This window comes from Camelus ferus, chromosome 16 (assembly GCF_009834535.1).
Source record: "Camelus ferus isolate YT-003-E chromosome 16, BCGSAC_Cfer_1.0, whole genome shotgun sequence".
NCBI lineage: Eukaryota > Metazoa > Chordata > Mammalia > Artiodactyla > Camelidae > Camelus > Camelus ferus.
In genome coordinates, this window is record NC_045711.1 from 2,296,680 (window position 1) to 2,771,831 (window position 475,152).

General features: G+C 40.6%; 6 protein-coding genes and 2 long non-coding RNA genes across 30 annotated transcripts; 4 read left to right on the forward strand and 4 right to left on the reverse strand.

Moving 5' to 3' along the window:
* Nucleotides 1-23,396: 23,396 nt before the first annotated feature.
* LOC116669254 lies at nucleotides 23,397-43,679 on the reverse strand. The gene is made up of 3 exons (XR_004326587.1): nucleotides 43,583-43,679; nucleotides 34,029-34,038; nucleotides 23,397-23,406 (listed from the first exon to the last, which is right to left on the reverse strand). It is a non-coding gene; the product is annotated as an uncharacterized LOC116669254 (long non-coding RNA).
* DDX52 (DExD-box helicase 52) lies at nucleotides 34,351-53,368 on the forward strand. Its single transcript, XM_032498295.1, has 15 exons — nucleotides 34,351-34,484; nucleotides 35,561-35,756; nucleotides 39,047-39,174; nucleotides 39,764-39,949; nucleotides 41,561-41,704; nucleotides 42,379-42,490; nucleotides 43,285-43,357; nucleotides 43,858-44,061; nucleotides 45,216-45,306; nucleotides 46,898-47,020; nucleotides 47,152-47,302; nucleotides 47,469-47,544; nucleotides 48,836-48,907; nucleotides 49,462-49,554; nucleotides 52,154-53,368. The coding sequence occupies exons 1-15, from the start codon at nucleotides 34,398-34,400 to the stop codon at nucleotides 52,209-52,211; spliced, it is 1,794 nt and encodes a 597-aa protein (XP_032354186.1). The 5' UTR covers nucleotides 34,351-34,397; the 3' UTR covers nucleotides 52,212-53,368.
* Nucleotides 53,369-55,194: 1,826 nt separating this feature from the next.
* Nucleotides 55,195-133,926, forward strand: SYNRG (synergin gamma). Of its 10 annotated transcripts, none has more exons than XM_032498285.1 (23): nucleotides 55,197-55,330; nucleotides 59,901-59,941; nucleotides 63,282-63,403; nucleotides 78,847-78,977; nucleotides 79,645-79,750; nucleotides 80,427-80,538; nucleotides 83,415-83,597; nucleotides 84,524-84,757; nucleotides 85,704-85,781; nucleotides 87,741-87,937; nucleotides 88,566-88,814; nucleotides 90,375-90,508; nucleotides 95,123-95,241; nucleotides 95,386-95,448; nucleotides 99,491-100,438; nucleotides 109,080-109,673; nucleotides 110,786-110,949; nucleotides 111,638-111,691; nucleotides 112,193-112,289; nucleotides 116,894-117,042; nucleotides 130,138-130,248; nucleotides 130,584-130,619; nucleotides 131,631-133,926. In XM_032498285.1, the coding sequence occupies exons 1-23, from the start codon at nucleotides 55,254-55,256 to the stop codon at nucleotides 131,760-131,762; spliced, it is 4,131 nt and encodes a 1,376-aa protein (XP_032354176.1). In that variant the 5' UTR covers nucleotides 55,197-55,253; the 3' UTR covers nucleotides 131,763-133,926. The 10 variants fall into 10 exon arrangements, with proteins under 10 accessions (XP_032354181.1, XP_032354179.1, XP_032354176.1 ...); XM_032498286.1 differs by having other exon boundaries at nucleotides 63,285-63,403; XM_032498287.1 differs by lacking the exon at nucleotides 130,584-130,619.
* A 1,814-nt stretch (nucleotides 133,927-135,740) lies between these two features.
* DUSP14 (dual specificity phosphatase 14) lies at nucleotides 135,741-156,795 on the reverse strand. Of its 2 annotated transcripts, none has more exons than XM_032498296.1 (3): nucleotides 156,646-156,795; nucleotides 138,171-138,253; nucleotides 135,741-137,084 (listed from the first exon to the last, which is right to left on the reverse strand). In XM_032498296.1, the coding sequence occupies exon 3, from the start codon at nucleotides 136,990-136,992 to the stop codon at nucleotides 136,396-136,398; it is 597 nt and encodes a 198-aa protein (XP_032354187.1). In that variant the 5' UTR covers nucleotides 136,993-137,084; nucleotides 138,171-138,253; nucleotides 156,646-156,795; the 3' UTR covers nucleotides 135,741-136,395. The 2 variants fall into 2 exon arrangements, with proteins under 2 accessions (XP_032354187.1, XP_006173651.1); XM_006173589.3 differs by lacking the exon at nucleotides 156,646-156,795 and adding an exon at nucleotides 154,961-155,025.
* Nucleotides 156,796-165,735: 8,940 nt separating this feature from the next.
* On the reverse strand, nucleotides 165,736-205,889 carry TADA2A (transcriptional adaptor 2A). 4 transcript variants are annotated; one of them, XR_004326588.1, is made up of 16 exons: nucleotides 205,757-205,788; nucleotides 197,278-197,384; nucleotides 196,213-196,272; nucleotides 191,258-191,349; nucleotides 189,230-189,387; nucleotides 187,823-187,911; nucleotides 186,352-186,424; nucleotides 180,225-180,288; nucleotides 178,806-178,849; nucleotides 175,953-176,063; nucleotides 174,375-174,446; nucleotides 172,554-172,686; nucleotides 171,971-172,014; nucleotides 169,754-169,827; nucleotides 166,615-168,249; nucleotides 165,736-165,843 (listed from the first exon to the last, which is right to left on the reverse strand). XR_004326588.1 is itself a non-coding variant. In XM_032498305.1 (16 exons), exons 2-16 carry the CDS (start codon nucleotides 201,709-201,711, stop codon nucleotides 168,064-168,066), a joined length of 1,332 nt encoding a protein of 443 aa, XP_032354196.1. In that variant the 5' UTR covers nucleotides 201,712-201,812; nucleotides 205,757-205,889; the 3' UTR covers nucleotides 166,731-168,063. The 4 variants fall into 4 exon arrangements, 2 of the variants coding, with proteins under 2 accessions (XP_032354196.1, XP_032354197.1); XM_032498305.1 differs by lacking the exon at nucleotides 165,736-165,843 and adding an exon at nucleotides 201,687-201,812 and having other exon boundaries at nucleotides 166,731-168,249; nucleotides 205,757-205,889; XM_032498306.1 differs by lacking the exon at nucleotides 165,736-165,843 and adding an exon at nucleotides 201,687-201,812 and having other exon boundaries at nucleotides 166,731-168,249; nucleotides 205,675-205,780.
* On the forward strand, nucleotides 180,088-184,058 carry LOC116669255. Its single transcript, XR_004326590.1, has 3 exons — nucleotides 180,088-180,110; nucleotides 182,209-182,316; nucleotides 183,930-184,058. It is a non-coding gene; the product is annotated as an uncharacterized LOC116669255 (long non-coding RNA).
* A 336-nt stretch (nucleotides 205,890-206,225) lies between the features above and the next one.
* ACACA (acetyl-CoA carboxylase alpha) lies at nucleotides 206,226-462,359 on the forward strand. Of its 10 annotated transcripts, none has more exons than XM_014559143.2 (57): nucleotides 206,226-206,466; nucleotides 208,319-208,444; nucleotides 259,834-259,880; nucleotides 262,494-262,746; nucleotides 291,122-291,254; nucleotides 292,560-292,698; nucleotides 297,040-297,149; nucleotides 297,965-298,046; nucleotides 299,021-299,119; nucleotides 300,462-300,568; nucleotides 303,376-303,486; nucleotides 309,129-309,338; nucleotides 312,556-312,726; nucleotides 313,739-313,900; nucleotides 314,263-314,426; nucleotides 316,987-317,137; nucleotides 317,914-318,017; nucleotides 319,912-319,993; nucleotides 320,446-320,591; nucleotides 321,130-321,280; nucleotides 322,451-322,585; nucleotides 322,906-323,052; nucleotides 323,837-324,025; nucleotides 324,723-324,823; nucleotides 325,583-325,671; nucleotides 330,335-330,459; nucleotides 337,082-337,195; nucleotides 338,353-338,466; nucleotides 339,505-339,594; nucleotides 341,177-341,295; nucleotides 351,548-351,571; nucleotides 354,228-354,371; nucleotides 355,162-355,258; nucleotides 356,128-356,235; nucleotides 360,927-360,983; nucleotides 361,231-361,275; nucleotides 367,484-367,525; nucleotides 368,601-368,816; nucleotides 369,585-369,740; nucleotides 371,910-372,113; nucleotides 376,664-376,819; nucleotides 378,611-378,757; nucleotides 393,440-393,709; nucleotides 398,071-398,168; nucleotides 402,306-402,426; nucleotides 402,996-403,106; nucleotides 420,367-420,510; nucleotides 421,099-421,219; nucleotides 424,413-424,509; nucleotides 427,621-427,717; nucleotides 428,775-428,910; nucleotides 435,462-435,639; nucleotides 437,410-437,522; nucleotides 450,423-450,577; nucleotides 451,245-451,415; nucleotides 457,839-457,975; nucleotides 459,524-459,915. In XM_014559143.2, exons 2-57 carry the CDS (start codon nucleotides 208,395-208,397, stop codon nucleotides 459,645-459,647), a joined length of 7,164 nt encoding a protein of 2,387 aa, XP_014414629.1. In that variant the 5' UTR covers nucleotides 206,226-206,466; nucleotides 208,319-208,394; the 3' UTR covers nucleotides 459,648-459,915. The 10 variants fall into 10 exon arrangements, with proteins under 10 accessions (XP_014414629.1, XP_014414648.1, XP_014414666.1 ...); XM_014559162.2 differs by lacking the exons at nucleotides 206,226-206,466; nucleotides 208,319-208,444 and adding exons at nucleotides 235,365-235,629; nucleotides 237,035-237,135; XM_014559180.2 differs by lacking the exons at nucleotides 206,226-206,466; nucleotides 208,319-208,444 and adding an exon at nucleotides 235,365-235,629.
* Nucleotides 223,146-230,928, reverse strand: C16H17orf78 (chromosome 16 C17orf78 homolog). Its single transcript, XM_014559189.2, has 5 exons — nucleotides 229,723-230,928; nucleotides 229,177-229,200; nucleotides 228,625-228,687; nucleotides 227,890-228,135; nucleotides 223,146-223,293 (listed from the first exon to the last, which is right to left on the reverse strand). The coding sequence occupies exons 1-5, from the start codon at nucleotides 229,778-229,780 to the stop codon at nucleotides 223,205-223,207; spliced, it is 480 nt and encodes a 159-aa protein (XP_014414675.2). The 5' UTR covers nucleotides 229,781-230,928; the 3' UTR covers nucleotides 223,146-223,204.
* Nucleotides 462,360-475,152: the final 12,793 nt, after the last annotated feature.

Here is a 475,152-nt window from a genome sequence, read left to right on the forward strand (position 1 = left end):
CCAGCCTCAATGGGAGCCCTATATTTAGACTCATGTTGTTTCTGGAACAGCAAGTATCTGCATTTGATAGATCTTAGATCTTGCATTGTTGCAATAACCCTGAGAACCCAGAAGGTCTTAATCATCCAAGAGGTCATCTGGGCGGGAAACAGGTGGGGAAGAATCTCTAGGGACTTGACTTAACCAAACCCTACATGAAGAAGGTGACCCTGACAGCTGAGAGTCCTCCCTTCCAAATCAAATCTTCCTTCCCCCGGCTCTAATAGGGGCAAGGAGGACCACTGGGTATGGATTCAGGTGGGAATTACCCACTCTGAAGATTCATTTGCAGTAAAAGCCCCTATACCTTCCTCCAGCACATCATGGGCCCAACATTTCCAGAGTCTTTTTACACCCGGAGCCCAGGCTGACAGACAGGTGGCTCTGTTTTCACCATGGCTTTGCCATCATTTTCTAGGGTGAGCTCTGGGAAAGGCAGATTTCGTTTTAACCTCCACGATTAGGAAAGAAAATCAGTCTGAAAACCTGCCTTAAAACGTATTGAATTTTCCACGCCAAACAGTGGATTATTTCCTCCCAAGGCAGAGATAACTGGAGTGTTAGCTGCTGGATTCCAGTGGATAAGAACACAATGCAGACAGCCAGGGAGTCTGGGCTTTTAGTCCACAGTTGGGGGCAGGTCTTTGATATTCTTTTTAGAGCCAGAATCCCTTGATTAGAATCTCCGATTTCACCGCTTAACCCCATCCTCGTTGTCCTCCTACATAAAATTGATTGATAATAATAGTATCTACTGAGTAGGGTGGTTTGAGGGGTAAATGAGTTACTACATGTTAAAGGCTTAGACGTGTGCCCGGGACGTCGCGAGTGCTGTGTGTTAACATTCTCTCATCCCAGAGCGCCTTCTCCTTTCATCTTCTGGACTTGGATGATCTGCCCAGACAACCTCATCACAAATGTGATGGTTGGTAAAGAAAGCTGTCAATCATTGGTGAAACGATTTTGCTCCTTTCTATGGTTTATGACCAATCGAACAGTGAACCAAGGATGAGTCAGGAAGGAGAGGTCTGAGGAGAGAGGAAAGGCTGGACTGGGGAGTCTGTCTCCTTAGGGGAAGAAGGAGGGGCTAGGCGGGGATCTTGTGATGCATGGGAGCGCCCCAGGGAGCCAGGAGGCTGTGACTGACCCACAAAGCTGGTTTTCTGCTCCTAAAGGTGGGGGGGGGGGGTCATGGAGGAGGAATACAGGGAGCGAGGAAGGGTGTGGGTCAGGAAGAGGCAGGAGTGAACTTCTTTCCAAGGACAGTCAGGGCTGATGTGTCCTCTTTGAATGAGGAATTCATTCAAATGAGTGGCATTGACATCTGTTCTTAAAAATAAGAGATTACCAATAATGGGCCACACAGTGGCATACCACATAGCCCCGATTTTAAATACTTCAGACACATCCTAGTTGTATCAAGCAGGCTGAATACTCATGAGAAGTTGCAATTAGCTAAACCAAACGCCTAAAATACTCCTCCCTGTCTCTCCCTGCCTCTCTCCCTCCCTGTCTGTCTGTCTGTCTGTCTCTATCTGTTACAGAGGTCGTTCCAGCTGGGCAAACTACTAGATTGTCAGCCAAGATTTATAACATGACGCTATTTTATAAATGAACCTTTGGGGTGTGCAGGACTTCACACACGCCTGCACGACCATCTTTTTTCCTGGGTGCATATAAAATGGTATATGTACGTATGTAGAGGGAACACTTTCTAAGGAAGAGCCAGCAGAGCAAACATGAGGGGGACAACATCAAAGCAGAAATTACTGGGGAGGGGAGGGTATAGCTCAGTGGTAGAACTCACACTTAGCATGCACGAGGTCCTGGGTTCGATTCCCAGTACCTCTGTTTAAAAATAAATGAATACATAAAATAAATAAATAAACCCAATTACTTCCCCCCTCCAAAAAATAAAAATAAATTGAAAAAAAAAGAAACCTGATCAAAAACAGGAATTACCAAAGCAGGTTTCAGCGCTGTCTGCCTGTGTAAGTTTACGCCAGCCGATCACCCAGCACAAATCGAAGAAAGGTCTTTGCCATTTCTACACATTTAATTTCCTCACCGGATACATATTGTTATATTCCCAAAAGGCAGATTTCCTGCCTATGCCCTATAGTCCAAACATCCTCAGTAAACCAATTATATTAAATTCTTCCCAATTAATTATGAAAGGAATAAAAAGATAAAGCTACCTTAAAAAAAATCACATTATAAGGAAAGCATGCCTGGTTTCCTGAGCTATTATAAAGCCTTCTGTGTGTCCCTTTGCTTTTGGAAATACCATCTAGTCCACAATAATGTTTCCCATTTATTTATTCAAAAAGTATTTACTGACACCTACTGTGTACCAGGCACCATTGTTCTAGACACTGAGGATACATCAGTGAACCAAATGGGTAAAAATCTTTGCCCTCGTGAGCTTTACATTCTGGTTAAGGGGACAGGAAGTCAATGTGTGAAAGTGTCATGTGCGTGTCAGATGATTTAAAAAAAAAATCTAGGAAGAATATAGCAGGGAGGCTAGAGTGGCTGGAGCTGAGTAAGAGGGAGCGTGTGGGTCAGGGAGGTGAGCAGAGAGCGGGGACAGGATGGCAAGTGACAAGATCCTTGTTGCCATTGTGAGGACCCCAATGAGCCACTGTAAGGACTTTCTCTGAGGCAGCTGGAGGCCATCAGGAAGTTCTGGGCAGAGCAGAGATGGCTCATGCTTTCGTTAAAAGGATTTTTCTAGTTGCTGAGTCGTAGGAGCAGCCAAGAGTGGCCGCAAAGAGACCAGCGGGAGGCTGGTTGCTGTCATCCCAGCCCGAGACCGGGAGGTGGTGGTGCAGGTGAAGAGAGGCTGCCTGATTGTGGATGTTTTTTGAAAGGTAGAGGATTTGAAGGCACCAGGGTTTCTTGATGCTTTAGATGTGGAGTGTGGGGAAGAGAAGCCTCAAAGAGGATTCCGAGGTCTGGGACCTGAACAAAGCAGGAAAGAGAAAATGATGGTGTGGAAAACGAAAAACAACATTACCGGAGTCAAGCCCCGATCTCGGCTCTTTGTTAAAGTGGCACTTTAGCAGGGATCCCACTAGGATGTCAGGCTGTGATGTCTGCTTTTGTCCTATCCCTGATGCAATGATCTGGCTCTCCGAGTGGCAGCAACGTGACATTTGATCATTCATCCAACAGGGGGCTTACTATGTGCTACATACTTTCCTAGCATGGGGAGAAAAGCAGTGTGTTTGTTTTTTTTTTAAATGTTACTTTTCCCAAGGGGCTTACATTCAACTGGGAGGGAGCCAACAATGACTGAATAAACAAATAGACCATATGCCAGGTATTGACTGATAGGTACTGGAAAGAAACACAAAGCCAAGAGAGGGGGTGGGGTGGGGTGGGGTGGGGAAGGAGGTGGATACATTTTTGTGGGGAGATCTCTACTCCCTTGCTTTCCGAAGCAGGATTTCTTGGGGGCATCCTTACTGAAAAGAGGCATCAGAGTGTACTTCTGAGTCAGTTACACTGGCGGCCAAAGACTTACTCCCCCGCTGCCTCCTTCTCTAGGACACTGTATCAGTTCCCTGTGGCTGCGATAACAAATTATCCCAAACTTGGTGGCTTAAAACTCCAAAATTAGATTCTTTCACAGTTCTGGGGGCCAAAAGTCCAAAATCAGTATCACTGGGTCAAAGCCAGGGGTCAGCAGGGCCATACCAGCTCTGGAGGTAACAGGGGAGAATCCGTTCCTTGCCTCCTCCAGCTTCTGGTGGCTTCCAGGTTCCTTGGCTTGTGGCCACATCACTCCAATCCCTGCCTTCTCTCCTGGGTCAAATCTCCCTCTTCCTCCTCCTCATATACAACATTGTATTTAGGGCCCACCCAGATTATCCAGGAGAATCTTCCTTCATCACATCCGCAAAGACTCTTCTTTCTAAGGTAACATTGAGAGCTTCCAAGGATTCAGACCTGACATCTTTAGATGTAATTCTACAGCCTAATACAGACTTTTCCACAAACCCAGAAAAGGGAAGTGATAGGAACTAAAGGTGATAGTTTCTTTTGCACAACTTTTTTCAATTTTAATTCATGATTATTTTTGTTAAAAAAAAAAATAGGTTGCCTTGCCCAGGAAACATGGACGGTAACGAGAAGGATACTTGTTTCTTCATCTTGAGGAAATCGACTTTCTATGGGAGCCACACTTTGGAAAAGCTTGAATCAATAAGTAAATGAAAAACTTAAACGTGGTGCTTATGTTTGTATCATGGAAGCAAAACAACAGGCTACCACTGTAGCGATGGTTAACCATTCATCCACCCCTTTGTTCACCTGGTAATTATTTACTGCTGCCATGCAGAGCTGTGGTTGAGAACTCAGGCTGGGGGATTTGGGTAAATCAAAGTTCCAATCCTGGCCCTACCACTTACTAGCTGTGTGATCTTCGGAAGGCTGCTGAACCTCTCTGAGCCCCTTTCCTTACCTGAAAATGGGGTTGTTGTTGTTGGGATGAAATGAGATGCCAGGTGGACAAAGCCTTCCCCTGAGACATAAAGAAGTGTGCGGTAAATGTTAGCTATTAGCATCCAGGCTTCCCGGGACTATGGAAGAGAAGATAATGAGCCCCAGCCCCGCTGTCACTGAATGCCTTCCCGCAACTAGATTGTAAGTTCTATGAGAGCGGGGACTTGGTGTTTCATTCACTGTTTTGTCCCCAGCATCTAGTCCCTAGAACGTACTAGGCACTCAGTAAATTTTTTTTGAGTGAGCGAATGTGTGTATGTATGTCGTAGAGTTTACTGGTTTGATGTCTGGAAAATGGCCCCAGTGTCCACCTACCACCACTCACACCACCTCTGTCTGGGGCCTCCCAAGTTTCAGAGGAAGGAGAAAATCACTGTTATTACTTTTATCAATGGGGATAAGGAGAAAGGCAAGAGGTCAAAATGGAGGTCCTAGATCACGCCTGTGGTGAGTGCAGTACCAGGGTTAGTTAGGCCAGCTTGGAACCCATTCTGGCTTCTGAGCTGGCTCTCAGAAAGGAAAACCAACAACAATAACAAACTGCTTCGGTCTACCTGTGAGACTAATCTCTATACCCCGTCTGCAAATATTCCTACCATCCACAGAAACAGGACCAGATTGCAGACTTCTCAAGGACAGAAGCCCAAGGGGCTCTCTCTCTTTATCGGCCTAACCTCGAGCTTCGTCCCTTTGAGATTCTTTGTATGTTCTCAATGTGCAAAGCCTGTAAGTGTGGTAGAGAGACGCCTACTGGGTGTCCTTTCACTCATTCATTCAACAAACCTCGTTTGCACACTGACTTGAGCCAGATTCTGCGGTGGGTGCCAGGGATTCCAAGATGCCTTGAAGTAGTTCTCAGCCTGGCTGGGGAGACAGAAAAATTAGTAAATGGTTGGGATGTGGTGTGTCGGCGTTAGGCCGCATGGTAGGATGGTGGGAAGAAGTTATTTGGGTGGGAATCAGAGAAGTTTCCTCAGAAGACACTTGGACTGTGTCATGAAGGATGAATGTCACCTGGCAAAGGGGGGGGGGGTAGGGAGAAGACATTCCAGCTGAAGGCCCATAAAATGCAAAGTGATTGCCCAAATCAGTGAGTTCCAGTGTGGTCTCAGCCCAGATCTTCTGTCCTCTGCGTGCCTGAGACCCCCCTGTACCTCTCTTGCCCTGGCCGTACAAACCATGATCTGACACAGTGAAATATATTCTCCGGGCTGCAGTGTCCTCAGGTCAAGGTAATGGGTCACTAGCCAGCCGGTGCCTCCAAGGAGTGAACCAGGGCCTGAGAATCAAATATGTGGGCCCCACATCTCAGAGGAGCAGAGGTAACGCATGGGGTAAGGCATGTGATGTTTACGTTCAGAAACTGCAAAGCCACTAGCTTGCAGAGTGTCATTACGTCTGCAGGTGGAGGGTAATTTTCCTGTTACTCAAGGACTCCTGATCAGGCTCTGATTGGTCTCTGGGGAATTGTTTTATGACCCAGAGCCAGGCAGCGAGAGATAGGAGATGTGGTTTGCTGGGCAGAAATTTACAAGGCAGGAAATTGCTTCACTGGGCACAACCATTCATAAGAAACACCTCTGGGAAAAGGAGACCTGGCTCCTGGCAGGTCTGCCCCTGGCCATTTGTTTACATCAGCAACAACCCAGTGTTCCTGGTTACACAATGCGGCCGCGTCACTTTGAGTGGGGGATCTTTGCCCCTTGGAAGAATAAACACATTCCTCACCTGCAATGGAATTAGCAGACCTCACAGACTTTTCAGTGACTCCCCTGGAGGTCTTAATGTCATAGGAAGGTGACTCTCAACATGATTAGCTGTACAACCTAACTTACTCCTGATTCGGCTGAATTTTCCTTTACATGGAAGTACAGGCTAAGCTGAAAATAGTCCAGTGTTAAAGGGTGGAAAGTGTGACAACCCAGGAGGTTGCCAAAGCCATGCTGGGTTTCTTAGGAACGATCCAGTCACTGGTTTAGGGGTCATTGGTCAGTCTTTGGGGGAGGAAGGGAAAGGGCTGTGAGTTGTTTAGATATATTCCAAAGCCCTCGTGTCCATTGTCCCACCGGCTCTTAGCTGAGTTCTAGAGTCCAGAGTTTTAAGCAGGACAGCCATCAGATCTGCACAGGTCGATGTGGGGAAGATAAGGGGCAGTGGCTGAGTCTCCAGAACCGTGGGGGTCTGTCTGGCGAGCGAGTGGAGGCTCCAGCCCAGCACTGTTCAGCAGAAGAGTAGTGACAAGAGTCACACCTGGGCCCAACTCCCCCTGCCTTCCATGTAAACCCCACCCCAGTCCCGGCCTGGCCAGGTGAGTTTCAGCAGACTGCGTCCCCTCTCTGGGACGCCCGGTTCTGTATCTGTGAAACGGGGGTGGGGAGCCAGGCCACTTCACATCACCGCTCTCACGCGAGGATTGAGTTGTCTCTGGAGCAGTTGGGCGGGTCGGGAGATGTGGAGGGGAAATTTATTTTATGTTTCTTTCACCTTCATGTGGGGAATTGCAGGCAATTCATTGTTACCCCGACTTAGCTCTGGACCTGCTCGCTGTGCGCTTACGCTGGTGGGCGGAGCACCCAAGGCAGGAGCAGCCAGCGGCGGAAGGCCCTGCGCTTGCCCCGTCTGAGCTCGTTCTGTTTGCTTCCTGGAGACCAGTTGTTTAATTCTGTCTCCCACTAGCAAGGTCTAAGGGGGCCCACACCATGTCATTCCTGCTCACCACTGTACCTCCAGTGCCTCGTGCAGGGCCTGGTGCGTGGCAGATTCTCCAGAAATGGCAAAAAGGTTTAAAGCCATTGCCCCTAGACTTTTGAAGAATAGGGTTACTGGCCACCTGATCTCCAAATTGTCCTAGAGGGACCAGGATAAACCCAGAAGTGAAGGGATGATCCCACGGGGTCAGACTGGAGGAGTGTGTGGATGGGACAGCATAAGGCAGACCCAGAGGAGTGTTTTGGGATCAAAAGCATGGGCCATGCCAGCATGTTAGGAGCCTGTTTTGGGTTGGAACATGGGTATGGGCCCTGATGTCCTGAAAGCCATGTTTCTTCTCAAACTGGGCTATAGGGCAGTGAGCCAGGGGGTTCGAGAAGCCACAAGAAAAATAGCTTATCTTCCTGAAGCTATTTTGGGAGAGAGAAGAAATTTTAACTGCATTTTTATATCAAAGCAAATTGTTAAGTCATAGTAGAAAATGAAACATTTACATGCATTTTTAAGATAAAATGTGGAGCTTCAAAGGTATTTCCATTTGCAGTGGTCTAAAACTCCAGGTCCCTCGAGAAGTGTGAAATTCACTCTTCTTGGCCACTAATGGTACTTGCATAGAAAAGCTTCAGAAGCACTGGCTTGAAAGAGCCAGGCAAATTGACACTTACATCATCCCAGCTAAACCTGGGACCCCAAGAGATCAACTTTCTGTCCTTCTCCCAGGTTCTCAGAGATACAAGTCCTCTGTCCAAGAGAGGAGTTATACCCCCACTATGATCTTCTCCATTCCTGGTGGCCAGCACAGATGTGCTGCAAGGTGTTGGGACGAACTGAACTCCAGACAGACACCGCCATCTCCTCCTTCCTTCCTCCTGAGGGTGGAGGCAGCTCTGGCCTCCCGTCCACGGGGAGCCCAGACCAAACAGCATGGGCACAGCTAACAAGTGTGGCTCCAGCTGGGACCCCGGGGGAGGGGATAATTTTCGCTTCCTTGGTTCTCAGGGCTAAATGGTTGAAAAGTTCTTCCCAAGTGGAGACACTGCTTTTTTATTTTCATTCACATTGTTGAGACAAAGACACTGAAATCACATAGGAAAAAGCTAGACATGCAGATTAATTGGTAAGGTAACAGCTCTGCTCTGGAATATACAGAGATTGGCAGTGAATGGGTGTCTGGATCCGGGGCTATCCGCAGGAAGTTTACTTTTTGGCAAACTTTGATTCCCCAGCTCCAGGCCCTTCCTCTGACCTCCTGGCCAGTGAAGCTTCTCTGGGTCTCCCTGACTCTAGCGTAAGCCCCTGGAAGTGAGAATGGTGCCTCATTAATCTTTGTACCCACGACTGCTTGGCAGAGTCACTGCACAGAAGACGCCCTCAATAAATATTTGCTGGTGATGAAAATGACAGCATCAGGCTAAGTCACTTACCAAATATTTACGTTCTGTGCAGTCTGCTGGGCACAGGGACTCAGTGATGAATAAGAAACAGTCTCTTCCTCCCAGGGGCTCATGGCTTAGTAGGGAAGACTAATAGGGAAAACGAATACTGTGCGACAGAGACATGAGCAAAACTGACTGGTGGCATCAAGCCGCCCCCTGCCCTCCTCCCTGCTCCGCCGGACAATGCAGGTGCCGCTTGCTCTCTAGCCAGTGAATTCAGCAGCTAAAGTGAGGACTTCCAAATCCATTGAGATGGGCTCAGCCTCCTGCATCTGAAGTCACAGGGGACCAAAGGGAGGGTTACGTTCGACGATGGGCTTTTACAATCACAGGAATGCCCAGAGTGGGTGGGCTGGAAGTGACCTCTCCATCACCCTGTAGGAAAGTGAGGCCAGGCTAACACCTGTTGAGACAGGTAACTCCCATTTGTCCGTTGCCCCTTATTTGCCGAGGAGGACCAGGGAACTCCGGAGAGTGAGAGGCGATGGGTCACAACCAGGTGAGCCTCGTTTCGGCGGCACCACAAGCATTAGCATGCAGATAGGGGGCCGTCCTGGAAGGATTTATAACTCCAGATTTCAAGGTCTTATCGCAAACAAGCTCTTTCTTGAGCTCAACCTGTCAGGGGTCGGGGGAGTAGGCAGGTAGGGACGGACCAGATAGCGCTGTTGGAGGTGAGAATCTAGCAGAAATGTGCACCTTTGGCACAGATAGGGGCATTTAGGAGGAATAGAGAGAAAGAAATGAAACTGTTCGTGGCTAATATTACATAGGACATTGAATTGGTTAATAATGCTCACTTTCTCATCTCATTCCCTGTGGCCCAGGCCTGAAAGGTCATCAACATGCTTTGAAAATCCTAAGGCAAGCCTTGAGAGCCAGGCCAGCGGGAGCATTGTGTTACCCAGGCTTCTGCTCCCCACCCCACCCCACCCCCAGGGTTCCTCACCCAGTGCATTTTGTTGCTTGTGGGAGGGGCTGGGGGGTAGCATCTCTGGTCTTACCTAGAGCTTCCAAGGCAGGAGCTCAGCAGCGCTGTCCCTGCATAAAGGCAAATTGTCCCCCTCCGCTGCTTTGGGGATGGGGGAGAGAGGGTGGGGTATGGTGTGGGGAGTCAGGGAGGCAATTGGTGGAGGCTGAGAAGGGGAGGAGGAGACCGCAAGTGGGAACCTCAGACTTGTGGCTGCCGAAGGTACCAGAGCTGCCTTTGTCGCCACTTTCTCTCTTCAAGTCTCCCCTTGACGTTCATTCTTAGCTGCTGCCACCTGAACAGAAATGGCGCCCAAGGGAAGCAGATGGTCTACAGTCCGCCCTGGACCACAGCCCCATAGATGGCCTTGAAGGGAGGGGCTGGGTGTTTCCTTCCACTGTAGGCCTGTCACAGGCTCTTCTGGAATTAGGCTTGGTCTGCACTCTGCTCCTAAGCAGGACTGCAGGCTCCGCGGGCATTGAAAGCTGTCCCTCAGAAGACACCAGAACATCCTTCCTCCTCTGGCTTCTCCGCAGACATCAAACACACCAGGCTTGGGTGGGCGGGAGGAGCTAACAAACACAGCCAGGCCTGAGGGAGGCTCACAGACCTCTCCTTCAGACTCTCCACTCCAGCCTGAGCAAATCCACCCCTGGGACTTCAAAGCCAGCTGCTTGTTTGCCTGGCCACAGGGCAGCAACAATGCTTTCCCTTTTGACCTAAGAAAGCATCGTTGCTGGAAGACGGCTGGCCTGGGCGCTGACCTAGAGCACACGACCCTGCTTAGGGGCTGGGAAGTGGGCACTCCTGCCAGCCTAAGATCAGGGGATGTGTTGGACAGGCCTATAAGAACTGTGTCCCCAGGCACCAGGATACACCTCTGGAAAGACTGCCTCATCTGGGACTCAGTTCAGAGAAGGCAGGCTCCACCCCACCGCAGCAGGGCATAACTGGCCACGTTACTGCACCAGGAAATGGAGAGCACAACCCCGCACACTGGCTGCTCCCCTGAAGGCCACCTTATTTCCGAGGACTGCTCATCACAAACATGGTGGTGTGGGGGTGTGCTCATTTGGGCCAGGTGTGTGTGTGCCCACGTGCATGCGTGTGCACGGGACTGTACCTGTCCCAGTGAGCCCAGATGCCACTACATGGTTCCATGAACCATCTCAACTCATATTCTGAAAACACATTTTTTTTAAATTGAAGTATAGTTGATTTACAGTGTTGTGTTAATTTCTGGTGTACAGCATAGTGATCCATATATATATGTATATATACACACATACATATATACATATATTTCTTTCATTTTCTTTTTCATTATAAGCTACTACAAGATATTGAATATAGTCCCCTGTGCTAGAGAGTATAAACTTACTGTTTATCTATTGTATATATAGTAGTTAGTATCTATAAATCCTGAACTCTCAATTTATCCCTCACTCCCCCTGGTAACCATAAGTTTGTTTTCTATGTTTGTGAGTCTGTTTCTGCTTTGCAAATAAGTTCATTTGTGTCATCTTTTTAGATTCCACTTATAAGTGATATCCTATGGTATTTGTCTTTCTCTTTCTGGCTTACTTGAGTTAGAATGACATTCTCCAGGTTCATCTATGTTGCTGCAAATGGCATTATTTTATTCTTTTTTATGGCTGAGTAGTATTCCATTGTGTAAATATACCACAGCTTCTTTATCCAGTCATCTGTTGATGGACATTTAGGCTGTTCCCATGTCTTGGCTATTGTAAATAGTGCTGCTATGAACATTGGGGTGCATTTCAATTTTAACTCTTGGTAAAAAATGTCAAAATGCCAATGCCCTGAAATTTGAGTTTTATCCTATCCTGCGACAGCAGTCCTGATTGACTTTACCTGCCCCTGACCAGTGTTTCCTGGTAACATGTTGGCAGCCTCCAAGCTAAACATGCTGCCTTATTTATCTCCATAACAGAGAAGTTTTCTGTCCTGGTTGCCTCCCCACAGACCTCGCTCTGACCTAGACTGAGAGAGCTCTGAAGTGCTGCAGGAAAGGGGACAGGGGATGGGAGAAGAAAAGCCAGCATGGCTTCTAGCCTGATGACTGGTAATGCAGAACAACTGTGCCTTGTATTTTCCAAGTCCAGGCCTCGCTCTACACAGAAGGCATGCTTTATCACGTTTATAGATGGCTGATTATGAAGTAGGAACACAAATGATTAAATTTAGTGAGGTTTTTTATATGTGTACATGTATGTTTGTATATACATAAATTTCTGCCTTCAGGACTTTTTTCTTCTCTCTTTTAACATACAGATAACACATTTTCAATAATGTAGTTCAGATGAAAAATGCGTGAGTTTAGTTAACCCTAAACTTAAGTCAGCAATGTACCATCACTGCTAAAAAAGCAAAAATCTAGGCAGCATTAAAGGATGTAACAATGTCCAGATCATGCAACATAAGGGTCCTACTTTGTTCGCAATCAGACCCCACGTTAAAGTCCTAGCATCAGTTTTCAAAAGGGACATTGATCAATTAGAAAGCATTGTGAAGGGCATAATCAGAATAGTGAAAAGTCTGGAAACTATCTCATTCAGACAATAGCAAATATTCTAGAAATGAATAGTCTCAAAGGGAAGACCTAAGGAGAAACAGTACGTGAAGAGGTGTTAGGTAGAGGAGAAAACACACTGTTCTCTGGACCAGTGGGAAGCTTGTGGATCCACATGAGAATTACTCAACTGTCGGACAGTGAGGAGAGCACACCTTGGCAGTTGATAAAGACTAGAAAATGATCTCTCAGGGATGTAGTATAGTGATAACTACATTAAAGAGGGGGTTGGATAAGATGAATTTGTAAAAAAAAGAAAAAAAAACTATAAATAGGCTGAATCTTCTGTTTAGGCAAAACAAGATCTCTGCCTAAAATTGCCACTGTTAGAGTCATTTAATTGGATAAAGGCATTGTTTACTCTGGCACATCTCTTTTAAAATGCAGTGTGATAAAGTAGGTAAACGAGTTTATACTGTATAGCACAGGGAACTATATTCGATATCTTGTAGTAGCTAATGGTGAAAAAGAATATGAAAACGAATATATATAATATATATGTATATTCGTGTATGACTGAAGCACTGGGCTGTACACCAGAAATTGACACAACATTGTAAACTGACTATACTTCAGTAAAAAAAAAAAAAGGAAAATGCAGTGTGTTATCTGAGAAAGGTAACACATTAGCACAGATAGATAGCAAGGAGGAAAATCATGGAAATCGCTTTCAATTGGAAATCAGGTTTGATTTGAATCTCCCACTCATTAACTGTGTGATATTAAGCAAGTTACTTACCTCACTGAGTTTCTGTTTCTTCACCTAATAAGTGAGAATAAAAATAACTATTCTCAAACACCAATGACACAAACATTTCACTGGGACAGATCTTGCAGGCACAACACAGCTCTAGATCCGATAGTCCTGGTGACATATCACAGTTTAGGTGGCATGTTCCTTTAACAGCTATCAATTTTTACCACTTTCATTCAGTATTTTACTGGATATCCCAGCCAAAGTAATCAGACAAAAACAGAATAAAAGGTAGAAGGATTGAAGAGGAAAAAGTAAAATTGCTATTTGTTGACAATATGATTGTCTTCATAGAGACTGCAAGAGAATTTATAAATAAATTATCAGAATTATTAAGAGAATTATGCAAAATTTCTGAATTCAGGATCAGCTTACCAAAAAAAATCAAAAGCATTTCTCTATGTCTGCAAAAACTAATTAGAAAATGTAATCTTTAAGAGTTTCTGTCACCATATGCAGAAAAACTAAAAGACATTAATAATGGATCTAATAAAAGAAGTGTTGAACCATGTGGAGAAAAATAAAACTTTATTGACCAACAGATGGCCTAAATAAATAGAGCAATGTACCATGTTCATGGATGAGGAAACCCAATATTATTCTTTAATACCAAATTACTCTATAGGTTTCATGCAATTCCAATAAAAATACCAACTTGGCTGTATCTGAATATAGGAAACTTACAAGCTAATCTTAAAATACGATAGAAAAAGAGCCAAGAATAGTTGACAATTTTGAAGGAGGAGGAGGCATTTGCTTTACCACATGTGAAAAACTTTGAATAATGCTGTAGTAACTTAAATAGTATGATTTTGACACACAGAGAGAGAAATAGCTCCAATGGAATGGATAGAGAGCTCAGAAATAGACCCTTGAATATGAGAACTTGGCATATTATAGAAATGGCATCACAGATCACTGGAGAAAGGATGGGCAATTCAATAAATGGTGCTAGAACAATTGATTATCATTATTAAAAAATAAAATTAGCTTCCTACCTCACACTATATATAAAACGCAGCTTAAAGGCTTTGATGTAGAAAAGCATATTTTTAAAGCTCTTAGAAGAAAATATTGGAGAACAGTTTTGTGCCCTTGGGGTAGGGCAGGATTTCTTCAGTAAGATCCCCCACTAAAAGCACAATACTATAAAGGATAAATTTGACTATATTAAAATGATGGTTTAATATAGCAAATAGATTTAATGTATTAATTATATTAAAGTGGAAAAAACACTACAACATGAAGAGTCTAACCACAGAATGGGAGAAAATCTTTACCATGAAAGACTTTGCTACTAACAGAGGGTGAGTTCCAGGTTACATAAGGAATGCTAACAAATCAGTAGAAAAAGACCAATAACCTAAGAGAAAAATGTTCAAAGAATATGAACAAACAAGTCACAGAAATGGAAACCCAATGCATAAAAAATATATACAAAGTTACTAGACCTCACTAATATTTTGAGAAATGTAACTTGAAATCAAAATAAGAGAGACTTCCATCATCACTAAGGTGACAGTAAAGATTCTTTTCACAAAAGGCATAAACTCACAAGGATAATGAGAATGGGAAAGGAGACTACAACAAATTTTGGAAACTTTGGAAGCTGGAAAGCAAATAAATGAGAGATAACTGACTCAGGAAACTTAAGAAAGCTGAATCTCAAACTGAAAGTGGAGAAAGCTGGGAAGTAACCCATGTTGGTCTGCCAAGTGCCTCAGGCAATGAGGATGAGTGAAGATAGAGTGAAATATATCAGGATTGGATGGTAATCTTTAAAAAGCCAATAGGTTTCTAGGCATTCCTTCCTTCCTTCCTTCCTTCCTTCCTTCCTTCCTTCCTTCCTTCCTTCCTTTCTTTTTGCTTCATGCAGCCAGAGTTTTAAAGAAAATAAAAGAAAGAGTCTCTGGAAAAGAAAACAACAAACAAAGCTGAGAGCAGGTTATTATATGGAGAACAAGAGGATGAAGTAAATGTTCGTATACCAAGTGCTGACGAAGTGAAGAAACATTTACCCTCCAGGAAGGAGATTAGACAGTGCTTTTCCAGAGATTCTCACTAGTCCAGGAGAAAAAGCTTAACCCTTCTGACACCAAGGGTTCCCCCAAGGAAATTACACAGCCAGGTAACCCTTCAGTGAGCTCCATAATTGACAAGCCCTACTCTCGAGTTCAGAACTTTCAAGTTTCAGTTTTTAAGTGCCCCACATTTAACTATCCAAGCATCCAAGGATCACCAGACTCCTAAGGAAGACCTCTAACATGAACGATACAGACCAAAACAAACAGGAAAAAGTAACCTGGAGAAAACACTCTATGCAAGAAAAGGAAACTAAAAGCAAATAAACAGAATATACAAAAAGACTAATTATTATTCTTATAATTATTATTAAGATGTAAAACTAGATAGTATATCTGTAAAAGAGCAGGAAACTATAAAAGGAACATTCAGACAATTAAAAATAATAAAAAAGAAATAGAAATGTAAAATATATATGCTAACATCAATGAAAAATTTAACAAATGGGTTGAAAGATAACGCTTAGAAAAATCCCCAAAAGATGAATAAAAAGACAAAGAGGAAAAAAACACATAGAAGAGAAAATAAAATAAGAGAACCAACCCAAGAGGTCCAACATCTGAATAACAGGAGTTCCAGAGAGAGAGAACAGAGAAAACAGAAGAGAGGAAAGTCTCAGATAAACAATGCAAGAAAAATTTCTCAGAAGTAAGACATGGCTTTCCAGATGGAAAAGGCACACCAAGTATCTAGCCTATTAATGAAAACAGTTCCGTTCATACATACATATTATCAAACACATAAAAAACCAGAATGGATTCAAACAGATTTCAGAAAAGTGGCTACTTCTGAAGAATGAAAAGTGAAGAATAGGAGTGGGGAGGGGTGCAGAGGAGGTTTCAACTAAATCTATAAACTTTCTTTAAAAAAAACTGAATATGGCAAAACATTAACATTTATTAAATGTGGGTGGTGATATATGAATATCTGTAATAATCTCTGAACTGTTCTGTATATTTTTATAATTAAAATATAAATATAATGAGGTTTAGGAAAATATATAAGAATAATCAAAACAGCCTTATTCATAACAGACAAAAACTGGGAATAAATTCAATGTCCATCACAGGAAAATGGATAAGCTGTTGGTATATTCATGCAATGAAGTAGTATGAATTACTGATACATGAACAATGTGAATGAACCTCAAATCTGTGTTTAACAAAAGGAGCCAGATACAAAAATATGTGGAATGCAACAACAGGCAAAATCTAGAATGAATCTAGGATGAAAGAAGTCAGAATGGCCTCGTGGGGAGAAGAGGGAGATTGGGGGCTTGAATGGAAGGGAGCAAGAGGGAACTTTCTTGGGTGATAAAACTATCTTATACCTTCTTTTGAGTGGAGGTTATATGAGTGTATACAATTATCAAAACTCATTGAACTGAACATTAAGCTCTGTCTTTTTATTGTCTGTAAATTGTACTCGGATGAATGAATGAAGTGGGAAGAACAGGTAGCCAAAGGGAGCTCCAAAATTAAGTTTTGGGTAGACATTTATAGTCACTCTGTGACCGTATGGTGTCCATAATGTAACGCCCCACTGTGGGGTGGGAGAGCCAGTGTTTGTAGATGGCCTGTGTCTCTCTTGTATTTTCACCTTTTTATCGGCTTCAGAGTCCACATGCAATGGTATCAGAGTGATGGTCTGCCTCAGATCTCTGGGCAAAGCTAGGCAAATTGATTCTATTAAACTACACAAAAGTTGGAAAGATTTACAGAACTCAAACCTCCTCTTGGCCAACCTCCAACCACTGATCCATGGATCTCCCTCCCAACATTCCTGACAAAGGGTAAGTCAGTCTAATGCTTGACCCTCTGCAGTGACAAAGAGCTCCCTCGTTCCCAGTAATAACAACAACAGCTGACCGTTACTGAGTGCTAACTGTGTGCCTGGCACTGTTCTAAGCCCTTTGCATGTATTGACCCAAGTCAGCTCCTTCCAAATTTGGACAGCCCTTCGGTAGAAGAATTCAGACAGACTCCAAAATTTCTCTCCAATCCTCACAGGTCTCTTAACCGAGGGGGAATGAGATTTTCATCCTGCCATGGGTTGCCCAGGATTATAGGGGAAGACAGACCCGGTATTCATTGTGTTATGTGTTTACCACCATAAGTACAATCTACGCTGGGCTCTGAAGAAATAGCGCTAGTAATCGCTAACATTTATTGAGGCATATGCTCACTTTACATGCATTTACCTCACTTAATCCACATAACAACCCTGTTTTTCTACAGATGAGCAACTTGCTGCTTTGAAAGATTAAGTAACTATCCAAAGGTCCCAGAGCTAGTAGCCAGTGTTTCAGCCCAGGCTGTCTGACCCAGAGGCTGAGTTGTTAACCACACCAGTCTGCACATGTTTTCAAGGTTAATGTTTCTGGGAAGAGTGTAATGGAAAAATCTCTGGACTGGGAGGGAGAAGACCCGAGCTCTGCTCCCTCTTCTACTCCTTTCTCTGTGAGTTTGAGCAAATCGGCTGCCTCATTTCCCATAAGTCTGAAACAAGAGGGCTGGACTAGATGATCCCAAAAAGCCCAGACCTAACTCTGATAATCTATATTCCAAATTAAAGGTGTCTATAATCCGTTCCCATCTTGAATGTGTCCAGTATAACATTTCCTGGGTCATCCAGTTAACACATGGTGATAGTGATGATGATAATGATGGAGATGGAGATGGAGAAGAGGAGGAAATGCATGCATGAATGAATGATTGAATGAATGAATAAGTGAGGTGGAATTGTTAGCATTTTCCTTTGCAGAAGTCTGTCCCAGTCAGCTGTTCCTGGAGCAGGAAAGAAGGATCTTACCTCACTTGTCAGTTTCAGTTGCTTTTCACCAGTTGGTCTCAAATCTCAGGGCATAAAAAAATAAAGCCAGCTTCAACCCCAGAGCTTTCTCTCAAGGCCCAGCTGTAGGCTAGATGCAGAAAGTGAATATGCACAGAGTGGCCAATTAGTTCCCTGAGTGCCCTCACGACCTCTGACCCCTGCTGGGCCACCCCATCCATTAGCTGTCCTCTTCCCCTCCACCCTCCTCTCTCTCTCAGTTTGAGTCGTTGTCCCCGCCATTCTCTTTCAGCAAAGAAACATGCTCAGGCATTCAGCCAGCCGCTGCCACTTTCTGTTCTTTTGTCTCCTCTCTCTGTTGCCCTTGTTGCTAACCTGGTCACCACTCCTTGACCCTACGGCTGGGCTCTCTCCCCTTCTGGGATGGGGAGGGGCAGCATCCCAAGGCAGGACTTGCTGGAAAGAAGCAAGTTTTCCCTTCTCCTTTCACTTGGATTCATTCCACAAACTTGAATTATAATCCCTCCTTGTCCCAAGAAAGTCCCTATAATGCTTTCACTGGTATGATGATTTCTTTCAAAGGCAAGTATTTGGAAGAGTCCATGTGGATGAAGGTATGTTCCTTTGAGATGTTGGCTATTCCTCTATGAGGTTGGAAAATACATATATATATATATATTTTTTTTTCCATTGATGGGGAGAGGAAAGGCTAGTTTAAGATTATGGGTGTGTGAGCACATATTGGTGAAAAAAATACAAAGCAATCATCAAAAGAGGAAAATAAACTAATTTTATTGCACTTTAAAATAGCCTTCCAAGTGTTGATTGCATCTACTAATTCTTCAGAATTCTAGCTCAGAGAGCAAAGGAGCTGGTGAGTGAGTTTATTTAAAAAGGGTAAGCACTTGAGATTCAGAGCCATTGCATTTTTTAATAATATATATATATGGCTTTTTTTCACTGGGGGGGGAGGTAATTAAGTTTATTTATTTATTTTTTTAAATGGAGGCACTGGGGACTGAACCCAGACTTCATGCATGCGAAACACACCCTCTCCCACTGAGCTATTCCCTCCCCGAAGCCCCAGAGCCATTGCATTTAAATCCAGGTCCTGCCACTTGTCAGTTGGGTAACTTTGGTCAATAAGAGTGGCTCCTATTTTCTGAGTGCATTTCTTTGGACCAAGCACTTTAAACACATCATCTCATTTTATCCTCACAATAAGCGTGAAGTGGATATTATTCCTAATTACCATCTCCATTTTACGAACAGAGAAATGAAGGCTAAGAGAAATTATTTGTTCAGGGTTGGATACATGATAAATGACAGAAAAGGAATGTGAATGAGGTCTGCGTGGCTCCAGAGTTCTTAAATGCAGTGCCATACCTCCTCCAAGTTATAATGTGCCTAAGTTATTAAATCTTTATGAGCTTCGTTCGGTTTCCTCATCTGTAAAGCACCTAATAGTCATGACTAACATTCCTGAGAGCTTACTCTCTTCCAGGCGTTTTCTAAATGCCGAAATACCTTATCTCATTTAATTCTCACAGAGTTCTAATGAATAGGAATTACTTTTATGCCCATTTTACAGGATACACTGAGGCTTAGTGGTGTTAAGAAACTGACCTGGCAGGGAGGATATAGCTCAGTGGTAGAGCCCATGCTTAGCATGAACAAGGTCCTGGGTTCAATTCCCCGTACCTCCATTAAAAACAAACAAACAAACCTAATCACGCCCCCACTCCAAAAAAAGAAAGAAACTAACCCAGATCACACCCGAGAGCTAGGATTCTGATTTGAACCTATTTATCTCTTTCCACTTTCCACTCTATGACAGTCACCTTAAAAAGGCCTCCAGAGAAAGATGCAGTGAATATACAAGGAGAGGGCTCCGGGAATGCAAGGAAGGAGGAAACTAATTCCAGCTGAGGGTGATGGGGACGGCTTTGTGGAGAGAGCAGAGGAAATCCACTTGATGGGAATTCACTTTAATGCCAGAAAGGCTCAGAAATACTTCTGCTTCATAAAGTGAAGTACACCCTAATTACGTACCGGTGTTTATGCTGAAGAAGGGAGCAGAGTCCTTGTCATAACCACGTCTAATAAATAGTTAGGTACTGTGTCTTACTCATCTTGGTACTACTGCCCTCCCTACCCCTCCCAACCCCCATAGCGTCTAGAATGGTGCCCTTTGGTAGTGGGCACTCACTTGATAGATATTTCCTAAATAAGTAAATGATAACTCAGGAAGGATTTAGCTGGGGGTAAACGGCTTTCTTGGTCTGAAGGCTGCTGCAGCCCTGCAGCTGGAAGACCCTATTCTCTCTCATCTTTCTCCCCACAGCTCCTCTGACAAGACCACAGGCTGCATGATAGGGGGCCCACTGTACCAGAGATGATTTATGGTTCTTTGTTATACAAACGCTTTCACATTCCTCCCCTATCCTCTTTCTGCAGCCAATTCATCATGATATTTAAATGAAACTTTGGATAGTGAACTATGGCTCACAGTCTCGAAGACAATTGTTCAGGACACCCAAACAATAATAGACCTAGAATTCAGATCTATAAAAAGACCACTTCTCCACTGGGATTATCTAAGATTTAACTGCCTTCCCCAAGGTCCCAGGGAAATGCCTTTATTTCTACCTTAAAGAATCCCAGGTACTCAGTCTGAACTGTGAAAAGAAACAGGGTGACATGCAGCTAACTGGCAATAGAAGGCGATGCTCGGTAATTTCTCTCTAATGAAAACAGCAGAAGCCCCAAGGAAGATATTGCAACCTGGGCTGCAGAAACACTTTGCAAAGATATCTCACTGGTGTTTTACTCAGTGCTCTGGGATGCTGTGTTGAGTCAATCTGCTGTTAAAATGATGGCAAAGTAAAGTGAAACTTTCTTGGTTCTTCAGGCTGTTATTGAAGCTGAAGTTGCACTAATCAAAATAAACCCTTTATCGTGACCTGTAGGAGTAAAACAGGAGCAAGTATTTCCTTCCATCTGTAGCTACGCCTGTTTCAATCACATCACTCATGGGATACGATATGCTGGCATTCTCTTGACTATGTCAGTCTAGTCAATAGGACGGAGACAAATTCCTGGGCAGAAATCACATGCACTAACCTTAATACAAAATCATCTAAAAATGGGCACTTTTGGTTTTTATTCAATGATTGTTATATATCATCACATTATGTGAGAAGAATTATGGCTGTTAGGTGCTAAAATGCCATACGTGATTTTTTTTTTAACTGAAGTACAGTTGATTTACAATGTTGTGTTAGTTTCTGGTGTACAGCGTAGTGTCTTCAGTTATATATATATATATCCTTTTCAGAATAGGTTATTACAAGTTACTGAATATAGTTCCCTGTGCTGTACAGCAGGACCTTGTTGTCATACATGATTTTTTAACATGATTTTTTACAACCCAGATGCATAGGTGATGCTTTCCAATTTTTGACTACGCAATGCTAAATTAACTGACTGTTTCTCTCTGTGTTTCATTTTCCCTCCATTCCCAACTAGGAGTTGGATGTTTTGCTTCCTGTCCTCCTAAAAGACGGAAAACTCAAAATGCAATGTAATCAACAGAGCGGTATTTTATAAACGAATGTGTTCAGAAACGGTTAGGCATACACCTTAATTTAGTGAACCACATCATACTTTAAATGTACCAAGAAATATTAAATAATATTCTTTTGTAAAATAATCAAGCCCCTTGTACACCGGTTTAAAACATTCAAGTTTTCAAGTAATAAATTTGCTTAAAATAGAGGCTCAGTTAAACTTATAAATTTCCTTGAGTTCACGCTCTGCACTTGGTAGTATAAAATATTTTTATTACATATATTATCAGCTGAAACATTTTTCATGTACTGTCCTTGCTTCACACTCCTTAAATGCCAGCCTTTACCTTTGACCTATATGATGTTAACATTTTATTGTTCATTCCAGATGATTCTGTTTCTGTTTTGTTATTGCAAAGTGGAAGTCTATCCCATATGGTCTATAAAAATATTGCATCACTATGTTGTACACCTGAGACTAATAAAATATTGGAACTCAACTTCAATAAAAGTTTTTTTAAAAAGTAGCCTATCCCAAAGCAATTAGATACAACAAAATTAAAGATACGCATTTAAAAGATACATGAAGAACAAGATTTTTAGCATATTAACTCTTTCTGCAACTTGTTAATGTTCACATATTCTGATTTGATTTTCCCCCAAGAATTTATCCCCCAAGCTGAATAATAATTCTGCATTAGATCCACAGTTCTCAAACTGTGCCCCAAGACGCCACAGGGCACCCTAGCAGCAAGCTCATGGGGCAACATAGACTATTTTAAAATTTCAAGGGCAACACAGTGAGACTCAACGTGTTGGAAATCACGTGAACTTCTAGCACGTGGTAGATCATGGTTACAACATTAGACTGGTATCTTTTTGATAATGTAATGTCTTTGAGGAGCTGGGTTTTCTAGCAGTTGCTGTGACAAAAAAAAAAAAAAAAAAAAACAAGCACTGTGTGAATATCAGTCTGGAACATGAAATGAGTAAGACAGTGTCTGTCTGATCTGAGCTCAGGGTTTGCGAAGTTGTGTTACATTCAAGAGGCTCATGCATCCCCTTAGCAAGTAAGTGATTCTTTAACAACGAAATAAGAATACTATTTTCTCTTTCAATTTATATGTATTGTTAATGGCTACTAAATTGTGAAATCATAAATAGGCATTAAAATATTTGGCTCTAGCAACTTAATAAATGGAATTATTAGGTATTCCTTTGGGCTTGAGTTGCCATGAAAAAATCTACTGAGACCCTAAGAGCACAGTTAATCAAGAAAGTCTGAGAACCTTGATTTTCTCAATCGTAAACTGAGTCTAGTAAGAGTGTCTACTCTACAGGGTTGCAGGGAGATTAACTGGGTTAATATGTGAACAATATTTAGAATAGTATCTGGCAAGTCGTAGCAGTAGTAGTATTCATTACCCAGGACAGTTCTTTTCAATGATCTTATACTTATTTCTATGTGATAGGCAAAACAGATACAGTTTTGGAGTATGTCTTAATCAGTAACATTAGAACTTTACAACTAACTGCCAACAGAATCAGAAATGTCTATGAAATTTACTATCTGGGAAGAGAACAGAAATTACTCTATTTTTCAATTTTTTTATCTCTTGATTTTTATGTCTCCTGGGATTTAGACCTTCATCCAATTCTTTTTTTAAGAGCTAGAAACAATTTGTCGCTGGTACATAATAGAGGTTTTTTTTGTTTGTTTTTTTTTAATTGCTATCAAAAGCTCTTTTCCAACAGGCTTATATCTTTTGAAAAATAAGTTTTTAAAAAGTTTTGTTCAAGAAAACATCTAATTAGATTTTTGCCCTCCTGCCTCCCCCTACTCCCAAACAATGACTTTTCATAAACTGTTCTGCCAAGGAGACAAGCAGAATTCACTTGCTGTATGTTGATTACAGCCTTTGTCTTTCTCTAGCCTAGCAAACTCTTCAGAGGTGCTTTAATTACCTTTTCTTTTTAACTTTTTATTTTTATATAATCTCTGACTTAAAGAAAGTTGTAAAAAATAGTACAAAAAATTCCTGTATACTTCTCACCAAGATTTCCCAAATAGTGATATTTTAGCACATTTGCTTTATCATTGACTTTGATCATTTTGTTAATATGGTGTCTGCCAGAATTCACCACTGTAAAATGACTACTTTTGTCTTTGTAATTAACAACCTTGTGAGAACATATTTTGTGACTTAGTAAATACACTGTTTCTCATCCAAATTTCACTCATTTTATCATCCACTGATGACTCAATTATGACTGTGATGGTTGCCTAATAGTGATTTTCTAATTCCATCATTCTTTCTGCATTTATACTGGGTTCACAGTCCCTTTCTCCCACATTATTTACTCTTTCATGTATTTATATGCCTATGTCTTCTTACTTTACTCAGTGGGTTATAATACATTACTATTGTTATTCATTTTTGTGTTTTATTGTCCCAGATTTGGCTAGTACTAGTCCCTTCAGTATAGTTCTTTTTGTCATTCTTACAAGTCCACATTCACCATTCTTTGAGCATTTCTCAACTTACTATCTTAATACAATGTTCAAAGTTTATCTTGTTTTTTCCCAGCTATACTCTAGCTCTGGAATCGGCCAGTCCTCCAAGGAGCCCTGGTTCCTTTAAGTAGCAAACAATTTAGAAACCAAATTGCTCCTGGGGTGTCATTGCCTCTGGGCTCTCTCAGTGGACAGGGCTAGGAAATACACATATATATCTCTGAGCTCATACTGTCATGTTCACTTCTAATCCAATACTATAGAATTCATTCTACTCCTCCCTCTTCCCATATTTGTAACTCTCTTTTCTCTCAGTGAGAAAATTGAATCTCATTGTCCATTTTATATATATACATATGAATATACTTATTAATAATCTCAGAATACACAGAAAATAGTTGTAGAATTGCTGCTAAAAAAAAAAGGAAACCCAGCCATTGCAAAAAACCAAACCAATTTCAGTTTAATTTTCAATGTACAGTTTATTTTTTCTATAGGTCTAAGAGTATATAGCAAAACAAACAAACAAACAAATAAAAAAAAACCCAGTATATTCTAAAGTTCTTTCAGTTGAGTTCATTTTCCCTCCCACACACATACACCTGCTTTCCCATGTGATTATATTATTCATTTAAAACTGTTAGGTTGATTTGTTTGTATTTCATTTTTAGGATTTTCCCCTATTTGTGTATGTGTGTTGTTTAATATATGAATCATTAACATGGCTCCAAACGACAGAGCCATACAAAAAGGGACAGTCAAGAGAAATGTCACTTTCCATCTTCTACTCGCCCTTTCAGCCTGTGAGTAACAGTAATCTCATTAATTTCTGGTTTATCCTTTCTGTTTCACTTTCTGGTTAAAAAGCAAGCACTTGTGTATTTTCTCACTTCCCTTTTTTTCTTACACAAAAAGGAGCATACTATAGATACTCTTGTACTTTGCTTTTTTCCACTAACCAGTATATCCTAGAAATTATTCCATATCAGTTTGCACACATCTTCTTCATTCTTTTTTACAGATGTATAGTGCTCTATTATGTGCCTGTACCATAGCTGATCCAACCTCTCTCTTCTTTATGGTCATTTAGGTTGTGTCCAATATTTTGCAAATACAAACAATGCTGCAATAATTAACCCTGTGCACACGTATTTTCATGCTGTTGGAGGTGTATATTTCGGGTAAGTTCTTAAAAGTAGAATTACTGGGCCCAAAGTAGACATATTTGAAGTTTTTAAGATATCTAATATGTCTTTAATATAGCGATTTAAATAGTTTTTGTGATAATATTGATAACATATTTGTTCACATAGGTGTTTTGTTTTAGATTTTGAGTTACCAGACTTGTATATCTTTTGTTCTTGTTTCTTTTGTTTTGGAGGGGGTAGGTAATTAGGTTTATTTATTTATTTTTTAATGGAGGTACTGGGGATTGAATCTATAACCTCATGTGTGCTAGGCATGCACTCTACCACTGAGCTATATCGTCTCCCCAAGACTTGTACCTCTTAACAAATGTGTTCTGGTGATTATAAGCAATTGATTAACAAAATTCTTCCTAAGTAGTATTAGATGTTGTATGTATTTATTTAATTAGATTTTAGCTCTGAGAGTAATGATGTACAAAAATAAGGGAGGGGGGAAATCCCCCTAGATCTGAAAAACAATACTTATATAAGGATGGATAACATTCTACCTGTGGGAATGATGAGGGACATAATATTTTTACATCTCTAAGGAGGAAGTATTTCCTCCCAGCAGAGTTGATGATCTGAAGTCACTGGAAACACGATGAATAGTGAAGGGAGCTGATCTGCTGGTGCTACAGGGCTGGTTAATTATACTGTAAATCATGCAAACACCGACATGTTGAACAAAAAGCTCCCCTAGACATCTTTTCCTTCGCGCTAAAAGTTCTTTAAAACACAGGCAGATTGGTAATTATCTTAGGCTGAAGATATACAAAATACTAACATTAACCCCTGAAGAGGCAGAGATTTATGGCTTTGAAGTCTGTAAGGCATGTTAAAAATGCCTTGTAAATATGATTTGACACTCTTGATTAAGCTTTGTAGGAGTAAGGACAACTAACTCCCACCTCTACAGTCTATGGTAAGTATAATAACATTATTCTGGAGTTTTATTATTTGTGTCTTTCGATTGGGGAGTCTTCCTTTAGATAGAGGCTAGGATTCACCAATAATTCTCGACCCCTTAGAAGGGTAAATATTTCATCTGGAAACCTTTGTCGGATTTGGGCTTTCACAGATGGCGATCAAAGATAGAAATTAGTCCTCGGCTCCATTGCTGACCAATAATGTCAACAGATCCTCCCGGTCCCTTTGTTTTTTTCTACCGTAAAAGGAAAAGAATCTCTCTGTGGCACAAATATTGATATTTTACCACATTTGCTTTATCATTTATACTTTGATTATTTTATTAACTGCAAGATTTCTCCACTATAAATTTGCTTTTTTTCTCTTTGTAATTAATAAATACCTTGTAGGACATACTTTGTGACTATGTAAGTACCCTGTTTCTCCTGCATGGTGAAGAGTTTCAGGAAGACGCCTCAAATTCACAGTCAGGGTCCTCACTAGACTCCCCTAAATATGTATTATTTAAACCACCTCATTCTAAACAGCCTATAGCCAAAGAAAACCACAAAGTTTCATTTGTTACTGCTTTCATTTTGGCATCAATAATATGAGGCAAAGTAACCATAGGATCCAGCAATCTCACTTTTGGGCATATATCCAGAAAAGATGAAAACTCTAATTCGAAAAGATCCATGCACCCCAGAGTTCATAGCAGCACTATTTACAATAGCCAAGATATGGAAGCAACCTAAATGTCCATCAACAGATGACTGGATAAAGATGTGGTATATATACACAATGGAATACTACCCAGCCATAAAAAGAATGAAATAATGCCACTGGCAGCATTTTGGACGGACCTTAGAGATTATCATACTAAGCGAAATAAGTCAGACAGAGAAAGACAAATATCATATAATATCACTTATATCTGGAATCTAAAAAAAATGATACTATTGAACTTATTTACAATACAGAAATAGACTCTCAGAGATAGAAAATAAACTTATGGCTACCAAAGGGGAAAGGTGGGGGAGGGATAAATCAGGAATTTGGGATTAACAAATATATACTATTATATATAAAATAAACAGCAAGGACCTACTGTACAGCACAGGGAAATATTTTCAATATCTTGTAATAAAGGAAAAGAATCTGAAAAAGAATATATATATATAACTGAATCACTTTGCTATACACCTGAAACATTGTAAATCAACTTTAGTTTAAATTTTTTAAAAGTTTAAAAATGAATGTGACCAGAGCTGGAGATAAGTTGCAAGACTTAAATGTAAATTGCCTTACGTGTTGCACAAATGCTGGTTTTTCTATAGGAGTATGGAGGGGAGAGAATTGCATCAGACTGGGTGCTCAAAAAGCGAGGGGTTATCAGCTGAACTATAATACATTTTCTGAAAACACTTAATTTAGTAAAGGACCCTATACTTAGTCTGACTGAGAAAAAAAATAACACAAGGCAATGCAGCCTTACTTAAAGAGCTCATATTTTGGTATCACACAGATTGGGTCCAACATACAGCATGGCTACTTACTATCAATATGACTTGAGAGGCAAGCGACTTAATGTCTCTGAGCTTCAGTTTCTTCCTCAGAAAAGCAAGAATAATTGTTAATTCACAGAGTTGTGAAATTTCAGTGAGTTCATATAATATGAAAATGAACTGTATGTGGCACAGAGTAGGCACCAATAAATGGTAGCTATTAATAAATAATAATGAGGATATTATTTTGGTTAGTTTTGAACCCTGGTGAAATTTCTTTTTTAAATGGAGACCTGGCATATCATACACCTGTACTGTGTTTTGTTTGTTTTTGTTTTTTTTTTTAAAACATTTTTTATTGAGTTATAGTCATTTTACAATGTTGTGTCAAATTCCAGTGTAGAGCACGATTTTTCAGTTATACATGAACATACATATATTCATTGTCACATTTTTTGTTTTTGTTTTTTTAAGTATCACTACACCTATACTATTGATCCAGCCTTAGACCAGAGCTGATTTAAAAGCAAAAAAAGCATGATAGAACATTGTAAATCAACTCTACTTCATTTTTAAAAATTTTAATAAGTAAATAAATAATAAAAATAAAAATAAACAATAGTAGTTGTAGAAAAAAAAAAAAAAAGGAACAACAACAAGAAAGCATATCTTTCCCTGTAAATCCTCCCCAGGAAGTTAAACTGTGAGGTCTGTGGACCCAGAGTTTATGCCAACTCTTTACTTCAGTGTGGACTGTCCACTTAGAGGTTAGCCAGATGATTCCAGAGCTGTTTACTCCAACAAGACTGGAGTGCCACCGTGAGGTCAGCTTTGGTCCTGGCGATATGTCCTGAGTACAAGAATAGTTGAGTGGTTACCTTGACACTGCACTACACTTACATTAAAGCCTGAAAAGTACTTTCTATACTTTTGACTCAATGTTTTGTACTTTGGACTCTTGATGGCAAAAACAGAAATGTACAAAAAGTTTAAGAATCTGGATTTCTTAAGTACTTGACTTGGATTTCTAAAGTACTAGGGTATTGCTGAAGCTTGAGAATTTGATATTGAAAACAGCCCCAGAGAAAGTGAGATTTTTGTCTAAGTGTGGATGGCTGTTGGTTTTGTTATCTGTAGCCAATCAGCCTCTCCTCAACGTATATTTTAATGGAGACCCTGAAGCTGTGATCTAGAAGTTTCTAGCTCCCTTTGCAAAGACATAAGAATTCCTATCTCCAAATGACCATTAGAAACTCCACTCAGGTGTTCCACAGAAATCTCAAACTCAACCATCTCAAAATTAAACTTTTTTTTAAATTGAAGTGTAGGCAGTTACAGTGTGTCAATTTCTGGTGTACAGCACAGTATTCCAGTCATGCATATAAATACATATGTTCGTTTTCATATTCTTTTTCATTAAAAGTTATTACAAGATATTGAACATATTTCCCTGTGCTGTACAGAATAAACTTTTAAAATCTATTTTATACATAGTAGCTAACATTTGTAAATCCCAAGCTACCAAATTTATCCCTTCCCTCTCCCTTTTCCCGGTGACCATAAAATTATTTCCTGTTTGCCAGTCTGTTTCTGTTTTGTAGGTGAGTTCATAGTGTCCTTTTTTTCCTTTTTTCTTTTTTAGATTCCACATGAGTGATATCATATGGTATTTCTCTTTCTCTTTCTGGCTTACTTCACTTAGAATGACAAGTCTTTAGGTCCAGCCATGTCGCTGCAAATGGCATTATTTTATTATTTTTTATGGCTGAGAAATATTCCATTGTATAAATATACCACAGCTTCTTTATCTAGTCATCTGTCAATGGACATTTATGTTGCTTCCATGTCTTGGCTACTGTATACAGTGCTGCTATGAATATTGGGGTGTATGTATCTTTTTGAATTAGAGTTCCCTCCAGATATATGCCCAGAAGTGGGACTGCTGGATCATATGGTAAGTCTATTTTCAGTTTTTTGAGAAATTTTCATACTGTTTTCCATAATGGCTGTACCAAACTACAATCCCACTAGCAATGTAGGAGGGTCCCCTTTTCTTCACACCCTCTCCAGCATTTATCATTTGTGGACTTTTGAATGATGACCATTCTGACTGGTGTGAGATGATACCTCATTATAGTTTTGATTTGCATTTCTCTGAAAATTAGCAATATGGAGTATTCAAAAGTAATCTTTATTATATAGTTCTCACACAAACCTAGCCCTCCAATATTCCTCATCTCTATGAACAGAGGCACCCTCACCCAGTTACCAAAGTTTGAGACCTGGGAGCTACATTAGGTTTCTCCCACCCCTGTCTTCCTACATCCAATCACTAAGGGAGTCCTATCAACTTAACCACCTTAATGTCCTTTAGATCTTCTCCTTTCTCCTCTTCCCTTTTTATCCAGCCTTCTTTCCTCACTAAACTCCTATTGCAACCTTACTCTTTTCTCCCTGACTCCAGACTCGCCTCCCTTCCATGTGGCTGCTAGAGTGATCTTTAAAATTAAAACACTGTTTATATCACTGACTTGAGATCCTTTAATGGCCCTCAGTGACTCCAAGATGAAGTCCAAAGTCTTTGGTATACCCATAAGGTGTATGGGAGCTAGTCCTTACCCACTTGTCCAGCAACTTCTCTTGCTGCAGCATCCATTTCCAGATTTGTTGAACCAGGAGCAGATCCCCAGACACAGGAGGCATTTTCATGCCCCCTTACATTTCTTGCTGCTGTTCCCTTTATTTAGAAGAGCTTTACAGGTCTTGTCTAATTTGTCAACATCTTATTTTTTTAAGGGTATGCAAGCTTTATCTCCTCTACAAACTTTTCCTAACTTCCTACAAAGCCCATCCCATCCTTTATCACAGAGCGAATATCCCCTAACTCCTCTATAAGTATGTAACTTACACTACGGTTCTTCGAGAATATTCTCGCTTTGTTTGAAAACAGACTCTAGCAGACTTTAGTCACTATCCTTTGCAGACTTTCAGCTACTTGAAAGCAAGGACTGTATCTAATTTATCTCTGCATCTCAAGGCCTGAATCCATGCCCAGCACACGGTAAACAACAACAAAGTTTGTTGAATGAGAAGCAGGGAGTGGAGGAGAAAAAGATTTTCAAAAACATACTTTTAGGGCATGAAGTGATGACTCTGTCCATAACAAGATCTTCCAACCATCTCCCACTGCAGTGTTATACAAAGTTTGTGTTCTTACTTGCTACAGTTGAGAAACCATGTGTGTCTACCAGTCAGACCATACTGGTTTTTGGAGAAATTCCAGTTATACAAAACCATGATTCAATTTCCTCACCACTTTTACTGACGATGGTTTTAAATTGCTTTGTTTTGTTTTTTTCCCAAGAGGAAATGGTCCCTTAATGAGTCAGCTGGACGTTGTCAAGGTAGAAGATCATACCAATCTGACAGTTTCCATTTGACTTTATTTACTCATTCAGCCAAAATTTATCACAAAGAAACAAACAGAAGATATAGTTCCTGTCCTCAATCCACAAAATAGGCAGTTTCAGGAATCTTTGTCTATTTTATTTCACTTTATTAGTCCAACAAGATTTACTGACCACTGATCTGTGAAACAGCATCCATGCTGGGCCAACATAATAGGGAGACAAATGAGATACAGGCCCAGCTCTCAAAAAGCTTAAAGTCTGGTATGTGACAGATATGGAATTACAATGCAACAGGAGAGGAGCTAAAATAGAGGAACTAGGGGCATGGAAATAGCTCAGTGGTAAAGCACATGCTTAGCATGCATGAGGTCCTGGGTTCAATCCCCAGTACCTCCATTAAAAAAATAATCCTGGATTATTTTTGAACTCAGACTTGTTTAATTCCACCTATGTGCTTACAACAGTAAAATATATATATCATGCATGTAACAATACAATTATTTTCCCTGAAATAAGGGAAGCTAATTGGATTATTAATATAATCCAGATTATTATTCTTAATAAGGAGAGCCATTCCTAGGGACTTTCCCTTCCTTCTCGGGTCTCAGGAGGCCAACCTCTAATCGAACTATCAATCTGAGCAGGCCTTTTGGTGGGGAGAGGGAATACCAAAAGTTCTGCCATAACCTTCTATCATTACCTGAAAAAACTTTAACTTTGGGTAAATCCAAAAATAAAACTTCTTCACCACCCATATAATCATGCTGATTAGTCTCTTTTTCATTAATTGTCTCCAACTCAAATGAGCATTCATTGCCCAGCAATAGTATGTCTTTTCCTAGCAAGCTAGCTCATTTTCCTGCTCTTAGAGAATATTTCATATCATTTCCTGAGCCCTCCAACCCTCCCTGACAAAATCTCATCCCATGTGCATCCCATTGTTCTCCCTTCTCTTGTACCAACAATTTCCATCTTTTCACTAGATCATTCCTTGCAATTTACAAATATCCCCTAGCACCCATCTTTTAAAACATCAAAAACAAAAAGCAAAAACCCCTCCTTTTAACCCGTATCTGCCTCCAGTTACCACTCGACTTCTCTGCTTTCCTTCTCAGTTAAACCTTTGGAAAGAGTTGGCTTTGTCACAGTCTCCATTTCTCCACCTTTACCACTCAATCATCTCCATCCACCATGCCACTGAAACTGATAGTATAGGTCACTAGTGATCTCCATGTTGCCAAATGCATGATCTTTTACTTCATCCTCAGCCTCTCAACAGCCTTTGAAAAAGCTGATCACTACCTTCTTCCTGAAACTTTTATCTGGTTGCCATGACACCACCTTCCTTGTCTGCCTGCCTCACTAGTTTCTTCTTCCCCAACTTCTGTTTTATAAGTATATTCTTTTCTACCAGATCCCTAAATGCTGGAGTACTCTAAGGGTCCCCTTAGTTGTGTTTTGGTCCCCTTCTCTTCCCTATTCACACAGTCTCTCTAAGTGATCACATTTATGATCATGCTTTTAGATACGGGTTTTTCACCACTTACCTAGGGACTGGGTTCTAAACTCAGCTCATTTAAAAAAACTCATGAAATGGAATTTATTCTTGGAAATTCCTTTAATCACCCATAAACTATGGAAGTTGTGGTTTTGGACACTGTTGATTTTATGCATGATTGTGGCCATATTGATGTGCCAGATTGAAGACCAACATTCCATTTCCTAAAAAACTCAAGTCAGTTTTTTTTCTCCTATGTTGAGATAATTTTTTTTTTTATTTAGCAGTAAATGAAGTACTTGGGGCTTTCACTTAGGGGGTTATGTTTCATGAAAAATACTTGTTTTTAAAGAGGAGACATAATTGGAAAAGCAAGATGCTCGCGCTGTAAGAGGGAATTAGGGACTGAATCCATCTGAGGATATAGCAGATTCATATCCTTTATCTCATCCTCATCCAACACGTGCTTTCCTTCAGGGTAAAGGGATCACATAATTTAAAGTATTTCTCACACTCTTTGGTTGAATATGCACAACTCAATTTTCATAAATTAAATGCTTATTTGATATGGTAGCACTTATATATTGATGACTTCTATATTATATATTGATTTATTTTTCTAACCCTGACCTGTTCCCCTGAGCTTCAGACTTATGCAATCAACTACCTACTTGGATGGCTACACTTAAAATCAACGAGGCATATTAACATGTCCAAAACATAACAAGTGATTCCACCCCCTATGCCTCATCCTCACCAAAAAAAGGGATGCTCTTCCCTCAGTCTCTCCTAGCTCAGTAAATCGCATGCCATCTACCCACGGTTTCAAACCATAAACCTAGTAGTGAGTCCTCCCTTCTCACTTTCACATGAAATTCATCAGGTGCATTTAGATCTACCTCCAAAATAGACCCCAAATCTATCCGTTTTACTCCATCAGCACAGATACCACCCTTGTCCAAGGCACCATCATCATTTCTATTTTGACTGACTTCCTGTTTCCACTCTTACCCTTTCTATGCTCCATACTCCAAATAGCCAGAGTAATATTTTATAAAGCATTCCCTCATTAATTCATCAAATATTTATAGAGAGAACATAGGAACTGAGGATACAGCAGTGAAGCAAATTAAGTCTCTTCTGCAGTGTGTAAGTAACTTTGTACAGTACAAATACAATAAAGAAAATAAATATAAAATGTGATAAACGAAATCATGTTGCACTCTCAGTAAAAAAAAAAAAAAAAAAAAAAATTGAATAGCTTCCTAATGTGCTCAGATTAAAATCCAAATCCCTTACCATGACCTTGTTATAAGAGTCTGAGATCTGGTTTTCATCTGTCCTTTCAACCTTGTCTGTATCACACTTCCTCACTGCAACTTGGCTCCAGTCACCCTGGCCTTTTATTTCCTCAAGGTTCCAAACCTTTTCCTCCTTCAGGCGTGTGTTTTCTGTATCTGGAATGCTGTTCCCCGTACCAGGAAAGGGCTGCCTCCTCTTAGATCAATTATCACTTCATCAGAATGAACCTGACTAATCTACCAAAAAGTAACTCCTCTTCCCCTTCTCTATCAATTACACTGTTTCATTTTTCATAGCACTTTGCTCTTTCAGAAATTATCCTGCTTATTTGTTAACAATATCTTCTGTCCTCACTAAAATGTAAGTTTCCTGAGGTGAGATTCCTGGGGTGTTGTTTACCAAACGATCCGTACAAGTCTGGAACAGTGATCGGCATAAGAGATTTTTTTTAAAGAACAAATAAATGACGACGGACTCTACGACGATAGAACTGCCTCGACTCTCACAGCCGCCAGGCTCCGCCCCCCCGAGCCACTTCCGCCCACAGTTTGGCCCCAGACCTTCTGGGCGGGGAAGTCCTCTGCGCAGGCGCTTGGGGCCGCGGAGCTTTCTGGGTAAAGATGGACGCTCCCGATCTGTTTCGCCGGCTCGGCGCGGGGGCCAAGTTCAATGTGAGACGCTTCTCGGCGGACGCAGCCCGGTTCCAGGTATTGTGTGCAGAGTGTGAGAAGCCCGAGTAACTGAGAAGGGGCAGGAGCCGGGGAGGGAACCGGCTGCTGGGGGAGCCAGTGCTCAGAGATCCCGTGGCGTGCCTGTGGGGCATTTTCCCTCCTTTGGCTTTCAGCTTACCGCAGCCTTCTGAATGAACTCTTTCCCCATCCTTCTGTAGACTTAGCTAGGTCTAGCACGGAAACATTTACCCTGCTCCCCACCCTCGGCCCCGCTTCCGAGTTTATTCAAAGCACAGGTAGACTCTTTCTTTCAAAAGTAACCTTTTTTCCGAAAGTGGTGGAAAGGAATTTCAAAGACAACCCAAAACGGAGAGAGTTTCTTTAACTATAGCTTCCCCAGATTTGTCTTGGCATGGGTGTAGCTTTAGTGGGCATGGTTCTTTTTATTCCCGCAACTCCACGTCCCTGTTAAGTAACCACGGAGAAGACCGATTTAGAGATGGGAGATCTACATTGGAAATTAGTGAATGATATATCTGGAGTATTTGGGGCCTAATTGTGGAAAATCTTGACTGTCAACCTTGATGGTTGGACTAGAGGCATTTTTGTGTGTGCGCAACACGTGTGTTTTTTCTTTCTCTGACGGTATAGTGTAGTTATGAAGAGTTTGAACTGTGGAACCAGATTATTCAGGTTCAAATCATGGAGCTTCCAGTTACTAATTTTGAGACCTTGGTCAAGTTACTTAACCTTTTAGTACCTCGATTGTCTCGTCTGTAATATTACTATTTACCTTGTTAGAGTTGTTGAAGGATGAAGTGATTTAATGTATCTAAACATGCTTGGAAATCTACCTGACAATATGTGCTATGCTGATAAATGTATATAAGTGTTGGTTGCTATTATGATTATTATTATTACTGTTATCAGATCAGGAAAGGTATCACCTTGGATTCCATATGCCCGAACACACTTGTCAGCTCACCAAATATTTGGTGAAAGAATAAAAAAGATGGGGAGTCATTGGACCCACATCCTTACTGCCAATACTGCTAAGGTGAAAACAATGCTAGTCTGTCCACAGATTTAATTTAAAATTTTTTGGGTTTTAGATAGGGAAAAGGAAATATGACTTTGGTTCTTCAGAGGTGCTGCAGGGACTGGACTTTTTTGGAAACAAGTCTGTCCCAGGTGATTGTGGAGCATCGAAAACTCATCAGGAACTACAAGATGAAGAGAAAAAAGAAGAGAGCCTAACTGAAAGGAAGAGGGAGCAGAACAAAAAAAAGAGGAAGAAGATGACTTCAGGTTAGCGCTTGGCTTATTTTTTTCTCTTTATTTAATTTTTGTTCAATTAGAAAAATACAGTATGGTTACACACATAATATACGGCCATTTGTCAGTTGATGGCATTCAGGTTGCTTCCAGGTATTTGTGATTATAAATATTGCTACAATAAAGATACTTGTACATACATCTTTTTGTACAGCTGCTATTGTTTCTGTAATTAGCATCCCAAAAGTAGACTCACTGGTTGAAAGGGTCTGCACATTTCTTTCTTTGAACAGATAACTGCAAAATGACTTCCTACAGCCATGTTGATGCTGGGTACAATTTTTTTTTTTTTTTTTTTTTTTGCCAATCTAATGAGTGAAACTATTTTTTATTTATATTTTCTTGATAACTGGTAAGGTAGAACATCTTCTTGTATGCTTTACTGGATGTTTACATTTCAAGTTTCTGAATTGTTTGTTTTTACTCTGCCTACTTTTCACAAGGTTTTTCCTGTACTCTACTGTAGGGGTATTTATCTTTTTCGTTGTCTGTAACACCTATTGAGTTTCCTAGCCATTTTTACCTTTTTAATAAAGCAACTAATTACACTTTTAAAAAATTATACAATGATGAAAAGTAAATTTTCTTCCCATTCTTTTATCTCTAGTCCCCTATTTCTCCAGAGGCAACCACTGTTAATCAATTTCTTACGTATTTTTGTAGAGATAGTCTATTCACATGTATTTATACCCCCTTTAAAAAAAACATGAATGATAGTGTACTTTATATGCTGTTCTGTTCTGAACCTTCCCTTCCTTTCCCCCTTTATTAAAACAACAATGTATCTTGGAGATTGTTTGGAATCAGTAGGAAGTGCACAGCCCTGTTCATTTTAACACAGCATAGTATCACATTGTATGTTCCATAATTGATTTGACAAGTTCCTGTGTTGTGAATATTTACTTGTTTACACACTTTTGCTGTTAAGAGTGTTGCAATAAACATCCTTTTACTTTCTGGGCTACAAAGAAGTTTAGTAAAGCCTTCTACCAAGATGATTAAAAAAATAGATCTGATACCATCTTAAGAAAAGGATTCAAATAGTAGGCAAGCAGAAACACATAGATATGCTCTCTAATTATTTAGCAACAAATGTGTATAGACGTACATAGTTTTAATTGGAAAATTCACAGTCTTGTGGATTAGTGATGATTAATGCCAACTGTCTCATAAAAGGGAACAGAATTTTATTTTTTTTAAGTCATTCCAATTTGTGGTGCCCACCAGCAATGTACAAGAGTTTTCTTTTTCTGTATTTGTCTACTCATGTATTTTGCACATTTTTTCTATTTTATTGTTCTTCTGTTTCTTCTTAATTTATTAGGCCTTATATATATTAAGGAAATTAGCTCTGTTCTAGCATATTATGTTTACAAATATGTTTTCTAGCTTGTCACATGTCACTTATCTTTATCTTTTTTTTTTCCATTTTATATGTTAAATTTATCTTTTCCTTTATGGTTTTTTTGTTTGTTTTGTTTTTGCCTTCTAAGCATTAAGCTTATTTTTAAAAAATTCTCCCATGTTTTCTTACTTGTAGTTCTCATTTTGTTATATTGAAATCTCTGACCCTCTTAGACTTTATTTGGTATAAGGAATGAACAGGGAACTAATTTAATTTTTTTTCCACGTGGCTAGCAAATTGTCCTTATATATTGATAATCCATCTTCTCCCCACTGGATTTTTTTTTTTTGGAGTGATTTATTTACTTAATTAGTTTGGTGGGAGACTAGATTTGTTTAGTTACTTATTTACTTATTTTTAGAGGAGGTACTGGGACCTGAACCCAGGACCTTGTGCATGGTGAGCATGCACTCTACCACTTGAGCTATACACTCTCCCCTCCCCATGAGATTTAAATGCAACTTTTATTGTAAACTTATTTCCCATCTCTATATGGGCTCTATTCTGTTTTGTTGGTTTATATTTCTGTGTTCATATACCAGTAGCAGCCTGTTTTAATTAATGTGGCCTTACGTTATAAATTCTAGTAGAGTGGTGTGGCATACCATGCTTATTGATTGGGTGACTAGATATTTTCTCCCTAAAGTGATCTATAGAGCCAGTGCATACTTAGATTAAATTCCAGTAGGCTTTTTTTGTAGAAATTGAAAAGAATTTTTTTTAATTAAACATGCATATCATGTGGCCTATCTGTTTCCACTCCTAGAATTTAACCAAGAGAAAGGAAAACCTGTGTCCTCCCAAAGACTTGTACACAGGTGTTCATAGTGGCTTTATTTGTAATAGCCCCCAAACTGGAAATGACTCAAATATCCTTCAACAGGTGAAGGATAAACAAATTGTATATCTGTACAATGGAATACTACCATAAATTAAAAGTTTAAAATTATTGATACATGCTCCAACATGGATAAATCCCAAAATAACTATCCTGAGTGAAAGAAACCAGACTATATTTAGTGCATACTGTATGATTCCATTTAAATAAAATGCCAGGAAAAAAAGCTAATTCATCTACAGTGACAGAAAACAGATTGTTGCTCAGGGATGGAGTGATGCATTATAAGGTACCACAAGGAAATTTTGGAAAATGATGGAAATAACCTTGAATGTGGTGATGGTTTAACAGGTGTATACATATGTCCAAACTCCTCAAATTGTGTACTTTAAATATACAGTTTATTCTGTCAGTTATGCATCAGTGAAGTTGAAAAAAATTTAAAAGAAACTCCAGAAGTAGTCTTTGCTCATTACTCTTAGAATTGTTTAGGTATTCTTACATACTTACTTTCCCATGTAAATTTTAAAGTCAGCTAGTCCCGTTACTAAAACAATCCTATCATTACTTTTCATTGAATTAGTGTTATTTATAGGTTTAGTGAGAACTTTTTCTCTTTATAATATTGAGAAGTCCTTAAATATTGAGTTGTGTTCCTTGCTATTAAAAGTGAAATCTTTTCTTACATCATATTTATTTTCTAGCTGGTTGTGGTTTGGATATAGAAAAGCTGGATGCGTCATTGAAATCTCCTATTGTTTAAGTAGTTTTTCAGATAATTCCTTATTGTTTTCAAGTATACAGTCATGTACACATTACACAGCTGAGATAATTTAAAAAGAGTGTGAGCTCAGAGCTTTGATTTTACCAACACAGAGCTTGCCTCTCCTTTCCCAGTTTTTATGCCTCACATTACTTTATCAGGTTGTGTCCGCTAGTACTTTTTCTTTTGTTTAGTATGAAGGTATTGCTAAAGATGTTGCACTTAAAATCCTTTAATTTTTTATAAATATATTTTAGAAATGATTTCTCAAGAAGTTTCTACTATACAATGGATATCATCTGTGGAAGCAAAGATTGAAGAGAAGAAAGCCAAAAAAGAAAATAAACTAACTTCAGGAAAGTTGGAGCAGCTCAGGACAGAAAAGGTTAGAAAAACGTCTTTGCCCCAGGAGTTTTTCCGACCATCGTAGTGTCTCCTGCACTCCTGCCGAGTTGCAGATGGGGAGTATTGTTCATCTCACTTCAGTAATCCCGCATCCCGAATTTGACTGTCTGGATCAGAGAATGGGAAACAAACCAAATCAACGTCACTTGACTCTACTTTTGGCACTAAATTTTAATAAGTAAAACATTTAGGGTAGAACATTAAAAAGCATTGGCACTTATGTGCTAAATGCTGCAGAAAGAAAATAGATCGATTCAGTGCCTGCCCTCTAGAAGTTTATGTAAGATTATGACTATGACAGTAGCACGTTAATATGAATAGCATGTTATTCATGGCATTGACACATTAATGTGAAGAAATCTGGATTGATAGCTTTCGCTGTTATGAAGGTCTTCCATCTGTGAAAGGGCATGAATTATACCTAGTATTTCTATCTTTTAGGGCTTGAAATTTAACCAGAAAGTTTCATAGGCTGCTAACGCTCATCCCAGAAACTGTTACTGTTGCTTTACAACATCTAACACCGTATTTGACCATATCCACGGTGACTCCTTTATTTCTCTTTCCAGATAAACTTCTTGCGGAATAAACATAAAATTCATGTCCAAGGAACTGATCTTCCTGACCCAATTGCTACATTTCAGCAACTTGACGAGGAATATAAAATCAATGCTCGACTGCTTCAGAACATTCTAGATGCAGGCTTCCAGATACCTACACCAATCCAAATGCAAGCCATTCCAGTTATGCTGCATGTGAGTATGAAGGTCTAGAATGTCTCTTGACATTCCTCGTTTGTATGTGCGTGTGTTCATTTCCTTCCCTTGTTGAAATCTTCCTTTCTACTTACCACCTCCTGTTGAAAACCTTCCCTGCTTTTAAGGTCCATCTCTAATGCCTGTGCCTTCTTAAAACTTGTCATGATCACTACCGGTAGATGTCATCTTTTTCCTTTACCAGAACTCTCTCCCCTACCACCCAGTTCTCCATGTGTTTTCTTTTTCTTGCAACATTTATCTTACATTTTGTCTTACACTGCCATGTATTTTTATTAATTATATTTACCTTTTCCATTTACTAAGCGTGTTAACCCTCTGAGGCTAGGGTATATGTTCTATTCATCCATCCATGATGTAGCTTATAATATCCAGGAACGATTTCAGAAATACAGAATTCTTGTACATAACCTGACTTTATTTTTATCCCAAGACTTTTTATTATTGAAGTATATGTAAGTACCAAGAAATACATAAATTTTAAGTGCACAGTTCAGTGAGTTTCAACAATGCATACCCTATGTATCCATCACCCCCGTGAAGACGTGTAACATTCTGTCACCCCAGACAGTTCTCTCATACCCTTTCCATTTAGTCCTAACCTCACCCCGCCCAGAGGTAAGCACTTGGTTTCTATTGCCATGTATTGGTTTTATCTCTCCTAGAATATCGTGTAAGTGGAATCATTCATTATCTATTTCCTTTATTTTCGGTTTCTTTCACTATATACTATTTTTGAGATTCATCCATGTTGCATATATCAGTTTGTTACTGAGTAGTATTCTCTTGTATGAATACACCATAATTTGTTTATGCACTGTTGATAGAGGTATGAGTTAACTTAGATTTTTGGAAATTAAATTTTTCTGAGGTTTCTTTTTGTAGTGATGAGAGCTGACATTTTTCCCTCCACATAACCAAAGATGGCCTTCAGTTCTGGTTGCCAAAGAACATGAGTGCCCTCCTCATCCATACTAATCTTTTTCATTTCCTTTGGGAACTAGAATGAGAATATATTTGAATGACGCTGGCTGACATTATAGTAGATTCGCTTTTAATTCTCATGTAAGATTGCTTCTATGGTGACCTAAGCTTTAAGCTAAGAATCATAGTACCTTTTGAAGATTGTCACCTATAAATGACTCTGTCACTCAGGTTATCACCACTTTTTATTTCTTACCTTTAGCCATTCTGCTGCATATTAAAGCCTTCCATAAGGGTAGAGCAGTGCAGTCATCAGGACAAAAAGTTGGTTTTGTGGTTTTCCTTTGATAAAGAGGTTTAGGGGGGAGAAAAATGAAAATAATGAAAATAATTGAGGTTGTCAGTTATCTTTGGATTTTAGTTATGCACTTCCTTTATCCAGTTCAAATGAACTTTAGTGATAATGCTCAGAAACTCCACTGGGGCAGTGGTGTCGAGGATGGATGATGTTAGAAAAGTGAATATTGAAGATGTTAGAAGAGTGATGGGAATGTGAGTGATTGAATTTATTATGTATAATTTTGTTATTTTTATGGCTGGTAGCGTTATTTGACCAGGCTCTGCAAAATTTATGTACTCTTCCTTTTCTTAACATACTGTTTTTAGGGTCGAGAACTTCTGGCTTCTGCTCCTACTGGATCTGGAAAGACTTTAGCTTTTAGCATTCCTATTTTAATGCAGCTGAAACAACCCACAAATAAAGGCTTCAGAGCCCTGATTATATCACCAACACGAGAACTTGCCAGCCAGGTATGACTTGTAGCTTCTGAAGAGGATGTGTTTGTATTTGCTCCAGTCATCTTTCTTATTTGAGGGTAGTAAAAAGGTCTCAAGAGAGTAAGGCCCGTGTCTTTGTCATGGTTAAGTATTCTGTAGAAAACACACTTTTCTGTATCTTACTGCATATGGGCAGGTCATTTTAAGTCTTGTAATTTTCTAAAACATGATGATCTTAACATTAATACTTTGGTATAAGCTCTTCCTTAAAGTTGGAAGGATATTGTAATATATACTTCTCTAAAACTTATTTTTCTCACCTAGAAAAATGAAAGCCCATGTCAGTTTTTCAGAAAGTAGAACTATACAGTGGTCTGCTCCACCCTCCCAGTGAGCTTAATATAAAAAACATGCCAGGTATGAAATAGTTTTGTAACAGTACTGCATTCTAAAAACAATGTGTAACGGAATGGAAGAGTTTTGATTTTATCTCTTAGAACGAGTTTACTAGACCTGAAGAAGCTACTGAATCTTATTAGGCATTCAGGTTCCAAAATGCTGAGATTCCAGGTTAACTTACAGATTATTAAGGGTTTAATTTCAGAAATTCATGGGTTGATAATAGATTTATTTTGTTAATAAGGAAAAAGAGACTGTACACTTTATCCAAGTACTTTAGCAGCCGGGTTAATCATTTTCTGTTTTAGATTCACCGAGAGTTAGTAAAAATATCTGAGGGAACAGGATTCAGGATACACATGATCCACAAAGCAGCAGTTGCAGCCAAGAAATTTGGACCTAAATCATCCAAGAAATTTGGTAAGGGGTTCATCCTTGAGGTATAGAGCTTATAAGGGATTTGGAAATTACAAATATCCTAATTGCCACCTAAAAGTTTTTAAAGTATAGTTAGTTTGATTTTTAGAGAAGCTGGAAGAGCTCTCCTTCCCACTCCCATCCAGTAGTTATATAAATATATACCAGTGGTTCTCAACTAGATGTGATTTTGCCCCTCATCGCCACCTCACCCTTCCACCCCAGGGATCTGTGGCAGTATCTGGAGAAATTTTAAGTTGTCACAGCTGGGGAGGGGTGCTACTAGTATAGGAATAGAAGCCCAGGATGCTGTCAAACATCCTACAATGCACAGGACAGCCTCCAGCAACAAAGAGTCCATCTGGGTCAAAATGTCAGTAGTGCCAAGGCTGAGAATCCCTGCTTTATTCTATGATTTTTAATCTGCTTTATTTTTCTTTTATCTTGATCATCTGAGTAAAACTGCATTGAAAGGAAAGTATTTTCCTGAAAAACAGACACATGTTTGAAAAGCAAACTAAACTGTTGGATTATAACATTCTTGTCTCTTAGAAGCTGAGAAGGCAGATCAAATATATAAAAGGAGAGTAATGGATATAGTCTGTGCTATGATGGATTAAAAAATATGTATGTTAGCTTACTGATAAGGAAGAACTTTGTGTTGTCGGGGTAGCATGTATACCCACTCCGCCTGCTCCCCACTTGAGGTTATTAGCTGCAACTCAGGAGGCTTACTCCCCTAGTTCAAGAGGGACGAATCTTGTTTTTGCAACTTTTACCATTTGTTTTTCCTATAGATATTCTTGTGACTACTCCAAATCGACTAATCTATTTATTAAAGCAAGATCCTCCAGGAATAGAGTTAACAAGGTACAGATAAGGTTATGTCTTTTATGTGTGTTTTTCACTTAGTTGATTATATTTTGTCTTCAATTACTTGAATTGCCCTTTGGAGCTTGCTATCTGCCAACTTCCAATATTGGTACTGAGAATAATGGTTTTTATTAAACTCATAGAAAAGTAACTATCTGGTCTGGAAGAAGGTCAGCAGAGTCTGATAAGCAGGTAGTCCAGAATTCCCCTAGAAATTTTCACATCTTTCAGCAATGGTGATGGAGTTCATAAGGTTTATGTAAAACTCTTTATGTCGTTGCTAATGGAACCTCATATCTTTGAGGCTGATGGAATAGGTGCACTAATTTATGTTTGTATTGTTTTTACCTCTTTCCTGCTTACTTTTCTTTCTAGTATGATATGTAGATCTGAGAAGTATCACCGTGGTTTGACTTCTTCATGTGTCCCTACAATTTAGTGAAGTGTCTTGGATCCTTCAGTTCAATACCCCTAAGTTTTTTTTTGTTATTTCTTAGTGTTGAGTGGCTGGTAGTAGATGAATCAGATAAACTGTTTGAAGATGGCAAAACTGGGTTCAGAGACCAGCTGGCTTCCATTTTTTTGGCCTGCACATCCCACAAGGTCAGAAGAGCTATGTTCAGTGCAACTTTTGCATATGATGTTGAGCAGTGGTGCAAACTCAACCTGGACAATGTCATTACTGTATCCATTGGAGCAAGGTAATTGTTCTTCCATGTAATCCCACTGATTTCTTGTAAAAATACAAGTCATTATTTTAGACTAAAGGAGATAGGTTGTGTGGCCTAAGATTAGTACTGGAGAGAATTTTACTGAAAGAAACATATTATTTAAAGTCAAGATTGATTAAGGATTTTCTCTTTTAGAGTACTCCAAAGGAAGATTCTCATACTGTCATGTGAATCTTCCTGTCATCATGCTTTTAGTTGATATTTTCCATCCAGAAATTATGACGTGAGCTCTGTAGCCACCGAAAGGGTTTAATTTCTTTGATGACTTAACTAAGTAGGGGCACAGAGAAGGAAGCTGATGTTACTGAGCCACTTGATTTATAATTCCTTTAAAAATTATTTTGGGGAGCATTTATGCTAAATGGATAGAAAAAAGTTCCAAGAAATTATATTGCCATTGATAGACTATAATGCAACCCATGAAATGGTAAGAGTGAAGATTGTAGCTATATGAAAAAGTGCTTGTAATAATACCATGTTAAGTAAAAAAGAAGCCACATGGAACAGTAAAGAATATCTTGTCTACTTTAAACTTAAAAATCCTGTGTATAAAGAGAAAACAGAAAAAATTCACCATTAATACAATTGTAAAGGCAGATAACAGAATGGAAAAAATATTTGCGACATAATACTATGTATTGTAATGGCTTATGGACTGTTAAGAAACCCTTAAGATACCCTCCTCCAACTGTCTATAAATAAACCTTTGCTAATCATTAAGAAAAAAATTTAGCCATATGTGGTAACAACCTTTAAACATTCTCATTTTACCCAGTAATTTTATTTTTAGAAAGATTTTGTAAGTAAATAATTAGACACATGAAAATTTATGACTAGAACACAACAGAATGTCAAAGTTTATTCTAAAATGGTAGAATTGTGGGCAGTTCATTTTATTGTTTATCTTTTAAAATTTTTCTTGAGATAACATTTTCATAATCAGAACAAAACATTTAAAAATAACAACTTTGTCTTTAAGTTAAAATATAAGTAATTAATACTTACATTGACAGTGGAAAAGTTTATTCTTTTGGAGTTGTGTGTAAATTTCTTCACTGATTTAGAATTTGTGGGGAAAACAAAAATTGGCTCTTGCAAACTACAAGGTTATGTTTTCTTCTCAGGAATTCTGCTGTAGAGACTGTAGAACAGGAGCTTCTCTTTGTTGGCTCTGAGACTGGAAAACTTCTGGCCATGAGAGAACTTGTTAAAAAGGTATAATTTGGACTACATTCTTGAATTTTGAGAAAGTTCACCAAGCCTTATATTACTAGTGGAGGCTTGAGTGCTATTCCTGTATCATATTTAGTAATCCAGTGGTAAACCAGTAAGCACATCGGGCCAGCTCTTGTCTCAAAGGGGAGAGGCTCACCTTTTAGAGGATAGTAAGTTTTCTGTTCCCAGCTTGGGGTAGGCTAGGAAAAGACCTACCTGATGCCCTGGAAGCCTCCTTTTTCCACATCTGCATACAGGCAGACCTCGGAGATATTGTGGGTTTGGTTCCAAACACGGAAATAAAGCCAGCATTGCAATAAAGCGAGTCACAGGAATTTTCTGGCTTCCCAGTGCATATAAAAGTTATGTTTACATTATGTTGTAGTCTGTTAAGTGTGCAATAGCATTATGTCAGAAAAAGCAATGTACGTACCTTAATTAAACAATGCTTTATTGCTAAAAAATGCTAACCATCATCTGAACTTCCACAAGTCATAGTAGTAACATCAAAGATCACTGTAACAAATATAATAAATGAAAAAGTTAGAAATACTGTGTAAATTATTAAAACTAAAAAATTATTAAAAAAGACATGAAGTGAGCAAATGTGCTGTTGGAAAAATGGTGCCAATAGACTTGCTTGATGTAGGGTTGCCGCAGACCTTCAGTTTGTAAGCAAAACAAAACACAGCGTGAAGTGCAGTAAAACGAAGAATGCCTGCATAAATCTGCCCCCTTAACCTCCCCCCACCCCCTGCTGGTTTCTTACAGAACTGGGGCACTGTAGAATGAATACGACACTGGAGTGTGGGGTTTTGTTTTATTAATGAGTTAATACTTAGTAGTTCTTGGCACATAATAAATGCTATATGTGTTAGTTTTACTAATGTTCTTAATGAAATTTATTTGTCAATAGGAAATTTAAGGTTTTCACAGATACTCACATGGGATTATACATCAGGGATTTTTAGCCTTGTATAAGCTTGAGGAATTCTGTGAACCTTTTGAAATTATACGTAAGATTTTGTGTGGATGTGTGGTTAGAAAGCTTTGTAGCTTCATTAGACTCTGAAAGGGTGTGTGGAAAGGGTTTGAGAGAGGAGGGGTTTTGATAGTATAAATATAAAAATTATTTATTTAGAGCTGGTAGTTGATAACTGAGATTTTATATAACTTGATAAGATTATATTGAGAGAACTGAGAACCAAGGACTAAGCTTTGGTGGAATACCCACAGTTAGGATAAATAATGTCTTAAAATGACAGTTACTATATTTTAAGAAGAAACAAAAAAGTTCTGAGGCACAGAAGCAAAGAGATAATTATTTCAAGGAGTGGACACCCATTGCTGTAGAAAGTGAAGAGGGATTACTTAGACAAGGTTATTGAGATTAGCAAGATGGAGAGTACATTCAAGTTGAATGGAAAGAATCCATTGTAGAGCGTGGATGGTGAGGAAGAAAGAGGCAGATTTAAACCACTGGTCTAGGAAATTTGGCAATTTCTAAATTGAATTGTCATTTTGTGAACTAAAATCATATGAAATACTGCAGTTATATTCTTTCCTATGGGTTATGTGTGCTTTCTTTCAGGGTTTCAGTCCACCAGTTCTTGTTTTTGTTCAGTCCATTGAGAGGGCTAAGGAGCTTTTTCATGAGCTCATATATGAAGGTATTAACGTGGATGTTATTCATGCAGACAGAACGCAGCAACAGGTAAAGTCACATGTATACTTTCAAAGCCATAAAGAATAACTAAATTTTTAAATTGACATTAAATTTATGAAGTCCTTGTTTTCCATTCCTAGAGTGGTACTAAAACATTTCATATATGTTCTGTTAACCAGAGAGATAACACAGTCCACAGCTTCAGAGCAGGAAAAATCTGGGTTCTTATTTGTACAGCCTTGCTGGCCAGAGGGATTGATTTTAAAGGTGTGAACTTGGTGATCAACTATGACTTTCCAACCAGCTCAGTGGAGTACATCCACAGGATAGGTGAGTTGTGTGCCCCAGCCCCTCACTAGTCTGCCTTAACACCTCTGCTCTTCCCTTCAGCTTGCTCGTTTTTTAGTGCTGTGGAAATCCAGTGAGTTTTATATGTGAATCTTGAAAGTCTCATTCCCCCAAACAAGTTTTTAATTTATGGTATGATTTCTCTTAGGTCGAACTGGAAGAGCAGGGCATAGAGGAAAAGCTGTTACATTTTTCACAGAAGATGATAAACCATTATTACGAAGGTAAATTAGGGGAGATAACTTAGTATTAAGTTGGCAAAATTGATCAATTATACACAATTAATGGATAATTACAAAATGGCTGTGTTTCAAACTCTGTTATGATACTAATCAACCACATTTTAGCTGTGAGAAAAAGAAAAATGATCAAAAGGCCTTGTTTTTGCCCTTCGATTATTAGATTTTGGAAATATTCACAGTGGAATATTTATTAAGTTTCAGACTTGCCGAATTCTCCCACTAGCCATCAGTTATTACTTACAATGTAATGTTAAGGTTTCTGGAGTAATGAATAGTTTAAAGTTAACCCTGAGTCTCTGGCCCAGTCAGAATGATCTCTTACTATGATGTATTCTTCCCATTACTCTTAGGGGCAGATGGAGTGTTATATTTAGTCCCAAGATCACCTGTCGTGTAGGAAGAATTATTTTAGTAACACACCCCAGTATTACTCAATTGTAGCCCCTTGAAGCCTGGGTAACTTACGATAGATATACTTTTAGAATCTCAAGTCTTAATTCAGCCTATCATCATAGATTTTAATATAGAACTTCAGTGTCCTACATTTTGGTTGCCTATAGAAATTTTAGGCTGATGATAATTGACAACATTTCACATTTGTGACAAATGAAATTGAGTTATGGATGGAGGCAGTTTGTACTTTGATCTATGTATCAGTTTTGGCAAAGATTTTGATTTGCGCCTTCTGAGCCTTGGCTCTGTCAGCCTTGGTTTTGCTTTGAGCAGACTTCCATGATGGGTAGCAGGGGTATATTCCAACAGCCTAGATTCACCTAAGTTCTCCTCAGGGACTGCAAGCATGTGAATCTGATGAACCCCATTTCAGTGTAACTGCACCTAAGTTTTGCATCTGGGAAATGGGGATAATGATAGTATTTACTACAAAGGGTTGTAAGGATTGAGGAAGTTACTATACATGAGAAGCTTGAGACAATGCTAAGCCCATAATAAGCACTATCATTTCACAAATTTAAGTTTGACTCTGACTTCAGTCAGTGTCTCATTCAAGACAGGGCCTAGTAGCTTTTTTGGGCTTGATAAATGTTGAGTAGAAATAAGCTGCTGTCTAAAATTATTCATCAATGCATTGATTTCAGTCCAGCGGACAGTTCTCTCCATAATCCAATGTGATTGCATCTAGTGATAATTGACAGTATATCAGAATACCTTCCTGTTTTTGTATTTTAGTTGCTCTTGTATTGTGCAAAGGGTTTAAGTATATAAACGTCAGTCTGGTAAGATACAAATTTATATTTATGGATGTCTTTTTCAGTGTTGCCAATGTTATACAGCAGGCTGGATGTCCTGTACCAGAATACATAAAAGGTTTCCAAAAACTACTAAGGTACAGTCTTGAATTTACCTGGAGCCTCTCTCTTTCTGCATATACATTCTTGCTTTCATACTCTTCTACATTATTGTTCTAACACTACTACTCCCTTTAGAACATTTTAAGATAAATTTCCTTTTAAATGTTTGTTAATGCTGTATGTTCTTTCCTTGTCAGGTTTTAATCCTTGAAATTTTATGTATTCAAATTTTTTCAATATTATTCAATATGGGTAAAATAGGCTTAGATTTTGTTTTAGTTCATAAAACTGGTAAAAAGCAGTTAATTGGCCGAAATCAAACTCTAGTGTTTGTTGGTATAGGATACAAGAGTGACAAAAGACATACTTTAATCATAATCAGTGCCTTTTAAAAATTGATTGAATTTATCATCCCTTTGGGTTACCTCTGTTAGTCTACCTAGTATATTAAAGTGGATACAGTGTCACTGGAAACTGGATAAAAGAAATGAATTTTGTGACCAAGAATCTAAACTAGTTTTAGCTTTAGCTCTTTTAAACTAAGTTGCACTTAGTTCAATTCTTTTTTCTCTTACTTTGTAACTTGCAGCAAACAAAAGAAAAAGATGATTAAGAAGCCTTTGGAGAGAGAGAGCATTAGTACAACTCCAAAATATTTTTTAGAAAAAGCTAAGGATACACAGTAAGTATATGGGGAAGGGGACTGTCTGGCTCGGTCGTATAGTTACAGTAGGCATTATGTTCCCGTGGGCTAAACTTTTAGAAGTGGAACTGATAGGTCTACAGTCCATTATAAAATGTAATAAAAGTAATATATCTTTGGTTGCCTATGATTTGGGAGCTTGGAATTCTTCTGTATGCGCATATTAGCGATCTGTTTTTCCTCCGTCTTTGAAAATATGGTTTCAGTTCACTGTGAATTAGAGTTGCACTGTCCACCATCTCCACACGGCCTGCACCTGAGCATACTCCTGCGGCCGGTAGTTAGGACTACTGACTCCCACTGATGGGGTCTTCCTTGAAGCCCCACATTCTGGGTAGGGTTTCATTAAGACCTTAGGCTTATGCAGAAGCACATTGTAACACCTCTGAACAGTATGACTTGGGTAAATTTTAGTGGTTTATCTGAGTTTTTGAGGATTTTAAGGTATAGATTTTTTAACATCCACACAGGACTACCTTTTTTGCCTGTCACTCCCAGGAAGCTACCTGATTTGATAGGGGTAAGCTAAAATATTCTGAGCAGTACTATTCTTTCCGCTATTTAAGGAAAATGACACGCTTCAAATTCTGTCAGTACCAGTTAATATGTAACACATACAATGTGTTAGGCATTTACCAAGTCCTGTTGACCTGCGAGGTACTTGATGGTAGTAAGGTGTATGAATGGATGTAAAATGAGAATCCTCTCCTGAAGCTGGGGAAAGGAGATTAATGCACATGAAAAAATGTAGAGAATAACTTCTAAATAAAATAGAAGTTTAGAGAAGGGAAACATCATTATGGATTGGTGTAGTTCCAGAAAGTTTCAAGGAGGTAGAACTGTCTTCAAGGATAGGTGAAGTTCAGGCACATAGAAGGAAGGAGGTGAAGAAAGGCGAGAAGACTGGAGTGCGCATTCTTTCCGAGTGAGAGTCTGCCTGACGATTCGCGTTGACTGTGGGAAGTCATGTTCAGCCCAGGTACATAGAGTGTGCAGAGTGTCCCAAAGTTTTAGTGGTTTTAAACTTTAATAACTTGGGGAGAAAAAAATGTGGCAAACTTATACAATTGTATCATTTGAAAGTTATTTTAATGTCATTTGTTCTTTCGTGCATTCTTAATACATTTTTTAATTTCAATTCTTTGTGGTAACAGTTCCTGAGTGACACTTAGACCACTGGATTGGTAGAGAAGGTTGCCCTGCTTGGTCTCCTTCCCTGTCTCATTTGACTTTTTCTTGTGGTGGGCCGCTTCAGAATTGTGGCACTGCATCAGAACCTCATTCTTTGGGTGATCTTAAAGCTTATGATTCGAAGTGCAGTCCTTTCAGGCAGTGAGCAGCAGCTGATGAAAGTTTTTACGAAGGTCCAAAATCAACTAGAGCATGAGATCGTGGCTATGTTGAATTTTAATAAGAAATATTGGTATTTTAGGTAATTACACTCTAATTGTTGATTTTTGTAAGTTTGTGGCTTTTATGCTCTGAGGTTATTGAAACTTAAAGTTCCACAAAGACTGAGGACACTTGGTATAAACCTTGTCACTAGTTCCCTGCTTAAAGATGCTTTGGTTGACTCTCCATTTTCTTACCATTTAAAGGCTGTACTTCTTAACATAGATACAAACAAGACCTGATTTGACTCTGTCTTACTTCTCCACTATAGATGTTTTAATGATGTTACCCACATCTGTGGCCTCAGCTCTATGCTGATAACTATTAATCCATATCTTTCGGCCTAGCTTCTTAGCTGAGCTATAAACCTGAATCCTGTTGCCCAGTGGACCTCAGTTCAGGCACTGCAAACTCAACCAGCTGTAGTGGGAGGTGGGGGGGATTGGATTCGGAGCCAGAAGAACTGGCTCTCATACCACCTTTTCCTGTGTGATTTTGGACAAGTCACTTCACCTCTCTTAAGCCCCTTTCCCCCGATATATAATAGGAATAGTTATATAAATAATACCAACTCTGCCAACTCCTCAACTCAAGGTTGGTTGAGGGGTAAATGAGTTAATATACCTCCAAGAACTTTGTATTACTATACAATAGTCTGCACATATTGATTATTTTCTCAAAACTTTTCTCCTTTTCCTGTGTTAACACTTAGCTGATTCACCAGACTCTAAAATCAGACTGTCAAAAGTTCATGTCTAACATTTATTAGCAAGTTGCTCAACCACTCTACCTCATTTTCCTCATCTGTAAAACGAGGATGATAATAGAATCTTTTTCATAAGTTAGGAAGATGACCTAAGTTGATACATGTAAAGCACTTATAACAGCATCTAGCACTTGATGTGAACTCTTACTATTAGGCCAGGACCAGAATATGTCTTTTATGGCATGTTGTAGTGTAGTTTGTTGTGATGTTTCTATCTCACTTAAGTGTTCATGATTTTCTTTAGAAAGACCATGTCTAAAGCATCTTTGTCTTCCTAGTGCCTCATATACTTGATTATATGGTAGATTTCAGTATTTATTACACTGGTGGAGTTTTGGAGAGTACCTATATCTAAAATTTCTTTCTTTTTTTTTTTTTTTAACTAAAATTTCTAATTCAACTTCCCTTTCATTGTCACAGGAAAAAGGTCACTGGTCAGAAGAGCAAGAAGAAAGTAGCTCCTGAGGACAAAAGTTAAAAACAGACTTTCAAAAAGACTGTCTCACAAATGTAATTTTATGATTCCAGTATGAATGTTGTTTTCATGGAATACATCATCTTATAATCACCTGTACCAAACATTTGAAATGAACCACAAGAACACCGGACTGGTGAAAAATGATCCTAAATTATCAGCGCATCATGTCAAGTTCAGTTTGTAGGTCATTTTTAAGTGATTATACAATGGAAATAACATTCATTGAAATTTGTGTGGTTTGAATCCAGAGAGATACTTCTTATAGAAGAACAAATGCTTATGCTAAAAATAACAACACCCAAATGTGGTGAACTCATGGATTTTTCCCTTCAAGTGTGAAGGAAGGTGTCATGAATGCTGTGGAGAGGCATCTGGAACCACATTTCAAAGTAAAGCTTTGCGATTGAATGCCCCTTCCCACTTGCTTTTTTTCCCCTCCTTTCTTCCTTCCTTTCTTTTTTGGTTTCTTGGTTTGTTGGTTTTTTTGAATGCACAAGAAGCAGCATGGGCTGTCTAACAAGAATAAACCTACTGCTCAATTATTTCACTATTTCATTAATTTGTTGGTGGCCTTTTGTGGTATGAGCCACAACGAAATGCCTCTTATGTGGCTGGTTATTCAAGTTCCCTAGGATTTTAAATTCTTTGGTCTATTAAATATCTTATCCCTCACCGGTAACATAGCTCATACTGTACCTGTCATAATGTTGCAACTATAAGATTATGGTCAGCCTCTCCTTTTCTTCATTTTCTGTCATTTAGCCATGTTCTTTCCTATCTCTTTCCATTCGAGATGACTTTGCTCAAAAACTGATAAACATTTTATCCTGATAAGGAAGAATGTTCCTGTTACTTGATATACCTCTGGCCCCATTCTCTTACAGCTGATGTTTCCTGAGGCTTTATGGCCCTTCATCCTTTAGTACACAGGTCTCTGCCAAAGGTACAGGATTATGATTATACAGTGATGGAGACTACTCACTCTTAGCAGATTTCTCTCAGTTGCTAGTTTTGTACAGTGGAATAAAACAACAACTTCATACCTGTAAGTTACTTGGAATGGTACCTAACAGGAATGTTAGTTATTATCATATTGTAATACTATATAGATAACCTTTTCTCAGCAGCACTTGAATTAAACTTATTTATTTACTTTAGTCTCAGTCTTTTATTCTCGAGTCAGGACAGGTAGACTCCAACTTAAATATATTAGATAGGACAAAAATTGGTCATCTTCAGAATTTATGTAAATAGAGACCTCTTGCTGCAAGGTGCAAGAAATACAAGCCTGTGATTTTTTTGTTTGTTTGTACTCGCAAACACATCCTTGACTCAAAATATATTCTGGACTTCTGTGTGCTGGTACTACCCATTTACCAGTTGTTTGAATAATTTTTTTCATTTCTCAGAGGTTGTTTTTTCATTTGTGAAACTGATGGTAATACCAACTATGTCTCAAGATTAGGAGTACCTAGCACTGTGCCTGACATGTTATAACTTCTCTTTAAACAAACATTATGTATTTGGTTAGGAATACAAGGCTTGATAACATAGTCTGTGCCCTTACAGTGTAGTGTTGAGGATAAAGCAAAGGAACAAAGAATGTAGTAAATGCTGTGTTAAACATAAAGCCACGATGCTGAAGCGTTACAGGAGAGCATCTAACCTGGACTGGATATGTCATGGAAGGCTGACATCCTGGGTCTTACAGATGTAACAGTCAATAAGTAAAGGAAAACAAAGTACTCCAGGCAGAAACAAAAATCATGTCTTCTGTGATCTTTGATATACTCCTTTCATTTGACTTTTTCCCTCTTGTTCTCAGTATTTTCTCCTGTGTAACCACCCATCCTTAAAGTGGCTACAAAAACCTGTATCAATTTGGTTAGTTAATGGATTAATACTGAATTTAGTATATCAGTTTATATCAATGGGAACATCCGCTACACAGTCTCTTCTAAAGAGGGGAAGGAATGAAATTAGTGGACAATTATGATAAAGTGATAAATAGCTGGCTTTAGTTGAAATGAGCAAGGACTTTGAAGTCAAACATCTGGATTTGGATCCTGGTCCTGCTGCTTTGCAGCTGTGTGAGCTGGGTAAATTAGTTTCTTGTAATCGGGGTTTTCTTATCTGAAATGTCAACAGTAACTCTTAGGGACTTTAAGGATTTGAAAAAACACAGTAAAGTTCCCGACCAGTGATTTGTGCCCAATAAACAATAACGTCAAATTGTTTCCTTGTAAAAACCCTAAAAGGAAGACTAAAAGATAAAGCTAATTAGAATCTGTTACTTGCTAGTAAACAAACTCTACCTGAGGGGTTGAAAAAGTCTACATTCAACTTTCACATTTACTTACAGTAGTTTGGGGGGGGGGAAATCACAGTAAAAATATGGCTAGATAGATTCAGAGCAATGAACCGCTTCCAAACACTGTTTTGGCTCTGATTGCGAATGTAGGAAAAATACGGATTATCAGGTGGCTAAATACCTTTAGCTTTTTTGGGTGCGTACCAAAAGGAAGCTGCCGAGTTCCACGGAAAAAGTAGAGCTTATTACTAGCGCTGTGAAGCTATCAAAGGGGCATTTTGGATCCATCTGTTCCTTGCGTAAAGAGTAACAACAACAACAACAAAAAAGCACCCGTGTACCCACCATCCAGTTTAAAAAAAAAGACAAGCTACTCTTTTCACTAAACCAAGATGATGGTTTTTCAATCTGAGCAACGACGACGCCTAGCAGCTCGCCGGCCAACTGGGCCCTCCACAGAGCCTTGCGGGAGAATGAATCAGCTTCCCTGTAACGGGGCGCAGACCGCCGCACCAGACCCAGAACGAGAATTGCACCTGGCGGGCCCCGCGGCGGCAGCCGGGTCACGTGACGCGGGCGCGCGGCTCCTCCCCCGCGCGCGGGGCGTCACGTGGGCGCGCGGCCCCGCCCCGTCGCCCAGTCCGCGGCGAGGTGGGGCCCGGCGTTTGCCCCGGAAGTGGCTCTCCTGACAGCTGCTGGGGAGGCGGTGGCGGCGGCAGGCCCGGAGCAAGATGGCGCTGCGGCCGGGAACGGGAGCTGGAGGCGGCGGGGCCGCGGGAGCTGGCGCGGGGGCCGCCGGAGGAGGCAGGTGGGTGCGAAGAGCTGGGCCGGGACGCGCCTCGCAGACGCAGGGCTGGCCCGGCACGGGCATCGGGTGGTCGGCTGTTAGGGCCATTTTCGCCCGCGCCGACCCCTTTTCCCCTGGAACTGGGCTGCGGGAGAAGAAGAGTCGTCCTCCGGGGACCTAGGCCGAAGGGACAGATGGAGCCTGGGCGCCCGACTCCGGTCTTCCAGGCTCGGGGGCGCTGGCTGCTGGGGCCGAGCGGGGAGGAAAGGAGGGGGAGGCGAGGGTCCCGTCGGCCGGGCTGGATAAAGGAGGAACCCCGAGGCCTCGCTTCTAAACCCTGGCTGGGTCTGAAACGACCAGAGATTTGCCCAGGGTTTGACTAGGGGCTCTGGAAAATCTGTTCACAGAGCTGGAGAAGTGTTTCCAAGGTGCGCGCGCGTGTGTATACACTGTCTTTCTCCTCTTACAGTGTCCTGTCCTTTTCATTTATTTCCTTAACACGCGAGAAGCAGCAGGAAAATTTGAAGTCTTTTGAATTAGTAAATAGCATTCTTGTAAAGGTAACTCAACACTTGCCTCCTTATTAAAGAATAATTGTTAAACAGCACGTACGCAGTTGTATCAGAACAAAGCTTCCAGACTTTTACTTAGCCTTGAAACAAATTTACTCCCTGTCATATTTCTGCTACAAATTGCCAGGGGTTCTCCTACCTAGAACGATAAAAGAAATGAACATTTGCAACTTGACAGGTTCATCGTTTAAGGAAATACTTGATAACGGGAAGTTTTCATCAAACGGAAGTTTTCATCCCACTTGTGTAATGACTTAGTCTGATTGTGTTTTGCTAGTCAACCCGTAGTTTATATACATTTGGAGATAATTTTAGCTTTTTATCTTCAGCATCCTAAGTTATTTTTGGAAAACGAAGTGTTAGTTTTTTGATATGCAGTGTTTTAATTTTAGACTCGTGAACACTACAAAAGTGTGAAGTCTTTGAAGTCATCACCTCCTGCAGATGCTTATATGTATGGTAGGGCAAAAAACAGTCAGTCGCTTTTTCAATAAACCACCTGTGTGCAACCCCATTTTTCATTTTCTCTCCACATCTTTCACTTTAGATTTAAAACTGTTTTCTTTCTCTTTTGTTTTCTGATTTCTACTGTTTTATTAGTTTGACATATAAGTCAGTTTCTGGTCAGAGGAGACAAATATGTAATAATCTCTTTCCTTTGTGACTGTGGTGACAGTTTCTAAAATGTTCTTGAGTGGCATTAATTTGATCAAGTATGTGATTAATCTTGGCACGAAGTTCTGGGAAGATACAAACTTAAAAGAATTTGGCATTCTAGGCCCAGGTTTTTTGGGTATTTGGTGTTGTTTGGGTTTGAATTTTTTGGTTTTATTTCTGGTGGGGAGGACCTTGGGTGCAGAAAATTGAGTGGATCATTCCCCTTAGTTTATAGTATTTTAACATCATTGGTCCATGAACACAATTTTTTTATAAAGATGGCCTGAATTGTGATAGAAATTAGAATGACTAACTTTAAATTTTCTTTCATCTTTAAAATTTAGTTTTAGTAACATTGCATTCTTAAACTCTAGAGGGTATATAGGAGAGAAAAATCATCCTTACCTTGAAAAATGTACGGTAATTATTACTTACATTGGAAACTTTCTGAGGCCGAGAAGCTGTTTGCTCAATAAAGAAAAAATACGGTTTTTAGAGAGCAGTGGTGCTGGCTGAGGTTATTTTATAAGGAAGCTAACATTATGGTTGGTAGCCTAAGTATATTTTAGGGAAAAAGAAAAAGAACCAGGCATCTCTTATCTTTTAATCGAGAAAATCCATGAACTATAATTTACCGTATTTCTTAGATACTTGTCTCGGTTCTAAGAGACTACTAAACAAAAAGCATTGGCATTTGCTAACTTTATTAATGTTAGCCTACTTTTGATTGGTATCCTAAATGGGCTACTTTAGAGTAAATGGTAGACTTGTATATAAAAGGCACAATTTACCCAAAAGATGAGAAGTGTAATTTTTTTTAAGTCAAGTATGGCAGGAAAAAAACAATTGAAAGATCTTAATTAGTATGTATCCTTGTGGAATTGTACCCTTTGTGAACTTGTCCATTTTTTTTTTTTTTACTGCTCCTGTAAGCTCCTTAAGGGCCTCCTCATCTTTTTCTCTTCCACTGCTTCTAGCACATTCTGTACATAGAAAACCTTCTGTAAATATTTGTGGATTCAAGCAACATTGAAGGCAAAGAAGAGATATTTCAGCTGGGCCTCATTTCCAGGAAGAGGAAGGGGTCAAGAGATTATCACGGAGAAGGGAAGGCCTAGTGAACACTAGGGAGCAGCAGCTAGGCCAGGTGGACTGTGGCACTGATGGGAGAGAAGAGTCTTATGAAATAAAACTGAAAAAGTCATGTTAAAAGTGGAGAGAGGGACTTGAATATAAACTCAGGAAATTCAATTTAGGGAGGAATCTGACGTTATTTTAATCCTGGGAGTAGCCTCATCAAGTGGTCCTTCAGGGAGATGCCGCCCGCCTGTGCTGCAGGAGCTGCATGGGAAGCCGTAGAGCCTGCAGGTGGGGAAATGCGACTGGAAGCGTGTTGCTGTTACCGGTCTACTAAACGTTTCAGAGAATTGTATGGCTGGTACATAGGTCAGTGGGTAGTTTGGGTTGCTAAATAATTACTGGTGATTATTGATGTAGACCGTGCTCCTGATCTGGAGCTACGTTTCTGATTGCCTGTTAGATTGCTCCTCATGAACACACTCCTACCACCTGTCTTCCCAGACCTGCTCACATCGGGCTCCTGTTTTCAGTAAACAGCCTCACAATCCTTGCAGTTGCTCAGGCTCAAAATCTCAGCATCATCTTCAACTCTTTCTGCTCTTTCAGTACTGTTCTCCCTCCTGGCAGTTGCCAGGTCCCGTTGATTCTTCCTTTTAAATAGCTCATTCATCTCTTTTTTTTTTTTTCCCCATTCCCATTACTCTGGTGATGGCCCTTTTCATTTCTTATGGAGATGATTTTGATAGTTTCTTAGCTGGCTCTTTTTACTTCAAGCTTTCCCTGCGATACCCCATTACCAGAGAAACCTAAAGCGCATTTCTGATCATTTCACTGCTTAAAACTCTGACATCAGGGAAATGTAGAGCTCAATCACAATGAAATAGCACTTCACCCTTTTAGGATAACTGTCAACTAAAAAAAGAAGTGTTTGAGAGGATGTGGAGAAATTGAAACCCTTTTGCATTGCTTGTGGGAATGTAAAATGGTGCAGCTGCTGTTTTTCAAGAAGTAAACATAGAATTGCTATATGACCCAGCAAGCAATTCCATTCCTATGTATATACCCAAAAGAACTGAAAGAGGGACTCAAACAAATACTTGTAACCAATGTTCATATCAGCATTATTCACAACAGCCAAAAGGTAGAGAAATAGCCCAACTGTCCATCAACAGATTAAAGGATAAGCAGAATATGCTACGTACATATGATGGAGTGCTATTCAGCCATGAAAAGGAATGAAATTCTGACACATGCCACAACATGATGAACCTGGAAAATGTTAATGCTGTGTGAAGTAAGTCAGATACAAAAGGACAAGAATTATATGATTCCAGTTAATATAAGGTAGCTAGAATAGCAAATTGATTGAGCCAGAAAGTAAAATAGTGGCTAGCAGGGGTTGAGGGGAGAAAGTAATGGGGAGTCATTGTTTAATGGGTACAGAGTTTCTATTTGTGATGATGAAAAACTTCTGGAAATGGATCATGGTGATGGTTGTACAACATTGTGGATGTACTTAATGCCACTGAATTGTACACTTAAAGATGGTTAAAATGGTAAAATTTTATATTATGTATATTTTACTACAACTAAAAGAACTCTGACGTCATATAATACTCAAAATCAAACACTTTAAAGGCCCTCTACAATCTGCTTATTTTTCCAAACCTAAATCTTATATTCAACCTTAAATCATTTCTCTGAACACACCTACAGCTCTGGCCTCTGAGCTTTTGCTCAGGCTATATGGTGTGCCTCTCTTTAAGATTCAGCTTAGGAAGATATCTCCACAACACTTCCCAAGTACAGCCCATCACATTAAGTTTTTCCTTCTCACATCTGTTAGTGTTCTGGACCTCTCGCAGCACTTAGCACGTCCTGTCCTGTGTTAAAACCTGCATCTGTGTCTTCCACAAGACTCTGAGCTAATTCATTCCTTTCCTGTAGTAGGCACCCAATAAATACCGAACTGAATCTAATCCAGCCCTCTCATTTTGTGGATGGGGAGATTGGAATCCAGAGAAGTCACACCATGATAGAACCAGGACTAGTTTCAAGGTCTTCTGTCTTCTAGTTCAGAAATTTCCCCCCTGCACTGACATGCTGATGATCATGCGTCCTGTGGACGGTCAGTCTGTATTGGTGCTGGATAATTCAGTATTGGACTGCAGAACAAATGCCAGGGCCCTGACTATACTTCTGTCATTTATGTAGAACATTACCTGTTTTATCTGAAACCTTTGTACACCTGAAGACTCTGATATATTTTGTTCTGCTTTCAGCTTTATGTTTCCGGTTGCAGGTGGAATAAGACCCCCTCAAGGTATGTGAAAGCTTGAGTTTTAAACTTTCATTTTTCACTGTTAACGTTTCTGAACTTGGGGATTAAGTGGGTAAAAAAGTTCTCTTGCTGCCATATATAGTAAAATTTTCTTACAGCCTTAAACCTGTATGAAAGATACTCTTAAAATTTCTCAAAAATTGTGTAATTTGAGGAATAGTAATGATCATTTCTCATCTCCCAACCTTACAAACCTTGTGTTGACAGATTGTTATTTAACCTCAGAGATGAAGGAGACTTTCAGGGTTAAAAGAGCAGTAAAGAACAGGTGACAAAAATGAAAAGAGTTGTAGTTCTCTGAATGCCATCTTTCTCCTGTCTGTCTTCTAGATTGTTACTCGATAGGGTGGGGGCTATGTCTGCCTTACGCTTATCAGTATCCCTAGTACCCTGCATGAGGATAGAAGATAATAGGGCCTCTGTGGATGCTTGTTGAATGAATAAATGAACGTCTTTGGTTATTTTATACTTAAGTTTTCTCTGTGTGAATTCGGTTTACCATAATCATGTACATAGGAGATCACATAGTCTGATACAGTTTAAACTATTTTAAGTCCGAGTATTATTCATAGCAGTTTCTCCACTAGGTATATCCCTTCTCTCTTGGTTTCAGACAAGGACCCACCAGTATCAGTTCTAGCTTTGTCTTCAGGGAAACAGTAGCAAAGGGGTATAATCTTGACTCGTGCTGCTGTGCCTGGGGGACACAACACTGAAGGAAGAATGTGTCTGCCCTTCTCTTCTTTCTGCTCACTTCTCCCCCTCCAGTGTAACCCCTCCCCGCCACAGGCCAAGCTGCTCTGAAAACTGGCCCTTCTCACACAGCCAGTGTTGACTGGCTATGATAGACTTGCTGGAGAAACAGAGACTCCTAGGTCACCACAGGGATGGATGATAAGGAGCGGCTCAGTAGCAGATGGTCAGTGTCTCCATCTGTAATCAGTGATGGAGGTTGAGTTTCAGGTAAATTTTTCCAAGGGTCAGATGCATTCTTTTCATAGTGCTGTATTTATATATTATTTAAGCTATCTGTAATTAGATGTGTCCTAGATTTAGATCAAATGGTTTGAGATGTTCTTTAGGAGGGCGTTACAGTGTTTCGTGTTCATTATTGTGGCTTCGTTGTTTTGCATTTTTACAAACTTTTAAGTGCAAATCTACATTTTGAGCAAAGGAACAGGACAAGAAGAGAACCCAAAAGATACTGTTTCTTCTGGAATTTGGAATTGTTTTTGAGATTTTTTTTTTTTTTACAATGTAAGAGTGGGCTTTTTGATCATTTAAATTATGCAATTATTATTTCTGAAAGCATTCATAAGGAACTGACTGGGAAGAATGGCCACAAGATCATAAGTAGATGAACAGGAGACAGGAGAGAAACAAGAGTTATTTTTCACTGTGTGTGCTTTCATACCTTTAAGTGTTGTACCAGATCTTTAAGTTATCCATTCAAGAATTAAATAAAATTATGAAAATAGATAAGTCCTTAGGGTCACAGACCCTAAGAGAAAGAACATCTTACTATGCTACATTCACTCTGCATTCTAATTCTCCATGACACCTCAGGGCCTTCACATTTGGTGTTCCTTTGTCTAGAATACTCTTCCCACATTACCGCATGGCACACTCCCTCACGTCCTTCAAGTTCTTGCTTAAATGCCACCCTATTAGTGAAACCTTTTCTCCTGTGAAATAGCAACCACTCCTTTCCCTGGCTCTCCCTTTCCCCGATCTCCACCTGACATCCACTGATTTTTTTTAATTCTCTGTCTCCCCCAGTTACATTGTAAATTCCGTATGAGCAAAAACCGGTTTTGTTCACTGCTGTGTCCCTAGAATGGTGTGTGACATGCAGCATTTGAATAAATAATTGAATGAATAAATGAATAGCTTGCCACTAATAATTGTTACCTACAAATGTGATGTCCATGCTTCTGAAATTAAACTGTGTAAAAACAACCTTGAAGGTACACAGATTCCATAAGATAAACATGGTATACTTTACCAGACTTTTAATCAATTTTAAATCAAAGTTGATTAAAAGTTCCTTACCCTAGGGCCAGCATGGATGTAATCTGAGGTACAGTGCAAAATTAGAATGAAATTTGTGTTCAGGCTGTGTAGGGATTTTGTTTTATACCAAGCATCTCAAACTGTGCCTAAAATACAGTAGGCATTTAGTATTTATTAAATCCCTGAAGGGATGTAATCTTCATCTCCCTCTACTCTTGGAAGAGTTTGGGAGGTACTACACTGTAAATCATGCTTTCATGATAGTTTTCCTGCCATTGCATTATATACTTTGCATGCTGATGGCTGTTATATGGTCAATGTTATATTAACTATTCATGTAAGGAAAGAGAAAAAGAATGTCATTTTTTGAGCATGTTAGGTATTACACAGTTTCATTGTTGAGAAACCGAGGCACAGAAAGAAGTTAAGCAAGTTGCTCGAGGTCCCAAGCTAGCAAGTGACATTTCTAGTTGTCTTCCAGAGTTCATGCTCTTAACTACTTTTGTATTAAAAGTAACTTAATTACCACTAACTCTTAACTACTTTTGTATTAGTTATCTGCTGCAGCATGAAAAATTACTATTTTACACAGTGTCTGTGGGTCAGGTATCTGGGAGTGGCCTCACTGGGTGGTTTGGGCTCAGGGCCAAGGCGATTGCAGTAAAGATGTGAGCTAGGGCTACAGTCATCTGTCTAAAGGTTTGATGGGGCTGGAAGATCTGTTTCTAAGACGGCTCACTCACGCAGATGGCACATTTGTGCTGCCTTTTGGCAAGAGGTTTTAGTTCCTTCCCACGTGGATTCTCCATAGGACTGCTTGAGTATACTCATGGTGTGGCCGTGGCTTTCCCCAACAGGTGATCCGAGAGAGCAAGGAGGAAGCTGCAGTGGTTAGCAGGAAGCTAGCCTTGGAAGTCACACACTGTCATCCCCACAATATCGTACTGGTTATACTGGTCAGCCCTAGTCAGTGTGGGAGGGAAGGACAGGGGTCTGAATACCAAGAGGCAGAGATCACTGGGGGCCATCTTGAAGGCCAGTTAGGCCGCGTTGTTAATTATTCAAGTACGCACAAAAATTCTGTAGAACAGATAGTGTTCTCTGCATTTTACAGATGAAGTTTTGTAACTTGCCCCAGATCACATAGCTGAGTTAATGACGGAATTCACGCTCAGGTCTGTCTCATTCCAGAGCCTGTGCCTTTCCCTCTGTCCTGTGCCACCTCCCAAGTAATGAGTCCTTTAGATAGTTATGCTTTTAAGAATATATACTTTAAAACACCCACCTTAATGATATCTTTCTTCTTCAGCAGGTCTGATGCCAATGCAGCAACAAGGATTTCCTATGGTCTCTGTCATGCAGCCGAATATGCAAGGCATGATGGGCATGAACTACAGCTCTCAAATGTCCCAGGGACCTATTGCCATGCAGGTACTTGCCTGTTTAGCTGATGTTTACAAAGTTACTGTTTGTAGTATGTTGTTACATACTAAGAGACACATACTAGGAGCTTAATGCTATCTTTAGAAATAAGTGTTGTCTACATCTCAGGTGGCTTCCTTCAAAATCAAACAAAAAATACGTTCACAAGGGTGAAAAAAGATAAATCATTTAAGGAAAATCCAGTGACTTCTGTATTTGACTACTGACTTGGAAGAATTTTAGAATGACGTCTTGGAAAATTCAGGGACTTGATGCCGTGAAGTAGCATTGTTAGGAGAAGTAGCACTGTTCTCAAGAAAGGAACAGTGTCATTGTTTGCAAGGCTCAGAGCCATCTTTATATTGGATTATTTTATCTAATGCCCATAACATCTTTTTAAAGAGTTTTTCTGATGGGGAAACTGAAACTTTATAAGGCTATTCACAGAGCTTAGTTAGCCAAGATTGGAACGTAAGTCTTCAGTAGATCTATTCTTAACCATATTATACATTGAATTCTCTCTTGAGAGCATTAAGGAGCTGTTGCCTAGTTTCAACCAGTGGAATGTCACAATCAGATTTGTATTTCAAAAAGATCGTTCTGAGTGCTGATTGGAGAATGATTGGAAGGACAGAGGAGAGCAAAAGTAGGTGAAAGAAGAATCAGGCTGATGTAGTGAGAGCTGGTGAGATGTTGGCTTGATTTAGGGCGGTGGCAGGTGGATGCAGAGATGGATGTTTTTGAGAACTGCTTAGGAAGTAAAATCCATAGGACTTTGCTGAAGGATTGGATGCTGGAAATAAAGGTGAAGCTGGTATCAAATTGATTCTTCATTTTGTGCATGAGCAACTAACTGGTGGTGTCATTTGTTAATGAGAGAAGCACTGGAAGAGATTGTTACATATTGTTGACTTTCAAGGACCCATGAAACATCCAAGTGGGCCTGTCCAGAGACCATTTAATCAGCTGACCTGGAGCTCAAGATTTTTCACCGTGTGTTGAAAATCACAGTTTTGGGAATCATCCACATGTAGAAGGTAGTTGATGCCATAGGGGTGAACGGGAACATCCGAGAACACTGTCGATGGAGAAAATAGTCCAGGGTAGAGCCTTGAAGATTTCAGTGTTTAAATCTAAGGGAGTTGCCAACAGAGGAGACTGAGGAGGAGCAGACACAGAAGAGGGTAGGGTTGGGGGTTGGGGAGATGAAAGAAAAAAACATGGGTTTTGGTGTCAGACCTAAATTCAAATCCCAGCTCTGCCACTTACCTGTAAAACAGGAATGTAATAATACCTTGCCAGTACAGTTAGAGGAAGAACTGAATGAAGGAGTTCTATAAAGCACTTGGCATTGTATCTGGCACACAGTGAGCAGAAATGGGCAAGAAGTTTTTATTTCTTATGTTAATGTTAATATCAGGAATGATCTTTCAGGTGGCATGACATTATTTCATGTTCTGTTGTAATATTGATCTGACTATGTTTCCATGCTTTCATTGGCTCACAACCACCATTTCTGGTTGAAACATTCTTTCTTGAATAATGTTAGTAACCAGTAATAATAATAACCACCATTTGTTGTTTACATGTGCTGTATTCATTGTGTGCATTATATTATTCAGTCCTCATAACAACTCTATCAGATAAGTAATACTTTTATTCCCATTTTATAGATAATGAAACTGCAGTCAGATTCAATGTCCTATTCAGTGTCATACAATTTATTTCAGAGCAGAGAGTGAAACCAAAGCTATCTTACTGTTTTAGAGCCTGAGTTCTTAACTATTAGCTTCCCAAACTTCTGTAATTTGAGTATCACCCTCATGATTTTTGCCATGTACTATTTAATTAACGTTTTAATTGATTTAGTTTTTAACAAATTCTTAAAGGAATCTTTATCTTGCTAAGTAAATAGGAAACCTCATTTGTTGTAAACCAAAATATAAGTATGATGAATTGAAACAATATTACCAATTCTAGCTACTGTTACTTATTCAAGTTTATAAACGTCATGTTTACTTTCTTTTTGTTTAAAAAAAAAAAGGAAATTATGTCTTATGTCTACAATTGACCTGCACATGGTTCAGAAAAAGAAAAAAGAGCACATGCATGTTGTACAAACAGAGCAAATAGGGCAAAATGTTAATATTCTTTTTCCAAATTTTCCAAATTTTCCCAAAGTTTCCACTTTTAGAAAAGGGAGGGATTAGGTAAAAATCAGTAACACTTAAAATGAGCCATAATGAGAATCTGAGAGAGAACTGCAGGAGAATTGGAGAGAATTTTCCTGCCATCGTGCTGAGCGTGTCCCTGCATAACTGGTCATGATCATAGGTAGTGTGGATAAAAGCAAATAATGTTTTTTGTTTTTTTAAGAATTGGTGCATGAAATCAGTATATCATGATTTAATAAGTACAGCCTGAGTAACTGGCTTTATCCACATCCATTTGGATCTCCATATCTTTGTAAATCATCTTTTTCAGCCATGATATCCAGTTAAACCGAGTAACCAAATAAATTAAATCCAGGAGTTAGATCTTCGGCTGAATCCAGAGTATTATTAAAAAAAAATCATTCACAAATAAGCCAGAACAGAAGGGTTTTTGTACTATTAATATTTTAAATACCATATATTTCATTTTTACCTAATTAAAATTTTCTTTTTCTGCATGTTTTATCATGTATACAATATGTTAGAACAATCACACCTGTGTATAATTTATAAATAGATAGTTAGGAGTTAACAATCAGAATTTAAGTTGAAGCCATTGTCATGTTGAAGTCATTTAAGCAACTAAAGCTTCTATGTTGTATGTAAAGATTTAGGGAAACTTCCAAGTCATTCTGTATTCATTTCTAGTAGAAAGAAAATGGGAATAAACTGAGCTTTTGTAGGTTTTTACATCCAAGTTACTCAGCTTTCTCTAGGTTGTGCTGCAGAAGCAAAAATCCCCAAATCTCAGTGACTTAGAAAAACAAAGGTATATTTCTCATTTGTGAACATGTCCTTTGTGGGTTGGCTTGATTTAGCTCCATATTCTCTATCCTGAGACCCTTACCTCGGACATCTCAGACTCTTGGCATTAATAAAAGGAGATAGCCACATCCTGTGGTGTTTTTTAAAGCTTTCTCTCAGAGGTAGGATTTATCAGTCACTTCTGCTCACAAAGTAACGTGGCCCAAACAAACATCAGTAGGGGAGTATACCAGGAGGAGTGCACACCACGTAGCGATGTGTCATCATTTCAGTAAGGGCAGCCAGTAATTGGAAACAATCTACCATAGAATGCAGTGTGTTTCTAAGATTTAGTAAGCTTACCGCTGAATCTGAATAACAGCTGATACTGTTTTTAAATCATTGATTTTCACACTAAACATTGTTTCATGACCTGCGTAATTATCTGAAAAATGTTTTTAAAGAGTTTGAAACAACCAAAAACAATAAGGATCTCTAACACAGAGAACAACGATAAAAAAGTGAACTTTCAGATTTGATAACCCCCACATCATTTCCCTGAGTATCAGGAACTTAGAATTAATGGTTCTAAACCAAAATCTTTTTCTTTACCCTTTAATCTTACTGACAGGCATTACACTTCTTGGAAGCTGCTCACTATTCTTAAAGGAGAAATTCATTCAGATCTTATTTTTCCCCCCCAAACTTAATATCCTTAACCAACCACAGACATGTATGAGGAAAACCCATTATTCTTTAGTGATCACTTAAGTCTTTGAAGGGGGCACTTCCAGATAAAAATCAAGATGAAAATTAGTCTTGGCTGCTGTATAGCTCTCCACTCCCGAAAACTCATGAAAAGGAAAGATTTAGAATAAATTTTAAAGTTATTCTTACAATATTTCAAGTACGTAGGTAAGAACAGAATATATTGGTGAAAAACTCAAAAGCTTCCCACTAAAATCTGGGACAAGACAAGGCTGCCTGCTATCACCACTCCTATTCAACATAGTCCTAGAAGTCCTAGCCACAGCAGTCAGGCAAGAGAGAGAAATAAAAGGGATCCAAATTTGAAAAGAAGAGGTAAAAGTGTCACTATATGCAGATGACATGATACTATATATAGAAAATCCTAAAAGGTCCACACAAAAACTACTAGAAATAATCGAATTCAGCAAGGTAGCAGGTTACAAGATTAACATTCAAAAATCAGTTGCATTTCTTTACACTAACGATGAATCAACAGAAAAAGAAAGTAATGAAACAATCCCCTTTAAAATAGCACCCAAAGTAATAAAATACCTAGAAGTAAATCTAACCAAGGAGGTGAAAGACTTATACACAGAAAACTATAAAACACTGATGAAGGAAATTAAAGAAGACTTAAAAAAATGGAAAGATATCCCATGCTCCTGGATTGGAAGAATCAATATTGTTAAAATGGTCACACTGCCCAAGGCAATCTACAGATTTAATGCAATCCCTATCAAATTACCCAGGACATATTTCACAGAACTAGAACAAATCATAATAAAATTTGTATGGAACCACAAAAGACCTAGAATTGCCAAAGCATTACTAAAGAAAAAGAGGCTGGAGGAATAACTCTCCCAGACTTCAGACAACACTGCAGAGCTACAGTAATCAAGACAGCATGGTATTGGTACAAAAACAGACTTATGGAACAATGGAACAGAATAGAGAGCCCAGAAATGAATCCACAAACTTTTGGTCACCTAATCTTCGACAAAGGAGGCAAGAATATACAATGGAATAAAGACAGTCTCTTCAGCAAATGGTGTTGGGAAAACTGGACAGCAGCATGTAAATCAATGAAGCTAGAACACTCCCTTACACCATACACAAAAATAAACTCAAAATGAATCAAAGACTTAAACATAAGACAAGATACAGTAAACCTCCTAGAGGAAAATAAAGGCAAAACATTATCTGACATATATCTCAAAAATGTTCTCCTAGAACAGTCTACCCAAGCAATAGAAATAAAAGCAAGAATAAACAAATGGGACCTAATGAAAATTACAAGCTTCTGCACAGCAAAGGAAACCATAAGTAAAACAAAATGACAACCTATGGAATGGGAGAAAATTTTTGCAAATGAAACTGACAAAGGCTTGATCTCCAGAATATATAAGCACCTCACACGATTTAATAAGAAAAAAACAGACAACCCAATCCAAAACTGGGCAGAAGACCTAAACAAGCAATTCTCCAAGGAAGAAATACAGATGATCAATAGGCACATGAAAAAATGCTCAATATCACTAATTGTCAGAGAAATGCAAATCAAAACTATGATGAGGTATCACCTCACACCAGTCAGAATGGCCATCATTCAAAAGTCTATTAATGACAAATGCTGGAGAGGCTGTGGAGAAAAGGGAACCCTCCTACACTGCTGGTGGGAATGCAATTTGGTGCAGCCACTGTGGAAAACAGTATGGAGATTCCTCAAAAGACTAGGAATAGACTTACCACATGACCCAGGAATCCCGCTCCTGGGCATATATCCAGAAGGGACCCTACTTCAAAATGACACCTGCACCGCAGTGTTCATAGGAGCACTATTTACAGTAGCCAAGACATGGAAACAGCCTAAATGTCCATCAACAGATGACTGGATAAAGAAGATGTAGTGTATTTATACAGTGGAATACTATTCAGCCATAAAAACCGACAACATAACGCCATTTGCAGCAACATGGATGTTACTGGAGAATGTCATTCTAAGTGAAGTAAGCCAGAAAGAGAAAGAAAAATACCATATGAGATCGCTCATATGTAGAATCTAAAAACAACAACAAAAAAAACCCAAAAATACAAAACAGAAACAGACTCATAGACATAGAATACAAACTTGTGGTTGCCAGGGGGATGGGGGGTAGGAAGGGACTGGGATTTCAAAATGTAGAATAGATAAACAAGATTGTACTATGTAGCACAGGGAAATACATACAGTGTCTTGTGGTGGCTCACAGCGAAAGAGAATGTGACAATGAATATATGTATGTTCATGTATAACTGAAAAATTGTGCTCTACTCTGGAATTTGACACAACATTGTAAAATGACTATAACTCAAGAAATGTTTATATATAAAAAGAGAAAAAAATAGAACAGAATATATGATGAACATGTGTGAGCCAGTTGCACAGCTTTATCAAAACATTTTTAGTTAAAACCTTTTATTTTGAGATAAATGTATGTACACGTTTATGTAAGAAATAATACAAAGAAATCTTTTCCTAGTTCCCCAGGGGTAACAGCTTGCAGAACTAAGTATAATATTGCAACCAGGACATTGGCATCGATGTAGTCAAGATCAGAACATTCCCATCACCCCAGGGATCTCCTCTTGTTGGCATTTTATATCCAAATTCATGTCCCTCCCATTTCATACCCCCACCAATCTTTGGCAGTCACTCATATATGTTCCCCGTTTCTATAATTACGTGATTTCAACAGTGTTATCCAAGTTGAATCACTAACCTTTTGAGATTGGCTTTTTGGGGGGGGGGTTCTGCATATTTCCCTTGAAATTCATCCAAGTTGTTGCATTTATCAGCATTTCATTCATTTTTATTGCTGAGTACTATTCCATTATTGGATGTAACTACTGTCTATATAACTGTTGACCCATTGAAGGACATCTGGGCTCTTTTTACTTTTTAGCAATGACAAATAGAGGTTTTTGTGTGATTATAAGGCTTCATTTCTCTGAGATTAATGCCCAGGAGTGCTGAGTGAGATGGTGGTTGGATGTTTAGTTTTTAAAGGAACTGTTAAACTGTGTTCTAGAGTAGTGGTACCCTTTTACAGAAATTCCCGCCAGCAGTATATGAGTGATCCAGTTTCTCTGCATCTTCGCTATTATTTGGTGTAATTGTTTGTTTCAGCCATTCTGATAGATGTGTTGTGATATCTCGTGATTTTAAATTGCATTTCCCAAAAGACTAATGTCAAAAGAAAATCCAGAAAGCTTTAGTTGATATGAATATTGGGCAAGAAGCAAACTGTTCTCAAACAGGGAGACCTCAAACTGCAAGTGCTTTCAGCAGTTACAGTTCAGTTTATAAACATGGATGAGTTCATTGTTTTATATTGTGGTTAGTTCCTAGAAACTTTCCTTCTCATTGCTAAGCTTACTTGTTTGTAACTGATTAGCTCAGAAACTGTCAGGTCACACTGACATGAAGAAAGCTTAGGTTTTGTTTAAGATCAGAGTCAACATTTCGGGGAAATCAGGGCAGTGTTACGTTTTGGTTGTGTGACTGAGTGTTTGGCCTAGGGGTACGTTCAAGGTGTGGTCTCCATATTGGTTTTTCTTTAACACTAACAATGTTGAACATCTTTTCATGTGCTTAGGTGCCATCGTTATATTCCCTTCAGAAAAATGACTCTTCTTATCTTCCATCCATTTTCCAGTTGGAATTTTTTTTTTTTATATTTTACTGTTGAGTTTCAAGAGTTCTTTATATGTTCTATATACTAGTCCTTTATTGGATGTGTGGTCTGCAAATATTTTCTCCCGGTCTGTAGCTTGTTGTTTTAGTCCATCAGGCTGCTAAAACAAAGTACCAGAGATTGGGTAGCTTATAAAGAACAAAATTTATTTCTCACAGTTCTGGAGGCGGAAAGTCCAAGATCATAGTTCCAGCATAGTCGGGTGAAGTCCTCTTCCAGGTCACAGACTTCTAGTTGTATCTTCCCGTGGGGGAGGGGACTAGGGTGCTCTCTGGGATCTCTTTATAAAAGCACTAATCCCCTTCATGAGGCTTCCACTCTCATGACCTAATTAACCACCCTCAAAGGCCCTACCTACTAATACCATCACCTTTGGAGGTTGATTTCAACATATGAATTTTGGGGACACACAAACATTCAGACCATAGAACTTGTCTTTTTATCCTCTTAACAGGGTCCCTCTTAGAGAAAAAGAATTTTAATTTTGATGAAGCCAGTTTATCAGTTTTTCATTTTATGGAACATGCATTGGTGTAAGTCTGAGAGTTCTTTGTCCTGCCCTAGATCCTGAAGACTTCTTTGTTTTTACTTAAAAGTTTTATGATTTTACATTTTAAGTTAGTTTGGATTAGTTTTTTACAAGGTGTGAGATTTTGGTTGAGGTTTCTTTTTTTTGCCTATTGATGTGCAGTTGCTCTAGCACCACTTACTGAAAAGGCTGTCCTTCCTCTGTCTAAGTGCTTTTGTATTTTTGTCAAAAATCAATTGGGCATGTTTGTGTGGGTGTATTCTAGGTTCTCTGTTCTGTTCCATTGATTTATCTGTCTACTCGTCCTGATTACAGTAGCTGTATAAGACTGACTCCTCCCATGTTTTCTCCAACTTTATCGCAGTAAAATACACATAACATAAAACTTAAGCACCTTAACGATTTTTAACTGTACAGTTCAGTGCTTTTAAATATATTCACATTGTTGTGCAGCCGTCACCACCACTCATCCTCATAACTCTTTTCATCTTGTAAATCTGAAAATCTGTACAGTAATTCTTCATTCTTCCCTCCCCGCCACAGCCCCATGCATCCACCATCATACTTTACGTCTATGATTTTGAGTACTCTTAAGTACCTCCTGTACGTGCAATCAAAGACAGTATTTGTCTTTTTGTGACTGGTTTATTTTCACTTAGCATAATGTGCTCAAAGGTTATCCATGCTGTAGCATATTGGAGAACTTCCTTCCTTTTTAAGATTGATGTTCCATTGTGTGTATATATCACATTTTGCTTATCCATTCATTGGTCTATGGACACTTGGGTTGCTTCCATATTTTAGCTACTGTGAACAATGATGCTGCTGTGAACATGGGTGTACCAGTATCTCTTTGAGACTCTGCTTTCAGTTCTTTCGGGTATACACCCAAAGTGGAATTGCTGGGTCATACGGTAATTCTATTTTTAATTTTTTAGGGGGGAACCTCCAGACTGTTTTCCACAGTAACTGTACCATTTTGTTCCCACTAACAGTGCAAAATTTTCTAACTTTTCCTCATCCTCACTTGTTTTCTGTTTTTTGATAGGAGCCATACTAATGTATGAGATTTACATTTCCCTAATGATTAGTGATGTTGAGTATCTTTTCATGTGCTTATTGGCCATTGGTATATCTTAGGAGAAATGTCTATTCAAGTCCTTTCCCCATTTATGAATTGAGTGTTTTGTTGTTGAGTTTTAGAAATTTCCTGTATATTTTAGATATTAGCATCTTATCATACATATAATTTGCAAATATTATCTCCCATTCTGTGTTTTGCCTTTTTTGCTCTGTGGTTTGTGTCTCTTAATGTACTTAATGATTTTTGAAATTTTTTGAAATTTTCATGAATTTCAGCTTGTCTATTCTTTGTTTTGTTGCCTGTGCCTTTGATGTCATATTCAAGAAAATCATGGCCAAAACCAATGCTACAGAGTTTCTGTTCTGCATTTTCTCCTGAGAGTTTTATTGTTTTAGGCCTTAAATTTAGGTTCTTCATCCTTTTGGACTTAATTTTTGTGTATGGTGTTGGATAAGGGTCCAACTTTATTCTTTTGCATGTGGATATCTAGTTTCACAGCATAATTTGTTGAAAAGATTGTCCTTTACCCATAGAATGATCTTAGCACCCTTGTCAAAAATCATTTGACTGTATATGCAAGGATTTATTTCTCAGCCCTCTATTCTTTTCCATGGGTCTATATGTCCTAGTTTATGCAAGTACCACACTGTTTTGATTACTGTAGCTTTGTAGTAGGTTTTGAAATCAGGAAGCCTGAGTTGTCCAGGTTTGTTCTTTTTGAAAATTCCCTTGGCTATTCAGGGTCCTTTGAGATTCCATATGAATTTTTTTTCTTTTCTTTTCTTTTTTTTATTGTAGTATAGTCAGTTTACAATGTTGTTTCAAATTCTGGTGTACAGCATGTTTCAGTCATACATATACATACATACTTGTTTTCATATTCTTTTTCATTATAGGTTACTGCAAGATATTGAATATAGTTCCCTGTACTGTACAGAAGAAACTTGTTTATCTATTTTAAATATAGTAGTTAGTATCTGCAAATCTCAGGCTCCCAATTTATCCCTTCCTATCCTCATTCCCCTCTGGTAACCATAAGTTTGTTTTCTATGTCTGTAAGTCTGTTTCTGTTTTGTAAATAAGTTCATTTGTGTTTTCTCTTTTTTTTTAGATTCCACATATGAGTGATACCATGTGGTATTTTTCTTTCTCTTTCTGGCTTACTTCACTTAGAATGATGATATCCAGCTCCATCCATGTTGCTGCAAGTGGCATTATTTTATTCTTTCTGTGGCTGAATAGTATTCCATTGTATAAATATACCACAGCTTCTTTATCCAGTTGTCTGTCAGTGGACATTTAGGTTGTTTCCTCCATATGAATTTTAGAATGAATTTTTCTGTTTCTGTAAAAAATGTCATTGGAGTTTTGATAGGGATTGCATTTGTAGATTGCTTTGGGTAATATTGACATTTTAACAATATTAAGTCTTCCAATCCATGAACATGGATTGTGTTTCCATTTATTTATGCCTTCTTTAATTTTCTTTCAGCAATTTTTTTGTAGTTTTCATTGTATAGTCTTTTACCTCCTTGGTTAATACCTAATTATTTATACTTTTTGATGCTATTTTAAATGAAGCTGTTTCTGTAATTTCCTTTTTGGATTTTTCTTTTATGTGTGTATAGAAATGCAACTGATTTTTGTGTATTGAATTTGCATCCTGCTACTTTGCTGAATTCATTTATTCATTCTAACAGCTTTTTTGTAGAGTCTTTATGATTTTTCTACATATAAGATCACATCATCTGCAAACAGATCATTTTACTTCTTTTCCAATTTAAATGCCTCTTATTGCCTCCCCACTTCACCCCCCAGTTGCTCTGGCTAGAATTTCTATTACTATTTTGAATAGAAATAGTGAAAGCAGGCATCTCCGCCTTAGTCCTGATCTTAGGATAAAAAGGCTTTCTCTCTTTCACTGTTGAGTATGATGTTCACTGTGGGGTTTTTATATATGATCTGCATTGTGTTGAGATAATTTTTTTCTATTCATAATTGAGTGTTTTGGGTCATGAAATGGTTTTGAATTTTGTCAAATGCTTTTTCTGCATCAATTGAGATAACCATGTGGGGTTTTTCTCCCTTTGTTCTGTTAATATGGTATATTTTATGGATCATTTTCCATATATTAAACCATTCTTGCATTCTAAGAATAAATTCCAGTTGGTCATGGTGTATAATCCTTTTAATATGCTGCTGAATTCTGTTTGCTGATACTTTGTTGAAGATTTTTGCATTCGTGTTCATGAAGGTATTGATCCATAGTTTCCTTTCTTGTGTCTTTGTTTGGCTTTGGTACCAGGGTTATGCTGGCCTCAGAATGAGTTAGGAAATTTTCTCTCCTCTTCAATTTTTTGGAAAAGCTTGTGAAGAATTGCTATTATTTCTTTTCTAAATATTTGGTATGATTCATCAGCAAAGCTATCAGGGTCGGCTTTTTTTGTTGGGAAATTTTGATTTACTGATTTAATCTCGTTAGCTGTCTAGGACAGATTCCTCTCATGTTATTCTTCTTTTCAGAATTGTTTTAAGTATTCAAAGTTCCTCTGCCTTTCATATAAATACCACAATAGTAGTGTCTAGATCTACAAAAACTCTTGTTAGAGTTTTTATAGGAATTATATTACACTTTTATATCAGTTTGGGGAAATTGACATATTTAATATGTAGTCTTTCAATATGTAGACATGATATGTCTTTCCATTTATTTAGGTCATCTTTGGTTTCTTTCATTAGCATTGTATGGTTTTCAACATAAGTCTTGCAAATATATTGTTAGATTTGCATTTAAGTATTTCACTCTTTTGAGTAATTGTAAATGGCATATTTTTAATTGCACTGTCATGTGTTCATTGCTGGTATATTGAAATACAAATTTATTTTTATATGTTTGTCTTGTAACCTGAAACTTTGCTGAATTCACTTATTCTAGGAAGTTTTGTATAGATTCCTTGGGATTTTGTTTTGTAGACAGTCATGTCATCCTTTTATCAAATTTTAACATGTCCTTTTTGCTTCACTTTTTTTTAACATTTTTATTGATTTATAATCATTTTACAATGTTGTGTCAAATTCCAGTGTTCAGCACAATTTTTCAGTCATACGTGGACATATACACACTCATTGTCACATTTTTTTCTCTGTGAGCTACCATAACATTTTGTGTATATTTCCCTGTGCTATACAGTATAATCTTGTTTATCTGCATGTAAAGCACTTAGAAAAGTCCCTGGAACACACTACAGGCTTCATAAGCTTTTGTTATTATTAAGGTCATCTTCTTGATCGTTATCATTATCGAAATCTCTAATTCTGATGATCTTACAAGTATTGAGAACAATGAATGTAAATGCCTAATTTTATAACTGACATGTAGCAGGAACACAGTAAAAATGATACCTGTGTTATAACTGTTAAGTGTTCATTTTTCTTATCTAGCTGCCTAATTCTATATTTGCTTGAGGAATCTTTGTTTCAGGAAAAAAACAGAAAATGAAATAGGACATTGAGAGTGTCCTATTTTGTCATCAGTATTTCTAATGTATAAAGTATATTTCTAATGCATAAAGGTAATTATTTCTATAATATCTATTTATTTTCTCATATGTGCTAGACAGTGTTCTAGGTGCTTTACACGTATTATATTACTTCTGGACCTTAAAATAACCTTCTGTTTCAGTGAAAGTTCAGAACAGGGAGGTATTTTGGATAATTTCAAAAGAAATGCTTTTTTTATTTGAAGGAAACACTAACATGATTTCCTTAACAAATTTTTCTTAGATTAAAATTTTAGTCTTGTTTAAAAACATTATTAAAAATGGATTGATGAAAATCTGATACACTAAATCCAGTAGTGTGAATAGTCTTGATTTAAGTTTTGGTAGTTTGCATTAATTAATTTCATATATATAGATGAGTTAAACTTTATCACAAATTGGGACTAGAAGATCTACTTCCACGAAGTCCCACTCACATGGATGGAATTCAGTGCTGGCTGTAGGCAGGAGACCTCAGTCCCTAGATGGCCCCTAGCTCCACATGGACCTCTCCAGAGTGGGTGATTGGAGAGAAAGTGGAAGCTGCAGTGTCTTTTATGACCTAACCACACTCGATCATTCCCCTAGTATCAGGGCTGTTTTGGGACAGTGACACCAGGTTGTGAATACCAGGCAGTGAGAATAAGTAAATGTAAATCCTCACATCCAGACACATAGAGAAACCAAAGACAAAGAGGAGTAAAAAGTGGAATGAGAAAAAGTAGTCAATCCAAAAAAAGCCAAGAAGGAAAGAAAAAGAAACATACAAAAAGTGAAACAAATCACAAAATAAGAAGATAGTTTTAAACCCAAATGTATCAATAATTATATTAAATGTTAATGGTTTAAAGGATCAAAAGAGAAGATTGTAGATATTTGATGTTTGCAAGGGATACATTTAAAATATAAGGATACGGGAAAGTTTAAAAGAATGAAGAATGATGTAAGTACTAAAAACAACCCCCAAAAGCTGATATAGTTAAAGGAAAATCAGACAAAATATATTTTAAGGCAAAAGTCTTAAAAGCCTGGAGGTAAAGAGGGTATTTCATATTGACAAGAGATTAAATTCACCTAAAGGATATAACAGTTGGCAGTGCACCTACTAATAACCTAGCCTCAAAATGTGTAAGACAGAAACTAACAGAACAACGAAGAGAAATAGATCCACAATCAGTAAAGATAATAGGTTTTAAACAGTCTTCTTAACAGGCTTGACTAATGGGTGATAGGACACTGTTCCCAATAATTATAAAATACACTTTCTTTTTAAGCAAACATGAAATATTCATTACAATTGACCATATGCTGGGCCATAGCAAATCTCAAGAAACTTCAAAGGATTGAAATCTTACATAGTTGGAGTCCTCAGAGGACTCCTGTGTTGGGGATCCGTTTGAAATTTGTAGTCAGGACTTTAAGGTGAATCCTCAAAGTTTTTCTCACCAGCAAGGTCAAGTGGTTTGGGTATAAGGGTAAGAGAAGGTGATTAGTTAGCTAACCAGGAATGAGATTCCCCAGGAGACCATAGCAAGCAAGTGAGAGGTCAGGGAGTTAAGGATGTTTCCAAGGGCATTTAATACTGAATCCTGGAATCTAAGCTGAACAAGAAGATAAATAAGGACATCATGATGATGATGGATACTGGGAAAGTGGTAAGATTAATGGATTCAAGTGGGTATTGATGAAATAAGAGAATTGCTGGAGTACATGAGCTGGAAGGATAGAAGGTGATGGTCAAGTGTTGGGGTGCTTAAAATCAAGATTTTGGACATGATGCAGCTACTGGGGCTGATGATCAGGGGTTTGACTGTGGAATGGGAAGTTGAAATGGCATGTTGGACATGATTGTGATGAGGAGACCTGAGAGGTCACAGTATTAGATATGTCATCCACGTGATTATTGACGTCACCAAGAGCAGTTTAGGAGTAGAATGGACCATTGCAAGGTTCTGAAGCCTTCAGTTAAAGAGTAAGGGAGTTGAGGGTCAGTAGATGACATAAACGAGGTAGGATAGTAAATGATGAAGTCTAATGGCAAGAAATCCAAATATATTCAGGTTTTTGAAGGGAGAGGAGAAAAAGGGTTTAGGTGGAAGCAAGGAGCAACATTCCCCATCTACAGGAGATGCTGGAAAAGAATGAGAGGGCTTCCAGGGACAGCCGAGTTTGAAGTTTGGAGAACCTTTCAGGAGAAGGTTGAAGAATAGAGAAATTTTCACTCTGTGAAAACTAGCCATTATCATTGTCGTCATCATCATCATTAATATTAGATTTTGTGATTAGCTGTTGTGCAATCCTGTTCTTACTTCTGGACACTTGAGTAAATTTTATGCTGTTGTATTGAGATGTCATTTATTATTGAAAATGTTTTATTTTCTGTCAAAGTTTGGATATCAAGCCTCTGATAATATCAAAGTATTTATTATCCTATCCTACATATTGGAAAAGCGTGTTCAATCTCACTTGTGAAATAACTACCATATGCCAGGAACTTACCTATTGCTGGAAATTCAAAGACATGTAGGACATCATATCTTGATAACTCTTCTCAAAGCGTCTGGTTCAGTGAGCTCACCAGGATATAATTTGTGCGTGCACATGTGCTTCCTTACGCATACACCCTCCCTCACGCTATTAGCAGTGGTGGTCCCCCTGAAGACAGTGAGGGAAGTGAGAAGGGCAGGACACTAAGGGGAGCTTTTCGTTTTTAGCCCGTGTTCTTTGAATCTTCTATTAAAATGCGTATGTAGTTCGTTAATAAAAATATTAAGAAAATTTATGGAAGCTACAGTTTTTCTTTGTCGTAATTAGAAGAAGAAATTGTGTTTTTTAAGCCTAAGCCTTTGTTTCTTCTAGGCAGGGATACCGATGGGAGCAATACCAGCAGGAGGAATGCCTTACCTGGGACAAGCACCGTTCCTGGGAATGCGTCCTCCAGGCCCACAGTACACTCCAGACATGCAGAAGCAATTTGCCGAAGAGCAGCAGTAAGGGACCTCGGGATTCAAGGATAAGGATACCTGGTGGCAGTTAATTTTACAGTTGTCAGGTGTTCTGTAGTGCAGATGTGAAGCTGAAACAGTCACAGTGCCTTTAAAACTCTTTAAAATACTTGTATTACAAGTTTAAAGCCAGAGGGGGCCTTAGACCTTCTAACTCAACCGTCTGATTTTACATCTGGGGCAAGTCAGGTCCAAAGAAATGAGCCACTTGTCAATGCAGGTTACACAGTTATTAGGAGAACCGAGTGCAGGCTCCTGATCCCCTGAGCCGGTGTCCCTTCTCACGTGCGGTGCTGCTTCCCCAAGTAGAAGCTGCTCTTTTGTATGCAGAGCAAAGGCTGTTTTTATTTTGTCTACCTCCCTATGTGTTTGAGATTCCTTTTGCATGCAAAAAGTTATCTCCTCCCCTTGCAAATTAGACAAATTCATGTCTATAATTTAGGTAAATCATTTTTAGACTCATTTTGTATATTTTGAAATTTATATAGTAGGGGAAAAGGACTGTCTTGAGAAAAATTAGATACAACTACCACTGAAGTTTTTAGTTCTAGAAATGCAGGATGGTATTGCTGAAACTGGTAGTAGAAGAAATATGAATATAACAGTTGATAATCCCTGAAGCCGGCTCTTTACTAGGTTGTTTTTCCTTCAGAAAACGATTTGAACAGCAGCAAAAACTCTTAGAAGAAGAAAGAAAAAGACGCCAGTTTGAAGAACAGAAGCAAAAGCTGAGACTTCTGAGCAGTGTGAAACCCAAGGTAATAGGCTCCACAACACGCAGTGTACCCCTTGTACACACCTCTTCTCACTCATTCAGCGGATTTTGTCATGTGGGCATCAGCCCAAGCTGAGGCTGTGGTTCATTCATTTTGGTTTTGCCTTAAGTCCAAAAGTGGGGGCGGGGGGTGTCTAGCTCGGTGGTAGAGTGTGTGCTTAGAGTGCATGAGGTCCTGGGTTCCACCCCCGGTACATCCGTTAAAATCAAACTAACAAATAAATAAAATAGACCTAATTCCGCCCCCCCCCCAAGAAAAACCCCAAACAAAAGTGAAGGAATTTTCTCTTTCTGTAAAGATACTTTATTGTTGAAGAGAATGGATTATCAGCCATTATCTTCACAAGTCTTTTTTGCTACCACTGAAATGTTTGTAATCATTTCCTGGGAAGCATTAATACTGGATACTTAATGTCTACCAGCTGTCCCCTAAAGTATTTATAAATGGGCTTTTAATAAAATTCTATAGAGTGTCATTTTACGCCTTTGCTTTATACACTTGTCAGTGTTTTTCTGACTTGGAGAATTCACTATCCAAAGTAGGTGGTAAAAATACTGGAAATAGACTAATAGATGCACTTTTCTTTTAATATTTATATGGATTTAGGATGAAGTGTGAGAGGTAAGTAAAGAAATATATATGTTTTATTTTCTCTTAGACAGGAGAGAAGAGTAGAGATGATGCTTTGGAAGCCATAAAAGGAAACTTAGATGGATTTTCCAGAGATGCTAAGATGCACCCTACTCCAGCATCACACCCTAAGAAACCAGGTAGCTTTATTTTTAAAATTTTGTTTTGTTAGAAGGTGATTTGTAGTCTCTATATGTTTTATTGACCGTCGTGTGTGTGAAGAGTCAGTGTTGAACTCTTCCTTCAAGCCGAGTACAGATTTGGATGTTTTAAAATTCACAGTGGGTTATGAGCTCTGGTCTAGATAACTATCTTGGGAGGGAAGAAACCTCTTTGTCTTCTAGTAAATGTCAGTATAATAACTTTATTTGTGAATCTTTTGTATAAATAAGTATGTTAACGTTAGTAAAAATCCATTCACTCAAAGCAACTGTAATAAAGGAGTTTATCATTTCATTCTCATTATTTTAAAGTAATTTTACTTTTATGATCTAGCTCAGATTTTATTCAGTGTGGTTAAACTTACAAATTTTCTAAATGACCTCTTTAAAAAGTCACGGTTTTAATAGTATTTCTCATGAAATTTTAAGTACACTTCTTTATAGTTTTTATTATCATTTGTCATCAGGTAAGCAGAAGAAAAGTACCTAATAGAGCAGGGCAAGGGGACATTTTGGGGGTTTTTCTGCACATGTTTTAAACATTTAGCAGTTGAAATGAGTCTTGTCTTCACGTAACTATTACCACATCCTTTTTTAAAATTTAGTATCTTGGGGAGGGTATAGCTCAAGTGGTAGAACACAGCTTAATATACGCAAGGTCCTGGGTTCAATCCCCAGTACCTCCTCTAAAATTTAATATCTTGACCCATTCTCAGCTAATTTCAAGACTAACATACCATTATTAGGTAAATAGTTTTCATAAATCATTCAGCCAAGTATTATTTTCTGCTGATATACATTACATTGATAAATTTTATCTTAAACCCTTATAATACCTTTTATAGATGATATCAGGAGGGGGTAATCTAATCCTGGCACAGTAACCAGTTCTTGACAGCTTTTACTCTAACTAATTTCACTTGTTAGATTATATACTCAATTATTCCAAAAATATGTCCCAAAGTAAAATACACACTGAGATTGAAAAGAGAATGGATATTAGCAATCAGATTGAGTTCAGAAAGAAACATACCTAAAAATGAAAATTATAAGCTGAATAAGCTAGTCAAGAAGTAATTTAAGAATAGACATTGGAGTGATAAAACTGGAGCCAGCATGGAACATAGAAAAAGGAGAAGGTGGCAGAGAGAAATGGTCATTGTTAGGTAACATACTGTTCTATCCAAATAAAAAGCCCACTTTGGACAACAGCGTCTGGTTTAACAACCTCATTGTTAATACATTGGTGTTTTGATGTTCAAATAATCTCATGAGTTTAATCAACGGGCATGCAGTTAGCTGTTTCTAGATAACTGTTTCATGCTTAGCTAGAAAAATATTTTTCTGAAGCAAGCCAAGAAATATCCAGAGCTTCTCCAGTTAGGGTCTTAAACCTAAGCCTAAAGTATATAAAAAGAGCTTCCAGCCTTTTTACCACCAAAGACATCTTTTAATTTTTCCCCATAGACTTTATCTTAAAGTATTGAATGCAAACTGTATCACATGATTTTTTATACTTCTTATTAATCATGTATGTAACTACAAGAGTTTATAAGCCAAAACATTACCACATAGAATTAACATAATTCCAGCCAAATCCAAAGAAACACTGGTTAGCCTAAACAGTCAGGGTCCATTTTAAAAATATTCATAGTAGCTCTCAGTTTTCTCCTGGTGCTGGTCTGAGAACCCAAATTGAGACCTCAAATCCACACTCCCAGTAATCATTATTTGGGAGGGTTGAGATTCATTATGGCATGGCTTTTTTCTTTTTTAAACAAAATTGATTAAGGTAGTCATTTCACATGCTCATTTTGCATCTTTCATAGAACTTTACATATTCCGAGGTTTTTTTCACAGAGCCAAAATAGAATGGGTCCAAAAGAGAAGCACATAGTGTCTCTGTATTTCAGATGAGAACCTTTTTTTTTTAAAGGACTCTCCTTGTGACATTAGACTTTAGTAAATGTTAAATTCAAAGCAGTTAAAAATGTGAAGAAGCAACAATAATAGTGTTGTTAATGAGCCTAGTATTAAATGTAGTCCCTGTAGGTTTGTTACATAAGTGAATCTCACATTTAACAGTAAAAAGCCACTGTGATATTTACATCCTTTAGAGGCACGGATCTTTTAAACATAGTTCTCAGTCAGGGTTTACTTTTCTTAAATTGACTGTTGGGTTGTTTGACTTAACACTCTGTGGTGTCCTAACTTTGATGATTTTCACAGGAAAGTATCACTTTGGTAATGTGTTTAATGTTCTTGTTGCCTCTGTAATTTTCATTCCTCATATGGGAACTCATTCCTCATATGAAATGTGAACTATGCTAAGTGCATTCATTAAACATAATATATCAAAAACTGCAGGTATGTATCATGTATTGTTTCTTACTGGCACAATGAAATTTAATCATCAGAGTATGTATCTATCTAAAATGCATTCAGTAGCATATAGGTAGATTTTCTTCTGGTATATGTTGATTTGAGAGAATATTATCCAGATAAACAGATCACTTGGGTTTCAAAAGTTATCACCACTTTGATGTAAATTATTAGTGATTTCAGGAAAAAAATAGAAGGAAAGAAATTTTGAGTTTTACGTTTTCCTATTTTTGAACCAGATGAAGATAGCTATAAAATCTCTTTCTAAAAAGACACAAAAATTGTGTATAAATGGGCATCAAAGTGTTTTGCATTCGTTGTGTAATTCCATTTTACTGTTGTTCGTGTGATTTCTTGTTCACCTCCAGTGTTTATGTTTCAGTATATTCTTTTGGAGTTGTACTACATCTTAATTTCTTTTCCCCTGTTGATTTTCATTTCTGTGTGTTTCATTGCCATTTTCCATTTTGCAGATTATCCCACATCTCATTCTACTAAAACTGTCTTTCTTGATGAAGAAGAATTCAGTGACTTTATGCAGGGGCCTGTTGAAGTTCCCACATGTGGGCCTTCTTCCACTTTTCAGTCTTTCCATCCCACCACCCCACTTGGCCAGTTGCATACACAGAAGGCTGGACCACAGCCTCTCCCTCCAGGTCAGATTCCAGTGTCTTTCGCCTTACGTGGTGTCCCTGGGCAAATTCCTAATTTCTCTACTGCTTTAGCCTCATACAGTGTACAGAAAGCAGGTAACTCCTAGAATATTAATGAAAATACTGAGATAACCTAGGATAGTTTATTTCACTTACATAACTAGAGAAATAATGTACCTGAATATATGAGTGCTAGCGAAATTCACCAAAATATCTAGATTTTTTAAATTCACGTTCCAGAAAAGTGATTTGAAACTCTTGCTCCTAAGTTAGGACCTGTTTAAACCAACTTAGAACTTTAAAAACAAACTGATTTTTTCAGGTTACTCTTGTTTGGGGAAATCACCAATCTCATTTTCTTAAGAGTAATGAACCAGCAAAAGCTGCTTTAGAAAGTGCTGTCTCTGGTACAGTGATAAAGCACTTGGGTATCAGAAGCCCAGGTTCTTCATTTACTATCAGTTTGTCCTTGGACAAATCTTTAAACGTTTCTGTACGTCAGTTTTGTCACTTGTGAAATAATGGGGGAGGAGGCAGTTACACCCTCTGTCTTGAGGCGTAGAATGGTGATGAGAGGGGTCTTAGCAGACATGTACTTAGTCTAGACTTTCTCAGTTGACAGATGCAGAAATAGACAGTAGTTAGTAGAAGTGCCTGTATCTTGGGTAGGTCTCCAGATTTCTAAGGTAGTACTCCTTCCGCTATCCCATTCTGCCTGCTGTGTCATAGAATTCTTGAGAATCAAAGTAGGTAACGATGTTGAAGTTCTCTAAAATCTCTAAAGTCTCTCAAATCCTATACAAATCTGTGAACTTGAATTATTTCAAAATTGATGTTTGGCAGAGCCTTCCCTGCAGAATCTGGGGGTGGAAATGGATGATTAGAAACTTGCAGTTACATTCAAATAATCCTTCATGCTGTTTGTTTAGGCCCTTCCTTGGAGGAGAAGCTCCTAGTATCTTGTGATATAAGTGCATCTGGGCAGGAACAAATTAAATTCAATTCTTCTGAAGTTGGGCACAAAGCTCTGGGCCCAGGTTCCTGTAAGAACCATCCCAGTTTAACGGCCAATAACGGGGGTGCTGTAGATGGACGTGTCAGTGGTACCACTACCACAGAGGCAGAAAAGACTTCAGACCAAAACTTGTCCATTGAAGAGAGTGGTGAGCTCATAAAATACTCAGCAAAAAGTTCATTTAACCAAATGTTGCTTGAATGCTAACACCTTAAGCATTAATCTTAAAATGAATGCTGCTTGATTTTGCTAATTGAAATTTTGCTTAAAATATATTTAATGCACTCTTCTCTAACCCCTATGATTTTGCTCTGAATTCTTTCAACACACTATTATTCCTTAAAAAAAGTTTTTGATAACTAGTTTTTTTAATCAGAATCATTCCTGATTTAAAATTTCTTCTATTTTATAAAAACTCTTTTTCCTTCTCTTCTACTTTGTTCTTCCATAAGGTTGAAAAGTTAAAATTTAACTGGAAAAGTCACCAATGAGAATATAGTTTGACTTCTCTTAAATAAATCAAACTGCCTAAAAGATCCACATTTTAATAAACTGAACTTGCTGAGATGAATTACAGTGTAGGCAGCACAGGAGGCAAACTTTTAGAGGCTATTTTACTGGACAAAGTAAAAAACAAAAAATTTAAACAAAAATCCTATACATCAAAGGCAGCAGTGTCATATTCAGGTTAAAAAAAAAATCAGACTTTGGAAAGAAACATTAAAAGCTGCAGGTGAAGCATGGACAATTACATTTTTTTAAAATACGTAATTTTTAAACCACTATCATGTTTTTTCCTTTAATTTGTAATATATATGAATGATGCAAGCCTCATATAACCCAGAATATTGATTTGATACTTCTTGGGGTTGGGGGGGTTTGTTGTTTTTGGGGGGTTTTGTTTTGTTTTTTAATATACGCCTTAGGACATAATGTAGAGTTGTTTAGAAACCAAATACTTTAGTTATATTGGTGACTTTTTTTTTAAGTGTCTCTAGCCAGTGCTCTTCTTATTAAAAAACCATGACTCAGTCTGCTTTCCCCATTTTCTGCATGGACCATTATATACATTAGGTAATGTTCTTATCTTCTAGGTGTGGGAGTATTTCCCTCACAGGATCCTGTTCAGCCCAGAATGCCTCCTTGGATTTACAATGAGAGTTTGGTTCCAGGTAAAAAAAAGTTTCTTTGTCCAAGATTTTCATCTGGATACTTTACTTTCAGTGTTGTAGATGTAATTGTAAATGTTTACTGTGGTGGTTACGAAATATGCAAAAGGAATTGTAACTTTCTTCTTGTTTATTTTTTTGTAAAAGTACAGACAATGAAATACATCTAGTGTTTCTTAAGACTGCCTCATGTATGAAATAACTATAAATGCAGGAGAAATGTTTGGCTTTAATGTTTTATTGACTATATGCTTTTATTTCTAAAAGCTTTTCTTAGATTTATTGTGTTTTAAGAGACACTGTCATATTTATTTCATAGATTAGTAATAATTTTAATAACATCAAGAATAGTACTAATACATTTAGTATAATTTCCTGAACTCTTGGTGATTAGTTTATATATTTAAAAAATATTGTTCTATGACTTCTTTGTCATGTGATACTGTATGAAGTAAAAGACCAAGTGGCATCTTACTTCACATTGGAAGGTGTTGTTTACTTTTTTCTTTGTGTATATTACTACTACTGAGCCAAAAAAAACCACCGAAGTGTACACTTTGTGGTATAGTATTCAACTGGTACAAGGAAATAGTCTATGTAAGCCGAGGTTGATGCGTATAGAACAGTGACTATTACAGTAGCATCTGCTGATCGCTCTTAATACATTATAACTTGTTCAGTTTGCTCTGCTTTGCCAACCCCTTGAAAATTAAAGTTAATTTTCGTCTGATCTTTAGTTTTCTGGGTTGGTCGTAGACTTGATCTAGGTTGGTTCTACAGGTGATTAAATAAAACTCATGCAAGATCCCTGTAGCTCAGCTTCTTTTTGGAAGAAACTAGTAATGTCTACTTGACATCATAATCACAACTTGAAAGGCTAATTTCCCAAAACCATGCGGGACTTCAGCTGTACATAAAAATAACTGATTTTCTCCCAACTGCCCTGTAGACAGTTTACATCTTTTCTTCTTCCTCTCTGTCTACAAGCCAAACAAACAAAATCTAGATCTTGGTATATTTTGGGACTCTATCCCTTTGCCACCAGCTTGTATTTCTTTCTCCTTTCTCCCTCCAAACATACACGCACACATAATTTCCTAGTCAAAATGTGTTCTTATGGCCAGCCTACTAACCTGTAGTCCCAGTTTAAATGCTAGATGCAAAATTTTTCTTTAAACATTTTTCTCTGTCTACCTTAGCCCTACTTTTTATCCCCCAAACTCCTCTAACTAGGATGGCCAGATTTAGCACATAGCATAAAGAACACCGTTTCATTTGAATTTCAGATAAACAGCAAATAATTGCTTGTGTAAGTATACCCCATGCAGTACCGACGTTCTGTATTTTATATGGCAATCCTAACTGTAACGGCCTTAAACTTTGTCCTTTGGAAAGGCCATTTGACTGTGGAAAAGCTCCTAATAGTCCTTTCCTTTTTTTCGAAAACTTACTCTGCTGTCTCACTGTAACTGAAACTGTCTTTCTCTCAAGGCTCTATTCCAAAAGCTCCTTACCCAGTGATGTTTTTCTCTGATAGCCTTTAATTCACTGGGGCAAGAGAAAGGTGATACTGTTATAGTTCTTGCTTCCCACTGCTATTTTCAAATTAGTCCCACCATCATTACTCTGCAGCTTCTTTTTTAAAGTCCAGAGCATCTTCTTATACCATCTCCATCTTATTATTACTATCTTGTAGTGAATTGTAAGATTTTCACTTACCTTTAGCCCCAAATCTTCATCTGTAGGACCAAATTCCAGTCCCTCTTCTGAGCTCTGGACCTTAACTCTCTGCTGGATATTTCCACTTGAATATCTGTACAGCAGTTCAAACCCTGATGTGGCTTTAGTTCTGTTAAAGCAGTTTGATCTAAGATGATTCTTGTATAAGCAACAGTGACTAAAAAGATTAATGTGGTCTGCAGTTAATATGTTTAATTTGTAATCTGGTCTTTCCTTTAATAGATGCCTATAAGAAAATTTTAGAAACCACAGTGACTCCAACTGGAATAGATACTGCTAAACTTTATCCCATTCTGATGTCATCTGGACTTCCCAGGGAAACTCTTGGACAGATATGGGCCTTAGCTAATCGAACCACACCTGGCAAGCTTACTAAAGAGGAACTTTATACCGTTCTCGCCATGATAGCGGTAACACAGGTAGACACTGTTTCTAAGGTTAGATCAAATCGCATTTCAGTGTAAACTGAAAGAATGAATTTTTTTTTACTACAACTTTGTGGAACTCCTTGGACATTAAAATTTAGATTGTTTTCAGGGTACACTGCTTCAAAAATGTATAGTTTATATGATGTGCATACTAGCAGAATATTCCTTTGTTTTAAAGACTGTTTTCTGTATTAACATTCTCTGACCTAACTGTAACCTTTCTGAACTTGAGAGTTAGTGAGTAATAGATGAAATTACTCTCTCTGTCCTTTGAAGTCCTTGTCTTAAATTCCTTAGATATTGACAAAATATTCTCAGTCTGATAGCAGTTTTTCTCACATTATGAAATCATGTTAAATCATTTGATTATAGTGAGATTAGCCCAACTTGTCAGAGAGTGAAAATGTCAGAATTGGTATGTGTTGGCCATTTCTTTGCTAAATATTAGATTTACATTAACCTTGTAACTTACTTTTTTGTATCAAATTCCTGAGTTTGGGGAGAGTCAGAGTGGAAACAAAGCTATAGATCTTACATTTAAGTCTCTCTTTACCAGATATAGATTGTATGTGGTTTGCAGTTTCCTAAAATGTTTCCATTTTCCTCTTGTTTAATGTAGAGGGGTGTTCCTGCCATAAGTCCTGATGCTTTAAACCAGTTCCCAGCGGCTCCTGTTCCAACTTTAAGTGGCTTTCCTATGACTTTGCCTCCTGCGGTGAGTCAGCCGACTGGGATGCCTTCAGGCCCTGCGGGCTCCATGCCCCTCAACCTTGGACAGCCAGTCATGGGCATTAATCTTGTTGGACCAGTGGGAGGAGCCGCAGCCCAGACTTCCACTGGCTTCATGCCAACTTACTCTGCAAATCAGGTAAACAGAGAGGCTGTGTATATCCCAGATTATCCCTGAAAGTGAATCTGGGCAACTTTTTTTCCGTGGATGCAGAAAAGATTGCTGTATTATGATGGACACTGGAGCAGGATTAAAACAATACAAAATTTAGTTTCTGATTATTTAAAAAACAAGAAATTTCTTAAGCCTTAAGATATTTGAATTTTTGGTTGAAAGTTTGTAGTTCTTTATCATGTATGTTCTAAACCTCAAGCTTAAAGCTAATTAAATTCCTAGGCTGAGTCTTTTGAGGAAGCTGCTAAACCTAAATAAGATGCTTTAGTTTATTTTTCAGTTCTCAGATTAGCAATAATTTTTTTAAATGTATAATATTTAGTTTACATTCAGTACAAATGTAGGGGATAAGGTTCATTGGGTAAAGTCTTTTTGGAAGGCATATTTGGCAGTAGCTGTCAAAAATCTAAGTGTCTTTATCTTCTGACCTAGCAGTCACACTATTAAGAGTCTATCTCACAGCACTTAAAAGCTCAAATTAAAAAAGTATACAAGGATATTTGTTCTAGCATTCTTTGTTAGAGTAAAATTAGAAATAGCTACATGTCCCTCAGAAGAAGTAAAGTTAAATACATTTTTGTTTATCCACACAGTGATAAGCTATTTGATCATTAAAATGAATGAGATAGATATACATGTGCTGCATGGAAAAGATGTCCATGTTATATAATTCCATTTTTAAAGCACAGAACAATATAGTGTAAGCTTGCTTTTCTATAAAACAAAGTGAACTGTTAACAGTGCTCACTTCTAGAGCATGGGATTAGGAGTCAGTGTTCACGATTTACTTTATACATGTATGTGATGGGTTGAAATAAGCTTGTATCACTTCTGTAATTTACAAACATGTATAAAATGTTTTTTAAAGATGACATTTTCTCAGAAAGTAGTTACTATTACCAAAACAAAAAAGTTAGTGGAAAGAATGGCATTGGATTTCTTTTTTTGCCCATTTCTTTGATATCTAGCTAAACAGAAGAGACAGGTGGATTCTGATATCTGTTTCTGCATTCTGATAACTTGTTTTGGTTAAACAATATAAAGAAAATTTGGGCTCACACAAATATATAGTTGGAAAAGAGGAGTATTTTAATAGAATTTCCAGGTAATTGTGCATATGCTTCATTGGTGCTATATCAAAACTTGAAAAGAGATAGTTTCATAAAGGTTATGTGCCATGTGAAATCTGAAACCACATCAATAAATGTGTATTCTTGTTACACTGAAAAAAAAAAGATGGCAGTTTCTCAATAATCTACCAAATATGATTCAGCTTTTTTAAAATTATATGAATTAGCTATTTAAACCAGTCTTTTACCATTTATAGAAGAGTATCTAAAAATACGAGGATTCCTGCCTTAAGCACTTGACTTGATGTTATGTCTGAAGGGTGTTCTGAAATTAAATATTTGTACCTAAATGGGAAGATTTAAAAGATAGTCTTTGAGATTGACAGCTGGATATTTGTTATTTATCTTTGTATCAATTTGATGTTTTCTATTTAAATGTCCTCTATAAACCCAGGTGGTAAAACCAGAAGAAGATGACTTCCAAGACTTTCAAGATGCTTCTAAATCAGGATCCCTTGATGACTCATTCAGTGATTTCCAAGAGTTGCCTGCTTCTTCAAAAACAAGTAATTCCCAGCATGGAAGCAGGTAGAAAAGAGCTGAATATAGTTAACACTGTTTTTAATAATTGAGAAAGAGGCATCCACAATGAGAAGCCCAAGTATAAAGAAGGGAATTAAGACTCCTTACTCGCATGCTTTCTTGATCATTCCCCCTTTATTCATACTTTTGCTCTTCATATTCTCTCCTTTGTCCACCTTTAACTTCAGCTTCTACTGTTTCCTCCCAGTACATACCTGCTTGACTTTATTTCTTTTTGCATGTGCTAAACCAGATGTATTATATAGCTGAGTGCCGCTGGGCAGGGATGACTCATGTTCTTATATAAGATCCAGGTCTTCAACTGTTAAAAAGCTTTTAGGCAGGGGCGCGTAATTTGGTATTTTGCACTATAGTATACTATTAATTTTCCACAGAAATCGTAAGTTAGAAATTAAATACGATTATTTATTCATGTCTCTCATGTTTAAGTTGAGATCTGTGGGTTTTAGGCCTTCAGATCTGTTTGCAGAGACAGTTACATAAGCACTTTTCTCATGTGTACAAACTTAACTTTCAGGTACAGTAACTGATTCAGTATGTTGTCAACACCTTTCTATCATTTTAAGAAACACATTTAGATACTTTTTCCACCAAGTGGAACATGTGAGGCTTTGCGTAAGCAATGTTAATGTCTTTAGTTGTTTTTGGAACTTGCTTTTATTAGGATACATATTCCATTTCTCTTACATTCCCATTTGAGCAATTTCATTCATCTTTTGTTTTAACCAGTTGACTATTTCTTCATCAACACTTCCTGCAGACACTGTGAGAAGAATTAAGGGCTAGGTGTTACAGAGAATTACAAATTAGGGAAGGAGTTATTCTCCTGATTTTAAGAATACATGAAACACTTGTAAATGACACATAGGAGAAACATGTGAGGGGTTTGACTGTAAAGTACCGGGAGTTCCAAGCCCGCAAAACCAGCACACACACATATTATTAACCTGATAGACACGTAATATTTCTTTCTCAGATCTCTTCCTTTGAACAGATTATGTTCTGCTGCTGTCTAGAACATGTCTGAATGACCCAGGGCACCTCAAATTACCTCCATAAAATTAAATTCATTGTTTTCCTCCTCAAAACTAAATTACAACTTGTCAAATCACCATATCCAGTCACCATATCAGAAACAGTTATTTTCAGCTCCCTCGTGTCTCCTTCACCATCAACTCTGTCAGCGCTGCTCAGTGTGGGAAAAGGCCACGTGCTTTCTGGCTCCTGCTAGCTCTCTTGGCTATCGCCATTTCCCACTATACTCCAGCCAGAATGACTCCATACTGACCATGCTCTTTCAAGCCTCTGGCTTTTTACATCCTGTTTTCTTCAACCTGAAATTCTCCCTATAATTAACTCTAGTTCCATGTCAAAAATCAGTTTAATATAGGAAGTTTTTATTAACCCCTCTCCATCAGTCCCCACCTCCAAGATAAGTTAAGGGCCCCACCTCTACTGCTGTGGTACCTTAGGAATATCTGTGTCCTAGCTGTAATTACTGGTTTGCATGACTGCTTCCCTCACTAGGTTGTAAGTACCTGAAGACAGTCTTTCATGTCTGTATGTGTAGACTTAGCCTGTGGTATGTAACTAAATAAAGGTTTGTTGGATGAGTGTATTGTAGTGTGAAAGTTACAAACAGAATTTATCAAATTGATGGTTCATTCCTCTGGCAGACAGCTCTCTCAGCAGATGAAATTGAAATTTGCTCATAGAAAATTTTAAGTGAGTGGCCAGACCTGGGATATATGTGGTGTTAGCAATTTTGTGTGGCATTATCTCCACAAAATAGTTCCCTTTCATATGCAGCTATGCTTGGCAGATTTCCCTTTTTCAGTTCTGGCATGACTACGAGTATGCTTTCCTTGCATGAAACATTTTGCTCATGTCTAAGAATTCACATTCAGTGTTTGTTTATTCATTCAGAAACATTTATGAAGCATCTGCTATGTGCCAGACATTGGTGTAGACACTAGAAATATAGAAGTGAAAAACACAATTCCTGCTATAAAGAAGCTTAGTTTCATCTGGGTATTTACATTATCTAAGAAAACTCTCTTAGAATTGCTCCTTCAGTGGTGTGTGTGTGTGTGTCCATATATAATGAATTCCCTAGTTCATGGTAATCTATCTTCCATATTATAAGTTATTTTAAAAGGGTATTTGTTAACATGATATAAATAGTTAAGCCTAGGTGAGACCACTTTGGGCAGTATTTTAAAGCAAAAATGGGTATTATTTGTCAGAATATGAAAAGGCAAGTAAGGTGTTAGAAGTAGGCTGGAGTGGAGAGTATGGTTAGCCTGTGAAAAAATGACATAGTTAAGGGTGGCACCAGTTACAGGATGCCTATGATTTGTGACATAATCTGTAAAGCAATTTAGATGTAAGTGGCATGATGAAAGTAATTCTTGCTACTGTGTATGGGGTCCGTTCAGCTTCCATGGTAATCCTGTTGTGAGATTATGTGGCGGACTCTGGGTTTAGAGTTGTAGACTAAAAGTGTGTCTCTGAGAAATTGATTGGGCTCGCTGTTGAACTGGATGTCAGAGTCAAAGGAGAAACAGCACTTGAGCTGGCAGGAAGGGGCATCTGGAAGAGAGCAACATCATTTATCCTGTAAGAAAATACTTGTCGGGTGCCAGGCACCAGGGAGCCTCGTATGGTAAACAAAGCAGACATGGAGCACTAATGATAGAACAGTTCAGAGAGGATTGAGTTGTAGGGGTTTTGAGTTGGTTTTATTTTATTTTGCTTTTTAAGTGGGTATATTTAGGTGGGTGAGCAACTAAGTAAAATCATCTACCGCAGCCCCATGGAGTAACTGTGAAACATGAATGATACACCAGAGGAAAAGCAAGACACTTTTTTTGGTGGCGAAGTCCTGTGAAGTCTTACCTTTCAAAAGCAGGTTTTTAAATTTTGAAACAATATGCCTCCCTTACTGAGTACCTTTCATTACTATTAAGAGTGGAAATAACTGTGTTCATGTTTGGAACAGATAACTACTTTATATAACTGGTGTAAACATTTTCATAGTGATTGCAGTTTTTTTTTAATAATAACTTCAGGGAAAGAACTGGAATGAATTATTCCTTTGCTATATGCATAAAATTACAGTCTGAGTCATAGCTTTTTGGGAATGGAATTTTATTTTGTTGACTTCAGTCACTGTTGCTTCACTATCCTGAAGAGCCTTTTTTTCCAATTCTGAAAATAATTTTAAAATTAATAACATCCAGGTAAGTGTCACATTTAATAGAAGATTGTACCACGGACTTTAAAGGAACATAGCTAATGTTGGAAAATCATAAAGACAAATGGATCGTTCAACTTTGTGATTTTTTTTCTTGAGATATTAATTAACTTTATTCGTATGTAAAACTCTGTTCAATGAGTTGTAGTTTAATTACTTACGGAACTTCAAAAAACCCACCTACAGTTGTGTAGATGATGACCTATTTGTCAAAATCAAATACGTAGCAGCTGTTGGGTAGAGATGTGGGCTTGTAACATTTGGTAGCACTAAGTCTTACTCCAGCACTGTGGGCGCCCATTAGCGTGCCTGCGCCACAGCTGGGTGTTGTACCTTGCTTGTGGGCCCCTGATAAGAAGATTTAAATGACTGTGAAAAGATTCTTGCTCCATGGCAAAGAACTCAGTAGAAATCCATTTATGTAATGTGTGTGTATGGTATTGAATGACACAAACTAGTAGTGGAATGTAGTCATTCATATGTAAAGGTTGTTCTGCCAGGGGGCTGCCTGGGTCTGATAAGAAAAAAAAAAAGTAATTTGTTTATAGTATGTGTTTAAGCCATTTATACTATCTGTTTGAGCCGTCCAAGAATTACCCACACAGATACTACTCATTACGCTATTTTTCCATCCAGCGGGAAATGTGTCCACAGGCAAAAGTACCTGTCTGATTTTGAAGTGATTGTTGTTTTGCTGCAAAGATAGCTTCTGAAACTGCTGATGTGATGCCTGTAAAAATGCAAATTGTATTAACTCGGCTGCTGCTTATCAGATGGGTGAACTTCTGCCAGTAAGCAGTGCAGTATGATCAAATGAAGAACAGTTTACATCTTGGCTTGAACAGCCTTTCATAAATAGATTTTTATCTTAACTATTCCACCTCTGCATTCTGAACCCCTTTTAGAGAATATATTAAGGTTAACATAATTTACTTTAAAATATTGGGTATACATATTTGGAGCAGTTCACTTGCACAGTTTTATGGACCTAAATTTTAAAATGCAGGTCATCATCATTCTGTAATAATCTATTTCCAATGCCATTGCTCTGGTTTTTATGGCTTAAAGATGATTAGATGGTCAGCGTGGATCTGATCCCTCTTCAAATAATCAAGAAAAGAATTACTGCTTGAGTGTTGTTTCAGTATATTTTTTTCAAGGAAAAGGATGTTTTGTTTTTTTTTTGTCATTTGTGGTGCACATATATAGTTTCTAACTTTTAAAGCAGGGAGCCGTGAGTGTTACTAGGTGCCCAATGCCATCTTAATTCTAAGCTCTTCCTTGATGATAAGGGAAGGAGACAATGTTCTGGTCACTAAGAAATATTTACTTTTCCCTCTTAGTGCTCCTTCTTTGTTGATGCCACTCCCTGGAACTAAAGCATCTGCTTCAGTGGATAAATATGCTGTGTTTAAGGGAATTGCAACTGACAAGTCCTCTGAAAATACTGTTCCATTTGGAGGTAAAAAAAAAAAAACAGTTGATAAATTTATAAACCTGTGAATGTAAATCTTTGTTTTCAGTGATGACTTTTGATGGTAAATGTCCTTGAGTTGTGATCTCAAGGTTCCTAACCTTAATTGAGCTTTCTGTCTTTTCATCATAGAGCCTGGTGACAAATATAGTGCTTTCAGAGAACTTGAACAGACATCAGAGAGCAAATCTTTAGGTAAGTGTTTGATTCCTTAAATGGATAAAGTACTGCAATTTTTTAATATAAGAGATTTTTGATGGTTCTTTCAGTGACATCTCTAAAATTATTTTATTGTGTGTGTGGTGGTTTTCTTGTTTTGTGGCTCTAGAAGTTACAAGAAAGTAAAATGTGGTTCCGTGATTGGAAGTTATTTTCTGAAATTTAGGACAAACCCCAGATCGATGCAGTTTCCTTTGAAGATAGTGCATTCCCTTTCACTGGAAGCCTTCAAGCCTAGTTATACTCCTGCGACCACTTTCGATTATTTTAATGCTCATCAAGACTGAAACTGTTCACAGTGCAGCAGTCTGTGGACTGTGCAGAAGGCAGCAACCAGTCTTTTACTCCTCAGGATTTTCAAAATTGTCTGTAACTTAATAAGGTGAAGTGAGTGGGGCTTATGTGCCTATATGGTGCCCATCTCTGATAGAAGGGCTTAAATCATGTGGTTGGGAATATAGAAGGATGATTTGAGAGCTGTATATGTATGTAAAGACTGAAAGTTACGTTTGTGGCTAAATCCTACTACAAACCTGGTGTTTAGGGTTTAGATAATCCATTAGTCAAATTATGTCCTTCAAAGCTTAACCATGCATGCTGTGAAATTTGTATATTCTACTGAGAATTTCTTCCTGGGAACAGTACCACATTCTACCTTTGTGTATTGAATGCTCAGATTTGAAACATCCTTCCACAGTCATTTGTTCTCACCCTCCTGCCCCAAGAATGGAGTGGGCAGGTGGGGGAAGATTATAGGAAAGGTAAGGCATACGTGTGAAAGTTAAAGTAGAATGTATACTGTTCAAGTATCTCTAAAAATATTCAGTGGGGAGGGTATAGCTCTGTGGTAGAGCATGTACTTAGCATGCAGGAGGTCCTGGTTTCAATCCATAGCACCTCCCTTCGAAAATAAATAAACAAACCTAATTAGTCCCCCACCCCAAAAAAATACTAACTTTTTTACAACTCCTAGGTTTTAGAAATGTTTCATTCAAACCATTAGGATGTAGTAACTTTCTTTTTTAATTCTTACTTTTTGTTGAAGTGTAGTTGATTCACAATGTTAGTTTCGAGTGTACAGCAAGTGATTCGGTTACACATATACACACATATTTTTTTCAGATAATTTTCCGTTACAGCTCATTATTAGAAATTGAATATAGTTCCCCATGCTGTACTATAGGTCCTTGTTGTTTATCTGTTTTTTATATAGTAATATGTATCTGTTAATCCCAAACTTCTTATCTATCGTAGGATATAACTTTCTTCCTCAGTGTGTGTATTAGATACTAGGATTATAAAGATAAACCCTAGAGGAACTTTTGGGTTGTTAATTTGTCATTTTCTCCTAACAATGCTTTCACCAACTCTTGGGCCAAGGCAAGTTTAGAGTAAAGAGCATGGTTTAACATCAGGGTTCTTTATGTACTATGTGTTAGTGATCGTGTGGTATGTATGCTGTTCCTGGGAAATACAATGGTGCCACCAAAATGTAAGCGGTACGTTAGTCCTGCTTTTGCTGTTCTTTACTAACAGAATCCCAGGTGGTCGTAGTCACCATTGTGTGCTTGCTTTCATTCCTGTCTTACCTTTGACTCTAAGGCCTTCCAGGTAGAGATGCCAATTTGTTCATTTTAGGAGAATGTATTTTATTCTACTCCGATTAAAAATACATTGGACTGGGAGGGGGGGAGGGTAGAACTCAAGTGGTGGAGCGCATGCTTAGCATGCATGAGGTCCTGGGTTCAATTCCTAGTACTTCCTCCAAGAATAAATAAATAAAAACCTAATTATCTCCTCCCACTATATATATATATTTTTTTTTAATACATTGGACTGGCTTCATCAGGGTTAGTATCTTAGAATTTATGAAGAGACTTATAGTATTATGGTCAGAACTATAGTTCAAGTCCAAATGACAGTTGAATAATATTTCCTTTTTTCTACCCCTACAGTTTAAAAGCAGAAATAAAAGTAGGTGAGGAAAATACACTATATAGAGAAGTGACATGTACTAAAGTTTTAGCACAAAGTGATCTCTTTTGAAATGTTGTTAGGGCCTAGGAAGTGGCAGTTAGGGAAATTTATGAGGATTCAGAAGTAACTGAAAAGCTACCCATGAAGTAATATGCTTAATGTGCCCGCTGGTAAGCAGGCTTCCAATGACTGCAGCTAATTTATTTGCCCAAAAATCCCTTTATTTTTGAACTTGTAACCCACCCATTTTTATCTTTTTAATCCTTTCACCCAGCTCACATTTCTAATGGAAACGTTTACAATTCATCAGTAAGTTTAGTTTGCTGTGGTGATTTTTTTTTTCAAAATAATAAAGCAAAACTTGTCAATTTCACAGATCTTTTAAAGCAGCACATCCAAAATTTAGGCTGTGACAAAATTGGCTGCTTGCTTTTTTTACAGGAATAATACAGATATTATCAATGATATACTTGCTTAAAATTATAGGGCAATTTTTTTAAGTTGCTTCTCTTCTCAATTTGTGAAGTTGACTTTAGTTTTATTAGTGGTATGTATGAAAACATAAAATACAGAAATTTTGAATGCTGTTCTTCTCTTTCTGAAATTTCCTGAATGATACATAGATTTCTCTGTTGATAAATTATGCTGGTGAATTGTTTAAATATCTTAGGAGGAAAAATAAGCTTCCATTATTTTCTATGGTTTATTTCATATGATATATCAAAGTATATATCATGTTACAAGAATAATATATTTAAAGCCTGTATTATTTTAATGAAAATTTTATATTTTGGTTTTAAATACATTTTTATAGTTAATATGCTTCTGTATCTCACTTTAAGGAAAGATAGAATTTAAGAAATGGATGAGGAAATTAAAGCTTGTATTTTAATTTATAACTCTCCAGAAATGGCTGTCATATTTTTAAATAATAAGTGATGTTGATATAACTATACTTATGTTTGGTTTATTTCTGATTTTAATTACCTGGTATAACCTAGTGGATTTTATGGAAGACCTTCAGACACTGTTAGAAAACAGATCATCTGCATCCTAACCTCATGCCTATGAGTGATCATATTACTGTGATAATAAAGAATAGAGACCCTATTAAGAACCATGTGTCTAGATTTTTATCAGTATCTTAACTGCACCTGTTTAATTATTTATGAGAAGTACCTTAGTACCTATTTTCTCTAGCTAAAAATAAAATAATTCTGCCAATTACCCCATCTTCAGAGTAGCAAAATATAAACTAAAGTTTAAATCCAATCCTCGAAATTTTTAACAATGGAATTGGTATTGAAATCCCTTTGAATAAGTGCTGATTGGTACAATGAGATGGCTGATTTCAAGAAAAGCCCAAGTACTCCCAGATTTTTGTTGTAAGATTCAGCTTATTTGTTGGAGAATATGCGGGAAAACTACTTTATAATGTGCTCTTAGCAAGAATGCTTTGCAAATAAATAGATGCCTTTTCAAAATTTTTGCATCAGATTCCCTTCAAATTAATGCCTCCATATACTTGAGCAAAACCACATAGTATCTAACCTTGTGCTTAAAGTGCCTAGTTGAGCAGAGCATTGTGCATCCTAAATATTATATGCAGTGTTTTTCATAATACTTCATTGATACCTGTGATTTTTTTTAACCTAATCACCACATAACACATTTTATCTTAAAGGGCCACTGTTTTAATATGCCTCTCTTCAGGAACCTCCAACACCTATTTCTTATTCTATTGTATGTGTGGCTAGCTAGCCCTGGTGAGAGAAAGTCCTGAGAGCAGTGCTTTTGGCCCGTCGAAGGCTCTGGCACTAACAGACATACCATCCTGACATGAGCAAATTTTTATTTATTTCCATATCACTAGCCTTCAGTGTGAAAACAGAAGGGGTATTTGGTGGGGATATTATTAAACTGTGCTTCAATAATGTCAAGCCAGGGAGGGAGAAGTCTGTGATATGTTTGTACCTTAATGTGCTTTGCATCATGACCTTCTCAGCTCAGCATTCTTATTTACTTGGTTCTATTCTTTCAGGAGAAAACTTCGCAGAATTCAGATCTGCAGGGACTGATGATGGTTTCACCGACTTTAAAACCGCTGATAGTCTATCACCACTAGAGCCACCAACAAAAGACAAAACTTTTCCAGCAGCCTTCCCCTCAGGAGCTATACAACAGAAACCACAAGCACAAGTGAAAAATCCTCTGAACTTAGCAGATCTAGATATGTTTTCCTCAGTTACTTGCAGCAGTGAGAAACCATTGTCCTTTGCAGCTGCATTTAGTGCACCGAAACCTGTTTCCACACGACCCCAGCCGGCGGGGTCTGCCGCAGCTGTGTCAGCATTGGCATCAACTAAAACTTCGAGTCTGGCTGATGATTTTGGAGAATTCAACCTTTTTGGGGAATATTCTAGTCCAGCATCTGTCGGGGAGCAGGATGACTTTGCAGATTTTATGGCTTTCACTAATAGTTCTGTTTCATCTGAGCAAAAGGCGGATGACAAGTATGAGGCCCTTAAAGAGGAAGCTAGTCCTGGCTCCCTGCCCAGCAGCACCAGCAGCACAGGGAAGAGTGGACAGAGCCCAGCTGCTGTGTCAACCAAGTACGATGTCTTCAAACAACTCTCTTTGGAAGGGTCTGGACTAGGTTCTGAAGAACTGAAAGATAACACTCCTTCAGCAAAGAGTGATGATGATTTTGCTGACTTCCACTCCAGTAAGTTTTCTTCCATGAACTCGGACAAATCCCTGGGAGAGAAAGCAGTGGCTTTCAGACACACTAAGGAAGACTCTGCCTCGGTGAAGTCCTTGGATCTCCCTTCCATTGGTGGCAGCAGTGTTGGCAAGGAGGACTCTGAAGATGCACTCTCTGTTCAGTTTGACATGAAACTGGCTGATGTGGGAGGAGATCTTAAACATGTCATGTCTGATAGCTCTTTGGATTTACCAACAGTTAGTGGCCAGCATCCTCCTGCTGCAGGTGAGGAATTGGTGAGATTGCTCTGGTGATGGTGATGTAGATTTCAAAGATGATTCTGTGGGTGTGGATTTGCAGAAGACTAAGGTTCTGGCTATTAACCTTTGTGAATGTCTAATAATTAACCTCTTCATTGCCAGTCCCCTTAAAGCAGTGTTAAATTTGATTCTGTGGATACTTGGATATATGGATACCATGAATACTAGGGAACCTAGATTGGATAGCTAAAATATTTTTATGTTGAAATCTAACACCAACTTGGTGTGTGAGGCACATCAAAATCCACTGCTAAACAAACCCCACATTGCTAGAAATTTTATAAAGATGTTTGCAGTGTCAGTAATGTTCCTCCATTTCTGTGAGTGAGGTCAGTGTTTCAGTCTCCTTTTTTCTTCTCATGGGTATATTTGGCAGCTGCCAATATAGTATCCTGTGTGGTTTACAGAAAATGACTCTTGTTAGGTTAAGAAAGTAAAAATGTCTAGCCAGTTGTCCTGCAGTTTGCCACGTCCCTACAAGAGAAGAGGAGGGAAAGAGCTTGTGTGTGGGTGCCCGGCGTGCCAGGGTCTGGCAAGGAGCAGGGCGTGAGTTGTTAGTGGAATTTAGGCACGGTTTTCAGTGTTAACTCTTATTACTGGAAGTATTAAATTGTAACAAATCTGTAGATGGTAGACTAGGGTGACTACTAACTGTCTCATAAAATGTTGGAAAACATCTTAGATGGGAGCCCTCTTTAAATTCCATATGGATTTACATGTAGCAGTTTATTCTCTAATCCAACTTCCTATCAGAAAAACTAGATTCCTAAGTGTCCTAGTTTTTATTTTGTTTTGTTCCCCGATGTGTATATAGAAAGATAAACCTATTTTGTGGCCTTTAATAATGAGAAATATCTCAGCATTACTGTATTATTCCGGAACATGCATTATGTTTAGGAAGGGTTTGTTGTCATTTAACTAGAGAGGGACACATAAGACACTTCCAAGTCTACAGACGCAGGTAGAAATTGTAAAGTATTACGGCTTTTGTATGTGTCAAATTAGTAAGTCAGAAAACAAAATCGTATCCATCCTTTGGCTGCTGGAGTGTTGGAGGTCTTCTTAAACAGGGTGCTGAATCAGGAGCCAGGTGTCGGAAGAGCGCCGTGTGCCGTGTGCTCCTTGCTAAGGCCTTTTCCAAGTGCAGTGGGCTGTCTGCAGGGCTCCTCGGGCCCCTGCCTGTCTGCTATTTTTTTTTGTACTTTTCTTCAGATGTTTTCTTGTTTTTTTTGCTGCTGTTTGTTTGCTGGAGTGATTTTGTTTCTCTTTTTTGTATGAGCTGCTTGAGCTACAGCAGTTGGTTGCATAGTGCTCCGTTTCTGAACAACATTTGCTTTTCATTTAAAAAAAATCTCATAACATGTATGCTAGCCTTTTGGACTCTGAAGTTATTAATTAGAAGCTATTTTTCTGAAAGTGAATCTATATTCTTTCACAGTGCCAAGCTAGATGTCTTTATGAGATGAGTCTAATCTGGGTTTGGGATATCCTTTTTTTTTTCTTTTTTTTTCCCATTTGGGGAGGGAGGTTGGATTTGTTCCTGAGCTTGTTCTGATTGACCTGTTAAAATAATCTTCTGTGCTCATGTCTTTCTATGTATGTTTGGAACATTCCCAGCTTGGAACCTGTAATGTTCAAGCCAAGTTTCTTCAGTATGAGGATATTCTTAAAAGTAGATTATTTCCTCCTTTTGATCTGTAAACCTCCTGTCGGAAAGGAGCAGTATCCCTTTAGAGTGGTTGTTAAAAGGGGTTAATGTTTGATCAGTGAGCTATATTGTTGAGCAAACTGCTGCGTAAACGTATTGGAGAGAATTAAATGGCAGAAACTTCTCCTGTGCAATTGGCTTTTACTGTATGCTCCTGTTGATCACAGTATCTCTTACTTTCTTAGTTTGAGGGTTAAAAGTACTTTTTGTTGGAGAAATAAGAAGTGGGCTGGTGAAGAGAGAATAAAACCTAGTGGATTTAATCCCGTTTAGAAACCCTAACTTAACTCTGAAGGGGATACTGTCTCTTAACCCTTGCTATAATTCTTTGTATGGAAGGTAGATAATACTAATAACATTGCCTGATTTCTCTGCGTATTATTACATTTAGCCCTTTGAGTCCTTGCTGCATATAATTTCAACCAGGCTGCTTTTGTCCCCCCACTAAATTGAATTTCTCAGCATTGAAGCATCTTGATGTGCAGCCATTAAGATCCTCTGGTTTCGTTGGCAGCAAGAGCTGACCCTCATTTGTGACACTCTCAAAGGGTTAGCAAGATTTCTGTAGCTACCTACCTGCCTACCTACCTGTAAAGTAGCTCTTCTTTGACATTGAAAATCTTTGTATTTTAATCAGCGCCTTATTATTTTTTTGGCTGCTTTTCTGATGTCTTTTTTTCCATTTAGACATTTTCTGTGTGAATGTGCCTTTTCGAACTTGCTTTGGTATATTCCTCTGCAAATACTGATCTGCATGCTTATTCTGATGACTTTTTTTCCAGCTCTTCTGTACCACTCTCTTGTGATCTGTAAGTCCTATGTTAATAAATAATTCTTTGGCATATTTTGAAAGTGTGGGGATGTGTGTAATTTGTACTTTTCTAGAGATAGACCAAAGAAATACCTGGTCCATATCAAGTTTAAACCCTCCTGTGGTTAGAGGATTTTTTCCCTTTTGTTGATTTTGTTTCCTCAAACAACTTTCTCCTGAGAAAGTATTGGGTACATTTAGCCTTTTTCCCCTGTAATTCCACTGATATAAATTTTTAACATGGCACTGGATTAAAATATAACTTTAAATGTTTAAAGAAAAAAAGCTGTAAACCTTATACTACTTTATGTAATAGAAAATGTACTCCTTTCTTCTAGTGAAGAAACTGGATAGACTTTATTGCTTAGTAAACATCCCCAGAGCTGTCTCCACTAGGAGTTGTACTGTGAAGAGAGGGGAAAGGTGAGGAGGGAGGCCTAAGAGTTTAGTGTTGAGGAGAGAGGGACACATCTGCTAATAACTGGGTATCTGTCCATTTAATTTAAAATAAATTATTGAATGGTATTGAGATGGACTTTGGAGCACAGTAAGTGTAGACTGATTGATAATCTCTGTAATGGAAAGTGTTCAATGTTAATACCGGGAAGTCTTCAGGACTGAGTTTGATTTAAGTTTGAAGTTGGATGCTCGACCCTCTAACTGTCGAGCACATTATCTTTCCAACTTCAGAATGTATTATGAAGCCACTCTCGGTCTTTTTTAACTTAATCCATAAAGCAAGTTCTTAAAGCGACTTTAGGGAATGTCTCAAAGTAAACTTTGAACTCTTTCTTTTCTTTCCTTTTCCTTCCTTCCTTCTTAATGGAGGTACTGGGGATTGAACCCAGGGCCTCATGCATGCTAAGCATAAGCTCTACCACTGAGCTATACCCCTGCCCCAAGTTCTTTTCATTTTTAAGAAAATAAGTTTAGAAAGATCCACAAAAGTTAGCAACAAAAGCAGGCCAGATTTGGAATTTTTTTTTTCCATTTTAGAGTATAATAATAGTGAAAACCCTTGGGAATACTATTGTTTTTCAGACCCGAAATCCAAGACCAATAAAAACCTTGGAAAAAAACAGTTATTTCCATGGTTTAAATTTTTCTTATATTTTGAGCTTTAGTAAAGCTCTTTGTTCTTCTTAAAAATTTGAGGCAGAAAGGAAATTAAATCATTGAAGGTGAGGATTTTGAATAGGATTCCTGAGAGATTGCTTACAGTATCTGAAATATTACATTTAAAGGGGAAAAAAGTTGCATATTGGGGTTTAGATTAACTCTAAGAAAATCTGTGTTTGCTACTCAAAACATCGTGTTTTCCAGAGCATAGTACTTTAGAAAGTTGAATAATACTTGGTTTCCAAAACCTTGTATGAACATACGTTTTAATTATGTTGTGTGCTAATTAGGAAGACAGAGATTTTGGAGTGGCCTCCAATCTAGTGATAATACCAGTTGCCCATCATTTAGAATTTTCCAGTGCCATTTATAAGACCAGTCTTGTGGTGGCTTTAGCTAAGGAATTCCTTTGTCAGTGGAATTATTTAGTGCTGGATTAGTCTGTCTGGGACTTCTTTATTTTAATTCCTTTCTGCATTTGAGCAGGCTGCAGAAAATAACTGAATATAACTGTGCATAAAACATAATCACATTTGCAAATTGAGCAATTGTTTCCAGAGTAACATGACTTTGTAGGGAGGAAGTTTTAATAATACGTGTAATAATACAAACTTGCAGTAGGGACTTGGAGAACTCTATTCTGTAAGTTCCAACAAACAAACAAAAATACGGTTTTGTTTACCCCAATGCCCAAGTAAAGTAAGATATGGTTAGTGCTTGACTTCACATATCAGTGTCTGAGAAATTATACAAATGTATTTATATTTTACGTTCTATTTTTCACATTAAAATCCCTGCTGATTTTTAACAGTAGCTAATGAACATGAAGGGGATACTGGCAATATCAAAGAAGCTGCACCGAATAACTCAAAGAATCAAAGTATTCTTCCAGCTTTGTTTTTCCATCAGTTGAATACTTTTGATAAGTTGCTTTAGCTATATAGGGTCAGAGAGAGAGAGAGGCATGTGCATAGGAGGGTCTCCTGGGTGCTGCCCTCTCCCTGGCATGGCCGAAAGGCTCCAGTTGTGATTGCCATCCTCTGTGCTTGATGTTTTTTAGATGAGGTCTTTAGTGATGTCCGTGAGCAGTCCCACTGTCTATCTTGGCACCATTCCTTGGCCTTCCAGCCTCCTCTGACTGAAAATATCCACAGGATTGCCACTTTCCTTTATTGACCCAGAAACCTGAAGGTGCTTGCTGATAGCCTGGACAGCATTTAAACCACAGATTTATATGAGTCATTGCAAATGAAGAATGGGAGGTTTCTATGCAGATTAGAAAACACTGGAAGGCAGTTACACAGCAGTATGTTATGACCTGTCATGCTTACTACACTGTGATCACTGTCATTGCTGTTTTGTACAATAGCACCTATTAGGGTGTTTGATACCTAGAGGACACAATCAGACCAAGTTTTATGGTTAATAGAGAACATGAATATGACTGATCTCAGAAGGTAGAATAAGGCTAGGAATGGAAAGAAGTTTATCAGTATTTCATAATTTGCTTTGGTAAGTGGAGTTTGGATTAAATCAGTATTGGAAAATTAAAAGTTATTTCTTCCTTAGTCCAGTGATCATTTTTATTGCTCTGTAAAGCAGTAGGGAATAGTGGAATTTGCACATGTATCTCTTCTTCTAAACCCCTTTTTCAAAAGCCAGTAACTCTTAACCACTGGGCATAGCCTTACAGCCTTAGAAAATGTCCACTGGGGTAGGTATGGCCTTTTGTGTCCTGTGGTGGCAGTTCACAGTCTTTGTTCCAAGAAATACCTTGTTTTCGTGTACGGCCTTCATTCAGAAGGGTATGAATAGAGGTTGTGGAAGAGACTGATAGGGTTACTTGCCAGCATAAGCACCAGCATAAGCAAGAAATCCATCTCTTGATTTGAGACCCATAATGGAAAGCAGATTGTATAGTTTATTCTTTCGGCCTTAGTAATAGCACATTGCTGGTTGCAAACAAATACGTATATTACGTATATTAAAGCACACAATTTGGTGCATTCTCTGTGTGCAGTTGCAGTTCAACCTAGCACAGCCTGAGAGTTCTCCAGTTGAATTGGAAGTACAGATTCTCTGTTCCTTTTATTGCATCTATTCTGTTTTCTTTTCGTTTTTCTCTGGCAATTTCTACAATTCACCTATCAAATTGCAAAATAAAGTGTGTGCTATTCCATATTATTTTTTTAGGTAGGGCTTCCATCACTCATGTTGTAGGTTTTACAGAATCTTTAATATTTTTAAGATCATCATACAATATGTATCATTTGACTGCTTAGGAAACAGAACTATTAACATGGGAAATGAGGAATTTTCTTGATTTAACCTACCCTCAGTAAACTGATTTACCACCTTTTTCTTAGAAAATGACTTACTAACATTCACCATGCCAGGAAATACTGCTCTATTTTTATATTATTTATAAATGCTAAGGTTAGGAATACAGTGTTCTCATGTTGCTTATGTAATAGGAATACTTCCTTATGTGTTCAGATGAATTGCACTTTAATTTTTTATACCATATATAGCCAATAAATAAACAAAAGTAAAATTTAAAAGTCAACCTTGAGGCTTTACTTTCGTATAGCCTGTACAATTACTTTTCATTATTTTTTTAACATATAAAATATTTGGCTTTCAGTCTTTCATTTGGTCATTTCTGTGAGTTGCTCCAAAAGGCAAAATGTTATAGTTATTATCGTTTTTAATAAAAATAAGATTTGCTGAAGACCTGTAAAAGCCCTACAGCTGAGATATTCCCTTATTGCTTATAATGCCTTTTAGCTGATACTATTACAGTGACTTCAGTTTTTAAAAACAACAGCAACAACTTGTTTTTTCTTGCTGCGTAATTACACAAAAGGGTCTTTTTTTTTTTTTTATTACCATAGCAACTTAGTTGTAATGTTTGAACAAGAGCTTAACTTTTTATTAAATTTATCTTTGGTCTCTAGAAAAATGGCTACCCTTTTAGTAGATGAGATTCAGGGAGTAGTTCATAATTCAGCGTCTTCAGAGAGCTTTCAGGTAGGACCTAGTAATAAAAATAGTCATATTGTGAAACATTCTTCTGAATGTATCCCCTGAAGACTCATCTTGTGTTTAACTGCATCTGCCTCCTGAATGAATTTCCCCTCATTTGAGTCAGGGCACCTTCTGATCCCTTTAAATAGTGAGGAAAACAGTATAGCCAGAGACCAAGAAAGCATTCCGCCTAAAGTCTTATTTCATTCATTCTAAACTGTACATTTTTCCACATGAATCTTGGTTTTTTTGGCTCCTGTTTAAGAAGCTAAATTTGAAGGGGACGATTTGCACTACAGAATTTTTAAATATACTGCCCTGTGAAAGTTACCTGCTTTTCACTGATTGACCTTTTTGTGCATCTGGGGTTTTCCATTTTTATTATTAATTCAGCACACTTTTCCTAATAGGGTTTAAGGAGAGAGAGAGAGAGATCTGGGGTGTGCCGTTAGAAGAGCAGTGACCGGAGCCCCGACCTCTCATGAACTCCGCAGCCTTGCTGCGCACGAAAGACCACGTGACCCAGCGTAGGCTCGCCTGTTGACCAAGTTAGGAAAATCTGGGTCACAAAACTTTTGAGCATTTTCCTTGTAAGCCGTATTTGTGGTTGTCAGGGAGAGAATCTTGCATTTGGCCTTCTTACCTCGTATACAGTGACTGAAAAGAAACTAAACACCTGTCAGCCAGACTGAGTGGATGGCGCTGCTGGAAGGGTGGCTTCTCCACACCAGCGTGACTTAGCCTCAGTTGGTTTTGCTCTATGAAAATGGGCAAGAAACTTTGCCTACTAAGACCATTAAAGTGATGGTTTGACTTTTCATTTTTACTTGGAAACAATTCTGTTGTAGGCCCTAAAGTAGCAACTGAAAGTCAAATTGAGGCTGCTGGCAACTCCGCTGTATCATAATTGCTGTATTGCTCACCAGGCGCTGGGCGGGGCCGTCTGTACATGATCAGTTCATGTCACAACTCAGCCCTTCCAAGTACACGGTCTTCTCTCTTTACAGCTAAGCAAACCGAGGTTGAGAAATGTTAAATGGTGTGTCTAGTGTCACACAGGTGGTAGGTGCCAGAGCTGGGAGTTGAGCCCAGGTCTGCCTAAATCAAAAACCTACATTCTGTTTTATGCCCTCTCTTAAATTAGACATGTATTAAGAATGTAAAATGAGTCTTCTGCCCCAGCATTTCTTTCTTTTCCTTTTTCCTTTTTTTTTGTGAGGGGGTTACACATAGTTGAAGGAGAAGCAGGAGCCCAAGAGGACCCAGCCTTTGATTCTACTTTTTAGGGACTAAAATAGTTTAGATTGATTTTTCTTTCCTCATACTCCATCACAGCAATATGATGTCCATATTGACCAAAATAACATCTAGGTAAGTAACTGCTTAATTAAAATCTCACGTTTGGCTTTACCTGAGACAGAAACTCCTAATGATTTGATTAAAAGTTAGATAGCATTATTTTCACATTAGTCTTGAGAAATTGCCCATTTTTAATTAGTCTGTCATGTCCATTTCATATGACCATGTTATAAAGGAACATTTTCCCACAAAGTCAAAAAGAGACATGTTTTAGGCAGGGAATATTGTAAATATATTTGAAAGTTTATAAATTAACGGACAGTTTATTTAATGACCCTTTTCTTATATCAAACAGTATATATATTGGTGTATGAACCTATCTTTTTTTTAGTAATTTTAATATCCAAAGAAAATGGCTCTTTGTTACTAAATATAAATGCAAACTTAAAGCTAATGTAAGGGTTTTTAAAGATCAGATTTTATAACCCAGCTCCTTTAATTTTAGTACAAGCTCTAAATTTAGTTAACTTCAACATAGCATAGAGTGAATCAACTATGCTGGATATTTTGCTTCTGCAGTTTAGGGCATTTTGCCTGAATAGTGAGCTTGCCTCTAATTGTGGGGTCTTATTTCCCTTTCAGATATAGAGGACTTAAAATATGCTGCTTTTGGAACCTGCAGCAGCAGTTTTGCAGTGAGCACACTCACGAGCTATGACTGGTCAGACAGGGATGATGCCTCTCAGGGCAGAAAACTCTCCCCATTTGTCCTCTCAGCAGGAAGCGGAGCACCTGCAGCTGCCTCAGTTCTTCAGAAGAAGGAGACCTTGTTTGGCAGTTCCGAAAACCTCACTGTGACATCTCTCTCCAAAGTCACAACCTTTGCAAGTGAGGACGCTCTTCCAGAGACTCCCTTTCCAGCTTTTGCCAGTTTTACAGATGCGATTCCGCGGGCCAGCGAGCAAAAGGAATATGAAAGCGGGGACTATAAGGATTTCACAAGACAGGACCTGCCTACAGCTGAACGGAGCCAGGAGGCCACGTGCCCGAGCCCAGCCTCCAGCAGCGCGTCTCATGACACCCCCAAAGAATGTGCAGATGACTTTGGGGAGTTTCAAAGTGAAAAGCCCAAAATCAGCAAGTTTGACTTTTTAGTGGCCAATTCACAAGGCAAAGTGAAATCCAGCGAAGAAATGATCAAAAGTGAGCTGGCAACCTTTGACCTTTCTGTCCAAGGTGAGTGGCTTTCAACGTAGATTTTACGGTCATGGTTTCTTCCACTGCGGTGTTAGATGTTCTTTCTTAGAATAAGAAGTTGGTCCCCGGGTTAGCAGGAAATAGATTTTTCCAGCGTTTAAAATCAGTCAATTACAGATAGCCATAAAAAATGGTGTCCCTGAGATTGAACTGAAATTAAACCAGTATCCCTCAGATAAAGGCTTTTGGGGCTAAAAATAAGCAGAGCACACAATGTGTTGTTCATTTGCTTGTTTTGGCCAGAGGTGTGCTGTGTTAAAAGAGCCAGAGAAATGGTTTGATCCCTTCATGGGCCTGTGAGCTCTGCTCTTTCCCTGGCTGCAGACTGTATCTTTTGGTCCAGAGGCTGCAACAAGGTAGCTGTGGATCTGGATTCCGTGTGCAGACCCACACGGAAGATTTTTTAATATGTGAAGCAATTGTAAATATATAAAAATCTTGACACTTCACAGCCTGTATTTCTAGCTTTTCTTGAAAAGTCGTAATATCTGGCAGTAGTCAGCCTGCATTCCCACCTCTTGACGATGAGCGGGAGCTGAGTAGCAACGCCCCCTCTAACAGATGAGTTGTGCGCTCCCCAGTGTCACAGTCACCACCACTTCCATCTCCACCTGGCCTGCTCTGGTCATTTACTTGACTTAACATGCTCTCTGAAGGCATTTGAGTTTGCCCCCTTTTGCTTTAATCCCATCCGGCAGAAGAGCTCATTGATTTCCATTAGATTGAGGGAGATGGAGAAAGTTGGTGCAAGTCCGTAACTAATGACTGGAAAAGCAACATACCTCTTACACACTGATACTTTTGTAAGAAAGACACTTTTGTCCTCCAGACTCCAGTGATTCTGCACTTAGGATTATGGAAGAATTGTGATAAATTGGAGAAGAGTGATGGAGAAAATGAAAGGCAGGGAACCCAAGCAAGGGAGAACCATTCAAAGGGTTCAACTCGTAGCTTGCCCGACAGAGTGAGGGGTGTGTTTCTGAATGCCTCCCGACTCAAACATCTCAAGAAGAGGGTCATGTTAGCAAGGAGGAGCCTCTGCTTGAACTAAACTGAGTAGTCAGGACCTCTGTGCCATCCCCTCCCCTCAGGGTCACACAAGAGGAGCCTGAGCCTTGGTGATAAAGAAATAAGCCGTCCTTCCCCTTCCCCGGCTCTGGAGCAGCCCTTCAGAGACCGCTCCAACACGCTGAGCGAGAAGCCTGCGCTGCCTGTCATCCGCGACAAGTACAAAGACCTGACGGGGGAGGTGGAGGTGAGCGGGGCTCCTCGTCCGCGGGGGCGGGTGAAAGACGCACCCCAAGAAGAAGCGCTTGCAGCTTTCACCTGGGGGAGTGAGGGGCAGAAGGTCACAGGCACCAGACGTAGCATGTAATTGAAGTGAGAGAATAGTGACATTAGCCCTGGATGAAAATGCCTCCCAGGCGTGGTGTCGCTGAAAGTAGTTAGTGACCCTAAAGCTGAAATTCCTCGTGGGCCCTCACAAGGAGGGAAGTGTCTAAGGGAGTTCTTTTTGAGCACGTAGACTGCCTCATCCTAGTGAATGGTAAAACATCAAAATAGAGGAGGGGGGAAATGTTCCGGATCTTCTGTTTATGTCCGCTGCATCTTCAGGACACGCGTGGTTTGATACGGGCTCTTGTCCTAGACACCTGCATGGTACCTTGAAAGAAGTTTCTGCTACTCATGGAACAGATGAGGCAACATGTGTGAAGGGAATCGATCAGGAAACATTTCCCTCAGATTCACAAATCATGGGCTTGAAAGTTACATTTATCAGGAATTTAAAATTGCCATTAGTGGGTTCAAAAGATAAACAGTAGTACTTGAACTGGAGTGATTCTCATAAACAGGAAGTCTTCAGTACTCTGAACTGACAGAAGGCATAAATAGGATTCCAGGCATGTCTGTGTGTAACCCAGAACTTCTTATAAAATTCACAGGAGAATGAGAGATACGCGTATGAATGGCAGAGATGCCTGGGGAGTGCCCTCGAGGTGAGTATGTCACTTTTGTGGTGGTCACACGTATGGAAATGCCTCTTGTGTCATTTTGCCTTCTTGGTTCATTTGGACGGACAGAGAGCTCTACCTTAATGGCCTTGATGGCCCTGTGCAAAGGGAAGCTGTGTGGAAAGTCGTACTTCTTAAGTGAGGCTGTTTTCACATTTTTAACAGCAGACACAGCTCATTTGTTCCTTGTGTCCTCTTCTGTCCCTGTGTTTAAGAAATAATAATGATATCATTATCTCTGCCTAAGTGAAAATAATATTAAAGCTAAAGAACCTCTGTCTTTCTTCTTCCCCCCAAAAATGGATGATCTTTTCTTCAGTGTCAAGATGAAATTCTCAGATTTGTTTCGGCGTAGTCATCTACATACATCAATCAGTCCTGCTTTGTCACCCCTCCTGGCTTTCCTTTGGACTTTCTGCTAATAGTAAATTGGTTTGTAATGACTTTTCTTGATTATATAAGCTGATGTGATTTCATTTCTTGTAGGTCATTAAGAAGGCAAATGATACCTTAAATGGAATCAGCAGTAGTTCTGTGTGCACAGAAGTAATTCAGTCAGCCCAAGGCATGGAGTATTTATTAGGTATGTTTTTTTAGATTGTACTTTCCCCAAATCATGGCACTTTGCGATCCTTTCAGTTGTCCCTATGTTAGTAGTTTAATCTAGCTCGCTCAAGCTACTGTGACTTCACTAAGTAGCATCTGCATTTGTAGATAAGACCCTTAAGTCACAGACAGGAATAACTATTTGACTTAAGGTCTCTGTGGCCAAACTTCCCAGTCCTTATGCTATATATATGTTTATATGTGTGTAAATTACATGTTACTGGTTTATCAGGGTCTGAACTAGATGAGGCATTAAAATTAAATCCCTGGGTCTCCAATCAGTTCTTACCATGCCATGTTGAGTTCTTCCTCCCTATCCCTTACTAACATCCCAGGTTCCTCAAATTCCTGCCTACCTTCAGCTGTCAAACATCCCAGTCCAACTTGAAACCTCAAACCTCCATCTCTGTCCAGTCCAGTGATCCTCTTCTCCCCAAGCTCAGGCTTGTTCCATGGCCAGAGCCACGTGCCCTGGACCCTAATGTTTTTGAGATCTTTAGTTGCCTTCTAGGTGAGGTCTTCCTGGCCTCCCTTACTCAAAACAACAGTCCCCTGTCCCCTGTCCCCACCCTGGCACTGCCTATCCCTGTCCCTGTTTGGTTGTCTCCCTAGCCCTAATACCTTTAATATCTTAAATATTTTACTTACTGTTCTTATTTATTATGTCTCCCTCCCTCCACTGGAATGAAGCTCCAGGAAGGGAGGGATTTGGGTCTCTCTCGTTCACAGCTGTGTCTTCAGCCCCTGGACTGCTGTGTAGCACGTAGTAGTCACTCGCTAATACTTGCTGAACGAGTGGCTGTGAAGGGATGTGGGCTCCCCTTTACTCCTGCCATCTTGCTCTGGTTCCTTTTTCCTTCTCAGATAGGCACAATTCTGCTTCATAAACAGATGTTCACTGGGTAATTTTGCCTGTCTTTCCTTCTGGTAGTGCCCTACTATGAAAGATCGTCTTAGAAGCCCCCTCACTTGGCTTAGTTGGGCAGTAATTTCCTGCCCTTCCCCTGGAGAAGAAGGGGCAGTCCATAGTGCTGTGTACAGGCTGAGGAGGTACCACTGAAGACCCCCTGGAGTTCTTCCAGGCCTCTCTCAGAGAGGCGGGGGAGGGTTGGGTGTGTGGCTGGCAGCTGTCCTTGGAATATGGAGACCCTGGGCACCTATCATCCTTGCTGGAAGAGTTCAGCCACAATTCAGAGACCACAGGAAAAGACCGGTTCTGTGTCCTGTTAAGTGTTTAAAAGATACTTGAGGCCACAGAGTTTGTAAATCTTAGGGCATTCAGAAGAGTGAGCTGTTTCTTAATTACAGCCATACCTTGGAGATTTTGCGAGTTTGGTTCCAGACCATGACAATAAAGCATACATCGCAGTAAAACGAGTCACATGAGTTTTTTGGTTTACCAGTGCGTAGAAAAGTTACGTTTACACTATACTCTCGTTGTTAAATGTGCGATAGCATGTCTGAAAAAACAACGTAAATGCCTTAATTTAAAAAGTCTTTATTGCTGAAAAATGCCAGCCATCATCTTAGCCTTCAGTGAATTGTAATCTTTCTGCTGGTGGAGGCTCTTGCCTCTTGTTAATGGCTGCTAACTGATGAGGGTGGTGGTTGCTGAAGGCTGAGGTGGCAGTTTCTTAAAATAAGACAGCGATGAAGTTTGCCTCATTGATTGACTCTTCCTTTCACAAACCATCTCTCTGGAGCATGCAGTGCTGCTTGATAGCATTTTACCTACAGTGGAACTTATTTCGGAATTCAAGTCAATCTTATCAAAACCTGCTGCTGCTTTGTCGACTAAGTTTATGTAATGTTCTGAATCCTTTGTTGTCATTTTAACAGTCTTCACAGCATCTTCACCAGGGTTAGATTCCATCTCAAGAAACCACTTTCTTTGCTCATCCATAAGAAGCAACAGCTCCATTAAAAGAATGACACAGCCATTGAGGACAGGATAAATACTGGTTAGAACCAAGTAGGCCCAAGATGGCGGAAGATTTGACTTGCAGTAGACCTTGAGCCTCATTACGTACTCATTGTAATATATTAGCATGCTCAGTGGCACACCTGTAGGCATGATGACAGTTCTGAGGCGACCATAAACGGCCAAAAAAAGTGGGCAGTGGCCCAGTTCCTGGAAAGCCCTGCCCCTTCCCTAAAATAGTTGGAATAATCCTCCAACTTGTTGGCACATGGAATTACCCAGCCCAGGAAAACTAACCACCCCTGCAGCCTGGGCCACTTTGGCCGTCTGAGACGGGCCACATTCTGTCTATGGAATGTGTGTCTCTCTAAATAAACTTGCCTTCTCTTTAGAAAAAAAAAAAAAGGAGGAGCAACACATCATCATTAAAGTTTTACTATGGGATTTCAGCGTTCACGCACATCTTCAGGCTCCACTTCTAATTCTCTTGCTGTTTCCACCACATCTGCAGTTCCTTCCTCCACTGAAGTCTTGAACCCCGCAAAGTTACTCATGAGGGTTGGAATCAGCTTCTTCCAAACTCCTGTTAATGTTGCTATTTTGACCTCTTCCCATGAATCACGAATGTTCTTAATGACCTCTAGAATGGTGAATCCTTTCCCAAAGGTTTTCAGTTTACATTGCTCATATCCATCAGAGGAATTACTATCAATGGTAGCTATAGCCTTACAAAATGTACTTCTTAAAAAATAAGACTGGACAGTTGAAATTACTCCTTGATCCGTGGGCTGAAGAATGGTGTTGTGTTGTGTGGCAGGCATGAAAGCATTCATCTCATTGTATATCTTTATCAGAGCTTTTGGGTGACCAGGCGCATTGTCACTGAGCAGTCATATTTTGAAAGAAATCTGCTTTTCTGAGCAGTAGGTCTCAGCGGTAGGCTTAAAATAGTAAACCATATTGTAAACAGATGTGTTGTCATCCAGGCTTTGTTGTTCCAGTTACAGAGAGAGCACAGGCAGAGTGGATTTAGCATCATTCCTAAGGGCCCGGGATTTTTGGAGTGGTCAGTGAGCACTGACTTCAACTTAGTTACCTGCTGCATTAGCTCCTGACAAGAGAGTCAGTCTGTCCTTTGAATCTCTGAAGCCAGGCATTGACTTCTCTCTAGTATGAAAGTCCTGGATGGCATCTTCTTCCAGTAGAAGGTGTTTTCATTGAAAGTCTGTTGTTCAGTGGAGCCACCTTCGTTAATGGTCTCAGCTGGTCTTCTGGGAAACTTGCAGCCTGTGCATCAGCACGTGCTCCCTCCCCTTGCATCTTACGTCACGGAGATGACTTCTTTCTTTAAACCTCGCGAAGCCACCTCCGCTAGCTTCACACTTTGCTGCTGCTGCTTCCTCACCTCTCTCAGCCTTCAAAGAATTGAAGAGAGTTAGGGCCTTGAGCTGGATTAGGCTCTGGCTTAAGGGAATGTTGTAGCTGCTTTAATCGCCTATCCAGGCCACTGAAACTTGCTCCATGTGAGCAGTAAGGCTGTTTTGCTGTCCTGCCATTCATGTGTTCACTGGAGCAGCACTCCTTACTTCCTTCAGGAACTGTTCCTTTACATTCACAATGTGGCTCCCCCTTTGGTGCAAGAGGCCTAGCTCTTGGCCTGTCTTGGCTTTTGACGTGCCTTCCTCACTAAGCGTAATCATTTCTAGCTTTTGGTTTGAAGTGAGAGACATAAGACTTCCTTTCACTTGAACACTGAGAGGCCATTGAACACTGAGGGTTATTAATTGGCCTGATTTCAATATTGTGTCTCAGGGAATAGGGAGACCCAAGGAGAGGGAGAGGGACGGGGATGGCAGGTCAGCGGAGCAGTTAGAACATACACTGCATGGTTCATGGCGCCCCAAAACAACTATAATAGTGACATCAAAGATCACCAGTCATCGGTCACCATACCAAATAACAGTGAAAAAGTTTGAAATATTGTGAGAATTACCGAAATGTGACACAGACACAAAGTGAGCAAATGCTGTTGGGAAAATGGCTCTGGTAGATTTGCTCAGTGCAGGGTTGCCACGAACCTTCAGTCTGTAAAAAATGTGTATCTGGAAAGCGCAGTAAAGCAAAGCACGATGAGATAAAGTGAGGTAGGCCTGTGCTTTGTGATTTACTGACGGTCAGATTCTTTTATAATGTTAATACTCCCTTTTCAGCAAGTTGAATGGTATTTCCCAAATTCAAACAGATGGGACTCATAAGGAAGCGGGGGGGAGGGGTGCTAATACTTGCTTAGTGCTTGCTACTGTTGTAAGGCTTCTACAGTATTAACCTATTTAATCCCCTCAGCCATCCTTTGAGGAGGTACTGTTATTATCCCAGTTGTACCAATGAAGCTGAAGCACAGGGAGGTTATGCGACTTGCCCAAGGTTACACAGCTGGGATTTGAATCCTAGCGGTGTAGCTCTGAGGTCTGTACTTTTACCATAAAGTTAATGCTGCAGGGCTACGAGCTGATCGGTCCCAAGGAGTAGTAAGTTCACCTCTGTCCAGATCTCGTCCCTGTTTCCACCTGGGACGTCAGCCAGCAGTAGCACACTGCCTTGTCTGCTCACCCGCTCCTCATCACTCCAGCGCCTAACTCTCTACCCTCTCACCCTGTCAGGTGTGGTCGAGGTGTACAGGGTAACCAAGCGTGTGGAGCTGGGGATAAAAGCCACTGCAGTGTGCAGTGAGAAACTCCAGCAGTTGCTAAAGGACATCGATAAAGTATGGAATAACCTAATTGGCTTCATGTCACTTGCCACACTCACGGTAAGCCCACTGGATAATTGAGCAGTTACTTTCCTTCCAGAAACCTAAGCTGTAAAGCTGAGTGTACGTTCCAGTGATGGCACTTAATGGAGGATGAAGGTGCCCATGGTATCATGTTAAAGGAAGAAGGGAATATTTGTGCTGTTAGTTGGTAGTACCACGTTGGCTTCTGGATAGTGCCCAGGCCTGTTGTACCTAAAAAAAAAAAAGGGAATGTAGGAAAACGTTCTTTATCCACATCCTTCTTAATTCATATATAGATATACACACACACGCACACACACATACACACACATATACACACATACACACATTTAGCAAAGCATTGGTTTGAGTTTCTCCCTTTGCATTTCTAGTTATTTCTGTCCCCATATGTGTCCTTTTAAAAAAACTGTATGATGAAAACACTAATTCAGAAAGATGCATGCACCCCAGTGGTCCTAGAAGTACTATTTACAGTTGCCAAGATATGGTAGCAACCCAAGTGTCCATCAACAGATGGATGGATAAAGAAGTTTGGGGCAGGGGGATGTGTGTAATGGAATACTATACAGCCATAAAAATGAAATCTTGCTATTTGCAACAACATGGATGGACTTGGAGGGCATTATGCTAAGTGAATAAGTCAAAGACAAATACTGTATGGTATCACTTACGTGTGGAATCTAAAAAGATACAACAAACTAAGGAATATAACACAAAAGAAGCAGACTTCCAGATACAGAGGACAAACTAGTGATTACCAGTAGGAAGAGGGAAGAGGGAGGGGCAATGTAGGGGTAGAGGATTTAAAGTTACAAAACTACTGTTTATGAAATAAATAAGCTACAAGGATATATTGTACAACACAGGGAGTATAGCCAATATTTTATAATATAAATGGAATATAACCTTTTAAAAGTGTGACTCACTGTGTTGTACACCTGAAACATATAATACTGTACATCAACTATACCTCAATTAAAAAAAGTTTTTTTAAAAACCTAAGTAAAATAAACAAAAAATTGTATGATAGATACTATTACTATCCTGTGGTTCATTTAGCCTTTTTATTTTCTTAGGGTCTTGGATTGTTTTCATCTTTTCCTGTTACGAATAGTTTTACTCTGAGCATCATTAAACAAATGACTCTTTCCCCTTTCGGGGACAGAGTTCCTCCAAGTTTACTTAAGAGGTCAGAGGCGTGGTTGCACGCGTCCAGGCGCGCACGCACTTAGCTGCTATTACAGGTGTTACGTGGCTTTCCGGGGGGCATGGGGCTGGTTGACAGTGCCACCAGCAACATATGTACATTTCTTTGCATTGTGGTCCAGCTTTGTCGGTTTCTCAATTTAACAAGTGTGTAAATGAGTCCCTAAAAGTGTTTTTTATATTTCATTCATTTCCCGAGATGCTATCCAGTGTCCCAAATGATAATTTACTCATTTTATTTCCTTTATGTGTAAACTGATCATGTCTCCTTTGACCATTTGGCCATTTACTCAATGAAAAATCATTATTGACCATACATATTTCATATTTGTGACAGATTTATACACACACGTGTGCACACTTACAGGGTTCTAACAGTTTTTTTCCTCCTCTGTTTCCTCCTTGTTTTTATATTTCATTGGGCAAAACTATTTTATTTTTATATATTCCTACTTACTCAGTTTGTCTCTGATAAAATCCTTTATTTCACGATAGTCAAATTTATCTCCCTTCCGCAGCTGGAATAAGTACGCGGTTCCATTTTCTTTCCCTTCTCCCTGCCGTGTGGGGGGCAGCGGTTCTCAGTGCGCTGCACTGATAGCCAGGTGGGGTCCCTGCTCTCCCAGCAGCGTGCCCTCAATGGCAAGTCTCACCATTGTTATGTTGTGTCTGGTTTGTAATACCAAGTCCTTAAAAAGTTTAAATCATTTCCAAAATCTCTATTTTGTTTTCCTTGAGCCATTTTTTCAATTTATGACCTAAAATCATACAGTTTGAGTAATTATTTTTTTTAAAATACTGTTGTGGCCAGTACAATAAGAAGTGAAATAGAAATATTTCGAAAGAAGAGATAAATTTGTGTTTATTTGGTGACATGAAACACTTCTGGAAATCTGAATTCAAGAGGTTAAATTTAATGAACTTGGCAAAAATTCATAGCATTCTTACATATTAACAATAGTTATAAAATACAAATGAAAACCTCATTTTGTTTAATGTAGTAAGTCATTCAGGCCCTTCTCAACACTGGCCATATAGCTAGGGTTACTGGTTCGTTTTTTTATCCCGTCAGTCTGTTCTGCACACCACTATTGATTTTTTCTGAAATGCTAATCTGACTGTCATTTAAATCCCATTTAAAATCCTGCAGTGACTCACCAGTCTTCAGAATCAAGTTTAAAAGCCTTAGCTCATTGTAAGGTCTTTTCTGTCACTTGGGTTGCTCTGGCTTCTCTTTCCCTTTTAGAGTGCTTTCCCCTCTGGACTCTGCGTCATTGCCCCCAGAAGTCATTCCAAGAGGCCCTCAGTCTGAATCAGATGCCCTTCCTGTGTGTCTCCTTGGCACATTCTGTCACCACACTTAGCACGCTTCTTGATGTTGTGTCTTTTCTTATTTCTTGCCCACTAGCTTCTCAGCTCCTTAAAAGCCGGACTTTGTCCTTTATTTCTTTTTGTTTGTTTTTTTAACTGAAGTATAGTTGATTTACAATATCGTGTTTGTTTCAGGGGTACAGCATACAGATTTGGGTTTTTGGCAGATTCTGTTCCATTAGGAGTTACTATAAGCTATTTGGTATAATTCCCTGTGCTATACAGTAAACCCTATTGCTTATCTGTTTTATGTGTAGTATATATCTGTTAATTCCATACTCCTAATTTGTCTCTCCCCACCTCCCTCTTCCCTTGGTACAAGTTTGTTTTCTGTGTCTTATTCTGCTTCTGTTTTGTGTATACATTCATTTCTATTTCTTAGCTTCCACATATAAGTGACATCATATAGTATGTGTTTTTTATTGTGTTCTAATAATGTTGGGTGGGACTTTGTACTTTGGGTTTTATACTTTTTTGAACTTTGTTTTTGTCAAACTAGGTAAGCATTTTTATACCTCATTATTTTAATAACTGGTTTAAATATTTTAAATGGATAAGGAAAATAAAACAAAGGAAAAATGAAAGTAGGGAAGGTAAAGTCACAGGATGAAGTGAAGTGTACAAAAATGTGTGCTTTTGAAGTGCTGGCATTTGCTAGTGGTGAGCTGTACAGTTAACTTGACCCTTCCTAAGCACTCATGTAAAGAAGACGTGATCTGTTCCATGATTCACTGGATTCATAACATAAAAATAAACCCTCCACTCAGGAAACATTATTTCTGGCATTCATATCAGAAATGTGTAGGTTCTTGTAAAGAGGAAACTAACCTAATCTATATTATCTTCAAAAATACCCTTTCAGTAAATAAAACAACAGGTTTCACTGAGTAGTTTCTTGGGAGATCTCTTCATACAGATTGGATGGCAAGTTCCAAGTACAAATTAGTGAAAAGTCAGTCTAAGTGGGGAAAAAATAGATGAGATGGTAAACGAGAAAAAAAGTGTGGCGCTGCATACTGATGGTGGTCTCAAGTCTTTGTGGAAAAAAATGTGCAAATCAGTGAGAAATGTACCAGCACCCAGTAAAATCAGGAGCAGAAACATGAAGTGACTCATAAAAGAGAGGGGCACGGGTAATCAAGAAACATTAATTCAGATTAAAACAAGCTTTCATTTTTTTACCTCCTGATAAGCCCAGTTTTGGGTTTGGTTGGTTTGAATCCTGCTGGTGGTAATGTGTAAAACTGGGCTTTTCCTTAGGGCATTTATTAAGAATCAGTTTATGAGGAAATTGGGACCACCCTATGGGAAAGTGTTCGGCAACATGTCTTCCCCTCTGCCTGTGAACTCCTTGAGGACAGGGACCAAGACCACATTTCGTTCCTCTTTTGTCCAGTGTGAGCACAGGAAAAGCTGGACGAATTAAAGGTTGACTGAGAATTCCACTTCTAGGGAAACCTCCTAAGGCCAAACCTCTACATACAAACTCACAAAAAGAAGCAAGTTAAATGTGCAAGCTGTTCTTTGTATAAGTGAAAAATTGAAAAATACCTAAAAGTCCAAATCTGGAGAATTAGTTAATTGTGTGAATCTTCATATTAGGATGTTACGCAGCCATTCTTTCAAGGAGCACAAAGTCTGAAATAACATAAAACTGTTATTACAGGGCCGGAAGGAAATCTGCCCAAATGCAATAGGGTTGTGTTTGGGTGATAAAACCCTGGTCTTTTTAAAAAATATTTCGAGTGAAGTTGGTTGGCTGGTGATGTACATGGGGTGCCTGTGAGGCTGCGTGATGGAGAAGGACGTGTTACCAGTTACTTGTCATAGAGTCCAGTGTGTCACCTTTGCATCGTTAGCGTCGCCCTTCATTAGAGCCTCTGTACTCAGTCTCTTAAAAAAGTCTCACCTCAAAATCCATTTGTCCCGTGTTTTTATAGCAACAGGCTATCTAAGGCCACGCATTAGGAATCCAGAGATCAGTGTGTGTCTGGGTTTCTCCTAATTTACCCACCTTCTGCTCCTAAGCTTGTACTGATACAGACCAGACTAAGCCTCAATATCATTGTCATCATTAGCCAACTTGTACTGAGTATCTACTGTGTGCATAGGTGTGATTGACTTAAGGCAGCAGTCTTGAGGGTAGGTACTGTGGTTTCCCCCTGGCACAGATGAAGAAACTCAGGCACAGAGATCTTGGTGGGACCTGGCCTCAGTCTGAAAGTCTTAAGTCTGCCTTTTCAACCTCTGTTCTCTGTTGCCTCCTCAAAATAGGCAAGTTGGGTGGGTAAAACCAGAGAGCTAGAAGCCTTTTGGGGGGCAGTAGGATGTTACTTAGCATGAAGGTTCATGAGATGAAACAGCAGGAGTCTGTCTTGACAATAACTTGATATAAACAGTCAAGTTCTTTTGTGTGCATTTTTTCCCGTTTATATCCCCAGACTGTAGAGTAGCTTAAAAGATTCCCCTTCTCCACTTGGATGTTAAGGCTCTTTGTTTTGGGTGGCAATCAGTTTCTTACTGTAATTAACACTTTGAAAACTAGATTTCTATACAGACCCTCAAATACAAACCCATCTCGTCTCCTCTGGTGCTGTTAGAAAAATGTCTGTGATTGCAGAGCATCTTCCTTTGCCTGTGAACTCCTCAAAGTTTCCACAAAAGACCAGGCGTGTTAACCAGGTATGTATTAGTGCTTTTAGGTCCGAAGATAAGTGGGGAGAATCTGGGCCTGGATTACTGCTTTGAGGGAGCTGCTGTCAGTGGGTGAGGTGGGAGCCAGGTTCATCCTTGTACACCTTGCTCAGAAAGGCTTGCCTTCTAGACTCTGACCCTCTGGGCCTTTCTTTTCTTTTTTCTTTTTTTGTAAAAGATACATACAGTAAAATGCAAAAATCTTAATTATACCACTGAGTGGTTTTGACAGATGCATGCCCTATATAACCCAGGCCCCTATCAAGATACAGAAGAGCCCATCATCCCAGAAGCTTTCCTTAAGCTCCTTGCCCCATCGCCCTACTTAGAGATAATCTGTGTTCTGATTTTTTCACACTAAAGATTAGTTTTGCTCAGACCTTTTTAAAGAAGTCATAGGATTTGATTCTGTGATTTCAAAGAAAGCCTTCTGGGTTCGGTCACCCATCTAACCTGGGGGTGTCGTCCTCTCACTCGCAGTGGTTCTGAATCCCTCCCTCCGCATGGCAAACTGGGTGAACAGGAAGAGTGGCCAGGCGTTCGTGCCCCCTCCTTCAGGCTCCTGTTAGGAACATCCATTTCTAGCACCACGTCTAGATGCTAGAGTGATTTTCCCTGACTTTTTAGACACCAGGTGAGGGTAGGTGTCTGCCACTCGACAGTACAAATTGTACATGAACACCACTGAGTATTTATTTCTCCAGTTACCCATGCTCTTCACATTATAATTGCTTTTTTCACCAGGTTAGCTGTGACAGGGAAATAATCATTCTCAACTCAGCTATTTTTCGTTATTATACCGTGTTATGTCCTGTTGATAACTGGTAGGTCCTCAATCTATAAAACTTACTTGAACAGCCCACTGCACGAAAAATAGCATTTTACAGAGGAAGTGTAAGGTGAGACTTGTCTTGAAGAAGCTTTACTTTAAAAAATAGGTGTAAATGGACACAAACCAGCATCTGTGTAGTTTAATTCATTTGGAACGAAACTATACAAACTCCAAGGACTCTTTATTAGAGCCTCAAAGCAGAGAAACCGTCACGAGGGAGGGAGGCATGACTGAGGTTGTATAGGCAGCTTTTAACTTTTTTCCCCATTGCTTCATCGTAGGTAGAATTTAAAGTTACTTAATGAACTGAATTGCCACAGTCAGCCTCTTTGATTCCAGTTCCACTGATGGTTACTGTTTGCACCGAGAACTCTGTGCTGTATGCTTTACCTTCCTCTCATTTAATCCTGGCGACAATCCCACAGGGTCAGTAATGTGATCCCCATTTGTACAAGTGCAGAAATTGGGGCTCAGAGAAGTTGAAACTTGCCTGAAACTGACAAATCTGGGATTTGAATGCAGATCATTGTTTAAAAATCCATTCTTCCTATTGTGTTAGTCCCAGCTTCCAAGGTGCTAAAAAATGACTTGTGTCTTCCCACGAAGACTCCCTGAAACTATTCCCATCAAAAGGAGGCTGCGTTACTTTTCTCCAGAGAAGACGTTCCAGGATGCAGCAGTGATGCTTGAGCTAAGGAGAGCAGAGTACACGGTCGTAACCTCCAAATCTTAGTATTTCTTTAAGGGGAAGTTACACCAGCGAAGTTCTACGTTTCTCTTTCCCTTTGATGTTCCATTTATCCGTGGACTGAAACTCCCTCTTGTGGTAAAAAGCGTCTCTCCTCTGGGCACAGACTGAAGGAACTGTTTTCTCTCAAGAGCTAAAAATCACCTATTTTAGTGATTTAAGTGAATTGTTATCTTAAGGTTTTATCTCATGGTTGTGGGTTGAAGTTCTATGGGTTGGTAACAAAGACTCAGTCCTGAAAAACAGAATGAACCCACTTTTGCCATATAAAATCTACCAGAAGAGCGAGGAGTGTTTTTCTCTTGACCTGTAGTCATTTGGAAATCATGCAGGCTCTGTGATTTCACTGTTACCCTCAGTATAATCATTCTTTCCTTCCTTTCAGTGTGAAATAAGCAGTGAATTTCAGGCTACTTACTTCTTATTGCTCTGGCATATCAGGAGAACCGTTTATTTTTAATAATGAGAGCATTTTAGTCATCTTGTCAGTCTACACAGCACTTGAGCCAGGGTCTTCATCACGTCTCTGCGCGGCTGTCTAGAGTTGACAGAAGGTGGGTGTGGTAGGTGGATATGGTCGACAGAATAATGCCCTCCCCCCAGAGATGTCCACGTCCTGGTCCTGAGAGCCCCTGAACGCTGTACCTCATATGGTAAAAGGGACTTGGCAGATGTGATGAAGTTAAGGGTTTCCGGATGGGAAACTTATTCTGGATTATCTGAGTGGGCCCAGAGTCATGGCAGGGGTCCTTAGAAGAGGAAGGCAGGAGAGGAAGAGGAGAAAGAGCAATGCGACAGTCGAAGCAGAGAAGCAAAGGTTGGCCGATGCCCCACTCTTGGCTTTGAAGATGGAACCATGATCCAAGAAGTGTGCAGGCAGTCTCCAGAAACTGGAAAAGGCAAAGAAGCAGACTCTTCCCTAGAATTTCCATAAGGAACGCAGTGCTGCCAACCCACCTTAGACTTGTGACGTCCCGAACTGTAAGAGAATAAATTTATCTTGTTTTAAGCCACTAAATTTGTGCTAATTTGTTACAGCAGCAATAGGAAAAATTACAAAAAAAAAAAAAAAGTAACCAGGAGTGGTTACATTGTAACCAAAACCAAAGGTATAGAATTGCCTGGGGGACCTGTGTCTAGATCACTCTGTATCAGTCAGGTTAGGTTATGCTGTGGTGACAAATACCACCCTCCCCTCCTTCTCAGCAGTGCAAAACAGCAAAGCTTTATTTCTAGCTCCTGGTGCATCGCCATCTCAAGTCGGAGGGTCTCCGTGCCGTGTCCTTCTTACTCAGGGGCCTGGGTTGACAGAGCCTCCACTGTGTGGAACATGGTTGGTCAGCACGGGAGGATCAAGGGGACGTGACAAATAGTACATTGGTCTTAAGTGCTTCCTTCCAGAAGTGACATATGACTTACCCTCCCAGGCTGTCACAGCATGGCAAGTTTCTCAGCCGTGCCTGATTGAGAGGGACAGGGGAGGCCCATCCTGCTGCTTGTCTGGAAGGAGGAGAGGAGGGCTGTTGGTGAAGAACACTAATTACTACCAGACTCTTCTTCCTTAGTAATGATTGTCTTGGATGCCGTGTAAGTAGCTTATCATTGGCTAAAGATTCAGGATTTCGTATCCCAGTCTGACTCTGAGACTTGTCAGCGTACGCAGGTCACGGATAATAGAACTTTTTTATCTTTACTAAATGTGTGACATACTTGCCAGTGAAAGTAGGCGATACCCTATTTAAGGTGGCCTGTGGAGGGCATACCTTCTTCTAGAATTAGGGCCATTTGATTGGTGTCACACTGTTAATGTGTACTACAGTAATCCCCCAAATAGAAGTGCATTTATAAAGGTTAATTTTGTCATTTGAAAGATTAATTTGACTACAGGGTAAGTTGTTCAGAGCCTTATGATTTTTACTGGAGATTACAACATGACCTTTTCGTTTGCTTCTTTTATTCCTTTGGTAAATAGGTATTCAAGAGTTTTTACTAACTTGGTTGATTTCAAGATTCAGTTTCTCCAGATTCTAATTATTTCTCAAATAGTCCTTATTCAGTAACATGGTAAATGTCTATAATGTAGATTACAGACATGCTACTATGTTTTTAAACTCTTCAAAAAGCTTGTTAGATTTTATTTGTCAAAGTGAATAATTGTGATAATTATTTAGAGTATTTTATCCTTTCCAGAGCACTTTTTATATATCTGTGAGGGTCCTAACACCCACTGAGGGAGAAGTGGGGGGGGCAAGTGAAATTGTTACCATTTTACAAGGGACAGAATTGGACAGCAAACTATAGTGTGCCACTGGCTTCCAGATTTGACCAAATGGCCATCATTGCACTGGGGGAAAAACAAAACAAAACAAAAAAACCCTCTGTCTTGGCTAAGGCCATGTAGATTCACCTAGATCACAGCCATCTTTCACCCAGTTGAAACATCCACCTCCCTTTTTCTTCTTTGAAAAGTGTGATCTGAATGGATTCAGCCCAGGTTGGTTTAAGAGAGGTTTGTGGAGCCTAGCAAGTGATTTATTATTTCAAATTAGTAAGGCATGGGGAAATAGCATATGTAATCTACACTTTTTTCTAAGGAGAAGCCTTCAACCCCAACCCGGGGAAGGATAATAACAGTTTTGCAAATACAGGGACAGTATTGTAACTCCTCAGTGGTTCAGCTTAAAGTAACTATAGAATACGTAACTATCACTTTGGCAGGAGTTTGCCATCATGCTGGTCACCATAGTATTCACGAGGAAAAACCAGCCAACACGCCAGGCTCCCAGGTCCTTGGCTGTCTTTATACAAGACCCTGGTCTCCTTTCCACTTAAGACACCCACCTGCATAATCACACTGGACTGTGTTATCACATCACACTGCAGTGCCTGGGCAGTCATAAACTCTGCCATCTTTCTGTGCCCAACTTGGTATCTCTAGAACTTTCTTACACTTGCCTTACACTGCTCTTGTTTTTGGCTCTCAGCACAGGACAGTTGACCCTTTTACTGTCCTATATACTCCGTTCCATCTTTACTTCCTTTCCCACCTGTTCAGTCCTTAGCAATTGAGGCTATTGATGTCTGTCCTAGGACAATCACCTGTCCCGATTTGCTCAGGACCGAGGCATTTCCTTAGCGCTAACACGGGAACAGTTTTGTACAAACCAGGAAAGCTGGTCACCCTGGTCTACTCTGTCCATACGTGGAAATACTACATGGTGGTGCTGCAGGCGTCTCTCTCTAACTCGTGTCCAGTGACATCACATTGGTAGTTCGAAATCAACCATGGTGGCAGTTTTTAGACCATGGAAATCAACAAACACTACAAAGCCGGGCTCGACTTGTTTTGTTGATTATCTAGCCTTAGGATGACAGAGAAAATGTTAATAATGCACATTAAACTTAAAAGTATGCTGTTTGTAGCCATTATATTGTGAATAGAACAAAAAGTTGAGGAAAGATTCTCCAGTATTCAAGAACTATTATCTGATCCAGCAAAGCAGTCACTCATGTATTTGACAGATGAGTGAAGTTCTGAAATCTGTCTGTGTAGTTTCACTCTGGCCTTAGTCCTTCACTTGAAAACATCATTCACGTCAAAATTAACACTCCTTTAGGAAAGCAGGGACAGCGTGACTGTGGATCTAAGAGTTGGGCAAAAATCAAAGGAAGAACAAGCGACTGAATGGAATTTGCAGTAAAGATGACTGTATATTTTATTTGTAAATTGTGTGCTGCACAGTAAAATTTATAGTAAACTTATGTATGTGGGTTTGTATATATATGTGTATGTGTGTATATGTATGTGTGTGCATACTTTTAACTTTTTGGAAAGTCAGTTCTTAATGGTGGGGGAGGGGAGCAACTTTGCCCCCAAATTGGCCAGGGAGCCTCAGAATATCCTACAATGCGGACAACAGGCCCTTCAACAAAGAACTGTGCAGCTTAAAATGTCAGTGGTGCCAAGTTTGAGAAACTCTGCTCTAGGGCACACGTAAGGAAAATCAGGTTAGGTATGTCTTTTTTCACCTTAAGAATCCAAAATCTGTTTTTTTTTTGTTTTTTTTTGGCTCGTTCTTTTGGTTGTTTTTGTTTTGCTTTGTTATTCAAATGTTTTTCTTAATTGAGGGACAACTTATATACAGTGAAATGCACAGATCTTAAATAGTCGTATAACAGTCCAGTATAGTTGGGTCAGTTTTGACAAATGCATACCACCATGTAACCCACACCCCATCAACATGTGGTGTTTTCATCACCCCCTAAAGTTCCATTTTGCTGCTTCCCAGTCAGTCCCCTGATCTGATTCCAAAAACAACCATGGATCCATTTTGTGTAGCTTGCTGTCACCATAGATTTGCCTGTTCTACAACTTAACATACATGAAATTACGTGGTATGTATGTTCTTGTGTCAGCTTCGTTTACTTAGCATGTTTTAAAAATTTATCTTGTGTATATCAGGTTGATCCCTTTTCTCACTGAGTAATATTCCATTGTATTAATATACTATGATTTTTTAATCCACTTATTTACAGATGGATGCTGTTTCCAGTTTTAGATAATATGAACAGAGCTGCTGTGAACACTTCTTGTACAAAGACTTCTGTTAACATGTTTTCATTTCTCTTGGATGAATATGCAGGAAATTACAAGATTGTATCATGTACATGTTAACTTTAAGAAATTAACAGCTGTCAATCACCGGGCTTTATTTTTAAGCACAGTTTACAATGTTGCATCAATTTATGGTGTACAGCGTAATGTTTTAGTCAAAATACGTATATTTGTTTTCATATTCTTTTTCGTTTTGTAAATAAGTTCACTTTTTTTTTTTTAGGTTCTACATATGAGTGATATCATATGGTATCTTTCTTTCTCTTTCTGGCTTCACTTAGAATTACGATCTTCAGGTCCATCCATGTTGCTCCAGATGGCATTATTTTATTATTTTTATGGCTGAATAGTATTCCATTGTATAAATATACCACAACTTCTTTATCCAGTCATCTGTCAGTGGACATTTAGGTTGTTTCCATGTCTTGGCTGTTACAAATATCATTGAGCTTTTAATCATTGGGCTACACATTCTGCATAAATTGGTTGTGAGGAATAAATTAAATGATGCATGTGAAGAGCTTAGTGTGGTGCTTAGCACAGGTGAGGACTTGACCTGTTAGCTGTTGTTATGTTTACTCTCTCTAGCAAATAACGTCCACACCTCTCACTGTTGAGCACCGGGCCTGTATGGCCCTCTGCCTGTCACATCAGAACCTAGCTGTCCCACAGGCAGCTCCAGGGCAGCTTGAACCACACCGGGCTCCCCTGCTCCGTCTCCGCACAGACTTGTTCTCCCTCACCTGCCCCGTCAGGGTGAATCCTCCCGGAAGCCCAGTCCACCCCACTCCTCGCGCATCTCACAGACACCCCCCCCCCCCAGGACTGTCGATTCTCCTGCCCTCCCCACTGCTGCTCCCTTCGTTCTGACCTTCAGTGTCTGCCCCCTGGATCGCTACAGCGGCCTTGTGACGGAGGCCTGTACCTTGAGGACTTTCACCCCCAACTCACTGCCTTTCTGCAGCCAGAGGGGTCTGTCCACAGTACAGACCTGATCCGTCATCCTCCAATGAAGACCGTGAAGGGCTTCCCTGGATAAAGCCTCCGCCCCACATACTCCTCCCGAGGCCTTCGTGCTCCAGTCTCACCTCCTACCTCCTTCCGTGAGCTTGGCTCCTGGCACCCTGGACTTCTTCCCAGACCTGATCTGCGTAGGGGCCCTTGCCTGCACTGCTTGTTCTGCGCAGAAGAAACACCCCGCCTTCCCTCCTTCGTGCCTCCATCCCCTCACCTGGCACATCCCCAGCAGGACTCAGCCGGAGGTTCTTAAGTTACAGGAAGCCTTCTCTGCCATCGGGCTCCTTCCCCTGGGGTCGGGGTCAGTGCCCACCCTCTCTGCCTTTGCTCTGGCTCTCGGGACTTCCCTCGTGTGGCTCTCGTGGCACCGTGTTGCCTGAGACCCGCCTCGCCCTCACCCTGGACTGAGTTCTCAGAGGACAGGGACCATTTTTCCCTCATCCTAACATCCGTAGCAGCTGGAATACAGCAAGTACTCAGTAAACGTTTGGGAAACTGAATAATTATACTGGTGGTGTTCGAGAGTTTACTGAAGTCACGGCTGGACTTACTGGGACAAGGGATTGGGGGTGAAGCCAGCAGCATCTGGAGTTGCTGGGTTCTTACCCATTTGTCTTGTTCTCACAGCCTGATGAAAATTCACTGGATTTTTCCTCCTGTATGCTACGGCCTGGGATTAAAAATGCTCAAGAACTTGCTTGCGGGGTGTGCCTTTTAAATGTGGACTCCAGGAGCCGGGTAAGTCACCCGCCTTCCTCCTGTGGCAAAGAGCTTCCCTCCCCCCAGGCCCCAGCCCACTTCACTGCAGGGTCCATGACCAGTGGTGGGGAGTTTATAAAGCTCTGAAATCTGAGCACAAGAGCAGATACCTTCTTTCAAAAGGGCAGTAGGGGAAGCTGCTGAGGGGATGGATGGTTCACCCTTTTCTGAGGAATGGGCTTGTTTGCATGGTGCCTGCGGCACCTGTGCAGTGGGTGGTGAAGGGAAAAGGTTCCACCTGCAAGGACTTGTTTGGAGGCAAGAGGTCTGGTTCTGGGAATTCTGTTGACCTTATGGTTTCAACATTATTTCAGAAAGAAGAGAAGCCTGCAGAAGAACATCCTAAAAAAGTATGAACCAGTTACACATTATCTTAGCGTCTCCATCTTAATTTTGAGTGTGGAAGGCAAATTCAGTGGTGCCACTGCCATCCTGAGCTGTCCCAACCATGACTCTTTGCTGAATCATTTTTGTCCCCATAGTGCTTGATTCAATCAACTAACGTGTCTGTGTGGATCCACTTCTGTCTTGTCTGCATGCTCGTCTCTCACAATTGGCTTCTGGTGTTGTGGCGGCTTTTCTCTGTGATGGACACAGGATAACAGAGTGAGCAACTTCTGGAAGACGAAGTTGTAGTGACACACAGAATGACAGCAGAGAGCTTCAGGATTTGGCTGTTAGCAGACAAAACCCAATCAGTTGGGTTTTAGAGTTTTATTTATTTGCTTGCTTGTAGTACTGTGGAAAACACCCCCAGAAGTGACTGAAGTTTGGACTGGTTGGCGGTAACTTCCCCTATAAGCATTACTCATGTGGAAATAATTCTCATGTGTTTCATGTCTTTTTTTTTTTTAACAAATCTTATACCTATGGACTTTACGATTCAGTTATTAGCACCCAGTGTCTTTTAGACCTTCAGGGTTTTTTTAATCTTTTGTTTTCTTTCATGATAAGACTGGTTAGCCTCAGAAATTTAAGGAATTACATGTTACAGTCCGATGCCAGCTTCAGGGAAGGGCTCCCTTCCTCACAAAGAGAGAGAAAAATCATCCACAGCCCTTCTATTTTAGTTCCCCCGTCATGACCCCTGCCAACCCCCACAGCATCGGCCTGTCTTTTCTAGGAAAGATTTGGCCTCCTTTTGCTGAAACTGGGTTTAACAGTAAAGATTTTGTTATGCCTTTAATTAGCAGCGAGAAAGTTTCTCGCTTGAATTCCTGGAGCCACCTGCTCGGCTTTTGTGTGTGTGTGCCAGTTTGGCCTCAGCCTCTGAGACCAGGAGGGGGTCCGTGCTGGCTGCTGGCAGCTCCCGGCCGCAGAGGAAGCCTGACTCGCCCCGCGTGTCTGTTTATTTCCGGCAGGCGTTCAACTCGGAGACAGACAGTTTCAAGCTGGCATATGGAGGACACCAGTATCACGCCAGCTGTGCCAACTTCTGGATCAACTGTGTTGAACCAAAACCTCCTGGCCTCATCCTGCCTGATTTGCTCTGAAATCTCCTGAAAGCTCTTCCGTGAAGTACCAGCTGGGGTCTTTTTTCCGTCACACCCCCTTGGGGTGACAGGGACCAAGAGACAGAATGCGAGTGCTACTGAGTTAACCTCCACCCACCTCCATGAAAAAGTCCTCAAGAGGTAAGGGGAGTCCTGCCAAGCTCCCAGGCAGTCCTACGGACGGCCTTTGTCCCCAGGTTCCCATTGCCGGTCTGTGGGATCTGAGGTCGAGGTGCCCCACCCACACTGCATGTGTCGCCACAAGTTTGCCACCTTATCGCTAGTCCTCCTAAGGTGTTTTAAAATATGGACCACAATTTCCTTTAAGGAATAATTTGCTGCTGTGGTATTGAAACTGTGAAGAATTGACATTTGGAGAAAAATAAATAATTATTGTAGGACTGGAGTTGGTTAGAATGGTTTGAGCCAGTGTCTGTTTCTGTCCGGAACACTTCCTGTCCTGTGAAGGAGAGAGCATTTATCCACACTTAGTTTGTTAATATCTGAAGTGAATAAAAATGGGAAATTGTGATTAAATTGATATTCTTTCATAGAAGAAACTCTGCTTCTCTCCATTGGACAATGGCAGGTGGGTGAGGGCAGACTGACTAACTTGACTCCCAACTGAACCCGGTAGCTACTCCATTCATTCACTTCCAAGACTGTCAACTTTCAAGAAGACTTTCTCAAAACATGCCTGAAACTTTGCAGTGGAGAAGAATGTTTGACAGAGGCCCGGATCGTGGTGTATCAGGATAAATATCGTTCCGCTAGCCTTCACTGAAAGCCTTGGTTTACCTCACACACAGACTGTGAACGTGGTATTTTTCTCAGATGAGATTTGGAAGGGCAGCTGAGTGAAATCTCTTTGCAGAGGCCTCTGGCCAGACTTCCAGAAATGACTGCCCAGGGGCCAGTATTGCAGTATCTCTGTGAAAGACCTGAAAATTAAATCTGGGTTAGAAGGTGGAGCTCCCAGCCAAGCAAGGAGAAAAAGCAGGATGTGTGTCTGTGGTGGAGGCACATCACTTAGAAGCAGTGGCAGCAAGTTGTTCAAAAACAGCCCCGGATTTTAGAAGGAAAAGGCTCATGCTGTCTGGTTTAGGGTATTTTCTTTGCCACTTAAATTGAATGTATAAATTCGGGGGGAAAAGCCCAGTGGTTAAGGACTGCGTTATTCCTGTGAAGAACATGCCCGTCTAGGACACTTCTCTGAATTGTTAATTATGGGCTTTATGAAGGGATTTTGAATCTTGTGTGTTTCACTTGGTCTGTGGCTTAAGCTCTCTGACCCAGACTTCGTTTTTCTTTGTAAACTGGGAAGGTTGGTTTTGTCCCTGCAGTTGCTGCTTTACATAATTAACTAGATCATTTTCCCTTCTCAGGACAAAACTTGAAGAAATTCTCTTTTGTTCCATTTTACGCCTTTTCCTTCAGTCCTCTCCAAGAAAGGTAGAGAACATTGTCATTAAAGAGCTATTGAGGCTTCTGCTTTGCCCTGCTGGGCGCCAGAAGGCACAGGGAAGTGCTGATGAGGTAACTCTGTTTTTCTCATTTGCTTCAGACGATACCATCTCTGGCGAGTAATGCCTGAGACCACGGTCTCTGAATCGTCACCTTCAGGGCCTCGGCCCCACAGGGCTGGTGGGTGTTAGTAACGGCAGCGTGGGCCGGTTTCCAGCAGGCTTTGCCTGAGGCCTCTGTGCTCCCTGTCAGCCTGATCAGGACCTAGGGTTTCAACCTGGCACCAGAATTCAAGCAGCTTTCTAATCGGTCTTGTGCATTCCACCTTTGTGACAGAAAAGCGTCCCAGTTTGACAGAATTTATACTGCAGAGACATTTTTGGGAAACGCCACATGGACTGTTCTGTCACAGTGGTCCGTATCAGTGACATTTTTAAAAGTATGCACACCTGTTAACTAGATTGGTTCCCATTTCTAGATATATTCCAGAATGCCTCAGATAAGATTCCTAAGTCTAATCACTGCTGACCTTACCAAGTATGACAGGGTTAGGCACTCCCTGGGCGGTACAAGGGGAAGGTACAGCTGGCATCAGCAAACAGCCTTTGCTAGAAAAAATATTCACTACTTGCAGTATCTGATTCGTGGTGAAAATGTTTTATTAGATCCACCAATAAAGACTTAGGCAATTGGAATACCACTGCATTGATTTTCTTTCTTTATGCAGGTTTATGAAAATGACTCAACATTGCTTTCAGCTTCACCCCAGCTCTTGTTAGCCAGGAGCCCAGTGTCCTTGGAAACAGTAACCAAGGTTACGTACTTCCGCAGCGTGCTGTGCGGGCTGCTTCACCCCGCTGCTGAGTGCCAATTAATAAGCACTTTCTTGGTACTGTATTTTACCTTTGGTTTTTTTTGTGGCTTAGTGTATAATTTTTGTCTGGACATGCTTGAGGTAGAAGAGGCACAGGGTATATTAGGATATTATCCATGCTTTATTTTTTCTGTGGCTACCAGTTAGCACTCCATATAGGTTGCGTATTTTAAATTTTTTAATGTATTTTGTGTGCATACACGTAATTTTTGTTTATTTACAGATGCCTTCTATTTGCCTTTGGTTTCATGACTCTTTTTTTTGGGTTTTTTTTTTTTAGTTTTTTTGAGGAGGGTAGTAATTAGGTTTATTAATTGTTTATTTAATGGAGGTACTGGGGATTGAACCCAGAACCTCGTATGTGCTAAGCACGCACCCTACCACTGAGCTATCCCCTCCCCTGACTAGTGTGTTCTTAAGCTTTGGAAAGATTGTAGGGCCTTTAAGTTACGGAAATCTGAAATGCCTGTTCTGTGCTGGGGATCACTACAAAAATTCCCCGAACACCTTCGAGGTCACACGCCTTCCTCTGTGACCTGCTAACAGACTCTGACATTTAGATTAGAGAGGTATTAGGCTTCCCAAGTGCTAAGAAGGCTCTTAGTTACGTCCAGTAGTGGTGTCTGCCAGTTCTGCAGGAACAATTTCTTAATTACCATGAACAGCTGTTATCAGGTGTCTTCTCACTGTAGTGCAGTGGTGACTTTTACATGTAGCCAGAGATGACCAGACTTGCGTTAACTTCTTACTATAGAAGCCATAGAAAAACTGATTTTTGATCATGTGCTGATGAGGCTTTTTTGGATTGATCTGATTTCCCATAGAAACTATTAATTCCATTTTAATTTTCTTCTTTCGACAATAATGTGCATGTTTATAAAAATGAGCAAATTGTGTAAAATGAGGAAAGGTAAAATTTAGAGGGAAACCACTGCCACAGACTAGGTAAAATCTGGAAAATATAATTTATGTAAATAGGCAGCTGCTGGCATTGTATGTGGAACTTCTTGCCAAATCGGGCCCCAAAACTAGGAAATTATTCCACGGATAAGCAAGCTACCTGGCAAGTGAAGTAAACAAAGCCATGCTAGGACACGTGGCCCTCCTATAAAAGTAGGGGGCAAGCTGGGAACGCCCATGCTTTCCCAGGAGCACGGGAAAAGAGGAGCCAGCAGGAGCTTCCGTCGAGTCCCTGATGCGTCGCGTTGTCAGATTTGTTAGGAGCAGTGATGTTTCCAAGTTTCAACAAAGGAAGCCATTGTTATCTGCCTATCTTTTGTTTTGCGGTTTGGTCTGGGGCATTTCTAAGTACGTCAGTTGTCAAGCAAAGGGCACACCTTTTGTTGAAAACCAGTTTCTTTGCTAGAGGACTCACTGCTTTTGTGCATCCCAGTTACCAGGAGACAACTGAAAACAGCCCCTTAGCGTGTACACTGTGTGCTTCCCCACTGTTCCAGCTTTGGGTGTGATGTTATTAACATGTGCTGTGGAACGCTGACGTGATGCGGCCGGGGTGTCTGTTTTCAGGAGTGTTAACAGTTGTCACAGGAGCCACATTTTGAGTTACTGGAGAGCATCTTTCTTCCCTCATCAACACACACACACACACACCCTGAAATTCTCAACAGTAAAAATTCCAGTATGTTAAGCAGATATATTTATTAAAAATAATGCTAATGTAGTCCTGGGGCACATTGATTCCAAGAGGGTGTTTGCAGCAGATTTCATTATAATTACTTGACAGCTAAATAATAAAGGCTTGTTTTTTTTTTTAAACTTACTTACAGAGTCACTAAATATTAATAGAGGGGAAGGAAAGAGGAGAGCTGCCCCAGTGGGGACTGGCGCTGGTATCAGTCTTCCCTAAGCATGTCTGGTCGGCAGCCATGGGCAAAGCTTGTGTCTAAAGGGTTAATCAGGGCCCAAAGTGATTTTTGCACTGAGCTCCTCCGGCTCCTGCCGTGATGCCAAAAGGCATGGGATTGAGAATAGAGCAGAACTAAACAGTTTATTAAACTGTTCAAATTGTTAAAAATGATTAAAAGCCAGTTAAAGATTTTCATAAACACTATTCCAAAATGTTAGTTTTAAAAATGTTACTAGCAATGTAAGCGTTTCCCTTATGTTCCACCCCTCCCTCCCTAGCTTTTAAAATAAACTTGAACACCCAGTGTAAAAAACACCTCAGGGAGAACCAAAAGTCAACCATTTGGAAAGAAAGGTGAAGAGGGGAGCAGACGGTGTGTAGCGGATGCTGGTCCTGCTCGAGGGGCCGCCGAGGCGGGCTTTGGTGGCTTAAATCCCCCAGTAAGGCATCAGGTGTCGGGACTCTTTCTCATAAACGTCTGGAACTATGCCGTAAGGCGTCTGTACCATTTTCACTGTCGACTTCCCGAAGAGCTGGCGCTCGTAGTCTATCAGCTGCCTCCAGAAGCCCACGTTGGGCCGGATGACGGGCCTCCGGGCTTTTACCCAGTGGTACGCCTCCAGCAGGCACACGCTGTGGAACTTCATCAGGTACGCGATGCAGAGGGTGGCCGAGCGGCTCACCCCTGCGGCACAGTGCACCAAGGTGGCCCCGTGTTTCCTGCTCACGCTGTGGATCTTGTCGGCCACAGTGTCAAAGTAGAGTCCAATGGGGGCATGAGGCATGTCAGCCAGAGGCACTTTAACATATTCAAACTGGGGCCAGTTGAAGTTGGGGATCTCAATGGTAGCATTAACAATGCAGGTGATGCCGCGAGCCTGGAGGAGGTGCCGGTTAGAGGCGACACTGCCTCTGCCCAGGAAGAGAGAGGAGGTGATTTGAGCAATGCCTCCTATGTCTCCCTCAGAAACCATCCGAGGGGCCATGAGAGTCCGTGGCAGCGTGCTGTGGCCTCTGGAGCTCATGAAGACGCCAGCAGTCACACTTGCATCATGGGAAGCAAGACCAGAGTGTTTTGTTTTCCTCCACCAAGGAATCGGAAGTTACAGCCGCCTTCCTGCAAAACACAGGTATCTGTCAGGACCTTAAATGCCACTGACTGACTGCAGCTGCCTGCCGTGTGCGGGGCAGGGAGGGTAAAAGGACAGGCAGTGGTTATTTTCTGCAGTAGAGTGTGTTTTCAGGGAGGTAGACAAATCATTTTCTGTCCATTGACAGGAAAAGTAGCCTTAAGATGCCAATATGTAAAACTCAGTGCACTGGTGATTATTTAAAAAAAAAAAAGGCACTAAGTGGAAACAGTCATCCTGCTTCAGGAAAAGTTACAGACAGAAACAAGCCCAGCTAGTCCCTGAACAGCAGTCTCGCAGGGTGTCGCTCTCCCCGAAGGGAGTGGTGCTCCTTGGTGATGAGGAAGAAATCAGAACTTCTTGTCCCTCCCATAGCCGTGTTCTTTCGTACACCTCATGCTTCCTCCACAGCTACGAGGGCCACATTCTCCTAAACCAAATTCTACACACAGAAATCTTGAAAAGTATAAAAATACTGCTCTAGGTAACATACCCAGAGAGCAGCCTTTGTGGACGGTTACCATACTGGACCCGTTACAGAAAAGCCAGGGCACATGGTCGCCTTGGCCCTTTATTATTTAAAAGTAGCCAACTCCTGTCCTATCTGTGACATCTGAACACTGGAAATCCAGCTAGTTTCGGGTAACTTGTGCTATGGCATTTTCATGGAAATAATCCCAGGCAATCTGAAGGCCATTTTCTCAAAAACTCATTTGTCTATGTTAATGAGCATTTCAGCTGACCTGAGCCTGGGAAACTGTGTCTTCCTCAGCCAGCTCTAAGCTCCAAAATGAACCCCACTGGCTTAAGATGTGTGTTGGAATTAATTTCATTTAACCAGTGTTTATTATAAAAGACATTCAATACTATATAACGTCTATATAGTCCATCAGTAACAAGACAAAAGGAAATTATTAGTTTCCTGCAAAACCACACTACTTTGCAGCCTGTGCCCTCAGCGAAGTGTGCCCTTCCCCGCCCAGGTGCTGCAGGGACGCCTGAAGCGACTCCAGCCCGAGGACAACACCCCCCCCCCCAGCTCCACAGGCAGAGGTGGTGCTGGGGCTACTCACTTGTGTGCGGAGCCTGGTTCCTCGGGGGTCCTGGGTCTGGAAGGTCGTAACTGAGTGCTGATCACAGTAGATACAAATCAGATCTGCAGAAAGGCAAGGAGGCAAGAATGTGGCCAATTAGGAAGTTCAAAAGAATTGCTCCTGGGTTTTTACTACTAAATTGGGTTTGACTGGAATAAATCTAGGAAGTGGAAAGCATGCTAAATATATCTCCACGTGCATTTAAAGAATGCACCAGTCATATCAATCCAACTCTTAGCTCAGCATTAATGACACATAACCCACGGTGTCAAAATATTAAGTGCTGTTTTGGCCATTCATAAAAGATGAATTTTTGACAGGAGGAGATTCAGAGACTACAACACGTTGATGAAATGTAAGGCCTTGCTCACGGGGCCTGCAGGACATGACACCCAAGCTGGCAGCCCAGCAGCGTGCAGGCTGCGCGCAGCGCGCCGGGCACCGCAGGGGCGCGGGGAGCCAGCTTCATGCAGGGCAGGGCTGCCGGGGCTGCTGCAGCCCCGGATGCCGACGGCAGCAGGCACTGGTGCTGAGGAGAGCAATTTGAAGCTCTTTCATTCTGTTTTCCATGTTGGCCTCTCTGTTTCTCATTTATGTAACAAATCAGCATCATTAAAAATGGGTTCCTCCCATGTTTGTCCCTCTGCCTTCCCCCAGAAACCATCATACTTAAATTGTCATTTTTTTTACAGCTCTGTTGAGACATGGCTAACACACAGTCTGATGTACAGCCTGATGAGTTCTGACATACATGTACACGCAAGACACCATGAACTCAAATCAATAAACATCCACCACTCCCTAAAATGTCCTCATGCTCCCTGGTAACTCACCCCTCCCTCGCCGCTAGCCCCGTTCCCAAGCAACCACTCATCTGCTTTCTGTCACTGTAGTTGACATTTTCTAAACTTTTATACAATGGAATCATATAATATAGTTCTTCGGTCTGGCTCACTCAGCATAATTATTTCCACATTCATCCACGAAGTTGTGTATGTCATCAGGTTATTCCTTTTTATTGCTGAGTAGCATTCCATTGTGCAGATAGAACTTTATTCACCTACTGATGAAAATCAGGTTGTTTCTAATTTCAGGCTATTACAGGTAATGCTGATGTAAAACATTCATGTACAGCTATTTGTGCAGACATACGTATGCCTTCCTTTCTCTTGGTTAAATACCTAGGAATGGAAGGACTGGGTCATTTGACATGTATGTATTTAACATTTTAATATAGTTTTTTTTTTTAAAGCTTTAAAAATAAATTATTACAGCTTACAACCTGAGGGCAGGTACTATCTTTGAGCTCTTTCTCTGCTGTGTTCCAGAGCACCAGTATTTCGCAGAGAGGAGCGGCTGTGTAAGGCTGGTGCCCTGGTTTTTCTGGCTGCCACTCAGGGGACATCTCTTGACTGTCTGGCTCTGGGGGCAAACACGGTTCTTGGCTGGCTACCAAACCCGGGGCACTACACAGCCAGTCAACTGAAACACCCTCAGAGTCTCCATGAAAAAGGCTACTTGCTTGTCCTGGAGCTTCGGGACACGCTAGGGGGCAGGTTTCTGCTTTGGCACACATCCAGAGGCCCGTGGAGCCGTCTGCATGCTCGCCCTTTGCCTTACTCCAAGTCTCTGCTGTCTCCTGGAGAGGAACTGGTTATACTCACAGGGCACCCAGATTTTTAAGACTGCTGCCCAAGGGACACCTCTAGGTCACCTGGCTCTGTGGACAGTGGGACTTAATGCTGGCTGTCACACAAGACTGTATCTGCATACTTTAAAAGCTGCTGACTGACATCCTTTCCTAGAGAATACTGACAGGTCTGGGCCCACCTGCAACTACTGAGAACCACTACAAATGAAACAGGCTGCTTGAACAATCACAAGGGTTTTGAGAGACAATCAGGATTACAGCAGGGGTGAATGGTAAGGTTCACCCCCTATACAAGGTCCCTCCTTTAATACTGGGAGAGGCGGCTGTTTTATCTAATGCAAAGAAACCAATGCAGAGTGAAGGAAAATGAAGTAGAGGAAGATGTGCCAAATTAAGGAACAAGATAAAACCTCAGAAAAAGTCCTTAATGAAATGGAGAGAAGTGATTTACCTGATTAAGGGTTCAAAATAATGGTCATAAGGACGCTCACTTAACCTAGGAAAAGAATGGATGAGTACAGTGGGAACTTCAATAAAAAGACAGAAAATATAAAAAAGTACCACAAAGAGGTCACAGAGCTGAAGGATACAGTAACTGAAAAATATGCTGGAGGGGTTCACCAGCAGACTGGATGACACGGTAGAAAGGATCAGTGAACTCGAACACAGGGCAGTGCAACTCAAAACAACTGGAGCAACAAAAACAATGAAGAATAAAAAAAAGTGAATATTACTTAAGAGACTTACGGGCCAACATCAAACAGATCAACATTTGCATTATAGGGGTCCCAGAAGAACACAGAGAGAAAGGGGCTGAAAACTTTCCTAATACAGGGAAGGAAACAGACATCCAGATCCAGGAAGCTCAAGAGAGCGCCAAGTGAAACACACGCCAGAGGTATGGGTCTCTTGACCCACAGTGAGACACATTATAATTAAATTGTTAAAAGTGAAAAGAGGAGAGAATTTTTAAAGCAGCAAGAGAAAAACAACTAGTTACGTACAAGGGAACTCCCATGAGACTGTCAGCAGGAAACTTTTTGCAGGTTAGAAGGGAGTGGCATGGTAATTTCAAGGTGCTGAAAAAAAAACTCTTGCAGACAAGAAAACTCAGCAAAGCTGTCATTCAGAATTAGGCAGAGTTTTCCAGACAAGCAAAAGCTAAACCGGCCTTACAGGAATTAAGGCAACTTCTTTAAACCGAAAAGAAAGGCTGCTACTTAGTAACAGGAAAACATATGGAAGTATAAATCTCACTAGCAGATGTAATATAGTAAAATTTGGAATAATATAAAGGTGGTATAGCTTAATCACTCATAAAGCTAGTATGAAGACTATAATAAGAAACAAAGAAGGACATTACATAATGATAAAGTGGAGGGTCAACCCAGGAAGAGCAGGTAACGTTCCTAAATACTTGCGCACCCAACATGGGACATGTCGATATATAAAGCAGTATTAACAGACCTAAAGGAAGAAACAGTGCAACAGTAGAGGACTTTAATACCCCTACTTTCATCAACGTAGATCGTCCAGACAGAGTATCAATAAGGACACATCCGCTTTAAACTACATGTTAGACCAGACAGACTTAACAGATAAGGCATGGAACACACAATCAAAAAGCAACAGAGTACACATTCTTCTTGAGTGCACGTGGAACAGTCTCCAGGACAGACCACGTATTAGGCCACGAAACAAGTCTTTGAGACTGAAAGCGTATCAAACATCTTTTCCAACCCTCATGGTATGAAGCTAAAAATCATCACAGGAATAAAACTGGAAAATTCACAAATAACTGGAGACTAAACAACACTGAACAACCAACAAGTCATAAAAGAAAACAAAAGATAACCTTAAAAATACCAAAGGCAAATAAAAATGGAAATACAGCAAAGCAAAACTTACGGGATGCAGCAAAACCAGTTCTAAGAGGGAAGTTTTTAACAATAAATACGTTGAGAAACCAGAAAGATCTCAAAGAACCTAACTTAACACTTCAAGGAACTAAAAAAAGGACAGATGAAGCCCCAAGTTAGCTGAAGGAAGAAAATAACAAAGATCAGAATGGAAATAAATAAAATAGAGACTAAAAAGACAATAGAAAAGATCAATGAAACTAAGAGCTGGTTTGAAAAGGTAAAATTGGAAAACCCTTAGCTAGACTCACCAAGAAAACAAAAAAAAAGGACTCAACTAAAATCAGAAGTGACAGAAGTTTACAACTACTACCACAAATACAGAGGATCATATGAAACTACCATTTATAATTGTTAACCAGCAAACTGGACAACCTACAAGAAATGGATAAACTCCTAACGCTTACAACCTCCCAAGGCTGAATCATGAAGAAACAGAAAATCTGAACAGACCAGTAACTAGTAAGAGAATTGAATCCATAATCAAAAACCTCCCAAACAAAAGTACAGACACAGACAGCTTTGCTGGCGAATTCTACCAGACATTTAAAGAATACATATCAAGCCCTAAACTCTTCCAAAATATAGAAGAGGAGGAAACGCTTCTAAACTCATCTTACAAGGCCAGCATTATGTTAATACCAAAACCAGGCAAGGACACCACAGGAAAAGAAAAGTACAGGCCAATATCTCTGATAAACATACTATGAAAATCCTCAACAAAATATTAGCAAACCCAAATTCAACAATACATTAAAAGGATCATACACCATGACCTGGTGGGATTTATTCCAGGGATGGAAATCAGTGTGATCCACCACATTAACAAAAGGTAGGATAAAAATCACGGGATCATCTCAATAGGTGCAGAAAAAGCATCTGACAAAATGCAACATCCATTTATGATAAAAACTCTTAATAAACTTGGGTATAGAGGAAACATACCTCAACAAAATAAAGGCCATGTGTGACAATGACAAGTCCACAGCTAACATCAAACTCAGTGGTAAAAAGCTCAAAGCTTTTCCTCTAAGATCAGGAAAGAGACAGGATGCCCACTCCTGCCACTTCTAATTCAACATGGCATTGGAATTCCTAGCCAGAGCAACTAAGCAAAAAATAAATAAATAAATAAAAGACATTCAAATCAGAAAAGTAAAACTATCACTATCTGCAGATGGCATGATATTAATATACAGAATCAATAAACAGAAATCTGCTGCATGTCTATAGACTCATAGTGAACTATCAGAAGGAGAAATTAAGGAAACAATCCCATTTACAATTGCATCAAGAAGAATAAAATACTTAGGAATAAATTTAACCAAGGAGGTGAAAGACATTTATGAAAGAAATTGAAGAAGATACAAATAAATAGATATATCCTGTGCTCCCGAATTGGAAGAGTTAACGTTAAAATGCCCATATCCGAAGCAATCTGCAGATCTGATGCAATCCCTATCAAATTTCCAATGGCATTTTTCACAGAAACATCTGTATGGAACCGCAGAAGCCCCCGAATAGTCAAAGCAACTTGAGAAAGAAGAACAAGGCTGGGAGGCATCACACCCTCTCATTTCAAACTGTATTACAAAGCTCCAGTAATCAAAATAGTGTGACAGCAGCAAAAAGACACATGGATCAATGAAACCGAATAAAGAGCCCAGAAGTAAACCCATGCATATATGATCAATTCACTTACAAAAAAGGAACCAAGAATATTTACAGTGGGGAAAGGACAGTTTCTTCAATAAATGTGTTGGGAAAACTGAACAGCCACAAGCAACAGAATAAACTGGACCACTGTCTTACACGAGACACAGAAATTAAAGTGGATTAAAGACTTAAATGTAAGACCTGAAACCATAAAAGTCCTAGAAGAAAACAGGAAGTAAGCTCCTTGACATTGGTCCTGGTGATGATTTTTTGGCTTTGACACCAAAAGCAAAAGCCACAAAGACAAAAATAGACAAGTAGGACTACATGAAACTAAAAAGCTTTTTGCACAGCCAAGGAAACTAAACAAAGCCTACGGAATGAGAAAAAATCATTTGCAAATGATACAACCAATAAGGGGTAGACAGCCAAAAATATATAAACAGCTCATACAATTTGACAGCAAAAAAAAATCTCATATTTAAAATGGGCAGAGGATCCAAATAGACATTTTCCCAAAGACATACAGGTGGCTAAGTGGCACATGAAAAGGTGTTCCACAGCACTAATCATCAGGCAAATGCAAATCAAAGCCACGGTGAGAAGGGGAGGGTAGAGCTCAGTGGTAGCACATGTGCTTAACACGCACGAGGTCCTGGGTTCAATCCCCAGTAGCTCCATTAAAAATAAATAAATGAACCTAATTACCTCCCTCCCCCAAAAAAAGTTAGCCAAAAAAAAAAAAAAAAGTTTTTTTAAAACCCACAATGAGATACCACCTCACACCTGTCAGAAAGCTAGCTATTACCAAAAGACAAGAAATAACAGGCGTTGGCAAGGATGTGGAGAAAAGGGATCCCTTGTGCACTGTCAGTGGGAATGTAAATTGGTGCAACCACTATGGGAAACAGTACAGAGGCTCCTCAAAAAATTAGAATTACCACACAATCTAGCAATTCCACTTCTGGGTATCTATCCAATGAAAACAAAAACATTAACTCAAAGATATATGCAAGCCCTTGTTCACTGCCATGGAAACGACCTGTCCACGGAAGGATGAATAGATAAAGAAAATGTGATATATGTATACACAACAGAATATTAATCAGCCATAAAAAAGAAGGAAATCTTGCCACTTACAGCAACATGGATGGATCTTGAGGGCACTATGCTAAGTGAAGTAAGTCAGAGAAAGACACACTATATAGTGTCAGTTATGTGTGGAATCTTTAAAAAAGAAAGCTCACAGATGCAGACTGCCGGTTGTCAGAGGTAATGGCTAAATGGGTAATGGGTGAAGGGGGTTGCAAGATACAAACTTCCATTTATAAAATAAGGCACAGGGACCTCATGTACAGCAATGGCGACTACAGTTAACAATACTGTATTGCATAATTGAAAGCTGCTAAGAGAGTAATCTTAAAAGTTCACATCACAAGAAAAAAAAATTTTTTAAACCATGTATGGTGAAAGATGTTAACTAGACTTACTAGTGATCATTTTGCAATATACACAAATATCAAAGCCTTACGCTGTACACCTGAAGCTGATACAATGTTCTGTGTCAATTGTATCTCAGTGAAAAAACAATTACAGCTTTACAGTGCAGTGGTTCTAACACTTGCGCGTGCGTCAGAGTCACCGCGAGGGCTTGTTAAAACGCAGGGTGCTGAGCGCCCCCCTCCCGCCCCCGCCCCGCCCCGCCTGAGGCTCTGATTCAGCAGTTCTGAAGCAGGGACTCGAGAGCTGTCACTTATTTCCCAGGTGATGCAGATGTGCCGGTTAGAGGACACACGCTGAGAACCACTGCAGAGGTGGATGCTGTGCTGGGCCACCAGATTCCCCTTCAAGACTAAGGCACTCAGAGGGCTGGTGCTGACAGAGCTCAAGTCTGTCCCCAGAAGCTGCCCCTGCCCGAAGGGAGCTGCCTCACACCCAAGGCTACACACCCTCTTCTGGGGCCCACATCTAATGATACAGGGGTACACAGAGACGTATGCAGGTGAAATCACATCACGAAGAGGAACAAGGAAGTAGTCGCTTAAGGGCGCACGGATGTGAGTGTCAGATGTACGCAGAAACGGGCAGAACTCTGTGAGAACACCCCGTCCTGCAGCAGAGCGCAGTCTCGTCCCACTTCCAAGTCTTTCTCTGGCAGAACCCTAATAGTTTTAAAAGCAAAGTCACTGCGGTAATAAACACACAAAATTAGTTTTTGAACTGCTGGTGATAACTCCATCCTCAGTGTGGAAGATACAAGTCAAACTTCCAACCAGGTTATCTAGTCACTAATTAAAAGGGACTCGGTCTTGTGGTCTCCCAAATAATCATTCTGTTTGGGAAGCCACTTCCCCTCCTGAGACTGGTGTCCCATGGCGCACTGGCCTTTCCAGCAGAAGGGTCTTCATCAAGGGCCACAGCTAAGTAACGGGAGAGCGGAAGCCAAGCTTATCCAGTTAACTCATTTGTTGGGCAGTGATAGGGTACTTGGTGCTGCAGGGAAAACAAAACAGATTGTGAGTCCTCAGGGCAGATCCAAGTGAGACAGACACGATGCTCCCTCCCTGCTGCTGCTAGCCAGTCTCGTGCCAACAGACCTGCTTAAAATGCTGAAGCTGAGTCCAAGGTTGAGAAAAACAACTTCTGCCAGAGAGCACTCCGAGGGCACAGATACACAGATGCTCCTCTGACAAACACCCCGCACCCCTTTTACAGATTGGAAAATACAAGCTTCAGAAAGGGTGAGATGATTTAAACTTGGAGATGATAAGTAACAGGACCAGGAAAAGATCCAGATGTCTGAGCTCCTCACTCAAGCCCACACGCCGTTCCTCTGTGACTGTGGATGGCGGCTGCGGTCTCAGTACCTGACCTACAGCACTCCCACCCCACCAGCCGGCGCCTTCAGGGCATGAGAGGGGTCTTAGGTCAGCCTGAACAGCACGTGCTGAAATGCTTCGTGCAGAAAACACTGGGCGCAGACGGGCTGAGCTGCTCTCGTTTCTCCTATTGCCCAGAAGAGGGAAATGCTGCCACAGACTGGTGCACCTTTCAGCACACAGAAAGCCCTCCCAACAGCAGAGGGACCTCAGCAAGGAGCACCCCAGGGTAAGCACAGCAAGAAGCCCTAGTGGGCTCCAGTTCTGAAGACTAGCAGATTCTGATCATAATGAATAAAAGAAAACATGGATATTACACCACAGCTGTGTCCAAATCAACTTAGTCAATGTGTCCAGGAAGACAGACTCTCTATTAGGAGAGTAAAAGATTGAACATGTTTGAGGGATCAAAGATTGCAAGGTGCTCTCTGAGTGACAGCACCACTCCCACTGCAGTGCGCTGGTCTCTGGGCCAAGGATGACCAGGGAGACTGCCAGGGAGTGGCCACGTCGCTGTCCATGGTGTTCAACTCAGCCCTCCCAGCTTGCTCTGGCAGCCGCATTTACTTCTTGGAGGGAAAAATGCTTTTCTAGCCAGGGGGATGGGGATGAAAGACAAAAAGGAGCTGTCCTAAACCAACCCCAGAGACATGGGGTTTTTTTTTGGGGGGGGGGGTTACAAATTATAAGAAATGTCAGATATGACGCTGGTCTCTTTGAATAACGAACATCAAAGTGCTAAGTACTAAATAAAATGCAGAATTAGTGTCTGCTCAGTGGGCCTGTGATCTGAATAGCGCATAAGCTATGAGCAACTGCCCGCTGCCTGCACTGCAGAGCTCCTGGGATGTGGGCACCAGCGTCCACACCCGGAGTCACATTCTATTCAGAGCATCCATCCCACGGCCATGGAAGCTACTTTTTGTTTAAAATCATGACCAAAAAAACCCCACTAGAATGAGGAGTGAAAGAACTGAAATTCTATCTACTGCTTTTTCTTCTCATGTTGAATAAGCAGAAAAATGGTGTAGAGATGACTGTGTAAAGTGATCCAAAATATTTTTAGCTGTAGGGATCTCAGAGGTCCACAGTATATACTGAAAGCCTATATACTTTTTTCAAAAAATACAGGAAAAGCCTATGTAATCACATTTTCTTCCTCCTTTAAAGTAAATGTTTATCTAGTTTCAAAAGGAAAAAAAAAACCCTTAAAATCACTCTTCTTAAAATAGAAGCATTTATATGTATAAGCACATTTGACTGTCCTTTGACTGGATTACTGCATTCTGTTAATTCTTATTTTGTGGTTGGCCTTATTCCTTTGATAACTATGTGAGTTTAAAAAGCTAAAGCTCGAAACTGTTCTTAGAAACAATGAACAGTACATATAGGTAAATTTTTTAAAAATATGTGCAGTATATTGTATATATGTACATGCAATATATTGTATATGTGCAGTCAAATTGTATCAATTTTACCTAATAAAACTGAAAAATGATTTTTAAAAGCCAAAAAAAAAAATAAAATAGAAGCATTTTAGCCTGCACTGTCATAAATAAATACTACTTTTGTCATTACATTTCACTATTAAATCAGAAATATGTTCCATTGGGGGAAAAAGTTAAAATGCTCTTACAGATAAAAACCACAGTGTGGCAATCTTTTGTTAAGGAAAAAAAAAAAAAACCTTTCTGTTACAACATTAAGATTAAAATTCAAACAAAAGTTGAATACATTCATATTAAAGTAAAATGAAATAAAAGATACTCAATTATTCTCAGTTATCCGGAGAGCTTTAGTAATTTGACTGAAATATCTCAGCATCTTACATTTGAAGGAGGGTTTGCTTTTGCTTTTCCCACCATATAAATTAACTGATGTGATGCTGGGAAAAGGATAAATACACATAACACATATAAAGCTAGACTGAGAATCACCCTCTAGCTTGGTCAGATCCTCCCCCAGCGTGACATGCAGCTGTAGAGCAGCCACCTGTGTACCTGGCTGGCTCTCAGTGTCCTCGCGTGGACCCCAGCCTGTTAAGGGAGAGAAGCAAAGGCTGATAATTTTAAGACACTAGTCAGCTGCTGACTGGAGAATATACCAAAGGAGGGCAAGGGCAGTCCACCGGATGAGAGCAGGAGAAAAGGATGCCACCAGTCACACAGACGCACAGACTTCTAGTGCCGTATGATAAATTCATAGATTCTCATGTTGGAAACATAAGCAGAGTAGACAGAAGAGACTATAAGTAACTATCCATCTAAAAGGTGAAGGTGTGTATTTATTTGGGTACCAGGGGGCAAACTCTTCACATCTGGAATTGAGTTTTTTAGTTTGGTCCTCATCCACCTGGGTGTTTAAATTACTTGTCACTCATTTACACAACAGTATTTACTGAGTTGATGCCACATGTTCAACACTATTCTGAGTGTGGCTGGGGACTGTGGCAGAATGTACTTGCCAGAAATGACCACAACCCATGACCTTCTTATGATGTGACCAAGTCAACCAAAAGCATGCAGTAGAAATGATGCTTCCGAGGCAAGATCATAAACACGTCACACACTTCTGCCTTATTCTTTGACACATGCTCTTAGAATGCAGCTGCCGTGCTGTGAGGAAGCCCAAAGCCGCCGGACAGAGTTACCATACGTGGGCGAAATACGTGGGTGTCTCAGCTAGCCCCCCAGCAGAGGTCCTAGTTGATAGTCAGGATCACTCACTAAATATGTAAGTAAAGACACTCCAGTGACTCTAGCTCCCAGCCATTAAGTCACCCCCAGACACGAGCAAAGACAGGTTGTCCCTACTACATAAGGTCCAAATTCCTGACCGACAGGAATCTGTGAGCAAAATAAAAACGGCTGTTTCTACACCACTGCGTTTGGAATGGTGCGCCAGGCAGCAGCAGTAATGTTAAGACATAACCCCGTGCTAGGGTTTTTACCATCTTGAAGAAATGACACAAGGTACACATAAAACAACTGAATAACAATAAAAGATAAACTAACATGTAATGAATCCAACAAGGAGTGCAAACAGTAGGTGCTGCAGCAATGCAAAGAAGGCACAGGGTCAAGGCAAAGTAAACCAGTGGGGCTGAAAAACTGAGTACTCTGTCGCTCGGGGAGGTGCCTCATGGATTACACTGTCATGCCCTCTCCCCAGTCCATTTAAAACATACTGCCATTCTTGCCCTGAGATTCCAAGTGGAGAACACGGGTCCTTTTCCGCAGCCCCTCACACCTCACAAAGTGTGGTCCAAGGCCCAGCAGCGTCCACCTGGAGCTTGAGAGAAATGCAGAATCTCAGGCCCCACCCCAGACCCACAGAATCAGATTCCACAGTTTAACAAGACCACAGGTGATCTGAAGACACATTACAGTGTGAGAGGCACAGCTCTCATTAATCCGCCTTAGTCGGTCCCACCGGACTTGCTGAAGCAAACTCAAGTGCCAGTTTTGTTTAAGCCGCACGGGCATGCTCAGCCTCTCACGGATCAGTATCATTCCACTGTCAGAGTTCCCAGATGAGGAATCAGAGTAAATGGAGGTTAAGAGGCTTTCCCAGACTCCACACAGAAAATGAGTAACCCCACAGGGACCAGAACCCCTTCTCCATGAGTTGTCGGTTTGTTGGTCAGTCATACGATCTAACCAAAACAGATCAACTGATCTAAAGGCTACTAAAATGTGCATTCCATTGAGAAAGAAAAGAAAATGTACGAAGAGAAAGAAATTAAGGTCAATTGGATGTGCTTTATCTATCAAATGGATATTCATCTAAAAAATCCTAAGCTGCTAAGTATGAGATGGTCTTTGGGTGGGAAAAATCTGATAATCTGAACCAAGGAAATGCCTGCAAAATCCCACAATCACACGTAAGCTTGTTTGGTGATAACTGGAATTTGTGCCACAGCCTACATAAATGATACTTCTCAACCTTCAAAGAGTAAGTGGTAAAAATTAAATATGGATCATAGATTCCTGGTTAACCGATGAACTTTGATTGGTATAGGTCAGAACATCTAGATGGAGTACTTTAAAAAAAAAAATCACACGTCAGCAATTAAACCCAAGGTAGGTATAAATTTGTCTCAAAATTGCCAAAGTCACTACTGCCCTCTGAGAAGCAGGACCACGATTTCTCAGGTCCTTTCATAAATAAGATCTCAGTCCTAAGAAGTTCATTATTACTTTAAGGAAGACAAAAATGAATTTATAAATTAGAATGAAGTTCACAGGACTAAGCTCTCAATGGTGAATAGCTGATCGAGCGGCTCTCGGATCATCTAACCCTCTGATGTCTCACCGGACATATCAACATTCTTAAAGCTCAAGCAGTGAGCCTCAACCTTCTCCTTACAAGGATTTCTTTATCATACCCTGGCCTACTTTCACGTTTTTGGTAATGTTATACCAAGTTAACTTCATTTATAAAGTACTGATGAATTAATTTCCCATTTTTCTTTATAAACCAAAGGCAACTATAATTATCTATTCGCATTTCTGAGCAGAAGATAACCAGTTAAGTCTCTTGCATTAGCCGGTTGGAGGGAACCTGATGATGAGGGCACCTCAGTATATCTGAGCCTCCCTGTAGCAAAGGGTGGGGGGGGGGGAATCAAGTTTTTAGCTAAACAGGAGTCAAAGAGCAGAGGATCCTGAAGTTATCCCTCGGCTTTAACTCTCTCCTGAAGAAAGAGTCTTATACAAAAAGACAATCTGCATAGTTCCTTGTAGATTATACTACAAATTACCATTCACACACTAAAAGGGAACGCAATGGCCTCTGAACCTCACTCTAGTTTAAAACAGGGCCCACGAACTAGGGCAGGCAGACCTTGTCTGGCCGGCCACTTGTTTTTGTACAGCCCATGAGGTTTATATGTTTTTAAATGGTTAAAAAAGAATTCAAAAGAAGAATGGTATTTCATGGCACATAAAAATTGTAAGAGATTAGAATTTCAGTGTTCGTGAATGAAATTTTACTGGAGCACAGCCACACTCATTTGTTACGTATTAACTATGGCTGTTTTCATGCTACAAAAAGGCAAGTTAAATAGTTGCAACAGAAACTGAATGGCCCACATGCCTAAAATATTTACTGCCTGATCCTTTAAAGAAAAGTATTTGCCAACCTCTGGCTGAAATTATGTCATAAAGCCATCATAGCAGGGCAAAGGAATATTTTCCCAAGTGGTGCTAAGGACCTGGCATGAGAATCCTTCACGAGAACCACCAGGCTGCTGGTTAGGAGGCTCCGGTGGTGCTCTGTCTGTCACATCACTGTTTACTCGTCGTCAGATGCCACCTGCTCTTGTTAAAGTTTTCTCCTGTAGATCCACAAACTCAAAGACTAAGGAGTCAAAAAGACCCGCCACAATTCGCTGGTGCTGAAACTATTCTGGGACAAGGCGCCAGTAAGCCCAGCAGTTGCATATGAATTTCAAAAGGGTCTTTTTGTGCACTGAGACCTCCAGATGGCAGAGGGGAAGCGGACCAAACTGTCAGCGTAGCAGCAAGAATGGGGAGTGGTGACGTGAGCTGGGAGGGCTGTGGGCCACCTGCGACAGGGCATGGTTGCGACCCCGGCACCCGGCTCCCCCTCTTCCCTGCAACAGGTGAAAAACAAAGCTCCTCCGTAAATTACTCCCAGCAGGAAGGGGTATCAAAAATCCAGATAGGATTTCTCACCCCATCACTCAGATTAAGAGGCTCTAACACTACTTCTCATCCTCCTGTTATAGGTATCTTTTCTTGAAAACTTATTTATATATAAGCAGTTTTTATAATTATGATTATCTTTGAGAATCTGAAAAGACATCTTTAATATATAAGTTTAAAAGTATTCATGATTTGTAAAGAAACAGAGCAATTTAGCCATCTTCCAAGATGCCTTACAGAAAAAATAGAAAGGAACTAGAGATCTCACATTCTTTGGGCTCCTGTTCTCCCATCAGCCCTCCAACTAAGAAAGATCTACTTAAGGGTTTTTTCTAAACCTACAGAATTGTAACTCTGCTCTGAGGACAGAAACAGACTGTTAGCAGATAACACGAGGCACAGGAAATGCTCAACAAAAACCTGAACTTAATAATTTAGTAACAGTCCTGATGTGGCCTCCCCATCTCTCCCTGTCCTCTCTCTCTCCCTCCTTCTCTATCTTTCTCCCTCCCTCTCACACACCCACACACCCCCCTAGCTTTAAATCCAGCTGGCAACGCCAAACACAGGCAATTAAAGTCAACCTGGCAACTGTCTACTCAGAAAGCAGGAACTCTCTATCAAACCAGGTTCTAAACTACCTCTACTGTCGAACACAAAGACCTGGAGGAAAGTACATTTCAAAGATTATAAAAGAGGCATTTATTCCCTAGCGAAGAAGCTGTGGTTCCTTTGAAACTGCCAAGGAACTCCTGTGCTCGGTGCCTCTCGGGGATCTGCACGTGCGCACGAGCATGTGAGCACCGGTCCTCAGAGGGTACTTCCACAAGGACTGGCCTGGGCTGCCACACACATCACACACTAAAGCCAGCACCGCTGACCTGCACGTTTAGGGCTGGGCACGATGCAAATCACCACATCAAGGCATCTGGTGGCCCAAGAGGTAAGACTTCCAAAACCTTTGAAAGACTTCGAGGTACTAGACAATTTAATTTTTAATACTTCACTTTGCATATTTAAATGTCTTTAAAATGATACCTCTGTTAAATTTTTTAAATGGAAGGATTCTATTGGGTATTTGTCAGTCACACAGAATGGAAAACCATCTCTGGCTATAAGTGGTATGCTAGTCCAAACCATACAATTACACATAAGTATCCATAAATATACTGGTACATGGAGGGCCAGGGGTCAACCCACCCAGGTGACATGTACTCATTCATTCAAGAAATATCCAAACATATTGTGGTTAGACAGCAAGTACAGTGGATGATAAATTCAAGGCTGACACCACTGGAAGAATGTAAATTGGTACAACCACTTTGGAAAACAGGCATCAGCTAGGAAAGCTGAGGATTACACACAGCTATGACCAGCATTACTCACAACTAACCAGGCCAGAAACACCCCAGATGTCCGTCAACAGTGAATGAAAGATAACCTGTGGAATTTGCAAACAAAAATGAACTAATTACAGTCACAGGTAACAACATGGATGAATCTTAAAATCCATAATGCTTCAAGAATTTACACCAAAAAACTGTATGTGCGTATATATACATATACATACATACATATACATGATGTTGACCCCCCCCAAAAGGGATTTACAAGAATACCTACTTTGATTCCATTTTCATAAAGGTGAAAAACAGGCAAAATGAAACTGTATTGTTCAAAGATTATTATTTAGGAGATAAAAAACTGCAGAAAAGAAAGGAAATGATTTCCACAAAAATGAGGCCAGTTACTGGCTTGGCTACCTCTAGGGTGAGAAGAGAGGTGGTCACTGGGAAAGATTAGGAGGAACCCTCCAAGATGGTTACAGTTGTGTTTTCTTTAAAATAATTCATTAAGTTAACCATTTATGTCTTATGCCCTTTTCTGTGTGTTATAATTCATGATTTAAAAAAAAACGTTGAATAAATACAACGTTGGCTTCCAGGAATTCAGACCCATTACAATTCTGGCCAATCAGGGAGAGAACACTCCCCCTCCGACCGTCTACTACCGGCCTGTCAGCTCCATGAAGTCAGGGGCCTTATCTGCCTTCTCCCCTAGTATCCAGCACCGAACCTCTGGCGTAGCAAAACTCTCAACAAACGTCTAACACATAAAACCATAAACTCCTGGTGTGAATTTTGTTTTAACTCACCTATCTTATGAAATTACTGATTTGAACTGTGCCCATATTAACATGTCCCTTCCTCTGCCTTCACCCCAGCGAGGCTGTCATAAATAACTAAAGCTACCATCTTCACCGTTCCCTCTGTAAGTTTACACCCAGGCTCCGTTGCTTTAGCAACTCCCCCTGCCTTCCACTCTCTTCTGTGCCTCCTCATAAGCAAAGAAAAGATGAATACACGAGGTGGCTTTTTTTTTTTTTTAAGTCGGAAAGTTTTCATTTGCAACCAAGAGTAATGCCTAGGATCTTAATGATTTAACTGCTTTGAAGTTAAGAAGAGGTCCTCTGCCCATTGTCCTCAGAAATACTACCATGCTATCAGGGTTAATAAAACTTTACAACGAGCAGTATTTAAAATGCCTGCTTGAACTACTTGTTCTAGACAGAAACCAAATCTCTATAAACAGGGTCGGCTAATTTTGTAATTATTTCAAATAAAAAATCACTTTGTGCAAACATTTATGAAAATGCTTAGAAAAGTCTAGAAGAATATACATAAGCCAATAAAGATGAACACAGCAGTTATTTCCAGGACAGATGTTCAAAAGAAGGCTTTAATCTTATCTGTAAAGTTTTAATCTTTTAAACAGAGAATGATTAATTATTGTTGTATTGGGAAAAAGTCGTTTTAATCCACTTTGCCTTAAAATCCCAATTGCAAAGGAATCTATCAAAGATCCCTCCCTGAGGACCAACGTTTAAAAATGCTAAAGTTTTAAAGGATTTCCTGGACTTACACACCTAGGCAGTTTTTTATGTTAAGAATATACATTTATCCCATTCTATTAAAGAATAATACAGAAATCATACCTGCATTCAACCAACATGAGACACTTCAGCTGAGAACTCAGCATAGACACGCTGGGCACTGACGTTAAAAAGCCTTGGAATGAAAAACCGTCTCCCGTTTTATGGGGGAAAGCCAAAAATATCAAGCATCTACCTCTCCTCCCCCAAGCGTCAGAAGATGAGTCAGAGCTGGAGGCAGGAATAGGGCCCATGTGTCAAGCCGCCTGTGCAGGCTCCTTCCTACCTCCACCAGGAAGCCCTCTCCCCCACCCAGGTCAGGGTCCCTACCTCAGCCCGCCCCTGACGTGAATTAGGTGTCTCTGGTGAAGAAGAAGCGGTTATTCTTCGTTCCGGGGGGGCGCCTCCTCCCCCGCATTTCTAAAGGGAACCCAAGAATGGGAGCCTTTCTGAGCTCACAAGAAGTAACAATCGCCAAATGCAGCTCAGGGATGTGGAGCTTTCTCACACACACACACACACACACACAACTTTGAAAAGAATACAGCACCTTTGTTCCCCTCATTTTAAAGAGCAGGAAACACGCAGAGAGCAGCTGTGACTTGTCCAGTATCACTTAACTCTGTGACACACCTGAGTCCCAAGCATGCTGACGGCCCCAGCCTAACTTTTAAACTCATCTGTACAATCTCAGGGCGGATGTTCCAATGTTGCATGACACTTCTGAAAGGCCTCATGGACTAGGAATTCCAGGAACTCTGGTCCATAGTCCTTTAAAGTGAATAAAGAATCGGAACTCGACTCTTGCCTCCGTTTTTACATCTGTAAAATGGGACGATAATGCTCTCTACTTACCTTTCTCATAAAACTACAATGAACAGCTAGTCAACACATACTAGATGCCCTGAGGTCTTGCTGGATGAAAAGCACAAGATACCAAAAAAAAAAAAAAAAAAAAAAAAAAATCCCTACACAGTAGAACTGTATTTGTAAGTCACTCCTCCTTCCCTTGCCTCTGGGATGCTCAGTTACCATAACACTGACTGGTACCATTGGCAACATCCACTTAAACATAGTTATACAATCCACTTAAGGCACATACAGCATGCAACTCCTCTCGCACACAAACAACTCAACTTCGCTTTGGAGCAAGGGTACTTAGGAGAAATAACAAGACATGGTAGCACTGTGTACACCAATGCACCACCGTAGAGAAATACTCAAGTTGAATACTTGGCATTGCTGAAAGTCAAGTTGCCTCTATCAGTGCATCAGAAACCTTTGGAAGATGCAAAAAACCCGCCGACGCTCCAGTGGCTCGAAGCGGGCGAATGCTGACGGCGGGGTGAGGAGGCAGGGAGGCCACGGTTGAACTAAGAGCAGAGGGGTCAGGGAGGGGGAGGGGAACAGAGGGGGATGCTCGCGAAGGAGCCAGAGGGCCGGTACCCGGGCCCCAGCGTCGCCTCAGAGGGGAAGCCTGGGGGGGGGGGGGGAAACGCGCCGAGCGCCCGCAAGGCGGGGGCGGGCGATGAGGAGCGGGCGTTGCGGAGGGCGCCGGGCCTCTCCCCTCCCCGCCGCCAGGAGAATGCGAGAATCGCCGGGAGCAGGTAGGGGACGCCAGCACAAACTTTCCAGAAACCAGGGTCGCCCGGGGCCCCGACCGCCCAGTCCGGCCGGTGCCCCCGAGCCCCGTCGGCGGCAAGTCCGGGCCGCGCACCGCTCCCCGCCCGCACCCGCGGGCCGCGTACCTGCTCGCGCCGACTCCCGGCTGGTGCTCCGTCCTCCTGCGCGGCTCCCGGCTTCTGCGGGCTGGCCGCCGCGCGCGCCCCTCCTTTTCCCCTCCGCCCGCGCCCGGGGCGGGCCGCGCGCACGCTCCCTGCGCCCCGCCGCCCTCTCCCGAGGGGCGGGGGGCCGCGCTCGGGGCGGGGGCGGGGCCTAGGCGCGAGAGGCGCGCCGCGGGAGGAAGCCGGCCGGGGACGCGCGGAGCAGCGGGCGGCGCGCGTGCGCACTGCGGACTCCGCCGCCGAGCCCGGCGTCCCGAGCGCGCCTCGCTGCTTCCCAGACCCTCGCTGCCCCGGGCAGACCTCTGCTCAGCGGGCCCCTGCTGTGTCCTCATCGGTGTCACAACGTACGACCCCGCTCTTCCCCAGTTCAGCGTCTACCTACAAGTTGGGGATGGTGAACTGGAGTACTTTCTGGAGATGAGAGGGTTAAAGGCAAGAAAACAATACAAATAGAAAAGGTGTGAAGGCTGCAGTTGGTGACTAATCACCGCCTCTTCCCCCACCCGCACCTTCTATCCTGCAAGGGAGAGCCCGGGAGGTGGGACCAAAGAGTGAAGGGAAAATAAATCTCATAGCAACTGTTAGATGAACTTCGCTTGGGCACGTATGGGCAGTTTCTAACGACTGTGAGAGGCTGTGTTGTCTGAGACTCAGAAGTGACTGCAGAGATGGCCATCTTCTGCCTGCCCCGAGACCGCCGACCCACCACCACAAACCACAGGTGCGGGCTGAGTCTCAAAACCCCAGGTTCGCACCCCGTGCCTCGGGGGCAGAGCTGTCGGGTCTCAGGAGCCCATGCTGAACGCAAGGATTCGTGGAGGGTTTTATTTACTTTGTCACTCTAAGGGTCTTTTTTAATGTAGGTTTGCCCGTCTATAACATGAGTAGATGGAAAAGGGACTTTTTTTTTTCCAGCACAACCTTGCCCTGGCAGGTGAGGGGAGGCATAAACAACTTCTAGGCTCCGCAGTGAGTCAGACACCCGAGTTCTGACTCCACGCCCAGCCCTTTACTCACCAGCCCGAGCTCCTCACCGTTGTAAATCGCTGGCATCAGAAGTGCTGAACGCGAGTAATCATAGGTTTGGGGGAAGAAGCTGGTGAGGGAAGTGAAAACCGCGCTTTGGATTTACATCCCCTACCCCCACCCCCCAACCTGCATCTTCAACCACAAGCTTGGAGGCTTTCTCGATGCTCTTTCTGATCTCCAGCCGGAGTCCAAGTCATCCCGTGGGTGCAGGAATATCTAAAAGTTCTGTCTGCTTCCCAGACGAAAATACAGCATCAAAGCCATTTTGGTGATAATTTTAGGTGCGCTAAAAAGGCCTAGAATGAAGAGATTTGTTTATTTTTCCCTTCATAAAGAGAGAATCAAAGCTTTAAAATTAGGCAAAAGAAATCTTTCTGCGAGAGAACGCAGAATCTGTTTCAGGATAACACAACTAAGAGTTCAAATTTTGCCTGGGAAAGGCATCTTCCCAGCACCAAATTGCTCCACCATCAATTCGTCTAGTGGCTTATTTTTGACATGCCAGTGCCAAAATAGCAAAATCTCTAATAGAAACAATTGTATGCTGCTTTCATTTCTGTTTCTCCCCCTAGTCTTTCCTTCAGTCAATTCAATGACTCAGCAGCACAGATAGCTACATCTTTCTTCAGATTCCAGCTTGTTTGTCACACAGAAGGCAGGTTTCCAGAACAGCTCTCCTTAGTGACAAGGAGCCAGGCATCTTCACGCATTATGGAACTAAGTTTACCATGAAGGATCAAATCCTCAAGGAAGAGGAGGGAGGAGGGCTAAAATAGAATCTGTGTGGAGTGTGATGTATGTGTAAAGATCTAGAGATTAAGGAAAGTAGACGTGCTAAACTCAGTAAGACCATTTAGTGACTGTACATATATGCCTGTGGGTAGGGAGGGGCTTTACGCCTTTCCAGAATGTTCAAGTGTGGGCTGATACATGCCTCAACAAAAAATGCAGTCTAAAGGTATTATCTTCGAGACCAGTACTGTCCAATTGAACTTTGGGGGCTGGAAATGATCCTTGTGTGCACTAATACAGTAGCCGCAAGCCTCGTGTGGCTTTTGAGCACTTGAAGCATAGTGAGTGTGACTGAGGAACTGAATTTTTAATTTTAATTAATTTTAACCAATTAAATGCAAGTAGCCACAGGCGGCTGGTGGCTGCCTTACTGGACAGCACATTATAAATGGGTTTCTTTATAGGTGTCAATTATTTTAGATGTAGAAACATCTTAGAGACCATCTGCTAAAAATGCATGACTTGTCTATGCCCAGGGAAGGTGTGGGTGCTCCTGACTACATCTAAAAAAGCAGTGCTTTAGAGCAGAGCAGCTTCTGTAGAGAAAAAGAGCTGATCTGATTAGACACAGTAAGTAGAGAGTGGAAACTTCTACTCTGCTTGGCTTCCGATGTCTGCCTTTCCAAAAATATTCTCCGTAATTGCTTGGGGTGATGACTGCAATCAGACCTTTATGGGTCCCTCAAAGAATAGTTGTATCTTCCATTTGTATCATTTCCTCTGGTTAACAAATTGGCAACAGATTTGACACATTAGAATTGGGGGACAGCTGCGATCAGGGCTCCCCAGTCTACAGAAGCTTGATTTTAGGGTGCCATCACGTCGAGAGGCTCTGGAACACTTGGTTGCTGATACCTGTAATTCCAGAGTATATACCATTAATAGATACAAATGCAAATCCCTCTTAAAGAGAAGTAAATCTTTAAGCTTTTATCCTTTCACACATTTAAGAGGGACAGTAGACATCAGGTATCTGGGAGGAAACGCTATAGACGTGGAAAAGGTAAAAGAACAGAGGACAGAAGTCCAAAAACATCTCATCTATTATAGAAACTTGCCTAATGCTTGTGCTGTTTTGAGATGTAAGATAGCACCTTATATGGCTATCATATGGATTAACTAGATACTAATTATAAAATACCTCAAACTTCTATTTGTAGAGTTTAATTCTCATATAATATATCTTTCCGTTAATAAAGAAATGTCACGTTACCAAGAGAGAAAGCATCACTTCAAGCTTCTTGAGCTAGGCATTGTATAAGGGAATATTACCACATGTCCAGGATAACTGGGTCATTTAATATCTATCTGTCTCTGACATTTTCTGGCCTTAATCCAACCCAGGGGTTGTGGCAGTCAGTGGTGCACAGTGATCAGAGTTCCAACATCAACAACCTCCATGAAAAAAGCACCTCTGCTTGTTTTAACACCTGCTGTGTGTCCCTCAGATCTTAGCACCCCTCTGAGAGGCTTTATCTGGTATGAATTTACCGTTTACCATGGAAAATCAAATGCTTGTTCATACCTGGCTGGAGTTAAGCAAAAATATCAAAAGCTCCGTGGGAAGGGAAGAGAAGGGAGATGGCAGGTGTATTGTACACCTTATCCCATGTGTCTTCCTCCAATCCAGTCAGGTAGGTATTATCAACCACAAACAGGGGTTGAAAATTTGCCCAAGGTTGTATTATTATTATGTAGCAGAACAAGGATTCACACTTAGGTCTTTCCAATACACCAGGCAGGCAAATAATAAAGCATATAAACTCTTCATTTAAAAAGGAAAAGAGAAGGGTTTTAAAAAAATTTTTTAAACAGAATATATTCATGTATTTCTTGAGGAAAAAAAATTGTTTTAAACGAAAACTTTAAAGAAAGGAGAAATGAAGAAGTAAAATATTTCCCCCTAAGAGTTAGTCACCTCTGATATTAACAATACCAAAATGATAAAGAGACGTAATTTTAAGGACTTCCTAGGTAATTAATGCCACTTTTGCATAATCTCCTACAACATCAAAGAGGGAAAACCTGGTCCTACTGAAAGTAAATGCTCCTATCAGCCCAAGAGCCTGAAGGTCGCCCCTCTAATTATAAATTACTTCTGAGGTCAACAGCCTCTGACTAGCAAACAAAAGAATGGAATGTGAAAGGGGTAGCAGAGGTTCCCAGATTGGTTAGAGGGCAACATCTAATGTACTGTGTTGCTCTTCTGCTCTCTGCTTTGTCAAATAGCAAGTAGCAAATCTGTTACAGGAAGTTGGGAGCCTCAAATAATTCTTCATCCACCCAAGAATGTACACATTGTTGCCAGCATATCAGCTGCAGTGTGTCTCCAGTGTGTCTCCAGAGCCCTGGAGCAATGTCTGGCTATGTCCTGGATGCTAATCAGGGGTATCTCCTTTCATCAGAAGGCTTAAGCTCCCAGCCCCTGTATCTGCCCCATCTTGCCACATCTGCTAGAAATCCAAGGCTTGCCTTTTTCCCTCTCCTAGTTTCCATGGAGATGAAACAGTTTACTTTTTTCCCCCCAACTCTAAGCCGTGGTTATTTTTAACTGTAAAACTCTAAGCCAGGTCACAGCTGGGATCTGGAAGATGCAATGACGTCTATAGCCACCATTCTCTCCCACAGACACCTTTTCTGCAGTTGCTGGGGGCGGAGGCACTCCTGGGAGATTTTGCTTTCAAAAGCGTTTTGCTCTGCATCATGAAGTTAAGCCTATGCTGACTTAGATCTGACAGGTGTCCTGAATCTGAAACTACGCATGCCAGAAACAAGGCAAAGACCTTGTTGGGTAGGGGCAGTCGGGTAAGGTTGGCATTGCTGTCAGCTATCTGTGCCTAGAACTTAGATAAATGCCCTTTGGTAAAAAATACATCAAGGTGTCATCCTCTAGGAAAAAAATATAGGTTCTGGCTTCTGCCCGTAGTAGAGTGGCTTCTGCTGCAATTTGACCTAGGTTTAAAAGAGGTTTCTAACAGGATAGTGTGTGGAAAAGCTGTTCCACCTCTCCAAGCACAGCAAATTCCCATGGGATAAGGGTTGGCACACTGCGGGCCTCTCCTCTACCAAAAGTTATCATTCCACCCATCTCTGAAGCCCCTGGTGATTGGGACCTAGTGTTTTCATGGCACTTCTGAACTTTTCATCCATTTTTCAATAATTTTAGGGGAAATGCTATTAAATTACCCTGAAAATTGTCTTTTTCGTCTTAGGCAGCATCCTAAGACTGGAAACTAATAGAAAAATATCAAACTCCTAGCCCCAACTCAAGAACATTAGTTTACGTTCTTTTTCCAAAATTATTTCTCTTACAGGGTACATTGATTGGGAACATTAAAATTAAGCTCCACAGTGTAGGTTCTATTATATTTCTTTAAAAATTTTTTTTAAGGTTTTAAAGGAATCCCCTAAATAGTGATAATGGGGGGCAGGGGGGTGAGTAGAGGGGAGAGAATAACTACCACATCAGTAGTTCTCTATTGTTTAATGGGAGAAAAGAGGTTAGGACTTTGCAAACAACTCAGAAACACAGAGTGTCCTTGGCAGACAGCTCTCCAAGGAGAAGAGAGATGCACTGGAAGTGTCATGAGCTGGCACTTAGCTGTCAGTTCATTGAAGAAGGGTGATACAATGACAGCATTTCAGTGCTCTTGCTTTGATTAAGGTGTTGGGGATTTTTTTTTAAGTATAATGGATTTACAATGTTGTATTCATTTCTGATGTATAGAATAGCAATTCAGTTATACATATATTTTTTCATTAAATGTTATTACAAGATAATGAATATAGTTTGCAGTGTTTTACCGTAGGACCTTGTTGTGTATCTATTTTATATATAGTAGTTAGTATCTGCAAATTCTGAACTCCTAATTTATCCTTCCCTTCCCCCTTTCCTCCCTGGTAACCATAAGTTTGTTTTCTATGTCTGTGAGTCTGTCTCTGTTTTGTAAACAAGTTCATTTGTATCATTTTTTTGAGATTCCACTTATAAGTGATATCATATTTGGCTTTCTGACTTACCTTATTTAGTATGATAATCTCTAGGTCCATCCATGTTGCTAAATGGCATTATTTCACTTTTTATGGCTGAGTAGTATTCCATTGTGTGCCCATGCATGCGTGCACACAATTTCTTTATCCAGTCATCTGTCAGTGGACATTTAAGTTGCTTCCATGTTTTAGCTATTGTAAATAGTGCTGCTATGAACACTGGGGTGAATGCTATCTTTTCAAATTAGAGTTCCTTCCAGATATATGCCCAGGAGTGGGATTGCTGGATCATATGGTGCATCTGTATTTAGTTTTTTAAGGAACCTCCATACTGTTTTCTATAGTGGCTGCACCAAACTGTGTTCCCACCAGCAGTGTAGGAAGGTTCTCTTTTCTTCACAACCTCTCTAGCATTTATCGTTCGTGGACTTTTTAATGATGGCCATTCTGACCAGTGTGAGGTGATATCTCATTGGTGTTTTGATTTGCATTTCTCTGATAATTAGTGATACTGAGCATCTTTTCATGTGCCTATCGGCCATTTGTATGTCTTCACTGGAGAAATGTCAATTTAGATCTTCTGCCCATTTTTTGATTGGGTTGGGTTTTTGTTGTTGTTGTTGTTGTTGTTGTTGTTGTTATTGAGTTGTATGAGCTGTTTGTATATTCTGGAAATTAAGCCCTTTTCAATCGCATTGTTTGCAAACATTTTCTCCCAGTCCCTAGGCTTTTTGTTTTGTTGATGGTTTCCTTTGCTGTGCAAAAGCTTGTAAGTTTTATTAGATTCCACCCCCCCCCCCTTTTTTCTTTGCATTTATTTCTATTGCCTTGGGTGACTGCCTTAGGAGAACACTGCTATGATGTATGTCAGAGAATGTTTTGCCTTTGTTCTTTTCTAGGAGATTTATGTCCTGTCTTATGTGTAAGTCTTTAAGCCATTCTGAGTTTATTTTTGTGTACAATGTGAGGGAGTGTTCTAACTTCATTGATTTATATGCTGCTCTCCAGTTTTCCCAACACCACTTACTGAAGAGACTGTCTTTTCTCTATTGTATATTCTTGCCTCCTTTGTCAAAGATTAATTGACTGTAAGTGTGTGGGTTTATTTTGGGGCTCTCTTAATCTGTTCCATTGATCCATATGTCTGTTTTTCTGCCAATACCAAGATGTTTTGATTACTGCAGCTATGTAGTATTGTCTGAAGTCTGGAGGGGGTTATTCCTCCAGCTTCGTTCTTTTTCTTCAGTACTGCTTTGGCAATTCTGGGTCTTTGGTAATTCCATATAAATTTTAGGGATTATTTGTTCTGTTCTGTGAAAAATGTCCTGGGTAATTTGATAGAGATTACATTAAATCTGTAGATTGCCTTGGGTAGTGTGGCCATTTTAACAATATTAATTCTTACAATCCAAGAGCATGGGATATCTAAGAAAGCGTTGGTTTCTTAAAACAACTTCTCCTTTCCACACTTCTTAAGATGCTACTTTTGTTCAGTGTAACTCTGGACTAAGGCAAGATTCTTAGCAAGCCATCTGGAAGCTTTTTTGCCACATAAGACCTCTGGGGAAACCAGAGCAAGCTAAAAAACAGTGTGGCTTGGTTAAGAACATGAAATTAGTTCAACCAAATGTCTAGTTTGTTGTCACAGAAATCCATCCACTGTGCTCCAAAGTAGAAAATAAGTGCATCAGACTTAATTGTCCAACCCTGAAAGATACAAAACAAATCTGAGCTGGCAAAGGTTAACCAGGACTTTCAAAGACACGGGGAGGTATGGTGATGTTCAGGGCTACATCTAATGAAACAAATTTTTTGTAGTTTTCAGTTTGGGGTTTTAAACTCTTTAATGATCACTTTCTGCATCCTTATCTCAACTTCCTTATTCCTACTCTTAACAGGAAAGGGGGCCGAGTACACAACGCATACCAAGCAAGTAACTCATAGTGACAAAGGAATTTTAACATCAGACGCAAGATACTCATCCTTCCCTCAAATACCTGTCTCTTGACTTGTAAGCCAGGTCGTCAAATCAAAGGGCAGTTCATACTCTTTCATCACAGCAAACCTCAGCTGCAAGAAGCCATGGCAGCAGCAAACAATGAACAGAGAAAGAACTCTCTCCTATTAGATACAGAAACTGGCTTTCCAGGCTTCTCAGAAATTATTCACCGGTCCCTACCAACTGCCCTCAAAAGCAGCATACTAAATAACACTCAGTTCCAACGCATATTTCGTAGATAGAATATTTATGTTCCAAAATACTCCCGTTAAATGCTCTTCACTACTGCTCTCTCCCCCAAGTTCAGTGTCTCCATCAGCATGACCATTCCTGTCCTATCCAGGATGCTCTGACCCTGACTGCACTTTGAGATCCTGCTCAGTATCACTTACATTTCACTCAATGGCTGATTATTGTGTCTGATTCAAGGGAAATTCTTTGTCCCAGCTGGGCTACCTGTTCTACACAAGGTCACAGACATGGCAGTGTCCTGCTGAGCCACAGAGGTGGTCCTTTCTGGCAGACAGGGGAAAGGTTAACCACATCTGGCTAAGCACACTGGAAAGGAAAGCAAAGCTTCCAGATCAGTACCTCCTGAATTAAACTAATTTTTAGAAATTCATACAAAAAGCCAGGTACATGTTAAGTTGTGGAAAAGCTTCTTGTGTTAACAGGAAAAGTATGTATCTAGAAGGTATCCACAAAGACATCCTTAAAAATGAGAGAGATTCAAGAATGCTGTTTAGAACACAGTACCACTCTCCTGCCCAGAGACCAGGGGAAGTGTTTTGGAGTACATGAACGAGTTAGTTTTTTCATGCTTCTCTCTGTAGTTTGGGTCTGATTCATCACACTGGAAATTTTAGTGCTTATTACATATCTGCATGTTTCCTAAAGCTGGCATGACTTACCAACTAGAATTCTGTTCCTGACGAATGTCACCGGTCTTCTCTCCTTCCCAGGGAACTACAAGCTGAGGATCACGTTACTCAAAACTACGAAGCTTGTTCTTGTCACTGAGCAAGGACTGGTTAGTTAAGTTCAGATTTAAAAAGGGGGGTAGGGGTGGAGGGGAATTGTAAACAGTAAAAGGATAAAAACTGGAACTCAAGAAGAAATAAATCATAAATAGTTAGTTGGTCTTAACAGAGACAGTCAAGGTCTTTGAGCAAAGAGAGGGTTATTACACAGAAAGAAATTTGTTCTCTATTTCCCACCACTGGCAAGGATGGATATGCATAAAATTCCAGCATGAGTCTTTAATGTTAGATTGAAATAAAAATTCCTAACAGCTAAAGGTCTTTATCCATGTTGTTGAGTTTCAGAGTAAACTCTCCTTCTTCAGAGATGATCTGGACCAAGAAAGAAAGACCTATATTAGTGTAGTTGGTTTATGGCCAATACCATCCAGCAGAAAAGGGGAAGGATGGAATATTCTTTGAAAAGCCCTTGCTAGTTCTGGATTTTTAGTAACAAGGAGAATTTTCCTTTGGTGACAGGAAGGAAGGAACATTAAGCTACATCAAACATCAGCAAGTGCTTTTCTATTATAAACGCAGAAAGACTCAGCGACTCCTTTCAAGAGTACTCCTCACCCAAAATTATGGCTTGATCTTTGAGAAACCCACTAGAGAGTCTAGGTCTTAAATCTTGCAAAGTTGGGTTTACCAAAACAGTAATAATCCTACTTTCTAAAATCCAGTCATTTGAAACTACAGCCTTATTTTTCTGTCACTATTTTCAACCACGCCATGTTCCTCAGCAAATCTACTGACTCCCCAATCAGTTTTTCAGACTTAAATTCATTTCAAGGTTTCTATCAGACTGTCCCCACCAGCCTCCCACTCCTAACTACCACAGCTGCCCCTTGTGTCCTAGCCAACTAAATCTCCTGGCACCATTTTCCTTTTCCCCATGGCTGCCTCCACACCCTCCTCCACCTACTACGTCTGGAACAGTCTCCCACTTCCATTTGCCATTTTATTTCTCTCATCTCCATCTTAGTATGTCTCAAAAGCTCACCTCTACGAGGAAGCCTTCCTTAATCAAGATTAAGGACTCCTTAGACTACAGCAGACATCACCTGACACTGATGTCTAGTGCATTTTTAGAACAGGACTTACCTTTCAAGGATAAGATGCAATCCCTTTATAACCAACTTGGAGTGATGGTGGTGGCAGAACACGTTTTCTAAGAGACAGGACTATGCAAAGAAAAGAGACCCCTTTTAAAGCCACTCTTTTAAAAGACTGAAGTCCTTTATTCTAATTTCCTCTGTTCCTAAGAGTTTCCTTTTCATTTGTGACCTCCTAGGTGAAGTCTACTAGCAAACAGCATGCATATGTACATCAGTCAGAAAGTTTGAGCAGGTACTTCCAACAAACCATGTAATATTTGACTTAAGACATTTTGAATGTTGAAAGAATTAAAGAATCAGTCAGCTACTGGAAATAATCTGTGTGGATTCTGAAGCATTTCTATATAACTTTGCTTCTCACAGAGAGGAGGTAACCCTGACTCTGAGCCTGGCTTCTTACTGTGCAGAAAGATTTAAGGTCCAAGTTTCAGATGTGACAGGGTCACTCACTCTCATTTTTTAGTGAGTTCCCTACATGAAAATGCTTTACTTTTGTTTTAAAAGTAGACTTTCTTGCAGGCTAGCCTTTCACCATTGAGAAATTAGGGTTCAGGTCTCAATCCGAGCAAAGCTGGGTTAATTGCATCATCTCCATCCCCAGGGGCCTGGTATCCTGGGAAGCCCAGGGTAAGAACAGGGTGAGCCCAGGACACACGTGTTAACAGAGACAGCGCAGCGTGATGAGGCGGGCATCCAACACCCAAAGTGTGCTTTAGTTACCAGAATATTTGACACACCCACAAATTAAGTAGGAAAACATTTTAATCCATTAATTCTAAAAATAACAGAGATGTTTTATATCCGGTACCACCCCTTCAAAAGTCTACTGCAGATCAGACAGTAAGACTGCAAATTACAATGCCAGACATTAAAGTTCAAGATGCAGTTTGGGACAAGACAATCATGGGGAGATTTTCCTCCTTTTTGCTCATAAACGTAAGTTGTCGGCTTAAAAAAAAATCCTCAGACAGAAAGAGAAGGCTTTCTCATGCTCTATAACCTTTCTCTTTATTTTAAGTCTGTCTGTAACATCTGCAGGCAAAACAGATAGTCAGAAAACCAACCTCCCAAGCAAGTACAAGGATCTGAGCTGGGCTCCTGGGACGAAAGACAGGTTTAGTTCTATTTCTACCAACACTGTGATGTGAGGTACTATGGTGCTTGTTTTAGTTACAAGAGGTGTTAGGAATGAATGCCCACACACAATTAATAATAGCTTATCTAGCACATAGCTCCGCGGCACGATACCAGCAACGGGCGTATCTGGAAGCAGGGCAGGGGAGAAAGTAGACATGAATACAACTCAAGGTTTCCTTTGTTCTTCCCCTCTTTCCACAATGAGAATTCAGCTCAGAAACGAAACTCCAGAATGCCCTGCTGTCCTCTGGCCTATCACACTCCACACTTGTGATCTCTGCTCCCGGCCCTTGGAGCCTCAGGCCTTAGTGATGTGTCCTTCTCGGATGAGGAAGTCATAGATTTTCCGGGTCTTGTTCACATCTATCTTGATGAGTGCTCTTGCCTGTGCCAGTCTCAAGCCTCCTTGCTTGTTACACTCATTCAGTAGAGCAGATTTGTATTCTAAATAGGCTCCTGGGACCAACCTCACCATCTGACAGAGCTGCAAGACACAGCAAATTTAATAAACATCAACACCTGTCATTCTCATAATTTAATCCAGCAGGTATAGCCCAAATAAAATTTAAAAAGTGGTATCAACCTCCAACTATTTAAAGGAGCTGTTGGGTGGCCGACCACATTCCACCTTGTCTCCGCTTTGGAGAGAATACTCTCTGCAGACAGACAGAAGAGGGCAGAGTGTGATGCCGGGAGAGCATTCAGCGCATGTTGGCTGGCTCACTGGGGTTTGTCAGGGAATACAAGTGTGTGTCCGGGGAGCAGCCCCGGGTAGAGGCCTGGCACATTCCAGCACAGATGGTCAGAGAGGAGTCACAGGGCAGGGTGGGGGCGGGGCTGCAGATGCCTGGATTCCCAAGTGTGAATCACATTACTTTTAGTATCAGCATGAATCTGTAGTCTCTCCTTTTGTGATTACGTTTCCTACTTTGGAGGGAGAGGTGATATACAGAGACCTTGCTAAGAGGCCACTTTAACTGGTAAAAGTCTAGAACGCTGGCTCAATTCCAGTTCATCGGCCATTATCCAGCAATGAACAGTCTGAGGTCACCATTTTGTGGGTAAGGGTGAAAACTGCTTGAAACTCCAGGCCATTCAACACTTGGATCAGAATGGCAACACTTCTTCAGCAACACCTGGATATAACACACGCATCCTTCTACTCCCAAACTAATCTCTACTGCTTCCACTGGGTAAAACAAAAGGCTAACACTAGCGCCTACTCCATGACTCTCCCTACTGTGTGACCTGACTACATGATTCAAGGGGGCAAAAGAGGACACTGGTCTTGGAAACTGTGAGAGGGACACAGGAGGAACAAAAGGGGAATTCCTCTTTTGGAAGGGACTTCAGAGCTGTGGCACATTCTTCTGAAAATGCTTGATCATGACTCTTTTGAGGCTGGATTTAAAGTTTAGAAACAGCCAAAAGTAACAGGAAGACACATCTGATGACTATAAAGGAAAAGAAAAGTAGGTCATGGCTTTTTTAATCAAAATTAATGTGTGACTATATATGATGGTGAGTTCTTTATGCTTATGCTCATGCTCTAGAGACAATTCAAAAATCTTTTAAGTGATGGTCATATTGTTGGAATAAGTGTACAACTTCTGAAAGTGACCATTCTAACAGGAAGTAACCATTTTCTTGTAAGTTAGTTTAAGCTGGTAAAAAATCAAATTCATTTCCATGAAGCACTGGGGACAGTATCTAGCACGTGGTAAATGCTCAGTTAGTAACAACTGCTATTATTTAGAGTTACATGTCTTATGTTCTCAGAAGACAACTAGTGGTGGGGTGATAAGGAAAGGAGTCTCTGAGGCCTGCTGAGGTCAGCTCTTTAGTCCCAAGGCCTCTAGGATGGGCTAGAGCGGGACATGCATGTGTGTTACATGAACAGAGCAGATGGGTTTGATCCTGTAATGTGTTTTTAATGATAACTCAATGAATAACCAGCCCCTCCATTCAGTTCCCCTTCTTTTTGTTACCTCCTTTTCTTTTTCATTCAACTTCTCTGTGCCAGGGAGGCCAGTGAGGTTCAAGGGTGGTGCACTTCGTCTACCTATTGATACAGACAGAAAAAGGCATGTATTTCCTAAGAGTGACAATCCTTCAGGTGTAAAAAGTATAACAAATGTCATCAGTCAGGCCAGTTAGATATAAGATTACTAATCCAGCTGTAGGAAATCCCTACCCATCACCTCAGGCCTCAGTTCAGCTAGCAACATGGGCGCTGCAATGTTCACTTGAAAATAAAAAAGGGAAGTCACATACCCATTGCTCTGACATAATACATATATAATCACACGTACCTTAGCGTCAGATATGACTGTTCTTCCTAACCCAGTAGGAGGTTCTGAAATCTAAAGCCCAGAGGTCGCCCAGTTAAGAGAGGTCATGCACTGCCCGCCTTGACAGCTGATGAATGGAAACAACAGCTCTGCAGGAGAGACACTTCCTAAGCCTTGCCACGCCGCCAGCAGTGAAGGCAAACACGGTAATTAGCCAGGTACCACTCGCCCTGAGATCAAACGCAGAGTGCTAGGCCAGCAAAAGGCCCTTCTTATTTATTACGTGAGGGAGTATCTGCTCCTTCCAAAGTAGCCCTGTTTACCTGGAAGATCCGCACAGAGGAACAATGAGCCACTATACGGCAAAGGAGAGGCTGAGGTGAACTCACATGCCTGAGAGAGAAGCCCAAGTATGAGGTCACTGCCCAGGATGGGAAGCTTGATGTGCAAATTTTTTTTTGGTTTTGTTTTGAACGTATACTTGGAATTAGTGTTCAGCTGGAGATGAATGGACTGTGTTAAGCAGAAGAAAATGTAGAATTAATGCATTATGTTTTATGGGATTGATGGGGTTGCCTTTTAGGTGGTGGAGAGAAAAGGGGAGACTGCTATAGCCTTCTCTGCTGTGAAACAGGCTTCTCTGTAGTGTCAACAAAGGGGACAAGGGCTTCCCCAAAACTGACAGGCCTAGCCTTACCCTGAATGCTCAAAAAGGGAGGCTGCAATCATTCGGTGCCTCTCCAAAGTTACCAGAGGCTAAGTTACAACCAGGGATCCAGGCTTCTGACTTTGCTCTGACTTGGGAGCAACTCAAGAGCATGAAGAGGAGCAAGGGATCTCCTCAGCCCAAATACCGGGGGCGAGGAAGGCTAAAACTCGCCCAGGAGGCAACAAAGAGTGTATGCAATGGTTCAGAAAACACCAAATACCAAATCTGCGTGCTCATGTCAGTTCATTCATTTTCATTAGCCAGTATTAAGTTATTTGCATTTCTGTATTTAGATTGGGGGGAGGGGTTGAACGTAAGAGACTTACGAAACTTCTTTGCTAGTCCCGAAAAGATTCTCTTTTCTCCTTTAAGAAAAAACTACTTGAAACAAGGGAATAAATGGAAAAAAAAAAAAATCCCTAAAGTCGCCTTTTCTGAGCTCTGTTTAGATCCTGAATCTGAAAGATTCTGAATGGGATCACAAGGTCTGTTTTTTCAAGCTTCCAAAAAATGGTAAAACTGCAAATGGATCGTTTGACACGTCCAGTCTGTAATCAGTGGAGCCCTCTGTATGTTCTGATTAGGGGAAGTGGCTGATCTACCCTGTGAAGCAGGGGTGAATGATAACCAAGAAAACAGGCAAAGAAACACCACGACCTTGGCCCAGAGCTCTACAACTAACACCCCCTCCAAACCACCACTCACTGATTACCAAGCCCCAACAGCAGGCAGCATATGGCTTAATCTTGCTTTCAAAATAGAACATACCCAAAGAGATAAAGAGAAGAAACAGAAATACCTTAAGTCTCCAACTTACAAAGAAAGCCTTGCTCTTCTGGCAAGTAACACGCCTCTTTGCTCATACAGGACACAAAGCCTTCAATTTATGCCCTGTGAAACAAATCTCCAAGTGTGCGGTAGAACCACCATAAACTAACTGCCTGTGGACAATGGTAAAATAGAGAAAACACCTGTGTGCAGTTCCTTCTTCCCCTGTCTCTGTACTCCAAACCTAAGGAAAATCCCTGTTTGGCCATGAAGATTCTAAAACCTTGCTGATGGTTATAAACTGGGATAACACTTATTATCATTTCTTTGCCTAAGCGCACAGCTCCCACAAAGGCGGAGGGGACTGTTGGGTCAGCACAATCCTAGAATGAAAATGTCACAATCAGGACTTGATCCACCCTAAAAAAAATAATTACCTGAATTCGAAGCCATTGGAACGGAAGGACTCAGGCCAGAATCACTACAACGAAAGAGAGGAATTTAAACTTATGTCACATTAAAGAAAGCAATTTCTAAAAGCTCATGTGACACAGGGTGACATTTATCAGGACAGTTACTGTGAAGAGAAGTCATGAGACAGACTGCATTGTTTTACAGGACATCCCCAAGTGTTCTAACCAGGAAGAGAAATCTGCTCCAGGGAAGGAAATCACTTGGATTTGGGCTGGCACATCCCGGAGACCACTCATGAGGAACACGATTCTCCGATGAAAATCATACCAACAGATACGGAGGGAGAGAGGAGGCATGGGGAGGGAATTCACCAATATAAAAAATAAGGTCAAAGTAGCAAAGTAGGGTTCCAGGAAACCGGCTCTGTTTCTCAGGACTGTCAGTGCGGGACTGTTTCTGAGACAGACTGCTCAAGTGTTCTCAGTTCCTCTAGCTGCCCGATCCTACTGCTCTGCCATGTAGGGCAGGGGCCCAGGGAAATGTCTGAAAACACATGTCAGAGCCAAACCCCCAGGAGGAGGCCCCTGCCCCGGACTAAGCACTCACATGTCAGCCTGCCGCCGGAGCCACTGCTGGCAGGCGCTGCTGTCCTGGATGTACTGCAGGACCTCGGAGAGCATGGTGCGCTTGAGGCGCTCCTCTTCCCGCGTCTTCTTGAGGTGGTCGTAGGTTCTGGCACCTGCAGGTATGAAAAAACGCTGGGACCACAGTGACACTGCAACAGAACTAACAGGAGGGCCTCCAAACTGATCAGCAAACGGTGCGTCTTTTTAAAATTTCCTTTACAAAACTGCTTCTACAATTATTTTTCTAAAAAAGCAAAGTGATTTCCCCTAGTTTGAAATCCCCTTTTTTTGACAAGAAATGAAAATATTTGTATTCCTTTTCTACCTTTAAGAAATTGGGGGGGGGGCACCTCAAAACAGAAAAGTACAAAGAAGTAAGAGTTGCTCATATTTCTACCCCTAAAAGTAACTAACTTTTAATACTGTCATATTTACTACTTCCTGTTCTATTTTTATTTATGTGTATATTTCCCAAGCCACACAAGTGCTATACCCTATACACCCTTCTTTAAAAACCAATTAGAATTACAAATAAAAATAAATCCTCACTGACCAGTACTATTCTTTCCCCCTCTTTCCCAGAGGCAGCCAATACCAGGAAACTGAAACCTGGTATCAGTCTTTAGGTGCATCTAGTAAACAGCTCCACAGTGTTTTCTACATGTTACAACGCTAAACAGGATCCAAAATACCATGTTCCGCAGAGCCCAGGACACCATGAAAATCTCTCAGGGATTCCCGTGAAGAGCAGAAGCACCACCACATACTGCTGGTCCGGGGTTCCACACATCTCCTGAGCCGCCAGACTTCAACCAAACTAGTTCCACTTTTATCTTATTTGCGGATTAGAGCTCCATATAAAATTTCATTTTGTAAACAGTTTTCATGGTTAAAAATAAAGATCCATTATTCTAGGCTGAACTTAACACCCACAGGGTTACTCCTGGTGGGTAGTGGGTGACAGCTTTCAACCAACAGGAAGGAGGAAATGCTACAGATCATTCCAGCAGCAACAAAACAACAGAACCTGCCATTTACTGAGGATTTACTGTGTGCTATGCATGTTTTTCATGCATTACCTGTAATTTAATCTTCACGCTAACTCTAAGAGACTTGGAAAATTGCAAATTTGAACGGAATTACAGATCTGGTAAACAGGAGAGCCAGAATTCAAACCCAAGCTGTCCAAGTCTAGCCCTCAGCTCTTAACTGCTGTTAATACGCTGCCTTCCTTATGACCTGGCTCTTCTACAACTGTCTCGTTAAACCTTAGTTTCTTAATTCAATGAAAATAACAATACCTATCTTATAAGTCTGTTATGAGAATGAAACGACACGACCCAGGTGAAGTGCCCAGGGTACGACCTGGTGCACAGTAAACTGCTGCTGCTGCTGTAATTGTCACTACCTCAGGGAACTGGGCTGCAAGCACCTGGAGCCAGCTGAAGCCTGGTTAACAAGAATGATCGGATTATGCATCACTAAATTTAAAAAAGCTGAGGCTGAAAATTAGAATACAAAATTCTTTTTTTAAGAGGCCATAACAGAATTCTAAATCTAAAGCAGCACCTCTCTTTTCTCTGTGTCATAACTTTTATTTCACCTCAGGTAACCCATATAATGGCATTCATAAGCATTAAATAGATGAAACTTCAGTGGAAAGATAAAAAACTTATTCTGAATATGAAAGTATGAAAGCTTGTTTTAAAGAAAAAAATCCACAAACCTCAAACAGAGACATCCTCTGTGTGTTCGGAAGACACTTGCCCTCTCAGCTAGTGTATCGCTGAAGCATACTTACTACAAAAATTGGTGATGCCTGCTGTCCTGTATTCCTGGAGTCTCTTGATTTCCCTTCGGAGTTCAAATTCCACTGTTCGTCCCCCCAAAAAACAAAGGAGAGAAATTGGAAAAACAAAATCAACATCAAATGTTGAGTATTTTCAGTAATTCTGCCTTATATAAAAGACCGGGCAATTCCATCTAGGGAATCCTACGTGTTGCTAACATCTCATTAGAGATTTTACCCAAGAGCTGACTAAAACACACTCCAGCTGTCTTTTGGCTTCTGTCTCCAGCTGGAGAAAACAGCTGGAATTGTCTCCTAGAAAACTTACAGAGAACTGGCTGAACTCATTTAGCTACAAAAGTAATGAATATAACTTTTTAAACCATCAACTTTCCCCGCTCTGTTTATTCTCTGTTAAAAGCTCTATCCACAAAACCAAATTCTTTCATGAAACCGGTCTCTGGTATTACTTGATGTGGCCCTTTTGCAAGGGAAGGACAAAAGCTTTTAGGACTCTGCTCAAGCCCTAGACAGTTTCTTTACAGCTTTTCTCCTATAGGAACAAAAGAGCATTGTGTTTTCCATAAACCAAAGATTTCTGCCTCCTCTGAGCTCACCGATCAGGTTGCACTGATTGGGTTATTATGCGACAGAACATTCAAATTTGGGTGCTTTGAAAGAGGGGATGAAGGAAGAGCCTGGACCATCCGCGGGGCGTAGTTCTCTGGAGTGACACATAAACCAGGGATGGCACAAACTGGGACAGGAAGTAAAGATCAGTCACACAAAGAAGGCCAACCACACAGGCTGTCTGGTGAGGACAACCAGCCTGGCTCAGATAAATGCCTACAATGCCATGCAAGAAATATCTGCAGGATAAGAGCCTACATGAAGTACCTTCCCAGAACTAAACTTGGGGGTCAAACACGAATCTCATGATGAAAGGTATAGACTTAGCCACCCAGTCCAGATTGTTGTAACGCCTAGGCCTTACTGCCTTAGCAACTTCAGTTTTTTACAGTGAAAAATCAGATGGTAACTACGTAGAGCTCTCTCAGAGAAAAAGGTAAGAAAATGATGGAAGTACTATCTACTCTCTCCATGAATCATCCAGCTCTGTCCCCATTTGAAAAATTAGTTTTAATACTAAAATAATTATGAACAAAATAATGTGATGTCTGGGATTTGCTTCAAAATAATCCAGTTGAGGGTGGGAGGGGAATGGGTGGTGAAGATGCAACTGGACTGGCCATGTGCTGATAACTGCTGAAGCTGGGTGACAGATACATGGGGGATCATTATACTATGATCTCTATTTTTGCATATATTTGAAAACTCCCAAAATTAAAAGGGGGGAAAATCTACTAAATGACTACTTATCTGGGGGAAAAAAAAAAGCCACTATGCTTTTTAAGCTCTCTTTACCCACCCCCAAAGTCCCAAATTTATCTCACAGCAATAAAGGGGAAGAAATACAAAAAAATCCACTTATTTATTTACAGAACTTCACATAAAACACACTCTTATCTCTCCTATTTATATAAATACACACACACACAAATACTTGCTCAAGGTTCAAAAACCACCTACATGCATGGCTTTCAATGAACTTGTCATGCTCCACTGGCCCCACTATCCTTGCAAATCGCCTCATTGTTTCATAAAGGTCTTGGACTTCTTTGGGATACCGCCGCTCCATTACTGCAGAGAAAGTAAATACAGCCATGTCACACAGACTATAAGGATCTCTGAGTTTTTTGTATTTCTTTTACAAGAAGAAATATGGAAGGACATTATTCCTAACCTCACAGGACTAACTTACCCGTGACAGGAAGCAAACCGGAAAGCTAGGAATGCAAAACACTCATCACAATGATAAGCAGCATCAGAGCGACAGTCACACAGGGATGCTGTTATCACTGGGGAGCATCTGCACTACTGAGCACCCTGGTGACCTCCACACCTCACCATCTCCTAATCTGCATAGGAGCAGGAACTGTGGGCAGTAACAGGAAAGATAAATAAAGGCAGATTATGCATTCTTAGGAACAATGTTGGGCAAAATTTCTGCTATTAACTTCTGCAGAACAAGGGAAGTGGAGACACAACAATCCACCCAAAAGGAGCATATCAGCCTGGAAAAAAATGTGTGATCTCTTGCATGCCCCACCAAAAACCTTCTCCATAACTACACATCCTCAAGTGAGGCAGTTCTTTCTTCACTCTCTACATGGGTCATTTTGCCTTTCTCTAAACTTAAGTAAATACCACAACCTAATTTACTACTAATGAAGTTGTATTTTGATAGCTGTCATGGACGTTAATGGTCATATATGCAGGGTAGCCAGGGTCAGGGGCTGTGAGGGTCACCAATGACCAAATTTCTAATGAAAAGAGCCACCAGCAAAAAGGCGGGGAGTCAAACCCACCAACAGTAACCGGTAGGTTGGAGCGGCCAGGAACTCCCGAACTGCTGCTCGGGCACTTCGATGAGATAATCAGTGGTACTTAGGCTAGCTCTGTCCACTCCTGGGCTAAAGACAGAGGCTTTCACTTGTGACAGTTATTTAAATTAGGTCCTCTTTTCAGATGAGCCTCTTCCTTTGCAGGAGAAATTCTTGCCCACAAATTGCAGGAGCTGATCTGATGGGCAGCAGTAGATTGATCATTTTCACTCCTGAAAAATCCCTCTCACTACAGGAATAATACAGAAAAGTCTGGAGTAAAAATTTTAAGTTTGATGAAAAAACCTCCTCCACCTCCTGTATCAGGGTCACGTGTACATCCAGTATAATGACAACTGAACCTCTCAAACCACACTGCACGTGCCACTTCCCTCAGGTGCAACAGAGCTTCCCCTCGGCTCCGTGTGTAAGAAATACACTTAAAAGAATGAAGAGGCTAAACTGACCTCTGTCCTCCAGCTCAGAACAGAATTTACGTGAGGGTGAAAGTCTACTACGGGTAAAGGTTAAAATCCAACTGACCTATCATGGAAAGCCCAGGAATTCAGACAGAGGAATCCATTACTGTGGCGGCCTGAACATGACCAAGTATTGCCCATAGACAAAGCAAGAGAGATACGATCTCGGGTTATTTTTGCAAACCCACGGCTCTTGATGAGGACAAAGTTAAAGAGGCAATCCTGCATACTGCTAGAAGGAATGTACACCTATACAACCATCTTTCGGAAAGCAACCTGGCAGCGTGGGCCAAGCGCTCTTAGTAATCACATTCTTTGACCTATTAGTTTCATTTCTGGGAATCTATCTAAAAAAAAAAAATTTACAAATACAAAGCTTTATTCACAAACAACTTTACCTTAGGGTTATTTATAATGATTTAAAAAAAACTGAAAATAAGCTAAATATCTAATAATAAAAGACAGGTTAAGCACATCATTATTTATTTTATGTATATATAGGACATATTTTGTTAAAAAAAATGACATCACTGAAATACTACAATTACAATCACGTGACTGAGAAACGTGTAATGGAAAGTGAAACATAAAGAACATAAAGTATAAAATACTTAAGATCATGATTACACTAAAAGATACTTAAGACAAGATTGGCCAACCTGAGCCCTCCAGGGACGCAGGGTGTCAAACCCATTAAGATTCTACCAACTAGCACATGAAGCACAATCATCACTGGGTAATTTTACAAAAAAAGAGTATGGTGACATACAGCTATTATAAACATACATCAATACTGCAGTTATTATGATATCATCACTCTTATTTGCTGAACAAATTCTACACTGTAGAAGGAGAAAGAGTACAGAGGTTCTTTCTGCCCAGGGGAGGTAGCGCCAATATTTAAAAGAACAAGGTCTAAGTTAGCATTCACTTAAAAATCATGATAGGATTATTTTCACCACTGCACAATGCTAATGTCTCCTCCTGTTTGTCCACTACCATGCAAAATAAATGTATCACCTTTTGTTGATTTTTTTCCATAAAAATATTTTCACAACCTGAAGATCAAGGTTATGCTACATTTAACATATAATTCCAAAACATGACCCTATCCAGTTCTAGAAAATGATCCACTATATTCATGCTTCACTATATTCATGCTTTAATTACTATACTTAGGAAAAAAGAATTCTCATGCTAGTGTTGCTGAGTAGATATTAACGGTTCTTAACTCGCACTATGCCACAGAACCGCCCTGAAGACTTAAAAAATACAGATGCTCCAGCTCTACCTCCAGAAACTCTGACTTAATTAGCTTGAGGTGATTCTCAGGCATCAGATTTTTTTTTTTAAAGCTTCCTAGATGATGCTATATGCAACTTGGATTAAAAACTACTGCCACCAAAATAAAAAACAAAACAAACAAACAAACAAACAAAACTACTGCCACCAATGATTTTTTTAAACTATTTAATAATACTGGGAGAAATTTTAAAATAAAGAAAACAGCTAATACTTACACTGAAACTTTCTAAGGTTAATTAATCCATGGTCCCTTATAATTCTAGAATGAAAAACATAATTATACATATTATAATTAGTTCCACATTTAATAACGTCTTCCACATGCAGCTTTTATTAGACATCTTAAACACTAGGAGGTGGAATGCCGAGGTCCAAAGATGTCACTCCCCACGAGTTCTGCAGGTCAATGAGTCAACTAACACAACAGCAGCCTCTCAGACATATAATTTTTTCCCTCTCCTTAGGCATAGTAAGCTCTCAATAACTATCTGCTGGATGAATGAATCTATCAATGAGCATTCACAAATACTGAAAAACTCAAGTCTGTAATTTAAGACGAAACAGAAGGGGAATCTGTGTCCACATGTTAAAATTATCTATTCAGCTTAGGGAAATGATAATTGAAAATAGCCACGTAAGGGAAATCTGTTAACCACTGAAGGGCACCACGATCACACATTCAACATTCACAATGTACATTCACATAATGCTGTGTGAAGCTGTTTGAAATAAATCTTGTGCATGATTAATGGAAGGGCATCATAAAATAAAAGATCTAACAGCAACCTTAACAACGGAGGTCTACCAATACTGTCTAGCTCTAATTGCATGTTTTAAACGAAACAATTTAAATAAACCATGCAGAGTTAGTGTCTGGAAACTCTGATTTATACCAGAGGTATTCATGACTAGCAATGAAGCTTCTCAAAAGAACAGCTGGGTAATCTTCTCCAGCACTCCGCAGGAGCCAACTCTAGGCACGCGAAGAGTAAGCTTTACTTGAGATCATGTCTTGGTCCCTCAAGAGTGCCTCCCAAGTCCCATTCCTCTTTCATTGTTGCGATGGCACTGTGTCTCCAGTTAGTAACACCATGGTAACATGCCTACACATACATACACACACACCCTCTGCCTACTCTTCTCTGAACTGTTAAAAGTTTCTGTAATCCAACAGGGGTCTGGGATCCACAATTTCTCAGTCTGAAAGTATGTTTTTTGTTCTGTTGCAAAGAGAAGGAATAACCAAGAGTGCCTGAAATGTGTCCATAATTTCTTTGAAATCCTTTTAGATAAAAGGTTTCTCATAAAAACTGAGCAGTTAGAATAAGAGCATTAGAAAGAGCATAACAACACCTTGAATTTACTGTGTTCCTTTTTTCCTTAAAACAGTGTACCCATATTATTCACTGGTCATCATAACATCAAGAAAGGGTAAGGAAGGAGGAGGTAAAAAAGCAAAAACAACGGGAGCAGTATTATTATCTCCATTTGACAGATGGAAAAATTGAGACCCAAGGAGAGTAAGTGTAACCCTCAAGGTCACAAGATGAGCTACAAGTGGAACCTGATCTTATGGGCTATAGGTGGTCAATAGTCCAAAGTCAAAAGAAGGCAGGATGGTTTCCTACACTTACTTTTTTCGCCTTTGTCTCTCCTTTAACCTGGAATGATAGATATCTACTACGGCCATCTTCAGAGCTATAAACAAACAAACAAACGCATATGAATAAAGCCAAGACAAAAATAAATCTTTTACCCAAACTGTCTTAAACTTTGAACTTCATACTGCTAACTATTCCACACTCACTGTCAGGAACTTTGTCTCTTGGAAACAAAAATATCTTAGGATACTGAATTTCTTTATCAGTAAGTTACAGTGAAGTCCCTTTTTCCCATATATATATTTATACGGGATTACGCTATCGATAACAGTTTCTGCCTTCTACTGAACACCTCTTTTGGCCATGCCTTGCTATGTATATTATTCACTTTCATGTAACAGTTCAGCGAGAAGCCTACACTTTGGTAATACATGGGCTAGAAATGACATCTGTTAGCTTCAGATTAGAAGAAAGAAACGGCAGAATCTCACATGCTGGGCTGTGGGCAGATGCACTGTATCTGTATGTAACTTCAATCACTGGGAAAAGACCAGGGACACTTTATCCAGGTCATTCTCCCTTGGGTCTGAGATAAAAAATAACAAATTCTAGCTGGATGATCTGAAGAGGTGAAATAAATGCAATTTTTTTAAAAAACCTTAAGTATTAAAAAAAATTAAAGTATTAACTACCATGATTTTTTTTTGTTTGTTGCTAACAAGTTCAAAAATTTAAACAACATTGCTTCATTTTCCCTTATAACTGCCCACAAACTAAAAATAATTCAATAATATCAGGTCCAAGATTGAAGGTAATGGTTTTCAAACTTTTTTCAGGTAGCAGAACTCTTTCTATAAACGATTGATACGGTGATACACACAGAAGCCCAGGCACCACAGAATGCCCCAGACTCTGCCAGTGTTCCCTAACACAACTGCGGTGCAATGGCCGGCTCTGGAATGCTGTGCTAGGGGAGATGCGCTTTACATGAGTGTGTGGTGGAATAGGCAGGACAGGAGATGCCTCTGACGTGCAGTATATCTAAGCACGAGTTTTAGAGTGACTCTGTTTCTTATGAGAAATAGGATTAGGAAATCAAGAGTTCAAGCCAGAAAGAGAAGCAAACAAAATAGCTAAGCCAACAGCTAACACACACTGAGTATTTATCATGTTCCAGGTTCTTTAAGTGCCTCATCTTGATTATCCACCCAACGGTAAGATGAGTTCAATAGAAAAGAAACTACCTGAGGATCCAGTGGAAATTAGCGCTAATTTTGACAAAGTATTTCTGTAATTTTTCTAAGATACTAACTTAACGTGTTGTTTCTTGAGATTTGCGTGGGAATGACTTAATTAAAAGAAAGCAAAACAAAAAACTGAAGAGACTGCGTTACGAAAAAAAAATCTATAAATAAATCCTGCTGATAAATGGTTCTAATGCTTGATCATTTAAGTAGTTTAAACTTGTGCAACTGGCTCTGGAGAATAAAGGGAAGGAAGGGAACACAGAGAAACAAATGGGAGGAGAACTGGAATCCTTCCAGAGAAAAATTTATATTTGAAGCTATCTCTTTTCTTCACGATGCACACTCAGATAGCAGCAACTGATTATAAGATCTGAACTGCACAAATAACCCAGGGAGAACCACAGCACAGCAGGCAGAATAGAAATAAACAAGAGGCAGACACTTAAAGAATGAGACTCATAAGTTCACATTCTACTTAAAGTGACTGGAGGTTCCAATAAAGTGGGCAAACAAAGAACCAGAAATCATTAAAAACAAACAAAGCCAAACCACTCATAACCTATCCACTGATGCACGACCTCTGAAATCTCAGCTTTGGGGGACTAACGGTCTCCCTGTGATTACACTGGGGACTGATAACAAAGTTTCCAAACGGCTGGCCTTAAAATATTTCAAGAAGTGGGCAGAAGTCAGAGGCAGCTCCTTCCCACTGCAGTGTATTTCTAACATTGTTCAAAATAGCTGGCAACATGTTTCTGTTTTCCTGACAGAAGGCACTTACTGCTTGCTTGGCAAGAAAACCAACTCAGAGGCCTTAACTGCACGGAAGCCAATCAAAATCCCTATCGCAAGCATACAAGCACAAGCCTGGGACTCAGGTATTCCCCAGAAGCAAAGCTTTTTAAGATTATTCCCCCCACCCCCCCGAAGCTTTTGTCCAAGATGTACACAATTAGTTCTACGAAGGAAAGAAGACTATGTGACCTAATGGTGAAAGTCTGCCACTCAGAAGCCTTAGGCAAGTTACTTAGCTCTGTTGTACATTTCCCTGAAGATAGGATGGGAAAATATCTATTTCTACTTCTCAGGAATGTGGTTAGGCTATAGAAGACAAAAATTGTGAAATCTTTAAAAAAAAAAAAAGTTCAAGGTTATGAAGACAGTAAGTATGGTACAGTACACAGAGCACAGACTCCAGAGATGGCTGTCACTTGAAGGTTAGTTACATCATGACCTCAGGCAAGTTACCTGACATTTCCACTCCTTAATTTCCTCATCTATAAAAGGTGGACAATAATAATAATGCTCAACTCAAAGAGTTTTGTGAGGATTAGATGAGTTCACATGTGCCAAGGAATTAAATGGTACCTGGCAAACAGCATACACTGTATAGCATATACATACACATACATATAGCAGTAAGTGCTGTTATGTGTTAGCTATTACTGTCAATAGCATGTATGTCTAAGAAGTCTTAAGCATAAAGCAGCCAAATCCCCATAAAGGGAAGAGCACTGCCAATAGGCAGAGGAGTATGCACAGGGACCAGGCTGGACCTCTGACTTACTAACTGTTAAAGATCTGCATGCTGATGGTACAGACCGAAAAAGAAAATCTGGGGGAAAAATAAAAGTGAGGGAGCATCCATCTCTGGCCAAAAAATTTTGCAGAAACTGGCTTTCCAAGTAGAGGAAGAGTAAACTGCTCTAATGTGCAACTCTGAGAAGTGTTGAAAACACTGAGCTAACACATAGAAGGTGCTCACAATGTCTCTTGCTTGCCTGGGTTATGGGACAGCAATGATTAGAAGATACTGTGCCCAGGGTTTAGAACGCATGAAACTCTGAGAAAGAAGAGTCCAGAAATTTAGGAGATATTTTCCCAAATGAAAGCAGATGGAGACTGCTGTCCCCTGAGGAAAAGCGAGCTACGCTGTGTCTGCACGGACATCCTGCATCACACCAGGACACCAAGAGAGCCACGCTATGAGTCTTCTGCACCTCTCTTTCTGGACCAATAAAATAGGAGGAGGTGTCATTTAGGGATCCCAGGACTTCCTTATTTTCTTCCTCAGATACTATTTCACTTGCAGTATCTTTTTGGGGCCCATTCTGGATGACTTCTGGTATGGCTGGCACGTAACTAAATATCCCTCCACTGTGTCACAGGCCTCTACAATGGAGCATTTACACTCCTTTTATTAGACAAATTCCATGAATCACAGTAGAAGTCTTTGGGTGAGGAAAAGAGCTTGGTGGCCTCATCCAATCTTCTAGATGCTCAGGGATGGGAAACAAAACCCAGCCAAACAGTTTACTTCCTTCCAGTAGTTTATAAGTGAGGGAATATAAAAGGAATGTTATAAATGCTCAGCAATATTAATATAATGGTATAATGGAATGGTAATAACACCAACCTGAATTATGTACCATCTTTCATTAGGGACATTCACACTCTGACTAATCAGTGTCATCCCTTCTTTATTGACCAGGGACACAAAGAAACAGCACGCAAGATTCCAAGGACTCGCCCAAGATCACAGTGACTCAGAAGCAAGCCTGAGGTTAAATCACTGCCCTGATCTGCACAAAATATGTGCCCCCCTCTCTGCTTCAGGTGTTCATAAAAAGCTCCTCATTCCTTCCTAGTCTTCTCGGGCTCCTAGTCCCCTTGACTGAGTGTTCTGGGAGAAACTGCTCAGCTCAGGGGCAACGTGCCCCGCTGGACAGTGGGTCATGCTGCCGGAGGAGCTAATGTGAGAACTCAAAGCCATAAACAAAGCATCCCTTTGTGGCACCAGCAAGTCATCTCTTTCATCTCCAGTCCTGCCAAGTCTCTTTATAATGTTACCACCTTTTAAAAACCACCCATCGAAACATCTTAGATTTTGCTACTAGACAGGGAGGGAAAGAAGCAGGAATTATTATTTAACTTCTGTTAAAACTACTTATGTATAACAATCAGTAATTGATGCTGCACTTGTAGCTCAAATGGACTAGAATCAAGTGACTTAAAAGGTTGTAGAAATTGTATGAAGAACACAAATAACTAAAGTTATGTTACAAGTTTGAAATGCTAACTGAAATAAAACTTGCTAATCAATTGCTTCTTTCTGATTTTTTTTCCTATTGCCCTCACTTAACTACAGAAAGGATCAGTTGCATGAGAATAAATTACAAATCCTGCTTCTACAAAGAATGAAGAGTGAAATTAAATAGTGACCATCACTACAGTTTTTTTAAAAAATGTTGAAGCTTAAGAATGAAGACCTTGGATTAGGGCCTAGAGAAGTGATTCAGCAAGTCCTTTATATAGTTGAGCCATTATTGACATTAGAGATTTTTGACTTTCAAAAGTTCGGTACTTTAAAAAAAATTTTTTATATATATTTTTATTGAAGTATAGTCAGTTTACTATGTTGTGTCAATTTCTGGTGTACAGCACAATGCTTCAGTCAGACAGGAACATACATATATTCGTTTTCATATACTTTTTCACCGTAAGTTACTACAGGATATTGAATATAGTCCCCTGCGCTATAAAAAGTTCAGTACTTTTGAACAGTACCTAAGAGGGTGATACTTATGAACTGCTTTTTTGCATTCTGGATAAGAAAGATTCAAGCCAGGAAACAATACCATTTTAATTAAAGCTGGTGTGTATGATGAGAAATACTGAATGGCAACCTGCACACTCCCTTCAAGGGAGAAACACACGTGAGAAAAGACAATAACGTGAGTTACCAGGGTTGAAAAGCAGAGATTGACATGGAAGAATGAACAAATACAATGGCTCTAGTGAATGCTGAAGTAGTTTGCTTTCAAGCTTTCCTCTTTTAGTTCAGTCTGCGTCACTCTGACTTTCCTTAAAGTTGTGTGGGAGAAAAGAAGAGAAATGAAATTTTGCAAATAAAACTGCTCAAGAAATATCTAGAGAAAAAGTTCTGAAGGCAAGATTTTTATGAGGACTCTTTCTTGGTCCCACATCTGGTGTAACAGATACCTAGACAGCTCTTCTTTGGCGAGAAGAATCAAATTCCCCTTCAATTGACAGAGGACCAGTTAATGCAACATGAAAACTTGATTTATAATTCAACAAGGATTCTAATTTGCCTTTCCCGCTTGGGATATAGATTTAAGAGAAACAATGCAGATGTTGTGTAGGGAATACAGAATTCAAGGGAGCATTATTCATCTATTGCATCACCCTCAATTCTGGACTGAAATGAAATAGAAGATTGGCAATTATTTTAAAAACGTAGTTCACTGAAAGTAAGAGAGGGGGAAAAAAAGATACTCAATGAAAGTCCAGCCATCCACTTTTAAGAGCCCTGTTGGCACAAACCATTTATGTTTTAACAAAAGAGCTGACATAAATCCTTAGAGGGCTATCTTAGATGAGACTTCAGAAGTGGTAAAAATGCAGCACTTCTGAGAAACAGGAAATTCCCAATCTTGGTCTTAAAACTCTAGAAGAACTTCCATTCTTTCCCCTGCTATGAGAAATTTGGGGTAACAAATTACAGTGAACATCCAGTATCAGCAGTTGCTGCTTAAGACCCAAGGTCTTGACACTGATTCCCTTCCTTCCAAGGCGGCAGTGTGGGCTTATCTCAGCCAAAAGAAAGCTCACACAGTCCAAGGGATGGGATACTCCCAGCTACCACTATATGATCAACATTCCCACTATCATCACGATAAATGATCTTTCTCACTGTGGTCAAATCCCAACAACAGGGTAAGTTCAGCAACTTAACCACCAAATTTTGAGTCCCATAAGGACATGGGACTTGTTTTATTCATCCTTATACTCCTAGCACCAAGCACAGCATCACTGCTGTCTGTTACCATCACTGGTACTGTCATTTACATAGTATGCAAACAATAAAAACATTTGCTGAAATAAAATGTTACCGTGTAAAATGTCCGAGTCATCTTCAACAAAGTCAATGTCCCTCAAGTCCCATTCTGCGTAATTGTCAAACTCCTGTTTGGAGAAAAAAAAAATTCCCACCCCAAATCCATCAGCTTCATAATGCTTCTATGGGAGCCATGCTTTGGAAGAAAACAGCTAATACACAACTGCTTGTTAAAAAGCACCGAATGGCATGTAAGGCCAGGATAACTGCCACACCTAGTTAAGTCATGGGGAAAACCTGAGGGGCTTTCAGGCAGTAGTGACAACAAAAACGAGAAAGTTATGAGTCCGGGAGTAAAGTCAAACCTATTGTTCTAAAACTTAAAAGCAGTCTGTTCATAAAAATCTAACTCCAACCATCCTTCAAGTATTTAGGTAAGAAAACTGCAGTAATTCATCCACCTTTTTACTACCTTCTGAGGGCTCTATTTATTCCATAACATTGCTTATACAGCTCTGTGGGTAGATTTGTTCACATTCTACTCAATGAGTACCTTCTGTAGGGGTGGTGTCTTTGGGGGCAGCTCTACAATATCTGCTGCTATGAACAAAAATGCTGACCTGGGTGTTGCTGGCAAAACTGTAGTTTGCTAAATTTTCAAATTACCTCCAGGAGGATTATAATTATGAACTAAGTGATAAATCAAGAGACTTGTGACTACATTCACATGGCTTTTAACTCCATGGCTAAATAAAGAACACATAGTATATATATATATATATATATATATATATTCCTTCCTTCTGTATATACTTGTGAATACAGTACAGGGATCAGCAAACCATAGCCCATGGACCAAATCCAGGCCCATGCCTGTGTTTGTCGATACAGCTCTGCTGGGACGTAGGCATGCTTATTGGTTTACTGGTATCTATGCTGCTTTTGTATAATAATGGTGGAGTTTAGTTGCAACAGAGACTTTAGTCTATAAAACCTAAAATATTTACTATACGGACCTTAATAGGAAAAGTCTGCCAACCCTCTGATACAGTATAATTTCTTTTTTTTTAAATTTTTTTTTAAATTTTATTTTTTTGTTGTTGTGGGGGGAGGTAATTAGGTTTATTTATTTATTTTTAATGGAGGTACTAGGGATTGAACCCAGGACCCCATGCATGCTAAGCATGCACTGTGCCACTGAGCTAAACCCTTCCCCCTTGATCCAGTACAATCTTGAAACCTCCTTAGGTGTGGAATGAGAACTAGACTACAGAAGCCGCATACCTACTAAGGAAGTGGGAGTCAACACCAATGCAACTTAAGAAACAGGTTCTTTGTCCGAAGAACTTTTCCCTTTCTGAAACACGTGAAAATGTTTACAAATGAGAAAAGGCACTCAAGGGGAGAAAATGCGGCTACCTAATAAGGCCCTACAAATTACAGTACCTTGAAAATCTTTTTTAGTGATATGAAACCTATGGGTAAGAGATACAACCTCATCCAAAACAAAAACAAATTTCTCCTACCTCAATGAAATCTGCTCGAGCTGGCATGTATCCTGCCATGTCCCGAGAAAGCAAGGAGTCAAAGGTAGGTCGGGGAGGGTCATCGGCAGCTGGAAGAATTTAGAGTTTTTCTTAGTTACTTAATAAAAATTGGCATAAAAAGGTGACAGAGGAAAAGTCCTTGTTTAGACTCTGAAATGTTTTTGTATGGAGGACAGTGTCTGAGAGAAAAAATAAAATTCAAGATTTTTATAAAGAAAAAGTAAAAAAAGTATAGTGGAAACAGATTGATTTCTTAAAAAGGAAATTAAGACTTAGGGAATCCTCTAAGTAAATATGGGAAATTCCCTCTGATTTTTGCTTTCCTAACATGAAAGAAAACCGAGGATCTTTTCTTTAATATTACAGAAATGAAGCATTTACCCTGTCTGCTTTAGGTCCCTTACCTCTTGGGACCAAGCTCAATTTACAAATTCCACCCAACTGAGAGGCAAAAAAAAAACCCACTGGGTTTGTAATTGACTGGAATTGAGTCCAGGCTCTAACATAACATCCACTAGCCCCATGACCTCACACAAATTATTTAACATTTCTGAATCTCAGTTTCCTTGTGTGCAAAATAAAATCACTTGCTCAGCCTGCCTCACTGGGGTGCCATGAGGAGGAAACGGTCTAAGAATTTAAGAACAAAGCGCTAACATCCAAAGTGCTATCCAAACAGGAGGCATCAGCAGGCTTTGAGTTAGTCAGCTGTGAAACTGTTTCTAGAGAGTATGACGAAAGCAGGGGGTGGGGTAGAAAAACATTCGTATCTCATTACTCGTGCTTTGGGAGTCATTCAGGAAACACGTCCATTTATAATTCATCACAGTTCTGATTATGCCATGAGTCTCTAAGCCACATAAGATTAAAAAAGAAAAAAAGTTTTCCATTACTGCCACAGCAAAGTGATCAAAAATAACAAATTGCTTCTTTGACTTAACACTGGGATGATTAATTACAGTGAGTTAAATACTGGACTCTCTTACATAACTACTCTCTACAAAAAACAAAAACGAAAACAAAAACTACTGTCTACCATCACAAATTGTCCATTACAAAGGCTGTACTTACAATAGCATGGAAAGGTTGGTTCATTTTCGACCTCTCATTTCACAGAAGCAAGCATTAAAGTTAACTGGTATGTTCAAGAGCCTCAGAGTAGGTGGAACAACACATTGGATCCAGGCACCCAGATATCCAGTACAGAACTCTGACCCTCCTTGCCCACTGATGGCCCTGGCTCTTGATAACCGGCACGCCAATTCCTCCGGCCTTCCATAAAGTTGTTAGCTGTCCTAGTCATCAAACCACTTGTTATCTGCTACTGTAACAGGGCCCAAGGATGAGCTAAGTAAGTATCTCTTATTGCTACAGGGAGGTACTCACAGTGAAATGGAATGGCTGTGTCAGCAGTTTTCGCTTCCTCTGCTTGCTTCAGGTTCAGCAGGGTAGATGCAAACAGAGGGTTATTGATGAAATGCTTCATATAGTGCTTCTCACACTCCTCCTTGGTCTTAGTGCACATCTGATTGGCTACATCCTGCCTGGGGGAGTGCGGAAAAAGAGAAAAGAAAGTAGTAATTTCATTTATATATAATGGTGAGAGCATGGTTTGTTCTTTTCATATTGTAAGTCCTGTCTATATACTGTCTGGAATTGTTTACCTCCAAACTGATACCGCAGAGCTATCAGCAGAACAGTAAGACAAGTATAAACACAGTACTGGTGTATTCTGATGTTCCAAACCCTGCTATTCCAAGATACAGTAAAAGCACCTAAATAGCCCTCTCCAGTCAATCAAAAGAAAGGACAATCACCAGAAAATCTGTAAATTTCTCTAGAGCTTTGCTATAAATAGTAAGCTACTTCAGAACATTCAAAATTTACATAAGGACAGTTTTATATTTGTATGTTTTCTTGGTTAACAAAACACTTCACGTGAACAAGTGTTTCTTTACTAGAGCTCCCATGATATGCCAAGCTCTAAACTAGAAACATTCACAATGTAATTTTAATTAATCCTAGTATTAGCTGTGTGGTGTATTTACTATCTCAAGTTCATAGATGAAAAAAAGAGGCCCAAAGAGATTAAGAAACTTGCTTAGAACACAAAGCACATAAGTGACAAAGCCAGAATGTGTACTTAAGACCCCTGGCTCCTGGCCCAGATGATAGAGAGGTGGAGGTGTAATCTCTCCAAGTCCCCTCTCAACTTCTCTCTTCCACAGCACTTCACCTGTCCTTCTCCTAAGGCATTACTAACCTCTGCCTGGTGTACAATCATATGTGTATATATTTGGTTCCCCTACTGGACGACAAGCTTCTGGAATGCAGGATACACATCAGAATTCTCAGCTCTAGCACCCTCCCCACCAAGCTTAGTGCCTTACCCACCGCAGACAGAGAAACAATAGTCTTTTTTGTGGTCTCTGCTAAGAGGGAAGGGGGACAAAGAGGACTAGCCCATGTTAGAGAGCTAGAATTTTAAGCAAAAAAACTAGGCCAAAGATGACCAGCAAGCTCCTCGTGAGTGATTACTTTTTCCATCATCTTTGGTATTCCTATAGTAAACAATGTTTTATGATGCTTAATAAATGCTGAGTGAATACAAGCAAAATATGGACTGAACTTAAGTCTCTTTCTTCAAAGCCCTGAACATAAGGGAGGTAGCACAGTGTATTCTGCTAGTATCAGGACAGATTACATATACTAGGGAGTCAGGACAGGGAAGGGTCTTTCACTAATAAACTATGTGATCATGGGAGGTCATTTTTCACTTCCTAAGCTTCAGATTCTTCATGAACAAAATACACTGAATAATGCCTCTGCTATCCAGTTTACAAAATGAAATCAACAGTGTGAAAGTACTCCCAAAAGGTAAAAATGAAAGTGGTGGTATTATTGAGCAGCGTCGCCTCACAGGGCAACGACAATGAGTGCTACTCAATTCTGCCAAGCTCAGACAAAGGCAGGTAGCTACAAGCTACAGACAAGGGATAGGAATCAGTAGTCTGTCACACCTGACTCTCAGGTAACTACAGCCGTCTACCTAAAGTCCGGCTCATGTAAGTGATGAGGGCATCCACAGCCAAGAAAAATTCATAAAATCAGAAAGGAACAATAGCTAGTTAAGTCTAACTTCCCCACTATTCAGAAAGGCCAACCTCCCCTGTGCTAATGTGTCCAAAGTGGCCTTCTAGAGCTGCCTGGTCCCAGCCCACTAAACATCCTGTATCCCTGTGAAGAGGTTCAGTCTTGGAAAATAATGTGCAGAGGGACGAGGACTTGTCTCTAAGTCATGTGTCAACAGAAAAGCAACACATGGCCCCCAAACTCCTTTTTCTGAGGCTCCTCCTTTTATCTTCAACAGTACCTTTTTTCAGAGCCCACAAAAGCTTACTCCCAAGTTCTTACCAATTTCCAAAGCCACAATCCATCACAGCTTCTAAAAGGGCCATTTCTTCTTGAGCAGTCCAGCTGGGGTCAAGAACAGGAAAATCTGAGGTCTAAGACAGAAAAAGTCTTGCCTAAGAACGGATATAGAAATGGAAGCCAGCAATCCCAAATGTAATCCTAACTGTAGTCAAATGACTGGCACTCTCACGGTATTGAGAGGTGCCTAAAGTACATTCTTCTTAGTTGTCCACACCCTCACCTCTATTTCTACCATTAGCTACAAGAGTCTCCAATATTATCAACCACAAGTGCCATGTAACTCATGCAGAAATACATGTTTTTTAAACTTAGCATAAAAGTAGAGATAAATATTATAGTATATTCCCATTTAGCTAAGAAAGAGGAGAATACAAATAGGTATATTTATATTTTTTAATGGAAGAATAAACTGTATTAAAACCAAGGTTACCTATGGGGGGAAAAAGGGAGAAAGTAGGGTGGAAAGGACAAGGACAGGTGTATAGCTCAGTGGTAGGGCACGTGCTTAGCATGCACAAGGTCCTGGGTTCAACCCCCAGTACCTCCATTAAATAAATAAACAAACAAATAAATAAACCTAATTATCTCCCCCTCAAAAATAAACAAAAAAATGATTTTTAAAAAGTAGTAGAAAAGTCACAGGTGGAGCCCATAGCCTGATAGCTTCCACTTTTTTGCCCTCAGGATCTCTGAACCACCACATAAAAAAATCTAGCCTCTTTTCTGGAAAGACCATGTGGAGAGGCCACATGGAGAGGGAGAGGCCCTAAGGCGTCCAGGCAGTTAAGATGCTCCAGCTAACTCCCAACCAATTCAAGCCACCCTGAGGTGCCAAAAGTGAAAAAACCCCTTTGACTTCCATTTCTAGCACAACATGTGGAACAAGGCTACTCTCACGGTGCCAATGTGAATTCCTGACCCACAAAACTGTAGGAGATAATAAGATAGTTATTTTAAACTACAAGGTTTTGAAGAAGCTGTTAGGGGGCAACAGATAACTGAAACGCCTCTCTATTTTATCATATGCTTGAAATTTACTATAAGTTAAAAAACAAAAAAAGGACACAAGAAGTCTTCAGAATACACAGGCTTTTAGAAACTGTTTTATCTCTTGTTAATGACCAAAAAAAAAAAAAAAAAAAAAAAACCCTCTGTGATTATCTGTGAAATCACACTAACAAGCAATACACTTTATCTGAGCACGTACTATGACTATGCCTCACATGTGAGGACTATGAGGTCCACAAGAGAAATTTCAGAGTCTATGTCTATATTAAATTCACAATAATCGTTCAATGTGGAAAGTACCATAAACACATGTAAATATAGTGACATAGTTGAAAAGCCTATATTATTTTTAAAAGTGTATTTTGGAATATTAATTAGCCCTCACCAACTTTATTGTGAGATAAACCAGAAAGACTTTCTACATCAAAAAAATAAATGGCATAAGGCAGTTTTTCTTAAAGTTGAATCAATGGTATTCAATTTCTGGACCCAATCTCAGCCCTACTGAACCAGGATCTCTAACATCATGTCCTAGGACTCTATAATTTTAAGAAGCTCCCAGGTGATTCTTATGCACTAAAGCTTAAGAATCACTGGTATAAAAGGTGTGGCCGAAAGAGGTGCCTTGACTTGTTCAAGGTTCTAAGAATTATAAGACAAAAATAGGCAAAGAACTCAGAAATCTTGATTAATGCACCACCCACCACAGCATGAGTAACTTCCAAAAATACAGCACCGTGAGATGGCAAAAGTACTGAAAACCATTTAAAGTTTTCTGAGGCTTTGTGTGGAAAAAAAATTAAGTTTTTAGTGGCTTCTTGTGTAGAAAAGCAAAATTTGGTCATCATTCCTATGGAAGGAAATATTCCTCTTTCCCTAATCTGGAAATAAAGACTAGCAAAAAAAAAAAAAAAAAAAGAGTATTAGTAACCTCCAAAAGTTCTGCAACATAAAGGACAGAATTCTGAAATGTGTTTGTATGGGTGTTGAATATGCGAGAAAGGGATGATGTAATGTGAAGAATTAAGTGGCCTTGGAGTGAAACTTAGTGCCTTCAGCATCATGCAGAACGCATAGTGCCCAGAACAGCTAAAGAGGGCTCGTGGTCAGCTTTCCTGCAGTGGGTAATCATCAATCTAACCAACCTATACTCAATCATTCTTTTAGGAATTATTTTCACAATTCAAATGAATAAATCTGTATTCTGGTTCTAGGCATTCTTGTGTGAATTTGGGAAGAATACGCCAGCTTTCTGAAGATCTGATAACCTTAGCAAAATGAACTCAACCCCACAGCTACTCTGACCACACTCTCTCAATCCTTCATTCATTTTGCAATTAACAAAAGGGAAAAACATTATCCATAGGAATAGATGTTCTCTATCATATGTTGTCAGAGAAATGCCAATTAAAACAATGAGATAGCACTATACCTATTAGAATGGCCAAAATCCAGAACACTGACACCACCAAATGGTGGCTAGGACGGGAGCAACCAGAACTCTGATTGATTGCTGGTGGGAATGTAAAATGGTACAGCCACTTTGGGCAGTTTGGAAGTTTCTTACAAAACTAAACATATTCTTACCATGGGATCCAGCTACCACATTCCTGGTTATTTACCCAAAGGATTTGAAAACTTATGTCTACATAAAAACCCAAACATACATATTTATAGCTGCTTTATTCTTAATTGTCAAAATGTGGAAGCAACCAAGATGTCCTTCAGTTGATGGATAGATAAATAAACTGTGATATATCCAGACAACGGAATATTATTTAGCACTAAAAAAGAAATGAGCTATCAAGCCAGAAGACATGGAGGAAACTTAAATACATATTACTGAGTGAAAGCAGCCAATAAGAAACAGCTACACACTGTATGATTCCAACTATATGACATTTTGGAAAAGACAAAACCATGTAGATCATAAAAAAGATCAGTGGCTGCCAGAGGCTGGGGGGCAGGGACAGATGAATAGGCAGAACACAGAATATTTTTAGGGCCATGAAACTACTCTGTATGATACTATAGTGGTAGACAGATGACACTATATATTTCTACAAACCCACAGAATATATGACACCAAGAGTGAACCCTAATGTAAGTGATGGACTTTGGGTGATAATGAGGTGTCAGTGCAGGTTCACCAATTATAATATACGTACAATTCTGGTAGGGAAGCGTTAATAACGGGGGAGGCTACACATTTGTGGGGGCAAGGGTTATATGGGAAATGACTGTACTTTCTAATCAGTTTGGCTGTGAACCTATAACTGCTCTAATAAACAAAGTCTAATATAAAAAAAAATGTATTCCAAACTTATGATTAGTGAAGAAACTATTTAGAAGACTGAAGGTATGCAGGGAGAGGTAGGGGAAGGCCAGCCAGCTGACTACCAAACTCTCTTACTAAGGAGCATTTCTCTGACTACTTCATTATGGACCAGGATCTGACTCTCAGCATTCCAGAAACTCATCCTAAATAAGACTTCACAAATAACCAGGGTTTGATGTGCTAAGTCACCCTTTCTAAACCTTTAAGAAACTGAAGTAGATACACTACAGTGCTGCGGTACACAGAATTCTAAAGATGTCCCCCACTGCCAAGATTCCTGTCCTCTGATCATTCAATCAAAGTATTACTGTAAAGGGACTATGCTGGTGGGATTAAGGTACTAATCAGCTGACCTTAAAATAGGGGGATTATTCAGGTGACCCCAATGTAATCAAATGGGCCCTTAAAAGTAGACGAGGGAGGCAGAAGAGTCAGAGAGACTCAGTACAGGAGATTAACCAGGAGAGGTCAGAGAGCCTCCAAGCACTTCATCAATAACCAACTCCCTGTCATTGCTGACACTGAATACGGGGAAAAGGGGGCCAGGAACCTCTACAGGCTGAGAGCAAGTCCCGGCCAACAACCAAGAAGGAAACAGTAGCATCAGTCCCACAACCTCCAGGCAGTGACCTCTGTCAACAACGTGAATGAAAATAGAGGTGGACTGGAAGTGGACTCTCCCCCAGGGCCAGGAAGGCCAACACTTTCATTTCAGCCTTATGGAATCTGGAGCAAACCACTCAGCCTAATGGTCTTCTGACCTACAGAACTGTGAGGTGATAAATTTGTGCTGCTCCATGTTTGCTAAGTTGCTATGGCAGTAAGAGAAAACAAATACAAGTATCAGTGGCTTAATACACAATGAAGAAGATGCTCAGCCAGCATTCTTTCCTGTAAGAAAGCCACTTGGTGAACTAGGAGTTAGGCTCTGGTAATTGACAAAACTATCTTCCCAAGTATATATACCCGCCAAGCATACCAGATACTCACTTTGGCTTATTAAAGGGCCCAGTCCTCTGCCTAGAGACTGGAAGGACACCACCAACATCTGCCTCTCATTCTTTCTTTAGAGGTGGCACAAGATCAATCAAATGACAGCCAAGTCTTATTCTGGCCTATAAGTCAATCTTATCTCTTCAAAGTGATTTTATTTCTTACTATGTCATTCACTCTACATTCGTTTTACAACTTAACCCTCCGAGGGTAACTGATTTCCCCAAGGCTGGGGATGGAGTGCTAGACATAAATTTCACCACTGCCCACACAAACCGCATAAAAATATCATTAGCCAAACACACTGACAACACATTTATCAATGAACCTAAAAAGCAGTACACCTCTGATCCTTTTATCAGTAAACGTCAAAAAGCACTTCCTTTAAATTCCTTCTAATCTGAGACAAAAATCTCTGTACATAAAATGATTTTAGAGCCATAAACCCCTTAAAAGTTTATGGGGTAATGATTACCTAATTCAGAAGAAGGGGAAAGAAAAAGGAAAGAAATACCTAGAGATGAAGGGGAAAAAAGACTAATTCTCAGTATAATACTTGAAAATATACAGAAATTCCCTGCAACTTCATCATTACCATTATTTCATAAGTATGATCACTTTGATGTTTCTTGTACTCAAATCCTCGAGTGAAACACTGCAAAAGAAAGGAAAATAAAGTTACCAAAAAGCTACTTTTTGAAATGTTTTCTCAAAGGATAAAAGATGGCTTAGGGGTATTCTACTCATTTGTGATGAGATTTTAGAATTCATGCGTCTGCAGTCACAATAGGGAGGTGAGATTCACAGTTTTTCAGTGGCTTTTTTAGAGAAGAAAAAAACCCAACGATCTGAAAAAAAGACTTTTTCCTAGGACAACCCCTCCTTCGATAAAAGCGTAAGTCTTGGAAGCAGACTGCCTAAATTTGACTCCTGGCTTCATACTTACAGTATTTCAGCAATTCTAAGATATATATTTTTTCACATTTTAAAACTGAAATGAGGATTCATTTTATAATAAAAAGTATATCATAACCTCCATCAGCCATTCTTACACTTGAACACTTCTGAAATTGTGATGCGTCTTTTAATCAATAGCATCTTGGATTTGAAAAAATTGTTTGCTGTGTGACCTTGTGCAAATGACTTAACCTCTCTTTGCCTCAGTTTCCTCTACAAAATAGGGATTCTAATCATACTTATTTCCTAGAGTTGCAGTGATGATTTAAAGGTCAGTTCATGCAAAGTACTCAAAATAGAGCCTGGCACAGAGTAAGCACTTGTAATTAGTATTGCTATTACCACCATCATCCACAAAACAGTTTGCTCCCTTGTTTACCACCTGAAGATCACTCTTCAGTAAGATAATAAACAGTGTCATAGGTGCTATCGAAAGGAATACTCCTCCAATTGTTTACTGTAGACCCAGTACTTCAAATCTACCAACAACAACAGCATTAAGTTGATTCAGGAAAGTGGAATATTCAACAGTCTATCTCGTCCATCCTGTTCTGTTCCCCAGTTTTTCACTTGTAAAATGTGTAACAGAAGATTGACTGGAAAAAAATAGATTTAAGAAGGTATGGTCCTTCTGAGCAAGTGATGGTCAACTCTGAGTTTACTATACTCATAAAACCAGGGAAGCCTCCCTTTAATGAGTTACCTGTAAGCAGAGGAAAAAAGGAGGTGGCCCACATTCAGCACACTTGATATAAGGTTCCATGAGGTAGGAGGAGCAACCTCGGCAAGGTGGCTTATCAGAGGGATCATCTAGGACAGAAAGAAAAATAGACTAGCTTCAAAACACCTTATGATTATCTTCAGTGCAAGAACGTAAAAATCTGAGGCTTCGCTGAAAAGTTCATGGAGACAAGATGAGCTCATTCCAAATAAGAAAACCCCAAAATTATGTTTTTATATTTCAGGGTAGCTGTGTTCCCTCCTACAGTATACCTACTATTTCAAACAGCACTTAAGTAGATATGGACCTTGCAAAGAAGTTTCAAAAGCAAGTTTTAACTGGAAGTTTCAGAATGCCCACAATTTACTTTTCCAGGGGCAAATAAAAAAAGTCACAAACCTACACAACACATACGTAGTTACAGGCAAAGCCAATCCGACAAAATGTTAATAATTGCTGGATCTAGACAATGGGTAATAAGTAATCGCTGCACTGTTCTTTTAGCTTGTCTATAAGTTTGAAGATTTTTGTAATAAAAATTTGGGGGGAAAACCCTTTAATATATATTTTGGGACACACTACTTTATATTTGAGGTGGGAGTTAAGCCCAGGACAGTTCCCTGCCTTTCTCCCACAATAAGCAGAGAACAAAATAGACTTTCCTTCAGTTCCAATGCAGGTATTATCTCTGAAATATTAAGGTAAGGAGTACAATCTAAACTCTCTAAAGTCATAAAAATGCAAGCACGTGTGTCCCTGGCTGCCCCCAACTCTGCCACTCTTGAGTCAGGGCAACTCAGCAGAGCTGCTCTCTGTGATGAACAAAAGGAGTCTAAGAGAATAGGCTTTGAAGCAGATTTAGTCTGTTTAGCCTGGGGCAAGATTTCTCACATTCTAGAATAGCATTTTCTTTCCTAAAGTCCAAGAAACAGTCTTCAAGGCACGCTTTACTTCTTAAGGTAGTGATCACTGTTCTTTTCATTTGTTTCTATATGAAGACTTGGGGAAAATGACAGGAGAAAGAAAGGTAATCTTTCTGGCAACAGCTTCAAAATAAATATATCAAACAGCAATTACTACACTTCTCCCATTAAAAATTTTGACATGGAGGAACAAAAATTATTTTATATTAAAAGCCAATTTTTGCCAAATTACCTTCTTCCTCACATCCTTTTATTTTGATGATAGAAGCTTGTTTTACTTTCCTCAAACTTTCTTCAACAGTAATAACAAAAACTTGGCTAATGACTGACCAAAGTAAAGTTTTTAAACCCTTACATCAAGAATTATTTTGTAAAAATTAGTTTCTGTTTTCAAAAGTTTTAGACAACAGAAGTATAAAGTATGTCACCCTCTATTAACATTCTGGTTTCCAGCCCTTTCTCTATGTATGTGTATATATATATTTAACAAAAGTGGGATACTACACTTCAAGTTTTATAGCCTGTTTTTTTTTCACTTGACAATATATGGTCAACATCTTTCATGATGGTACACATTGCTCTTCCTCATTCCTTTTCACGGATGAATAATATTCCATTATATCAATTACCTAACTTAATGGTTTTCAACTGTGCCCTAAGAAGGCATTCTGAAAATCTGAGGTATTTTTTTACTGCACAGTGACTAGGGAGCACTGCTGGCATTTGGCAGGCAGGGACCAGGGATGCTAGATATCCTGCAATGCTCGATATTCCTACATAAGGATTGGCCTGTGTCCTGCACAACTTTCACATGTCCCACCAGATGTTCAAGGAGGTGAAAAACCTGGTTATAATTTCATGACCTGGAACCTAATTCCATATTACTTATAAAACAAAATGTTCTTGATATCTTTAATAGGTACTGAATTTTCTAGGAAGGCAACTGCATTACTTCAAGAGGAGAATCTATCTTGTTTTGTTCAGAACTTCACGAACAGTTATTCAAGCCTGTGGTATTCTGAGTCACCAACACAACACATATGAATCATTGTGCATTTGTAGTTGTAAGATGCACAGTGATTCAACATAGGGGTACCAGCATCTGACTACTTAAGTCACGTCTTCTACTGTAATGTCTAAACAAACTGAGATACATATTATTTTATTATAAATTACTTCTTTTATTTATCTTTTATAGCATAGTTAGAGCATTATTTTTATTTCTTTGAAAGCATGGGTGTAGATACATTATCTCTATATTTCATTTTCAAACAGTGAAAGGAACTTTAAAAATATTATAGTATTTAGGCCAGATTTTGGTCTCTAATGTCATTCTTCTCTAAAAGCACCATGGGCTCCTCAGAAAAGTGGCTGATTCTAGGGCTGGGGCGTGGGAGGTACAAGACGTACCTGGAAAATGCAGCCATGCCAAAAAGGAAGGAGATGCTCAAAAAAGTGACGGGGGAAGGGCATGCCACAAGGTTGCAAGAGCCAGCTTGAAGGGGCACACAGTGGTCAAATTAGGATAATCTGAGAACCAAAATAATTAAGTATAATAATGAATTACAAACCATTAAGAAAATAGGAATTCATGTGTCCATCCTGGTAATAAATAAATAAGCAAGCAAGTAAGTAAGTGAAACAGATGGCCTCTTGATTATAGTAAAATGCTAACTGCTAACTAGTAAATGTGGAGAGGGTGCTTGATCTGGGGGAAAAAATCATTTTGCAACCATCATAATAAAATTGGATCAAGCAAAAATCATCAGTGGATGCTAACTAGGGAGAAATTCTGATGAGGAACAGGGTATTTTATGGCCTGAAAGTGTCTCCTTATGGGTTGCTTATTATATGCAAGGGAAAAAATAGAAATTATATGGTAAAGAATTCAAACAGACACCTTGAGTGGGTTTTCAAAGTCAGCATCACCAATGAGATAGAGCAAGACCAGAAAAACCCAAATTGAGACATTCTATTTTTAAAAAGGGGGAAAGGGCCTGTATTCTCCAAAAGAGTCAGCCACTAAAGACAAACACTGTGGAACTATTTCAGTTTATTTTATTATTTTTTGGGGAGGAGGAGGGAGGTAAATAGGTTTACTTATTTTATGTTTAGAAGAGGTACTGGGGATTGAACCCAGGACCTCATGCAGGCTAAGCGTACGCTCTACCGCTTAAGCTACAACCCCCCCCCTGAACTATTTCAGTTTAAAGGAGGTTAAAGAGACATAGTAACTTAATGCAAGACCTGACTCTGACCCTATCCTGTAAGGGAAGGAGAAAAACCTCATAAAGGACATTATTGAGTCAATGGACGAAACTGGAATACAGATGGTAGGTTATAGAAAAGTACTTTATCGATGTTATACTCACTAAAGTTGGTAACTCTACTGAGGTTAGACTACACTGAAGTTAAAACAGAATATCCTCAGTAGTCTCAGGAAATAAAGCCCTGAGGGGTAAAGGCCATGACGTATGTCCCTTACATTCAAATGATTCTGAAAAAAAAATATGGGATGTGTGTGTCTACTTACAAATACATGTATGTGTAAGTAGACATATTTATGGATAGAGAATGAGAACGCAGGCAAATAGAGTAAAAGGATTACAAAAGGTGTATGGGCATTCTTTGTATTTTCTTATGCTTCCATTTTTTCTGTAAGTTTGAAATTATTTCCAAATAAAACGTTCAAAAATTATTTTAAAAAGGGAGAGACGGTGGTTTCAGTTTACATTCCAGCATGGGGACAAATCATTTAGGTTCTTTCTCTGAGTATAAAATGAGAGGTTTGAACTAGATGTCTTTGAAGACTCCATTCTGTCCTAAATTTACATAGGGAGTGTGATGAGAGTCAATTAGAGCCCCTTTAAGAAACTGCTAAAGAGAATACATCGCAAAAGTGCCTTTCTGATTCTTCTCATTGAGACACTACTAACATCTAACTATCTAACATCTAATGGATTTCTGTTTCTGCCAAATCTCTTTTCTTCAGAATCAGAGAAAAGGTAGTGCATTTTTTCATCTTTGTGGCTGCCTGGACTTACTTCACACATAATTCTCTGCACTATTATTATACTGTAGTTTACTATTAGGATACAAGTTCCACCAAAAAGGGGCATGGGGAATATTTTCTTTATTCTACCACTGACATTATTTCTTACCAAGGCACCTGAAATATGTTACTGATTCTAGAGAGAAATCCAACTGCTTTTTAAAATCTTAACTACAGGTTACTATGCCATGTGCGCCTCATTTCCTTATAAGACCTAGGGTGATGTGTTTGTATTGCATGTTCAGTGGGCAATCAGTAGTACTGGGTGATTTTACTTTGATTTGATCCTCTTACTCCTTTAGGATCAGATTCACAGGGCTTTGTTAAACTTCAAAGTGCTTATTTTCCCTCTTTGATCAACTTCCACCACAGTTTGCTACTTATGTTCAACTGGGACTTGTCTTCATGGTACTTACTGCTAAAGGAACCCAAACGGTCCATTCCCTAGTTGGCAAAGACTGCTGCTTTGATCTTCCTCAATGCAGTGCTCCTTCAGGGAGACCTCAGAACTGGCCAACACGCACAACAAAGCTTGATGACCCCTGTGAACCAACAAAAGTGGCACAGGGATGAGGAAATAATTTAAAGGGACAAGATAAAGAGAAGATAATGCAACACGTTCTGCCACATTCTGGCTTTGTAAGGTGAAGCAAATTATTTTATCTCTGTAAGCTTACTTCCTCCTCTGTAAAATGGGCACGATACAACTGTACCTCTTGAGTTGTGAGGATTTAATACCAAAATCCACATAAATAATGTGGCAGGGTGCCTGGCCCATAGTAAGCCCTCTACAAAGGTTACATATTTCTAATAAACAGCGACTGGTTTTCTCTGCCCAGCTCTCTTTAGCTCTCTTCTTAGCTCTCTCTCTCTTCTTAGCTCTCTTTCCTTTGGGAAATTGATTCTCCCACATTGCATACGGTTTTGGTGGGGGTTGCCAACAGCAATACTCCATCTCCCACCCCAACAGCAGCTAAAGCAACCAGATCTATTCTGACAGAAATCTGAATCTTGAGTAAGACATAACGGACAAAGGGCAGTTGGAGCCCAGTCATTCACTAGCCAAAGAGTTTGGTCTATGAGCTCTGCCTGTTGAGATCCCGTTCCCCAAAGGGTGGCCCCTGTTTAGGTCCCCCCCCCCCATTTATGTATCTCTCCAATAATACTTCAATATGAATGAACTTCTGTTACTAGAAACTAGGAATCCTATCTGCTACAACATACATTTTTTCACTAACTTACTCTTTGAACAAAACTTAATGGGTATGTACAAAGTATCTTCCTGAAGACATAAATGAACTCCTATTTCACCAACTAAGCCAAGAAAACATTCCCCCTCCTTCTACACTTCCAGAGACTTTTATCTATCTCTTTTCTGGCACTTTTCACATTCAACTTTGTGAGGATTACTTCTGAATGCACATTTCCCCCATTTCTAGACTAAATGAAAGCAGGCACTACACTGAATACGAACTTGTATGTTTTAAAGTACCAAGCACAATGCAAAGCAGAAAGAACTCAACAAACACAAATGTAACAAACAAATAAATGTTCTACAAAAAGGTTAATTCATCTTTAGTTCTCCCACAGTGACTTCTTTCACCTGATAGTTTTAGCTTGAGGACTAATACATCATTAAGTGTATGCAACACTCAGATATGTCAACGAACTTGTCTTTTTTAGGGTGAGCTGGGGTGGTTCTTCCTCTGTTCTAGTCCCAGGAAAATGAGTTTGAAGGAAAGTGAGCTTAGCAAGGAGCATTATTCACTCAGTAATAAATTAATGGACAGATACCCCAAGCTCTTGGATTGGAAGGATTAATATTGTTAAAATGACCATACTACATAAAGCAATCTACAGATTTAATGAAATCCCTATCAAATTACCTAGGACATTTTTCACAGAACTAAAACTAGTAATTCTAAAATCTATATAGAATCACAAAGGACCCAGAATTGCCAAAGCAATCCTGAAGAAAAAGAATGAAGCTGGAGGCAGGTAATGCTACAAAGCTACAGTAATCAAAACAGCATGGTATTGGCACAAAAACAGACATATGAATCAATGGAACAGAAAAGAGAATCCAGAAATTAACTCACTGCGCCTATGGTCAATCAATCTTCCACAAAGGAGGCAAGAATATACAATGGAGAAAAGACAGTCTCTCCAACAAGTGGTATTGGAAAAGCATCCGAGCTGCATGTAAATTAATGACATTAGAACACTCCCTCACATCATACACAAAAATAAAATGGCTTAAAGACTTACACATAAGACAACATAAAACTCCTAGAAGAGAACATAAGCAAAACGTTCTCTGATATAAATTGTAGCAGTGTTCTCCAAGGGCAGTCTACCAAGGCAATAGAAATAAAAGCAAAAATAAACAAATGGGATCTAATTAAACTTATAAGCTTTTGTACAGCAAAGGAAACTATAAATAAAACGAAAAGACAACCTATGGAATGGGAGAAAATATTCACAAACAACTGCAACTGACAAGGGTTTAACAGTCCAGAATATACAAACAGCTCATACAACTCAGTAACAAAAATATAAAAAATCCAATCCAAAAATGGGCAGAAGAACTGAACAAGCAATTTTCCAATGAAGACATACAAATGGCCAACAGGCACATGAATAAAATATTCAATATTGCTAATTATCAGAGAAATGCAAATCAAAACTACAACAAGGTATCACCTCACACCAGTCAGAATGACCATCATTAAAAAGTCCACAAAGGATAAATGCTGGAGAAGGTGTGGAGAAAAGGGAACCCTCCTACACTGTTGGTGGGAATGCAGTTTAGTGCAGCCATTATGGAAAACAGTGTGGAGATTCCTTAAAAACCTGAAAATAGACTTACTCTATGATCCAGCAATCCCACTCCTAGGCATATATCTGGAGCAAACTCTAATTTAAAAAGATATAGGCATCCCAATGTTCATAGCAGCACTATTTACAACAGCCAAGACACGGAAGCAACCTAAATGTTCATCAACAGATGACTGGATAAAGAAGTTTTGGTATATACACACAGTGGAATACTACTCAGCCATAAAAGGAAAAAATAATGCCATTTGCAACAACATGGATGGACATGGAGATTGTCATTCTAAGTGAAGCCAGAAAGAGAAAGAAAAATACTGTATGATATCACAAAAGATATCGCTCATACATAGAATCTAAAAAAAAAAAAGGACACAAACTTATTTACAAAACAGAGACAGACTCAGACACAGAAAACAAAGGTTAAGGTTACCAAGGGGAAAAGAGGGTAAGGAGGGATAAACTGCATGTTTGGGATTTGTAGATACTAACCTAGATATGAAATGGATAAACAACAACGTCCTACTGTTATAGCACAGGGAACTATATTCAATACCTTGTTATGGCCTATAATGGAAAAGAATATGAAAAGGAATATCTTTTATTTACATACGTATAAATGAACGACTATGCTGTACACCAGAAACACACTGTAAACCAACTGTAGTGCAATAAAAAAAATAGAATATTAAACAAAATAAAATGGCCAGAACTTAATGAACTTCTCTCATATGCCAGGTACTGTGGTACCACTGTATGTGGATAATCTCCCAATCCTCACAACCTTCTGAGACATGCTACTTTTTCAAAGGGAGAAAGGAAGCTCTGAAAGATTATGTTACTTGCACAATGTCTTACAAGTAGTGAATAGCAGCGCCCCTTCAGCAGAGGTTAGTAGAGATGATCAAGAAAAGGATGTAACAAGTCTCAAAAACACTCCACGTCGTAAGCACAATACTGCAATAAGCAGACTCTTCTTTCTTCCTCTCTTTTCTTCTCTCAACATACATTTCTGACGCTAACATCCACGAAAGGATGGGTGCTAGCTCCAAATTAACATTTGCCAAATTCAAAGTTACCGGGAAGAGGAGGGAAGGGGCCGTCGAGAAAGGCATTCAGTGTGGTGCAGAGGACAGGGGCAGATTTGGGAGTTCTGCGTTCAAGATTCCAAGCCTCACTACTTTCCTTATTCGCTGTGTGATCTAGGGCAAGTCATTCTACTGGAGACTCAGACAGCCTCGGCTGTAAAAACTGGGCCTGAAATACCTACTCTGGAAGGCCCACTGGAAAACTCAACGGGTAACGTCGGCCAGGTGCACGGCACACTAGGGATGTCCAGATTGGGATTACGAGCTTCATTGCAGAGTCCGTAATATACCGAGGATGGGACCCAGCACGACCGCCCAGGGGGCGGGACGCGCCAGGCTCCCGAGCGGGGCGGGGCCCCAGGGCGCAAGCCGGGCCCGCGCCGCCCTCCCCCACCGCGCGGCGTGGCCTCGCGCCTCGCGCCAGCTCGCCCCCCTCGCCCTCGACGCCCCAAGGGCCCGCAGCCCGCCCCTGTCCCCGCCGTACCTCGCGGTCCCGGCCTCCCCCTTGTCCCGCAAGAGGGGCTCAAGCCCCGCCGCCGCCCTCCCTGCAGCACCTCGTGCCTCACCTCACCGCGTCCCCCTCCTCCGCGCCGAGGAAACGCCAGCCGTGCGCGCCCCCAGGCTTGCGTGCTCGCTCCCGAGCGGCGCAGGCGCGAGCGCGCCGCGGGCCGCGCGCCCGCCGCCTCCGCCCTGTTCCCGCCCCGCCGCCGGCTGCGCGCCCGCCGCCGCCCCTCGCTCGGCCCCTGCCCGGGCCCTCGCCTGGCGCCCGCCGCCGGCCTCTGGCGGGAGGATGGGGCTGAGCAGCTTGCCCGACTTTTGAGTCGGACCTGTAATCGGTTTTCCCTCTGGGCGCGTTGCTGGTCGCCGCAGGCTTGCCCCTGCCTGGTGCCGTTTGATCCGCTCCAGAGTGCGGTGAGGTGGAGCAGGCCGGTACCGCCCCGCTTTTGTGTTTTTTTGTTTTTGTTTTTGTTTTTTAACATTCCCATCCCCACCCCTATTGCAGCCTCAGAGGAAATTGAGGCTAAGAGACCGGGCCGAAGGACGGCAAGCAGTGGTCGCCTTCTCGAAGCCGGGTCTTGCAGTGCTGCTCATGGATTAACCAGACTGCCTGAATGGTTTAAGGGTACACAGGGTACGTTTGATTCAGAGGCTTCTGGAACGTCGAAATTATCTACTTTGGAAAGAACCATCCCCTCTTTGGGCTTTAGGGGCCCAGATTGAGGCGCGATGATGAGAGGATGTGGTGGTCCACTCTGATGTCAATCTTGAGGGCTAGGTATGTCCCAACATCTCTTGTTACTTCTACTAATTATTACAGTAGCTGCCATTTGTCAAGTATTTATTGCATGCGAGCCTTTGTACAAAGGGAACTGCATACATGGTCTCATTTAATCTTCAAAAACAACCTTATGGGGCAGACACTCATTATTATTATCCCGTTTTCCAGATGAAGACCTTTAGACTCTGCCTTGTGAATAACTTGGGATCATACTCCTAGACCGTCTCTGGGAAGGGTATTCAAACAGTGGTTTATCTTAACCATTATACTAATACATGTATTTAGAAGTCTTTCTTTCATAAATTTGCCCAACCTCTTGTAGAATTCATTTACACTTTACGCTTATGCGGCCTCTTTATTCATGTTTTACTATGTGAGTAATACAAGTTCATTCTGGAAAAAAAAACGGACACTGTTCTAGGTGCTGGGAATTCAGCAGTGAACAAAACCAAGTCTCTGCTTCATATAATAGTCAGGGGAGATTGACAATAAGCAATACACATAATATATTATGAAATAATAATGTTCAGTAATGTGGGAAGTTTTATGGGGAAAAAATCAGAATAAAGGGATAAGAGTGATGTGGAGATGCTCTAGCAGATAGGGCAGACAAAGGAAGGCATCTTAATCATAAGCAGAAATCTCATCATTAAATGAAGGGGGCTGCTGTGTGGACTTCTAGAGGAGAAGAGAAAGGAAAAGATAAATAGCAGTTCAAATGGCCCTGAAATAGGACTTGCTTGGCAGGTCGGAGAAGAAGCAGAGAGATCCGTGTGGCTGGAGCACAGCAAATCAGAGAAGCAAGTTGGGAAACATTGGCAGAAGCCAGATCCTGTATCTGGTAAGCCATGCTGGACTTTGGGTTTTATTAGAATGTGAAAGAATACCATGGAAGGGTTGAGAACAAAGGGATAATCAGATTTGCTTTAAAAGGATCACTCTGATAGTTATGTGGAGAATAGATGGTAGAAACATTAAATTGCCCTTTAAAGCAGAAATTGTCCTTTTACACAGCAATTGCTCAACAGATAGTTTATGATCATTGATGTTTCCCCTACCCCTTTACACCTTTACACCTTTAATACCGCTCTCACCTTCTCTGCAAACAGAAAATAGGGTCAAATATGTAGGACTTTTCTTCATGTCTTTCTCACCTAAACCGAAATTTTTAAATTTATTTATTCATTTATTTATTTGTTTGTTTATTTATTTATTTATTTATTAATGGAGGTACTGGGGATCGAACCCAGGACCTCATGCATACTAAGTAGAAACTCTACCACTGAGCTATCCCTTCCCCCTCTAAACTGAAATTTTTTGAGACTGCCTAGGGCATGTTTCCAGATCTGGATGCCATGATTGTCAACAACCTGAATATGAGTCATCAATGTTGTACTACTGTGGAAAAACAGTCCCATGTGATACTGGGGTCTGTTCATTAAAAATGTAGCATTCAAGCATCTGGAAACTACCCCTCCTCTTCAGTTGATGTTAGGCCCTCATTAGAATTCTAAGCCCCAATTTAGTCATTGTGCTTAAGAAAGATGTGGCGAAATCAAAATGCACAGCGAGAGGAAGGATAACAGTAATTAAGGCAGTGCTTTTCTGCGTTTCTTCCTGCAACAATGTAGTGCATAGTAGCATCAGTTATAAGACCAGCTGAAGAAGTGGAAGGCCAGCTGAAGGAAGACAGATTTGGAGAGGAAATGAAAAGTTCTGTTTCAGATCTGTGCTTTGCAGTCGGAGTGGAAATGACATGAGTGAATTTAGAGCTCAGAGGAGAAGCCAGGGCTAAAATTGTACAACTGTATTAGAATTGTTTCTTTGGATGCCTGTCTTCTTTCAACAGAGCTTGAGGACAGACACTGTCTTTTTTTCTTTGGAACCTCAGTGCCCAGAAGTCATCCTGGACAAATGTTTGTGAAATGAGCAAGGCAAAGTTATGGATGAAGTCACTCAGGCAAGAAAGTAAAAGGTAAAAAGAGGGGATGTCTGACAATTTATGCTTTCACAAGAGGTCTAAGCAGTCACTTGAACCTGACTTCCAAGTAGGGTGACCGTAAGTCCTGATGCTTGAGACAGTCCTGGTGTACTCCTGTTGTCCCTGTATAATTAGTAATATTGTCTCATTTCACTCTCAGCAGTGTCTCTGTTTGTACACTAATTGTATGGTCACTCTTTGTAGAAGGCCCTTCAGGGTCTAGTGTCTTCCTATTTCTTTGTCATCACTCCCCCATCTTACACTTCATTCTCCCAGATGAAAGTATCTCCATTTCCCCTTATATTGTCTGCTACTGCCAAGTTTCCTGTGCTAAGGAACCTCCACTTCACTTAGACATCACTTCCTCAGGAACCTCCCCCCAAAGCCTGGGTTTTGTGTCCCCCTTACTTGCTTCCAGCGCACCCTGTATTTAACCTGTCATAGCAGAGGTGGCTCAGTGCCATGTTGCTCCCCTCACTAAACACTGTAAAGGAACCTGAAAAAACAACTTTCATCCTCTTAAGACAGAAATTTACATTGATAGTATCCAAGATCAGTCCATGTTGGACTAAATATTTTTGAAGATTGACCTTCAGGGCAGTCTAATAGCACATTCTCCAAGCCCTTCCATTCTTAACTAACTGAGGAGGTTGACTGTTGAACTCAAAACCCAACCAGGAAAATTGCATCCTACTGTCAGGCTCTGGACCGTGGCTGCCATTGGTTGAGTCCAGAATATTCCAAGAGATCCTCTTCAACTGCGTAGCTGCTGTGGTTAGAATCAGAGGTGCAGTTCCGGAGCCTTCCCCCCATGGAAGTGACAAGCCTGAGCCTCAAGGGTTGCAGCTCTTAGGTCTCAGCTCTGTGAGTCTGCACACTCAGGCACTTGCCCAGAAGCCCTGGCTCCACCACGGCCCAGCTCAGGGCTGGTTCCAGCCTCCTCCACCTCTGTTGCTGCCTCTGGTATTCAGGATGATTGCCCTCCTCTTGCTCCCGTTCCCCCTACCCGTCCACATCTTTCTCCTTTTGTAGCCACCTTAGTCAAAGGAGTTAGGGAATCAGTCCTTTTCCTTCCAGGAGGTTCCTAGACTGCTTTTTTAACTTGATCAACCTCAATCATGACCAATCTGCAGAGGAAGGGTTGAAGTACTCCTACTAATCTACTTAAAGAAATGTAAGGTCTACATAAAGCTGTTTTTCCACACAGTGGCCTGTCTGGGGAGCTTCTGCATAAGTAAGAGGGCCCTGGAGATCTCAAAGGTGAGCAAAAGGGGAAAAAAATAATTCTGCTAAAAGACCCTGCTGCACCCCATATTATACATAAAGAAAAATAGGCTCATAGAGGTAAAACCACTCGCCCAAAGTCATTCAGTTATTAGGAAGCACAGCCAGAATGAAAATCAGGTCTGCCCAGGTATAACTAATAAACTCCCTCTGACTATTCAAAACTGAAGAGTTAGCAGGTACCAGGATTTTCATAATGTCATGGCCGTTAAGCAGAATCTTCATGAATCCAGCCCTTTGCTACTCATCTCTTCTGCCTCTTCCTTACCTCACTGACTTCTTTTTGATTCTCCACAAAACACGGGATATCTGTCTCTAGAATCAGCAGGCTTTGGGGAGAACCCAAAAAGGTTAATCAGGAATCTTTATTGCTGAGTGACTCCTGTTTATCAGAAAAATTTGAAATGCCTACTAGGCAACCTAGCTGCATACCTTTCAGCCTGGTGGACAGGGCCTCCACCTGCTGACCTTCGAAATAGGCTCCTAAAGTATTTTGCATCGTTTGATGACAGACAGTCTGTACTCTTTTGCAACCTCCAAATACCTGGTACATGTTTGAAATATGAACTGTAAGAAACCTGCCACCGTTTAATATGACTGAAAAAACATGTACTTTGAAGCCTTCCCTGAATTTGAATACCTTCAAGAATTTAGGCAAGTTATTATCTTTCTGTGACTCTCTTCTCCTCATATGTAAAATGAAAATAATACCTAATTTATAAGAGTTTTATAAGGATGTGATGATGTATGTATAGTACCTAGTTCATGACGGAATCAAATAAATGATCATTGTAATTTTAATTCTAGAAGTGCTCCCTAGTAAGACCATGGGGCTTGCTTAGAAGTTGTTCTAGGCTGGGTTGGCTAGTGCTCAGCACTAGAATTTTATCATTACTCGAATCAAGAACTATCTACTAGAAACCTGTAAGTTTCCAGAACACCAAGCAATTAAACAAAATTTTCTTTTGCTGCCTGCTTCTTTAGCAACTTCCTCACTGTACACAACTAAAGTATACATTATCTTACAAGTCATAGGGCAAATGTGTGGTTGCAATCAAGGATGGATAATCCAGCCTTACCTTAAATGCAGGACATATTCAGGAACTCTGTCCCATTTAATTAATGTAAATAGTGAACAGACTTATGCATTATGAGCAATTAACTGTAAGGATGTTCTTTAGAGTACAGAGTGAGTACTGTTGTAATCAAATAAAACTTGCAAGGTTAATCTGATGCATATTTAATGACATATGTAATTGTTATTGTGCTGCATGATAATTAGGCCTTAAATGTTAAGTTAGTTACATAAACGGCTGTAATTGGTTATTTTTACACAGCCAAACACATTTTTTTAGAGTTTGCTCACTTTATTAATTTTCTAGCATCTATAAACATGCCAAGGACAACAATTTTCTCTGAAACCCTTTACTGTTTCATCATGGGCTCACAGACATAAACACACTCTTCAAAATGACACAGCAAGGTTTTCCTCCCAACTTGGTCCTAAAAATAGCTACTGCTCAAGGCTCTTTGTATATATTTATTCCTTTTAGTCCTTAAAAAACCCTTTTGTCCTTAAAAACCCCTTGTTACTTCCATTTTACTGATGCAGTAATTGATGCTCAGAGAGTGTAAGCAGGCAGCATTGTAGAGATTCAAACTTCTATCCCCAACTTCTAAACATGGCTTTATACACCCTTAGAAGGTAATGGATCCCAGCAGGATCCTTTTTTGTTGTTGTTGTTGAGGAAATAGAATGGCTCCTAAGGAATATAGAATATGTATAACACCCCCAAAGAGGGAATGTGTCAGCCTAAAAGAGGGAGAAGATAATAATGGAAGAGTTGGAGCCAGTTGAAGCTGAGTTCAAGGATGAGAATCTTGGCCGATGAATTTCAAGCACAGTCGCTCCATTATGGGCTGTTATGCTGTAGAGATATTGTATCAACCTAATGCCACTGAATATTTGAATTTTAGAACTGACTCCACTTATTCTAATTCCTTAAGAAAGAATCATATAGAGGTTAGACTAGTGTTTCTCAACCTTTTTTTAAAAGTCATGATTGCCAGCCCTAAAGAGCTTTTTTAGATTTTTTTTTCTTAATTGCTTTCCTGATGAAGTTTTTTTCACTTTTCATAGTCCCAGTTTATTGTATTGTATACCTACCTCCTTTCAAAAACGATCTATACTCCAATTTCAGTTTCATTTTTTTCCATTTTTCAGTTTTACTAGACAACATTGTTACAATTTGACTGCACATATACCACATATTGCATGTAAATACATATACACAATATACTGCACGTATTTTTAATTTACATATGTGTACTGTTCATCGTTTCTAAAAACAGTTTAGAGCTTTAGCTTTTCAAACTTACATAGTTATCAAAGGAATAAAACCAACCACAAAATAAGAATCAACAGAATGCGGTAATCCAATTATAAAGGGCAGTCAGATGTGCTTACACATATTCAAGAAATCAGTCATCTAAATTATAAATAATAAGTAGTTCATCTGTGTCCTTTTTTTAAGATTCCACATATAAGTGATATCATATGGCATTTTTCTTTCTCTTTCCAGCTCCCAATGAAGTGTTTTTTTTTTTTTCTTTAATTTTTTTTTGGAAGGGGAGTTAATTAGATTTACCTATTTATTTATTTTTGGAGGAGGTACTGGGGATTGAACCCAGGACCTTGTGCATGCTAAGCAAGCACTCTACCACTGAGCTATACCCTGCCCCTCCCCAATGAAGTTTTAATACCTTTAATACCAGATATGCTAGCTATATACCTGTTTATGTACTTTATGTATATCTGTACTTTATATATAAAAGGTAAGATTGTTTTTCCCTCTCAAGAATAAGATTTTTTTCTCCTTCATTGAGTGTGCTTAGGTGAAAGAATGATGTATGAATAATGCAGCTTCCCACATAGGCCTACCTTGAAGTTCAGGGTAGTTATAGAAAAGACAGTATTTCTATACATGTGACAATTGCATTTCTCATTATAAATAAGTTGATGATTTTATGCATGAATTTGGTGACTGAATCTGCTCCTAAATATGGGGACCATTCTCTCTGTGTGGAAAATTTGGATTTCTAAGCCTGTGAAACAACCTGAGAGTTCTTTGGACAGACAGCCTGCTAGCCTTCCACAAACTCAACCTAAAGAGCAGGCCTCTTTATTTGAAAATTCTAAAGCATTCTTATGTGTTTATGCCTTCATTCCATAAATATTTATTGAGCCCTATTGTAGGTGAAGGACTGTGCCAGGTACTAGGGATTCAAAGACTAATAAAATAATCTCTGCCATCAGAGAAGCTCAGTGTCTAGTTAAGGAGACAGACGTGCATGCAGGTAAATGAAATACAAGACAATATGGGCTGTAACAGAGATGGGCTGGGTACACTGAGGGCTCCAAGAAGAGATTAGTCAGTTCTAGGGAGAATTAAGGGAAAATTAAGAATCTCTGGGAAGTGACGAGTTAAGTCTTGGAGAAGAGTGGGAAGGAAATTCCAAATAGAGAGAACAAATTATTCAAAGGTCAGAAGCATGAAATAGCATGGCCAGTCTGGTCTGTGCGACTGGAGTACAGAGAGCAAGGAAGGAGAGCCACTGTACGTGAAGTTGCCTACGTACACAGAGGTCAGACTTTGGTGGACTTGCCCTTTACTCCGGAGGCCATGGAGAGCCAGTGAGGCATTTTGAGTTGAAGAGTGGTGTTATCACTAATCTGGTTTTAGACCTGTCTCTCTGGCAGTGATGTGGACTGAAAAATGGCAAAATGAAAGGCCAGGAGTTTCAGCAGTCCAACTAAGGGATGCTGAGGGCTCAAACAACATCATCGGAGTGGTGATGAGGAAGAATAAATGAATTTAAGGTGTTTAAGAAGTAATTAGGGGGAGAAGAGTGAGTAAGGAGAATCATCATTAAAGATGATTCTCCAAAGTCCACCAAGAGAGGGACCATAGGGCAAAGAGCAGACATGAAGCAGAAAAGGGCAGGTTTTGCTCTGGATATGTTGAGTTTGAGGTGTCTCTAGGACGTACAGGTGGCGTTCACTAAGCAGATTCAAAGGCTAAAGGAGAGATCTAGGTCAGAGACACAGATTAGGATGTCAGCACAAATCTGGGAATTTTGAAACCACAGAGAGGAGGAGATTGCCTGAGTTCATTGAATGGAAAAAGAGAAAAAGAATAGAAACTTGGATGGCAACAACAGGTAAGACTCACAGGAAGAGCCCGTAGTGAGGAAAGGGAGAGGTGGACTGAAGGGAGTGAAGGGGCAGCCAGGATGTGGAGTGGGGAGGTCGTCAGCAGAGCATCATTAAGACCCTGTAGGCCCTGAAAATATTACGGTGCTTCCCATGTAATTTAATATAAAAATGTCGGGGGTAGACTGCTTTGGGGTGAGCCGATACCCTTGAACTCCCCCTGGTTGTACTTCCCACAGTTCATTCCGTTTTACTGAACTCCTGCCCCCAACATCAAGTCACCAGATGGGTCCATTCCCCAGTGAGAGGGTCAACATCCCTCCGCCACCTACCCGTCCCAGATAGTTTGTAACAGCCTTTATTTTCCCTCCCACTTTTTCATCCTCCAACAGTTAAGTCAGGGAAGCTCTCACAGGAAGAGGGATTTTAATGCTGGGATGGGAATGGCAACTGCCTAGATTTTAGGTGCAAAAGAAAAGACCCAGTCAGATTTTAAGTGGTTAAGTTCTTGGCTCAGGGCAAGGCCCCAGTGTCGAGCTCTAGTGAATAAAGAGCGTTTCTGGTTGTCCTTGGGAAAATAAATAAATAAATAAATAAATAAATAAATAAATAAATAAATAAATAAAGTAAGTAAGTAAGTAAGTTAAAATATTATAAGCTATAAAATATGTGTAAGGGTGGTCCAACAAAGTTCTGATTTCTCTATGGTGACCTCTTTGATTGTATCCTCTTCATGGCCGTTATTTTGGTGCCCCTGGTTTACTACTGCCCTAAGTACATGTTTATTCACCTACCAGTAATCTTACAACATAGCACTGAGAGTACAGCAAGGAAGATGGATTAGTCAACTACAGAGAAGTCAAAGGCAAAGGTTAAAGAGTGCTCATTGGAAAAAAAGAAGTGCCAATTATACCAGCATATGGATAGACTTGCATATTAGTGGAAGAGAATAAAAAGTCCAGAAGCAAACCAAAATACATCTAGGAATTAGTATATTGATAAAGGTGCGCTACTCAATAGATGATGTGGACCATTGGATGACTGTCTGGGGAAAAAAAGAAATGTCAGTCTATATCTTACACCAGGATAAACTCCAAATGGATTAAATATTTAAATAAAAATGGAAAACTATGAAAGTACTAAAAGAAAATATGAGACAATTCCTTCATAATCTTGGCATGGGGAAGGAAAATCTTTCTCACTTTGGATCAAAATACAGAAGGCATAAAACAGAGGCTAATAATTTGACCATGTATTTACTATGCGCATGCGTGTGTGCGCGCGCGCACACACAGTGGATTACTACTCAGCCATAAAAAGGAATGAAATAATGCCATTTGCAACAACATGGATGGGCCTAACGATTACCATACTAACTGAAGTAAGTCAGACAGAAGGACAAATACGTGATACCACTTTTATGTGGAATCTAAAAAAATGACACAAATCAACTTATTTATGAAACAGAAATAGACATAGAGAACAAACTTACAGTTACCACAGGGGAAAGGGCAGGTGAGGGATAAATTAGGAGTTTGGGATTAGCAGATACACACTACTGTATATAAATGGATAAATAACAAGGTCCTGCTGTATAACAGTGGGGAACTATATTCAATACCTTGTAATAGCCTATGATGAAAAGGAATCTGAAAAGGAATATATGTGTGTTCATGTATGGACTGAAGCATTGTGCTGCACACCAGAAACTGACACAACATTGTAAACTGACTATTTCAATTGAAAAAAAGAAAGAAAATGGGAAAAAATGGAACTCATATCACAAAGAGTAATCCTCCTAATATAAAGAAATAGATGAGAAAGAGATCAAGCACTCAAGAGAAATCTCAGTGAAAGATATAAATTGATAGGGCTCATGTGTCATAGAGCATAGAGATTTTGAGGTCAGTGACTTATACTGGAATCCTAGCTGGGCTCACTTGCTAGCTCTGTGACCTTAGGCAAGTCTCTGGTCCTCAGTTTTCTCTTCTATAAGATGGAGATAAGAATTGTAGCTACTTCAGATGGATAAGTGAGATGAAGGCCCAGCTGGTGACTCATGGTAAAAGAAGGAAGGACACAGAGAAGATGGGTTCTAAATTTCTGGTATCTGGGATCCTTCAAGTAAAGAGAGTCAGGGAAGAGAACCAATTCAATTCATTGAGGGCAGTTATTTTCTAAGTCCCTATATGTGTCAGAGACAGCCCCAGACCTAGGAATGCAATGTAGATGTAAGCAAGACAGACCTGGTCCCTGTCCTCAATGTAGCTCACTTCTGTCGGAGAGACCGACATCAATCAAATGCCACAGAAACACATCATTACAAACAGATGAACACCATGAAGGAAATGTACACTATAAAAGGTATAATAGGGGAATCTGGTGGAGTTTGGGAGGTCGGTGGGGGAGGTCTATTAAGGAGGTACTATCAAGCCACTCTCTGAAAGAGGAGCAGGTATTTAACAGGCAAACAGTGAAGGAAGGGGAAGGTAGGATGAGGAAGTGGAAACAGCATTCCAGGCAGAGGGAACATCATAGACCCTGAGGCAAGGAAGAGGGAAGCTAGTCCACTGTGGCCGAAGCTGGAGTAATGGGAAGAGAGAGGGGAGGTGGGCCTGGAGAAGGGAGGCAGGCTAGGCTATCGAGGGCCCCAGCAGTTGTCTTAAGTTTAATTTTTAACTTGCAATTTAGTTGATTTACATTGGCAGTCATCTTAAGGATTTGGGGTTTTATCCTGATGGCAATGGGAAGTCACTGAATGGTTTTTGGCAGAAGAGGAGCAAGCTCAAACTTGCATTTTGGAAAGCTCACTCTAGCTGCAATGGGGGGAACTGTGTGCAGACTGAAGAGAGGCAGGAGAGTGGCCGTGGGGAGATGGATTCGGGGCTGGGGTGGTGCAGACCAGTGATAGGCTCCCTAACCTACCTGTTTCCAGACATTAACTTAGCAGAAGACAGAGCTTTTATTCTTACACAGTAGATGTGCGTTATGGTTAGCTATCGTCATTATCTACAGTTAGAGATGAAAAGCTTAAAATTAATCCACCAGGAAGAATGAGCATGTTGGAATGTAAAGATTTCATGGAAAGTATAGATGTGGGAATTGGGTTATTTCCTTTTAGACAGGAAGGCAGGAGCTAAAAGGGTAAACAGTGATACCACAGCAGAGAGAAGAGGAAGCCAGGCAGAATTCTCTAGCGTGATGCTGCTCCGGCACATGGGCTGTCTACTCTGCCAAAGTTCATCATCCCTGTGCTTAGACGAATAAAAATATTACTGCAAAGATACTTAATGGCTTACTCTGGAGAGCTCAGTGCTTTTTAGTGGAAAATAGGCCCAGGAGTTTAGATATTGCTACAGGTTGCAATTCTTTTTGACACTATAGGGTTGTTATAAATGCCTAGGAAAGGCAGATTAGCTGGTTTAATTTCACAATAAGACAATGACAGATACTAGTAGTTTTTTTGAGAGCTGCTCTTTTCTCTTCCTGCCATAAAGAATCGAATAGGGTTGGAACATGCTGACGATCCAGCCAACTTATTCTGTCACGTCTGTGTTGGCAAAGCAGAGTCCTTCAAGGTGGGAGTCCTTGAAGTCCTTCTAAGAAATATGTTCAGTTTTGCGGGACTTTAAGACTTAAGTGCCAATTGCTTTTTAAATGCAGCCTTAGAAGGCAAAAGGAAAACAGATTCTGGGAGCCAAATGGGACTCCCAGAGCTTCAGAGCCTGACAGTTGTTTATTTATGAGTAAATCTGCACTGAGGAATATATATTATGTTAGAAATACACTTTTGATTGTAACATATTTCACAGACAAAGGATTAGGATCCAGGAATATAGCCAGGAAAACAGGACTTCTACAACTCAATAAAAAAAAGGCTAACGACCCAATAGGAAAAAAGGGAGAGGTTACAAGCAAGCAAGAGAAAACCTGAAGGCAAATAAACATATGGAAAGATGTTCAACCTCACGAAAACAGGAAGATGCACATACATACAACAATGACACACTACTTCATAACCATCAGATTGGCAAAAGTTTTAAAGTCTGAGATTTCCAAGGTAGGGAGGAGGTGGAACTATAGGGACCCTCTTTACTGCTGGTGAGAATGTATTTGCTGCAACCACTCTGGAGGACTGTATGCAATCTAGCAAAGTTGAAGATATATGTAGCCTCCAATCCATGAATTCTACTCCTTGGCATATGTCCTAGACATAGACATGTCCAAGGAAGTTCACTGCAGAAGAAGTAAATTAAACTGCTGAAATTATCATGTGTATAGTTTATAAGTCTTATAATTCAACGTCTCTTCTGGATGTTTGATTTTTCTAGAGGGCTATAAAGACTTTACCGTATATCCTGCGCTTTTATTATTCTTTTCCAGTACACTGGGGAACAGTAGTGACCTGAGTGCATCCTTGGCAAATTTTGTGGGTATCATCTTATTCTGTGGAGACCATGATACCATACCCCTAAACATACTCTTCTCCATTCTAGTTTCAGAAAACAGAACTTAAAGTAGGACAAAATTCGGCTTTTGTGAATTTTTTTTCCTTTGAGGCAGTAATACAGGCCTCATATTTGTTTATTTTGTATTTCATTATTTATACACACTTTTTCCGGAGGATGAAGTTAGCAGCTTTAGCCACTGGATGGCGCAAATACATTAGAGTCTGGTGGAAGCTTGTGTCGTAGAGCCCAAGGTGCACCAAGTAAAGGAGGGTCAGCCTGGGAAAAGGCTTCTGGGGCTTGAAATTTATGTACTATAGACATGGATCCAAGTTCCCTAGGAATACAGATTAAGAGAAATTTTTAGTGTTGAATGACTAGCAAGTCAGATCACTGAATAAGGGAAAGAAAAAGGAAGAAAGGAAAAAGAAAAGTAGTGGAATAAGGAGCAGGAAGAGAAAGATGAAGAGATAAAGAAATATGAGAGGAAAGAATATAAGTCTAGAGAGATGAATTCAAGTGTTACTAACGATTACAGGATGGGCCCTCATTGGCTTGCACCCACCTGGTCACCAATAGCAGTTTTGTTTTGTTTATACATATATATACTTTATTTTAATTGAAGTGTAGTCAGTTTACAATGTGTCAATTTCTGGTGTACAGCATAATGCTTCAGTCATACATGAACATACATATATTCGTTTTCATATTCTTTTTCACCATAAGTTACTACAAGATATTGAATATAGTTCCCTGTGCTATACAGCGTGAACTTGTTGCTTACCTATTATATACATATTAGTTAGTATCTGCAAATCTTGAACTCCAAGTTTATGCCTTCCCATTCCCTTCCCACCTGGTAACCATAAGTTTGTTTTCTATGTCTGTGAGTCGAGGATGTACTTTAATAATCGGAAAAACAGGGTCCCATGGTAGGGTGGGTATAGTTGGCAGGGGGTGGGTATACCTCAGTGGTGGAACGCACGCTTAGCATGCACAAGGTCCTGGGTTCAATCCCCAGTACCTCCATAAAAAAATTTTTAAAAAGAAAGAAAAACAATATGTAGTAACTTAATGGGAAAGAATTGCAATAAAAACCTTGGTGACTAGTCACTTCCCAGAGGACTAATTGGCTCCCCACAGAAACAGTTTTATCAAGCTGACTCTATAACTTTGTCTCTAGAGGTGACAGGGAAAATTGTGCCCTGCTGTAAAGTGATCTACAGAATAAAGGTCACATCCCAAGCTCCACGTGGGAGTTCTCCCTTCCCTTCTGCTCTCTCTCTCCTATCTTTTAGTTTTCAGAGATCTCCACTGGTGAGAGAATAGGGAATTCAAAATTGTTAACTGATCAGAGAGTCAGAAAAATCCTCAGAAGGACTTTGTTTTGTCTGGGGAAACAAGTCCCAGAAGCCAAATAAACAGTTCAGTGAACCTCTATAGAGAAAGTCACCGTAAATGTTACCTGAATTATATTCTTGCAGAAGCCCTCATGAGTGTAGACTTTGCCCCAGGTTTTATCTGCTGTTTCTGAATTTTCTGTGATGGTAAGGACATTCTGCAGTGGATAAGCCATGCCTCTGTGAGAAAAGGCATTGTAATCGTTTGGCTTTGGAATCCTCGTTCAGGAAGGATGCAGCAGGATACAGCATCAGACCTACTTTAGGAATTCTGGATTTTCAGGAGCCCTTGTCTGGGTCCTGAGTGCCGGTGGTCCCTAAGCCCTCTGGGGATGAGTCATGAGGAGGACTTTCAGAATGCTTAGGGTCACGTTCCCTTCACCAGCGTGTGGATAGCCGCGTGTGGTGGCAGAGGCTGTCGTAAAACCCTGTGAATGTCGGCCTGGGAAAACAGGTGCCCCACCCTCAGTCAGCTGAGAGCCAGTGCACGGTGAGGACAACGGGAGTTGGTGAATGTGCCACACGAGGGGCTGTTTTGCTCAGTTCCTTCGCGGCTGTGTTTAAACCTTTTGTCAAAGAGAGCAGCAGGTCCATTCATCGTGCTTAGAGGGAAGACGTTTTGTTCTCATCTGATGGGATGGAAAAGTATCCATTTTTTTTTGTGGGAGTACCAAGTGAATTTCAGAGGCTTGTGGCTAAGTCAGTAGCAGTGGCATGAAGGTAACTCTGACTGTAAGTCCAGGCTCCCCCTTCGTCGGCCTGGCATCACTGTCTGATTGTAATGTCCCTGCTGAAGATGCAAGTGAAAAATTGGCAAAAATCTGCCCATATTGATAAATAGTAGGGAGAAGACAGTGTAGTGTCCTTCGTTCAGTGTGTGAGGCAGAGCAGAGCTTTTCAGAAGTATGTCTGGTCTGCAGCTTTCTAGGGGTTTGATGAGTTGGGAGCATCTTGTCCAACCTAGAGATTGAAAGGAAATATGAAAGGTAAGAAGGATGCAAATGCGTTATTTCTTTATGTCCCAACAATGATAGCTTAGTGGAGAACCCCATATAATTCCAAATAAACATCATTTCACTTCTTTGTTACCCATTAATTCTAGGAAAAGTTATTGTGCTTATACTGAAAAGGTATCAGCACGGTGCACTCATATATGAGAACCTACAGTATGTTAGAACCTATAAACTGTGAGCACTCCCACCCACCCCTTACTTGACCTATTTGCCGTGAATGGAAAGGGCCGTGGGTGTGCAGCTACTGTGGACGCCAGATGCACAGGGGTTCTACTTCATCCCTGGAACTGGGCCTAGACAATCTCGCTCTGTTCAAAAAGGGGCAGAGATCTGGGTCCATGGAGACCAAATACTTTTTTACTAATCCCTTCCCGCTCTCATGACCCCTGACTCCATGCCCCATCTGATTTTGTACATGCTTTCTAAAAGCTTAACTCTTATGAACATAGACTGTAAGCCCCTTGAAGGCAGGGAACTTGGCACATAGAAGGCTTCCAGTAAAATTTTGTGGAATAGATGAATAAGCCAATAAATCCAGTTAAGGAATTAAAAAAACCTAGATTTTAGTTCTGTTTCTACTAGCTGTGTGCTCATGGGATTGTCACATAACCTCTCTGAGCCTCAGTTTAAGTATCAATAAAATGTAGATACCTGCCCTAGCTACCTCCCAGGGTTTTTGTGAGGCATCAACTAGAGTAATGCTTAATTTTATTCATTTCTTTATCATTCAGTAGCTTATTTTGTTCATGGGAGAAACTCAATCAGAGTGGCTGCTACGTGGTTACTTCTAATTCTGAACTAGACTTTTCAGTCCCCCGTCAGGCCTATTTCTTTCAATGTTCAGTAGAGATGATAATGTAGATTGACACAAAGAACTAAAACTACACCAGATTAGAGAATCATACTGATTTACATGGGGGCATCATCTATTATTAGCAGAAACAGGATTATGGAAAATAACCTAGACCAGAGATGACAAATAAGTTGGCGCTGGGTACCTGGAGCACTGGGATAGGAAAGATTCTGTTATCATGCCTGGGTAGAAAGGATGCCCTGCTTAATTTTTTTTTAAATTGAGATATAATTTCCATGTAACATTGTGTAAGTTTAAGGTGTACAATGTGTTAATACAATTATAATTTGCAATATGTAGGGGAGGGTATAACTCAGTGGTAGAGTGGGTGCTTAGCATGCACAAGGTCCTGGGTGCAGCCCTCAGGACCTCCATTAAATAAACAAACAAACAAACCTGATCCCCCCCCCCAAAAAAAAGCTATTAAAAAAAACCCACAATAAATTGCAATATGATTACTACAGTAGCTTTAGCTAACACCCCTATCACATCGCATAAATATCATTTCTTTTTTTGTGATGAGAATGTATAAGATCTAGTCTCTTAGCAATTTTGAAATCTATGCTACAGTATTATTGACTGTAATCACTGTGCTGTGCATTAGATCTCCAGAACGTATTCATCTTCTAGTTGCCCTCTGCTTGATTATTGTATGTGTGGTTGACATGGAACTAAAACGGGGCGGCGTGTGTCCCATCCTGGACTAGGTAATCTCAGACCATTCTCAGGGCTGTCATTCTACACAAGTGGCCAGCTTCTCTTATTTAGAAAGACTGGAGACCTCGTCTCTTTGCCTCGGTGGGTTTTGAAGATGTAGAGAAGGCACCCATCAATCTCTAGTATTCAAAGGCTGCGTCCATTCCTGGTGGGGAAACTGGATTTAAAGCAGCCATGCTGAGCCAGTGGTGTAGTGTCTGACTTAGACAGCAAAGGGAAATATGAATTTATAATCCTGTCAGGAAACTCCAGGGCAGGGAAGAAAGAAGTTCCTTTGCCAAATATTCAGACTGTTCAAGTGTGGTGGTTCCTGAGCTGTGTTGTCTGTGAGTTATCCAAGGGCAGGGATGGGGACATAGATTGTGGGCTCTGAAGCTCTTACAATTTCAGGGACCTTTAAAAAATAAAAGGATACAAATTTTAAAAATTACAAAATTGGATACAAGACCTTCTACAGGTCCCATGGATCCTGAGCTTAAGCTTTATGAATTTTACAGTAAATCCACCTCTACTTAGGGAGCTTGTTAAAAATCTTCAAAAGAAAATTCCCGGACCCACTCTGGCCATTCTGATTCATTATATCTGAGGTCCAGAAATAGGTATTTTCAGTAAATACTGTATGATGGCTGGGCTGATGTTAAGAAAACTGTAGTACAAATACCTGCCTATTTCATGACACATAAAATAACTACCCACATTTGTTTCATAACTGAAGCAGCTCCCTGTCTTCTAGGACTTACATATCAACCCGATTTTCTCCCCCTAGCAAGTGACGTTAACCATACAGAGAAGACTTTCCTTCTTGGGCTGAGAGTCAAGCTGGGATTCAGCTGCCCCAGGTTGCTGGCCCTCCTTCCTTTGCCTTCTCCACAACCACTGACATTGGCACAGCTCTCTGGCTCCCAGGCATTGACCCTGAAGGCAGAAAATGACTGGTATTAACATCAGGTATGCAACTGGTTATCTTCCAAACCTCCTGCTAGACCATTTAAAGAAAATCATCTCTTCTAAAGAACAAGAAAATACTCAGTCCTCTTGGCTCTGTCCTCCCTAGAGGATGTCCAAGTCCAGCAGAGGAGAAGAACTCGCATTTAGCAGGCAGCTCCTATGTCCTGGGGCCTTCCCCACAGAATTGCAACCTTCATTACCACTGTGAGAGGTAAATGTCATTAGTCCCATTTTAACGATGAGTCAGCTGAGGTTGGAGAAGGCAAACAACTTTCCCAAAGCCACTCAGTTAGGGAGTGTTGCTGGCAGGTGTGTCCAGACTCAAAGTCTGTGCTTTTCTCATTATGCCAACCTGACTCTGAAACAGAAAGAGGTCTTTACAGATCAAGTCCAAGGACCCAGTACATCAGCAAACTTACAGGGCATGGGACTTCAAAAATGAGAAACATGATAATGGCGACTCTGCTGAGCAACAGGGTGACCGCAATCAGAATTTTGACCACAGTGCTCCATTTCCACCTCTTCTCTAGGTTCTCATCCATGTCTAAAAGGACAGAGGAGGAGAAGAGAGAATTTGAGAGAGGGAGGAGAGCGACCCTTTGACTTGAAGGTCTCCTGGCTCACAAGACTGATAGGGGCCCAGCCTGCTTCAGAGGCAGAGCCTGAATTTCCAGTTCAGACCCAGAGTCCGGAGTTGGGTAGGCATCACCAGCTCTGCTCTAACCTCCTTTGCAGTCTCTTCCCATTGAATCACCTTCACTGGGATTTGGGATTTTTCCGTGATCAAGTAGGACCGATTCTTGCACTGCTTTCAGGACAAGGAAAGGTGTAGGTACCCAGGGGAGTCTGTCGCCAGCAGCCCTCTCAGGGTCTCTACCCATGTGCTCTGACACACATACTGTGTAGGATTAGAAAGTCACCCTTCCTATGCTCCTCTGGGCTTTAGTGGGGCATAGGAGGAACAGCGGTGAACTGGCATTGCTTTTGGGTCATAAGCCAGATTTGGAGACAAATGACTCATATGCATCTTATTATCACCAATTTCATATTTACTTTCGTGTTGGAACTGGGATGTAACCCAAGCTGGAATCTTACAGAATTTGCATCCTGGCCATTTTAGGGAGGGCTGTATGTAAAAACAGTGCAGATGAAAACATGCTCCTGGTGGTTGTCATCACTGTAGTAACTGCTTAGAGTTTAAGTGTCGTCTGTCTAGTCACGCAATGGCTGGAATTACCTACCACACCGATACAATGTACGCTGTCCCCAAATCTGATTACAAGGTTAGCTCACTTGTGTGGAGGTGAAAGATTATTAATGGTGTCAAACTACAAACATTTCTGGGACTTTCTTTATAGAGCAGCTGATTCTTTCCATTAAATATGGAGTGATTTTTTAATGCAAACTGTAACTTCTCAATGCCCAGGGAAATTCTAGGAGACCCAGCCTAATGCTGGGGCTAAAAATGTTTCTTTTTCTCTTCGTTCTTGTCTCACCCCTACTCACCCTGTACCTTGTTTCAGAGGGCTAGAAAATTCATCAATACTTGTCGTTTTCTCTCCTTCTTTATTCCCAGGAGTCATGGAGGTAGTGGTGGGGAAAGTCTCTGATGAAGCCCTCATCACTGGATAGACCTTACATTGGGAGATCCCGGTAAAAAAAGCTATCAGACAAGAAAGAAACAATGAAAGGGCGATTGAGAAAACTTGATCCTACCTCTGATTTTTCTTGGGAAAACCCCAGCTCTACTCAGCTGATATTAAACTTCTAATCGTGTTCGCATCGATCTGTCAGTAGATTTAAGGTGTGGGCCTTAATAATGCCAAAGAATAAATGAGGATAGAGATACTAATAAGAGATATGGATTAAATCAGCATGGGGCCTTTGACTAATGTAGAATCAGAGTGAAGGAGTAGAATGTAACTTGTTTGCCTGCCACTGCTCTGACACACATACTGTAATAATAATAAGGATGGAGGGTATAACACTGTTGAAAGTTTCCTTCTTTAAAAAAGATGGCTCCAAAGTCCAGGGGAGAACGTGAAGAAGCATACTTGACCTTAATGATGGCTGCCGGTCTGTCTAGTGAAGTCCCAGTCATGTCTAAGGCAATGAACTTGACAGAGGATTGGGGGGAGGGTGCTGGAGGGAGAGACCATCCAGCTTCATACACCTCTCAGTTTCATTCTTTCAGCAAATATTTAAAAATGGATAGCTAGTATGTGCCAGGGACTGCTCCGGTACTCGGGACGTATCAGTTGGATGCTTTCTAGCACGGGAACAAAGGGGAAGGAGGGTTGGGAGGAAGGCAGTGGGAAGCAGACAACAATAAGTGCAGTAAGTTTTATAGTATGTTAGAGGGGAAATTGCTATGAAAATAAAAGTAGAGCAAGGGAAGGGAAGGGAAGAGTCTGAGGGGCGTGGGTGGGTAGAGGCTGGTCTCCTGGAGAAGATGAGAATTGAGCCAAGACTCAAAAGAGGTGAGGAGATTAGCCAGGCAGATGCCTGGGGGAGTAGTGGCCTAGGCAGAAGAGTGTGTCTGGCGTGGTATAGTTTTAGAGGAAGAGCAAGGAGGCAGGTGAGACCGAAGGGGAGTGAGCAAGGGGACAGTCGTAGGAGACGAGGCCGTTTCTAAAGGAAATGGGCCCATGGCACTTTAGGCCTTGTAGGCCAGTTTGAGGACTTTGGTTTTCATTCTGTCGGAAATGGGGAGCCATTGCAAGTTTTTGAGCAGAGAAGTGATGGAATGGCTTTGTTTTTAAAGGATCAGTGGACTGCTGAGTTGGAAATAGACCCTGAGGGGCCTGGGTAGAAGCAGAGTAACCTGTTAGGAGGCTATTGGAGTCATCCAGCTCGGGGGGGGGGGGGGGGATAGCTCAGTGGTAGAGTGCGTGCTTAGCATACATGACGTCCTGGGTTCAGTCCCCAGTACCTCCATTAAAATAAATAAATAAATAAATAAATAAGCCTAATTACTTCTCCCCCCCAAAAATAAACAAACAAATATATAAAACTTTAAAAAAAGAAATTCAGGTGAGAGGTGACGATGACTCAAACAGCTGTGGAAAAGATGGAACACAGATGGATTCTGGCTGTAGTCTGGCCCCAACTTCATTTACCTCCAGAATTGATCTAACCCGATTCAGATAGTGGTTCATACTCCATTTTTAATGTCTCCTATCATTGCTCATTAAATTAAGGTCTCTAAGTCCTCCTTGCCTTTTCTAAATTACTCTCCAGGTCTTCAGTCCACGTAAAAATGACAGTTCTTTACTTCAGACACCTGTGGCCACAGTACCAGGTACTGTGCGTGAAATTACAAGGGAAGTAGTCCCTGATTTGTTTAATTGGGAAGACAGTGTTGGCAAAGAGAGGCAGAGCAGAGACAAAGAGCCAAGAGGCTCAAAAGGAAAAGCAAGGAAACTGTGTGAAGCATTTTCAGCATAGCGCAAGTCAGTTCTCTGAAATGATAGCACATGCGTTTCTGGGTCAGATGAGATGAAGATAAACAAATCTCACTTTGGACAAGTAACATAAGCTCTCTGAGTTTTGGTTTCCTTATCTGCGAGATGGTTATAATAAAATAATTCTTGCTCTATCTATTTCACAGGGGTGATGTGAAGATCAGAAACAAAATGAGAAAGCAGGTGTGAAAACACTTTGCAAACTGAGTGATAGTATGATTGAGAGAGGAGGCAGAACTTAGAGATCCTCTCTCTGCGTAGAAGAACTGTGCCCTGTAAGCCGGAGGGATAATGGTATTTCAACGTGGCACGTCTTCCCACCTCCCAGGAGCCACTGTTTCAAAGTCTACTTAATAGGCTTCATCTGTCAGTGTATTTCCAGTTCTGTGCAGCTTCTAAATTAATGTCCATCCCTGTTGGCAGCTCGTCTCTTTTACTTGTCATCTGTTAGGTAACTGAGCATTAAGGTGGAGCATGTTTGTAAATACAAGCACTCCATTCCCGTGATGATAGAATTGCAATATTTGGCTGAGGATATACGAGCCAGAATGCCCCACTTTGAGGAGAGATGCAAAAACCCAAATTTATGAAATGGATAACTTAGGAGATGATGCTTTGCTTTGTTACAAAATAATTTATTTTAAATAGGGAATATTAGGTACATTGTATTTAAATGAAAATCTAACCTTAGAGGTTATTCTGTAATAATACTAGCAGGTTGAAAGGGCTGTTTGAGAGGCCTTACATACTGCTGTTGCACATATCTAGAAATTAGACCCTCTAGTCAAATCTCCCTTTTGTAACTATGGAAACTGAGCACTGGAGACATTAAGTAACTTGTCAGAAATGATAATTAATATCAGAATAAACGCTTGTTTGATGTGATTTCTCCCGTATGCCACAGTTTCACATGGGGTAAACAGACCATAGGAATCACTTCACGCTAAACAAATTCCAAAACAATGACATTTTAAACATTTACATAGATTTGCCTAAGGAGAGGCTCATCCATTTCCTTGAGGTGCTGCTAAGCTCCACTTGCCTCCAAAGGTGTGAACTAGAAGTCAGTGCCTACCTCCAGCTCATTTTCCAGTCTCACCTTTGCCTGTTACGAGGGATCCAGTCCGCACCTTGGGTGTGGGGGCCAGGTGACAGCTTGCGGGGGCAGTGCTGCTTCTGCGGGGAGCAGCAATGACTCTCAAGTTCTTCAGAGTATGCTTGGCCTTTCGCCTCTTCTCCGAATATACAAGGTTGACTTCCACTTTGCTCTCAGAACCAAGACACTGCAGGGCAGCCACAGTCTGAGTTTGGATAAGTGTGGACCTTTTGGCTTCTGCCTGAGCTTCTGGAAGGAGAAAAGCCATATAGGAAAATGAAGCTAGTTCTTCATCTGCATGGTGCCTGGCTCACCCGCTTCCGTTCATGGCCCAGTGCTGGACTTTCTTCTCTTTTTCATCCACTTTGTCCTCAGCATGTGTCTATGGTACTGAATACAGAAGCCCTGCCTTTCCTCCATCCCGCCTTGGTCCCGTGAAGATCGGTGACTGCGGTGAATTCAGCCCAGAGAAGTGCTCACAGATGCTCTCCTCTTATGCAGAGGGGCTGCAGTGCTGCCTCCTCCTCTTCTTCACCCGTCTCTTTGATTTATGTAGTCATGCCTTACGTAACAACAGTTCATTTAAAAACGGGTTTCCTGAAAGTTTCTCAGGGGAATACATACCTTTAAAACAGGATACTTGAGATCTGGGCTCAGAATGGGGGAGACAAGCATCTTTGAAAGGTGAAAATGTTCTGGAATAGCAAAGTGGCTTTTCAGGAAGGGCCCATTCCCTACCTCGCGTTGGCACGTCTCTGATGCTTCTCATATCCTTTGGGAAGGGACCAGGCAGCTGTTCCACTTGGCGGTTGCTATCTCTGAGTTCCGCAGGGGCGGAAGAAAGGTCAGGATTTACCGGGTACTTCTTTAGAATTCTGGGCACTGGAGACAGAGATACGGAAGAATGTAGTTCCTTCTGATAAATCTTGCAACTGGGGAGATCAAATGCTTCCTCCAGAAGACTTCAAGGTATATGCAAGTGTCCATTAGCCTAGTATAAAGTACACTGGGTACCAGTCTATTATCCTTAGGGGAAAAAAAGCTGAAAGAGTTAACTAAGTTCATGGAAGACTAACCAACTTATTCCCTCAAACACTGCTTATTATCTTTTCTTCCTATTCCATCTATGTCCTCGTATTAAAACTTTGGGAAGTTTATTAAGTGTAACATTGGACAAGGTATGTCTCCAGGTTTCCGTGGAAGTGTAAGTTCATAGTTATTTGTGGTTTGGGGCAAATAATTCCCAGGGTGATGTGAGTTTTCTTCATATGTTAAATTTGTTACTGTTGCACCTCATGCTGTTTGGCCTTAACTCTGGTGAGTTAGTTTTAGAGATGAGGTGTTTAGGACACTTTTAAAAAATCATGTTTTAAGTAAAGTTATCAAAGAGCAGCAGAAGGTGCCATTCCACCCCCTCACTACCCTTTCTCTCAGCCCTTCCCACCCAAGAGCATGCCTATCTATTTGGAAGTGACACTTTGAAAAAGGAAGACAACATCTTATGAGGGCTTCTGAATTTGGGAGTCTTAGGTGATGACAATACTGAAACTGTGACAGCGCCTTCTAGGAAAGAAATCCATCTAACGGTGAAAGGAATTTTAAAATTAGTTACATGAATAAAACAGAAGAATGCATCACATTCTCTGAAGACTTCTCACCATGAAACAGCTGTTTTGCTGGGTTGAATAAGTTGCAGTCCTGTTTAAAGGCAAGAGGATACGGGGGTGACTGGAAGGCATCACCTACTGATACTGGCTGTTATTTCTGTCTGACCCCCAAACGCTTTCTAGGCCTCTCTTCAGATTTCCCAGTAGACTAGACTGGAGAAGTATTTACCTTTCTTGTCAGCATCATAGGAGGTAATGATTAGACTGAAAACCAAGATGGTATCCATGTTGGCTTAGCACATTCTCCTTGCAGAGACAGTATGCTGTGGGTCTCATAACCTGACTCTCACTGCTTTCACTGCTCTGGAACCAAGGCTGACCCTGGGAGAATCTGGCTCCACCCTAATTATTTTGCCACTTATTTCCTGAAGACCTTATTGGAGCTTATTGGCAGGAGGACCAAGTTTGCTTGTCAATGATTGATTCGGAAAGTCTTCTCCTAACTTCACTGCTGGTGCCGACATAAGGAACTGTAATTACCTTGAGGTTTCCCCGGAAGAAAGCGCATAAGCACCCAGTGAGATGCTTTATAAATACTTGCGGATAGACACGTGGACATTCACTTGCATGTTCATTGACTAAGGCATGTCGGTTTATACACCGTTACAAAGAGATGGAGAGATTTCCATTAAGGAAAGTGATTTCTTGACTAGAGTAGGAAACCAGAATTGAGTGAGTCAGTAAGTCACATGGGAGAGGGCACTGGACTGGGCATCAACAGAACTGGGTTCTCGTTCGGGCCCTGTTGTTAAGCGTATCATCATAAGAAAATTGCCTGACTCCTCTGGACCTCAATTTTTCTCCTCTGTAAATGGAGTGTTCCATCCCAGTGACCTCTAGAATTCATTCGCAGTTCTATGCATAAACTTACATTAGCACAGACATACTTGTCTGATTTTGCACATTTTCACACTCCTGAATAGTGAAGTGGGTGTAGGTAGACCACATTCCTACAACGGTTGGGCTGAGAGGTTGTGAGGAAGAGCAGAAGACGCCAGGTGAGGGATCCTGTCTGTGGTTTGGGAGGGCTTTCCTAGACAGGTAACAGCTTGTAGAAGTTTTTTCTAAAATTGTGTCTTTTAGTAAAGATAGGACATCTCATCTAATACTCGGCTGACTTAGTGATAGCACAGCTAGGTGGGTCACAAGGCAGAAGTGATGATCTCCTCAGACCCTCTGCCTAAAGCCAGAGCCTCTGTGGTCTCTCTGCCCGCTGTGAACGTACTCCACTGGCACCACCATCGGTCTGGCTATGCCTAAGAAGGTTCTCGAGGCTGATGCTCTGATAATAGACCCACAACTGTTTCTCTACTACTTGATTCAAGGGACTTTCCATGAGGGAGTGCCTGAGATGTGAGTCAAATCATACTTTAAATATTGCCCTGTTACCTGACATTTTAATTCAGGTTGAAATCTGGCTAAGTGGAGCATCAAGGGAAATCTTGGTGGGAAACAGGAAGGAGAGAGAGATCACTGAGAGACAGCGTGTTGCCTGAGATGTGGAAGGAGGAGAGGATGTGCTGAACGTCCAGCCACGGTGCCTTCCAGCCCTTCATTCCACAAGTCTTTATTATGGGCCTACTGTGTGCCAGACACCATTCTAGCAGTGAGCACCAGCACATCTGCATTCACGTGAAACGATGGGAAGTAGTTGAGAATAAAATAGTACAGATGGCTAATAAATGATATATAAATACACATGCAAGAGAATTAAAGGTTGTGATCATTGTCGCAAAGCAGCAAACAGGGTGATGAGGTGAAGGAGCCCTGGCAGAGGCCACTTGAAGTAGGGTGGTCATGGAGGACTTCTCTGAGGAGGTGACATTTGAGCTAAGAGAACCAGGGGAGTTGGTGTCCTCGAAGCCAAGAAAGGAGAGTATTTCCAGGAAGGGATGGTCAGCAGGTTGACTGCTGAGAAATGTGTCTAGTGAGGACAGAACATCCACTGGACTTGGCAGTTCTGCGAGAGCAGTTCCACTGGAGTCGGGGAAGTAGGAGGGGCTGAGAGGGAACTAGAGGTGATAAAAGTGTAGGGCATCTTTTTAAGACATTTTGCTATGGAAAGGAGCCAAGAAGTGAAGCCAGCCGAGTAGAGGGAACATACATGCCTCAAATCTTCATGGTCCAGAGCAGCGTTGTCTCGTTACTTTTTCCTTCTGCAGTTCCCTGATTCTCTTAGCAGGGCAAGGTGGGTGGAGAATAAGGGGGCTCCATTACCCTTCCTAGGTTTCATGATTTTTGCTTACTATTTCCTTAACATGATGGCATGGTTCTCTGCTCCCTTTTGGTATCAGACACTTCCCCCTTTTGCTCTGTCTTAAGTTTTCTATAGACTAGTTTCTGGATGCGATGCCTCGTTACAGCGCTGCCACCTTGCAACCGGGGAGGGAAAGGCTCTGAGCGCTAGTCTCATCGTGTGTCACAAGGGGGCAGAAGAGCTCACTCTTCCCGAAAGAGACCTTGTGCTTGGACAAAGACGAAGCAAGAGTTTTCTCTGGCCGATCTCAGGCCCTTCCCAAAAGTCAGCCTGCATGTCAGAGCAGCCACACTGTGGGGTACTGAGAAGCGAGAGAGCTTCGTTAACGAGTCAAAATATCTAGTTTTAGGAAAATAGACCCAGAACTGTTTCTCTACCACTTGACATTTTGACTGGTTTTCTAAGTGTCTGCCGTCTTTGTGGAGGAGAGGATTTCTGTTCTGATCTCGTTTCCCCACAACGAAACTTTCAAATTTAGGAGCGAAAAAAGCTGTGAGTTTTATGGTGTGTGCAGATGAAAGATGTGACTCTGGAAGATAGTAGGAAACCCCAACTGACGGGTGAAGCAGGGTGGGTCTGTGGGAGGAGTGCTTGACAAGAAGCCAGGAGGCTTACCTTCGGTTCTAGGTCTGGGCTCTGCAGTTGATGGAATCACTTTGTCACTTACCTTCTCTGGCCTCTGTTCCAGTTTCTTTCCTTCTTTCCTTCTTTCTTTCTGTTAATGGAGGTACTGGGAATTGAACCCAGGACCTTGTGCATGCTAAACATGCACTCTACCACTGAGCTATACCCCCCATGCCTGTTTCAGTTTCTTTAATGAGGTTGGACAAGATGGTTTCCAACTCTAAAATGATTATTTCAATGCCTCGCTCTGCTGCCCTTTCTTTTAAGGGTGTATTTTTTTTTATTTGTTTGTTTGGCTTCATTTTAAATTCTTTTATCATGGAATATGGCATACATGTAGAAGAGTATATAGAATCCTTTACCCTTACTTGGGAGGGAGCAAGTAAACAGGAGAAGTGGCTGTGGCCTGAGCAGCTGAGAACCAATCAAAGGGTTGGCACTGCGAGGGTTTGCCCGGCCCTGCTCAGTCCCATGGTTGTACCACGTTGAAAAGGCAATTTGGCCCCTTTGGGACAACAGGAACTTTCATCTCCTGCAGATGGGAATGTAAATGGGGACAGCCTGTTAGAAGACAGCTTGGCGTTAATCAGTGAAGCTGAATATACCCTGCATACCCTGCAACCCATCTCCCACCTCTGGATTTATACCCTGGAAGAACTTCCACATGTGCCCTAGGAGCATTGTTCATTATGGGCCCAAACTTGAAACAATCCAGTGTCTCTCAGCAGTAGAATGGATATAATAATACAATGAAATATTATAAAACAGTGAGAATGAACAAACTATTGCTATGTGAAGCGGCATGGATGAATTTTACAGACATAATGTTGAGCAAAAACAAAAAAGCCAGGCACAAAAGAATGTGTTTCCTGTTACATAAAGTTCAAAAATAGGCAAAACTCATTTGTGGTGGTAAAAATCTGGGTAATAGTTACTCCTGACTGTGGGAAGTGACTAGGAGATGATGTAAAGAGAGATGTATCCACTTTGTGTTACATGTAATAAAAAATTCACTTTAAAATCCATTTATACAAGTTCAAGAGCAGATAGAATTTTAAAAATTGTTTTTAGTGATAACATGTACAGATAGTACAGAATGAACAATGCTCCTGGGGCACATGTGGAAGTTCTTCCAGGGTATAAATCCAGAGGTGGGAGCTGGGTTGCAGGGTATGCAGGGTATATTCAGCTTCACTGATTAACGCCAAGCTGTTTTCTAACAGGCTGTCCCCATTTACACTCCCATCTGCAGGAGATGAAAGTTCCTGTTGTCCCAAAGGGGCCAAATTGCCTTTTCAACGTGGTACAATCATGGGACTGAGCAGGGCCGGGCAAACCCTCGCAGTGCCAACCCTTTGATTGGTTCTCAGCTGCTCAGGCCACAGCCACTTCTCCTGTTTACTTGCTCCCTCCCAAGTAAGGGTAAAGGATTCAGATTAACCCTAGGTCCCAGATCACATGCTCTGTTACCCTGGGACTATTGCTCGGAGTGGGATGGGGTGGTGAGTTTAATAACGTAAATCATTCCTGAATCAAGGGAATCTACAGAGGATATTTCATTCTTATATGGAACACTAGTGGGAAACAGAAAGAGGCACAGAGAGAAAAGGGGAAGTAATATTTTCAGTGTGTCTACCATATTCCAGGTTTTGGGTCGAAACTCAACATTTTGCTTATCACATCTAATCCAAAACACAACCTTACAAGGTAGGTATTGTATTTCAGTTTTGTTGAGAAGAAAACTGAGGCTCAGAAAGGGGGTCATTTGCCCAAGGTCCTGGAGCTAATTAGTGACAGAGCAAGGATTTAGAGCCTGGTCTACCCGATTAAAGAGCTCAAGCTCTCCACAGTGCAGAAGCTAGAGAAGGCAATGCCCCTGCTGCTCTGTTGGCTAAGATCGCCAACACCAAGACCCACTTCTTCTCGGGTCTGCGTGCTGTATTCACCCGCAGAACTGTGCTAGTCAATTGAGATGACTACCTCATTCACTGATTTAAATTGTATTTTATTTTCATTCATTTCTTTGGTTTCCTCTATCCTTTCTTCTTCCTTTTCGTGTTCATAAAGAAATTGGGGCACATCAGCATAGCAGGGCCACTGGTAAGACTTGTGTTGAGGAGATAGCTTTCTACCCGCTAGTCTAGCATTTTAACCAGAGGTGAGATTTAAAAAGACAGGGACACTGAAATCTTCTGGTCCAAGTTATGATATAGGAAAACCTTAAAACTGAAGGAATGAAAAGGATGAGAAGAAGTTGAGCAGTGGCTCAGTTTCTTAAAAGTAAAGACTCTGCAAAAATTATTAGTGTTGTATTTTATTATTTACTGTGCTTCATATATAATAATAGCAGTGGAGAGTGAGGATATTTGTTTGGGGTAGACAGGGGAGGCCTAAACATGTAGCAGGAAAAAGCAGAGTCAGACCTGGGAGAAAGCCTGGAGAAGCCTGAAGGGAGGGTGAGGGCAGGAGAAGGGAGTAATCTCCAGGAGCACTCATGGGCTTGCAGGAGAGGAGAAGATTGCAAAGCTGAGCAATATGAAATGTCAGAATCCCAAGAGTGGGCAAGGCCTAAACAAGTCATCTTGTCCACTTTCGCACCTTCATATAAAAAGTGCCTTTAAACTTTCTCTAGGTTTGTCGTTGTGAGGTATATAGGACTTAGAAAGGGATTAAAAAAAAAAGATACTGGAGGTGTCATGTAAGAAGCAGCTAAGCTTTGGTGACTGCCAGTTACAGATTGTACAGATAGAGACTGGAAGTGTCTGGGATTGGTTAACAAGGAGGGAGGGAGAGCTGAAATGCCTTGTGAAAACCCAAGTGTCCATGTGAAAACATTGTGGGGAGTTCCTCCCCCCATGAACACTGTCCTTCATTGTGAAATCCTACCTTTCATCATCAGGACCAGACTTATAAAGTGGCCTCCCTGAGGACATTTTCTGACCTTGCTGTGTGAAGTTCCCTCAGACTCTTAACTGTGGACAAACCTGAATGGTGGAGCAGAGCAAAAGAACACAGTGTTCTGATAAAGCCTTCATGTCTTTTTCCCTTATCTCACGACTGAAGCCTCAATTCTGGTCAAGGCACTTTCTTGATGAAGTCTGTCCATCTGTAAAGCAGCTAAGTATCCTACTGGAGGATTTGCCTCCCAGAAGCGACGTGGAAACGGACAAGCAAGTGTTTGGAGCACAGTGAGAGGTACAGAGCTGGTCTTTATTTCAGTCAAGGAAGCCTTTACTAATATCTCTACCTAGCTATCGAGGGGAGGACCAAACTATAAGAAATACTCTCCACTTTTATGATTATGAAAATTTAGCCGGGGAGAGCTAAAACCAACACACACACACACAAACTTTTCGCCTAATAAATAACTTCACAGCTGAACCACGTGGTGGTGGCCAGATTGCTACAAGAATTCAGAGGAAAGATAAATCAGGAGAACCTGGAGAAATAAAAGAGAGATTCTTAGAGAAAATAGGACTCCTAAGGACTAGAAAAATTCAGAAAATTAGGAAGGAGGAAGAACAAGTTTGCCAGCATAAGAAAAGGTAAGAATAAGCATGGCAAGGACTGGAAGCCAGATTCGAAAATATGTTATATAGTGGGGGCCTGTGAGAAATAACATCCCAGTATATCCTCTATCCTCTGTCCCAAAGGTTGATCACTGACTTTGTCACTTAAAGAATTTGGATCCATGGCCAGACAGCCACCGGGACAGGGTGCTCTTCATGGGTCCATTTTCTATTAAGGTACTTTCTTTCCTCCCTTGGTTCAACTTAGGCCTGATCTGATGGAACTTCCTGCATAGGAAATGCAGGTGTAGGATGCGTTGCTCTTTAACAGAGACACTGGCGGCAAAGAGGGGAACAATAATGATAAATCCTAAACTATTGTTCTTAAACTTCAGGGTAAATAATTACTGCTTTAAAAAAAAGTCTGCAGTGGGGCTGGGAACCTGTATTATTATTTTTTTAATAAGTATTTTTTTGATGGGGGAGGGGAGGTAATTAAGTTTATTTATTTATTTCAAATGGAGGTACTGAGGATTGAACCCAGGGCCTTATGCATGCTAGGCATGCACTCTACCACTGAGCTATACCCTCCCCACTCTGGGAGTCTGTATTTTAAACAAGCAGGTGGTCAGTGGGACATACTCTGAGAAACACTATCATAAACTAGAATGACAATGCAGTGCCAAAATGTCCTGGACAGTGACACACTTACTGTTTATGTATTTCTGGGCTTACTCATTTTTGAGAATTTATCCTCTCCTAAAACTTACATGGTTATCATTTAAGGAGTAAGATGTAGACACTATTTTTGGTGCTTAGTTTTGTCTTCTCAGCTAGACTGTAATTATCTTAAAGACAGGCACCCCCCTCAGACTTTCCTTATTTTTCCCCACAGTAGGGTGAGAGACCATCTTTAAGGCTGGAAGGTAGGTAGAATCCTTTGGAAAAAAATCCCTAATACCTGTATATAGTCATCTTGAAAAACCTGGAAGCCATTTGATATGTGGGACCTCTCATTCGTTTTCTTGGGCCGCTGTAGTAGGGGAGCACAGACTGCGTGGCTTAAACAATAGACATTTATTTCTTCACAGTTCTAGCGGCTGTAAGTCCAAGATTAAGGTGTCATTCTTCTGAGGCTTGTCTCTTTGGCTTGTACATGGTCATTTTCTCCAGCCTAACAGCCACAATTCTGGTAAGTGCTTCATCAATTGTGATTCACAGATTGTCTTCCCTTCATGTGTATCTGTGTCCTAATCTCCTCTTCTTATAAGGACACCAGTCATTTGGAACTAGGGCCTACCTAATGACCTCATTTTAATTTTATTTCCTCTTTAAAGATCCTAATATACTCACATTCTGAGGCCTGGGGCTTGGGCTTCAACATATAAATTTTAGAACACAATTAAGCCCATTACAACCATCTAGTTTCAGCTTCTAGAGATGTATTACTGACTCCCTTCTCCTACACCTGTTTGACTTGTATAGTAAGTTCTCTCCACCCTTTAGCTCTCCTCCTCCACTTCTTAAACTTGTGTGGCAAGAATTCGTGGAACAGCTCAAAAGAGTGTGTAGCAGCGTTGCGCAGGTTGTGACATGCACCAAACAAAAGGATGCTTGAAGCTGTTGAAATTCCAGGTGTATTGTCTTAAAGATATAGCTTTCTGCCCAGCTGTCTTCACATTTGATGATAATAATTAGAATTAGTGTATTCTACGTAAGTGGTCTTGGTGTATCCTAACTTATCCTTCATTTTCTTTCTCTGTAGTTCTTTCTTTAGGCCTTTCCTTGGCTAGTTCTTTAAAGAGCTCAGTTACTTCAAGTGTTCAATGAGGTCAAAAGCAGGACATGTAAGGGCTTGCTGAATTTCACATAAGGACAGTTTTTGGTTTTGCAGTGCTCCTAAGGCTGATAAACAGCAACATCACTAAGAAAGAACCTAATATAAGTAATAGGAATTAGAAAATGTAGATAAAAAATAAAAAGGGCAACCTCAAGATTTTTAGTTCCTTCCAAAGTTACTACCTTTATACCAGTTTCATAGTGCACTATTAGGGAGAAGCAGATTCCCTCTTCCCAGGCCTTTTTTCCAGTCAGTCAAGTTAAACATCTTGTTAAACTGTGAGGTTGTTCTCAATTATCTTTATGTTTTGATTTCCTTCTTGGTTCAACTATTCTACTGACAGATGTATCTAATGGCAGTTACTGTGAAATATGGCTCACTGCTCCGTGAAGTCCACATCTTCTTTTTTTTCAAAATTTTTTTTTTGCAAAGTGGATTTCCGATGTAACCACCTAGTTTTCTTTTGTTGTATTTTAATTAATTAATTAATTAATTAATTAATTAATTAATCTTTTAGGATTTGGGGGGGTAATTAGGTTTATTTATTTTAAGAGGAGGCACTGGGAATTGAACCCAGGACCCTGTGCATGCTAAGCATGTGCTCTGCTACTTGAGCTGTACCCTCCCCTCACATCTTTCTAAATGTCTGTTTTCAGTCCCTATTATTTTAAAGTAGGTCGGTAAACTCTTGGAGAAGCCACCACCTCGCGGTTTGATGAGGGCTCCTAGATGAACACTTCCTTGCTGACCAATCTTCCTGTCTTCCTGCTTCTGCTTCAGCCCAAGAACTATTACCTCAGGTGTGCACTTCTTCCCTATTGACTTTTTGCCCTCTGGCATAGAACTTTTTCCCATCTGCCTCTGTTCCTCTCTTGGCCTTTACCACAAACTTGTGTAAGGATCCGAAAAGTACTCTGGGTGGGGTTGGAAGGGGTTCGACTCACTCATTCTTCTGAAGTGCAATTTTCTTTCTCTCTCTCTCGCCCAACAGTAGTATTACATGTTAGGACTCTTTACAGTTACTTTTAATCTTCAACACACAGCTACCATGAAACTCTTGTTATAAAATAACTGGCCAAACTAAAGAAATTGGTTGGCTTCTTGTCAAAGTCTAGGTGTAACCACAGTGGAGAATGGCAGCCACGCTCCACTGGGAGAAGTCAGGAATTTACTGCCATCTGTTTTCCCTGCTCGGGGCAGGAAGAGAAGCCTGTTCTTTGGCACACGGCCCTTCTTACTGAGCTTCCTTCATGGGGGCGTCCCCTCTGTGCTCCAGGATCCAGCACCTCAGACTCCTTTGGGGTGGGTGAGCCGAGCGAGGCTGGCCATGTGGTCCCAGAACAGGGGTTAGTTAGCCTGCACTAACTTGGAAACCAGCCTGTGTGATCCTGGGCAACTCGTGTACGCAACATCCACCTCTTGGGGGCGTTAGGACAGAACACGGTAAGGTCCTCACTGGGCCCGCACACCGCCAGCCCCACTCAGTCCTGCTCAGTTCGGGGCTCCCTTCCCGGGCCGCAGGCTGCTGGGCCCAGCCCCTCACTTTCCGCGGCCCGGGCGCCTATCTCTCCGATGGGAGGTGCGTGTGGGGCCACTCCCCCGTTCCCCTGTCCGCCGGGAGGGGGAGCCGGACGGCCGGCCCTGCACCGCCCCCGGAGAAAGGGCCCGCGGCCTCCCGGGACCCGCCCGCCCTCTAGCCGCTCGGCCCCGAATGGCAGAGCGGTGCTCGGACCATCCGCATCGCCTCACGTCGCCCCGCCCCGCGCCGCCCTCCCATTGGCTGTCGTCCGGCCCTCGAGGCCCGCGCCTGGCCACGCCGCGGGCCAGACCGCGCCGCAGCGGGGAGCGGGGTCGGAGGTGAACGGCCTGGAGTAACCCCGGACGTAGTCACCTCATGGAGCTCGCCGGCTGAGGTGGGAGCGGGGGCGGGGTGGGGCGGGGCCGACGCCGTGAAGCCCCGCCCCTCCCCGTGTGCCGGGCCGGCCTGGTGCTGCGCGCCTGTCAGCCATCGCCGGAGCTGCCGGCGTCTCCTCCCGCCCAGTACCGCCTCCGCGCAGGGGCTCCGGGACCGCCGGACTGCGGACGCTGCCGTCTTGAGGTGAGGGGAGGGCCGCCCCGGAACCTGCGATCCCAGACGAGGGGAGGCTGTGGCCCAGGGAGGGGAGGCGGCAGCAGGGGGCCGCCTCCCATCTTCCGCCCGCACGCGGCCGGGGCTCCATCCCGTCCGGACCCCGTACCTGGCAGCCCAGAGCTCCCTGCAGCTCTGGGGCCTTGAGTTCCCCTGGGGGGACGCGGAGGGGCCTGGGGTCTCCCGGCGTGGGAGCTCAGTCCCCGAAACTGGGAGGCGTACAGCTCAGGGCCTCTAGGAAGGGGCTGATGTGTCTGCCTGGGCTCGTCCCCCACCCTCCCGCCCCAGTCCCGAGGTGGTCTGATCCCTTCCAGACCCCTCTCTCCAATGGGTCCCTGCGCTAGGGAGAGGGAGAAGACCCACGTGCGAGGGGGATGTTGAGGGTTGGGTCCAGTTGCACTGAAAGTCTGCCTCTCTTGCAGAGTGAGGTGTGGGGTGCAGAGACCCGGCCTTCTGTAGCACTGTGTCTTTGTATCGTGGTGGGAGCCAGGGCCAGGCGAGTTGTCCCTTGCCAGTTCCTGCTCCCAGGCTTTTATACTTTCTGTGAGGAACGTAGTAAATGTGCATGCTTGCTCTTACTCCTTCACGTTTGCCATGCTGATCAAGGGAAGCTGTTGGAGACAGGACGTAGCAAGGTGATGTGAGGTTAATGATTTCAGAGGAAAACGTGCGTGAAGACCCTGCCCGGATCAGCGCCAACATAATTTTTGATTTGGGCGTGGAAAAGTGGACGCTAGTGGACACTTGGAATCAGCTGTAAATATCAGGGACTCCAAGTAGGCCTTATGGGTGTTATAGAAGCAAATAAAAATATAACTGCCCAGGTAGGGGAAATAATTTAATTTCATGTATTTTTTTGGGTGCGGGGGGGTTTATGACTGAAATCAAAAGATTATGACTGAAATCAGGACTTCCTGATTCCATTTCTACTTAAGCAATGTTTTAGTAATTTCCCAGCGTGTGGAATAAACCTAATAACCTGGTCTTCAGTCTGAGAAGTTGGTTCCCCTTGACTCTTTCTTTTCATTCATTTTTTTTCCAGCTCCATAGTGCGGACTGAGAAGCATACTTACTTTGGTTACATGGTTTCTTCTTGCGCGGGGTCGGGGGGCGGCGGGTAAGAATTCCCTGTTTTTGTCTCTTGCTTCTTGGTGGGGATGCCTTGGATGTCTGTGAGGAGGATTTCTGCGCTGCCTGTTTGATAGGACACTTTTAAGAGAAGCCCTGTGGTCTAATAGAGCAGGACAGTAGTTGCAGTGTCCAGACAGATGCCTGCTTGCTACAAAGTAGCAACTCTTCCCATTTATCTTGCCTCGGTTTCCTCATTTCTAGTAACAGGACTATTTCGAATCCAAGTTTAATTAACAAACATTGTAAAGTGATACATGAAAGATGTCAAAGGCAAAGTATTAATTTATGAAGCCACCTTATTTGTGTTACAGAAGTTTTGTTTAGAACTCTCAGTGGGGAGAGAAATACATCTAGCATAAGGTTTAACTGCTTTTAAAGTGGGAGGAAAGGTTGAGAAATGGTGACATTTGGCTTAATGATCTTATAATTCATCTAATGACTAGGTTATGTGAAAGAATTGGCATTGTGAAAGCCAGCCTTAGAACTGTCTCACGTGACCTCTTTAAAGTGCTGTGAAAGTTTTCAGGTGTAAATCTCTGTGTGATACTCTATTCCTTTTACTAGGAAATTTTTTTACCTGTCACACAGACTGATTTAACAGGTCTGGGGCTAGTGTTTTTCTTAAAAAAAGTTTTTTTTTTTTGATAGTTAATATCCTGAAAGTCTTGGTTGAGGAAAGCAGTAAATTAAAAATTATTAGAATAACACATTGGAATTTACTATATTTAATTGGAGGAGACTTTTTACAATTCAGAAAAAAGGTTTCTATATCATTATCTAAGATGTTCTTAGAGATAAATAATAATAGGAGATATGCCTCAAGCATCTTTCCAAACCCCTAAAACAGTGAGATTATAAAGAAGTGAATGAACATCACAGAATCATTGGCTACAAAAATTTCTGTAACTGTTGAGGTGAGTAACATTTTTAAAGGAAGCCTCCATTGATCTTCCACTTTAACAGATTATTGCTTAACTAGTGTTTTTGTAATTGCTTAACTAGTAATTTTAAAACTTAGTGAGTATCCATTACTGGGATCTAATGGACTATGTGAAGATGATATTAAATAGAGGAAACTATGACAAAAGTGTCACAAGGCCCTTACACTTACACAAGGAATATGAATCTGAGTGGTAGGGCATAGGTTCTTGTGAGAGTTTAAGTCAGTCTTACTGTGTATACTCTAATGAATCAGTTCTCTTACCAATTTGTTATTTATTCAAGTTACCATAAAGCCGTTTAGTCTATAGCCTCAGGATGTTTAAAAAAGGAACTGAAAAGAGGCTTCAGCAACACGGGATGTTAGTGCCTTACCCACAGGTTGGTGGTCCCAGTTGGTCTGGCCTTCTAATGATGCTATTTGGAATTTAGGCTCATTCCATCCTTTCAGGTTGCTGCACTCACTGTTCTTTATGTCAGGAACCACGGTAATGTTTACCATCACATGACATCAGGAGTTGAAACTGCACAGCACTACTAGTTATAAAGTGATCATCCCAGATGGAATAAGCTATTTGTATAAATGATTTTCATTTTTGGAAATGATAGCACACTGAAAATTCTGAGTGAATTTATGGAGTTAAGTTTGAAAGGCAGACTCAGTTTTGGAGAATTTGTTTCAGGAAGTGTAAGATTTCATTTATGAATATTTGGCTATGTCCTGTGATAGAAATAGAGAGTATACTCAGTAATGAAGTTCCTAAAAATTACCGTCTGTTTTTGTAGACAGCTTTCAAATCTGTCCTTCGTTGGATAAGTTGGCACACATGTATATGTCTGTATTTACACACATCCAGGTTGGGGCGGTAGTAGGTTGATAGGAGCTTGATTAGTTTTTAAGTTTACTGGAGTAATCTCAGTAAATTGGCACCAAGGGGATAAATAACTGGGTTGTTGGTGTTTTGAACTTCTGCTTTTAGTGGTATTCCTGGGCCTGGCAAGGCAAGCTGTTCAATTTCCCTTTGATTTTATCTTATAAAAATCCAAAAACTGAATAGAACTTTTAGTATTAGAATGTACCTTAGGAATTTTATAGTCCAGTTTTATTCTTAGTATGAGAATATTTTATCTGATACACCTTTTGAAAACTTCTGACTACAGGTAGTTCATCATCTGACGTAGCGTATGACTGGGCAACTAATTGAGAGTTGTTCATTATTTTCAACTTAAAACTGTCTCCCTAAAACCTATAAGGTGTTGTAGCTCCAAGAGGATGAGGAATTTCTGCTTTAACTTATAAATTTCTTCAGCTCCACATCTCTGCCAGGTAATGTAGAATACGATGCCTTAACACATCCAGAGGACTTGGAGGGAAAAAAAAAATCAAGCAGTGTTTCTTCAAGGAAGAAATTGTTCTTATCCTTAATATTGTTTGGAATGTAGCTGACACACCTGCATCAGGCCATCAGCTTTTTCTAAATGCTATTCTGTGAAATAAGATTATGAGGAGGAATTGGTTCATAATCCCAGAGCTTTTTGAATTCACAAAATGGCTTTTTGCCTGGAGGCCTCTAAATGTTTCAATGGGCTACTGTTTGAAATCAACACATGATTCGTATCTCCTAGTATTGTGACTCAGATATATTCATTTCAGTTCCTATAAAACACTCAACCTACATAGCATTGTAAGGTGCCGAGGTGGTAGAATTTAGAACAGTTGAAAGAGATAATAACTTGCCCAGCTTCACTGTTATGACAGAGTCAATTACACAGTAACACATTAATATTCATTTTCTAAGTGAATGACATGCCAGTTGTCTACTTAAATGTTCAGGCAGGTATGAGATAAAGGATCAGAGTGGTGGCATGGAACTAATTGGGCAAAACTTTTTATTACACTTATCTAAAATTTTCAGTTGCTAATACATAAGTGATGATATGTTCACATAGTTCAAAATTTTAAATGTACAAAAGTATGTACAGTTGACATTCTCTGTCCTAACTTTGTCTTGCAGCCAGCCCAGTTCCCCTTACCAGAGACAAGCAGCCTTATTCATTTTTTATTATAATTTCTTAATGGTAATTATCATATATGTTAATTTAAATTAAAAGTTAATGATTTCTTAATAATTGCCAGAGGTTTGATTCATATTCAAACAGGTATACTCTCCCACTCTGCCAATTTTTTAATACAAATTATGCATAATTTAACACCATTCTTCATCTTTGGTTTCTTCACTTAACATTAAGGGATGAACTGTTTACATTTTTATTTTTATCAAAGTTATACGTGCACATGGTTCCAAAGTGATATTGTTCTACAAAGTTTGTTACAATAAAACAGCAGTCTTTAGCCCCTGCTTTCATTTGTTTCAGCTAATGTATTTGTTATCCATACCCCTTTGTCTATGGTCTTCTTACATCTCGATTTTTCATTTTTCATTCTTTTTCGGGGGCTACTCTTTTTTTTGGTGGGGGTAGGTAGTTAGGTTTATTTATTTATTTTTAGAGGAGGTACTGGGGATTGAACCCAGGATCTCGTGCATGCTAAACGTGTGCTCTTCCACTTGAGCTATACCCTTCCCCCTTGATTGTTCATTTTTAGGTACTACCCATCAGTCTCCTACTGTGGAAGATGAGGATTTGGCTCTTTTGCCTCTTCTCGCCCTCCACTGTTTGCCTTTCCCATCCCCCACAACCAACTACCCAGTCAAGTTATACTGTAACTTTGGTTTTATCAGTATTCAGTCTTTACAGTATTATGAATGGTAACTGCTATACGTAATTTCGTTGCTTAATGTCCTGTGATTTCTGTGCTGCACGACTCCTTCCTTGGAGTTAATAATGGTCTTGATTTTTTTTTCTTTGTTCTCTATGTGCCTGTCCTTCACTCATTCAACCTCACTCTTCACCAGTTTTCTAAGTCTCTGAGAAAGTTGAGATGATCAGCTATTCTGTTCATTGCTATCTTCTGTAAACTCTCCCTTAGACTCTTCTGACTGGCTCCAACCTAAGCTGCCAGCCTTCTACATCCAGCACCTGCTGTCTGTCACCCTGGGCTCGCTCTTCACCGTTATTCTGGGGATTCTCTTTATTTCACTTCTGCTGTGAAGAAATTATTTCCCATGTTTTCTCTGTTACTGGTTTCTTCCCTCATTTTAGTGGAGAATATTCTCCAGGTGCATCCTGAGAAAGAAGGCATGGGAGGTAGTATTTTTCCAACGTTTTATTTGGAAAAATTTTAAGCCTACAAAGAATAGTGAAATAAACACTACTGTACCCTTGGCCTGGATTCACAAATTTTAACATTTTGTCACATTTGCTTTATCTCTCTCATACATGGGTATATGTATGTGTACATATATGTGTGTATACACACACATATTTTTTTTCCTGAATCATTTCAAAGTGAGTTATAGACCCCATGACACTTGACCCCTAAATATTTCTACATGTTTCTCCCAAGAACTAGGACATTCTCCTGTTTAGCCACTTATCATTATAAATCCCCCTAATTTAACATTCATGCACTAAGATATAGTACATTTTAAGTTTTTGCACTTGTTCCAGTAATGTCCTTTATAACTGTGTGTGTTTTAATTAATGATCCAGTAAAGAATCATTCATTACACTTGGCTCTCAAGAGTATTTAGTCTCTTTACTGTAGAAGTCACCCTATTCTTTTTTTTGTCTTTCATAGCATTTATCTTTGATTGACATTTTTAAAGAGTCCAGGTTAGTTGTCTTGTCAAATTTCCTACAGCCTGGGTTTGTCTGATAATTTCATCATTATAAGATTGAAGTTAACCATTGTTGTCAAAAATACTACATACGTAATATTCTATATACTTCTAACTGCATCACACAGGGAGGCAGCTAATGTCAATTTGTTCTACTATTAGTGATGTTTGGTTTGAATACTTAGTTATGATAGTGCCCCCATATTTCTTCATTGTAAAAATACTGATTCCCTTTTGTAATTAATATGTAATCTGTGATTTTTTTTTCAATTTTTCTTGTTTTGGTAAAATATATGTAACAAAAATTTACCATTTTAACCATTTAAATGCGTTAAATACATTCATAATGCTGTGCAACTATCACTGCCGTCCATCTCCAGAGTTTTTTTCATTTTCTAAAACTGAACCTCTATACCCTTTAAACAATAAGTTTCCATTTTTTCCTCCCCCTGCCCCCAACAACCACCATTCCACTTTCTGTCTATGATTTCCACTATTCTAAGTACCTCATATAAGTAGAATCATACAGTATTTGTCTTTTTGTGACTGACTTATTTCATCTAGTTTAATGTCCTTAAGGTTTATTCACGTTGTAGCACATTGCTTTTTAGAGCTGAGTAATATTTTATTGTATGTATATATCACATTTTACTTACGCTTTCATTCATCAATGCACGCTTGGGTTTTTTCCAGATTTTGGCTATTATGAATAATGCTATTATGAACATGGGTATACAAATATGTCTTTGAGATCCTCTGTTCAATTCTCTTGGGTATATATCCAGAAGTGGAATTGCTGGAGCACATGATAATTCTATTTGTAATTTTTTGAGGAAACTCCCTCCTGTTTCCCACAGCAGCTGTACCAATTTACATTCCCACCAATAGTACCCCAAATGTTCCGATTTCTCCACATCCTTACCAATGCTTGTTTTCTGGTTTTTTGATAGCAGTCATCCTGATTACTGTGGAGTGGTATCCCATTGTAGTTTTGATTTGTATTTCCCTAATGATTAGTAATGTTGAGCATATTGATGTGCTTATTGGCTTTTCATGTATCTTCTTGGGAGAAATGTCTATTCAAATCCTTGTCCCCATTTTTAAATTGTGTTTGTTGTTGTTGAGTTTTAGGGGTTCTTTCTATATTTTGGATATTAATCCCTTATCAGATATATGATTTTTAAATATCTTCACACACTCTTGGGGTTGCCTTTTTACTCTGTTGATAGTGTCTTTTGATGTGCAGGCTCTTTTTTAATTTTCAAAAAGTCCAATTTGTCTATTTTTTCTTTTGTTACCTGTGCTCTTGGTGTCATATCTATGAAATCTTTGCCAAATCCGATGTCTTGAAGCTTTTGTCCCATGTTTTCTTCTAAGAGTTTTATTGTTTTAGGTCTTACATTTAGGCCCTTGATCCATTTAAGTTAATTATTGTATATGGTGTTAGGTAAGTGTCCAACTTCATTTGTTTGCATATGGGAGAGATCCAGTTTTCATAGCACCTTTTTTTGAAAAGACAGTCCTTTCCCCATTAAGTGGTCTTGGCCATTTTGTCAAATATTATTTGACCATATATATGAGGGGTTATTTCTGGGATCTCTGTTGTTTTCCGTTGGTCTTTATGTTTATCTTTATGCCAGTACCATGGTTTTGATTACTATAGCTTTGTAGTGGGTCTTGAAGTCAGGAAGTATGATTCCTCTATTTCATTGTTTTTCAAGATTTTTTTTTTTTTTTTGCCTATTCAGGATCCCTTGAGATTCCATATGAATTTTAGGATGAGTTTTTCTATTTCTGCAAAAAATGTCATTGGGTTTTTGATAGAAAGTACATTGAATTTGTAGATCACATTGGACAGTATTGACATTTTAACAATATTAAATCTTCCAATCCATGAACATGGCATGTGTTTCCTTTTATTTATGTCTTCTTTAACTTCTTTCAGCAATGTTTTAGAGTTTTCATTGTACAAGTCTTTCACCTCCTTGGTTAAATAAGTTAATTCCTACATATTTTATTCTTTTTGATGCTATTGTAAATGGAATTGTTCTTATAATTTCCTTTTCAGATTGTTCATTGTTAGCATATAGAAATGCAACTAATTTTTGTGTGTCAACTTTGTATCCTGCCACTTTGCTGAATGTATTTATTAGTGCTAACAATTTTTTGTATTTTTTTTTTTTTTGGTGTGTGTAGAATCTTTAGAGATTTTTACATGTAAGATCATATCACCTACAAACAGATAGTTTTACATCTTCCTTTCCAATTTGGATGTCTTTTACTTTTTTTTCCCCCTTACCTAATTGCTCTGACTATAACTTCTATGTTGAATAGAAGTTGTAAAAGTGAATATCTCGCCGTATTTATGATCTTAGAGGAAAGCTTTGTCTTTCACCATTGAATATGATGTTTGCTGTGGAATTTTTATATATGACCTTTATCGTGTGAGGAAGTTTCGTTCTATTTCTAGTTTGTTAAGTGTGTTTTTTATCATGGAAAGTGTATTAAATTTTGTCAAATGCTTTTTTTGCATTAATTGAGATGATCATGTGGGTTTTTTTCCTTCATTCTGGTGATGTGGTGTATTACATTGGTGGATTTATGTATGTTGAATCATTGTATTCTAGGAATCCAGCAGAATCTTTGCGTCCCAGATGGTCATGGTGTATAATCTGTTTAATATACTGCTGAATTCTGTTTGCTAGTTTTTTGTTGAGGATGTTCATAAGAAATATTAGTCTTTACTTTTCCTTCCTTATGATGTCTTTGCTTTGGTATCAGAATAACTCATAGAATGAATTAGGAAGTGTTCACTCTTCAACTTTTTTGAAAAGTTTAAGAAGAATTGATACTAGTTCTTCTTTAAACGTTTGGTAGAATTGACCAGGGAAGGTGTCAGATTCAGGGCTTTTCTTTGCTGGGAGATTACTGATCTCTTTACTAGTTACAAGTCTATTCAGATTTTTTCTTTGTGATTTAGTCTTGATATGTTTTGTGTTTCTAGTAATTTGCCCATTTCATCTAAGTTATCCAACTTGTTGACATAGAGCTATTCATAGTACTCTCTTACAATTCTTTTCCTTTCTGTAGAATCAGTAATAATGTGCCCACTTTCATTTCTGATTTTAGTGGTTTGAGTCTTCTTTTTTTCATAGTCTGTCTAGTTAAAGGTTTGTCAGTTTTGTTAAAGAACCAACTTTTGGTTTCATTGATTTTTCTCTATTGTTTTTCTAATCTCTATTTCACTTCTCTCTCCTCTAATCTTTTTTATTTCCTTCCTTCTGCTAGCTTTGGGTTTAGTTTGTTCTTTTTCTTCTCTAAATCAATCCATGTTGCTGCAAATGGCATTACTTCATTCTTTTTAATGGCTGAGTAATATTTCATTGTATACACACACACACACACACACACACACACACATATAAAACATTTTTATCCAGTTATCTGTTGATAGACATTTAGGTTGCTTCCATGTCTTTGCTATTATAAATAGTGCTGCTATGAACATTGGGGTGCATGTATCTTTTTAGTTAAGAGTTTTCTCTGGGTATATGCCCAGGAGTCAAGTTGCTGGATCATAGGGTAGGTCTATTTTTAGTTTTTTAAGGAATCTCCATACTGTTTTCCACAGTGACTGCGCCAAACTACATTCCAACTACACCAACAGTGTAGGAAGTTTCCCTTTCTTCACATCCTCTCCACCATTTATCATTTGTGGACTTTTGATGATGGGCATTCTGACTGGTATGAGGTGACACCTCATTGTAGTTTTGATTTGCATTTCTCTGATAATTAGTGATATTGAGCATTTTTTTCATGTGCCTTTGGCCATTTGTATGTCTTTATTGGAGAAATGTTTGTTTAGGTCTTCTGCCCATTTTTTTTTAAATTTTATTGATTTATAATCATTTTACAATGTTGTGTCAAATTCTAGTGTTCAGCACAATTTTTCAGTCATACATGGACATATACACACTCATCAAATTTTTTCCTTTGTGATTCTCTGTGCTATACAGTATAATCTTGTTTATCTAGTCTACAATTTTGAAATCCCAGTCTATCCCTTCCCTCCTCCACCCCCCTGGCAACCATAAGTCTGTATTCTATGTCTATGAGTCTATTTCTGTCCTGTATTTACGCTTTGTTTGTTTGTTTTTGTTTTTGTTTTTTTAGATTCCACATATGAGCGATCTCATATGGTATTTTTCTTTCTCCTTCTGGCTTACTTCACTTAGAATGACATTCTCCAGGAGCATCCATGTTGCTGCAAATGGCATTATGTTGTCGGTTTTTATGGCTGAGTAGTATTCCATTGTATAAATATACCACATCTTCTTTATCCAGTTGCCTGTTGATGGACATTTAGGCTGTTTCCATGTTTTGGCTATTGTAAATAGTGCTGCTATGAACATTGGGGTGCAGGTGTTATCCTGAAGTAGGGTTCCTTCTGGATATAAGCCCAGGAGTGGGATTCCTGGGTCATATGGTAAGTCCATTCCTAGTCTTTTGAGGAATCTCCACACTGTTTTCCACAGTGGCTGCACCAAAGACTTCTGCCCATTTTTTGATTGGATTATTTGTTTTTTTGTTACTGAGTTGTATGAGCTTTTTATATATCCTGGAAATTAAGCCCTTGTCAGTCCTATCGTTTGCAAATATTTTCTCCCATTCTGTAGGTTGTCTTTTTGTTTTATTTATGGTTTCCTTTGCTGTGCAAAAACTTATAAGTTTAATTAGGTCCCATTTATTTATTTTTGCTTTTATTTCTATTGCCTGGGTAGACTACCCTAGGAGAACATTGCTAAGATTTACTTTTCTTGTTTTTTAATGTAAATGTTTCTAGCCCTAAAGTTCCCCCTTTAGTTCTACTTTCACTGCATCCTATGAGTTTTGATATGTTGTGTTTTCCTTCATTTTTAGGTATTTTCTAATTTTCTTTCTGACTTCTCTTCTGATCCATTGATTGTTTAAAAGTGTGTTGCTTAATTTCCACAATTTTTTTCCAGTTTTCCTTCTGTTGTTAATTTCTAGATTCATCCTATTGTGGGCAGAGAAGATACTTTGTGTGACATCTATCTTTTTAGATCTATTGAGACTTAATTTCTGGTGTACAGCATAATAGTTCAGTCATACATATACATACATATATTTGTTTTCATATTCTTTTTCATTATAGGTTACTACATCTCTGGCAATGTCTTAATTTCTCCTTCTCCTTTAAAGGACAGCTTTGCCAGAAATAGGATTCTTGGTTGACAGCTTTTTCTTTTAGCACTTTAACTAATACTGGCCCACTGCCTTCTGGCCTCTGAAGTTTCTGATGAGACATCTACTTAGTCTTACTGAGTGTTTCTTGTATGTGATGAGTTATCTTTCTCTCGCTGCTTTCAGGATTTTCTCTTTGTCTTTTGACTTTTGAAAGTTTGATTATAATGTGTGTCTGTGTGGGTCTCTTTGAGCTCATCTCACTTGGAATTCGTTAAGCTTTTTTGATGTTTATATTCATGTCTTTCCTCAAACTAGGGGTTTTCAGCCATCATTTCTTCAAATATTCTTTCTGTCCTTTTCTCCTTTTTCTGAGACTCTCACAATGGTCTGCTTGACAATGCCCCACAACTCCCTTATTCTCTGCTCACTTTTATTCAGTCTTTTTTTTCCTCAGAGCTGTTGATTTCCATGTCCTATCTTAAAGTTGCAGATTATTTCTTCTGCTTGCTCATATCTGCCTTTGAATCTCTTAGCAAATTTTTCATTTCATTTATTGTACTTTTCATCCTCCAGAATTTCTTTTTCATTTCTTTTTAGGTTTTCTATCTCTGTATTGATGTTTCCACTTTATTCAGACATTGTTTTCTTTTCTCCCCATCTTCCTTTAGTTCTTTGAGCATCTTTTAGACAGTCATTTTGACTTGTCTAGTATATTTACCATCAGGTATTTTTTAAGGACAGTTTTTGTTGGTTTAATTTTTTCCTTTGAAAGGGCTGTACTTGCCTCTTTCTTTGTATCATTTGTTGAGAACCGGACATTTGAATCTAGTAATGTGATAACTCTGGAGATCACATTATCTTCCTTCCCAGAATTTGATGTTTTTTTATTGTCAGTTTTGTTTTTTTTGACTGTTGTGGGCTGTCCCTGTGCTGAAGGTCAGCCTGAGGTATAAACCATAGGTCTCCTCAAGTCTTTTCTGAGTCTTTCCCGGGGCGTTCTCAGTCCCATTCTAATATTTCCCTGTATATGCAGTAGTTTTTGAATGTACTAGTGTTTAGTATCTGGCTTACAAAAGGGGAAAAAAAGAAAATGAAGGGGACATAAAAAGGCACTGGTCCTTTAAGTTCCCTGGACATCACTTCAGCTGGAGGAGGAGGGACTTACAACAACTAGAGGAGGTAAAACAATTATGGCTGCCTGCCTGCCTCTTTGTCCACACCTCTGTAATCAGAAGCAGCCATCAGAGCACAGATGCCCAGTATTTGGAGGATGTGGTTGTTTTTGCCTACCCCGGCTCCTGCGAACGGTATGTGAGGTGCTCTAGGAACATGTACACAATGGTCTGCCAGTGGCTAGGGGTGATGGATTGGTAGATGCAACTTTGCCGAGAGATGAAATTGACCAGTATCAACCACAATTAACTTTCAAAGTCGGCCCCTGGAAGTTGTAAGCTTTCAATAGATTCCAGAGTTCCAAAATATTTATATCAGACAGATTATGCCAGTGCAGTTATTGTTTAGGTAGGGAGACAAATTCCTAGTGCTTCCTATTCCACCGTCTTCCCAGAATCCTCTTCTGTCAGGTGATTTTTTTTTTAATGACTACAGGGATATCCTGTTTTTGAACAGTCTTTTAACCAATGGTTTTAACATACATTTGTGATCCTTGCCTGTATCAATTATTGCATTGGTGTTTGTAAAATGAAATATATTTTCTAAGTGCTTCATTCTAGGACATAGTTATTTTGAGATTTTTGCTGTCTAAAAATATCTTTATCCTCACAGTTAGTTGGTTGGGTCTAGAATTTTAGGTTGGAAATAATTTTCCTTCAGAATTTTGAAGGAAGCTTGAAGGTAATGAAACAATACCAAGTTTACTGAATTATTATGGTGAATATATCTTGCGTTCTGTTTTGTTCTGTTCTCACTTTGGACAGCTAGTCTTCATATATTGAACCTTTTGAACAGGTTCTCTAATATTCTTATCCTTTCCTATTGTGCATCTTTTTGTCTTTTAATTTTAATTTGTGAAAGAGTTTTCTCTCCTTTATCCTCTAACTCTTGTATTGAGTGTTTTCATTTCTGTGATTGCATTTTTAACTTCTAAGAACTCTTTCTTGTTCTTTATGTTTCTTTAAAAAATATCCCATTGTGTTTCATGTATGTAGTATCTTCTTTTAGTTCTCTCAGGATAATGACAGTCCTTTAGAATTAAAATTTTTAAAAATTTATTTGAATTTAAAAGTGACTTTAGACTTACAGGAAAGTTCCAAAGATAGTATACAAAGTTCCTGCGTACTTTTCACCAGGCTTCCCTTAAGGTTAATATCTTACATAGCCACAGTACCTTTGTCAAAACTAAGCAGTTAACATTGCTTCAGTGCTATTAACTAAACCATATTCAAATTTCCCCAGGTTTAAAAAAAATTTATTTTACTGATGTGTTTTTTTGTTCCAGAATCAATAATCTAGTATACCACATTGTATTTAGTGGCATTGTCTCCTCAGTCTCCCCCGACCTTGACAGTTTTGAAGAGGACTATTTAAGTATTTTGTAGAATGTCCTTTAAATCAAATTTGTCTGATGTTTCCTCATGATTATACTAGGCTTATGGGTTTTTTTTTTTTTTTTTAAATACTGCAAAAGTGAGGTTGTTATCCATGCCCTCACTTACCCTAATTTTGAATGTTTTATTCTTTTCTTCAAGAAAACAATCTCTTCAAAGTGCGTTTTTTTCTACAGGTAATTATGATTGTTTTTAAAAATTCTTTCATGTTGGAGGTTTTTCTCAGACATACAGTAATCCTTAATTAACTGCTAAAACTTAAGACAGGTGTTTGAAAAGCTGATTCAAGATTATGAAAATGTGAGTGGGCCTTGTTAACTACTAATTTCACTTTAGGGTGATGTGGTTGGGCATCTTAATTAGGGAACTCATGTGTTACTACTTGAGGCTTTTTTTCATTGGTCCAGTTGGATTCTGCAACGAGAGATCCTTTGGTTTCCCTACTGGGGGGTAAAAACTGGAGGAAGAAGTCTGGGAGTTCTTACTCCATATGTTTACTTAATCTCTCTCTTTTCAATATGGTGCCCTCCTCTTTACTGTTGCTGATATCCTGCAGCCTAGAAATCCTCTGTTTAACCCTCTCCAGAGAATAAATCTTCAGTCTCTTATCAAGATGGTTGAGTAGCAGGCACCTGGCTTTCCTAGTTGGAAAGAAAATCTAAGGATCTGAAGCTTTTGAAGCAAAATTTCAACCAATCCTCTTTATAGTTCCATCTTCCACTTCCAGTTCCTGAACATTTTGGAGATCCTATGATATAAATTGTATTGATTCTAAGTTTACCACAAATGGCTTGTGATTCAGTTTTCTTGGGTTTGCATGGTCATTTATCACTCTTCTATCTGCCTTCCAAGAGAATTGTCTTGTTGCTGTCTCCCTTGACTTTTTTTTTTTTTTTTTGAGGGGGTGGCTTTTTGTGGATTATGCCTTTAAAAAATTCCTTTACTTTTGTTTTTGTGGGATTTTATGCAGGAGCAAAAATAGATACATGTTCAACCTACCATCTTTATCCAGAAATTTAGCAAGACTTTGCTAAAGATTTCTTGAAAGGTACAGAAGTTTGCACTGGCTTTCTCCTTGATTTCTACCATGTTATTTTCTCTCACCGTTATCCCCTAAAGAAATACATTCCTGTTTTACCAAAAAACCCAAGAAGTCTCCAGCTGGCTTTTGAAGGAAATGACCTCATTCGTGCAGCTATTCAGATCTAGTATTTCTCATAAGTCATCATGTTCTACCACCTAGGTCTTTATTCAGTGGATTCTTCTACATGGAATGCTCCTTCCTCTCCTCCTTGCTTTTCTCCCCGGTTCTTCTCTGCTAATGCTGTCCCACTTCAGAAAGTCTTCTTTGATCCCTGTCCTCACCATTACCACCTACAGGTTTGGATGATGTTCTTTTCTCGTATGTTTCCACACCTAGCAATTATTATACTACTGTAATTGTTTGTTTAGGTGTCCATAGCCACTTAGCCAGGGACCAAACCTTACTTATCTTTGGATATACATCATTTATCTCACTAGGTGGAACACAAGTGCTTGTTATTTTAAAATTTAAAACTTGTAGGAAAATAAAGTACAACTTAAAAAAACTGTATAACTCTCTTAAAGATACTGAATTAGTATCAAAATCCATTTAAAAGTCCATCAATAAAATGACAAAAATGAAAAGGTAAATTCAGTGGTTCTTACTGAAAAAATTTCAATGATGTTACTACGACTTAAAAGGCAAAGATATGTTGTATTAGGTTGGATACTTTTATAAGTGGCTGTGAAAACCAATTGCTCCCCCTTTATTAGAATTGCTTGGAAAATATAGTGTCATTTGAGTTCAAGGAGAACATGTTTACTGAGTTTGGTAAATCCTGTTCTCTTTTATTTAGAGAAATATCTGAATGAAATGCAAGTTGACTCTTAAGTGCATTAGCTATAATTAGCTTTACTGCATTTTTCAGGAACATGGGGTACAGTTTAGAAGCCTTCTGCAGATATTTTTAAGAGTCCCTGAATAAAAGTTTAAGGACACATATGGTTTGTCTTTGAACAAAAGGGTTTTAAACTGCAGGGGTCCACTTATACATGGATTTGTTTTCAGTAGTAAATACTGCAGTTAGTACAGGGACTGCAGTTGGTGGGATCCATGGAAACCAAGTCTTGGATTTGGAGGAACCATGCATATGGAGGAACCCCAAATGTGGAGCGCCTACTCCAAGTTATACACAGCTTTCTACTAAACGGGGGGTCAGCACTCCTAACCCCTGTTGTCGTTCAAGGGTCAATTAGATGTATTTTTAAGTAAGAAAATCTGACATTACCAATATTTGATATAGTGAAGGAAATGTTTATTTGGCTAAGCAGAATATCCTACAGCTGCATCTGGGGAAAGGTCTTGTTTTAGAGGTGATCAGACAGCAGCTGTATGAACCTTCCCCTGGAGTCTACTCCATTTGTTGTCCACTTAGAAAGTCTTAGCCTAATTCATGGCGAGACTTTAGGGACCCCAAACTTGTATGCAAGCAAAACTTTCTGTAAGGGTGAATTTTTGTCAAGAAAGGGCTCATAACTTTTTTTTTTTTTTTTTTTTTGGCATATTTGGTACAGTTGATGAACCAACACGGGCACATTATTGTCAACCAAAGTCCATAGTTTACATTAGGGTTCACTCTTGATGTTGTACATTCTATGGGTTTTGACAAATGCATAATGGCATGCAGCCACCACTATAGTATCATACAGAATAATTTCATTGCCCTAAAAGTCCCTTGTGCTCCATCTATTCATTTCACCCCTCCCTCCCGCTCCCCCAACAAGCCCCTGGAAACCACCATCTCAGAAAGGGTCCATAGCTTTTATCAGACTTGACCTAAGAAAATTTAAGAGCCATTGGTTTAGGTACTTAACCCACTGTGCTTACTTGAGGGCGTAAAGTGGAGGGGGCAGGAGAGTGAGTATTAATTGTGGCTTTAAGACTAAATTTTGATACAACTCACAGTAACATGTCATTGACATCATGACATATGTATAATTGATACAGAAATTTATACAGCATATTAATGCTTATAAAGTATGTTGCATTCTTACCATTTTCTACTTTATTTAAATTGTTTCTGTAGGTACTCAGATGTTTGTTGAATGAACGATACTTTAAATGCTGTAGTGCTTTACAATTTTCAAAAGTTTCACACACATGATTTCATGTAATCCCATAATAACCCTTTTTTCCACTCCTACCCCTAAATTGCCCCACCCTCCTTCCTCTCTCCACTGGTAACCACTAGTTTGTTCTCTGTATCTGTGTCTGCTTCTTTTTTATTTTATTTACTAGCTTGTTATATTTTTTTAGATTCCACATATAAGTAATATCATATGGTATTTGTCTTGCCCTGTCTGACTGACTTCAACTTAGCATAATGCCCTCCAGATCCATCCATGTTGCTGCAAATGGCAAAATTTCATTCCTTCTTTATGGCCGAGTAGTATTCCATTGTGTGTGTGTGTGTGTGTGTGTGTGTGTGTGTGTGTGTGTGTGTGTGTGTATGTGTATGTGTATGTGTATGTATATCTTCTTTATCCACTCATCTGTTGATGGACATTGCTTCCATACCTTGGTAATTGTAAATAATGTGGCTGTGAACATTGGGTACATGTATCTTTTCAAATTAATGTTTTTGTTTTTTTCAGGTATGTACCTAGGAGTGGCATTGCTGGGTCATATGGTAGTTCTGTTTTTAGTTTTTTAGAAACTGTCCATACTGTTTTCCACAGTGGCTGCACCAATTTATATTCCCACCAACAGTGTATGAGGGGGTTCCTTTTCTCCAACATTTGTTATTTATGTTCTTGATAATAGCCTTTCTGACAGGTGTGTGGTATATATCTCATAGTGGTTTTGATTTGCATTTCCCTGATGATTAGCAATGGATGTTGAGTATCTTTTCATGTGCCTATTGGCTATCTGCATTTCCTCTTTGGAAAAATGTCTATTCAGTTCTTCTGCCCATCTTTTAAGTGGGTTGTTTGTTTTTTTGATGTTGAATTGTATTAGCTGTTTATGTATGTTGGATATTAACCCCTTATTGGTCATATCATTTACAAATATTTTCTTTCATACAGTAGGTTGTCTTTTCATTTTGTTGATGATTTCCTTTGCTGTGCAAAAAGCTTTTAAGTTTAGTTAGGTCCCATTTGTTTACTTTTGCTTTTATTTCTTTTGCTTTAGGAGACAGATCCTAGAAAACATCACTGCAATTTATGTCAAAGAGTGTTCTGCCTATGTTTTCCTTTAGGAGTTTTATAGTATCTGGTCTTACATTTAAATCTTTTATTTTTGTATGTGGTATTACAGAATGTTAGAGATGCCACCAGAAAACTATTAGTCAATTATTCTGAATTCAGTAAAGTTGCAGGATACAAAATTAACATATAGAAGTCTGTTGCATTTCTATACACTAACAACAAAATATCAGAGAGAGAAATTGCATCAAAAAGAATAAAATACCTAGGAATAAACCTACCTATGGAGGTAAAAGACCTGTACTTGAAAACTATAAGACACTGATGAAAGAAATTGAAGATGACACAAACAGGAAGAAAGATATATATACTGTGTTCTTGGATTGGAAGAATGAATATTTCCAAAATGATTGTACTACCCAAGGGACTCTGCAGGTTTGGTGCAATCCCTATCAAAATACCAATGACATTTTTCATAGAACTAGAATGGATAATTTTAAAATTTGTATGGAAGCACAAGAGACCCTGAGTAGCCAAGGCAATCTTAAAGAAAAACATAGCTGGATAAAAACACTCCCTAACTTCAGATTATACTATGAAGTTATAGTAATCAAGACAGTATGGTACTGGCACAAAAACAGACACATAGATCAATGGTACAGAAGAGAAAGCCCAGAAATAAACCCCACACACTTATGGTCAGTTAATCTATGACAAAGGAGGCAAGAATATACAATAAAGAAAAGACAGTCTCTTCAATAAATGGTGATGGGAAAACTGGACAACTATATATTAAAGAATGAAATTAGAATATTCTCTATTTATCTTTTAATATGTTGGTTGTAACCCACTGAATTGATTTCTTAATATTCTGCTTGTTGGTAACCCATAGTTTGAAAAACACTGGTCTAGCGCATCATAGTTTACAAAACTCTTTTATGTATTCTCAGACCTCCCAGCAGTCCCATGAGATATATATGACCTCTTTTTAGTTTTACAGATGAAGTGACTCTTTTTAGTTTTACAGTGACATTAAGTGACTTGTTCAAGGTTGTGCTGCCAATACTTGGCAGAGTCAGAGTGTGATCTTTGGTCCTAGGTTTTAACTCCAGCTCCACTGGCATCTTTGGTTACATCCCATCCAGACTACTTACTTTTTCCTTCCTCGTCTCACTCCCTTCACTACCACAGTTGAAGGGAATAATACTAGTTCAGAGTGTACAGTTGGGCAAATCCTAATTTGCCAGTTGGCATACCTGCACTGTGTCCAGCCCTATTGCTTGTCACTTGGGGTCCTCTCTTAGAAATTCTGGATTTCCCTATCTGTGTAAAGAGATTCTTCCCTTCTGTTTTCTTCTCCACCCTAGACCAATGGTTTTCAAGCCTGGATTTATGAGAGGTTCAATCAATTGTCGAACTTAATATTCAGACTTCTGGGTCTCTAGGAGATGGATTCTGATTCAGAAGATCTGGGATGGAGGTTAGATATGTTTTTTAAAAAGCTCCACAGGTGATTGTTACACATAGCCAAAATAGAGAATTTCTACTCTGAGTACATTAAAATTGCTGAGCACATAAGGAAACCCAGGATTTGGAAAGTAGCTAAGAGATTCCTTGGTCCCTTAGAGTTTAGGGACTTTAATAATGAGAGATTTGTCCTCTCCCTGGCTCCCAACCCTTGTGGGTGGGTATAACCATTTGGAAACATAATCAGAGCCTGACTGAGTTGTAGAGAACCTGGTGGTTCTCTTCTCCCCATTGCCTCCTTTTTTGATGAAATATTGGAAATCATAAGGTTAGAGTGTGTGCATCAAAGTATGCAATTGGAAAATGCACCTTGTAAAATGGTAAGCTTGGGTCGTTGTTTAATGCTTTCATGAATAATAAAGTCTTTGTAATAACAAAGTCTTTTGATTTACAGATTAAAACAAGTAATAGTTAAACAACTGAACTTTATACTTCAAGTTAAATGGTATGTTTGACTAGAAAAATGATATTTTGAGTATAATTAGTTTCACACTATGGTGAGAAAAACCAGGAACTGATAAAATTTGGGTTTCTTAAAAAAAGAGCATAATACTTCACATTTCTCTCTTTCTCTCTTTAGTTCTTTTTGGAGGTGGATATCTGCTCAGACGATAAGAATTATAAGAGGTCAGTCACAAATCACGCTCTTTACAGTGTGATAAAAATTTTATGTTCATGTGCTATAATGATAAACTGTAGACTTTTATGTTTCAAAGGCACCTTCCCCAAAAGAATAAGGCAGATTGAGGGGGAATACCCTGAAGTTGGGTGTGTCTGTCTGTGGTAGTATTCCACCACCTTCCCTCTGCGATTCGGAACTGGAATCAGTGGGAATGGTATGGGCCATGGAGTAGCCTCCAGAGTGTCTGGACAGCTACTCAGTGATTTTCCACACTTGACCTCTCTCTCCTGCGGTTTGTAGGCTTGTGCCTGGGAATGGCACACAGTAGAGCTGCCAGGTGGTGGGCAGGCTCCTAAACTTTTGACATGGAGCTGCTTTCACTCTCTGCAACCCTTTAGGGAAGGCTGTCTTCATGTTCTTCTTAGCTAGGAAAGAACAATTTGAAGTCGACCTCGTGGAGCCTTTCATTTATTCGTTAAAACTTCCTTTTTCTTCTCCCCCAGAATCTGAGAATTGCTCCTTTCTCAAGGAGTTTTTTTGTTGTGGTTATTTAATTTTGGTCAGACTGTAAGCTAGAATCTGTCCCTGAGTGCCTTACTTAGTTCTTTTATGAAGAAGGCAGCTATTTTATATTCTGTGTTAGTTAAGATAGAATTTGGAACTTTTTTTTTTAATCTGTTATTTTTAAACTTGATTATTCACTGCTCTAAAATGTGAAAGAGGCAGCCTTTTTGCTGCTCTACCTTTTGATGGTCTTCAAAGTGGTCAGTCTGCTAGAACTTTTCCCTCCCTCCTTCTCTCCCTTTTTTCCTTCTTTCCTTTTTTTTTTTTCCTCTTTTTAAATGATTTTGTTTTCTTTGAAAGTTCTTCAAATGAACCTCGTTATAAAATTTGGAGACATTAGAAAATTTTTTTTAAAGAAACCTAATATTGCAAGGGAGAAATGGATAGTGAACTTAGACATCAGGTTTTTCCTGTTGCATGATACTTTTATATTTGATTCTGGTTTTAAAAATGAAAGTTAGCTTAAGTAATCTCCAACTCACTTTTAGGAAATGTCTGTAGGTATTTTTTTTTATTTTTATTTTCTTTTTTAGCATTCCTGGCAATTTGTTATTACTGTTTCCTTCTTCTAGTGTAGTGGTTTTCAAACTTTAGGACTTGTTAAAATATAGATGACGGTGTCCTACCCTGTAGGTTCTGATACAGTTAGCTAGTCTGTGGTAGGGCTAACAATTTGTACTTTTAGTAGTTCCCAGGTGATGCGGTGGCTGCAGCTGTGGCTGCTAGCCTGGCAACCACACTTTGAGAATCACTGCTCCAGCATTTACAGATACCATTTTGTTTTCGTAAAACAGTAAGGTCTGATTCACAGATTATGCAAAAACAATGGTGCATGTGTGATTTTTGGTATATTTAGTGATGATGCTCAAACATTTAAAATTGACATTTTGTTAATCCAGTGTCAAAGAACACTGCTCTTTACCTATTTCTATATACATCAAAGTGGTTTACAGCATGTAAAATTATTAATAATAAGTTTTTTATTTGTTGATATACCTTCTCTTAGAGCACCTCAGCATCAGGACTGGGAATCATCCCTCTGAATTAAAATTGTTGGTCAGGCTACAAGCTGTTTAATACCGATTTGGTATATTGTTTTGACTTCTTTAAGTAGGATTTTTGGAATGACAGAATAAATATTGTTTCATTTAGCTTTGGTTCTTATTGTTGTTGGGAACTCTGAACTATGCTTTGGTCTTTGTTGATTTGTTTACTAGTGGTTGGCAACATCTGATCCTGACTAGTAAGGCCCTATAGCTAGGAAACTGGTCCTTAATTGAGATAATACCTCCATTATTTTAATTATAGATTTAAAATTTGATAGTAGATACAATTTCTCCCTATCAATGTCAGCAGTCAGCACATTAGAGCCAAAAATAGACATTTTGGGGTGAATTTTTAACAGATATAATTTAAGAAAAAATCATGGGGGCCAATCAATTAAAAAAATACTCATTTGGAATTTGCTTTAAAGCAGACTATGTACATCTGTGTGTGTAGTATATGTATATGCACATTTCATTTGTTTTGTATATGTATATACACGTGTAAATATATTTTATGTGTGTATATATACATATATTTGCTTGTGTAAAATTGATAGCCTCTCACAGTGTAGTGTTTGGAATCAGATGATAGCTGGGTACTTTAAGCACCAAGTTCCTTACCCTGTATTCTCCCCAATATTAACAACTGAAATTACAGTATCAGAACAGGCAGCTTTCACCCACGGCAAAGATTTCTCCATTGATCGTTATTATCTGTTGAACGTCACCATATTGATAGAGATTGGGAATGGCTCATAGTTTTTAGAGACCGTGTTCTTTGAGGAAAAGGAAACTGGCTTTAACTTTTTAGGCATAGTTCCCATGATCTGGATTTTCTTCTCTTTTAAAAAACAAAATCCTTGAGAAAGAATATCCAAGTAAACTAGTTCTCAAACTCTGCCTTGCTTCCAAGTGCCAGCTGTGGTGTGTTAGGTATAACCTGTGGCTATCCTCAGATGTAGGTTATTATCCATAACATGTTTTTCTCACTTCTCATTTCCTCCCTAGCTCTGAGAGCTCGTTTTGAAGGAATAATGGATGAACCGTCTCCCTTGGCCAAACCTCTGGAGCTGAACCAGCACTCCCGATTCATAATTGGTTCTGTGTCTGAAGACAACTCAGAGGATGAGATTAGCAACCTAGTGAAGCTGGAGCTACTGGAGGAGAAGGAGGGCTCTCTGTCACCAGCCTCTGTCAGCTCAGATACACTCTCTGACTTGGGGATCTCTAGCCTGCAGGATGGCTTGGCCTTACACATGAGGTAAGTCCGAGAAGGTGAATGTTTCACTTACTTAACCTGTCCTATTGGTTTCACTCATCTTGTTTTAAAAAGAGCAAGAATAATCTGAGCCAAGATTGTTTCACCTTTTCCTGTATCACTGGCCTTAAAGCTTGGATGAGTAAGTGGGAAATGACCTGTTTTGCCTGGAGTGCAGGTTTTGAAAGTGTCTTTTCCTAAATGTTTCTCTCAACTTTTTCCTGTTCTTCCTACATTGCTAGTGAGACCCAGTGAGTGAGAGTTAGGTTGAGGAATTTGTCTCTGTCCTACTTTGACTGACGTTGCTGTAATTGTCCTGATGATGGATAGGACTGTTGCAGGGATGGGCAAGTTTGTAGTCATCTTTCTTTGAACTGCTTTATCATGTTAGGAAGTTATAGTCTGTTTCTGGCAGGGCCAGTCGTGATTGAGGAACAAAGGGTTGTTGTAGAGTTCGCCTCTTTTCCTCTAGAAACACAATTCTCTACATGTAATTGAGAATGTCAGCAAGTAGTAACACTGGATTATTCTTTTTTATTGATGTTTGTGAACCTCTGATCATTTGCTTCGCATTTCTTGGATTAAAGGGTCTGGATTAGTGATTCTTGGTTTTCACTGTACGTCTGAATCACCTGGGGAGCCTTAAGAAATGAGCCCCATCCCCAGAGATTCTGATTCATTTCATACTGTCTTGGCTTGGAGCTGGAGCTTTTTTTTTTTTTTTTTTTTTTTTTTTTTTTTTTTTATGTAAGCTATTTGAGTGATTCTAATATACACCCAGGCTTGAGATTATAGGTTTAGCCTAGATAAACATCAATTAGGGTGGCTATTGTTGCTGTTATTATCTTGGTGCTTCTATTATTCATGGATCATAAAATAATTCAACTCCTTTTTATGCACTTAAGATATAGATTCTGTAGTAAAATCCTATGCGGGGTCTTGTGTAGGCAGCAGTGACAGCTGCTCGTGTTTGTGGGGCAACTTGCTGGGACCTGGGTGGGCAGTAAGGACCTTGTGCTCTGAGCGTTGGGATTGTGGGTTCTGATCATGGAGGGGCCAGCATAGAGGTTGGTGCCCTGGGCTGAAGTGGCTTCCAGGAGATTTAAAGAGACATGCTGTCCCCCATTTGGGGAGCCAGACACTTAAGGAAATCTTTGTCAGGTCACTGACTGACTGCAGAGATAAAGGAACAGAAACTTCAGTGACCACACACGAGGAATACACACTTTGCAGAATAGGTTGGAAAAGTCACAAGAGGACTCAGCAGCAACTCTCAACAACGACAAGCAATCCCTGAGGAGTGAGAGAATTAAACTTCCAAAGTTACGTAATGCTCAAAATGTCCAGTTCTCAGGAAACTTACAAAACACAAAGAAACAGGAAAATGTGGCACAGTCACAGAAAAAAAGAGTTTGACAGAAAACATTCCTGAGGAAGCCTGGACATTGGAAATACTAGTCAAAGATGTTAAGTCATCTGTCTTAAATATGTTTCAAGAGCTAAAGGAAACCATAGAGAAAGAAGTAAAGGAAACTAGAAAAATGATTGTATGAAAAAAATGAGAATATAAATAAAGAGATAGAGGTTGTAAAAAAGGAACCAATACTTTGGAAGCAACCAAGATGCCCTTCAGTAGGTGAATGGATAAGTAAACTGTGATGCATCCGAACAATGGAGTTTATTCAGCACTAAAAAGAAATGAATTATCAGGCCATCAAAAGACATGGAAGAACCTTAAATGCATATTACTAACTGAAAAAAGCAAAGCTAAAAAGACTACATACTGTATGATTCCAGCTATATGACATTCTGAGAAACACAAAACTCTGGAGACAGTAGAAAGATCAGTGGTTGCCAGGGGTTTGAGGGGACGGAAAAGCTAAAGGTGGAGCACAGCGGGTTATATAGAGCTGTGAAACTATTCTGTGTGATACCATCTTGGTGGATAAATGAATGTCATTTAGAGATTTGTCAAATCCCATAGAAAGTACAGCACCAAGAGTGAACACTAATGTAAACTGTGGACTTCGGGTGATAATGATGTGGTTTGGTTTTTTTTTTTTTAATTGAAGTATAGTCAGTTATAATGTGTCATTTCTGGTGTACAGCTTAATGTCGCAGTCATACATATATATACATATATTCGTTTTCATATTCTTTTTCATTACAGGTTATTACAAGATATTGAATATAGTTCCCTGTGCTGGCAGAAGAAATTTGTTTTTTACTTATTTTTATATATAGTGTTTGACCTTTGCAAATCTCAAACTCCCAGATTTATCCCTTCCTACCTCCTTTCCCCTGGTAACCATAAAATTGTTTACTATGTCTGCGAGTTTGTTTCTGTTTTGTAAATGAGTTCATTAGTGTCCTGTTTTTTTTTTTTTTTTTTTTGGATTCCTTATATGAGGGATAACATGGTATTTTTTTTTTCTCTTACTTCACTCAGAATGATGTTCTCCAGGTCCTTCTATATTGCTGCAAATGGCATTATTTTATTCTTTTTTTATGGTGGAGTAGTATTCCATTGTATATATATACACCACAACTTCTTTATCCAGTCATCTGTCGATGGACATTTACGTTGCTTCCATGTCTTGGCTATTGTGAATACTGCTGCTATGAACCTTTTCATTTTTTATTGGCCATTTGTATGTCTTCATTGGAGAATTGCTTGTTTAGGTCTTCTGCCCATTTTTGGATTCAGTTGGTTTTTTGTTATTAAGTTGTATGAGCTGTTTGTATATTGTGGAAATTAGACCTTTGTCAGTCACATCCTTTGCAAGTATTTTCTCCCATTCTGTAGGTTGTTGTTTTGTTTTACTTATGGTTTCCTTTGCTGTACAAAGGCTTATGAGTTTATTAGGTCCATTTGTTTATTTTTGCTTTTATTTTTATTGCCTAGGTGGACTACCCTAGAAGAACATTGCTAAAATTTATCTCAGAGAATGTTTTGCCTGTTTTCTTCTAGGAGGTTTATCATGTCTTGTCTTATATTTAAGTCTTTAAGCCATTTTGAGTTTATTCTTGTGTATTGTGTGAGGGAGTGTTCTAACTTCATTGATTCACATGATGCTGTCCAGTTTTCCCAGCACCACTTGCTGAATGTCTTTTCTCCATTGTATATTCCTGCCTCCTTTGTCAAAGATTAATTGACCATAGGTCTGTGGGTTAATTTCTGGGCTCTCTATTCTGTTCCATTGATCCATCTGTCTGTTTTTATGCCAATACGACACTGTTTTGATTACTGTAGCTCTGTAGTATTGTGTGAAGTCTGGGAGGGTTATTTCTCCAGCTTCATTCTTTTTCTTCAGGATTGCTTTGGCAATTCTGGGTCTTTTGTGGGTCCATATAAATTTTAGGATGATTTGTTCTAGTTTTGTGAAAAATGTCCTGGATAATTTGATAGGGATTGCATTAAATCTGTAGCTTGCCTTGGGCAGTATGGCCAAATAATGATGCATTAATGTAGGTTACTCAGTTGTGACAGATGTGCCACTTTAGTGCAGATTGTTGACAGGGAGGCTGTGCATGTGTAGGGGTGGGGAGTACATGGGAACTCGGTAATTTCCATTCAATATTTCCGTGAACCCAAAACCACTCTAAAAATAGTTCATTAAAAATGGAAATAAACAAACGAACAAAATCCTGTAGTGAATCTGGCTGAATGCAAATGTCCTGCCTTACGGTTATCCCTGAGGGTTTGGTGTCCTTGCTTCTGAAAGATGTAGCGAGTGTCGGTGGTCCCCTGTTTGCTATGTGGAGGTTGAAAGTAGAGTTAAGCAAGTTAATTATGTTTTACTTCACAGGTTCCTAGAACTGCAGTGAGCCAGAGAGATAATTTAGCCTAATGCCTTTTACTTAAATAGATCACAAAATTGAGGCCTGAAGAGGGAAAGTAATTTACCTGAGGGTGAACAGCTAGGAAACTGGATTTCAAAGTTAGAGGCCCTGATTCCATTTCAGTAACTTTTCTACTCTACTTCCCTGGCCATACAAGTGTTTTAATTATATAACTAGTTCAGATGAAGGTGGTTTTAAGGATTTAGTAATAAAGTATTATATCTAATCTCTGGGTTGAAAAAACAGGAATAGAGGTCAGTATTTAGTGGCAGGGAGAAAGAGGTCAGGTCTTTGTCTTTATGTAAACATTTTTTTCTTACTTAATAGTTCACTTAATGGTTGACCTGAAGGCTACTAGTGGTGGTATCTTCCTCTTTGTGGTCATTTGGAAATGTGTGAGGGTTGTGACTGGTGGGATTACTTGCTTTTAGAGGACAGGGGACCGAAAACTCTAAGCCTTCTGCAGTGTACTGGATAATCACACACAACCAACTGAGAATTGTTGTTACAGTGTCATAGTTCCCCTTTTGAGAAAGACTGGGTGAGCTCTAAATTCTTAAAGCCTCATAGCGCCTTGAGAAATTTGTCCAATTTGAGGTCAAGTGAAACAGATGACCCATTCATTGGATTAGGAAATTGTGAGTTTGGCAATGGTGAAATAAATACCATTGTAAGAAACTCAGCAGATATTACAAGGCGGTTTATAGTTGCCAAATCATTCCCAAAGCTGATGGCTCTTACTGCAAAGTATATGAGGTCGGTGGTATGAGTGCCTGAGAATTTCTTTGCATGCCCTATTGCTGCAAAACTCATGCCCGTAGCTCGTGGAGGAACCATGGATTAAAGTGTGATCAGCAGCCTGGGAAGGAGACAGTGCCAGTTCCTATTTGCTTCTCAGATAGCTGATGTTCCAAAATAGAACAAAGGTTTTCCGTCGATTTATTTCTTAAGTCACTTGGGGATGTGGTATCCTTGTGGATAATTTAAATTGATCCAAATTCATTTTATATATTAGAAAGAAATCTGTTCTGACATCTGCCACCAATTAAGTATGTGAGCACGGACAATTCATGTTCCTTCTTTGGACTCATTTTCCTCTTCTGTGAAAATGATGATACTGGTTCCAATACCCCCTTTCACTCCTTGAACTCAAAGTTAAATAGAGACCCGCTGAATTTAGGATCAGCTCTCAGAATGGAATAACTTGAACATTCACAGGTGATACAGACCAAAGAGGCAAGTACGTTCTCAAGAGATGCTAACTGGAGATCACCTCAAACCAAGTGAAGTAATTGCCATAGTACAGGATGGGAGTGGGCTTTTCTCTTGAATTTCAGGCTCAGGTTTAGGTGCTACATGAGAAGTCTAGTGGATTGATGGACAGATAGACAGAAAAAGAAAATAGACTTTTCCAGACTTGGTGATGACTTGCATCATATATTTTCTAGACTACCAGTGAGAAGATTGGATGAATCACTCTCTAAGCTTTATGACCCCAACATTTGAAAATTATACCCTAAGAAAGTAGTTATAGCTTGGTGGGAATATACAGGTCTCATTGTAGATAACTGTGCTTTGGCTTTTTATTTTTAGGGAAGATCAGCTAGGGTATGTGACCTGTATATCAGCTAGGTTGATATATTTCTGAACCTCACTGTAATATTTAATTGAACATTTGAGGAGAAAGACTGTTAAAGACTGAATGTAGGCATCTTAATTTTGATTCCTAATGTATGAATTAGTGGCATATCATAGAGCCATCTAGTTGTATGGATACTGACTTTTTCTCTGCTCATTATGGGATGCCACTTGAGGTCATGTTGTTCTGCATACTTACTATGCTGTGCAAATCCAGATTATCCCACATTATCACACTATCAGCTAAACAAAGATTACAATCTGTTAACTAGTATGCTGAGCTCCTGGTTGAAATCCATTTGGAAACAGCTTAGCTCCACAGTTGGATCTTTTACCTCTTAAGGTAGTGTGATTTCCTTAAAGCTTTTTTTTAATCCAATAATACATGTTATAGTGTTTGAAACTCCATCTCAGTTTTTTCTTAAACTTCTAAAATATATGCTCAAAATATCGAATGGCTAACATTTTATACTTAGCAGGCATGTTTGGTTAATGACTTTGAGAATATCTGGAATACATGTAAATCCAGCATAAAATAGTCTGTAGCTGAGGTTTAAGACAGTAACTGCTGCTTTGGTAGGAGAGAGTGATTAAGTTCACTCAGGAAGGGCTCCTTGAAGAGGGTGAGTTATAGTCCTATCTCCTTTATGGTCTAGAAAGGAAAGTACTTTACCAATATCTTAGAAAATTCAGAATTCTCATATGAGATTGCCTACAACATGTTTGACTCTTCAGAAGAATCTAACTAGAGAGTTTTGAAGCTATTTTATTTATTTATTTATTTATTTGTTTGTTTATTTTTAATTTTTGTTTAATTTTTTATGGGGGGAGGGAGGTAATTAGGTTTGTTTGTTTGTTTGTTTGTTTGTTTATTTATTTATTTATTTATTTATTTATTTATTTATTTTAGAGGAGATACTGGGGATTGAACCCAGGACCTTGGGCATGCTAAGCATGTGCTGTACCACTTTGAGCTATACCCTCACCTCTGGAAGCTATTTTAATTCTATTTAATTAGAAATAATCTGTCACTGTTTCCCCAGTGACACCAGGTAATATTCTGAATTGGGAATCAGCTCCTAGATACCACATAGAAAATTCATATGGAGCTATACATACCTTCATTCACAGGAAATAAGGTGATAAGGTGAGAATCTGGGAGTGGCTTTCAGTGTCCACTCCCATTGATTTGATCAAGAGAGAAGTCAAAGGGAATAAGAAAAGTGAGAGGGAGCTGATCTGTTGCTGCTACATCCTGTCTTCTTTTTCACATTATCTGTAAGAACTAGCAGTCATGTTTTTTTCAGTGACTAATTAGAAAAACAATAGTAATGATCAGGAACATTATCAAATGCTTTATTATATGCCAGACTCTCTGATGTGCTCTACATGGAGTATTGACTGAAAAAAAATGCACAACCTAAAAGCTGAGAGTTATGTTTTACTCAGCGGACTTTCTGAGGACTTGAGCCTGGGACGTGGCCTCTCAGATCTCTATCTCTCAGAGACTGCTCTGCAGAGGCAGGGGAAGAGCCAGGATATATAGGAGTTTTTGCAACAAAGACCAGGTAGTCGGAACACTAAAAGGTTATTCTTAATTAAAGAAAGCGAGATAGCTCAAGTTAAAGAATTCAGGCTTTTCTGTGTATGGGAAGGTGCAAAAGTCTGGGCCCATTGAAATCGTTCCTTTGATATGCACCTTAGCTGTCTAGGGCCAGTGTCCTGTTCTTTCCCATCCTGAGTCCCCTCAGGGTGCACTGTTGAGGGTGGCTGCAGAGGCTGGGCTGCCTGCTTGTCTCCATCCTGAGTTCCCACCGCTCACTGTTGGGGCAGGGGTAGTGGCTGATGACTTGATGGCCGCAGCATCCTTTATTTATTGTTATGGCAGGCAACATTTTTCATTCACGAGAGTATCACACTTAATTTCCACAACAACCCCATGAGGTAAGTAATGTACTATTACTACGTACAATTTGTGGGTGGGGAACTGAGACACAGGTTAAACAACATGCCGAAGGTCACAGAACTAACTATATTGAGTCCAGTCCGAGCTCATATTGTCAACCACAACACTAAACTAGAACCCTGGGTGTCATATATATATATTTGTACGATCCTTGAGCAATTTTTCTCTTATTAAGTATCATTAAAAAGGGACAGAAGTTAGAAAATTTATTTTTAAATAGTGCTTTATTAAAGAAGCAGTAAAGAAGATTAAAAACAAAATATAAGAAAGCAAAAATAAAGCCTTGTATATCCACCACCCAGAGATAACTCCTGCTAATTCCCTATTGTATCATCTTCTGGATTCTTTCCTGTGCCTATGTACGTATGTGTTTCTTTCTACTGAAATGAGATCATCCTGTATACAGTTTTATAATCTGTTCTTTTTGTCAAAAATATCCACTTTTGTATTTTCATCTCATCTAATATACACACCATATTCAAATTTCTCCACTTGACTCCAAAATCCTGATTCATCCAAACTAGTATCCAGTCCAGGACCACATGTGGTATGTTATATATCCCTTAAATTTCTTTTCTTTTTAAAAAAATTTTAGTTGAAGTACAGTCAATTACAATGTGTCAATCTCTGGTGTACAGCAGTGTCCCAGTCATACAAATACATACATATATTCATTTTCATATTTTTTTCCATTTAAGGTTATTACAAGATACTGAACGTAGTTCCCTGTGCTATACAAAAGTAACTTTTTTGTTAATCTATTTTTATAATTAGTGGCTAACATTTGTAAATCTCAAACTCCCAAATTTATCCCTTCCCACCCCTTTCCCTGGTAACCATAAGATTGTTTACTAAGTCTGCGAGTCTGTTTCTGTTTTGTAGATGAGTTCATAGTGTCTTTTTTTTTTTTTAAGATTCCACATATGAGTGATATCATATGGTATTTTTCTTTCTTTTTCTGGCTTCACTTAGAATGACGATTTCTAAGTCCACCCATGTTGCCGCAAATGGCATTGGTTTATTCTTTTTTATGGCAGAATAGTATTCCATTGTATAAATATACCACAACTTCTTTATCCAGTCATCTGTCGATGGACATTTAGGTTGCTTCCATGTCTTGGCTATTGATATATCCCTTAAATTTCTTACTCTGTCTTGTTACCCTACCCCTTTTTTGTGACAGTGACTAGTAACTTGCTTAAAAGGAAGGTAGCAAAATTATGAAAGTATTTGGCTACCAGTGACAGTTTGGTGTATAGAGAAAGATGGAAGGAAAAATATGGATAATTTATCATTCCACACTTTTATTGTTATTGCATTGTAACACAATTTGTTATTGCACTAATGATATTTTAATGGATTTTATAATCATAATGAAATTGCCTGTTATAAAATATAGTATGATTTGATCAAAAGCCATGACAGACAGAGCTTCACAAATAAATATACACAGCTAAAAGTAGAAAGTTTAGGATTCTCTTTTCTTTTTAGTCTCTCACTTTTAAACTCCTGAGTCTGAAGTGATTTCATTTAAATCTAGTGATGGGGATAAAAATAAATAATAGCTGCAAGAGCTTTTGGAAAAGTAAAATGTGCCATAGTGATATAACATGATATTATTTATTATGGAGGAGTCCTTTGGTAAGGTAGAATATTTTGACTGGATAAACTTCTTTGAGTCTTTTGCATATTAGGACTTTAAACTTGGGAATTTAGATTTGAAAGGCTTTTGATTACAGCAAACGTATACTGTCACTGTTACAATTCAAATGTTGGAAAAATAGCCATTATTAAGAGGGCAGGAAATTTCTTTTCCTCTTCCTATCTTTTGGCTCATCTCTCTCAAGCAGTAACATGGGAAATAAGGAAATTGGCTCTAGTTTTGAGTTTATATTATGAATTTGCTCACAGATGGGCCTGTGAGAGTGTTCTTACGTCTTGGGTTTCTTAGAATTTCTCATCCAGCTTCCTTGATCTTCCTCCCTTCCCCCACTAGCTCTCCAAACTCTTTACTCTGAATGCTCCTTCCTGGTTCTGAGGTTCCCAGTTGCCATGGTGCCTCAGAAGTGGCATAGACAGAGAAGGTCATTATGAGATCTGCAACTAGGTACTCTTGCTGAGGGCAATAGTTTCCTCTGTCTCCCATTCAGTCCTTTTCTCCATTCAGAAAACAGGAGCTGTCTGTGTCTGTGTATTTATTGTAGTCTCCAGAGTTTATTCCATGAACTTAGCTAACTGTGGACATGAAATTACAAATGTTCTAAGTGTGGCTTAAGTCAGCCACTTGACAACACTTATTCCTTTTAGTATTTCTAATATAATGCGTATATTCCCTCCCCCCTCACCATTTTTCTTCCGGTTAATGTAAATTTTAAAGTGAAGTTTGTTTTTACCACTTAGATTTTTAAAAATTATTAGATGAATTCTTATAGAAAAGTTGGAAATCCAAAACGTATGAAGAAGGAAATAGACAATCTAGGATATGATCATCCCGCGATAACTGTGTTGATACCTGATATGTTTCCTTTCAGTGTTTTTTACCTCTTATGGATAAATTTCACTAGAAAGTATATACGTAGGTGATGTTGTAATGAATGCACAGCTCTGTTTCTGGCTTTTATTTTTTCACCTAACGACGTTTTCTCATGTCACTAAAAATCTTTTATAAGCTTAATTTTTCTAGAGTGCTCAAGTGGAGTTATGCTTGTTTCTAAGTGGCTTTCCCTACTCTGGGTTCTCTGGTTTCTGAGGCAGTTAGTTACTCCTTGACCACCTACTTTCTAGTTTCCAAAACACTTTTTGACGTCTCTAATCCACTGGGGTCTCCTATTCTCTTTGTCCTTCTGTCTTTATGCCTCCTTTGTCATGTCATTGTCATTTTCGTGTGATTTTTTGGAGGGGGAACAGTCATAACAAATGCTCAGTCCTGCCAGTTTCAACTGGTAGTCCCATTCACTTCCTAACTTATTGCAGTTGGGCTTCTGCTTTTACCGCTTTCTGAAACTACACTTAGAAACTCCCTGGTGACCTCCTAGTGGCAGCATTCGATAGTGTTGGCTTTTTGCTCTCTATTGAAACTACTCCTTCTGCTTTATGAACATTCTCCCCCAATTCTCTTTTCTGTTCCTTCCCTCTTAGGTGCTTGAATAGGCTTTTTACATTTTTTTTTTTCTTTCACATGCCCCTTAATTGGTGGTCTGCCACATGGCTTTCCGGCTTCAGCCCTCCTCTCTTACACTGTATCCTCTCCCTCGACCTGCCTTAGTTAATGGCTCACCCATGTCTCTGGTCTCCCAAGCCACCCCTCACACCTAATTAGATATTCTTATTGATGCTATCCCTCAGTGACTCTTGAAATCATCCCCTTCTTTTCATTGTTACTGCCATTGCTTTTGCTCTTGTTTCTTATTTGGATTATGGCAATGGTATTTTAGCTCGTCTCCACTCTTTCCCCCTTCAGCATAGGCTCCATGTGGCCACTGCAATCTTTCTAACAGTAAACTGATCATCTCACAGCACTATTCAGTGGGTGCCTGTTATCTACAAGGTATTTTAATGTCTAGCCAAACATTGTGCCAGGTGCCTGACATTTTTTCTAATACCAGAGCTCTAATCATTATTGTGGTAATCTTACTGAGAATCTGTTAGGGGAGCACTAATGTCTTAGAGATATTTGAACTGGGTTTTGAAGGATGAAGAGAAAACAGACAAGTTAACAGAGATAGGTGTGTGTGTAATAGGAAAGGTAGAGATGATGGGGTTGACAACACGTGTAAAGGTACCAGACTGTGAAATGTCTAGCATGCTCAGGCAGTTACAAGACATCGAGTCATACGGGAATGTAAGGGGGACAGAGTGATTGGTGCAGTGAAAGAAGAGCTGGGGAGATAAAAGGTCATATCATCAAGGATCTTGTATGTCATGCTAAGATATATACAAGACTGGAAAACAGCATTTAGGTTTGGCTGTGCATCAGAATCACCTGCAGTGCTTTAAAGAAATTGGGGTCCCTGTGCCCTATCCCAGCTGATTAAATTATGTCTCTGGTCGTGGTGCTCAGGCATCTTCATTCTCCTACTCTCCAGGTAACTCTGATATGAAACCACTTTCTCAGAGCTTAGAACAATATCTGGCATATAGTATATGCTAATAAATGCTTGTTGCTTTGAAATTAAAGCTGTGCAAGTAGATAAGATCACTGTGAGGAAGAGTGTATAGGTAGAAGGGAAATGTATCTTAAGGAAGTGTCTACCTTTAGGTGGAAGGAGGCAGGGAAAAAGGAGACAGGAAAAGATCAGTGAGGTAGAAGGATAACCAAGAAAACGACGAGAAAGATCATTTCAATGTAGAAGATGTGGCATGAAGTGGTGAGTAGAGATGTACAAGAGGAAAGACTGAGAAATAGCCCTGGAGTTAATGAATAGGAGGATTTTGAGATGCGCAGCTTCAGTAGATGGCAGGAGATTAAGTAGTGAACACGTGGTGAACCGACAGGAACTTAAGCAGTTCAGCTCTTGAGAAGTTGAAGGCAGAGAGAAGATAGAATAGTTACTTGAGGCCATAATAGGGTCGTGCTCACTCCCTCACTCCCCGACTCCTGCCCCTCTTCCTCTCACTACCCTCCCCACCTCCTTTCTTTTTCCTCCCCTAACCCACCCTCAGGTTTCCTTATTGTAGTGCCCTTCCCCTGACTGTTGAAATTCCTTTCATACTTTGAGGTCATTATGTTTTAAGGTCCTTCTCAAATGCTGCCAGTGCTGGGAAATTCTTGTTCTTTCTCTTGTTTTTTCTCTTCTGGTAATTTGCCTTTCCATTTTCCACAACAATAATTTCATTCTTTTGACGCTATCCTTAAACCAGCAATCTCCCTCTCTTTGCTGGTCCCTGCCTCTTCTGGGCACACTTTCAATTCATAACTGCATCGTGTTTCATTGAGAAAATAGAAACTTTCAGGCTGGAAATTCTTCCTCCCAACACTTAATTTCAGACTTACTTGTGTCTGTGCTCATATTCTCATTTTTCTTTCTTATTGCAAGGACTTCTTAAGATCCTCCCTCCTATGGTCATCTTCTTCTTTACAGTTTAAATATCCCCTTTTCTGCTAAACCACTCCTGTTGGCATTCAGACATGCTCTGATAACTCTCATCTTTATAAAACCCTTCCTTGATAGCCTCATTCCCTCGGGACTACTGCCCTGTCCCTCTGCCCCACTTCATGGCTGAGATTTTCAGAAGTGCTGCCCCTACTTCCTCATTTCCCATTCATTCTTCAAGCTACTCTAGTGTGTCCACTGCCCTACCATGCTACTGAAACCGCTCTTGTGAACATCACTGGCATCTATCATATTCCTAAATCCAGTGGACGCTTTTCAGTTCTCATCCTTGTCAATCTCTCAATAGTCTGTGCAGGTGATTACTTTTTCCTTGAAACACAGGCTTCTCTTTTCTGCTGAAAAACATGCTTTCTTGGCTTTCGTCCTACCTCTTGGTACTCTTTCTTAATCTCCTTTGCAAGCTGTTTCTCTTTCATATCATCTCCAACATTTCGTCCTGCTTGGTTCTGGATCTCTTCTTTTCAGTTGATATTCCTTTTCTTTGTATGTAATCTCACCCTTTTGCTATTGTTCATGTCCTGAATTTGTAATATTCATCCTATATCTATGTTCCAAGCTCATGTGTTATGTTCGGCTATTCATGTGAAATCTGCACTTGAATGTTCTGTGGGCGTTGAACTCTTGATTTCCCTCTATCTTCTCCATAAATTTGAGCCTCCTGCAATCTTCCGTATCTTACTAAATGTCACCTCCAGCCACTTTCCTTAAGATAGAAACCTGGGAAATCATATTTCAAGTTCTGTTGATTCTATCTCCAGTGTTTACTTCAGTACATTTACATGCCATCACCTTAGATCAAGCCTTACTTTTAGTCCAGCAACTCTTGCTTGGACTCCTAGAATGGTCACCTAACTGGATTCTCTGTTGATTTCCTGTTGCTCTTAGCATAAGATACCAAATTCTTACCTTGGCTTGTGAGGCCCTGAGTGGTCTGACCTCTGTCAACTTCTTTGCTGACAGTGCTTCGATTACACTGGCCTTTCAGTTCCTCTCGTGTGCCAGTCTTGTTCTTGTGCCTGGAATTCTCTTTCACTCTCCCAGTGGTAACTTGATGTCTTTATCCTTCAGATTAAGTATCACTTCCTCATAGGGTCCTGCTATTATTATTAATAATCCTTTCTTTTCCTTCATAGCATTTATCACAATTTATAATATTTTTACTGGTATATTTATTTGACTGCTTGTCTCTATTAACCAGTATGAGGGCAGAGATCATATATATTTTGCTTAACAGTTGTTTGTATAGCATGTATTAAGCACTCAGTACATAATTGTCGAATAAATGAGAGAAATATAAAGATTGGCCAGGGACAGTCACAGAAGGTAATATTGTCTTAAATTATACATATTATACATTACGTTTTAAAAGTAGATTTAGGATTATTCAGATTTTCCATTTCTTCGTGAGTGGAATAGAAAATTGTATTCCAAAGGATTTATCAATTTCATCTAGCTTTTCAAGTTTATTGGCATAAAGTTTATAATAATGTATTCATTTCTTCTTCATATTTTGGGATTTGTAGTGAGTCCCTCTTCCTCATTGCTGATATTGACAGCCTTTTCTCTTTTATTTTATTTTAATTTTTTAAACATTTTTTATTGAGTTATAGTCATTTTACAATGTTGTGTCCGATTCCAGTGTAGAACACAATTTTTCAGTTATACATGAACATGCATATATTCATTGTCAATTTTTTTTTTTTTTTGCTGTGAGCTACCACGAGATGTTGCATATATTTCCCTGTGTTATACAGTATAATCTTGTTTGTCTGTTCTGCACATGCCTGTCAGTATCTACAAATTTCGAAGTCCCAGTCTGTCCCTTCCCACCTCCTGCCCCCTTGGCAACCACATGTTTGTATTCTATGTCTATGAGTCTGTTTCTGTTTTGTATTTATGTTTTTTTTTTTTTTCAGATTCCACATATGAGTGATCTCATATGGTATTTTTCTTTCTCTTTCTGGCTTACTTCACTTAGAATGATATTCTTCAGGGACATCCATGTTGCTGCAAGTGGTGTTATGTTGTCATTTTTATGGCTGAATAGTATTCCATTATATAAATATACCGCTTCTTCTTTATCCAGTCACCTGTTGATGGACATTTAGGCTGTGTCCATGTCTTGGCTATTGTAAATAGTGCTGCTATGAACATTGGGGTGCAGGTGTCATCCTGAAGTAGGGTTCCTTCTGGATATATGCCTAGGAGCAGGATTCCTGGGTCATATGGTAAGTCTATTCCTAGTCTTTTGAGGAATCTCCACACTGTTTTCCATAGTGGCTGCACCAAACTGCATTCCCACCAGCAGTGTAGGAGGGTTCCCCTTTCTCCACAGTCCTCTCCAGCATTTGTCATTTGTGGATTTTTGAATGACGGCCATTCTGACTGGTGTGAGGTGATACCTCATCGTAGTTTTGATTTGCATTTCTCTGATAATTAGTGATATTGAGCATTTTTTCATGTGCTTTTTGATCATTTGTATGTCTTCCTTGGAGAATTGCTTGTTTAGGTCTTCTGCCCATTTTTGGATTGGGTTGTTTATTTTTTTCTTATTGAGTCGTATGAGCTGCTTATATATTCTGGAGGTCAAGACTTTGTCGGTTTCACTTGCAAAATTTTCACCCAATCCGTAGGTTTTCTTCTTGTTTCACTTCTGGTTTCCTTTGCTGTGCAGAAGCTTGTAAGTTTCATTAGGTCCCATTTGTTTATTCTTGCTTTTATTTCTTCTAGGAGAAAATTTTTTAAATGTATGTCAGATAATGTTTTGCCTATGTTTTCCTCTAGGAGGTTTATTGTATCTTGTCTTATGTTTAAGTCTTTAATCCATTTTGAGTTGATTTTTGTATATGGGGTAAGGGAGTGTTCTAGCTTCATTGTTTTACATGCTGCTGTCCAGTTTTCCTAACACCATTTGCTGAAGAGACTGTCTTTATTCCATTGTATATTCTTGCCTCCTTTGTCGAAGATTAGTTGACCAAAAGTTTGTGGGTTCATTTCTGGGCTCTCTATTCTGTTCCATTGGTCTATATGTCTGTTTTTGTACCAATACCATGCTGTCTTGATGACTGTAGCTCTATAGTATTGTCTGAAGTCTGGGAGGGTTATTCCTCCAGTCTCTTTCTTTCTCTTCAGTAATGCTTTGGCAATTCTAGGTCTTTGATGGTTCCATATAAATTTGATTATGATTTGTTCTAGTTCTGATGAAATATGTCCCTGGGTAATTGGATAGGGATTGCATTAAATCTGTAGATTGCCTTGGGCAGTGTGACCATTTTAACAATATTGATTCTTCCAATCCAAGAGCATGGAATATCTTTCCATTTTTTAAAGTCTTCTTTAATTTCCTTCATCAGTGGTTTATAGTTTTCTGTGTATAATTCTTTCACCTCCTTGGTTAGATTTATTCCCAGATATTTTATTACTTTGGGTGCTATTTTAAAGGGGATTGTTTCTTTACTTTCTTTTTCTGTTGATTTATCATTAGTGTAAAGAAATGCAACTGATTTTTGAACAGTTAATTTTGTAACCTGCTACCTTGCTGAATTCTTCAATCAGCTCTAGTAGCTTTTGTGTGGACCTTTTAGGGTTTTCTATATATAGTAACATGTCGTCAGCATATACTGACACTTTTACCTCTTCTTTTCCAATTTGGATCCCTTTTATTTCTTTCTCTTGCCTGACTGCTGTGGCTAGGACTTCCAGGACTATGTTGAATAGGAGTGGTGATAGTGGGCATCCTTGTCTTGTCCCAGATTTTAGTGGGAAGCTTTTGAGTTTTTCACCGTTGAGTACTATGCTGGCTGTAGGTTTGTCATATATAGCTTTTATTATGTTGAGATATGTTCCCTCTATACCCACTTTGGCAAGAGTTTTTATTCTTTTATTTTTGATTAGTCTTCATAGATGTTTATTAATTTCTTTTTTCAGGAACCAGCTTTTGTCTTTGTTTATTTTTCTGTTGTACGTTTGTTCTTTCTTTCATTGATATCTGCTATCATTTTTATTCCCTTTCTGCTTTCTTTGGATTTAATTTGCTGTTCTTTTTCTAGCCTTTTCAGAAAGATGATTAAATCACCATTTCCCCCCTTTCTGACATATATACTAAAGACTGTAAATTTTCCCGAAGCCCAACTTTAGTTATATTCCACAAGTTTTTTTTTCAACATTTTGTTACAAAAAATTTTAATTATAGAGCAAAGTTGAGAGGATTTTTCTACAGAGAACGCCTTTCTGCTCATCACCTAGAGTCTACCATTAACATTTTTCTATGCTTATTTTATCATTTATCTGTTCACTTCTGAATCTCTGTATCCATTCCTCAGTTCATCTTATTATGTTCTCCAAATTTTTATGTTATATATTTCCATTATCATTCAGTTTAAAACATATTTCTATTTTAACTGCAATTCATTTTTTTAATTTTATTGAGATCTTATTTATATTTATTTTTATATGAGATTCTTATTGTATTAGTTTTAGGTATAATACCATAATGACTTGGTATATATATATATTATAAAATGATGACCACATGTTTAGTTAACATTCATCACCACACATAGTTACAATTTTTTTTTCTTGTGATGGGAGAACTTTTAGATCTACTTTCTTAGCAACTTTCAAGTGCACAACACAGTCTTGTTAATTATAGTCACCATGCTGTATATTACATCCCCAGGACTTATTTATCTTATAACCAGTAGTTTGTACCTTTTGACCACCTTCACCATTTCACCCATCCCCTTTGTGATTTTTTTTTGACAAAAATTATTTAGAAATGTATTCATTAGTTTCAAGAATTCATTAATTAATTAATTTCAAGAAATGTATTCATTAATTTCAACTTGGATATATATTAGAATCACTTAGCTATATTTTAATATCTTTGTCATTGATTTTTAGTTTAATCCATTGTATTTAGAGGGTATACTCCATGTGGTTCATATCTTTGAAAATTGTTGATAATTTATGGCCTAGCATATGATCTGTTTTGGTAAAATTTTATAAACACTTGCAAAGAATGTGTATTTCACAATTGTTGGTTATAAAATTCTATACATGTCAATTAAGTTGAGTTTTTCTTTTTCTTTTTAAAGTCTCTTGGGAAGAATCCTTTCTGGTCTCTTCCTTGCTTCCCAGAGTTGCTGACAGTCCTTGGTAGCCCTTGGCTTGTGACTACATCACTCCAGTCTCTGCCTCTGTCATCACATGGCCTTCTTTTCTGTGAATATGTCTGTGTGTCTCCAAATCTCTCTCTTTCCTTGTAAGGATACCAGTCATTGAATTTAGGGGCCCACTCTAATCCAGTAGGATCTCATCTTTTTTAATGGAGGTACTGGAATAGAACCCAGGACCTCATGCATGCTAAGTACTGCACTCTACCATTAAGTTATATCCCCACCACCCCTTCAAAAACATTTTTTTTAAGGGGGAGGTAATTAAGTTTATTTTTATTTATTTATTAATGGAAGTACTGGGGATTGAATCCAGGACCTCGTAGTAGCTAAGTACATACTCTACTACTGAGCTATAACCTCCCCCCAAAATTTTCAGTTGTGTCTTGCTTCTGTGTCCTTGACGTCTATTGCCTAATTGTTCTTAGTTGCTAAAAGAGGAATAATAATTAATCTCACTGGCAGAATCTTATAAATCAATAAGAAAAAGATATTTTAGTATCTTATGAAGACATTTCAACCCAATAGAAATATGGGGAAAAGATTTGAACTTTACAAAAGAAGATGCCTGGATGGCAAATAAGCTTATGAAAAGGTGTTCAATATTGTTGGCCATCAGAGATTTGCAAATTAAAATCACAGTGAATTAAATGCCATCCCAATCAGAAGGCCGAAATGTAAAAACTGACAATATTAAGTGTTAGCAAGGATGTGAGACACATGGAACTCTCATACATAGCTGATGGGAGTAAAAGTTGGCACAGCCACTTTAGAAAACTATTTGGCATTGTCTTTTACAGTTAAACACATAGTCTGTCAACAAGCAAGTCCACTCCTGGGTATTTACCCAAAAGAATGAGTACATTTGTTTGTCCACCAAATACCAAGTACAAGAACAAGTATAGTCAAAATTCATTTAAAAACCCAAATGTCCATCAATAGAATAAATAAATATATCATGCAATAATCACACAATGAAATACTACACAGCAGTGAAAATGAATAAACTGCTATGTCACGACATGGATGAATTTCAGAGGCATAATGTTAACCAAATACATATAGTATGACGCTATACATAATGAAGTTTTAAAGCAGGCAAAACTGATTTTTGGTGATAGAGTTCAGAATAGTGTTTACATTGGGAAAGATATTGACTGGGAATGAAGCATACCAAAACCTTCTGAGACTCTGGAAACATTCTGTATCTTAATCGAGTGGTTGGTTATGTACATATGTATGTACGTAAAATTAATTGAATATATACTTAAATTTTTTGCACTTTGTTGTATGAACTTACAAAAGTAACTCTCAAAAAGCAAATAAAACAGAGGTGGGCTTGACCTGTAGTTGAGAGAGAGGATCAACAAATTCCTAATCCAAAAAAGCACCTGTAAAGCTTGACAAAACCATTTCAGCCTTGAAATCAACCAAAAGGCATACAACGGTATGACAAAAGTTGTTTGAAAAATTGCTAAAATTCAGTAAGAACAGTAGTAGGAGTCTGTGGTGTTCTTGCCAGATCCCACTCCCTTCCCTCAGCTTGGATGATGTGGAGGTTTGGCCAGTGTGTGTCTGCCGTCAGGACTGGCAGTTTTGATGCTGCAGTTGAAGGGAACTTACTCATTTTGAGTCGTTGATGATGCCCCTGCTCAGGTGTGTCATCAGTAGAAGTGATCATCTTGGCAGTGGTGGAGAGAGGTGGGCCAATGGCTCTACTAGACTGAGGTGTGTTTGAGTTTGGGGCAAGCATATTGCTGGTTGAGGCTGCAAGCCAGGGCGTACTTGAAAATGTCCTGAACTTTGAATGTGCTCCTGTACCCCACATAGGGACACATGAACAGAGCACCAAAGCCTTGCTGGCGTCAGGTGTTTGAGCATAACCCCTGCCTAATCACTGGCTGACATTTAAGTTTTGCAGACAATAGTAACCCCTTAGAAAGGAGGTTTAAATGTAATAAAAAGAAATGAGCTGAGGCATCAGTGGCTGTATGCTTTTGCGGAGACTGATTTCACAGATACAGCCCAGATGAGTTATTAAGCCAAGAAAGAAAAACAAAAAACAAAATAAGTTAACATTAGTAACAACAACAATCTTCATGGGTGAAAGAAATCAGAATCCAGAGTTGCTACAATAAATTATTTAATATGTTAAGTTGTCAACAAAAAAAATCATGAGATACGAAAAGAAACAGGAAAGCTTTTTCCATATTTAGGGAAAGTTATTAGAAACTGTCCCTAGATGCTGGATTAGCAGGCAGAGTCGTCAAAGCAGCTGTCATAAGTATGTTTAAAGAATCAAAATAAAACATGTTTAAAGAGAATGACAACAGTGAATCAGTAAATAATATTCTCAGTAAGGATAGACAAATTAAAAAGAAGCAAATGTCACCAAAGAGGATGTACAGATGGCAAATAAAAATGTGAAAAGATGTTTAACATCATTAGTTATTAGAGAAGTGCAAATTAAAACAAGATATTACTATACAACTGTCTGAGTGCCTAAAATAAAAACTAGTGACAACAACCAAATGTTTGACAGAATGGGGAGAAATTGGATCACTTACATATAGGTGGTGGGAGAGTAAATGATAAAGACATTCTGAAAGGTAATTAGGAAATTTCTTAGAAAATTAAATATTTACTATATGACCAGCAATTTCATTCCTAGTGGTATACCCATGAGAAATGAAAGCATGTGTCTGCATAAAAACTTGTACATGAATGTCTATAGCAACGTTATTCATAATAGCTGCAAAATGGAAACAATCCAATATCCATCAACTGCTAAATGGATAAACAAAATGTGGTATGTCCATACAATGGAATGTTATTTGGCCAAAAAGAGAAATGAAGTATACGGATACATGACATGCTACAACATTGAAATTCATTATGCTAAGTGAAAGAAGCCACATATTTTATCATTTCATTTGTATGAAATATCCAGAATAGGCAAATCTATAATGACAGAAAGTAGATTAATGATTGCCTAGAACTGGGAAGGGGTTTGGGGCAAACAGAGTGACTGCTATTGCGTACAGGATTTCTTTTGAGGGTAATGAAAATGTTCTAAAATGATAGTGACAATGGTTCACAACTATGTGAATATACTGAAAAACATTGAATTATATACTTTAAATGGCTGAAATATATGGTATGTGAATTATATCTCAAGAAAGTTGTTGAAAAGATTTTAAAATGAGTTTAGTGAGGTCACAGTTTATAAGATCTATATACATAAATTAGTTGTGTTTCTGTGTACTAGCTAGCAGTGAACAAGCAAAAAAAAGAAATTAAAATAATTTCATTCACAATGGCATCAAAAAGAATAAAATACTTAGAAATAAATTTTTAAAAAGTATAAGACTTGTACATTAAAAATTACAGAACATTGCTGAGAGAAATTGAAGTTCTAAATACAGGCAAGCCTCGTTTTATTGCACTCGCTTTATTGAGCTTCACAGATAATTGCATATTTTTTTTTTTCTTTTACAAACTGAAGGTTTGTGGCAATCCTGCATTTTCAGATGACGGTTAGCATTTTTTTTAGCAAGGAAATACTTTTTAGTTAAGATTTTTTTTTAAACATAATGCTTTTGCATACTTTATTAAATGTCTATAGTATAAAGTAAAAATAACTTTTCTGTGCATGGGAAATCAAAAAAATTCATGTGACTCGCTTTATTGTGATATTTTCTTTATTGTGGTGTTCTGAAACTGAAATGGCAATATCTCTGAGGTATGTGTATACATGGAGAGCCAGTTCATGTGCAGGGAGTGGAAAACTCAGTAATTGTCAAAATGGTGATTTTTTTCCTTAAGTTAATCTATAAATTCACAGTCCATGTCAAAATCCCAGCAGGGTTTTTGTTTTTGCTTTTTTTTTTTCTTTCTACAATTTAACAAACTAATTCTAAAATATACATGGAACCCCGAAGGACCAAAAGTACACAGAACAATTAAGGAAAATGACAGCAAAGTTAGAAGACTTCTACCTGATTTCAAAACCTGCTGTAAGAGCCATAGTTACCACGGCTGTGTGGCATTGCTGCAAGGATGGGTGTATAGACCAGTGAGACAGAACTTAGAGTCCATAGCTAAATGTTTATATGTGTGGTCAGTTGATTTTCAAAAGAAGTACATCCGTGACCCAGGATTTCTCTGCTTGGAAAAGCCCCAGTGTGAAACAGTCTCTCGCAGCGTGTGCTGCAGTATAACTCAGGCTGCCTTGCAATCAAGCCAGCTAATGCATCACTGTCTGCCGGATAAATTGCTACGTCATCCTTGGTGCTTGGCATGTTTCAATGTTGGGATCGGTGTGGGCTTCTAGTTGGATTTTGTGACAGGTATGTGTCTACTTTGGACACTCTCTTTTCATGTTAGATTAAAATGGGGATGCTTTGAATTTGGAGGAATGAATGTGGCTTCTTATTTCTTGTGTTCTAATATTACAGAAGGATTGTGAGCAGCATCCATAAAAGATTAGAAACTCTAGCTTTGTTTTGGATCTGGGTGTGCTGTTTTAGTGTTTGATTGTTTTAGAAAGATCCTTTTGGTGAAAGGAAGGACAAACTTGATTACCGAGTGTGCGTCTTTAGTGTATTTTCTGATATAATCAAGTGCAAAACAGCCTGCTTTATTCTATACTCAGTGCTTTGCTTTTTGAATGTTGAACTTATATAACAAAGGCAAAGAGTGATTCTCTTTTGGGAACTGCCTACAGCTGGAGACACTTAGATGTGTGTAAAATTGAGCTGCTTCTACATCTGTGGTCACTGTAATTGTTCTAAACAAAGACTTTGGTGCTCTATTTTTTGAGACATGTTAATCTGAAGAGACATAAAGATAGGAGGACTCCTCTGCATCAGCTTCTTGAAAAAAGCAAACTTAGCTGACTTTATCAGACATTGGCATAGTATGGAAGGAATGATGCAGAGGCCAGAAGCCAACCCAGGACTTCCATTTTTCATTATGGCTAAAGGTCATGTTGGGTCATATTGGGTGAGTGGCCTGATTGAACCTTTTCACCTTGGGTCACCTGAATGTCCTAAGATCAAGGTTTGCCTTAATCATTTATCCTCTGTTTGATTTTTCACCTTTTATCCGTGTTCCAGGTCATTTGTGTACTTCGGTTTGGGAAGTTTTTTTTTTCTGGAAGGTTAATAGGTTCTCGGCATAGTTGGCATCAGATAAGAATGAACTATTTCTATCCAGCCTTTTGTTGGGAAAGAATTTTTCTATGGTGCATGAACCAGGTTAGACATGACACTGGTGACTTATGTATCGTTCCTGAGGGCTTGTCTCAGGAAGTTGTGATTCTGAAGATTCCAGCCGTTGTAGTCTTCTCTGCCATGGCAAGGGAGCAGTATCCTGAGCATCTACTTAATTAAAAGCTAAAACTGGACTATGTTACTGTATAACATTCAGCCACCATCTATTCATTTAAGTGATTTGTCCATCTGTGGGCAGTTGCTTACACAGCAATAGATGTGTCCCAGGAGTTTTTCAGGCAGGCTTATTCTTCCTGCTTAACCTGGGTTAGACCTCTGTGTCTGAAATGTTTGTCTGGACCTCTTTTCCTTTCAGGGATTTTATCCACATCTTTTCTGTATCCCAGTTGTGCCAGCTCCATTCTTATTCTCAAATTTTAGTGAATAAAATCTTAGATTTTGTTGTTTTTTTTTTTAAAGGTAGGGGTGTGTGTGTGTGTGTGTATATCACTACCGTGGCCTGAGAATTAGAATTGTGACTCCCACATCATTCAGAGTTCCTCAGTAGGGGCATGTTTCATCCTTTTGTGACCTCCTAACCTGCTCGTTCCCCCTCTTGTAGTCTGAAAATCAGTATTATTTGTTTTGACTGGATCTCAGAAATTACCTGCTTAGGCTGTACTGTCCTTCTCCCTCTGGATTTCGTGACCCCATTATTTTCTTGGCTCTGGTGTCCTTGCAAACTTCATCTCCTTTTTGCCCTGGGCCCTTCGTGTCACATGCTCCTGGCAGCCCGGGAAGGCTGCGGAGCTTGACTCCAGCGACTGTCAGGAGAAAGTGACCGTTGTTGAAACGTGTTTGCCACAGCTAACACAGAGCTGCTGAGATCTGTTTTCTGGTCATGCAGGCTTTTTATATCCCCTCCTCTCCTCTCAGTCCCCTTGGGAGATCAGCTAATTCCCTGTGTGAGCCCAGCATGGGGGGAAAATACAGACAGGAGGGGAAGTATGAAAATTGGGGACAGAGCAGACAAAAAGACTGTACTTTGAGACCATGAGGAATACTCTACTCTGACTGACGCAGGGCCAAGAAGTAGGCAGAAGGCACGGTGTCTCTTGTCCTCCTGGGTTTTAAGCACCTGCAACAGGAGGGTGAACCGCGGCTTGTGTTTCCATCTGAGGAAAAAGCCTCCATTCCTTTGCCATCTTGATATGGAGGGTTCTGCCGAGGACAATAAGATGAGATATCACATGCTTCAAAGGTAAGTTTGAGGGTGCTGGATTTGGGCAATATATACGCAAGACATTGAAGCTAAGCCCTGGAATTTATGGGAAATCTGATTTGATTATTTTTGTGTGTGTGTGTCTATAAGAAACTGTTTTATTTTTTAAGGAAATGAGTAAAAACTCTCATATTTGCTCTTGGATTTCTAAGCCTTTATTTTACACTCAGAATTTGAACCCAAGATACCTGAGCCCATGTGTAATATTGTAGTTCCACTGAATACAAGCACCCCTCGCGCAGACCTTGCTTTGTTCTGTTATTTCGTTAAGGGAGCTCACTCAGTCTGTGCCAAATTTGCTCACTGGACTTGGCTGGTCTTTCAAGAGTGAAGTCTCCATCTGTTTTGAAGGAATATATCAATTCTGTGTAGTAGGTAGCATCTTGTTGAAGGTAGTTTTGCAGAAAACTTCTTTGAACCTGTCTCTGGGGCCAGGAAAGGTACCTGCTGCTCTTGTCTGTCCTGGCATCTGACAGTAGGCAGCCAGACTGGAGCTGGAATCTTTCTTTTCCTGCTGTTAGAACTCAAGCCCAGGAGGAAGTGAGTCAGACCTTCCTGGCCTTCTTCAGACCTCTTGTAGATCTGTGCAGCATAAAAGACATGAATGACTTGCCTGGTGGCAGTCATTAAGGGTCCCGTTATCCTATTTGTCTGCTTGTTTGCTTGCTTGTTTTTATAATCTGGAGTTTTTATTTTGAAAAAAAAAATTCCCTGAAAATTAAGCTGGACCTTGGCAAATACAGAAACGAATGAAAAACACCGAATAGGCAAAATTTGCCGTTAGAACAATCATCCTTTCCTCTTCCTGACCTCTTCCACCCTTCGGGAGATAAATCAAGCATATCTTCCACTGAAAGTCAAATAAGTTTAAAGCAACTGGTATGTTTTATATATACATACTATATATATTTGTATATTTTAATATAATATATAATAAAATGATTTATTTGAGTATAAATATAATAAACATTTATATAATACTGTTTTATATATGTAAAACAACATATTTATAAACAAAACACACATATTTATATACGTTACACACACAAAAGTTTTGTTTTCCTGTGGTTAAATACAACAGATGATCTTTCCATTTTTTTCAAGGAGACATCCCTCCTGGAGAAGTCTGTCCTCTAGTTGGAACTCTCTTCTCTCCTGTGTTGCATCTTCTGTTTCTTATATCCCTTGTCTTCCTTTTTCTTGGTTTACTCCGTCTTTTTGGAAGACAGCATTCTCTCGTAGTTTCCTGAGAAAAGATGGGGGGAAGTAGAGATTTTGAGATCTATTCTAGCTTTATACTTGATCCCCTTATTTTCGGGATGGTGCCTAACTTCTGAATATGGCTATGTGAAGGACCCCATCATTGAAAGCAGGTAGATTTCTGTTTTTCTCCCCTCTTTGATTGTAAGTGACCCTCAGAGCTCTCCTTTGCCATCTCTAAACTACTGATGACATGTTAGGACCAAAACCTGTCCCACCTTAATTTTATCAATAAAGACTTTGCTTCCCTTTTTGTCTTATACTCAGGCAGCTCCTTGTTGATTCTGGGCTTACATCTTATCGCTGTCTTCGCTTCCTCCCTAACTGAAAGCCGATCTCTGAGGAGTATGTATATGTGAATCTCAGGTGTATAGAATTATATAATCGTAATCCTTGGTTCATGACACACTCATTGGTGCATGTGTGACTCACTGTTATTTACTTATTTGGTTACTTACTTAGTTATTTTTTTAAAATAATGTAAAAAGGATTTGAAAACACACCACCTAAAACAACGGTCAGTCACCTACATCTACCCATGTGGTCTCTCTCCTCCCTAATCCTTCTTCCTGCCTCCGCCACCCAGATAATCATTTGCCCTCATCACATATTTATCACATTATTTTGTTTTCCTGTTTCTGTAGTTTTAGTATATCTATATCTATCTCTTAAAAGTGTGTAGAGTTTTTAACTTTATAACCTGTTTTTAATTTTATAATCTGTAAACAATCTAATGTGTATAATATTTTTGGGCTTCTTGTACATTAATCATATATCTAGACACTTGACTAAGGTCTGTTATTTCTAATAACTTGCAAAATCTTTTCTATGTAAATTATCATCTCATTCACAAATAATGACAGTTTAACTTTCTCCTTGTCAATCCTCATCCCTCTTATATATTTATTTTTTCATTTTATTGTACTTTCTAGGTAAGTCTGAGTTTTACATTTATGGATTTTCTAAAATTAAACCATCCTTATATACCTGAGACAAACTCAAGTTGGTTGTGGAGTAACATATTTTTTGCTAATATTTTGCCCACCCTTGCCTCTATACTATTTAGAATATTGTGTTTAGGAATTTTGCATCTGTAGCCATGAGTAAAGTGGACCTGGACTTTTCCCTTCATGCAACACCTTTGATGCTGGTATCAGTGTTACTTTAACTGGGGAGTTTTACTTCTTTTTTATTGTCTGGAAATTTGGTGGACTACTGTCCTTGAAAGTTTGATAGAACTTATTTTTTAAAACCATCTGGACCTGGTACTTTTTTGTGGGAAGAAGTTTTAATCATACACTCTTATTTTGAAAAGATAAATTACTTCCGTGTCAAGGTTAGCGTGTAGGAGAAAGGAAGAAAACAGCTGTCTATTAAATAGTGTGTAAAGGATCTTATTTATATCCATTATCTCGTTTACTCTTCAAAACACCCTTTCAGAAGGTCTGTCAGTTCTATCAGTCAAGATCCAGTCAGGGAAAGAGAAGTTCCATTAGGTATTATAAACAGAGGACACTCAATTGTGAGAATTGGTTATTTGGGTGTTAGAAGAATAAAAGAACAAAAACGGGATGCTGAAGTAACCCAGAGTTAATACCTGCAGGAAGCAGCTACCACCCCTGGGGAAGAGGCAGTGTTCCCAGAAACTAGAAGCTTAGGGGGGGGGGTCCCCTGGGGGCTGGTGCTTGGACCTCTGAGAGTAAGTGTTGAGTAACTGGTGCTCAGATCCTCGAGGAGGAGGCCTGGCCTGGCAGTGATTGATAGCCCAGGCAGCGTAGCCCAGGGATTGAGTGAGCATGGTAAGGCTGCTGCTCTGCCAAGGAGCCACAACCCACGGCTCCTGGTACCTCTGAGGGCGTGCATCAGGCCTCTCCCTGGGAGTGCTGAGAGATAATAGAAGCTGGAATTAACTCTATTCCCGTGGAGCAATGCTGGTAATAGCTGGAAAACAAGCAGAAAGTCCCCTTTTTTACCCTTCTGACTTCCCCTGGGCGGAACTGCGTAAGTTTGCATAGTCTTAGCCCTGTTGTCACAGAGCAGAGCATAAAAGGGTGGACTTGGAGCTGGGAGACACTAGGTAAATAACCTCAACAGTGAATACCGTGCATCACTTACAAAGAAAACTGAAGCTGAGCACGGTTATTTGGTGAAGATTTGGAGTTTAAACCCAGGCCTGTGCTGTTTCCATTACTATCTAATCTAAACCAGCACCATTTTGTGTGCGTATCACTGAGGAAAAACAAAATATTGCCAATTAAATAAAGCACACCGTTCATTGTGAGACATATGCCAATTTCAGAGATTTTAAAAAGCTAAAAAAAAAGAGGGGCATCTTAAGATCTATGAAATGTGGTTTATTATGCTGCCTTGTAAATAATTTGTTTTTGGAGTTTTTTTGGGGAAAAAAAAGGTCTATGGGATACCCAAGTAAAACATTTAGTAGACAGTTAAAAATGTGGTGTTATAGCTCATAAGAAAGATGGACACTAGACATACAAAGGGGAAGGTCATCTGTGTTGGAATCATGATCCAGAAACAGCTTTGCTGTTTTTTTCAGTTGAAACAGCCTCTCTGAGTCTATTATTTATACCATCTCATTTTATTCTGTCCTTTGCCTATCTCTTTGTGATGACATCTGCTGGTAAACCTTAATGTTGTCTTTTATTATTCAGGAACACTTAATTTTTTTTCGTTAATTTCCACAAGCAAAGATCATTTTCTCCTCTCTTGTCTATTTAAAGGGTGTGTGGTCTGCCAGCCTGTGCTCCTCACAAGGGTGCAGTTGGAAGTGCTGTTATAAGCCTCGTGGTGGAAAGCAGGTCTCCAGGGAGACAGATGGTGTGAGGAAATCCTATCTGTAGACTTCCATGATTTCTCTGTTTTTATAGGTCCAGCATGTCTGGCTTGCACCTAGTAAAGCAAGGTCGAGACCGAAAGAAAGTAGACTCACAGCGAGATTTCACTGTAGCTTCTCCAGCAGAATTTGTTACTCGTTTTGGTGGAAATAAAGTGATTGAAAAGGTAAGTTGTAACCTGCTAAGTTATTTTTTCAAAAGTACACGAGATTTAATGCCTAGATGTGCTGTCTAGATTTGCTCAAAATGGATTATTTAGATTGAATTTCTGAGACTTTGTGCAGAATTATCCTTTCTGTCTCCCTAGCATCCTATTAAATGATGTCACAATTTTCTGTAACATGTACTTACCACAGATAATGCAGTTATAACTAAGGAAGAAGATGAACCAGTGCCCGTAAAGTTTTTCTTAGAAACATCTTGTGGTTTTATAGGGTTTTGCTGCACTGATCTGAGAGGGTATGAGAAATTGATTAGCTTGTAGGGTGGTGGTAAGGAGGTAATATGTCATAACACTGAATTTAGAGCTAAGGGAGTAGAGTTTCAGAACAAAAGGCTTAAACAGTTTCATACCCTGTGACTTACTGGCTTCCACCAGGAATCTGAGATGTTTAGGGGAAATGTACTATATGAAATACTTAAAGAGATTACAGGTATTTTGCAATGTTGTGAGTAATTCCGTGTCACTTTTATCTATTATCTAAACCATGTCGGAGCTGAGAGGATGACTTGGTTGAAATAGGTTGCTGTGATTAAAAGATTAAAGGATGAAGACCTACGTTCCCACTCCTAAAAGTGTGGCTCCAGCAGTGTGCTTCCGTTAGTCTTCGAATAAAGATAGTGTGTCTCCTAACCTATGTTATCCTCAGGGTCATGACTGCAAGACAGGTCAGGAGAGGAAAGGTTTGTTTAACAGAGAGATTCTTAGGATCGTTGCTCCTCTACTGTTTCTCTTGTGACCATTCTGAGGCCGTCTCCACAGTTATAAGGCATTTGGATTTCAGTGTTCTGGAGAGAGGTGGTGGTTGGTACAGGCGTTCTTACACACGTCCAGGGCTCCGCTGTAGTGGAGAATAGTGTGTGACACTATACTTAGCCTTCCCCCAGCCTTATTTATATCCAACATCCCTCCGAAGTTTGTTTCTTCTCTTCCCTAATAATAGGTATTGGAGAATAATTCACAAACTTAAAAGATTTGAGTAACTGATTTTTCCCTTCAAGTAATGAAGTTAGAAAGAAGTTTTAGCTGGCACATATTAAAGTATTGCTTAGCTAAAATCTTAAAATATCCCCTGATCATGTGAGAGCTGGTTCCTAACTGCTTAGAGGAGTAATACAAATTCCTAGTTGAAACTCTTGGCTTTTCAGAGAAAGATCTTTTAAAAAAAAAATGGTTTCATCTCTTTTCCTCCATCTTCGCCTGCTTTTTCTACTTTTCTAACTCCCGTGCCCACCCCCCCACCCTTCTCAGGTTCTCATTGCTAACAATGGAATTGCAGCAGTGAAATGCATGCGATCTATCCGCCGGTGGTCGTATGAAATGTTTCGAAACGAACGTGCAATCCGATTTGTTGTCATGGTCACACCTGAAGACCTGAAAGCCAATGCAGGTGAGTTATGAACATTAAGAGAACCTCACCCTCGATCATAGGACGTTGAATAGCACAGCCTTTAAGTAGGAGAGCAGTAACTCAGGGGGATTCCCAAACCTAACAATTTTTCTTTTAAAAAGTGTGCAATAACAGGCACGGACAAAGATTTGTGCTGTGTTTAACCTCAACACAGACTCCTGTGTTTCAAGTAAAAATAGGTAGAAGTTTAACCAAAGTGTTGATTTGGGTTTTCAGCTGTATGTCTTTTCAGTGTTTCAGTATTTGCTAAGCCGCAGGCTTTAGCAAAATGTGTAAGTAGAAAGGTTTGGTGTCGCTGAGAGGTTGTGGCTAGTCCTTCCTCTCCAAACTTTTTATTGCTAAAGTATCATCTCTAAGATGCGTATCCACAGATAACATTAGCTTTTTAAAGAGCTATCTTTTTATACCTATTTTGTTCTTTATATGTGCTCTCTATATTGAGACAATGATGTTAAGACTATTCCCAAGGAGTAAGGGTTATCATATTATCTTTAGAAATGGAGAAGGCACCAGTTTATTACAAAACAGATGTTATTAGGTGAAATCATTTAGATTGACCCTTTGACATCTCTGAGCCACAGTTTTGTATCTGTAAAATGAAAATCACATCTGTTTCACTGGCTAGTTGTAAAGATGAAGTTGTCTATAATAAATGTAAACTACCTTGCATGATTTCTTTTTCACTGTCTGTTTCTACCTGGTACTCCTATTCATTCACTTCTTCATTCACTCAGTGAACACGGAGACCCACAGTTTAATCAGATGTGATCTTGCTCTAGGAAACAAATAATTTCAATACAGTGAGGTAAGCGCTATAATAGAAATGTGCACAGGACACTGAGAGAACACAGAGATGAAACATCTTAACTCTGTCCCCTGCTCTTGGGTTAAGGGTAAAGAGGTGTGAACAGAGTTAAGAGAAAGCTTTCTGAAAGGTTATGCTTAGCCAAGAATGACTAAGAGTTAGGAAAGCAATTCAGGGGAAGACAAGGGTGTTACAGGCAGAAAGAACAGTATATGCAAATGTTTGGAGGTGTGACACAATGTTTTTGGATGAGACAGGGAGAAGAAGGGCAGTAACTAAAGAGAGGTTCAGGGTCAAGAGGATTTTTATTTTTCAGAATGGAAGAGACTTGGGAATGTTTATACTTGGAGAGGAAGAAGCCCAGGGCGGGGTTGGGGGTAGCAGGACACGAAAGAGCTACAGGAGATGGAAGGGGATGGGATCAGGAGCACAAGTGGACAAAAATATGCGTATCTTTGGTTAAGAAATTCTATCTCCTATTATTTATTCTGAGGAACATAAATCAGTAACAGGGGCAGATATATTCATACAGGGATATTCATTGCAGCATTATTTAAAATAATGAGAAACGGGGCGCTAGTGGATTAGTTACATAAAATGTATCACACCAATTCTGTGAAATTACCACACTGCCATTAAAAAAGATTTTGTGGAATAATATTTATTGGTCTGAGAATGCATTCTGACAGATTGTTATACTATTTATCTATTACTGTGTAACAGTATTACTACAAATTTAGCAGCTTAAAACAGCAGACGTTTATTATCTCCTGGTTTCTGTAGGTCAGGACTCAGCTTAGCCGGGTCCTTTGCTTCAGGTTATCACAAGGCTGCCATCAGTTTTCAGCGGGGCCGCAGCCTCATCTGAGGCTCCATGTGGGATGGATCTGCTTTGAAGCTCACGTGGTGGTTAGCAGCACTGGGCTTTCTGTGGGCTGACAGACCGAGGGCCTGAAGGTGTGACTGACTGTTGGCTAGAGACTACTCTTGGCTCCTTGTCACGCCGGCCATCCCACAATGACTGCCTGCTACCCACAGCCAGCCAGGGAAAGTATCCCAGTAAGATGGGTTCGCATTCTTCCATGATGTTGGTATGGAAGTAATGGTATCCTCATTCTCTTGGCTAAATGCAAGTCCTAGATCGTGCCCACACCCAAGGAGAGGAGATTACTTAAGATAGGAATACCTAGAGACTTGGGATCGTGAGGACAGACACAGAGATAACTTAGATAGAAGAATTAATTGTTAATATGAGGAGAGGACTTCATCCTCTGAGACTGGAGGGGAACAGGCAAAATTGTCAGGTTAGGGGATGGTAAGGATGGTAATAATTGACTAGTTGCATATCTTTATTTCATGATAGTTATTGGAAAAGTTGGAGAGGTGGATGATTAGTGAAATTCATAGTAAAAAAAAATTGAGTATTTTCTTTTGAGAGGAGCTTTCTTATTTATGAATATATTCTATTTTTTTCTTTTTCTTTTTTTAGTTTTTGAAGGTTTTTGGTGTTTTTTGTGAATATATTCTAGAATAGTGTCTTTAGGTAGTAGTTGTGGTAACTGTGGGAACTAAGAGATGGTAGAGAAACACAAGGTATATAATTAGGATGAACTTTTTTTTCCTACTTCCCAGGGCAGCTTCTTTTCTTTAATGTCTATAATGATAATATAAGATTGATTGGTATAGAGCTTTGAACTGTTGTTGGTTGATGACAGCAGTACCTTTGCAGACTGAGTGTGTGTGTGTGTGTGTGTAGGTGTGTGTTTAGGATGTAGGTCAGCAATTAAAGTAACTTTTTTCCTGTGTCTGGGTCCACTGAACTACAGTAAAGACCAAATCACAGTAGAAAAGTTAGATAGATTTGACTACATAAAAGTTTCTATTTAGCAAATAAAAAAAGAAAGAGAAACAGTTAAAGACAAATGATAATCTAGAAAAACATGATAACAACAACGACTTTCTACCTATAATATGAGCAAAAGACAGCCTTCAGAAGAAAAGGAACAAAGCGTGAATAGACAGTCCATAAAAAAAGAATTTAGAAGGAACAGTAAACATGTGAAAAGAGATTTCAATTCCAGTGATAATGAAAGAAATGCAAACCAAAGCAATAATAGATTCGGATTTTTTTTTAATGTATAAGGCTGGCAACATTTGAAAGATTGATAATACCGTGTAGGTGAGAGTATAGGCAGTTTGACACTCACATTGCTAGTGAGAGTCTAAAGTGGCTTGATTAACATAGGAAAATGTCTACAATATATTAAATTGGTTAATAGTTTATGGTTTCTAATATACCCCAACAAGAACTGATTATCTCTGAGGGGTGGGACAATGGGTGATTTTGACTTTTAAAAATCAGTACGTATTATTATATCCTGATGTATTTTCTAAAATTTTTAAAAAATCTTTTTTTTTGGTGTGGGGGGATTAGGTTTATTTATTTATTTATTTTTAATGGCAGTACTAGGGATTGAACCCAGGACCTTGTGCACGTTAAGCATGTACTCTACCACTGAGCCATAACCCTCCCCTCCTATTTTCTCAATTTTTTAATAATCAACATGCTTTCCCTCATAATCAAAGAGAACAGTAAACCTGCTTTTGTTTTGAACAAACTGTAGGGCCCTGTGTATTACTTTGAGTGGAGTTTTAAAAGAAGGACTTAAAATCTTTAAAGATTAAGAACAAGAGATGAGACATTAATAAACATGGTGGAGATGGACCTTGAGCAAGTTATTTAACTGCTCCAAGCCATAATTTCCTGTAAACTGGGTGCTATTAATACCTATTATATATAGGATTGTTGAGGATTAAATGAAATCATATACAGAGAGTGCTTAGTACTGTCCCTGCATGTTGTAGCTACCCTGGTACAACTGTTGCCAGACAAGGAAGAGAGAAACGTCAGGTGACAGATTTGAAAGGGAATAGGAGGGGGAAAAAAACAAGAAGGGAAATAATGTATCTTCTTAAAGTGTCTTTCAAATACCTAGTGTCCCCAGCATTCCAGAAAAACCCTTTTCAAGAATTTCAGGGCTCCTATAACTAACCTTCCCTGTTTAGCCAGTCTACAAAGCTTCCAAACTCTACCCTGTTTCCTCATTCTGTCCCAGCTTCATACTAGGAAAAGGGCTTTCTCAGAATATAGTGCAAGTTAAAGATAAAAGTGTCACAAACTTTTTCTCAGAACAGAATAATTGTAATGGGCCTCTAAGTGACAGTCAAATTATTCTTGGTATGGGGATCATAAGGACCCTTCAGAAAGGTCATATAGTGAAATGTTTGAGAACTGCTGTTTTAGTATAAGAGCTTCCTAACTGTGACATGAACACATTTTAGTGCCTGTGACCTGACAAAGAGCCTCCAAATAAAGGATCCTGGAAACTACCCCATTAATGCATTTTGTCTTGTGGTTACAGTATGATGGCACCTGTCCTTTATGTAGATTTGCCCTCCAGTTACATTTCTGAAAATAAAGTGTGTGTTCTCTGTTACTTTGCTTTTGTTTTCAGAATACATTAAGATGGCAGATCACTATGTGCCAGTGCCAGGAGGACCAAACAACAACAACTATGCAAATGTGGAATTAATTCTTGATATCGCTAAAAGGATCCCAGTACAAGTAAGAGATGCCAGCGTCTCCCCGAAAGCCAAATTCAGCCATTCTGCAGTTGGACACAAGGGGATAGCCAGCGAAGAACTTTTAATTTTATATAAAGCATCTTTGTTGAAAATTGATAAAAAGCCTTTATATGGGATATAACAGACAGAAAAAGGGAAGATGGAAGGAACGGAATAAGTCAACATAAAGTAAATGTAGTACAAACAGGAGGTTTGTAAGAGATCGTGGGTTCAGAGATCGTGTGTTCTATCTAGTTCACCTTTCAAACCTCCCAATCAGTAAAAGTTGCCTGTTTCCCAATGGAATATTCTTAGTCTAGAATTTGGTGGTGTCGAATTAGGTTGTTTCTTCCCTATCACATTGTGTTAGGAAGTTTAGGGTAAGTGTGTTAAAACCCAAAGAGAAAAAAAAGCTTGAGATTTGTATGGCAGTACAACCACTAGGTACAAAGGTGGAGTCAGGTGGCCAGAGTAATTCATTCTGTGAAAGAAAACCAGTGTTTCTAGAAAAGACTTTTTAAGTCTAGTTGAAAGGCTATTGAATTGAGTTTCCTAAAGAGCGACAATACTAGCTGAATCTTAATATCAATTTCAACTTGTTTTTGACCTCTTCGGAGGTTTTACCACAACGGACCGCTTATTGTTTGCTCTGTAAAAACTTTGCCAAGAATCAGGCATCGAAGCTGAATTAAGCATTAGGCTGCTGTGGTGCTGTTGTACCTCACAGAGTAGGGCCAGTGTTGGCAGAGTCATAAAGTTTATCATGTTCTTTGTAGTATGAATTTTAAGAATGAATCGTATTGTGTTCCCTTGTAGGCAGTGTGGGCTGGCTGGGGTCATGCTTCCGAGAATCCCAAGCTTCCAGAACTTCTTTTGAAAAATGGCATCGCCTTCATGGGTAAGCCTTTCTGACATACTGTTCCCTGTCTTTCTGTTTCTCTCTGTCATTTTGACCCATATTTCACTCTGTAGTCTGCTTTTCTTCTGTTTAGTATGCACTGGGCTCTTTTTTTTTTTTTTTTAATCAGTCAGCAACTCCCAGAGTAACCCTCTCCATCTCTTTTTCTTTTTTTTCCCCCTTCATAATTTCTACACTCTGCATCTTGATTGTGTTTTCTGTCCCTGGGTTCTTTTCTATGAGATTCGGAGGAGGCTCTGATTTTCAAAACATTGGCCTTTAAAAACTTTGCCAGTAGCCTTTAGAAAATGTGTGGAGAAAGGGCCCATTTTTATATAGAAAAGATAACCAAATACTTAGGATGTCCTGGCAGTGTACCCTTAAATATGAATCCGTACCTTCACATGTAAGCATGTAGGTTATATTTCTATAAGTGAGAGCTATTTCTTCTGACTTTTTTGCTCTCCTATACAGAGAGAAAAATCGAGATTATATGGCTCAAAGTGTTTATGTCTCTGTCTCAGAGACCTTCCACAATGTTGACTGTGCTTTATAAAGATAAATCTTCCTTTTGGGTTTCCCTAAGACCAAAAGAGTGTAATATTTCAGACCTGAACCCCAAAACTTTATTGCCCTTATTGGTTTAAAAAAAAAAAAAGACTTTGTTAATCTGGTAAAGTTGGATCATGAAGGATGATAAAATCAGAGTTAGATTTATCAGGGATTTAATTCAGCATATATTTATATGTATTGAATTATCACTGTGTACAAACATTTACTACATTAGGTTCTATAAGGGTACAAAGATGAGTCAAAACATAGTGGTCCCCATAATCAAGTTTCTGATGTCTGTGATATGTGGTGTAGGGGACACAAAGCAAATATAAAAATAATTATATAGAAGACAAAATACATGTGACAGAAATGAAGCCCAAAACGTTACAGTCAGGGTTCTATTCTTGTTTTGTTTTTAGGTCCTCCAAGCCAGGCCATGTGGGCTTTGGGGGATAAGATTGCGTCTTCCATAGTGGCTCAAACTGCAGGTATCCCGACGCTTCCATGGAGTGGCAGTGGTAAGAAATTATTTCTTGTTTGTATCTTAAAGTGCACAAAAGCTCAGTAAGGTATTTGGGACTATGACTCGAGGCTTAAGCTTGCTTTAAATTGTATCAGATATTTGACAAGAAATAGAATCCAAGTTGATGAATGGTGTTTCGTATCTCCTGGCTTAATTGATACACCTGTGATTTTATCTTGTCTTAGGAATGCAAATTTTGTACCAGGTGTATAGATGCTAAATTGTGATGTAGATGATCTTGGGACTCAAGTTGGAGAAACTCTGAGAAAACTCATGTGGTTCTGTGGATTCAGATCTGCTCTGGGCTAGGCTAGAATCTTCTTCAGAGATGGACTTCTTAGATGGAATAGGCCTTTGAACCTACCTGGAAGGTGACTGGTATCACTAAGAAAAACCTAAAACCCACCTACTCAGGTGTTTGCCTGGCAGTGTTTTCTTGACGTTAACCCACAATCTACCGATGATTTGTTTTGCCTGTTTTATACCATTCAACCTCTCATTTGCCCTTGTTGGAGAAAATGAGGTCAATAATCAACCTTTCTTCCAGGCCTGCAGAAGGATAAATTTTTTCTAAAAATGATTTATTCTTGACAAATCCCTTAAAGAGTGCCATGTGAATTGTTATAGCTGATAACAATATGAGCTTGTGTAGTTTTTAGTACTCAAGCCCAGGGAGCAGACGTACGCTAAAACCTCTTCCAAATGGGAACTACCATTGTCTTGAGTCTGAACAGATTTGAACCCTTATTACTCTGGCTCTCCAGGGGAATTGCAATATCCTCTCCAGACCTGCTGGGTCAAACAGTTTCAAATAAAAGGTTGACTTTTTCTTGTTTGAATGGAGAGGCTATACCATTCCCCTTGTGGCTGAGTACAGGGACATTCAGAGAGTATGGAATCATGACTCTGCTGAGGCCAATAAAACCATCAGTTCCATTTCCAAGGGCTCATAAAGATTGAATTATTTCTCAGACCTCTGGCCCTGGAGCAGGCCTGAACACACAAATCGAAGGTATTTTGCCTGCTGAGTTTCTGTGAGAAGTCTGATGGGTTTTTTGTTTCTGTTTTTTTGTCTTGTGTATCTTTGCATTGTTTTTAAGTTGCAGCCAATTAGCTCTCTTGGCTTTTGCCAGCACCAGAACTCACGTGGCCAGGTCTTACAATAGCTAAATCCTGTTAACCCCGAGGACTGGTTGGGGTTTTATGGTATCTTTCTTTTTCCCATCTACCCTTAATTTTGGATAAATATGGGAGCATTTTAGAGAAGGTATTGAGCAGAAAACTGACAGGAACAGAAACTCTTGTAGTTGCTTTTAAGTCACTGTTATCTATTGCAGGTCTTTGTGTGGACTGGCACGAAAGTGACTTTTCCAAACGTATATTAAATGTTCCTCAGGAACTATATGAAAAAGGTTACGTGAAGGATGTGGATGATGGAATGAAGGTAGGTTACTAACTCTAGAAAGTGGTGTTTTTCACCCGACCAATTATAGTCACAAATAATGGGGATTTGGAGCCTGGTTCATGATATATACCCATGATGGCATTAGGGTTGTAAGACCAGGAGGTATAGTTTATAGAATGAGGGAGTGACCTATGTTTAACAACAGTAATTTAAATTTGTTTTCAAGCATGCTGCTCACCTGGACAGAACATTTCTTAGGTGGTTAAATCAGAGCTTTAAGGAGGTACTGATTCTGTTCTCCACCGTGTGTGTGTGTGTGTGTGTGTGTGTGTGTGTGTGAGAGAGAGAGAGAGAGAGAGAGAGAGAGAGAGAGAGAGAGAGAGAGAGCGCGAGCGAGCGAGCGAGCGAGCTGGGGGTGGGGTGGCGGAGGGGTGGGCAAACAACACTTTTTCTTCTGCTTGAGTTCAGAACCAAGAGGCCAGGCAGATAGAGATCAAAATGTCAGCTTTGTTATGGATAGAGATGCTGGTGAAATGATTTAAGTGTGTAGCAACAACCAGATTTGTAAACTGAGCATCAGAGTTAAATGGCCTCACTCCCTCGTTACTGGTGGTGCTGAATAACCACAGACCTCCCTCTACCGAAACAGAACTTTGGCCACTCAGTTTATTGTTATGGCTAAGAGCTAACAAAGAGCACATGTTCTTTGCAGTGGGCTGATCCCAGAGGGGGAAAAGGCTGAACTATAGGTGCTGTTTCTCATTCCAAACTGACCAATCACAGAATTCACTCTTTTTCCCTTGGGGAGGAGTGAGGGAGGGAGCTGATAGAGTCTGAAAGTATTAATCTAATTATCATCCATCTATGTAGAGACATGAACTGAAGCAAAAAGAGATCTTCTCTCCAAGATTAACTTTTCTTTCTTTGATAGTTCTCTCCAGTTTGTTCCCCTTTCACTTTTTAGCTAGTTGGAAGTGTCAGTTTTGCCTCCAGGTAGATGATGAAAGAAGCTGTGTTTTGGAAAAACACACTGCACGTGTTTGACTTGTATGCAGTAATTTAAGGGGAACACTGAATTCTCAACTAATTTTGCTGTTGTTTGCATTTCAAGTTAAGCATCGTGTAATCTGCTTAATAAGCAGATTTAATATTTCTAATTGAATTGCTGATGCTATATTCTGTTTGTTATAATTTTCAGAAGAGTAGAAGTCCTTTGTAGGGAATTAGCTGTTTTTCTTATCAATTAAAATTCCTTTTTTTTCCCCTGGTTATAAACGTAAAATTTTCTGGTAGAAAATTTGGAAAGTCAGAAGAGAGATGATAAAACCACCCATAAACCCACCATCCAGATATAAATCCTGTGAACATATTCATGTATTTTCTTCCAGCCTTTTTGATTCATAGGTCATATAATGATTATTTATAGATTTCAATAATTATAGTTATGATGATAATTATAAAATTAGGGTCTTACTATATACATTGTTTAGTAATCCCAGGCTTTTTTCTACTTAACATTATATATAAGCATTTTCCTCATGGTATTAAAATTCTTATGAAGTATTTTAAATGGATGACCTGTGCCTAGAGCTTTTATATATTTTTAAAAGGCCTGCCTTTTTCTTACATCTTGAGTACTCTATTTTTTTAAAAGTTTTTCCCATGTTTGCAGCTATTTCTTCAGTCATTTACCACCCAATGATTGAATTCATCATGCTAATTCTGTTTATAAGCATAGAAGTGAGTAGTTGAGAGGATTTTAGGAAGGGATGGAACTGTGAGTGAAAGATTTTCTTGCCTAGTCTACCGACAAAAATTAAAGTTTGAAATGGTCTTTTTCTGGTGGCAAAGTTTTGGATATTGTTATAATGTAAACCACAAAAGACTAGAACGTTTTGACAAAAGAATAACTCAGGTATTTTAAACTTTTCTCCAATTTACTTTTTGCATTAACTACAATATGAACATCTTCCATATCACTACATGTAAAGGCTACATCATTGCTTTTAGTAATTGCATAGTATTCTAGTAAATAGTTATACCTTGATTCAACTAGCTCCTTACTTCGCAGATATATAATTAATTATTCAAAATGTTTTGGGATCATCACCTGATCATTATAAAATACTGTAAATGTGAAAAGCATATTGAGAGCATGTGTTGAAAATTAGTTTTCTGACTACTTTTATTAATATTTTGATATCTTACTATTTTTATCTTTTACAAAAAGTCAAGTGAGAAAAAATTTCTGGATATGGGAGAATCCTGATTCATTGAGCTTTATATGTTGTCAGAAGCTATACTGAGACCAGCAATTTACATTAAGTGAACTACTTTTTTTTTTGTCTTCTTTAATGAAAATTATGGGTAATATGTGAACATCTGCACATTATGAGAAATTCTAATAATATAGAAATATGTACAGTAAAAAGTAAAAGTTTATATCCACTCATCTTCCTTTTATAAATCACCACTGGTGGATATTCTGGACTTCTTTTTTGTACTTACATATGTGGGTATATGAATGCATATATAATTATACATAAACATATAGTTTCATTTTGATTTTGACCTATATGAGATTATTTTAGATTGAATCATACAAGATTGCCAATATGTAACTATTATTTACCTACAAAAAATGCAGTTTCTTTTGGTTCAACCTAATACTACAAATGTTATTTTGTTACTTTTTTTTCACCTAATAGTATATCTTTAAGGTCTATTTTACTACATATAGACCCCACAAATGACAATGTTTTTAAGGGGACAAAATGCCAGTTTTCTCCTTCCCTACTAATACCATTCTTACTTCCATTTTTCCTTTTTTCTCTTTCTTCTTAAAGGCAGCGGAGGAAGTTGGGTATCCAGTAATGATCAAGGCCTCAGAAGGAGGAGGAGGGAAGGGAATCAGAAAAGTCAACAACGCCGATGACTTCCCTAACCTCTTCAGACAGGTGGAGTAAAAGTTGTCATTACTTATTTGAACTAACGTGTATATCAGAGATATGTGGATTTAACTCACACTGCAATTTGAATGTCCAGAAAATATTTAATTTTTTGTCTATAATCTAGTCTTTCTCTTTAGCCTATACCTGCTTATTAGCAGGGAAAGAAGTATTAATGAAATGTCCAGTTTAAGATTTTATTCATTTAGGTAATTCAAGCAGTAGAGTGATTCTCTCCTATATAAAATTGCACAGTTTCTCAGATAGCTCTTCCCAATATGGTATGTGTGGCTCATAGGACCTTGTAGTGCCAAGGAAGAGTCAATACCTTTCTACATTTCTGCACCCCACTCCTGCTGGCATTGTATATTAAGTATGTGGTGTGGTTGATTCCTGATCTGGATGCTCCTGCCTTGCTCAGGCTCCCTGATAACAGATGCTGCCTCACTTCAATTCGACTTGGCTGCAGGCTCCTGAGTTTCTGTCGTATGTCCTGTCCCATCTCCCCTGCTGGCCCAGCAGTCCATACCGTAGCCTGCGCTGCACGGCCACCATACCCTGTCACAGGGATCCTGTGGCAAGCCCAGGTTCTAGGAGAACTGAGGGTGGCTCAGGAAAGCTAAACCTAGGGTCTCTCTCTGCCTGACCCTCTAATTTATAGCCAAGTTGATGTGGCCATACTACAAGTTGGTTATGGAGGTTCAAGAAATTATTTCTTTTCAGGATCTTACTGAAAGAATCGAGAGACAAGAGTCTGTTTTTCCCGCCCTCAGAGTTACCCTCACATATTTGACTCACCTCTTTTTCTCCTAACAATACCCAGAAAAAGAAGAGTCAGAAAAAGGAAAATTCAGACACTTTCTGGCCTTTTCACTTTTCTAGCTTCCCACTTTTTCTTATTTTTCTGAGCATCTTTTACTTTGTATCATCTTTTACCTTAACCATCTTTTATTTGCCCTCTCTTTTTAAAAAGTCATTCAGCATGAAACTTCTTGCTTCATTGTCATGGGCTAAAGAGAAAAACTGTATGAGCTGAAGTCTTCCGTGATTTAATATACTAGACAAAGAAAGTGATAAAAATATTGTTTTGCTGCATTATCCTGTTTTGAGTGTCAGCATTTGAATATTATCTGTCATTTTCTTTACATTCCTTCTGTAATAATTCTAATTTCATAAGTGGATCAGTGCCTCATGTGGTCTAAAGAAAAGGCCTTTTGCTCTTAGAAGCAGAAGAAAGCATGTTAATTTTTAAAATTTTAACTCCTTTAGATATTTCAAAACTACTTATTACTATGGAATCAAGTAGTTGAAGAATCTAAACACTAAGATTGGGAAGTTTTTATGTAGAAGTCCTTAAGTTCCAATAATGATTAACTAAATAACTCAAATGAGTCCTTCCCACTGAGAACAAACTAGAAAAGGTGGACCAAATTTTTTTTTAATCTGTTTTAAGGCATTAGAGATCTTTCGAGGCAGTGAAGAATTTTAGGGCTAAGGTATAGAAGAAGAATGAAATCCAGAAAAGTGAGCCCAGTGTTTGAGGCCATTTTTTCCCTAGAGATATCCTCTAGTTTGAGAAGAAGTAGTTGAAACGTTGATTAGATTTTTCAACAGCCTTATAAGACTAAAAAGACAAAACTTAGACTTTAGGGTTTGCTAAGGAGATGCCCTGGGAAACCTCCCACATTCTAGATTGGGATCTTGAAGGAGTAAGAATGAACTGGAAATAGAACAACTCTCAAAAGGACTCAATCTCAGCTTCAAAATGCTTGACCCTTGATTCAAACAAGGTATTGTAGAGTTGCTAGTGTCCCTGGCCACCAGCAAGAAGAAAATATAAATTCTCTCCAGAGAACGGTTAACATCCGGAACCTCAAATTATTTCTATTAATTTTTCAAATACGGTATCAAGCAGTCAATTAAAAATAAGCAGGCATATCAAATTATATGGTTGAAAATCAACAAAAATAAAAGTCAATAGAAACAGACCCACAGAGTGTTTAGATATGGATCTATTAGACAAGGATTTTAAATGTATTCACGAAAGTTAAAGACAAGATGGAGAATTTAGGCAGAAAACTGGAAACAATAAAGAAGAAAAAAATGAAAAGTCTTGAACTGAAAATGCAATAACTAAAATTAAGTCAACAGAGGAGTTAATAGCACATTAGATGAAAATGAAGAGAGAATTAGTGACTGGAAAATAGGTCAGAAGAGAGTTCAGACTGAAGCTTGAAGAGACAAAAAGGATGAAAAATATAGAAAAGAGCATGTGAGAGATTATTTGCAAAGATGGCCATGATAACTCTTCCCACCCCTATACACACCACTTTTGTATGATTTTCCTTCCTCTCATTAATAGAGTCTTTTTTCCCTCCTTTTGAATTTTGCTTGGCCATGTGACTTGTGTTGACCAATATAATGTGGCAGAAATGGTGTACAAGTTTTGAAGCCAACACTGCAAGTTGTCTTGTAGTTTCTGCCCTTGCCCTCTTGGAATGAGCCTCAGAATTGCCTTTTGAAGAGCCCAGTATAGCCTTCTGGAAAAAGGGAGGCCCCATAAAGCAGAAATGAATTGTCCCAGTTGAGGCTTCCTAGATCTGACAGTCAGCACCACCTTCGAGACAAGAGAGTGAGGCTGTATTAGACCATCCAACCCCAGTCAAGTTGCCAGATGATTAACTGCACAAGTGGCTCCCAGCCAGGATTAGCAAATGAACTGCCCAGCTGAGCCCAGCTCAGATTGCAGTGAGCAAATAAAATAAAATGGTCTGTGTCCTAAGTCACTACATTTTTGTTTTGTTAGGCATAAATGCATAACTGACACAGAAATTGACACCTAAAGGTGTGATACTGACTACTCTAACAACAAAAAAAAAGTAAAATGTGTTACATTGGCTTTGAGACTGGCTCATAGGTGGAGGCTAGATAAATAGTGAAGAGGTTGTTAATGAAGGTTGGAGGTATGGTGAACAGCCATTTAGTGGAGGCTGGAAGGGCAGTGAGGAAATTGCTATTAGTCTGGGAAAAGGGTAACCCATGTTCTGTGATGATGGAACAATTACCGGAGGTAACTTATAAAGTAGAGACTGTGCTTAATGAACTTGTAGATCTAGTTAAGGAGATCTTTTTAGATAAAATGTTAAAAGTGTCTATTGAATGCTTTTGCTTGCTTTTGCCAAGGAAAAGAGAGATGAACTAAAGGAGGTATTTTGAAATAATTTGAAAATAGAACTGTTTCTCATTCTCAGTCTCCCCAGCTGACCAAAGAGTTTCAAAGTAAAAAATGACTTCAGAATAAAGGGCAAATCAAGAGTGCCTGGAAAATCCTTTAAAACCTCAGAAATACTTAAGACAGTACCTGGTAGATTACTCTTTCACCTAGAATATCAGGGCTTCTAAGAATTTGAATTTGCTGTTGTCTCACAGCAGCCCGCCATGCCCAAAGTTTAGTGAGGTCTGTGCAGAAAAGTTATGGATGTGTTTTGGGGGCAAGCAGTGAATTTCCAATATGATTCATAGAATATCCACAAAGTTTTCAAGAGACTTGTATTGATGAATGCACCAAGGGGCCTGAAAGGGACAGAGATGGTTCAAACTTCAAAGGGGACTCTAAGCCTTCAATTTTCTATGAATAGGAAGCAGACTGGGAAAGTTATTCAGCTGTAAACATTAGTCATTTTTAATAATAAGAGAGATTTTTCAGAGTGTGGAGCTAGGAGCCCAGAAGGCAGAGCTCAGAGCAGAAGGGAGCCATGGATTAGAAGACCACTCGCAGGGAGCAGAACAAGACACTGGAAAAAACAAAATAACCAATGAAAAAATTTAATGACCCTGGAGTAAGGGAACCTGACAACATCTGCCCATCTGGATTTTAGAATTGTTGTGGACCAGTGACTGCTCTGTGCCTTCCATCTTCTCTTCTTTGAACTGGAATATCTTTTACAGTTATCTTCTCCACATCTAATCATGAAATGTTTGGGGTGTTGGGGGCAGATAACTTGTCTTTTTAGTTCCCAGATGTTTGGATCAAGAGCACCTGGGGAGCTGCACCCAAGGAGTCTCTTTTGCTTATGGACATGACTCATGAGAAAATGGATGTCAAGCCTGATGCCATGATTGGATGACTTTGGGGTTCTTGGGAGGGGGTGAGTCTATTTTGCATGTGGGAGGTATGTGAATCATTGTGGCCAGAGGGTGAACCATAGTAGATTGTTTGTAGAGATGGCCACAATAACTCCTCCTGTCCTTGTATGTATATCCCTTTGCGATATGAATTTGCCTTTCCTCTCATTAAGAGGTGGCATCTCTTTTCCCACCCCTTGAATCTTAGCTGGCCTTGTGGCTTGCTTAGACCATTAGAATGTAGCCAAAATGGTATTGTGTAAGTTCTAGAGCCTAGAGCTTTTGAAGCCTTGCACCTTCTGACCTTACCCTCTTCTTGGAACGCTGCATTGAGGAAGCCTGGTTGAACCTACTGGAGGATGAGAGGCCACATGCAATGGAGATGAGCTGCTCCCATCAAGGCTCTGTAGACCTCCCAGCAAATAGTCAGCACAAGTCACCAGACATTTGAGTGAGATTGTTCAGCCCTACTCGAGCCACCAAATGATGTTATGTGCATGAATGACTGCAGGCAGGACCAGAAGAACTGCCCAGAGAAGCACAGCATCATGAGCAAATAAAATGGTTGATGTTCTAAGCAAGTCGCTAAGTTTTGCAGTGACTTGTTATGTAGCAAAACAGCAAAAAAAAACCAAAAAACAAAAAACAAGAAAGTGATCTAACGTCGTGTACTTTAAGTCTCAGAGAAGAGAGAATGGAGCAGAAGCAATATTTGACGAAATCATGGAGCAGAAGCAATATTTGAAGACATAATGGCTAAGAGTTTTCCTGAACTGATAAAAGATGCCAAGCAAAGGTTATAGAAATACACAATGAGCCCCGTAAGGAGAAGTACAGAGAAAACTACCTCTAAGCTTATCAGAGTAAATCTGCCACTCCACTCCCTGAGAAGAGAGAGAAAAAGAGAAAAATCTGAAAGCAGCTGGGAAAAAAGTTTACTTTCAAAGGAGTAACAGTAAGACTGATAGCTGACATCTCAGTCGAAACAGTGGAAACCAGAAAACATTGGGATTTGTTTATAGTGCTGAAAGAAAATGATTTTGCTAGTGTAAAAGTCTGTATCTAATGACAATACACTTCAAACCTGAAGATGAAAGTCCTCTGACTATAGCAATACTCTGTGTAACGCAATGTGAACCAGGACGGTATCTAGTCTGGAGTAGGTCGTACATTTAACTGTTTGAAACTGATAGCAGTATTTTTCCCTTTTGTGGAATTTGTGTGTGTGTGTGTGTGTGTGTGTGTGTGTGTGTGTGTGTGTGTTTTCAAAATACTTTGTTCTTTACCCTTGTAACACATAGGATGTTCATGTTTTCATATTCATCAATTAATATTGGCTTTATAACTAAGGATGCAGTATCTTCAAAACAGGTGAGGGCATGAACTTTATTTATTTTTGTGTTTCTAATGATTAACATGGTCCCTGACACTTCTAGGCATCTGCCTGTTGAAACTGAGGCAGCTTATCAAGATAGAAAAAGTACTTGACCACTTAAGAATTTGTTCTATTTCCTCTCCTTATATAGGTTCAAGCGGAAGTCCCTGGATCTCCTATCTTTGTGATGAGACTAGCCAAACAGTCTCGTCATCTGGAGGTGCAGATCTTAGCAGATCAGTATGGCAACGCTATCTCCTTGTTTGGTCGGGATTGCTCTGTGCAGCGCAGGCATCAGAAGATTATCGAGGAGGCACCTGCTGCAATTGCTACTCCAGCAGTATTTGAACATATGGAACAGGTGTGTATATGGAGAGCTCTGATTTTTGGTTTCCTACACAGAACTGCTGTTTACTTAATTCAGATGCCACCCTGAGGACGGTGGGATTTCAAACAATGATTATAACCTTTTCCTAGAGGAAGAACAAAATAAAAATGCTACTGTTCTCCTTCTACTAGAGATGCCAGTGAACCCTTCAAACTCTAAAAAACTCTAAATTGGTTAACACTTTTGAGAAAAATCAGTGTACTATTTTGAGTAGGGACAAAGAAGAGAAATGTTTGGGATTTTCAATCTTACTGTTTGTTTCTTTAACGAGTTCATGATAAGCTGGTAGTTCCATTTTCTAGACTGATTATCATGGAGTCTTCAGATGAATTTATTCAAGTCCATTAGCTCTTAAAAGGTCCTCTAAGTATCTTTAAAGTTTATACATTCTGTGTTTTTATATAGAGAAGACTCTCTCAGCAGTTTTGCAAGGGTCCCTTGAAAATAGTTGTAGTTTTTGAGTATGAACATGGTCTTTTCTGGAACCTTGACTCAGTCTTCATCTTACTGGAGGTAAATTTTCCTTCCTTCTTTTTCTCTTGGAGTCCAAAGAAGCTAAATATATGGTCGTCTGTATTTGAAGTTTAATTTCTATATATGTGTGTGTTAAGATTTATTCTTTAATTGCTGTAATAAAGAGGCCTCCAAATACAGTAGTTTAAACAAGGTATAAGTTCTATTTCTCTCTCACATGGTAGTTCAGAGATGAACTGGTGCCAGGGACCCAGGTTTATTGCTTTGCTATTTACTAGGAGAGGAGTCAGCAAACTACAGCTCGCAGGCCAAATCCAACCTGCCAGCTATTTTTGTAAATAGAGTTTTCTTGAAACACAGCATTCAACTTACTTATGTGTTATCTATGGCTGCCTTATCACTGCAGTGACAAAGTTGAGTAGTTGTGAGAGACTACATGGCCTATAAAGCTGAAAATTACTACTGTCTACCCTTTACTGAAAAAAAGTTTGCCAAGCCTTATCCTCGGGTATCATCATCTTCACGGTTAAAGCTGGCCCGCAAGAATATGTTCATCTTATAGCCTGTGGGAGGGGGAAGAGAGGACATGGGAGGCAAGCATATAAAAATATGATCTAGAAGTCACACATCGTATTACTTCTGCTCACTTTTCCCTGGACAGAATTCAGTTCTGCAATCACACCTGGCTGCCAGGGGTGTCAGGCAGGAATTGTAGTCACTAATGAGGTGGCCGTTGACTCAGCTGAAGTTCAGGAGATTCTATCACTAAATGGATGAGGCAAAGAAAAATTACTGGAGGGCATTTGGCAATCTGTGCCTCAGCCTGCTCCTCTGGCTACCCATTGTTCTTTCACACCCTTTTTCTCACTCCTAGAACATACTTAGGCTTTCCCCAAAGAAGACAACCCAAAGTCACGTCCAGTTCCTGGGTTCAATCCAAAGTCCCAGATCTCTAGGTAATGTACGGCCCTCTCTGCTAAATGTGCATCTGGCTTTTCAAGGGCCGGTGACATAAAATACAAGTTACATACCCCTTGTGCTTCCTCCTTTCTCCATAAGCAGTGGTGGCGTAGGAACAGGGTAACTCCCATTTGGAACAAAGAAGAATGTAAATTAGATGGCAATCATCGGTCCATAGCTGTTACCAAATTCTTCTAGGCAAGAATTGTAATGATTTCCTGCCATGTAGTGGAGTAATTCCTCAGATAATTCCTCTGGCTGCCCCTGGTTCTGCTCTCTGGAAGTAAATTCTTTGCCCGGCATCCCTCAAGGCACCCTTAAGGCTTTGTTCTCAGGGAGGTTCTTCCTTGTTCAGTCTTCTCTGTGACTGCGCTTCCTTCGGCAGAGCTGTCACAGCGCACTTCCTGCTGGTGTGGGATTGGCACCACGAAGATTGCTATGATTATCAATCATAGGTTTTGGAAGCCAGGTTTGTGGTTTGTTTACAAATACAATTCCTTCAAAACTTAGTATGTTTCTGGGCTCTTTACTTCTAGTCAGCTTCAGGTAGGAGTAACCATACCCAAGATTTCTGGACATAGTTACGTTTCCTCTTTTGTTTACTGCCTGCTGTGCTTGGTCTGTCTCTTTCTCTCCTCATGTCAGTACTGGCTCCCTTGAGGCCAGCTGAAACCACTGCAGCCCCCTTGATTTAATTTTTGACACTGAGTTGCTTCAGGGTAAGAATCTAATCTTCTGGTTTGTGGGGGTTCAAAAGCATTTGGTTTTTTTCACATCCTGACTTTTTCTAACCATTTTTCCTATGGCTTAGTTGGTGTTTTTGGCTGCATTCTGAGATATTACAGGAGACAGTTTACCAAATGTTTTGTTATGCCTAACAAGGAGGCCACCAGCTTTCCAGTCTGCAGTATCTGTTTCCTTGATAGCCACTACCCTGTTGTTAAGCCAGCATCACAAACTTTAATTTTTTTTAAATAGCAGCATCCTACCTAAATGTAATAGTTTCTGTATTGATTATGGTACAGGTTAAGATATTGTAATAAAGGGATCCAAAAAATACAACCACCCACATAAGATAGAAGTTTATTTTACCTTCTCATTGTAATCTGAGGTGAGCTCTCCAGGGCCACTAGGATCCACGAGGCCTTCTTGGGATTCAAGTTCTCTCTGTTTTGTGTTGCCATTCTTAGTAATTCTCATCTGTATGGTGAAAGAGGCTTGCACTGTCAGGACCATGTTCCAAACCATAGAAGGAGAAAAGCCAGGAATAGAAAATAAGCAGTTCCATTTCAAAGCATGATTCAGGGATTATGCATATCACTCACCAATGCTGACACTGCCTTGATTAAAACTTAGTCACTTGCTGTATGAGAGGTTGGGAAAATCTAGTCTCTAGCTGGACAGCTGTGTTTCTGGGAAAAACACCGGAAATACTAGAAACAAAAATACCGGGTCCAATGAAGCATCTGCCATAGTTTTACTTTGCCTGCATGTGCGTATGCCTGATAGGGCGGGGTTGCCTGTGACCCCAAGTGAAAAACACTCTTTTCACTCAGCTTTGAATTGAGTTTGTCATCCAGGTCCAGGAATCCTGTGTAATAATCAGAGAGGGTGAAATTTACTCTTCTGTGGCCAAAAGCCTTTGGTGGCTCTTATAAACTGGCTATTTGAGAGGGAGAAGCTTTAGATAAGCAGTGGTGGCCCATCAGTTGGACAAGGTGAGATACTCAATGCTGGTTTGTCTTTCTTCTTTGAGTGTGCGGTGAAACTTGCCAAAATGGTCGGCTATGTGAGCGCTGGGACTGTGGAGTACCTCTACAGCCAGGATGGCAGCTTCTACTTTCTGGAGCTGAACCCTCGGCTCCAGGTGGAGCACCCTTGTACAGAGATGGTGGCTGATGTCAACCTCCCCGCAGCACAGCTCCAGGTGAGTCACCCTGATCTTGGCTCAAAGAGTTGTCTAGTGAAGTTTGGAATGTCAGAGATGCCTGCAAAACTGGTTCAACTAGCGTCTGATAAGAGAAAAGCACCTCCTATCTAAGTCTCACTTAGTGTTCATCTCTTGTGCTTTGTGGCTTGTGATATGTAGGTTGATTTTCCTGATCTGGGACAAATTTAGGAATATTATTATTTTTCAGCCAGACACATCTGAGATAAACTGTTATATTTTAGAAAGCGTTTTCAAAAATAATAATGCTTTACTGAGTTGTTTTAATTATAGGAAGCCTTTCAACTTCGTAATTGTCCTCTACTCCTTTTTACCAGTGTTCTAAATTGAAGCAGTTGCACATTAGTGTGGTCGTTGCGGTTTTTCCTGGCAAAAGGGTAGAAGCACACATTTATTTTTATAATATTTAAAGTGCTGGCTGTCACTATTATTGTCTCCATTCAGCCCAGGAAACATGCTATGGGAAGCAGTAATAGCTAATGATGAAAGTTGATATTATTTGTAAATAGCATATCTTTGCCTGCACTGGGAACCCCTTCTGGTCCGTAGTGGTCCCTACTTAGGAACTCAGTAAATAACGATTTATATACTTTCTCCAGTGGTTTGTGGAGACAATTATGAAGTAATTATGACATAGTTAGGACTTTTAAGCTATCTGAACTTCTTGGCTAGCTACTGACACTGGCTCTTCCCTTTGGATGTCTTCATTCTGATTCATCAAGGGAGAAATGACAGAGGGGAAACTCATGTCTATTACATTAGGGATTCAGGGACTTTTTAAGGGAGTGGAAAGTACTTAGCAACCTGCATGTGTTTTATTTCCAGTAACTTGGAGCTGTTTATTCAATGATTGTAAAATGCAGGCTATAAAAATAGTCTGTTTTAGGTGGTGACTACTAAAATGAAACACCTTATAGGTAATCTGATAGCCTCCACATTTTAAGGCAGGTAACTGTGAAAAATGAGTGATGTGTGTTTTATTACCTTTCAGATTGCCATGGGGATCCCTCTGTACAGAATCAAGGATATCCGTATGATGTATGGGGTATCTCCCTGGGGCGATGCTCCCATTGATTTTGAAAATTCTGCTCATGTTCCTTGTCCACGGGGCCATGTTATTGCCGCTCGGATCACTAGTGAAAATCCAGATGAGGTAACCCATCACTCAAAAGGTTTACACTTTTTTTCCCCTGTGAACTTTAATATTAAGATGCTATCTGAGCACATATCTGAAATATCTTGGGATTTCCTCTGGAGAGGGAAATTGATAGAGGCTTCATCAGAGCAGATAAGTAAATGATCACTGTCCCACTGGTCATTTAGTCCTACTTTTGTTACCGTGGAGTCCTCAGTGGGTCTGTAGCACTGGACATTGACTCGTAAGCCTTTATGATTTTTTTACACCCTTTCTGCTTTTTGCGTATGATTACACAGAGCCTAAACAGCGACTATGTAAATATTCTCTTCCTTGGAAAATATAAAATATCATTTCCCATGTTCTTCATTCTCTAACAGGGTTTTAAGCCCAGCTCAGGAACAGTTCAGGAACTGAATTTCCGCAGCAATAAGAACGTTTGGGGTTATTTCAGTGTTGCTGCTGCAGGGGGACTTCATGAATTTGCTGATTCTCAGTTTGGTCACTGCTTTTCCTGGGGAGAAAACCGAGAGGAAGCAATTTCGTGAGTATAATAACATTTGATTGCATTTCAAAAAGAAACTTGTGCTAATCTTCAGTGAAGGTGTGAGCATGGGAATGGGAATCATTATCTGCTACAAAAGCACTAATGTTGCTAATATGGACAGCTTTTTTGAAGAATGTATCTTTAATTGTATTTGCATTCATGTTGTGTTAAATTATGCAGTATTTGGCAGATGTTTTTCTGTTTGTTGCTCTGAGCCTATTCAAGTATTTCTGCTTTCAAATATTTTTGATAAATATAAAATTGATTGATTTAAAGATACCCCTTATTTTTCTATAGAAATAGTATTGTTATTGAGGGGAGGTAGATTCTTGACCAAGAGTTGTCATCATATAAGTCATAGATAAGATCTCTTATTTGTCATCAAAATAAAGATATAGCTGTAAATGTCCTTTAGTCATTTAAAATAATAAAATCAAACTGCTTATTACGTGAAAAGGGCATAAGGGAACTGTCCATATTGCTTATATGAGAGACCTCAGTGTGCTATGAAATATACACATAGCTTATACAAACATGACTAGTATATCGTAAGTATTAGTTAATATTCTATTGAACAAAAATATTAAATATTTACTAGCAGTTTTGCTTGCCTAAAAAGTAGGGCCCTTGGAGGTAATTTTGACAGGTTAGATATTTTAGACTATCCAAAATTCATCTAGCTCTTTCTGTTTTTTAATTGTCTATTTCCTTGGACCAATTCCTTTGCCCTTTGAACTGTACACGTAGAATATGTAATCAATAAGTATTTATTAATAATGTTAGTTTTTAATAGTGTTTCCAGAAATTGGGGCGTCTCAATTTTTTTCTTTCTTTCACAGCCATACCCTACTTTGCCAATGTGAAGAAGAGTTACACTACAGCTTGCAAATTGGTGGCTGTCCAACTAGTCACAGCCACAGATGTGTTTTGATTGGCTTGGCTTATAGAGTGTTAGTTTTCATAAGTCGCCAATATTTAAAAACTGGGGGATTGAAATAAATAATATATGGACTTCTCTTAAAAAAATGGGATGATGATAACAGTGGTTTTATATTCCACTTGGCAAAAATTAACTGAAGCTTTGTGAGGTTGCTTCTTTTGGAGGAAACCTGAGCTCTCCAGTTCACATGGCCCCCATCCAGTTTGCCTCACTCATTTACATTCCCAGAGTGGCCTCTATTGGTATTTAGATTTCCCGACTGGCAGGCCACCAAATATTTTGTACAGAACATGTCTTATGACCTGGTCCCAGAGCCTCGTTCCTTACTTCCTGACTCTCTCTGTACAGTTCTCTACAGGGTAAAGCCACCAGGTCAACGTTTAGCATGTTAAAATTATGCTCTCTACAGTAAGCTTGCTTCTTGACATCATGCCATAGTTCATTCTTCAGCCCAGAGTTTGTTTCTTCTTTTTTTCATGACATTAGGTCTATATTCTTCAACTTGGTGTTCCTATTCTCCAGAATAGCCCCTGCCCATATTTCCTGCATTATTTCTCGTAGATCATAATCTAAAGGCCATGAGAACAGGACCATGTCTGATTTGTTGCTGCTTATCTGTTTTGTGTATAGTAGATTGTATCTGCTAATCCCATACTCCTAATTATCCCTTCCCCTTCCCTTTCCCCTTTGGTAATCCTAAATTTGTTTTCTATGTCAGATCCCACATCCTCTATGAAACCATAGGGAGGTGGATTTTTTCCCTTCTTAGAACCTCTCCAGCACTTTGCTTATATCTCTTTTATCTCTTTTCTGGTATTTATGATATTCTGTCGTATATGTTTAAAGTCATTATTGTATCTACACTCTCTCTCCCTTATGTGTCTAGTATGTGTCTTGAGTCTGTGTCTTGCATAATAAGTATTTGTTGAAGTAAGGACCTGCCCTCTGCAGGATAGACACTGGGTGGAAATATGCAGGAAAAAACCACAGCATTTGAAATTTTGTTAAAATTCGATCATTTAACACTTAATTGGGAAGTAGTAAAAGTAATGAGCAAGTCACTCCTCAGATGGCTAAAACACAGCTTAAAGAAACATTCTCATGTACAGGGTCAGGCTGAGTGATACCTGACTGACGCCGGATAGTTATCTCTATTGTATGGAAACCTTTAAATTAAGGGCTTAGTGTTTGTCAAAATTCATGGAACAGTATACTTAAAATAAGTATATTTTATTATATGTAAATTTTACCTTAATAAAATAAATAAGGTGTAAGGAAGGGAGAGTTACACCCTAATTCTAGTTAGCCAGCCAATGAATGGAATGATGGAAACTTAGTAAATGAAAACTAAGGGTGGTTTGCACATAACTTATTCAGTAATTCTGTGTAATGAAATGTATGTGATTTGCTGGTGCTATCAATCAGACTCATAAGTTTGCTGACATCTCAAAAATTCCATCTGGAATGAGCACACACACATGGGCACTCTCATTTGTTCTTGAAACTGTCTTGCTCCTCCTTCCTAAGAGTCCAAAGGAATGAAACGATTCTTGAAAATGACTGAAAAACACTAAAACGTTTGTTGCTAAAACAGATCTGTTTCTGTTCTTCTCCCAGAAACATGGTGGTGGCTTTGAAGGAGCTCTCTATTCGGGGCGACTTTCGAACTACAGTTGAATACTTGATCAAATTGTTGGAGACGGAAAGCTTTCAGTTGAATAGAATTGACACTGGCTGGCTGGACAGACTGATAGCAGAAAAAGTACAGGTGGGTATTTCTTCACTTACACGGACAGCTTCTGGGACTGGGCTGTGATATAGGCTTGTGTTGTGATCAGTCCATTCCACTAGATAAAACCTAGTTGATTCTAATGTAAGTGGTTCTTGGTCTACGTGGAAAAATATAGGAGTCAGTGTGATTTTAGCACTATAAGAGTGCTTGTGTTACACATTTTATATGTTCTAATATTACTTCCAAGGGTGTATTTGAAGAGAGGCATGCAGGGATTGAAATACTTTCTCTTTCCTCATTTGATGTTAAATCTTGGTCACAGTTACCAACCTTTACATCTGTCCACCAAGTACTGATGAGATGGACCTCATATAAATCAACAGACATTACCCCTTGTTCCTGAATCGCTGGGCTATTCTAAATTACTCCAGATTTTGTATAAAATCATTAGATTTATGTAAGTTACCTGGAGATCCAAATTTTAGTTACATACCATTTTTCTTTGAGATTATCAGCAGCCAAATCTTTGTACCTTTTTGATTATTTGTGACAAAAGCTTGTTTTTGAGCTACTCCTTGGCTCAGTGGAAATCTTAGGGTGTAGAAAACATATTTTTCATCTGTATTCAAATGAGGCCTCTGTTCAGATTCTAAAAATATATGTGTTTTTGTCTCAAAGATCAGTTGAGCAGTAAGGATGGAGATTCTCAGTGCTAGCTGATTCTTCACAGCACATTTGAGCCTGATTTAAATTGAGGCGCCATGGTGCCAAGTGACCGTGCTTTTGATCTGCCCACTTTTTCTTTCTTTCAGGCAGAGAGACCTGACACCATGCTGGGAGTTGTATGTGGGGCTCTCCACGTGGCCGATGTGAGCCTGCGGAATAGCATCTCTAACTTCCTTCACTCCTTAGAGAGGTAGGCTTTGTTTCTTGTGGTCCATGCTAGCTAACCCATGGTCCTGAGTACAGGACTGAAGTTCGGCGGCCCATTTATTCTTCTCTCTGCTCCTGGCAGCTTGTGAGCGCTACTTGTTACTCACTGACCGTGGGTGCAGGGGAGAGAAGGGATGTAGGAGTTTATAGCAAATGATTTTGGGACTCTTTAAGTACAGATTTCTAGAAATTGGTTTATAACACAGTTAGAACAGAATGGTTGCTTTTTAAAAACTGGAATCCCAATGAAGTAAACATTCTCTTTTATATAAGCATCAAATCTCTCCAAGCCCTGGTGATGAAAGTCAGGTGTTTTTCTCCAGCAGGGGACCCTGAATGTTTCATATATTACCTGCAGCACCTTTCAGGAAATAATCATTGAGACTGATATTCAAGATGACCTCATGAGTCTTTCAAGTAGAGGATCAGATTGTTTGGGGCTAAACTAATTTCCAACATGGGTTCTTCTGAGGTGTCTGAAAGGAAGAAAAGAAACAAAATTTTAAAAATTGAACTGAGATTTCGGTTATTCAGGTCTTACCATAAAGATCTTTCTTTCACTGTGTTACGCTTACTCACTGAAACCTTCATCAGCTCACATTACCCTTCGGTATCAGATCTAAATCTCTCAGTGCGACTTTTAACTCCCTGTATTCTTTGGCCCCTTTTTACCAGTCTGGCCTTACTTATTTCTATTCTTCAGCATGCAGTCTGTAACCTAGCTGAATGGTTTCCCTACTGGGGTACAGATGTGCCACACGTAATCTCCTCTACAAGCTCCCCCTACTGTTTTAACATTATTTTAAATTTATTTTTAAAACTTGTGTTTTGAAATAACTTCATACTAATAGGAGAACTGCATGCATAGTACAAATAATTTGTATGTATTCTTTGCCCAGATTCACCAATTATTAACAACTTCCCTAACTTGCTTTATCACTCCCTCCGTTGGTTATTTTCCGAAGTCTTTCTTGATAATGTTTCCTTCGTTGGTAATGTCTTTCCCTTTCCCCTCCACTCCAGGCAGCCATGGTTTACTGCCTCTTTTTTTCTTTTTTAAGACTCCAAATAAAGTTCAGTTGCCAGTAGTAAATGAGGGTTTATTGTATTGGGGCTTTTTTTTTTCTTTTTTAAATATATTTTTAAGAATAGGTAATACATTCAGATGGTTCAAAACTCAAAAGGCCCAAAAAAGTATATAGTAAAAAGTCTCCTTCCTGTCTTTGTTCCTGGCCACCCAGTTTCCTTCTCTGTAGTCAACCCATGTTACTGTTTTTTCTGCAGTCTTCCAGACATATGGTAAACTTACATAAACATAGATATGTAATATTTGTTTCTTTGCACCGCTTATTTTTTTTAAACACAAATGGTAGCATACCCTGAAACTGTTCTACACAATTTCATTTGCTCTTTTCCTTTAACAGTATATTTTAGAGAGTATTTCATATTAGTACATAAAGGGCGTCAAATTTCTCTTCTTTTTTAAACATTTTAAAATGTATTTTTTAATTGACATATAGTTGATTTACAATGTTGTGTTAGTTTCTGATGTGATTCAGTTATATATATATATATACACACAAGTAAATATATTCCTTTTCATATTCTTTTTCAATGTAGGTTATTATAAGATATCAAATATAGTTCCCTGTGCTATACAGTATAATGTTGTTTATCAACTTTCTTTTTAATGGCTGCATAATATTCCAGTATATGGCTTTTTTGTAATTTATGTTTCAGTCTCTTACTGATGGTCCTTTAGGTTGTTTTCAGTCTTGATATTCCAGGAAATGCTATAACCAATAACCTTTGAGATTCCCTTATAAACTTTTAGAACTTTCTAGAAGTAAATATCTCACACATTGTTGTTCTTTCAGGGGTCAAGTCCTTTCTGCTCATACGCTTCTGAATACAGTAGATGTCGAACTTATCTATGAGGGAGTCAAGTATGTACTGAAGGTATGCTGAACCCCACAGAAGCCAACACCATAATTTTTGACTCGTTGTTAGCTTGCTTCCTTTAGGTCAGGGGATGAGGGGGGAAGTTTGGTTTACTGCAGGACTGGGCATTAGTGAAATTACAGACATTATTAGTGTCAGTAGCCTTGTGTCAAAGCAATATTTGATGATTCTCTGAAAATGTTTTAGCTGTCACTCAAGTTCACATATGCAGCCAAGAGATAAAGAAGACAGAATAACCAGAGCAGGGAGATGCAGCTAAAGTCACCCTCTTTGCCTGAAGCAGGGCCGAGTCATGCCCACCAACATTAGTGCTGAGAGCACAGGACCACGAATTTCCTTCCTCTCTGGCAGAGCTCTCTTACCTGTATCCTTGAGGACTGGAATTTTGTCTGGGACTCCACCTGGGAGAGATACACTGCCTTGTCTCTTCTGGTTCCCGTTTCCTACAGGTGACTCGACAGTCCCCTAACTCCTATGTGGTGATCATGAACGGGTCGTGTGTGGAAGTAGACGTGCATCGGCTGAGCGACGGAGGACTGCTCTTGTCCTATGATGGCAGCAGCTACACCACGTACATGAAGGAAGAGGTGGACAGGTGAGCGGCTGCTTGAGGTCCTTAAGTTCCTCTCTTCATAAGCTACCACTGTTAGCAGTTTCTTATGTATTTTGCAGAAATTTTGAATGCACATACAAGTTACGTATACATGCATACTGTGTTTTTCTTTTAAATACATTCATAAATAAAAATAACTTTTAGTTCTGCACCTTATTTTTTTTCCTTTAACACATGGAAAGGGTATAGAACATTGCCTGGGACATAGTAAGGGTTCAGAAAATGTTAGCTATTACATCATTATCTTCATGGTTTTTTCCCCCTCTAATAGAGGTGCGTATTCTTTTTAATGGTCATATAGTATTCCATCATGTGGATATGCCATAATTTATTTAATCTGACCCTTAAATTTTGGTTATTTGGCATTGTAAATAAAGATGCAGTGAATAGTGTGTGTGTGTGTTTGTGTACGTACAGAATGAAGTTGTTAAGTGTTTCTTTTAAGACTGACATTATTCTACCATTATCCTTTACAACTTGAGGTGCTTTATTGACTTCCACAGTCCTTCTTGTCTCCTAGGTATCGCATCACAATTGGCAATAAAACCTGTGTGTTTGAGAAGGAAAATGACCCTTCAGTGTTGCGCTCACCTTCTGCTGGGAAGTTAATCCAGTACATTGTGGAGGATGGAGGCCATGTGTTTGCGGGCCAGTGCTATGCTGAGATCGAGGTCAGGGTGGTGATTGGGCTTCTGGGTCATGGGAAGGAAGGTAGGGAAAAGATTGCTGGGATGGACTGGGACTCAAGAGTAACAGAAAAGAAGTAGGAAATAGAAAGGAAAGAGCATCAGTTGGTTTAATGGGGATTATGAACACTGAGATTTTAAAAGCAAATAAAAAGCTCTTAGTTTTTCTTTGACAGATGAGGAATCTCTGGCTCTAAAAATACATGTGAGGCAACAACACTTATTGAGTGTTGGGTATTGTGCTAAGTACTGGTTATACAGAAAAAATATGAGGGGTGGAATGGACAAGTAATGAAATATGAATTGTGAGAGAGCCAAGCGCAGAGTGCAGAGGGCCTCCTGCCCCAAATCAGTGTGGGTCTTGGTAGACAGTGAGAGAAGACTTCCTGAACGAGGGGGCTTTGATCTTAGCTTTGAAAGAAAGGTAGTAATAGACCAGATGAAGAAAGGCAGGGAACAGTGTTTAAAGGTGAAGAAACAGCATATACAAAGGCACAGAAGCAAAGAAGTTTGGTATATTTAAGGAACTGCAGTTACATATCGATACTGCTTGAGAATGGCTATGGTTTAATGGGAAGTGGCAAGCAAAGCTGCTAAGTGAGTAATCAGAATTTTACATCATGAAGAACCCTATAAGACATACTAAGAAGTTTAGACTCTACTGAAGGCAGATGGGGAGTCACTGAAGGATTTTACATGGACAGGTGATATGAGGAGATTTGGGCTCTAGAGTGATTGCTCTTAGTGAACCTTGTGGTGGGTGCATAGCAGGTAGGAAAGTCTAGTTGGGAGGTTTTTGAAGTATCCTAGGCCAGAAATGATGAAGGACTAAACCAAAGAGATGGCAAGAGAGGAAGATTTTTGAGAAAGGTTTAGAAGGTGTACTTGGCTAGGCTTGGTAAATTGGTGGATAAGGGAGGAAAAGGAGTCAAGAATGATCCTTAGGGATTTGGTCTGGATGTCTTAGGTAGACAGCGTGAGCAGCTTGATCCACAGGTATAAGGAGGCTAAATTGTTCATCATTTCTAAGTATAAAACACGTGAAAACACAGACTATGTCAAAATGCATGTAAATACCAGAAACAGGGAATGTCAGTAGCTGTCATTAATCCCTAAAGCTAGGTCCTGAGAGATTTTTCAAATTTTTCATTATAGGTGATGAAGATGGTAATGACCTTAACAGCTGCAGAGTCTGGCTGTATCCATTATGTCAAGCGGCCTGGAGCAGCTCTCGACCCTGGGTGTGTACTAGCCAAGATGCAGTTAGACAACCCCAGCAAGGTCCAGCAGGTGAGCAGGAAGATGCTTTCAATATTGCTCTGCAATAAGGGTAGCTTGGAGGGTCAAGTGATTTCAGTGCTTGGTTTGCTAGTTTTTCCTTAAGCTTTTTACCCCTGATTTTATGCCTTGTCCTTGTGCCTTTGGTTCTCTAGAAGTAGAGTTTGCAAGAGTTAATTATGTCACTAAGATTCTGTGGTTTTCCGAATGATGCTTCTTCCATTGCTGGGTTTGGCGAAGGGAAGTCTTGATTTTGAATCTGAGTTGCAGTGGTGTGTTTGCACCCTGAATAGAAGGTAGTGGATGACTTGGTCTCTCATTGGGGTTGACAGGCCGAGCTTCACACGGGTAGCCTGCCGCAGATCCAGAGCACAGCGCTCAGAGGCGAGAAGCTCCACCGAGTGTTCCACTATGTCCTGGATAATCTGGTCAACGTCATGAATGGATACTGCCTTCCAGACCCTTTCTTCAGCAGCAGGGTATGAATCACTTTTCTTGAGGATGGGTATACATAATAGGGTACCTGTTTTCCAAGATAGTTTAAAAGTCACATAAGGATTTTTTTTTTTAAGGGAGAGAAAGCAAGCTGTTTGACCTGGAACTTGCCCACTTTTAGTTGTGGGATTTGAAGTCTTTAAATCCTTGCTTCTTTCTGTGTCACTGACTTCACATTTAATTGGGTTTTAAACCAAAGAACCAGGGCAATATTAGATGCTTATTTTGTAATGTCAAAATAAGTGCAGGCATACCTTGGGGATACTGAGGGTTCGGTTCCAGACCACTGCGATAAAGCGAACATTACAAGAAAGCAAGTCACGTGAATTTTTTGGTTTGACAGTGCAAGGAAATGTTATGTCTACACTACATTGTAGTTTATTAAGTGTACAGTAGCATCATGTCTAAAAACAATGTACATACCTTAATTTTAAAAAATACCTTACTGCTAAGAAATGCTAACCATCATCTGAGCATTCAGTAAGTCATAATCTTTTTGCTGGTGGAGGGTTTGAAATATTGCAAGAATTACCAAAATGTGACACAGAGACATGAAGTGATAAATGCTGTTGGAAAAATGGTGCCGATAGACTTGCTCGCCGTAGGGTTTTACAAATCGAAACCTTCAATTTGTAAGAAACACAGTATCAGTGCACAATTAAGTGAGGTATGCCTGTACTGTGTGGTCATGAATTCAGATATATCATGTTATTTGGGAGAGTGTGTTAATTTTCTCTGGATCCTACTTCATTATGTCCTTCTTCTCAGGTGAAAGACTGGGTAGAGCGGTTGATGAAGACCCTCAGAGATCCCTCCTTGCCTCTCCTAGAGTTGCAAGATATCATGACCAGCGTCTCTGGCCGTATCCCCCCCAATGTGGAGAAGTCTATCAAGAAGGAAATGGCTCAGTATGCCAGCAACATCACATCAGTCCTCTGTCAGTTTCCCAGCCAGCAGGTATTTATAGAGTAACTCTACCATTTTCTACTGGCTGCCCATGCTAGAGTTCATGTTGCAGGATTCCTTCCTGTTTGCATCCTCCTTACTATCTGGATGTTGTGCTTTTTAAGTTGTAAGCATTTTGCCTTTCACAAAACTGCCTCATGGTACAAGCCCAATAATGAAAGCACTGTATGTGAAACGTAAAGTATCTGTGGTTATGAGAAAAGCATATTCGGCCAGGTACCCCCTAGAGTTTTGTTCTGTGAGAGGTATTTTTTGTGCATTTAAAGTAGACAGATATTTGTAGTTTTATTATCAGAGACCTCCTCACTACCTCAGCAGCATGCTTGTTACCCTTTGCCTATAATCTAAATTTACATGTTGGGGGTAAACCTAGACAAGGGGGGAGTTATGTTTGCACCTTGACCTTAAGCAAATCTTGCCTGTCAGGGCCTCTGATAGGATGGTAGTCTTTGTGATGCACTCATTAGTTCATCTGAGAAAGGGTGAAAAGTAATACAAGTTGCCTTCTTAATTAACATGAATGAGCTCCTAAGCTATGCCTAGTAACTCCGAGCTGCTGTCAGCGTGTGAAAGATAGAAATTGTCTTGTTATAATTAAGAAGATTCCTGGTGTTGATGCCACAGAGGCTAATGCACTGGGTCCCTTTGTTGGGCTGGGCTTCATTTTTTTCTCTTTCTTGTACTTTAGATTGCCAACATCCTAGACAGCCACGCAGCTACGTTGAATCGGAAGTCTGAACGGGAAGTCTTCTTCATGAACACTCAGAGCATCGTCCAGCTGGTACAGAGGTAGTTACATGTAACGCCAAATCCCAGACCTGTCTGGCCCCAAACCTTCCTTTCTTCTAAGTAGTCACAGGGAGGTTTACCACAGATTTGACTTAGAGAAGTTAGAAAGCACCTAACATCTTAGAAAATACCTTATACTGACTCAAGATCTTAGAACTGTGAAGTAACTCTCCTACTCAGTGTTTCTGATGACTCGTTTCTATTGGACATCTTTCTGTCAGTTATTAAGGCACAGAAATCTCATTGTTTCCTTTTTCTTTGCTTTTGATGAAACTCCTAATTTTCCTCCTGGCACAGGGCCCAGAATGACATTTATTCTTCACTTGTGGAGCCAACTGTTGGACTAACAATCTTCACAGAACATTGGCAACTTTAAGATAGTCATAAATTTTTCAGATACTCCTTAGCCATTTGAAGTGTGTGGTAATCATTTCTACTTAGCAAAAGGAACTGAACCAGGGGTGTTGTTAGGGCTATCGAGTGGTTTTTGGTTTTGTTTTGTTCTCTATTTTCCCTCTATTCTTTTATTTAAAAAAAAAATCTTGTGTATAGCTAGATTTCTTTCAGTCTTGAATTTTAAGTTAATCTGGTTAGTTGATTCCAGGCTGGCTCCTATCCTGTCTTATATTCAGAGGGAAAGCAGTTCGGTAGAAAGTCAATAGAGTAAATCTGGGCTCTGGGTTTATTATTTAATAGTCTGTTATTTAATCGTGTTAGCCTGTCAGGGTTTTCGGTGGAGACTCTCTTCTGTTTGCCTAGGTACCGAAGCGGCATCCGAGGCCACATGAAGGCCGTAGTGATGGATCTGCTGCGGCAGTACCTGCGAGTAGAAACACAATTCCAGAACGGTAAGCTCCTTACTGAGGGCTCTGTACCTGAGAACGTTTCCCTAGAGGACTGAGCAGCGGCTGAGCCAGTTCATCCTGTCACTAACACTTGCCATTAACCAACTCTTTTCTCCTGTCACCAATCCCTTAAAAACTAAACCTCTAGGTATATAGAGCAAACTTACGGTTACCAGAGAGTAAAGGGGGTGGGAAGGGGTAAATAGGGAGTTTGAAATTTGCAGATACTAACTACTATATATAAAATAGATAAACAACAAGTTTATACTGTATAGCGCAGGGGACTATATTCAGTATCTTGTAGTAACCTATAATGAAAAAGAATATGAAAATGAAAAAAAAAAAAAAAAAGAAAAAGAAAACCAAACCCCCCCCCACCCCAAAAACCCTAAACCTCTATATCCCACTAACACCAAAGAAAGAATAACAGGAAAACACAGCTTGATGAGATTGTGAATCCAGCCCTTCTAGGAAAGGGCTGAGATAATTTTTCTGGTAGAGATTAGCATTCCCTGTTGGTGTCTTCTTGACCTCATATAGTGAGAGTTGATTGGGTCATGACCAGGCTGAAATTGAGAAACCCTATCCAAAGAGCTTGCCTCTCAGCAGCTAATCCATGGATTGAACCACAGGCATCTGAAAAAGGCTCAGATTTTCCAGTGCTTTTCAGTGTATCAGTTAGGTGGAATTTATCCTGGGCTTTCTCTGTAGAGCTTCACTAAATGATGTACAAGGTCTCCAACTGAAACGCCCCTGGCTAAGGTTTTAAAGCCACATGCTGCTGATACTGCTTTCTGCCACAAGATGGCAGTAAAACACCACAGAATTTGAAAGATAACCTAATATTTGCTTGAATCTGTTTTGCTCCCTTTTCCATCCTTAAAGGATGGCTCTGCCATTCTTGACAAGCAGAAATACTCAAGTAAATATTGCCAACTGAATCCAGCAGTGTATAAAATAATACATCACAACCAAGTTGGCTTTATCCTAGTAGTGCAAGCTTGATGAATATTTGAAAAACTGATTAATGTCATTTATCATGCCATAGACTAAAAGAGGAAAAAAACATGGCCATCATCTTAAGATACGGATGAAAAACGCACTTGGCAAAATTTAGTATCCATTCATGATAAGTTCTTGGGCAAATAAAAATGAAGTGGAGCTTTTTATCATGTAAAGTTCCCCCACAAAAATATCTATAGGGTACATCATACATAGCTGTGAAATATTAAAAGCATTCTATTTAAGATTAAGAATAAGACAAGGACACTTCTGTCATTACTGCTATTCAGCATCATACTGGATATCCTAGCCAGTGCAGTAGGACAAGAAAAAGAATGAAAAGCTCTGATTGGAAAGGAGTAAGGAAATAAATCTGCCACTATTAGATATGATATGATGTCTGTCTGAAAAGCCTCAAAGAATCCACATATTTATTATTAAAATTATTTAAAATCTAACAAAATTGCTGGATACAAAAGTCACTATACAAAATTCAAATTTTATAGTAGAAAAGTTGTTTAGAAGAACAATTTAGAAAAAGATTTCATTTAAAATAGCAACCCAAAATATGAAATTCTAAGGAATAAGTGTAACAAAAAAATGTGCAACCTGTTTTGGAGAAAATTATAGTCATTGAAAATAATAAGGAAGATCTAAATTATATCATGGCCTTGGATTGGAATATATATTTGTAAAGCATTGATTCTCCCTGAATTCATCTGTAGATTCATTGACGTTCCAAAAAAAAACTTACTTGTGTATCTTTGTGGAATTTGTCAAGCTAATTCTATAATTTACATGAAAGAAAGGTAACCAAATTTCTTCTAAAGAAATACACTTGGAGATATTTGTTCAGTTAAATACCAAGTTTTAATATAAAGCCTTATTAATGAAGAGATTGTGATTTTGGTGTAGGGATAGATTAATAGAACAATGGAACATTGATCCATGCACATAAGAAAACTTACTTTACAACAAAGCAGTAATTGTCAATCATGAGGAAAGGGCAGACTTTTCAATAAATGATACTGAGACAATGGATTATTCATTTCCAAAAAACCCCAAAACCAAAAAGGATCCCTACCTTAGACCATATACACAAAAATCAATTCCAGATGAATTAAAAACTTAACCATGTACTAAAAAGGCAAAGCTACTAAACTTTTAGGAGAATATCCTTATGACTTCAGGCCAGAGAAAATTTTGTTATACAAGACACAGGAAGTACAAACTAAAGGAGAAGTTTGAGTAATTCAATTCCACTTAAGAACTTCTGTTCACGAAAAGATACTGTAAGGAGACTGAAAATATGACAGCAAGGTGGAAGGAAGGTATTTACGAAACATAACAGCTAACAAAGGATTAGTGTCTAGAATCTGTAGAGAACAGCTATGAATCAATAAGTAAAAGACAACCTAGTAGAAAAATGGGCAAAAGATACAAAAAGGTAATGCACAGAAAAGGAAGCACAAATGATCCACCCACTGATAAAAAGATGTTCAATCTCATTACTAATTAGAGAAATGTGAACGAATACCAATTGGAGAGATGTGAACCAAAACCACAGTGAGATTGACCAAAATTTAAAAAAATCCCATCATCTCCTTCCACTGCTTCTGTAAGTAGAAGTTCAGATTGGTATAACCACTTGGAAAATGGCTTGTCAATACCTAATGGAAATGAACTTATTTATACTCTTCAACCGAGCAATTTCACTCTTAGATAATGCACTCTAGAGAAACCGATACATATGTCTGTTAGGAGACATACACAGGACTGTTTGTAGCAGCATTATTCATTAACAGTGAAAAAGACTGGAAACAATCCAAATATACACAAGTAGAATAGATAATTGGATTCTAGTATGTTCCTACAATGGATTACTCTACAGCAGTGAAAATGGATGAACCAAGAGACACATGCGAGCAAAAGGATGAATCTCAAAAGCATAATGGTGAGGGAAAGAAACAGGTTATAGAAGGATCCAAACGCAAAAATTCCATTATTATCAGGTTGAAAACAGGAAAAATGAAACTATATACGTTTGTGATAAATGTAAAGAAAACACAAAGAATGATTAAGATAAAATTCAGCATAGGGTTGTTTTTGAGGAGGAGCACAAAGGATGCTTGAAAGATTCTAAAAATGTTCTGTTAAGACAGAAAATGGTAGTTACATGGGTGTTTATTCTTCTGTATGTGTCTTTCACAAGAAAAAGTTTTTAAAAAGAGGCACTTGGAAGCATTCCTTACTTTCTGTTTAGTGTCTCCACTGCCTCTCCCCTGAGTAAATATTCTTATCTCCCCTGGCCCTAGTAATTGGCCCTTGGTAACTAATTACCAAGATATATTTCTGTTGTCACTTCAAAGCTAAATCTTGGTTGGGAGAAACGTGTATGTCCTACATGTTGCATAGGACAACCAATTTTTAAACAGCTTCCATTTTATTCTAAGTAGGTCTTTTATGCAATTGGCAGTTCTCTAAATATTATAGTTCACTGTTTTTTAAACGTAGCTTCACTTTGAAAAAAAATCTTACATTAATCTCTAATATTTAAAACATAAAAGCACAGTTGCTTTGGTTGATTGTACTCGGTGTTCTAGGAATCCATAGTAATGCAGTTTGAATGCCACTGTTCTGGTTTGTAACTTGACATGGAATCTGAACCAAAGTGATTATCCTTTGGTATTTTCATTATTTCGTAAAATTCTGACCCTTGAGACTATTCAAACACTAATTCTCCTTTACTTGGGAATTTAATTCTGAGGTGAGCTGTTTTCTGAATAACTGGGTATTACTTATATCCCATTGTAGATGTCACTACAGTATACCTGAAGCTTATGCTTCTGTTGCAAAGCATAGCTCTGCTAGCTGGAACTAAGCTGCCTCTTGTGGCCTTATGAAAGGCCAGTGAAAATATACATAGCTGTGCTCTCCCTGCAGGCGTTTTGACTTAATGCAAGGTTCTGCTTGATCAATGCTTTGATTTGGGTTTGGAATTCCTAGGCATTGCTTAGCTGTTTCATGGACTAATGGGGGCGGGGGGGGTGGGTGTTGATTCTAAAGGTGGCAGCCATCTTTCTTGTGGATATTGATAAGTGTGTTTTATTTTTGAGTTAAAACTGTTCCTTCTAGTTAGGGTGAAACATGGCCAGAGAGTCCAACATGGAACCAGAATCTCTAGCTGGGGTAGACTTTAAAGATCATTGGGTTTAATGGTATTGACATTTCTTTTTAAGCAGCCAAACCCTCTCTTCTAAGGAGATCATTCCAGGAAGGTAAATAAGAAAATTTAGAGTAAGGGTAGAAGGTTGGGGTTATCCCCAACCCCTCAGTCTCTAAGACATACCCTCCCTCCACCTCTAAAAACATTTTTTTAATGAAAATAAAGCTGAGAGAGAGAAAGTGATTTGCCCGGGAGCACATAGTAAATTGGTTAACAAAGCTGGACTTTGAGCCCAAGGTTATACCAGATTGCTTGACTCCTAGTCCAGTGTTGCTGTGACTAAACCACACTGCCAATTCTATACAAATCCATCCAAGAAATGTCTTGTTTCTTCTCACTACTTATCAGGTGAATTACAGACTTTAAAAAACACACAAATAGCATGTAAACGTGAACATTCATACATGAGTGAGGACCAGTTCTTTTTGCTGCTTGCAGGTCACTATGACAAATGCGTGTTCACCCTTCGGGAGGAGAACAAGAGTGACATGAACACTGTGCTGAACTACATCTTCTCTCACGCTCAAGTCACCAAGAAGAATCTTCTGGTCACAATGCTCATTGTGAGTACCATTTTTCTGAACCCATAAGGATGGTTGATGATATGAAAAAAGCATTTCTCCTTCTCATGGCTGTGGTCAGAGGAAAAGCTCCTGTCTTTTGTAATTGTGGGATGAGTGGGGCTCAGGTTGTGGATTAACAATTTCTCACATCCGTCTTTGTCCTTGACCTGAAGGAACCTGCTCTAGTCAGGAAAGGATTGTTCTGCCAATTATGTGTATAATCTTACACAGGAGCTCCAATCTCTTGTCTCTACTGAGAGATGCCCTGTGTTTCCTCATTCCTGTTGTTATTCATAACAGTAACTTTACAATTTAGTCTTATCCGACCAATGTGCTTTTCCGTTATAAACTCTTGTTAATTCCATGAATGTCAGCAATGACGCTCATGTCCAGAACTTAAAAACAAACAAAAAAACCCCCAACTATTAGAAATCTAATACTGTTCCCTCCCAACCACAGAAATTTAAATTTATTCTGTCATCTTCTTCGGTCCCTTTCTGTTTTATTTACGTGGACATCCAAGCTCAGATTATTGCATTGGTAGATGCTTTTGTCCGCGTTACCTAGTGATGTGAGGGTCAGGAGAAGGTGGGAATGAGGGGTGAGACTCGTCCCTGAATAGCACTGATGGACGTTTGACAATGGGTAGAATTTTTGTGGGCTTCAGGATTTTTAAAGATGATTTGTAAGTTCTCCCCTCCTGGGTTTTTCTGGCTGAGTTAATTCTGGAAGTCAGGACAACAGGACTATTCGTAGAGGCCCCCATCCCACGAGCAGTTAATTGTCTTGCTGCTGCGTGTTTGTCTTTTTTAGACACCACAGTACCTTTTCACTCCTGTGGTTTTCTTTCTTGTCCCTTTGTGGCATTAGGCATTCTTGGTACCTTAATCCTGTTTTTCCTTCTTGGAGGAAAAAAACTATAAATCTCCACTGCTATTTTTTAGTTCATGGTTCAGAATGAAGGGAAACTGTCTATCTCACATCTCTGGTTAGCAGCAGTGCCACTCGTTCAGTTATCTGTCCAGCTGGTTAACTCTTGAGGATAAAACGTTTTGTAGAATAGCCACTTTTAGAAATACGTAATCACAGGGAGAGTTCATTGCCTTTGCTACCCTGAATGGCTAGATATTGGATAAACCAGAAGATGCATTTGAAAGGGAAAAAAAATCAGCACAATGTAATATTTCAACTTCCCCAAGTGACAGGTTTTGGCAAAGAAGTGATATTGTCTATGGCAACTTGCTGATTTTATTTTTTTCTCAATCAAAATGGAATTAAATCTCTGACTAATTAGATTTTTTTCCTTAAATTTTAATACAAAGCTTTCTAATTCTCATTTGGATAAAGCCAAGACTTTCTGGCAGAAAAGGGTAATGAAGAGGGTGTGGAAGAATCTGTCAGTTTGGACCGAAAATAGGTTAGAATTTGCCTTTTTAGGAAGCTAATTATGGTGAGTTTTCCTTTTATTATGATTACCTTTTTAAGGATTTAACAGTTTTCTGTGCTAAAAATAGACCAAAGCCCAGAATCCTTGGAGCAGCAGAAGAGTAATGATCGTCCAAGACTGTCGCTGGGTTTCTTAAATTCTAATTTGTAAGATATAGGGGCTCGGCTCGCTCCTTTTGCGGAGTGATTGTAAGTAACGCTTGCCTTAAGAATCTCATTATTGGAACACGGAGCCATATTTCCTCTGAGAATTCTGGAGTAGCTTTGAGCCGGGGCTGTTCATTTCTCAAGTAATCACGCTGGTGTGATGGAGAGAGAAAATGGCAGCTGTTCGGAGCTCAGGCCTTCAATTTTCTTCAGAGTCCAGTCACTCAAGTGTGTAATTACACGGGGGGTGCTGCAGAGGCGTCGGGCCCTGTCAGAGAACTGGTTTGAGGCTCTGCTTTCTGCTTTTGCCAGTCAGGACAGGCAGAAGCCAATGGGACTCTGGCTTGCTGCTGCTCCTTTTTCCCCCACCTTGTCATCCTGATTGCTTCTTACCTGCGTGGATAGTACCCAAACTTTCTTTCCAGCAGGCTGAGCTCTTTGGAGAAAAGAGCTGTTTGTTAGTGTTTGGGTTTGGATGAATAGGACTGGGAGGAGCGGAGGAGAGGAGAGAGTGGGGGAGAGGAAGGGAAGGGGGAGGAGGGAGAGGAGGTGGAGGAAGGTTGAAGATGTGAACCAGAAAGATGGATTTGTCCTTTTCTTTATTTTGGCATTTCACATTTATCTTTAAAAAACAAAACAAAACTCGGTAAACATCTGTAGGCTTTTATATCATTAAATTTCATTTGAAATATCAGTTGTTTTCACCTCTTCTTAGAGATTTGGAAATCAAGAAGTTAACTGATATGATTGAGCTGAGAGAGCCAGCTATAGTGGCTCGTGGAGCAGGGACGAAGCTGAAAAAGTGCTCCTTTCTGATCTGCCTTCTTTGGCAATGGTCAGGTCCCCCCCCCCCCACATCTGTGTTGATGGTGGTAGCTGGTAAAAGCCATTTTAGTTGTTTGGATTACTCTTTCTGTAAGCCTGTGTCTTTTGCAGATATCACCGGGACGTGGTACGTTTGGTTCCTCCAGCTAGTGTTCTCTCTGTTGGTTCCCCTTCCTTTGATTACCTTGGCTCCCTGATTGATGGCTATGTGCCCAGCATTCCAATCCATGCTTTCCAGAAGTAGGGCTGTCGAAGGCGTGCTTTGCTGAACTAGATGATGATTTCTGGGGCTTGTGAACCTGGAGGGAATCAAGAAAATCAGACTCTGTGAATCACTGTAACAGAATATTGGCTGCTCCGAGGAAACTTTCCTCCCCTTCAGGTATTAGTATAACTTGCCTCAAGGACTCTTTAGCAAATTTCTTCTAATCTTTCACTGTATCTAGGAGCAAAATAGCAAATAAAATGCTAAAGTCCTGTCAGGTCTTGTCCATTTAGAGGAACATTGTGCCACATAGAAAACAGTCTGTAAGACTAACAGGAAGTTTATTTTTTGAAAGTGCTTCTTATTTCTTCTTATCTCTTCTAAAGTTAATCTTTTAGGAGAAAGCTTAGATTGTTGTTTATGTTTACTTAGCGACATTTAAAGGACTCTTTGGCCAAATTAAGCAGTTTTGTACCAATAAAAAGTATCAATGTCCTTCTAGCTGTCTGGATGACAAAGTACATATCCTATTGCCACCTTGGTTCTGAGTAGTCTTCCCCTCACTACTTTTATCTTGTTTCTGGTATGGTCCGCATGAACGTGATGTCATCCAAGCTTCCTCAGGAGTAACGCCATGCCTGTGAGCCTCTGATTTGGTTTAGACAGGAAGCATTTAAAATGCTGGAAAAAAAAAATCAAATAAATAAATAAATAAAATGCTGATCAGCAGCTTTCCTTCCTCCTCTCAACATAACTGCAAATAATTTTGTCCAATGTGTAAATAAAGGGGAAAAGTCTTTCTCCAGGAACCCAAGTTTACTGAATAAGGGCGATATTAACATTTCTTGTTAAACCTGTCCCAAGTTTGGAATATCAAAAAGTCTAGTTGTGACTGGAAAAGCTACCAGTCCATTTTTGATATTGGGATTAGTGCCTCACCCAGCTGAACAGTACTTACTGTCTTGAGAACATTATACATTAGGTCACATTCTTTTCATTTTGAATTGCCTCCAAATCTGAGGATGCTAAGATCAAGTTGGACTATACTGGGCTCTTCTGGCCATCAGCTTCACAACAGTGGCTATAGTTTTGGCACTTAGGCATCCTTATTACGTTTCTGCAAATCTGAAATATTCCATGTGGTTAGCTGCCATCCAGGTTAAGAATGAAAACAAGATATAACTGTGTGGTGCCAGTCTTAACCATGATTAAATAATTTTCACTTTGGCTTGCAGATTTATACAAGTAACCCCCAAATCAGGAATTAAGCTCATTAAATGAACCCACGTCTATACATTGAGGAGAGACATACTGAGATAGTCACCATTTAATGTTACTGTTTGGAAATGTTCACCAGGATTAGATGGTGACATTGGGCTGTCTGGTTGCCCAAAGGACATCTGTCTGTAGGCTAGAGGGCCATAAGCTTCCTTTTGGATGTTTGTATCTTAGGATGGGTAGTTCTCATGAACAGAATCATCTTCCATCCCTGGTGGTCTCTTTCAGGACCTGAACATTGTGTCCAAGTCAAGGATAAGAGAGTGTTGAGAAGGTCACTCTATGTATAATTTCTATTGAAATTTTTTCCCTAAGTACTAATGATGACAATGGAGAAGATACTTGAATGGAAAATTTCCAAGTTAGGGTAAACTAATGGAAGTAGTGATTTATTCAGACTATGTTTTCTGTTTCACATCCAAGAAAGATCTGCTTTCTGTACTTTATCACAAGGAGCCCAGGAAAATTGTCAGTTGGTGATCGTGAATGAATAATTACTTCCCTATTATTTTTTCTAATTGCCATAGTTCACTTCTCTTACAGAAAACAAGCTTCTCTACCCTCTTTCTCTCATAGTGGAAGGATGAAATAAAAAACTTTTTATACAGTAGTTTTGTCTTTTTTTTTTTTTTTTTAAGTTAGAATGTGGTCTGTAGTTAGGCAAGATGAAAACTCCATTTTTATTTACTTAGTTTAGTTTAATACCAAAAGGAAAACCCGGATTTTCTTTCATGGAAAACCAGTGCATATCAAATCTGATATAAGTTGGGGAGGTGGCTTCTGATCTTATTTTGTCATGTTGGCTTTTGTTGTTAATGTTGAGACTTTGGTCTGGCTACTTGAAGAGTCTCTGGGTTCTGTTACCTGGGACATCTGAGGCTTTTGGACCTTACAGTGGGTCACCCTGATGATTGAAACAAGTACCTCGAAAGGACTATGTTTTCTCTATTAGGAGCATTAGGTAAAGAGGGACTTAGGTAGGAAAAAGTTATCTTGGTTTCCTAACCCACTGTTACCTTTCTATTCTTCTGTCTTGTCATGGTCTTGTTGCTGATGACTTTATACATTCCCCTGAGATTCTGTGTTGCTCATTAGTTCTCAACAAAAGATGAGATTTAGTTGTGTTTTCTCCCTGCTCTTTGCTTTTGTGCCCTGGGATAGGAGTTGCAGGCCGTCCAGTCTGTGACTACATGCTCAACCGAACCCTGGATTTATAGTCACTTTATAGCAGTCTTTCTTCTTCCCAAATGAGTGACTCCTCTGCGTTAAACAGGTGAAAACATTACTTGCACTTCCTTCACTATAAATCCCATCCTGTGGTTTACGGTTCTGGACAGTTGGAGCAGACCTGTGGTTGGTAGATTGGGGAACCAGAAAGTATTCTCTGCTTTAAAATGTTTGAGAAGCCGTCTTTCCAGCATGCTGGTGTCGAGTACTCCAAAACTATTTACCCTGCAATGTGGAAGGTAGTAAGGGGTTGTAGAAAAAAGTGTTCAGGGAAACGCACATCTACTCCCAAAGCCAAAAGTCCCACACTTTTGTTTGTACTGCTGTGGTAAAGGACTGTAAGGAGTATCCTTGAGATGGGGAAGGTTAGAGATGAAATGGAGATTCTTCAAGAAAAAGGCTGGTAATCAAGGAAAGGGAAAGATTAAAAGGCAGCAATAGGAAACCTTTTGAGATCTGGATGTCTTTCAACCAGAAAGACAGTCTAGTTGTCCTGTTTGATGATGGGGGGGAAGAATAAAAATCCACTGAAATATAAAGGCAAATATTTCAAACTCCAAGTAGAGGGGACTTTACCTCCATGTGTATATTTTATGTGGTGTGGTATTAAGAACTACTATTATAGATAGCTCTGTAAATTGCAAAAAGGGCAGACATTTATAAAAACTGCATCTGTGGTTTTTTCCAGCTTAGATGAAAATTACATGGATAATGGATTAATTTAGGTAATAAACTGATATTCCATTGGAGAAAGAATGTTTTTCTCAAAATATGGTAGATTTTTTTCTTAAAATTTTTAAATTTTTTGGAAACAAAGGACCCAATACTGAATTAAATCATGGATTTTATAATGGGAGCTTGGTTTTTTTCCCCTCTAATCCATCTAAGGATTCACCGTGTTTAGGTATCGTGGAATTCTTGGTACAGCAAGAAGATAAATGATTTAGGGTATAGAATTGTCAGAGTAAGAGATGATGTTTTTATTTAGTGTGTGTTTTATAAATGAATAATTTGTGCTTATGTTTCTGTTTTGCACCCTCCTGGGATACTGAACATTTGGTTTGTGGAATGGAAACCACCAGGAGTGGTTCCTTTTGCCTCTTTCTGCCTTCTTTCCAAAAGTGGGAGAGGGAACAGGGAAGGTTTTTATTCCCTGTGTTATTTAAATGTCTTAAAACATTGAGGCATCATCTGTTACTTCTTACTCAGAATCCCTTGACCCCTTTTAATGGTCTCTGATGATTTCTTCTGCATATTTAAAGTATAGTGTTGATTTGTAAAGAAATACATTAGGAATTTTGAATGTGAATGAGGGTTTGGGCTTCTCCTTGGCTGCTACTTGTTCTGGGATCTCTTTACCACGCTGTTTCAGGTAAATGCATCTTGTTAATCCGGCTGTGCTTACTTTTTTATTCCCTTTCCCATTGCAAAGTTCTCTCCACCTCAGTTCTTTCTAACGTGGATGCGTATATTCCTTGTCACATTAACCGTTAGGATCAGTTGTGTGGCCGGGACCCTACTCTCACTGACGAGCTGCTGAATATCCTCACGGAGCTAACTCAACTCAGTAAGACCACCAACGCTAAAGTGGCGCTCCGAGCACGCCAGGTGAGGGCACACGTGGGCTGTCTCTCCATCACCTTACAAAGGTCACGCAATTTTCTAGTTACGTCTCACTGCCCTCAGAACAGATGTTCTCACGTGGCATATGTTTTTTAAAGAGAAAAGATTAGCATCGAGTTTCTTTAAAATAGGAACCCTCTCCCCATTATAAAATCCTGTTATCATTCCCTACCCTTCCTAGTAAACCAGGGTCATGTGGAGGAAAGGAAACTAAGAGAAGGCAATAGACTTAATATTTCTTATTTCCCAAAGGCAGCTTAGAAGCGGGTGAAAACTCTTAAGTGTATAGGGAAAAAAATCAAGCGTGGAAAGCAAAAAGATAATGAATCTGAGGAGCTAGCCATCAGAACCACCCCAGAGCAGTCCAGTTAGTTTCACCCCATAGTCTTCATTTCCATTCCAAAAGGTTTCAGCGGGGAAGCCAGGAGTTGGCACTCCCTTTGTGTCCCAGCGCATGGGCACTGACAAGGAAGCTGCATTTGAAGCTGTTCACTGACCTTCTGCTTTCTCTACAATTGGATCCATGTCACTGAATTACTCAAAGTTATTGAACCTCTCAGTGACCTGCTGAGGGTATTCAGGTCCTACCGTGTCCCTGTTTGTTTGTGACACTGCTCTCGCTCTCCCTGCCCCTCAGATGCATTGGTGTTACATCCTGATGCCTTCTCCTTGGTGCTGAGTACCTGGGGGCTGTCAGAGCAGCTTTTGCTAGTCTTTCTGCTTCGGAGTTGCAGAAGCCTAGCTCTGCTGCATCCACCTTCCCCACAGCTGCTCCCTGCCAGACCTGATTCCCAATTAACAGCTAGTCATGCAGTCCCCAGGACTAGCAGCTTCGCAATGGTAAATCACATGCACTGATGGAACTTGATTGAAGCTGTTTTCTCTCCCTCCCCACCCCGCTGGTCCCCCATGGGAAATTGCTCACAACGCAGATCGTGGTGAGAGTCAACTGAGATGCAGTATTTGGTGGCGCTGGCTTCATGTTACAGGACCTAGAAGTTGTTTCACTTGGTCTCTGTTTTATCTTTGATGCCAGCACTTACAGATTTATATTTATTGCTTTTGTATCAGAGCTGCCTAATAGGAGCCTAGAATAATCACTCCCTCAGGAACTTATGCCTCTTATTTTGCTCTCACTCTAGGTTCTTATTGCCTCCCATTTGCCATCATATGAGCTTCGCCATAACCAAGTAGAGTCTATCTTCCTATCAGCTATTGACATGTATGGACATCAGTTTTGCATTGAGAACCTGCAGGTATACATTATAGCCCTTTTCTACCACTCTGCACTCTTGTCTCCTTTCTTCCCAAGCATAGTGTAATTAAGTAACCCATCAATCAATTTTGATTTTCTGTGTAATGACATTTTATACCTTGACTTTCTCAAATGATTTCTACTAATATATATACATATTTTTTTTTTTCATAAAAATGCTGTTGGAATTGTGGCTTAGTAAAAATCAAGTAGGCCTGCCTTGATAGATGTGTCCTGTTGAAGTCTTTACTTCTTGTGCTTTTATCTAGAAAGCATTCTAGGACAGAGATACGTGGCAGCACTGGTTGATTTCTGATATTTGAGTCAGATGTATCAATAGGTAGCTGTTAGTCTTCTGCAGACAAAGCTACATAACAATCATTTAATTTTATACTAATACTTACTATTAAGCTTTATACAAAGCCAGTTTTATGAAAGAATATTGGCTGATTGTAATACTAATTCAAAGAACCTTGACCATTATTTGTTAAACAACATTATTTTGTCAAGGATGGCTTTCTATTTTTCTACTTGGGAGATAAGGACATTATTCTATCTAGCTAAGGGAAGCTTCAGGTGTTCTATCAGATTTCCTTCTGGGGAACCTAGAGATAGGAGAGGGATGGTTTTGCTTATTTGGTTTATAGTTGAAACAGTTTCAACTGGGGTTCAGATTTATGGTTTACCATAGTGGAGTACTGATATAATATTTTAAAAGTTGACTACAGATATATGTCAGAAAGGATAATAATAATCTCCATAAACACTTAGCATACTATTAAGTGCACTGTTAATGAATTATTCTAAGAGTTTTCCATATATTAACTCTTCTAATGCTCACAACAGCCCCATGAGGATTGGTATTATTATTTTCCCCATTTTGTAGCTGAAGAAGCTGAGGCAGAGAAGGTAAGTTCATACATCACATCCATAGACGAAATTCTTAAGTTTCACTGAATGCTTTCAAATGCTAAACATTGTGCATTGGAATTGTTCTCTTTTGGATGAAATGGTTTAAGCTTATCTTTGTACCTTCCAGAAACTCATCTTGTCTGAAACATCCATTTTCGATGTCCTACCAAACTTCTTCTATCACAGCAACCAGGTGGTGAGGATGGCCGCTCTGGAGGTAGGCCTTCGTGGTAATGTGACGTGACCTTTTTCTTGGTTCTGGCTGACTCATTCTGTCCTCTGGGCTATTGTTAACCAGTCCTTTTTCTTTGGTCTTAACATTGCTTCTTGAGAGTAGAGTCTTTTCCATAGTGCTTAACTATGGTCTTGCTTTACTCAAGTGTGTCAACTGAACTAATCTCCAGTTTCTGGTCTCCAGTCCCAGGAAAGTAACTGCCAGCATTTTTCAATAGCCTCTATTTTCCAGATATTTGAATTCTTCCATTTCATAATCATCAGCATTCCCTGTGAGAAAATATGTGGCTGGTCAGGACAATACTATTTTGGATTTGGGTGAAATAAAACGGATTTTAGTTATACTCTGAATTGTCAAGCAGTTCTTACGAACTATTTCAGCCTGAGAAAGAAAGTAATAGCATTTAATGAACTGCGTTTTAAATGCTTTATTTTCTCATTTAATCTTACAATTACTTCACAAAGTAGAAGAAAGTGATGAGACTCTGGGAGGTTAAGTGACTTATCCAAATTCATGTGGATAATAAGTGGAGGAGTTTGCATTTGAACCCAGGTCAGTGTGACTCAAAGACTTCTCTCTTTCCACTACAGCTCCCTACCTCATTAAGCTCAAAAACTGCAGGCCCCAAATACGGCTGCAAAGTTGCCAAGCAGATGTTTCTTGAAGATGAGGAGAAGGAGTGTTGATGACTTTATGTGATATGACATCACTAGTCTTCTGCAGGCTCTTCTGTATTACTTTTTATGTGTATTCTGTGGGTGGAGTGTAATGTATCCCACTCAGTAGATACCAAAATTTGAAAATATCGAAGTGTTCTACAGTGCTTTCGTGCCATTTGGTGTGAAGTGTCCTTACGTACCTCACATGCTGATAGAATCCCACGTTGCGTTTTATGCGCATGACAAACTGGCTGTGAAGTGCGTGAGGTTGGACTGATGGTTTTTCCTGAGATGCACCCTGTTGCTTTTCTTTGACTCTTGAGTCAAATTAGTGTATTTGAGATGTTATATATCAAATTATGCCTTCCTAATTTTGCCTCGGGCTTGGGGGATATAAACAGTCTAAAATTGATTTGTTGCAGTGGGAAAACAAAACAAAGATATAAGATGTAAGAGAGTTAGACTGTACTTTAGTTGTTTCTGTCTTTTGTCTTCACTGATCAGGTGGCCCAGAATCAGCACTTCTCATTTTTCACGTTGTTTGCTGTAATCTTCTGTTGAAATGATCATGCTTAATGAGTTAATAGTCATGGTTCTGTTTGCTCTCTTTTGTTAACAATCAAAAACTTAGTTAGGTTAGTGTAAAGGGTTTATATTTATAGCACACCTAGAGGTGTCCGGCAGAGGCAGACTAGTTTTGTTTCCATTTATAGTCATGGTTATAGTTTTAAGACTCCAGCTTTATTAATTAAAGCAAGGTATGTATGTATAGGGCCTTGGGACTTCTGTCACCACAGACTGCCTTCTTCTGCATCAGATACCTCTTTTCAAGACTTCTTCCTGGGCTAATCATTCCTTAGTTTCTGTTTTTAAAATGTGTTTACTGAGGATTACTTTTTAACCAGGTGTATGTTCGAAGGGCTTATATTGCCTATGAACTTAACAGTGTACAACACCGCCAGCTTAAGGACAACACCTGCGTGGTGGAATTCCAGTTCATGCTGCCCACATCCCACCCAAACAGGTGAGTCTGAGCTGGTACGTGCACCTAAGCCAACCAGAACTCTGTCGGGAGAGTTAAGGGCGGAGTAATGTGTACGGCTATTCTATGTGGGGTCTTTTTTAACTAGAAATATAGAGCAGAAATTGAACACGTTTAAAACATGGGAGAAGAACCTCTTGGTGTCCACTTCTTTTATTATTTTTTTTTCGAGCTGGAGAGATAAAATATGGTCTAATTAAGATGGAAGTTTAGGATTACGCCATTCATTTTCGTTTGTATTCTATCACTTGAAGAAACAGTTCTTTTCTTTTTTTTTAAAGTTAGGAAGAATTTAGTAGAATTTTACTTACTGTAACTTTGCCACAAAATCACTTTTTTAACAGTTTAAGTCAACAGAATGTAAAAATATTTTAAATGTTTTGGGTGGAATGCTTTCCTTTTCTGTATGTTTGCTCTGGGTTAAGGTTATACCTGAGCCAATTTCATTATCTCGCTAAAAACAAACACGTGAATTTAGCAGTTTAAACCCAGTTTTTAAAAATCACACTTTAGGAAGCAAACTTAGATTAAGTAAATTGCTTAATTAAGCCATGCTAATTCCATTAATTTTCCCTCCCTAAGCCCTTTAAAAAATAAAATGTACATATATAAATTTGTTTCCAATTCCAACAATAATACCAGAGGATTGCTTTGAAGATGAAAATACTCTATCTTGTAATCTCATTTATTTTTAAAGTATTCCAAGGCAGTGAAAACCTAGGAATTTCACCCACACATATGTTCATCCCCTCCTGTATTTTTATTCTTTTTAGTAACACCACAGGAAATATAAATAACCACAGCCAATCTTAGGCTGCCCCCCTCCATTTCTTCTTTATGGCCTCTGGTTCTTCACTTTGTATTACAAAGCACCGTGTCTTTGGGGATCCTTAGTTATAGACAACAGAAATGGTTTTGTTCTGAATTGCCACTTCACCCAAAGCAATAGAAACTCTTCCTAGAGACAAAGAAGTCTGTGCTGAGACTTTCAGCCACTGGATGCCACTGTTGATCCAGCAGAGGTCAGTAGATGAGCAGCGGCATCTTCAGAAAAAAGTACTTCTCTTCTTTGTCTCAGAAGATCCCTTCACTTCTCTACCTCGAAAATACCTTACGGCTGGCAGAGAAAAGCATATATCCTTGATTTAGCAAGCATCTCTCGGTACATTTTTTGCCTCCATGGATTTCAGAATCTCATTTTCTAGAAACGAATGGTTGTCCTTCAGCGAGCGGCGCGGTACTCATGGCCCACATGGGCTCGGCACTCGGGCTTCTTTCTTTCCCTGCATTCCTTGAATAATTGTAGAGAACCTCATGCTGGACTTAATGCTCTTTGTGATTCTCAGGACAGTCTCCTTTTCGCCCTGCTTCCTACTGCCCCTTCCCTTTGGGCAGTGATTTGTAGTCAGGCTGCAGAGCTGCTTCTGATTTCCTTCCCTCCTCATCACTCCCCTTGTCCTGAATCGCTCTCCCTGTCCTACATTTTTATTTGAGGCTGTGTGTCCAGCTTGGTGAGGGAAAGTCGATTGAAAAATGAGAGAAATGCTTGTTAACTGTTTGTTAAGAAATCTTACTCACCTTTCCGTCTCAAGGAATCTCAGTGACTCCTGAATCTCAGTTACTCCTGATATGATTTCAAAACTTACATACTTTTCCCTCCCAACATCTGAGGTTTATATTTCCCTCTGGGTGAAGACCAGATTTGAACAGAACTGTAATCCTGTATATAGTCTTTCTGAAGTCTTCTTTGCTTGTATGTATACAGAATTATAAACTGCCAGATTATTATCATTTTCATTGGTGTAGACATAAAGGTGAAGACAGAGCAAATAAAGGAGGAAAGATAAAATAATCTTTGTGAAAACCAGAAAAAAAAAGTTAAGATTGCTTTAATGCTTTATTCGATCTGAGGTTCTTTTGTTAGTTTAGGAATATAAAATTTATTATCAGATTTAATTACAGAATGCCATATTTAATTTTAGAGCATAGTTTATTTGGATATTACAGATTTGCTACTTGAATTTAGTTTCATAAGTTTTTTTTTGTTTTTGTTTTTTTATTTGTAACAAAAAAAATGTTTTTTACAATTAGAAGTTAACCTTATTCTGACACCAACTAGTGTACTGCAATTCAGTTCTGACACCACCTAGAGTTAGATCAGATGCCATGAATTAAGGGTTCAGTTCTCTCCATAAAACTGCCCCTGCTTCAGATGGTTCCATAAGTAGGGTGCCCAGTTCGCCCATAATTCTGACCAGCTGTCTGCAAATTTGGGGGTTCCTATGACCTCTTCAGGTTCAATAATTCACTAGAACAACTTACAGAACTCCGGAAAGCATTGTACTTACAATCACAGTTTTATTATAAAAGATACAGATCAGGATCAGGTCCAGGCAAATGAAGAGATACATAGAGTTTGGTCTGGGTGCATCCCGAACACAGAGGTTTCCTGTTCTTTCCCTGTGGAATCAGGGTACCTCATTCTCCCAGCATATCAATGTGTTCGCCAACCAAGAAGTTCCACTGAGCTTCAATGTGCAGAGTTTTTGTCAGGGTTTCATTACTATGGTGTGGTTGATTGAATTATAGGCCACATGATTAATCCAGCTCCTCTCCCCTCCCCAGAGGTCCAGGGGACCCTCTGATCACATGGTCAGTCTTTCTAGTGAGTAGCTTCTGTCCTGAGTTCTATCCATCTCTTAGCATAAACTCAGGTATGGTCCACAGGGCTCATGAATAATGAACTCACTTCTATTACTTGAGAAATTCCAAAATTTTATAGTCTCTCCCAGGCACCAGGAATAAAGGCCAAATTCTTTACTATATAATAGGTCTACAACCCTTACAAAAGAATTCTAGGGTCTCTTAGTTTTAGCTACTTTTGAGCCAAGTTCCAGCTTTTTTTCTGACTCTAGTACTTTTAATTTTTTTTCTATTATTGTTTTGAACAAACAGGTGATAAAGTGATTATTGTTTCTAATTCTACCGCAATAAGTTACAGGAGACTACCTACCATTGTTCATTCCACTTATAAGGCTGGAGACACAATTATATCCACAAACCTCTAGATTAATGATTCTCAGAATTATCTGCCAAGTATTTAAAAATACAAACAAACATATTGTATTCCTGACTCCGAGGATTCTGATTCGTTTTGAACCAGTGTCTAGGGGACTATTTTTTGAACAAGCTCCTCTGATAATTCTGTTGAACACCTGCAATTGAGAATCACTACTACTGGGGGAAGATATAGCTCAAGCACTAAAAGTATGTGCTTAGCATGCACGAGGTCCCGGGTTCAATCCCCAGTACCTCCTCTAAGAGTAAGTAAATAAATAAGCCTAATTACCCCCCCCCCCCAAAAAAAGAGAATCACCACTCCTGGATCAGGACTGCCCACTAGAAATCTAATGCAAGCCACATATGTAATTTTAAATTTTCTACTGACCACGTTTAAAAGGGTAATAAGAAACAGGCAAAATTACCTTTAGCAGCATTTTATTTAACCCATTGTATCCAGAATAGCATTTTAATATGTAATGAAAAGTTATTAATGAGATATTTTCCATACTTCATACCAAGTCTTTGAAATTTAGAGTATATTCTATACTTACAGAATGTCTCAATACAGACCAGCCATCTTTCCAGTGTTTCCTAGCCACATAGACAGCTCAACTGTAGACCAGGAATTAATTAGGACAATCACACTGAGTCCTCTTTGTTTTATGTTAATAGTAATGCCCTAAGGACAGATTTTTTTTTTCCTACAAACTCTTATTCTCATGTTGCTTATTCTTAGTAGTTACAGGAATTATCCACTTCTGATACTGTGTATATACTATATTTATTCAATGAGAACAGAGAACAGGCATATGAATATGCATATTTTACTTATTCAATGCAAAACAGAATTTTATAATATTTTCCCAATATTATATTTGGGGTTAACAAACCAAAAATTCTTGGGGGAGAAAACACATGTACTCTAATCGCAGTTTTTTGAATTTTCTTTCTTGGTACTTGGTCTTCCCATTCCTAGCCAGACATTCATTTGAAGTAGACTGAACCCGTCCAGTAAGTCCTTAGGAGTATCTCTAAGTGGCACTGTGAAAGCAAGACTATGGTCTCTTGTTGTGCAGGGGGTCAGCTGGTGGAATTCTATTCCTGCAGTTTGTTTTTGACTAGTGATTTAGCCCCCGCGGGTTGGGATGAAACATGGCTCACTGTCTGCAAACTGACAACAGCAGAGTATTTCTTCAGGAAATGCCTTAGACGCTGTTTGAATGCAAGACCGTGTCCCATTTGCACATGTTTTGATTTTTAGAGAAGCAGGCAAAACACAAGCAGCTGCCATTGCAAATAAGTGGAGCAGCCTCTGAGGAGGGAGAAGACACCTGATTTTAACACCCTTGGGCAGTTAGCCTGTTGCCAACATGTTTGGAGCCTTTTTGTTTAAATTCATTGTGGGACTTTGTATTGCATTTTTTTAATACCTAAAATTTTTTTAAATTTTATTCTGGAAAGGACATTTAAAATGAGATCTACTCCTTTAATAATACTTTAAGTGTACAGTATAGTATTGTTGACTTTAGGTACAATATTGTACAACAGATCTCTAGCACTTTCTCATCTTGCTGGACTGAAACTTTCATTTGACATTCAGTATAATTTGACTATCTTTTTTCCTAATTGTCCTCTCAATATATATTTTTAAAAAGCAGCAGATAACTAAACAGTTTATTTCTAATCTCTGTGACTTTCTGCATCATCCCTCTCGCTAGGTAGGCTTCAGCCAAGGTGTGTATTCATCTTCTTGATCTTCTACCGAAGACTTCCAGATTTTTTTTCTGGGAACTGTAGTTGCAACTTATTTGGCATCCCCAGGTCTTACTCACCACAGGATTCAATATTAGAGCTTCACTAAGGGAAGCTCCTGGTCTAGGTATACCCTTTTCTTCTTAAACTCCCTTCACTTGAACAGCAACTGCAGAGATTTTCGTGACTTAAGCCTAGTAGGAAACTTGTGTATATGGGACACCTACCTATACAAGAAATGCGTGTATGTGTTTTTCCTTCTTTATCTTCTCAGCATATAAGGACTATTTCCTGTTGTATGTGAATTTTTTTTTTTTTTTGAGGGGAGGGGATTTTTGCTATCATTTTTTAAAGGTGACTTGTAGCCAGTTAGCAATTGTTCTTCGAGGAGAAATGGGTGAGTTTCTCCAGTCATTTTCTTGGTGCAGGAGTAGTCAGGACAGCTGGACTGCACTAAGAGAATATTTTGTTATTATCTAGACTTTTAGGACTTAAATGCTTTTGTCTAAAATCCCATCAGGCCAGCTCTTTAGTGAGTTCAACCAGTATTTTACATGGATTAATCCTGGAGCTCAGACTGTTACCATTCAGCATTCCTTTTTCTCTATCTTTTCCCAATGAGGCTCAGGGGACAGAGCCCGAGACGTGTCTTTTTTCTCGCTCTGAAACCCTAGTTTATCACTCACTGGTGCTGGTGATGGAAAAGCTTGTTACACAAAAGCATCGTCCTGCATGTATTTTTGACGATTCATCGAATTTGACATTCACGATTTTACTTAGCTTTGGCCATATTAAGTAACTCTGAATAATCTGGAAACTAATAAATTCTTTAGTCAGCCTGTGTATTTGATCTTCTAAAATATAGCTATATTTATACAAACATATGTGAAGTAAGTTATCTCATAAACTCTGTAGCTATGCACATGGCTATGTGTATATATGCCATTCTGGGAATATGAAACTTAAAACTACAAATGATTTTCATAAGTAATACACATTAGTGAACAGAGTTCATTTTTTGAAACCTTTAATCTGTGATTCAAATAAGAAGCATCAAAATTGAAGCAGGAGATGGAAGTCTACTTTTGTTGTATGTTTCTGTACATGTATAATGGGTGAGGACCTATTGGTGTTTATTTCCACCTATTTCTTAGATGGAAATCCATGCTTTAGTTAATTTGAGTTGCACTGCACTTTCTCTGCTCTTTGCTCCTTGTGAATTCGACCTTCTATGTTATAATGTTTTAATTCAAGTACTTTCCTTTTCTCCTGTCTCACATCCAGAAGAGGTCGGCTGTGTTTTCCCCTGATAGCACATGTTTTGGTGATGACTGAATTCAGGCTGTTGGCATCTTCAATGTTCAGCTGTCAGTGGGTGGCCTCAGGACCTTTTTATGAAGGAGGTTGTGAGGAAGTTTAGCAATCAGAAGCCTTCCATGTGACTCATCGGCAGCCTACTGCCATTCTTGAGAATTCTGATCATCTCTGACACCCAGAGATGAGACCCTTTGGCTCATACTGAGACACTCAAGTCATCCAACATGTAGCATTTTTTAGCAGTGGGAGCCCTTGGTTGTAGTTAGCAGGCCAGAATGAGCTATAAATAAATAAAATCCTACAGTGCTTGCTTCCTTCATTCAGGGTAGTCTGCTGATAAGATGCAAGCATCTGGCAAAAGAGAAGATTCTCAGCAGGTTTAAGTGCTTACCAAAGTGCTTTCCTGTATCCATGGCTCTGCTCCTGGTCTCTGCTCTTATTTTGGCACTCTGGACTTGTAAGATTGGAGAGTCGAGTATAAAACTCAATATATCATTAGGGGAGCCCAAGGCCCCTTCTTGTCAAGGAAGACTAGCTGATTCCAGGGGGAAGGAAAAGCAGAATCCAGGGCACCTGTAAATCCCTGTAGTTTTGCGCTGTGGGTTTGTAGCTAATTATACAGCAGGCAGTAGTAATACGCTGTAGCTCTGTTGGCATATTTGTTTCAGAAAGAGCAAAATCTTCCAGCAGAGCAAAGAAGGGGCTTTGAAGGGGCTGCAAATGAATGAAGCAATGATCACTTTATTGTAAACGAAGGCTCTGCAGTGGAATCAGGGCATCTGAACGGCCAGGAGGTGGTGGGGAAGATGCCAATAGAAATACACGGTTCAGATGTGTTTTTTAGCTCTCGATTTGGATTCTCCTGCAGAAACAGTCACACAAGGAGACCACCACTGGTCACAGCCAGTCAAATTGCTCTTTCTCCTATGGTACTGCTGTTAGTGACTGCTAGTAGGTTATTCAGCCGACCTCTTCTGATTCTGCTTTGCTGCCTGATTTCAAAAGATTTGCCCTATCCTGGCTCTCAGTCACAGCTTGATGTAACCACTGCTTGTTTGCATGCATCCCCATCATTTTCATATAGGTTCTTTTTTTTTTTCCCCTTCAAGTTAGAAGGCAGAAGAATCAGGAGAATTTTCATATGATAATAGATTTATGTAGGGCCAGCTAGAATCAAGCAAAATGAAATTCAGATGGAAGGGATGGTAAAAGGCCCAGAGAACTTGTGCCTGCCAGAGAAGTCAGTGTTCCTTAAATAAAGAGGGTTCAGCCAGCAGGCAGCAACTCTGACTTTGCATTCATATGGAAGCAGGCTCTCTAGCCATTCTAGGCAGGCAGATCAATAAAATCAGAGGTGACTTAATGCCGAGGACCTCAGAATTCAAAGGCTTTCTCTTGTCCTTCTTTAAATTTAGGCTATATTGATGTGGACTGCTACCCTCGGGAATAGAGATGAGAAAATGCCAGGTCTAGATTCTGGTTTTTGACACCCTATTGAGCAATATCCTTGGAAAGCATCCCCTTTGGTTTATCAGTTATCACGTCTGTAAAATGGAGCTAATCTCCTAAAAGGAAAATGATTCCAATATTTTTCAAAACATTGTAAGTGAAGATTCATCATGCGTGCTTTGAAGAGCCTAAACAACAAATGTTTCATAAGGGAATTTGTACCCCTTTTATGTATTTGAAAATGCAGTTGATTGCCTTATCAGAGATTGAGCAATTGGGCTATTTTTGCATGATGAGTATGCAGTGAAATATGGTAGATTTTGTTTTATTTTTAGCCATATAAATGGAATATTTGACTCATATACAGTCTCTACCTTGGTTGTTTATTTTTGTGCAGACCATGGATCTAGCTTTCTAGTGTATCACAATACTGTGCAGTATGTCACATTGGTCATTTTCTTAAATTGATCAAATAGCCCCTGTACAGAGTAACAAAATATATAAATGATCATTATAGACATGGCTAAGTATTTACCTGGTAGTAGAGAGTTTAACCTTCCTTCCCTGGTCATCTCCCTGACAGCCCCACAGATTCTTATTCTATCAAAGAAGATAAGCTGCCTCTAAACTTACCTCTTATGTGATTGATTTGAGGCCAGTCCTTTAAAACTGGAGATGTTGGGAGTTTTTGTTCTCACCCCATGCTGTGTAGATGGTGCATGATTACTATAGCAAAGCAGCAGGGGGCTCCCGGTGAGAGCTTGAGGATTGCTGATGGAGAAGGGCTGGCTTTTTGTTGGTGTTGTTCTTTCCAATTCAGGCCCCTTTCTACTGAAAACTTGGCCCTCATCCTGTGAAGACTCCCTAAGGGATTAGAGTGTAGCCACAGAAGCAGTGAGACCATTTTATTAGTGTGAGAATTTGTTTAACAGTGGAGAGAGATTACACTGGTTTCTAAATTCCAGAAACCTGGATGGATGGAACCTGAGATTGCTTTGCTTGTAGGGTTCTTCTCTCTGAACTGAGGTTCATGGATTAGAGACTGTGCAGGTGGCCCTTTTCTTTAGAATCCTTTGTATCTTAAAAGGGACACTTTCCTATATTCTCATTAGCATTTACTCTTAGTTTTCTGCTTCTGCTCTAGCGCCTGTGCCTAGTTTTTGTTGGTTGATGAGGGCCAAGTGCATTGTAACTAAGGATCTCTTGTAAAATGAAACCCATCCCCCTGAATGAGAGGCTCGAAGAATCCACACGGCAAAGGCGCAGGCTTTTGCACTCTGAGGTTGCTCTTGCTGCCTTATGAATTGGCTCTGTGATACAGGTTTGATGCAGAGAGCATTGCTACTCACAAATCACACGAGGTGTACAGTTTGTGTGCAGTGATATGTCACAGCTCTTTATTTATACGGCCAGCTCAGTCTATTCTGCTCCTTTCACTGCCGTGGAAAGTGCATCATTTCCCTCCCTCTCTCCTCCTTCCCACATATCATCAGCACCACCCACTATGTTCTGCCCATTAAGTCCTCTGTGTGCCAGAAAACCCCAATTAAATGCTGATAAAAGAATGTTAGAAGGTTAAGATATCAACCAATCAACCCCCATACAGGACTCCTAAATTGTGGGTGGTAAGTATAACTTTTCCCTCTTAACATTGAAAATAAGGAGTTTTATTCACTTTTTTTTTTTCCACTTGAGGACATGACTGACATCAGATTAAGGGGGAAAAAAAGCATTGGTGCCAATGACCAAAGAGAACGCATTAAACTCACTTTGCAGTTTCCATTCTTACCTTAGTCTTTCACGATTTTGCAACGTTCTTTATTAGGAAATTCTAGGGCTAGCCAAATCTAGTAAGGTTTTATTTATGGAAGGCCTGGAGTTTTTAAGCTTAAACAGCAATTTTAAAAAGTCATTATTACCCTAAACTCATTTAATTTAAAAATTATTAATTAACTTTTAACAATTTATACTGCTCTAATCATAGAATCATTAATCATTACATTCCTGCCTGATTTTCAGTTCCTTTAAGCTCCTATAGTATGCCACCCCCTGACCTCCACCCCCACCCCAGCCAGGTCTTCCGGAGAAAGACCAGGGTTAAAGAGAATTAGAAAAGGTAGCTGGGAACCCAGATTCCTGACTTCTTTTTTTAGAGGAGAGTTTGTAGGTGCATTGCACATCCTAGAAGAACAGTTAGGGTGGAAGGGGCTGTGGAATCAACTTCCGAACTTCCTTATTGCATTTTTAGTAAAATAGGAACGAGTAAGAAGATTCTCCAAGAATCTTGTCAAGAATTGTATTTCATATCGAAGCTTAAGATAATATACCATATCATATAGCTTAAATTAATTTTCATAAGCCTGTGTTTTATCCTTACTCTGCATTATTTTTTTGTAATAGAGCTATAAAAAATTTCATGGTAAATATATTTCGACCCTTTCCGTCAACAGCTGCTGTGGTGGGGTAGGTCAGGAGGCATGCCTCTTTGGAGGCATCCTGGGGGTTGAAGGGTAATGGGCACTTAATTATGTCTGCTGAATGCCAGAGCGGCCAAACTGGAGCTCCTCACCACTGGTCTGTATCTGCTCTGACAGTTCTTTTATTATGGCTTTCATTAACCTGTCAGTAACTAACTGTGGTTGTTTAATTACAGAGGGAACATCCCCACGCTAAACAGGTACCGTATATTTAGTTTTTTTTTCCCCTCCCAATTAAAACCACCTTTTTTTTGTAACTTGGAATAGTGAAATTAGGGGAAAAAATAACACTACAAACTAACATAATATCTTCTGTTAGGGAGTCCTGAGCTCCCCTTTGGACATACTAAATTATTCTTTCTGTTTAGAAAACATGTCTTCAGCTTTTCTTCAGCCGTTCAAAAAGCAATACTTGAAAAGTCTCAGTATGGGAAAGCTCCCACCTCGCTATACATGATAGAGGAATCTGCCTGATGTTCAGCTTTGCTGTAAACATCTTCTTTTGCTAAGTTGTCGGTCTAGTTTGGGGCTTTCAGAGGAGAAAACCTTACGATTACTCCTATGCTGGCAAACTGTTCATAAATTTTTCAATTTTTACTTTCTCTGATTCGCTTCTCCTTCCAGAGAAATGCAAATGCAGGAATAGCTGATCTCATGTTTTATCAGTTTGTTAGCTATTTTCTCTAAAGTGTTAAAGTGTGATGATGATTTGAAAGTCAAGTTTTATTTCAGACCTATAATAAGATTAACATTTGAAAAGTATATCTTAAGTTTTGATGTGTTGTATGTAGCCTTGTGAAGATGTTTCGAGACCACTGTAACACAAGCAATATTGCAGTGCTTCCTTCTGCTCCTCAGCCAAGCAAGGCAACACAGTGCAAGTTTGAGAGGATAGCAGTACTGATTGGAATCCACAAAATGCTAAAGCCGCAGCAAGTTGGTGGCGAGCTCTTTGTAGATGATCAAATTATTTACTGAAATATTTACAGATATATGTTTATTTTGTCCCTCTCCCTTTAAATATTAAGTAATCAAAACTGATCATGGTTTTTAGCATCCAGTTTGTATGGGGAGAGGAAAGGGAGTGCTTTTGTCCAGTCCTCTTATCTGCTCTTGGAGAGTGGGCTTTCTTCATTCCTGCCTGCCTTCAGCCGTCCTGGCCCAAGAGCAGGGTCGTGGGGGAAACTGAAATGTGGATATGTCCCATGGGGCTCAGTTGAGTGAAAAAGATTCTTAACCCCTGTTTCCCACCAACGTAGCCTGTTAGCTTACTCAGAGGCAGTTCCCTTTAAGGGTTATCTCAATTATCTTTCCTGTCTAATGCCAGGCAGGTAGAAAAGATACAATGCCTCACAAACTTGCTCCTTTGCTCAGTCCTTTTGGTGATCCTAGAAAAGAGGGTGGTAGCATATCTGAGTCTGAACAACTCTGAATCCCAGTTTCTAGCGAGCACAGTGTGTAAGGCTTGCTTGATGTGTGTTTCATTTGTTTGTTTCATTCATGGTATCAATGGTTTCCTCTCCCACTCTACCTTTCTAGTCCCTGGTACTGTCAAAAGATGAGGTACCTTTTTTATAGTCGTCATTTGCCAAAGGAATTAAAAACCTGGAGTGTTAGTCTCTATAGTCTGTGTGAGCAGCACTCCCATTCTATAAAAAAAATTCTGTTGCCTTTTATAATTACAGTTTTCAATAGAGTACAGTGTGTACCCAGATCACTACTAGCCCACTTTGCAAGCTCCCTTCCCCCTGCAATACTGCAGGTGGTGCACCTGAAGGAGATTTCTGAGCAGCTCCCCAAAGTTCAGGTGCCATTGCCTTGCTCCAAACTTGCTTCAGATCAGTATGCCAGTAACGTGTCAGGCAAGTGCTGGAGGCATCCTGTGTCTTGGTCCTTCCTAACAGGCTGTCCTGATGACTGGGCCTTCATAAACACTTTACAGTACTATTTATTCAGTATGTGCTGCTGAGGTGCATCAAGCAATATCCGGATTCATTATGTTTTTAGATGGAAAAAAATCAGTTCAATTCTCTTTGAGCATCTCCATTTACACCTATTTGTCATGCTTACACATACTTTGAGACCCATGCTCTGCCCTTTTGTATCTTGCTGAGATTAATTAAAGGCTTTCAGCGAAGATATACTTTGGTATAGAAGTGTTTAAATAGAAAAAAAGGAAAATTTGCAAAATTGTCTCTCTTTCAAAAAAGGAAGGAGCTATATAATCCTTTTAACTGCTCTCCCCATCAGCCCATTAAAGGAAAAAAGTAAACACCTCAGTGAAGTTCCTTTTATAGACTATGACTTGTTTCTCTATGATGAACCATGCTTTTTTTAATGATTTACTAGACCATTCCAAATGACTTTACTGGTTGTTGTACATGCATCTATCTGTGAATACTTAATCTGTTACAATTCCTAGAGAAAAATGCCGTAAGTGTTGCCTCATTGCGACTCACTTGGCTTGCTTACTTCCTTTTAAAAGAGGGAATGTTTTAGGGAAGGGGAAGGTGCAGGATGGTTTTTAACCCCTAAGTGCCATTCCTTCATTCGACATGTCATGATGTCGTTGTGTTAAAACCATTATGATGTTCCTGACAGTTCTTAGATTTTTATTTGGAGAAATTTGGGGAATGGTAAAAAATACTGTGTGTCGGGGGTGGGGCAGGAATTCAAATGCAAGGGTTAATGTGAATCTAGCAAGACAACCTTAACTATAGTGGGTTAAAAATACCAGATCTGCTGTGCAACCTGACCCTACCTCAGTTTCCTCCTCGCTCCTTTTCCCTATTGTTATTCTCCCAGTCCTTGCTCCTACCCTCCTTGTCTAATGCACTTGATTGAATTACCATTTAGAATGTCCTTCTCCTCCAACCTCAACCACTATGGCATGACTCATGTAGCTAGTGTCAGCGACGTGCTGCTGGACAACTCATTCACTCCACCGTGTCAGCGGATGGGCGGAATGGTCTCTTTTCGGACTTTTGAAGATTTTGTCAGGTAAGGCATCATGGAACTGTGTCTATCCGAGGGGAGCCTTGGGCTTCTCATGTTTCTGTCAAATGAATAAAGGACCTCAGATTAGCCAAGAGCCAGCTAACGAGACGTAGCCTTTGCCGTATTCGCCCTCGGAGGGGTATATGTCCTTCCCTTTCCACCTCTCGTGCAGACTCTGCAAGCCTCTACTTGTTATATGAGCCTGGTCAGAAAAAAAGAAACAAACAAAAACTATCGTTTCCTCAGTTGCTAACAGAAGAAGCTATCTGCTCTGTGATGAGTGAAATGTAAGGAGAACTTAAACACAACACGAGACTGAGCCCCACCAGAGACGATACATCTTTTGATTAAATGCATTCAGCATCTGTCTCTTGATGTATACTGATGCATTACCTTGGGGGAGAGGGGTAATTACATTGGTCTATCACTGCTCTAGTCCCAGGCTCTTTCTGTTACTTTAAGACCGATGATGACAGCGATGCTCATACCTTACATATGAAAAAAAAAAAAAAGAGAGAAAAGAAAAGAAAAAGCTTTAGATCATTCTTTTTTAAAAAGAAAAAAAATATGGTTTTATTACAGTTTAAACAATCCATCCTCCTAATTTCTGCCACTTGGTGAAATTTTGCATGTCACCTCTAGCCACTGTTAATTCTATTTAGTTGACTATTGAGCACAGGGTAGGATAGATTATTTATTCTCTAAGACAGGGCCGACAGGAACAGCGTACGTTTCCTGCCACTTAGGTTTTCTGCCACTTGGGTTTTCATGGTGTTTCTCTGGTATTTTTCAGGATCTTTGATGAAGTGATGGGCTGCTTCTGTGATTCCCCACCCCAAAGCCCCACATTCCCTGAGGCAGGTCACACATCTCTTTATGACGAAGACAAGGTATGGTGTCCCCTTTAGGGGTATATTTGCTCCTTCAGGTACAGGACTTGTCTACTTGCTTTATGACTTAGGAACATTATGAGGAAGAATTCATCTTTTCCACTCTAATTTATATTATTTAATTTTATATGCCTCATCAAAGTAGTTTTGGAAACAGGTGGAATATAAATGCTAACCTAAAAATAAAAACAACTGTATTAATCTTGGAATCCATAGTGCGGAATGAGTTTGGCTACATCCATGGCAGCTGCCCTGGGTCTCTGAGCTTTGGTTGCTTTAATTCTTACTCAATAATGGCTTGTATATTTGCAGAGTGGTGCTATGGTAGTCTTTAGGGAATGGTGGGCTTCAGAGAGCAGAAAAAATAGAAACTGTGTTGAAAAATTTGTCCTTTTATTAAATCCCTTCTTTTCATTTCTTAGTAAACAAATTGTCCTATTTCTTCCCTACCAGGTTATTTTCCCATGGTTTCATACTTCCTTTGTTTGGTAAATTGTTATGAAGTATGTTCAGATGGCTTCTTTCACTCATTTGTCTTTACATTCTGTGAAGAGATTTGGCAAGTGGTTTTGTTCCCATTTTATTGGTGGAAAAGCTGAGATTCAGTGGGTCTTCAAGTTCATATCAAGTCAAGATTTGGGGCCACCTCTCATTAATACCTTTGCTGCCTTATCTTTTAAAAGTTAGATGTTTTTATTTAACCTTCATTGTGGGTGTTGGGCAGTGGTTTCAGTTTGCTCATTCATACCAGTGGGCCATTCAAAATGTCCTGTGGGGCATATTTCTTTTTCAGGTTTTCTACTGAATATTATAACTTCTCTCTGCCTTGTATTAGCCAGCCTCCTAATTTCTTTGTTCTTGGGTTGTAGGTCCCCCGGGATGAACCGATACACATTCTGAATGTGGCTATCAAGACTGACTGTGACATTGAGGATGACAGGCTGGCAGCAATGTTCCGAGAATTTACCCAGCAAAATGTAAGTCCTCAGCTTGCATGGAAACTGGTGATGGCCCCTTTCCTGCTGGCTGTATGTCATGTCCATCCTTCTATCAGTTGCTACTTACAAGGCCTATCACCGATAATGGCTATGTCTTTTACATAGTTCTGCCTGATTGGGTAACATTCCAAAGTGATTTAATGGTATAAAATGCATATCTTTTTCTGTCAAGAAATAATAGACCTCAAACATTTAAAATGTTTTAAGGAAGTGGCGATATGTTCTTAAATCTTTCCTAGAGCTCCAATCTTGACTTGATTTCCGGTCACCTGCTGCATTTCCTTTGGTGACAACTCTGCATGTCTCGGCCCAAACTTCCCTCGGGCCCCTTCAGTGACCTTCCCTGCCAACTTTGGAAATGTCAGTTATACTTGCATCCTCCTTTCAGTTTTATATCACTTGGATATCTTGTGTTGACATCAAAATCCATAGTTTAAACCTAAATTCCCATCATTTTCCTTCACCTCTTCTGACTCCCCCAACCTGTGCAAAAAAACCTAAACAAAACCAAAAAACCCCCTAGTAACCAAATCCTTTGCCCCCAATCATTCAGAAATCACTGGCTTCTTCCTTTTGTTTGCTGTTCCATGATTCTGCCCCTCTACCCACACTCTGTCTGTGTGTATTTGTATCTGGCCAGTCATCGTGGTCTCTTAGTGTTTTCTTTGCAGTTTCTCTTACTCTTTTCTTTCCTTTCCTTTTTCCTCTGCTCTCCTTTCTTCTCCCCTCCTTTCCATTCCCCTCCCTCCCTCTCTGTTTTCCTTCCTTCCTTCCCCCTTCTTTGTGGTTTTTTAATTCCCATGACCATCTCTCTAGTTTAGACCTTTCCTCACCTCACATCTGAGGCATTGCAACAGGCTTACCTGTGGTCTTCAGTCTTGCTCTCCAGGTGGTTTCAGTTCTGCTCACCACCACAAAATTCGATGTCCAAAATGCCCCCTTTCCAAGGTACTCTCCCACTCAGGATTGATTCTCTCTAACCTTCAGGAAACCTCCTTCACTTGGTGTTTAACATCAGCCTGTTCATGAAGGCTAACAATCTAGCCTTTGCTATTCCATGAAAAGACTTGAGTCTTTGTCTCCTCTACCTTATTTGCTTGATCTCTTCTACTGCACCTTATCTGGAATGTTTTCCTCTTTCTTTCTTTCTTCCCTCCTCCTTTCCCTCCTTCCTTCCCTCCCCTCAACCTTTCTTTCTAAACCCTGCTTGTTTTAAGAACTGTCTCAAATTTTCTCTCTTTTATGAGGACCTCTCTGAGTAGCCCTAACTAAAAATGTATTTTTCTCCTTTGAATTTCTAATTGGTTAGCATACATTTATTAGCAATAATAATACTTTTTATTTATAAAGACATTCTATTCAATTTTTTTTTATTTGCACCTTACCACAATCTTATGAGGTTAGATTAGTCAGGAATTATTCCAGTTGTACATGTGGGGAAAAACTCAAGCCCAGAGAGGTTAAGGCCCTTTAATCACTTGCCAGTAGATGACAGGGCAAAAAGTAGAATTTAAGGCTTTGATGCCAGCTCTAGGCGGGCACAGCTTTAGTAAATAGTACATTCCTAGCCCTGAAGATACTTATAGTCTAGCTGGGGCAACTGGTTAGGCACATTCAAAATGACAATCTGTGGTTCCATGTCGTTGCAATATATGATAGATGCCAAAGTGCCCCTCCTCAGCTGCCCTTAATGACAAGACCCATGTGTTTTCTTTGAACAGAAAGCACCTAGCCCATAGTGCTTGTCATAAAAAAAAGAATAATACATTTTTAAAATTAATTCAGCAGTTAGTGCCATAGGCAAATTGTAGATACCCAGGAAAAGATGGTAGTTTTGTCTCCACGGTGCTCTCACAGAACATGAGCTGGCTGTGGGATCGCAGTGAGGAAAGGTGCTTCCAGAGAAGTGGAAGTAGGGGTCATGCCTAGGAATTTTCCTTTAGAAGAGAAATTTGCCTTCCTTCTTGCCCTTAACTCATGCATGACCTCATGAAATTAACCTGAGACCAGTGACCAAGGTGACCTTATCTGGAAGAGTCCTAGTGTTGTACATGGCTGCTGATGCTGTTGCTTGATGAAATAATCTATGAAAGTTTCTTCCCAGGTTGTGAGACACTAATTGCCCACATTTCATTGTTTTGACCTCAACTTTAGGCTTTTTCTTAACCCTCAGACCTGTATGTTATATATCATCCCACATGGATTTAAAGAGGCAGTTTCTCTATTTTCACTACATATAGTTGTAACATTAATTGCTGGTAAGTTACCCTTTTCCTTTACTGGACTTGTAAACTGAGGCACAGAGAAATCCAGCGTCTTTGCCCAGGGCTCTGCAGAAGGGGAACAGTTGACTTTGCGAGACCTGGGGGAGCTGCTAACTGAATCAGGTACTGTGCTTACCCAGGAATATTTGGCATTTTCACCTACTTGTTTTGAAATATATATATAAAAAGAAAAGGAAGGAAAAGCAATTTAAAAACAAAGCTGAAGTGATAACTAGTTTTATTTTTCACTTCATGATCATGCTCCTAGCAGTTTAGAAAAAGTTTTTTTTTTCTTTTAAAGAACACATTAAACTATCAGATAGGTTGATCCAAATTGTCCAAATAATCTTCTAGTCCCAGCATGTCTTTTTTTCTCTCATAGAAATTAGGATCATATATTTGTAAATGACTTGTGGAGGAGATTGAAGCAGTCAGTGTAAATGGAGTTTCTCCAGGTGCTGACGCCTAATCGCTGGGTAATAGCTGTGGACTTGCTGTGAGACCCGCATTATTACAATGTAATCAGAATCCTGTTGCTCTGCTGTTATTGTCAGCCACTTGTGGAATTTTTAAAGCAATAACAATTTTGATTTTAAATCATGGCATTATTAAAGTTATTTTCTTCCCTTGCCAGAACATAGCTATTGATGCTTGTCTTTGAAGGACTTGGCTGTAGTGGAATTCTTTGTTGGTATCAGAAGAAATGTTTCTGTTCCTCAGCATACTGAGAGACAGAGACCCACCCCCACCCCTCACCTCTTTTTTCCTCCTCCCCCCACCTCCTTCCGCCCCTCCTGCCCTCCTTCCATCCTTCCTTCCTTTTCTTATTGTAGTATCAATATTTGATTATTTACATTAATGAGTATGATGCCAGTGCCAATCATTTTAAGGTGTAGTTAAACGAAAATTCATTCATATTTGACTGGGTAATTTATTATTAGAAAATTCATTTCTCCAGTTATCTTTTGCTTATGCTGCTAATTAATTTTGTTACTAAGCAATGCCATAGTAGAAATGGAAAAAATAAGAGGAAATGGCCCAGGAATGTGCTTGTTTATAAGAGGAAGAAGCCATTTTTGATTTTAAAAATATATAGTATTAAGAAAGTTAAACAAACAGACTCACAGACATAGTAAACAGTCTTACGGTTACCAGTGGGAAAGGGGGTGGGATGGATAAATTGGGAGTTCGAGATTTGCAAATATTAACTACTATATATAAAAATAGATAAAAACCAGCTTTCTTCTATGTATCATAGGGAACTATATTCAATATCTTATAGTAACCTTTAATGAAAATAAATATATGCTTGTATATATGACTGAAATATTATGCTATCCACCAGAAATTGACACATTGAAACTGACTATACTTCAATAAATAAATAAAATTTGAAAAATAAAAAGTTAAGAATTGGCTTATAAATATATCTCTTGGTTAGAGTAAAGAAGGTAATTAAACTATCTGGATGTAGGTTGTGAAAGTCCACATATTTTTTTCTATTTTTTTTTTTCTATTCATTCATGTATTTTTTTCAGGTCATTCAATGGGTGCGATTGCTTCTGTACTTGCTAACATGTAGCCCCTCTTTGTTACGGTCCTTTAAGAGGATGGCTTTTACTCACTTCATTAATCTGTTCCTTTGTCTTTATCTTTTGAGATGAGTGAGGAGTACCAAGTAGAGGAAGGCTGACCCAAAGGCCCAAGACTCATGTAAGGGACTGTCTTGAAGCTGCTGGTCTCTGTTGACCTCTGATATACTGCTTGCCTATGCCAAGTGGAGATACAAATAATCACTAAATTTAAAAGACTGTTAAACACTGCTTTTAACAATTTTTAAAGAGAATCTTTTAAAAAAATACCATCATATAAAGTAGAGAGGAAATGTTTCAGAACTGAAAAGGTTAAAAGTTGTTAGGCTGAATTCTAGGAATGCTATATCAAACAATAGGTGATGGCTCTAGTCTAAATAACAGTTTAGGACTTGAATTTTCTATTTTATGGAAATTTTTTCTTTACTTGATTTTATTTAGCTTCTATATCAGTAGTGATCTTCACATTTAAATATAAGCCCACCAGTTTGATTTTTATAAGCAGAAATTTTGTTAAGGTCTACCTTGGTATGTATCAGTCCTTAGAGAATTTAAGTGACCTCATACGACCCTTTCTTCTCCTCAAAATTCTCTTTCAGTTTTGTTCAGATCAATATATAAAACTTATTTTGTGAAACTTAGTCCCAGGAGCCATGTTGAGATTTGTTGTTTGCAAGTTTGAAGGTACTGAGTCAAGATAAAGATATTCAAAAAAGAGTGCTTAGTGCAATCAGAGCCTTCTGAGGACTGAATGGGGTAAAACTGAGGCTGAGTGGAGATCTCATCGATCTTCTGTTTACATGTTTGTTTGTAGAAAGCTACCCTGGTTGAGCATGGGATTCGGCGCCTCACTTTCCTGGTTGCACAAAAGGTATTGGCATGTGAATTACGTACCTCTTTAATATTTCTTATGCTGCTGCTAGTACTTCAAAAAATGAAAAGTGTTGTTATAATCGTATGCTTACTTGCAGAATTTATGCAGAGAAAAAACTGTTTTGCTATAAATTTAATCAGGAAAAAGCCTTAGTTTAATCACCTTTTACTCAATTGGTTTTTAATTTTGTTACTAATTGCCAACTTCTACTGTTTTTCTTTCCTTTCTGTCTTTCATTTGAAAGGATTTCAGAAAACAGGTCAACTATGAAGTAGATCAGAGATTTCATGTAAGTAAAAAGAACAATGATGAAAGATTACTTACTGTTTTATCTGTTAGCCACTGATTAAATATTTAGAGTTATTTAGAAGGGCTGGACTGACGTTTGGTCCCTCTTTGAGAAAATACTATAATGAATATTCAGTTCTTCTATGGAGTGTTCAAACTAAAGGTTTTTTTTTTTTTTTCCTTTTTTACCCTATAATGAATTCTTAATATATCTCTGAGAAATAGTTAAGAATGAGCATATGCATTTATCCAGATGAATAAGGTAGAAGCGGGAGCTAACTAGTAATTTCTCCTGTGCACACGATGAATCAGTAATCAAGGACTGCCAATTATACTTGGGGTCTTGGCTTCTACCAAAGATGGATTCCAGTTCTATTATTGAGAATTCTCAATTCTGAAGAACAGTCATTTATTATTTAAAATGCCTTAATGGAGCCCAAGTTGGTGTTTTTGTCTTATGTTAATTCTAAGAGGAGGAAATAAATAAAAATTAAGTATTAAGTTGCTTGTTCCCCCATTTCATTGAATTAAATGTTAATATTTATGAGATTAAAAATTTTATTGAAAAATTTTAATAAAGAGAATTAAGTAATAGCCTGGCCTCTGAACTGTGGTGCACATGTGTGTGATCATACCCAATATGCTGAGCAGTACGGTCAGAAATCCAGTTTGCATTCAAGATGTCATTCTCTAAAATGACTGATTGGAGTAAAAATATTTCTTTAAAAATTGATCCTAGTGTAAGTGAAGTAGGATTCCAAAGGATATTAAGAATTCTTAATTTTTCTGATAAGAATTTTATTTTGTTTTGTTTTGGCAATTAAGATGATTGAATTAGTTTTCAAGCCCTGCTCATTTGCAATAATGAAGATGACATTTGGGATTCTGGAAAGGACTCTGTAAACTCAAGGACCTGTGTGTGATTGCTCTTATTGCCCTTTTGTTTATTAGGTCTCCAGCACTTGACATTTTGTTTTCCCTCTCACAGTTGGTCTAGTCTATAGAGAAACAAGAGAGCCCAGCCTGAAAGCTAAAGAGCTAGGATTTTTCTGAAACACTTTAGGAAATGTTATGGACTACACAACTCCCCTGTGTTATTGATGTCAGGAAATCAAGCAGAGTGCAGATATATATCAATCAATAACTGTAGATAGGAAACTGGAGGCAGTGGAGAAGTGTGAGGAGCTTAAAGAGAACCCCGGGGCTTTAGGAAGAAAAATCAGGAGCTTAGAGAATGAAATTGGTACTTGCAGGTAGAGCATGAGAGCCCATGAATAAACATTGTGGCTGGTAGATGCCGATCAGAACTCAGGTAGACATGCCAGAGCCAGGCCCTGGATTTGGGAGGAGTGTTGGGCTACGTTCTTAAGTGTTAATGGATTTTTTCTTTTCTCGCTGACTTTGGAATAATATATTATTCTGAGGAATAATATTAAATCCTGTAACACTGTTTTCCTTTTTCCTAATGGTTCAGATGGAGTCTTCACGTCTGTAGCACATGAGCATTCTATGATAAATTAAAACTCTCCACTAAAATTTTTAAAAAGCCAAAGCAGTTAATTCTCTTGAACATTATGGGGGGTTTTGTTTTTGTTTTTTTGGTATTTTCTTATCTGTGAATCTAAATCCTGTCCTAGAATATATCTATAGCTTTGAAACATTTTTTTCTCCCTGCTCTCCTAATATTTCTGGATTTAGGTTGAACAGGGACATGTATAAGCAAAATCTGCTAGGAAATGAGCCCAGCAGGGGGTCTTCTCAGGGAATTGCTGCCCAATTCCTGTATAGTGGCATCAAATGGGAAATCAGTTAAATTATCAAGTGACCTGATTTGTCATGAGTGTAGGAAAGGTTGCTCTAGGACATAGAGAACATTAAGGTTTAGGTATGGACTGGATTTGCTCTAAAGAACTGAATGGCAGAAGAGTTGGCGTGTTTTTTTATGTTAGGCCCATAAGAAATGATTAGTAGTTACACAGGGGGCAAGGGCGACTATTACTGAACTCTGGCCAGGATCTGCAATAGCCTGGAATTCTTGGCAGGAGTTGTACAAATCCGGGGCTCACTGTCGTGATGCTGCTCTGAATTCCACTGCTGGTGGTAGCTGGAAGGATGCTTAGCCTCTGTCATGTCATCTGATGTGCGCTTGCCCCATAGTTAGTGTAGTGTGAAAAAGAGGAAGCTTTCCGGGAGTGTTAGAGATGAATCCCTTGATCTCTTCGGCTTCCTGGTAATCCACTGTGATGTATGCAGCCTCCCCTGTTCTACCCTGTGAAATCCCTGTATTATTGAGTGGAAGAGGGAATGCACAGAGGAGGGGGCAAGGAGAGGAGGAAGGTTACCAGGTTTGGTTCAAGAACAGCACTGGCTGGTGTGGAATGAAGCAGCTGCGCTGTTACGGAGTCGTCATCTCTCAGACTGCTTCAGAACCAGAGCCAGGCAAATCAGGGCCAGGCAAAGTGGAGGTTCTTAGGGGATGTCTATATTGTTAGGTGCTTATTCAGATGCCAGTGAAGGCTATAATTATTTCCAAAACTTCTTGTTTAATCACTGTAGTCCCCAGAGAGCTGTCCACCAGCATGTTTGTTACTGCTTAAGTCTCTTGGCTCTACATGGAGACAGTTCTTCCAAACGGGCAGTGGTCACCAGCATTAAGGAGGCTTGGTGTTGAGTCTGTTTCCATAACCATCTAATTAAATCAAGTACCTATATAATGGGACTTGAATAACTGCTTAACATTGTTATTTAAACAGAAGGTTTGAGGGAAAATAAGTCTACCCTTGTAAATATCTTCTCCATATTAAAAAAAAAAAAAAAAAGGAAGCCTTGAAAGCAAAAGAATAAATAGGCTCTTTGAATTTCTGCAGCTATGTAAGCTGCAGTTCTCCAGTTTTATGTAGTATAAATATTCGTTTCACTCACATTTCAGATCCAGTATTCCAAAAAGTGCAGCAGAAGGTGCTGTTTAATTGGAATATAAATATTGTACTTTTTGGAGCTTTCCATACTTTCTTTCAGCAAAGTTTTTGTTAAGGATACTAAAATGCTTATTTTCCAGATTTTTTTTATCCTTTGCCACCTAAGCAAAAGCATTAGATTCAAAAACCATGATAAGATTCTGAATCAGTATTGCACCTGTAAGTTTCCTTTTGTTTCTTGTTTGTAAGATTTCATGAGATTTTAAAAATTCTGCTGTAAATTACCTAGGAGCTAACTGTAGTTTTGCCAGTTTTATGTGTGTGACTCCCACTTTAAAATGAAATGTTTTGGATTGTTTGTGCCTGAAGGAAGACCTCACCATCGAAAATAGTTATCATGGTTAGTAGTTCATTTCTTAAAAAAAAATTGATATGTTAATTATATCTCAGTAAGGCTGGAAAAAAAATTGGTAATTCTGTTTGCTGGTGGATCAACTATTAGTTTTTCAGAAGGTTTGGTTTGAGTTTTTGTTTTAATTACAGTCTATATAATTAGTTCTCAGCGTGTTGAGGTAAAAGAGAATTGCACCAGCAAGCTTCCAATTTCTTCATCTCATTAGGTTTTTAACACGATTATTAGTATCATAATCAGCTATGATGTTTTCTATTGCAGGTTTTCACATTCTCTGATTTGCAGGGTGTCTTGATTGGCTAATTTAGGCAAATTATTTTGATTGTCTTGATGATGGTTGGCTGATTAGAACACAGCAGGGGTATAATTTCTTCCTGAGAAATGTTGCATTCTTTTGTTTTTTGGTACCAGAACACTGAGAGGGTTTTTCTTTGTGTACATTCAATTATGATATTTGCCCATAACAGTAGTAAGAATGCCTGGAAAGCAATTACATTAGTGATGGAATAAACATGAATGCGTTAGTGGGAAAATTGGCCATATGAGGATGAGATAGGCTGAAGGAATTTACAAAAACTATGGGTTTGGACTTTTGGATTTCTTCTTTTCTGGTTTTCTATGTTTATGTAATTTTTGAGTGCCCCCCCAAATGACTTTCTATAAACATCCTCAGACTTCCGTATCTCCCAAAGAATTGCTCATTAATCCTGCTTGCCTGTTGCATTGAAATTCTTGCCATCTCCTTTTCTGATTGCTTTGTGCTTAAATTAAGGACTTCACTGTGAAGCTCAAATTTTACTCAAAAGTTTAAAAAGATTTGCTTATGTCATCTCACAACACCTTTTCTAAGCTAACCTTAATGATTCTGATTGGTGGTCTTTGCCCACCTCTGCCAAGAATTCTCAGCCTCTTTCATTGTTTGTAGTAAGGGTATTTCCACTCACTTGTTTGCTTTTTGGGCTTTTCAGTTACTACACCTTTTTTTAATAGAGTTAGTGGTAAATAAAAACATTTTTTGGTTACTATTGTTATGTTTTTGAAGGAAAATCAACTGTACACACTTGAATAAATGGCATACTGAATAAATATTTTAACTAACTAATTAATTAATTAAAGTTATGACAGAATAGGAGAGTATGTGCTTAAAAGATTGTATTATTACTTTCCTTGACTTTCCTTTCAGAAAATTTCATGAAAGGATTTTATCCTTCCATTTTTTGACTTGTGTTACTTTTTAGCTAAAGCTCTGAAAGCCGTTCCTCTTGAAAATAAAACCAAAACTAGACTATATAAAGCCCTGAGCATGAAATCTGTTGACGACTCAGCTCAACGTCTTCCTGCTTAACCTTGAAGTCATCCTCATGCTCTTCACTATCATTCCAGGGAATTAGAGAATTATTTAGGACAAAACATCATCAGTAAAAGATCAGTGCTGTGTAAAATCCACTTTCAAAGGGCTTTTAAAGACCCAAGGCTGGACAAGTGGTTCCCTGGCCTTGCTAAACAAGCTCCTAGAAGCCTGTTAAATGCTATTTTACAGTTAAAATGCCAGGGAAAATGTAAAATGATTTATTAACTGTGCAAGCTATAGTTAAGGTGAGGCGTAAGACCTGTGGAACGTATTCAAGAAGTTCATAGTAAATTTAAGAACTATGAGTTTTGCTTTTTTTGATCTCATCAAAGAGAAATCCTCTAAGTAAGGAATTTGGATTATAACAAGAATAGAAAGGTAGAGCCCTACACTTGAGAGGTGGAGTGTCAAGATGAAAGGTCATGGGCTCTGGCGATAGAGACCCAAGTTTACCTTCCGGCTCTGTGATCTAGGGACTATCACTTGGCAAAGTCTTCCTCATCTGTAAAATGGGGCCATAATACTTACCTAGAGAGGTTGTTGAGCACATTCGATGGGACAACACATAGGAGTGCCTGCTATCTAGAAGGCTTTCAGTACATGTTTCCTTCATGGTTCCTAAAGTTCATTGAGAGGTGTTTAGGCAGCTAGTCCTGGTCTCTCTGTCTTGTACCAATAAGTGTTTGATTACATTGCACTCATAATGAAGACGATGCCTGATGAAACCTCCTGTAGAGGCAAATAGTAATGACTTGACTCCAGCACTGCCAGTAGAGCTTCCCATCCGAGAAACAGGGGTATTTGGTGTTAATAAGTTAAATTTCAGAAACTAATGGACTCTGCTAATTGAATTCATCTTTGTTAATTAATAAGGTTCTAGTAAATTGGTTGCTTTCTTGTGTAACGCCCTGCAAAAGAGCAGTAAGACCTAATGATTGCAAGTTCACTAGTTCCACCCCATTCTTTCCTATACTTAGAGTGGTAGTGACCAAAGTAACATCTTGTATTTTTCTTTGTCTTGAAGTGCTATTGTTTAAACCTTTGAAATTATTAACTTTTAAGAGTGAATGTGGAAAAAGCATGGTTTAGGGATTCTACGCTGTCTGGCTAGTTTACATTTTAAGAGTTTCTTAAGGAGAAACTTGGGAAATCAGTCCAGTAACTACTGTTGCAGTGCTGCAGTGTAAGGATATATTGGTCTTATTTGCCAGGTTCTGCCAAGAGCAACCCCTAAGAAGATTTTTTTCACTTGGGAGATGAAAAAAAATACTGTTTCTTTTTTTTCCCCCTGGAAAAGGGTAGCTATTAAAGTTAGGTTAATAATGTGGTGATTCTCAAATTTGTAAGTGGGGTCAAAGTGATGGTTACCCAGAGGATGGTTCATATTCCCCAGGCTAAGCCTAGGGAAGGAGCATACTTTCTAGGAAACTGTCTTCTGGATGCTTGACTGCTTCTATACTACGTGTTTATCCCCAAAGAGCCATATCTATGAAGGACTGACACATTTTTTCCCCCTTCTTTAACACAGAGAGAATTCCCTAAATTTTTCACATTCCGAGCAAGGGATAAGGTAAGGACTCATCCCCCCATCCCTTTTTTTTTTTAAATATTTTTTTCTTAAAACCCCAAGAGTGGCTTATCTTTGCCATATGTTCCTCTTGCCAGTCTCCTCTCTGTAATTGAACTTATGCTTCCCTTTGCTTTATGTGTGTCTTAGAACTAAAGAAGACTCCCTTCTGAAAGAGTCTGGTTTAGGAAACAATCAAATATACTGACCTACCCAAAGAAAGTGGTAACGTTCAAAATCGTCCCTTAGGATTATCCTAATGATCTAATATTAAAGGACTATTATACTGAGTAGGGTTATTCTTGTCACTTACAGACAGTTCATTTGTACTCAAGTCTTGTTTATGTGCGTTTGTTTTTCAATTTTAAAACGCAAAATTTCAGACTATGTTGGTTTCTTCCTATTACCAGCTTATGTTTTTGGCTCGTTGTCTCCATTCACTCAATTGACATGTACTCTAAACACGTCTAATTTCAGCAAAATATACGGTAAATGTAAATACAACTTTCAAAAATAGATGTATAAATAATTCTATATCTATGGGTGTAGGATGTTCCAAAGCCAAATATCTCTATTTTTAAAAATTGTATGATATTTATTTTTCAAGTATTTTGCTACGTCCTTTTTACTCTGCCAGAAACTATAAGCATATGAGACAGAGGTCCTGCCCGTAAGCATTTTGGACTAGTTGGGTGAAACTAAAATACTGGTATATGAAATAGACATTAATGTGACGCAGACTAGTTAATTGTAAAAAATGAGTTATGAAGGCTTTAAATGCTGGAGGAATTCTGAGGGAATTGATGCTTTTTGTTTGTTTGTCCTTAATGGAGAGCATCACCACTCTTAAGAGCATAAATGACGAAAGCTTGCGAAGCAAATAGGTACTTCAGTGCCTGATCTTATGTAAGCTGTAGCGTTTTCCTTCTGTGTAGCTCCTTTTTTTTTTTTTTTTTGGCTCATTAACACATCATGGCTTATGTTTCTATTTTTAAGCATCTCTTTTACACACACTTTCATAATACGGTTTTGTAACTGCCTCTTGTGAGCTGTTTTTTCCTCCAACTCTCATGTTCAGTTTGAGGAAGACCGTATCTATCGTCACCTGGAGCCTGCCCTGGCTTTCCAGTTAGAGCTGAACCGGATGAGAAATTTTGACCTTACTGCCATTCCATGTGCTAATCACAAGATGCACCTGTACCTTGGGGCAGCCAAGGTGGAAGTGGGCACCGAAGTGACAGACTACAGGTTCTTTGTCCGTGCAATCATCAGACATTCTGACCTGGTCACCAAGGTGGGTGCTGGACTTTCATGGGGCGTTTTCCCTGAGGGGGAAGGGACAGAGAAACAGGCATGGTTCAAAATCAGGTTTTCCTTTTTCGAATCAAGGTTCTTGTTCTCTTTCATCCTACTCTCCAATAACCAGCAAAAATCTGAGAGTCATTTCTCTCATAGAAGTAAATATTCCGTGTAATGAAGGGGTTTTTTTCCCCTTTAATTTGGTTTTTCTTGGTAGTGGAAGCATAATAGTCCTCACTTGAGAAAAAAGAAAAGCATGCTAACAGAAAAGTCACAGGGAGGGTTAGGTGATGACAGAGGAGAAGGAGAAAGTTAGACCTCGTTGTAAACCTGTCCAGAGGTGGGATGGTTTCTATACACAGCAGGGTGCTTCTGGGCGTGTTAGTTACTACTGCATCCCATAGCCATAACCTTTCTTCAACTTTTCCTTTCTAAACAGATTTCCTTTCTAAACCACTCTGTTTGGCATATGTGCGATGTAACCCTTGTGGGGTTGCAGCTCTGGGGATGCCCAGCGTCCTATTAGAAGGAAATGATGCAGAAGAGGCAGGAGGAAGGGCTGGCAGGAGCTCTTTATCTGACCCTTGCCTGCCCCTGCTGCCTGTGGTCATTGGGTTGACCCCAGGGAGGGAAGTAAATATCATCTGCAGCAGGTGCCTTATGATTCATGACACGCTACTGCTTAAGTGCTTTTATAACAGCCATTTCTCTATTGCCTCTTTTAAAAAACGTTAATGTTGCTGGCGATTTTCTTCCTGCATAGGAAGCCTCCTTTGAATATCTGCAAAATGAAGGGGAGCGGCTGCTCCTGGAAGCCATGGATGAGTTGGAAGTTGCTTTTAACAATACAAATGTCCGGACTGACTGCAACCACATCTTCCTCAACTTTGTGCCGACAGTCATCATGGACCCATCAAAGGTACATTTCTCCCTAACTTCTCTCCCAACTCTCACCAGCACAGTCGGATTCATTCACATTTATTTGCGCTTGGGCCTGGAAACAGGTCCTCTCGGTCAGCTGCTTGAGCCCTTGATCTTCAAGGTTTTGTAAACTTGCTCGTAGGGCTCAGAGAATGCTTGTAGGACTGGGTTTCTGGGATGGTGTCAAAAATTTGATATAACCATTGAAAGCAGACCTCAAAACTGAAGATGGCATGACATTATCTTGCTGGTCACTTTTTAGCAGTACAAAAATACAAAACCTTTTCTTCTTCTTCCGTTGGTACCTGTTTTATGATATTTGCTATGATAGCAGTTAGATTTTATTTAATTCTGTAGGATTTCTCATGTGGAACAACTAACTTTGCTATTATTAGGCATTTTGGCAAAATTACTGCCTTTTTGTTTTAAACTAAATGGTACTTATCCAGTGGTCCGAGGGAGGTAATGCCAAAGTGTCTAACCCATTTCTCTTTAGTATTTTTCCACAGAGAGAATTTGGTTGACGTGGAATTCCACGTGTATTATGTAGGTTTTCTTCCCTGAGGCTTTAATTCTAAAATGCATTCCATATAACTTAAGGAAGGAAAACAAGGTGATTCTGTATTTAACCTTCTCCCAGGTGTAATAAAGACAGGTTATTCTCTGTTTCTGCTCCCTTTAACCTTTTTTCTATCATAATATTGTGGAATTTGGGTAGGAGAACCAGTGTATCCCTTTCTCAAGATCAATTGCAGACATGGACTTATGCTTTTTGAACTTGGTGTCTAAGACCTGAGAAATAATTTTCTACTTTTTTCTTCAAGACTCCAAGCTACTGATGGGTTGCTTTGTCAGGAAAACCAATGACAGGACCAGTCATTGAGTGTCATCAAGTCGCATCATCTAGTTTAAGTAAGGGTTCTCCTAAGTATTCTAGGACTGATGAAGCTAGAAGACTTAGAACATGACCTGGACACTATGTAACTGTATATGTTTGTAGATGTGACTTACCATTTCTCAATGAGATTTTGCTATCATCCTCTCTGTTTCCACTCCAAACACCCATATGCCCCATTTCTATCTTTCTAATCATAGACATCTGTCAGTTTCCTAGACAGAGAGTTTGTTGACTTTTGTTCACTTGAGTAAAGGATGGATAGATATTTCTCAGTTAACAAGCAAGTGTGGGAGTGGAGAACTCCTTGAAACACATTTTAACCTAAAATTCTTTGGAGCAGAAACAAAATACAAGGGTGGCACATTCTTCTGAAGAGCCACAAAAGAAAGGTGGTATGAGATACTTCTGTAGATTTTCTAAGAAGTTAAGAAAACATTTTAGCAAGATACTTCATTTAAGAAAACATTAATTTTGAGTAGTATGTCCTAGCTGCCTGTAACCATATTGGACAAAAAAAAAAAACTTTAGTAGGTCAAAAAGTAGAAGTCACATCTAAGACCATTTGGTTAAAATAACTCACCAAACCCTGAAAACTAGGAGCATGAAGCTGCCTTGGTATAAAGCTTAGAGAAACTCAGGAACATCTGCCCTATCTATTTAAGTCCCGGTTGGACTTGGCAGTGACCAAGCTTCAGAACTCAGTCTGGAGAGAACATTCTAGCACCACCTACAAATTGCCTTTCTTTAATTTGTGCAGTTTACCAAGAGGCATATGTTATAAAGTTTAATAAAATTGTGTGGAAAAAAGCTCATGGTGGTAATTGCTATGTTGATTTAAGGTCCTGTAAGTGCAATGAAACATAGTTACCATGCATATAAATGCTACTTAATAGCTGTTTAACTAGAGATTTTATTCTTATTTGGGGCTTTCTCTTAAATCCCATGGCTTGTAATTTTAGATATTGCAGATCTTTGACACAGAGTATGAATATAATTGGGAAAGGGAAAGGGAGTCGCATGGAATCGGGTGTTGTGAACCTGAGAAAAACAACTCAATTCCAGGCCAGCACGAAACTGCCCCTGACTTGTTCTAAGGAAGAGTAGAGTTGGGGAGAAACTGTCTGACTTTCTGTAAGGAATATATGGAGCACACACTTCCAGAAACCTGTGTCTTTTTCCATTCCTCCCTTCCCCAAAGATGGGCAGACCTGAAACAGGTCCTAGTTACAAGGTATCTCAGTTCTGTGCTTGGTGATGTGTCTGTGGCAGATTGAGGAGTCTGTGCGGAGCATGGTGATGCGCTACGGAAGTCGGCTGTGGAAATTACGCGTCCTCCAGGCAGAACTGAAAATCAACATCCGCCTGACGCCAACTGGAAAAGCGATTCCCATCCGCCTCTTCCTGACAAACGAATCTGGTTATTACTTGGACATCAGCCTGTACAAGGAAGTGACCGACTCCAGGACAGCACAGGTAACAGTTGTTAAGCAGGCTCCTCAAAGCTTTGGTTTGCTCCTCCAGACAGGCCACTTGTCCTGGGGATGGAAGACCCAAACTCACCACAAGTCCCCATTGCTTCACCCAGTTGGGTTATCCTCTATCAGCTTAAACAGTTGCATGAATTTGAAAAGTTTCGATTGCTTCATAAGCCGTGCCTCTGTTCTAACCATGAGTGTTAGGAAGCCCTCAGCCTTTTGTCGTGTATAGGTGAGCCCTCACGGATGCCACGTGAACCTGACTCCAGAGGTAGCTGGGCAGTTCAGGGCTCTTTTTCAGACAGCTCTTGGGCTCCTTGAGTGGTCTTGTCTTTTCCCCTCAGATTTGTCCTTGTTCCTGTTTTCAGCCTAGTTAGACTACTCACTGGCAAGTAAGGAAAGGAGAATTGTTGAAATATGAAATATCTCAAAGAAGGAGAATTTCAACATACAATAATAGCTTGAACAATATCAGTCAGTGTCTTTATCTTATTTATCCTTTATTCCATTTATACATGTAATCTTTCTCTTACAGAGTTCAGAGTATCATACCTATAAGAGCAAAGTGGTAAACATTAACCCATTTTTCAGATGGAAAAATTTGAGAATGTGAAAATGCAAAGTGACTTTTTAAGTAGATTGGTCCTATAATAGAAGAAGATTCTCTTTTAATCTGTTTTACCACCTTAGTTTCTAAATTTTGGGGCCACTTGCTATGATACTGGATTTAGGTTGGTTCACCATTGCTCACCTCTTTGTAAGAGCTGGGATGTTAATTTTAGGTCTCTGGCCTGAACTTGGGCAGTGCCTTTCTTCTCTTTAGAGGGTGAACTTTCTCTAGTATGTGTACAGAAAGGTTTCCATCTGTTCTATGCATTGGGCGACAGGAAGAGATTATGTGTCTCTTCCTTTTATCTATGTCCTTTTAAATCTGGGAACAGCAATAAGACAAGACATTTTTGCCCATATTTCGAAGATGAATTTTAAAGTTCTGGGTTTGGATAGTTGTCAGAGTGACCTTTCATTTTGTGCTTTGATTCCCAGTGAGATGGCCAGAGAAATCTATCCCATGAGAAGTGAACAGTCAAAACAGAGAGAGAAAGTGTGCACAGGAGTGCAAGGGGTGAGCAAGAGAAAGAAGATTCAATGATTTTTTGCTGCATTTGATGTTTTCAGGGCAACCTTAAAGACATTTTCAGTCAAAGCTTTCCATGGGCCAGGGATGTTTTTAATTAACTTCTACAGTGGCTTCAAGGCAGGTCTATTCTTGTGAAAAATAAGATGGCCACTTGAGATTTTAATGTTTTTGATAAATATGTTTGTTCTTCATAACTACTTTTTCCCCCCTTTCTTTTATTAGAAAGCTGTTAGATTTCCCTCATGCTGGCTAGCATGACACAGGGGCATGAAAGACACAGATGCCTTCAGTCGGGGTTTAGTACTGAATGAATGAGCTACCTTTAGCCTGGGGGAGAACCCCTCTTCCCATGGGTCCTGTATATTTAGGAAGCCCTAAGGATAGGGGTCTCCCTCAGGCTCTTCAGTTGAGAGAGTTCAACAACCACTACCACATGTGAACTCAAAAGCCCGTAGCTGGAGGAGGGAGCCCACAAAAGGAGCAGCTTCTAACTCAGTTCTGGCACTCCTAGTGCCTACCTGATGCTTATTGCCAGTTTGTGTTTTTCCCTTTCTTTGCTCTAGTGAGTCTTTATGTAAATTTAAAACAATGTAGAACCATGTGTGTCATTTATTCATTTGTTCATTGATTGAACATTTATTGACCACGTGTATACAAAGAAAAAGTGATCTCATTTCAAGAAATTTACATCATGTTAGAAGACATATATTTAATTTCCATCTAGTGTGATTGTGGTTTGTGCCCTTGTAAATTAAGTACATGGGTCTAGGGGAGCCAACTATGGGATCAGATATTGCTGTCCAAGAAAAGCCCTTTTGATGGCCTCTGGTGAAAGATGTGTGTTGTATGAAATGTGTACATATTTTCATGAACTTGTAGAACATACACGTTACCAATTTTTAATTACTATGGCCATTATGGTAGAAAATGGAATTAACATAGATAACGTAGCTATGATACAGAGGCTCCCAGTACTATCCATTGCTATCAACCTCCTGCTCCAGGATAATTTTTTATTCTTTCAGCCAATGAGGAGCAAGGTTGACTGGCCTGAGTTTCATTTTCTTTCATTTTCCTTGAATAGTCTTCGTGGTATTAGCTGTAATGAATACTGATGTCAGGCAGTCATAACGGGGAGATTTGGGTAATCCATTGCATAAGTCAATTGATGTCCAGTGTGTAGTATAAGAGGGAAATCCACATTTCCAAATCATCTTTATTGAGATACAACTTACACGTAATAAAATGCACTCATTCTATGTGTACGGTTCAATTCATTCTGAAATTGTAAAAACCTGTGTAACCCCCATCACAATCATGACAGAGAACACTCAACACCCTCAAAAGTTGTCTTGTTCTCCTTTGCAGTCAAAGGTAAAGGCACCAGCCCCAGCCCCAGGCACCCACTGATCTGCTTTCTATTGTTGTACAGTAGTGTTGCCTGTCCTAGAATTTCATGTAAGTGAAATTGGACGATATGTATTATTTTGTGTCTGGCTCTTTTTGCTCAGCATAGTGTTTTTGAGATTCATCCATGTTGCGAGGACTATAGGTATGTTCCTTTTCATTGCTGAGTTGTATTCCATTTTATAGCTACACCAGAATTTTTATATTCATTCATCTGTCAATGGACATTTAAGATTTTATTTTCCATTTTGGGCTGTTATGAGTAAAGCTGCAATGAACATTCATTTACAAATAATTTGTGTAGATATGTTTTCATTTCTCTTGAGTAAATGTATGGGTGTAATTATTGAGTCATAGTAAGTATATGTTTAATTCTATAAGAAATTGCCAAACTGTTTGCCAGGGAGGTTGTAGCATTTTAAATTCCTACCAGCAAGGAAAGTACCTAGAGGGCTTTCTCCAACCCCTTTTCTCAGCCCACACAGTTATGTTGCTTAATTCCAACAAGCCTAACATTATTCCAGACCTTGGCACAACTATACCTGCAGGTCTTGTCTTTCTTAATAGGCAGGAGTGTAGTTCCAAGAACCTGCTGCTTTTGCCCCTTTTTTCTTACTTTGAATTGGGTTATCTCCTTTAGGTTCAGTTTCCACATACTTAATACCCTGGCCTCACTTCACGCTTTGAATCTCTTGAAACAGGACTAATTCTACCTCTCACATTACTCAGACATTGCTGATTCTACCTCCCACCTGATGACTTTCACCATTGGTCATGGGGATGAGGACAGGGGCCTCTCCATTCTGTGGGGTTTTAAGCAGTCCAGGACGAATTTTGCCCAGAACAGGACCTGACTGACAAGTCAGCAGAACACGTTCGTATGTCTGATCTAAAGAGCTAAGAATTCACTCAGCTGAACTGTACCCAGGATTTAGGAAAGTACTTAATTCTTTTCTTATGCCTGTTTAGTAGGCATGCAAATCTATTCATTAATGGTAGACTTAAGCTTGTGTATTTTGGTCCCAAATAGATATGTGGGTATATACACATATCCCAATCTCCATTTGTATATACTGCATTGGGAATCTATATTTTATGTATTCATACATAAAGTGCCTAGTTTAGTGTCATGAAGCCTCTGGGCACTCAATAAATATTCATTGAATTGAAATAATGGCATCCTTTATAAATATTCATAAGCAAATAAAACTATCTAAATATATGAAGTATGAAGTACTCTTCTAGAAATATTTGAGTTAAAATGATTAAAAACTGGTGTGGTGATTTTATTATGTGACAACATAGATGTTACAGGAGCTAGTCACTAGTTGTGGCTGTAGTATACTGGGGAAATATATGTATATTATATATATAATTTAATAATATAGATATATTTTTACTGTAGGCTATGTCTTATGAGCTAACAATTAGCTAGCTAGATGGATGGATGAAATCCACTTGTGGCAGAAATGTTTAAAGCCTTTGTGTGGCTATTCATACTTATGAAGCACCTTCTAATCAAATAGACTAAAATATAGATGACCTGGTAGAGCCTTGACCTGGTCTTCTACTGTTGAGAAGAGAAAAGAATTCTCTTCAGTGCATAGCTGTCCTTCAATTTAAATACTACGACTACTTCGTTGGTTAGTTGACATACCTCGTTTCTGAATATATGGGATTCAAGTCACTTTAGAAGGCAAGCGTTGGCATTCTGTCTCTGAAATGTGAAATTTATGCTGTACTTTCTTGTTGATTTCAACTAATCCAAAAGTGAGAGCAGCCTGTGACGTGTGGTTGGTTACATACCATTTTTTTGGAGTTGGTTACTCTATAAAGAGGTGAGAGCACCACGTACAATAATGTTAAGAAGCATATCTTAGCTACTCAGCCCGCCAAAAATGTGTTTCAAGAAATAACGTTTGTGAAAAAAGTCCCCCAGGCAGCTAATTTGATTTCTTTTTTTCTCTCTTTTAACTCCCCATGCCATCCTCTTTTTCCTGCAGATCATGTTTCAAGCATATGGAGACAAACAGGGACCATTACATGGAATGTTAATCAACACTCCGTATGTGACCAAAGACCTGCTTCAATCAAAGAGGTTCCAGGCACAGTCCTTAGGGACAACATACATATATGATATCCCAGAGATGTTTCGGCAGGTAAAGGTGGCTAACTGGGGGGCTCCGACATGTTCCACAGAGGCAAGGTTTTCCGTGAATTTTCATCAGATGCAGCTTAGACTGGAATAGGGCACTCCCAAAGGGCAGGAAATGTCTTGACAGTTTTCTCATTTCTTTCTCTTTCGAGGTTTAGTGATTGCCAACCCAGATGTTGATGGCTCTTTCTTTATGAATTAACAGGAGGAACAGTGAGGATAGAAGCCTCTGTTGAGTAGAAAAGAGTAAACTGAGACCACATGCCTGTGATCATAGTTTACGATGACTTGTGTGAGGAGTCTATTTCCAAAGCCTATGTTCAAATTATGGGTGTTAAAAAGAGGTTTGAAACTCTAGTTCTCACCTTCCTATTTTCCAAAATAACCCAGGGTCTCTAACTGATAGCCTAGGTTAATATGATGAGAATCAATATATAACATATACAAATGGATGCAGAGTTCATGATACACAGTTTAAAGTATCAGTTCTTTTTGTGGGAGATTTATTATAGCTGAATAAAAACTAGTATGAGAAAATATGACATTATGAATCTCATCCTCTATATGAAAATAAATTCCTTTGATCTGTATGGTGAATCATCTCGAGGCTGCAGATTTTTCTTCCATCAATAGGAGGCAAGAAAAGTATATCGCCAGCAGAAAATGCAACAGATAAAGGTATCAAAAGAATACTGAATTTGTTCTTAAAAACAAAGTCTATGAATATAGGATTTTTCCATGTCTCCTAGTCAGTAATGCCAATATTACCACATTTGAACTTTGATAAAGTGATATATGCGATCTTAGTAAATAGTCTATCTGTAATTCCTGTATTATTCAGAAATACAAGAAATTTCCTTTATGTAACCATTTGTTTACAAGTTATCTCTCTTGAAACATAGCTATCTTCATTCAGTATTCCTGGCATGGTTGGCCTGGAAGTCGAGTGTTGATTCTGCTCCCCCTGTGCCAGTGCTATAAACAGAAATCACATTCTGCATAATTCTTCCTATAGAATAGACATAAACATAGTGATTTGGACCTGTAGGTATGAGTGAATCGTACTGGCTTTAAATGTTGCTTTGAGGCAAGCAAACAACAACAAAAAAATGAACTAGTTCCCACTTCATGCAGCATTTGTTTTGGTAATATGAAGTTGGAAATGGAAATGAAAATGGTTTTAAAATGAGAGGCGTGTCTGTCTGTTTTCTCGAATTTGAGCAGAATTGATCTGCAAATTTACAAGCAGTCATGCACCTAGAGTAACCTAATTCCCGTGCGTGGGCCTGTAGCTTTGGAAAGATGTTAGAAAGGATGCTTCCCTGAACCTCTAGCAGGAACTCGATTCTTGCTTTCTTGGGTTTTCTTTGTATTAGCTGAGTGTCATGTCACTTTCCTGGTTGTTCTTCTATGGCCAAGTGTCTCTAGGATTTTTCTTCCGTTTTGAAGAGAGATTGATGCTACTTATTTAGTTTTTTTATTTTAATTTTCCTGGGATATCATTAAGTCTGTTATATTTATTCATGCTCTCATGCTGATTCATGATCACTCAGTAGTTGGACTTTGTTGGAAAAGCGCCTGATTTTCGATATATAAAAAACATCATGTGAAAAATAATTACAAATCCATTTTAACTGAGAATGAGAGCTATAGAATTTGATCTAACGTTTTGATGCTCGGCAGAACACTTGGAAAAGACAGAGCAAAACTAGATTGATTGAATCTTGATGTTTGTTTTTCTCCATGTTGAAATGCTCAATTGTTACTGATTAGTCAAACTTCTCTCCTCCTCTAGTCCCTGATCAAACTCTGGGAGTCTATGTCCACTCAAGCATTCCTTCCATCACCCCCTCTGCCTTCTGACCTGCTGACCTATACGGAGCTCGTGTTGGACGATCAAGGTCAACTGGTTCACATGAACAGACTTCCAGGAGGAAACGAGGCAAGTGGCTGAGTCCCCGTCCTTCCTTTCTTACCTCTGTGTCCACCAGTGCCAGCTTCCCGTGGGGGTGGCCATTACATAGTATATTAATTAAGATCCCAGTGGCATAGGCAGCATGGTCGTCTTATTGGTAGAATTAGTAGTCTCACTGGTAGAATTCTTTAACCAGAGAACATTGACTGGGTATCAAAGAACTGTCATTGATTTTTTTAGGTGTGGTAATGGTATCCCATTATTTTAAGTGGTATTACAATTTTGCTTTGTAAACAAGTATTTTCTGTAAGGCAGACATACTTAGAATAGTTACAGATGAAATAATCGAATGTCTCGGATTTGCTTCACAATAATGGGGGCTGGTGGATGTGGGAGTGTAGACGAAACAAGATTGGTCATGAGTTGTTAACTGAAGCTAGGTGATAGGTACATAGGAATAGATTATTTTCTCTATTTTTGTTTCTTTGAAATTTTGAGATTTCCTGTAATAAAAGCATTTAAAGTATTTTTTGCTTGTTATTTTTCCTGATCTGGATAATTATTTGCATACTAGTATACATTTTTTGGTAATGCTTTCCATTCTCAGATAATTTGATCTGGTGCTGCTATGAGCATAGTAAATACTTTCGTCTTAAAGGGGCTCAGTCAGAATCAGGAAATTTAACATAAAACAAGGTAACAGAGAACCCACATCTGATAGTTACCTAGGAATGTATTTTCTAGCTTAGGATTCTTTTTTTCTACAGTGCACTGTTAATAATAATAAAATGTCATATTCTGCCTCATACCCCGTAACCTCCTTCGTGCATTGGGATTCTTCTTAATTTTAACCATGCATCTAATGTACAGTTATAACAGCAATGATAATAGTAATAAACCTCAAATGAGATGTTTTTATTTCAACCATAGATATAATCCCTAGATAAATCTCATTCCGTACAAGGAGTAATCTTTACCTGGATGTTCACCATAAGCAGGCTGGGTAGACGTTTGGAGATAAATGCATTTTTTCCCCATTTTATGCAATATCTTTTTCAAAAAATGTTACTATATGTACAAGGTGTGGAGCTGTTCAGCGGATGCCAAAACTGGGTGATTTGGTATTAAGATGGTACAAGCATTGGACCAGACGGAGAGTATCAGACTTGTAGGAGTTCTTCTAATCTAATGCCTCGACAAAAAGCAAAGGCAAGAGAGTAGGGAGGAAGGATGTGTAGGATTTTGGCGAGAGTAGATATACGTATGCTTGTTAACACACAAAGTTGAAGCAGCGATTTATGCCACTGTGTGTGGCAACTACAGAATGAACCCCTCCACAGCAAAGAAAACCTTCATTGTGCGAGACTTAAATTCTGATTCATTGAACAGCGTAGTCTTCAGGAATGGAAGGCACCCCTGTGAACACGGGGCTGAGAGAAAAACGCTTTTAACTAATGTAATTAAACACAAAATGAGATTTTTGGCCACGTGAAAGCTAGCTGCATAGCTGTGTGAAACCTCTTGCCATGATCTTTCTCTCCTGCTTCCTCTCTGCTCTCATTCTGTGTTTGAGCGAATGGAGACTGGGGGAATAGTGAAGTCCCAGAGGGACAGAGCTCTGTTCTTGCTGAAATTACAAGCACAGAGCTGCCTGGGCATGAACATGTAGTGTTTACTCTGCCAGTATGAATACAAATAGTCTTATTATACGGGACTCTGTACCCAAAGACCACACACACACACACGTACGCACACACGCGCGCGCGCGCGCGCGCACACACACACACGAATACAAAAAAAAAATTAAAGGTTTTTTTTTAACCCTTTCAAGACTCAACAAACCTTGGGAAAGGGATGTCTTAAGACAGTGGCACAGGACTACAGCTATGAGTGGTAGGGTCAATATAGGGACCATACGTTTTCCTTTGCCCAGTGCTTTAATAATCTTGAAATCTAGAAATCTAATAGTATTTTAAAATTATCTTTTAATATGAAAAGGAATATATGTATGTATATGTATGACTCAAACATTATGCTGTACATCATAAATTGACATGACATTGTAAACTGACTATACTTCAATTAAAAAAAAATTAAAAAAATTTTTTTCTTTTGCATTTCATCAGTTTTTACTTTCTTCTTGTTCTACTCTTTTCCCTTCTTAGTTGCCTATTTTCTTTCTCTTTTCCTTTTCTTCAAATGATTGACTAAGATTGAAGCTGAGTGTCAGCTTGCTGTTTCTGAGCCTTTGAGCTCGGGAGGAGCGAGACCGAGGTTCTTTTGTGAGCAGTTAGTGACTAACGCCTGGGATGGCTGATGAAGCCAGTCAGTGGCCGGAGCTAGATTATAGGGCACTGCATGACAGGAATGAAGTTAGTATTAGTATCAAACACTGTTACCAATATCTTGGACATACAATGGAGCATGTCCACTGAGAGACTGACCCATCTAAAGATGGAGTTTCAGCAGTCAGAACTCTGAGGGACAGCTGTGCCTAAAAGATGACAAGGTGTCAGGAGGATGTATTTCCTTGTGCTGAGCCCTGTTTTATCAGGGCAAGTCGACTTTCAGCTATTGCAGTTTAATTTTCTTTGGCCAAAGAGGCAAGTTTGTCATGAGCCTGGCACTCTACATATTACCCCAAGAATGATGCAAGGGGAAAGAAAAGAGCTCATGCTGATGAGATTTGGAGCAAATCGGTCCTATCCCAAAGAGAGTAGGCATCTGAACAGAGCCTTGAGAAATAGTTTTATTAAAAAAGGAATAAAAAATTGACCTGCTAATGTTCTGAGAGCCAAGGCTCAATGTAAATGCATTGATGCTACATAGACATTAAATCATCATAATGCGGTGCTCTCCAAAGGTGACGGCTCTACCAGGTCATCATTGTGGGTGTTATTGCATTACCCTGAAGGATTGGAGTTTCTGAGTTTAAAAGCCAGCACGTGGATATAAGGAATACAGGTAAAACAAGAGATTCCTGCAGAGTTTCCCCATGAATTGAGATGCTTTTCCCCATAATCAAAGGCAGAAAACCTGTACTTATCAGACCATCGGCTATATGGGTAGCCAGTCTTTCTTCCCTATTTTTTTTCCAGGACAGTAAATAGGTAAAATGGTGATGGGACCAGGACTTGGAACAATTCAGTTCCATTTAGTTTTAGGTAACTTGTTTGCCATTTGAGGAAGAATATTGGCTGTTTCAGCAGAGATGTGACCTGCATTTTGAACATTTGTGCCCGTGTTAAAAGAAGGAGAGAGCCTTTCTGATGCGGTGTTAGCTCCTTTCTATTTTCCTAGTTGTCCCTTCCCCACCAAGAGAGATGTAGCTGCAGGAATGCCACCTTAATGCATGATAAAAGGTATAGGAGAACGCATTTTTCTCATTGTCAGATTTGAATGGCATTGATTTTAGTATGAATTTAGAATGGGAATAAAAAAGACGTAGACCAAATCTGTGAACTGCGTTACTTGCAAATAGCTCCAAAGATGAGTTGTCTAGGGTTTTTGGGTTTTTTTTTTAATAGTTTCAAGTAAAGATGAAAATTGAGGAAAATGTGATTGCAACATAGACTGAACTGATTTCACTTCTAGCTGCTATGATGCTCCTGTGATGGGCACTGTATGTAAATACACAGCTAAATGCAAGTGTGCTGCTGAGCCTGGATACAGAAGGTGCAGCTCACCAACAGTTCTGCTCTGACCGCGTCTCAATTTGGGGGGAATTGTTTTCATTTTCCTGCCAGTTTGCTAACCTGTTTTGATCATTTGGCGGAAGCTGTAATTGTAGGTGGGAACATTTTGAGTAACAGTTCACAATCCAGTGCAGCTGCTTTTCGCACCAAATCCTGTTATTAAAAGGCTCAAGCTAAGATCAAGCCAAGGAGTATAACCGACTTGACGGAGAACAACTTAACTTTAACTGGTAGGACAAAGGAAGCACTAGCCTTCTTGAGACTATGTTCTTATTTGTCTTGAAATGTTATTAGCATTCTTTTATTGTATTTCCTTTAACCGCTCTGGGAGCTAGATGATAAATCTTCAAATTGGGCAATGATGAAAGATATGATAGGCACCTTTTATAGCAATGATTATAGATAGAAATTAGGACCCTGTTTTCTTTCTATTTCAGAACACGGGCTTTTTAACAGTATGAAGCTGTCCATTCCCTCCCATTGCTCCTCTCATAATGAAAGACTGAGATGAGAAGAAAGTGCTATGTTTAGAAGCAGTTATAATAATTAGGTTTAGGATGTGTACTCTGAAAAGGATTGGTAATTAGAGACGGGAATTCTTGCATGGTATTACATTTTTTTTCCTGAAAGTTTTTCCTGGGTGTTAAGTATATTCCAAATCGAATGCAATTTGATGACCACCTCTACACACACTACCACGCTTAAGAAATGAAGTGGCTCCAAGGCTTCGTTTTTTCAGATGGGCACTAGGTGTCAGGGTTTTTCCTTCTCAGCAACCCAGCATTCAGACAAGCCTCTTGAATTGCCCTGTTGGGTGAGGCAAATCCAGAGCAGTATGCTTCCTTCTTTTTTCAGTTGGTATAGTAGGCTTTGCCTGGCATTCCTACCATGTGTGATTGCATTCTTAATCCTTTGGGTGGAGATCTGTCGAATTTTATATAATGACTACACATTTTTACAGGAAACATTTTTTTTTTTTTAGGAAGAGGATGCACAAGGAGGAAAAAAGGTAGTATAAATGAAAGTTTAAAGGCTAGCTGCCATGATGACTGGTGTCTCAGTTTCAGTTACACTTTAAATTCTGTGGGGTGAAATGGTAGAGATTAGGCATTCAGTTCTAGAACTTCCCAGCCTTGCTCATTTAATTGTCATTTAATTGTTGGCGAGACATTCTTGTCACATTCCACCAAAGCACAAGCATCTCTTTAATTTTTTTCTAACTGAAATATAGTCAATTTACAATGTTGTGTTAATTTCTGGTGTACAGCATAGTGATTCATTTATATGTGTGTGTGTGTGTGTGTGTATATATATATATATATATATATATATATATATATATATATATTCCTTTTCATATTCTTTTTCATTATAGGCCATTACTAACTCTTCTATTATAAAATATTTCAAATCTATAGAAAAATGTGGAGAGTGATATGACAAATAGCCCTGCATCTACTGACTAGCTGAAATAAATCTTACCAGTTTGACACTCCTTACTTACGTATTACTATGGTGCTTTGAAATCTCTAATTTGAGTATAAAAACAAAAATAAAATTTAGGAGTTGGATAGGGAAAGGAAGTTGGTAAGCTTATCTAAGCCTGAAAGATTGGAAGAAATTAATTAGTAGATCCATTTTGACAGTTCTTAGGCTAGACCTCTTAACCCAAAGGACCTCTTCTTTTAGAAAAACCACCATAACCCTCTGTCTTAATTCACTTGGTTGACATTTTCCATACTCTCAAAGGAATTGCCTGGGTTTTCCTGGACTGAAATTCTAGTGGAACCCATTGTGCTTTGAAACTCTGACTGGAGAGAGCATGTATATGTCTGTGGGCTTGAGCAAGGAAAGGGCTGACCATTTCTCATGTAAACAAAGCCCAAATATTTTTCTAGTTTAACACTAGGCTTTTTGTATTGTTTTACTCAATTTCACCTCAGAATAGCTCCATAGATGTGAAGCTAATTTGGTTGTATTTTACTGTGCTTTTGTTTCATTCTTTTGAAATCAGTTTACCTTTTCATGCTGGGTGTGGAAATTGAGTCCATGTCAGTCTTGTAGATATATGTTGGGATACGCTGAAGGTGAGCTCTGAAATAGACCTGAGAAAAGCAGATCTGAAAAACAGGATCATGGTCTGTGCACTGACTGTTCAAGTTATAAAAAGAGACTAATGGTCCTTGGCACCAATCTATCCCTGAAGATGGGAGAATGTTTGTAAGTGCTTTGAGATCCTCAGCAGAGAAGTATCACATTCCACTGATTACATACAAACATTCATAATTCGTACTGACCTTATTTTTCATCAAGGACTTTAAAAAACCAATTTTGAGTCCTTTTAGGCCTAGCAAGATAGGAAATTCAAGTGCAGAAAAAGACATTTTATGGAATATGTGGTAAGACTGTCTTATTTAAAATTATCATACACTTTTCTTCTTTTATCTTCATCCTAAGTGAGCATGTTTGGCTACAGGTCTTTGTCCGAAATGATTTTCAGGACCGCAGGTTAGTCCCTCATTAGAGAAATATTGAGGCTAATTTTGAAAGCGAGGTCTTCCTGCCATTACTTCTGATGAATATCTCTAACACTGTCCTTTGGGGATATATACACTTTTGTGCAAATTCCTTCTGAACGCCAGTTACTGGGGCTGGAGATTTCTCATAGAGTTGATTAGTTGATTTTTGACTCATTTCATCATTCGCAAACCAAGGCCCAGAGAGCTTGACTGACTTTGAAAAATCCTAATGCATCCCTGGGTCGACTAAAGCAGCTCGTGTGGAGGGCTCCTCAGTGTCTTTCAAAAGTAAGTCCGAAAGATAGCCTTTAAACAAAAGGATGCACCTGCCAGCATTTTCATACATCTTGAGTTTTAAGATTTTACTGAAAAAGGGTGTGATATAGTACCCTATGTCAAGAAATTTTACAGCTCCAACCAGAGGCAATAATGAACATCAGGACAGCAACAGATGACACCAGAGGATGAGGTGTAGTGTGGAGCATCAGAGTTCAGCATTCGTTTGCGTGATTAATGGGCAAGGCTTCCTGAACTGTAGTAGGCCAACTTGGTTAATTTCCCTTTCAGCCAATTACTCCAGCACCCCATTTCTCAAATACCACTGGCTTGGATGTGCTCCACTGCATATATTTCTTTAAATTGGTATGTTTATTAAAGCATTGTGTTGTACGTGGGTAAAATTACTGTGGTTTCACATATATAAATAGTACGGGAAGAAATAATTCCCCTGTTTAAAATTATTATTTCTAATCATTGGTAACATTTTTAAAGAATTACCTCTAGGAAGAAAATTTTTTTGCTCTAAAAATGGTATTTTTCTTGGCCTTTTATCACTTTTTAGAAGGGTTGAGGTAAGTTTATTCAGCCATTTTTGAATTATCCAAGCATGAAAAAAAAAGAGTTTTTCAGCTGTTAAGAAAATTGTTTTCAGCTCTTTTTATGTGATCATACATCAGTAGGCAATGGAACATGATATCCAGCAGATAACACAATGTGGAAAGGCATTGACAGTTTTGCAGCATGGTTTTTCTGAATGGCACAAATTAAGTCAAGTATTGCATTGTCTTATGGTTTAAAAACACACTTTTAAAGACCTATAGGGTATTTTCTAATATTTCATCACGCATGTTTTTCCATGAGATTCTGGTTTAAAATTGTAATTACTTTTTATTGTATCTAATTAAAAGTGAAGTTTAGTATTCCATCCAACATACAAAAGGGGGAGAAAGGTTAGCGTTTTGTTATCTGTCTGAAGAGGAACTCAAGTTCAGGTTCCTTCTCTCTGAATCTTAGTTTTTTCATCTTCATGATACAATTGATGCCTGTCTCAGCTCTAACATTCTAGGATTCTTGGTATTTCTGCCCCAGGGCCTCATAGGATGATCATCTTCCTGGCATTAGCAGTGGTAGAACGCTGGCTACTGGAGGCTTTGCCAGAAAAACTCACTTTTTAGACTTTCAGCATGGAAAACAGATAAAGCTGCAACCTCTCAGAAATCCCATACAGAAAGGTATTATTGCAGCTGAACTCAAAGTGTGGAGACATAAGAAAGGCAACCGTGGCAAAGACACTGCCTTTCTGCTTCCCACGGCAGAGGTAGAGTTGATGGATGCTTCTTACACTCTTGAAAACAAATTCCTGTCCTGTTCTGCCCCTTCGCTTTCCCTTCAGATTTCTTTATTGAGCTTAATCTTGTTGTTTTATTTTGTAGTAACAGCAGCTTTGGAAAGCACGTGTGTGTACGTGTATGTTATGTACACTTGCACATCCTGTTCACACTGATAGTACAATTAATGTTGATGTCAATTTTGGTGTTAATTTTGGGTCATGATTAGTGTTGACACTTTGTGTCAGACTAATGGCATTTATGGGCACCATCAGAATAAATGTTAATATTATCATGTTTTTATTATCTGTTACAGTAATATTAAACCAAGGTCCTCCCAGGAGAAAAAAAATACATGTATGGATAGATAGATAATGCCTTTCTGTATCGCTGGTGTTACTCAGCGAGAAAATGACATCTCAGGGCAGAATCCTAATCACTGTTTGGAGCATCAGAAATAATGATCACCTCTGATCGGAGGTTGTGAATAATTCATTTGGTTTGATTTTCACATCCTGTCCAGTGATACTTTTCAAACCAAATGTGTTTCTACAGGAAAATAATGGTCCCACTTCTTATGGAAATACTGTGGCACAAATCATTTTACCCACATAAAAACAGTTAAATAAGATTGTTCTCTTCTGCTTGCTTTCTCCTCCCCATTCCCTCCTCTCTCGCTTGCGTGTGTTTATTCCAGGATCAGACGGTGGCCAAAGAAATATTTTCTTCCTTAGAACTTGTACAAGGAAAACAAATATTTATTTATGCTTATCCTTAACTTACTCACAGTACCTCTTTGGATCCTCTTCCCTTTCTCGCTTTAAGGTAATTAGTTTAGGTGGATAATCCTAAAACTAAGACGCCTGCTAATTGGAATGTTCTGTTATCAAAACTAATCTGAAATTAGATATTTTAAAAAAATGATTTATGGCTGTATCAGTGAAATTGTAATTGGCAGTTAGAGTCTAGAACCCCTTGGTTAGCCTGTGCCCCGGCCAGACAGTGATCAGGGAAGAAGTCTGTGGCACTTCCAGGGCCAAAAAGCCTGAGTCTGCAACTCACTAGACCATAAACCCACCCACTCTCGCAAGCCCCTTTCAAGCTGCGTGTTGCCCCTTTGTTGCTTCCTTAGCCCTTAGTCCGGGAGTGTCATTTTCACTAGGTTTCACTTGCGTAGAAACATTGGAGGGAGAGAGAAGCTGAAACAAGGGGGTTCAGTGATGGAATTTCCTTTGGTTGTTATTTTCAAGTTAACATACAAGGCAACTTGGCTTCGGTGAAATCAGTGAATGTCATATTCCTAATCACATTGTCACACTTGTGTATGCTTTTATAGTGATTGCAGGATTTTCAATACAAAATCCCCATTGTGTCTGTAATATAGATAGACCGTCCATATAAAGCAATTTGACTGAAAAACTTGCGGTGCCCTAATTAAATGGGAGGAAAATATGACTGTCTTCTGAAGTAATGACCCAATCCTCTGAGACAAAGCTATTCTTAGATAGAATATTTTGAACAATTTCTCCTGAATGTTGTGACCCTTTTTTTTTTTTTTCTCTCTCTCTCTCTCTAAATCTAACAAGGGCAGGGAGGAGCATTTTTCCAACCTAGTTTTCATCATCAGACAGAAAGTATTTTGCATTCAGAAACCATTTCCAGTATCAAATTCAATTTTGTCAAGTGATTAGTTGAGTTTGGTAGAGAATAATTTAAAAACACAAAGCTGGAAATGGCCATGGTGCTTCTGCACTGGAGGAGAGCAGTTGCTATTCGCAAGTTGCAAGCCCTCTCTCAATGACTGTGCATGGCGACCTGGATTATTGTGTTACATGTCTTTGCAGCTGTTACAGACCTGCATCTGTTGACACCATGTGTTCCTAGCCCGGGCTGCTGGAAGAAATAGGGGAGCGGGTGAATTGATAGCTTGCCTGCCTATCAGTGCAGACGTCCTTTTATGTACATATGTTTGTAAAGCTCTTTAGTCCCCTTCAAGATGAAAGGCTCTGTATAAATATAAACTTTCGATTTTAGTACATGTTTGTAATACATGTGGTACAGTCCTAAATATGTATTTAGCTGATAGGCACTGTTCTTGTCTGTTGTACAAATATTGACTTTAAAAATATAAATATGTATTTAACCATCAGACCAGAAAAACACTGGAGCAGTCACTTCTCAGGTAGAGATATTAATATTGTATAAACCTATATATACATATGTTTACATTCTACCACATCATTGTGGAGCATTTCGTTTTAAAAAAAAGGAAATGGTAGCCCCAGCACACTAAAACAGTTCCCTTTAAGGTGAGTCTTGATTTTAAATTTTCATATATTTACCCCTCTCTTTCTAATTTTATGTAAGTGTCTGTCATTGTATAGCTAAAATCTAGAGTCAGTTCCTCTAGAATATGAGAAATCCATTAGGTTGCTGAGATTTTTTTTTTCTCCTTTAATTTTTTTCTTTTAACCATGAAAATGTTCAAATGTACACTAAGGTAGAGATAACAATATGTGCTCCCATATCCCTGTCACCCAGTGAAGAAGTATTTGGTAGTTTTTTCTCCTTTTTTTCAATTTATAAAAGGTTTAAGTTGTCAAGGCAGTATAAACATATGAAAGAAATTCGGAAAATGGGGGGAAATAAAAGTACACGCACAATCCGTCATCTGAAAATATTAACATCCCATTTTGCTATGTATCTTTATTTCTGTCTTTTTTCCCTCCCAACATGGTGTGTGTGTGTGTGTGTGTGTGTGTGTGTGGTAACACTGTGTACTTACTTTATGCCAGGTGTGTGTGTGTGGTAACACTTACTGTGCACTTACTATATGCCAGATACTGTTCTAAGATGTATCATGTGTCTGATCTTCACAGCTGACTGAATGCAGTGGGCTGTTATTTCCCCAATTTACTGATGAGGAAACTGAGGCATATAGAGGTCAGTTACTTTCCCAAGGTTATGTGGCTAGAAGACTGACTGAATTTTCTATTCTGTCAGAGTCAGAGTCTGTTAGATTCAGATTCACAGAATCTGACTTCTGAGTCTGTGCCTGTAAGCACCACACTGTTTTGCCCCTCACAATTATTATGATATACATGCAATTTTGTTATCTCATTTCTTCAGATTTAGCATTATATTGTGGCTATTTTAAAACACTATTCATAGTCTTCATCACCAGTATTTTATAAGGCTGTACAGAACACTTAACAGTGACCTCACTAGCCAGTTTATTGCCTGTAAAAAGTTTTTATCACAACTTTTTAAAAAAATTTTCATTAAATAATCATTTTACAAATGTGTCAAATATCACAACTTTTAAAAAACTTTATCTTGAAGTAATTTTAGATTTACAGAAAAGTTACAAAAATTGTTCAGAGTTCCTATTTAACCTTCACCCAGTTTCCCTAATGTTAACCTCTTATATAACCAATGTATAATTATGAAAACTAAGAAATTAACATTGGTGCAATACCGTTAAATAAAATACAGACTTTGTTTTGGATTTCACCAGTTTTCCTACTGATGCCCTTTTTCTGTCCCAGGATCCAGTCTGGGATACCACATTGCATTTAGGTGTTAACGATGTTCATGTCTGTGTTACAATTGATGTTTATCTTTCCATATTGTTTCCACTCAGTGCAGTGGCACCAGGCTAGCACATACTTCCTTAATTTCTCTACTAAAGGAAGTTATGCAAATTGTACTTTAAAAAAATAAATAATTCATACTAGCTATAAGGACAAGTTAATTCCTCTGTGCCTTAGATTTCTCATGGCAATAATAGCAGCTGTTGTTTTAATTAATAATAACAGTAGCTACTATTTGGAGACATTTATATGTCAGGCTTTGTACTAATTTAATGTGGTGTTCCTCTCAACAATCCCTCTAGAAAGATACTGTTATCCCCATTTTATAGTTGGAAAACTTGAGGCCATACAAGGTGGAGTGACTTGTCCAAGCTTATACAATAATATAAAGCTGAGATTTAAACTAAGGCAGGCAGACTTTCCAGCTTAATCTCTTAGCTATTAATATTCATTAACATCTATGTTAATATTCATTAACATCTAATAGTACGCATGTAGTAAGTGTTCAACTAATGGTAGCTATTATTCTTATTATTAAAAAAAAATTAAACAGTTTAATGATATTTAGTACTGTTATTCTATGATCCCTACAGATAAGTCATGGACAATGTTGTAAGCTCTTGGCTGACTATTTTCCAACAGTCATTTAAAAAATGAAATGACTATGGAACCAACAAATATTTATTACTCCCATATTATGTATAGGACTCCTGCTAGGTACTAGGGTAGATGATATAATGGTTCAAGCTGGCAAGCTGAAAATGGTCCTAGGCCATAAGTGATTAATTATCAGATGAATTCCCTACATGAAGGTCTTACTAGGAGATCAGAGAAGAAGGGAGTCACTTGAAACTAGGGGAAGCTTTATTCAAGAAATGGAATTTGAATGAACCTTTATGAAATGGGTAAGATTTGGGTAGATAAGGAGGAAAGAAAGGGACAAACTTTGTATGTTAAAGTGAGTAAAATAGATTACTGTTTCTAACTGTCGTTCATCAAACCCATAGGTAATATTTTCTTAATTTTGTATGTGGGGACATTGAAGCTCAATAAAGTTAAGTAAATTTCCCAAGATCACACAGTTAATAAGTGGTAGGGCCTAGATGTGGATCCAAGTTTGCTTGATTCCAAAGTTCATGTTCACCATGATACACCCTATCATTTGATTAGCAGTAAAATCTAATTTTTGTTGTAAATTGAGCAACAGATGCTTCCTTAGATATTTATCCGTTGTGCTTATTCAAAACTTAATCTCTTCCAGTAAGGAATCTCACTATACTAAGACTGAGCTAGCATTCTCCGTTCTGTAATGGTACATTCTAAGCAGGGAGGGGGTCAGTCGATGAGGAACACACTTTGGAAAGACCTTGATAAAGAAAGAGTAGTGTGTTCTTGGTGGTGCTGTGTTGACACCTAATTAGAAGTCAATATTGCAGGCATAATGACCTGGCCAGTTGCTGAACTGACTGCCCAACTGACACAGTTGGAGTCCCCAGGTAGTAACAAAAGATAAGGATATTATTTACTTGCCCAGTGCCACATAGACGCAATGTTTGTGTAAGCATGCAAATGCTGAAGTAGATTCTTTAAGGCTTGTATCTAAGCTGCTCTGGCCTAGGTGGCTAAGGTTAATGTATCATAAAATTTAGTATAAAACCCAGTCTTCCTAACTACAAATGCATTGAAAGGAAATAGCTTTTCCTGCCTGAAAAACAAAAGAAATGTCAGGTTAGCCGGCAACAGGAGAAGGCAGTTAAAATGTTTTTCTCCACACACGCATTATATTGACTAGCTTCTAAAACCCCAAGACCAAAATTATCCTGATATTTGGAGTTTCTCTGTGATTTTTTTTTTTTTTTTGGATAATCTGTTTCTCCTTCCTTTCTCTGTCTTTAATGAGCAGATAGAGTAATAACTACCTTACCTCAGGTGATGGGATTTTTTTTCTGTATGTTATATCCATTTTGGTTTGTATTTGGCCAATGGTATGATATATTAAATAGTTTATATTTATCTGTGGGTGTTTCATATATGTATTTCTTAATGCTGAGAATCACGAATAGCTGTGTGGAAAGCTTCAACCAGCCTGATTACAGTGGATGTGCAATTGGATTGAGGAATGTGTACTCAGAGCTTATGATCACTGGCCCGGTTGAGTCTGGGTGATGCATGTGGCTTTCCAGGGATGCTGCTATTTACATCTGTTAATGGCCCTTCTTGATGGCCGGCTCCCCAATGAGGTGATATGCAGCAGCCTGGGGATGAGGGACCAAGGCTGCAGATGTGGCTGGGCTCCATTAGGCAGGACCAGAAATGCTCATCTGGTAGACTTTGTGTTTGGGGGGGGGCGGGCGAATGGTGGGGGTGGGAAGCGGGGGAGACAGAACGGAACAGGGGGAAAAAAAGAATGGAAAACATTACTTATCCAGATATAGGGAAAGAGACAGGCACACATGAAAAACTGCAGCTGTAACTGGGGCATGAGTGAATAGAAAAGAAATGGAACTAGTGAATAAACAAGTAGAATTGACTAGTTCTCATGTAAAAGAGGAAAGGGCTGTGAGGGTTTGGAAAGAGGCATGTCTCCCCTGCCTGTTAAGTCAATATCGTTTACTTGTGTGGCTGGCCAGAAGCTGCTGGACAGTGGGCAGAGATTTACATGTATCATATTGCAGCAAGAGGTTAGTTACTTGCCTCCTTTGGTTTTCTGGTGTTAGGAGAAAGCAGCAAAAGATGCTCACAAGGATTGCATTGTTGAGCTACAGTAAATTCTTGCAGAAATGGAAGATACTTGAAGCAAGCCAGTAAACAATGTGGCTGTTATTCCTATCAAATGCTAGAGGACAATAAGGACCCAGGATTACAAAAGTTGTACAGTCCATGGTGGTCCTCTTTCTTCTCTCTTATGTGCCTAAAGGTTTCTTACAAAAGATGGAACTAGTGTCTTAGTAGACAGGACAGTAGGTTAGGGAATCATGAATTTAATTCCCAGTGCCATGGTATTCTTCTGCAGGCATCCTGAGTGCATTTAAACTTCTGATTTTTCCATCTCTGAACAGACCTAAAGAAGGAATTGAGACAACTGTGTAATACGTATATGGTCAACTCAACATAATCTTGGAGAAGTATCTAGGATATTTGCCTATTTTCACAAAGGGAGCTTGGCCCTTCAGCAATGCATGTCTTTACATGAAGGCTGTGTCTAGGTACAGTCTGACACTTTCAAGGAACCTGAAAAAAAATTCTGCATATGAGAAGCTTGTGTTTATTGGTTTGTTTGTTTATGCCTTTACAGATCGGCATGGTAGCTTGGAAAATGACCCTTAAAAGTCCTGAATATCCAGAAGGCCGAGATATCATTGTCATTGGTAATGACATCACATACCGAATTGGGTCCTTTGGACCCCAGGAGGATTTGCTGTTTCTCAGAGCTTCTGAGCTTGCCAGGGCCGAGGGTATCCCACGCATCTATGTAGCAGCCAACAGCGGAGCAAGAATTGGACTGGCGGAGGAAATTCGTCATATGTTTCACGTGGCCTGGGTTGATCCTGAGGATCCTTACAAGGTACAGGCTAAGAAAAGATAATAGTTCAAGACACTATATGGGTGTGTGCGAGTGTGTGTGTGTATGTGTAGAGAGGTAGGGGAGAGGTAGAGGCTTAAGTTCAAAAGTCAGCACCTAGGGTGAACTGCAGCTGCGTTGGAAATAAATCATCTCTCAATATGTTCTCCTGATCTTTCTTCCAGCTTTGAAATTGACTGTTTCTTTGGTTGAACACTAGATGACATGGTAGCTGTGCATTTAGTGTGAGACATGTTAAGCTGGAAGTACATATCTTTAAACTATTCCACTGTGGCTTCCAAGACTTATGGTCAATCACCAGCAAAATCTCTTATAGCCTCAGCTTCTTCTCTGATTGTTCTCCATTCTTCTTGCTCTACTTGAAACCTGCCTGTCCTCTGAAGAATCTTCTTCCCCTTTAGCCCTCTTAAATAGTGACTGATTTCTCTTTCCCTTGTACCACTGAGCCTGGAGGGAAATACTGTCTTCCTTTTGCCCCATTGCTACTTGCAGACCCTTTTCCCTCCCTTCTCTCTGAAAACCCCTGTCTTTGAATCTCGTGTCATCAGACTATGCCACACTGCCACTGCTCCTCATCAGAATGTTCTCAGCCCTTTGGCCACTCCTTCTTCTTTGCATCTTTGAATTGGGTACATTGTCAGTCACTCCAGTACTACCAGTCCCACTATATTGTTGGTGATTGCTGTATCCACATCGAGGATCCATCCCGTCACCCAGCCTCTTGCATCCTTAACTTCCTCTCCTCTGACAGTCCTATCCTGCATCCCAGCTCAGCTCTCATTCCCCATAATCTCAATTTCAGGCATCCCTTTCTACGCTGTCTCTCCATCCTGTCTTCCCAGCTCACTCTCTTTAGTGCTCCCAGCCCAGCAACCCTTTGAATCCACCAAGAGCAACAACTGCTGATCCTACCAGCTTTCTTCTGCCCTTCACTCCCTCCCGACATCCTCACTTTATTCTTATCCAGCTTAAATCCCTAAGCCAATTGTAGGCTAATCATAATAATCACTACCTTTTCTATGCCCCCAGTTTCCTTACTTCTGTCTTCATTCTGCTTACTCTGGGTCTGTACAAAAACCTTGTTTAAATCAAACTGTCTCCATCTGCTCCCATACCTGCACCAGTATAGCTGAACATTGATGGAGAAAAATGCACAGTGCTGTTGACTAGTCTTACTTTAAATTCAAGCTTACCAACCTTCTGACTGACAATTTCACATCTTCTCTCTCCTCAAACATCCAACACCCTCTTCCGTCATCCTCGCTCTTAGCTGATGGCGGTGTTTCTCAAGTCACTGAGGAAATGGAAGCAATTAGAAGAGAGCTCCCAGGAGCTTCCCCATATCTGCATCCACGCCCTTATCCTCCGCCTTCTCTCCTGTCCTTTAGTGAACGGTCCCTGCTCCAGATCTAGGGCCAGTCCCTCTATGCTCAGTCCTTTCCCTTCTTGCCAACTTAAGGATGTAGATCAACACTTCTCCCCCTTCTTTCTCTCATCATCACTTTTCTCCTCTCTTCTAGATCTACCCCTTTATCATATAAACATTCACTCCTCCACTCACTACCCCACCCTATTTGTTCCTTCCCTTCACAACAAGATTTCCTAAAGGAGTTTCTCTCCTTGTTGTTTCCAGGTGCTCTTCTCCCTCCCATTCCCTCTGGACCCCACTTCAGTTCCCCTTGCACCCTCACCATTGCACCACAGCTGCTTTTGTCAGGGTCGCCATTGATTCCGCATTGTTACATTCGGTCATGAAATCTCAGTCTCCACCTTATTTGACATTTCAGCAGCGTTCCATGCAGTTGGTCACGCCTTCATCCTTAAAATGCTTTCTTCTGTTGATTTTCAGGACCCCAGAATCTCCTTTTTACCCTCCTGGCCGCTCTTTCTCAGTTTCCTTTGCTGCCTTTCACATCTTTGAATATAAGAGTGTTTCAAGGGATGATGGAAATATTCCATATTTTGATTGTGGTGGTGATTATACAAGTATACACATTTGTCAGAACTCCTCAAACTACTGCACTTAAAGCTGATGGATTTTATATTGCATATCAAATATGCTTCAGGAAAATTCATTTTAAAAGTGTATGGGAATTGTTCGTGACCACTAACTAACAGGTACAGAGTTTCTTCTTGGGGTGATGAAAATATCCTGGAATTAGATAATGGTTATGGTTACACAACATGTAAATATACTAAAAACTGCTGAATTGTATACTTTAAAATGGCCAAGTTTATATTATGTGAATTTTATCTCACTTTTTAAAATTACCTAAAAAAAAGTGAATGGACACAGATATTAGAGCCACAAAGGTTGTGATAGGACCAAGAAGTCCAGATCCACCCCCCTCTGCCGCCCTCCCCACCCCCCAGTCTCAACTCCAGCAGGACCCAGGGCCCTCTCACCCAGGGCTTTGATAGGATAACTTGTATATAAAGTGAGGTAGGAATAGGGAAAGTGTTTCAGGGCTTGGTCCCTGGACTGCTCATCTTTTCTGTGTTCATCTTCCCTTGGTGATCTCATCCAGTCTTAAAGCTTTTAATTTCATCTATAAACTTCCAAGTTTTTATCTTCCCCTGAACTTCAGATTCATATATCCAGACTCAGCATCTCTACCTGCACGTCTGCCTAAATGTAGCTTCTAATCTGCTTCCTTAAATTTGTTCCTCCCAAAGTCTTCTCTGTCTCAATAAAGGATACCTCTGTTCTTCCATTTAAGTAAAAGACCTTGGCATTATCCTTGACCTCTGTCTCATGTCCCACATCCTCTCAGTCAGTAAATCACACTTACCTCCCAACCTTCAAAATACATCCAGAATCCAGCCACTTCTAACCACTTCCACTGCTGTGCAGTAGTCTGAGTCCCTGTCTTCTCACCTGCATTTACTGCAGTAGCTTCCTAATTGACCTTCCTGCCTCTGGCCTTGCCCCCCTCCCCAAGTCTACTCTCAACAGAACATGGAGTGATCCAGTTAAGATATTAATCAGGTCACAGATCCAGACTTCCCTCTGATTGAAACTCTTTGATGGCTTCCCAGCTCACTCAAGTGAGGGCCAGAAACCACATAGTTACCTACAAGGCCCTGTGTAGACTGGCCTTCCAGTACCACTCTGCCCTCATTCTTGCTGCACCCTCGCTTCATACTCTGGCTTGCCAGCCTCCTCACTCTCTCCTGACCCTGCTGGGTGCACTTGCGGCTCCTTCCACCTGGAATGCTTTTCCCCTCGATTATCCTCATGTCTCATTTCCTCAGCTCTTCAGGTCTTGGCTCAAATGATATTTTCCATGAAGCCTTCCCTGTTATTCTCCCAGCTCTCCTGTCTCCTTTCTCTATTTTATTGTTTCCTTAAACATGATTCCCGCTAACACTGTATGTTTAACTTATTTATTTTGTATATTTTCTGTCTCTCCTACTAGAAGATAAGTTGCATAAGGCCAGGAATTTTTGTCTGTTTTGTTCCTTCCTGTTTTTCCAGTGCCTGGAGCAGTATCTTGCATATAATAGGCACTCAATAAATACGTGCTGACAGACATACTAATGACACTCATTGCTACAAAAGGTTCTCATCGTAAGTCATGCGAAATTAGTGGCAAATTCACGTCTCTGACATAAGCTCAATGGGAGACAAATTCATTGAATTAAATAGTGGACCTAATTTCTCATGGTATTTTAAATGTTTTTCTCTCTTTACTTTTTTTTAACTTCAGTTACACATATTAGATAGCTCTACTTTGTGTATGAGTATCTATATGTATGTATAAAAATAAATTAATTATGAAATGTTAGAAAAATTTTTTAGTGGGCATAGGAATCAGGAGTTGTTTATTAAAAAAAGCAAAAGGTATGAGTTCAGTGTTCACTGATCATTAGCACTGCATAGACTTCTGATATTAAGGTCGAATATCCCAGTTTTGTGATGCTCTTCATTATCCCTTACCCAGTTATATTTTGATGGAACTATGGATTTGAGAAAGTGAAAAGTAGTAATTCACACAATTCTTTAATTTTGTGTTGGTATCTTTAATAGAGGTGCCACGAAAGGTCAGAAAATGACCCTTTAACCCTGATGAAAAGGAAACGAATGGAATGTACTCAGAGTTGCTGCTACAGGATGTCTTGTTTCAAGGACACAGAGTCAGTGACTGCAGAAATAGGCACTTCCATCTTTCAAAGGAGAGCTGTCAATGCCAGTATTCTGCTAGACAGGAACTCTGAGACAGGAGTTGGCAATTTACAGCTAGCTTACTCCCAAGAACAAACTGCATTATGCATGCTTTGCTGAGTCTTCTGATTATGTGGTGATGGCATATAATGCGTTAAAAACTCTTTGTGCTTCACAGGGATTCAAATACTTATATCTGACCCCTCAAGATTATAAGAGAGTCAGTGCTCTCAACTCTGTCCATTGTGAACATGTGGAGGATGAAGGAGAATCCAGGTAGGTCTTAAGTATCAGAATAATTTGGCCGTGAACTAGAGAAAGGAGACTATGATAATGTTGTCCTCACTGTCCTGCTGATCATGACCTTGAAGAGCAATGAAGGGTGATTGTTGAATCATCTAGAAGTCTTGGGTTTGTATCTTACCGCTGCCACTTATTAACTGAAAGACCTTATTACTGGTTGAGATTTAAAAATTATAATTATATCTATTCATTTTTTAAAAGTTGGAACACGTAAAACAACTATGGAAAAAAAGGGTAAAAAATCAGCTATAGTCCTACCAGGAGATCACAGTTACTAAGGTATATTATATTCTTGCTATCTTTTCTATTATATGTCTTTTTTCCTGCATAATCAGGGTAACAGAAAAGCTCTTTTGTAGTTTGTTCTTTTCATTGAAAATTATTTTGGGGAACTTTGTATATTCTTATAATATTATTTGAAGATATGATATATAATGGCTTCACCATAGTTCATTATAATTAATATATCATATTTGAACATTCAGATTATCCCAGTTTTTTTTTACTGCTCTATCCCTAGGCTGATCCTTCTTGTATATAAACTTTTAGGAATATCTCTAGTTATTCCCTTTGAATTACTTTCTAAAAATGGAATTAACTGGTCAAAAAGTATGTCCATTTTTAAAAGTTTTTTGGTAGTTTCAGATTTTCCTCCCAAGAGCTGCACTCCCACCAGCAGTATGATAGTGCTTGTTTCCCCTCTTTAATTTTTCTCCAGCCTTGCCAATATTGATTATTGTCAATTAACAGAATAGGATTAAAAAAAATAATAATAACAGACTAGGATAAAGACAGCAGTTGTTACTTTAACTGGTATTTTTGATCACCAGTGAAGTTGAACATCTTTGTAATCTATCTGCAAGTATTTTCCAAAATGTTAATCAGTTGTGCCAATACCATTTATTGAACAATTCATAGTTTCCTCACTTTTATAATAATCTTAACTCAATTACTAGACTTTATATTCTGTTTTTTGTTCTATCTGTTCTTGGACTAATGCCACACTATTTTAACTGCTTTTAATGGGCCGGAGTTCCTCCCATCCTTAATTTTTTCCCCAAAGTTTATTAGCTATTTTTTTTCTTTTTAACATGTAGGCTTTTTTTTTTTTTAATTTCTAAAAACTTTCCATAATGATTTTGATTCAAATTGCATTAGGTTTATAAATAAATTTAGGAAGATCTGAGAGCTTCATACTATTAACACTTCCCAATAAGAAACATGGTGTTTTTCCAATTATTTAAGTGTACTTTTTAAAGTTTTATAGTTTTCTTCATATAGGTTATGCCAGAAGTTCCCAACCTTTCTTGGTTCACAGCACCTTTAGGCAAAAAAATATATCTAATATTTCTGATTATTAAGTAGTCAGCCCAAACAGCCTCATAAGCATTTATGCCATGAAGAACATGGGTTTGAACGCTGCAGGTCCACTTACACGCAGACATTTGCAGCAGTGAAAACAGCAGAGCCACACTGTGGTTGGTCGAATCCACGGACACACACCCACGTGTCTGGAGGAACCACATAGATGGGCGCCAGCTGTAAGTTGTAGGTGTGTTTTCAGCTGCTGAGGGGTCAAAGCCCCTCACTCTGGCGTTGTGTAGGGGTCAACTATATAGTACACATAATTGAAAAAAAATTTTATTCCATTCTTAAATAATTACAGTTACTTATTAATGGGATATTTGCATCTGTACAACATCACAAACCTTGAAATCAGCTTGAAAATAGCCACCCTCAAATCTTGTTCTGCACTGATTTTTGTGTGGAACTTTTTTTTTCCCCCACAGAAACTAAAAACACAGCTTTGCAAAGATGGGACATTGTCAAAAGGAAGGTAGTACTAGCTAATGTTAAACCAGGAACCACTTAAAACTGGTAGTTCACATGACATCCAACAGATATCACATACTATAGTATTTCTCTCAAAATTTGAAATAATCCTTCTGTGCCCCTGACAGTTCACGGTGACACCCCAGGATGCCTTGGTGCACTGTGTGGGTATGGTGGCATATTGCCAGTTTTTTAATATTTATCCCTAAATGATTTGCTTTTTTTTTTCTTGGTACTCTGAATAGGATCCCTCCCCTGCCCCTGCCATTATATGTTTTTAACTCTTTATTACTGGTATGTCAGAAAGCTATTGATTTCGTATATTGCTTTTGTTAAAAGTTTACTTCTCTGAGCTTTAGTTTCCTCATCTGTATGATGAAGATCAAGTGAAATAATATATGTAAAGCCCCTAGCACAGCGCTAAGCACGTAGTGAGCAATCAGAAATCCTGGCTATCATTGGTACGATCTGTGATAATGGAGGTGCTATTCCCTGTCACACTGGATTGTTGTTGAGGATCAGAAATGATATGCGTGGATGTGTTTTTGTTAATTGTACTACACTACACAAAGGTTTTTTGTTATAAGTAACATTAAAATTTGATACTACTTGAAAGAATGATCATCTGAATGGTAGAAGATTCAGGTCATAGAGCAGAAAATGGGAATTTTTTATTCTTTTTCATATAATACAATGGGAGAGGATGCCACTTAGCAGATCAGGAACACCTGAGAAGCAGTATGCACTCCTTGGGAGGGAGAAGATCTACTTTGCAAGGAAGGCTGACTGGGCCCATGAGTATTTGTGTATATATGGCATGTAGACCTTATTTAAAAAAAAAACAAAACAAAACACTCCCCTTCCCCATCCCCAACAATTTAATGTGTCTCATTAATCCCTGAAGGGAGATTAGCTTTACCTGGAACATAACTCTAGAATCCAGAGTCTAGATACAGAACGAAAGGAAGAACTGAGGAATTATTGGGAGAAGGAATCACTGGGAAGCAGAGGTGCAAAGCCACAGACCAACAGCAAGAGCAAAGAAGAGGGACTGATGGAAGGCTGGAAGTAAGGGAGCAGAAAAATATGGGGGCAAAAAAAAAAGTTTAGAAGCCACAATGGGATATTTATTTATTATTTCAATTTATAAAACTGAGCCCAGTGCCAAGCCTTTTGGGTACACATGGAACAATAAATAATACATGCCCATCTCTACTTCCAACTTTGTATTTTTCCTTTGTTTTATTAGTTGCATTCCCCATCTCCCATTTCCCATTATCAGCTATCACTCCTCATCCTGTGCCAGGAAGACAGATGAGTGGCTCCCACTGGATCCACAGGATGTTTTCTGGACAACTTGGCCAGCATTTTACTCCTACATACATCCCTCCTGCCCCTCAGAGGACTCTAGCCAGGAACCCTCACGTATACATTTGGTACTTAAAAAGGAGCAGGGATAGACTGCACTGTTTTGACCTTCCCCTTCATCCTTGTCTTGGAAAGAGAGAGGATTTTTGACTGGAGAAACTGGGCTGAGCGCTCTCACTATGCCTCTAGATTTTTTTTTTTTTAATTCCTATATAACATTTATCTGAAACTGTCAATTTAATGGCTGTTGCTTATTGTAGAGAGAGATACATGGACCCTGCTTTTGAGAAACTTGTCCTAGAAAGTAAGCGAGAGGATCTAATATCTGAACGCCATCTATGTGTCAGACCCTCTCCTTGTTGCTTCAGTTTAACTCATGTCAACCCTCAGAAGTAGATACTGTTCTGGGGGAGGGTATAGCTCAAGTGGTAGAGCGTGTGCTCAGCATGCACTAGGTCCTGGGTTCAATCTCTAGTACCTCCTCTAAAAATAAACAGACCTAGTTACATCCCCCTTCCAAAATTTTTTAAAAAATCAAATAATACAATAATAAATAAATAAAATATATATATTTTTAAGAAAGTAGATACTATTATTCCCATTTTACAGAAGTTACTGTTATCCCTGGAGTCACACTGTTGTGTGTGTCAGAGCAGGGATTTAAACCTGTCTACTTAATTCCAAATTTTGCTCTTTCTGCTATACCATGTTGCTTCCAGACAAAACAGGCTACCAAGGTAAGAAGGAAGGATATTTTATGAATGAAGAGTAAGAGAAAAAGTACAGAGCTCTGGCGTTAAGTGTAAGATTTCAGTATGCTTTTAGCAGCCTTTTATTGATGATTATTCTTTTAATGGATTGTTGTTACTGTGTTTAGCCTTTGTAATTTGGCCTGGCTGTATCCAACAGGTACAAGATAACTGATATTATTGGGAAGGAAGAGGGACTTGGAGCCGAGAACCTTCGAGGTTCTGGAATGATTGCTGGAGAATCTTCGCTGGCTTATGACGAGATCATCACCATTAGCCTGGTAAATCTTGCCCGAGTGCGGGACTTTTGAGGAGCTGACCATGCGGCTAAGATTTGTTTTTGCCCCCCATCACTGCTATTTCAGTCTCAAATGAGAGCATTTCTTAAAAACTGTATATCTACAACTTGATTCCAGTTGTGCACAATAGTAAGAAGTTAGGATAATGTAAATCGTTGAACTTCCCGGATAAACCTAGCACCTCCTGTTAGCCTGCATTTTAACTTGTTGTTTCCCTAAATATTCTACCAGGGTATTAATAGTTTAAATTCCTTCTCTTAATATTTTCCTTGTTTACACCCCTAGTGTAGACGTCAAACGTCTGTGAAATAGGCAAAAGCGTAAGAGAAGGAAAGGGCTTATGATGCTCTAACTGTCTGTTCCTTGAATCGTTGCGTGAGTTCTGTACCTTCTTTTCTTTTAACCAGGACATTGGTTTTAATCAAACAGATTTCCTAGAAATCAGTTTTTTTTTTCTTCTGTTAATGTAGATTTTACATACCTGTGCCTTAGTTCTTACAGCTTGGGAGGGAACATAAATTTGTAACGTGGAAAATTTATTCTTTTTTAAGGTTACTTGCCGGGCCATTGGGATTGGGGCTTACCTCGTCCGGCTGGGACAGAGAACCATCCAGGTTGAAAATTCTCACTTAATTCTGACAGGAGCCGGGGCCCTCAACAAAGTAAGTTTCTGGGGTGTGGGGAAGAAGAAGCCTTTTGAAGATTGTCGTGAATGCTTAATTCTAGATCCAGACTGGGGAGAGGCCATTCTATCCATGTCTTGCCTCTTTCTCTTCTCTCCCTCCCTCTTCCTTGCCTTTTCATTCATTCACTTCATTCAACAAAATGAGTATTTAAGTACCTACTGTGTGCCAGGCACCTTTCCAAGCCCTGTGGGTATGTTAATAAACAAACCAGATAAAACTCCTGCTGCAAAGAGCTTACATCTAATGTCTTTCTAGGAAGACAGAATTAATCGAATGCTTCTGTTCCGCCATCCTTCCCTTCTTCTCATCTGTGAGCACAGGGTGTGAGATCTACTCCCAGACACAGAGCTACCTCTGAAACATCCCCTGAATGCATCAAGGATATCAAGTTCTAATATTCTGGGAAATTTGCAAAAGCACCTCTAAAAAAAGGCACTTATGTTGGTCCCCTGTACATAAGGAAGTACTTGGCAAATATTGAATGGGAAGGTGGGTGGATGGAGGCATGGATGGACTGATGAGAAAGAATATGACATAGAGATTTATCTTCCCTTCAAAAGAAATTGTGCCTTTTCAATACAAGCTCATACTGGCTTTTCCTAAGAGTGGGGAAATGGATGGTGAGTTCACTGCTTCTGAGAGTGAAACCTGTCTAAGAATACCTGAACATACAAAGGACAGTGTAGTTCTGACTTCTCTGCAGACACAGGAACATTATTTTCTGTCCAGAGCCAGGAGTATGTAATCCTCTGAGACTGGCCGACTGACTGTGTGCAACTCATACAGCCTCTCAGGTCCTTGGCTTTCTTTATCTATCAAAGGGGGATAATAATTTCTACCTTTAAACGATGCTGTGGAGATCAAATGAGAAAACATAGGTAGGAGTGCCTGGTACCCGGCTCCAAAGCACTGGCCCTCATTACAGCTTCAGTTCCCTTCTCCTCTCCTCTCTCACACGTGGTTTGGCGCTTGCACTTGTGGAGTTACACGCACGCTAAATTGTTCACTAGACTTGGACAAACTTTTTATCAAGCCTTGACTTCAAGTGGAAGTTTAGGAATTAAGTGTCCTATCCTATCATTCCCATTTGGAAAAATTTGACACCCCCATCAGTCCAGTTAGCTTTTGGGGTCGCCTGAAGTGACAGGCGTGTGGCGCGGTGAGCTTGCTCTCTGCATCCATATGAACTCCCTGCCCTTCTCTGGGCTGACCTTTCTCTCCAAGGACAGGCAAAAAAGTGCTAGCAAATGACAAGCTTGGATGTTCTGCTCCCTTTTTGGAGGGTAGTCTGGGAGTAGAGACTGTGAACTGCCACTACCGAGGGAAATTATTGCAGCGGGAGAAACTGTCTACCTTTTTTTTTTTTTTAAGTTGCTCTTTCGGATACATTCTTAGGATGAGATATTGATGAACGTTGGAGAGAATGGTGGGTACCATTACCTGTGGTGGGTAGAATTTAAAGTCGTCTGTATTTCCGTAATGTTCCCAGACCTGAACAAAGAGCCTAATTTCTGAAAAGTATCTTGTTACATTGAGTTTCTTATTTTTTCCCTGATGCTGTGTTGCACCCAAAGAACATTACAAAAAGCAAAGGTGATGACGTTGCTGCTGCTGGGGTTTTTCTTTGTTTGTCCCTAAAAACTTGCTAGTTGAATTTCATTCGTGCCACAAGGAAGGCATTAGGGATGTTTTTTCTTAATACCTGGTTGAACTGTTCTGATCAAATTCATTATAGTCACTTTCCTCCTAGCCTGTAGGGTTGCTTGTTAAAGGACAAGTCTAGTTGCAAGGAAAAGACAGTACAGCCGCAGCTGTAACTTACCCCACAATGCTCATTTCCGGAAGGACATGATCATTTGTAGCTGAAGGGAGTGATCAGTTAAAGAGGTTACCTAATCGTGCTCTGCCTGCCCCGCTATCTCCATGTCCCTGGCTCTTCTGTATAGAGCCAGGGACTCTGGAGCTGGAGCTGGAAGACCCTGATTTCATGCAAATTCATTAAGAATGTCCCCTCTGCCCCTTTGCCTCTCACGTAGGAGAAAGGACACTAGACGGGAGCCACACACTCAGACTGCCTCCTCCAGCTCACTCCCTGTGCACGTCCTGTCTTTGTGTGCACCAGTGTCTCTCTGCGTGTCTGCCTTTTTTCCTTTAGGACTCTCTCTGCCTCGCATCCTCTGGGCGTGTGTGCAGGTCACAGTGAGTGCATGTCTCTTCCTGTGTGTGTGCTGGTCCCTGTCTCTTTGTGTCTAGCTCTCTCTCTCTCTCTCTCTCTCTCTCTCTCTCTCTCTCTGTGCCTCACTGAGTCTCCACGTGTGAGAAAGTCTTTGTGTGTGTCTGGAGCCCTGTGGAGCCTCCTCAAGCCTCGACCATCCAGCCTGTCGTCCGCATGTCCCTGTGTAAAGTGGGGACTTGGGCGGTGTATGCGAGCTTTCAGACTGTGAACATTTGACCCCTGCCTTTTTGAGTCTTCATCCTTTATGTTAAACATTGGGGTGAAGAATCAGAGGGGAGGGGGTGTGCAGAGGTTGTAGGGAAAAAAAAAATCTGTGTGTGCAAGTGCCGATCCCGTTGACCCCTTTGAAAATTGAAATAATGATAATGCGTGTCTCCTGACTGCATCAAAGTATCAGCACATCAAAAGCCAGGAGGCATGAAATGCAAATGATAAAGTGAAAGCAGATGGATTGTGCATGATCGCCTGATGCCCAATGAATTTTAAAAGGTGCCGGTTTGCAAGGGGGGATGGGGGGTGGGGTGGGGGGACTGAAATAAACACGTTATCCCAGCAATTTTTTTTTTGTTCTTGACGCTCACTCCTGACAATATTTTTTCACACTTGAGTGAACACCCACTCCATCTCTCTCTCTCTCTCCCTTTTCCCTCTCTCTCTCTCTCTCTCTCTTTAACTCCACCCCCCTCCCCAGCCCCTACCCACCTCTTACACGTCTCAGGTCATGTCGCTTCAGCTCCGGTGGAAATAATAAGATATAAACCACGAGGTTGTTATTTGCATAGAAATAGCATGGAGCCCCAGGCAGCAAGGGAGAAGGACACAGGGATCATTTGTCTAAAATTTTAATGAAAACTTTTGCTGAGGCAGAGATTTTTTTCAAAACTTTCTTTCTCCCTGCTTTTCTCCTCCCCTCCCCAACCCACCCCCCTCAGCCCCATCTCTGCTGTGACTGAACATAGTTCGACGTGAAGAGAAAGGGTTGACACTCCACATATCATGCTCCGATAATGCAGCAACATGTAAATTGTTTGTTCCTTTAATAGTAGGAAGCTGGAGAGACACACATTCCCAACTTAATACATTGCATGCCCGCGTCAAGCTTTTATGGCTACACTCTATCTCAGGGCACACGTGATGTTGCCGTCGTTAGCCAACCTGCTTTTAATTAGTTTAGACCTTCCTACCTCTTGCTTCCAAAGACTCTTACTTTTTAAAGGATTTCTTTTTGTAGCCAACAGTAGTAACCTGCATGTAAAATACAAACCTTCCAGCAGTTTCCTGGATTTGTTTTTTTTCTTACTTTCAGTGATTTTACTGTTCACTTACACATCTTATTCATGGGCTTCATCCTTTGCTATTCTGTCTTTTGTTCCATAACCAGAAAGTGCTTCTCACATTTCTATATGTACCCCTTTCCCTTGTGATCTCAGTATCTGTGTATTCTCTTTCCTTGTCTGTCTTGCTCTTTGTTGTCTGCAGTTCTTTGTAAAATATTCAGAGATACAGGATGTGGGATTTCTTAAGTGTTGCAGAAGCAGATTTGACATTTGAACTAAAGGCAATGGGCCGATGACTACAGGCAGCCTGGATGACTTTACTTGACACTTAAAATCAAAAACATCCATCTGGCTCATTGCTACCTTCTGGGTGGGCTGATGGTGTCAGGGCCATTTTACAGATGGGAAGACGAAAACAGTAAGAGCTAAAGGAACTTAGTTCCATAGACAGAGACTAGAACCAGCAGCAGAACATGAACTTCCACGTCCCCAGGTTTCATTTAAGATGTGCTCAGTCCCCTGTGCTTAGTGCCCACAAGGCCTGAGAAGAGAAAGCAAGTCTGGTTGTTTTACTTCTTGTCCAAACGTCATGAGAGTGGTGACACGAATAAAAGAAGCTTCTACAGGCCTGCTATTCCATGCCACTCAAGGTAGCGGAGCATAGGTTCTTAGCTCTACAGACTGTTGGCTCTGGGTGGGCAGATCCCTCAGAACGCGTCACTGAGTGGTAAGGGCGAACTTGATGGATGGCAGACTACCCTGCTTGAAGGTAGTCACGCAGGCCCGGTAACAGCCAGTAGCCTGTGTGCTTGGGGAAGTGGGAAGATAGACCTTTAAGGGTCTGAGGCAATTTGTGGAGTCATAAGCTCCTAAGTCAAGGTGCCCCTGGACATTTGCAGTGACTTTTGAATTCATGTCCTTCCCCCCCCCCCCGACTTCCCACTCCGTTTCTGTGTAATATGTTTAACATATGTCAAGTGGTAGAGCAGCTGGGAGCACCTAGTGTTGTAAGGGAACGCAGACAGAGACTAGAGCCTGCTAATTCTCAGCCCACTGCCCCAGACTCGTGGAAGCTCTCTCTGTATACCAAGAAATTGGAATTGCAGTTTATGACTAGTCCTCTGGACAGTAACTGTCTATGGCATGTGCCAATGGCTATGATAGATGGATTATAGATTTATTCAAGAGGTGATATATGATTTTCTTGTGATAAGCATTTTAAAGCTTCTGGCTTTAGGGGAAAAAAAAATCCAATAATCTCATTCCTTTTAGTGAGACCAGGCCCCTATTTCCACTGACTCTGCCAGGAAAAAATAAATTATATGGTGAGTGTGGCTAGGGCTGTATGTTAGGCCTGTAGGGGGCTAATTCTGCTAATCTTGATTTTGAGACTCGGTATCAGTCCCTCTCAGGATCTCAGTTTCCAAATACGTATCTTTATGTATCTGCACAATGTGAAATGTGACGTCGTTGCTGACTGTTTGGTACAGTATCGGGGATTCCCCCCAAGAGCCTGTAGCACCAGGGGTCTGCACTGCACATTCTTCATCCTCACCCCTGACTCCGTGACACACAACACGGAGGCTGGAGAAAGGAAGGCGAGGTAATTTAGCTCTGGCTGTGAGGCAGTACCGTCACTTACCCAGAACGTGAAGAGGCAGAATGGTTAAGACTGCCCAGGCTTGAATACTACTCAGCCATAAAAACCGACAACATAATGCCATTTGCAGCAACATGGATGCTCCTGGAGAATGTCATTCTAAGTGAAGTAAGCCAGAAAGAGAAAGAAAAATACTATATGAGATCGCTCATATGTGGAATCTAAAAAACAAAAACAAAAACAAACAAACAAAAACAAAGCGTAAATAAAGGACAGAAATAGACTCACAGACAGAGAATACAGACTTGTGGTTACCAGGGGGGTGGAGGGTGGGAAGGGATAGACTGGGATTTCAAAATTGTAGAATAGACTACACTGTATAGCACAGGGAAATATACACAAAATGTTATGATAACTCACAGAGAAAAAAATGTGACAATGAGTGTGTATATGTCCATGAATAACTGAAAAATTGTGCTGAACACTGGAATTCGACACAACATTGTAAAATGATTATAAATCAATAAAAAATGTTAAAAAAAAAAAAAAAGACTGCCCAGGCTTGACTCCAGGCTCTACCACCTGTTAGCTGTGCGACCTTGGGCAATGTACTTAACCCTTCCAGGTTACAGTGGTACTAACTGTAAAGCAGGAATCATAATAGTACCTACCTCCTAGGCTCTTGTGAGGATTAAATGAGTTACTACAGATAAATCACTGGCACTCGTGGTCTTCCCCAAGATGCATTTAGTGGTCCTTTCTCATTGCAACTCATTATCCAGGCCCTGGAAGGAAAATACAAATGCAACATTCTCTATACTTTCTGACCCTTTGAAGGCAAAAATTTCTTTAAGAAAGCGTTAGGTGTCAGTCCTCACTGTGGCAGTGCATTCAGGTATTGACCTTCCCAACTGATGCTATCTAAAAACAGTCACACATTCCAGAAAGCCATTAACGTTAGAGGCACCATGTTTGGTCCTGATAGGGTAGTATATGTGTCAGTCATCTGTCTGTGAGAATCCCCCGGGACTTGTTGATACAATAGCCCATAATTACTCTAAGGGTCTGTCCAGCAATTTGCATTTTTAAAAGTCCCTAACTACCTATTTTCACAATAGACAGTCCCTGTACTCCTGAAGCTCCAGATGGGATCGCTCTCCTTTCTAAGGAGGGCATTTGAGCTTCCTTTCTGAGTAAGCCTGGCTGCAGCTCCATGAATGAGTTCTCAGAAAGGATTCCAGCCAGCGCATCTCCTTAGTTTTCAAGCCCTTCCCCCCTGCACACATACAAAATATGGGCAAATCCCTGGCCCCTTTTGGGAGGTTGTTTGGTTTGATTTTCATTTGAGGTTCCTCAGGATTTGGTAGGAAGCTGTCCCGGGTATATTTGACTCCATTAGTGGGTCGTGGTAATCTGTCAGCTGTCCGACCCCCAGCTCTCTGGCTGGACTGGCATTCAGAACTCCATCACCTCTGACTAAGAGAGCCCGTGGTGGGTGGCGGCTTAGCGACCCAGTACAGGAGAACCCACTGCAGACATCAGTCTGGAGCTTCCAGATGAAGTCGGAGCTCTGAGGTTCTGCCTGGTCATTGTATATAGACTTGGGAATCATCACGTTTGACAGCCTATTATAAATGTGCTCAAACTTTTTGAAGTTAACAAAACCTTTAGATTAAAAAAAAAAGCAAATAAAAAAACTTTTGATTATTCCTCTCCTTCCCATTTACTAGGTAAAGCAACTTTGGGCTCTAATCTCCCTGGGGCTCTGTTTCCTCTTCATAAAATACATTTCCCACCTTAAGGTGAAGACCAGAGGGTCCCTTAATCTTAAGTTCTCTTTATTTTTTAATATATATTATATCTTTGTTAAGGGCTGATCCCATTATGATTATGAAAATTCCCTCTTTTAACTCAATTAGCGTATCTTGCCTTTAAGTCTACTTTCTGTGACATTGATAGAGCTCCTGCAGTATTCTCACGGCTAGTGTTTACACAGTATATATGTTTTTCCATCTTTAAATTCTCTTTAATTTCTAGTATTCTGTTATGCTATGAAGATGTCTCTTGGTTTGCAGCTAGGGAACCATGTTCGGCTGGGGCAGGAAGAAGGTAGATTGGGGGTGGGAGGAAATCTTAAACAGTGACGACACGTGAGAGAATTCTATGTCAGTGAGATTACGTCCTAGTGACGTGCAAGATTACTGCATATTACCGAGATTAGGAGTGGGAGTTGTAAAGCAGAACGATTTAAAATGTTTTTATCTTGTTTCTTATCCGTATTACAGAAAAGTACATGCCAAGGGTGGTTGTGGTGGTGGTGTTCCTGATGACAGCAAGTAGCTGTAGAATTACAATTGTTGGCAGTGGGGGGATCCTCAAAGTCCAACCACCGAACCGTTGTTTGAATTTCCTCTGTGACTCTGCTGCCAAACAGTCATTCAGTTATGCTTGGAAACCTCACCTGAAGGGAAGCTCAGTATTTTTTAAGCCAATCCCTTTCATCGATGTAAAGTTCTTCCTTGTATTTGGCTGATATTTGTTTCTCTGTACAGACAGACTAATTCCTCTTAAAAAGTAGTGTTCAAACTTAACAGAGCGATTCCCAGTTTGATAGTTTAGCCTGTGTAGAACTGAATGGAACTAAAATCTTTCCCATGTACTTTTTTTTTTTAAGTTTAATTCCTTTTTTTTTTTTAATTGAAGTACAGTCGATCTACAAGTTGTGTTAGTTTCTGGTGTACAGATAGCGATTCAGTTATACATATATATGCTTTTTCATTATAGGTTATTACAAGTTACTGGATATAGTTCCCTGTGCTGCACAGTAGGACCCTTTGTTGTTCCCATGTACTTTTGCTTTCAGAGTCTGGTCTTGCCTCAGGAACAAATGTAGTGAAGATGAAAATGCTCTTCAAAGATAGAAAAGAAATTGGATTCATAAATAACAATCTTGCCAGCTAAAATAAGAAATAACAGTAATTACTAGAGACACAGCCAGAGCTCACCACTTTGGAGTGGTACCCTGTGGAACCTCAGGGGTCTGCTGCACGGTGTCATTCAAGGCTTTGAGACCTTCCCATCACCCACCTTGCTGAAAGTCAGCATCTGATGCGTGGCTGGGAGATAGGTCTTTTTGAGTGCTGTGTCTTTAGGTACTAGTTAAAACTCTTGTTTGGCGGTCCTTATTTCTGGATCCCATAAAGGTGACTCTAAAGCTCTAAGGGCACACAAAGCAAGTGTAAAATGCTAGAATTTATCACCCTCGCAGCTCACTCCGTATGTGTGGACCTCCGTTATATCTCTACCCTCTCTCCAGGGTGCCCATTTCAGCTTCCCGAGTACTGGAATCAAGAGAGGCCTGTCCTTCACGGGTTCCGTGGCAGGTGGGGTCTCGCACATTCTCCTTCTAATAAAACATCCTCCCCAGACTCAAGCTGAGTGCCCTCTTAGGACGGTGAGCACGGTCCTGTAGGCAGAGCAATTCAGTGTCTTCATTTTCCACTCAGTCATATGTTACACCTTCTTGCGCTGGATTTCCTTCACCTTTCTTTCTACACACGTTCATAGCTCTGTCTTTGCAAATTAGTGTTCACTTGATGCTTTTCTGTTCCATCTGTCCTTCCCCTTCTTCCCCCGAACCTTTCTTCTCCCCCAACCCCAGCCTGAAACCCAAGTAAATTAGCTTCTCACCCCTGCCCCCGGTTGAAAAAAAAAATCCCATACTCCTCCAGCAGTGTCTGTTCTTGGATTTGCAGTCAGCAGCCATCTCCAATAACCATCTGGCTGTCAGCTTCACAGCTCCCCACTACCTCCCACCTCCCCCATCACTCACCAGAGGAAAAAGAGAGCCAGAGCAAGGGCTTGAAATATATCATGCAATAGTGTATCATGAATTTGTTGTGAATCACAGCGGTGAAGCAGGTTTATTTATTTCTGAGACCTTAAATCAATACAAAGTAGGTCTCTTAGTTCTGAAGCCGGGATGGAGTGTGAAAAAATGAGCCCATTGTACTCTTAAAACTTTGGGGAAAGGAGATGACAGCTATATAATTCCATTTACCAGGCACTAGGGGCTTTAATGTGAAGGTGACAGGGAGCTCTTTGTGCATTTAGAGCACCATATCTTCTAAATAAAAGATCTGTAGACTTGATAGTGGAGCATAGCTCCGAGTTTAATAATCTCCAAGCATTAGACCGAGCCAATATGTTCCCAAGTCAGAGAGGTCCCCCCCTAAACACTCATAAATTAAAAGTGCAAGAACTGCACACGTTGGTAGATTAGAAGTGCAAGGACTTCAGTCTTCTAGGGGGAAGACAGACCTGGTCCCTGGCTGTGCATAGACTGCTGTGTGAATATGATAAAGACACGGGAAATGAGACTGTTTAGAAATCTGTCTCCGGGCTGTTCATCATTCTGGGGAATGTCCCCCGTGCACGGATCCAAATCTGGCTGTGTCCCCTCTCATTCAGAGTGGCCGTCCTCGCACAGCCTAATCAGCTAATGTACACAGTTGGGAGTGTTGAATTATGAAAGGAGAGGCTTGAAGAGCTGTTTAGATGGAACTATAGATTATCATGCCCAGGCTTCAAGTTTTTCTGGTTGATTCTTGACTGATTCCTAATTTTTTAAATGTTTCAGCGTCTGGAATTTAAACCCTTTAAAATAATATGCACATAAGAAAAATCAAGAAATCAGTATTTATTAGGGAATGGAACCTACCCAAATGTAACCAACAGCATAAGATGCAATTATGAGAAGTCAAGACTACTGGAACATATAATCAGGTTTTGGGTGTCTTCATTTTCTATCTAACCCATTGATAAAATATGTCTTTTCTCAACAGATAAAGCAGGTTTATGCAGCTCAGTAGAGCAACCCTAATATAATATGACTTTACAGTATATCGAGTTACTAGCTTAATTCTAGCCCAGGTAAAGGATTTTTGAAGTCAAAACTCAGTGTGTCCACTGGGGAAAACTAAAAGGGGAGGAAAATTGAATCACTCATTTTGCTTAAGGAAGCCACTACGACATTATAACAATAATAGGAGAGATTCCTTTGGCTTATAGTAGTTCAGCTCGCTGAAAATACAAATCAGAGCTGAGTTTTGCAGAGCACTAAGAATGACGGCAGTTTACTTGCACTTACTGCATTCCTCTTAGGTGTAAATTTCTGTTCTTATGCTCTAGGTATAAAGATGATTCCTGCTTTCATGAAGCTTAAAATTTAGGCTAAAAGACAGTAACCGGATTTTTGTATGTTCCAAGGGGGAAAATTAAATTGTTGCCCACCAGATGTAAATGAGAAAACACAAACAAAAAGGTTGCAGAGATGAACAGTCAGTGCTACTCCCCAAGAAGCCAGGTCCCAGCAGGCACCAAACTCTGTGCCTGGTGGGCACAGGCAGTCAGCCACACAGCCATGTGCCTTTCCATAGGACCTCATGTCCTGTATCCTATTCAGAAAAAACACTAGGAGGTGACTGAAAAACAGGGATTTAAATATATATATTTATTTAAATATATAAAAATATATTATTTATTTAAATATATATATATAATATATTTAAATATATAAAAAATATATATATAAATATATGTATATATAAAGAGTTCTCACAACTCAATAATAAGAAAACAACCCAGTCATTTTTAAAATGGGTAAGAAATTTAAACAAAGGTATAAGGATGGTAAATAAGCACATGAAAAGATGTTTATCATTAGTCATTAGGGAAATACCAATTAAAACCACAATTAGACACCTCTAAAATAAAATTTTAAGAAGGGTGTGTATAACTCCATGATGGAATGCTTGCTTAGCATGCATGATGTCATGGGTTCAATTCCCAGTACCTTCATTAAAAGGGGAAAAAAAAAAAACCAAAACCAAAAAATATTTAAGCTGACAATACTAAGTACTGGTGAGGACACAAAATAACCAGAACTCTCACATGCAGTTGGTAGGAATGCAAAATGGTGCAGCCACTTTGAAAAAGTTTAGCTTTTTAAAAAAAAGTTAGTCATACACTTCCCATACAATCTTGCAGCCTACTCCTAGATGTTTACTCAACAGAAATGAAAATATGTATCCATACAAAAACCTGTACATAAATGTGTATAGCAGCTTTTAATTGCCAAAAACCGGAAACCACCCAATTGTCCACTAAGAGGCAGACAGACAGACAAGTTGTGGTTTGTCCATAAAATGGAATACTACTCTGTAGTGAAAAGGAACTACTGTCACCTGCATCAGCATGAATGAATCTCAGGTGCATTATGCTGACTGAAAGAAGGTAGACTCAGAAGGCTACATACTTTTGGCTTCCATTTATCTAACATTCTAGAAAAGGCAAAATTGTTGAGACACAAAAAAGATCAGTGGTTGTCAGGGGTGAGAGAAAAATTGATTATATGTGGGAATACTTCGGGGGCTGATGACAGCTTTTGGGGTGATTGTGGTGGTGGTTATATGTGATGTCAAATGCCATAGAATTGTACACCTAAAAATGGATAATTTTAGTAGATGTGAATTATGCCTCAATAGACCAGACACTTAAAAAATTTCCATACTTGGAAGTAATCTATTTCAGTATGCTCAGGTCTGCAATGAAATGAGCAGTTGATGGATCCCTGAGATGAGTGATTTCATTTGGCGTCAGTTTTCACTCCGGAAGCCTGTGCCTTTTCTCATATGTTTGACAAGGAAACTGTCATGTGGCTCTTCTCTACCCCAGTTCCATTAAAAATGAGTGTCTGTTCCTCACCCAGTCCATCTTCAAACCCTTGTCATCTGCCGTCCAACTGACTCCTCTGTTCTCCCAACATCTCAGTAAACAGAGATCTCTCAGTGTTGTTTCTGGCCTGTATCTCAGATTCTTTTTGACCAAACATCTTTTCCTACCACTGGTAGCACCGTCTCTTTACTCCAATTTATCCAGCAGCAAACCTGATCACTTCCTAATTTGGCTGCTTATGGAGAGGATTTTGGTCTTGCAGCGGACAGTGTTGAATCCAGCTGTGGCTCAAGTCACAGGCTTCCCCATCCTGTGCCAGCGGTGTGTTGCTGCCCTTCTCTACCCCCAGCCCTAGCCTGCCAGCTGCCAGCCAGCTCTGCAGTGAGCCTGTAACAATAGTGGTGACCAAGGGGGCAGAGGCACTTGTAACCCTGAGTCTGTGTATTAAGAGGCTCTGTTTTGGAATCCCCAAATATTCTTGGTCTCATGAGTGCTGGATGAGGCTTAAGGCACTGGTCCTGTCTCCCTAGAGATTTAATTCCATTCACCCTTGGATATATTCCTGGAGAAACAGTTACATGGTAATATGTGCTGCACCACTTAAAATTGTTAATTGGAGATTGAATTACTTGTCAGCTTTTAAAAATGTAGTCCTCTCAGGTCAGGGAGGAGGGTGTTAGCAGCATGAGTGGATGAGCTATTGCATTTTTTTCTTCCCCTTCCTCTTCTCTCCCCCTCCCTTTTCCTCTGTCTCATCCTTCCTCCTTTCTTTTGTCCCTATTTTATCATTTTCCCCCCTGTTCCGACTTATTCTTTCTCATCTCTTTCTCCCTTTCTGCCTTAGCCAAACCTTTATCAATAACCTGACAGATCCCAGAGTGACTTTAATATCTAGAGTCATGGAATGAAGTCCAGAGATGACAATTGCTCGGAGGAAATTTACAAACCCCTCCTCAGATCCTCTTGAGAATGGAAATACCCTAATGAGAAGGAGGGAGGATGGCAGCAAGGACTCAGCTCGTGCAGCTTCGTTCTTCGTTGCAAGAAGACTTTTGTACTCCCTTCTTCTTCAGCTAGAAGATTGCCCTGACCCACCAAAGATTGTTTAAAGGGGGAAAGGTTGATAAAGGAGGAAAAACAGCAGATTTCCTTTTTTTCTTTTTATTCCATCATTATTCTATGCATCATTATTTTTCATATCTTAAGCACATGATTACAAATACTTGCTTATTATAAGTCTGAGGGTCCCCAGCATAATGGGTGTATTAGGACAAAAGCAATTTTTTAAAAAATTGCGCTAGGTTGCATCTATGAAACTTGGAAATCTCAATGCCTGTGTGCTGACAAATATCCTGACAAGTAAATACTACACTCATTCAGCATTACATAGTGATTTCATTTGCACAAAACCTCACAATGCCCTGCCACTTCAGTCAAACGTCTGGAGCACTGGGGAAGGAAGGAACGTGTTTATCTTGATCTCCAAAAAGGGATTTAAAGGCGAGAGCAGGCGGTATATTAGACTGTTTTCATTGCCTGTCAGCTACGGTAAACCACGAGCTGTCGGCAGTGTCTCCAGATAAGCAGGAACAGCAGCAGAGGCCTTAGCATGTATGTGGGACTGCATTCATTTGCACTTCCTGTGTAGCTCAAAATTTCTAAAGGCCGTGTAGCATCTTGCATGGAGCCTGTAACAATTGAGTTCTGCTGCTCATCACGGGCTTAATGCAGTGTTCCTAATTCCCAGGTCTGCCAGAGGCAATGAATGAGTGCTGGATGAGGCTTAAGTTTATACTGAGAGTGGGTGAAGACCCTCTTTCAGGCTCAGCCCTTATTCAGCTCTGTCGGCAGCATAGGCCCTCTTCAGAAAGGGACTCCGAGGTGGTGCCTGTTCCTAATATTTCACGGCACTGCCTCCCCACTTAGACCTGGAGGGGCAGCAAAGTGGGGCCTCAGGAGGGTCACCTGTGTTTGAATGGCTCCTGCGTTTAAATGGTTATTGATGCTTGTTGGGCAGATAAAGTAAAGGTTTGTATCCATGCAGTCTAAAACGTGAGAAGAATAATTTCAGAAATGGAAGACAGCAAGCAACTTGACTTCCACAAGAATGCATATGCCCAAGTTGGAAAAAAAAAAAATGATGAAATGAAGCTCACCTTCTTGACGAAAGTATTATGTTGGTGAGGGTGGTTTACCCCACGTTTTTTCTGTAGAAGGTTGGTAGAACAACAGATTGAAGAGTAAAACAGTGGTTCCATCCACGTGGGTTCTTTTTTTTTTTTTTTTTTTTGCCTTCCTAGATGCTCGGCGGGGTTTGCGTAACGGTTCCAGCACTGATCATCTCGGGGTTAGGCAGAAGGGATTTTTGTCCTCGCCCAGATTCTGCTTCTGCGGTGGGAGCTTTTGCTGTGAAGTATTCTAAAATCATTAAAACCACTTGAGTCAGCAACGACCCCTATAAATCAGGAGCTATTGTGTGCGCCCTCATTCTGCTGGTGCGTGCTCCAAACACATGGTCGCTCAAGATGAACTGGAGGCTCCTGCTTTCCCTTCACCGGTTGTTAAGTGGCTGTGATTGTTAGCATGTGTTTGTGGTTAGTGGAGCAGGTTTCATTTTCATGTGTCCTTCCCCCTCTCCACCCGCCCCCAATCCTATGATAAGGCTGATGAGGGAAAGCTCTTTGGATGCTCTGTTAGGCTGTCCTAAAATTTTTCTCTTTAATTCCCAAATTCAATGAACCCTCTCACATGACAGACATTTCTTTAGCCCAGAGTAACGTTCTTGGTTGTGGTAAGCCCGGGTTTTCTTTCTGAACCCAGGGGAGAAGACATGTAGAAATACTGCTGCCTTTTCAGAACAATGCCAGTGCGTCAGAACCTGTGTTCCCACTTTTGAAGGGAAGACACGCTAAGTTATTAAACTCCTGCTCCCTCCGAGCCTGTCCCTGGTTAGTTTGAAGAAGCTGGGTGTGGGCTGGGCAGGTGCGAGCCTCCAGGAGGAGCCCGGTGCTTGAAGGTGCTTTTCCTGTCTCAGGGGCAGAGACGTCGCAGGAGGTGTATTTGAACAGCTAAGCCTCTCTCAGTTGGCTTCCGTCCCTTTTTCTGAGATTGGTCCTTCCTACGTCTGTTACTGATTTTGGAGAGGTGTGAGGTTCTAAGTGTCCAGACGTTATCAGGCACTAGCAACAGTGTTTCCCAGGAAAGAAAACAGTGTTTCTGGGTAGAAAACAGCCCCAGCTCCCTCTCCTGGGCGGCGAGGCATCCTCGGCTCCCGACCCAGATTGTGAGTATTGGGTATTCAGGGTCAGCGCAGTGTCTCCTTTTTATTTCTTTCCCCCCTTTCCGATTTTATTTTAATAATTAAAAATACTGCTGATCACACTGAATGACTTCTGGCAGAGAGGCAGTCTGTCCCAGAAGGACCAGTTGTGGGCCATCGGGTTTATGGCGCCCATAAAACCGGAGCCCGATCAGAGCGTGGCCTCCCTGAGTGACAGGGTTTCTGCCTCCGCCAGGATCCCCCATCAGCTGACTGCTTTGGATGTTTGTCTGGGGTTGGTTTTCCATCCTTTTGTTTCCTGATGCATGTGCGAGTGTGCATGTGTGCACACATTTAAAGATATAAATGAAACAGGTATGTAATGCCCTCTGCCTGTTAGAAAGACTAAAGCCATAAAAATAACAAACGGCGTGTATTTGCTAGAATGTCAAAGTTATGAGTTTATTTTGTAATGATGTGCTCCTGCCTTCATGAGGTAAACTGGCCGTGGCGGAGGTGTTATTAGTAATATGGACTCAGTGGAGCAGAAAGCCGAGTGACCGAGAGATCAGTGTATCAGTCAGAGAGAGGGCAAATGGAAAGAGACAGCAGGAGAATGAGAAAAGAGCCGCGGTCCCAGGCTGAGATTAAAGACAGACCGAGAGGAGGAGGGGAGCCCAGTGGTCAGGCCCGGGCTCTCCTGTCCCGGAGGCCCCTTCATGGGAGCTGCTGGCATGTCGCTCCGCTCAGGGCTGCCTGCAAGGGCTTGTTCTCTGCGTGTCTTCAGCAAGGAAAGCAGTAACCTGAGAGCATATTCCTTGCTTCCTATATTCCTTTCGTAAGAGTCTCCTCCACCCCTCCTGGCTGAAGTTAAAGGGACCGAGGGCCACCAGGTCACACTGAGGTGACTACTCTGGTCACCTCCCCCCTCAGCCTTGGGAGGGTCTCAAGTCGGGCTCACCCAGCATGCAGGGGAGCCTCTCTCAGCTCCTGACAAGAAGGGGCGAGATGGGAATATACAGGTTGAATGTTCATTTATTAGGTTCTCCCTGGAGACTGGAAATGAATAAAAGTAAGGAAGAAGTTCCGTGTTGTGGTGATTTTCTGAAGGAGGAGGGGAAGGGGAAAAGAAAAGGTAGCACACAGTAAGCGCTTTACAACTGTTGAGAGCTCTCCAGGGCTACCAGAGATGACTGGCAATTACCACACACTCAGCAGTTTGCGGTAGTCAGCGATCAGGCCGCCCAGCTTCCGTCTGCTGGGTCAGAAAACCTCCCTCCCTGAAAGAAATCATTAACCAGTCTTCAAGGGAAAAAGAAACCCTTCAATTTCCAAGTTGAAGAATATTTTGTCTTTTTTTTTTTTTCTTTTTAAAAGAAACTTTATGGTTTCCAATTGCAGGTGCCTTTCAGCCTCACAAGGGTTAAACTCCTCTAGGGACACACCAGGGCTCTGAGGCCCTGAATTCCCCCCGAAGCACAGGAGGGAAGCACAGGGAAGCATGTAAGAGAAATGGGTTTGGGTGTAAATCACTGCCCTGCACCCAGCACACAAAGAGGACTTTAGACTCAGGGGTTCCTGTGCGTGTCATGAGTTGCTGCAGGATTCTGCCATGCGCAGAGCTTGTGAGGGGACCAGCTTTAGAAAACAAATGTCAAGGGGAAAAGTAACCCTTAAAAAAAACAAAAACAAAAACAAAAAATGAAGAACCCAAACCTCACAGTGTTTCTTTAACTGGGTGTCCCTCGAGATTGTCAGGAGACAGGCAGGTTACCTCTTTGTGCGAACGTGCAGCAGCCCCGCCAAGCCTGCGGGAGAGGACGTGGCCTGTGTCTCAGGGTCCAGCTTTACCCACCACTGGGGCTTCAGCTCAGAGTCAAGATGCTGCCTGTACCTGTGGCAGCTAGCAGAGAGAGAGGCTTGCTGGTAGTTAAAATTGCAACAGACTGTGTGGTTGTTTAAAACTCTTTTTTGTCTTCTAAGTTTTCTTTTTAGGACAAAGGTCCAGATAGTCCCTTAGCACAACGCACGGAGGCTGGAGTCCCTGTCTTGTGGAGAAAAGAATGAGTGAGAATTGCAAAACAGACTTCGCCTTTTCTCTCTGTCTTTCCTCTCGCTTGTTTCTGCAGGTCCTCGGGAGGGAGGTGTATACCTCCAACAACCAGCTCGGGGGCATCCAGATCATGCACAACAACGGGGTGACCCACAGCACCGTCTGCGATGACTTTGAAGGCGTGTTCACCGTCCTGCACTGGCTGTCGTACATGCCTGAGGTGAGCCCTTCCGCCCGGCACTGACTGCCCACGGAGCCCGGCCTTCCTGCCGCAGCTCACTGCCTCTGCGTTGCAGACTCCTTTATGATAGAGGAAGTTGTTACAAAATGTTCCTCTGAAAACAGTTGATTTCTTTTTTTCCTTAGAGACATCTTTGGCCTTCTACATTTAAAATGCCTTTGGATTTCTTTGGTTAGGCCCCTTTCTGATGATTTCCAGCCACAGAAGCCTTTGTGTCTATCTGGGCTCAGATCCCACCATATTAAAGCTTCTTCCTCATCGTGGAAGAAGCCTTTCTCCTTTGTAGGAGGCATCCTTCCCTCTGCAGAGCTCCCCAGAAAGCCTGGGCACACTGAAAATCACGAGTCAGAACGCACCCCGTTGTGCCAGGCTCCCACGTGAGACTTGAGAGCTGTACACGTTCCCCCAGGGTTGGCACACGATCAGGGTGCTTCCAGCTGAGGATTGGGACTAACGGGTGTCATTCCTTACGGGGGCCTTGCTGCCTTTGTCAGAACGACTGTTGCGGATTGGAGTGGAGGACTGTTCTCTGACCACGGTGCTCTTTCCATCTCAATCTCCTTTTAGAGTGTGCACAGCTCAGTTCCTCTGCTGAACTCCAAGGATCCTATAGATAGAGTCATCGAGTTTATTCCCACAAAGGCTCCCTATGACCCTCGGTGGATGCTGGCTGGCCGGCCTCACCCAAGTACGTATATGTTGGAGGGTCAGTGGCCCTTCCACCCTCAAGCTTTCGGTCTTCCTTTCAGTCACTACCCAATTCCTCCACAATAATGGATACCAAAGAAAACAGAGCCACTGAAGTACCTGGAAATGAGGGACAGCTGCAGAACAGCTCTCTGCAGAAAAGGTAGAAAATTCTTCCAGCGCAAATGAAAAATGAATGAAATGAGGTTTACAATCAGCCATTGAGTCATAAGCACTGCAGTCCCCAATACATTTCTTCTGTTTATTCTGTTCTTAGAATAGCACTTATTACTTAATGGGCTCAAAGACTTTCAAACAGTGAAATGTAAGCCATGAAGTCATAGAATTACAGGGCCAGAATCTTCGGCCATCTAGTCTCTACAAGCAGCGATTAACGAGATCACGTCTAGAACAGGTCTTGAGACCCTTCGCTGTAGAGCGTGACGACACTTTTCCCCACAGGCTGTTGCTGGGCATGCACCCACATACGCTCTTCTTCTCTTATGATTTTGGAAATTGTATTGTTGTGTGCTTTAGTTATTAATACAAGGTTACTTTATAAGATTGTTTCTTCATGCAGAGATTGTCCTGAGCCTTTAATTTTATAACTAAACTGAATTAGAACAAGCCCTCCCTCCATGTTTATCTAATACATCTCTCTGTCTTGGGGCTGATTTAGCCAAACTTTAAAACAAAACTAAAAAACAAAAACAGGAGGAAAAAAAAAAGGTAACTCCATGTAAGGCAAATGTACCTTCTTGTTCGTCAGTCCATTTGCAATTTTACCAAACTGCTTACCAGGAGGTTCTCTCGTGAAGCCCCAAATCCCCCTGCTACATTTTTTCAGGCTGTTTGAGAAAGTGCTTGTTCTTTTTTGCCTGTTTGTTGCAACTGGTTCCCCTCAAAAAAAAGGCTATATCTAAAGGGAGAATGGAATATGGAAGATAATTCCTTAAATTTAAGAGTTCTTATGATTTGATTGAGAGAGAAGAGGTCTTCATAAGGAAGACTTAATAAACCTTGTGGGCACCCACTAAGCCAGGTGGGACTGTAAAGTACTTCCATATATACTCACTATCTTATTTGGACTTACTACTTCTCAGAGATAAAACGAGATCACCATCTTACAAGCTCAGAGAAGTTAAGTGATTTGTGCAAGGTCACACAGCTAATACTTAGGAGTTGGGCTTAATCTGAAGCCTAACTATAGATAGTGTAGAAAAATCACCAGAGGAAGGTTGATTTTAATTTAAAATGTTACCTGTTGTCTTCACTACCTTTTCTTGTTAATAAAACTAAATAGTTTTTCTTACATAGCCAGAAAAATCAGCATAATAATCTTCTCCGTACCTCTCATTTTTATACCAAGATTTACGATAATAACTGTGGACCCAAGGTAGCATCAGCCTTAAAATCTAGGGCTTTTCTGGGAGAATTCAGAACAAGATTTAGTGAGTGTTCTCCTGGGAATTATCAGGAGCCATGTTAGCTGGCTTCTAAGTTCTGCCTCTAAACTGAACATGACCTGCTCTTTGAGGGGGCTAATAAAGCCCACTGCAATAGCCACAGCCCACCAATGACTCCCCTCCCTCAATCAACATATAAGACAGGAGGGTTTTTTAAAGAAAAAAATATTTCCATTTTGGAATGAATTCTATAGTTCCAAATGATTGTTATTAAAGTAAGAACCATAAAATGATGCAAGCATATAAAGTTAAAATTTCAACATCCTGACACACTCAGAAGTTTGGTTTAGAGCCTTCATCAAAATTTGAGCCTTCTTTCATGGGGTAAGCAGATGTGTGTGTTTGTGTGTGGGCGGGCATTATCCTGGCTATTATTAATGAGGTCCCCAGAATAAAATAAATTTGTGATAAACTAAGTTTTCTGTTTTTTGGATAATATTTTTTCATCGACTCCCTAGTAATTCATCCTGCTGTCTCTGCACAGCTAACACTGGCTCCCAAATCGAGTGACTTCAGATTTTAATTTAGTGGAAGCGTTAAAGAAAGCAGATGATTCCCTGCGATAAGTTAAAGCAGATATCTTCTAGGTGAAAAGTTAAAGTCATTTATTAGAGGAGATAGTGCCATGATATTCTTCAAACTGACGCCCAACACGAGACCAGAATCTAAACGATCGGCTTTGGGCTCACGATAGAGAGATAATTTTGAAATGGATGATCACATTTTACACTGGGGCCATAGAGGCAAGGAATGTAGAACACAGTAATTACAAGTTTAGTCTTGATAAAACACTCTCCATCCTGTTTAAGTCAGCAGAGGTTAGCTTGCTCGGATCTCCACTTTTAATTGGTTTTGGGCTTGGGTTTTTAGGGGGCGGAGGGCCATGTTCAAATTAGAAGACTCACTGAGAAGCCATAAACTGAGAGGGCGAGCTCGGGTATTTGCAGAAGATTTTGGTCAAAGAAGCCGTGGTCAAGCACGCATACCTGTGGAACAAAAGTTTTTTCTCTTAAACTAAGATGTTGAAAGTTATGCCTCTCGCCAGTGATGGAAATTCTGTGTGTAAGGGCGGTGAATGACACCAAGTGTGTGCATCTGAACCATTGTATTTTCGATACTTATCACGTGTATGAGCGTGGCTCTTTTTTTGTAGTAAAATGATACTTCGTTAGCGGTAAGTAAAGGGGATGTATCTTGTTGCTTTTCTAGCAGAGAAGCTGAGTCTCTTTCCTTGTCCCCAAATTTGGGTCCTCATTTGGTCATTCATACTTCTCATTTGACTGTCTTCAGCTTTCCGTTCAAAGAAAATCAGTGAAATCAAACAAAACTGTAAGCTAAGCTTTAAAATAGAAATAGACATTTTGAAAACATCTTTAATGACTTGGCAACCTTTTTACAAATGTTTGTAGTGTTTTGAAAAAAGTCAGGTTATTTATTTAGAAGCATGCAGACTTTCTCTGCTAGCTGAACCCCATCGTTTAACAATAAATGATGCTTTTGCAGATAAATGATTCTTTTTATTCAGACTAGCAAATGAAACAGGGGCTGAAGTCTGAAAGCAGATGAACATTCAGCTGCCTAATGTTTCCATCTATTATGATATGGTTAAAAACAGCAACGCACTCCCCCAAATTATCCCCCAAATCCAACCGTCAGCTTGCCGGTTCCAGTGCCTTTTCAGTGAATTGACTGTCTCTATTTTGTGTTTTCTTTCTTTCCCTTCTGTAGCCCAGAAAGGTCAATGGTTGAGTGGATTTTTTGACTATGGCTCCTTCTCAGAGATCATGCAACCCTGGGCACAGACCGTGGTGGTTGGCAGAGCCAGGTAAGAGCTCTTTTGTTTTGGAAGCTCTTTTTCCTCCCAACTGAAAACAGGAAAGGAAAGGGCCACGGCTATATAGATTTTTACCAATAAAGCGCTCTTTGTCTAAACTTTCGAAGAACACTGGTTGATAGCCGTGCGCAGGGCAGCACAGCTGGAGCACAGGCTCCCAGTGGTCACTTAGCGTGTCACTCCAGTGATGCGTTTCATCTGAAGTCTTGTTTTGACAACATTTCCTTTTTATGATGATGAAAAAAAAAGCTCTTTGGGGGCTGTAGAGCCCAACTACAAAGCCATAGCCCCCCAGTGACCCTCCTCTGCTCCCCCAAAGGCCATTTTCTTTCAGGAGTAGGTGCCAGTTGAATCGTTCCCATCTACTTCTTCGTGTAACACACCCGAACGATCTGCGTAACCGAGAAATTCCTTCACGGCATGGAGATTTTTAAAGTAACAAACGCACTCTACCGGCTTATCATCAGATTTGAATTGCCAAAAAAAAAAAAAAAGTTTACCTGAAACAGGATGAGTGAGGAAAGTCAGCCAGAATAGGTGGCAGGGATCCCTCTCTTTTTCAAGTGGGAAATTGAAGTTTCTATTAAATTTTAATACCCACTCTAAGAAGTGCTTCACTCAACAGCGAGCTCTGCACGAAATAATCTGCCGTGCTCGCCGGAACAAGCACCTGCCGGGGCTGATCTTAATCTGGCTCTGCGCCGGGAGACGGCCACCCTGGGGACCCACATCTGGAGCTCACCTTCCTCTCGGGGGCAATCAGTTTTCCTTATCTTGGTGAAAAGTGGCACCTGCTCAAGATTCTCAAGCATGCCACATTGGGTTGAGATTTAGATTCCAGCCTTAGAAATAATTCCAGGCTCTGTGGTTCTCTTGGTCCAGCAGGTCAGCACGCCTCATGCTGCCAGTGACAAGGAACCATCCAATGGCAGATTCCACAGACAGGATCTTTCACGGTGACTCTGAATAGGGGTCAGCCTGGAGTCAGCCCAGAGCGAGACTCCCAGGGACTAGTTCCCGCGTCCTCTTGCATCCCAGGGCTTCTGCCCCACCACAGGCTTCTGAGTCCCAGTGAGGAGTCGTCTTTGCACCCGGCAGGGTTCCTCCTGGGGAGGCGAGGGGGTGGTGTACTGGGGAGAGCCCTCGTATTCAGGACCTATCAGTTTGTTGGAGAGTCTTCACAGGACACCAGGACCAACTTTTCTGAGAACGTGTCTCATCTCTTCTGCTTCAATTTTCTCTCTGTAAAAAACATGATGGATTTCAAGTCTCAGAAAGCCAAACCTTTGTTCAGGTCTTTAAGATCCTCCCATGGGAAATAAGAGAATAATGCTTTACGCTTATGACTGGGAGAGTAGGGACTGTTCTGCGAGCAAGCTCAGTCAAGCTTGGCTTTGGTTAGCTCTGCCATTGTTTATTGCGACACTCCCTCGGACTTCTTTCTTTCCATCTGATGAGTCCTGGGTTTCTTCCTCCAAACATATACACATGCTCACAAGTATATAAAACACAAATGGAGCTAGCTTCTTTCAAAAGCAACGGCATTTCGAGAAATAAATATAAATGTATTCTTCTGGGATTGTTACTGTAAGTGCTGCCAAAACTCATCTTTGGTATGTATGTTTGGAATATGTGTGCTATTGGCTGTAAATTGTCTTTTATTATTCCATGGCACCTTGTCCAGGGACACACTATAAAACAAGATGTAGCATCTTCATGTGCTAGCCTGATAAAATTTATATGAAGTATAATAGAAAACAGAAGTTGTTCTGAGCTGTTTTCAAGTTCAATAAATAACTGTAATACTCGGATAAAGATGTTCTTTATTAGGTCACATGGGCCCTAATATATAAGTTATAAGTTACCGATTTAGGGTGGCTTTTGCAATTACAAGTTTCCAGTTGGATTGTTAATCATTGTGAACAGAAATATTTCTAAACCCTCCTGTGTACCTCCTGCTCGTTGTCTGGTTGTCTAGAGGGCTTTTGATTCTGATTCAGTGCAGGCAAGTGACAAGGGGGTGGGTGGTCCCCACTCAGGCCCCTGTCAGGCCTCCTGTGATGACAAGAATCCATTTCCAGTAGCCAGTGTAACAACCAAAGACCATCCTTCATGGAGAAGTTTGTTATGGAGATGCTGTGGGGAATGAGAGACCATAACCCATTCCAGCCCCAACCCCCAGGAGTGCGGCTGAGAAGCTGAAGATTGAATCACATTTTCCAGAATGAGGACTCATCCTATACCTTGCAGGCTCGATCGCATTCACTTTCCCTCTCTCTTCCAGATTTTAACTAGGAAATCTTTATGAGGACCAAGTTGGGAGGGTATCGTGGAGTATAGACGCAGAGCCTTGGAGCTCCTGAATCGTTTTTTAAATTAACAGAGCTTGGAGTTTAAATGTTTACTTCCAGTACAGATCACCTGTTCCACCAAGATAACTTCTGAAGGTTATCCCTGTCCCATTGCTCTTCTCCAGAGGAAGAGAAGGTTAAGGGCTTGGTTAGGTTAACCTCCTCCGTTACACTTGGCACATGTTTTTCATCATCCACATAACACAGCTGCACACTCCCCATCCACACGCCCAATGGTAAGGCCTGGTGTACCCTCAGACCTTATCTGGAACCACGTTATTAAGTCCTCCATAGAAAACTGCAGCTCTATGCCAGTAAGGGAGTTGCAGGTTCCGACTGCCTTTCAGACAGTTCCCCTCCAGCTTCACCAAAGGCCTGCTGTAGGATGAACTGAGAAACTTCGCTTGGCAACAACAATGATGGGTGTGTGCAGGCAAAACATCACACACATGCTAGGCTGTTGAGTCTAAATGCAGGGGCTCCCCTAGTACAACGCTTGGTTTGAATTTATCCTGTGCTGGGGAATAGGAATGGTTCTCAGGGCAGTTTCCCTGCAGATTTACCAAACTGACCACACTTACCAAATCTGTACAGAAACACTTTACCCTTAGAAGAGTCAGATTTCCCCCTGCTCTTTGTATTTGTTCCCACTCCTCCCTGCCACCCTTCATGTTGATGTGGGATTGGAGAATGAATGACTAGCTGTAATGCTGACATACATTGGGTTCTTATGCGGCTCATTTTTTATCAGGCTGGGAGGAATTCCCGTGGGAGTAGTTGCTGTTGAAACCCGAACAGTGGAACTAAGTATCCCAGCTGATCCTGCAAACCTGGATTCTGAAGCCAAGGTAGGTCACCTCGAGGACCCTGAGCGCCCGTGCTTGGAGCCGCGCTTCCCTTCCGCAGAGCCGTGGATGTACCAGAAGAACTGCGAACGCCAGTGTTAGGGGAGGGGTCAGGCAGCAGCCTTGAATGACTTCACATCATCATGTGCTTCTTCTAAGATGACTACATGGACTGCAAGCTAAATCCTGCCTGCAAAATTAAATAGGCCTCTACAGTGGTCTTGCTGATGCTAGAAAACAGTCTACTTCTGTTGGGTACACGGTCTTACAGAAAGGCAGCTGAGATGTGCTGACGGCTCTTTGGCCCCAGATTCTCCCAGCACACCCATGGAAGAGCTCCTACTGGAATCAGTAAGGAAGTCTGCCCAAAGGCCAAATGTGAACACCACAGCCCAGCTCTTTTAAAAGGGTGGTTAGGTTTCCACACCCTGACAAGTTCCAGAAAACAAGGGGCAGGGGAGACAAGAGGCGGTTATTTAGCAGGGTCGCCTCAAGTGTCCGTTGATTAACCACAGTCCAGGGAAAGCTGTGCCGAGAAGCACAGAGGTGAGAGGACTCGGAGACTTTGTGTAGTTGACTTGCTTTGGTTGGTGTAGAGTCACGTAAAATTGTTTTTGGGAGACTTCGAACAAGAATTCCTCAGACTGCATTCTTCCCTTGGAAGCAGTAAGGCTTCATTCACCCTCTTGATTGAAGAAGGGTGGTGTAATCAAAACTTCAAAAGAGTCGTATTTAATAGTCAAAGATCCAGGATCCTTCTTTTTGACTTCAAAAATGATTTTAAAAAATAATAATAATTTTCTTTTTTGGGGGGTGGGGGGAGGGAGGTAATTAGGTTTATTTATTAATGTTTAGAGGAAGTACTGGGGATTGAACCCAGGACCTCATACATGCTAAGCTTGAGCTCTACCCTCCCCAACCTCCAAGATGATGATCTTGATGAATGATTTTTGTTCAGCTCGCTTTTGAGTTTTTAACAGTGAAACCTGGTTCTCCTTGGAGAGATTCCCCTTCAAGCTGTGTTGTTAATTGCGTCTTCCTCTTTGGCTTTTCTCAATAGATAATCCAGCAGGCTGGCCAGGTTTGGTTCCCAGACTCTGCATTTAAGACCTATCAAGCTATCAAGGACTTCAACCGTGAAGGGCTGCCTCTGATGGTCTTTGCCAACTGGAGAGGCTTCTCTGGTGGGATGAAGGGTGAGTGGCTTGGCCCTGGGGCCTCACTGATTCCCCTAAACACTGCAGTGGGGGGGCATTTATTGGGCAGAGCCCGTGGGTGTCCTGACAGCCTGTCACCCTAGGCTTCTTGGGGGTTGTGCTCCCTCTGAGGTGTCTTCTGAGTTGTAACTTGGATGGGAAAATTCAGTATGTTTTTATAATTCCATGCAGAATTTCAGAAGGATCTTTTAGTGTTGCCTCGGTGGGCTGCTCTTGTAGATTTAGGGACTGGCGGGCTGTTCTGATGGTCCTGGGGAGTGTGGTTGTGCCCGTCTCCGTCCCTCTTTTCGGGGCCTACTCTTTGTTGGTGTTAGTCTTGAATGCCCTACCGTGACCAAGATAGATTCTGAAATTAGCCTTCACCAGAAGAAAATGAACAGATTCCTTACCAGAGGCTGTTCTTTGTGGCAGTTTGTGATATGTTTTAGTATTATCCAACAACAGCCCTGGGCCTGTGGCGCCAGCATATTAGGCCATTATTATAAAGGCTCTGCTCTGTGCTGGTGTCACCAATTACCGAGGGTCCTCCATGTGCAGAGCCACCGTGGACAGCTCAGGGAAAGCCTGAGGGAGCGTACTCCACCTCTCAGAGTAGCGACGCTCTCTCTCCAATGGCCAGAGATTCATGGCCATGCTGAGGCCAGGAGGGGATGACTGTGCTGATGAGTGTCCACTTCAGTCATCAGGGAGGACCCAAGGTTCTGAAGGAGTGGAATGAGGTAGGGGAGTGGAAGGAGGTGGGGTGGATGCTGCTGGAGGAAATAGAGTGATCAGAGGTAGGACATAGACACTGAAAGAATGAGCTCTCCCTAAGGCACCCAGAAAGGGCTTGGGGCAGGAGCATCTCTAGCTTTGAGGGAGGAAAGGCCTGGGAATGTTACCCTCTAGTAGGTCATCAGCTGTGTGTGGAAAGACATTAGAGCCTTATGCTAACAGCTCTCCCTCACCTGGCCAGGGAAACCCCTGCCTTTGTATAGCCAGGCCTCCCTGCCAAAATGTGGACGACTAGGGCGATTTTTTTGTTTGTTTTTTCAGTTGAAAAGTTCCCTTTGTCCATATTTACTGGAGAACTACCACATTTTACACTTTCTTTGGAGAGTCTTGGACCATACATGCAAATTAGTGTTTATATACTTTCCTAGACTATCAAGGTGAATTATTTCTTGACCAAGATAGTAAATCAGTGGAAATACCACGAGATACTGAGAGTATAGGTTAAGCAAGCCAATCCTGCACATTTTTATTGAGTTTCTATGTGCAAGAAACTATGCTAGCTAGATACTTCAGAGAAAACAAAAATTAGTCAGAAATAGACAGTGCCTCAAAGAGTCAAGAAAAATGTCTTGCGCAGAATGATAAAGCCCTATGTGGAACAGAACACCACAGTGTTCAAAGGAGGAAGGTACTGTATGGGGCGGGGGAGCTGAAATCCCTTTCATTTATGTGTGTGAGGTTCATTCAGCATCAGATTTCACCTGATCCCAGATTCCTCTGCTGGAGGAGTGACATCAAGGCTTAGGAGAGAATGCAACGCTGTTACTCCTTAGTTACCTCTCTTCCGGGGGAGCCGTCGAGGATTCACTCTTCCTGACATTACTTAGGAGTAATAAGTCAGCCTGGCCGTTTCGTCCTGGCAGACGTGGAGTTCAAAAGTTTGCAGCGTGCCGCTTGTAGGGAAAGCTTGAATCCTGCTGCACATTTTGGCTCCGGCCCAGCCTGACCGCTAGGCTTGTAACAGTAACCACAGCAGTTAAGAGCCGTTGCGCTCTCTCCACCAGAAACCGTGCTAACCATTTTACATGCACCATCTTACACAGTCATCACAAGAAGCGCCTCCAAGGGTGAGTTATAGTATCATCCCTAATTTACATAAATTGAGACTTAGGTTAAGAAAATTTCCCAAGATCACTTAGCTTAAAAATGAGAACACAGATCTGTCTTACTTCCTGTAGCACAGGTTAGCGCCTAGGACCAGAACCAGATCTACTAGCATATCCTGAGAATCAGAACATCTAGGTTCCTGAGAAAGTTCCTACCCACCCACCTCCCCTCTGCTTTGGGGTTATTGTAACCAGAAACTGCCAGAGCTCAGAAATGAATTATGGCTTTTTTTCATTGTAAAATATACATAACGTAATACTTAGCGTTTCAACCATTTGTAAGAGTACAATTCAGTGGCATTAAATACATTCACAGTGTTGTGTGACCATCACTGCTGCCTATACCCCGAACTTTTTCATCATCCCCGACCTAAAGCCTGTATTCATTAAACAATTACTCCCACTTCCCCCTTCCCCCACTCCTAATCAAAAATGAGTTATTGGCCTGATGTGGAGCAGGACCAGCTCTGTTTTCTGGATTTTGGTGCTGCTGCATCCGTTTACACATCACTCAAGTCAAATAAGCTTTGGGGAAGATAGAGATCAGTGTGAAAGCAGGAGGGGAAGATCGCCCTCCTCTCATATTTACATACAGGTCAGGATGTTTCTGACATATTATCTCATGTAAAGGGACCTAAGCGGAGAGTCATTCCATATCCCTTGGGGAGATGTTTGCAGTTTTGGTTTCAATACTGGCTGGGGATTATGCAGGGAGGGAAAATAAACAATTATGCCATCCCTCAGTGCACACAAACACACAGCCAGGAGCCGACTGCACTGTGGGTAAAATGACTCCAAAATTGTGTGTAATGAGTAGGAAAAGATTAGAGACAGCTCTTGCTATGCTGAAAATTGACATTAGTGGAGGGGGAAAAAAAAAAAAACTCTTTACTAGTCGGCCTAGGAGGTCTAATTCGAGCAGTAAAAATATAAATAAATAAATAAAAGCATGTCAAGATGGTATTGGTGCTTTTTTCCCAATGAGCTCTCTCTGGCCGGAAGGCTATTCAGCATAATGCAAAATTAAATTATAAAAACTGGCTGAATATTTAGATGGAAGAGCCATTTGGAAGCAGTTTATTTAGACGAACCGGCAATGACCCACAACAGGGAGACATCAAGCGTGAAATTTACTAGAAATTAGCACCAGGGTCCCAGCCTCAGCATGAATAGCTTGATAGGATGCAAATCCCAGTGATATTAAGCTCCTCACTGCTAGTGCTACAGGGTCACTCTCAGTTGGCTTTTCATGTTATACTTATTATTTTTTCTTGGGACAGGTTATAAATAACAATAAAAAAACATTTATTGAAAACTTTAACTGGAATGAAAGTCCATTTTAAAGTCTCTGATTACTTGGATGTTGACATACAGTGTCAGCCGGCCATAATGAACTCATGAGAGACATTATGTGTTTGCAGCTTGTGTACGCCTGACGCTTACCTTCAGCTTCTAACAGATAATCTTGCCTCAAGCCAGTAAGATCTGTTCCAGTTTCGAGGGCGCGGGGCCCTGGGGATGCCCCTACCCGCCTTGCTCCCTTGTCTGGTACATGTGGCTGCCACGGTTTATCCATGTTGTGTAACAATGAAGGCCCGAGGCAGGATTGGCGCCTGGGTGCTGAGAACACACTGGAAAGACTGTGTGATCACCATTCATGCAGATGTGCTTTGCTCTGAATGCTCAGAAAGCCGCAGGCTCCCGCCTCTCCGAGGAGGAACCTATCAGTATTTTCCATTCCCATTGCCTTTCTCAGGGCCTGAGAACTGACAGGCGGCATATGCATAGCTTTACAACTCCCTGGGCTGATTTCTAGCCGAAACCCTTGGGGATCCCTGCCCTCCCCTGCTACTCTTGGCTCTGCTTGTGCTCTGTCTCTTAAATAGGAAGGGATTTCAAACAAATGTGTGCCCGGTTGTTGCCAAGTGCTTCGGCCTGCCTTTCAGAATGCGTGGTTTGGGGCAGCTGTGATTCAGGACGAGCGTGTTGTTTGTAGAGTTTGTGTGTTCGTGTGCTTGTTTATATTTTAATAGCCTTTGTTGCTTTTTGAGTGTAGTGATGGTTTGGACTGTGGGGTGTTGCTGTTCCAGGTTAGATGGAGGCACTGTTTTCAGTCTCTAGCTTGTCAGCTTTCATGAAGTTTGATGCCCCTTTTCTGCTCACAGTCTTGGGGCCTGGAGATAATTGTTTTGCAGTCAGATCCAAGCCCTTCACATAGCTGGTCGTACAATTTCTGATATTTCTGAACATACCAAAACCTCAGGCAAGATTTAGAAATATTCATTTATTCAGGTCTCTTTTCTGGTTTTTATTTCACTCCACCATTGTATCAGATGCTGGAAAGCAGATTACTTCAGCCTCATGCTCTTTCCTCAAAGTAAGAGTGATGAGTTAAGAATGAAGTAGTTGAATGTGGACTCTGGAGCCAAAGAGACCTGAATTCAAAGTCTTATCTCAGCCACTTACTATTTAAGGCTCGGTTTACTGGCCTGTCACTTGGCTATGAGATTTTTCTGATGATTAAATGGCATGTGTGTGTGTGCACGCGCGCGTGTGCACGTGTAACCGCGCACCCTGGTATACAGTGAGCTAGCCGTGAAGATGAACAGGAGCAATAAAAAAAATTTAAAAAAAGAAAAAAGATGAATAGGAGGGACCAAAGTCCACTTCACAAAAGTAAAACACACACATACTCAACTTACTTATCCCAAACAATTTGCTTATACTGTAAAATCAAGTGTTGTTTTTTTTAATTAAGTAAATGGGGGTACATTTTAAATAAAGTCCTCTCCTTTTCTGGGGAGCTGGGTCTGTTAATCATAGTACAGAGATGGATTTTGATGCAGACATGTCTTTAACAAACAGAAGTGAGTGTAGAAGCTGGAAACTCGATCATTTACCTCTTAACTTACTTTTTCCTTTTTCACGTGGAATGGCTTTTCTGTGTGCTGTTTTCTGTTGTTTCCCTTTTTCCTTTTATCTCTGCCTCCCATTTCTCTGCACATGACGCCGCTGAGGGCCACTCCTCTCCGTTACTTGTTCTGAGACCGTACTCTTGGCAGCACTGAAAAATGTACTGCTAATTACACAATTATTTTATTATGTAGCACTGGTTGAAATATCCACTAAAGAATTAATTTAGTTAAAATAATTTGAACTGAGCAATTATTTTCATAACCACAGAATTAGCGCAAAGCGCTTAAAGTCCTTTATTCCCTGCTCTTCATAGAGCAGTTGTGTAATTAGCAGTAAATTTTTTTGGTCTTTGCTTTCCTCCCAAAGGAATAAACGTCTTTGTTCTGATCACATACACGGAGTATGTGACCATTCACGTTCCACACAGAGTACGGGGTTTTCCCTGGGGCATCTTCCGAATTTTTGCAATTCCTTCCCGGACCAGCCAGGTTGGGCACTGGAGAACGGCCTGTGCCTTGCCGTGAGCGTGCTCACTGACAGCTTCTATAGAGAGTCGTTTTTACTTCAGAGGAGGCAGCGGTTTAATTTGCCAGTAACTACAATGAAAGCAACTTCTATTTGGTTGGCTCTTAACCTCCTGAAAAATGCTTCTTTGCTTTGGATTTCCAGATTGATTTATTCCAAATTGAGATCCTCTCTTTGATAGGAAAGTTTGAACTCAGTTGAACCTGTTATTTGGTGTTTCAAAAGGATCCATTGTGGTTCCACCGAAATACTCATTAAACATCTGGACTCATAAACCTAAAACTTTAGCAATGGTTAGACTTCAGTGAGCTAGGAAATGGGAGGAAGTCATAAATTATTGGGAAATAAATAACTGGCCCTGCTTTCCAAGGACTAACTATGCACCAAGGGTTCCTTTTGTAATCCCTTTGCGGGGGTTACGAAGTATAGTCTTTAGCATAGTGAAGAGGTGGCTCCTCTTTTTATACAGCTGTGTGATATTTCCAATATATACATTTCCAATTAAATACATTTAATTTTTTCTCTCATTGATACCCTGATAAAAATGCGGCTGATAAAGAATTAATTTTTCTTTCTTGCTATGTTCTTTCCAAAGCGCATGTATGTGTCCATTCATTTATTCAGCAGACACTAAGCACTCTGTTTCAGGTACTGGACAGGACCCTGGGGATGCAAAGAGGAAAGATGCAGTTTTTGAAGATAAAGTTTTTGAAGGATCCATTTCCATTTGCTCTGCATTTTAAGGGCTTAAAGTATGCTGAGTATCACAATGAGAAGAAGACGAGAAGAACTGAAAAGAGCGTGGGTAGTTCCTCCAGAAAACTTAATGTCGTGCGAGAGATCACATATTGACGTGAAAAATACTCAACATTTGTAGAGCAAATGTGAATTAATGTGGTGAGACCTGAGTGCAGAAATTCAGGGAGGATGTAAAGTGGATATGCAACCCACAGGGCCTGCACACAGAATCTTAGGAAAGAGAATATACTTCTTGTGGGCTTTTGAAGATTCCCCTGCAGTCTTACATAGAACGCAGGTGGAGACACCAATCGCTTTAGTCTTCAGGGTGGCCAGACAGGAACTGGGTTAGCTGCACCCCCAGACCTGTCGCCTCTGGCTGTGAGCAGCCTTGTTTTCTCTGTGTACCACAGTGTGAACGGTGTTTGGAAGCACTGCTTCATGGTTCCCAATTTGTCTCGCCCTCCACAGATATGTACGACCAGGTGCTGAAGTTCGGTGCTTACATCGTGGATGGCCTGCGGGAGTGCTCCCAGCCTGTGATGGTTTACATTCCTCCGCAGGCCGAGCTTCGGGGCGGCTCCTGGGTCGTGATTGACCCCACCATCAACCCCCGGCACATGGAGATGTACGCTGACCGAGAAAGCAGGTAGCACTCCTTCCTCTCTTCTGCTCACTGCCTCTAGGGGTCCTCCGGCTGTGCGCTTCCTCCTGGGGAGCATTATAACCAAGGGTACTCTCTCTGAGTCTGTCTATCCCCAGAGGGTACCAAGGTCAGAAAAACAGGCTTTCTAAGTAGCATCTGCTGGCGTGAGACGGGAACCAGGCTGGAGTCAGGCTCTCTCAGTGTGGCCCCCAACACCAGGTTCTTTTACCACGAGGTCCTCTATTCCAGGCGCCCCCGAACTCTGTGCGATTCCCTCCCATATGTTGTTCAGATATACCTATCAGTCTCTCTTAGGTAAGTGGCAGGGGGAGCGTAAAGCAAGTTGGTAGCAGAAGGACTGAGTTGTCAGTCTGGAGTCCTGGGGTCTTCACCAGCCCTGCTGCTGACTAGTGAGGAGCCTGGAGCGGTCCTCACCCTGCCTGGGCTGCTTCTCCTTGTCTGTAGAACGAGCTGGGTGGTCGTGGAGGTGCACCACAGCCCCCAAATTCTATGTTTCAGACCAAAGCATCTCCCCCACAGTCCAGCTTCTCACTCTGGTGTTCTGGGAGGCTTGGAGAACACAGTGTTTGCAGCGCCCAAAGGACTGCAAGAGAGCATCCCAGGCTTCTATTAGGCATCGAGTACCTGAAAACACTTAAGTAAAACAGATTAAATCCAGCCTCCCTTCACAATCTGTTTTCAACCCTTATCAAATTAGGTAAATCTCATCATATTTCCTTGACATTTTCCATACCAGTTCCTACATCCAGTCGTTTTATAGAGCACCTATGTCTCTCTTTTCCCCAAAATTTCAGCCTCTTACTTCAGAAGCTGCTTAGGAGAGTCCAATAGTTTTATTGTCAAATCACTGGGTTAACGTTTGATTCTTAGGGACTTTTAAGTCCTCACTTAGCCCCTGGTTTGATATCAGACTGGAGATAGTGCCTCTGCAGACTTTACAACAAGACTGTCTCGTTTCAGATCCAACTCTGTCTCTTGTTAGACTTGGACAAGTCTCTTACCTTCCTGTACCTTAGTTTCTTCATCTGTGAAAGGTGGATAGTAATACCTTACCTCATAGTGGATGTAGACCGGGCCTGGGACTGTCATGAAGTTGTTTAAGTAAGCACTTAGAACAATGCTATGCTGTGCCAAGCATTAGCTATAATTTTTTTTTTTTTTGAGGTGTTTAGGGCAATGTTCCTGGTAATAGGACATCATTAGGATGCACTAGAAGTGGCCTGAAACCTTTCACTTTGTCATTTCCATAGCAGTGGGCAGAACGTTTCCTCTGCCGCTTGGCCTGGCCTTGTGTGTCTCAGTGCCACCAGCAGGCTGACGTCCTGTGTAGGACTGACTGGCGCTCACCCCGCATCAGTCCACCTGAGTGATGGAGGTGGTTCTCCTGTCACTGTGCCTACACCATCTTTTTTTTTTTTTTTTTTTTTCTGGAAAATGTGATTCCTGTTACTCTTATGAGCTATAGGTGATGGGATCTGTATTGTTCTCCCTTTGAGATGGATGTAGGCTCGTGTAGTAATGAGAATCATTTTCATTGCTTTTTTGCCAGGGTTTTCTCATACCCCACTTAGACTCTTCTCTGGTGCCTGCGGCTCTCCCTGGGGTTACTTATGTGAACCGTGGGTGGGCAAAACCATTATGAAGCTATTTCCTGGTCCACAGATTGTAACTGGCCTCATTCTGTTGTCTCCTTCCTTTAAAGTGCCTCTGTTTCTGTTTTGTTTTGTTCCCCTTTCTTTCCCTCTGATCCAGGGGGTCAGTTCTGGAGCCAGAAGGGACAGTAGAAATCAAATTCCGCAGAAAGGATCTGGTGAAGACCATGCGTCGGGTGGACCCCGTCTACATCCACTTGGCTGAGCGATTGGGTATGTCTGCCCGTTCTCCTGGCAAATCAATGAGCCGTTCAGCTGATTTGTAATGAGTGCATTCATAGGCCAGGGGAGGAGGCACTGAAGCATTTGATCAAATTCATGATAATCTTTATTTACTGTCCTCTATATGGTAAGAACCCTGGTAGAATATAACAGTGTGTGTAATAGGAGGGAAAGTGGGCCCTGAAAAACCAAAAGTCACCTGATTTTTCTTCTGATATTCCCTTACAGTTCAAACAGCCCATCTTTCTGGCTTGTGGATGTCCTTGTAAAGAATGATTAGCTGGAAGTGGCTGTTGAGGGCAGGCTGATCGGGGGAGAACATGCTAGGCTTAAATACCCTGTTTCTGCTTGTCTCCTTGGATGAGCCCGCCTCCTTTCTGAGGGGTGTGAGAGTCAGTGTCATGGGGTGGGAAATGCCAGAGCCCTGCCTCGGTGGCGTTCTGGGGCCATCCTGAGCTGGAGGAATGGAAGTGAAGACTGTGCACTGTGTGCTTCCAGACAGGCCAGGCAGCAGCCACCCTGGAGCACTCACGCTTGGTGCTTCCAGCCATTCCTGCGCTGCTCATTTGTTGTGGGAGCTCTTGGAGGAGGCTTGCGATTTGAACATTGGACTAAACCACGGGAGCCCTGTGTCAAATCCTTTTTAAATGCTGATTGTCTGCCCAGGTCTCCCATTTAGCTCCTTGCTATGTTAGGAAAGATAATAGCTTGAGGTTCTTTTGTTTGTTGGTTTGGTTTGGTTTTTCCGAAGGAACAGAGAGATTGTCTTTAAAATGTAGTGAAACTCAGTGAATGAAGGCATAAAAAAAGAGATGCCAGCTCATTTGTGTTCCGAAGAGTGATTTAATTAGTAAAGTACCATTTGTGAACCCTTTACATCCTCACGCTCTAGAGACACAAAAACTCCTGAGTGTTTGCCTCCCTCACTCTAGAGACCACACATGCTGGCAGACACAGTGTGGCTTGGGTCACCATGAACCCTGTTTTTGTCCCAGTGTTTGCCATTAGGAAACAACCACCAGTAACTCGAACCCACCGCTGCCTGATTGTTTTGTGGGAAAGGCACACACACAACAAGAAATTGGCAAAGTTGCTTCTAAAATCTATTGCCACCCTGAATTGTTGAGGTGGTGGGTTTTTTTTTTTTTTCCTCCTCTTTCTTCTGCAAACAGGATAATTACTTCTGACCAACCCCATACACTTTAATTAAAGTAACTGCAGCTCAAGAGCAGGTTACTCACGACTGTACACAGAGAGAGCTCTAAATGCTTCAGCCACTGATAAGCATCTCACTTAGATGGCTCATAATTGCTCCCAGTATCCAGCAATCGCTACTGTTTTTACCACTAATTCTCCACAAAGACAGAAGCACCACAATTGCAGGACACAGCAAATTGCATACTTTTCTTTTTTTTTTTTTCCTTTTTTTCTTTCCTTTTTTTTCTTTCTTTTTTTCTTTTTTGCTGGTTTTCTTTCTGGCCAATTTAAAATTTGTCAAAGTCGGTCTTCTTCTGGATCACTGCCCTTTGATATTTCGCGCACTCCATTTGCCACAAACAAGCCGCAGGGCCGCAGTTCATGCTGACTCCAGCAGAAGCAGAGAGAGCTCCATTTATCTTACACTGCCTGCTGAATTCCTACTCATTAACTGGGGGTTCACTGCCTCTTTTTAACCCCCCAATGGCTGTTATCATCCCTTCGGAGTAACTGGGTGGTAGGAAGGGGGATCCTCTCTGGCATGGGTTTGCAGAACGCCTGGGTGGTGAGGGGTGTGTGGCGAAGCTGCTTCCCCTTGAAGAAAATCCACGTCGCTCCCACCTTCACCCAGGAAGCCCAGGAAGGGGCAAGGGAGGGGATGCCCAAGTGACGGCCGTTTAGTCATTTGTTACAAATCATCTCATTATCAATTTCCTATCCACATTGAAGAAAACCATATTTATTTAACCTTGACCAAAGAGGCACTAGAGAAGGAATCCGTAGTCGGCTAAATGTGAGGCCGGCTCTGACCCTGGGCAGTCAGGGACACGAGCAGTGGATCTGGAGTAAAAACGACCACGCCCAAGCCTTGGGTGTGTTGCTTGCAGGTTTGGGTAAGCCATTTAACTTGGCCAACACACCTTCATCTAGAAAGTGGGGACAACGCCCTGGGGACAATGCCAGCGTGAGGACCAGATGAATGTGCGTTTGCTCTGAATCTGAGACGCATTTTTCAAACAAGGGGGTCGGCATCATTTCCTTCCCATCCTAACCATCAGAAGACGCAGATGGCCACGTTTGGAGCTGAGCGTTCTCTGTGGCTGAGGCCCACTTCGGGAGTGAGGGGTACAGGGAGGGAAATACGAAGGAAACGGAAGAAGTGGCCTTGTCTCTTGGGCATTCATGGTCTTCCAGGGAGACCGCTCACGTCCAGGCGTATCCGTGGCAACAGATGAGCAGGGGTGTGATGGGACACCTGTGCACCCGGCTCCTTTAGGGTTCACCCTGGCTTTTGGCTCCTTTCTCAATGCCCAGAACCAGACTGCCAAAATGCCTTTTCCCAAAGTCAGTGAAAATGACCTCATTTTCCAGACTGGGAGATTGAAGCAAAGGAGGAGTTAAATAAGTCATCCAAGATACAGAGTAAATGTACTTTGGAGCCCAGAAGGGAATTCTGGTTCCCTGTGCTCTGCTTTTCTCAGGATGTCCTCTGGTTTTACCTCGGCTTAATATGGAGCCTGGTCAAAATTAAACAAGAGCTCTTCAAACAGGAGTGCTTTCTGTTTGTGATGTGAAGCCGACTCCACTGAGAGACACGGGACTTAGGAGAAGCCTGTAGGAGTGGGTGTTACCTTGTGCCGCCGTCTCTCCCCAGATCGGCCTCTGCACTGGGGAGCCTGCCGTCAGGGCACTCAGACAAACCAGTGCACAAATGGTTGTGCTCCAAAATGTAAATACTGTTTATTCTCTAAGGGTAATGAATAACAGTTCATTTCTGAACAGCCAACTTCATTTCAGGATTTGTATTTTTTTTTAATGACCTTTTGTCATTTTATATAGTTAGTTTGGGTAAGAAGGAGGTGAATTACTAGTTTGCAGTTCTGTGATTACAGCGGAGTATGAAAATTGTACGTAGATTGCGTCCTGATAAAGGCAAAGGGAAGAATTACCCCAGCAGGAAACGTGGTGTCAGCCCAGACACCAGAGTCCTGCATTGCTGGGCCAGCTCTGACCCTGGGTTCTCAGAACCAGGCCTTGGGAGAGTCAGTGCAGGGAGGAAAATGCCCTACCATTCTGGTTGCCTTGAGGAAATTAAATTCCTTCTCTGGAAATAGAGCGCAGCCCTCCGAGGCCTCCCTGTGTCTCTGTGACATCTTCTACCTCCAGGAGCAGAGAGAGTGGCTGTGGAGCGGGACGGCTTTCCCAGCCTGGCCTCCTGTGTGCCGCTACCTGAGGCCCTCTCCGGGTCCCCACCCTCCCCTTGTGTTCAGAGGGAAATGACAAATCCATTTAGGTAGAGAGAGAACTGTCCAGCCGAGGTGGGACTGCCACTGTAAGCACCCCACTGCCCCTCTCCCTCAGTGTACAAAGAGTACCCAGGTGAAGGAGCTTCTTTCTGCCCCAGACACACATCTCGGTGGCGGCCCTGTTCCCAGACAGCCGGGCAGCCTGCCACGCAGCATCCGGGCTGTGCCCACACAGACAGAGCCTGCCCTATGAGCGACAGCCTGGGCAGCACTGGTGAGCACTTGCCTGGCCGTTCCAGGCCACCCAGTGCCCAGGGGGCCTTGCGGCCTGTGGGACCCTGGTGCAGAGGGAGTGTGGGTGAGAATACATCTGTCTGTGAAAATCCTCAGGAATGCCTCCCTCCCAAGCCTTCTTTTTAGTCCCTAGGATGACAGGAAATGGACACTTCCTTGGGTTGAGGAGGGGACTCAGGGGTTGAGCTGCTTTTCTGACAGAGGTGATCAAAGCATCTGAGTTGTGTAGAGTGCTTTTCCATCTCTTGTGTCCATCTTCAAGATGCTGTAAGCTGAAAAGAGCCAGAGTTGCTTGTTTGAGGCAGAAAGCAGTATTTCGTACTTTTTAATACATATTTTGTCCTTACTGGGAAAGTTGAGGATGGGAAAGAGGGCCTAACACCCGTGCCTGGGGAGGGGCCTCTGGCCTTCTCCCCTGTTGTATCTGGAGCGTCTTCCTGGCTCCGTGGCCACCCAGGCACTGGGCGCTGAGACAATAGGCAACTGAGAAACAACATAAGGTTTTCTGTCCTGACGGTAGAGGTTGTGGGCCATGCCTCCTCCCTTAAATTAGCAGCAGCTTACACCCACCTCATCACACTGATTCAGAAGCTCTTCGGCTTGATACAGTTTAGTGCAATAGTGACTGTTAATGTGCACAGTGGGGCAGCTGGACTGTGACATGGTGACTTGATTGGTAAAAGAATTTACCAGAGATAAAGTATGAGAATAGAAAAGGAGTCTGTTGGATACACTGCCATAGACAACAGCAGGCACACAGGTGGGGGTGCCCCTGTGAGCACCGAGGGCCGGCTGTTGGGGCCTTTTATAAGGTCAGGGTCACACAGTGCCTGATCGGTGTGTGTGCAAGTCTCTTATGGGTTGCAGGTGAGGTAAGAGGTTTAGGGTCCATGAAGGGCGGAGGGCTTTCTGATTCTGGTAAGGTGGGCTGAAACCAGCCAGCCTGTGCGTTACCTGGGGCTGTTAGTTTGCTAGAGGAAACACTTCCCGTAAACAATGTACTTTAGCCCAGGAATGGGGGTCATTGAACTTTGACTTCAGTTGGCCCAACAGTGACAACATTTTGTGGGATGGAGAAGGCGTCCTTTTGGTGTGATCTCTTAACCTGATTGTATTTAGAGAAGCATCTGGGCTTGCCTCTTCCGGAAGGAGTGTCGCGGGTCCATCAGGCTGGAGGGACTGGGGGCGCCATCTTGTTAGACTGAGCCCAAGCTCCTGCCTGTCTGAAGCTGTCGTCAGAACACAGCGGACAGAAAGACCCTCCTCCCCACCTGGCCCCAGCTCACCCAGATCCCCGTCCCTCCACCTGCCAGACTTAGGGAGAGCAACTTAGGGAAAGAAAATAGTATGAACCGCCAGGCTCATTGCTACTAGAATTCAGAGAAGTCCGCGCTGTTTCCTGACCCTTTGGGGTGGGATGTTTGCCTGGGGCACGGGGGACGAGGCTGCAGGGGGAGTAATAGACTTTTTTATTCTCATTTGGAAGTCTCTGGACTTACTATAATGATTTTTAAAAATATGAACAGTAGAGCACTAACACCATTGCAAGGAACCTTAGGGTTAAACATCCCTTGAGAGGACTGCTGTTAAAATCAATATGCAAATACAGTTGTATTTAGGTAGGTATGGCCCCCTTTGAAGGAAAGCAGATATATGAAATTGGGATTTAAAAAAAAAAAACTAGATACATTGGGAGAAATTATTCCTATTACCAAAGGATTATTTGCTTTACCAAGGGATTCACTACAGGGTTCCTTCTAAATAGCTCCCTTAAGGCATTTAAAACAGGATCTGATTTACGCAGTTTTTCAAGAATGTTTTTGTGTAAAGAAAGGCACACCTGTTATGGATACAGAAATAGTTTTGCAGGGTTTATTTTTTTTTTTTTCCCACCCTATCTTAACTGTCTTTATAGAGAAATTTCTTTAGAAAATGTGATTACATAGATCTTTGAAACAGCTACTTAAGTTTGTACTTCTGAATCTTAACAAGATTTCAGTCTTTTTTATGCTGATTTTTCAATCTCCCGGTTGAGGAGTGGGTGTGTGTTCTCACATCTGAGATATTCAGGAGCTTAGTGGGGAGGGTGAGCTAGCCCTTTTTTTAAGCACCCTAAGTATTTAACCAGTCAAAGCACATTGCCTTCTTCAGAGGAGGAAGGCCCATAAAAGTTAAAATTGGGTTTAAATTTACACAGGCTTCTTGGTATAACTTTAAAAAACAATTAAGAATTAAAACAGCACACACTTTAATATCACATTCTTTTATAAAACATTTTTCCTGTTCGCCAGATCAGGACTGTCGTTACATGAATGAGAAATAGCTCAGAAAAGGAAAGAGATTTCTGCAGGGTCACCTAGTGCCTTTGGCTGAGCAGAGATTTTTAGCCAACCATTCCGGTCTTTATTCTGAGTTTTGAAGGCCTCCCACCTCCCCCCAAATCCTACTCCATATGGGTAGCCTGCTCATCCCCAGGGTAAGGCTGGCTGCCTCCTGCTCCCCCCACCCCCAGCGTCGTGGCCAGGTGAAAACACCTCCTGCTGCAGAAACCAGCTGTCTCCTAGAAGCTTCTCTTCAGCTTTGACCCCATGGGGGAGAGACGTGGCTTTGCCTTATATGCTGGCTCCGGGAACACCCGACAGGCTGCTGTCCTGTGGACACTTGCAGGTCAGGTTAACTTGTTTAAAAAGCATGGACTCTGAAGCCAGACTGCCACGCCCACATCTCAGCTCTGCCATTTCCTAGCTTTGTGGTCTTGGACAAATTACTTCACTCTTTTGTGCCTCAGTTTCCCCATCTGTAAGATCTCAGTGACCTTTTAGGGTTGTGGCAAGGATTTAATGAGATAAAAAGTACTTAAACAGCACCAGCATATAGTAACGTTTCAATAATGCTAGTGATAAAGGAAAAAATGTGGGGGCGTGAGAGGAGGGCTGTGTCCCAGGTCTTGGCTGAGTCCCTGGGATGCACCCCACCAAGTGAGGGTCCTTGGCTTCGCGCAGGAAAGAATTCAAGAGTGAGCCACAGCTGAGAAACAGTAGGTTTATTCAGAGAGCTGCACACTCCATAGACCGAGTGTAGGCCGTCTCAGGAGGGCGGAGAGGTGAGAGGCATGGGGGTGGTTAAAGCAGAGGTAGACACATACTCCACCGACAGCGCGGGCCTCTCAGAAGACAAGAGAGAGAGGAGGCATGAGGCGCAGTGTAGCTGGTTTTTATCTGCTAACGAGTGGGAGGATTGGCCCCACTGCACTGGGGAAGGGATGGAGATTCCCGGAGCCGGGCCGCCACCCTCTCTGGCCTTTCACGTCAGCCTGGGAGCTGTCACGGCACCTGTGGGCATGTCAGGCGCCATGCTGGTACATTAGTGTCTTCCTGATGCTCGAGGTCACTGGAGGTCGAATCTCCCGCCATCCTGGGCCTGCGGGTCTACTGGGAGTAGACTTTTCTGCCATCTTGGTGCTAATTGCTGGGTGAGTCTTTTAATGGCTGTGTCCTGCCCCTTCCTTCCTGTCTCATTAGCTCTCATTTGATCAGACTAGTAGTGCCTCGTATGGCATTTAACTCTTTTTTGTTGTTGTTGTTAAGTTAAAAAAACTTTTTTATTTTTACCCCTTAATGGGGGCACTCGTACGTGCCAAGCACTGAGCTGCACTCCTACCCTCCCGCCCTCCACATTCAGCCTTATACATTAAACATTTTTCATTATAAGGTTGGGTTTTTAGGATTTCATGGGGTTGTTTTGGGGGGAAAGGAAGGGATGGGGATAACCTACCTCTCTTCCCATTTCAACTTTTCCTAGAGTAGGATTCTAGAAAAGAATGACTTTCCTCTCTGTAGCATATTCTTAAATACACACACGCGCACACACACACACACACACACACACAGAGCCTGGCTTGCTTTCCTAAAAACCCTGAGGCCCTGCAATCTGGCTAGAAAAGAAAGAAAACCATTCCAAGATATTTAATTGTACAGGGAGCTTACAGGATTGATCGAGAGCTTAGCTTTTTACAATAGTCCAGTGAATAAGAAATGCTCCTGACAAACGATCAATGATGGGATAATCACTCTTTATCCCCCTCCTCATTCTTACCTTCTTTCTTTCAGGAGAACAGAGTTCAGAAGTCAAAAATCTTTATAGACACCGCTTTTAAATTAAGCAGAAAATAGACATTGACATATTTGTTAATCTCCCCTAAATCATTACTGGGGCTGGCTGCTTTGCTGTACAAGGAGAGGGGCCCTCGGTATGCTACACAAGGTGTAACTAGCTTAGGAGCAGCCTTTTATTTTCAGAAAATAAAATTGAGAAAACATTCTCTGCCCCCCACCCTTACCCCCTTAAAACATGGCACACGAATCTTCGGCTTTCTCACGTGAATGTAAAAATACACACATTCTCTACTTGTGTCGTTTCCTTGCTTTGAGGCTCTTTTGAGGTGGGTCTTGAACTGCAGCCAGAGGCACCACTGAAGGAATCAAACAGAGGGGCTTTGGGGATGCTCTGTGACCCTCCTAGTCTTGGGAAGACCAGAGCATTTGAGGTGTTTATTTCGTTGATTCTTTCAAAGCTCTAGAATAGCTTGATTGGGTGGGTGAGACCTTCGTTGTTCCAGGAACTAGCCTCCTCTGTCCCTCCAACTGGGTAAAGCCAAGTCCTTGTTCCCAGAATGCGCTGTTCCCGAGCACAGAGGTCCTCCCTTCTGCACCCACTGCTGAGCCGCGCGCTCAGCTCCTCCTAACACAGTGAACCAAACTCTCCAGCTAACTGCCCTTCTGTGGCCACTGCCAGGACACCTGCTTGGCCACTCTCAGTACCATTTAATGTGGAAGAACACAGGCTTCACAGACAGCTGGACCCAAGTGTAAACCCTGACTTTGCTTCTTAAGATCTGGGTGCCACTGAACAAGTCACTTTTACATTTCAGAACCTCGGTTTTCTCACTTGTAAAACAGGTACCTGTGAGTTGGGGTTACCATGAGGACCAGGGTGAGGTATGTGAAGCAGCTTGGAAAGCGTTCAGTGACGTTGAAGTATCAGCTTGGCAGCAGTGTTAACAGCCGACCAGACCAGGGTCTGAGTTGTGCATCGTGACTTATGGGCTGTGTGATCCTGCAGGCGCGGAGTGCAGTGCCTGGCACCTAGGACATGCTCAGTGAGTGGTGTGTGATATATGTGGGGCACAGACACTGTGTAGATGTTGCTGACCCAGAGGGAGGATGCTGTGAGGGTCTGGAGGTCCCTACTCAGCGACACTCCTGGTCCTGCCATCCCTTGGCCCCCAGCAGGGCTGTGATTTTACCTGCTCATCTCAGAGCACCTCAGAGGTACTGCGAGTCCCGCTCCAGACCACCACAAGAACGTGACTATTGCAGGAGAGCCAGGCACATGAGGATTTTTGGTTTTCCAGTGCATAGAAAATTACATTTACGTAACTACATTACTGCAGTGTGCTATACTGTAGTCTTTTAACTGTGCAGTAGCATTATGTCTGAAAAAACAATGTACACACCCTAACTCAAAAATACTTCAGTACTAAAAAATGTTACCCATCATCATCTCAGCCTTCAGCAAATCATCATCTTTTTGCTGGCGGAGGGTCTTGCCTCTGTGCTGGTGGCTGCTGACTGATCAGGGTGGTGCGTGGCTGCGGCAGTTTCCTAAACTAAGACAGGAGTGAAGTTGGCTTACTCCTCCTTTCTCGAATGATTTCTCCGCAGCACGCAGTGCTGCTGGGTAGCGTTGCTTGACGTCACCATAACAAATCTAATACAGGTTTGCCTCGTTATTTTTTGTTTTGTTTTGCTTACACTTTCAAACTTTTTCACTGTTACTATATTTCTCATGGTGGTCTGTGATCGGTGATCTCTGATGTCACTTTTGTACCTGCCTTGGCATTTTTTAGCATTATGGTATTCCTTAGGCATGCCTGTAACAGGAGCAGCTGCCCTCCGGTCTCAGGCCTGCCTGGAGACTCGCATCTGACCCGCAGAATGGGTATTACTGGGGACGTCGCCTAGGTCTAGTTGAGGGGTGGAGCTGAGATGGGACTCCTACCTTATCAGGCAGGAGTCTGCCATCATCATCTAGCCTTTTCTGAAATTAAAGGGATGCTCCTGCCAAAGCACTTGTAAGAGTAAGTGAGGAGCGAGCAGAGGCTCAAAGGCTTCTGGAGCCACGGTGCTGCGCCCGGGCCCCAGCCCCGCCCCTTTCTAGCTCTGTGACCTTGGCGAGTCCCATGAATTCTCAGTGCCTCAGCTTCCCTGGCTGTCAGATGAGGGTAACAGGATTACCAACCTCATAAGATTGTTGTGAGGATTAAATGAGTCACTAGATATAAAGCCCTCAGAACAGTGCTCAGTGCCTTCTCAGCATTACCTTTGGTTCCTGATTATATGCGCTGGGGAGCCAGGATAAACTTTTTGGGTTTTTTTTAGGTTTTGCTTATTGTTTAAACTTCAACTTCATATAATTTTACAGGAGAAGCTATACGAATAGTACAAGGAACTTCTGATGCCCTTTTCTCAGATCCACCTCCTCCTGACGTCATGTTCCACAGGCTTTACTGTCTCCATGTGCTCCCCGCTCACTCTCTCCACACATGTTTTCTTTGAACCGTCTGAGTGTAATCCGTAGACTTCACCCTCCTTTATCCATAAATACTCAGTGCATGTTTCTCTTACATAAGCACAGTACATTTATTAAAATCAGGAACTATAGCATTGATACAACACTACTGTCTAATCCATGATTCATATTGAAGTTTTACCAGTTGTCCCAGTAAGGTCCTTAATAGCTTTTTCTTTGGCGGGGGGCAGGGTTTCAGATCTGAGATCTAGCCTCAGGCCACATGTTGTCAGGTAGTTTTAATCTCCTCTAATCTGGACTAGTTCTTTGGCCTTTCTTCGTCTTTCATGATCTTGACGGTTTTTAAAGAGCACTGGCCACTTTTGGTAGCATGTTTCTCAGTTTGGGTTTGCGTTCTATTTCCCCGTGGTTAGATTCAGATTAGGCACTTTTGGCAGGAATATGGCAGGCGTGACGTTACAGCCTTGTCAGGACATCATGTCGGGGGCACATGGTGTCAGCCTGGCCTGTTCTTGGTGCTGGTTAACTCTGATTACGTTTTAAGGTCTTGTTCACTAGGTTAATCCACTGTCAAGCTGCCGCCTTCCCCTTTGTACCCAGGAAGTAATGTGCATGGGACCGTGTGAATATCCTGTTCCTCATCGAACTTTCACTCACTAGTTTTATTGATAACTCTTGGCAGATCAGTCACTGTGATGGCTGTGTAATGGTGGCTTTCTAATTCCATCTTTCCTTCTGTGTCTATTAGCTGTTAGTCTGGGGCGAAGGAGCGCTCTCCCTTCTCCCTCGTTTAATTATTTATGTCAGGGTGGACTCACAGGTTCTTATTTTATTCTATAAATATTCTATCTGGTACTCAAATTGTCCCAGATTTAGCCAGTTGGAACACCTTCAGACTGGCTCCTGTGTCCTTACAACATGTCCCAATCATTTTTTGAGTGTTTCCTTGCTTTTTGTGACAAAATGTTCCGGGTTCATCTTAGCTCTTTGCTGCCTCAGCCCTGGAATCAACCATTTCCCCAAGGAGTCTTGTTTCTTTTTACTTGAGGAGGAAAAATGTTTGCTTCCCTCTCAGGGGTGTTTTACCTGAGACAGTCTCATGTCAGAAGAAACCAGCCAGCCCTCCTCCCAGGAACTCTCCAGGCAGTTCCAGCTGGAGTGGGGGCCTCCCTCTCATCCCACAGTGGGGCCCGCGGTCGTCATGCTGTTCCCCTGGTTTGGAAGGAAGGCTGCTGAGGTGTCAGGGGCGCCCAGTGGTAGGTCAGTGATGGCCCTCTACATGAGAGCCCAAAAAAGATAGCCTTCCCCAGTCTTCATCACAATTTCAAAGTAGTGATGGGTTTAAAAAAAAAAAAAGTGGAGTTGGGTCCAAAACCCTCATAAAAATGAAACTAGGTACTGGAGTTACATCCCTGCTCTATGAACATGTGTTTATGTGTAATACTTACGGCTCACTCCGCAGCCCAAGGCTGTTTGTGGCGTGTGATTCATGGACGCATAAAAAGCAAGGCCCGTCCCCGACAGACGGGCCTGAAACAGACCTTCCTCTTCTGCATCCCGTCACCTGTGGGCGTGTATTTACTTGTCAGCCTTGGTGACAGAGCACCTCAGCTTGTCCCCAACACCAGGGGCTGTCACCTACTGCTCCTTCAGCTCGGCTGACTCCTCCTTCCTGAATTTTCGGTGTTGACTGCAGGTGCTATTCTGGGAGTAGTTAGGAAGAAAAGCTCGGCGTGGCAGCGCCTCTGCGGGGACTCTGCTGACGGGGGGTCGGGCAGGGGCTCCTTGTTATAATGTGCTCCGGAGTCTCCTATCTATTGAGTGAGGGGACCACGTGCTTGTAAGCTTGGTGATCCAGATGAGGTTTGTGGACTGCCTTTCTTTTTCCCTCCTCCTCTTCTTTTAGCCCAGGAACTAGGATGTCTTTGTTGCTGTGGTCAGGGCTTGGCTCTGGCATTAGCAGCGCAGGCAGGAGGCTAGGCGGCTGGTTAACCCACTGAGCTGGTGTGAGCCACGTGCTTCTGGCTCTAATCAGGTTGGATTCTACTGACGTCTGGTTAGGAGTATTCCAGCCTGAGATCAAAGCCGTGAAGTAAAGCTGCTTGCAACTTGAGGAGTCACTGGGTCCTTACCAAGTTGGGCAGGTGGCTAGTGTGGACGCAGGGAAAGAAGGGCTGCTGGTCTGTGTTCAGAGGCATAGAGGATGCTCCCCCAGCGTGTCCCACACTCAGAGTAGTGCAGCTGCTCTAGTACTGGCCAGCAGGGCGTGGCCTGGGGCCCTCCGTGGGGACTAGGGGTCTGCTGTTGGTCAGTGAGATGATGAGAGGCCCAGGCCTCCAGGCGGTGGTTTGCACCTGCTCGGGAAGTGGCCTGGGAAGAGGGCCCCCCTTGGTTACTTTCAGAGTTGTCACCTCCAGGGAAAGGAGGACATGTGAGCAAGGTAAGGACAGGTCTAGCATCTGGCAGGGTCCAGTTACTTAGCTGAGAGGTGGTGAAGGCATCAGAGAGCCAGGCCACAGAGATCCCTGGCCTCCCCCGAACATGGCGGTTTCTTTCATTGCAGGCACCCCAGAGCTGAGCGCGGCTGAGCGGAAGGAGCTGGAGAGCAAGCTGAAGGAGCGGGAGGAATTCCTCATTCCCATTTACCACCAGGTAGCCGTGCAGTTCGCTGACTTGCACGACACACCAGGCCGGCTGCAGGAGAAGGGTGTCATTAACGTAAGTACAGGGGTTGCCACTGCTCCTGACTTGTCAGAGACCCGCGACCGGCGTGTGTCTGCCTCGTGCACACGGGCACACACGCAGCGAGCGGTTAGGGCTGCATTAAAACAGCATGTGTGGATCAGACCATGTTCAAGTCTTTTGGAGAGACTTTCCCGTTTTTCTGTATCCATTATCATCCTAGAACGGTTTATGATTTCAGTAGCAGGGACTCCCTGGGAGGCAAGCTCCATTTTATTGGTGGGAAACTGAGTCCCCTGGGCTCCACTGGGGACAGCTGCCCAGGTGGTCCTCAGGGTGTGGATTATTTCAATGTCAAGGTTCCAGCAGCAGCCAGTTCACATTTGACCTGCGTGCAAGTTGTCTGAGCCATCCGCCCAAAACCAATCCCTCACTCCCTGGTTATCTGAGAGTTCACAGCCCCCACCCCAGATCACCTCGGCCGTGTGTGGGCCTAGCATTAGCCTGTCCCTGTGCAGTGCTGCGGCCTGCAGGGCGTGGGGACTGCAGCTCTGAACTGGGGAGACCCCTGCAGGTGCTGGGAGCTCGTGACCAGCTCTTGCATCTCCGAGGGGCTCATTGGAGTGGGGTTTTGTGACCGTGGAGTTTGCTCTGGACTAGGTGCTGGGCTGGGGCGACAAAGCTGATTCTTTTCTGTGTGTAGGACATCCTGGATTGGAAAACCTCCCGTACCTTCTTCTACTGGCGGCTGAGGCGTCTCTTGCTGGAGGACCTGGTCAAGAAGAAAATCCACAATGCCAACCCCGAGCTGACCGATGGCCAGATCCAGGCCATGCTGAGGCGCTGGTTCGTGGAGGTGGAAGGGACAGTGAAGGTAGGTGGGCGCCGGAGGAGCCTTCGTGCTCTGCTCCTCACCCCCACCCCACCCAGCCCTGCAAGGCTTGATGTCTTAAGAATCCTGGGGTCCCGGGAGGGGAAGGAAGCATGTGGGCCTGACCTGTGTCCCCTGCCAGCAGTAATATGTCGTGAGGGCTCGTTAGATGAGGTAGTAGGGTGCTTTTAGCAGCTCAGTCACCCAGCAAACCGTTTTGAATACTTACTTTATGCCAGTCACTGCCCAGGCCTGGGTGATGTGGCCTTGAGAGGGGCAGGCGTTGCTCCTGTCCCCCAAGAGCTCACCCTCAAGGGGGAGACATTTGTCAAGAGGTCACGTACAACAAGGCCGATGTCAGACACAGCAAACCCAGGACATCGCAGAGCATAGAGAAGGGGCGCCTGACCCGCTCTGTGGGGAGGGAGAGCAGAGTCTGGGAAGACTTCTAGAAGTAACGTCTCAAAGACTTAAGAACAAAGCAGGGGCGAACCAGAGGAAAAGGTTAGATTGGGAGACAGGAGGAATGTTCCAGGCAGAAGGAACAGCTCGTTCTGAGGCCTGATAGCAAGAGCACTGCGCACCCGAGGCAGCGCCGGCCCTCCAGGATGGCCGGGAGGGCGGGGCCGTGGAAGCCTGCGGAGGGGTTCGGACTCGGTCTGCCCTCTTTGTCTGTGGGAAGCCACTGAGAACTTGAAGCAGCAGAGAGCTGTGCTGTGACTTGTGTTGCAGGAAGATTGCTCTGGGGCCGTGTGGAGGGGGAGCTGAGGGCAGGAGCGAAAGGCCTCCTAGGAGGTGGCGGTGATCCAGCTGCAGGTGCTCTGACTTCAGATCCCAGCTGGAAGCAGACATCCCCCCTCCCTGCAGGGAATTACGAATCTGGCATCTCCTCAGGGTAGTCTCGTGTCCCATGTGCCCCAGGGCCGGGGATGGAGGGTTCTGAGGCCAGGACAGCCTGGCACCAGCATTTGCTTCTGCACAAGACAGTCTGTGGCAGGATGGGAAGAAAAAGTTGGAACTTTTATTTCTATTTATTTTTACTAAGAAAAAGAAGGAAATCAACCTTTATTAGTAGTTAGCATCTGGATTAAAAGTAAGTCATACACCTCATAGATACGTTTCATCAGAATATCGGTAGTATGTGCTGGAAATATACTTGTCTCTTTCCCTGTGAGCTGTGTGATCAAAAACATCTGGTGACTGCTGGGCCAGAGAATTGATGGAGGCTGGACGGGGGTGCTCCAGCCTCCCCAGGGAAGCACTGTCTGAAGGCTCTGCTCACTGTTCGCAGGAAGGAACTCCCAGGTTTGCCGTCAGTTTTAAAGTCAGTGAGTCGGATGCTTCTAAGATTCACCTGTTTTGAACCTACCCATTTCTTTATGACCAGAGAGCTGCTTTGGATAAATATTTCAGATGTGCAGCGGGGGAGCACAGCCTTCTGCGACATTTGGTTCAGGTTAAGGTCAGTCTGTGGCATCATAATTGAGTGAGACAATTTTGTCAGTGGCCACTGGCAGCTTCTAGTGGAAGTTGGCATTGAAAGTCACGCAAGTGTAAAATAAGAGGTTGTTCTCCAGTTAGGAGCGGCCGGCTAGGTAAATGGAGTGTGCGTGTGTGGCCAGGAGAGGCCCGCGCCGCCCTCCTCGCACATTAGTCACTAATGGACGTGCGCAGCCTCAGTGGGCACGGGGATGAGGAGGGAGCCAGTGCGTACAGCCCTTCGGTCGCTCCTTCGCGTCCTGCCCCCCGGGGACAGTGTCTGGAGAGACAGTGTGTCATCGCCATCTCTTAGCCACAGAGAGAGCAGTTGTCTGTGTGCACAGACTCCGGGCTGGAAATCAAGTGCAGGAGACAGCCCGGCCCCGCAGCTCGGGAGAAGAGGCCTGAGGACCCAGGTGTGTCCAAGAACTGAGCTGTCTCCCCTGCCACCATCCACAGGAGGGAGCGTTCCCGAGTGCTCAGTCCAGGAGCACAGGAGAAGGGGAAGGGCAGGTTATCCCACGATGTGGCTTTGAAACCTTCCAGATTCTGCGGGCTCAGCAGAACCCAGTTTTCCTGTGGGCAGGTGATGAAATCTGCGGCGCCCTTGAAAGAAGAAAGCGTGGGAGTGTTCGAAAGCCGTGTGCTGCCTCTGAGGGGCCGGGGTGGGGGTCTGCTTGGTGTTGGAAAGGGCTGAAAACCTCAAAACCATCAGCTTTTCTCAGTTCTTCAAACAGGGATGGATACTGTGCGCTGTGTCTCTCCAGGGCAAAGACTGCTCGGTCTAGACCCCAGCTTTGCCCCAAGAAGTGGCCCTCTGATCCTTCCTGTGGTTACTGGCAGGGCAAGACCCTTCATGATGGGCATCTATTAGCCATGCTGTGTGTGTGTGTGTGTTTTCATAGAGAATTTCTTAAAACTCTTAATCTTGAAAAAGATTCTGGAACAGAAGATTTGAAGACAGTGTGATGTTACGTAACTGAGCAGTGTGATTCTCTTGTGTCCCGTAGATGAATTTGTTACCGTGAGTTATGGGATTCTGTTGGAATCCACAGGGACAGTCCTGTTGTGGGAACGAGTAGGTTTCATGGTTTCCCTGCAGGCAGGAGAGGGCATCCCCACTGCTCCCCAAGAAAGTAGCGAGAGCAGAGAGTTGCACTGGGTTGTAAGGACGAGGCGCACATCTGTTTCATGGCCACATTTCCTTTCTCGATTCTCAGATCCAGAGCTTTAGGTGTGTGGTTTTCCAGTCTGATTTTTACCCCCAGGCCCCAGTGGTAGAAATTGAGATGAGAACTGTGTGTGGAGCATGGAGAAGAATGTGGTCTTTGGAATCTCACACTTTTTGGATCCCAGCGTTGCCATTTACTGGCTTGGACATACTTAAGCCTCCCATTCCTCGTGTGTAAAATAGGGATGATGTTTATTTCACAAGGCTCAGTGCGCTTTAAATGACATGAGTGTTGAGCATCACGTCTGGCACTCAGCTGACACTTGAAATATGCCAGCTTCCTCCTACTCCTCCCTCAGCACAGCGTGTTAGAAGGTGGCCTGAGAGTTTAAGAGTGTAACTGACAGTGGTCTTGGTGGGAGCCACGCGCCTGGTGGCTTCTCAGTCAGTGTTCTTCGATTCGGCATGCTGTTTGTCCGCAGTCTAGGATGCCACAGTACCTTCTGGCTGTCCAGGTAGCTCCCTTTACTCTGGACTTCAAATGAGATGAGTGGGCATTGGAGGCCCCGGTGAGGATGTGAGAGAAAGAAGCACGACTGATAGGGCCGTTTGATTTCCACTGTCCCCAAGCTGCCCACGGACAAGTCTCATGCACCAAATGTTTGATGTGGGGCCAAGGAGGGAGGAGGTGAGGCAGAACCTGGGAAGAATTGCTTGGCCCTGGGGGGGCCGGGGGCTGAGGCTGCGGGGGCTCTCAGGAGATGGGGTCCAGCCCCACGGCTCCTTGCTGTTGTACCCCAGAGCCTCAGAGGCAATCACTCTGCTGAGGCGTCTCCAGGCAGCTCATGAGGTAAGTTATCTACAGGGCATGGTAATCAGGGCTCACATCCATCAGACTGTGCCCTGGTCACACGCCCAGGTCCTGCTGTACCACTGAGCAAGGAGGGCTAACAGCAATTCAGTACGTTAGAAATGAAACTTTCCAAACGGGTCATTTAGATTTTGTAAGATAGACTAATCACTACATACAATTAGTGAGCTGAGTAGTGCCAGAGATACTTACCCACAGATGCAGACAGGGATAAAGTGTCTGCTGAACATTTACTGTAAGGCCATTGTTGTGAGGCTTAATCATTGATATTTTGTTGGTATTAAAATGTTCTGATTGAGATGAGAGCAGACAGGTGTGGGCCCAGGCCTGTCGTGAAGTTAGCAGCCGGCATTTCACACGTGCCACAAATCCACGGTGGGACGAATCAGCCACATTTTGATCATTTTAAGGAGGGAAGTAACAGCATAGGGTTGGCCCGTCCTTCTGGATGGCTGGAGCGATGAGTCTGCAGCTGTGTTCCAAGACGGCAGACGAGGAACTGTGGACTCTCCCAGGTCTGTTCCAGAAGCCTGGGGCACTGTGGGTGCCTGCATTTGCTCACTCTTGCTTAAAGTGATGTTGACAAGGGCTGAGACCCCCTTTGCCTTCACGTACTCTGTGCTGTGATCAAAGCCTGCTGGGAGCTGTACCCACAGCCCAGCGGCAGAGCCCCTGCTTAGTTATGCACGAGGTCCTGGGCTCAGTCTCCAGCACCTCCATTTAAAACCTAAAAAGAGAAACTTGATCAGGGTTTGACTTGGTGGTTGTCATCTACTTGTATTTCGAGTGCAAATCTTTCATATAAGGGACCTGTATTTTCAAAAACTTGGAATGTGTTGCTTTAATTCTGTCTGGAAACTTTTTTAATGTTTAAACACCTAGCATATTCTGCGGCTGCAGGAGGGGAAGGCAGAAGAGTTTTCTCTGGAGGGTAGCTGGCTTTCCAGTGCGGTGTCTGAGCCTCGTTAGAAGCAGGCATCTCGTGAGCTAACATATTACACCAATCAGGAGAGTTATCTTAAGCCACAATTAATCTGCTCCCTGGCATATGTTGATAGGAAAGCATCATGCTGTTTCTTAATTAAAAGCAAACGGATTAAAAATGATTAATAAGAGTATTAAATATTCTCCTAAACTAAAGGCTTTGGGATTCTTGGGTAAATCTAGGGTTTTTTCCATTCTGAAACCCAGGAAGCATGCATTGTTTTATTTTTTCCTCCTGCCAAGTCCTCATAAGTCAGGGCAGGTAGGGAAGTCTAAATCACCAGTGATGGAGATGGAAATATCGGTGTTCAGGTGCGGTGGTTAGGGGTCCACGCATCCATCCACGTGGGGGGGTGCAGGAGCCAGCGCGCGGGAGGTAAGACAACCACACTGCAGGCAAAGTGCCGCCACCACCCCGGGTCGGTGGAGACCGATGTGGTACCTCCTTTTTCTCAGAACAAAACGCTTCTCTGCCGTTCAGCCTCAGAGATGCTAACAGCCCTGCCCCAGGCACAGAGAGGTGGGCAGGCTCACTCAGGTCCACACTTGGCCCCACCACCATGACTGGGATTGCTCAACTTTTTATCCGTGATCACAAACAGAGATGGGCAAATCTGGGACCAGAAAAGGAACTAGAGAAAAGGCGCATTGCTTATCCTTAATCCTGGGGCTCCTTAATCCTTCAACTGTGAAGGACTCCTTAAGAACTGTTAGAAATGGGGACGTCAGTCACATGACATGTAATGAGTCACCAGCCACAGCGAACTCGCCAGCCCGGTTAGAGGGTTAGAGATGGGGATGTGAGAGTCGGAAAGGAAACCACCATCCTTAAAGGCCGAAATAGGCCCTTAGGAGACGGCCCGCCACCCTGCGGGCGTGGCGAGGACCTTCCACCGCGCTTTGCAGGCCCTGGAGCCTGAGCCAAGCATCTAGGTTTCCTGAGCCACCTCCTGAGAGCTCCCCAACGCACCCACCTATTAAATTACAGCGCCAACCTCATTGTCATTCTGACTTTGACTCAGTTAGCGATAACAGAGGAGGATAGCGCACCTTTAAATGACGAGCTTTGTGTTTAATTACCCAAACAAAATGACATAAATATGAATGAGCCCTAATGGCGGTACTTGGTTTTCCGGAAACCATTAACAAAACGATTCCTAAATGATTTGTAAAGAAAATGAGAGGAGAAGAGAGCCAGGAGAAGGCTATTAGGTTTCTAACACACTCTGGAATTATCATGGAGTCAACTACCTGGGAAATGCTCAGCTAAATGATCTTGAAAAAAGGAGGTGAGAGGTGGTTTGTTGAGACTCTCGCAGTGATGGACGGCTTGACCCTTTTGAAAACTAACAGAAAGCAAACCGGGGTCTAGGTTTCTGACCTGGTGGCTCTGCCCTGGCTCCAGGACTTCCCTCAACTCCGTCCCCCTCTGGCCTTGTCGGAAGGCCGCGGGCTCTGCAGCAGGAGACCGCCCTGACCGGGCTGCTCGTCCGCTGCGCCTGCTGGGACTGGTGACTCCCATTTAGATAATGTGTCTCAGTTCCTCAAAGCAGCACACATTTCATTTTAGAAACACCAAGTAAACAGCCTTTCCCTCTCAAATCAGCACTTTCCTGAGCAATCAGTCAGGTGACTAAACCCCCTTAGCCTCTGTGGTCCAGGACCCGCGTCGGGGCGAGCACTGATGCCCCAGGGCGGCCCGGGCGGATGCTTCGAGTGTGCGTCTTACATCAGAAGCAGGACAGGGAGGATGAGGACGGCTCCTGGCTCAAGGCCTGTCTCCTCTTCCTCCTTCAAAGCCAACAGTAATGGAGACCCGCGAACCTTTTTACGCTGAGCAAAGCCTCTGTTTGCGATGAACTCTCCAGATGCTGACTAATTAGGGTGTCCGGGGTGTCTGACCTGCGCCATCTGTCTGCAGGCCTATGTCTGGGACAATAATAAGGATCTGGTGGAGTGGCTGGAGAAGCAGCTGATGGAGGAAGACGGGGTTCGCTCAGTGATAGAGGAGAACATCAAGTACATCAGCAGGGACTACGTCCTCAAGCAGATCCGCAGGTGAGACCCCGGGGGCGGGGCAGGGCACCGGGCTCCTCCGGGGAGGTGGGGCCTGCTTCTCGGGGTGAGAGGCTTAAGAACAGATGGTGAGATGACGATGCCTTCAGGTCTTTGGGGTCGCCCTCCGTTTGAGATGCTGTGGTTGACCCGCAGATAAGAACAGAGCCCCGAAGCACACGTCCCTCAGCGGCTGGTCCCCAGGGGCACTCAGTAATCTCAGCTCCATGTTGGCTTAGTTCCCTGTGCCCAGCTGTTAGCGCCAAACATGCTCAACCCGGACAACGGCTCTGTGAGGACAGCTGACTGCACTGTAGTTTCCTGGGAAACCACCTTCTCCCCTCCCCGAGCTGAGCATTTAACTGTGTTTAGCGTCTTCAGTCTTCTCCATAGGCCTGGTGGTGGATGCTGCTGGCAACTTTTTTTTAAACTTTTTATTTGGAAACATTTCACTTACAGAAAAATTGCAGAACTTAAAACGGTACAGAGAACAAATCTGTACCCAGAGATGCCTGGGGTTTACATTTTACCCCATTTGCTGCGTCGTTTGTGAGTGTGCTCTTCCCTATCTATAGATTTTTTTCTGACCCATTTAAGGGTATGTTACACACGTCCCAGCCTGTCATGGCCCTTTACCCCCAAATACTTAAGTGTGCCTTTGCTTAATAGGGATATGCTGTTACATAACCACAGTAAAACGGTTAATTTTTGCAAACTGAACATTGATACCTTTTATCTAAATCACCATTTGTAGACCATGGTCTGTTGTGAGTTTGTATGACGTCTCCTCATGATGAGATTCAGGCGATGCATTTGCACGCAGACTAGTATGTTTGTGATGACGTGACCTTCACAGGGTACCACTGCCGGAGACACACGTCATCTGTCCCTCCTGATCATGCTGTTACTCACCTTCTCCACTGTGTGATTCCTGACTTTCCCCCTTGGCCCTAAAAAGTCTGTGGAGGCGCTTTGAGGCCATGCAGATTCCTGGTCCTCGTCAGAAGTTCCGCTCAGATTTAGCGTGCAGGGCTGAGTCTTGCCTGATCCAGTCTTGATGGTGTGGTTGCAGAATGACAACGTTCCAACTCCAGCACGACCTCCGCAGTCACCTTTCGCCGCCCCATTCTACTGCAAGCAGAAGCCCGCCCTCCTCCCCCGCTTATAGTATATACGTTGTTGGTGTAGACAATGAATGTCTGTTTTTTCCAATGATTTGTAATTCATTATTTTGATGCCCAAATGTCCCAGATTTAGCCAGCGGGAGCACTGTCATGCTGGTTCCACTGTATTTGCGACGTGCCCCATCGGTTTTGGGTTTTGTTTTTTTGAGGTACTTCCTCACTTTCTGACACAGGAAAACGTTTTGGGTTCATCTGGTACCTACCTTGCTGCTGGGGACACTTTTCATGTAGGAAAACAAATCAGTGGGGCAGGGACCGAAGTGTCTGCAGGGGAGCCTGGGGGGGTTTCTGGGGCGGTTCTGAAGCTGCCCAGATCTGGGCACTGCTGCCTCTCCCCTGTCTTCACTGTCCCCAATCTTCTCTCCAGCTTGGTACAGGCCAATCCAGAGGTTGCCATGGATTCCATCGTCCACATGACCCAGCACATCTCACCCACTCAGCGAGCGGAAGTCGTACGGATCCTCTCCACGATGGACTCCCCTTCAACGTAGGGAGAGCTTCCTGCCCACCCGCGCCCTGCCTCCAGAGACCAGGGCTAGAGTGGCCTTTTACAACTGAAACCACTGCAACAAGAAGGCACAGGCACGGGAATCAGTGGCATTTCGCTTCCCCTCGGATGTTTTCAGGTTACACACGACATAGGATGTGGGGGTCACAAAGCCCCCGGTCCAGCCCGCCGGTCACACACCCACCCGTTCAGTATTTATTACCCTGGCTGTGACTGCGGTCCTCTCTCCCTGCCCAGGACCTGAGAAGGCAATGAAGGGTACAGACACGTACCGTGAGGTCTTACTGCACAAAGCAGGGCTGCCTCCTGCCCGGACAGCCCTGGGGCCCAGCCCCGGGAGGTGGGAGTGGTTGCCAGGCTATCAGCAGCCCTAGCTTGCCCCTGGCCCCGTGAGCCTGCAGCCACCGGCAGCAGAGGAGGGCTGGGGCCGAGGCCGCGGGTCCACGCCGGGTGCGGGGAGAGCAGGGAGCCTCGGGTCTGCTGCTTCTTTACCCTGCGCTCAGCCCGTACACTAGGCACCCAAGGTACTGCTTATGAAGGAAATTAGAGCGTGAAATCTGCAGGCTCCTCGGAACTCAAAGATGAGGGCAGAGCCATGATCCAAGGAGCAGAGAAAGCAGAGACCAAGTCACTACTGTTGTTGACTTATGGGCCCCGACCTTGGGCTCAGCTCTCTCAGAACTGCAGGGACGGATGACCTCCCACTACCCTGCGTGTCGCCGCAGCCCGAGGTGGCAGAGGGGGAGCTGGGGAGCTGCCCTTCCCGTCCCCGATGGAAAGTAGCGACTCATGCCACAAGGAGAGTGGCCCGGAGAGCCTCTTCTTAGGACTTGGAAGGTTGTTACCATGAAGCCTGGCGCAGTGGTCACGAGCGGTTAACGGTGCCTACAGAGCCATCACCCGTGTTTCCGGGGCCCCCCTTCTGACGCTCCTACCTGCTGTGGGTCTAGCTCCTTGAGCGCACGCAGGCAGCAGGCGCAGCTGGCCCCCCCCTCCACGGCCTTCCCGCTGTGGGGAGGCTCCCGGGGAACACAGAACCCGTGTGACCTTCAGAGTCTCCACGACGCGTCATGGTGCTGCTGTCTTCCAGGCTCCCGGGTCCGTCTCCAGCCAGCAGCAGGGGCCTCCTCACAGGTGACGGAAAGAGCTTACTGATTCCCCCTGATTTCCTGAAGCAAGAGTGGCAGGTGATCAGGGCTGGTGTAGCCTCCGGTTCCCACCGTGCAGCTAATTGCACGTGTCACTGACAGCCACGGAGGAAATCAGTAAGACGTCAGGGAAGCAGCGGTACGAAGATTTCCGCGCACACTACGGTTTTGAGCCTTAACTCTACAGTCCACGTACAAGGAGGAGCTCCGCTCCCCTCCTCCAGGAGCTGTGTGTGCAGGCGGGCACTGTGGCTGGATTCGCCTCCAGGAGCTCGGAGCCTCGGGCAGGCTGCCCCGGGGCTCGGGGTGGGTGCCCCAGCTAAGAAAGGCGGGAAGAGGTGGGGAACAATTTTCAGTCCGGGGAGAACATCCTCTGTGCTGGCATTTGCCTACCCAGTAGGAACGGGAGTCGCCTTTGACCAGGTTATTCCTCGACCCTGTTCTACAGCAAGTCAGATTCCACACACACACCCACAGGTGGTGTGCAGGCCTGTGCTGCCCTGGCATCTCTTCAGAGAAAGGGGGGGTTACACCTGTTTACCTCCCCGCCCCCTCCCTGACCAAATTATGACACATTAAATGACGAGGTTTCCTCTCTGGAACTCAGTGATGCTCAGCCCCCACCCCCAGAGCGCCCGACTTCAGGGCTCACCCTGCACAGGGGCTCTTTCCCGGGGGGACGTCAGGAAGCGCCGTGGGCGCCACGGCCCGCCGCTCCCACGGCCCGTCACCTCCCGCTCCTGAGGCGGGAGGAGGGCGAATGAGGCATCGCCCAAGGCTTGCCTGAGCAGAGGTGGCCATGTCGCCTGTTCAGCCCCGTTCACACAGCAGCCTTCACTTGTCTCACTGAGAATTCGATGGACGCATAGCCTGACGAGCAAGGAGCTTCTGTCAAATGTACTCTTTTCACGTTTTGTTGAAATAAACCTCCACATTTGTAGAAGAGTCGCTGTGTGTCATTCCAGCCCACGCCCAGCGCCTCATTCTGGTTCCACTCTGGGCAGGGGAGCTTAGCAGGGCGAGCCCTGCGCCTGCCGACAGCAGGACCACTGTCAGGACAGGATGCCGCCCGGTGCTTCTGCGAATGAGCCTGGGCGGCTTTTCGGATCCCCGTGCCCTTGATGGCCTGGGCGGTTTCATGGGTCTTGAACCTCTTGGTTTGCATGGTTTGCGGCGTTTTCTGCATCAAGTGAATGGCAAACCATTTTCAGAGATCACCTCCAGCTCCTTTTATAGAGAGGTTTTAGATTCTCTGAATAATTTAGCTACTCCATGGCTTTTGAACACTAATTTTGGGCACAGAAAGGCACCAGGGGCAGGAAACTCACGCAGTGTGCCTTCAACCCTCTGCCTCAGTTTCTATGAATCCACGAGGTTGAAGCAGGAATAACGCTTGCAGAGAAAGGCCACAGGAGAGGGCGGGGAGGGGGGTGGGCACTGGCCTTCACTGACTGCTCCGCTCCATGCTACGTCCGTCTCCTTTTAGGATGTATAATGTAGCAAAGAGTGGCTTTTTCAAAAATGAAATAAATTGTTAATTTAAAAAATATTTATCAGTTTGAATTACTCTAAACTAGATGTTTTACAAAGGGGAGTAAGAAGAGAGAGTCGGGATCCGGGGAAGCTGCCGCTCTCTGCCTCCAGCCGCTGCTGGGAGCGCTGGTCGGCACGGAGGCCCCGGGCCTGCGTCCGCCCTCCCGGAGCAGGAGACGAGAGCCAGACCCGAAGCGCGAACTTTAAGCTGGGTGGGTAAACCTATGGGACGTTCTCAGGAAGGTCAGCCACGTGAACGGGGAACACTCCACTGCTGCCTCTGGGAACTCGTCTGATGTGTACAGTGCTTCCTTCTGTTGGGGAGTGACATTTCCTTCCTCAGTCTTTTTAATAGAAGAAAATGTAGAACAGCATTGGTATCGCTTTGGGGTAATAAGGAAAAGATGGAACAGCAAGTGTTCTGTGATCCAGTCCTGGGCCCACCTGTCTTTCCACAACTGAAAAGCAAGCACACAGTGACAAATGCCGGTGCCTAGTGACCGTCACAGGGAGGACCCTTCCCGCACGCCTTCCGGCGTGCGAGGCTCAGCGCCAGGCTGTGGTGAGAGGCCTGCAGAGGTGCTGAGCTGGAGGTGAACCTTCACTCAAGTGCTGGCTCCTCGGTTTGGGCACAAGAAAAGTGACACCCAGGCCTGCCCTGATCCACCTGGTGAGGCAGGAAGTGCTAAAGGCCAGGCGAGTGGTGCAGACAATTAGGGGCTGAAGCCCCTGCGCAGAGAGGCTTCCAGCCGGGAGAGTAAGGCAGGTATCCCCAGCCAGGCACCAACAGTTGCAAAGCTATTCAGGAGAGCCTAGGAGTGCTGGCTATGAGCACAGCAGTCATCAGGGGGAGGAACGTGCCTGGAGACAGTGAAACACCTTTGATGGTCTGGGGGAAGACTGGGTATAAAGGTTTAGAAATCAGTCTACTTGAGTGAAAAGAGCACAGTCTTGGGCACCAAGAAACCTGGCTCCAAGCTCAGCTCCATGTGTCTATGGCCCTGAGCAGGAGGGGCCGCCCAGCATCTAAGTCCAGGAAATACGGAGAGAGTGATGGGCGACTGATCAGCTATTTTCAGTACTCCAGAAATCTCACGTGTGCCTCGGTCAGGTGACAAAGGCTCACCATACCATTCTGATAACTACGAGGTTTACCTACCCAGGAAGTGGTACTGGCTACCGCATGCTGCCCGAAAGCTCTTAATCATAATAAATGATAGGAACAGGACATCTTCATAAATGCAGTATTTCAGTGAGCAACATCTTCCAAAACCTGCGGTTCCCTGTGACTGGTGGAGGGGCGGGCTGGTTACAGTGATTACGCAGCCTCAGCTCTGAGAGGACTTGGGACCCGCCGGGGGCTCAGCCCATTAGGAACGGTCAGGAGATGAGAAGGATGATAGCTCAAAGGGGGCTGAACGATGGGCCTGATCCCAAACGTTCTGATTCTGTGACTGGCCCTCGGGAGTGAGCAGAAAGGATCAGGGGTCCGGGCCCTGGGTTAGCAAAAAGCTAACAGAGCATTCTTGCCCGTGCTAGCCAGGACTTTCATAGCCAGGTGAGGATACAGCAAGGCGTCTGCAGCCTAGAAGAGAGCCTTCACCCTTGAAGACATCATGCCAGATACAAAATGGGAAGTACTGTGTGGATTCCACTTACATGAAGTACCCAGAATTGTCAAATTCACAGAGACAGACAGTAGCACGGTGGTTCCCAGGTGCCGGGGGTCGGGGGGAAATAGGGAGTTACTGTTTCATGGGTGCAGGGCTTCAATTTGGGATGTGAGAAAGTTCTGGAGATGGGCAGTGGTGATCGCTGCATAACAGAGTGAGTGTACTCAATGCTCCTGAACTGTGCACTTAAAACCTGTTAAAACGGTAAAAGTCTGTGCTATGTATATTGTACTGCAATACAAATAAAAGAAATTCTGGAGTTGTAAAGTACAATAACACATGAAAAATTAAGTAGAGGGACTAAATAGTAGATTCAGGAAGGCAGAAGAAAGAATCTGTGAACTTACAGAGCAAAATTAGCCAACGTGGAGAACAAGGAGAAAGAATGAAAAATGAACAGAGGCTCAGAGACCCACACAAACAACATCAGGTGTAACAGCTGGTGTGTAATGGGAATGCCGGAAGGAGAGTAAAGAAAGGAGCAGAAAAAAATATTTGAAGAAATAATGGCTGAAAACTGCCAAATATGATGAAAACAATCTGCAGATCCAAGCAGCTCAATAAATCCCACGGAGGATAAACACAGATCTACACCTAGACACTGCACAGCCAACCTTTGAAAGACAAAGAGAAAATCTTCAAAGAAGCTAGAGGAAAACAACTCATCGTGTGTCAAGGAACAACAAAACAACAAGACAAATAACAGCGATGGGAGCCGGAAGGCAGTGGGCTGATCTAGTCAAAGTGCTACAAGAATTTAAAAACAAAACTGTCAGCCGAGAACCCTATAGTCAGCAAAACAGAGATGAAACAGGCACTCTCCCCCTACAAATAAAGCAAGAGTTCATGGCCAGAAAACTTGCTTTCTAAGAATCAAAGGCAATCATTCAGGTGATTCCAGATGGTGATTTGAATCTACACAAAGATAGGAAGAGGCAGTTGAAAAGGTAAATATATGAGTGCATATGAAAGAGTCTATGTGCGTGTTCTCTTTTAACTTTGTAAAAGACACTAAATTGAATAAAACAGTAATTATATTGCTGTATTTAGGGGGTTATAGCATATATAAATAATAAATATAATTACACAAAGGAAGCAGAAGGAAAATCAAGCTTATTAGAACCAAATTTTGTATTTTACCAGAATTGTTAATATTTATCTCATAGATTGTAATGTAATTCCTAGAACAACTGCTAAGAAAATAACATAAAAATATATAGTAAATGCAAATCATATCTAATGGGGGTTAATATGCAAAATATATAAAGAAATCTACAAGTCAACAGCAGAAAAACCAAAAAGAAACCTGATTTTAAAATGGGCATACAGATTTTCATCCAGTCAAGATGGCGGAGTGGTAGGACCATGAGCTCGCCTCTCCTCATGACTATAACAAAACCACAGCTGAGTGGTGAACAACCATTAAAAAAAAGACTGGAATCCAGCAAAAAAGATCTTCTTCAACTGGAAACATAAAGAGGGAACCACAGCAGGACGGTAGGAGGGGGTGGTCGTGATATAATCAGGCCCCATCACCTCCCGGGATGGGCGACCCACAAGCTGAAGAGTAAGTCGCAGAGGCCCTCCTCCCACAGAAGTGACAGTTCTGAGCCCCACGTCAGGCTCCCCGGGCACTGGGAGGAGGAGACCTGAGGACACCTGGTTTTGAAGGCCAGTGGGGCTTAACTCCAGGAGCCCCACAGGACTGGGGGAAACAGAGACTCCATTCGCTTGGGAAGCCTGCACAGAATCTAGTGTGCGCCAGGTCCAAGGGCAGAGGCAGTAATTTCATAGGAACCTGGGCCAGCCCTACCTGCTGGTTTTGGAGGGTCTCCTGGGGATGCAGGGGATGGCTGCAGCTCACCCTGGGGACATAAAAGCTGGTGGTGGACATTCCAGGACTGTTCATCTACATGAGCTTTCCTGGAGGCTGACATCTTGTTTGGATCATTAGCACCAAGACCCAGCCCCACCCAACAGCCTGTAGGGAAGCCTCAGGCCAAACAACAGGCAGGGTGGGAGCACAGCCCCACCCGTCAGCAGACTCCCTAAGCCACAAAGGCCTCTAGACACAGCCCCACCCACCAGAGGTCCAGGACCAAGCTTCACCCAGCAGTGGGCAGGCACCAGCTCCTCCTGCCAGGAAACCTGCATAAGCCTCTAGTCCAGCCTCATCCACCAGGGGCAGAAACTAGAAATAAGAAAACAATAACCCCAAGGCCTGTGGAAGGAATCCACAAACACAGGCCAGACTCTACACTGGGACCGGCTGGACACTGGCCCTTGGGTGACAAGAGAGGAGGGTACTGCTGGGACGCACAGGACGTCTCCCACAGAGGACCACTTCTCCAAGGTCAAGAAAGTAATGAACCTACCTAAAAATACAAACAGAAAGATAGACAATATGAGGTGGGAGAGGAATATCTTCCAGGCCAAGGCACAAGACAATCCCAGAAGAAGAAATAAGTGATGAGAAGATAGGCAAATTATCCAGGAAAAAGTTAAGAATAATGATGGCAAAAATGTTCAGAGAACTCAAGAGGAGTATAGAAGCACAGAGTGAAGTTTTTCGCAAAGAGCTGGAAAATATAAAGAATACCCAAACAGAGTTGAAGAATAAAATCACTGAAATGAGCAACACACTAGAAGGAACCATGAATAGACTAAATGAGGCAGAAGAACAGATCAGTGAGCTAGAAGACAGATTAGTGGAAATTACTGCAGAACAGAAAAAAAAAATTAAAAGAAATGAGGATAGTTTAAGAGAACTCTGGGACAACATGAAGTGCACTAATATTCACGTTATAGGGGTCCCAGAAAGAGAGAGAGAGAGGACCTGAGAACATTGTTGAAAAGACAATAACTGAAAACTTCCCTAACCTGGGAAAGGAAACAGTCACCCAAGTCCAGGAAGCGCAGAGAGTTCCACACAGGATCAACCCAAAGAGGAACACACCAAGGCACATAGTAATCAAATTGACAAAAATTAAGGAGAAAATATTAAAAGCAGCAGAGAAAAGCAACAAATAACATACAAGGGAACTCCCATAGGTTATCAGCTGATTTTTCAGCAGAAAGTCTACAGGCCAGAAGGGAGTGGCAAGATAAATTTAAAGTGATGAAAGGGAAAAACTTACAACCAAGAATACTCTATCCAGCAAGGCTCTCGTTCAGACTTGATGCAGAAATCAAAAGCTTCACAGATAAACAAAAGCTAAAAGAATTCAGCACCACCAAGCCAGCTTTACAACAAATGTTAAGGGAAATTCTGTAGTCATCAAACCACAAGAAAAGAGAACAAAAAGAAGAAAGAGAAAAAAAGAAAAAAAGACCTATGAAAGATTGCTTTGGCAATTTGGGATCTTTTATGGTTCCGTATAAATTTTGGAATAGTTTGTTCTAGTTCTGTGAAAAACGTTGTGAGTACGTTGACGGGGGTTGCATGGATCTGCAGATTGCTTTGGGTAGTACAGCCATTTTGATCATGTTGATTCTTCCAATCCAAGAGCACAAGATATTTTTCCATGTCGTTGTATCATATGCAATTTTCTTCATCAGTGCTTTATAGTTTTCAGAGTATAAGTAACCTCCTTGGTTAAGTTTATTTCTAGGTATTTTGTTGTTTTCAATGGAATGGAAATGTTTATGCCAGTTATAAAATTCTGGTTTTTGAAGTACAATCAATCAATCAATCAACAAAAGTGAACGAAGGGCCACAAATGGCAAAATATCCTTCTCTTTTATGGGTGAGTTGCATTCCACTGCATAAATGTGCTACGTCTCCTTTACCCAGTCATCCATTGATGTACTTAGGCTGCTTCCATGTCTTGGTGATTGTAAATAGTGCTGCTGTTAATAGTGGGGTGTCTGTACCTTTTTGAATTAATGTTTTTGTTTTCCTTGTGTATATGCCCAGGAGTGGAACTGCTGGGCCATGTGGTTCTGTTTTTGGGTTTTTGAGAAACTTCCATATTGTTTTCCATAGTGGCTGCACCAATTTACATTCCCACCAACAGTGTACAAAGGTTCCCTTTTCTCCACATCCTTGTTAACATTTGTTATTTGTGTTCTTTTTGATGACGGCCATTCTGACAGGTGTAAGCTGATGTCTCATTGTTATTTTGATTTGCATTTCCCTGATACTAGTGATGTTGAGCAACTTTTCATGTTCCTGTTCGCCATCTGCATTTCCTCTTTTGGAAAAATGTCCTTTCAGTTCTTCTGCCCATATTTTAAATGGGTCGTTTGTTTGCTTTTTAATTGCAGTACAGTTGATTTAAAATGTTGTATTAGTTTCTGGTGTACAGCATGGATAGACTTGGAGGGCATCATGCTAAATGAAGTAAGTCAGACAGAGAAAGACAGATACTGTAAGGTATCACTTACATGTGGAATCTAAAAAATACAACAAACTAGTGAATATAACAGAAAAGGAACGGACTCACAGATATAGAAGGAACTAGTGGTTACCAGTGGGGAGAGGGAAGGGGGGAGGGGGGAGGGGGGAGGGTTAAGACGTACAAAAATATCAGGTATAAGTAAGCTACAAGGGTGTACTGTACAATGTGGGGAATATAACCAGTATTTTATATTAACTATAAATGGAGTATAACCTTTAAAAATTGAATCACTATATTGTATACCCGTAACATATAATATTGTGTATCAACTATACTTCAATTTAAAAAATATGATATTGTAAAATAAGTACACAAAATTAAAAAAATCCAAAAAATGGCATACAACTTAAATAGGCATTTCTCTAAAGACTATATACAAATGGCCAACAAACATATGAAAAGATGCTGAACGTCACTAACCATTAGAGAAATGCAAATCAGTCACAACGAGGTATCATCTCACATCCATTTGGATGGCTTCTAGCGAAAAAACAGAAAACACTGTTGGCAAGGAAGTGAAGAAATTAGAACCCTTTGCACTGCTGGTGAGATTGTAAAATGGTGCAATCACTATGCAAACAGTATGTCAATTCCTCAACTGAGTTAAAAACAGATTACCATGCGATCCAACAATCCCAATTCTAGGTATATGTCCAAGAGAACTGAAAGCAGGGGGGAGGGGATAGCTCAGTGGTAGAGTGCATGCCTAGCAAGCATGAGGTCCTGGGTTCAATCCCCAGTACCTCCATTTATATAAATAAATCAATAAATACAACCTAATTACCCTCCCCCCCCCAAAAAAAAGTATACAGTGCTGTATGTCAGTTATATCTCAATAAAACTGGAAGGAAAAAAAAGAATTGAAAGCAGAGTCTTAAACAAATATCTGCACACCTATAATTCACAGCAGCGTTATTCATAATAGTCAAGATGTGGAAATGACCCAATCCATCTGATGAATGGATAAACAAAATGTGGCATATACACACAATGGAATATTATATAACTTTTAAAAGAAAGGAAATTCTGACACATGCTAAAACATGAATGAATCACACAAAAAAGATGAGTACTGTATGACTCCATTTATATGAGATGTCTAAAGTAGTCTAAATTTATGAAAAAGAATGTACAGTGGTGGTTCTCAGGGGATGGGGGAGGGAGAAATGGGACATTACTGCTTAATGTGTATAGGGTTTCAGTTTTGTAAGATGAGTAAGTCCTGGAAATCTGTTGTACAACAGTGGGAATATACTTAATATTACTGAACTGTACACTTAAAAATGGTTAAGATGGTAAGTTTTATATATTTTTACCACAATTTAAAAAAAGAATAAATACATAGTAAATACAACAACAACGTAATTAAACTGACATACTGCTTAACGCAAAAGAAGGCATTAATGGAGGAACAAATGGGCAAAAACCATTATCAATAATTAAGTTAAATTTGAAAAGACTAAGCACTCCAATCCAAAGGCAGAGACTGTCTAACTGGCTACAACTCTATGCTGTCTGCAAGAAACACTTTAGATTCAAAGATACAAACAAGGGTAAAAGAAAAACCACACACCATATAAACAGTAAGCTTCAGGAGAGCTAGAGTGGCTACATTAACACTGGAAAAAAATACATTAACATAAATATCACTAGAGACAAAGAGGAACAATTAATAATTATTAAAGCATCAATTTATCAGTAAACTACAACAATGATAAATAAATACACACACCTAAAAACAGAGCCCCAAAATACATAACGCAAGAAGTAAATGAAAGAATAGACAGTTCACCAGTGACAGGTCCCTGGATCAATAGCTTCCACCCTAAAAAACTGGAAAGAAAAGGAGAACAAGCAACCCAAGGCGAGCAGAATGAAGGAAAAAAAGTAAGGATCAGAGTGGCAACTAATGAGGTAGAAAACTTAAAAATAGAGAAATATCAATAAAACCAAAAGTTAGAGCTTTGAAAGGATTTTTTACAAGATGACAAACAAGAGAGAAGACAAAACTTCCAAAATCAGAGATGAAAAAGGAGATATTGCAGTTGACCCTACTGAAATTAAAAGGATTAATAAAGGAATATTATCAACAAGTTAGACAACTTGGATAAAAATGAACAAATTCCTAAAAAGACACAAATTACCAAAACTGATCTGAGAAGAGACAGAAAATCTGAACAGACCTAGAACACATTAAAAAATTAAATTAGTAATTAAAAATCTCACAAAGAGCCCAGTCCTAGAAGGCTTCACTGGTGAAGTCACTATCAAATATTTAAAGAAGAAATACCAATCTTTCACAAACTTTATCAGAAGACCAAAGAGAGAACATTTTCCAATTCACTCTAAGAGGCCAGTATTATCCTGATACCAGCACCGTCAAAGACATCACGAGAAAACTACAGACCAGCATCTCTCATGAAGACAGATGCAAAAATCCTTAGCAAATATCAGCAAATCAAATCCAGCAACATATTACAAAATCATACACCAAAATTATACAGCCAGGTGGGATCTGTCCCAGGAGTGCGAAGCTCGTTTAACATCCATATGAATTAGTGCAATACACTATGTTAATAGAATGAAGGACAAAAACCACATGATCATCTCAACAGATACATAAAAAGCATTTGGTAAAAGCCAAGGCCTATTCCAGATAAAAATTCTCTACAAACTATGAAGAGAAAAAGATTTCCTCTAACTGATTTTAATGGGCATCTATGAAAAACTTCAACTAATATCATTTTTAATGGTGAAAAACTTAACTGTTTTTCCTCCTAAGATCAGTACTAAGGCAAGAATGTTAGCTCTTGCCACTTCTACTCAGCATCGTATTGAAGGTTCTGGCCACTGCAATAGTCTAAATAAATAAAAACTAAAGGCCTATATATTGGAAAGAAAGGATTAAAACTGTCTTTATTCACAGATGAAATGATCCTGTGTGAGGAATCCATTTAAAAAGATAGAAATAATAAATATATTCAGCAAAGTCACAGGGTACAAGATCACTAAACCACTACCAAAAAAATCAACTGCATTTTTATATACTAGTAAGGAACAATCTAAAAGTGCAATTAAGGAAACATTTCATTGACAAGATCACCAAAAATAATAAAATACTCAGGAATAAATTTGATGAAAGTGCAACATTTGTACACTGAAAATTATAAAACATTGCTGAAAGAAACTGAATATAAATAAACGAGGAGACATTCCACGTTCCTGGATTGGAAGATAACATTGTTAAGAAGGCAATTCTCCCAGAATTGATCTATAGATTAAACATAATCCCTATAAACATCCCAGCAGGCACTTTTATAGAAATTAACAAACTTATCCCAACATTTACATGGAAATGCAATGGACCCAGAATAGCCAAAACAGTTTTGATAAAAATTTAGAGGACTTAAACTATCCAATTTCAAAACTTTCACTGGTGTAAAAACAGGCCAATAGAATGGAACAAAATTAACAGTCTAGAAATAAACCCTCACATTTATGGCCAACTGATTTTTCCAGAAAGGAGTCAAACCAATTCAATGAGAGGAAAATAGTCTTTTCAACAAGTGATACTGGGACAACTGGCTACTCATATGCAAAATTATTATTTTTAGAACCTCACATCACAGGCAAAAATTAACTCAAAATGGATTACAGATCTACATTAAAAGTTAAAAACTATAAAAACTTCAGGAAGAAAACATAGGAGAAAAATCTTTGTGACATTGGGCTGGGCAAAGATTTCTTAAGATCTGACACCAAAAACAATCCATAAAAGAAAAAAAAAAAGGATAAATTAGAACATCAAAGTTTTAAATGTGATTCAAAAGACAGCATTAAAAGAATGAAAAAGCTAGCTACAGACTGGGAGAAAATATTTGCAAATTATTTTCTGATAAAGGATTTAAATTTAGAATATATGAAGACTTCTTACAATGCAATGAGACAAACAACTCAATTAAAAATGAGCAAAAGATATGAAGGTAGATATATGAATGGCTAATAAATGCATGGAAAGCTGTTCTACATCACTAGTCATTAGGGAAATATAAATTAAAGCCACAGTGAGAGTCCAGCGCTTACTAGAATGGCTATAATCATAATTGAGATGATGAGAATTAGGCTGTGGAGCAACTGGAACTCTCACACATTGCTGGTGGGCGCATAAAGTGGTGCAGACGATGTGGAAAACAGCTGGCAGTTTCTCAGGAAGTTAAATATAAACTTACCATATGACCCAGCAATTCCACACCTAGGTATCTAGCCAAGAAAAATGAAAACATGTTCCACAAAGATTTGTGAGTCTTTATATCAGCTTCATACATAATGGCCAAAATCTGGACACAATCCAAATGGTAATCAAAAGGCAAAGAGAGAAACAAGATGTGGCTGGTGTATCCACACAGTGGGTACCAGTCAGCAACAAAAAGAAACAAACTACCCAGATATGGTCAGCGAAAGAAGCCAGACACAAAGACTACACATTGTATGATACCATTTATACGAATTATTCAGAAAAGACAAATCTATAGCCACAGAAAGCAGGTCAGTCATTGCCTGGGGCTGGGATGGAATTGAGGATTGACTGCAAACCAGCGAGAGTTACTTGTTGGGGTGATGAAAATGTTCTAAAAGTACCGTGTGTTGATGGTAGCACAACTCTACAAACTTACTAAAAACCACCAAATTCTATATTTACAATGAGTGAATTTTATGGCATGTAAATTACACCTCAATAACAAAGCAGCAAAAAAACTTTAACAAGCAAGGCTGCGCTAACCCTACCACCAGCACCCAACAGCCTGCCCTGCTTCTGTTCCCACAAACTCCTTCTCTGACACCCACCACTCTCGCTGCAGAGACTCTCCCAGACTCCCCAGGGAGTGCTTTATACATCTTCTGTCTACCCTCCCATAGGACTCATCCTCCTCCAGATCAGAGCTGTGTCCACTGGCTGCTCCCTTCTCAGTTCCTCAAGAAAAGCTTGTTAAGAGAGAAGCAAAAAAATCTGTGTCTGAAGTGCCTTCTGTGGGTCGCGGGGATCTCTCATGTGGGAATAAAGTTTAAACTTCTACTCAGCGGCTAAGCACAGAAATTGACCCTAGTACCTTTCTAAGTTAATTGAGTTACAGATGATCTTTTTAGGATCATTTTGCTTCTGTGACCCATTTTACTACTACTTTTCCCCCAGATCTACTCTGGTCTGCCTCCCTCTGATCCGGCCCAACCAAGTCCCTACCCTGTCTGTGGCGGGGCCCAGCAGGATGACGCCGTGGGTGAGGGGCTCCAGGCACCTGCAAGCAGCCCGCAATTCCTGGTACTCACGTGCACACTTCACAAAAACCAGGCAGAGTCCTGCACTGTGTTTCTGTGGCCTTAAGTCCCAGCAGAGCCCTGTCTGATGCTCTTCCCTGCAAGCCACAGCCCTGCTCCAGGCCCAGGCTGGGTTGATTTACTATGCACCCAACAGGCATGTAAACAGTATCTCATCACAGATACTCCCTCTGGTCCAGACACTGGCTGAGGAGTGGGGAGACCCTGAGGAGGGGAACTCATGTCCCTCGAGGAGCTCCACCTGGCGTCACTGCCAGCAGTGAGGGGACTTCACACCTAACCCTGGTCACGAGTGCACACGCTCAACCAGCCAGCAGCAGGGCCTACCCCAGGCAGAGCACTGTGCAAATGCCGCTGGGCAGGGCTGCTGGTCGCCAACCCCTGTGATTGATCGGCGCCGCCTGGAGGGAAGGTGCCTGCCTTCCACACAGGCTCCTGGCTCAGCCCCAAGCGCTGCAGACACTGCCTCCAACCCTTGATACACTGGCCAAAAGTCAGACACCCAAACCGCTTCTAGGCACACACATTAGTGCAGTTATGGGAGGGGGGAACCAGCCACTCAACTCAGCAAAGCATCTGAAAGGCTACCCTAAAATATCTGCATATTGAACGACCAAGGACAGTTAAACTTTCAAAGGGAGAAGATCAAAGTGCTGTCATCTTTTAATTTAATCCTTTTGTTGCATCAATGGTCTTAAGAGGGATGAGAGAGATCAAAATAAAAATGGAAACAAACTATATCTTTGTGGCTGTTGTGTTTTAGTCTTTTTTTCCTCAATTTGGGCCACAAAATAGGTCAGCTCCATTACTGATCAGCCTTCCCACAAATATTTAAAACAAATTGAATTGCACACCCAATACCCATCACAATTACACCAGGCACAATAACTAAATTAGCAATTCAACAAAATAATTGGAAATGCGATTCTCTCTATCCCACCAGTCTCCCTGGAGGGTTTAGCCGATCTATGGGGGAAAACTCCGCTTTCCTAATTCTGCAGCTAATTAGAGACACACTTGTAAATGAAGTTGTTTGTCTTAAAGTTGAAATTCTCTTCTGGGGGTGGCGGAGAAGGAAGGAAGAGGAGAGAAGCCTTTCCTTCTCGTCTGGATCAAGTGGATAAACAGGTATGAAGAACGCCCGCCTGGGTTCTCAGCAGCAGCCATGCCTGCAATTAATAAAGCATCACTGTTTCACCGTCACTTGTCTGCTAACGAACGACCTCAGGTGAGCCAGCCTGGCTGACATCCTCGCCGAGAGAGGCATGCCTTTTAAAGGCCCTGGCGACTGGTCGTGTGGGTCATGTGGCGCTGCTCTTTAGGGACCCACAGGACGACAGGAGGGTCAGCTCCCGCCAGGACCTGCGCATTTGGACCCGGGGAACCAAAGGCTCATCCTG

What these genes read in the sequence shown, in the direction of transcription:
- DUSP14 (XM_032498296.1), bottom strand. Translation starts at nt 136,992, where the DNA reads ATGAGCTCCAGAGGCCACAGCACGCTGCCACGGACTCTCATGGCCCCT.
- ACACA (XM_014559143.2), top strand. Translation starts at nt 208,395, where the DNA reads ATGAGCAAGGCAAAGTTATGGATGAAGTCACTCAGGCAAGAAAGTAAA. An exon ending in TATTTGAACATATGGAACAG is followed by an intron (nt 309,339 to 312,555) that starts GTGTGTATATGG and finishes TTCTTCTTTGAG; the next exon opens with TGTGCGGTGAAACTTGCCAA. An exon ending in TCCCAGAGATGTTTCGGCAG is followed by an intron (nt 376,820 to 378,610) that starts GTAAAGGTGGCT and finishes CTCCTCCTCTAG; the next exon opens with TCCCTGATCAAACTCTGGGA.
- C16H17orf78 (XM_014559189.2), bottom strand. Translation starts at nt 229,780, where the DNA reads ATGGATACCATCTTGGTTTTCAGTCTAATCATTACCTCCTATGATGCT. An exon ending in AAGGCCAAACAGCATGAGGT is followed by an intron (nt 228,688 to 229,176) that starts GCAACAGTAACA and finishes GCAACCGCCAAG; the next exon opens with TGGAACAGCTGCCTGGTCCC. An exon ending in ATCCCTCGTAACAGGCAAAG is followed by an intron (nt 223,294 to 227,889) that starts GTGAGACTGGAA and finishes TTCTGCCTTCAG; the next exon opens with GGTCAATGCCTGGGAGCCAG.
- TADA2A (XM_032498305.1), bottom strand. Translation starts at nt 201,711, where the DNA reads ATGGACCGTTTGGGTTCCTTTAGCA. An exon ending in TAACCTTAGAAAGTTTCAGT is followed by an intron (nt 176,064 to 178,805) that starts GTAAGTATTAGC and finishes CTTTCTCTGCAG; the next exon opens with TAATGGAGCGGCGGTATCCC. An exon ending in GTTCATTGAAAGCCATGCAT is followed by an intron (nt 174,447 to 175,952) that starts GTAGGTGGTTTT and finishes GGGGACGAACAG; the next exon opens with TGGAATTTGAACTCCGAAGG.
- DDX52 (XM_032498295.1), top strand. Translation starts at nt 34,398, where the DNA reads ATGGACGCTCCCGATCTGTTTCGCCGGCTCGGCGCGGGGGCCAAGTTC. An exon ending in CGGACGCAGCCCGGTTCCAG is followed by an intron (nt 34,485 to 35,560) that starts GTATTGTGTGCA and finishes TTTGGGTTTTAG; the next exon opens with ATAGGGAAAAGGAAATATGA. An exon ending in ACTGTATCCATTGGAGCAAG is followed by an intron (nt 44,062 to 45,215) that starts GTAATTGTTCTT and finishes TTTTCTTCTCAG; the next exon opens with GAATTCTGCTGTAGAGACTG.
- SYNRG (XM_032498285.1), top strand. Translation starts at nt 55,254, where the DNA reads ATGGCGCTGCGGCCGGGAACGGGAGCTGGAGGCGGCGGGGCCGCGGGA. An exon ending in ATCACACCCTAAGAAACCAG is followed by an intron (nt 80,539 to 83,414) that starts GTAGCTTTATTT and finishes TCCATTTTGCAG; the next exon opens with ATTATCCCACATCTCATTCT. An exon ending in ACCACAGCCTCTCCCTCCAG is followed by an intron (nt 83,598 to 84,523) that starts GTCAGATTCCAG and finishes CTGTTTGTTTAG; the next exon opens with GCCCTTCCTTGGAGGAGAAG.